This window comes from Rhinoderma darwinii, chromosome 4 (genome assembly GCF_050947455.1).
Source record: "Rhinoderma darwinii isolate aRhiDar2 chromosome 4, aRhiDar2.hap1, whole genome shotgun sequence".
NCBI lineage: Eukaryota > Metazoa > Chordata > Amphibia > Anura > Rhinodermatidae > Rhinoderma > Rhinoderma darwinii.
The window spans coordinates 123,151,370-123,687,158 of NC_134690.1; the positions used below are offsets into that span (position 1 = coordinate 123,151,370).

Consider the following 535,789-nt stretch of genomic DNA (forward strand, 5'->3'; position numbering starts at 1 on the left):
TCCGTAATTCCCATAGAAGTGAATGGGAGTTAAGGAAACAGCGTAGCACAGTGAGCTATGCTGTTTGCTGTTTCTGTAATCCCGGCCCCCGCTTTATTTGCTCTCAGCCTGGATGCAGTGGCCACCTCACCAGACGTGACAAGGTTAGGGGACCCATGTTCTAAAGAAAGGAGTGGGTTCTGAGAAACATCATTCAGACAAGCATATGTTTAATACCCCTTTAAAGCCAGACGGATATATTGATATATGTTGCGACAAATTTAAGACTGCATGTGCTACATAAATCTGTCCTAACACACCCCACTACCATTATTTCACACTGGCTTACATTACTCCATTATATTACGGCAGAAAGTAAAGAGTTCTCAGAAGTGTTAAGTGAGCGTGGTCAGATTGTGTACTGCCAAAGTTGATAAAGCTAAACATTACTTGTCTTTACATGGTTATAGAAATATGCAAACCAATTTGTAAAGAATTTTCTGCGTTCACTCCCAGCAAACAATACAAAGGCTAAAAATGATAGTGTAACCTTTAGAAAGAATGTAACAACTGCTGTATTTTACATTAAAAGCTGTAATTTCCTCCTTTTCTGGCACATTGTGTGTAGGAGGAGAATCTAAATGGAGTAATATTAGAAGTTTTAATTACAATTTAGAGGGAAAAATGTTCAACACATCTTGTCAGTGATTTAATATGTTAAACTTTGAAGACTTTCTCTTGCCTCATGGAACATATTGAAAATCTCTTTATTTCCTTTGACAATCTCTCTGCTGACTATAATTAAGAACTCACTTTTTCCTCAAGAATTGATGGAAACAGGAGGCGTATCTGGAACACTTACTGATTTATTGAATGCAAGTGATTCCTACTGCAAACAGAAAAATCACTGGCTGCTTGTTCCTTAGATAAATGAAAGGGTTGGTCAAAGCAGGATTTATGGCAATAAAGCTTACATATTTACTAGATATTAGTGAGCGCAACTCCTCTGTCCTATATTGTCTATTCACAAGCATTTAAGTCTAATATAATACTGTCAATTTATTAAAACGGCAGTTACACGTAGTGTCAAGATTTTGTCATGTGCAAAATGTAATAGTTTTATTCTCCTATGAAACATTTTATGTTTCTGTATTTAATCTAGTTGTAAATCTGAGAACATGTTTCCTGGTTATGTATACGTATTTTTATGGATCTTAAAGAATTTTCTACCTAGAAAATATCAACAAACAGACAAGCTTTGGTTGAACGATAGTATTTTTGATCTGTGTGAACCGTTGCAGCTGGCCAAATAGGGCAAAATATTATGTACTTTTGTATTTTTTATTATTATATTATTAATTTAAACTGTCATTAATTCCCGGGCGTTGTAGATAAGAGATACAGAAGGGTTTAACTCCTTAATGACAGCCCACCATCTTTTGACGGCAGGCGGTGCCTGTCCTAAGTCTACAGCAACGTCTTTTGGCGTCACTGTAGAAGAGGCTGATGAGCGCTCATCCTCTTCGCAGGAGCTGTGACTAACAGCTTATGATCTTAGAGGAGCCTGCTGAATACAGCTGGGGTCGGAAAACATTCGGACCCCAGCTGTTTAACCCTTTGATCGCCACGGTCCATGACCGCGGAATGATCAAAGGGAACTTCCGTCTTTGATCTCGTCACTGGAAACCCGGTGACATGATCAAACACTGGGGAATCCCTCTGCAATCAGCCCTGGGGACCTACAAGGGAGTTTAGTTTGCCTGCTGTTAGGGCACACTATGTAGTCATAGTGACACAGTGTAATGTATTAGCATTCAGGAGTATGCTAATACATTATAAATAAAAAATAAAGTTATAAATAAAGTTATCCCTCAATGGGATTTAAAAAAAAGTAACAAAAAAAAAATGTAAATAAAAAGGTCCAAAAAAAAAAAGTCATTATTTTGCATAAAATATATTTTATTGTCCCTATACTAAATAAAAACAAAAAGCCTACACATGTTGGGTATCTAAACGACCGGAATAACCTGAAGAATTAACCTAATGGGTTATTTAGTGTGACACATGAATGGGATAAAAAATAAACAAGAAAAATGATGCAGAGAATCGTTTTTTCTTATATTCACGCCGTAAATAAATTTTTTCGACCTCCAAACTATGAAAAAAAAATACAATTTCTTCCTCATAAAACAAGGCCTCATAGGGCCACGTCAATGAAAAAATAAAAAAGTTATGGCTGCTGAAATGCAGAGAGGTAAAAACTGAAAAATGTAGCTGGTCATTAAGGCCTTTTCAGGCACTGTCATTAAGGGGTTAAATATATAGCGTAACACAATGAAAACAACAAGTAAAGTAATTGCGAGCTTGCTGAGCAACACAGTCTGACAATGTCTAATCAGCACTGATAGTCTCAGAATGTGTAGGGACACACCCTATTGACAAGGGTAATGATAACACCCAGTCGTCAATATATTCATACATTTCCAGGAGGAATAATAGAGGAATGGGACAACGCAAAGTTCTAAGAAAAGATGCTCTAGCATTGCTATTTCACGGGGAATTCAAGTGTTTATTAAAACAGACATATCAGAAGAGCTAACACGTCCTCTTTATTGAGCTGATCTTAAGAAAATATTAATGTTTCATTTAGACAAAGTATTAATGGATCACTGACATCAGAACAATACACCCTTGCATCCAAAGTACTAAATATGGATAATAACAAAACTAAAAAGATCTATCAACAGCAGCAAGCTGACTTGTTGACAGATTAACAGTTAAGAAAAACCACATATAACATATTTTGATATCACAGTGAGTTGTGCCATATGATAGCCCTGTTGCATTGACATATTTAGTTTTACTACCTCTGTACTTTCAGCAGCACTATCTTAATAATAGTTAAAGAAACACTCCAGGAAAAACTGATATACAGCTATTGTACGGCCCTAGGGGGCGCACAACTCAAATTTACACCAAAGATAGACTTCAAGCACTGCCCCTGCAGTTCCTGAACTAGATATAACATTGTGTATTAGTTTTCCTGAAATGTTCCTTTTAATAAGAATGTATTATTTATGCTGCCCTAGCAGCACTAAACTATGGATGCAACTGCACTTATTAGACATCTCCACAGGAGAGAGTGGGGGGTTAAATTATAATTTATGGCTATCCCACTCAACCATTCAGGCAGTGCCACTGCGGACCCATTAGATAATGTTCATACCTGGCAGACTTTTTTCCAAAATTCCTGCAAATGCAAAATCCATTCCATACATTACATCTGAATAGAGTTATTTCAGGTTAATCAAAACAAGTGCGGCAAGGAAATTCAGCATAATTTTCTTAGGCTTTGCTCACATTTGCGTTGTGCATTTCCGTTCTTCTGCTCTGTCAGAGGAACAGAAACTGAAATAAACATTTCTGTCAAACTACCTATTGATTTCAATGGGTTTTGTTTTAGCATCAGCTATGCACCGTTCCGTCAGGTTTCCGTTTATATGACTGAAGCAAAAGCGTAGTCTGCTGGACTATATTCTCTGTCCAACATGATGGGCACTTGATGGAAAGGAGCTCACGTTTTTTGTTTTTTTTTAACATTGAAGCCAATGGATGAGGGATACAAACAGATATGCCTTCCGTTTGTATCCGTTAAGGCCTGTTCAAATGTGCTTTGGAGGCTCCATTAGCGGCCTCTGTCGCAAATACGGCAGAGATTACTGGAAACAGTAGTGCAGCACGCTGTGCTATTGTTTCCGGTAAAACCACAGATACCCCGACAGGAAGCCGATGGAACCTAAGAAAGTCATTGGGTCCCTTTGGCTGCCGGTGGTATCCGTGGTGCAACGTAACCGTTGCTTCCGTCATTTCCTTGTTCTGTTCCTTTTGACTGAGCAGAGCAACTGAATAGTCCGACACAGATGTTAACAGGGCCTTATGCATTACGTTTAACGGATCTGTTTCATTAAATGCACATGCGCATAAATAAAGTGACACAAAAAGAAAAAAAAATTATACGTCAAAAATAGGAATATTTTACCTTCCATTACTTTCAGTCAGGCTTCCATTATCGTGTACATTTTTAAAATAAAATAATAATAATTTAGATGGAAAACGGAAAGCACAATGCAGATGTGAATAAAGGCTAATAGGTAGAAGCAAATGTTTACTGTGTTCCTGCTCATGATCACAAATGTCCATATTTCTTTGGAAAACCATTACAGACAGCTAGCATTGTTACTAATCAGGACAGAGGGCTTTCATGCAAGCAGCCTCTTCAGATGGACACTGCTAAGACCCTTTTACATCTGCGTCAGGTCATACTGTTGTTCTCCTCCGTCAGAGGAACATAACTAGGGAATACCGGAAGCAACGGTTCCGTTGCACCATGGACACCATTGGAGGCCGACAGAACGTATTGACTTTAATGGCTCAGTCAGCCTTCCGTTGGGGTGTCAGTGGTTTTACTGGAAACAAAAGCGCAGCACGCTGCGCTATTGTTTCATGTAATCTCTGCCGGATATGCGACGGAAGCCCCTAACGGAGCCTCCAATGCAGATGTGAACAGGGCCTAAGATTTGCTTTGCCTTTCAACAAGAAACCACATGCATTGTTAATATTTGGTTGGTGATACCGGTAAACAAATGTTGCACTACAATGTTACAGAGATGAGTTTTGCCATTTATGTCTATTATAAAGTAAGAATACAGTGGCCTCCTGCTGTAAGGGTAGTAATCGACCACAGTGCTGGGAAAATCTGCAAAAATCCTCCATAATTACTAAGCTCACACAATGCTAAGCACTCAGTGGTAAGTTTACCATGAGTACATCTTCTTTGTTGGTCAGTTTTTGCCCATACTCATACATTGCCATCATGTAATTTCATGGTATTGTATGTTAAAGCGGTTGGTTGATCCCCCGATAGTAAGCTAATCACAGAGTGTCCCTCTGCTGGGTACACTCATAAATTCGTTGTAATCTTTGGGGGAACCAGGCAGCAGATAATAATTTTCACTGTGTCACCGCAGAGCAAATGAAGCATTTCTCAGAACCCGTATGGACTGTCCATGTAATGAGATGCTCTTTGTAGCCACTGTCTCCTTTTGGTAATAAATGATGTCCTGAACATGGGAGCCACCTCAATTAACTCGGAATTCACAATCAGATATCATATTTATAATTGTGTTTGCTAAGGCCCTGAGCATATCACATTTTTCTTCTACATTTAGTGTATACGCCAGGAAAGCTCCTGACGTACATGCTAAACGTGTCCATAGGCTTCTCTTGACAGATGGAGGCCAAAAGAGTGTCCTTCTGGCCAGTATACCACAAAAAAAAAGGTATGGAGTAGGAGTCTACACTGTTCCATCCAATCGTATACTGTAAAAAAAAATTACGTATGGGTGACGGATGCCACTGTATGGAATCCGTCACAGGTCGCCGTTAAATGCATGCGTCTGGAAGCTCCAGTGATGTCACAGTCCATATGTGGACCGTTATCACTGGAGCTTCAGAGGGAAAACTCATTAACTGCAACTGTGTTTGTTGTCCAGTGCCTTCACTACAGCAGAATAAAGGTGCAATGAACATCCATTGAGAAAAAATGCTTAACACGGACCTAGCCGGGATTAACCCCTATCATGACCGTGCGGCACCACACGGTCCATAGTGAAAAGGCATCAGTTTTCTGTGGCTGAAGTAAAACACTCTGCGAACCTATATGTTGTAAATCTCCTATACAGTATGACAAGTTGCAGCCTTCTGTCTGAGGTATAGATCGTTAGTCCACCCGACATGTACCTCCAGCAGGAGGCTCAAATTGTGATCTGAATAGGGCCTAAGGCTGGGACCACACCAGCATTTGCCATTCCATTGTTCATCTCCGTCAAAGGAAAAATAGAAGCACCAGTTCTGTTGCACCACAAACACCACCGATGGTCGACGGAGCCCATTGACTTTAATTGGTTTCATCAGGTTTTCGTCGGGGTGTCCCGTTTTTACCAGAAACAATAGTGCAGCCAAGTATTCTTGGCCAGATCTGCGACAGTTGCCTCTAATGGAGCCTCCAACGCATATGTGAACGAGGCCTAAGCCAGTCAACCATAACCCTGTTGCCTGTACAAGTCTAGTAACCCTCTGCTCAGTCCCAGCATTCATAAGCCATTTACTACTCCTGAAATTGTGTTTATTAACTGTATTTTGTATTATGGTCCATTCTCTGAAAACTTTAACCACTGTTGTCAGCAATGTCTGTGTAATAACCCCTGTGTATAAAATGTCTTACTGATCACAATAAACTGGTTACTAAATGTGCTTTCTTATACCAAGTACATATACAAATAATATATGCGAGTGGTCCACTGCTGTGAAATTCATGTAAAATATAAGCTGTGAATTGGAATTCAACCACAAATCCAATCCACTGTCACCGGACATTGGGTATTTATTTTGGTGTAATCAAAACTTCTTCATATATAAAACAGAGCAGTATGGTTGTGTCAGAAGTAATAAACTATACTCTAAGTGGAAATAAATTCACAAATGAAACACTTATGTTAGAATTTTCCATACAATTGTATATTGAAACATGAAGGTGGGTATTTCATATTGACTCATTGATGGATAAATTTAGCTCTTACTAGGCAATGAAACTTCTAATTTAGTAGAAATTATTTTCTCCTGTAATGACACTTAATCAGTTCTTAACACTGAAGATTTAACCATTTGGTTTTTTAGGACAGGTAAAACTTTAGTAAGTCACAATATTGTTAATGTGTCTATTCATTTGAAGCACATTTGGTTTAACTTTTTATCAAACATAATTCAAGAAATCTGAGCACTAAAAAGGTTCAAAGATCTCTAGTTGTACAAGAAGGTATTAACTCTTGGCACTCTAGGATGAATACACAGAGCATAGCCTCTAGATATACATATTTCTCCCATGTGCATTTTACATGTTATACCATTGGTTTTATACGACCGATTATTAAAAGAGCTTGAAGAGTGTAATTTACCTGATAAGTGTAGATAAACCTCACATCCACTCTCTCACCATCACCTGCCCCATTAAGCTCAAAAACATGTCTTGCATTCATCCCTTACTCACGCATGAGACAACCAAAATGCTAGTCCATGTGATTATCATATTACATCTAGGCTTCTCTGTAGTTTACCATTTAACAGACATATACCTCCTAAAATGTGCTGCTCTTGCTCGATACATCTGCCTCTTCTTGATCATCAATAGCCGAAATCCGGGTCACTTCATTCATTGGCTGCTCATAACACAGAAAATACTATTTAAGATCCTAACCATAACCTACATAGCCCTGTCCAACACAGTTCTTGTCCATATCTTCACTAAACTTTAGCTATAAACGTACATGTAAGCCTTACTCTACTCTGCCCACAAGCATCTCCTCTATATCAATCTAACCACCTCCTCAGAATATTGCATCTAGGACTTCTCTCATATCTACCGTCTTCTCTGAAATTATCTGCCTCATATCATTTATCACTTGCCAGCTCTCCAAACCTTTAAATTTAAAATAATAAACATACCTTTTACAACTTGGCCTAGGTCTCCCTCAACTGCTGTTCCACCATTGCCTCCTCATGACAAAAACGAAAATAGGCTTGATACTTAAGGGGTTAAGTTCAAAGCTAACTTATGTTGCCAAAAACCTTTGCAATTATCAGTGTTATGTAATGAATTGAAAAACTCTATTTAGGCGGGATTCACACGACCGGGTCGTTCCCGAGCCCGAGTGTCGGCCGGTAAAATCGGCCATTTTGCCCGGCCGGTTTGCATAAAGTTTTGCATCCGTGCCTGGCCGGGCAGATCCGGACAGTGACATCAGCGGCAACTCCTGAAGGGGAATCCCCATGTGTTCGGGGATTCCGCTTCAGGAGTTTCCCCTGATGTCACTGCCCAGATATGGACAGAGACATCAAGCGCTCTGTCCAGGAGCGGAATCCCCGAAAACACGGGGATTCCGCTCCTTCAAGGAGCTAAAGTGGGGCTAGCACATAGCAGAGCGGGGAGATACCTCCCTGCTCTGCTATAGTGGCGTCGCTGCAGTAGTAGCAGCCGCAGCAGCAGCAGCTGCAGCTGCTAGCGGCGCCATCGAAGGTGTCGCCGGGCCAGGGTGCTTTTAACAAGCAGGGGAAGGGAGCCAGCGCAGCGCTCCCTTTTACCCGCTGTACACCCCGGCCCTGCCACACAGTGTACAGCGATGCCATTCGTCAGAATGGCATCAACTCCTCCTCCTCACATGCACTCTGCGCTGTGAGGAGCAGGAGATAGAGCGGAAGCTCCGGAAAACCCGGCCATCACTCGGGACACATCCCGGTGATGGCCGTGTATTACCCGGCCCCATAGACTTCTATGGGAGCCGGGCGGCCGGGTACCTGGGCGAAGATAGAGCATGTCCTATTTTTTGACGGCCGGTTTTCCCGGCCGTCAAAAAATCGGTCGTGTGAATAGCCCCATTAGGGGTCTATTATTCCCAATGCAGCCGGGTGCCGGCCGATTTATGAACGACCGGCACCCGGCCGGGAAACCCTGCCGTGTGAATGAGGCCTAAATGTAATAGAGCAATAATAGATATCAGATGAAGGGGCACTGAGACCTTCATGCAAAACTGAATGAGTAAAGAAAAATATTATTTTGCAGTGGTAAGAGATGAAACAACAATGAGACAAGTCATGACTGCATGGCCTGCCTCAGCAAAGCTCTGGCTCAGATCTCTATACGTTCATTAAAATAGGCCTAAGGCCGGATTCACACGAGCGTGTTTGGTCTGTAATATACAGTCCGTATGTCGGCTGCATTTCCCAGACCGAACGCACTGCAGGGAGTCAGGCTCCTAGCATCATAGTTATGTATGACGCTAGGAGTCCCTGCCTCACCGTGGAACTACTGTCTCGTTCTGAAAACATGATTACAGTACGCAGGGGCGTAGCTAGGGGGGGGGCAGGCGGGGCATGTGCCCTGGGCGCAACTAGGTGGTAGGGAAGGGGGCGCGCCGCAGAGCAGCTGATCGGCACCCTGTATGTCGGACACCTGCAGCAGCGTTAGGAAGAGCCAGGAAAACATGCAGCAGTGTTCTGACTGGGGTCTGTGACGACGAGGGAGTGGACCAGTCCAGACACCTTACCTGTCACCTGACCTCACGTCAGTGACATGAGGTCAGATGACTCAGGTCAGGGGACTGGACTGGTCCACTCCCGTGCTGCACCCTCCCAGCATGCAGGCGGCGCCACTGGGCTCTGCCTCTACTCTGTGCTCTGCTGTTACACACATGGAGTAAATAACAGCCGAGAGGCAGAGGAGTAAGCTCCGCCCACAGCCTGTCCTGACCTATGATGCTGTCAGCAAGGAGACATGGTGAGTGTCTGTGTGTATATGTGTGTGTAGTGTGTATACCGTATGTGTCTCTGTGTTTGTATGTGTATATGTTACAGTGTGTGTGTGTGTGTGTGTGTGTGTGTGTGTGTCTCTGCATGTGTTTGTCTCTTACATCTACTACATTATCTGTACTCAGAGATTTATCACTGTGTTATCTGTGGTGTTACATAGGACTGCAGGTAACACTACTACATTATCTGTACTCAGAGAGTTATCACTGTGTTATATGTGGTGTAACATGGGACTGCAGGTAACACTACTACATTATCTGTACTCAGAGAGTTATCACTGTGTTATCTGTGGTGTTACATAGAACTGCAGGTAACATCTACTACATTATCTGTTCTCAGAGAGTTATCACTGTGTTATCTGTGGTGTTACATAGGACTGCAGGTAACATCTACATTATCTGTACTTGGAGAGTTATCACTGTGTTATCTGTGGTGTTACATAGGATTGCAGGTAACACTACTACATTATCTGTACTCAGTTATTACTGTGTTATCTGTGGTGTTACATAGGGCTGCACGTGAAATCTACAACAATATCTGTACTGTGTATGTATGTGCCTGTGTGGGTATATATGGGTCTGTTTGTGAATGTGTCTTTTTGCTTGTATATATGTGCCTTTTATGTATTTGTATATGTTCCGGTCTGTGTATTTATCTGGCGGCGTGTGTGCGTATATGTGTTTGAACGTCTATATATTTACCTGTATGTATGTATTCCAGAATGTGTGTATGTATGTTTGCCTGTATGTCTAAATATCTGTCTTTATGTATGTACAGTATATATGTTCCACCGTGTCCATATATATGGTTAATTTTTGGTTTGTGTAGGGGGCGGCAATAGAGTCCCGCACAGGGCGCCATCCAAGCTAAGGCCGGCCCTGGCTGTCACCAACCCTAGTCAGAAGGAACTCCACCACTGCCTGTGCCGCATGACCTCCTCAGCTCCTCCGGTAAGTCACACCGGCAGAGCGGAGAGTGGTAGCAGTAGGCCACCGCTCTGTTTACAGTGTGGCGCTTAGTACAAGGGGGGAGTGTGGCGCTATTTAAAAGGGGGGGAATGTGGCACTATTTAGAAGGGGGAGTGTGATGCTATTTACAAAGGGGAAGCGGGCTGTGTGTGGCACTATTTACAAGGGGGCTGTGTGCCGCTATTTACAAGGGGGGCTGTGTGTGCGCTATCTACAAGGAGGGATGTGTGTGGCACTATCTACAAGAGAGGGGCTGTGTGTGGCGCTATCTACAAGGGGGGCTGCGTGTGGCGCTATCTACAGGGGGCTGTGTGTGGCCTCTTTAATTTATTTTTTTAAAATGTATTGTTATGTTAATTACATTATATAACTATATCACTTGTAAAATGTAGAAATGCACACCTCATTGATTGGTAGAGAAAGCAAACATGGCGAGGGGGAAGGAGATGTTGGGAAATAAGTTGGGGGGTGCCAATCTGAATCTTTGGCCCGAGTGCAGGAGAACCTAGCTACGCCTCTGACAGTACGGGACAGTTGTCCCGCAGTGAGGCAAGGACTCCTGGCATCATACATAACTATGATTCTAGGAGTGCGACTCCCTGCAGTGTGTTCGGGCCGGGAAATGCGGCCGACATACGTACCAGATATCACGGACTAAACACGCTCGTGTGTGGGAGGCCTAAGGGAATTGCCTACTGGCTGTAAACATCAGTTTCTGCTTTTGCCTTGCCTAAATACTACCGCTGTATTTTTTTAATTGGAACAACAATCTGTGTCACTTATTCACTATCACATTTTCTTCTGATTCGTACAACCTGCATACTTATAAATAAATCTGTTCAGTGTGGATCGGAGAAACCTCAACAGCTGTTGCTAAGGAACCGGTGCCGTGTATAAATAGCAAGGATACATATTAGTAAAATAAAGTAAGGTTTGATAATGAATTCTTACCTTCACATAGTAAATTCAATAAAGCAGTTTATTCTAATATTTAAATAACTTTACATTAGATAGATATCCAGTAAATTGGTAAAACCGAGTACCTGTAAACTGCTGCTCCCAAGACTAAATTGAAAGCATGTTACTGTTGATAGATAGGGACATGTCCAACTTGAGGACTAACATTCTTATAGCCAGAACAAAGAGCATTTCATATGAATTAATGAATAAATGTGTTGATCAAAGGAGTCTGTCTTTTGAGATTGGAAGGATTTGACCCCGACTACCAAAGAAAGTAAAGCAAAAAAGAGAATATGCACATCCAAAATATATATATATAATAAATAGCAAAATTTTATTGACATCAAAAAGACAAACAAGTTAAAAGCATTGTATACAAAGGTATAAACAGTAATCCACAATAAGATACACCATAAAGTGTGCATAAACCCCAAACTAGATTAGACCTCCCAGATTACAAAATCCAGATAAGGACCCTGCTTCAATACATATAACCATTCCTAAAATAGGATAAGACCATTTCAAAAATGTCACATACAATACAAAATGACACCTGCGCCGGAAAGCCTGTTAGCCCCACCACACAGTCGTCGAACAGGGTCACTGACCGAAAGCGGTTTTGACCCCAGACTTTTGTGTCCAAGGCAGCAGCTCGTCTCACTGAGCTATCTGAAATGTTGAGCAACTCCGCTGATTTCCAGATTTGTAAGCTTCCTGCCTGTTTAGTTCCTTGCTGCCTCTCTACAAACTGTCGCCATTGTATACTGAACTTGAATTGTTTCTTGACCACGTCTCTGCCTCACTCTACAACATATTGCCGCTTATCTGTGGAACGGAATCTGGACTGTTACTTGACTACTCTGGCTATTATCACCTTCCTGCCAGATCGTTTCAGCAACTGTACTCCAAATTGTTTGTGGTCTTATCAAAGGTGTAACTTGAAGCACTTGTGTTCCAATGCAAAATCAGTTACTGGGCCATATTTCAATTAAAATACCAGTGTCCTCCTAAATAGCTGATGGGCATTTAGTCCAGGTGCGACCCTCTTCATCCTTTATAGCTATGTCCCTGGATCGAAGTTCTGATAGGTGTTGTAAGTGTCCATATTTGAAAAAGAATGTGCCATCTTGTTTATTTAGAATCACATTCTTTATACAAACTCAAGTGTCCTTTACTTTTTTGTTGATCAGGCCTCATCTTTTATATTTGACATGGAAATGTGGTAGAATTGTCTTGCACCTTTTATGCTATACTACAGAGGCGAGTCTCCACTGGTCCCTCATACATAATGCTTGCCAGGGAGTGCCCTGTACACAAAGTTCTCCAGCCAGTCCTCATATACAGCGCCCCAGCCAACGTTCCCTTATATAAAGTGCTGCAGTTGGAGAACCTAAGTCAATACTCCACACCGCCTCGTTCCTTTGCTAAATAGGAGAAAGTAACCTTAGAACAGTCCAGAAGAGGCTGGACGCAGCCTGCAGGGCTTAAGGGGAAGCCTCCATGACCGCCCTGGTAGGAAAAGGGTTAATAGGTGAGGGAGAGTTGGAGGGAGAGTTGGAGGGAGTTGGAGGAGGGACAAGGAGGAGTCAGGGGGCCGTTGCTGAGCTTCCCGCTGTTTTCGGCATTGAGCCGGAAGCAGCGGGAGGAGTAACACAGGAAAAGACAAGCTCCCCGTTGCCCGCGCTACTCACCATGTCGGAGGCAGTATTATTAGAGTGGCTGCGTGCCGCTGCTGTGCACCACGGTCCCGGATGGCTGGAAGAGACCGTGGCTGCAATAACGAGGATCCCGGACGCCGTTTCACCACATCAGGCCCGGCGTTCGGGGTCTGTTGCAGGGGACAGGCTCCCCTCCCCCGGCCCCCTTCCTAGCATTACTATGGCGGCGGGGGGGGGTCGGCAACAACCGCTCCTGCTCGGAGCAGGCAGAGAGCGTTGCCGGGGGTGACGGCGACTCAGGCCGGGTCGACCCGTCCCTCCCGGCGGTCCCGACCTCCAGAGCGCCTCAGTCCTGAGGCAGTCCCGCGAACACGGCGTCGCAGAGGGAGCCCGATCACGGACGCTGCAGGCCAGGCAGCTGGGAGGACCGCCCCTTCCCAGGCCCTGCGTCCTGGCAGGAATCCCAAGCCGCGACGGGGTCCGGCGGTAAGCAGGGAGTCGCAGGCCAAGCTCCCTGTCACCCCTCCCCCATCGGATGGAAGATTTGGAGGACAAGGTACGGCCGCCCCGCCTGGTGATGTTCCGGCCAGGGGGCAGGCTTCTTCAGGATCATCAAGACGGACGCCTAGATCTGCAGCGACGTCGAGGCAACAGGTCCGGTCGGAAGTCTGGGTTCCAGCGGTCGGGCGGCAGGTTGCCGGCCCATCGGTCAGCGCTTCATCATCTCCGTTCCGAAGATGTTGGTGGGATGGCCAGTCGTCTGCGAGAGAAGAGCTGGAGGAAGGTGAACTGGACGCGTATCGTCGAGGTCAGGATGGTCCGGCTGACGGGAACACAGCGCCTGTGCAGCCCGGTGAGTGTATAACTCCATCATTGTCATATCCAGCGATTTTTATGTCGGGTGTCGGCGGGGGGGCTGCTAGCGTCGCATCGGTGGCCGGTAGTGGCGCGGGCGGGCGCGATGGCGCGGGTCTGGCAGACTTAGTGGGTTGCTTGAGAGAGCTGGTCGGGCGCCTAGATAGGGCGGCGGCGCCGGTAGTCACGGAAGTGTCCCCGGCGGTAGTTTGGGAAGGCCCCAGGGACGTGGGATTGTTACAGGCGCCGCCCGTGACGGCGGTTAGAGAGGCGGTCGCGGTGTCGGTACAGACCAAGGCACAAAAAGATGGCGATCGGGTGCGTATTGATGATCGTGCTCGTGGGGAGGTGTATGTTTGTTTCGAAGGTCCGTTGGGGGCGCATTTAAAGCAGGAGGTGCGTGAGCAGATCTGGAAGGACGAATATGTTGAGATTTTTTCTCTCTTGCCGCTCGCTAAATTTAATTTGGATAAGAGCAAGCGGGACGAGAGTAAAAAGGACGAGGAGGAACGGCGGCGGTATAGGCTTATCCCGCAGACGTTCGTTAATTGGTCGCAGGCGTTCGCCATATTAGCCAGTGTGATAGAGGAAAAGGCGCCGGAAAATTGTTCGGCGTTGTTTTGTTATTTTGATGCCATTGGGGAGGCTCATAGGGCGTATGGGGGTCAGGCGTGGCTGCGATACGATGAGCAATTCCGTCAGCGGAAAGCGGTTCGGCCGGCGATTCGGTGGGACCAGAAGGATATTGCTCTCTGGTTACGGGTTACGGCTCCGGTTAGGCAGTCCTTTCCAGGGAGCGCCGGCCAAGGAGGCCAGTCTAGTAAGGTTGGACAAGGCGGCGGGGGAAAGGCGGGTTTTTGCTGGCAATTTAATGAAGGCCAGTGTAAGTTCGGGGCCACGTGCAAGTTCAAGCACGTGTGTTCCGAGTGTAATGGTGCATCACACGGGGCGGCAAAATGTCTGCGAAAAAAGAGGTCAGGGAACCAGTCCTCCGCGGCTGGTCAAGGGGGTGTCACCGGTGAGGGTGGAAAAGATGGCCCCTTATCTAAATGAGTATCCGGATAGGGCGGCGGCTAAGTTGCTTTACGAGGGGTTTTGTGTTGGTTTTGTTATTCCTCCGCCTCCTTATGAGGTTCCGGTTACGCGGAGGAATTTAAAATCGGCTTACTTGCATGCCAAGGTCGTGTCGGAAAAATTGTTAAAAGAAGTTTCGTTGGGTCGCATGTCGGGGCCTTTTGTTGATTCGCCAGTAAAAGATTTAGTTGTGTCCCCGTTGGGTATTGTTCCTAAGCGCGAGCCTGGAAAATTTCGTTTGATTCAACACTTATCGTATCCCAAGGGTTCGTCGGTAAATGACGGGATTGATCACGAGCTGTGCTCCGTAGTCTATACCTCATTCGATAAGGCGGTGGGTTTAGTGCGGGCTGCGGGTCCAGGCGCGCTGCTAGCAAAAACTGACATCGAGGCGGCGTTCAGGTTGTTGCCAGTTCATCCAGAAAGCCAACGGCTGTTGGGTTGTTTTTGGAATGGGGCTTTTTACGTGGATCGGTGCCTTCCGATGGGGTGTTCCCTTTCTTGTGCATACTTCGAGGCGTTTAGTAGCTTCGTGGAGTGGGTAACGAGGGGAGTATCCGGGGTCGACTCGTTTTTTTCCATTACTTAGATGATTTCTTGTGCGTTGGCCCGGGGGTTCGCCGGTTTGCGGTAATTTGCTTTATGCACTACAGAAGGTGGCGAGGGATTTTGGGATCCCTTTGGCGCCAGAAAAAACGGAGGGCCCGGTAGCGACGATTTGTTTTTTGGGAATTGAAATAGATTCGGTGGCAATGGAGTGTCGTCTCCCTGCGGATAAGCTGGGTGCTTTGAGGCTGGAAGTACGGCGGGCTTGTAGACTGAGGAAAATGACGCTGCGGGAGCTTCAGTCGCTGCTGGGGAAGTTGAATTTCGCCTGCCGGATTATGCCAATGGGGAGGGTGTTTGGTAGACGGTTGGCGGTGGCAACGGCGGGAGTGCGTGCGCCGCATCATTTTGTGCGGCTCAAGGAGGAGCATCGAGCTGATCTTCAGGTTTGGGATGACTTCTTGGGCCAGTACAATGGTCGCTCGCTATGGATGGCCCCAGCGCAGGATACGAGTGATTTGAATATTTTTACGGATGCGGCTGGGGCGGGCGGTTTTGGAGCTTACGGGGGAGGTCCGTGGTGCGCAGGTCAATGGCCGGCTAGTTGGGTGTCCAGTGGACTCACGCGGAATCTGGCCCTGCTCGAGCTGTTCCCCATCGTGGTGGCGGTGACCATTTGGGGGGACAGGCTCAGGGATAAGAAGGTTCGTTTTTACTGCGACAACATGGGGGTGGTGCTGGCCATTAATAACATCACGGCGTCCTCTCCTCCGGTAGTTCAATTGTTGCGACATTTAGTGTTGGTGTGTTTGTCGTTGAACGCGTGGGTGGTGGCGGTGCATGTGCCGGGAGTACGGAATTGTATCGCTGATGCTCTTTCTCGCTCGCAGTGGGACCGGTTTCGGCAATTGGCACCGGGAGCGGAACGTCTCGGTTTGGCTTGTCCGGAACATCATTGGGATCTGGTCTCGGTCCCGTAGAACAACTGGTACAAAGGTCTTTGGCGCGCACGACGTGGAGTGCTTATTCTGCTTGTTGGAGGCAGTGGGAGGAGTGGGTGAGAGAGTTGGGTGACGTCAATACGGATAGAGACAGGTTGGTGGCACTTTTGTACTGGTTAGGGGACGCCTGGGAGGCGGGGTTTTCATTGGCAAAGGTGAACCGGTTCATGTCTGCGGTGGCGTTTGGTTTTAAGTTGCGAGGCTTTCAGGATGTATCTAAGGAATTTCTGGTGTTACAGGCTTTGAAGGGGTTGCGCCGAGGTAGAGTGGAGGCGGATAGTAGAAGGCCTGTGTCGTTTGCTTTGCTTAGCTCGTTGGGCGGTTCATTAGCATCGGTCTGTCGTTCTTCAGACTAAATGGATTTGTTTCGGTTAGCTTTTTCGTTAGCGTTCTTTGGGGCATTTAGAATAGGTGAGTTGGTGTCGCCAAGTACCAAACAGGCAGGGGGGCTGAGATCTGGGGAGGTGAGCCTATTCGCAGATCGGCTGGAGGTATGGTTGCGTCGGTCAAAAACTGACCAATTAGTGAAGGGTAAGCTGATAGTTTTGTTCGCCCTCCCGGGGTCGGTTATGTGCCCAGTAGAGTGCATGCAGGGTTTTAAGCCGCAAGCGGGGTCTCCAGGTTTGCCTTTGTTATGTCACGTGGACGGGTCGTTTTTGTCCAGGTTTCAGTTTGGAGCTGTATTTAAAAAATGTCTGACGGCGGTTGGTGTCGCGGCGGGCTCATATTCATCTCATTCCTTCAGGATTGGCGCAGCAACTGAAGCGGGGCGCTGGGGGTTGGATGATGAAGGGGTGCGGCGCATTGGTCGTTGGGAGTCCAACAGATTTAAGTCCTATGTCCGCCCCCATTTGTTATGAGGTTTGTTGTTAACGCTTAAGAAATGTTTTATATGGTGGTGTCTAATTGTTTTTTCCGTTTCAGATTCGCCTCCGTGTTTGGTGTGGTTGCTGGGTCATTCTTACGTGCACTGGGGGGCTTTGAGGGTGGACGTCCGCCCGGACGGTCGCCAGTTGCGCATTCCGCGACAGGATGCGGTTGTGCATTGGCTGGGATTTAGAGGTATGTCATGGAGCATGGTGTTGGCGGAATTCCAGACATATGCCCGGCTTGATAGGGTTCCGGAGGTCTTAGTGTTGCACGTGGGTGGGAATGACTTAGGAGTCCGCCCCTTTCGTGAGTTGGTGCGGGATATCAAACACGATATGTTGTGTTTGTGGGTTTCTTATCCCAAGTTGGTGATAGTGTGGTCGGACATAGTCCCAAGGAAACATTGGCGGTTGGCTAGGTCAGTGGAGAGAGTCAATAAGGCTCGCATTAAAGTTAATCGGGCGGTGTCCCGTTTTGTAGCAAAAACGGGGGCATTTGCGTGCGGCACAGGGATTTGGAGTCAGGAGTGGGGAACTTCTGGAGGAGTGATGGGGTTCATCTGACCGAGGTTGGCATTGATCTTTGGAGCTTGGCGATAGCAGAAGGAATAGAAAGAGCGGTGGTGGTGTGGCGGAACTCACAGGCTTAAGGTGGTCAAGGCCTGTTTCGCTGTGGCGGGGGGAATCCTTGAGGCCAGTCAGTACAAAATGGTGGGGGGGTCGCATCGGGGGTATGCGTCCCCCAAAAAAGGTACATGGTTGAAGACTTCATCGGGTGTTATCCCTTTGAAGTGGTCTTCTGGTGGAAGGTATATCACTTGAAGGCTTCATCGGGTGTTATCCCTTTGAAGTGGACTTCTAGTGGTCGGTATATCACTTGAGGGCTTCATCGGGTGTTATCCCTTTGAAGTGGACTTCTAGTGGTTGGAGCCATCTGCAGAGGTGAACGGTGCTTCCGAGCTGGTTTACAGCTGGAGGTAATTGGTGGTTGCAGATGGCTAACTCGGTGTGTTCTTAAAAAAGGAATATCTGAAAGGGCTTCAAGGACTTCCTCTGCTCGGGTTAATGTTAACGTTAAAATTGTTATTTACGATTCTGACCCATGTTGGGTCATGTGAATTATTAGGAGGAATTCTCTGGTGGATTCCTAACTAGTTATCCGAATGTTTCGGATTTAAATTGTTTTTATAAAACTGTGAAATTAATAAACGGCTGCTGTGGCCATTTCACATCCAACCTCGGTGTCACGTGTCTTTCCTAAAGGTGGGGGTGGAGGGATAGGATGGGTAAGAGAAGGTTCATTAACACACGACTCTACTTAGGCAGGTCAAGAAGAGGCTGGACGCAGCCTGCAGGGCTTAAGGGGAAGCCTCCATGACCGCCCTGGTAGGAAAAGGGTTAATAGGTGAGGGAGAGTTGGAGGGAGAGTTGGAGGGAGTTGGAGGAGGGACAAGGAGGAGTCAGGGGGCCGTTGCTGAGCTTCCCGCTGTTTTCGGCATTGAGCCGAAAGCAGCGGGAGGAGTAACACAGGAAAAGACAAGCTCCCACCCTCCCGCCCTTGGTTTGTTACCCCTGTGGGTCTTTATGTACGTCCGTCTATGAGTGTTGTGTTTTATTTGTGTGCTTATTTAACATGTTTTTTCCTTTTTCCGGAGTAGGTTCTGTTGTCATGGCAGCTGGCGGGGGGAGTCCTTGAGGCCAGTCAGTACAAAATGGTGGGGGGGTCGCATCGGGGGTATGCGTCCCCCAAAAAAGGTACATGGTTGAAGACTTCATCGGGTGTTATCCCTTTGAAGTGGTCTTCTGGTGGAAGGTATATCACTTGAAGGCTTCATCGGGTGTTATCCCTTTGAAGTGGACTTCTAGTGGTCGGTATATCACTTGAGGGCTTCATCGGGTATTATCCCTTTGAAGTGGACTTCTAGTGGTTGGAGCCATCTGCAGAGGTGAACGGTGCTTCCGAGCTGGTTTACGGCTGGAGGTAATTGGTGGTTGCAGATGGCTAACTCGGTGTGTTCTTAAAAAAGGAATATCTGAAAGGGCTTCAAGGACTTCCTCTGCTCGGGTTAATGTTAACGTTAAAATTGTTATTTACGATTCTGACCCATGTTGGGTCATGTGAATTATTAGGAGGAATTCTCTGGTGGATTCCTAACTAGTTATCCGAATGTTTCGGATTTAAATTGTTTTTATAAAACTGTGAAATTAATAAACGGCTGCTGTGGCCATTTCACATCCAACCTCGGTGTCACGTGTCTTTCCTAAAGGTGGGGGTGGAGGGATAGGATGGGTAAGAGAAGGTTCATTAACACACGACTCTACTTAGGCAGGTCAAGATTGGTGCAGTCAAAGACAGATACCAGAGAGTGCAAGTTATATTCAATAGAATGCTGCCACTTACCCTGATGGAATAGTGGTAGATCAGTGGCCAGGAATGCAGTACAGGCATATTTGTCCACATATATTTTCTAATATATAAATGTTTTTTTAATATTGTTTTCTACAGTTTCATGAAGAATTAATCATAATGAATACTCCTGTCAGTGAATAAATCATCAATGTCCTTCAGGAATATTTAGTTGATTTTTCTGATTCAGAACTGGCAGTGAAATGTATGTATGTATAAATCCTGAGCTGGGGGAAAAAATAGATTTACAGATGAACTAAAAGGTAATTTAGGAGACCTGATGAATGATGCATTTAAAAACACACAAATGTTAAACATAGGAAGTCCTATTTACAAATTAATTTTATATAATGAAGAAAACAAAACCAACTTATAGGTCAGGGGTTAGCAACCTATGGCACAGGAAGCATGTTTGCCTGGCATCTCACAAATTCCCTCCAGCCTACACCAAGCCCAACGCCACCTCCTTGGCTTGCTTGATAGCTTTAGCGTTCACAGAGGTCACTGGTTTCTTTAGAGCCAGGGAACGCACAGCGCACAGCGTTTGCGTGAGATTTTACTAAAGAAACCAGTGACTTCGGCGCAAGGCAAGGGGTGGTGTTTGGCCAGGATTTAGACTACCTGTCCCCAGTGCAATTAAATAAACAGCGGCCGTCGCTACTAATACAACTTGTCCCCTCATCCTATATAAGTCACATAAGCCTTGCGAGGAAATATAGGAGAGCTTGTCTCTTATGTCATATACATACTAACAGCTTGTGTTATATGACTTTCATGTTGCATAGCACACTGAGTACTTCATCTTTTGTTTTCTGTTTGTTTTTAAATCAGCACATCGTACAAAAAAGTTTGCTGACCCCTGTTATAGGTAATAACTCATTTGTCCCTTAACATTATATAAAAAACATTTCTTCTGGCCCTCAGCACTATTTGCCATTATATTATAGAGTGCATCAGTAAATGGTAGACAGTGTGCATCTGTCATTATATTTATTCCCCAGAGAATAGCATTTATTCCCTCTTCAGATGCAGAATTATATAATATGAAGTCCTTGATAGCTGTATAGAGCATCATTAATAGGGTCATACTGGATACATAAATATAGTTACACAGTTACATAGTTGATAAGGTTGAAAAAAGACACAGATTTATCAAGTCCGACCTATAATCCTACCATGTTAGTCCAGAGGAAGGCAAAACCTCCATGAGGTTGATGCCAATTGCCTCATTAGGGGAAACATTCCTCCCTGACTCTAAAAATGTCAATGAGAATAAATCCCTGGATCACCGTCCCATCTGCAGAATCTAGTACTCATAACCTATAATATAGTTTTAAGAAAGGCATCAAGTCCCTTCTTGAACTTATTCTAAGAATCAACCATCACAAGATCCTGAGGCAGAGAGTTCCATAGTCTCACTGCTCTTACAGTAAAGAATCCCCCTCTGTGATGATGGTGAAACCTTTTATCCTCTAGACATACAGGATACCCCCTTGTCCTTGTTACAGGCCTAGGTGTAAAAAGATCATTAGAAAGACTCTGTACTGTGCAGTTATATATTTGTACATTTTTACATACAGTATTACAATTTATATTTAAGGCCAATGACATGATATTGACTCAGGTCATAACATCAGTACGTGGGCACCTTTCATGTGCCGGGGGATATTTTAGACTTACCAATAGTTAGGAAATAATATAAAAGTTTAACATACTGTACTGAGAATACAACAAATCCTCTTGGTGCTTAACATACAAATGAGGACATGAACTAAACATCTTTCCAATAGATTTGTGTGGCTTGAGAGTGACCAGGTCTAATACATGCCTTGGGGCACTTTAAGAAGTAATCAAGAAATGGTCGTGTTCTTGGGCTCCAAACAACTTTACCATGCTTCTCAAGCCATGAGTAAATTACATTTCGTTGATGCTACGAAAAAAATTTATACAATGTAAAACTGTCGCATTGATAATGTTCTTCCTTGTTTTATTCATTGTAAGGAGCAACAATTAGCTGTACCCTGTCTAGCTTGCAGTCATTTTTCATTCAATTGTGTACTCCATGTACCATTAAAGTTAATGTCAGATAAGATTAATAGTGGTTACAAGGATTTTAAATGAAATTTAATGTGCCTCTAGGGGAAGTGAAGCCATAACAGGCAGCACATAAAGCACACAACTGTAAAAGCGAAAACTTAGCTGACAGGTATAACATATGGACAGGGCTACTTTCCCTGATGGATTATGGGCGTATTAGTTCTGCATATTTATTAATACAATTTGAAATATGTTTTTTTTAATTAATAATTGTGACCTACTAAATGAAGAGACAACCTACAAAGAAGTTTCATTCAAATAAATGATTATCTTTCATGTATGAAATGACTTTTTTATGTTTTGGATAAACTGCATATTTTTATAGTTATGGCATTAGCTTCTATAATACTTTATTGCAATAATTACATCTGTAAAAATACAAATAAATCAAGCTGCTAAATCCCACATAAGCTAGTAATATTTATTACCTTTTTTTCTAAATGTTTTAATGTCTGTCTAATGCCTTGCAGCATGTTTATAACAAAATTGCATCTGAAGTATATCAAAGGCATTTTTCCAATAGATTTAAAAGTGAGATTCAGCCAATGTAAAGTAACATACATCTACAGTAATCCTCTTCCCTTTTTCTCCCATAAGAACACTTATAGTGCCAAACCACCATGAGGGGGCTGTTGGGGGAGCACTAAGGACAGACAGGGTCCTGATTGACCATCGAGTGGGGGGGGCGGGGGCCTCTGCTATGACCACTGCTGTGATCATTGATGAAAAGGAGGTCATGCTGTTAACTCTAGGGAGAGAAAGAGAGGAGCCAGTGAAAAAAGGAGGGAGGCTTGCTGTGAGTACTGGAGGAAGAGGGAGACTTACTGACACTACTAGATCTTCTGTGACCACTGTGGAAAGGAGAATAGAGAAAGCTTGACTACTGGGCAGGGCCAGTCTTAGAATGATTTTCTACCATCTTATGATGCCCCCACCCAATAGGGTGTACTGTCATACAGTGTACAAATAGACATACCAAACAATGCCTTATTATAAATACCATAAAATATGGTACCCAAATAATGATGCCAAATAACACTTCTATATACTTGCCTCAATAACAATGCTATACAGCCCGTGCACTGCAAATACTAGATACTGTAAAGTGTCCAAGTAGCAGTGCGGCCCAATGTGCTACCACTGCTCATATAATACAAACCTACTGTGAAAAACATAACAGCTCTGTGCATAAAGTAATATAATAAAAGTGCTATACAATGTCTAAATAATAATGGTATACAGTTAATAATATATTAAGATCTGTGTTGGTCACAAGCCTTGGATGTCAGGCCATCTGGCACTATGGTTTTAAATTTACAAATCCAAACTGCTCTCTGTGTAGTAAAAATCCACTTTTGATCTCTACCTCTATGCTGCTATTTAAGTCCTTCAATTCTAAATGAAAGTGATACTGGAAATATCTCCATGGTAAACCTGAAAAAAATACTTAGGCCTCCGGCACACGACTGTAGTGGTGTGCATGGCCGTGATTTGTGGCTTGGTCGGCCGCGGAGTATCATCTGTGGGATGCCCGAAAATCGCGGGCTGTACACGTGGCCGCGTGCATTCATTTCTATGAGCCTGGACTGCAAAATACGTCCGTAATAAGACATGTCCTATCTTTTTGCGCTCCAGGGCAATGCACGGACAGTGGAAACCACGGTCATGTGCATGGGCCCATTAAAATTAATGGTTCCGCAATTCACCCGCAGATTTGTGGGTGAATTGCGGCCGCAAAAATACATTTGTGTGCATGGGGCCTTACAGACATTAGTATTAGTAAAAATACTCACAGACATTAAGGTTTCATACACGCTCCCTAAGGCCTCATGCACACGACCGTAGTGGTGTGCATGAGACGTGATATGCGGCTCGGACGGCTGTGGAGTGTCACCCAGTGCCGCCTGCAAATCATGGGCCGTGCACATTGCCGTGTGCATTATTTCAATGAGCATGGACCGCAAAATGCGGACATAATAAGAAATGTCCTATCTTTTTGCGGTCCAGACTCTCGGGCAGTGCACGGACCGTGGAAACCACTGTCGTGTGCATGGACTCATTGAAATTAATGGGGCCGCAATTCAACCAGCAGATTTGCGGGTGAATTGCGGCCACAAAAATACGTTTGTGTGCATGGGGCCTAAGTGTATGTAATGACCACAGCCCACGCACCACAAATTATATAAACTATGTGTGGTTTGATATGACATTCAGTACTTTGTTTTGCTGTTTTGAAATTGGAAGCAAAACATATATACTTAAGGTCCCCTTATACTGCCCGACATGCGCCGTGAAAACAAGTACCGATCAAATAAAAAAGGCGGCTAATTGATCAGCGCTCATTTACTCCTTTCAAAAGGAGCAATGATCAATAATGGATGGGAATGAGAGATTGTTAATATTATCACTCATCCCCATACATTTCTATCATGCCGGCTGCACATCTCTCTGTTTACACATAATATTTCTTGCTACATAATCAGCCGATGAATGAGCGTTTGCTCGTTTATCGGCTGATCACTGCCCTGTTTACACACGGTAATGATCAGGAAAAAGCGTTCATACTGTATAAACGCTGGTTTGCCCGATCATTGACCCATGTGAAATATATGATGGGAGATATGAATTTTAACAATCAGAGCACCACCAGATCTACTAGCACCACATTTCGTTTTAGCCAGTTTCTACTCTTTCCTGAAAACACATGAATAGTATAACAAAGCAATAATACATTTGCTCTTCTTTCTATAAATTACCCTACATGAAAAACTTAGCGGATTGATTATCATGAAGATATTCGCTTACATTAGACTTTTCACTGTCTACCCTTGAGTTGGTCAGTGTTCACACAATAGTATTTGTCTGGTTAGCAACCGGTTCTGTATTTCATCGCACAAATTGACGTGTTTGTGTTCTTGCTAAACTGTATAACACAGGAAATCTTACAGTTTATAAGACCTCCTCTGTAATTATCTTCTGTATTGCTCTCAGTCCAAGATGTGTAAGGTCAAATAATACTACTGCAGTATACTGCACACTGACACATAACAAATCTTACTGTTAATATCTCTTCAATTTTGTATTTCCACCTTCCAATTTTCCATTTGCAATTTCTCATCTAATATGTTAATTTGTGGTAGTTTGATTGTGAGTGCATTATCAAATTAAGGAATATATTGTCAACCTCACTGGGGTCAGGGATCTAATGGAATTCTTAAATGTGTTGTGTATAGGGGTACATGAGGCCACCTTGGGTTGCATTTGAGCTAAACATCTAGTAATTTTTTCAATAAATTGTCATTAAAGGGAAATGTTTAGCAGGTTTATGCTACTCTAACCACTGTATGAAACAGCGACAGGTACCTGATTGCAGTGAACTATGCTAGAAAGCAGTTTTAAAATGGTTCCAGGCACGGGGAGAAGTGTCTGATGGGCAGCTCCCCTTTGGCGTCTATCTGCCCGACTCAGCTTGACTGACAGATCTCTTAAGAAAGGCAATTGAAAATTCCAGCACTTCATCCAGTGAGATTAAAAACATCTTCATTTATTTCAATACATTAAAAAATTTATTTAATATCACATCCTAGGGAAAAAAAATAATCTTACATGTTTTAAGCCAATGTAGCGTGACTCTAAGGGCATGTTCAGACGTGGCGTATTTCTGCAGACCCTGTCCGCATCAATGCCGCACATAATCTGCGTTGCAGATTCCGTTGCGGCTTTGCCTAAAATGTGAAGTAAAATGCTGTGGATTAGGTCGTTGCGGATTCAGGTGAAGAGAACTTCCTGCTCTCTTTTAAAACATTCCATCTCAGTCTGGCTATAGACCTCGAAACACATAGGTCCAGCCAGAATGATGAAATATCCTGTTTGTGAAAGCAATCCGAAACGCAACACACATAACATCTGCGGATTTCATTGCGTAATTTGGCAACTCCATTGAAGTCAATGGAGAAATTCTGCCACAAGTACGCATCAAGTCCGCAACAGCCAGTGTATGCTGCGGATACCAAATTCAAGATGATGATAAAATTCCAGTCATTGACACAAGGCCTCAATCTAACACCAGGATTTATGAGCCACTACATGGACACACGTCACGTCCCCCATCAGGCTGACTCCAGATGCCTTAACTCCAAAGTCATCACCCCTATAACCTCAGTTTTATTGCCCCGGCTTATCTTAATGATATATCACTTCATGTACTAATTGTCTTTGTGTAACATCTAAATGTTGTGCTTTTTTCTAAGTCATTCATTTGTAAACCGCCTGAAGAAGGAGCCTCTGCGCTCTGAAAGCTTGCATATAGAACTTTTATGGTTAGGGCATGACCACACATGGCGGAATTCCTCCGCAACTGTCCGCATCAATGCCGCACCTAATCCGGGTTGCGGATTACGGCTGCGGATCTGCACAAAATGTGCAGAAAATTGATGCGGACTAGCTGCTGCGGACTGCGGGAAAAGTGCTTCCCTTCTCCCTATCAGTGCAGGATAGAGAGAAGGGACAGCACTTTCCCTAGTGAAAGTAAAAGAAATTCATACTTACCGCCCGTTGTCTTTATGACGCGTCCCTCCTTCGGCATCCAGCCCGACCTCCCTGGATGACGCGCCAGTCCATGTGACCGCTGCAGCCTGTGCTTGGCCTGTGATTGGCTGCAGCCGTCACTTACACTGAAACGTCATCCTGGGAGGCCGGACTGGAGACAGAAACAGGGAGTTCTCGGTAAGTACGAACTTCATTTTTTTTTACAGATACATGTATATTGGGATCGGTAGTCACTGTCCCGGGTGCAGAAACAGTTACTGCCGATCGCTTAACTCTTTCAGCACCCTGGACAGTGACTATTTACTGACGTCTCCTAGCAACGCTCCCGTCATTACGGGAGCCCCATTGACTTCCTCAGTCTGGCTGTAGACCTAGAAATACATAGGTCCAGCCAGAATGAAGAAATGTCAAGTTAAAAAAGCAAGACGCATCCGCAGCACACATGACATGTGCATGACAGCTGCGGACTTCATTGCGGAACTTTGAATCTCCATTGAAGTCAATGGAGAAATTCCGCCATGAGTCCGCCACTGCTCCGCAACAGACAGAGCATGCTGCGGACACCAAATTCCGCTCCGCAGCCTATGCTCCGCAGCGGAATTGTACGCATCGTGTAAACGAACACTGCTAAATTAAAGTGAAAGTCAATGGAGAAACGGCTCCGCTGCGGATTAACGCTGCGGAGTGTCCGCAGCGGAATTTAAGTGAAATTCCGCCATGTGTGAACCCGCCCTTAGCCAATAAAGGTATCATACCTATTATACTTTTGTCTTTTTTGACACAAAAGTATTTAACATTTCATATTGTCTAGGGTGCTGAAAGAGTTACTGCCGATCGTTTAACTCTTTCAGCACCCTGGACAGTGACTATTTACTGACGTCGCCTAGTAACGCTCCCGTAATTACGGGTGCACACACACGTAGTCACCCGTAATTACGGGAGCCCAATAGACTTCTATGGGCCTGCCCGTGCCATAATTACGGCCTGAAATAGGACATGTTCTACATGTTCTATATTTTTCAACGGCACGGGCACCTTCCCGTAAGAATACGTGGAGGTACCCATGGCCAATAGAAGTCCATGGGCCCGTAAAAACGTGCCGTAATTACAGCCCGTAATTACGGGCATTTTTACGTTCGTGTGCATGGGGCCTTACTCATAGTGACTAAGGAATGAATGTAAACTTGCTTATTATATACACCTGTAGAGACAGACCACTTGAGGAAAACACCCAGTATGATGTTTAACCCTTGCATGTTGTATTAGAATAGATGAAAGTATCTGTGTGAATAGAGATAAACAGAATATGCGATATATATTACTATTAATAGTACTAGAAATAACCCAATCTATAGCCAAAATCAATTATTATGGCTAATTGGTGTTATAAGTACATTTATATATTCAAAGCATATCTATTTGGCCACTTAGTAAATAAAATAGTATAAAAGTGGGATAAGCAGGGTTTAAATGATCAGCATTGGATCCTTGATGCAAAGAATTATCAGGACCAAAAAAACAGCATTAAGCACAACAGTGAACATCAATGTGTGTGAACAAAGTCCAATCGGGACTGTGTAACATGTGTGAACAAGGTCTAATCAGGATCATGTAATAGAATCCTAACTAGTTATAAAATATGAATAGTTTATATCATTTAAACATGCCAGGATATACATTTTATCCCTGATTGCAGAGAATTAACAAGAGCAGAAAATAGTCTTATATACGTAGCAGCAGTAGCATGGTCGAAACAAGGCCACGTGTGTGTCCTAAGTCACTATGAGTAAAAGCCACGCTACTTTGGCTTGAGACGCGTAAGATGAATTTATTTAAGATGTGCTGTTATATAATTTTTTATATGTTTTTAATCTCACTGAATGAAGTGCTAGATTTTTCAATTGCCTTTCTTCATGGATTATACTGTCTACTAATGCGGATTTATCCGAGCACCATCTGAATGAAGCAACCCCTGATACTATAGGAAGCACGATGAGCGGAATAATGTTATAATGAATAATGTTTTTTTTTTTTTGTGTTGACAGGTCTCTTAGGCCGTGTTCACATCAGCATTGTGATTCTGTTGAGGGGTTCTGTCTGGGCTTTCCATTGGGGGAACCCCTCAACGGAAAGGCAAATGGAAACCATAGCTTCCGTTTGCATCACCATTGATCCCAATGGTGACGGATACTTTGCTAATGGTTTCCGCTTGTCACCAATGTGAAAGGGTTCCGTTGTTTTGACGGAATCAATAGCGCAGTTGACTGCACTATTGATTCCGTAAAAAAAAAATGGAACCCTTACGGAATGGGGACAAACGGAAACCATTAGCAAAGTATCCGTCACCATTAAGATTAATGGTGATGCAATCGGAAGCTATGGTTTTCATTTGCCTTTCTGTTGAGGGGTTCCCCGACTGAAAGCTCAGAAGGAACCCCTCAGTGGAAACACAATCTGATGTGAACAGGCCCTTACTATTTGTTTAAATCTGCCCTAATCCTTCCGTCTTCTTAGTTCCATTCCTTCTCATCTAGTATTGTGTTCTCTCACCAATTGCAAGTCATTAATTGACAGAGAATTTTTACTTCCAGATTTTTCAAAACTCTTGTCCTTAAGAACTATAATTTGGTCCATCCTACTTTGTTTACAATCCAGGGCCGGCGTCAGCACCCGGCAAACCCGGGCAAGTGTCGGGCCCACTACCCTTCGGGGGGGTCCACTCAGCCGCCGGCTGCTAACGCTGCCGTGTTGGCTCCTCCAGGAGTGGAATATATGGACAGTGATGTCAGGAGGAAAAAAGGAGTCCCAGGCTGAGTGCTAGAAGCGGCTCTGCTCCGGGACTCCGTCTCTGGGGAAGCCCCTGACTTCACTGTCCATATATGGACAGTGATGTCAGGAGGAAAGAAGGAGTCCAAGACAGAGCACTAGAAGCAGCTCTGCTCTGAACTCCCTCTCTGGAAAAGGAGAGCAGTGTCGCAGGCAGAGTGCTAGTAGCGCTCTGCCAGGAACTTTGGCTCTGGGGTTGCCCCTGACATCACTATCCATATATGGACAATGATGTCAGCGGCTTCCCCTGAGCTGGAGTACTGGAGCATAGCCTTTACTCTGCCTGGGACACTGCTCGGCTCCTGAAATCACTGTCCATATATGGACAGTGATGGCAGGGGCTTCCCCATGGACAGAGTACCCTGAGAAGAGCCTTTACTAGCGCTCTGCCCGGGACTTCAGCTCTGCTCCGGACATCACTATTCATATATGGACAGTGACGTCAGGGGCTTCTCCTGAATCGGAATCCCCCCTCACAGCTGGGGATTCCACTCCTACCTACAGGGAGGGGGGCTGTGTGGCACTACCTGGGAAGGGGGGCTGTGTGGCACTACCTGGGAGGGGGGCTGTGTGGCACTCTCTACAGAGGGCACTGCATTTATGGGGCTACAAACTGGGGGCCTAACTTCTATATGGGGGCATAATCAGGGCCTAACGTTTATATGGGGGCACAAAGTGAAGTTTTTTACCATTTTACTGCCGCCATGAGTTCCCCCGCAAAGGAGCCCACTAAGACTCTGTCGCCCAAGGGCCCACATAAACCTGGAGCAGGCCCTGTTACTACCATCCTGTTTCTAATCTTCCCTTCACTTCTAAACTATGTTAACTACCTTATCTCTCTGTTAACTCCTTATTATAAGTTATACAATATGTTTCCCATGCTTTGCTTTACTAGTCCTTCTCAATGAATTAGAATATCATCAAAAAGTTGATTTATTTCAGTAATTCAATACAAAAAGTGAAACTCATATATTATATAGATTCATTACACACAGAGTGATCTATTTCCAGCATTTTTTTCTTTTAATGTTGATGATTATGGCTAACAGTTAATGAATAGCCAAAATTTAGTATCTCAGAAAATGTAAATATTAAATAAGCCCAATTTCAAAAATTATTTTTAATACCGAAATGTTGGCCTTCTGAAAAGTATGTACAGTATATGCACTCAATACTTGGTCAGGACGTCCGACTCTGCATGAATTACTGCATCAATGCAGCGTGGCATGGAGGCGATCAGCCTGTGGCACTGCTAAGCTGTTATCGAAGGCCAGGTTGCTTTGATAGCGGCCTTCAGCTCGTCTGCTTTGTTGGGTCTGGTGTCTCTCTCTTCCTCTTGACAATACCCCATAGATTCTCTATGGGGTTTAGGTCAGGTGAGTTTGCTGGCCAATCAAGCACAGCGATACTGTGGTTATTAAACCAGGTATTGGTACTTTTGGCAGTGTGGGCAGGTGCCAAGTCCTGCTGGAAGATGAAAGCAGCATCTCCATAAAGTTTGTCAGAAGAGGGAAACATGAAGTGCTCGAAAATGTCCTGGTAGACAGCTGCATTGACTCTGGACTTAATATAACACAGTGGACCAACACCAGCAGATGGCATGGCTCCCCAAACCATCACTGACTGTGGAAACTTCACACTGGATCGCAAGCAACTTGGATTGAGTGCCTCTCCACTCTTCCTCCAGACTGTGGGACCTTGATTTCCAAATGAAATGCAAAATTTACTTTCATCTGAAAACTTTGGACCACTAAGCAACAGACCAGTCCTTTTTCTCCTTAGCCCAGGTAAGACGCTTCTGACGTTGTCTCTTGGTCAAGATCGGCTTGACACAAGGAATGCGACAGTTGTAGCCCGTGTCCTGGATACGTCTGTCTGCTCTCTTGAAGCACTAACTCCAGCCGTAGTCCACTCCTTGTGAATCTCCCCCAGATTCTTGAATGGCCTTTTGTTGACAATCCTTTCAAGGCTGCGGTTATCCCTGTTGCTTGTGCACCTTTTTTTATCCACACTTTTTACTTCATCTCAACTTTACATTAATATGCTTGGATACAGCACACTGTGAACAGCGCTTCTTTAGGAATGTAATTTTGTGGCTTCCCCTCCTTGTGGAGGGTGTCAATGACTGTCCTCTGGACAACTGTCAAGTCAGCAGTCTTCCCCATGACTGTGTAGCCTACTGAACCAGACTGTTGGACTATTTAAAGGCTTAGGAAACCTTTGCAGGTGTTTTGTGTTGATTCACTGATTAGAGTGTGACACCATGAGTCTACAATCTTGAACTTTTACCCAATATTCTAATTTTCCGAGAGACAAAATTTTGGGTTTTCATTAACTGTTAGCCATAATCTTCAACATTAAAGAGGCTCTGTCACCAGATTATAAGTGGCCTATCGTGTACATAATGTAATCGGCGCTGTAATGTAGATTACAGCAGTGTTTTTTATTTAGAAAAACGATAATTTTTGACGGAGTTATGACCTATATTAGCCTATATATCCAACCAGGACGGGATGTCTATTCATCACTGCCGACACTTCTCTAACGTTTAGTGTGGGAGTTAATGACAGTAAGCGTGATTTACAGCGTGATCTCGCGAGAATATGCTTGCTGTCATTAACTCCCACACTAAACGTTAGAGAAGTGTTGGCAGAGATGAATAGACATCCCGTCCTGGTTGGACGTGATGTCTATTAACTCTCAAGACTCTTCAGTAACTTTAGTGTGTGAGTATATGACTATATGACTGCACACTAGTAAGAACACTATCTGCAGTGTAAATTAATGGGGAGAAGTGTATGACGCTGATTGGTCACTGATTGGTCAGCGTCATACACTTCTCTCCACAATGCCCACTTGGTCAAAAAGTAAAAACACGCCCAGTTGTCCATTAAGAAACTCATTAGCATAAAGCTAATATAGGTCATAACACCGTAAAAAATGATCGTTTTTCTAAATAAAAAACACTGCTGTAATCTACATTACAGAGCCGATCACATCATTTACAAGATAGGCCACTTATAATGTGGTGACAGAGCCTCTTTAAAAGAAAAAAATGCTAGAAATAGCTCACTCTGTGTGTAATGAATCTATATAATATGTGAGTTTCACTTTTTGAATTGAATTACTGAAATAAATGAACTTTTTGATGATATTCTAATTCATTGAGAAGGAGTAGTATACAGGACTAGTATACAAAAAACAGCTCTCACTAAAATTTCTAATGATCTATGGATTACTAAGACACAATAATCAATTTTAATTCATTTGGCCTTATCTGCTGTCATTTGAAACCATAGATCATCCATTAATAGTACATGCTCTTTTGGCTTAAAGAGGCTCTCTCACCAGTTTTTAACTTCCCTATCTCCTACCTAATCTAATAGGCGCTTTGATGTAGATAACTATTGTTTTGTTCTTTTTTGTTTTTAAAAACGTTTATTATTGACCAGGTTATGAACATTTTTAAATTTATGCAATTTTTTTCTATATGCCCAAGTGGGCTTTTTTTGAACAGACATCACCTCCAGTCGTGCAAGGACGTTTATCCGAATCTGCAGCAGCTGGAGGCGATGTCTGTTCAGTCATCGCTCTGAAAAAAATGCACATAAATTGACTTGTGGTGCGGTTTCATCAAACGCAGCATGTTAAATAGTTACATAGTTTGTACGGTTGAAAAAAGACACATGTCCATCAAGTTCAACCAAGGAATAGGAAAAGGGAAGTAAAAAATTTCTACACATAGGAGCTAATATTTTTTTGTTCTAGGAAATTATCTAAGCCTTTTTTAAAGCCATCTCCTGTCCCTACTGTGACCAGCTCCTGCGGTGACTATTCCATAGATTCACAGTTCTCACAGTAAAGAAGGCTTGTCGTCTCTGCAGGTTGAACATTTTTTTCTCCAGATGGAGGGAGTGCCCCCTTGTTTTTTTAGGGGGTTTTACATGGAACAGGATTTCACCATATTTTTTGTATGTGCCATTCATATATTTACATAAATTAATCATGTCCCCCCATAGTCGTCTCTTTTCAAGGCTAAATAGGTTTAGTTCTTTTAATCTTTCCTCATAACTTAGATTCTCCATGCCCCTTATTAGCTTTGTTGCTCTTCTTTGTATTTTTTCTAACTCCAGGGCATCCTTTCTATGAACTGGAGCCCAGAACTGAACTGCATATTCTAGATGAGGCCGCACTAAAGCTTTGTAAAGTGGCAATATTACATCCCTAACCCGTGAGTCCATGCCTCTTTTAATGCACGACAATATCTTGCTGGCCCTTGAAGCAGCTGATTGACTTTGCATGCTGTTATTTAGTTTATGATTTACAAGTACACCCAGATCTTTCTCAACAAGTGACTCCCCCAGTGTAGCTCCCCCTAGGACATATGATGCATGCAGGTTGTTGGTACCCAGATGCATAACTTTACATTTATCTACATTAAACCTCATTTGCCAATTAATGCTGCGGAATCACAGCTCTTCTGTTGCAGGTTTTTCCCATTACATTCAATGGGATGCTTAAACCCGCAACAAAGTGGTGTGTTTTGCGACATTTGCGGCGGAATCACAGCGATTCTGCCACAAAAATCGCAAGTAAGAAAAAAATAATAATAACGTTATTACCCAGAGTTCCCTGCTTCATCTCCAGTCCGGCCTCCTGGGATGACGTTTCATCCCATGTGACCGCAGCAGCCCCTCACAGGCTGCAGCAGTCACATGACCCACCAATTCATCCCAGGAGGCGGGACTGGGAGGGGGTATGGATGAACATTTTTTTTTTTTCCGACGCTGCTGTACTCAGCGGAATTTCCGCTGGAAAATCGCGCCACAATTTGGAACGATTTTTCGGATGGCATTGCCTGCGGTGTTCAGGGTAGATACGCTGCACAGCTTGATGCAGCATATCCGCTCTGAACACGCTGTGTGTGTTCGTACCCTAAAGGTTAATGTTCTATCCAGTTTTTTTCTGCATCTCCATGACTATCTCTCCATCTTTATTTTCTCATGAGTTCTTATTGTCAATTACTTGGAGTGGTAGTTTACACTGAAAACTATTTCTATGCTGATCATACCCAACTGTAAACTTCGTCCTGCAAAATTCTCTATCTCTCTTGAAACAATGAATTGCTCTCAACTGTCTGAACTATAGACATATCCAAGCTATCCCTGAACTTCTGAGTTTCTTTGGTATTTGGTACATAAAATCCATGCCTAATATCTTCAAATTGCATCATGCACACTTCTCCATCCTTTAACTGGTTTCCGACACAGAATGAGAATACTCGTCCTGAGCGACATGTGCTTGCCGCAGCCCCGCCGTTAACCCTTTGAATGCCGCTATCAAATCTGACCACGGCATTCAAAAAGAATAGGAGAAAGGGGGCTGCCCTTTGATCGTGTCACATTAAATCCCTGTGACGCGATTGAGGCCCATAACTTGTATGGCCAAACAGCCTAGGGTCCATTAAAGTACCCCAGGGCTGTCTCACCATATTCCCTGTTATTAGGGCATAAAGAGGTATGCCCTAACAACTTCCTGTGTTCAATCAGTACACAGGCTAATGTACTGGCATATAGATATATGCCAGTACATTAGTTAAAAAATAAAAATCTAAATTAAAAATCTTCTTCTTTAAAAGAAAAGTAAAATTGTAAAATAATACACAGCAATACAAATTTTTTATAATGAATAAACTTTTTAAAATACATGTGCCAAAACATGAAATAATATACGCATATTAGGTATCATCATGATCGTAACAACCTGTACAACAAAAGTAAAACATTATTTATGAAGATTGATGATTGATGTATGGTGTAAAAATAAAAAATTTTGACAAAATAAAAATGTATATAAATGAAACGATATTTGTAACAAAAAATTGGACCTACATAAAGTACAACTCGTCCCGCATAAAACAAAGTCTCATACAATTACATCGTACAAAAAAATTTAAAATGTTATTAGCGTCGGATTGCAAAGAGGGAAATATAAAAAAATTGTTCTGTCCTCAAAGCCAAACTTGGCTGTGTCCTTAAGGGGTTACAGAGGATCTGTCACCAGATTTCACAATACAAATTGCATGCATTATTAAATCGATCTCTTAGACCTGATGAAGCTTGTGTACTTACTTTCAAATTTCATGTAAGAATGGCTGTATAATCCTTTCTCAGGCCGTGCCCGTAAACACGGCCCGCGATTGCAAAGTATGGGAGCATGACCCGTAAAATGTAAAAGAACGGATATGTTCCATAATTTTTGGAACATTTCTACGGCACAGACACCTATCCGCAGTGATACGGAATACGGTCGTGTGCTTGGGGCCTCAAAGTTTTCCTTCCTGATATTAAAAAAAGCATTTTATGAGATCAAGTATATGAATGATGCAATCTTAATCTCCTCCCACCTAGAGCTAACAAGTTCCTATCAGTGCCCCTCCTCCCCTGCACTATGCTGAAACCTTGCACATGTTCAGTACAATCTGCAGTTTTCCTGGTTTTGCAGTAAAAGAAAGCAGCAGATGGAGTTCGAAGCTGTAATCCCTCAGGGTATGTTCACACGATGAGAGGCATTTACGTGTGAAAAGACAGACTGTTAACAGCTGCCTCGTTTCACACGTAAATGCTCCTCCTCGCATTTTGCGAGCCGTCTGAGACGCTCGTAAATCTTGAGCTGTGCTTCATTGAGTTCAATGAAGAACAGCTCAAATTACGTGGCAAAGAAGTGCCCTGCACTTCTTTGCCGAGGCAGTCCTTTTACGCGTCGTCGTTTGACAGCTGTCAAACGACGACGCGTATATTACAGGTTGTCTGCACAGTACGTCGGCAAACCCATTCAAATGAATGGGCAGATGTTTGCCGACGTATTGCAGCCCTATTTTCAGACGTAAAACGAGGCATAATATGCCTCGTTTACGTCTGAAAATAGGTCGTGTGAACCCAGCCTCACTGAAACTGCTGCTGGAAGACAGGTTCTCTCACTGCAGAGCCAGGGAAACTGCAGCTTGTACTGAGCATGTTCGAGTGCAGGGGTGGAAGGACACTTATAGAAGCTTGTCAGCTCTAGGTGAAAGGAGATGAAGATTACTTCATGCATATACTTGGTATCATAAAATGATCATTTTAATATCTGACAGGAAAACGTTGAGAAAGGATTATACAGCCATTCTGACATGGAGTTTCAAAGTAAGTACATCAGTCTCATCAGATCTAAGCAATCTATTTAATAATGTATGCAGAGTGTATTGTGAAATCAGGTGACAGATCCTATTTAATTGCTCTACTGATAATACAGGTCAACTTCACCTTAAGCATACTGTATCTCTCACTACTTCCCCTATTGACTTTGCTAAGATGTTGTCTGCTTCACCTCATCCTGAATACAGAAGCCAGATTGATCTTTCTAATGGGCATCCTGCTTTCTTTTAGTCATAACACTGGCTGTCTGTTTTTTTTTATATAGAATAAAATTCAACTACAAATCTTTTCATTAAGCCTGCGCCTTCTTACATCTCATCTCTCATGTTTTTACCATGCTCCTCATACTCCCTTAATCTGCCCATGACGCACAGCTATCATTCTCACTTGTCTCAACCTCTCACTTTCCATCTGTAAGAGGTTTCATGTGCTAAACGTACACTATGAAAGTCTGTATCTTGTGAAATAAGGAAATGGAATGGTGGCATACAAATAGATGTTGCATTTTCAACTGTTCTTTATGGTACCCAAGAAGCAACAGGGGAACAAACATCCATCAGTTTTCATCCCACTGTTTGGAGGCAAAATGTCCCCTCCCCACTGCTCAAGAAACAATAGCTAATCTTAAACCCAGCTAACTAAAAGTGACCCCATAACAATACCTTGACCTGCCACATAACTTCAGCTCCCAAGACCAACCACTGCCAACTACTTGACATGCTCACATTTTTTTTTGAGTCTTTGTGAACACTTGAAAAACGTAGACATTTTCAATACTTCCACATTGATAAAACTCCTGTAGAAAACCTCTTTCTAAACTTTGCCCGAGATCCCATCATGTCTAAAATTAGTGACTGTTGCAGATGAACATTTGTATTTTAAGAACTTCACTACGGATTCTAAATGTTCTTTGTATTTGGTAAATTTGCTTGAAAGTCAGATTGCACATTCTTGTTCTACAGAGGATTACATGCATCACATAGCTAAACACCTCTAATTATCTCTTCTTCGTAACAGCTTGGGGGAAGCATCCCACGTTAAAGATACCACGTACCAGACAGATGATAAAATGCTATGTAATTATGCCGTGTAGAAAGAAACGTCCTATTTTATAGATCTTTAGACAACATATACGCAAACACAAAGAGAACATAGCAACCAATAGAATAATTCATACATATTGCACAAATAGAAAATCTTTATTAGATATAAATTACAACAATTCATAATATGAAGAAAATATTAAAGACTGTTAAAAGGACCATACATGGAGAGAAAAACTGGCTAGGTGAGATGGTAAATACCTTGTGGTCAACCCACCATCGGATGTCAATTTACACAAAATAAATGAATTGAAATCTTGATGATGCCGGTCTTTAGGGCGAAACGCGCATCGAGGTGGTCCTTTGCCATACCTGACGTGGCCATTCTCCATTTCCCACTATGTCTCAGGGTATGTTTTAATTATTATTATTATTGTGCCACCTTGTCATCATGTGGTAGGGAGTGAGTGAGTGAGTGAGTACTTCTTAGTTTTCCCCTTACTCCTGTCCTGAGTAGGTGATTGCAGGTTGTAAGATATCTACCAGTTACCTATTTTTAATATCTTGTTTTTTCTCACAACTACATATATGCCATTGTGTATTTTACACTGTTGTCCATTTTTTCCGTTCTGCATATAGAATAGTACTGGGGGTTATTTAATGTGAATTGGCATCCGATGGTAGGTTGTTCTGTTGACAACTAGGTATTTACCATCTTACCTAGCCTGTTTTTCTACTCGTGTATGGTCTTTTTAACAGTCTCATATATTTTCTTGATATTTTGAATTGTTGTTATTTATAGTATCACAGAGTGGGAACTCTTCATAAAACATAGCCTTTATTCATTATTAAGATTAAAATACTCTGGGTAATTCTTTTGAATACAAATACCCCTGACACAACCAGGGTTGAATCAAATAAACAATACACAATAATCACTTGTAGTATCCATAAAATTATATCTAGATGGCGTGGTACCATACACCACCTATGAACAAACTCCAGGGATACAAAAATTTCTATCACGCACAATTAGCGTAATTTCTAACCACCAAATATTGCATAAAATAATCACAACACTGACACTTCATAATTGTCCCAACGCGTTTTCCCAACCTAGTTGATTCATCAGGGGACAATATTGGACAATTTGTGAGTAATTGGAGACCTATAAAGGTATATATATATATATATACATACATACAGTATATGATAAATATTTGCTTGTATCGGCACACTTGTGCCAGATTACAACTGTTCCTTCCTCAACCAATTGTCATCTTTAGTCCCAGGAGTCGTGAGTTGTAACTCAGCACAAATGTGCCGATTCAAGCAAATATTTATTATATATTTATCTATACCATTAAAGGTCTCCAATTACACACAAATTGTCCAGTATTGCGCTAGGTTGGGGAATCAAGTTGGGACGGTTATGATGTGTCACTGTTGTGGTAATTTTATGCAATATTTGGTGCAAAGAAATTACACTAATTGTGTGTGTGATAGAAATTGTTGTATCCCTGGAGTTTGTTCATAGGTTGCGTATGGTACCACGCCATCTACATAAAATTTTCTGGATACTGCAAGTGATTATTGTGTATTGTTTATTTGATTCAACCCTGGTTGTGTCAGGGGTATGTGCATTCAAAAGTATTACCCAGAGTATTTTAATCTTAATAATGAATAAAGGTTATGTTTTATGAAGAGTTTCCCACTCTGTGATACTACTTGTTTCTTTGAGGAACCTACATATTGATTTCAGTGATAATATTGTTGTTATTTATATCTAATAAAGATTTTCTATTTTTGCAATATGAAAGAATTATTCTATTGGGTGCTATGTTCCCTTTGTGTTTGTGTATAGATTGTATGCTTGTAGATCTTTGCTTGAAAACAATCTATTTGAAACTTGGACTTCTGTGAAAATTATTTTAGTTTAAAAAATAAAAGCTAAAAACTGCTGCGCTCTGTCCCTATGGAAACCGTATCTAGATAAATATAATGGGTTTTGTTTATTAGCAATTTTTTGCTAACAATCCTTAGACATGATGGAAAAATGACTTTGTTCTTGCTATTCTTTGGTGAGATGAAAATTGAACCTGCCTTATTGGTTCATCTGAAATATCAGAATTTCTGTCCCTGTATATAATAATTAATAGACAAATATTTCACTATAATAACAAACCCACAATAGTTTCTTAACCCCTTAATAACCAGCCTATTTTAGACCTTAATGACAAAGCCATTTCTTACATTTTTCCATCGTCTCATTCAAAGAGCTATAACTTTAGTAGGCCCAGTCTGCCATAGAAGACACCGGAACCCGGCGATCTTATCGCCGGGTGTCGGTGGGATGAGAGGAAGCTCCCTCCTTCTCTCCTAAACCACTCAGATGCGGTGCTTGCTATTGAGCGCCGCATCTGAGGGGTTAAACGGGTGAGATCGATACTTATATCGTTCTCACCCGTTAGAGCAGGGATGCCCCCAGCCCTCAGCTACCTCTGGCAGCTGAGAGCAGGGAGATTTAACGTCTCCCTGCTCTGTTTATTTATTCCGATGCAGGATATGACCATATTAGAAACTAATATATTTTTAAAAAAATACAGTAAATGTTAGTATATTTTATAAAAGATGCTGGGTCGAATCTATTGGGGGTGCAGAGATAGCAGTCGCACCCAGGACTTGGTGTCCAAGGGGGACTAAAGGCCACAAAAGAAGACACCAGTATATAAATAGCACATGGTAGATGAGCACCCCTTTTACAGATTATGCATTGGGATCCAGGAGCTTCAAGTTACACCTCCGCCTGCGGGTGCTCTTTCTACGTTTAAGTTGGACACATGAATCAATTTTTTTTTCACATGAGAGATTACAATTGGCATTTAATGGACAATACAGACACTTTAGTTGGAATCTAACTATTATAAACTATAAAATAAGTTAAACAAGATTAAAAAAAAATCTCATCATTCTAAGAATATTAATAGTATTTTCCTCTTATAAAAACAACTAAAAAAGTAGTACATATAATTTATAGAGTGGTCTTGAAAATCTATTCAGCCACTTCAGTTACATCTGTGTTCTGAAAGGGATGGATCGCCATAAAAATATCTTCTAACATGTCATCAGTGGAGATATAGTCCCTATGACTTTTGCCAATCACTGGAATAAAGGGGATTATGTACCCTTCCCTCTTTCTGCTTGAGACCCCCTTATTGTCCCAGAGCGGAGAACCACTAAGTATCAACAGCTTTGGCTCTGGTAGACCTAGCCTACCCATGTGTTCCATTGACATTCATTCATTTAAATGACCCCCATACAGTATAATACTACAGTTTCCCATGAGAGAAAACGTATGGCTGGCCGCAACTTCCCATGACTCTAATGGCTAATCATCGGGGTTTGCAGTCGCCTGAGAGAGTCTGATCAGCTTATCAACACCCTAACTAAATTTAAGAGAAGGTGTTGTCTTTAAAAGACAAGCCCCCTTTAAAGGGTATCTTAGTCAATTCTTTACAATTTTTTTTATTTCCCAGTATAAACTCCCAATATCTCAAATAATTAAGAGTCATGTATAAAGTGTCCAGAGTTAAAGCGGTTTTCCCATCACGGAAATTTTTTTGACATATCCACAGGGTGTAAGGAAATGCCGATCCCTTTAAGATTACCATGACTACTTGTCTAACTTCTGGGCAGTTCTGGTTTTAGTTGTTGAGCCTATTCCACTCCTTTGTCTTTCTTCCTATGAAATTGAAGTGTGGGGTATTTAAATCTGGGTTGGTTCTGTTTTCTTTGCTTGTGAATTTCCTTGCTTCCATGTGTTTGATCAAGCTACTGACTATACCCTGCATCTTTGACTATTTGCACTTTGTGGAACTGGATCTCGCCTTGTCTCCGGATTACCCTTTGCTTACTGATTTGGACTTTCTGCTCCCGGCTAGTTTTGACCTCTGCAATCCCTAACACTAGCTTTCTGATTTGGATTTTCTGTTTACACTCTGGCTGTCTTGTTACCTGCTCTGGTATTGCCTGTATTGCACCTCTTATCCAACAACGAACTCTGATAAAACAACCTGGGTTCTATGCTGCAAAGTCCAACCTGCCTTGCGGTCCGCTCTGGCGAAAACCATAGAGTAGCCTTAGATTCTGTTGATCAGAATTGTGACGGATTTGGGGTTGTGGATTTATTTGCACGCTCATTTCTGACAGTCTCCAGCAGCCTTGGGGGAATCTCTCACCTAGCAATTCCATAAGCTTCCACCCTGAGAATTGCTCAACTGGTGATTCCATAACACAGGATATGCCATAAATGTCAGATATATGTGTGTCCCACCTCTGGGACCTGCACATATCTCTAGAATGTGGCCCCCTATGCCACGTTTTACCTTTCTGTGTTCCCGATGAGACTTGTAATTTTCGACCATGTAAGAAGAAAACCGCATAGCTCGCTGAGCTGCACTGTTTCCATAACTTCCATAGAAGTGAATGGCAGCTACGGAATCAGCGTAGCTACGCTGTTTTCTTCTTACATGGTCGGAAATCACAGGTGACAGCGGGAACGTAAAAAGGTAGAACAGGGTTTAGGGGGCCTCAATCTAGAGATGGGGTGGGACCTGCATCTATCTGACATTATGACATATCATGTGGATATGTCATAAATGTCCATGATGGGAAAACCCCTTTAATAGTCTATTTTTCAGTGCCAGGCTTGCTTTAATATAATTATTATAACTACTCATCCAACATCACAAAAATAAATGTTGTTTTCTCACCTAAATAACCACATAAGACGACTACCTCGAACTACACTTTTCTTTGTTTGCAACTCATATGAAGACTGATAGACTATTACAACCAGTGTACATACAGACAGAGCTAGACAGGTTTATTTTATTGTTTCCAGGATGAAGCAGTTTGGAACTGTCTTAGTGTTTATAGGAATGGCCAAGGGATAAGAATAGAGAAAGATGAGAAGCAAGCAGCAGGTGTCAAGTTCCCCCTTTTCAGAATGGGATGTGGAAGAAGAGTTAAAAGTAAGGTTCTGCTGATTTGTATAAATGGTATTTCTATATTCACAATGAGCTAATCTGTATTTATTTTAGACATTCATTGCCCCCTCAATTTTCTGTAAGCGCATTATAGGGTTAATGTTTTTTTCAGAAAAAAAAATACACAAGTAAACTGATTATAAAAGCAATACCAAGAACGGGATGTGGTCTGTATTTCGCAATTGAATTTATTTTGTGTAGCTAACGTATGAAATAATATAAAAGGAACTTGTCAGTCACTATGCCAATAATAAGTTTGATGGGAGCCATTATACCCCCACGCACCCTGGATTTTAGTCACTTTCTAGCTGTGCCAAAGGTCCTCCTGCCAGTCCCGATTTAGGGTAGAATAACATTAAGTGATAGAAGCTAGAGGAGTAGCACATGGAGGAGGTACTGCCGGGCAATGTCACTAACTTTGTTGTGGGACACTGTGACCAGCAGTGATATTGGGGGGCAATGTGGCTGGCTTTGTTATGGGGGCAGTCTGACTGTTAATGTTATGGAGGTACTGCGACTGTATGTGGTTTGGGGGTGTAGTGACTGACTCTGTAAAGGGGGCACTCTGGCTGGTAATGTTATAAAGGCGCTATTGCTAGCTGTATGATGAAACACGCTGTTATGATGGCGCTCCTACGATACTCAGACAATCATTGTGGTGGCCACGAGGAAAGATGGCGCCAGATCTTTGTGATGTACGGATGTAGCCATCTTTATCTTGACTGTGATAACTTGCGTGATATCACACAACAAAAGCCATTGAAAAGTCATTGAAAAAAGTCAAGATAAAGGATCTTGCCACTGTGTATTTAATGCGTTAAAAGTCAAGATAAAGACAGCTACATCTGTAGGTACATTTCCCCCTTTCATATTTCCAAAAGCTGTGAGATATGGGAACCAGTCACATCAATGGCAACCTCTTAAGGCTTGTTCACAGTCAACACTGGTCTGTCGGGGTTTCATCATGGTGACCGTCTTTTTAAGGGAAAGAATAGTGCTGCATGCAATGCTATTCCTACCTTCAAATATGACGCAATTTGCAACGGAGACTCTTAATTCTAAAATGTTAAAATAGCCTCAACTTGCATCTATGGGACCTAAACAGCATTAATGAAATGCTTGGTTCATTAATAAAGTGAACTAATATGTTTTACTCTTATGGATGCTGGTTCATCCTACAAAACAGCTGAATGTAGGCGACATGCTTTAATATATGCTTATTTTTTCCAGTAGAAAAGGCAGCTGATAACAAAATATCAATACATTACAAGATACCAATGCATTAGCCACATACATTTCAGACTTAGTATATTTGTTGTATATATGTTTTATAGAGAAGAACGGAAGTGGATCCAGAAGGAAAAAGTATAAAAACTGCAAGAAAAGAACCAGATGTTATTGTATAAAAAAAAAAGGCCTAAAGATAAGTGATGGGATATACTCTAATATGTCAGGACTATACTTTGTTTAGTTTGTTTATATAATCAAATTTATTTGACCTCTTGAATGATTATTTATTTCATATCTTTTTTTAATTAAGAGTGCAGAGGTCGACCCCATCAGGCCTCATTCAGACATTGCATCTGAATTCGATCTGGATGTATTGTTTTTTCTACTGCAACAAATGTAACATGGTAGTAAATGTGGTTATAAAACATCCCATTGACAATAAAGGGCACAATACAGTGTCACATTTTGCAGCATGTCCTATCCTTGACATTTTGGTTACATTACTTTTTCTCCATTGACTTCAATAGTGAAAAAAACCAGGGAAAACTACATGTAAAAACAGCATTGTTGGTTTCTACAAGCAGTAGCATCATACATGATGGAGTTCCCCAGAACATTACCTAGAACGTAAAAGGGGGGCCCCTGCTCTGTAGGAATTTATAACATGGTCAACTGTTCATTTGAATAGGCACCGTGTAGTACTACATTTATATTGCATTGGTAAATCTGATCGCTTGGGTGGTTGTATACTGGAAGAGGGTTGTTCAGTTCGGACAACCCCATTATAACACATTCTTGCAGTCGTTCTTTTCCATACCCCACTAATGCAAAATGTTACCAGTACCTCTACATATATTTTTTCTCGATGTATATCGTCTTCTCGATGTAGTGTATTTTCTGAGGATCTCGGAAAACGCCTTTGGGGTATGTTCACACAGGGCGAATATGCTGCGTAAAAGGAAAACCTCTGCAGCCTGCGATTCCACTGCAAGAAAATGCAACATCTGCTATTTGTTGTGGGTTTTACCACCCCATTGAATTCAATGGGGAAATCCTGCAACAAATAAGCAGCGTTTACGCAAATACAATTGACATACTGCTGATTAAAAAACTGCACCGCATGTCAATTTCTGAGCGTTTTTCCACTCTGCATTTACGCAGCGTGTGGATGGGATTTGCTGAAATTTCATCCACTTTGCTGGTACTGTATTATGCTGCGGATTTTCTGCAACTAAATCCGTTGCGGAAAATCCGCAGTATTTACGCAACATGTGAACTTACCCTTAACCCCTTCAGGACTGTGCCTGTTTTGGCCTTCAGGACACAGATGATTTTTCAAATCTGACATGTGTCACTTTATGTGGTAATAACTTCGGAATGCTTTTACCTATCCAAGTGACTCTGTTTTCTCCTCTGACACATTGTACTTTATGTTAGTGAAAAAATTTGGTTGATAAATTCAATATTTATTTGTAAAAAAACACCCAGATTTGGAGAAAATTTGCAAAAACTAGCATTTTTTAAATTTAAATGTATCTGCTTGTAAGACAGATAGTAAGACCACACAAAATAGTTACTAGTTTACATTTCCCATATGTCTACTTTATGTTGGCATCGTTTTTTGAACATTCTTTTATTTTTCTAGGACGTTACAAGGCTTAGAACTTTAGCAGCAATTTCTCATATTTTCAATAAAATTTCAAAAGGCTATTTTTTCAGGGACCAGTTCAGTTCTGAAGTTGCTTTGAGTGCCTTATATATTAGAAAATCCCCCCGTTTTGAAAACGGCACCCCTCAAAGTATTCAAAACAGCATTCAGAAAGTGCTTACCCTTTAGGCGTTTCACAGGAATTAAAGCAAAGTAGAGATGAAATGTACAAATTTCATTTTTTTTGCCAAAACTAATTTGTAATACATTTTTTTCTGTACCACAGAAGGTTTTACCCGAGAAATGCAACTCAATATTTATTGCCCAGATTCTGCAGTTTTTAGAAATACCCCACATGTGGCCCTAGTGTGGTAATGGACTGAAACATAGGCCTCTGAAGCAAAGAAGCACCTAGTGGATTTTGGGGCCTCCTTTTTTTTAGAATATATTTTAGTCACCATGTCAGGTTTGAATAGGTCTTGTGGTGCCAAAACAGTAAAGACCCTCAAAAGTGACTCCATTTTAGAAACTACACCCCTCAAGGAATTTATCTAGGGGTATAGTTAGAATTTTAAACCCACATTTTGTTTGCTAAATTTATTTGAATTAGTATGTGAAGATGAAAATCTACTTTTTTTCTGAAAAAACATAAACATAAACATTTTCCATTTCTACAAGGAATAAAGGATAAAAAATACCCCAACATATGTAAAGCAATTTCTCCCGATTATAGCAATACCCCATATGTGGTAATAAACTGCTGTTTGGACCCATAGCAGGGCTCAGAAAAGGAGCTGGAATAGTTTTCAGTGCCGTGTCACGCTTGCAATGCCCTGGAGGGACCAAAACCGTGGAAACCTCCCAAAAGTGACCCCATTTTGGAAACTACACTCCTCAAGGAATTTTTCTAGGGGTAAAGCTAGCATTTTGACTCCACAGTTAATTTGCTGAATTCATTGAAATTAGTCTGTAAAGGTAAAAATCTACTTTTTTTCTGAAAAAACTTAGACATTTTTAATTTTTACAAGGAATAAAGGAGAAGAAGCACCCCAAAATTTGTAAAACAATTTCTCCCGATTACGTAAATACGCCATATGTGCTAATAAACTGCTATTTGGACCCAAAGCGGGGCTTAGATGGGAAGGAGCGCTATTTGGCATTTGGATCTCAAATTTAGCTGAAATTGTTTTCGGGTGCCATGTCAAATTTGCAAAGCCCCTGAGAGGCCAAAACAGTGGAAACCACACAAAAGTGACCCTATTTGGGATCCTACACCACTTAAGGGATCTATCTAGGGGTATAGTTAGCATTTAGACCCCACAGGTCTTTTGCAGAATTTATTAGAATTAAGTCGTGAAAATGAATATCAACATTATTTCCACTAAAATGTTGAATTTTTAAAATTTCACAAAGGATAAAGGAGGAAAAAGCACCCCAACATTTGTAAAGCAATTTCTCCCAAGTACGGCTATACCCCACATGTAGTCATAAATGTTTTTTCATTAGAAAGTAATTAACCCCATAGGCGACGATGTCATGGTATGTGAATTTTCATGTTGTGATGAGATGTCAATGTTCTCTAGACTAAAGTGTTAATTTACCATGCTTAACTTATACTTGTTTCCTATGATTGTCTATGTTTCTGATTGTTTTCTCAACTGCTTCAATAAAAACAGTATATACAAAAAAAGAAAGTAATTAATCCTTTCCAGACTGATCCAATTTTTCTTTTTCATTTTTTCCTCCCTGCCGTTTTTCCAAGAGCCATAACTTATTTATTTTTCCGTCAATAGAGTGGTGTGAGGGCTTATTTTTTGCGGAACGAGCTGTAGTTTTTATTGGTACCATTTTTAACCCTTTTCCTACCTATGACGAAAATGAATGTCATGGTCGGCTGCTAGATCGCGCATCATGACGTTCATTTTCGTCAGTATTTCAAACTGTCACTCTGTGTAAACACAGAGTGACAAGCCCGCACTGACAGCTGTCCTAGACAGCTGACACATCAGTCTTGCCGGTCAGCGGACCATCGCCGCTGCTTTCAGCAATTAACCCCTTAAGTGAGGCGACGGATTGCCGTCGCCGCATTAAAGTGGTTTGAAGCACATCGGCAGCCCCCACGAAGTCATTGTGGGGGCTGCCGATGCTGCTTGTGGCAATCGGAGGCTAGACAATAGCCTCCGGGTTGCCATGTATGGAAGCCTCGGAGGAACAGTCTCCGGCCGGTCCTCCTCGGCTTCCTGTCAGAGTGACAGTTACGTCACAATGACAGTTAGAGTACATTACACTACATGTGTAGTGTAATGTCCTCTAGTATCGATCAAAGCTGCAAGTCTAAATGTCCCCTAGTGGGACAAGTAAAAAAAGTAAAAAAAAGTAATAAAAATGTTTTTAAAAAAGTGTAAAAATAAAAGTTATAAGTTATGTAAACACAAAATGCTTTTTTTCCCTATAAAAATGAACACATATTTGGTATCACTGCGTTTGTGACGACCCCAACTATAAAACTATAATGTTATTTTTCCCACACGATGAACACCCCCAAAAAAATCAATAAAAACTACGACAGAATCGCAATTTTTTTGGTCACCACCGCTCCCAAAATAAAGAATAAAAAGTGATCAAAAAGTCGCATGTACCCAAAAATAGTACCAATAAAAACTTCAATACATCCTGCAAAAAACAAGCCCTTACACAGCTTTTTTGACTAAAAAAATTATGGCTCTCAGAATTTGGTGACACAGAAATGTTTTTTTTTATAAATAAGTGATTTTATTGTGCAAACGCTAAAAAGAGAAAAAAAAAACGATATACATATGGTATCGCCGCAATCGTACCAACTCGCAGAATAAAGTAAAAATTTCATTTATAGCGTACAGTGAACGCCGCAAAAAAAACAGAATTCCTGTTTTTTGGTCAGGATTGCAAAAAAATGGAATAAAAAGTGAGCAAAAAAATTGCATGTACCCCAAAATGGTACCAATGAAAACTACAGATTGTCCCGCAACAAATAAGCCCTCACACGGCTCCGGTAGTGAAAAAATAAAAAAGTTCTGGCTTTCAGAATATGGCGATGCAAAATGTGCAGAGTGTTCCAAAAGCAAATAAGATCGGGCGCCATTTATCAGTGCGACACTGGCCACATATCTATGAATTATTATTTATTTACTGCATTATTATACTCTCTTATTATGCCCTGATGTACTCCGCGCAGATTACATATGCCCCCACATTATAAACTGAAATACCAGTAAAACCCCAAGCAGAAAAACTACCAAGCAAAATCTGCACTCCAAAAGCAAAATGTCGTCCCTCGCTTCTGAGCCCTGCAGCGTGCCCAAACAGCAGTTTGCGTCCACACATATGGCATCGCCATACCTGAGAGAACCCGCTTAACGTTTTATGAGGTATTTGTCTTCTGTGGCACAAACAGGGCACAACATACGCACTAAAATGGCATATCAGTGGAAAATTGCAATTTTAACTTTGAACCATCCGCTGTGCACTAACGCCTTTGCGCACTTTGACTTAATTGCCCGTCATGGTACGGGAGTTGATGTATGGAGCCGGCTCACGTGCTGAGCTTGCTCCATACACTGCGGGTGTCAGATGTATATTACAGCTGACACCCGGGACTAACGGACAGGTACAGTGCACAGCGATCGCTCTGTTACAGAAGTCTGTAAAAATAACAATATACTGCAATACATTAGTATTGCAGTGTATTGTACCGGCGAAGGAATGATCGCTGGATCAAGTCCCCTAAGGGGATTAATAAAATGTGTAGAAGAATTTAAGTTATTAGTAGTTAAAAGTTAAAAATAAACCCACCTTTTCCCATTTTTCGTCTAAAGTAATGTAAAAAAATTAACAAAATTGGTATCGCTATATACCATTATTTAATTCGAACAGTGAACACCTTAAAAAAAATATAATTGAAACCGCCAAAATCGCTTTTTTTCTTTTTCGTCACCTTAGCTCTAAAAAAAATAATTGAATACAACTTTTTAATCACTTTTTATGTACCCCGCAAGAAATCAGCCCTCACAACACTCGATTGATGAAAAAATAAAAAAGTTATGGCTCTTGGAAGGCGGGGAGTGAAAATCGAAAATAAGAAAGCAAAAAATGTATCAGTCCTAAAAGGGTTAATTAATTTCTAATGAAAAAACGTATGCCCACATATGGGGTATTTCCGTACCCGAGAGAAATTGCTTTATAAAAAATGGTTGTTTTTTTCCTCCTTTATCCCTTGTGAAAATGAGAAAATTCAACATTTTAGTGGAAAAAATGTTGATATTAATTTTCGAGGCCCCAATTCTAATAAACTCTGTAAAAGACCCGTGGGGTCTAAATGCTCACTATACCCCTAGAAAAATTCCTTGAAGGTTTTTCCAAAATGGGGTCACTAGGGGTTTCCACTGTTTTGGTCCCTCCAGTGCATTGCAAATGCGACATTGAACCGAAAACCATTCCAGCAAAATCAGAAATCCAAATAGCGCTCCTTCCCTTCTGAGCCCTGCTGTGGGTCCAAACAGCAGTTTATTACCACATATGGGATATTGTCGTCATCAGGAGACATTGCTTTACAAATGTTGAGGTGCATTTTCTTCTTTATTCCTTGTAAATATTAAAAATTTCTATGTTGTTTCAGAAAAAAAGTACATTTTAATTTTTACAGATCAATTCCAATATATTTAGCGAAAAACCTGTGTGGTCAAAATGCTAATAGATAAATACCTTAAGGGGTCTAGTTTTCGAAATGGGGTCGTTTATGGGGAGTTTCTATCGTTCTGGCAGCTCAAAGTTTCTCCAAATGTACAGTGGGGCCTAAAACATTTTCAAGCAAAATATGAGTCCTGAAAGCCTCTGGGTGCTCCCTTCCTTTGGAGCCCTGCCGTGTGTCCAAACAACGCATTAGGGCCACAATGTGTGTATTTTTGAAAACAGGAGAAACAGGGTGATAGATTTTGTGATGTGTTTCTTCATTTTCATTTTCGCTTTACAAAGAAATCGGTCTTCAAACTGATACTTTTATGAAAAAAGTGTTTTGTTTTTTTTTCACCTGTTATGCATTAAATTTAGCAAAAAAACTGTGGGGTCATAATACTTACTATACCCCTAAATAAATACCTTAAGGGGATCTAGTTTTCTAAATGGGGTAGTTTATGGGGAGTTTCTATCATTCTGGCAGCTCAAAGCCTCTCCAAATGTACAGTGGGGCCTAAAACATTTTCAAGCAAAATATGAGTCCTGAAAGCCTCCGGGTGCTTCCTTCATTTTGGGCCCTGCCGTGTGTCCAGGGAATGCATTAGGGCCACAATATGGGTATTTTTGAAAACAGGAGAAACAGGGTGATAGATTTTGTGGTGTGTTTCTTCATGTTCATGTTCGCTTTACAAAGAAATCGGTCTTTGAACTGATACTTTTATGAAAAAAAGTGAAATTATTTTTTTTTTCACCTGCTATGTATTAAATTTAGCAAAAAACTGTGGGGTCAAAGTACTTACTATTCCCCTAGATAAATACCTTAAGGTCTCTAGTTTTCTAAATGGGCTAATTTGTGAGGGTTTCCATCATTCTGAGACCTATGAGCAGGGCCGCCATCAGGAATTTCAGGGCCCCATACAGCTAAATTTTCTGGGCCCCCCCTTTTACTGCTCGTGGGAAACAGACGCCGACGCCTCCCATTGAAATCAATGGGAGGCATTTTCGGGCCGTTTTTGACGAGTTTTGCGACGCGGTTGCGACGCGGCTTGAGAAAGGTTCCTGTTGAACCGAAACGTTGCTGTGTTGAGGTGAAATAAATCCACTTTTGCTTTCATCTACCTTGAAGTCCTGGTGCCGTTACTGCGCTCTATATCTTTTTCTATATATATATATATATATATATATACTACTGCTCATTAATTTAAACCCCCCCCCCCCCCCAGATATGAATATTTATCTGTACAGGATGAATGTGATACATGTGTTTTGCACATAAGTAATTCTATATACTGTTTTAGGAAGGAGTTATCTATCAAAAAACGATATGCCATAATCACTTTGAGAAATGCAGGTCATAGTTGCGGGGAATTTCTTGCCTGGAGAAGGTTTCCATTGGTGCGTGCAGTGTACCCTCAAGAAATACATGAAAACAAGAGTGTACGTGATTGATCCCCCCACGACCTGGACAACCTTGAGTGACCACAAAACAGGAAGATAAATTTATTAGCATGTGTCTAAGTGGAACAGATTTAAAGGCTATGTAAACTTTTTCAAAGTGATTTTTTTTAATTTTTTTAAATGTTAGTCAATATGTTATGTGCAAATTTGAAATTGGCATTTATTAAAAATTATTTTTACTTTTTGAGATACAGCTGCTCTGTATTCCGTATACAGAGCAGCTGTATCGTTCGCGAAGACCTGAATCCATCAGTCACGTGGACCTGACGGGTTCAGTGTCAGCGGGTCCTGCGTGTCTTTCAATCTATCACATAAGATTGTTAAGATAAGATAAGATAAGTTATGAACTTAGATGGCAGGACCCAATTTCACTGAACCCGTCAGTCCCGCTGACCTGACGGTTACAGGATTTAGCTAACGATACAGCGGCTCTGTATACAGTATACAAAGCAGCCGTATCTCAAGTCAAAAAGTTTAAATAATTTTTAATAAAAGCTAATTTGAAAGTTGCACCAAACACACTGACTGATATTTTTATATAAATAAAAAATTGCCTTTCAAAGGTTTACATAGCCTTTAAAACAGCTAGTCAGATCCGTGCTGTTCTGATAGAAACGAGGAAGAAAAGCGTGTCTATCGCAACAATCAGACGCCGCCATGTAGCCAGTGGCTTGAAGGAATATGTTGCCGCCTGAAAGCCGTTGCTGAGGCCCATTAATAAAAAGAAGATGCTATTGTGGTCTAAATAGAACAGGAGCTGGACCACTAGTCAGTGGAAGAAAGTTATTTTCACAGATGAATCGAAGATTGAGGTGTTTGGATCCAAGAGATGAAAGTTTGTTCGTCATGTGTCTCGTCCTGCTTGCATTCAGCCTGAAGTCAAGCATGAGGGAGGTTCCATTATGGTCTGGAGATGTTTTGGAGGTGGTGCGGCTGGTGACTTACTAAAAATCTAAGGAATCATGGACACCCACAACAAATGCTACTACAACATCCTGTTGTTCAATACCATTCCTTTCGGCACCCGGTTTGTCGGTTGCTGTTTCACTCTACAGCATATCGCCTGTCTTTGCAAAGAGTATAATCAGTCAAAAGAAAGACAACATGTCCTCAAGAACATGGTTTGGCCAACCCAGAGTGCTAATTCCAATCCAGCTGAACTCCTTTTTTTATCATCTGGACAGGTGTGTCCAAGATGTGCAAGTTATGAGCCAAAATCACCTTTGGGAGTTGCTACAAGAAGAGTGGGCTGCAATCGGAGCTCAAACTTTAGACAAGTTGACCGACGGAATTCCCTGCATTTGCACTGCTGCAAATTTAGTGAAATGAAGGCTCAATTCATTTGTAAACAATGTTCATGAGTACAAAACATGTTTATCTGCCTAAATACAGTAAATCCATATTCATCACAAACTGGCTTGTTTTGCTAATTAAAAAAAAAATTGATTGATTGGTTTATTAAAATTAATGACCAGTGGTGTGAGTGTGTGTGTGTGTGTGTGTGTGTGTGTATGAGTGTGTGTGTGTGTGTGTGTGTGTGTGTGTGTGTGTGTGTATGAGTGTGTGTGTGTGTGTGTGTGTGTGTGTGTGTGTGTGTGTGTGTGTGTGTGTGTGTGTGTATGAGTGTGTGTGTGTGTGTGTGTGTGTGTGTGTATGAGTGTGTATACACAGTCGAGTCACATTATTATATTATTATACCACCACCTACTTTCGACGTTGGCAGCACGTAGCCCATGAAGGAAGTGATGTGTCGTGGGCTGGCTTGGTGGGTATATAAGTTGTGTGATAGGCTGTCTGAACACACATCACTCGTTGTTGCCATTGGTAAAAGGGGCGACCTATCAGAGTTGCAAAAAGGGATGATTATTGGCTTTCGGGTCAAGGGTGGCAGTATTTCTCAAACAGCGCAGTTTCTGAACTGTTCGCGTGCTGCTGTGGTGAAAGCATATAGTGAGTGGACAAATAGCACCATTGGGAATAACCGAAATGGAATCTGTGGAGCCCCGTGTGACATTGATATGAGAGGTGAACGTCGGCTACAAAAGTGTGTGAGGGCCAAATGACGCACTACAGTGGGGCAACCCACCGTGAAAATCAACCAGGGGGCTACCAGATATGTGTCTAAAACAGTTCAGAGAACCCTACTGCGTATGGGGCTCTGAAGCAGACGGATGGTCACTGCTCCTATACTAACAAAGGTGCATTGGAAAAAGAGGCTTCAATTTGCACAGCAGTATTGGAATTAGACCACCAATGATTGGCAAAGGGTTGGCTTCTCCAATGAGTCACGTTTTTTGCTTCATCAAACAGATGTATGTTGGCGTGTCAGACGAGAAACATCAGAGAACAAACACCCTGCAACTATTGCTGGAAGAACACAAGCTGGTGGCGGTAACGTTGTGGTCTGGAGAATTATTTTCTTGCCATTCTCTGTGCCTACTCATCCATGTGGAAGAATCTGAACCAATTTGGGTATGAATCCATCGTTGCAGATCACGTCCACCCATACATGCTGTTTGTCTTCCCTGGGGCAGATGGAATCTTCCAGCAAGACAATGTGACATGTCACACAACTAGAAATGTCCGACAGTGGTTGGAAGAGCATGACCAAGACTTCCAAGTACTTCCCTGGCCCCCTAATTCGCCAGACTTGAACCCAATTGATCATCTGTGGGACCATCTCGATTGTCTTGTTCGCTCTGTGGAACCTTCCCTGCGCACCCTCCAGCAAATGTGGGATGCACTGCAGTCAGCATGGCTCCAGATACCTGAGACAACCTACCAGCACCTTATTGAGTCACTGCCAGCCCGTCTAGCTGCTGTCCGTGATGCACACAGCGGTTACTCTGGATATTAGCTGGTGGTCATAACAACATGACTCTACTGTATGTATGTATGTATATATATATATATATATATATATATATATATATATATATATATATATATATAATGTATATAAGTAGAAGAAATCCCACAGCACTCCAATTGTTCAAAAAATTTGTAGTTTTATTGTTAACCGAGCTGCAACCTTTCCGTCCTGCTATAGGACCTTTTTCAAGCAAAGCAATGCTTGAAAAAGGTCCTATAGCAGGACGGAAATGTTGGAGTGCTGTGGGATTTCTTCTATCTCCCATAATCCACGGATCTGGATTGCCTGCTTGCACCCACTACCGTGGTGGAATTTGATGCAGAGTGCTGCTTATTTCTATTTATAGATATATGTATGTAGATATATATATATATATATATATATATATATATATAACACATGACTATAGAGGAAACACAGAGGTGGGGAGATGGCTGTACAGATGTATCTGTTTCTGTGGAAGTAATGAAACTTGTCAGCATACAGGAGAATAGTTATTTCCAGTCCATTCACCATAGTCAGGTGTGTTATCTATTGTTTTCTCTTATGTTCAAGATGTATTTTTTTTTTCATAATACTACAACTTTTCCAGCTTCGATGATCTGTGATAAGGATACCTATAGTAATTAATATCAGAAGCATGTCCTATACTTGGTGTTTTATTAGCATTTTTATGTTTTTCCCTATTGTGACTAGTCTCTTGTGCACTAATGGGATCAGTTCTATACAAGTAGGTAGTGAAGAGGACCTGGGTCACCACAACCAGGACAAATTGTTGTTTTTTTTGTCAACCAGGAACTTGTAACTATTGTTAATTGGTACTTAACAGCTCACCTCTATTTGCTCTATACCTGGACCCCTAATTCCCCAGTTCAGAACTTTATACGCAAAACACTGTTTGAATAGGAGTAATATAATATAAATGTTGTAACTTGAACATCGCATCAACTGAGGGAAGTAAAGGATGATGGCTAAATTAGGGCCTGTTCACATCAGCGTTGGTTTTCCGTTCATGGTCTCTGTTGCAGATTTCCGTCGGAGGAACCCTTGAACGGAAAGACATTCGCTGATGTGAACACAGCCTTAGGGCATGACCACACGTGGGGAATTGCTCTGGAATTCGGAAATCCGCAGCGTACACGTTTCTCCATAGCCTTCCACAGCTTTTTCGTTGGGTTCATTTACACGTTGCGGACAATTCCGCTGCGGAGCATAGGCTGCGGTGCAGAATTTGGTGTCTGCAGCATACAATGGTTGTTGCGGACGTGTAGCGGACTTGTTGCGGACTCATTGCGGAATTTCTCCATTGACTTCAATGGAGAGTCAAAATTCCGCAATGAAGTCCGCAGATGTTATGTGTGCTGCGGAGCGTATTGGTTTTACTACCATGACATTTCTTCATTCTGGCTGCACCTATGTATTTCTAGGTCTACAGCCAGACTGAGGAAGTCAATGGGGCTCCCGTAATTACGGATGACTACGTGTGTGCACCCGTAATTACGGAAGCGTTGCTAGGCGACGTCAGTAAATAGTCACTGTCCAGGGTGCTGAAAGAGTTAAGCGATCGGCAGTAACTGTTTCAGCACCCTGAACAGTGACTTCCGATCACACTATACATCAACCTGTAAAAAAAAATAGACGTTCATACTTACCGAGAACTCCCTGCTTCTTCCTCCAGTCCGGCCTCCCGGGATGACGTTTCAGTTCAAGTGATGGCTGCAGCCAATCACAGGCTGCAGCGGTCACATGGACTGCCGCGTCATCCAGGGAGGTCGGGCTGGATGGTGAAAGAGGCACGCGTCACCAAGACAACGGCCGGGTAAGTATGAATTTCTTTTTACTTTTAGGCTGGATTCACACGAGGTCATTACGTCCGTAAGTGACTGACGTATTTCGGCCGCAAGTCCCGGACCGAACACAGTGCAGGGAGCCGGGCTCCTAGCATCATACTTATGTACGATGCTAGGAGTCCCTGCCTGGCTGCCAGACAACTGTCCCGTACTGTAATCATGTTTTCAGTACGGGACAGTTGTCCGGCAGCGAGGCAGGGACTCCTAGCATCGTACATAAGTATGATGCTAGGAGCCCGGCTCCCTGCACTGTTATCGGTCCGGGACTTGCGGCCGAAATATGTCCGTCAATTACGGACGTAATGACCTCGTGTGAATCCAGCCTAACTAGGGAAAGGGCTGTCCCTTCTCTCTATCCTGCACTGATAGAAGGGAAGCCCTCTTCCCCTGAATACGCAACGGCTAGTCCGCATCAATTTAATGCCCATTTTAGGCAGAGCCGCAACAGAATCTGCAACACAGATTCTGTGCGGCATTGATGCGGACAGTGGCGGAAGAACTCCGCCACGTCTGGGCATGCCCTTACTGCTCCTTACTTCAGAAATAAAAATAAAGGACTGTGTGTTGCTACTTTAACAATAAATGTGCTCCCTCTTATTTCAAGGGGTATTCTGGTTTCAGCTAATACATTTTTTTGTTTGTATAATTACCAAGACAGATTTTTATCCCATGGAAGTAAACCATAAATGTTCCTACTGAATCACAGCAAGCAGAGATCTTTCATGAGCAAATAATTATGAAAGTATAGTGGACAATTGTATAACTTTTATTATCCAAATATTATTTATTTGCTGTAAGTGGAATACCCCTTTAGGGTAGAAACACACTAAGCGGAATCAGGACGAATATGCTGCGTAAATCTACACAGCGATTCCGCCACAAATTGTGGTGTGGTTTTTCGGGCGGCATGTCCGCTGTGAAAATCCTGCAGCAATAAAAAAAAAAATAGTTTCAACTTACCTGCCCGTAATCATAGTGATGTGTCTCCTGGCCTCCTGGGATGACGCTGTAGTCCATGTGACCACATCAGCCTTGATTCGCTGCAGCAGTCACATGGGATGAAATGTCATCCTAGGAGGCCAGGCTGCGTTCAGTAGAGAGGATTGCATCGCTAGGACTACTGCAGGGGGTAAGTATAAGTTTTATTTATTCATTTCAAATTAAAAATATATTTTTTTATTTTCTTGATTTGCGATCCGCCGCAAATGGCGCAACACATAGCTGAATGACACATATTGTTGCGGGTTTTACCACCCTATTGAATTCAGTGGGGAAAACGCACAACAGCAGAGCAGCGATTCCGCAGGATTAATTGACATGCTTTGGCATCAAAAACCGCACCGCATGTCAATTTATGAACGTTTTTTTCTACGGATGTGTTCCACCAATAAAAATCTCACCCACACTGTTCAAATCTCACCCACACTGCTGCTACTGTATTACGCTGCGGATTTTCCACAATGAAATCTGTTGCGGAAAATCTGCAGTGTTTGCGCCTAGTGTGCTCCTACCCTTAATAAGAATCCTGAGATTATTAAAAGACAGTGTCATTATTGCTGGTCATGCTAATAATTATAGGCTAAATGTGAACATTTATTGAAAGGACACAAGGACTGACAATGCTCAGGGATTCCGCTTTTCATGCCCTGACATACTGCATAAATTACTGCCTTGTAGATAAAGACACTTTTCAATTAGAACAAATTGCTTTGACCTCTTTGCACTTCTGGCAAAGGAATGCTGAGCATTTGCTGCATCCATGAAACATATCTATAATCCTCCCTTTTTTTTTTTGCAAACACCTAGAAATTTTTGCAGAGATAGAATATATTCACATGACATTTAATAGTTACCTGTCGAAACTATCTACACTGAAAGCTTGAAACTTATTATCTGCTGTCTACATATTGGCAACATATTCTCAAGAATTGTATAGAGAAAGCACTCACATTGATCCCTATATCTGCTGGAGCTTACAATGTAATATGACAAACACACAAACATAGGAAGTCAACAGACATTATTATAATCTTATATATATTTTCGAAAGTTTGGTTGAAGCCCGATTTTTCATTGGTTTAAAATGGATCATACTAACAGGATGTGCCAAGGGGGAAGTTGTCTTTATTCCTACATAATATTGATGGTTATGGATTCATTCTATCATCTCCAACTTCTAATAACACACACTTCTTATGTACCATTTATTATTATTATTATTATTATTATAAGCGGGGCACACATTGCGGTTATCGCATACACCACTACACACATTTACTTTCCCTGGAGCTGCATCGTTCCTCTGTTATTGGACTCGAGGCGTTCGGCGTCCGTCGTACTGCGCATGCGCAGGGAGCCGCGCTGTTTCTCCTGGTGTCGGCCCCGGCGCATGCGCACTGGGTACGGGAGGTGTGGTGCTTGGTCCTGCCCCCGGCCATCGCATTGGGCATGCCTGGAGGGCCGCGATGTGGGGCGGCCCTGGCGCGTGCGCATTGTACACGGGCGGGGGGGTGTCCTCGTGCTACTCTGGGCATGCGCGGAGTCCCGCGTCATGCAACATTGCGCTGGTCTTTGATGCATGCGCATGGAGCTCTGACGGACGCCATCTATACCGTAAGCCCTTATGAACACGACAGGGTTTTTCCCGGCCGTTCAAAAATTGTCCGTCACGCGGCTGCAGTAGAAACAATAGACCCCTAATGGGGCTATTCACACGACCAATTTTTTGACGACCCGGAAACCTGGCCGTCAAAAAATGGGACATGCCCTATGTTCGGCCGTTCTCCCGGCCGCCTGCCTCCCATAGAAGTCTATGGGGCCGAGTAATACATTGCCATCACTTGAATGTGCTCCAAGTGACGGCCGTGTCTTCCGTCGCTCGCGCTCTCTCCTTCTCCTGCCCACAGTGCGAAGTGATGTGAGGAGGAGGGTATTTTTTTTGCTCCCTGTAGGAGAGAAATCCCCAATCTCTGGCCACAGCTTCGGCAACGCTGTGGCCGGGGATTGGGGATTCCGCTCCAGCAAATGTCCCTGACTTCACTGTGTCCATATATGGACACAGTGAAGTTAGGGACTTCTGAAGCGGAATCCCCGGCGATGTGGCCGGGGATTCCGCTCCAGGTGAAGTCCCTGGCTTCACTGTCCATATATGGACAAGTGACGTCAGCGACTTCTGAAGCGGAATCCTCGGTCAATGTGGCCGGGGATTCCGCTCCAGGAGAAGTCCCTGACTTCACTGTGTCCATATATGGACACAGTGACGTCAGGCACTTCTGAAGGTCATTAAAGTTAGGGACTTCTCCTGGAACAATGGCACTATCTACAGACAGGTAGGAGGGTGCCACTATCTACAGGGGGCTGTGTGCCACTACATACAGGGGGCTGTGTGGCACTACCTACAGGGGGCTGTGTGGCACTACCTACAGGGGGCTGTGTGGCACTACCTACAGGGTGCTGTGTGGCACTAACTACAGGGGGCTGTGTGGCACTACCTACAGGGCGGCTGTGGCAGTATCTACAGAGGGCAGTGTGTGGCATTATGTACAGAGGGAAGTTTGTGGCAAAAATTTACAAATGAAATTAATCCGATTTTAAAACGGACAGGGAAAAAAACGGATGCTAAACGGGTCAAAATCGGCCGTTAAAAACGGCAACACAGCCCGGAACGGAATCGGAACAGATGCAAAACGGATGCAAACCGGCCGGGAAAAACGGCCGATTTTATCGGCCGACACTCGGACCCTGTCGTGTGAATAAGGCGGGATTCACACGAACGGGTCGTTCCCGAGCCCGAGTGCCAGCCGGTAAAATCGGCCATTCTGCCCGGCCGGTTTGCATAAAGTTTTGCATCCGTGCCGGGCCGGGCAGATCTGGACAGTGACATCAGCGGCAACTCCTGAAGGGGAATGCCCATGTGTTCGGGGATTCCGCTTCAAGAGTTTCCCCTGATGTCACTGCCCAGATATGGACAGAGACATCAAGCGCTCTGTCCAGGAGCGGAATCCCCGAAAACACGGGGATTCCGCTCCTTCAATGAGCTAAAGTGGGGCTAGCACATAGCAGAGCGGGGAGATACCTCCCTGCTCTGCTATAGTGGCGTCGCTACAGTAGTAGCAGCCACAGCAGCAGCAGCTGCAGCTGCTAGCGGCGCCATCGAAGGTGTCGCCGGGCCAGGAAAACAAGCAGGGGAAGGGAGCCAGCGCAGCGCTCCCTTCCACCTGCTGTACACCCCGGCCCTGCCTCACAGTGTACAGCGATGCCATTCGTCAGAATGGCATCAACTCCTCCTCCTCACATGCACTCTGCGCTGTGAGGAGGAGGAGATAGAGCGCAAGCGCCGGAAAACCCGGCCATCACTCGGGACACATCCCGGTGATGGCCGTGTATTACCCGGCCCCATAGACTTCTATGGGAGCCGGGTGGCTGGGTACCCGGCCGAAGATAGAGCATGTCCTATTTTTTGACGGCCGGTTTTGCCGGCCGTCAAAAAATCGGTCGTGTGAATAGCCCCATTAGGGGTCTATTATTCCTAATGCAGCCGGGTGCCGGCCGATTTATGAACGTCCGGCACCCGGCCGGGAAACCCTGCCGTGTGAATGAGGCCTAAGGCCTTAGTCAACCTCCCGAGCAACGCCGGGTATAAAAGCTAGTTATTGTTATTATTATTATTATTATTAATAATAACGTGTGTAAGAAAATGTTAGAATTTCTACAAGTTGATAACAACTCCTTGCAGTTGACGCTGTGGCTGGATTTGAACCCTTGCTGCCAGTTCTAGAAGGCAACACATTTTATAAACTCTCTACCGACTTCAAGTTTTGGCTCAAGTGGTTCCAATACATCAAATTCAATGTGTTGCTATGACAATTGTAACGTTGGAAAGTGGCTATGTCTATTCATTGATTATCTCAATTAGGCCTCATTCACACGATAGGGTTTCCCGGCCGGGTGCCGGCCATTCATAAATCGGCCGGCACCCGGCTGCATTAGGAATAATAGACCCCTAATGGGGCTATTCACACAACCGATTTTTTGACGGCCAGGAAAACCGTCCGTCAAAAAATGGGACATGCTCTATTTTCGGCCGGGTAATACACGGCCATCACCGGAATGTGTCCCCAGTGATGGCCGGGTTTTCCGTTGCTTGCGCTCTATCTCCTCCTCCTCACAGCGCAGAGTGCATGTGAGGAGGAGGAGGAGTTTATGCCATTTGGACGAATGGCTGTACGCTGTACACTGTGTGGCAGGGCCGGGGTGTACAGCAGGTGGAGGGAGCACTGCACTCCCCGCTCTGCTATGTGCTAGCCCCACTTTAGCTCCTTGAAGGAGCGGAATCCCCGTGTTTTCGGGGATTCCGCTCCTGGACAGAGCGCTTGATGTCTCTGTCCACATCTGGGCAGTGACATCAGGGGAAACTCCTGAAGCGGAATCCCCGAACACATTGGGATTCCCCTTCAGGAGTAGCCGCTGATGTCACTGTCCAGATCTGCCCGGCCCGGAACGGATGCAAAACTTTATACAAACCGGCCGGGCAAAATGGCCGATTTTACCAGCCGACACTCGGGCTCGGGCTGGACCCTGTCGTGTGAACCCAGCCTTAGGCCTCATTCACACGACAGGGTCCGAGTGTCGGCCGGGAAAATCGGCTGTTTTGGGCGGATTTTCCCGGCCGGTTTGCATCCGTTCCGATTCCGTTCCGGGCCGTGTTGCCGTTTTTACCGGCCGATTTGGACCCGATTTGCATCCGTTTTTTTCCCTGTCCGTTTTAAAATCGGATGAATTTCATTTAAATTTGTTGCCACACACAGCTCTGTTTAGATAATGCCACACAGCCCCCTGTAGGTAATGCCACCCAGACCCCTTTAGGTAATGCCACCCAGCCCCCTGCAGGTAATGCCACATTGCCCCCTATAGGTAATGCCACCCTGCCCCCTATAGGTAATGCCACCCTGCCCCTTGTAGGTAATGCCACCCTGCCCCTTGTAGGTAATGCCACCCTGCCCCTTGTAGGTAATGCCACCCAGCTCCCTGTTGGTAATGCCACCCTGCCCCTTGTAGGTAATGCCACCCTGCCCCTTGTAGGTAATGCCACCCAGCTCCCTGTTGGTAATGCCACCCTGTCCCTTGTAGGTAATGCCACCCTGCCCCTTGTAGGTAATGCCACCCTGCCCCTTGTAGGTAATGTCACCCTGCCCCTTGTAGGTAATGCCACCCAGCTCCCTGTTGGTAATGCCACCATGCCCCTTGTAGGTAATGCCATCCTGCCCCTTGTAAGTAATGCCACCCTGTCCCTTGTAGGTAATGCCACCCTGCCCCCTGTAGGCAATGCCACCCAGCCCCCTGTAGGCAATGCCACCCAGCCCCCTGTAGGTGATGCCACCAAGTCCCCTGTAGGGGTTGCCACCAAGTCCCCTGTAGGTTACACCCATCCCCCCCCCACATTCCAGGAGAAGTCACTGACTTCAATGTCCATATATGGACAAGGTAGTCACTGACTTCTCCTGGAGAGGAATTCCCTGCCACAGGTCGGGAATTCCGCTTCAGAAGTGAGTGACGTCACTGTGTCCATATATGGACAGTGTAGTCACTCACTTCTCCTATAGCGGAATCCCCGGGCCATAGTGTCGGGGATTCTGCTGCAGAAGTGAGTGACATCGCTGTGTCCATATATGGACAGTGTAGTCACTCACTTCTCCTGTAGCGGAATCCCCGGCCATAGAGTCGGGGATTCCGCTGCAGAAGTGAGTGACATCGCTGTGTCCATATATGGACAGTGTAGTCACGCACTTCTCCTGTAGCGGAATCCCCGGCCATAGAGTCGGGGATTCCGCTGCAGAAGTGAGTGACTTCGCTGTGTCCATATATGGACAGTGTAGTCACGCACTTCTCCTGTAGCGGAATCCCCAATCCCTGGCCGGGGATTGGGGATTCCGACTCCTACAGGGAGCAAAAAAAGACCCTCCTCCTCACATGCACTCTGCGCTGTGAGGAGGAGGAGAGAGTGCGCAAGCGACGGTAGACCCGGCCATCACTCGGGACACATTCCGGTGATGGCCGTGTATTACCCGGCCCCATAGACTTCTATGGGAGCCGGGCGGTTGGGTACCCGGCCGAAAATAGGGCATGTCCCATTTTTTGACGGCCGGTTTTCCCGGCCCGTCAAAAAAATCGGTCGTGTGAATAGCCCCATAAGGGGTCTATTGTTCCTAATGCAGCCGGGTGATGGCCGATTTATGAACGGCCGGCACCCGGCCAGGAAACCCTGTCGTGTGAATTCCGCCTTAGTCTAGTAAAGTGAATCATTCTCTAATCCATTTCTTATAGTGTAATATGTCAGTCAACCATCAATACCTAAAAATCCTTTATCATTGGGGCAAATATAAATGATGAGTTATATATTAAAAATCTGTTTCATGTTTAGGATTTTAATAATAAAGAGCATTTTCAGTTAGCATAATTCATATATAAATTAAGGAATATTTACAGATAAAGTCAGACATTTCTTTTACATGATGCTTTATGGCAGGTGGCAATTCAAGCAACTCTTAGTTTAGAAAGGTATTCCAATGTTGTGTGGTTGAAGTTAAAGAATGCTAGTAGGATGGGTGAAGGGACGTGTCAATTGGTCTGGGCACATTTAGTTTAGCAGTTGTCACAATGGGTGGTGTAGTTCAGTGACAGCTAGAGTGGTAAACTCTTCCCTGGCACAATACCATAGTGAACAAAGGTGACTGATAGGAGAGCGTTACTGAAGCACTTCAAGAACAAGTAAACATGGTTTAGGAGCAATGTTTGAAGGTCAAGCCAGGTTGGCAATAAAATGTCGGAATGGTTTCTGGCAAACACAAGATCAAGAGGGTCAGGAAGTAAAACTAAGCCAGGAAACAACAGAATTTTAGGAACTTTCCACAATTGACGACTAGGATGAAGCACTAACTGGCCCATAAGTCCATGTTTCCTAGAAGTAATTTGTGGTATTTTACAAGAATTCTCCAACGTCCTTCAAGCAGTTTCATTCTTCTCCTCAGCAGACCGCACTAGAACATTGATCTAACATGCCAGTTCTTTACCAACACATTATATGCATTATACCAGCCGTGACTCCATTACATGTCACTTTGCCCTAAATTGCTATTTTAAAAAATGGAAAGTAATTTACCTCCGAAATTGTCAGAAACTCGTACCTTTATTAAAGATTTCTTTTTTATGAAACTGTTAAAACTAATTTTCCTATTTAATTAGCATATGGCCTTCTGGTATAAAATGATCAAGGCTAAGAGCTGTTAACGCCAACTGTTATCTTATTTCAGTACCTTGGAGAGCCAGTGCTCCATTTGGGAGGGATAAGCATTAGCGGATTAACATCTTCACTGCTAGAGAAAGTGCACAGTTTGGAAATGATTCCATGTCCCCTATGGCATTTAAGGATTTCAGTAGAGTTCTTCAAAGACCAATGTTGGCACACCACCAGATTTCGCCTAAGCATGTTCTATGTTAACAATTGCTTTCTCTGATCCATTGACTAAGTGATTTGTTGGCTGCTGGGTCTCTACACTTAAAGTTGCATTAAACGTAAAGAGCAGTTTTCATTTTGTTTGATAATTTAGGATACGCTTAGCTGCATTGTAAAAATGGACTGTAAAAGCTTTTCTGCCCATGTAAAATATCGAGGAGTAATCACCTGGGGCCCTAAATGTCAGGCTGATCATTTTCTGACACTTTATATAAGGGATTGAGGGTGTTCTCCTTTTGTTATGGCCTTGAGGTTTGCATATCCTACATTTCTCTTTATCATATGTCATTCATTTTTTGATTGGCTCTGATTTTATGTGGAATCAAATATAATAATAAAGTACAATTTCTCAGTCTTTATTACAGAAGCAAGGAAAACATGGTGTAATTTTTTTAAATTTGGCGTAACTATATTAAAATGGAGAGTAATGCGTAGTTATACTCTGTGGCTTCTTTTAACATAAACTTAAGGGTATGTTCACACGGCCTATTTACGGACGTAAATCGGGCGTTTTTGCCCCGAATTACGCCCGAAAATAGCGCCTCAATAGCGCTGACAAACATCTGCCCATTGAAAGCAATGGGCAGACGTTTGTCTGTTCACACGAGGCGTAAATTTACGCGCCGCTGTCAAATAACGGCGCGTAAATAGACGCCCGCGTCAAAGAAGTGACCTGTCACTTCTTTGGCCGTAATTGGAGCCGTTCTTCATTCACTCCAATGAATAGCAGCGCCAATTACGGCCGTAATTGACGCGGCGTTCAAGCGCCTGCACATGCCGGTACGGCTGAAATTACGGGGATGTTTTCAGGCTGAAACATCCCCGTAATTTCAGCCGTTACGGACCCCCGCCGTGTGAACATACCCTAACAAATCAGTGTGGTTATTTAAAGAGGCTCTGTCACCAGATTTTGCAACCCCTATCTGCTATTGCAGCAGATCGGCGCTGCAATGTAGATTACAGTAACATTTTTATTTTTAAAAAACAAGCATTTTTGGCCAAGTTATGACCATTTTTGTAGTTATGCAAATGAGGCTTGCAAAAGTCCAAGTGGGTGTGTTTAAAAGTAAAAGTCCAAGTGGGCGTGTATTATGTGCGTACATCGGGGCGTTTTTACTACTTTTACTAGCTGGGCGTTCTGACGAGAAGTATCATCCACTTCTCTTCAGAACGCCCAGCTTCTGACAGTGCAGACACAGCCGTGTTCTCGAGAGATCACGCTGTGTCGTCACTCACAGGTCCTGCATCGTGTCGGCCACATCGGCACCAGAGGCTACAGTTGATTCTGCAGCAGCATCAGCGTTTGCAGGTAAGTCGATGTAGCTACTTACCTGCAAATGCCGATGCTGCTGCAGAATCAACTGTAGCCTCTGGTGCCGATGTGTCCTCGCTCGTCTGACACGATGCAGGACCTGTGAGTGAAGACACAGCGTGATCTCTCGAGAACACGGCTGTGGCTGCACTGTCAGAAGCTGGGCGTTGTGAAGAGAAGTGGATGATACTTCTCATCAGAACGCCCAGCTAGTAAAAGTAGTAAAAACGCCCCGATGTACGCACATAATACACGCCCACTTGGACTTTTACTTTTAAACACACCCACTTGGACTTTTGCAAGCCTCATTTGCATAACTACAAAAATGGTCATAACTTGGCCAAAAATGCTCGTTTTTTAAAAATAAAAACGTTACTGTAATCTACATTGCAGCGCCGATCTGCTGCAATAGCAGATAGGGGTTGCAAAATCTGGTGACAGGGCCTCTTTAAGGGGGCAAAGACAGTAAAAGGCTCCTTTACAGGAACAGTATGAAGGCCCTCGACTGCTAATGTTACCTCCCTCATGACTCTCTATAAAATCCTTCACTGGTGTACCAACCCAGCAGTAATTGGGAGCTATATGAACCATTATTTAGTCCCTTGTATAATGGGATGCTGCCTATTTACCCAACCCCATGGGTCAGCTACTACTCTGCTGGCCACTCTGTGACACCTTGCATTCATTCTAGTAGGCATTGGACCCCCCCATTGTTATTGCTAACCTGTGCACCTCACCTCATTGCAGGACCGCCTAAATAATAATATTAACTATATAAAAAAATAAGGCTGCATTCACATAAGTGTGACAGATTTACGTGCGTAAAAAACACGCGTAAATCTGGTCTGTGTGCATTGCGTTATTGCATGTGTGCTTTGCGAGTAGCATGTGTTTTTCACGCATTCGCAAAGCACATTTATTTTTTAATGGAATTCATGCCCAAATCACGCACAGCACACGGATATGCATCCGTGTGCGGTGCGTGGTTTTCACGAACCCATTAACTTCAATGGGTGCGTAGGTGCATGAAAACGCACCAATATAGGACATGCAGTGAGTTTCACGCAGCGGACTCTCGCTGCATGAAAACTCCTGCATGTGTGAATGGCCCCATTGAAATCAATCGGTCCGTGTGATGCGCGTGATTTCCATCCACAGCACACGGACGAGTTTTACGTCTGAATGAGCCCTTAGGCCTCATTCACACGGCAGGGTTTCCCGGCCGGGTGCCGGCCGTTCATAAATCGGCCGGCACCCGGCTGCATTAGGAATGATAGACCCCTAACGGGGCTATTCACACGACCGATTTTTTGACGGCCGGAAAATCCGGCCGTCAAAAAATAGGACATGCTCTATCTTTGCCCGGGCACCCGGCCGCCCGGCTCCCATACAAGTCTATGGGGCCGGGTATTACACGGCCATCACCGGAATGTGTTCCGAGTGATGGCCGGGTTTCCCGGCGCTTGCGCTCTATCTCCTCCTCCTCACAGCGCAGAGTGCATGTGAGGAGGAGGAGTTGATGCCATTCTGACGAATGGCATCGCTGTACACTGTGTTGCAGGGCCGGGGTGTACAGCAGGTGGAAGAGAGCGCTGCGCTGGCTCCCTTCCCCTGCTTGTTAAAAGCACCCTGGCTCGGCGACACCTTCGATGGCGCCGCTAGTAGTAGTAGCAGCAGCAGCTGCTGCTGCGGCTGCTGCTACTACTGCAGCGACGCCACTATAGCAGAGCAGGGAGGTATCTCCCCGCTCTGCTATGTGCTAGCCGCACTTTAGCTCCTTGAAGGAGCGGAATCCCCGTGTTTTCGGGGATTCCGCTCCTGGACAGAGCGCTTGATGTCTCTGTCCATATCTGGGCAGTGACATCAGGGGAAACTCCTGAAGCGGAATCCCCGAACACATGGGTATTCCCCTTCAGGAGCTGCCGCTGATGTCACTGTCCGGATCTGCCCGGCCCGGCACGGATGCATAACTTTATGCAAACCGGCCGGGCAAAATGGCCGATTTTACCGGCCGACACTCGGGCTCGGGAACGACCTGGTCGTGTGAATCCCGCCTTAGGGTTTCTCAGGCACCTTTCATTCCATGTTCTCTGCTTTCCCTTTAATACTTTTCATGTTCCAGTTGTCACATTTTCCAGGATGTTATAGAGAAGCGTATGAAAGACGAAGCAGTGATACATCTTGTAATATGGACAATGGAATATAGATGAGAGAATTGATGCTAAGAGATCAGTAAACAGATTATGCAAGTGCAAGAATTTATGAAAATGTCTCAAAATACGGAGCTGTTTTCAAGGGAAAACAGATTCTGATTTTCAGACGTTTTTTAAGCCACTCGCGATTTTCGCTGCGTTTTTTTACGGCCGTTTTTGGAGCTTTTTCGATAGTCAATGAAAAACGGCTCTAAAAACGTCCCAAGAAGTGACCTACACTTCTTTTTCGCAGCAGTTTTTTTACGCGTAAAAAACGCTGCGAAAAACGCTCCCTCGGAACAGAACGCCGTTTTCCCATTGGAATCAATGGGCAGATGTTTGGAGGCGTTCTGCTTCCTATTTTTCAGACGTTTTTCAGCCGTTTACGGCCCGAAAAATGGCCGAAAATAGGCCGTGTGAACATACCCTTAAAGTGGTTGGGTGTTGAGAAAAGAATCATTAAATACTTCAGTGATGCCAGCACCAACATACCATAGCATGCCAACATTGGCTATAAAAATGCCTGCACATTCAGGATTCATTATTGTACTTATGCTTATGCTGATGAGTTTATATCATGATATGGTTTGCTATGTTCAGCTGTATTAAAGACCTTGCTATCACTGTACATGAAGAATTAACAATTCTAACAACTAGATCAATGGGGTTCAATGGTGTTCGTAGGGTTCTGACGTGGTGTTTGTCGTTATGATGGGAAAATGAGTGCTGCATGCAGCTTTTCTTTTTTCTGTCAAATCTGACGGAATCCGCGACATAGGTTCCCTCTTATTAGGGCACGTTCAGACGTGGCAGAATTTTTCCTCTGCAAATGTTGGTGCAGATTTGGGGCAATTACGCAACGAATCTGCAGCAACATTTGCATATTTGACAGGTAATTCAGATGTTGCAGATATCACAGCGGACTTGCCACAGATTTCAGTTTTTGCGTTGCAAAGGCTGAAATTCGCAGTGAAATTCTGCTGCTTCTCCACAATGGAAAGAGCATGATGCGGAGGGAAAAATCTGCAACGCAGCCTAATTTCCGCAAAGTAATTTTCTGCAACGTCTGAACTAACTCTCCTAAAAATGTATAGAAAGAAATGAAAAAAACGGCCGCTGCAGAATTCCACATTTAGGGATGGACTGTATATCTGCCTAAATACTCCCTGCATTCCAGAAAAGGTACTCACATCATGAATGGTTTATTCCTTCAATAAAAAAATAAAATTGTATACCATATCTGTTTTACAGCATCCGTTTTATTAAATATAAGATTTGCTGCAATTCCAGTTTATTTTTTGTATATTTCTGTAAAACTACATTCTAAGAGAATTGTGTCGTTGCTAGTAATGTTGTCCCAGGATTAATCCTTTTATTTATAATCAATTCAATTAAAGCTCTGTCACTCATTTGTGTCCATATGGAGACTCCCCATGATGAGTGCTGTAACTAGTAATAACAATATATTGAATTTACCAATATAAACTGTTAATATGTAACTAAATGATGAAGTCTCTCTTTATAGGGGCTAATAGTTAAAATGAAGCATGTGCGGGTGGTCTTGCTGCAGTGCTGTTCTTCTGTATAACATAATCCACTTCTCCCTTCTGGTGCAGTGTGACTTTTTGGAGTCTAAGTAATTAACTTGTTTTATAAAGCATATAATTCACTACAGTGCACTGCAACTGCTGACATTTCTGCTCCAACATTGGCACATACTGTAGATCATTGTACTGGGCTCTGTGCACTGGGATATACTCTTTGGATTCTGCAGTGTCACAAAACCCATTGAGGTTCTTGTGTGTTGTAGAAAAGAGCTGACAGGTTCTGCATCACTTCAGTGTGACAATGTGCAGGTGATGCTCTGCTCCTTATCACCCAGACCTTATGAGTTGTGCACTGTCACATCATGTACTGTAAGAATGCAGGGATATTCACCCTTTCAGTGCTGGAAAAACTCCAGAGAAGCTCCTTCATAGACTATCATAAAGGAAGGCTGTAATATATGGGGTGCAGGTAACTTTTGGGTAACTAAGGAATGCATTGGAGTATATTGTATGGACTTGCTGAGTTGAGCTGGAAGCATGCCCATTTTTATCAGTCTATTGCAATTAGTGGTGTTGTAATGCTTGCAGCCTCCACATTTCCCTTATGATGTGCTGCTAAGAAATACAGCATGCTCCTCTGTTCTTAAAGTGCCATTCCCACCATCTGCCTCTCACTACAGTAGCTGCATGCTGGAGCACAGCACAGCCTTCAGACTCAGCAGCACATAAAAGGAAGGCTCCTGCCTGTCACATCTCACATCATCCCACTCCTCAACTAGATGGAGATCTCTTGTCCTCAGGGAGCTTCATGTGATTAAACGTTCTTCCAGCTCTGGGGTATTGTCTGTTCATCATCTGATGGTCTTCACATATTGAGATGTACCTGCATTGATTTGTTCTAAAGACTGAACCAGGACAGGAGAGTGGACAGTGGGGGATTATGAGGGCAGAGGACTCTTCTAAATGAAGTTCTGGTCCTGGAGGATTTGAAGGAATGAAATACCTAATAATCTCACTGCCTGGTGGTGCCCTGACTTCTCAGAAGCTTACTGGTGGCATCCCAAGGACACAGGACACCCTCCCCTAAACTCTAATCCTGTCTCTTGCCCTCATTGATCTCTGGCAGCTTCCAGTAGAAGATCTATGAGCTTCTGAACATCCTAGTGCTTGATCGCCAGCAGAAGCCATGCAAGTCTCCATAGCCTGCACAGAGCACAATCTCAAGGGTCGGAATGGGGACGATAGACACAGCAAGCAGAACTCCAGTGGCCCAAACGTTGTCAATGCAGCCAGGGCAAGGTTCCGCACCGTGGCCATCATCGCCCGAAGTTTGGGAACTTTCACTCCTCAGCATCACATCTCACTGAAAGAGTCCACAGCAAAGCAAACTGGCATGAAATATAGGTAAGTTATGCCCTTTAGAACATTGCTTTATATTCACTAGACAGATCATTTTATTATCTATCTATTTATCTATGTACCTGAATAATGACAACCTTTTACTCCTATCGTGTATATATATGTGTGTGTGTGTGTGTGTGTGTGTGTGTGTGTGTGTGTGTGTGTGTGTGTGTGTGTGTATATATATATATATATATATATATATCTCAAGTTCTCATAACTTTTGGAAGTCACACCATGGCTGTAAATAAAACAGGAGCACTGTCTGCTTGCAGAATGCCAATATATATTTGTTTGTTTATTTTCATGCCATTTTTGTTTATTTTAAATATCACAAATTGTTTCATTATTATTTATTATCTTTGGTATATAGTGATAACATATGTTGCAGCGCTGTACAGATGTATGTACTACAATCAGCTCCTGTCCTTAGTGGTGCAAAAAAAGTTGTCTGTGTTAAGCACACATGACTGTATATGGGTAATTTTTATAGGACATTTTTTAATCTAATCATATTTTTGGAGTGTGGAAGGAACTCATAGTGTATGGAGGAAACCTTTACAAATGCAGATAGAAGATGTACATTGGGTTTGCTATTCTTGTATTTGACCCCATAGTTCTAGTGGTATGAGACTGCAGTGCTGGCCCCTGAACCATTCAGAAAATGTGTTATTTGGTTAATAACATGAGACTTAAGCAGAAGACAATATGGTGCCAACATATTCTGCAGCGCTGTATACAGAATGTATTCAATCACATTGGATCGTGTCTGCTTTGGGGCTGACAAGCTACTATCCTTATCTCAAGTCCTGGGTCATTTTCACAGGAAGCCAATTAATCTAAGGAGGCTTTGGGGATGCAGTGGAAATACAGATTATTTGGAGAAAGCGCAAGAAAAAATTAAGATGACATAAAAACTCCTTGCAGATGTTGCCCTGGTCATATTCAGACCTGTGAGTCCAGTGCTGCCAGGCTGCAGTGCCAACCATTGCTCACACATACAAGTTTGTTGTTTAGCTAATCACAATAGGAATGAGCTCTATTAATATCTTTTTTTATAACAAACTTTTTTTAGTCGTTCAGTCAGGAAATTTCTTCTGATTTTAATTTATATGGATAGTAAACAATTATGGCATATTCCACGTACAAGGAACATCTGTGGCTGGTTGTTCTTGGCAATACCATATTTATGTGATTATCAATTGCAAAAAGTAGTATCATAACAGGGAATGTGAAAAGTGAGTTTTATTTCATATTAGTGAGGTGGTGAGGGTAACAAGTCATCATTATATATCTTAAATGTACGGCATCGGGTACGATATTACTAGAGCTTGCTAGGATGATTTAAGGATTGACATTTTTAGGGTAATGTGGAGCTTATTTGCTGTGACCGTGACTGATAATAATTGAATGAAGGTAAAGGAAGCTATAGTGTTACTCATAAATCAGAGCTTAGAGTTAGTGGTTACTTGAAGGTGAATCCCATAAATAAGCTCTGGACTTTACATAGCGACTGTACTAGACAACTGCAATGATTTATCATACACAGCTCAGTGGAGCAGAAAGTGATGGTGCATTAATGGAGGTGATCTGAACTGGGGTGTATAAGAAATATAAAATGCTGTAAATATAATGCTTCTATATAATGCTACATAAGAGAGTGTTAGTTAAATTGGCCATAGATAGACATATTCATTTTGTTAACCCATTAGTGACCACCAATACGCCTTTTCACCGCGGTCACTAAGAAGCTTTAGGCTAGGCTGTCGGATTTTCACAGTTGAAGTCCTGCACGGTTGTCCTGTGCAGGCTGGAGCGAGTGCTCGGCTCTCTGATGAGAGCCAGGCTCCTGCTCCAGCGGCCGCGATCGAAGTTTACTTTGATTGCGGCCATTTAACCCGTTAAATGCTGTGGTCAATAGTGACCACAGCATTTAAATAATTTTCAGAGGGAGGGAGCTTCCTCTCACCCATCAGCGGCCCGCAAATGCAATCGCGGGTCTCCGATGGGGTGCCATGGAAGCCGGGGCCTGATAAAGGCCCCAGGGTCTGCCCTGGGTATATGCCGATTAGGACGCGCCGGAGGCATGGCCTAATAGATTGCCTGTCAGATTTACACTGACAGGCAATAATGCTTTGGTATACTAAGTAAATCTAAAGATCACACAGTGAAGTCCCCTAGTGGGACAAAAGAATATAAAAATAAATGTGAAATAAAAATGATTAATAAAGATTACAGTAAAAAAATGTTTTTTTTCCATAAAAAGTTTTATTTAGTAAAAGTGTAAAAAAATTAAGTAAAAGTACACATATATGGTGTTGCCGCGACCGTAATGACCCAAACAATGAAGTTAACATGCAATTTAGACCTCAACGTGAACACCGTAAAAAAGCGCAAAAAACAGCAGCAAAATTGCTAATTTTTTCCATTCGTCGTAATCGTACCGACCCATAGAATAAAGGAAACATGTTATTTACGCCGCACAGTGAATGGTGTAAATTTACGGCATCATTTACACGAGCGTAATATACGCTCGTGCGATGCGCGTGCTTTTCACGCGTGTCGTACGCACCTATATTAGTCTATGGGGCAGTGCAGACAGTCCGTGGGTTTTGCGCAGCGTGAGTGCGCTGCGTAAAACTCATGAAATGTTCTATATTTCAGCGTTTTTCGCGCATCACGCACCCATTGAAGTCAATGGGTGCGTGAAAACCCTGCATGCCGCACGGAAGCACCTCCGTGCGAACTGCGTGATTCGCGCAACAGCTGTCAAACTCTGAATGTAAACAGAAAAGCACCACGTGCAAACGGAGTGTCATAATGATGGCAGCTATTCCCCCCCAAAAAAGTTAATATAAATTAATCCCAAAATGATATGTACCCCAAAATGGTGCCATTAAAAAGTACCACTAATCCCACAAAAAACAAGTCCTCATACAGCTATGTTGACGGTAGAATAAACAAGTTATAGCTCTTTAAATGCGACTATAGAAAAACAAAAATATAGCTTGGTTATTAGAGCCTAAAATAGGCTGATCACTAAGGGGTTAAATGCAGTCAAAATAATAATACATAAACCGTGAATGATGCATAAGAATGTCCCATAAACGGAAAGATTAATTGCAGTCATGACTTTGTACGTAATTTATTGTCTACAGGATATTCGTGAGCAGTACGGTCAATGTGCATCTTCATAAATTATCTTTCACAATTTGTCACCAAATATATGTGATTACTACAAAATTTCCAATTAACATTCAATAAAAATAATAAATCATGTCCGATACATATTCCAAATGATTCAAAGTTGATTGTATCCAACTGTTTTGGTCCTGTTTTTTGTATCATGCTCTTCACTTTAAGGGCGGGTTCACACATAGCGGAATTTCACTTAAATTCCGCTGCGGACACTCCGCAGCGTTAATCCGCAGCGGAGCCGTTTCTCCATTGACTTTCACTTTAATTTAGCAGTGTTCGTTTACACGATGCGTACAATTCCGCTGCGGAGCATAGGCTGCGGAGCGGAATTTGGTGTCCGCAGCATGCTCTGTCTGTTGCGGAGCAGTGGCGGACTGGTTGCGGACTCATGGCGGAATTTCTCCATTGACTTCAATGGAGAGTCAAAATTCCGCAATGAAGTCCGCAGATCTTATGTGTGCTGCGGAGCGTATTGTTTTTACTACCATGACATTTCTTCATTCTGGCTGGACCTATGTATTTCTAGGTCTACAGCCAGACTGAGGAAGTCAATGGGGCTCCCGTAATGACGGGAGCGTTGCTAGGAGACGTCTGTAAATAGTCACTGTCCAGGGTGCTGAAAGAGTTACGCGATCGGCAGTAACTGTTTCTGCACCCGGGACAGTGACTACCGATCTCAATATACATGTATCTGTAAAAAAAAAATATAAGTTCATACTTACCGAGAACTCCCTGCGTCTGTCTCCAGTCCGGCCTCCCAGGATGACGTTTCAGTGTAAGTGACGGCTGCAGCCAATCACAGGCCAAGCACAGGCTGCAGCGGTCACATGGACTGGAGCGTCATCCAGGGAGGTCGGGCCGGATGCCGAAAGAGGGACGCGTCACCAAGACAACGGGCGGTAAGTATGAATTTCTTTGACTTTCACTAGGGAAAGTGCTGTCCCTTCTCTCTATCCTGCACTGAATAGGGAGAAGAGAAGCACTTTTCCTGCAGTCCGCAGCGGCCAGTCCGCATCAATTTTCTGCACATTTTGTGCAGATCCGCTGCAGAATCTGCAACGCAGATTCTGTGCGGCATTGATGCGGACAGTTGCGGAGGAATTCCGCCATGTGTGGTCATGCCCTAAAGGGAATGTGTTGTTAGCAAAAAAAATAATAAATTTTTTTAGTTAAACAATTAGTGTGTAGGTGATTAAACATTGTTCTAATTTTTTTTATTTTTTTCACGAGTCAGTAAATATTATAAATTAGATTCTAATTTATAATATTTCCCAGTGCTGGTCACTGGATGGAGCAATTCCCAAAATTGCAGCATTGCATGTGGTAAAGCAACCACATTGCTTTATACTGCAAAATTGGGAAAAACTCACTCGCTCTAGTGAGCTCTCAGAATCCCCCCCCTCCTTTATCCTGGCTAGTGCCGGGAGAAACGAGGGGATTGAACGGTCAAACCTCCTACACTGTGTGTCGCCATTTTTTGAGCTAACACCCAGTGTAGTAGGTTTACATACAGTAGTAAAACACACTGAAACACGCACATACATAGAAATCACTTACCTGCTCCAGTCGCCGCCGCTCCCTCCGGTCCGTCTGCTGCCGCTGCTCCATGTGCACAAGTCCGGAAGCCGCGACCGGAAGTAGTAATCTTACTGTCCGGCCGCGACTTCCGGTCCACAGGAAAATGGCGCCGGACGGCGCGCAGTTCAACTTGGACTGTGTGGGAGCGGCGCATGCGCCGTTCCCACACAGACGGCGTACACCATAGTGGATGGAACGGGCCCCGTTCACATTCACTATGGGACTGGGGCTGCCGTACTCCATGTCTGTATGTGTCGTCAATCGACACATACAGAAATGGAGTAAAAAATGTCAGCCCCCATAGGGAAGAAAAAGTGTAAAAATAAAAAAAAGTAAAACACAAACACACAAATAAATATAAAAGTTTTTAATAAAAGACTAAAATCAAACTGATGTTAAAAAAAATTTTTCGTGACACTATTCCTTTAATGGTCATAGCCATGCTCTTCACTAAATGTGCTGTCTGCTGGCCACTGCTGTATTGTGCCCAGTGTTTATAACCTGAGCAGCAGAATGTGGGAGTGACAGCAGTGTGATTGACAGCTCTGCTCTGTCACAGTCCTGTGTTGGGAGATCAATTTACAGAGCTTATGACACTCATGACATCATTTTCACAGATATTCACACAGTTTTTGTGTATGTATTTGTTTGTACATATGTGCAAAACACACAATTGTCATTATTTATGACACCTGTAGTTTTCAATGGAGGGAGGAAAGGCTGTTATTTTTAGACAGACATGGCAGTCCCTGTCCATTTAATGCTGCCTGTATTCCTTTAACTGTACCTTGGAGAGTAGCTTTGGGTCATTTGATTTCATCCTGTGCGGCAGAAATGTGCATTACGGTACCACACTTCAATTGCAACAAAATCACAGCAAAAAAGCATGGAAATAGTGATTTTGTGGCACGGTAAAGATGTGGCAATCTGTCTTACAATTACTACTGAATGTGAATACACTATATGGTGAACTGTACCTTGTGACGATCGCCGATCTCAGGTCACGTCAGAGGGGTGAATTACACTAGTGAGCTTATTAATTTACCCCATAAATCCACACCCACCTACTCTAGATGACAGGATTATGCTAAATTACTCACATAGGTTTCCAACACCCCAATAATTTATACCACAGTATGCTACCACCACCTATACTTATCTAGGCAATAGGGGCCTATGTCTCTATGTTCCCTTAACACCAGTTCCTATAACACAGGTTATCTAAATTGAACATAAAATACAGGTAACGTTCCTCACCTTCGGAAGATTAAGTTCTGTAAGACTACAAGGAAGAGACTATTAATACACAATAGTGCAGTGCAATACATAAAATAGTTGTCAGATTAAAAGATAAAAAATATACATACAGTTACAATGCAATCAAACAGTTTATGAAAATAAAAGGGATAAAAGAAACAGAACAAAACCTTACTGATGTACAGCGGCGATATCCTGGCTGTGGGGACAGCTGAAAATATGGGCAGTCACTCCAACCGAGATATGGATCCCCAAAGACTGACACCGACCCTCATTTCTCCTGGCATTTTAAACCCAGTTTTTCCCTCCAGTTCACTGGCTGGTGACGTCACTGAGAGGAGGCTGTTCATATGATAATGAGGCATACTCCTCCCATTACACAGTTGTATTTCTATAGAAAAACATATAAGTGGTCATGTGTCCTTGCAGGAATCCCCTAGAAATATAATATTACCTGCATTCACCTGTGCAGACATTTACCAACCAGGAAATGTCAAACAACACTATAATAGGCCCATGGTTTTAGCCAACATCCAATTTCAGGTATTTCCTCTGGGCATATGGATATGAATTTGACATATATGTGAGGGCTATTTCCCCTAATCATAACTAGCTATGTGGGTCACTACAAATATCAATTATGATGGGGTTTGCCTTGATGTATCATACCTTCCTTGAACATAAGCCATTGTCACACATTTCTCCTGGTCCACAGGCAGACACACCACAGGCATCCAATTTGCATAGCTTTAGATGTTTGGTCAGGATGTTTGGGGCAATTATTTCTAACTCTCGGTGAGAATCCTATCTAAGGTTAGATACAAGCCCTGGTGACAAATTCTTAATCAGCACATCTCGCACCTTGGTGAGGAAAGGACCAATTAAACATTTGTCAGACAGTCGACGTCCTTTGATGGCCAAAGATCTGCATTTCTTATGTAAATCAGTTGTATCTTCTGTGTCAGAAGGAGTTATGAACTGACCTCCTAATAACCTACTTTTGATGATATTACCTATAACACCACATGCCTAAACACCCCCTCTTAGTTATTGAGTCCAGGAATTTTGGCCACACTCATTGCAAACAGTTGCATAAAATTAAGCACACAGCCATGCAATCTCCATAGACCAAGCCATTTTGTACAAGAAGTGCCACCCCCATGCGACGTCCTGGTGCTGTCATAACATTAACAATGATGGCGTCAGGGCCATTTATCCCAGTGCCAAACAATTTAGATCACCAGGGAGCCAACCATCATCCACTACACCTTCCATAAATAAAAGTAATTTTACAGTGCAATAAACAGCAGCACAACACAAACAGGTCAGGATAGACTGGCCACTCTTCTTGTGGAGCGCCAACTACGGGATAAAAACAGCACAAAAATCACACCACTTAAAGGAACAGTGTTACCACAATTTTTTTTTTAATATGTTAAAGATGTTAGTGCTTTATTAAAAACGTTTGGATTAATTTGTGTGTTTGTGTGTTACTTTTTCTTATTTTTACACTTTTTCTTCCCTATGGGGGCTGCCATTTTTTTTTCCATTTCTGTATGTGTCGATTAACGACACATACAGACATGGAATACGGCAGCTCCAGTCCCATAGGGACTGCGAACGGGGCCCGTTCCATCCACTTCAATGTACGCCGTCTGTGTGGGAACGGCGCATGCGCCGCTCCCACACAGTCCAATTTGAAATGCGCGCCGTCCGGCGCCATTTTCCTGTGGACCGGAAGTCGCGGCCGGACAGTAAGATTACTACTTCCGGCCGTGGCTTCCGGACTTGTGCACTTGGACCAGCGGCAGACGACGGAGCAGACGGGCCGGAGGGAGCCGCGGCGGCAGGAGCAGGTAAGAGATTTCTATGTATGTTCGTGTTTGTGTGTGTTTACTACTGTATGTAAACCTACTACACTGTGTGTTAGCTCAAAAAATGGCGACACACAGTGTAGGAGGTTAGACCGTTCAATCCCCTCGTTTATCCCGGCACGAGCCAGGATAAAGGAGGAGGGGGATGCTGAGAGCTCACTAGAGCGAGGGCTTTTTACCCAATTTTGCAGCATAAAGCAATGTGGTTGCTTTACCACATGCAATGCTGCAATTTTGGGAATGGCTCCATCTAGTGACCAGCAATGGGAAATATTATAAATGAGAATCCAATTGAATCCAATATATAATAATTCCTGACTCGTGAAAAAAATAAAAATAAATTAGAACAATGTTTAATCACCTATGCACTAATTGTTTAACAAAAAAAAAAAAAAAAATCATGTTTTGCTGGCAACACATTCCCTTTAAAGGAACAGTGCATAAATAAACAAACCAAATTCTCGCACATAGACAAATATACAAAAGATACATCAAAGTCCACTTTAGGCATTTGTATACTTCCAACATTGTGGCAACAGTTTGGGGAAGTCTCTTTTCTTTTCCAGCATGACTGTGCCCTTGTGGATAAAACAAAGTCCATAAAGAAGTAGTTTGAGGAATTTGGAGTGGAGGAACTCGAGTTGCCCGAATAGAGCCCTCACCTCAACCCCACCAATCACCTTTAGGATAAATTAGAACATAGATTGTGATCCAGACCTTCTCATCCAATATCAGTGCATGACCTCACAACTGCTTTTTTGGCTGAATGGGCACAAATTCCCACAGACATCCTCCAAAATTTTGTGGAAAGGCATCTCAAAGAGTGGAGACTGTTACAGCCACAAAAGGAAGCCCAACTCTGTATTAACACAGATGGTTTTAGAATGGGATGTCCAACAAGCTCAAATAGGTATGATGGACAGGTGTCCACATACTTTTGGAAAAGTAGTGTAGATCCATAGTCCCACTAGTAAAGGGAGCAGCTCAGGTAATAATTATATATTAGAGAATTGCTGTTAATTCTGATCCATGAGGGTATGTGATCTTTCCTACTAGAATTTATGTAACATTCAAAAATTGTAAAATTGTCTTTCCAGATGAACAGTGGCTTAGGGTTGACCATCGTATGCATTGTACTATAACAATTCAGTTGTTCTTGTTGTTCTGCTAAATTATTTAACTGAACCCAGCTTAACAAGTGCACTGCTCTTAAAGTGCTGTGTCTGCTATTTGTAGATAGTCTACAATATATGGATCAATTACTGCGGTTGTGATACAGAACTGCAGATAAACTTACTACATGACTATGAAACACTCTACATCTTATTGTTACGTTTGTGTTGGCATTATATTTGATGCCTTGATAATTACTCTATGCTTGCATAATCTGCATTTATCTTGTTCATTCAAAAAATATTGTTAAAGCGGTATTCCCATTTATATTCCCACGATGTGAGTCCTGTTAATCCCAATAACACAGGAACCCAGGTCTCCTCAGCTTTTTCCCTGCACAGAGGCGCTCCTGTACATGCACTGTGCATGGAACTGCAACACAACTTTATTGATATCAAATATATGAATGTGTTTCCATGACAACATATAATTTATACAAACTTTTGCCTCTGGAGCTTTGTTTCTATTTTAAAGAGTAGGTCCCCTCTTACCTCAAGCCTCATTACATTGGCATTAGAGATAAGAGAATTTTCCAAAATTAGTTTCGGGTCAAATTAGTTCAGAAAAAATTCATTGCAAATACAGACTGATGTATACCTGCTTGATGCAGAAAAATACCCCAGTTGTTGGTGGCACTGTAATTAGCAATATATCAGATATATGAAAACAATGAGTGACATCACGTTCGTGATGTCTGTATTAGCTGGCAGCAACAGGATTTAAATTTAAATAAAAAATAGGCACTTGGATACAGACTGAAGTATAATGGTGCTGTACAAATGCTTGCCTCAGAACAATGCACCAATTTTTAGTGGCAAGTGATGTCAAATATGTGACGTCTGTTTCTGAAGAGTGGCACGTTATCAGCGCTAGGATTAATATTATTAAAGATTTGTAAATTATGTGATGAAGACTGGTGATTCCCAAATTATTGTAAGAAATAAAGTGTATAGCCGCAGGAGCCCACACTCATAGCAATGGCTGTATAACTACCACACTGACTGACTCATATCTCTCTCTAAAATTTATCTCTCTATTAAATTATTGTAAATCTATCTGTTCTCTTCTGCTCACTATGAAACACACTTACTGATACTAATCCACTATCTGTATTCTGTGTTTTACTATCTCTCACTCTCTGTCAGACGTACTGTCTTTCCTATCTGTATCCCCACAAAGCAACAGCATTTCCCGGTTGGGCTATATATAGTGGCTATGATTCATATGACTGTCATCCACGGAGTCATCAGTGATTCACACCTATAACCCTCATCTTTGGCTGTGCTAGGGGAGGGCTGCCTGCTAGGCATTACACGGAAGCCTGCCAGGCCGCCGCCTGAGTCCTGTGATCCTTATTTTTCTTCTTGTCGTTTTCTGATCTGTAAATTGGTGACCACAATTTTCAGCTATTCGTGCGGGACAAATCCCAAAATTCTTCGGATACGCTAAAATCCAAAAGTTTTAAAAATTCGTAACAAATTTGATTTGTGTAGAGTCGATTTGCTCATCTCTAATTGCCATGGACTTAACTCTATAGTATGTATACCAATGGTTATAGGTGCTGTTTAGTGCAATTTACATATACTACAGTTTAATAAAATTGTTCCATTGATCCATTATCAGTGACAATGTTTTTTGTTACAAAATGTCAAAAACTGCACTAATTTATTTTTTTATTTTTATAAATCTTCACACCATTTTTCATTACAGTCCTTACAAAGTGTACACTAGGCCAATCAACACCGGTATATGTACATGCATGATGCAGCCTCCTAAAACTCTATGTATAAAAATGCTCCAGGAAAGGCTTGATGGAATGTTCAAAGTGCTTATACTGAACCTTGTATATGTAAGGTTTATCATATTATATAATCATCTTTTTTTAAAATATGTAAAGCAAGCTGACTTGAGAATTTTAGGCTATACTGAAACTAATTAAAGATGAATGTAAAACAGAGATCCATGAATAAGTGCATTCATTGAAAACATGCCCATATGGTGTAAGGCTCATCTGAATTGTGATGCAAGCCTTTCCCATGTAAATACAGATGGCAAATCTCTTAGCTCTACTTGATTACAAAGAAAAATTTCTCGTTGTTATGCAGTAGTACCATGTATATCTGTGTTTCTGGAAGTTTCATTGGAAAAGTCTTGGTTGTTGAGCTTCAGCAATGTATAGTAGATAGTAGAGCTAATATATGTTATGACTTCTTCAGCAGTTCAACATGACAGTAAAACACCATCTAAATAAAAGGTGCCCAACCAAGCTTCATTTTATACTACATTTAATACTATTTCAAATGACAAACTCTATTATTTTATTTATGAGTTCTCTTGGCATATGATTGCATTAGGTAAATAAATATTACAGTGGGAGATATACAGTATCTAAATTGGTTTTTGTTTTTGGGGACACCCAGAGCAAAGGCAAAGTTGGGGCCAATAGCTCTACAATATAAAAATATAACCCTTTTTAATATAACTTCATGACTTATTTCTTGGTTTCAATCCTGGGTGAATTTGCTACTGGTGTACATAAGTATGTGTAGAACTTGTGGATTCTGACTACAGTTTCCTTTGTAGTCAGGGTCAGTAGAAACTTCCCATTAGCTTACCAGCATACAGGCTATTATCTATAGCTATTGATCCTGCAGCTGTAACCTCTTTCAGATGTCACACAGCAGGCTGCAGTGACAGAGAAGAATCAACTCAGCAGCAGCGAGAAAGGGAGTACTGAGGATACATTACAGCCTAGAGCAGTTAGAGTGGGTAGGAAGAAGTGGCTGTCTCAGTGTTAGGCCCCATGCACACGAACGTGTTTTTGAGTCCGCAATTCCCCCGCAAATCCACGGGAGAATTGCGGACCCATTCATTTCTATGGGCCCATACACACTATCCGTGTTTTCACGGGTCTCCGCATGTCCGCAAATCCGTGCCGCAGAAACTCAGGACATGTCTTATTACGGCCTGCAAATTAGATGCGGACATGCCCATAGAAGTCAATGGGCCCGTGGAAAATTCGGGTACACCTCCGTGTGTCAACCGCAGTTTGCGGATTTGCGGAAGTGTTGCTAGGCGACGACCGGGAATGAGTTCTGTCGTCATCCTGTTTTACCTAGGCTTTTTTTTTTTTATCCGCATTTTGCGGATTACATACGGATGAACTGCGGAGGACATTTCACGGAACACGGTCCTGGAATTTGCGGACCAGAAAAACACTACGGTCGTGTGCATGAGGCCTAAAGGTGAAATAGAAAACACTGCAGCACTCGTTCTTGATCCTAAAAAGCTAGATAGCTTTATTCAGCAAAACATTGCAAAGTCTCGACCCTAGCATGGGTCTTTCTCAAGCAATTAATTCACAGTGCACAGTATAGTATTTAAAGGGTATATGACATCATCACAGTAATCAAATATGCAAAAATATCTATTAGATAAGTACAACTGATCTAGCATGTTCAGAAATACATATAAATATTCTAAAACTCACTTATGTGTAAAACAGATAGAAATCTAAAGCCTGATATATAAAGAATAGAAATATAAAAAGTAATAGATCGACTCAGCATCCCACTCTCCCTACTACCCATGCGCAAAAGGATACTAACCGGACTAAAACAGCATAACACACTGTACTGCGTTGTTTACGATTCTCCTCACTTCTATAGGAGTTACGAAAACAGGGTCGCTCAGCAAGCTCGGGGACGTATATGTCGGTCATAGACTTGAGGCGGATGCCGCACAGTTGCATCCATTACCTATAGGATGCCATTGTAATAATATATATATACAACGCAGTGGTATAATTTTTTTTGCGGTGGCACTCTGTATAGGAAAGCGCAGTTTGCTGCGCTTTCCCATAGAGTTGTAAAAAACCGGCATATCGGCCAGATGGAGGTCCAAAGAGCACTTGTTTGGCCTCCATCCGGTGAATGGGGCCTATGGAAACATTAACGTATATGCAGGGAGCTTTTCCCGGCATATACATCAGGCTAAGTGCACCGATGCAGTGTACACTTAGCCTTAGATGTATAAGAAAACAAAAGGTTAAAGGGAGACTTCTCAGTAACACACAAATTTGAAAGCCGTTTAGAAACCGCCATTTATTTCTTGCATTTCTAATCATTAAAAGTGCCCAAAGATAATAAATAACTGTCTACTCGTCTGGATGTTGCTAAGAACTGTCTTCATCCCACATAGAGAGGATGCCTGGTATATAAATAGGATTAATTATATCAAGTAATGTTCATTTTAGTGTCAGAATGACAAGTTCCAAATGTTGAACTTATATTTACATTTTGCAGAGCTCCAGAAGACATTTGGAATCTGGGAAATATTTTTTATTAGGATGTCAAGATAATATACAATGGGAATCATGTTTAAGAACTTTCTTCTGGATTCAGAATCTGATCTGATAAAATGTCTGCGCTATGCAACATGTGCATTCAGGTGGTTGTCTCACGACGATAACCCCTGTCCATATGACCTACTAGGGTATATGAATGTCAGAGAGTGTGGGCAACCTGCTCGGTATCCCCTTCTACGAGCTACAAAGAAAAGCCATTATGTAAGAGCAGCTCTCGCTATGTCAGACCCGGGCCATAAATGCATTCCATAGTCTGCTTTTTATTTGAATCGCCAACATGTAATAATACAATTAAATTTTTGTAAAAATAAATACAAGGCAACCCATGCCACACTGGAAGCTTTTCCCCCTGCAAATCTATTACAATTATTACGGGTGTTACAGGGATGGCTTCTGGCTGGCTATGGTTGAATTGGATAAAGGACTGTCCGCTGCTGGAAAATGTAAAATCTTACTACAAATGGAGGTTCACATTAAAACGCCCTGCAGAGTATAAGGAATATGACACTCATGAAACAACTTACAATACTATTTGTTGTCCGAAAATGCAGAGTGACTAATAAAACGTAAATATTTTTTATGAAGTGAGAAAACAACATAAAAAAATTAGATGAGTGGAAAACTGATGTTTTTTAAATGTCATTAACAGTTCTTCAAAAAATAAACTGACCATACTACAGCTCACCAACCGTCCCTTACCAGAAGCTTCATTGCTTTTATACATACACTAAGGGCATGGCCAGACGTGGCGTGTTTGTGCCGCCACTGTCCGCATCAATGCCGCACATAATCTGCGTTGCAGATTCTGTTGCGGCTTTGCCTAAAATCTGCAGGAAATTGATGCGTACTAGCCGTTGCGTATTCAGGTGAAGAGTATTTCCCTTCTCTCTATCAGTGCAGGATAGAGAGAAGGGACAGCCCTTTCCCTAGTAAAAGTAAAAGAAATTCATACTTACCCGGCCGTTGTCTTGGTGACGCGTCCCTCTTTCGACATCCAGCGTGACCTCATTGGATGACGCGGCAGTCCATGTGACCGCTGCAGCCTGTGATTGGCCTGTGATTGGCTGCAGCCGTCACATGGGCTGAAACGTCATCCCGGGAGGCAGGACTGGTGGAAGAAGCAGGGAGTTCTCGGTAAGTATGAACTTCTATTTTTTTTACAGGTTGATGTATATTGTGATCGGTAGTCACTGTCCAGGTTGCTGAAACAGTTACTGCCGATCGGTTAACTCTTTCAGCCCCCTGGACAGTGACTATCTCTTGACGCCGCCTAGCAACGCTCCCATAATTATGGGTGCACACATGTAGTCACCCATAATTACAGGAGCCCCATAGACTTCTATGGGCCTGCCCGTGCCGTAATTACGGCCCGTGATTACGGGCAGTTTTATGTTCGTGTGCATGGGGCCTCAGTCTGGATATAGACCTAGAAATACATAGGTCCAGCCAGAATGAAGTAATATCCTGTTCGAAAAAACCAATACGCAACGCAACACACATAACATCTGCGGATTTCATTGCAGAATTTTGAAACTCCATTGAAGTCAATGGAGAAATTCCGCAATGAGTCCGCAACAAGTCCGCTACATGTCCGCAACAGCCAGTGTATGCTGCGGACACCAAATTCCGCACCGCAGCCTATGGTCTGCAGCGGATTTTTCCGCCACGTCAGCACGAACCTAACTGAAAAGGTATGGAAACCAATTGAGAATATGTCCGCTGCGGATTACCGCAGCGGACTGTCAGCAGCGGAATTCCAGAACAATTCCGCCACCTCTGGCCATGCCCTTAGTGTTGGACTGGTGAGCCTTGGCACACCCGAGGAAATGATTGTGAGGTCTGTTGTCAATCCAAACAGAAAATGTACAAATATAATTACATCCTAAATTACGAAGCCTGTTATCGTTGTGTACACAAGTCATATTATTAATACTTTCTAAAAAGTAAAGTAATTGACTCCAAATCACCTTGAAATGGTGTTGTCTTCTGCTTGAGGATATGGGGCTCTTTATTTTGTCAGAGTCTGGGCCCTGGATCATCTGGTACTTTGGTGTGTCAGTCCGATCTTACCTATAAGTGGTGCTGATATGAAGGATCTCTTTATATTAGGCCCTTTTTAACTGTTTTCCACTAAGCCCAAAGTGAAATTTTTTAAAATAGATTACAATAAATAGGACACTATGATTTTGTTTCATTATGTGAGTGGTTTATATTAAGCTAGTTGTCTCTTTTGTTTGTATTTTAGGCCTTATTCACATGACCGTATTTCTCATTAGTGTGCTGTCTGTTTAACAATGGACACTGATCCATACAAGTCAATGGAGCTATACACACATCTGTTTTTTTTAAGGAGTGTGTGTCCATTGCGAGAAACTTACAGCATGTCCTATTCTGGTCTGTTTTTGCGGACCAGATTCGCACATTTAAGTTTGTAGGTGCGTTAAAAAAATGAATAGCACACAGAAGACATCCATATGCTGTCTGTATTCACCGATCAGTTGCAAAAGAAATGCAGAACAAAGAAAAGTGCAACCAGGGAGAATTTGCAGGGGAGAAACACCGACGAGAAACACGGATGAAAATATTCATATGGATGTAAAACTTTCATTTTTTTTTTTGCTTAGGCAAATCGGACACGCTCGGGTTAATAAGGCAGAAGGCCTCTATAGTTAGCGTGCATAGCTTGTGTATAAAGCAGTTTCAATGATCACTTATCCATATTTCTCTCTTATTCCTATGGAAACTATTTCCATCATAAGAATTGTGACATTGTTTACTGCTGAAGTAAAAAGCACACTCCAGAATCTGCAGACAAAACACAGTTCCATTGGGGTGTAATTGTGAGATTCCATACTAAGACCTTGATCAGGACTCTTCATAATGTGTGTTCCGGAGAGCGCCCATGGTTAGACCATGCTGAGTTCTGCTAATTCCTTCTGATGAGTTGCAATAACTTACTGATTTGCTAAGTGCAGAGTTGTCAGCAGAGGAGTTATTTAAAACACAAATAACAAGGTTATCACAAAGCATATGGATCTATTGGGACTTAAATGGCTGGAAATGGAACTATATCAATCCTGGAATAACGGGAATAAAGAAATCGACTTCTTGGATATTTTCTCATATTAAATTTCAAAATGTATTTAAAAAAATATAGTCATTACAAAAAGGTTCAACTAGAATCAATGAATGTAAAATGGCAACTATGTTATCCAGTTATATTTTGCATTCCTCTAAGTTTATGTCTACACCGGATGGATTTGTTGCGGATTTCCAGTGGGGATTCCTTCCTGGAAATCGACGACAAAGTACAGTACAAGACATGTGATAGGAGCTACTAACATGATTCACGCCAAGGGGAAAAAATCCATTTGGATTCAATAGCATGTAGACCTTCACCATCACGGAAAGAGGTGTTGTAATAAACTATGCTCCTGCCTCTGAAGAAGCTATCTCAATAGCTACTGTATCCCTGCAGTTTCACCGGTCTAATCGGCTGTACTGTGCATGCGCAGATTACGTCACACTACACCCGGGTATATTGTGATGTCACCGACGCGGTACAGCCGATTAGACCGGTGATGTACTGTGCTTGCGCCAATTTGGAAGCAGAGGCATGGGCGCACTGATGGAGAAAACAGGGCCAGGCGTGATCACGTTTTCTACACTGCCTGGCCCTGTATCCCCGGACTGGCGATAGAAGATAGATAGTTTGGAGCAACAGTGACGCTCTCGTTGCTCCAATAAGCTAATTTGCATATAAGAAATAAAGTGATTATCTCTGCAACGGAGCCACTCAGCTGAAAAATTAAAAAGGGGTTAGATTCAGGTGAGACTACAGACTCCCTTTAAAGGATTCGCATACTAAAATGATTCCCATCTTATGAAGTGATTGCATATCGCTAGGATATGCCATCACTTTCTGATAGGTGGGATTCACAATCTCTGACACCCCCTCTGATCCTGAGAATAAAGGGGCTGCAGCACTGGTTTAGCATTTCTGCATTTAATTTTACTGTGAAAAAGTGGGGTGTGTTCCTGACTTTGCTATGGGGTCCTTTGAAATCTAGCTACACCCCTGTTTTTAACTTTTATATGTAGTTGTTTATTAGTGCATGTTGTGCACAGAATGGATGAGAATATGTGTATTGATTGTCATCCATTAAATTTTTTCACCATATGTCCTTTGTCCAAAATTGGATAGGAAAACTGATTTGTATTGGATAAACACCACAAGAATTTTTTTCATTGTTCTTAATACACACCTTCCATTTCAACACAGGACAACTGATGGCTGAAAAACATGATACCACTGAAATCAGTATGAATAGTTGTGAACAGTACCAGATTTCTGTAGGCACAGATTGTCTCGTTTTTTAGGCTCCACCCATCGAGTATGCCACACCTTAAGTCATGTATGGCTTTTAAATGTTTGTCTGGGTGTCCTTCTCTCACATTCTACAGCACAATGACGATGTACTGACCATGAAAATACACATTCATATAGCAATGCACTTTGTTTAGTGTATTCCTAAGTACATTCTGCCTTCAGCAGGCTCCTTCCCCTCTTAAGCACCTATTACACATTCTGAATTTGGCCAGTGTAGCGAGCACCGATCAACGAGACAGATCGTTGATCAGCGCTTGTTTGCTCCTGTCACAAGGAGCTACATATGGGGATGAGCGGTCGTTACTCTGATTGCTCATCCCCATACATTTTTATCATGTCGGCAGTGTGTCTCCCTGTTTTCACATGGAGATGTGCTGCGGACAACGATAATATTAAACTTTTTTAAAACGATACAATCAGCCGTTGAACGAGCATTTGCTAGTTTATCTGCTGATCGCTGCCCTGTTTACACAGGGCAATTATCGGCAATGAGCATTCTATGATCGTTTGCCCGATATTTGCCCAGCGTAAAACCCCCTTTACTGTGCATATAGGTAAATCGGGCCCTGGTTTTGAAATCTGTTTGTGTACAGAACCTTTTTATTTGGTCACTTAAACTGTTTTTGGTCACCTAAAACATCAATAAATAGTACCTGTCAATAGTACCTGTGATGATTAACCTGTTCGCCGCGATCATAACAACTCAAACAATTACGTTAACAATTAACGTGAAAATCAATGCTGGAATAGCTGTTCATCTTCAGTTCTTTCCTAAAATAAAGTTAATAAAAGTTAATCAATATATTATATGCACTCAAAAATGGTGCATTTGAAAAATGCAATCTGTCGACGGAACAAAAAAAAAAAGTCATGACTCTTAGAATGCGACAGTGAAAAAACAAAAAATAATCCTTGGTCCTTAACGCGCAAAAGGGCCTGGTCATTAAGGGGCTAAAGGGGCTGTCCGGTTTCAGCAAATTAATAGTATTTTTTGTCAAATTAAGTTATACAATTTTCCAATATTTTTTCTGTATTAATTCCTCACAGTTTTCCAGATCTCTTTGTTATTCAGTAAGAACATTCATTGTTTACTTCCAGTGGATAAAGTCTGTCCTGGTCATGTGATGCACACACGGGTGCACGGCTCGTTACACTACCACTATGTGTATCAGAGCTGTGTAGTCTAACAATCCTAGCACCTGTAAGACGTTTTACAGTCCTTAAAAGAACACCACTAGGTGCAGTGGCTATATGATGCCATATAATAAAGCAAGATTATTGGTACATATATTGGCAATACAGTAAAGTGTTAAGCAATCAGGAAAGATTGCATGAAATATGCCAAGTCCTGCTTACCAGACAAATGCCTTTTGGAGGCTGGCAGGCTGTCAAGTCTCAGAAATCTCAGATTAATATGGGATTCTTGCCAAAATTAATTTTTACATCCCATTGATTCTTATTCCTTCCCCCTCCATCCTGTCACTCTCCTCTCTCTCTCTCTCTCTCTCTCTCTCTCTCTCTCTCCTCTCTCTCTCTCTCCTCTCCTCTCCCTCTCTCTCCTCTCCTCTCTCTCTCTTCTCTCCTCTCCCTCTCTCTCCTCTTCCTCCCTCTCTCTCTCTCCTCTCTCTCTCCATATATTCATATTGAATCACACAGCTGAAATGCTCCTGTATCACATATGTCACTTTAGGTGACGATGCCATTACCCATTGATATACATTTTTTCACAAAGCATTATATTTAATAAAACAGTAAAATTGTTCACAGAGGATTGTACTTTATGGTTGGTTCCTTCGAATACTTGCCTTTCTCTAGGAAACACTTGATAATGTACCGTATTTGTTTTGGAGAAAATACTATTAAGAGAATACAGTACATAAAAGCTGTCACTGACATAAGATATTACCAAGAACCCTATGATTTCCACCTGGCATGTGCTGTGTTAATATGCATCTGATAGAGAGAAGGTGGAATATTTGTTTTTATAGTATAAGTTACTTGCTGGGCTATAGCTCCTAATTGAAAGATGGTGAGTGTTGCATTTTAAGGCGTGGGTGAAATTGCACACAATAAATGGCCCTCCAAAGTGGCAATTGGTTAGTATGAAACGTAGCAGATGTGCTATATTGTAAGTCCCTTAGTAAGGTACTCATGTGAGACAAAATATATCATAAGTGATTTTGGGGGGAGTTGAAACATTGTAGGGTCTTCCCGACAAGGCCAGTGTCAGCAACGGGCAAACTTGCGCAGATGCCAGGGATGATTGGTATGCGGTACCATTGCAATCTGGACAAACCTGCTCTTTGCTTGTCAATCAAAGAGTGTGGTTGATAGGATCCTCCGTAACTCTTTCAGACCCTAATTGAAATAGGTTAGTATTGGAGACAAATTTCCTTTTAGGACGCCCTTAGTTAGTGGTGGACATAGACAGCAAAGCGCCCCTATGCAAGAACAGTATATGGGCCCCTTACTCCCTATTAGCTCATCAAATAACACACCGCCGTCATGTCTCTCTAACAATTCATCAATAATTCTGAGCCATTGTCAATAGCTAAGTCCCTTACATGCAATCCAATCGACAGTACAAAGCTGTTTTTAAGGTAGCAGTGGGCCCCCTACCTACATGGCCCCTGTGCAGCTGCACAGGTTGCACCAATGGTATGTCCGCCCCTGCCCTTAGCGTATAATCTGTCGGAAAAGAGACTTTTTAAGGTAAATGTAATGTAAAAGTTACAGATTCATTTACAGGTAAAATGGCGAAAACAACGAATGTGTTCAATAAATTTTTCTCAGATAGTAGTGCTTTTATCTTTATATGAGTAACCATGTCTGTGTTTTTTCAGCTTAGCCCTAATTATACTGTTGAGCATTGGGGTCTGGTAAAAGATCTGATTCAATCATGAATCTTTATTTTACACCACACATAAATCCCTGGGGCTTCTTACTACCTCTGACTCACATTGCAGAGCTAAAAACTGCAGCTATGAAGCTTGCAGAAGTGAGCTCATTATCAGCCTCGTTTGTTAAACTGCGCCATTAATGGCTCTGAGATTAACACCATAACACTCCAATGTGTAAGACTATCAGATGATCTCTCTGCAGCAGCACCGCTGCTCTACTAGTCAAATATGCCACTCTATATACACAAAATAACACAATCAAAGTGTACTGGGGCCACATTTATCTCAAGTGGTGCTCAGTTCAGAATTCGTATTTATAATCTATTTTTATACTGTCATAAGTGTGTCTTGAGTGTTAGATGCCTCCTAACAAAGCTGGGCTAATATGCATGTTGGGGTGCATTGGTGGTGTCGCTCCTCTTTGGATACTTTGCTTGCTCTGGTGTTTTGGTAACTCACATAGACTTGCATCTCCTCCACATTCTGCACCCAAGGCAAATGCTCTAGTAGCTCTCTTTAACCATGACATATCAGAATATCCTTTTGGCTGCATTTCCTATAAAATTAAAACATCCCCAACGCTTGAAGACAAAAGCATTTATATATACAACCCACCAGTATTTCTACTCCAGTCAGACAGGAAAGTTCTTCTACCAAGTTTAATATCTTCAACTGGTTTCTCTGGTTCTCCATAGGGTGCACATTTAATTTGTCACCTTTTTCTGAGAGAGGAATATTCTCACACCAGTTTCCGTTTCCCTTCCTGCATTCCTCTTGGCAATTCATACAAAGTACATTACTGAGCATTTAGAGACAATGCTCATAGAGGTTGAGCTCCTTCATGGTTTAAAAGAAGTATGTGGACTCTCCTGTGGCATTATAGAAGAGACATTTAGACTATACTCAGTAAAATAATAAACCGATAAATCTTCCCTTAATGCTATAATAACAAACATCAATCCAATATAGCAAAAAAATTATTTATTAAGACAAAAACAGTTGTACACACTATTTAAAAGCACCCATAAAAACACAAAACACAAAGTACATAAAATAGTACAGCAAAAGGACAGTGTATTACCATGAGGCAGGACATACATGGAGGTGACAAAGGTTCAAGTCATTATATATCATATCATACCCTGCATGTATATATTCAATATATGCACATAAGTTGCTCAACATAGAGCCAAGGTATCAAGTAATCAATGTCTTAAAGAGACTCTGTCACCACATTATAAGTGGCCTATCTCCTACATAAGGAGATGGGCGCTATAATGTAGGTGACAGCAGTGCTTTTTATTTAGAAAAACAATCTATTTTTACCACGTTAGGAGCGATTTTAGCTTTATGTTAATTAGTTTCTTAATGCCCAAGTGGGCGTGTTTTTACTTTAGACCAAGTGGGCGTTTCACAGAGGAGTGTATAACGCTGACCAATTAGTGTCATGCACTTCTCTCCATTCATTTAGTCAGCGCATAGTGGCACTGCGTTGTTCAGACAAGAAGACTGTATGGGAAAAGCGGGGGGGAGGAATCCTCCAGCTCACCGTTTGTAGACTTTATCCAAATAGCGCTCGGATCCCCGCACGGCCAGCAGTCAAATAGTAGAGACAAGGAAGAGACTGTGATCCAACGCTTGTGCTTAAATAAAAGGAATCTAAGTTCCAATTTTATTGAAATTAGAGTTAAAAATATAAATTCAAAGTACTGAAGGGTGTATCGCAATTATATTTCACCTACGCTTTTCAGACATGTGCAGTGTCCTTCATCAGATGCCATGATGAAGGACACTGCACGTGTCTGAAAGGCGTAGGTGAAATGTAATTGCGATACACCCTTCAGTACTTAGAATTTATATTTTTAACTCGAATTTCAATCAAATTGGAACTTAGATTCCTTTTATTTACGCACAAGCGCTGGATCACAGTCTCTTCCTTGTCTCTACTGCGTTGTTCACTATGTGCTGTCTTATACTGACATATTAACGTTACTGAAGTATTTAGACAGTGAATAGACCTTTCTTACAGCAGAGCAAGCGTAATCTCGCTGTAACCTGTCATTTACAGCGAGATCTCGCGAGATTACGCTTGCTCTGCTGTAAGTACCAAACAAACGTTAACGAATTGCAGGGATTGTGAATAGACATCCCGTCCTGTCTGGAAGGAATGTCTACTCACTGTCTACAACACTTCAGTAACGTTAATATGTCAGTATAAGACAGCACATAGTGAACAACGCAGTGTCACTATGCGCTGACTAAATGAATGGAGAGAAGTGCATGACGCTGATTAGTCAGTGTCATACACTCCTCTGTGCAATGCCCACTTTGTCTAAAGTAAAAACACGCCCACTTGGGCATTAAGAAACGAATTAGCATAAAGCTAAAATCGCTCCTAACGTAGTGAAAATAGATTGTTTTTCTAAATAAAAAGCACTGCTGTCACCTACATTATAGCGCTGATCTCCTTATGTAGGAGACAGGGCACTTATAATGCGGTGACAGAGCCTCTTTAAGTAATCAATGTTTAGAATTAGACCATACATGAAATAGAACCTCACGCACCATAAGCCATAGTAACTGAATGTACACTGTCCAACACCCCTAGGTTAGTTTATCAATTAACAAAGTGCAAAGTGAAAGAACTGAAGAAAAATCTAAATCAAATCAGTATTTGGTGTGACCAGCTGTCATGTCCATGGCCGCGGGCTGTCGGGTTCACTCACCTCCATATGGCCACAGCCATGGGTCTACGAGCACTGGCCCCAGTCTCCTCCACAGTAGATGCCAGCGCTCACTTCCACTCACCTTGGCTGGGTCCCGTAGGGTGTGTGCGCACGCTCGTAGCCGCTCTTAAAGGGGCAGCGCGCGCACCGGACTTTAATGTGAAATCAGCCCATGAGTGCCCTGGACTATAAGAAGGGCCCAGCCCCTTGCTTCCATGCCTGAGCGTTGTTTGTCGTATCCTACTTTGTCTAAGCAAATGGTCTCCTAGTGTTTTCCAGTTTCCAGTGTTCCCTGTTCCTGTATCCCATGCTATCCTGGTCAAGTGCCGTGCTGTGCTGTAGTCATGCTGTGCTGTATTCTACGCCTGTCCTACTACTCCACGCCTGATGTCTACCTGCTGCCTAGACCCAGCCAAGTCTGTCTTACTACTGTCCGAGCTGCCACAGGTACCCTATACAAACTATAGACTGTGAACTGCGCACTGTTGGCCAGCTGCCCTACTGCCAAGGCGGTACGGCCCAGTGGGTCCACGAACCCTACATGACACCACAGTTTGCCTTCAAAACAGCTTCAATTCTTCACAGTTTTTGAAGAAACTCGGCAGGGAGGATGTTCCAAACATCAGGGAAAACTAACCATAATCTTCCTCAAATCATGTTTCTTCATGTAAGCCCAGACTCGCTGATGTTTAGAACAGGGCTCTGTAGGGGCCATATCACCACTAACAGGGCTCCTTGTTCTTTACGATTAGAACAGTTCTTAATGACATTGGCTGTATGTTTGGGGTCGTTGTCCTGTTGCAGAATAAATTTGGAGCCAATCAGACATCTCCCTGATGGTATGCATGATGGATAAGTATCTGCCTATATTTCTCAGCATTGAGTACACCATTAATCCTGTCTAAATCCACAACTCCATTTGCTGAAATGCAGCCCCAAACTTGCAAGGAACTTCCACTATGCTTCACTGTTGCCCGCAGACACTCATTACTGTACCGCTCTCCCTTCTGCAAACAAACTGCCTTCTGTTACAGCCAAATTTTCAAATTTTGACTCATCAGTCCAGAGCACCTGGTGCCATTTTTCTGCACCCCAGTTCCTATATTTTCGTGCATAGTTAAGTCTCTTGGCCTTGTTTTCATGTTGAAGACCACTTATGGCCACACCACTCCGAGCATTAGATGGGTGTACCGGGGTCCCACTGGTTTCTGGCAGTTCTGAGCTGATGGCACTGCTGGACATCTTCCAATTTTGAAGGGAAGTAAGCTTGATGTGTCTTTCGATCTGCTGCACTAAGTTTTCTTGGCCGACCACTGCTTCTACAGTCCTCATCCTCAACATTGACTGTTTGTTTGTACTTCTTCAAAAGAGCTTGAACAACACATCTTGAAACCCCAGTCTGTTTTGAAATCATTGCCTAGGAGAAACCTTGTGTATTGTTGCTGTGCTCTGACTTGCCATGGTGGACCTGTGACATGGACCTGAGCCATGAAATTGTCTTCGACAACCTCACCTTTGTAGCAGAGTTTGACTGTTCCACACCTAGTTTTAAGACTCCTACATAGCTGTTTCTGTTACAGTTAATGAGTTTGTTTCAACCTACATACAGTATGAAAATGATGATCATTATCACCTGTTTGGTAAAATTGGTTAATCATACACCTGTCTATAATCGGACATATCCATGACTTTGTGCAAGTGTACCTAGAAGAATTGATGCTGTTTTGAAGCCAGAGAATGGTCTGATTTCAATTGCTCTTCTGTTCATTCATTTTGTTAATTGATAAAAAAAACAACTATTAACACTTCTATTTTTGAAAGCATTCTTACTTTGCAGCATTTTTCCACAGCTGCCTAAAACTTTGCACAGTACAGATGTCTCTTCAAGGTACAGGTGTCTATTCTAGTTGTGTTCGCAGCTGCACTGCATTCTAGATAAAGAAAGTCTCCTGCAGATTTTTTAAGCTTATACTTCTGTTTTTTTTACAAAGAAACGATGTCTACAAAATAGATGAAGCCTGTTGTTAAATTCCCTTGGCTCTGCTCAGCGGGGAACTAATAGCAGGGCATGTGGTTCTGTGCTAGCTCTCCCACTAGCCACCTATTGTAAATAGATATAACAAGGGAATTAGAAAATGTACTTGTTTTATTTGTACGAGATACAGCATCATAGAGTTCCCAATTTAATTTTATTTTTCTTTCTCTTCATCCCCAGTCTTTTGTAAGTATGAGATTTTGATGATATTTGCTTAGCTCTTTTACTACAAAATATATTAAATATCTCAATAAGACATACTTTTCACTGATACTTAACTTGGTGATTTAATTGTAATTTAATCGAAGTGGCTTGTATATGTTACCATTACCGTTGGCATTGTATATGTTGACATTACTGCGACAGTCTGGTTATTACCAGACAGTAGCAATCTATGCTCAGATTAAATTGAGTGCAGGATTGTCTGTAATAACATAAATTCCAAATATTGGCTCTGAAAATGTGCAAGCACCAGAACTGACGTTGAACAGAAAATTGTAAAAAGATAAAACCTGAAAATATTAAAAAGAGAACACATTTGCACCTCAAGGCTACATGCACACGTTGTGTATTTTGCTGCGGAATATATGCAACAAAACCGCGGCAATACGCAGTAAATTTGCAGGCAAAAACCGAACCAGGTTGCCCATTTTAGTTTTTTGGAGCGGTTTTTAAGTTTGGCTGCGTAAATCGGTGTGTTTTCATGCTGCGGATTTTGGTGTGATTTTCCTCTGCACTATGGCAGATACAATTTGCAAGCGGAAGCACAAGATAAATTGACATGCTGCAGATTTTGAAATCCGTACCGCAGGACAATTTACATGCGGAAAAATAACGCAGCGTGTAGATGAGATTTCCTGGAATATCATTCACTATGCTGATACTGTATGACGCTGCTGTTTTGCTTCAAATACAGAATCGCAAATACGTGCGGCAAAACCGCACGTAAGACACATTGTGTGCATTGACCCTAAAGATTATGTTTTTTGTTCTGATGCTAAATTCACGGGAGCTCTGCATGATGGCCCAGTAGGATAATGGATTGTTTCAACCAAGCCAACTTTTTAAATTAGTTTTCATGTTCTCCTGATGTTTTTGTTGGTTTCCTTGGATACTCTGGTTTCCTCCCACGCATTAAGAACACACTTAGCCTAATTTGCTTCATTTACATTGAACTCTTGAGTATAATTGCATACCTCCCAAATATCAAGTATTACAAAAAGGGACAAACGGTGCGGCGCACGTATTGCGTCGCAGCAATTTTTTTTCCTTTTAAGCCACGCCTCTAATTCCACCCAATCCCCGTCTATACACACCCGGTTCAGACCACATAGTATCATGCTTCCATAGTGCCTCCCACACAGTATAATGCCAAATAGCTGCCCCCACACAGAATAATGTTCCCAAAGCTGCCACCATACAGTATAATACCCCCCAATAGCTGCCACTATAAAGTATAATGCCCTTATAGCTGCCACCTTACAGTATAATGCCCCCATACAGTATAGAGCCCCCATAGATGCACCTATACAGCATAAAGCCAACACAGATGCCCTCATACAGTATAATGCCCACACGGATGCCCTCATACAATATAAGGCCCACACAGATGCCCCCTTTAAGTATAATGCCCACAGAGATGCCCCATGTAGTATCATGCCCACACAGATACCCCATGCAGTATAAAGCCCCCATAGCTGTTTCATACAGTATAATGCCCCATAGCTGCCACTACAGCTTAATGCCCCCAAAGCTGCCCCATGCAGCATAATGCCCCCTTAGCTGCCAGCATAAAGTATAATGCACCCTTAGCTGCCACCATACATTATAATGCCCCTACAGCTGCCCCTAGTGCCAGTGCTCACATATCAACTGCCAGTACCCTTGTAGATAGTGCCACAGTGCCCATGTAGATAGTGCCCATGTAGATAGTGCCACAGTGTCCCCTGCACTTAAAGTAGCGCTGTGCCCGGGGAGTCCTCGGCGATCGGAGGAGCTCCCCCTGCTCTGAACTAATGCTGAAGCAGGGTGCTGATGGTTCCCTGCTTCAGCGTTTTGTTCAACTGTATCTGCGTTCTGAGGACACAGATAAAGTTGACAGCAGGACATACCCCCGGCCGCCCGGGACAGCGGGACACTGCCCGGAATTCATGACTGTCCCGCTGAATCCGGGAAGGTTGGGAGGTATGGTAATTATGTTTGTGTGTATGCTTAATATAGAAGAAACTGGGGACTTAGGTTTATGTTCATGTATTCTCTGGCTGCTACTTCTAAATATGTGGACACCATTCTAATATAGCATACTTATTATCAGGAATAAAACATATCAGCAGAGGCAAACTATGAAATGGCTGTCGCATAACTACAATATAGCCGAGGAAGAAAAAAAATTGTATTAGTATGACAGGCAGAGATTAGAAAAATAAGTAATTGTTAAGCCTTATTCAGACGAATGTTGAAATCGTCCGTGTGATAGACGTTTTTTAACGGCCGTCACGTGGCTGCATGTATTTCTATGGGGCTATTCACATGTCCATTTTTTTAATGGACCATTTGAAAATAGAACATGTGAAAGCACGACCCGCATGGGTGCAAATCGGCCGTGAAAAACTGCCATTTTTCGCAGCTGATTTGACACATGTTTTTTGAGTAAGGCTTAAATGCCAGGTTCGTGTCACCTTTAGTGTAGATACACTTTGGGAACATTGAACACATTTTTAGCGGGGCAGTTTCGCTATGGTCACAGTGGCACTGTGCAAACTTCGTTCACTATGCAGACAAAGAGTGTGCAGGTTCTGGTGGCATCTCAAAAACAAGACAGGGTGTTACATATCAAATTGACAACCTTTAATGCTGCGATGGTGGTCATGAGAAGAGTGCCTACCTTTGGTTGCGCCCATATTCCTCTCCCATGCAATACATAAAAATGTAGAGAACACCCGCTTTAAAGGCATGGGGCCATTTTAAGCATATGGTGGCATGCGTCGATACCAGAGATTATAATTTTGATTTGTACTATATGCTCTCTTTCCTCTATGAAGAGACCTGCTGTTAGGGCATAAGTATCCTGCAGTGTTAGGCTGGGTTCACACGACCTATTTTCAGACGTAAACGAGGCATATTATGCCTCGTTTTACGTCTGAAAATAGGGCTACAATACGTCGGCAAACATCTGCCCATTCATTTTAATGGGTTTGCTGACGTACTGTGCAGACGACCTGTCATTTACGCTTCGTCGTTTGACAGCTGTCAAACGACGACGCGTAAAAATACAGCCTCGTCAAAAGAAGTGCAGGACACTTCTTTCAGACGTAATTTGAGCCGTTCTTCATTGAACTCAATGAAGCTCAGCTCAAAATTTATGGCTGTCAGAGAAGCCTCGCAAAATGCGAGGAGCATTTACGTCTGAAACGAGGCAGCTGTTTTCTCCTGAAAACAGTCTGTCATTTCAGCCGTAAAAGCCTCTCATCGTGTGCACATACCCTTAGTGTCCTGCACTTCTTTTGACGAGGCTGTATTTTTACGCGTCGTCGTTTGACAGCTGTCAAACGACGACGCGTAAATGACAGGTTGTCTGCACAATACGTCGGCAAACCCATTCAAATGAATGGGCAGATGTTTGCCGACCTATTGTAGCCCTATTTTCAGACGTAAAACAAGGCATAATACGCCTCGTTTACGTCTGAAAATAGGTCGTGTGAACCCAGCCTATGTCCACTGCCGATCACACAGCCATTTCTAGAAAGAGCCAAATGAAAGAATAAATATATTTAAAATGGGTCAGATTATTTAATTCTTAATAGTAAAGTAAGGGGTATATAGGAGCTTTTGTAATATGGATGGACCAATGGGATATTTACTCTGCAGTGATATTCTGGTTTTAGTAAGAGTAGCTATTACAACTACATCTTAAAATCTAACTAGGCTGTAATATATAGACACTTAAATGGGTACTTCAAGTTATTTTAACATAATCGCATGCAATATTGAACTAGAAAGTATCCATTAAATGTGATTGAACAGTTTGACTTTTCTAGGCAGCACTTAATATAAAATTCTGTCATTAATATTGTATGAAAGAATGAAGGAGATACTGTATGTCATTTTCTCAGAGTAACTATTTGCTATCTATGAGAATAGATCTCCAAAAGCCACGAGGAGTCAACAATTGCTTGAGTACATTTTGAGCAATGTAGTGAATACTTATAAAAGCTTTCACTAAGGGGGAGTTCACACAGAGTTTTTTGACGGGGCCGAAAATGCATCGTATTCATTTCAATGGGAGGCAGAGGCGTTTTTTTCCCCGCAAGCGGAAAAACTGGATCGCGGGAAAAAGAAGGGACATGCCCTATCTTCAGGCGTTTACGCTTCTGACCTCCCATTGACATCAATGGGAGGCAGAAGGAGCGTATTTTGCTGTGATTTTTGCCCGCGGCGCTCAATGGCCGCAGGCGAAAAACTCCGCGAGAATCGGCGTGCAGGCAGACCAAAATCTGCCTCAAAATTCCAAACTGAATTTTGAGGCAGATTTTCCTCCTGCAAAAAACTCTGTGTGAACACAGCCTAAGTGGGAAGCATCAATTTTAGGCTGCCATTAAATAACAAATCATGGTACGTATATCATACAGCAGATATTAATGATACATTTTACATACATATTAGAAACCCTTTCCCGTCACAGCCATTTTTGGGATTTTCATTTTAATTTTTTCCTCCCCACCTGCCAAGAGCCATAACTTTTTTTTATTTTTCCGTCGATAAAGACATATCAGGGCTTGTTTTTTTGCGAAAGGAGTTGTCGTTTTTCACTGCACAATTTATTTTACCATATAATGTATTGGGAAACTGGAAAAAAATTATTTGTGGGGTGGAATAGGAAAAGCTATTCCTAAATCTTTTGAGGGGTTTAGTTTTTACAGCTTTTACTGTACAGTAAAAATGGCATGTTAGCTTTATTCTACCGGTCAATACGATTACGGCAATACCAAATTTATATCTTTTTTTTTAATGTTTTTTACTACTTTTACAAGGAAGAAACTAATTGTTAAAAATAAAGTTTGTTTTTGTCGCCACATTCTGAGAGCCATAACTTTTTTATTTTTCCATCGATTGAGCGGTTTGAGGGCTTATTTTTTGCAGGGTGAGCTGCAGTTTCTATTGGTACCATTTTGGGCTACATGACACTTTTTCATCACTATTTATTTATTTTTTGTGGGATATCAAGGTTTTATATATTTTTATTTTATGGCGTTCACCGTGCACGTTAAATAATGCTATACTGTAATATTTTCGATTTTTACGGACGCAGCAATACCAATTTCGTATATTTTTTTATTTTTTACATTACTTCAGAGGGAAAATGAGAAAAGGTTTTTTGAACTTTCAATATTTGTTTTTTTACACTACTAAAAACTTTATTAAACTTTTTTTACACAATTTATTAGTCCCCCTAGGGACCTTGAACCCACGCTCGTTAGATCGCTGGTGCAATACACTGAAATACTAATGAAATGCAGTATGTTGTCATTTTTATAGGCTGCCAGAGGCAGGGCTTAACAGGAGATCAAGAAAGGCAGTCCTGGGGGCCTTCATTTCGCCCTCACATTGCAGGGGGGGGGGGGGGTGGCGATGAGCTCTTTCTAACATCCTAAATGCTGCGATAGTGATTGAACGCAGCACCTGAGGGGTTAAACGGCCAGGAACAGCGTGATCGCTGCTCATGGACGTTAGTCCTGGGTATCAGCTGTAATACATAGCTGACGCCCGCTGCGTACACTATTACATCGTGGTGCCGGTAGGGGTTTTTAATGATGAGCCTAGAAAAATAGGCAAGATCAGCCAACAAATGTCTAATGACAATCAGGATAACTTTGTCAGTGCCCTGCCTATAGATATCCAGGGACATAAAACAGACATACACAGAATATCATGCATGGAGAACATAGCTGAGCTGTTATTAAAAATTAATCATGACCATTATCTTCCTAAAACGTGTTCATCGTGGCGCTGACCTTCTCTTAAAGAAGAGGCCGTACTGCAGACCAAAAGAAAATAAGGGGAGGCCTCCATGACTGAAATATTTGGGAGGGACTCAGAGTTGGCTGGCCTATGAGAGTAGGTTAAGGATAGTAGGAGGGCTTGGGGGAAGTAGGGGTGGGGTTTGAAGGGGATGTACCTGTTTCCTGTTGTGCTCTTCTCTCTCTTCGCCAGGACACAGAAACAGGAGCATGTCTTTTATCCCTGCTGCGTCTGACGAGGAGGCGATGGAGCTGCTGCGGGCCGTGGCAGCCTCTCAGGGTCCTGGATGGCTCGGAGCACGAGTGGCGACGCTGCTGCAGGGACAAGCGGGCGCCCCGGTCCAGGAGCGAGCAGAGTCGTCGGGAGCGAGCGGGGAGCGCTCCATCATGCCGGTGGTCTCGGGGCTACTGGAGCAGGCCGAGGTACAGGACCGGCGTGCCAGGGGGTCGGGCAGGAGAAGAGGAGAGCCCGTTTCCCCCGTGACTCAGGCCAGGGCTGGCACTCCCGGCGTGACGTGCAGCACGAGGCGCTCACGCCCGCCCGCACGGCTGAGTCCTGAAGACATCCCGCGGGCGCGGCAGCGCAAGAGGAGCCCCTCAGTGGACCCTTCAGGCCAGACCCCAGGGCGGACTGCCGCTGCTCTTTCGTCTGGTCCTGGGAGGAATCCCAAAACGCGGCAGCGGCGAGGAGGACGCGGCCTTCACTTCCGGCCACAACCCCTCCTTCTTCGGTACGTGGCGGAAGGGCAACGGCGACCCTGCATGGCGATGTGCCAGCCAGAGGGTCGGCTCATGGTTACGTCGAGCGGGCAGCGGAGGTGGAAATGAGCAGAGGATGCAGGATGAGGTCGGTGGTTGGAGTGCCAGGGACGGAACAGCTTGGAGCTGGTTCAGCGGGACGGACGAGGCATGAACTGGAGCTTGGCCAATTGGATGATGCGATGTCACCCCCCCTTTTCTCAGATGGAAATCGGAATTCCCCGTGCACACACTGCCAATGCGGACAGCACCAGAGGGAGTCCGGAGCATTGGAGGACGGTGAGCGGCGGGCCTCTGCACGTGGACATGGGGGTCTGGCTGACGGGTTCACAGCCCCTGGGCAGCCTGGTGAGTTAACACCTACGTTACCATTTCCAGCTTTATTGATGTCGGGTATGGGTGTAGAGGGTGTCGCGTCGGCGGGCGTCGCGGCGGAGTCGGGGGTCCCGGGTTTACAGGCGGGTGCGGGGGATAGTTTTGCGGAGTTAGTGGGATGTTTAAAGGTGTTGGTGGGGCGGCTAGGCGGTTTCCCTTCCCAAGAAACGTCAGGCGTGGCGCCGGCCGCGGTGTGGGGGGGCAGTGTTGGAAGCGCTCCGGTTCTTCAAACCGGAGGGGGGTTAACCGCGGGGGCAGCGGTTGCAGTGGCGGCGACGGTTCAAACAGACTCGCCAAAGGAGGTGGATAGGGTGCGTCTCGATGATCGCACGCGCGGGGAGGTTTACGTTTGTTATGAGGGCCCGTTAGGGGCGCATTTGAAGCAGGAGGTAAAAGAAAGGATTTGGAAAGACGAGTATGTGGAGATCTTTTCCCTGCTTCCGCTGGAGAAGTTTAACTTGGATAAGGTGAAGCGGGATGAAACAAAAAAGGACGAGGAAGAAAAGAGACGGTACAGGTTAATTACAAAAACGTTCGTCAATTGGATGCAGGCTTTTGCAATTTTGGCGAGTGTTATTGGAGAAAAGGCGCCGGACAATTGTTCCGGCTTGTTTTGTTATTTGGATGCGGTGGGGGAGGCGCATCGGGTTTATGGGGGCCAGGCTTGGCTTCGTTACGATGAGCAGTTTCGGCAGCAGAAAGCGGTGCGGCCGAATATACGGTGGGACCATAAGGACATAGCCTTATGGTTGAAAGTGACGGCACTTTATAAGCAGGGGCAGTCCTTTCCCGGGAGCGGGAACGCAGCAGGAACTTCCGGCGGAGGTAGTCAGGCCTCAGGTTCCAAATTTGGGACGTGTTGGCAGTTCAACAAGGGGCAGTGCAAATTTGGAGCAGCGTGTAAATTCAAGCATGTGTGTTCACATTGCAGCGGGCAGTCGCATGGAGCGTCCAAATGTTTTAAAAAGGGTAAACGACAGGGGGGAGCCAACGGTGCGTCTGGTTATGGGGGAGACTCCGGTGAAGCTCATAAAGATGGCCCCCTTTCTAAGTAAGTACCCCAATAAGGAGGGGGCGTGGTTGATTAGTTTAGGTTTTGGTTCCGGTTTCGTTATTCCGCCCCCTTCGCATGAGGTCCCTTTCACGCGGCGCAACCTTAAGTCGGCATATCAGCATGCGGGGGTAGTCTCGGAGAAAATCCGGAAGGAGATTGATCTGGGCAGAATGGCGGGCCCCTTTAGCACGATCCCAGTTCCGGGTTTGGTGGTGTCACCGTTAGGGGTGGTTCCGAAACGAGAAGGTAACAAATTCCGGCTCATTCAGCATTTGTCCTTCCCAAAAGGGGCGTCGGTTAATGATGGCATTGACCTGGATCTCTGTTCCGTGGTTTATACGTCGTTTGATGCGGCGGTAGCGTTGGTACGTGGTTACGGAAGAGGAGCTCTGATGGCAAAAACTGATATTCAAGCGGCGTTCCGTTTATTGCCGGTTCATCCGGACAGCCAGCGGTTGTTCGGATGTTATTGGGACGGGGGTTACTACATTGATCGATGCCTTCCCATGGGTTGTTCGTTGTCGTGCGCGTACTTTGAGGTTTTTAGTTCTTTTTTGGAATGGGTAGTCAGGGAGGTCGCCGGGGTGGAATCAGTTATTCACTATCTCGACGATTTCTTGTGTGTTGGCCCGTCGCGTTCGGGGGTTTGCGCAAATTTATTGGAGACGGTCAATTGGGTGTCAAGGGAGTTCGGAGTACCCTTGGCTGTGGAAAAAACTGAGGGTCCAGTGACGACCATTTGTTTTTTGGGAATTACAATCGACTCCGTAGCAATGGAGTGCAGATTGCCGGAGGATAAGTTGGGGGATTTGCGGTTGGTAGTGGAACGAGCGTGTCGGATTAAGAAAATTACACTACGTGAATTGCAGTCCTTATTGGGGAAGTTGAATTTTGCTTGCCGCATCATGCCGATGGGCAGGGTTTTTTGTCGACGGTTGGCAGCGGCGACGACGGGGGTTGGGGAACCCCATCATTTCATTCGTCTGGCGGCGGAGCACAGGGAAGATTTGCAGGTCTGGCTCCATTTTCTGGCACAGTATAATGGGCGCTCTCTTTGGATGTCCCGGGCGTTGGATAGCTTCGATTTGGAATTGTTCACTGATGCGTCCGGGGCGGTGGGGTTCGGGGCGTTCTTTAAAGGTCAATGGTGCGCGGGAAAATGGCCGGTTGCGTGGGTGGAGGCGGGCCTGACGCGTAACTTAGCCCTACTCGAACTGTTTCCCATCGTGGCGGCGGTCACCATTTGGGGAGACAGGTTCCGGGACAAAAAAGTGCGTTTTCATTGCGACAATCTGGGGGTGGTGATGGCTATAAATAATACTTCGGCGTCGTCCCCTCCAGTGGTTCGCTTGTTGCGTCAGTTGGTGCTTGCCTGTTTGAGTTTAAATGCGTGGGTGGTGGCGGTGCATGTTCCCGGGGTAGAGAATTGTATTGCTGACGCGCTTTCTCGCTCGCAGTGGGATCGTTTCCGTCAGCTGGTCCCGGACGCGGAGTTAACGGGGGTGGACTGTCCCAGTCATCTGTGGGAGCTGGTATCCAGGCGGCAGGTGCCTTGATTAAGCGTTCGCTGGCCAGTGCGACGTGGTCGTCGTATGCTGCTGGATGGAGGCAATGGGAAGAGTGGGTGAGATATTTGGGTGATGTGTGCTCGGATGATGATAGGATGGTGGCCTTGCTGTTTTGGTTGGGGGATGCGTTTGCCCGGGGTTGCACGGTCGCTAAGGTTAATCGCTTCGTGGCGGCCATTGCTTTTGGTTGTAAATTACGGGGGTTGGTGGATATCACGAAGCGTTTCTTGGTGGGCCAGGCATTGAAGGGGCTGAGACGGGGTGTAGTGGTGAGAGATAAGAGGCGTCCCGTGTCATTTCAATTGTGGTGTTCGCTGGAGGTGGTGGTGTGGCAGGTGTGTCGTTCAGAGTATGAGAGCAAGCTTTTCCGGTTGGCTTTTGCGTTAGCCTTTTTTGGAGCTTTTCGGGTAGGGGAATTGGTTTCTCCCAGTTCGGTAAAAGCGGGGGGGGCTTGCTGCATGATAATGTCGATTTGTATGAAGACAGGGTGGAGATAGTGTTGCGACGGTCGAAAACGGATCAGGGGGGGGCGGGACGTCGAGTGGTTTTGTTGGCGGTCCCGGGAAATCCGGTTTGTCCAGTGTTGTGCGTCAAGGAGTACTTGGGGGGTTTAGATCTCTCGGATGGGCCGTTGCTGCGGCACGCGGATGGCTCATATCTGTCGCGGTATCAGTTTATCTCGGTTTTCAGAAAGTGTCTAGTGGCTAGCGGGGTGCAGGCGGAGCAATACTCGTCTCATTCTTTCCGTATAGATGATGGGGTTTGGATGATGCAGGTGTGCGGCGGATAGGGCGTTGGGAGTCGGCGCGTTTCCGTTCTTATGTTCGCTTGCACATGTTGTGATATGTTAATGTATAGCATGTTCCGGGTGTGTGCGTTTCCGCCTGAGTATTAATGGTGCGCGGCAGCGAGCGGTGGTGCGTGTATGTTCTTCATTTGTTTTGCAGGCCGTGACTCATGCATGGTGTGGATTATGGGACACTCTTTTGTGTACTGGGGTGCCCTTCGCGCAGATGTACGGCCGGACGGTCGACAGCTCAGGATTCCGCGGGACGCGGCGGTCGTGAGGTGGATGGGTATACGGGGAATGACATGGAACAGGGTATTGCCTGAGTTTCACAATTTTGTACTGCTTGACAGGGCGCCGGAGGTGCTGGTGTTGCATGTGGGAGGCAACGATTTGGGCCTACGCCCTTTCCGGGAGTTGGTACGGGACGTCAAGCATGATTTGCTCTGCTTATGGGCAACTTATCCTAAATTGGTGACGGTGTGGTCCGAGATGGTCCCTAGGAAGAGCTGGCGGATGGCCCGTTCGGTGGGAAAAATTAACAAGGCTCGCATTAAGGCTAACAGGGCCATATCGAGCTTCGTGGCTCGTAATGGTGGGGTTGCGGTGTGCCACTGGGATCTGGAGGCTGGGACAGGCAGGTATTGGAGAGAGGATGGTGTGCACCTCAATGATGTGGGGATGGATATGTGGAGTCTGGCTTTGACTGATGGAATTGAGCGAGCGGTGGGAGTGTGGAGGAGCTCGCAGGCGTGAGGTGGTCAAGGCCTGTTTCGCTTTGGCGGGGGGGAGTCCTTGAAGTAGGTCGTAAAAAGTGGTGGGGGGGAATGCATCACGGGATGCACCCCCAATTAGTCGGCTTCTTAGGGTGTTACCCCTTTTGAAAGCTGGGTTATATATATGGTGGTCATCTGCAAAAGGTAATTGGTGCCCCCGGGCCGGGTTACGGCTGGGGATAAGGTATTGGTGGGCAGATGGCCAAAATTAAGTATCGGTGGCTTCAAGGACTTGCCCCTGTCATTCTGGTTGGTTAATAATGTTGTGACCCTGATAGGGTCGCAGTGGGTTATTTAATGTTATGATGAATCCCTTTTTGGGGATTCAAAAGTTATGGTATTTAAAAATTCATTGTTATTTAAATAATAAACGGCTGCTGTGGCCATAAAAATCCAACTCTGTTTCAGTGTCTGCTTTGGGAGGGTAGATTTACATAAGGGGAGAAGTGACTCGACTTATTTGAGTCATGGAAGTTTAATGATTCAGAATAGTTGACTATTACACAATAGTGTGTGTGTGTATAACATTGCAAATACAGCTTTACATATCTTGCACTGAATTGTAGTACAACATTTTCAGATATGGACTTAGATCTCTGCTGTTTACCACCAGAGCGATACTCCTAAAAACTTGGTTGAACACTTAGGCTGGATTCACACGAGCATGTTACGTCCGTAATCCCGCCTTAGTGCGGGTTCAGACGAACGTGAGCATTTTGCGCCCGCACAAAACGCATACGTTTTGTGCGCGTGGCAGCAGCGTGACAGCTCCGTGTGTCCTGTTCATATGGATGCGCGGCTGCGTGCTTTTCGCGCAGCCGCCATCTTTATGACACTCCGTTTGGATGTTTGTAAACAGAAAAGCACGTGGTGCTTTTCTGTTTACATTCATTCTTTTACGGTTGTTGCGCGAATAACGCCCTTCCGTGGGGTGCGCGTGATTTTCACGCACCCATTGACTTAAATGGGTGCGTGATGCGCGAAAAATGCCTAAATATAGAACATATCGTGAGTTTTACGCAGCGGACTCACGCTGCGCAAAACTCACGGACTGTCTGCACTGCCCCATAGATTTGTATAGGTCCGTGCGACACGTGTGAATACCACGCGGGCTGCACGGACGAATATCACGTTCGTCTGAATCCGCCCTTATAATGCCATGCTCTATGCTGTACTGCAATTCCATTTTCTATATTGTGCTTGATGCAAAGACTTCACTTCACATAATGCAAATCATCGGAAAATGCTCTGCACAAACACTGAACCAGCAGAGTTTGCTGAGAGATCTGAGCTCAGAGGTCTATGGGATGCAGCTTTGGATGAGAGTGAACTGTATAGTAGAAATAATGTAACATATCTGAATAAGCAAAGATACTGAACTTGTTTTATATATATATATATATATATATATATATATATATATATATATATATATATATATATATATATAGTTCAAAATAGATGCAAAAAACACAGCACTCAATGTAGACTGAAAATCAGGCCATGTGCACGTTACCATAGTAAGGATGAATCAACTCCTTGGAATGAAATAGCAGAAATAATAGAGCAAGTAACGGCACCAGGACTTCATTGAAGTCCTGGTGCCGTTACTTGCTCTATTATTTCTGATATATATATATATATATATATATATATATATATATATATATATATATATATATATTTGAATAGAGTGCCAGCAGGCAGTGCTGCACTCCCTACCCGCTGATTAATTGCGCGCCCTCCCGCCATATACACACCTTAAAATAGCCCAATTACACCAGTATACTTTTGCTGGATGGTGGTCAGCCACAGCTTTATTATCTACCAGAACATAAACCAACTTTAAGGGCACGTTAGGTATTTACACCGCCAACGCTAGACAGCGGTATGCCAGCAGCCAGACTTTCGAAGTCCACCTTCGTAGCTTCTCCTCACATACCCAGAGTATTTTAAAGACCGCCAGAAGTGATTTATGTTCAAGTAGAAAGAGAACGTGGACACACTAAAAAATAAATGTGGTAAACATGTCCATAAAAAATGTTTTAACCCCTTGTCGACATTTTACATAAATGTACGTCATACTCAGTGGGGGGAAGTTTGGAGCGGGCTCACAGGCTGAGCCCATCCTATACGGTGTCATGGCAGCCTGGGGCTTAGATGCATGGCTTATTAGGGCATGGCCAGACGTGGCGGAATTGCTCAGGAATTCCGCTGCGGAAATCCGCAGCGGACATTTTCTCCATTGGTTTCCACACCTTTTTAGTTAGGTTCATGCACACGTGGCGGAAAACTCCGCTGCGGACCATAGGCTGCAGTGCGGAATTTGGTGTCCGCAGCATACACTGGCTATTACGGACGTGTAGCGGACTTGTTGCAGACTTATTGCGGAATTTCTCCATTCACTTCAAAGGAGATTCAAAATTCCGCAATGAAATCCGCAGATGTTATGTGTGTTGCGTATTGGTTTTACGAACAGGATATTTCTTCATTCTGGAAGGACCTATGTGTTTCGATGTGTTTCGAGGTCTATAGCCAGACTGAGATGAAATGTTTTAAAAGACAGCAGGAAGTACTCTTCACCTGAATCCGCAACGGCTAATCCGCAGCATTTTACTGCACATTTTAGGCTAAGCCGCAACAGAATCTGCAACGCAGATTATGTGCAGCATTGATGCGGACAGTGCCTGCAGAAATACGCCACGTCTGGCCATGCCCTTAGGAGCTGGTAAGAAGCACAATACACTGCAATACATAAGTATCGTAGTGTATTGTCCAAGTTATCAAATGATTGCATGTTCAAGTCCCCTAGTTGGACATTAAAAAAAAAAATAATTAAAGTTTTTTATAATATAGAAAAAAATATTAAGAGTTTTAAAAAAAAAATACCTTTTGTTATTTCCCCCCTAAAGTAATGTAAAAAAATGAACATAATTTATATCATTGCATCTATAAAATTCCAATCTATTTCAATATAACTAATAATAATTGAAGAGGAAAACTGACCGGCGCTATTTTATCTCTCGGAGTAACACAAGTCCCAGCACCATGCACGCAACTCCAGTTTGACTCAGCTGTAATAATAGACAACAGGTGGTGCTCTGTGTTTGAATCCTTGAAATTAATGTGTGAAGATAAAAATCCACGGCACTCACCAGTTAGCAAAATACTTTTTTCTTCTTCAAAGTAAAATCACACACGTTTTGTTGTTTTTAGGGCACGTTCAGACGTGGCGTAACTTTTCCGCTGCAAATGTTAGTGCAGATTTGGGGCAATTACGCAACGAATCTGCACCAACATTTGCATATTTGACAGGTAATTCAGAAGTTGCGGATATCACAGCGGACTTGCCACAGATTTCAGTTTTTGCATTGCAAAGGCTGAAATCCGCAGTGAAATTCCGCTTCTTCTCCGCAATGGAAAGTGCATGATGTGGAGGGAAAATTCTGCACCGCAGCCTAATTTCCGCAAAGTAATTTTCTGCAACGTCTGAACTAACTTTCCTAAAAATGTATAGAAAGAAATGAAAAAAACAGCCGCTGCAGAATTCCACTGCGGACTGTAAGGAGCGGAATTCCACAGCAATTCCGCCACGTGTGAACGTGCCTATAATGGCGTTTTTGTGTTGTGGTGCTTTTTTTAGTGCGGCCAGATGCTACATTAATGTCTATAGTAAAATAATAAATGCACTACACAACTGCGTTTTGATTTGTGGCAATTTTGTGGTCAGTGGTGTTTTTTTCCAAATACAGCATGCTCTGGAAATGGCGTTTTTTAAGCTGTTTTTCCTATAAGCTTCTCTTTAGGACTTCGAAAATGCCATACAAAATGCATGTACAAAATTACAATAAATTAAAAACACCTTAAAAAAATTATAGCATTTTTTTAGAAGCGTGTTTTTTATGCAGTTTAAATTGCCAGAAAAATTCTGTGTGAAGGAGACCTTATAAAGATGAAATAGTTTGAGAAATGTTGAGTGCCATGGATTTTTCTCTTAACACATTCATAACATTATTTTACCCACAAGGATGAATGCCGTAAAAAAAAGAACATTTTTTTAAATCCCAGAACTTCTGTTTTTTGGTCACCTTACCTTTAAACATTTTTTTAATAAAAAGTGATCAAATAGTTATATGTGTTTTAAATTGGTACCAATAAAAGATTGCCCTGCAAAAAACAAGCCCTAACACAGCTCCATCAACAACAAAAATAAAAAAAACTTATATAAAACTATTTATTTTTTTACAAATTGAATTTAATTTGTAAAAGTTGTGAAAGTTAAAAAAAACAATATAAATTTTGTATTGCCAAAATCATATTGACCCACAGAGTAAAGTTAACATGTAAATTTTATCCGCTCAATGTACGCCTTAAAAACAAAAACAAAAAGATAATGGAGGAATTGCTTTTTTTTTCCATTTCAGCCCTCAAAATAAGTTTTAATAGTTTCCCAGTACATTATATGGTGCCATGAAAAACTATAACTCGTCCCACAAACAGAAAGCCCTCATACGGTTACGTCGATGGAAAAATAAAAAAGGTATGGCTTTTGGAATGCAAATAGGAAAAAACGAAAATTTAAAAAGACTGCGGCGGAAAGGGTTAAAAAAGTCATAAAACTACCCAACAAATGTAGAACAATAATCACTCAAAAAATTGGCTCTAGTGATCTCTGAAAAAAGTGAGGGTGGGAGGCCGGGACAACTATCCTTTAAGACCCAAAAGGAAGAGACCGTTAGTAAGGGACTGGGGGCATAACTAGTCTATCAACAGGAAGGGGAGGGAATAAAGTCATACAGCTGCCCAAAAATCACCACTCCCTATCTGGTCTTTGGTCAGGTGCACTTTATATAGAAATTTGCATTTTATTTAGACTAGTCAGAGTTAATATTAACAAGCAGATTCAATAAAACTTCTGTAGCATATTCTAGAACTGCCCTAAACAGCTAGGTAAAGCCTCGTTCACATTTGCGTTGGTATTTCCGTTGTTCTGATCTGTCAGAGGAGCAAAAACAACGAAAATACCAGATGCGCCGGTTCCTTTGTATGACGGACGCCATCGTGGCTCAACAGTACCCATTGACTTTAGTGGATTCTGTAGGGGTGTCCGTGGTTTTACCAGAAACAATACAGCAGCATGCTGGGCTATTATTTTTGGCTGGATAAGCGACGGAGGCCCCTAACAGAGTGTCCAACTTAGATGTGAACCATTTTGTGTAATAAATAAGACTTGTTCTAAAAAGAGATTAACTATTATCAATTTCCTCATAGGACTGTTATTTATCAGATTAGTACAGACCATAAGGGTAACTATAGTCTATAATCTGATGTTATTAACATTGGATACTTTTGTACTTTTTATTTTTACAACTGGGCTCAGATTATCCCTTTTCAGCATTTTTCAAAATGCAGTAGACAAAAGTTTAAGAAACAAGATAGTAACATTTCAAATTACCAACAATGACATACAACGCAGTCCACAACCTGTCTCCTCAATACATTGCTACCCTAATCTGCCGATAATTCCCCTCACGTAATATCTGGACCTTGAATAACCTCCTTCTCTGGTCTCCTCTGTCTGCCCTCACATCATCGTCTTCAAGGATTCTCCAATGCAATCCTTATACTTTGGAACCTGCTACCCCAACATATCAGTCTCTCTACCACCCAAACTTTCAAAAGCACCCTGAATACCCACCTCTTCAGAAAAGTTTACTACCTGTTATAGCCCCCTGTATATCATCTGCACAGCACCCTGGACGTCAATAGGGCGATATAAAGGATACAAATAATTTCATATTTTATACATACAGAGAAGCCTCTTTTAAGGGGTTATCCCACAAAAAATATTACTAATAGACAAAACATGTCAAAATAAATGATTTTGCAATTTAAATGTATTCAAAATGTGTGTGTTTTGCGATTTATTCTTCTATACTCAGAAAGGAAGAGGGATGTTATCCCATTGTCAATGGAGGGGAATGCAACTGCAATGTAACTTATGCTCCGCTTCTCCTCTCACATGTAGAGAAATGACAAAATGTGAGCCCTTAGACCAATACATTGTACAGAACAGATTAAAAAATACATAGTAGATCTCCATGTCTCTTGCCAATATTATTGGAAATATAGTAAAACTTAAAATTCCGCAAAGACCCATAAAAACAATTCAGACATCCAGTTTTCGGGCAAAAGTACAATACAAGCTAGAAATTTCAGATAGTTACATAGTACGGTTGAAAAAAGACACATGTCCATCAAGTACAACCAAGGGATGGGAAACGGGAAGGGATGAAACAAAAATTCTACACATTGACATAGGACCTAATATTTTTTTGTTCTAGGAAATTATCTAACCCTTTTTTAAAGCCATCTACTGTCCCTGCTGTGACCAGCTCCTGCGGTAGGCTATTCCATAGATTCACAGTTCTCACTGTAAAGAAGCCTTGTCGCCTCTGCAGATTGAACCTTTTTTTCTCCAGACGGAGGGAGTGCCCCCTTGTTTTTTGAGGGGGTTTTACAAGGAACAGGATTTCACCATATTTTTTGTATGTGCCATTAATATATTTATATAAGTTAATCATGTCCCCCCTTAGTCGTCTTTTCTCAAGGCTAAATAGGTTTAGTTCTTTTAATTTTTCCTCATAACTTAGATTCTCCATGCCCCTAATTAGCTTCGTTGCTCTTCTTTGTATTTTTTCCAACTCCAGGGCATCCTTTCTATGAACTGGAGCCCAGAACTGAACTGCATATTCTAGATGAGGCCTCACTAATGCTTTGTAAAGTGGTAATATTACATCCCTGTCCCGCGGGTCCATGCCTCTTTTAATACACGACAATATCTTGCTGGCCTGATAGAAAACTGATATCTGGTGAGTCTTTGTACATTGCAGACACTAGGCTTGGTCCTATCACCATTTAGATTACTAAGCACAGTAATAAATAAATTGATGGCAGTGTGTATTAATCAGAATCCTGAGAATACAATATATGTGAGTATACACTATAACAGGATCAGATAAGTATTTTGGTGGTGTGCACGTCAAGAGACGAGCATAAATGCTGAGAGAGATGAAATTATGAAAATGTGTTTTCATGGAGAAAATTTTCTTTGTTATTCTGCATTGCCCTCCTATTGGGCCGTAGCTTTCCTCCTCCTCCGGGCTACTGGAAGATGTTGTTTTCTTAGCCGCCATTATACATCTGCCAACTGCTAGGACTATTCAGACCTAGGTAAGCAATCACTTAATACTAGTCAAACTACCTGATCAGAATTACTCACAGAAGGACTATAGGCAGGCATGTATTTTCCATTAGACATTGGGGTGCAGTGCCTAGGGCATCCAGTAGGGGTGCAGCTGCAGGAGCAAATTTTTTTTTCTTCTGAAAATAATTAAATAACTTGTGACCTGACTGACCGCCGGTCAGGTCACTCAAAACAAAAAGGATGGGGGGTGTGGGACACACACTTTTGGACTTAATTGTATCCGCAATCTAATATGAATGAGCATTGGATGCTCTTGTCCTAGGATTGAGATTGAGTTGTGATGGTTAAATCCAGTATTTTGGTAAAAATTTTCCCTTTTCCTCTATGTAAATCCATATATTTGACATAGAAATATCTCCTATATGGTCATTTGGCACTGGACTCCTGCCTTGATAGCATATAAGACTGGTTTGGCTTGTTTTTGAGTCAGGGTGGTTGTGTTATTTGGTTGTTTATTCACTGTATGATAGGTTGGATTATGTTGCCAGTTGCTGGCTAGGAATAAACATGTTGTTCAATAATTTAGACATTAATTTAGAGCCATCGCTATTAGGGCAATAACCTTTGTCTCATTTTTAATGTAATAGAAAATAGTTAATTAGCTCCCAGTGGTCTCCTCCCTGTGTTGTTCTTCATAAATAGGCTCTGGGGAGTTTCCCTCATTGTAAGTGTCACAATATTCTGAGAGCAGAGCCAAGATCTACCATTTCAGCATGTGCTTTCTGCTCTAGAGTGTTTGTAAACCCAATTTTCAATGAATTTGGCCTGTCATAAAAAACAATAGATGAAATAGTCATTTGATTTCTACTTCCATAGTTTTCATCACAACCACTGAATTCTCTGTACTTGAAGTCAGCAAATCTTATCATAACCCTAATGCACACGACCGTAAAAACACTCGTTATTACAGGTCGTAATTACGACCCGAAATAACGGGCCCATAGGCTTCTGTGGCCACGGGTACCTTCCCGTTTTCTCACGGGAAGGTGCCCGTGCTGTTGAAAAAGATAGAACATGTTCTATTTTTTTATTTTACGGGCCGTGCTACTATACTTTATAATGGGAGCACGGCTCGGAAAAACGTCCGGCTGCTGGTGGCCGGCCGTGCCCGGCCATGCTCGTAATTACGAGTCATAATTACGAGCACAGTCGTGTGCATGGGGCCAGATGGCAGGATTATAGATAGTGGTAATTGTTCACTTGGATAGAACTACAAATAGCATTAAATGTAATCCTCATTCTTGCATAGTTGTTCCCATGCATTAGTGTGCCACTGAGAATGCAAGGTGCTCTAAAAACGGCCGAAAAACATATTTTGCAAAAACCTGTGAGTGTATGGATAATGATATTCTATTCCATTTACACACAGCTAACAAAAATTGGATCTAGTGATCTCTGAAAAAAGTGAGGGTGGGAGGCCGGGACAACTAAAGGAAGAGACCATTAGTAAGGGACTGGGGGCATAACTAGTCTATCAACAGGAAGGGGAGGGAATAAAGTCATACAGCTGCCCAAAAATCACCACTCCCTATCTGGTCTTTGGTCAGGTGCACTTTATATAGAAATTTGCATTTTATTTAGACTAGTCAGAGTTAATATTAACAAGCAGATTCAATAAAACTTCTGTAGCATATTCTAGAACTGCCCCTGTTTTGATCTGTCAGAGGAGCAAAAACAACGAAAATACCAGAGGCGCCGGTTCCTTTGTATGACGGACGCCATTGTGGTTCGACCGCACCCATTGACTTTAGTGGATTCTGTAGGGGTGTCCGTGGTTTTACCGGAAACAATACAGCAGCATGCTGGGCTATTATTTTTGGCTGGATATATTGCTTGTAAAAGGTAGAAATGCTTTTATACTCGAGTTACATTAAAAAAATGGTGAAAAAAAAATTACATCTCATTGATTGGTAGGGAAAGAAAACATGGCGAGGGGGAAGGAGATGTCGGGAAATAAGTTGGGGGGGGGGCGCCAATCTGAATCTTTGCCCCGGGTGCAGGAGAACCTAGCTACGCCCTTGCCTGTACCCGTCACATCCGCGGGACTGACGGATTCAGTGTCAGTGGGTCCTCTGACATGCAGGATCCACCTGTTATCCATCACATCTAAAGGGGGTTTTGCATAGGACAATTATCGGGCAAACGAGCGTTAATATAACGCTCGTTGCCAATAATTGCCCTGTGTAAACAAGGGAACGATCAACAGATGACTGAGCAAACGCTCGATCATCTGCTGGTGGTATAGTTTTAAAAAAGTTACATATTGTCGTTGTTGGCAGCACATCTCCCTGTATAAATGGATGGGGACGAGCGATCGGAGTAACGACCGCTCGTCCCCATCCATAGCTCCGTGTGACAGGAGCAAGCGAGCGCCGATCATCGATGTCTCGTTGATCGGCACTCGCTGCACCGGCAGCTTATCGGCCAGTGTAAGGGCATGGCCAGATGTGGCGTATTTCTGCCGACACTGTCCACATCAATGCCGCACATAATCTGTGTTGCAGATTCTGTTGCGGCTTTGCCAAAAATGTGCAGTAAAATGATGCGGATTAGCCGTTGCGTATTCAGGTGAAGAGTACTTCCTGCTGTCTTTTAAAACATTCCATCTATGTCTGGCTATAGACATCGAAACACATAGGTCCTCCTAGAATTAAGAAATATCCTGTTTGTAAAACCAATACGCAACGCAACACACATAACATCTGCGGATTTCATTGCGGAATTTTGAAACTCCATTGAAGTCAATAGAGAAATTAGTCCGCAACAAGTCCGCTACACGTCCGTATGTATGCTGCGGACACCAAATTCCGCACCGCAGCCTATGGTCCGCAGCGGAGTTTTCCGCCACGTGTGCACAAACCTAACTAAAATGGTGTGGAAACCAATGGAGAAAATGTCCGCTGCATTTCCAGAGCAATTCCGCCATGTCTGGCCATGCCCTAAAAGGGCCTGAAGTTCATAACTTAGATGTGATCGATTACAGGTGGATTCTGCGAGTCAAAGACACGCAGGACCCGCTGACAATGAGCCCGTCAGTCCCGCGGACCTGACGGATGCAGGTGTATCTCAAAAAGTAAACATAATTTTAAATAAAAACTAATTTGAAAGTGGCACCAAACACACTGACTGACATTTTTATATAAAAAAAAAACAAACAAAAAAAAACACTTTCGAAGGTTTACATAGCCTTTAAGTAAAGCATTTCCAACATTTCTGATTCATTTTCCAAACAATTGAACAGATTTTCACTGGGTGCAAAAAACATTTTTGTTACCAGGGACTCAGATTAGAATGAATGATCGATCAGTCATAATTGCACATTTTTTCTTTACTCTATAGAAGTCTTGAATCTGTTTTTGTTTTCATTCATTCTCTCTGTAGAAAAATACAACTACAAGCATATCTTTCTCTGCAGGTTATAATAGTCGGATCTTTCACCATGTAGTGTAGTTATAGGTGTCTTGGGCACTGTAAACCAGCACCCCAGCCTCTCTATTCACACTGTGTTTGCACAATAGTGACATTTTTTCATATGTTGGCATACCTTTTTTTTTAATTGTTTACTTGAATAGAAACGAAGGTGTAACACAAAGATACATACACATACATTTATTTTTTACAATGGAAGTCAATGGACTATGTATGCAACTGTATGGCATAAAGTTGCACACTTGAGGGCCATACTTCAGGACATTTTCCTGGTGCATACAAAGAAGTACACTGCAAACGCAGTGTGAATAAAGCCCTATTATGTTAATGTAACCTATATTGTGTAAATAGTTGGAAGACCCACAGATGTAGCGATCTTTACATTGACTCTTTAGGGTATGTGCACACGATGAGAGGCTTTTACGCCTGAAATGACAGACTGTTTTCTGGAGAAAACAGCTGCCTCGTTTCAGACGTAATTGCTCCTCCTCGCATTTTGCGAGGCTTCTCTGAGAGCCGTAAATTTTGAGCTGTGCTTAATTGAGTTCAATGAAGAACAGCTCAAATTACGTCTGAAAGAAGTGTCCTGCACTTCTTTTGACGAGGCTGTATTTTTACGCGTCGTCGTTTGACAGCTGTCAAACGACGACGCGTAAATGACAGGTCGTCTGCACAGTACGTCGGCAAACCCATTCAAATGAATGGGCAGATGTTTGCCGACATATTGTAGCCCTATTTTCAGACGTAAAACGAGGCATAATACGCCTCGTTTACGTCTGAAAATAGGTCGTGTGAACCCAGCCTTAATGAGTTAAGTACACTGTGGCAAGAACTTGACTTTTTCAATGGCTTTTGTTGTGTGATATCACGCTGCTGCAAGTTATCAGTCAGGGTAAACTTTGCTAGATCTGTATATAAAAGAGGGATTATTCTGGAGTCCACAGAGAGCCTAGCCATATACATTTCATACTCTGTATCATCATGATTATGTTAAAAAAATAAATAGCAAGGTTTATGCACTAAATTGGATTGACAACCATGTAAGGCCTCATGCCCATGGCGGAGCTGTATGCAAAAAAACCTGTATGGCATCTCACGGTGTCCTTAAAGTCCCATATTGTGAAGACGTAGGATGTCAGTTTGCTGCCATATAATGCCACTGTATGGTACTATATTCTCCCCTACAAGCAAAATATTTCTATGGATTCTGTATAATTAAACAAGATTGATCCGGAGTGTATTAAAAAATAACTTTTACTTAAATTTCTTTAAAACATAAGTGTTTGCGATATGAGCGCATATATTCAAATCATATGTCACAGTCGTGTACAATTATTCTGTTTTTATCAGTATGCATAATCAGCAATATTGGAGACAGCAAAAATAGTCCACCTTTTTGGTTTCCTAATACTTGTGGTTCAAATAATTCGTTAGTTTCAGAGGTTCTCTCATAAGCACTAAGATGCTCTGTTAATCATGTAGGATATACAAGAGATATATGAGAATTTTTTCGGGCAGTTGCCCTCCTACCCCTTTGTTTATGGGATGGTGGTATTCCTTTCAGGCGTGTTCTGTAAAATCCTGGATTTAGTTGGACCTCTGAAGTAAGGTAATTCTTCTCCCAATTTCTCTCCCAACGCGTTTCCTCTGACCCATTGATTCATCAGGGGAGATAGGTCATGAATGCTGCTTCGTCCTATTCCTTGGGAAGCTGCATGAAGAGAATGGGAGAGAAATTGGGAGAAGAATTACCTTACTTCAGAGGTCCAACTAAATCCAGGATTTTACAGAACACGCCTGAAAGGAATACCACCATCCCATAAACAAAGGGGTAGGAGGGCAACTGCCCGAAAAAATTCTCATATATCTCTTGTATATCCTACATGATTAACAGAGCATCTTAGTGCTTATGAGAGAACCTCTGAAACTAACGAATTATTTGAACCACAAGTATTAGGAAACCAAAAAGGTGGACTATTTTTGCTGTCTCCAATATTGCTGATTATGCATACTGATAAAAACAGAATAATTGTACACGACTGTGACATATGATTTGAATATATGCGCTCATATCGCAAACGCTTATGTTTTAAAGAAATTTAAGTAAAAGTTATTTTTTAATACACTCCGGATCAATCTTGTTTATTTGTCATAATTTACGGAGAATACTTGATAAACCAACATTGTCTAGGTGGTAGACGATACACAATACCACGAATATATACTATGGATTCTGTATTACAGATCTATACATAAATGAGCTGTTGGGCTCTGTCCACATTTGCGTTTTCCGTGAGGTTTCCATTGCTTTTTGAAGGTTGAATAGCGTAGCATGCTGCAATATTCCATCCAGTAAAAAGAATGAGACAGAGCTGACAGTAAAGGACCTTTTACACCGGCCGATAAGCAGCCGATGCAGCGAGTGCCGATCAACGAGACATTGTTGATCGGCGCTCATTTGCTCTGGTCACACGGCGGTATGGATGGGGACGAGCGGTCGTTACTCCGATCGCTCGTCTCCATACATTATTATCATGTCGGCAGCACGTCTCCTGTTTACTGGTAGATGTGCTGCCGACAACGATAATATTTCACTTTTTTAAAACAATACGACCAGCAGATGATCGAGCATTTGCTCGTTCATCTGCTGATCGTTTCCCTGTTTACACAGGGCAATTATCGTCAACGAGCCTTCTATTAACGCTCGTCAGCCCGATAATTGTCCAGTGTAAAACCCCTTAACCCGACGGACCCATTATTAGGCTTTGTTCACATCAGCGCTCAGTCTTTCTATTCTTCTGTGCCCTCATAGCCGTTGCATTTACCGGAAGAAATAGGTCTGCGCTATTTTTTCTGGCATTTCTCACTGGATCTGCGATGGAGGCTCCTATCGGAGTTTCTAACGCGGATGTCAAAAAAGGAGTAAAGTCATTTGGCATAAAAACAAATAGACGATTCATAATTGACCATAACTGATCGTGACGTATTTGTCATATCCTTAATGGATCATACAAAAAAAACAAAAACATGACGACAGTGTGAATAGAGCCCAATAAGCCGGTGTTCTTACTTTCTCTTGAAGTAAAACTTAGTAGTCTATGGAAGTGTCATTAATAAGACTTTTAGGCTCAAACCAGGTCTAGAAGCTGCCATAAAGAAAACCCTGTTTATATTCATTTTGATCTACTTTTTTCCTCTGTCATTCTCACTTTCTGTACAGATGTTGGAATCATATTAATAATTCCTCAGTAAAACAATGTAGTCATCCTCTACTATCCCATCTCTACAAATCATTTTGCTTTTTTATTTCTTTTACATCATCTCAGCCGTTAAATGTTTAATGGTTATAAAAAAGTCACAATTACTCATTGAGAAATCCGGTGCTGAAGCACCGCATACAGTAGATCATATTCCACCCACGTGCGCTGCTCCCAGAGGTCCTAAACCTAACTATCCAATCTTTCTGTATCAATTCTATGGCCTGTTTGTGCTTAAAAATCAACACAAATATACCTGTCAGTTTTTCCCCTGTTAAAGAGGCTCTGTCACCAGATTATAACTTGACTATCTCCTACATAATCTGATTGGCGCTGGAATGTAGATAACAGCAGTGGTTTTATTTTGAAAAACGATCATTTTTGAGCAAGTTATGAGCTAGTTTAGATTTATGCTAATGAGTATCAAAATGGACAACTGGGCGTGTTTTTACTTTTTACCAACTGGGTGTTGTACAGAGGAGTGTATGAGGCTGACCAATCAGTGATCAATCAGTGTCCTGCACTTCTCATTGTTCCAGCCCAGCATGATCCACAGCACAGTCTGATTGTGCAGTGAAAGAAGCTGGGCTGGAACAATGAGAAGTGCAGGACACTGATTAGTCACTGATTGGTCAGCCTCATACACTCCTCTGTACAACACCCAGTTGGTAAAAAGTAAAAACACGCCCAGTTGTCCATTGAGAAACTCATTAGCATAAATCTAAACTAGCTCATAACTTGCTCAAAAATGATCGTTTTTCAGAATAAAAACCACTGCTATTATCTACATTACAGCGCTGATCAGATTATGTAGGAGATAGGGCGCTTATAATCTGGTGACAGAGCCTCTTTAAAAAGGATCCAGGAAGCTGTCTCTATTCCTCCTTTACTGCGGCATCTAAGGGTATGTTCACACGGCCTATTGTCGGACGTTTTTCGGGCCGCAAACGGCCGAAAAATGACCGAAAAATCGGAAGCAGAACGCCTCCAAACAACTGCCCATTGATTTCAATAGGAAAACGGTGTTCTGTTCCGACTGAGTGTTTTTCGCTGCATTTTTTTACGCATAAGAAAACGGCCGCGAAAAAGAAGTGCAGGACACTTCTTGGGACGTTTTTTGGAGCCGTTTTCCATAGACTCTATTGAAAAAAGCTCCAAAAACGGCCGTAAAAAAACGCAGCGAAAATCGCAAGTGGCACAAAAAAGTCTGAAAATCAGGAGCTATTTTCTCTTGAAAACAGCTCCGTATTTTGATACGTTTTTGACTCTGCGTTTGAACATACCCTTAGAGTTCTGTTCAGAAATTCAGGGAATAAATTTATCGTGCCATTGTTGAAATGCCAGTATGAAAGTTAATATTAACCAGCTGCAGAGTGTGTCAATCAGAAATCTCAATAATTTATTAATGATCGTTTATTTTTTCTTCTTTGGTATATGATGCAAGTATGATATACTTGCATGAAGAAGCAGACGCAGTATGTACAACATAACATCATATTGACTAAAAGGGATAACCTGACCAGCTCACCGACAACTTTATTGTAAAGTAATCAATGATCTGGCCAGGTAATCCCCTTGCCAGTCATAAAAGGGCCAGTATGGTTTTGTAAAGTGGTGGAGGGTGGTGCAAGATGGTAAAAATGCCCCGCAGGGATGACGTGGGGAAAAATGGAACAAATCAGGAGTGTAACTGCGCCATCACCCTGTTACAGAGCAACATATGCAGTCCAAAGATGGCTTCCGGGTCATACATCCCGGCACCAAAAATTTAGATTGTGAACAAGCCCAGCATGTTGCCTTACCTTATATAAGCAATCAATAAACTCTAATGCCGCATATGTGCTCCCTTACATTACCGGACAGTGGCCGGTTTCACCAATGCAAAATTGCCACCTAGTAAAGGAAATAAGAAGACCTAACAAAATATACAGCATAGCAGCAATAACATCACTTTACTGATGTATTTACATTGCCACAAGAGGCCCAAAATACAATGACATACCTCCCAACCATACCGGATTCAGCGGGACAGTCACGGATTTCCGGTGGTGTCCCGCTGTCCCGGATGGATGGATGGTATGTCCCAGTGTCAACTATATCTGCATCCTCAGGACGCAGGTACAGTTGAACCCAGTGCTGAAGCAGGGAACCGTCAGCCCCCTGCTTCAGCATTTGTACAGAGAACTCCCCAGTCACATCGCTACTTTGAGCGCTGAGCCTAGGAAGCCATTGATGTCACTGTCCATATATGGGTTCCCTCTAGGAGCAGAATCCCTGGCCAGAGCGTCGGCAAAGCTGCGGCCGGGCATTTCGCTCCAGGAGGAGCCACTGACGTCACTGTCCATATATGGACAGTGATGTCAGGGGCCCCTCCTGTAGTGGAATCCTCGACCAAAGCGTGGTCGATGCTCTGGGTGGGGATTCCGCCCATAGAGGGAGTCCCAATGGCTACAGGGGGGTAGCGCTATCTACAGGGGGATGGCACTATCTTTAAGGGGGTGTTGCACTATCTACATGGGCACTATAGCACTATCTGCAGGGGACACTGTGGCACTATCTACATGGGTACTGGCAATAGGGGCAGCGAAGGGGCATTACACTGTATGGGACAGCTAAGGTGACATTATACTGTATGGGGGCAGCTATGGGGCATTATACTGTATGGGGCAGCTGTGGGACATTATAGTGTATGGTGGCAGCTAAGGGGGAATTATACTGTATGGGGCAGCTATGGGGGCATTATACTGTATGAGGGAATTATACTGTATGAGGGCAGCTATGGGGGTATTATATTGTATGGGGGCAGCTATGGGGGCATTATGCTGTGTGGGGGCAGCTTTGGGGACATGATACTGTATAGGGCAGCTATGGGGGCATTATACTGTATGGGGCAGCTAAGGGGGCATTATACTGTATGGGGGCATTATACTGTATGGGGCAGCTGTGGGGGCATTATACTGTATGGGGGCATTATACTGTATGGGGCAGCTTTGGGGCATTATACTGTATGGCGGTTTTATACTGTATGGGGCAGCTGTGGGGGCATTATACTGAATGGGGGTAGCTATGGGGGCATTATACAGTATAGGGACAGCTATGGGGGTATTATACTGTATGGGGCAGCTGTGAGGGCATTATACTGTATGGGGCAGACGAAGGCATTTGCTGAAACGCGCGTCGGGTGTGGGCGTCCATCCTGTGTGTGACCATGACTTTGGGTAGGTGATTATTTTTCATGCGTGTCAGTTATTTCATACTGGCAGTTTAATACCTATCAGCCTCTGAGCACATCAATTACTAGCTCCTTCATGTGTATTTGGTATACCATCATATATTTCTTTCAATTATTATTGTAATCTAAGTATTACCATTTCACCTCTAATAATTGTTTGGATGTACTCTGTAGATTGCTTGGCTGCTATTTTTTAAGACTTCTGACACGTATTTGTTTACATATCCCTATATTCTTATATATATATATATGCCTACGATATTTATTCACTAATTTGGTCTAGCATAGGTTGACGCCTTTTTCATTGTGTGACTCATCTTTTTTATTCTGTTATGTCTAAATGTAATAAAGTTTATATTTTTATATTCCAACAATTATTGTTGTGCTGAAGTTGATCATTTCTTCCTCTCTTGAGTGTTTGTATGGGGCATCTATGGGGGCATTATACTGTATGGTGGCAGCTATGGGGGCTTTATACTGTATGGGGGCAGTGATGGGGCATTATATTGTATTGGGGCAGCTATGGGGGCATTATGCTGTGTGGAGACAGCTATGGGGGTATTATACTGTATGGGAGCAGCTATGGGGGCATTATGCTGTGTGGGGGAATTTGTTTGGGCATTATACTGCATGTGGGCATCTATGTGGGCATTATACTTCATAGTGGCAGCTATGGGGGCATTATACTGTATGGTGGCAGCTATTGGGCATTATACTGTGTAGGGGCAGCTATGGGGCATTCTATGGTGGCAGCTATGGGAGCATTATACTAAATGGTGGCAGCTATGGGGCATTATACTGTATCATGACAACTAGAGGGCATTATACTGTGTGCGGCAGCTAAACGGCATTATACTGTGTCAAATACGAAGTTCTCAACTTTGTAATTATGAGGATGCATTTCAACACATATTACAGTTTCGCTATGACTAAACTTCTAAGAAGCTGGGGAAAAAACGCAGCCTCAACAACTCTGAAACAGATCCATCATTCCTTAATGCAAATCAAAAGTTTGTTTTTTCTTTGTCCAAAATCCAAACCTTATCTACTTCAAATGTAGTCCAGCTTCTCTCACCCTTAGCGATCAGGTGTTATCGCCAGAGGATGCCATGCATAGGCATACATTTCCCCTGCAGCAGCCACAATGTAGTATTATATGTCGGATGAATGGTCGTCTATGTGTTGCATGGACGTGTCATCTGCCAGAGCTGGAATTAATCTCCGAACTTGCACATAGAGGGGGTACCAAGAGGTAGACCCTCTCAATCAAACCTATGTGCCCTAATAGGACATATGGACAGGTTGTTGTCCTGAGACAAACCCTTTAAATAACAGCACTGAAAAATCTTAATATATCGTATGATAAAACATGGGGAATATGTGGGATTATAAAACAGCTTTGGAGTAAATGAAACATACAGTTTATGTAATGGTATTGTCGTTTTCTTTCTTCTCGTTTATAAAATGGAAGACAGTACTGAGTAATTCTCACTTGTATCAATACTTCTGAAAGACAAAGTATTGACTGTGATATCACTCACTACACCACCGGGACATAATGCGATGTAAAGGTTTGGTAATAGCCTCAAGATCTTCTCCTTGTCTTCTCAGTCTGGACACTCACTCAATCTGTGGCTCACCCTCAATGGTATATTGCAAGTCAAGCTCTTAGCTCCTGCCCTCTACTGAAGTGTCAGTCTCCTGCGTCTGATCATGTGACAAGTCTTCAGTGGCGGATTAAGTAGACCATAGGCCCTGGGCTGTTACCCAAACTTGGGCCCCCCTTCTCCATCGCCGCCCTGCCACGCCGTAACTATTGTTAACACTACCTTTTTGTGCAAGCATTAACAAATGGGTGTTACGACTCCTCTTGTCAAAGGGTGTGTCCCTACATACTGACAGTATCCAACCATCGCTGACAGTATCACACTGCGCAGGGACACATCCTCCTGACAAGGGGAATGGTTACACCCATTTGTCTATCAGTCCTGGACTACACAAAGACTTTTTGTGAAATACAAGGATTTCCTATAATAAACATGTCAGGAGTGGTGACAGATTCTCTATAAATCCAGTGACTCACAGGTGACAACATCTCCGATTCTAGTAGTTTTTTTTCCTCTTTTCTTCTACCTTCATGATGACTTATACCAGCCATGACCCATTTCTGCCGAATTTGCTACTCAGATGTCTTCGGCTCCTCAATTTTCCCACATTTCCACACCTATAAAAGAAGATAAAATTACACACTGTGCCCCTAAATATAATAGCATCATACACTGTGCCCCTGAATAAAATTGGGTCAAACACTTTAAAGTAAAGCACCAGATACACAGTGCCCCCTGTACATAGTGCCACACACAGCCCCTGTAGATAGCATCACACATCCCTCCTGTAGTTAGCTGCACACAGCCCCCCTGTATATAGCAGCAGATACAGCCCCCTGTAGATATCAGCACACAGACCCCCTGTAGATAGTGTACACCCCCTGTAGATAGCGCCACACAGCTCTCCCCTCTTGTAAATAGTGCCACACAGTGGCTCCCCTATATTTAGTGCACACCACAGCCCCCCTTATATATAGTGTCACACAGCCCCCTTTATATAGAGTGCCACACAGCCCCCTTGTATATAGTGCCACACAGCCCCCCTTGTATATAGTGCCACACAGCCCCCCTCAGTTGTATATAGTGGCACACAGCACCCCCTTGTATGAAGTGCCACACAGCCCCTACTTGTATATAGTGTCACACAGCCCCCCCTTGCATATAGTGCCACACAGCTACGCCTTGTATATAGTGCAATACAGCCCCCTGCCTTTTATATAGTGCCACACAGCTCCCCATTGTATATAGTGCCACACAGCCCCCCTCCCTTTTATATAGTGCCACATATCTCCCCCCCCTTGTATATAGTGGCACACAGCCCCCTCCCTTGTATTTAGTGCCACACAGCCCCCTCCCTTTTATACAGTGCCACATGGCTCACCCCTTGTATATAGTGCCACACAGCCCCCCGTTGTAGATAGTGCCACACAGCCCTCCCCTTGTGTATATAGTGCCACACAGCCCCCTCCCTTGTATACAGTCCCACACAGCTCCCCCTCCCTTGTATATAGTGCCATACAGCCTCCCCTTGTATATAGTGCCACACAGCTCCCCCCCTTGTATATAGTGCCACACAGCCCCCTCACGTGTATACAGTGCCACTCAGCTCCCCCCTTGTATGTAGGGCCATGTAGCCTCCCTCCCTTGTATATAGTGCCACGCAGCTCCCCCTTGTATATAGTGCTACACAGCTCCCCTCCCTTGTATACAGTGCCACACAGCTCCCCCTCCCTTGTATATAGTGCCATACAGCCTCTCTTCCATTTTATATAGTGCCACACATCTCCCCCCTCCCTTGCATATAGTGCCACGCAGCCCCCCCTCTTGTATATAGTGCTACACAAATCCCCCCCTGAATATTGAAACATAGCCCTGGGAAAAATATATATTGTACTTACCTTGCCCCTTTCCTGCGACGGACGGAGCGCTGCACATCCTCCGAGCGGGACGCTTGTGCAGACCAGCGTGATGCAGTAACTTCATCACGCCGACCTGCGCAGCTATTCTCCCCAGCACCTTATAGGGTGCAGGCCAACGTGGCCTACAGCCTATAGTATTCATTTGTATCTGGTCCTGAGGACGCAGATACAAGTGAATGTAGCTGTCGCTAGCATTGGGGCCCCTCCGGTGCTTGCGACCCCACCGGGCATGAGTCAGGCCCGGTGGCACTATCGGGAGACTATGGGCCCCCTGTGAGCCTTGGGCCCCGGGTGGCTGCCCGAACTGCCCTTGTGAGGATCCATCACTGCAAGTCTTGTGTCTCCTGACTACAGCACAACTTCAGCATTCAGCATCTATCCTTCCAGAGTGGACGATACCAGAAAGCACATGATAGTGTAAAACATTTTATAAAAACAATAAAGGAAAATGCTTGCACTATATGTATAAAAAGAAAGGATTTTCAAGTAGGTTTTTATTTCTTACTAAAATTTTGCCCATTAGAATTATTGTGTTTACAACCGTCATTCAAACTTAATTTACCACCTGGATACTAAGACACAAAAGGCTTAAAATATAAATCTATAAAAACAGCCTGTGCATTTTAAAAATCATATATTGGAGCAGAATATGGGCACATTATATTGTGCCCAGTTGCAAACAGACTTCAAAACAGCAGCTCTTAGACGTGAGTCTTTGCCAGATTTGGTTTCTATGTGAACTGCAGGGTCCCTTGGAAGTAAGCACTGTGTTATTCACTAAAAGCACAATTTAAACCTCATAATATATGCTTCCTCATGCCAGCATAATTCAAAGAAAAAAAACACTGGTTCAAAATATCAGTTGTAAACCTAGGAGATTTTCCTTGCTTTTCTTTTAAACTTTTATTAGATCATTAGGAAATATCAGTATATTGTAGCCACAAAAACGCTATGCTTACCTTTTAACTACTAAATGCTTATACTGTACAGCAGTGTCTTGCTTCAGTGAAACTACTGTCTGCGATGAGTGTAGTCATGTGGCTGAAGAAAATAAAAAGAAACATCAAATGTAATCTTACAATATATACTTACAAGCAGGGTCAGGATGAGAATAGGCAACCACCTAGGGCAGCGTTATTTATGGATTTTAAAAAATGCTGCTGATAATGCTGTAGGTACCAGGGTTCAATGTGCCCTTCCCTTTAGTTTGCCAGGGGGCAATTTTATTAATAATTGTCCATCTGACAACAGTTATACTAAAATCCTGACCCCAAAATGCGAGCATGGGTGCATTCTAAAAACCTTATCTTGGGCACCATGAGAGCTTGTCCCACCAATGTGTATGAGATTATTATCATGATATAGACAGTGCTAACCTGAAAGCTATTAAAAAAAAGTCTAACAAAATTTACGTTAGGCAAGTTTACTATTACTTTTTTCATTACGGTTATATGCATACAGTATCTGACCAAAGGTATGTAGGCACCTGACCATGGCCGGCTCCAGGTTTATGTGGGCCCTTGTGCGACACAGACTTAGTAGGCCCCTTTTCAGGGGAACTCACGGCGGCAGTAAAATGGGAGAGAACGTCAGTTTGTGCCCCCATATAGACGTTAGGCCCTGTTTATGCCCCCATATAGAAGTTAGGCCCCCAGTTTGTACCCCCATAAATTTGGTGCCACACAGCCCCCTCGTCACAGGTAGTGCCACACAGCCCCCCTTTATGGTAGTGCCACACAGCACCCCCTCCCAGGTAGTGCCAGACTTCCCCCCTTCCTGGTAGTGCCACACAGCCCCCTCCTCCTAGGTAGTGCCACACAGCCCCCTCCTCCCTGGCAGTGCGACACAGCCCCCCTCCCTGTAGGTAGCGCCTGTGGGGTTCCCTCTAGGAGTGGAATCCCCAGCCAGATCATTGCCGACGCTCTGGCTGGGGATTCCGCTTCAGGAGAAGCCCCTGAAGTCACTTGTCATATATGGCCAGTATTGTCAGGGGCAACCCCAGAGCCATAGTCCCGGGCAGAGCACTACTAGCACTCTGCCTGGGACTTCTGCTCTGCTCCTCACATCACTGTCCATATATGCAAAGTGATTTCCGGAGCAGAGCTGAAGTCCCTGGCAGAGCGCTAGTAAAGGCTCTGCTCCGGTATTCTGGCTCTGGGGAAGACCCTGACTTCACTGTCCATATATGGCTAGTGTGTCAGGGGCAACCACAGAGCCAGTCCCAGGCAGAGCGCTACTAGCACTCTGCCTGGGACACTGCTCTGCTCCTGGCAACACTGTCCCCAGAGACGGAGTCCCGGAGCAGAGCCGCTCCTAGCTCTCTGCCTGGGACGTCTTCTCTTCTCCTTACATCACTGTCCATATATGGACAGTGATGACAGGGGCTTCTCCAGAGACGGAGTCCCATAGCAGAGCCGCTAGCGCTCTGCCTGGGACGCATTCCCTCCTCCATAGATCACTGTCCATATATGGACAGTGATGCCGTTACGACGGCGGCGTCAGCACCCAGCGGCCAAGTGGGCCCCTCCAAGGGTAGTGGGCCCTTGCACTTGCCCAGGTTTGCCGGGTGCTGATGCCGGCCCTGCACCTGACTATCACACCTATATGTGCTTGTTGGAATTCCATTCCAAAACTTTTTTGTATTAATACAAAGTTTGGCATTGTTTTGTGGCTAGAACGGCTTTCACTCTTCTGGGAAGGCTTTCTATAACAGTTTGGAGTGTCTGTGGGAATTTATACCCATTCATCCAAAAGAGCATTTGTGAGGTCAGACACTGATGCTGAATGTGAAATTCTGGCTCGCAATCAGCATTACACATTCAACCAAAAGGTTCAGGTGACTCAAGTTTCTTCATACCAAACTCACCCAACCATGCCTTATAGACCTTGCTTTGTGAACTAGGGCACAGTCATGCTAGAATAGAAAAAGGCCTACCTCAAACTATTACCATACAGTTGGAAGCATATAATTGTCCAAAATGTTTTGGTATGCTGAAGCATTAACATTACCGTTCACCCCAGACTATTATCTTTGATTTAAGAAAAATGATGCAGTATGCACTATGCACTCTGGTAGGTAATCTATTCTATACTATATAAATTAAGCAAAGTAATATTATTCTCAATAGAACCATGAATATATATATATATATATATATATATACATATATATATATATATATATATATATATATATATATATATATATATATTTATATTCCTCCGAATAGTGTGTATATTTAGCCGTACAGTTGCGGAGTAGTAATGGCACTAGGAATTTAGAATAGGCATTACACGGCCTATTTTCGTGATATTGACCTATTTTTTTAAAGAATCCAAAACTAAATGCTGGACTGAGTGAAAATTAAAATTGGATTTAAAGAACTTGCTTAGTTCCGCATATGATGAGTATCTTAAGTGAATAGTTTATTATGTGCACTTTAATTGCGCTTTAGGGACTGAACCACTTTATCGCATGCCCATGGATTGCATATATGTCTACAGATGCCAGGAGCAGATTAAAATTCTCTTAGTCTCTACTGAAGTTACCATCTTCTACATTTTAGACCGCTTATCGTTCATGGGGAAAATATTTTCTGATATTCAGTGCTGTACAGACCCAGAATGCTACAGAAATGTTATGATTTGTGCATGTAACAATATAAAATCCGATTCTTGACCTATTTTCTGCCACGCATTGTGATCATGTTGGAACATAATCTTTACGCACTGACTTGAGCAACTGACCAAAAAAATCACCCCGGGTGAAAAACTTCCACAGTTTCACGATGCATAGATCTGTCAAGCGCATCTGTCACTGCTTAGTAAAGTAGGACGTCTTTTATTTGCTTCTTGACATCTGAAGAAGGAAGATTGATATTAATAATACGGCCGTAGTTCTAGAAGCATCACTTGAATAAGCCTTAAGCATTTGGATGTTCTTTAGTTCTTTTCCAGGAAATAATGCACTGAACTGATTTATATGGATGTCTATTACTAGGGCAGAAATAAAATATCCTCTGCTACAATGTAAGAATATTAGACCTTAGCATATAAAAGAACTAGGCATCAGGTTTATTGCTTTTACGATGATTACGGAACTTCTATTCAAGTTATGATTATTCTAGAATTTTGCTATTAAAGTGACTGGACTATAATACAGACAATGATTCAGAGTCAGTTGAATATTTATATATATATATATATATATATATATATATATATATATATATATATATATATGTATACACATGTATATAGCACACCAGAAAATGGCAACAGGACACTGCGAACACTAATGCCCCATAAGCCGCTAAATATAAATAAATATGAATTACTGCTAATTCTACTTACAATAGGGAGATTCTTAGCGCACATTTTGATCAAATTGTGTGAACCCATCTGCCATGACAAGGCGATCTCTATGAGGTGGGAACCTACGCTGCACATAAACACAGAACTGGGACTAAACCTACATATACTTGGGGATGGTAGGAACCAGCATTAAACTAATTAAAATCACCCAGGGCAGAATGGGAGGAGTGCAAGAACAAAAAATGGAGCAAGTCACTAACCCCACATATATGAATCACATAAACACCACAAAAATTTGAACAGCACATTCCAACAAAATGAAGCAAAACGTGTATGCAGGTGCTAGAACGCCTGTGACTGCAAATTTATACATAAATACAATTATTATGTTATTTTATACCACACGGTAAACTCTGTAAATTTAAGACACAAAAAAGAATGGCAAAATTTCTGGGTTTTTTTCCATTACCCCACCAAAAAATTGAATAAAAGTTAAGCAATAAATTATATGTACCTCAAAATGGTGCTATTAAAATATACAACTTGTCCCGTTTAAAACAAGTCCTTATACAGCTATAGCGACAGAAAAATAAAAAAGTTATAGCTCTTTGAATGCGACGATGGAAAAACTTAAAAAAATGCTTTGTCTTTAAGGTTTAAAAAACCTTCGGTATTAAGGGGTTAATTATGGGGATCTATTCCACATACATCACAGTACACTACAAATGATGCATTCTAATAAACACATAAATACAAATAAGTAGTATGTACTTATAATGCAGGAACACAAATATGTAGTGTGAACTAGATACCTTGCACATACAACTTTATAGTCTATTACATAAAATATTAAAATGACCAAAATTATTCCCTTTACCTTCCTTTCTCTCTTGGATGTTCCAGTATTTGCATAAAAAAACGTCAGGGGGAATTTAAATTACACTGGGTTCCCTACCACTCAGCCAGCCTAAGACTATGTTCACATCATTTTTAAGCTCCAGTTTTTGTTTTTTTGTATGGAGATAAATGATGCATTTGAAAGGGAAAGCTACAATTGTGCGACTAAATTCAGTCTTATGTAGGTGGCTGATATGGAGTTTTAATTCCCTTCTACCTCTAATCTAAAAAGTTTTTCCAATAAAACTACCTATAATTTTTCTAAAAAGTTCTGCACAGAAGACTGTACACTTTACATTGTTCAGGTAAACTTGTGTATATTTCTGTGAATGCGGTGTCTCTATAAAATCAACTGGCTGGCTGGCAACGGTTAAAAGCTATGTATATCTTTGAAGGGCATTTTTTTTTAATAAAAAAGGTTAGTCAGCTGCTCTGTATTCTTTATACCAAGCAAGCAGCTGTATCTTTTTGCTAAATCCTGTTCCCGTCAGGTCCGCGTGATTGACGGGTTACAGTGACAGTAGGTCCTGCGTGTCTTTGACACGCAGGATCCTCCTGCAATCTATCACATCTAAGTTATGAACCGTCACTGTAACCGTCAGCCCCGCAGACCTGACGGGAACAGGATTAAGCAAAAGATACAGCTGCTTTGTATACAGAATACAGAGAAGCTGTATCTCAAAAGGTAAAAATAAATTTGAATAACAACTATTAAGAGAGTTGCACTAATCACACTGGCTAAAGTTTTTATTAAAAAAAAATTGCCTTTCAAAGGTTTACATTGCCTTTAAATTGAAAAGAGCGGATGTAGATGATGACTTAGAACAACATGTTGAACATATGCTGCTAAGAGCAAATGACCTAAAAGTTACCAGCCAGTCACCTTGCTTTCAGCATTGTGATTTTCAAACCTGCAGCTACAAACATAAACGTCTGCCAAAACCCTCAAGGTAGCGCATGCTAATATAAATGCAATGTATACCACAGACGAGGATGATGGAGGCTGGAATTCTTCCCAGGAGTTTGCCTCTGGAATACTTATATGTCATTACCCTATCACATAACTTCTTTATTCTGTCAAAACAGAGCAGATATGAATTGGAATAGAAACTAATTTGAAATGAAAAAAAAAAAAAAATGGGATTCTTCAGTAGCTCCAAGCTACACACATGTAACATCCGTTCTCTTCTATTACTTCATTATCTCATAGGAAATACATCAGTCAATACCTCTGGTTCACTGACTTATCTAACATAACCTCTCTTTCAAGACCAATTATTCCTTCCCACAAAATGTAACAATTTACAATCCACTATGGGGTTGCTTGTTCTCTAGTATCTCAATGTTTTCAGTATTTTGTTCTTTATTTTAATAGAACTGAAAATCAGCACTCATAAGTCATACTAAAACGACGTGCACATATATATTTCCATTTTTTTTGGGTGAGAGTAATTACTAGATTTCTGTCTAGCCTCTTGTACCATAATGTACAAATAATAATAATAATAATAAAAAGTAATACTTGTCCGATTGCTGTTCAGTTTGTAATTAGTGGAGGGATTACAAAACAAGTATATTTGCATGTAATGAAATATACAGTGCATAGTATACCGTGTACACCATTCAGCCATAATATTTAAACCACCTACCTAATATTAAAGTTGCACTTCACTTCTTAACCCCTTTCCCGACATATGACGTATCCATACGCCAAAGTCAGGTAGGGGAAGTATGGAACGGGCTCACGGAGTGAACCCGCTCCATACGATGCCGGTGTCGGCTGTATGTTACAGCCGAGACTTCAGAGTAACGAGCGGCATCGTGCCCGAGCGAGATCCCGCTCGTTTAACTCGTTAAATGCTGCGGTCAATACCGACCGCAGCATTTAAATTGTTAGAAAGAGGGGATGACCCCCTCTAACAGCTCATCGCGCCCCACGCAACACAATCGCAGGGGGGGAGGGCGATGGTTGCTATGGCTGCCTGGGGACCTAGTGAAGGCCCCCAGGTCCGCCATCTTTGTGCTCCTGTTAAGCACTGCCTCCGGCAGGGCTTAATAGATGCCTGTCAGAATCACGATATACTGAAATACATTACTATTGCAGTATATTGTGCAAGCGATCTAACGATTGCTGGTTGAAGTCCCCTAGGAGGACTACTAAAAAAAAATAACATTAAAAGTTAAAAAAATCCCCCTTTTCCCATTTTCCCCTAGAGCATAGTAAAAAAATTAAAAAATAAATAAACATAATTGGTATCGCCGTGTCCGTAAAAGTCTGAACTATTACAATATATAATTATTTAATCTGCTCGGTGAACGCCGTAAAAAATAAATAAATTGTAAACGCCAGAATCTCTATTTTTTGGTCACCATCTCCTACAAAAAATGAAATAGAAAGTGATCAAAACGTCGCATGTACACCAAAATAGTATAAATTACAGCTTATCCCGCAAAAAATAAGCCCTCATACCACTTAATCGACGGAAAAATAAAAAAGTTACGACTCTCGGAATTTGGCGACACAAAATACATTTTCTTTTTTACACTTAGGTTTTTACTTGTAAAAGTAGTAAAATATAGAAAAAACTATAAATATTTGGTATCGCCGTAATCGTATTGACCCACAGAATAAAGTTAACATGTTGTTTTAATTGCACAATAAATTCCGTAAAAACGACACGCAAAAAACAATGGGGGAAACGCTGTTTTTTTCATTTTCTAACCCACAAATAATTTGTTTCCCGTTTCCTAGTACATTATATGGCACAATAAATGGTGCTACGAAAAACTACAACTTGTCCCGAAAGAATCAAGCCCTCATAGGACTATATCGACGGAAAAATAAAGACGTTATGGCTTTTGGAAAGTGGGGAGGACAAAACGAAAATGAAAATCTGAAAAAGGGCTGCGGCGGGAAGGGGTTAAACACTGGCTGAATGATCCAGGCAAAATAAATTAAATTTCAATGCAAATTCCACTTCTCCTCATTAAGAAAAAGCTCTGATGCCGCATTCTAAGGTACAAAAAAGAAAAGGAAGCAGCACCCCAGCAAAGATTTCAAGAATCCAGATTTATTCTCCCATATGTGAAACAGAGATGATGCAACGTTTCAGCTGCTCCATGCAGCCTTTGTCAAGCCGGCATTGAGCAGCTGAAACGTTGCATCATCTCTGTTTCACATATGGGAGAATAAATCTGGATTCTTGAAATCTTTGCTGGAGTGCTGCTTCCTTTTCCTTTTTGCATCCACATTGTGGGTATCCATCAGTCGGATTCCTGGAAGCTGGCACGCGTTTTGACCCTGGAGGTCTAATTCTGCTGTGCTACACACATTTCTACTTTTTCTATGGGACGGTACTGCAAAAGAGATCACTTTGATGAATATATTAGTGTATAGAGGAATTACCATCCTCCGTTCCAAATGACTAGATGTTACAGAATAGATAGATATACTGTAGATATTCTATCTGTGCCATTGTGGAGATATCCAGACCTGTGTACCTAGGTCTATAACATACAATGTATTTGGAAAAACTTCAGACCATTTAATTTTTTGGACATTTTGTTATGTTGAGGTCTTGTGCTAAAATAATAATCACGTTTTTCCCCATCATTCTGCACTCACTAACACATAATGACAAAGTGAAAACAGAATGTTAGTAATCTTTGCTATTTTATTTAAAAGGAAAAACTAAAATATTGCATTGACACAAGTATTCAGACCCTTTACTCAGTACTTAGGTGAAGCACCTTTGGCAGCGATAACAACATCCAGTCTTCTTGGGTATGATGCCACCGGGTTTGCACACCTGGATTTGGGGATTTCAGGTTGGATGGGGAACATCGATGGACAGCCATTTTCAGGTTTCTCCAGACATGTTCGATTGGGTTCAAGTCAGGACTCTGGCTGGGCCACTCAAGGACATTTACAAAGTTGTCCCTAAGCCACTGCTGTGTTGTATTGGCTGTGTGCTCAGGGTCATTGTCTTGTTGGAAGCTGAACCTTTAGCAAAGTCTGAGGTCCAGAGCACTCTGGATCAGATTTTCTTTAAGAATATCTCTGTACTTTGCGTCATTCATCTTTCCCTCAACTCTGACCAGTCTACACGTCCCACTGCTGAAAAACAACCCCCACAGCATGATGCTGCAACCATATTGCTTCACTGTAGGGATGGTATTAGGCAGGTGATGAGCAGTGCTTAGCTTCCTCCTTCAATCTTGTTTCTCACAGTCTGAGAGTCATTTAGGCACTTTTTTACAAACTCCAGGCGGCCTTTCATGTGTCTTTTACTGAGGAGAGGCTTCTTTCTGGCCACTCTTACATAAAGCCCAGTGTAATGTCCGTGGCTGCGGGCTGTAAGCTCCAGCCTCCCGCTGACAGCCGCAGCCACGAGTCGGCAAGCACTGGCCCCAGCCTCCTCCTCAGGAGACGCCAGCGCTTGCATCCACTCACCTCCGCCGGAGCCCGCAGGGTGCACGCGCACTCTCGTCCCCGCTCTTAAAAGGGCAGTGCGCGCACCGGACATCTTGAACGACCTTTGACCCGTGAGTACCCTGGGCTATAAGAGGGGTCCAGCCCCCTAGTTCGATGCCTGAGCGTTGTTAGTTTTCCCAGTCTGTCTTGCAAATGGTCCCTTAGTGTTTCCCGTTCCTGTTGTTACCCGTACCTTGTTCCCCGTTCCTGTTTCCCGTGCTTTGCCCTAGTATCAAGTCGTGCCACGTCCTGTGTCATCTGCCACGTCCTGTGTCATCTGTCACGTCCTGTGTCATCTGCCACGTCCAGAGGAATCCGCCACGTCCTGTGTCATCTGCCACGTCCGGAGGAATCCGCCACGTCCTGTGTCATCTGCCACATCCGGAGGAATCCACCACGTCCTGTGTTATCTGCCACATCCGGAGGAATCCGCCACGTCTGGCGCAACTTGCGGCTCCTGTGTCATCCGCCACGTTTGGCGCCATCTGCTGCCCCCATCTCATCTGTGCCAGAGCTGCGGCCACCATCTGGACTATTCAGGTACCCTTGTGCGGGACATTGTATTTCTGGGGTGTCCTGTTGTTTGGCCAGCTGCCTCCCCGCTGCGGCGGAATGGCCTAGTGGGTCCACTAACCCGCTTCGTGACAGTACGCTCAGGCCATGGACCCCGCTGGTCAACGTGAGACGTTAAATACACAAGCCATGCTGGCTGAGATGGAGGATCTCCAGTCACGACAAGACCAGCTCCTCCTGTCGGTGAACGCCATAGCCCATCGGCTGCTTGCTCCGTCCACAGTCATCACCGCACCCGTTCCTGCGGTTCCGCCTGCTACACTTCCTGTCTGTACCGGTACCAACCCCCTGTGTTTCTTGCCGCTACCTCCACGCTATGACGGAGATCCGAGGTCCTGCAGGGGATTTTTGAATCAGTTCCTGATCCATTTCAGACTACATGCCAGGTCCTTCTGCTCGGATGACGTCAGTATCGCCTTTATCATCTCTCTCCTTACCGGCATAGCCCTGGCATGGGCCAATCCTCTGTGGGAACATCAGGGACCAGAGACCCGGGACTTGCAGTGCTTCTTACGGACCTTCCGCTCGATCTTTGAGGAACCTGGGAGAGTTTCTTCGGCTGCTGCATCCTTGCTGACCCTACACCAGGGAGACCTCTCCGTGGGCGAGTATGCCATTCAGTTCCGTATCCTGGCTGCTGAATTGACCTGGAACAACGAGGCTTTGGTGGCTACATTCTGGCAGGAACTGTCTTCAGGGATCAAGGACGAGCTGGCTGCTCGCGATCTGCCATCTACACTGGACGATCTTATCCTACTCGCCTCCCGTGTCGACATGAGGATCCGGGAACGATCCCAAGAGGTTCTCCGGGGGAGAGAACTTCCCAGGCTGGATTCTGCTGTCCCGCAATCCTCCTCAGTCATCCCACCAGAGTACCCGATGCAGAGTAATTATGTTAAATTGTCTACCCAGGAGAAACAACGCAGACACACTTCTGGACTTTGTTTGTATTGCGGCCATGGAGGCCATATTGTGCGTCTGTGCCCCCAGAGGCCGGAGAGACCCCATTGCCTAGGATTGGTTGGAGAGACAACACTAGGTGGAACAGAATCTAACAGAGGATTCGCTTCCAAACTGACTATTCCTGTGACCCTGGTATCCGACGACAGGACGCATCAAGTCTCTGCCTATCTTGAATCTGGCTCTGCTGCAAATTTCATCCAGAAAGAGCTTGTGGATCATCTTCAGCTGCCCACAGTTCCCCTGGAGACATCTTTGGCTGTGGCCTCAGTTAATGGACTGCCTCTGCCTGATCCCATTATCTCTAAAACCAAGCCGTTGAAGCTCCAGGTTGGAGTACTTCACTCTGAATTTATTTTGTTCCTTGTTTTGCCCAAGGCCATCAATCCTGTTCTGCTGGGCCTGCCTTGGCTTCGACTTCATGCCCCAGTCCTGGACTGGAATTCTGGAGAGGTTCTCCAATGGGGCTCCAAGTGCCATGGTCGTTGTCTGTTGCAGATCCATCCTGTCAAGCCTTCTCTGCCTCAGTCGCTGTCGGGACTGCCTCCCCATTTTGCTCAGTATGCAGATGTTTTCAGCAAAAAGGAGGCTGAGACGCTGCCTCCACATCGCACCTATGACTGCCCCATTGAACTGGTTCCTAATGCCTCTCTTCCCCGTGGACGGGTATATCCTCTCTCCTTGCCTGAGTCTCTATCCATGTCGACCTATATAAAGGAGAATCTGGAGAGGGGTTTTATACGAAAATCTTCCTCCCCGGCCGGGGCTGGATTCTTCTTCGTTAAAAAGAAGGATGGATCCCTTCGTCCCTGCATTGACTACAGGGGCCTCAACCTGATCACAGTCAAGAACAAATACCCGTTGCCACTCATCTCTGAGCTATTTGATCGCATACGAGGGGCCAAAATTTTTTCTAAGCTAGACCTGCGTGGGGCTTACAATCTAGTCCGGATTCGCCGGGGTGACGAATGGAAGACGGCATTTAACACCCGGGACGGGCACTACGAATACCTGGTGATGCCCTTTGGACTGTGTAACGCTCCAGCAGTGTTTCAGGAGTTCGTTAACGACATCTTCCGAGATCTACTCTATGTCTGTGGTGTTGTTGTTTATCTCGATCATATTTTGATTTTCTCCCCAGATCAGACGACTAATCGGAGGCATGTTCGTCATCTGCCACGTCCTGTGTCATCTGTCACGTCCTGTGTCATCTGCCACGTCCAGAGGAATCCGCCACGTCCTGTGTCATCTGCCACGTCCGGAGGAATCCGCCACGTCCTGTGTCATCTGCCACATCCGGAGGAATCCACTACGTCCTGTGTTATCTGCCACATCCGGAGGAATCCGCCACGTCTGGCGCAACTTGCGGCTCCTGTGTCATCCGCCATGTTTGGCGCCATCTGCTGCCCCCATCTCATCTGTGCCAGAGCTGCGGCCACCATCTGGACTATTCAGGTACCCTTGTGCGGGACATTGTATTTCTGGGGTGTCCTGTTGTTTGGCCAGCTGTCTCCCCGCTGCGGCGGAATGGCCTAGTGGGTCCACTAACCCGCTTCGTGACAGTACGCTCAGGCCATGGACCCCGCTGGTCAACGTGAGACGTTAAATACACAAGCCATGCTGGCTGAGATGGAGGATCTCCAGTCACGACAAGACCAGCTCCTCCTGTCGGTGAACGCCATAGCCCATCGGCTGCTTGCTCCGTCCACAGTCATCACCGCACCCGTTCCTGCGGTTCCGCCTGCTACACTTCCTGTCTGTACCGGTACCAACCCCCTGTGTTTCTTGCCGCTACCTCCACGCTATGACGGAGATCCGAGGTCCTGCAGGGGATTTTTGAATCAGTTCCTGATCCATTTCAGACTACATGCCAGGTCCTTCTGCTCGGATGACGTCAGTATCGCCTTTATCATCTCTCTCCTTACCGGCATAGCCCTGGCATGGGCCAATCCTCTGTGGGAACATCAGGGACCAGAGACCCGGGACTTGCAGTGCTTCTTACGGACCTTCCGCTCGATCTTTGAGGAACCTGGGAGAGTTTCTTCGGCTGCTGCATCCTTGCTGACCCTACACCAGGGAGACCTCTCCGTGGGCGAGTATGCCATTCAGTTCCGTATCCTGGCTGCTGAATTGACCTGGAACAACGAGGCTTTGGTGGCTACATTCTGGCAGGAACTGTCTTCAGGGATCAAGGACGAGCTGGCTGCTCGCGATCTGCCATCTACACTGGACGATCTTATCCTACTCGCCTCCCGTGTCGACATGAGGATCCGGGAACGATCCCAAGAGGTTCTCCGGGGGAGAGAACTTCCCAGGCTGGATTCTGCTGTCCCGCAATCCTCCTCAGTCATCCCACCAGAGTACCCGATGCAGAGTAATTATGTTAAATTGTCTACCCAGGAGAAACAACGCAGACGCACTTCTGGACTTTGTTTGTATTGCGGCCATGGAGGCCATATTGTGCGTCTGTGCCCCCAGAGGCCGGAGAGACCCCATTGCCTAGGATTGGTTGGAGAGACAACACTAGGTGGAACAGAATCTAACAGAGGATTCGCTTCCAAACTGACTATTCCTGTGACCCTGGTATCCGACGACAGGACGCATCAAGTCTCTGCCTATCTTGAATCTGGCTCTGCTGCAAATTTCATCCAGAAAGAGCTTGTGGATCATCTTCAGCTGCCCACAGTTCCCCTGGAGACATCTTTGGCTGTGGCCTCAGTTAATGGACTGCCTCTGCCTGATCCCATTATCTCTAAAACCAAGCCGTTGAAGCTCCAGGTTGGAGTACTTCACTCTGAATTTATTTTGTTCCTTGTTTTGCCCAAGGCCATCAATCCTGTTCTGCTGGGCCTGCCTTGGCTTCGACTTCATGCCCCAGTCCTGGACTGGAATTCTGGAGAGGTTCTCCAATGGGGCTCCAAGTGCCATGGTCGTTGTCTGTTGCAGATCCATCCTGTCAAGCCTTCTCTGCCTCAGTCGCTGTCGGGACTGCCTCCCCATTTTGCTCAGTATGCAGATGTTTTCAGCAAAAAGGAGGCTGAGACGCTGCCTCCACATCGCACCTATGACTGCCCCATTGAACTGGTTCCTAATGCCTCTCTTCCCCGTGGACGGGTATATCCTCTCTCCTTGCCTGAGTCTCTATCCATGTCGACCTATATAAAGGAGAATCTGGAGAGGGGTTTTATACGAAAATCTTCCTCCCCGGCCGGGGCTGGATTCTTCTTCGTTAAAAAGAAGGATGGATCCCTTCGTCCCTGCATTGACTACAGGGGCCTCAACCTGATCACAGTCAAGAACAAATACCCGTTGCCACTCATCTCTGAGCTATTTGATCGCATACGAGGGGCCAAAATTTTTTCTAAGCTAGACCTGCGTGGGGCTTACAATCTAGTCCGGATTCGCCGGGGTGACGAATGGAAGACGGCATTTAACACCCGGGACGGGCACTACGAATACCTGGTGATGCCCTTTGGACTGTGTAACGCTCCAGCAGTGTTTCAGGAGTTCATTAACGACATCTTCCGAGATCTACTCTATGTCTGTGGTGTTGTTGTTTATCTCGATCATATTTTGATTTTCTCCCCAGATCAGACGACTAATCGGAGGCATGTTCGTCAGGTTCTACTACGATTGAGGGAGAATCATTTATACGCCAAGCTGGAGAAGTGCGTCTTTGAAAAGAGTTCTCTGCCCTTCCTGGGCTACATCATCTCGGATCAAGGCCTCAAGATGGACCCTGAGAAAGTGAAGGCTGTCCTGCAGTGGCCACGTCCCCAAGGCTTAAGGGCCATACAGCGTTTCCTGGGATTCGCCAAATTCTACCGGCAGTTTATTCCTAACTTCTCTTCTCTGACGTCTCCCATCTCGACCCTTACCAAGAAGGGTGTGAACGCCAAAGTGTGGACTCCAGAGGCAGAGTCTCCATTTAATAGCCTGAAGAGTGCCTTCACTTCAGCCTCGATCCTCCATAATCCTGACGTATCTCGGCAGTTCTCACTGGAAGTGGACGCTTCCTCTGTCGGTGCAGGTGCACTTCTGTTCCAGAGGAGCTCCAAAGGAAAGGCTGTAGTATGTGGCTACTACTCTAGACTGTTTTCTTCTGCTGAGCGCAATTACTCCATTGGAGATCGGGAGCTGCTGGCCATCAAATTTGCTCTGGAGGAGTGGAGACATCTTCTGGAGGGCGCTGCTCACCCCATCCTGATCTTCACCGACCACAAGAACCTCACTTACCTTCAGTCTGCTCAAAGACTTAATCCTCGTCAAGCCAGGTGGTCACTGTTCTTCACCCGTTTTCTGTTTGCGCTCCACTACCATCTCCGCGGACAAGAATGTGAGGGCAGATGCCCTGTCCAGATCGTTTGAGACGGAAGACACGGTGGAGTCCCTCCAGACCATCATAGACCCATCCTGCATCGTCACTGCTAATCCTCTGCAGGTTAGAGACATCCCTCCTGGGAGGACTTTTGTTCGGTTGGCGGACAGGAGAATAATTCTCAGCTGCGGACATAGTTCTAAACTTGCTGGGCACGCCAGTGTCCGTAAAACCCGAGACCTGATTGCTCGTCACTTTTGGTGGTCCACGCTACATAAGGATGTTCTGGACTTTGTCTCTTCTTGCACGGTGTGTGCCTCTAACAAAGTGACTCACAGCAAGCCTGCCGGCCTGCTTCAGCCTCTGCCTGTACCCAATGCCCCCTGGCAGCACATTGCAGGCCTGAGGAAGACGTTTGTTCATTGTTGAAACGCGTAGCCACTCACAATAAATTGAACCTATTATCAATACCTCCGGACTCCGTTCTCATCATTTTCACCACACAGCAGCGCCCCTGAAAAGATCCACCTTTTCTCCTGCACTTCTCTCTACCTAAGCGGTCCCATCTGGATACCGACTCGGATCTAGCAGCAGCACTGTGGTTATTACATGCCTTAAAACCTCCTTTTCCAGGTGAGCACATTTCTTGCTACTTTGCCTCACCTTTACCTACTGATCTGCACAAGGTGGCGCCGTCTTTTTGTTTTTTTATTTCATTGGATTCTTGGTCACTTCTCTTACCAAGGCCCTTGTCCCCCGATTACTTAGTTTAGTGGGGCGGCCAAACTTCTTCATTAATTTAAGAGTTATGGAGGCCACTGTGCTCATGTGAACTTTCAGTGGAGCAGAATTGTTTTTGTACCCTTCTCCAGATCTGTGCCTCCACACAATACTGTCTCTGACCTCTACAGGCAGTTCTTTCCTCCTCATGGCTTGGTTTTTGCTCTGATATGCATTGTGAGCTGTGGGACCTTATATAGACAGGGTTGTGTCTTTCCAAATCATGTCCAATCAAATGAATTTACCACAGGTGGACCCCAATCAAGGTGTAGAAACATTTCAAAGATGATCTAGAAAAATGGGAGGGCCTCCGAGCTAAATTTCAAGTGTCATAGCAAAGGGTCTGAATACTTATGTCCACGCGAAATTTGAGTTTTTCGTTCTTAAGAAATTTGAAAACATTTTTAACATTCTTATTTTGCTTTATCATTATGGGGTATTGACTGCAGAATGATAGTGGAAAACCAGAATTTTTTTTTATTTTAGCACAAGGCCTCAATATAAAAAATGTGAAAAAAGTGAAAGGGTCTGAAGACTCTTCGAATACATTGTATATAGAAGATCAACAATAGTGTAAGACCATTACACTCCAGAGTTCAAAAGGAGATTTTATTATACTCACAAAACAAAGGCAGTGGCATTTTTGTGATACATGCTTTTAAATTTAAGTTTTGGGAGTATAATAAAATTTCCTTTTCAAGCTCAGAAGTGTGAAGGACTTACACTATGGTGGATCTTGTATATGTATTAAGGAGATTGGAAGTGTGGGTTTCACAGGTTCTTTGGCCATTAAATAAAGACACACAAAGCCTGGTTACTGAAAGATTTTTTAATAAAATTGTCAGTCAGTGTGTTTTGTGCAACTTTTAAATTAGATTTTGTTAAAAATTATTTTCACTTTTTAAGATACTTTGTATCCTGTATACAGATCAGCTGTATCTTTCGCTAAGACCTGAATCCGTCAGTCCCGCGGGCCTGACGGATTCAGTGTCAGCGGGAGACACGCAGGTTCCACCTGTGATCTATCACATCAAGGTTATGAATTTAGATGTGATGGATCACAGGTTGATCGACACGCAGGACTCGCTTTCACTGAACCCGTCAGTTCCGTAGACTTGACGGGTACAGGATTCAGCTAACTATACAGCTGCTCCATATACAGGATATAAAGCAGCTGTATCTCAAAAAGTAAAAATAATTTTGATAAAAACTAATTTGAAAGTTGCATAAAACACACTGACTAACATTTTTATTTAAAAAAATAAAACATTTCCTACAAAGGTTTACATAGCATTTAAGAGGTACATTGTGTGGTAGTAATAACCTATCTCCTTCTTGTCCATTAATTAGCAATGTTCTTGTGAAGAAAAAAGATGTTGACCATGCCGAAAGATGCACTTTAACATTACATAGATATTTTTGGTAGGCGTACTGAGGAGTAGTGTGTGTGATATATTATTTGTTAGTGGTATTGAGTACGGGGGATACTATTTTTAAAAGGGACTATCCACAAGTAGACAATCATGTTTTCTATTTGGTGTTGTTTATTAAGTGGGTATGGTTTATGCAGAAACATAACTTGAACCTCCTGGGGTCCAGTACAGAATCTGTACCAGGGGTCCCGAAACATTACATGCTATTTATAGATGTACGTACGTACGTACGTACGTACGTACGTACGTACGTACTTATATATATATATATGTATGTATGCATGTATGTATATATATATATATATATATACATATATATATATATATATATACTGTGTGTATATAATTTTTTTAAATATATATATATATATATATATATATATATATATATATATATCTTTATATATATATATATTTAAAAAAATAAAATAATAATAAATATATATATATTATGAGAGAGATGCATACAGTATATGTGTGCGTGTGTGTGTGTGTGTGTGTGTGTGTGTGTGTGTATATAGTACTGATGTGACAGAAAGGCCGTTGGCTCCTAAGGTACAATAGCCAAGATGGAACAACTACTTCTGCATCCACTATATCTATACCCCTGGGTATTGTACCAATACCAAAAAATCATCACTTGTATACAATATGTAATTGAATTACAACACCTTGTGAGAAGAGTAAAAATCTTTCAGACCTAAAGCGGTTGCCCACCTATGGACCAGCGTTACACAGATAAAATGCTGCCAAATTTCAAGCTGTAATTGTTTCTATACCAGATGCTACCTTTTTTATGTGTTAAATGGAAGAAAATGGCATGCCATAGGAGAAATAAAAATCTCCATACCAAAACTTTACAACATTCCAGGCATAATGCTTGTTTGCCAGTCTTCCCCCTGCTTTTTCCTCCTCCTCCTTTGTTACTAATTTTATGATGCCTATGAACCGAGAGCCCCAAGATTCGCACTATCCATGATTAAGGAAGATAGGGAAAACCTGAGGTCTACTTGGGCCCCATGACAGCTGCATGTGCCACCTATAGGGGTACAGTATTTACTTGTATTAAATAAAGGCTACTATATTGGGGTAGAATCGTTTACTTACTGACAAAATACATGTAAAATTAGATTCTTACAAGATTAATTGATAATTCTAAAACGTGACCTTTTTATTATTGACAACAATGTTCTTGCTTGTTTCCTAGAAATCTTGGGAAATCCGGACTTCGTGTATCATGCTTAGGACTCGGTAAGTGTGTTATTCCAACAGCCATGTGAGCTTGAGACTTGGTTACTGTAAAGTATATTGTAGTGACATGGACAAGTCATTTCCTGATCGATTCCTATCACCTCCCTGCTCTCTGTTTAATTCTTCTCTCACACTTGCACCCTAATGTAGAGTGAAATTAGAAATGTATTTTTTGCTGGTGGCTAATTTGGAGATTGTATATCCACCGGATTTAATTGCAATGGATTCTAAGATCTCTTACTGTTTGTACCAAATGTATGCAAAAACTTCCTTTTGTGTGTGCAAAAGCCTTTTAATCATCTCACACGATAAAGGCAGCATCTGGCCTATTTGTGAATGGAAATATTAATAGAAATACATTTAATGTTGTTTATGTAAATTAATTCTTTTAATCAGATTTGGTTCACATTGTAAGAGGCTGTATAGGCGAGTATGAAAAAACACGTAACAAAAATGATTGCAAACAATTAAAAGTTAGACTGCGAGTTAACCTATACAATTCCACCAACCAAGTAATGATGCCGGAAAACCTGTTTTCAAGAAAATAAAAACAATTTGGCCACCAAACCCAACCTCCATTTTCCTCGCTGCTTTATGATTGTTCTAGAACTTTGGCATTTCATCTGTAACACATTTATTGATTAAAAATGACGGAAAAAAAAGTTTCAAAAACAATATGGCATCTCTTCAAGGGGCTATCTGATGAAGACAACCCATTTTTGTATTTAAACTTGCAGGGAGGTTAGCTGATCGACGCAGGACCAGCTTCTATAACCATCAGGGAACAGTGGATTTTGCAGTGGGAATTCCCTTCTGGTTATAAATTTCCCCTGTAGTGGCTGCTTCACAAGTGAATGGCTGTCTGGTAATTCATGGATGCACTGGGTCCACCAGATCAGTAGCCACTATACCAGAGCATCTATATTCCCTAATTAAAAGGTGGTGTAAAAAAATCAAAACCAGGTCCGACCACAGGGGTGTTGCTGGGGTCTAATAGTGCCTTAGTGCCCCCTACTAGCAATGGTGCCCCTAAGTGGCACCACTCAGTAATAGTGTACCTTAGTGCCCTCAACAAATAATAAAACTTATACTCACCTAGCCCCATTTCCACGACAAACATAGCTGCACACTTTCAGACAGAAGGCCCCCTCAGCCACTTTAGGCCTGCTGCCTATGAGACGGCGGGGCAGGACCCCTGTGCGATGCAGTGATGTCATCGTGCCTTCCTGTGCCTAGGCAACAATGACACTGATGGGTGTGATGTTGTCAATGTAACACACTGGCCTTTGCAGGGATACTTTCCGAGTGTCCCATAGGCTGCAGGTCTTATGTGGCCTGTAGCCTATGAGAGTGAATGGCGGAGCAGGTAGCTGACAGTTCCCTGCTCCGCCATAGTTTTCAACTGTATCTGCATCCTGAGAATGCAGATACAATTGAATGTTGCAGTCCCCAGGGGATCAGGTTTATGTCCTGGATGCCCGGTCCTAGCGATGCCACTGTCCGTCCAGTTTTATTATACTGGAGAACACCGATTGCACAGTGTGACAGAATAATAAATCTTCCAGAACGTATCTCATTTATTCACTTAATGCCAATTAAATTTGAATAATTCAAATACTACTGAAATACATTAATGTCAATTTGGTATCTGACATAGAAACAGAGACACAATATGATGGCTTTAAATTACATAACCATTATACTCAGACAGTCACGCATGTATGCCAAGCAGGTGTTCATAAATATGGTTATACGCTATAAAAAAAAAAATAGGATCCTTTCTATGGGTGCTATAGCTAGGGAAAGAGAATGTTGTCATGGTAACAAAGCAACTACAGTGGATTTGATGTTTAAAAACTGTTCTAAAAATTATCAGTATTGCCCATAGCAACCACTCAAATATAAATTATTATTTTTCAGAGCATGGTTGAAAATTAACCCCTTAACGACCGCCCCTCTTAATAATTTAACAGGTTATTTAACGTGAATCGTGAACGGGATAAAAAAATAAACAAGAAAACGATGCAGAGAATTTCTTTTTCCTATATTCACATTGTAAAAATAGATGATATAACTTACACAGTGAATTTTTTCTACCCCCAAACTGCAAAAAAAAAATAGAATTTCTCCCACATAAAACAAGGTCTCATACAGCCACGTCAATGAAAAAAAAAAAAAGTTATGACTGCTGAAAGGCAGAGAGGCAAAAACGGAAAAATTTAGCTGGTCGTTAAGACCTTGTCAGTCCCGGTCATTAAGGGGTTAAAGAATCTGACTGGTTGCTATGGACAACACTGACACTTTTATGCAGAAGGCCCTTTATGTCTTCAGAAATCCCATTACATAAAATGCTAGAACCGAGAGAGAGAGAGAGAGAGAGAGAGAGAGAGAGAGAGATGACAATTATACAAATGGAGATGTGTAGGTGTTAATTTAAATAAATTCTATTTGTTTAATTATTAAAAATTGAGTGAAGTTTTCTAATGTCAAAAATCTTGGTGGAATACCAGCTATGCGGTCAATTATTATTGTTTTATTCCTTAAAATGACTATCATGATCTGATGACTGGGGTTGTCTGGTTTAGAAAACCCTTTTTAAAACACTCTATTAGATAATTTTGAGTTAATAGTGGGGTGTGGCCTGTCGCATGAATTAGCCACAGCAGAGAGTGGCAACAGAAAGCATCTGGAAGACTCAACTCATCTAAGCATCCTATGACAGCATATTGATTTAAAAGGATTGTGTAATTCCTCGTTTCTCCTGTGATGGTGCTGCAGGGAAATTAAACATTTGCTTCTAAATTCATTAACCGATTACAGCTGATTATGCCTAAAGTTTGGCCATTTGCAAAAATTATGGGTTATTATTTTTTATTTATTCTTTATCATACACAAAAATCTAATTTACCATGAGTAGTTTAAAAAGAAAATAGTAGTAGTTGTTTAAAAAAAAAATAGCAGAGCTCAGACCATGTGTCATGTTAAAGACACAAGGGGGCATATAAAAATGGTCCCTAATAAAGGTTGCTGCCAGTATTATCACTGTTGCCACATGATTAAATGCTGTATTGTCAGCCTCACTTCTCAAACACTATTGCAGTATGCTTGTTTGTTTCATTTTTAATAAATCTGAAATGACTTTTTTTTCCCTTTTTTAATTCTGTACTGTATTTGTTTTATTTGTGCTAAATTATTTGTCAAAATGTAAATTGAAAAAGCAAAAGTGGCTAAGATAAGCAGAAATGAAGAATCCGGCTATGGGCTTAAATTACCACACTGACAACCAAATAAATCAACAAACATCATTTATTGAAAAGACACCGTAGTTGTTTACTAAAGTATTAGTAGTATTACTTTGGCACAAGGGTAATGCAATGGTAGCTTATTTTTATTTTTTAGAAACAATCTTGTTTTTTCTAAATTACTCATGGGACATATATAAAATATAGTAAAACTGTAATGTGTTGAACATACCAACCAGGTTGCAACGTTAACTACTTAAAGAGGCTCTGTCACCACATTATAAGTGGCCTATCTCCTACATAATGTGATCGGCGCTGTAATGTAGATTACAGCAGTGTTTTTTTATTTAGAAAAACTATCATTTTTGACTGAGTTTTGACCTATTTTAGCTTTGTGCTAATGAGTTTCTTAATGGACAACTGGGCATGTTTTACTTTTTGACCAAGTGGGCATTGTGGAGAGAAGTGTATGACGCTGACCAATCAGTGACCAATCAGCGTCATACACTTCTCTCCATTCATTTACACAACAGATAGCGTTCTTATTACATCACTATGTGCAGCCACATAAACGCACAGTAACGATACTCAAGTGTCCTGACAGTGAATATACATTACCTCCAGCCAAGACGTGATGTCTATTCACAATCCTGACACTTCTGTAGCGATTGTTTGAGATTTACATGAAGGCAAGCGTAATCTCGCGAGATTACGATGTAACCTGTCATTTAAAACGAGATTACGCTTGCCTTTTGGGACATATATTTTTTTTTAAAAATGCATTCATTGTAAAAAAAATTGTATTTCTGTGTATTTTTTACTATTTTTTTATTTAACATTCATTTTTTTAAAATTAATGAAACTTTTTTTTTTTCATCCCATAGAAGGGATTCTTCATTTTGATTTTGATTTTTTAACTGTAATGTATCGGCATATATCTATATTCCAGTACATTAGCCTGTGTATTGATTGTATACAGGCAGTTGTTAGGTCATACCCCAGTATGCCTTAACAACAGGAAATATGTTAAGACAGCCCTGGGGTCCTTCAATGGACCCTAGGCTGTCTGGCCATACAAGTTATTGGTCTTGATCGCGTCACAGGGATTTTCTGTGATGCAATGAAATGGCAATCCCCTTCATCTTATTTACTTTGAATGCAGCGATCAGCTTTGATGGCGGCATTCAAGGGTTTAACGGCGGAGAGAAGAGGTTTCTTTTCTCTCTGCCATTAGAGCGGGGTTGCGGCTGTGTATTACAGCCGTTGCCCCGCTCCTGATCGCGCACGGACATTAGCTGTCACACAGGATGAGAATGCTCATCCTAATGCGCTAAATACCCGCTGCTCAGGACGATTGTTCGCGTCTTGTGTTGGCAACGAATTAAAGAACTCCCAAGCTTTTTTTTCCTATTAATATATAGGACAGTGCATGCATAGATCACCCTTTTATCTATGTTTACTTTTGTCCTCTTTCATTGTGTAATTCCCCTGTATTGCCGTGTGTCCGCACCACGTGACTGCAATGAGACTCACCAAAATCTTCTATAACTAGTGGCCATACCGGAAGGTAATTTCATGGAACATCGTGACGTTGGTGAGAGGCCGCTCCCCTTCTGCTCCCATGCCTGACCCACCCACATGGCCACTCCACTCCTCCCACCAGGACCAGTGATCTCCATCCAGGTTCGTTCCCAGCAGATGAATGAGCCGACACGGTAAGTATATAGCCTACCAGATGTTACCTGCAATCATGAAATGCGTTCTGCACATGATTGCAAGTAACCCCTTCAGTGCAGCCATAGGGAAGGTGTCAGCACCCGGCGAACCCGGTCAAGTGCCGGGGCCCACTACACTCGTATCCTAACATAGCATGTTACCCATCCTAACATAGCGTGTTATAACTTAAAAATAATATCAAGAAACCATTTAGTGTAAAAACTTTGAAATCAGATTTTGAGTCAAGGATCTTACATTAAAACAATGTAAACAAATCAGTAAAATCCATTGTGTGCATTCTCTCTGAATGAAGGTTTTGCAGTTTAATAACTTTCTAAATGGAATTTTGCAGGAGCAGTTATGCGGGTGTTGATCTTAGTGGAGGACGCTATAAAGAACACATTCATTATTAAGATAACAATACTTGCTATTTTATTGCCCACTTAACAACAGAAATGCTTGGGTGGAGTTTGCTGCCATATTTATAATGTGATTTCAGATTAAAGCGTTCAAGCTGAATTCTAATGATACTGTAAATACATCAAAGGGAAGCCCCAAGGAAGGCAGGAGAAGGAGGAAAATAAGAACATTTCCATGATTTTTATGGTGTGGTAGCTATGGATACAGAATCTGTGGGTGTCTCTCTGTGTGATTATAAGCAGAAGTACTTTGAACACAGTCGCAAACGCTCAGATACAAAAAGCAATAGGAATACATTGTGAGAAATGTTCCTTATGGGGCACTTTACATAACTAGAGCCATCCTGCTCTGCATCAGTATGAGATCATCGCCCAACATGATAATAAACTGCAGGATAAACTTATTCCAACAATTTTGCATTGGGGTAATGTGTATTCCACACACTAAACATGGGGTTAACAATGCAGATCTATCCAGACTGCCTTGCAAATTGATCACTTATGCTTTGTACAAAAATGAATCCGTTTTAGTCTTGGAAAAACATCTGCTCTTTAAAACATTCCAGCATCTTTATGCATTATACTATAATAAGGTTATTTGCCACTCACACTTCCAAATAGTTAGGAAATAGCTTGCCAAAAAAGAAAAGCCATCAATTCAATATTTTGAGTCAATATTAACCATTTTGCTGAGGCCCCAAAAAATGCCATGTTATTGTTTTTCCTTATATTTTATTTACAAAATTAAAGGGTTATTCTCAGTACAGAAAGTGATGGCATATTGCCAGGATATTCCATCACTTTCTGATCGCTGGGGTCCAACTGCTAAGACCTCCACTAATTTTGAGAGTGAAGGGGCCACAGCGCTGCACAGTTTTTCACAGTTTTGAAGGGGCTGCAGTGCTATAATAGCAGTGCGACCCCTTTATTCTTAGGGTTGGGGGTGCTCCAACAGTGGGTATCCCAGCAGTCCTAGCGATATGCCATTATTGTCACTGTCTGTCGGTATGTGAACCCACTAGGCCGCACCGCCATAGCGGGGAGGCAGCTGGCCAAACAATATAGCACCCAATCAAAACAAAGTTCTAGGGTACCTGAATAGTCCAGACAGTGGGTGCAGCATGTTACGCCAGACGTGGCGGATGATAGCAGGTGCAGCAGGTTGCGCCAGACGTGGCGGATAACACTGGATGTGGTAGATGACACTGGATGTGGCAGATGACAGCAGATGCAGCAGGTTGCGCCAGAGTGTCAGATATCACTGGATGTGGTAGATGACAATGGATGTGGCAGATGACACTGGACGTGGCAGATGACAGCAGGTGCAGTAGGACACGACTCCAACACTAACAGGCTCAGGAACAAGGACACAGCACGGGATACAGAATACAGGTAGCAGGGCACGGGAAACAACAGGAGCAGGATAACACTAAGGGACCATATGCAAGACTGGCATGGGAATACTAACAACGCTCAGGCAATGAGCAAAGGGGCAGGGCCCTTCTTATAGTCCAGTGGAATCATGGGCTAATTGATGACGATGATTCCCATGTGCGCGGGCACGAGCGCGCACGCGCACCCTACGAGACACAGCGGACCGGAGTGGAAGTGAGCGCTGGCATCTCCTGGGAAGGAGATGTGAGCCAGCGCTCACATATCCATGGCTGCGGCCACCGGGGGGTGAGTAAACCCGACGGTATGCGGCCATGGACGCTACAGTATCCCCCCTCTTACGCCCCCTCTTCTTGGGGCCAGAGCGAGAGAGGAACTTCTTAATGAGAGCAGAGGCACTGAGGTTCTCCTCTGGCTCCCAGGACATCTCAGGACCAAACTCTCTCCAGTCCACCAAATAGAGAGTCCTTCCTCCTACCCTTTTGCAGTCCAGGATCTCCCTCACCTCAAACACATGAGATGAACCGCTGAGAGTAACTGCGGGACTGGGAGTCTTACTGTAGCGGTTCAGGACCACTGGTTTCAGGAGGGACACATGAAAGGTGTTGGGGATTCTGAGGGTAGCAAGCAGCTGAAGCTTATAGGAGACAGGGTTTATCTGTTCTAGTATCTCAAAAGGTCCAAGGAACCTGGGAGCAAACGTGTATGAAGGCACCTTTAAACTAATATTCCGTGAGGAGAGCCAAAATTTGGTACCTGGAAGATACTGAGGCGGCTCTCTTCTTTTTATATCCACTTTTTGCTTCATGCGATCGACTGCTAGCAAAATAGAGGACCGGGTCTGTTGCCAGATTTGCAGAAAGTCACCAAATGCAGAGTCAGCAGCGGGTACCTGAGATGTAGCCGGCACAGGAAAAAAGACTCTAGGATGTGGTGAACTTACTTGTGTGGTTGTTATACGAGAATTCGGCCCATGGAAGAAGCTGTACCCAGTTAACATGCTGCATGGAGATGAAGTGGCGGAGATCATTTTCCATGATCTGGTTAATCCTCACAATTTGCCCATTGGACTGGGGGTGATAGGCTGAGGAAAAGTCCAATCTCACATCCAGGAGTTTACAGAGGGCTCTCCAGAATTTTGAGGTAAATTGAACCCCCCGATCAGACACGATGTGAAGGGGCAAGCCATACAAGCAAAAGATGTGCTGAATGAAGGGACTCGTCAGTCGGGGAGTAGAATGTAGGCCGGTCAGCGGGATAAAATGTGCCATCTTCGAGAACCGGTCCACCACCACCCAGACAGTGTTGCATCCTGCTGAGGGAGGAAGGTCTGTGACCAAGTCCATCGCAATGTGCTGCCAAGGGGCATTGGGTACACGCAGAGGTTGGAGCAGACCGGCGGGCTTGGAGTGAGTAACCTTGTTAGAAGCACACACTGTGCAGGAAGAGACAAAGTCCACAACATCTTTGGTTAGCGTGGGCCACCAGAAATGACGAGTAATCAGGTCTTGGGTTTTACGAACACCAGCGTGTTTAGAGCTGTGTCCCCAGCGGAGAATTCTTCTCCTGTCTGCCAACCGTACAAAAGTCCACCCCCATGGCCACTCCACTCATCCCACCAGGACCAGCAATCTCCATCATTGACGAATTCCTGGAAGACCACGGGAGCGTTACACAGTCCGAAGGGCATCACCAGGTATTCGTAGTGCCCGTGTCGGGTGTTGAACGCAGTCTTCCACTCGTCACCTTGACGGATTCGGATGAAATTATAAACCCCACGCAAGTCTAATTTTGAAAAAATCCTGGCTTCTCGTATACGGTCAAACATTTCCAATATAAGTGGCAGTGGGTATTTGTTCTTGACCGTGATCTGGTTGAGACCACGGTAGTCAATGCAGGGTAGTAGAGATCCATCTTTCTTTTTAAAGAAGAAGAACCCGGCCCCGGCCGGGGAGGAAGCCTTTCATATGAAACCCCTCTCCAAACTCTCCTTGATATAGGCCGACATGAATTGAGTGTCTAGCAAGGAGAGAGGATATACCCATCCACGGGGAAGAGAGACATTTGGAACCAGTTAAATGGGGCAGTCACAAGTCCGATGTGGGGGCAGCATCTCAGCCTCCCTCTTGCTGAAGACATCTGCAAACTGAGCGAAATGAGGGGGTATTCCTGTCAATGACTGAGGCAAAGGAGGCTGGACAGGATGAATCTGCAACAGACAGCGATTCAGAAAATTTGGAGCACCACTGGAGAACCTCTCCGGAAGTCCAGTCCAGGACTGGGGCATGTAGTCGAAGCCAAGGCAGACCCAGCAGAACAGGATTGACGGCTTTGGGCAAAACAAGAAACAAAATCAGTTCTCAATGAAGGGTTCCAACTTGGAGCATCAGCGGCTTGGTCTAAGATACAATCGGATCTGGCAGTGGCAGTCTATTCATCAAGGCAACAGCCAAAGATGTCAACAGAGGAACTGTGGGCAACTGGAGATAATCCATTAGATCCTTTTGGATGAAGAGTGTCGCGGACCCGGAGTCCAGATAGGCAGAAACCCGATGCGTCTTCTCGTTGGACACTATAGTCAGCAGGAATAGGTGCGGTGACGACTGTGGCTTGAGCAACCAGCCGATGTGCAATGGCGTTCACCGACAGGAGGAGTTGGTCTTGCTGTGACTGAAGGTCTTGCATCTCTGCCAGCATGGCTTGTGTCGTCAAGGTCTCAGGTTGACCAGCGGGGTCCATGGGCTGAGCGTACCGTCACGGTCTGTGGGTATGTGGACCCACTAGGCTGCACCGCCGTAGCGGGGAGGCAGCTGGCCAAACAACAGATGACCCAATCAATACAAAGTCCCGGTCTAGGGTACCTGAATAGTCCAGGCAGTGGCCGAGGCTTTAGATTGGATGGAGGTGGGTTCAGCAGGTTACCCCAGATGTGGCGGATGATAGCAGTTTGCGCCAGACGTGGTGGATGACAGCAGGTTGCGCTAGACGTGGCGGATGACAGCAGGTTGCGTAAGACGTGGCGGATAACACTGGGTGTGGTAGTTCTTTGACGAGGCAGTCATTTTATGCGTCGTCGTTTGACAGCTGTCAAACGACGACGCGTAACTGACAGGTCGTCTGCACAGTACGTCGCCAAACCCATTCAAATGAATGGGCAGATCTTTGCCGACGTATTTTAGCCGTAGTTTCAGACGTAAAACGAGGCATAATACGCCTCGTTTACGTCTGAAAATAGGTCGTGTGAACCCAGCCTTAGAAATGTTATTCCATATGTTGTCAATTTTAAACTGAGATTTTGTTATGAGCTGTATTACGCTTTAACAAAAAAAAACAACAAACTCGCTGGACCCAGGCAGTGGGTCAATAGACCTGCATTCCTACATGTTTTATTCCATCAGAATCCTGAGGGAAACACATTGAGTCTTTTATGGATTTTGAAAAGTTTAATAAAGCATGATTCATGTTACAAAGTTTAAAAGACTGACAGTTCTTAAGGCTGCATTTCATGACCTACATTTTACCAGACTATATGGAGTTAGAAGAACATTTTATAACAAACAGCAGTAACTATATGTAACCTTACCAACCTGATAGAACCCATAAAAATGTTAATGATCTTTGTTATTTAGAAGTGCCATAACAACCACAGATGGAAGCACACTATGAAACGACTAATGTATTCTATGCCTGTAGGTTAATTTAGAAGAAGAGCAGAACATAAAGCAGAGATACATAGTGTAGTAATAAAGCATTGTCAATGGGGTAGTATGCCATGTCTTATTATACTTCTCAACAAGGCAATGTCATCAAGTATATGGCAAGATTTTCATAGTATAACAACACGACTACTTTCATTTGCACAACCAAATCACACTTTCCCTTAAGACCAACCAGTAAGTCCTGAAAGTAAATTTCCAAATTTTAATACCACGTTGTTTTTAGGTCTAAAATTCTGTACTTAATTAGTTTCTTAATTATCTGTATAGCAGTCGGAGCTCCATTTTTATGATGTAGGGCTTGAAATAACCTGCATAGACATATTAAAAGATAACAAGCCGGCTACTGGCTATGCGGGGAATTTCAAGCTCTGTATCAGAAAAACAGAGCTCCGAACCATTTAAAGATATTCTAAGAAATTAATTAGCACAGAATTTGTAACCTAATTAGCAAAAAAAAATTAAAATGGGAAATTGTATTCAGGGACTGGTGTTCATTCACTTCTACTTTAGACAAACCTTTTTAATAAGATCTGTTAGGGCATTCGTCGGCGCAGCTGTTCTCCGTGGGTCCTGCTTCTATCATGGCCGGCGATCAGCTGTCATCGCCGGGGAAGCTGCAGCCAGCAACATATTACTCTGCAGGGAAAGTGTAGCAATACCCAGACCACCAGCAGCTGTTCTCTGTGGGTCCGGCTTCTATCATGGCCGGTGATCAGCGATCAGGGAAAATGTGGCATTACCCAGTTTATTCCGCAGTTCAAATAAACTGAACTTAGATCACTTAGGGCAAAGCCCCACGTGGCGGAATTGCTCTTGAATTCCGCTGCGGACACTCCGCAGCGTTAATCCGCAGCGGACCCGTTTCTCCATTGCCTCCCACTTCTTTTTAGTAGGCTTCGTTTAGACGAGGCTGAAAATTCCGCTGCGGAGCATAGGCTGTGGTGCGGAATTTGGTGTCCGCAGCATACAATGGATGTTGCGGACCAGTGGCGGACTGGTTGCGGACTCATTGCGGAAGTTCTCCATTGACTTCAATGGAGATTCTAAATTCCGCAATGAAGTCCGCAGATGTCATGCACATGTTATGTGTGCTGCGAATGCGTATTGCTTTTTTAACATTACATTTCTTCATTCTGGCTGGACCTATGTATTTCTAGGTCTACAGCCAGATTGAGGAAGTCATTGGGGCTCCCGTAATTACGGGTGACTATGTGTGTGCACCCATAATTACGGGAGCGTTGCTAGGCGACGTCAGTAAATAGTCACTGTCCAGGGTGATGAAAGAGTTAAGCGATCGGCAGTAACTGTTTCAGCACCCTGGACAGTGACTACCGATCCCAATATACATCAACCTGTAAAAAAATAGAAGTTCATACTTACCGAGAACTCCCTGCTTCTTTCTCCAGTCCGGCTTCCCAGGATGACGTTTCAGTCTAAGTGACGGCTGCAGCCAATCGCAGGCTGCAGCGGTCACATGGACTGCCACGTCATCCAGGGAGGTCGGGCTGGATGGCGAAAGAGGGACACGTCACCAAGGCAACGGCCGGTAAGTAGGAAATTCTTTTACTTTCACTAGGGAAAGTGCTGTCCCTTCTCTCTATCCTGCACTGATAGAGAGAAGGGAAGTACTTTCACCGCAATACGCAGCAGCCAGTCCGCATCAATTTACTGCACATTTTGGGCAGATCCGCCACAGAATATGCAACACATTGATTGCATTGATGCGGACAGTTGCGGAGGAAAACCGCCACGTGGGGGCATGACCTTAAGTGTGTTCGGGTGCCCGCTCTACAGCCCTCTAAAACCGGCCTATGTGTGTGTTACGTGCGGATTTTAACATGGATGTTATCCTTTGCATTGCATGTAATTTAAAGACGGACCGGGTCCGCCAGAGAGAGCTGCTCTTACAGAGCGGCTCTCTGTTCTTGCACATAGAGGGGGTCCCAAGCAGAAATAAAATTCACTAAAGCCATCTAAAACTGGCTTAAGGATGTGTTACATATTAATTTTGTATTCTCACAGAACCAAACAAATAAAGCTGCTTTGGCGGGCCAGAAGTATAGTCAGTGATTATGTAGTCAAAAAGAAATCACAGAAAAAAATCAGCTGATCAAAAAAATTACACAGTAAAACGTAACCATCTAATATATATTTGGCAAGGACGTGGTGTCTGGGGCACAGCTAGCTCCACCCACAGCCTGGCCTGTGATGAAGGAGATGTGAGTGCTCAGTCTGTCTGTTGTTTGTGCCTCTATTTGTCTGTTTCTCTGTGTTTGTGTGTGTTTAAGTTCCAGTATGTGTGTATTTGTGAGTGTGTATTTGTGTGTCTAAGTGCCTATATATCTAGCTGTTCAGTGGCATAGCTATAGTGGTCGAAATGGTCGCAGTTGTGACTGGGCCCCCAAGCCTAGGGGGCCCACAGGGCCCCCGTTGCCACACAGCGCTGACTGCACTTCCAACTGTATTTGCCTCCTCAGGATGCAAATACAGTTCATTGCAATGCTGGAGCCTTGCTCCAGCATTCACTGTGCCACGAGCGGCTCGGCGCAGGCGGGCGCGATGTGGAGACGTCATCGCGCCTGTCTGCGGAGAGTCACTCACAGCACAGACCTGAGGAGAAGGATTCTCCACCCGTCGTCGTAAAGGGGATAGGTAAGTAATTACGTTATTATTTTTATATTAGGTACATACATTATGGTGGTATTATACTGGGTATGGGAGGAGGGGCTCATATGGTAGCTGCTGAGGGGTCATTATACTATATGGGTGGGCTTTATACTATATAGGACAGCTATAGGGGGCATGATAAAGTATGGGGGCATTATACTGTATGTGGCAGCTATGGAGGGCATTATACCTTATGGGAAAGATATGGGGGGCATTATACTGTATGTGGCAGCTATGGGGGGCATTATACTGTGTGGGGCTTTATACTGTATGGGACAGTTATGGTGGGCATTATACTGTATGGGGCATTATACTGTATGGGACAGCTGTGGGGGCATTATACTGTATGTGACAGCTATGGGGGCATTATACTGTATGGGACATTATAGTGTATGGCGCAGCTATGGGGGGCATTATACTGTATGGGGGCATTATACTGTATGGGCCAGCTATGAGGGCATTATACTGTATGGGACATTATAGTGCATGGCGCAGGTATGGGGGCATTATACTGTATGTGGCACCTATGGGGGGCATTATATTGTATGGAGTGCATTATACTGAAAGGGGGCATTACATTATATGGGGCAGCTATGGGTGGCAATATACTGTGGGGGCAGCTATGGGGGGCATTATACTATGTGGGGGCATCTATGGGGGCATTATACTGTGGGGTAAGCTATGGAAAGCATTATAGTGTGGAGGCATTCATGGGGACTGTCGGGCAAGGCGGCTGGGCATAGGCATGCGTAGGCGTCTTGTGATGTTGGGAAGGGGTAGGGGGGCCAAGCTGAATTCTTGCACCAGGGCCCATGAGCCTTTAGCTACGCCCCTATATCTGTATGTGTATATATTTCTGTGTGTGCATCTACTACATTATCTGTACTCAGAGTTATCACTGTGTTATCTGTCGTGTTACATAGGACTGCATGTAACATCTACATTATCTGTACTCAGAGTTATCACTGTGTTATCTGTGGTGTTACATAGGACTGCAGGTAACATCTACATTATCTGTACTCAGAGAGTTATCACTGTGTGCTATCTGTGGTGTTACATAGGACTGCAGGTGACATATACTACATTATCTGTACTCAGAGTTATCACTGTGTTATCTGTGGTGTTACATAGGACTGCAGGTGACATCTACTACATTACCTGTACTCAGAGTTATCACTGTGTTATCTGTGGTGTTACATAGGCCTGCAAGTAACATCTTCATTATTTGTACTCAGAGAATTATCACTGTGTTATCTGTGGTGTTACATAGGACTGCAGGTAACATCTACATGATCTGTACTCAGAGTTATCACTGTGTTATCTGTGGTGTTACATAGGCCTGCAAGTAACATCTTCATTATTTGTACTCAGAGAATTATCACTGTGTTATCTGTGGTGTTACATAGGACTGCAGGTAACATCTACATTACCTGTACTCAGAGAATTATCACTGTGTTATCTGTGGTGTTACATAGGACTGCAGGTAACATCTACATTACCTGTACTCAGAGTTATCACTGTGTGTTATCTGTGGTGTTACATAGGACTGCAGGTGACATCTACTACATTATTTGTATGCAGAGTTATCACTGTGTGTAGGGCTGGGCGATTCTGCAAAATAATAAAATCTAGATTTGTGTCAACCCTATGGACAATTTTTTACTTGTTTCACGATTTTCTTATTTTTAGGATTAATTAAGGAATTACTGTGCCTGCAATTACCTTATCTCAAACAAAATACCAAGACACAATTATTTTACATAAGAGAATTGCAGGCATAGTTATCCAATAATATATATTGATTATCAGGATTGTCCCTTAGCTGCTACGTGTGACACGCTCACTTATAAGGGTATGTTCACACGGCAGCGTCCGTAACGGCTGAAATTACGGGGCTGTTTTCAGGAGAAAACAGCCCCGTCATTTCAGCCATAACGGCATGTGCAGGCGCTTGAAGTCCGCGTCCATTACGGACGTAACTGGAGCTGGTTTTCTATACTAGCTAATACATTGGGATAAAAAAGGGAAAATGACTATCCCTCCAAATAATGATGCAAAAAATAATAAGGGTGAGGGGAGAGGGTTTTTTTTCTTTTGTTCATTGACTATGTCCTCAAATCTGCAGTGGAAAAATCTGCTACATGTGAATAGGGATCTTAAAATCCAATTCACATATATTATACTGTACTTTTTGCTGATCTTCAGTGCAGAATCCGCACCAAAAGCCTGCAAGAAAAGCGCCATGTATGAACGTGGCGTGGCCTAAGCTGGTCTTGCAGAGTACAGTTTTAAGGACCATTCAAGATTGGAACATAGTGAGCAATAATGGTAGATTTGGAAATTTATTTTACACAGAAACAAGTGCTTAATGAACGGTGGAAAAAACTCAGTATACTTTAATAACTAGTGACATAATTATAACATTGATTACAATAATTTTGATTGCTGAGATATTTTATCATGTTTGGAAATAACTGGCCTTGTTCACACAGGGCAATTTGGTCCAGTTTCTAATGAGGTTTTTGTAAAGCCAAAACCAGGAGTGGATCAAAAAAAAAAGAGGACAAAACGTTTTTCCTTTAGGATTTACATTCTGATTTTGCCACAGATTTCATGAATTCAATACAATCTGTGAATCTTGTAGCAATTTCTACAATAGATATGGCATGCTGCAGAAATAAATCTGCAACATGTGAATGGGGTTCAGAAAAGACCCCATACACATGCATTTACCTGAACTAGTGTATGGCACATTTTTAGTGATTAATAACCACAGTTCTGCAACCACATGTGAACCCACTCCTATATTTCTACTGTCTTTGTAATCAACTGCAATAAAACACTGCATCAAGGTCCCCATTTAGCCATTCAAACGCCCTTTACATACTCACCCTTCCCCAGTCAGCCATTGGCTCATATTTCTAGCCAGCAACCTCTTCCTGGGAGATTATTCCCTAAGGCGCTTAAATTCTGCAGACCAAAATCAAAATGGAAGCCTGAGGGTACGTTCACACGGCTTATTTTCAGCCGTTTTTTGGGCCGTTTTTTTAAAAAAGCACCCTGTAACAAGAAGTGCATGTCACTTCTTGAGCCGTTTTTGGAGCTGTTTTTGATTGGCTCAATAGAAAAACAGCTCCAAAAACAGCCGCAAAAAAGGCAGCAAAAAAAAATCAGAGGCTTCCCTTGAAAACAGCTCTGTATTTTTCAGCTTTTTTTTGTTTAGCATGTGAACATACCCTAATGATTCCATGGTAACAGACTAAAAAATAAACTCTGTGTAGTCTGATCCTGCAATCATACTCCCTGCCATCTGTCCTCTTAGGCTGAGTTCACACGAGCATGTTACGTCCGTAAAGGACGGAACATATTTTGGCCGCAAGTCCCAGACCGAATACACTGCAGGGAGCCGGGCTCCTAGCATCATAGTTATGTACGATGCTAGGAGTCCCTGCCTCGCTGCAGGACAACTGTCCCGTACTGTAATCATGTTTTCAGTACGTGGCAGTAGTTCCACGGAGAGGCAGGGACTCCTAGCGTCGTACATAACTATGATGCTAGGAGCCCGGCTCCCTGCAGTGTGTTCGGTCCGGGACTTGCGGCCAAAATACGTTCCGTCCTTTACGGACGTTATTGTGCTCGTGTGAACCCAGCCTAATTCTTACTAACTTACATTTGGTAGGTTATGAAGAAGTTGCAGGGCTTGTTTGTAGTCTATTACTATGGAGACACATAGGTCTAAATAGGAACTGTTTAATCAAACTAGGACATTTTTAATTAAAACTGTTTGCTTATATTTTTCCACTCTATTTGAGATTAATTGCAATAAAAAGCTGCGTCAGAGCTGTCCTATGTAAATTAGGCCATAAAGAGTTAGTTCGATTTCAGTTTTTATTAGCTGGGTCCCTTTAAAACAAGCTGACCGCAAGCCCCGCTGACCAGCTGTAAATTGCGTTGTTACCTGGCTATTTTTTTTAATTTCCCCTAGCACCACTACAGGGGAAATTAAGCATTACACAGTTCCCATTAAAATCAATGAGCTGTCCGTGTAACGCATGGATGTTCTGAATCTCAGTGAGATGTTCTTTGTAACCATTCTTCGTTCTGACCAATGGATGAGGGTCCTGAACGGGAGGAGATCCCCCATCTATTAACTCTGAAGTCCCTGATAGGGTATTTTAAAATTGTTTTTCTAAACTAGACAACCCCTTTAATTTACAGTCAATATAACATGTAAATACGGTTTCTCCAATTTTTTTTGTGGTATAAGTGAATATTGCCTTAGAGGCGGCAGACCAGAAATATAACAAGAGGAAGCTGGAAGACAATTTTTGCTAATGTCGATTCATCCCTAACTTGTTTGTGTGAACAAGTTTATAAGGTGTGAACCTGTAATGACTGGATGTGGCAATTATATCCTGGTATTTTTATATACCTGTACTGTTATTAATAGACATGAGATAAGAAATGTTCACGGAGTGGGGCGCCTAGAACCAGAACAATTTTTGTGTGAATCAATATATTTTTGAGCATTTAGACTTATTTCATTAATGAATGTGTACACTTTGCTCGATGTCTATACAACTGAGCCTAATTTTAAGGAGTACCATTTGTTTTCATGGTATGATGGATATTCTAGAGGGTTTTTGGTTTTAGGGACATTTCAGATACAACAGCAATGTGTCCCTCTTTCTTCTCTAAATAAATTTGTTCACTTTTAGGATATGTTCACACGGCCTGTTTTCAGCCGTTTTTCGGGCTGTAAACACCCCGGCGTTCCGTTCCCATGGGGCGTTTTTTTACGTGGCGTTTGGAGCCGTTTTTCATTGTCTTAATAGAAAAAGGGTATGTTCACATACTAAACAAAAAACGGCTGTAAAATATGGAGCTAATTTCAAGGGAAAACAGCCTCTGATTTTCAGCCGTTTTTTAAGCATGAAGCGTTTTTTGATGCTTTTTTTAATGCATTTTTTGAGCTGTTTTTCTATTGACCCAACGAAAAACACCTCCAAAAAGGCTCAAGAAGTGACATGCACTTCTCTTTACGGGGCGTTTTTTTACGCGCCGTTTTTTCAAACAGCAACGTAAAAACCGCCACGTCGGGACGAAATACAGTTTTTACCATTGAAATCAATGGGCGGATGTTTGGAGGCCTTTACAGCCCGAAAAACGGCAGACAATAAGCCGTGTGGACATACCCAAACAGCTCCAAAAATGTCCGTAAAAAAACTCATCAAAAAAACGCTTGATGCATAAAAAACAGCTGAAGACCAGAGTCTGTTTTCCCTTGAAAATAGCTCCGTTTTTTACGCCCGTTTTTCGTTTGCCGTGTGAACATACCCTTACAGTTTAATTGTTATATGCCAATTACACATAATGACCATGTTTCAGACTCCACATGTCAGCTTTCCTCGACTAGAATTATCAAGAGTATAATAGGATTATGAGATATGGAATACTCTGTAATCTCAGGGAATAAACATAAGAGGTAAATTATTAAAAAAATTCTGACAAAATATAGAAATATTAACCAAATACCAATCACATGTTTGTAGATAAATATAAGTAGACAAATAGCTGTACAGGCCAAAAAAAGTTTTAAAAGGGTTGTACAGGATTGGGAAAACATGGCTGCTTTCTTCTAGAAACAGCGCCAGGCCTGCCCATGGATTTTTGCCTGGTATTGCAGCTCAGAGCCGTTAGGGTATGTGCACACACACTAATTACGTCCGTAATTGACGGACGTATTTCGGCCGCAAGTCCCGGACCGAACTCAGTGCAGGGAGCCGGGCTCCTAGCATCATAGTTATGTACGACGCTAGGAGTCCCTGCCTCTCCGTGGAACTACTGTCCTGTAGTGACCCACAAGAGTCTATTAATATTTACATGTGTCTAAAAGGGGCTCAGTTTAGTTTTAGGATAGACACAATACATTTAATAGAGGGGATAGAAAAAATTACTAATAACGATAGAAATGAATAGAAAAAATCACTAGAGACAGATTTATTTTGTTATCTTCACTGGGTACGAAAATGTGGACAATATGGACAATAGTATTTATACATTTATCACTGGAAGTATTGAATTGTCCTAAAATTCAAGTTTTATCATTTTTCTTAGACAAGAAATAATGAAAGTTCCATTTTAGGAAAAAATCAATATATCCAGTGAAAAGCTGACACAAAAAAGGGCAGAGTGCAGAGAAAGTATAAACTGTTAGCAAAAAGCCAAATAAAAAGCTTTTTATTTTAAATCATACTTTTGGCATTTTATTTAGTAAAATGTTCAGCATAGCCAAAAGTTTTTAGTTACAGAATGTTTAATGCATAATGACACCAACAGCGCTCCAAAGGAACCCATTGACTTTAATAGGCTTCTGTCATGGTGTCCATTGTTTTACCGGAAAAAATAGCGCAGTATGCTGTGCTATTTTTTTGGCCATTTTGGATCGGATCTGTGATGAATGCCTCTAGCGGAGCCTCCAACGCGGATGTGAACATAGCCTTAAACAAGTTATTTCTTGATACAATTTATATTTTATTTTTATAGATTTATCTTTTAATACACGTATAAGGCCTTATTCACACAAACGTATTTTTCGTCAGTGTGCTGTCTGTTCTAACAACGGATAGCACACTGACCCATACAAGTCAATGGAGCTATTCACACATCCGTATTGTTTTTTTACGGAGCGTGTGTCCTTTCTGAGAAATTCACACTATGCCCTATTTTGATCAGACTCGCCCATTACTAGACTTGCCCATTAACCCTTTCCCGCCATTTTTTGGATTTCCACTTTCGATTTTTCCTCCCCACCTTCCATAAGCCATAACTTTTTCATTTTTCCATCAATATTGCCGTATGAGGGCTTGAGTTTTGCGGGACAAGCTGTAGATTTTCATGGACCATTTATTGTACCATATAATGTAATGGGAAACTGGGAAAAATTATTTCTGGGATGGAATAGGAAAAAACAGCAATTCCTCAATCTTTTCGGGGGTTTTGTTTTTACGGCGTTCACCGTGCGGTAAAAATGGCATGTTACCTTTATTCTGCGGGTCAGTGATCCCAAATTTATATAGTTTTTTTATGTTTCACTACTTTTACATGGAAAAAACATATTCTGAGCCATAACTTTTATATTTTTACATTGATTGAGCGGTATGAGGGCTTATTTTTAGCCTGGCGAGCTGTAGTTTCTATAGGTTTTTGGGGTACATGAGACTTATTGATCACTATTCCATTTTTTGTGGGAGATGAAGTGACCAAAAAACAGCAATTCTATCGGTTTAAATTTTTTATGGCGTTCACTGTGCGGACTAAGTAATGATATATTGTAACAGTTCATACTTTTATGGTTGCGTTCATACCAGTTCTGTTAATTTTTTTTACATTGTGCTTGAGGGAAAATGGGAAAAGGTTTTTTTTTTACTTTTAATTGTTTTATTTTATTTATTTAATAACAAAAACTTTGTTTTACTGTTTCTACTTATCCCCCTTGGGGACTTGAACCAGTGATCGTTGGGTCGCTTGCACAATATACTGCAATACTAATGTATTGCAGTATATCGTGACACTGGCAGCCTCCTTCGAAGTTCTGCTGGAGGCAGGGCTTCATAAGAGTACAAAGATGGCGGACCTGGGGATCTTCATCAGGCACCCAGGCTGCCATTCAATCCAACGGCACCCTCGATTGCATTGCGGGGGGGGGGGCGTTGGAACGTTACAGGGGGCCGCCCCTGTTTCTACTCAGCGGTCGCTATCAACTGCAGCATTTAATGGGTTAAACGAGCGGGATGCCGCTCGTTATCCTTAAGTGTTGGCTGTAACACACAGTCGACACACTCGTTCTATGGAGCGGGTTCAAACTGGGAAGTGGTTGCAGAGGAAAAAAACGGACTAGAAAAATGTATGACACATGGAAACTACATGGATGCAACGCGGACATTCATATGCATGAAAAACGTGTGTTAATGTGGGGGCGTTAATATCATTACTATTTTGGGATTTCTGTCCATTTTTTTTTTATTGTTGCACTAGCACTTTTAACAACCCTATTGGAGAGGAGCATCTATATGTATGTATATATATATATATATATATATATATATATATATATATATACACACAATTTTACATAATTTCTATTTTCTATACTACTTTCATTAGTCTCCCCACTATTTTTCTCCATTGTGTGGACTGTCGTTTTAGCGTCATATAGGTATGTTTTTCTTTAATAATCATTTGTCATTGATGAATTAATAAAATTGCGTCCTGCGTGTTTTTCTTTTTGGTGTGTTATATTTAGCTTGTAGTGTAGGTGATATCACAATAAGTTCTCCTATTGTAATGAGACAAGCTGTGAATGTTGGACGATTATTGAGGTTTAGGCTGGGTTCACACGTGGCGGAATTTCACTTGAATTCCGCTGCGGACACTCCGCAGCGTTAATCCGCAGCGGAGCCGTTTCTCCATTGACTTCCACTTCTATTTAGAAGTGTTCGTTTAGACGATGCGTAAAATTCTGCTGCGGAGCATAGGCTGTGGAGCGGAATTTGGTGTCCGCAGCATGCTCTGTCTGTTGCGGAGCAGTGGCGGACTGGTTGCGGACTCATGGCGGAATTTCTCCATTGACTTCAATGGAGATTCTAAATTCCGCAATGAAGTCCGCAGCTGTCATGCACATGTTATGTGTGCTGCGGATGCGTCTTGCTTTTTTGACATGACATTTCTTCATTCTGGCTGGACCTATGTATTTCTAGGTCTACAGCCAGACTGAGGAAGTCAATGGGGCTCCCGTAATTACGGGAGCGTTGCTAGGAGACGTCAGTAAATAGTCACTGTCCAGGGTGCTGAAAGAGTTAAGCGATCGGCAGTAACTGTTTCTGCACCCTGGACAATGACTACCGATCCCAATATACAGCAACCTGTCAAAAAAATAGAAGTTCATACTTACCGAGAACTCCCTGCTTCCTCCAGTCCGGCTTCTCAGGATGACGTTTCAGTGTAAGTGACGGCTGCAGCCAATCACAGGCTGCAGCGGTCACATGGACTGCCGCGTCATCCAGGGAGGTCGGGCTGGATGCCGAAAGAGGGACGCGTCACCAAGACAACGGCCGGTAAGTATGAAATTCTTTTACTTTCACTAGGGAAAGGGCTGTCCCTTCTCTCTATCCTGCACTGATAGAGAGAAGGGAAGCCCTCTTCCCCTCAATACGCAACGGCTAGTCCGCATCAATTTACTGCACATTTTGGGCAGATCCGCCGCAGAATCTGCAACGCAGATTCTGTGCGGCATTGATGCGGACAGTTGCGGAGGAAAACCGCCACGTGGGGGAATGCCCTTATAGTTAATTTCTACATAAAATAAGCAGTATACAAAAACTTAACCCATTTAGTGGCCAGTTGGTTCTTTTCCTATAGCCATAAATAGAGCTACCTATACGTTACAACATCATTCACAACTAGGGGTGAGCAATTTGTTTTACCGAATTCAAGTTTTGATGAACCTCATTCGCTAGACATTTTTTTTCCGCTGCCCCTAGGAATGCATTAGTCTAGGGATGTTTATCTCACTACAAAATCACTGTGATATGCTGTCCATAGGAATGCATAGAGTAGCATGAAAATCTCTTCAAAATTGCTCCAGTAATAGATTTGATAGCGTTTTTCGTTTTTTTTAATCGCTCCGTGCTGGGATTGCTGAGCTACACCCTTGACTGGAGCAATTTTGAAGAGATTTTCAAGCTACTGAATGCATTCCTATGGACAGAGACTATCACAGTGATATTTAATAGTGAGATAGATACTGCGTGTAGCCCTAGACTAATGCATTCTGGTGGACATCGATTTATCGCTCACTAAAATAAAATCTAGCCCCAGTCTTATGAAACAAAATCTGCAAAAAATATGCGATTGTATGAATCCAGCCAAGACCTCTGCACGCCTTTAGATTTTGTTGCAAAAATTTCTGCAGCTAAAAATCTATTCCGTTCTGTCTTGTTCACACAGTGCAGATTTGCTGCAGATTTAGCATGTATTTTTTTAAACCAAAACCAGGAAATAGAAGAAATATATAAATATATAAAGAAAGGCCTTATGAGTTTCCTCTACTGGATCCAATTCTGGTTTTAGCTTAAAAAATGTATGTAATTAAAACCTATCTGTATACTTTACGGAAGAATCCTAGAACGGGAGATTTATAGAAAAAAAACACCAGAGCCAGCCTATGTTCCATCAATTCATTCACAGAGGTTTAATTTTAGTGTGTTTGCTTTACATTGTAACTTCCCATTAACTATTACATTCTTTTTTTTAATTATTTTAGGTACTTGGGTGACATTTGGTGGACAGATATCTGATGAGGTAAGATAAAGGGACATAAAATTGAGGAACAAAAGTAGTTGGCACATCTGCCAGAGAGGGGCTGCTAACAATACTGACATATTGCATAGCTGTACACAAGCATGATGTGAAATGTGATGTCAGCCACCGCTGGAGTGCAGCATTGCTATTTGGGAAAAAACTTCACAATCAGCATGAGACTGTGCAACACCTTTTTATCACAAAACAATCACTGTTTCACAATTGTATTTATAACTAATTCTGTACACGTTTTTAACAAGCTTTCCAGGGTGAGGAAATTAATATTATTTCTTACAAAATGAAAAGTTACACAATTTTCTGTTATAGTTTGTATCAATTGCGTGAGATCTCTGCTTGCAGTCAGTGAAGAAGAGCCTTCATTATTTACTTAAAGAGTATCTGCACTTTCTGCAAACGATATGTCATAGAGGCTTTTTAAAGGTTTCGATCGGTGGGGGTCCGGGTGATGAGACCCTCGACGCTGAAACGAAGGTGCAGAAGCGCTCACCTGAGTGCTATGCGCCTTTGGCTGTGATCAGTGCTCCCTATCAGTCTGAAGACGGACTCATAGACGTTCTATGTGAGCCGTCTCCAGTCTAAAGAGGACTGCCGATTATAGCCGAAGGTGCAGTGTGCTTAGCTGAGCGCTTCTGCACCTTAGTTTCAGCGTCGATGAGGGTCTCCGCACACGGACCCCCACCGATCGAAACTTTTGATATGTCTCTATGACTATATCAAAAGTTTGTTGAAAGTGCAGATACTCTTTAAACAGAGTATAAAACTATACTGGTCCTGCCGCATACCTATTTGGTCTTATGTCCAGGACAGATTTTCTTCCTCTGGAAGTAAACAATGAAGGTTTCCACTCAATGGTTACAAGCAGGGATTGTAAAAACCATGAGGAATTAATGAACAAAGTATATTTGAAAATTGTATACAGTTTTACCATGAATAATTATTGTTTGTTGAAACCAGAAAATCACATTATATATGTTGATCCAGAAGTCTGAACAGTAAAATATATGACTCTTCTAAACAAGATTCCAGATGTTGTTTGTGTCAATGGAATCTATAGGGGCTTGCACTATGATGTTTTGTCTTGTCAGAGATTTGTTGCAAGCAAAAAATGACAACTGCTTTGCACACCCTGGGAAACAATCATAATTCCTTAGCATCAATCAGTCATCCTCTCATAAATGTTTATTACATGTGTCAATCCCCAAGTCATCATTTATTGTTCCCAAATTCCATATGCGGAATCTCTCAAAGGGAACCTGTCAGCTCCTATTTGCCTACCAAACTAGTCCCAGCATTTGGTAGGTCTTGTAAAACTATGTGCCCACATACCTTTTGTTTGGTTTGTATTACCTTGTTTTTCCAGATAAATGACTTTATTGCCATATGAAAATGACTCTGCAAGTTCCACTCTGAAAGTTCTCCTGTTCTCACTATTTTAGCTTGCTCAATTCCGCCTCCTCGGTGAGGATGAGCGTGACATGGCCATAGCGTGCTGATGTCAATCCTGAGAAAGGGGCAGAGGTGAGCAGGGAAACGGACCACCGGAGTGGCACTTGCAGAGTCATTTGCATATGGCAATAAAGTCGTTTATATGGACAAACAAGTTAATACAAACCAAACAAAAGGTATGTGGGTGCATCGTTTTACATGATCTTTTAAATGCTAGGACCAGTTTGATAGGTAAATAGCTGAAAGGTTACCTTTAAATAGGCACTGCAATTGAAACAAATTTAGCATAAATCAATAGTACAAGCGAATATAAGAAAAATATTTGTAATATATCTTATTAGAGAAAAATGCCTCTTTTTCCACTTATCAGGCTCCTTTCATCTCCCTCCCAACTGTTCACTCACTCTGAATTTACTGCTCACTCCATCTTGTCTTAAACAAGACGGACTCTCAGCTCACTGATGGATTAGGTTACAGCTGCCCATAGACATCTATGGAGAGGAGAGGAGGGAGCAGGAGCAGAGTGATAGACGGGAAGAGAGACACACAGATGCCGCTGGCTCTAGTAAGTGTTCACCCTAGTGCTAGATTACAGTATAAAGTTACATATATACAGTACTGTGTAAAAGTTTTAGGCAGTTGTGGAAAAATGCTGCAAAGTAAGAATGCATTCAGAAATAGAAGTGTTAATCATTTTTTTTATCAACTAACAAAAAAACGAAGTGCATCAACAGAGGAGAAATCGAAATCCAGTCAATATTTCGTGTGACCAGTTTTGCCTTCATACCAGCATCAATTCTTCTAGGTACACTTGCACAGTTTTTGAGGGAACTCCGCAGGGAGGTTGTTCCAAACATCTTGGAGAACTAACCCCAGATCTTCTGCGGATGTAGGCTTCCTCAAATCCTTCTGTCACTTCATGTAATCCCAGATAGATGTTTAGATCAGAGCTCTGTGGGGACCTTATCATCACTTCCGGGGCTCTGTGTTCTTCTTTGCACTGAAGATAGTTCTTAATGACATTGGCTGTATGCTTGGGGTCGTTGTCCTGCTGCAGAATAAATTTTGAGCCAATCAGATGCTGATGGTATTGCATGATGGATAAGTTTCTGCCTGTATTTCTTAGCATTGAGAATTAATCCTGATCCAACCTCCAACTCAATTTGCTGAAATATCTCAATTTGCAAAGAATAATCATGGTACCTTATAATGTTCCTTGGAGGATGACATATCTGCCATTGGGATCTAGCTGAGAGAAGGTAATTTGTAAGGGGCATGTAGTGGATAGGGGAATGGCAGTGCCAGCTTTCATACGATTGTTGGTGGCAGAGTATGCTTCCGGGTAATATCTACGAGCAAAATTAAATGTTCCACAGGAGTGGGTTATTTGTAGCAAAACCACATCTGCCTTTAGGGTCCTGAGCTCATTAAGTGTCAGGCGTCGTTTTGCATTAGAATTGAGACCTCTGACATTTAATGTAACAGTTCAACATGTTGAGCATCAAAGCGCGGTAAATATTAGTGGAAAGTACTCACCCAGAGGAGACTCTTTAGGCAGGGATGTAGATGATTCTTAGTGAAAGGGATGGTAGTGGGACAATGTACAAGACAGCGGCTGCGACCAGGAGATGAAGAACCAAGTCGTGGGGAGGGAGCAAAGAACACAAGGGGGACGAGGGAAAGACAAGACCAATGCTGGACAAAAACAAAGACACACAAAAATAAACAACAAATGCAATTGTCAAGAGAACCAGGTAACACAAGACCTGGATAAGGAAAAGAGAAAACAAAAAATTTTATAATACAGGTACGTTAATACCCGGAGATTAAAGCTTTTAGTACTCCTATAATTGAGGGAAAACGAAAAATTCCTCTGTTGGTGAGGGGTGCCGAAACATAAGAGCACTTATAAACAATGCCAATAAAAGGACCAAACAAGAGTGTCCTCAACCTGAAAATCAAATCAAATAGGGAAACATAAGAAATAGTTAAGGTACAATAAGAGTCCTCAAAAATGTAAACAAATCTACCAGAAGGTGGATTCAATAAATGTAGTAGGTTATGAACATGACAACGCCATTGTCCAAGCAAGGAAAGTCAGCATTTGGGGGATACCCTAGGCGAGATGGCAGATGTTTGTGCTGGCCCGGTAGCCAGTCAGGGGGAGCAGAAGGCAGTGGAGATATCACCTCCCAATCCAACATATCTGGAACAGGAATGTCCAGAGTGGCACAGAAGGTAGGTAGGTCATCAAAAGACTTCAGGGTCACCGAGCGGCCGTCTCTACGAGCCGTCAGAGCAAATGGGAAACCCCAGCGATACATTGCCTGTGAGTCCAGTAGTAGAGTGAGGAGCAGGCGCAGATGCGTGCATTTATTCGGCGTGATCCAGGAAAGATCAGAATAGAGCACCATCTTTTTAAAATTTCCGGAAATTGCGAGCTTTGGCCTTAATGCGTTCCTTGGTCTCAAAATCATGAACACAGCAGATCACATCTCAAGGATGAGAGGCAGTCCCTTTAGGGTATGTTCACACGGCCAAATTTCAGACGTATACGAGGCGTATTATGCCTCGTTTTACGTCTGAAAATAGGGCTACAATACGTCGGCATACATCTGCCCATTCATTTGAATGGGTTTGCCGACGTACTGTGCAGACGACCTGTTATTTACGAGTCGTCGTTTGACAGCTGTCAAACGACGACCCGTAAATTGACTGCCTCGGCAAAGAAGTGCAGGGCACTTCTTTGCCACGTAATTTGAGCCGTTCTTCATTGAAATCAATGAAGCACGGCTCAAGGTTTACGAGCGTCTCAGACGCCTCGTAAATTACGAGGCGGAGCTTTTACGTGTGAAACGAGGCAGCTGTTAACAGTCTGTCTTTTCACACGTAACTGCCTCTCAGCGTGTGAACATACCCTTAGGTTAAAGTGCTCAATGGTCTCTATCCAATTTAAACTGGTTGGAAAGGAGAATCAAGGACCGCACATCCACAATATTAATCAATGAACATGAACAGGATGTTCTACGTCCCCCCACAAGTGCAGCACTGCAGCAACAGACACCACCATATAGCACCACAACAAGTGAACAGATGGAATAAACTTACCTTTAGATGTGCCCCCAGTGGCCAACTGAGAGCACAAGAGCAGAAACACTTGAGGTCATTCCTTAATTAAAATCAAAAATAAAATTTTCTAAAGTAATTTTTTAAGATAAACAAGTAAAAGCTATATTTTATATACAAAAAACTCCGGATCTACTTTTCTTTTCTATTTATATTACGGAGAATTCATTAAAAAGAAGTCTGGATGGTGGACTTTATCTTTCATCATCATTCATTACTTAATTAAAATCAGCTGGGTTAAAAGGGTGGAGTGTTAGTACCAGAAATTGCAAAAAAGGGAAATAATTAATAAATAAGCTGGTTGGGGCGGAGAATCAAGGACCGCACATCCACAATATTAATCAGTAAACATGAACAGGAGGTTTTTAGTTAACATTTTGATCAAATTGAAAAAGCCCACTTGCCACTTATTAATTCTTTCCCTTTTTTGCAATTCTGGTACCAGCACTCCATGCTTTTAACCCAGCTGATTTTAATTAAAGAATGACCTCATAAGTGTTTCTGCTCTTGTGCTCTCAGTTGGCCACTGGGGGCGCATCTAAAGGTGGGTTCATCACATCTGTTTACTTGTTGTGCTGCTGTATGGTGATATCTGTTGCTGTGGTGCTGCACTTGTGGGGGGACGTAGCCCAGACCCAAGGCTTTGGCCTGGTAACAGGGGTACTGCTGGGCCTCTGGGTTGCTCCCTCTGCGCGTGCGGTATTGTCGTGGTGGGCGCCGCCGTGCGTTGCTGCAACCAATAGAGTATGGACCTACTTATCGGAGGTCGCCGTGAAGTGGCAAGTGCGCTTATACAATTTGATCAAAATGATAACTAAGAACCTACTGTTCATGTTCATTGATTTATATTGTGGATTTGCGGTCCTTGATTCTCCTCTCCAACCAATCTATCCAATTTAATGTGATGTGTAGCAGGCTCTCCCAGGATAAGATTAAAGATGGCCTCCGGGGTAATCCACATGTCTTTATCCCCTGTAGCTTCTGGAAGGCCCCTTTTTCTGATGTTATTTCTGTGGCCTCTATTATCCAAGTCCTCTTAGTGATGATTAGTGTCCTTAAGTGCTATTCCGTGGACATGTATTGTTTCTTGAAGCTGAGAAATATAATGGCGGGTATCATTCTGTGCAGTGTCCAGAGTATCCACTTGGTTAGCGAGCTGTGTAAGATCCTTGTGTACAATTGCTATTTCTGCCTTGCAGGTTTAGGTGACCTTATATACTAACGCATCAAAGTCTGTCTTGGTAGGAATATTATAAAGAAATGTCAGCCAGCGGGAGGGTGTAGGAGGCAGTTGGCAAGGTGGTGAAGGGCCAGCAGCCTGGTCCAATGAGGGAGCATTCAAGGTATCCCCATCTGTCCCATATTGACTCATAGAGGAGGTAGCCCCTAATTCAACTTGGGTGTCTGACTATCGTAATGGTGCTGGTAATGGAGGGAATGGTTCAGGCTGGGAAAATTCTGCATGCATTGAGGTGACATCAGGTACATTGCATGCATTCTGGAGTTATGGCGACTGTTTCCCAGACGGTAGGAGAGGAGTCGACAAGGAAAGGGAGATAGTGGTAGGTTGTACCTGGCCTCGAGGAGCTTCTCCCGCTGGGTGGAACGGAGCGGCTCCAGCAGAAAGAGCCGATGTGCAGGCTCTGGATCTTGTGGCCACAGGCTGTTGGGAGGATTCATCCCGGATAATAATGAGGAGGATGCCGCTGGAGATAGAGGAGTCTCCGGATAGTCATCCGCCTTAGTAATCAGTGCAGGCGTTGAAGAGAGCAGGTCACGTGGCGGGTGTCAGCCGCATGGGAAGAAGGTGGCCCTGGAGTAGGATCTGCACGTTGTGGTAGGAGGTACAGCTCCATGGTAGGTAAGGCACCCGGAGGTGCAGCTGTATGTGGCTGGAGCTTCTGGCTAGTTTTCTTCCTCATGGGGAGTGTTAGAGGACAGCTTTGCCCAAAGTTAAAGAGGATGAGAACGGGAGCTCTAATCTCAGGTGTCCATGCGCTACGGCTTCTGGCCACACCTCCTTCAAAATAAATTTAACAGCACATCTTGAAACCCCAGTCTGCTTTGAAATCTTTGTCTGGGATAGACCTTGCTGATGCAGTATAACTACCTTGAGTCTAAAGTTTCTTCTGTTGAATTCTTCATGGCCCCATAGACTTCTATTAGGCCCATATTATGGCTCTGTACAACTCATCTTGTGGGTAGCTGTAATACTGTAAGGCCAAGTAACATTTAAAACCTTGTAGGGTTAGTCACAGAATGATAACAAGAGGCCCAGGTTAGGTGCAACAATAGTCTCTTTACTAGGCCGGGAATATTTTCAAAATGGCCACAAGGGAATACAATCAACTTTTCTCTAGAGAGAGGTACAGTCTCTTTAAATATTCGCAACAATGGCAGTAACTTCTAGCAAATGGCAGGAAATACCGCAATGATGGCTCACCAGCCTGGTTCCTTCAGATAGAGCTCGAGCTCCTCCCTGATACAGGGTGTCCACTTTAAATCCATGCCGTTCCCTGCCTCTTGGCCTACAGCAATCCTTGTCGCTATCGTACGGTGGCCCCAGGTAACTCTTACCCACTGTCTCAGCAACTCAATAATGGGAAGGCCCCAGGCAACTTCCACTCGTTACATCTAACGCTGTCTCTTACACAGCAATAATCTGCGGGAAGGCTCCTGCAGTCCACACAAACACAGCAATGTGCCCTCCTTGGCTTCAGGGTCTATTTTTGCCCACTAGTACAACAGCACTTCTGCTGCACTATGGGCTGCAGCTCACACACTTAACCCTCGTTAGGCGGGAGCAGCTGCCTTTTTAATAAATAAGTGGAGCGTCCCTATGCTGTTTACACCATTGCTAAGCTTTTGGCGAATATTATAGTAGACATTAAAGATTACGCCTGGGCTGTTCTTTCTGGCACCTGCATTAGACAGTATAAGCCACCATTGCCTGAACAGTATTAGATAGCAGTAAGCTTATCTGGCTTGAGGACCTACACAGCTCAATACATGTGACCACAGGTCCTGTGCACATAGCAACACATAATAATGCAACATGGCCACTAGGTGTCAGTAAAACAGTGGAAAAATATACATAACCTATAAAACATTAGCATTGATCTAAGTCCCGGATAAGACAGAAAAGGTTATTACAAACATAAATCTGTAGATTTTAAGAAACTGCAGCACGGCTCTAGGTAACAGCTGCTCCACACCATGAAAAAGGGGGGACCCTTCCCATACCCTTACAATATAACAGTGTGAATAAGGCCTTAGGGCCATATGGCAGAACCACATGACAGCATAAGGATTGTCTACAGCTCTGTAGCACAGAGCTGTAGGGACTCTGTGTTCAACCATAAGTTTCTGTGCACACATCTCTGCCACATGCATGAAACCTTTACCCCTTCGCGCTCAGCAACGTAATAATCCGTCGCGCTAACTGTATCGTTAGCGCTCAGCGACGGATTATTACGTCGCGGGGATAACGGCCATTTTGGCCGTCCTCCCGACACATGCAGGAGCTGTGACAGCTGCTGTCTCGTACAGCAGCTGTCACAGCTCCTACAGCGGGGACCGATCGCTGTGTCCCCGCTGATTAACCCCTTAAAAGCCGTGTTCAATAGTGATCACGGCTTTTTAGGGGTTAAGCTGCCATCGCCGGCCTGCTACGCGATAGCGGCTGGCAATGGTGGCTATGGCAACCGGACACCAAACACTGGCGTTCGGCTCTGCCATCGACGGAAGACTAGTGGGTCCTGACAACTTCAGGACCCACTATGCTTGCTGTCAGTGAGTAGCTGACAGCTCTAATACACTGCACTACGCATGTAGTGCAGTGTATTAGAATAGCGATCAGGGCCTCCTGCCCTCAAGTCCCCTAATGGGACAAAGTAATAAAGTTAAAAAAAAGTTAAAAAAAGATGTGTAAAAATAAGAAAATAAAAGTTTTAAAAGTATTAAAAGTAAAAATCCCCCCTTTTCCCTTATCAGTCCTTTATTATTAATAAAAATATATAAACAAACAAATAAACTATACATAATTGGTATCGCCGCGTCCGTAGCGGCCTGAACTACAAAATTATTTTATTATTTATCCCGCGCGGTGAACGCCGTAAAATAAAATAATAATAAACCGTCCCACAATCACAATTCTTTGGTCACTTCACCTCCCAAAAAATGGAATAAAAAGAGATCAAAAAGTCGCATGTACCGAAAAATGGTCCTGATCGAAACTACAGTTCGTTACGCAAAAAATAAGTCCTCGCACGGCTTTATTGATGGAAAAATAAAACCGTTATGGCTCTTAGAATAAGGTAACACAAAAAGTGAATGATTGTTTACAAAACGTATTTTATTGTGCAAACGCCATAAGACATAAAAAAAAACTATAAACATATGGTATCGCCGTAATCGTATCGCCCCGCAGAATAAAGTGAATATGTCATTTATAGCGCACGGTGAACGCTGTAAAAAAAATAGAATAAAAAAACAATAGTAGAATTGCTGTTTATTAGTCACCACGCCACCTAAAAATAGAATAAAAACTGATCAAAAAGCCGCATGCACCCCAAGAAAACTACAATGGATTCCTCAAGGGGTCTAGTTTTAAAAATGGGGTCACTTTTGGTGGTTTTCCACTGTTTTGGCACCACAAGACCTCTTCATACCGGACATGGTGCCTAATAAAAAGGAGGCCTCAAAATCCACTAGGTGCTCCTTTGCTTTTGAGGCCGGTGTTTCAGTCCATTACCGCACTAGGGCCACATGTGGGATATTTCTCAAAACTTCAGAATCTGGGCAATACGTATTGAGTTGCGTTTCTCTGGTAAAACCTTTTGTGTTAGAAAAAAAATTGTATAAAGAGGATTTTCTGACAAAAAATTTTTTTTAATTTCACCTCTACTTTGCTCTAAATTCCTGTGAAACACCTAAAGGGTTCATAAACTTTCTAAATGCTGTTGTGAATACTTTGAGGGGTCTAGTTTCTAAAATGGGGTGTTTGATAGGGGTTTCTAATATATAGGTCCATCAAAGCAACTTCAGAACTGAACTGTAACCTAAAAAAAAATAAAAAATTAGGCAATACTTCGCTTCTTACATTATACTGATAATGAGCCGTGCCCACCCCGAGATGACCCCAGTTTTGACCTTTTGAATAAACGGAGACCCCTATTAGACCGTTTCAGTGCCCGGTTTTCCCAAGCATACACCCCCGAGAAGTGTATTTCTATTGATGTGTCCTTGGTACATTTTAAAGGGAGGCTTCAATTCCGCGAGTACCTGCCGGGTAAGAGGGCAAGGTATTGCGTGAAGATGTATGAGCTGTGCGAGAGTGCATCAGGATATACCTACAGGTTTGGGCTATATGAAGGGAAGGACCGCAGTATTCAGCCCCCAGAATGCCCCCCCTTACTGGGAGTTAATGCAAAAATTGTGTGGGATTTGGTGCACCCACTGCTGGACCAGGGTTACCACCTCTACCTGGATAATTTTTATACCGGCGTCCCACTCTTCAACTGCCTCGCTTCCAGTCCTGTGGCATGCGGCACTGCTAGAAGAAATCTGAGAGGCCTCCCTAAGACTCTGCAGGGCAAACAAGAAGGGGTGAGCGCAGGGCACAATCTAGCAGCAACATATTGTGTGTCAAGTACAAGGACAAGAGAGATGTCACACCAGTACCCATGAACCTGTACGAGGTACCAGTACAGAGACCCCTAAACCAGACTGCATCCTGGACTACAATAGGTACATGGGAGGGGTGGACTTGTCAGATTAAGTCCTGAAGCCCTACAGCGCCATGCAGTGTGGTATAAGAAGCTGGCCGGGCACATCATACAGATAGCATTGTACAATGTGTACGTGCTACGTCGATGTACAGGCCAGACGGGAACTTTCCTGGAATTTCAAGAGGTGATTATCAAGAACCTAATCTTTAGGGACCAGGAACAGGGGGGCACCCAGTACTTCTGGAAGCGAGGCCACACGCATCGTACCAGGGCAACACTTTCCAGGAGAAGTTCCCCAAACTGGCAAGAAGGGAAAAAGTCAAAAGAGGTGCAAAGTCTGCTATAAGAGGGGTATAAGGGAGGACACAATATATCAATGTAACGCGTGTCCCGAAAAACCAGAGCTCTGTATGAAAGAGTGTTTTAAAATTTATCATAGATCCCTTGTTTTATAATTTACCCCAATTCTACTTACCCTGATGCACTCCGCACAGCTTATCCCCCTTATCTTTCCCTTCTGAGCCCTGCTGTGTGCCCAAGCAGCTGATAACAGCCACATTGAGGGTATTGCCATACCCGGGAGAACCCACATTACAGTTTATGGGGTGTATCTCTCCGGTCAAAATGCTCACTGCAACTCTAGATGCATGCCTTAAGGGTGTCGTTTTTAAAACGGGGTCACTTCTTGCGGGTTTCAACTGTACTGGGGCTTCTGCACACATGACTTTGCGCGAGAAAATCCCCAGTAGGCCAAATGGTGGTCCTTTCGTTCTGAGCCCTCCCATAGGCCCAAACGTCAGTTTCTCATCACAAATGGGGTATTGCCGCACTCAGGACAAATTGGGCAACAAAATGTAGAATTTTATTTCTTGTGAAAATAAGAATTTTTGAGCTAAAACGACATATTATTGGAAAAAATTATTTTTTTTAAATGCCCAATTCAAATAAGTTCTGTGAAGAAACTATGGGGTCTAAATGGTCACAACACCCATAAATGAATTCCTTGAGGGGTGTAGTTTCCAAAATGGGGTCACTTCTGGTGGGTTTCCATTGCTTTGATACCTCTGGGGCTCTGCAAATGCGAGATGGCACCCGAAAACCAAACCAGCAAAATCTGCACTCCAAAGAACACACAGCGCTACTTCACTTCTGAGGCCTCCCATGGGCCCAAACTGCAGTTTATCGCCACAAATGGGGTATTGCTGCACTCAGGAGAAATTGGGCAACAAAATGGGGTATTTTGTTCCCTGTGAAAATAAGAAATTTTGATAAAAAATGACATCTTATTGGAAAAAATTTAATTTTTTTCATTTCACAGCCCAATTCAAATAGGTGCTGTGAAAAAACTGTGCGGTCAAAATGGTAACAACAACCATAAATGAATTCCTTGAGGGGTGTAGTTTCCAAAATGGAGTCACTATTCGGGGATTCCTACTGTTTTGGCACCTCAACACCTCTTCAAACCTGGCATGCTGCCTAAAATATATGCTAACAAAAAAGAAGCACCAAAATGCACTAGGTGCTTCTTTGCTTCTAGGGCTTGTGTTTTAGTCCACGAGCGCACTAGAGCCACATGTGGGACATTTCTAAAAACTGCAGAATCTGGACAATACATATTTAGTAGTGTTTCTCTGGTAAAACCTTCTGTGTTACAGAAAAAAAATGAATAAAATTGAAATTCAGCAAGAAAAATGAAATTTGCAAATTTCACCTCCACTTTGCTTTAATTCTTGTGAAATGCCTGAAGGGTTAAAATACTTTCTAAATGCTGTTTTGAATACTTTGAGGGGTCTAGTTTTTAAAATGGGGTGTTTTATCAGTTTCTAATACATAGGCCCCTCAAAGCCTCTTCAGAACTGAAGAAGTACCTTAAAAAAAAGGATTTTGAAATTTTCTTAAAAATATGAGAAATTGCTGTTTAGGTTCTAAGCCTTGTAACGTCCAAGAAAAATAAAAGAATGTTCAAAAAACGATGCCAATCTAAAGTAGACATATGGGAAGTGTGAACTAGTAACTATTTTGGGTGGTATAACCGTCTGTTTTACAAGCAGATGCATTAAAATTCTGAAAAATGCTATTTTTTCCAAATTTTCTCTAAATTTTGCAATTTTTCACCCATAAACACTGAATATATCGACCAAATTTTACCACGAACATGAAGCCCAATGTGTCACGAGAAAACAATCTCAGAATCGCTTTGATAGGTTTAAGCATTCCGACGTTATTACCACATAAAGTGAAATATGTCAGATTTGAAAAATGGGCTCTGAGCCTTAAGGCCAAAACTAGGCTGCTTCCTTAAGGGGTTAAAGGGGTTATCAGGGTGTTAACATTTTTTATTGGGGGCTGAAAATTAAATAAATAAATAAACCAAAAAAGACATACTTGCCCCTGGCGATCCAGGGCGGATGCTCTGGAAACTCCCGGTGATTGTTTATATGCACGTAGCATGTGCCTGCTGCAGCCAATCAGAGGGCTGATAAACACTGTGAAGAAAATATAGGCAGTGATAGTGCTTTTTCCCATACACATTTTGGAGATTTTATGACTGGTTTCCCAGTGTTGGGTCAGAGCTGCTGGGTCTAAAAAGATACAGATCATCACTATATAGGGCAGGAACGTAGTAGCTCAGAAAAACAAGAAAAACATAAATAGCCGCTACATAGGGTTAGTACGTTTAAGGAACCTGTGCTAACTTGCCAAACAAGTGGCTCATTAATGCTTACCTTAGCATAGTTACATAGTTAGTACGGTTGAAAAAAGACACATGTTCATCAAGTTCAACCAAGGGATGGGAAAAGGGAAGGGAAACATTTCTACACATAGGAGCTAATATTTTTTTGTTCTAGGAAATGATCTAACCCTTTTTTAAAGCCATCTCCTGTCCCTGCTGTGAGCAGCTCCTGCGGTAGGCTATTCCATAGATTCACAGTTCTCACAGTAAAGAAGGCTTGTCGCCTCTGCAGCTTGAACCTTTTTTTCTCCAGACGGAGGGAGTGCCCCCTTGTTTTTTGAGGGGGTTTTACATGGAACAGGATTTCACCATATTTTTTGTATGTGCCATTAATATATTTATATAAGTTAATCATGTCCCCCCTTAGTCATCTCTTTTCAAGGCTAAATAGGTTTAGTTCTTTTAATCTTTCCTCATAACCTAGATTCTCCATGCCCCTTATTAGCTTCGTTGCTCTTCTTTGTATTTTTTCAAACTCCAGGGCATACTTTCTATGAACTGGAGCCCAGAACTGAACTGCATATTCTAGATGAGGCCTCACTAATGCTTTGTGAAGTGGTAATATTACATCCCTGTCCCGCGAGTCCATGCCTCTTTTAATACACGACAATATCCTGCTGGCCTTTGAAGCAGCTGATTGACATTACACGCTGTTATTTAGTTTATGATTTACAAGTACACCCAGATCCTTCTGAACAAGTGACTCCCCCAGTGTAGCTCCCCCGAGGACATATGATGCATGCAGGTTTTGGTACCCAGATGCATAACTTTACATTTATCTACATTAAACTTCATTTGCCAAGTGAACGCCCAAACACTTAGTTTGTTTAAATCCGCTTGCAATTCACGAACATCTTCCATAGACTGAACTATACTACATAGCTTGGTGTCATCTGCAAAAAATAGAAATAGTGCTATTAATCCCATCCCCTATTTCATTAATAAATAAGTTGAATAATAGTGGTCCCAGCACGGAACCCTGGGGTACACCACTTATAACCGGGGACCATTCAGAGTAGGAATCATTGACCACAACTCTCTGGATACGGTCCTTGAGCCAATTCTCAATCCAATCACAAACTATACTTTCTAAACCTATAGTCCTTAATTTACCCCTTAGACGTCTATGAAGGACAGTGTCAAATGCCTTTGCAAAGTCCAAAAACACTATATCCACAGTGGCCCCTCTGTCTAGGCTTCTGCTCACCTCTTCATAAAAGCATATCAGGTTGGTTTGACAACTTCTGTCCTTAGTAAAACCGTGCTGGCTGTCACTTATAATACTTTTTTTTGTCACATAATCCTGAATATAGCCCCTCAAACATTTTCCCCACAATGGATGTTAAGGTTACTGGTCTATAATTACCCGGGGAAGACCTACAGCCCTTTTTGAAAATAGGCACCAAATCTGCCCTGCGCCAGTCCCTTGGCACTATACCAGTCACTAGAGAATCTCTAAATATTATGAAGAGGGGGACAGAAATAACTGAACTAAGATCTTTAAGAACTCTAGGGTGTAACCCATCTAGTCCCGGGGCCTTGGGTACATTTATTTTATTTCATTTAGCTTGGACCATGTCTACATTCATCCAATTCAGTATATCAACTGATATATTAACAGCACTGGCACAGACTACATATAGCATACTGTGCTATATTAGGCACAATACTAGTGATACACATATGACTGGAGAATGTTGTGTCCCTTTTTTATCCTGAATTCCAGTTCTGGTAGCAGTCTTCACCTGCAACTAAAGCAGCTATCTCAAACCACTGACTTCTGGTGATGCATGATTAATGTTAATAATATGTCTATGTACATGTACAGAATATTGATTCATGTTTTTTTTTTGTAATTCGTCAGGTGGCTGAGCAGCTAATGACCATTGCATATGACAATGGAGTAAACCTCTTTGACACGGCAGAGGTCTATGCAGCTGGAAAGTAAGTGTTTTTTGTCAAATTTCCAAAAATGATTTACAGAGAAAAAAAGATCCTGGTATAGAGTGTGTACTTGTGAGTTACATCTCATAAGGGGCGTAGCTAAAGGCTTATGGGCCCTGATGCAAAAGTCCTACTTGGGCCCCCTCCCAAACTTGACCCAACGTGCAACAATAGCAGCCATAGGCATTGCTAATGTCTTAAACCCTCATAGTTTTTTCCAATTATTATTTTTTCTTTTTTTTTTTAATTACATTTTTCATAACCAGCCAGATACAACAAAGAAGCAGCAGACCAGCATTACCAGGGTGGGAAGGGCCATGGTTTCTGGCCTTTCCCAGCCTAATAATGAAAGCCTGCAGCTGCCCCAGTGTCCGGCCATCACTACAGATGGTTGGGTACTGGATCGCACCCAGCTCTTCCTGGTACCCCTGGTGGCAGTGTATACTGGGTTAATAGTGGGGCTTAGTGTTATCCTGTGCACCGGCTAACACTAAGCCTTACCTTAGTAATGGACACTGTCAATGAGTCAGCGGCCATTACTAAAGCAGTAGTAATAAAGCTTAAAAAAATACAAAGACATAGAAAAAAGATTTTATTGAAATAAAGAACACACACACACACACACAACCCTCGTTATCCAATTTGTTGAAAATAAAAAATCATCGAATCCGACATAGTCCAACAATCAAACCTGTAAAGAAAAAAAACAAAAAAAAACCTCATTAGTGACACATAAAAAAAAGCAAAACAAAAATCATACTTACCTTTCCTGGGTCCTTGACAGTTAACGAAGCAGTGACAGCTCTAATCTGTCATTGGTTAGTTTTCATCACATGGTCCCAGGTTATCCCCGGATCATTGGCCTACTTTTAAAAGTAGGACAATGAACTGAGGTAACCGGGCACCATGTGATGTAAACTAATCAATGACAGCTTAGAGCTGTCCATGCTTAATTTACTGATGCTTGTAAGGGGCGCAGGATCAACCCGAGATGTGCCAGAATCCTGGCCCATCTCATGCGCGTGCACCACTAAAAAAAAAACCTAGTGCGGGGACTACTTCAGATACAAAGGAGTCCCTGCACTAGGAGTTATTAGCGGTCATTCACCTACTTTCAAAAGTTGGTGAATGATCGGTAGTAATCAGGTAATGCCGTGTTCACATCTGCGTTCAACATTCTGTTGTTCTGCTCCGTCAGAGTGCACTTGCTCCGTCAAGTTCAGGAGACAACCGGCGCCCAACGGAACCCATTTACTTTAAGGGGTTGCATCGGGGTGTGCGTGGTTTTACCAGAAACAATAGCGCAGCATACTGCGCTATTGTTTTCGGTACGTTCGGCGGAATCTGCAATGGAGGAACCTAAGTAAACCTCCAACGCAGATGTGAATTAGGCTTGGGAGCCTATGGGTGACGGATGCAACTGTATGGCATCCGTCAGAGGTATACGTTAAACGTATACCTCAGAGAGATCCTGGCGACGGGAGCAGTGCTGGAGTCCCCGGCCAGAGCGCTAGTGCCTAGTGGCAAATACGGGCCTGCATACATAGCCCAGCAGACAGCATCACACCATATGTGATACTGTCTGCTGGGCCCTGTATCTAAGCCCACCACATGGTAGGCTTAGATACAGGGCCCATGTATGATACTGTATGCTGCGCCCTGTATCTAAGCCTACCACAAGGTAGGCTTAGATACAGGGCCCAGCAGCCAGGATCACACCATGTGTGATCCCATCTGCTGGGCCCTGGATCTAAGCCTACAGCATGGTAGGATTAGATATATGGCCAATGTGTGATCCTGTCTGCTGGGCCCTTTAACTAAGTCTACCATATGGTAGGCTTAGATACAGGGCCACAGCAGACAGTAATCTTATACTTACCCTCCTCTTTGGCTCCTGGCGCAGTTCCTTATACCATTCAGCGTCACAAGATTTTGCGTGGCGCACATAGCATCATGATGTCATGACACTGAAAAACGTCTAGAGGAGCGCTGCGCTCAGGAACGAGGAGGGTAAGTATTACATTTGAGGCCTGTATAGTTTATTAGATATGCCCCAGTTACTATAGTAACTTTGAATAGATGTGGTGCAGGGGGCCGTGGGCCACCCTGGCTTCGGGGCCCGGTCGCAATTGCGACCGCTGCAAGCCCTATAGCTACGCTACTGCGTCTCATGCTTTTATTTCGCTACAGAAATGTATAACTAGTTCAGACAAAAAATCAGCAACCAATGAGATCATTGCATTGTTTACCAGCCTGCACCAGGTTATTATTTGTACCACATTGTACAAATCTCCTTGTGTGGGGAGTCCCTACTGTATGGTCTGTAGTCCCCTAATATCAAAATTGTCTCATCGATCAATTGTTCTGCTTTCAATTTCTAAACTTCTCTGGGAAAATGAAATATGGATTCTGATTGGTTGATATAAGACATAAGTGAATTAATTAAAAAAATAGATGTATAATTCACTTGCCGTTAGGGTATATTGGGCGTATTAATCTCACAGGTTTGAGGTTCACTTTCTCTTAATAGAATAATAGGCGAATCAATAGAGAGATAATAGGTTGACAGAGCAAATTAAACATCAAGAGAAAAAATATTCTCTAATTCTGGTCAGTAGGGTTTTAGTATCAGCCAAGATGATCCGTATAGTCTTAATACAAGGAGACAAAAAGAGGAGAAAACCTACGCCTCAAAGTGTAGTAACTAAAATTATTGATCAATTGAATTAATTATCAATAAGTGTATCAAACTCAAGAATTCAGACAGTCAAGTTCATAGATGTTATTGCAGTGTTCAGTTACCGGTCACAGAGTTCTTTAATCCTCTATTTTCATGGATACATTGGCAAGAGAGTTCATTTGTTTATTACCATAAGCAATTTTCAAAATATGAATTAAAGTATTTTATAAAAAATAAAAAGATAAAAACAATAACATATATAAAAAATAGAAGTCATAAAATGCACATTGACATCTTGGTTTAGAGTAGTCACTGCAGGAGGAGTTTATACAAGATACAAAAACTCAGTCTGGTTACCATTCAGAAGTACATTTAATAGGTTAGCAAGAAATCGGGGACAGATGGACAGCCTTAACTAAAGCCTCTATGGCGTAGATGTACGTCATGGTGATCATGTGGGCACAGGTGCTGATTGTCTGCTGGGACCAGAGATACCTTACATGAGATCAAACGATCGCAGCTTCAAGTCCCCTAGTGGAACAAAATATAGTGAAGTCATTTGTCGTAAAGTTTAATCAAAACAAGAAACCCCCCCCCCCCCTGAAAAAAAGAGGTTTTTGCTATTTCAGCGGTGCTCTATATATAATTTTTTTAAAATGTTTATTGTTTAAAAAAAATAAAATAAAAAGATTTTCTAATGAAAAGTTATGGCTTTTGGAATGTGATGATAAAAAGCGAAAAAAAAAAAATAGCTGTAGCCTGAAAGCCCAACTTATTATTTTCTGACCAATATCTATATTTTTTTCTGTTTGCCAACTGTTATATCTTCAAATAATTTTTTAATGATGAACAACAGTTCAAAAAATGACCTGTAAAACAGTCTTTTAATTGTACTGAACTATATTTGTAAACCTTGTTAACCACATGTTAGCCAAATCCTCCCTAAAGCATACAGTAATGGTATATTATGAGAAGAAATCCCGACCATATCCTGTGATGTCGCACTTCAGGCGGTTGCATGACATTATTAAAATAAAAATAAAGACCAAAACAAATGAAAACAAAGCTATGTTCCCAAGTGAGTAAAAGAATCCTAGCTAGAAAATACCACACCTGTCATATACCTGTCGAAAAGACGGAAGGTTCTGTTTTCCTCAAAGTGCCCTTGTTAAATCTGGAAATAATAGGACAGCTATGTTGCTGAATCAGTGAAAAGATGCATAGATTTTCAGCAAAGTAAGCAGTGCATCCACAAGCGTAACGTTAAACTCATGAGCTCTAATGCATAGTCTGTAGCAGCCCGCTAGCCACTTACTATGTGCCATTTATGATACTGGTATTCCCTTATATAGCAGGGTCCAAGTGTGACATTTACCCCTGCACCGCTTATGGCTACACCCCTGAGCGTACCCATATTACCTCTCTATTGAATCATTGGGGAGTCATTAAAAACCTGTTCTCTCAGTGATCTCAGCTACTTGGACACTACCGTTTAGACTTTGAGGGTAACTTGTCAGAAAATATATTTGAATTTTCAAATTAAATCCCATATTGGGGGTAATATGCTAATAGGTCAGTCTATCAGCTTTTAACCCCTTAAAGAGGCTCTGTCACCAGATTTTGCAACCCCTATCTGCTATTGCAGCAGATAGGCGCTGCAATGTAGATTACAGTAACGTTTTTATTTTTAAAAACGAGCATTTTTGGCCAAGTTATGACCATTTTTGTAGTTATGCAAATGAGGCTTGCAAAAGTCCAAGTGGGTGTGTTTAAAAGTAAAAGTCCAAGTGGGCGTGTATTATGTGCGTACATCGGGGCGTTTTTACTACTTTTACTAGCTGGGCGTTCTGACGAGAAGTATCATCCACTTCTCTTCAGAACGCCCAGCTTCTGCCAGATCACGCTGTGACGTCACTCACAGGTCCTGCATCGTGTCAGACGAGCGAGGACACATTGGCACCAGAGGCTACAGTTGATTCTGCAGCAGCATCGGCGTTTGCAGGTAAATCGATGTAGCTACTTACCTGCAAACGCTGATGCTGCTGCAGAATCAACTGTAGCCTCTGGTGCCGATGTGGCCGTCACGATGCAGGACCTGTGAGTGACGTCACAGATCTGCACTGTCACAAGCTGGGCGTTCTGAAGAGAAGAGGATGTTACTTCTCATCAGAGCGCCCAGCTAGTGAAAGTATTAAAAACGCCCCGATGTACGCACATAATACACGCCCACTTGGACTTTTACTTTTAAACACACCCACTTGGACTTTTGCAAGCCTCATTTGCATAACTACAAAAATGGTCATAACTTGGCCAAAAATGCTCGTTTTTTAAAAATAAAAACGTTACTGTAATCTACATTGCAGCGCCTATCTGCTGCAATAGCAGATAGGGGTTGCAAAATCTGGTGACAGAGCCTCTTTAAGGACGCAGCCTAGTTTTGGCCTTAAGGCTCAGAGCCCATTTTTCAAATCTGACATATTTCACTTTATGTGGTAATAACGTCGGAATGCTTAAACCTATCCAAGCGATTCTGAGAATGTTTTCTCGTGATACATTGGGCTTCATGTTCGTGGTAAAATTTGGTCTATATATTCAGTGTTTATTGGTGAAAAATTTCAAAAGTTAGAGAAAATTTTGAAAAAATAACATTTTTAAGAATTTTAATGCATCTGCTTGTAAAACAGACGTTTATACCACCCAAAATAGTTACTAGTTCACATTTCCCATATGTCTACTTTAGATTGGCATCGTTTTTTGAACATTCTTTTATTTTTCTTGGACGTTACAAGGCTTAGAACATAAACGGCAATTTCTTATATTTTTAAGAAAATTTCAAAAGCCTTTTTTTTAAGGTACCTGTTCAATTCTGAAGTGGCTTTGAGGGGCCTATGCATTAGAAAACCCCATAAAACACCCCAGTTTAAAAACTAGACCCTTCAAAGTATTCAAAACAGCATTTAGAAAGAATTAAAGCAAAGTGGAGGTGAAATTTGAAAATTTAATTTTTCTTGCTGAATTTCAATTGTATTCAAATTTTTTTTCTGTAACACAGACGGCTTTACCAGAGAAATACTACTAAATATGTATTGTCCAGATTCTGCAGTTTTTAGAAATGTCCCACATGTGGCTCTAGTGTTCTCGTGGACTAAAACACAAGCCCTAGAAGCAAAGAAGGACCTAGTGCATTTTGAGGCCTCTTTTTTTATTAGAATATATTATAGGCAGCATGCCAGGTTTGAAGAGGTGTTGAGGTATCAAAGCAATGGAAACCCACCAGAAGTGACCCCATTTTGGAAACTACACCCCTCAAGGAATTAATTTATGGTTGATGTTATCATTTTGACCGCACAGTTTTTTCACAGCACCTATTTGAATTGGGCTGTGAAATTAAAAAAATGAAATTTTTTCCAATAAGATGTCATTTTTTATCAAAATTTCTTATTTTCACAGGGAACAAAACACCAAATTTTTTTGCCCAATTTGTCCTTAGCGCGGCAATACACCATTTGTGGTGATAAACTGGCGTTTGGGCCCATGGCAGGACTCAGAAGGAAAGGACCACCATTTGGCCTACTGAAGCTTTTCTGGTGCTAAGTCATGTATGCAGAAGCCCCTGAGGTACCAGTACAGTTGAAACCCCCCAGAAGTGGCCCCATTTTAAAAACTACACCCCTTAAGACATTCATCTAGAGGTGTAGTGAGCATTTTGACCCCACAGGTACTGTGTAAAAGATAATGCGCAGTAGAAGGTGCAGAGTGAGATTTGCAATTTTATATATATATATATATATATATATATATATATATATATATATATATATATATATATATAGCATGTCAGTGACCGATATAGTGTGCCCAGTATGTGCCACCGGAGATATACACCCCATAAGCTGTAATGTGTGTTCTCCCGGGTACGGCAATACCCTTCATGTGGCTGTTATTAGCTGCCTGGGCACATGGCAGGGCTCATAAGGAAAGGACCACCATTTGGCCTACTGAAGCTTTTCTGGTGCTAAGTCATGTATGCAGAAGCCCCTGAGCAGTGGCGTAACTACCGCTGTAGCAGCCGTAGCGGCTGCTACGGGGCCCGCAGCATGAGGGGGCCCGTGCCGCCCGCCGGCACGAGCCGCTATGGCTGCTACAGCGCGACACCACTGAAGGGCAACAAGAGAAACTGTCAAGTGATCGTTCATCACTGACAACTGAGAACCTCTCACACTACGAGAGGCTCAGGATCACATCAGCGGCTTATATCACTCACTCAGCCCGGGAACTTCATTCTCCTGCTGCCTGTCGCTCCTCCCGTCCTCGGCAGTGTGGAGGATTTGACATTTGACTCAGTGGCTGCAGCACGGCGACGACACTGATAACTAAGTCAGTGCTTTCTTCGTGCTCACAGCTACTACAGCTCCTATACAAGGGAGCAGGCAGCTTAATTTGACATGACCTAAAACTCTATAACTCAGTCACTTTGTGTCTATAATAACATAGACACAAATAAGGGTCTAAGCATGTTTCAACTAATATAAAAGGGAGACATTCAGACATTGATACTATCTTCCCTTGCAACCTGCACTGATACTCTTGGCAGAAATATTTATTGGTTGTTTTACACTAATTCACTGCCAGATAGCAACATTGAATAACATACAATTTATGAGGAAAATTGTGTCCTTTAATAGTGTAGGATTGGGGGTCATCTGCACTACAATACAATTGGACCTGCATTGGATAATTTTAAATATTCATAATATTTCTGTATAAATAGTTGTTTTTTTTTGTTTCAATTGTTTAATTGAACCACAAGTCTTTCCCTTCTTTCCCCTTCCACAATTAATACTTGTTCCTTCAAAAGACATGCATCCGATATCCACAGGATAGGGGATACATGTGGGATCGCTGGGACGCCCAGCGATAAGGAGAACAGGGGACCGAAAGTCCCTCGAAGTTCTCCATGACAGACCTCGGACTTCCGGGGTCTGTGTCGGCAGCTCCATAGAAATTAATTGTGCACTGGTCACGCTTGTGCGAATGTGTGACCAGCGCTCCTTTCATTTTTATTGAACTGTGCAGACCCCGGAAGTCTGAGGTTTGTCATGGAAGAACTTTGGGGGACTTTCTGTCCCCCGTTCTCCTTTATTGCTGCCAGCTATCACACATGTATCCCCTATCCTGTGGATAGGGGATGCATGTCTTTTGTAGGACAAACTATAGGCTGTTTTTTTTTGGGGGGGGGGGTTGGGGACTGCATGGCGTTACCTACAGGGGGGGGTTTATGGCTGTATGGCGTTATCTACAGGGGGAGGGCTGTATGGTGTTATCTACAGGGGGAGGGCTGTAAGGCGTTATCTACAGGGGGAGGGCTGTATGGCGTTATCTACAGGGGAGGGCTGTATGGCGTTATCTACAGGGGGAGGGCTGTATGGCGTTATCTACAGGGGGAGGGCTGTATGGCGTTATCTACAGGTTAGGGCTGTATGGCGTTATCTACAGGGGAGGACTGTATGGCGTTATCTACAGGGGAGGGCTGTATGGCGTTATCTACAGGGGGAGGGCTGTATGGTGTTATCTACAGGGGGGGTCTGTATGGCGTTATCTACAGGGTGGGGGTCTGTATGGCGTTATCTACAGGGGAGGGCTGTATGCCGTTTTCTACAGGGGGAGGGCTGTATGGCGTTATCTACAGGGGGAGGGCGGTATGGCGTTATCTACAGAGGGAGGGCTGTATGGCGTTATCTACAGGGGGAGGGCTGTATGGCGTTATCTACAGAGGGAGGGCTGTATGGCGTTATCTACAGGGGGAGGGCTGTATGGCGTTATCTACAGGGGAGGGCTGTATGGCGTTATCTACAGGGGAGGACTGTATGGCGTTATCTACAGGGGAGGGCTGTATGGCGTTATCTACAGGGGAGGGCTGTATGGCGTTATCTACAAGGGGGCTGTATGATGCTATCTATAGAGGGCGCTGTGTGGTGGAATCTATAGGGAGGCACGATCTACAAGGGGGGGTTGTGTGATACCCAGGGGAGGGGGGGCCCAGTCAAAAGTTTGCTATGGGGCCGAGTCTTTCCTAGTTACGCCCCTGCCCCTGAGGTACCAGTACAGTTGAAACCCCCGAGAAGTGACCCCATTTTAAAAACTACACCCCTTAAGACATTCATCTAGAGGTGTAGTGAGCATTTTGAGCCCACAGGTACTGTGTAAAAGATAATGCACAGCAGATGGTGCAGAGTGAGATTTGCAATTTTCTATATATATATGGCATGTCAGTGTCCGATATAGTGTGCCCAGCATGTGCCACCGGAGATATACACCCTCTCTTGTCCTTGTACTTGACACACAATATGTTGCTGCTAGATTGTGACCTGCTCTCACCCCTTCTGAGTGTTTGCCCAAGCAGAGTCTTAGGGAGGCTTCTCCGATTTTTTTCTAGCAGTGCCGCATGCCACAGTACTTCTGGAAGCGAGGCAGTTGAAGAGTGGGACGCTGGTATAAAAATTATCCAGGTAGAGGTGGTAACCCTGGTCCAGCAGTGGGTGCCCCAAATCCCACACAATTTTTGCATTAATTCCCAGTAAGGGGGGGCATTCTGGGGGCTGAATACTGCTGTCCTTCCCTTCATATATTCTAAATTGATGCACTCTCGCACAGCTTATACATCTTCACGCCATACCTTGCCCTCTTACTCGGCAGGTACTGGCGGAATTGAAGCCTCCCATTAAAATGTACCAGGGACTCATCAATAGAAATACACTTCTCGGGGGTGTATGCTTGGGCAAACCAGGCACTGAAATGGTCTAATAGGGGTCTCAGTTTGTACAAACGGTCAAAACTGGGGTCATCTCGGGGTGGGCACTGCTCATTATCCGTATAATGTAAGAAGTGAAGTATTGCCTCATAACGCATCCTGGACATGGCCATACGGTACATCGGGGTGTGGTATAAGATGTCCGTGCTCCAGTAGGTCCTAATGGACGGCTTTTTCAGAAGCCCCATTTTCGAGTGAAGTCCCCAGAACTTGCCCAATTCTGCTGCATCTACAGGGGTCCACCTATGGGATTGGGCATAAAATGATGTGGGGTTCTTAGTAATATACTTTTCGGCATATAAATTCGTCTGGCAGACCATAAGATCTATAAAGTCATCAGGGAAGAAGAACTTGAAAAAGTCAATTTCACTGAGCACTGCCGTATTAAATTTTATCCCTGAGCTGCCCATGTACTCTGGGATTTGGGGCTCATACATGTCTGGTGTGGGGGTCCAAATGGGGTCACTTCACTTGGGGGCTTGAACTGCGGTGGGGTCATTTCGCTCGGGGGCTTCAACTGTAGTGGTGGTCCTGGGGTGTCTCCTAGGGGGTTCCTCTTCTTCATCACTGGATGAGGAGGTGGATAAATAAAACAGAGTCTCACCATCTGATGAAATGAATATGCCTCTTCAGCACTAAATGTCAGCAATAGGCTGCTACCTAAACCAGCCAAAAAATTGGTGTTTTTATAGAACGAGTGGGCTTCCCTGAGACTAAACCTAACTAGGGCGAGGGTTCCTAACACTAAACCTAACTAGATTTTATTTGAGCTTCCCTGGCACTAAACCTAACAACAGTGACGGATGCCTAACACTAAATCTAGCTAGATTATTCCGAGCTTCCCTGACGCTAAACCTAACTACGGTGATGGATCCCTAACGCTAGATCTAACTAGGGTGACGGATTCCTGACGCTAAATTCCCGGACGGTTTACCTAACTACGCTTTTTGACGGTTCCCTGACACTAACTAACCCTAATACTAAACTAACCAGTTAAATTGTCTAAATTAACTGGGGTTTTTTTGTTTTGTTTTTATTTTTATATATTGTTTTGTTTTATATGTTTTATTAAGAAAAAAAAAAGAAAAAAAAAATCCCCAGGGACCAAGAAATTGGTCCTGAAGACTAAGAAGTGGTCAGTGATGGGAGATCACTGACCAAAAACGTGGGGAGAACACAAGGAGGAAGGGTACAGGACTGGGTAGTGGATGGGAGAGGTGGGATGCCGAAAAAAGTTGTTTTTTAGACTTTTTTTTTACTTGCTCTTCTCTCTCTTCTCACAACCGCTCTGAACGCCTCTCTATCTCCAACAGAGGCGTTCAGGGCGGGTGCGGCAGGATGTGATGTCAGGGAGCGGAAGTTTAGACGTCGATCGCCAAAATTGGACAGTTACTCACTGACTGACCAATAGTGGCGATCGTGGAGGCGGGACCATCGCGACAGGTCCCGGCGTATTGAGCTGTGATAGCCTGCTGTCTGAAACAGCAGCTGTCACAGCTCGTGCACGCGCCGGTAGAAAATGGCGATGCATTTTCCCTGCTGAGTGCGAACGGGGCGGTCAGCGCGACGGAATATTACGTCGCTGAGCGTTAAGGGGTTAAAGAGGATCTATCACTACTTTATTAATGCCCAATCTCCTAACTAATCTCATAGGCGCTGTCATGCTGATAATTCCAGTGAAAATTGTATACCAACATGTTTATTATTTTAAAAGTTATGACCTTTTTTTAAACCTATGCAAATGAGGCTACACTAGCCAAAGGGGCAGTAACGCTGCTCTTTCTCTGTGGGCGGTGTTTGTGTTGTCTATACAGCGTCATAGATTTTCTCCCCTTCCTTGCACAGCGGGATCTCAGCTTATATCGCGAGATCACGCTGTGTTTACATCATCTCCGTATATAGCCCCCATCATCCCTCTATATACTAGCCATCATGCCTGTATATACCAGCCATCATCCCTGTATATACCAGCCATCATCCCTGCATATAATCCCATCATCCCTGTATATAATGCCAACTTCCCGGTATATATAAGCCATTATCCCTGTATATAACCCCCATCATCCCTGTATATAACCTCCATCATACCTTGATATACCAAACAGACTGGTATATACAGGGATGATAGGGGTTATATACAGGGATGGTGGCTGGTACATACAGGGATGATGGTGGTTATATATTCTTTCATTCACTTTCAGAGGTCTGCACTTTTTAATGCAAACTCCTCTGTCAGAGAAAAGATTAGAATGGATAATATAGCATCATATATAGCACTCTTAGGGTATGTGCACACACACTACTTACGTCCGTAATTGACGGACGTATTTCGGCCGCAAGTACCGGACCGAACACAGTGCAGGGAGCCGGGCTCCTAGCATCATAGTTATGTACGACGCTAGGAGCCCCTGCCTCTCCGTGGAACTACTGTCCCGTACTGAAAACATGATTACAGTACAGGACAGTTGTCCTGCAGCGAGGCAGGGACTCCTAGCATCGTACATAACTATGATGCTAGGAGCCCGGCTCCCTGCACTGTGTTCGGTCCGGGACTTGCGGCCGAAATACGTCCGTCAATTACGGACGTAATTAGTGTGTGTGCACATACCCTTACTCATTCAGAATGATAACTTCTAAAATTAGAATGCGCCTCTTCAGTTGTAAACATGCGTTGGGGGGCTGGGTTGGGGCCCACTCAGATGTTTTGCCCCCCTGTGCTAAACCCCTAGCTACGACTCTGCCTTGGCCTCTTCTCCTAAGATCGTCTGTAATAGCACGGATTCTGGAACATACGTTGGAAATGGTCTTGATGGCGGTCCTGGAAAGATGATTTCTAAGGCTCTGTTCACACTTGAGCTGGGTTCCATCAGGATTTTGACGGCAAGAATAAGTCAGTGAGATCTATCAGGATTCACTGGGTCTGCTTGAAAACATACCTGGCATGCTCTATTAAGAATGGAATTAATGACCGTAGTGTGGATAGAGCCTTGCAAGGAACTCTAAAGACAGACTAAAAGGTTTTTCTTCTTGTTTAAACCTTCATATTTTATGCTATACATTTTCATACAAACCGATCAGCACAGTCTATGTTTTGTATCTCAATGCTCTTTAGAGTTTTCCCTCAGAGCATATTTAATGGTAAGTTCACTTTAATTATAGTTCAAGACTGGGGAATGAAGTTAAAAATAAACCTTCCTGTTTAACTTGGAAAAGATTAAGTAGAGAACCGGCACATGTGAGATTAGCCAAAAGCCAGTGACAGAACACAGTCAATAGTAGTAGGTGACGTGTACCAGGATTTTAGTCTTATAGAGATATTGCAAACGATGAACAGCAAAGTCTAAGCTTTATTTAGAAACTAAAATGCCAATATTTCAACATTCATTCAGCTGCAATATATCTCAATAAAGTATTTCAAGAAGATGTGTTATCATTTTAATAATGGGGAAAACTCATTATGTACGCACAGAATAAAGTAAATGGAGTTTACCTTTAACCCCTTAATGACCAGCCTATTTTAAACCTTAATGACCAAGACATTTTTTACGTTTTTCCATCGTCGCATTCCAAGAGCTATAACCTTTTTATTTTTGCGTCGACATAGCTGTATAAGGTCTTGTTTTTTGCGGGACAAGTTGTATTTTTTAATAGCACCGTTTTTCTGGGACATATTATTTATTGATTAACTTTTATTAACTTTTTTTTGGGGGGGGAATAGAAAAAAAACTGACATTTCGCCACACTTTTTCGCGTCTTAAATCTACGCCGTTTACCGTGTGATATAAATAACACAATAACTTTATTCAGTGGGTTGTTACGATTACAACAATATCAAATTTGTATAGGTTTTGTATGTTTTACTACTTTTACACAGTAAAAACGCTTTTTTTTTCAAAATGATTTGTTTTTGTGTCTCCATATTTGAAGAGCCGTAACGTTTTTATTTTTTCGCCGATGCAGTTGTATGAGGGCTTTTTTTTTGCGGGAAGACTTGTAGTTTTTATTGGTACCATTTTGGAGTAGATGCGACTTTTTGATCACTTTTTATCAAATTTTTTTTAAGTCAGGATTCAACGGAAACAGCAATTTTTATAGAAATAGCTTTTTATTAAATTTTTTACGGCGTTCACCGTGCGGGTTAAGTAATGTAATAGCTTTATAGTCGGGGTCGTTATGGACGCAGCGATACCAAATATGTGTAACTTTTTTACTTTATTTTGTTTTTTTAATAGTAAAGCATTTTGTAAGGGTAAAAGCTGTGTTTTTCATTTTTTTTAACATTTTTTTTAAAATTAACTTTATTAAACTTTTTTTTTACCTTTTTAATAGTCCCACTAGGGGACTTTAATATGCGATTCTGCGATCGCATTTATAATACACTGCAATACTTTTGTATTGCAGTGTATTACTGCCTGTCCGTTTAAAACGGACAGGCATCTGCTAGGTCATGCCTCCGGCATAGCCTAGCAGGCATTCACTACAGGCAGACCTGGGGGCCTTTATTAGGCCCCCGGCTGCCATTGGAGACACAGACACTCGGCGATCGTATCGCCGGGTGTCGGTGGGAGAGAGAGGGAGCTCCCTCCCTCTCTCCAAAACCACTCAGATGCGGTGCACGCTATTGTGCACCGCATCTGAGGGGTTAAACGGGTGAGATCGATACTTATATCGATCTCACACGGCAGAGCAGGGATGCCCCCAGCCCTCAGCTACCTCTGATAGCTGAGAGCAGGGAGATTTGACGGCTCCCTGCTCTGTTTACTCATCCTGATGCAGTGCCGTAAAAAGGCGTATGCATCAGAATAAAGCCCGTTAGTGGCCGCCGTGAAAAGGCGTATTGGCGGTCACTAACGGGTTAACCAGTTCAGGAGTGGGCTATTTTGCGCCTTCAGAACCAGACACCGTTTAGCCATTTTTAGCACGTGTTAGTTAAATGGCTATAACTTTTTTATTTGTTGGGCTAACGACGTGATTTTTGCGAAGTTTTTTCCGTAAACAATGCAGGTTTAATTTTTTTATCGTTTTTATACACACCTTTTTTGCTATTTTAGAATTTTTATTCATAAAGTTTGAAAATAATAGTAAAAAAATAAGCTTTTTTACGTTTCAGCTATTTTTTTTTAGTAATAACATAGTTTTACCCTAAAATAGACCTTTTATTTGTGATCGTCATTGTCTACCGTAAATTTTAATATATTACATGTCTATATTAGGGTAATTGGGTCAGCGCTAGCGTTACAACAATGATTGGCGGGGGGAACGTTTTTTTGGGGGTGGGTATTTTATGTGTATTTATTATTTAATTTTTTTTTGCACTTGACTTTACTATTTTTTTATTACTATGGTCTGTCCCTCAAAGGACAAAGAAGACCTTTGGGGAACTTTCTATATTTTTTTTCTTTCTTTTACACCATGTTTTTCCACTGTAACTGGAGCTGCACAGCAGCCCCAGTTACAGGGGAAATCAGCCCTCTCATAGTGACGATTGTCACTAATAGGGCTGTGCTCGGTCTAGTAAGACCCAGCAGCAGTCTGTCAGTAACGGCACCCGGCGATCATGTGACCAGTCACATGAACACCGGGAGGAATAGAGACAGCGCCGCTGCTGCTGTCTCTATTCCTTTACACAGCGTATTTTGAGCGCTGTGTAAAAAGACATCGGAGAAGACAGAAGCAGCGAAAGCTGCTTCTATCTTCTCCTCAGGGTCCCCGGCAGTCAATGACAGCCGGAGACCCGACATTCAGCTGCCCGATCGCGCGGGCAGCAAGTTAAAACCCGAGCCATAGAAAGTCTATGGCTCGGGTTTTAAGGACCCTGACCGCTGGCCGTAAAATACAGCCAGTGGTCGGGAACCAGTTAAACAACAGTAGTTTACGTATAGAATTAATCTGCATAAAAAGTTTAGTAACTTTGTAATTTAGTCATCTTGTACTGATCCTAAACTACAGCCTGTACTATAGTGCAGAGCTATAGTTACAACTTTACAGCCTTCCGGTCTGAGATTTTTAAGCATTTCTTGCTGGATCAGTGTCTGCTTAAACTGTTTAAGGCTATGTTCACACGGAGTATTTTGGGGGAGGAATATCTGCCTCAAAATTCCGTTTGGAACTTTGAGGCAGATTTTCCTCTCCCCGCACGCCGATTTTCGCTGCGATTTTCGCACCGTTTTTCGCCCGCGGCCACTGAGCGCCGCGGGCATAAAACAGCGCGAAATACGCTTTCTCTGCCTCCCATTGAAGTCAATGGGAGGTCAGAGGCGGAAGCGCCCGAAGATAGCCTCCCATTGAAATCAATGGGAGGCGTTCTCAAGCCGTTTTTGCCGAGTTTTGCGACGCGGTTTCCGCGTCAAAAAACTCTGCAAAATACTCTGTGTGAACATAGCCTAAGAGCCCCGGTTATTCCTCCTGACATGTCTGTTTTAGTAAATACTTGTGTTCTTCATTAAATAACAATTCTGGATCATCTTTTTTTTTAGAATTCTGTGTCATTCCTCTGTTATTCCTCCAGGTAATGTGTGGATAAATTGATGATTAGTTGTTTTTATTCCTCTTGTCAATGGGGTGTATCCCTTAATAGTCTGACACTGTCCTGTCAGTGCTGACAGTATCAGAATGTACAGTGACACACCCTGTTGACAGTGGGAATAGTAGCACCCAGTTTTCAATTTCGGCCAGGGCTACACGGCGATACAGGTCGCTCAACAAAAAAAATTTTGATTTGTCTGTTGCACGACTATTTTAGATTTGCAATTTGGTTGCAAGTTGCATGTGATTTAGGCATTGCAACAAAGTGTTTAACCCCTTCGCGCTCAGTGACGTACTATTCCGTCATGCTGACCGCATCGTTCATGCTCAGTGACGGAATAGTACGTCACGGGGAAAATGCATCACAGCTCAATACGCCGGGACCTGTCGCGATGGTCCCGCCTCCTCGATCGCCACTATTGGTCAGTCAGTGACTAACTGACCAATAGTGGTGATCTGTCTCTAAACTTCCTCTCCCTGACATCACATCCTGATGAAACTGCCCTGAACGCCTCTGTTGGAGATAGCGAGGCGTTCAGAGCGGTTGTGAGAAGAGAGAGAGAGAGAAGAGCAAAGTCAACAACTTTTTTCTGCTTCCCACCTCCCACATCCACTACCCACTCCTGTACCCTACCTCCTTGTGTTCCCCCAACGTTTTTGGTCAGTTACCTCCTATTACTGACCACTGCTTAGTCTTCAGGACCAAATTTCTTGGTCCCTGGGGATTTTTTTTTTCTTTAAAAATATATAAAACCCCAAAAAAATAAATAATAAATTGTTAGTCTAGACAATTTTGACAATTTAACTGGTTAGTTTAGTATTAGGGTTAGTGTCAGGGAACCGTCAAAAAGCGTAGTTAGGTATAGTGCCCGGGAATTTATCGTCAGGAATCTGTCACCGTAGTTAGATCTAGCGTTAGGGATCCATCACCGCAGTTAGGTTTAGCGTCAGGGAAGCTCGGAATAATCTAGCTAGGTTTAGTGGCAGGCACCCGACACTGTAGTTAGGTTTAGTGTCAGGGAAGTTCAGAATAATCTAGTTAGGTTTAGTGTCAGGGAATAGTCGCCATAGTTAGGTTTAGTCTCAGGGAAGTTTTAGTCTCAGGGAAGTTCAAAAAAATCTAGTGAGGTTTAGTGTTAGGATCCCTCGCCCTAGTTAGGTTTAGTCTCAGGGAAGCCCACTCGTTCTATAAAAACACACATTCTTTTGGCTAGTTTAGGTAGCAGCCTATTGCTCCTAGTTAGGGAAGCAAACAAACATGTCCCAACGGACATTTACTGCCGAAGAGGCATATTCATTTCTTGCCTCTGACACAGACTCGTCGGATGGTAAGACTCTGTTTTATTTATCAACTTCCTTATCCAGTGATGAAGAAGAACAACCCCCCTAGGAGACGCCCCAGGACCACCACTACAGTGGAAACTCCCGAGCGAAATTACCCCACCACAGTTGAAACCCTTGCGCAAAGTGACCCCTCCGCAGTTGAAACCCCCGAGCGAAGTGACCCCACTTGGACCCCCACAGCAGACATTTATGAGCCCCAAATCCCCGAGTACATGGGCAGCCCAGGCATCAAATTTAACCGGTTAAGGACTAGGCTGTTTTACAGCTAAATGACCAGAGCAAATTTCACAATTTTGCTATGCGCTTCTTTAGATGACTATAACTCAGCAGGTGAATAAAGTTCATCTTTGAATTTTACACTCTTTTTAAAGGACAGATAGGGCTTTGTTTTAGTGGCATTTGTCAGTATATATCATTTTTTTTTTTTTCACTAAAGTGGGCAAAATTGGAAAAAAATGCAAGAATTTAACAATTGCGTCGGTTTATGCTAGCATTTTTCACACACGGTATGAACCACGGCCAAAATTAATCTCCTTTCACATTCTTCCACTTCTCCCGTGCATGGGGATACCAAATATGTGAGCCTTATTCACTGTGCGGGCATGTGCCAGGGCTTGGCATAAAAGGAGGCTTTTTGGCCTTTTCGGTCCAGGAATTTTGCATTTGATTTTAGAGCCGCATACTGTTTTCTGGGGGGCCTAATGCTGCTGAAACATTAGAAACACCCCATAAATGACTTCATTCACACAAGTAGACCCCACAAGGTTTCCTTCAAGGGGTTTATCATATTTTTAGACAGTCCAGTTTTCTTCTGAAAGTTTCTTGAATAAGATGGAACAAAATAAAATCAGCACTTTTTTAGCAAATGCGTCAGTTTAGGCTAGTATTTTTCACACACGGTATAGACCACGGCCAAAATTCATCTCCTTTCACGTTCTTCCACTTCTCCCGTGCATGGGGATACCAAATATGTGTGCCTTATTCGCTGTGCGGGCATGTGCCAGGGCTTGGCATAAAAGGCGGCTTTTTGGCCTTTTCGGTCCAGGAATTTTGCATTTGATTTTAGAGCCGTATACTGTTTTCTGGGGGGCCTAATGCTGCTGAAACATTAGAAACACCCCATAAATGACTTCATTCACACAAGTAGACCCCACAAGGTTTCCTTCAAGGGGTTTATCATATTTTTAGCAAGTCCAGTTTTCTTCTGAAAGTTTCTTGAATAAGATGGAACAAAATAAAATCAGCACTTTTTTAGCAAATGCGTCAGTTTAGGCTAGTATTTTTCACACACGGTATAGACCACGGCCAAAATTCATCTCCTTTCACGTTCTTCCACTTCTCCCGTGCATGGGGATACCAAATATGTGTGCCTTATTCGCTGTGCGGGCATGTGCCAGGGCTTGGCATAAAAGGCGGCTTTTTGGCCTTTTCGGTCCAGGAATTTTGCATTTGATTTTAGAGCCGTATACTGTTTTCTGGGGGGCCTAATGCTGCTGAAACATTAGAAACACCCCATAAATGACTTCATTCACACAAGTAGACCCCACAAGGTTTCCTTCAAGGGGTTTATCATATTTTTAGCAAGTCCAGTTTTCTTCTGAAAGTTTCTTGAATAAGATGGAACAAAATAAAATCAGCACTTGTTTAGCAAATGCGTCAGTTTAGGCTAGTATTTTTCACACACGGTATAGACCACGGACAAAATTCATCTCCTTTCACATTCTTCCACTTCTCCCGTGCATGGGGATACCAAATATGTGTGCCTTATTCGCTGTGCGGGCATGTGCCAGGGCTTGGCATAAAAGGAGACTTTTTGGCCTTTTCGGTCCAGGAATTTTGCATTTGATTTTAGAGCCGCATACTGTTTTCTGGGGGGCGTAATGCTGCTGAAACATTAGAAACACCCCATAAATGACTTCATTCACACAAGTAGACCCCACAAGGTTTCCTTCAAGGGGTTTATCATATTTTTAGCAAGTCCAGTTTTCTTCTGAAAGTTTCTTGAATAAGATGGAACAAAATAAAATCAGCACTTTTTTAGCAAATGCGTCAGTTTAGGCTAGTATTTTTCACACACGGTATAGACCACGGCCAAAATTCATCTCCTTTCACGTTCTTCCACTTCTCCCGTGCATGGGGATACCAAATATGTGTGCCTTATTCGCTGTGCGGGCATGTGCCAGGGCTTGGCATAAAAGGCGGCTTTTTGGCCTTTTCGGTCCAGGAATTTTGCATTTGATTTTAGAGCCGTATACTGTTTTCTGGGGGGCCTAATGCTGCTGAAACATTAGAAACACCCCATAAATGACTTCATTCACACAAGTAGACCCCACAAGGTTTCCTTCAAGGGGTTTATCATATTTTTAGCAAGTCCAGTTTTCTTCTGAAAGTTTCTTGAATAAGATGGAACAAAATAAAATCAGCACTTGTTTAGCAAATGCGTCAGTTTAGGCTAGTATTTTTCACACACGGTATAGACCACGCACAAAATTCATCTCCTTTCACATTCTTCCACTTCTCCCGTGCATTGGGATACCAAATATGTGTGCCTTATTCGCTGTGCGGGCATGTGCCAGGGCTTGGCATAAAAGGAGGCTTTTTGGCCTTTTCGGTCCAGGAATTTTGCATTTGATTTTAGAGCCGCATACTGTTTTCTGGGGGGCCTAATGCTGCTGAAACATTAGAAACACCCCATAAATGACTTCATTCACACAAGTAGACCCCACAAGGTTTCCTTCAAGGGGTTTATCATATTTTTAGCAAGTCCAGTTTTCTTCTGAAAGTTTCTTGAATAAGATGGAACAAAATAAAATTAGCAATTTTTTAGCAAATGCGTCAGTTTAGGCTAGTATTTTTCACACACGGTATAGACCACGGACAAAATTCATCTCCTTTCACGTTCTTCCACTTCTCCCGTGCATGGGGATACCAAATATGTGTGCCTTATTCGCTGTGCGGGCATGTGCCAGGGCTTGGCATAAAAGGAGGCTTTTCGGTCCAGGAATTCTGCACTTGATTTTATAGCAGCGTACTGTTTTCTGGGGGGCCTAATGCTGCTGAAACATTAGAATCACCCCATAAATGACTTCATTCACACAAGTAGACCCCACAAGGTTTCCTTCAAGGGGTTTATCATATTTTTAGACAGTCCAGTTTTCTTCTGAAAGTTTCTTGAATAAGATGGAACAAAATAAAATTACCTTTTTTTTTTAACAAATGCGTCAGTTTATGCTAGCTTTTTCACACACAAAATGGACCACGGACAAAATTCATCGCATTTCACATTCTTCCACTTCTCCCGTGCATGGGGATACCAAATATGTGTGCTTTATTCACGGGCATGTGCCAGGGCTTGGCATAAAGGGAGGCTTTTTGGCCTTTTCGGTCCAGGAATTCTGCACTTGATTTTATAGCCGCATACTGTTTTCTGGGGGCCGTAATGCTGCTGAAACATTAGAAACACCCCATAAATGACTTCATTCACACAAGTAGACCCCACAAGGTTTCCTTCAAGGGGTTTATCATATTTTTGGCAAGTCCAGTTTTCTTCTGAAAGTTTCTTGAATAAGATGGATCAAAATAAAATTAGCAATTTTTTAGCAAATGCGTCAGTTTATACCAGCATTTTTCACACACGGCTTAGACCACGGTCAAAATTAATCTCCGTTCACATTCTGCCACTTCTCCCGTGCACGGGGATACCAAATATGTGGCCTTATTTATCACATAGAGATGTAGGAGGGCGGAGGATAGAAGAAGATTATTTCACAAATCGCTTTTTTTCAAAGCTGGTTTTACAAAACTCAACAGAGTTTCTATAACACTTCCAAAATATCTGCTCCTGAAGCAGAAATCCCAAAATATTCATCTAGGGGTATAATGGGAATTTATTTTTTGGGGTTTTCTAAAATAAGAAATTTCAGGTTAATGCAAATGGAGCTCTCCAGCAGATGAACTTTAGAAAACATCAAACATGACATCCACCCCCCACCCATTCCCTCCCTCACCCTTGGAGTAAAATCAGGGGAAAAATAAAAACGTAATGTAGGGCAAATATATTTTCAACAAATTAACTAAAATCTAATAATTCAGAACAGTGTGGTATTTTTTAAAACATGGCTCAATGCACAGGCCTGGTTGCGAGGGACATGAGGGACAGAAATATCGGGAATCTTTGCGGTGCCCGTCTTTTCTGCAGACGCGGCACTTTTTCTGGGGGTTGCTTCTGGTTGCTGTTGGGGGAATCCGACTGATGAAGTGTCTTTCAGTCAGTCGCGTGACATCCTCAGACTGGGGGCATTCTCGGGTGTCCTGAACATCAAAAATGAGGCCTTCAATAATTTTTTCCTGGAAATCCAGGTATGTGTCTCTGCCTCTGTTTTTTTTATAGAGCACAAATGAGTTGTGGATGGCCACCTGTAACAGATAAATGGCCACCTTTTTGTACCAGGTTTTAGTTTTGCGTTTTACTAAATAGGGCTGTAAAACCTGGTCGCTTAAATCCACCCCCCCCATGTACTTGTTATATTCGGACACGCTCACTGGTTTGTGCTTGTCCGATGTTGCCCCTCTTTCCCTCACTGCCACTGTTCCTGCGGTATGAATCGTGCTTAGCACATACACATCTTTGCGATCCCTGAACTTGACCGCCAGCAATTCTTCAGATGCATAAGCACAGGAGTCCCCCTTTACCATGCGCTTCCCCACTAATTGCTGTGGAAAACCAATTCTGTTTTTGCGCATGGTACCACATGCCCCAGTCCTTGCAGCATGCAAATGCCTAAACAGGGGCACACTCGAATAAAAATTATCACAGTACAGGTGGTACCCTTTGTGAAGCAGAGGCTGCATTATCTCCCACACAATCTTACTGCTGGTGGAAAGATCAGGGGGGCATCCAGGAACATTTATTGTGCGGTCCCGCCCTTCATAAATCCTGAAGGCGGTGGTATATCCTGACCCGCTTTCACACAATTTGTAGAGCTTAACGCCATATCTTGCCCTTTTGGAAGGTAGATATTGGCGAAAGCTAAGTCTGCCATGAAAGTTGAGGAGGGATTCGTCCACACTTACATTCTGCTCAGGGGTGTAGAGTTGCAGAAATAAATTATTCAGGGAATTTATTAGCGGTCTTATTTTGAACAACCGATCCCGGTTTGCATCGGTACTTGGGGGGGCCTGTGCGTTGTCATTGAAGTGGAGGAACCTCATTATTGTCTCATAACGAGACCTGGGCATTACTGCAGAATATACTGGGGTGGCTTGGGCGGGTCTTGTTGACCAGTAAGACCTAATGGAGGGCTTTTTGACAATACCCATATTTAGGGTGAGCCCCAAAAAATTTTTTAATTCCTGCAAATTGGTGGGCGTCCAATCTCTGGCATGGGTGGATGAAGGTTTCTGCCTTATATATTGCGTGGCATATAAATTTGTTTCGTGGACAATCTGATTTAGGATGTCGTCCGTTATAAATAAATGGAAGTAATCCATTTGGACAAAATTTGTATTGTCCACGGTTATGCCAGGAGTGGCCGTAAATCCGTGGATTCTAGGCCCAAAAGATGGGGCAGGTGCCCATACAAGAGCCTGGACTGGAGGGACCAGGCTGTCCCGTGCTACAGCGCTACTTGGCCCTGCGCTTTCATGTTCTGCAGTTTCGACTGCATCAGGGACAACGTCCCCTGAAGATGAACCTGAAGTGACGCTATCATCGTCACTGCCCAAAACAGGTTCCATCTCTGACGCCATCTCTGATGCGGTCTCCGACTCAGACCACAGCATGGCGTATGCCTCCTCGGCGCTAAACAACTTCCTCGCCATAACGTAACTAACACTAACACTAACTAAACAAATTTTTTTTTTTTTTTTTTTTTTTTTTTTTTTATAAAACACACAAACTAACTGCTATATATATCTATACTACCGCTAACAAAAAAATAAACCGCTATTGCTATATATATTATATATATGTGGATATATATATAATTATATACTCCCTACCTGCCTATTCTAATAGAATAAAAGAAAGAAAGGTAGATAGATAGAAAAAAAGATAGATGGATAGATAGATTGTATAGATAGATAGAAATCTATCTATACAGAGAATGTTTTAGTGTAACTGTATTTTTTTTCACTGTATTCTTCTGGCAGCAATTCTCTCGAGTCTCTTCTTCTCCTCAAACTGAAACAATGTTTGAGGAGAAGAAAAGAGGCAGGAGATTTACTGCCAGAAAAGTCAAAACAAAAACAAATGTGGTCGCTGTGATAGGTTTTCACAGCGACCACATGATCAGGGACCATCAGATTGGTCCCTGATACTCTGCCCAGTGCCCAGAGCTGTTGGTAACAGCGAGGGCACAGGGCTGTGTGCACGCGATCGCGTGCACACTGTTTTCTATGCAGAAATGCATGTGATCGCTGTGATTGGTTGTCACAGCGATCACATGTTCAGGGGCCAAAAGATTGACCCCTGACATTCTGCCCAGTGCCCATGGCTGTTAGTAACAGCCAGGGCACAGAGCTGTGTGCACGCGATCGCGCGTGCACAGTCTCTGAAGTGCGGCCGTATATATACTATACGCCGGACTTTAGAGACCCTGACTGCTGGCCGTATATTTACGGCCAGCGGTCGGGAACCTGTTAATACGGCAGGGCTCAGTGAAATTGACTTTTTCAAGTTCTTCTTCACTGATTTCTTTATAGAGCTTATGGTCTCCCAGACAAATTTATATGCCCAACAGTAAATTATTAAGAACCCCACATCATTTTATGCCCAATCCCACAGGTGGGCCCCTGTAGACGCAGCAGAGTTGGGCAAGTTCTGTGGACTTCACTTGAACATGGTGCTTCCGAAAAAGCCGTCCATTAGGGCCTACTGGAGCACGGACATCTTATACCACACCCCGATGTACCATATGGCCATGTCCGGGATGCGTTATGAGGCAATACTTCGCTTCTTACATTATACTTATAGTGAGCAGTGCCCACCCCGAGATGACTCCAGTTTTGACCGATTGTATAAACTAAGACCCCTATTAGACCATTTCGGTGCCAGGCTTGCCCAAGCATACAACCCCTGAGAAGTGTATTTCTATTAATGAATCCTTGGTACATTTTAAAGGGAGGCTTCAATTCCGCCAGTACCTGCCGAGTAAGAGGGCAAGGTATGGCGTGAAGATGTATAAGCTGTGCAAGAGTGCATCAGGGTATATGTACAAATTTAGAATATATGAAGGGAAGGGCAGCAGTATTCAGTCCCCAAAATGCCCCACCCCCCTTACTGGGAGTTAATGCAAAAATTGTATGGGATTTGGTGCACTCACTGCTGGACCAGGGTTACCACCTCTACCTGGATAATTTTTATACCAGCGTCCCACTCTTCATGTGCCTCGCTTCCAAAAGTACTGCGGCATGCGGCACTGCTAGAAGAAATCTGAGAGGCCTCCCTAAGACTCTGCTTGGGCAAACAAGGGGTGAGAGGAGGGCACAATCTAGCAGCAACATATTGTGTGTCAAGTACAAGGACAAGAGAGATGTCCTTGTATTGACAACAATACATGGCCACACCAGCACCCATGTACCTGTACAGAGACCCCCAAATCAGACTGCATCCTGGACTACAATAGGTACATGGGAGGGGTGGACTTGTCAGATCAAGTCCTGAAGCCCTACAGTGCCATGTGGAAATCGGGGGTGTGGTATAAGAAGCTGGCTGTGCACATCATACAGATGGCATTGTACAGGGTGGGCCATTTATATGGATACACCTAAAAAAATTGGGAATGGTTGGTGATATTAACTTCCTGTTTGTGGAACATTAGTATATGGGAGGGGGGAAACTTTTCAAGCTAGGTGTTGACCATGGTGGCCATTTTGAAGTCGGCCATTTTGTATCCAACTTTAGTTTTTTCAATGGGAAGAGGGTCATGTGACACATCACACTTATCGAGAATTTCACAAGAAAAACAATGGTGTGCTTGGTTTTAACGTTACTTTATTCTTTCATGAGTTATTTACAAGTTTCTGACCACTTATAAAATGTGTTCACAGTGCTGCCCATTGTGTTGGATTGTCAATGCAACCCTCTTCTCCCACTCTTCACACACTGATAGCAACACCGCAGAAGAAATGCCTCCCGATCTGACCCCCTTAGACTTTTATCTTTGGGGTGATCTGAAGGCAATTGTCTATGCTGTGAAGATACGAGATGTGCAGCAACTGAAACTACGGATACTGAAAGCCTGTGCTAGCATTTCTTCTGCGGTGTTGCTATCAGTGTGTGAAGAGTGGGAGAAGAGGGTTGCATTGACAATCCAACACAATGGGCAGCACATTGAACACATTTTATAAGTGGTCAGAAACTTGTAAATAACTCATGAAAGAATAAAGTAACGTTAAAACCAAGCACACCATTGTTTTTCTTGGGAAATTCTCGATAACTTTGATGTGTCACATGACCCTCTTCCCATTGAAAAAACTAAAGTTGGATACAAAATGGCCGACTTCATAATGGCCGCCATGGTCAACACCCAGCTTGAAAAGTTTCCCCCCTCCCATATACTAATGTGCCACAAACAGGAAGTTAATATCACCAACCATTCCCATTTTATTTAGGTGTATCCATATAAATGGCCCACCCTGTACAATGCAAACGTGCTACATCGTTGTGCAGGCCAGTGGGGAACTTTCCTGGAATTTCAAGAGGTGGTTATCAAGAACCTAATCTTTAGGGACCAAGAAGGGGGGGCACCCAGTACTTCTGGAAGTGAGGCCACACGCATCGTACCAAGGCAACACTTTCCAGAAGTTCCCCAAACTGCCAAGAAGGGAAAAAGTCAAAAGAGGTGCAAAGTCTGCTATAAGAGGGGGATAAGGAAGGACACAATATATCAATGTGACAGGTGTCCTGAAAAACCAGGGCTCTGTATGAAGGAGTGTTTTAAATTTTATCATACATGCCTTGATTTTTAATCTATCCCAGTAATTACCCTGATGCACTCCGCACAGCTTATCCCCCTCATCTTTCCCCTCTGGGCCCTGCTGCGTGCCCATGCAGCTGTTAACAGCCACATGTCGGGTATTGCCATACCCAGGAGAACCCACATTACAGTTTATGGGGTGAATGTCTCCGGTGGCATATGCTGGGCACAATATATCGGACACGGAAATGGCATATATGTATAGAAAATTGCAAATCTCAGTCTGCACCATCTGCTGCGCATTATCTTTTATACAATACCTGTGGGGTCAAAATGCTCACCACACCTCTAGATGAATGCCTTAAGGGGTGTAGTTTTTAAAACCGGGTCACTTCTCGGCGGTTTCAACTGTACTGGAACCTCAGGGGCTTCTGCATACATGACTTAGCACCAGAAAATCCCCAGTAGACCAAATCGTGGTCCTTCCCTTCGGAGCCCTGCCGTGTGCCCAGGCAGCTGTTAACAGCCACATGTCGGGTATTGCCAAACCCGGGAGAACCCACATTACAGTTTATGGGGTGTATGTCTCCGGTGGCATATGCTGGGCACAATATATCGGACACTGAAATGGCATATATGTATTGAAAATTGCAAATCTCACTCTGCACCATCTGCTGCGCATTATCTTTAACACAATACCTGTGGGGTCAAAATGCTCACTACACCTCTAGATGAATTCCTTAAGGGGTGTCGTTTTTAAAACGGGGTCACCTCTCTGGGGTTTAAACTGTACTGGTACCTCAGGGGCTTCTGCATACATGACTTAGCACCAGAAAATCCCCAGTAGGCCAAATGGTGGTCCTTTCCTTCAGAGCCCTCCCATGGGCCCAAACGGCAGTTTATCACCACAAATGGAGTATTTCCGCACTCAGGACAAATTCGGCAACAAAATGGCGTATTTTATTCCTTGTGAAAATAAGAAATTTTGAGCCAAAACGACATCTTATTGGAAAAAAATTAATTGTTTTTTAATTCACAGCCCAATTCAAATAAATTCTGTGAAAAAACTGTGGGGTCTAAATGGTCGGAACATCAATAAATGAATTCCTTGATTGGTTTAGTTTCCAAAATGGGGTCACTTCTAGTGGGTTTCCATTGCTTTGTTACCTCTGGGGCTCTGCAAATGCGACATGGCACCCGAAAACCAATCCAGCAAAATCTGGACTCTAACAAACACATAGCGCTCCTTTCCTTCTGAGCCCTCCCATGGGCCCAAGCGGCAGTTTATCACCACATATGGGGTATTGCCGCACTTAGGACAAATTGGGCAACAAAATGGGGTATTTTATTTCTTGTGAAAATAAGAAATTTTGAGCCAAATCTACATCTTATTGGAAATAATTTCATTTTTTTAATTTCACAGCCCAATTCAAATACGTGCTGTGAAAAAACTGTGGGGTCAAAATGGTAACAACAACCATAAACAAATTCCTTGAGGGGTGTAGTTTCCAAAATTGGGTCACTATTTGGGGATTCCTACTGTCTTGGCACCTCAACACCTCTTCAAACCTGGCATGCTGTCTAAAATATATTAATATATCTAATTTAAAAAAAAGAGGCCCCAAAATGCACTAGGTGCCTCTGCTTCTGGGACTTGTGTTTGTTTTAATCCACGAGCACACTAGAGCCACATGTGGGACATTTCTAAAAACTGCAGAATTTGGACATTACATATTTAGTAGTGTTTTTCTGGTAAAACCTTTCTGCGTTACAGAAAAAAAATGGAATAAAATTGAAATTCAGCAAGAAAAATGACCTCCGCTTTAATTCCTGTGAAATGCATAAAGGGCTAAAAAAAAACTTTCCAAATGCTGTTTTGAATACTTTAAGGGGTCTAGTTTTTAAAATGGGGTGTTTTATGGGGGTTTCTAATACATAGGCCCCTCAAAGCCACTTCAGAACAGAACAGGTACCTTAAAAAAAAGGCTTTTTAAATTTTCTTAAAAATATGAGAAATTGCTGTTTATGTTCTAAGCCTTTTAACGTCCAAGAAAAAGAAAAGAATGTTCAAAAAACGATGCAAATCTAAAGTAGACATATGGGAAATGTGAACTAGTAACTATTTTGTGTGGTATTACAATCTGTTTTACAAGCAGATACATTGAAATTCAGAAAAATTCAATTTTTTCAAAATGTTCTCGAAATTTTGCAATTTTTCACAAATAAACACTGAATATATAGACCAAATTTTACCACTAACATAAAGCCCAATGTCTCACAAGAAAATAATCGCTTGGATAGGTTTAAACATTGCTAAGTTATTACCACATAAAATGAAATATGTCCAATTTTAAAAAATGGGCTCTGAGCCTTACATCACCATTTATTTCAATAGTGACGGATCCATGGCAAATGGTTTCCATTTGTCACCGTTGTGTAAGGGTTCCGTTGTTTTGACGGAATCAATACCATAGTCGACAGTGTCTGACTGGAGTACCTTGGGCCCACCAGAGGAAATCATTCTTGGGGCCCACCTGTCAGCTATATAGAAATAAGGCGACCACTCTTAGTTGTGTAGTAAACCGTGTGTAGTAAACCAAAGACCAATATTACAACCATACAGTGACCATATAGTGGTAGACACCAGTCGTACACAAGCGCTCTGCAGACCATATAGGAGTTTTCCCATCTTAGACATTTATGGCATACCCACAGGAAATGGCAAAAATGTCTGATAGATGCGGGTCCCAGCTCTGGTACTCGCAGCTATATCTATAACTGACCGCAGAATCAGAGACCAATGGAGTGAGGGTCACGCGTGCGCGCAGATCTCTCCATTCTGTTCAATGGGAGTTAAGGAAACAGTCGAGCAAGATCTGCTCGGCTGTTTTCATAACAACCATACAGCAGAATAGAGAGAGCTGCGCGCACGTGTGACCCTCACTCCACTGGTCTCCGCCTGGATTATGCAGCCAGTTATAGATATAGGTGCGGGTCCCAGAGCTGGGACCTGCACCTATCAAACATTTTTGCCATTTCCTGTGGATATGCCATAAATGTCTAAAATGGTAAAACTCCTATATGGTCTGCAGAGCGCTTGTGTACGAGTGGTGTCTACCACTTTATGGTCACTGTATGGTTGTAATGTTGGTCTTTGGTTTACTACACAAGTTTTACTACACAATTAAGAGTGGTCGCAATATTTCTATATAGCTGCGGGTTCCAGAGCTGGGACCCACATCTATCAGACATTTTTGGCATTTCCTGTGCATATGCCATACCTTTAATACAATACAGTGAAATCCTGTGACTCACCAGTGACGTCTGCTCAGATTGGAGTCTCTCACTTATCCTTTTCTTTTTCATCCGGCCCAGACTGCCCTGACGCCTTCTCCCAACTACAAATCGCCTTTGCAGAATTTGAAACACAAACAACTTTGGCTTCTTGCTTTTGTAGCACCTCCCCACCCTCTTCAAAATCCTCACCATCTATAGTGCCCAAGATGGAAATAATGTCCCCTCAGTGCCACACACTATAATAGTACTCCCTTTTGGCCCCACAATAATAATAGTGCCACACACAGCCCCCTGTAGATAGTGCCACACACAGCCCCCCTCTTGTAGATAGTACCACACACAGCCCCTCCTCTTGTAGATCGTGCCACACACAGCCACTTCTCATGTAGATAGTGCCACAATGTCACGGCGCGGGGTGTGGACCCACTGGGCCATACCGAGTAGTGGGATAGCAGCTGGCCAAAGAAATATACAGGGTGGGCCATTTATATGGATACACCTAAATAAAATGGGAATGGTTGGTGATATTAACTTCCTGTTTGTGGCACATTAGTATATGGGAGGGGGGAAACTTTTCAAGCTGGGTGTTGATCATGGCGGCCATTTTGAAGTCGGCCATTTTGTATCCAACTTTAGTTTTTTCAATGGGAAGAGGGTCATGTGACACATCAAACTTATCGAAAATTTCCCAAGAAAAACAATGGTGTGCTTGGTTTTAACGTTACTTTATTCTTTCATGAGTTATTTACAAGTTTCTGACCACTTATAAAATGTGTTCAAAGTGCTGCCCATTGTGTTGGATTGTCAATGCAACCCTCTTCTCCCACTCTTCACACACTGATAGCAACACCGCAGAAGAAATGCTAGCACAGGCTTCCAGTATCCGTAGTTTCAGTTGCTGCACATCTCGTATCTTCACAGCATAGATAATTGCCTTCAGATGACCCCAAAGATAAAAGTCTAAGGGGGTCAGATCGGGAGGCATTTCTTCTGCAGTGTTGCTATCAGTGTGTGAAGAGTGGGAGAAGAGGGTTGCATTGACAATTCAACACAATGGGCAGCACTTTGAACACATTTTATAAGTGGTCAGAAACTTGTAAATAACTCATGAAAGAATAAAGTAACGTTAAAACCAAGCACAACATTGTTTTTCTTGTGAAATTCTCGATAAGTTTGATGTGTTACATGACCCTCTTCCCATTGAATGAACTAAAGTTGGATACAAAATGGCCGACTTCAAAATGGCCGACACAAAGCTTGAAAAGTTTCCCCCCTCCCATATACTAATGTGCCACAAACAGGAAGTTAATATCACCAACCATTCCCATTTTATTTAGGTGTATCCATATAAATGGCCCACCCTGTAGTACAAAGTCTATAGTCCAGAAAGGGTACCTGAGGCAATGCAGACAGTAGCGGTGATTCAGGCTGAAGATAAGGCTCCGGCAGTAGACGGGCACCCGGCGGAGTGTGACGCAGTTGATGCAGCGAAGACACAACTTGACTTAGACTCTAGACAACACAGAGGCACGGTAGCACTGTAGCACAGGATACAGGGTACAGGCAGCAGGAATGGGTAACACTGGGAACTGGAAAACACTAGAAGACCATTTGCAAGACAAATTTAGGTACACAACAACGTTCAGGCACTGATCAAGAGGGCAGAGCCCTTTTTATAGTCCAGCAGCATTCTGGACTTGATTGCAGATTTCCTGCAATAGTGCGCGCACTAGCCCTTTAAGGCCGTGCACGCGCAGGTGTGCGGGCGCGCGTGCCCTGCGGGAGACAGTCTCAGATATAGGAAGTGAGTGCTGGCGTCTCACAGGATGAAGACGCTGAAGGGAACACGTGTCCATGGCCGCGGCCGTCGGAGTGTAAGTCAGAACGACGGGCTGCGGCTATAGACGTTACACACACTGCCCCTTCTCTTGTAGATAGTGTCACACACAGACCCTTCTCTTGTAGATAGTGCCGCACACAACCCCCCTCTTGTAGATAGTGCCACACACAGCCCTCCTCTTGTAGATAGTGCCACACACAGCCCCCTGTAGATAGTGCCACACAGCCCCCCTCTTGTAGATAGTACCACACACAGCCCCCCTCATGTAGATAGCACCACACACACCCCTAGTAGATAGTGCCACACAGCCGCCCTAGTAGATATTGCCACATACAGATCCTACTAGTAGATAGTACCACACATCCCTCCCCCTGTATAGTGCCCCTAGTAGATAGCACCACACAGCCCCCCCAGTAGATAGCGCCACACAGCCTTCCCCCTGTATAGTGCCACACAGCCCTCCCACTGTATAGTGCCACACAGCCCTACCACCTGTACAATGCCACACAGCCCCCGCTAGTAGGTAGCGCAATACAGCCCACGCCTGTATAGTGCCGCACAACCCTTTAGTAAATAGCACCACACAGCCCCCTTAGCAGATAGCGCCACACAGCACTCCCCCCCCGTATCGTGCCACACACACACCCCTAATAGATAGCACCACACAACCCCCTCAGTAGATAGCATCGCACACCCCCCAAAAAAACAAATTGTACTTACCTAGTCCCGTTTCCACGACGGAGGGAGAGCTCCACCGTCTCAGATGTCGTAGGCCAGCATGATGCAATGACGTCATCACGCTGGCCTGCGCAGATACGAATGTGGCATTCGCTAACACCGGGGCCCACTTCGGTGCAGGCGATGCCACAGGGCATGAGGGGGCCCGTGCCATCCGGCACATAACATTTATGTGCCGGGCAGCGTGGGTCTCCTCATGCCGCAGGCACCAAAGCAGCCACTATGGCTACTATAGTTGGCAGGGTTCCCTAACGCCGAATTTGCCTGCAAGAGTAAGCAGCGGGGCAGGGAGACAATGTCTCTCTGCTCCGCTGCCAGATAAAGGCAGCTCGCTGCCTCGGCCCACCGGAGGATCCTCCGGTCCTAAGTTGGGCCAGTCCGACGCTCATAGTCGACAACACTATTCATTCCGTCAAAGCAACGGAACCCTTACACAACAGTGACAGACGGAAACCATTTGCAATGGATCCGTCACCGTTAAAATAAATGGTGATGCAAACAGAAACCTATGGTTTCCGTTTGTTTTCCGTTCACGGGTTCCCCTGATGGAAAGCTCTAAAGGAACCCATGAACGGAGCCCTGACGCAGATGTGAACAAAGTCTAACTTGCAAGACAAATAATTCAATGTACTTCCAAAGCTGTATGAACATGAAGTTTAAGCCTTTCTCAGACAAGCAAATCAGGAGCCCTAAAAGTATAAACACAGATAAACCTCACAGTCATAGTTAATGTTGAGGGGTGAATAAATACAGCACATATAAGAAGAATATCCTGGAAGTAGTAACTTTAAACGGGTTATTGTCTGTGAAAATGACGTCCGTATCCTATGATATAGTATTGTCTGCCTGTGCTATATCATTTGTCTGGAACGTCTGTTTTTTCAAGTTCTTCACTAGTTTTATACATGTATAGAACTGCATATTAGGCCTTATTCACATGAACGTGTGTTTTTTGCGCGTTGCAGTTCCGTGTGTTATAAGTGTTTGCTGCGTGGCTGCGTGATTTTCACGCATATGCCATCCTTATGACACACAGTTTTGATGTTTAGAAAAATAAATTAGGGAAGTGCTTTTATTTTTTCCTTCATTTCTTTATCTACTGTTGCGCGAATCATGCGCGACACATGGAAGTGCTTCCGTGTGCTGCGCGTGATTTTCACGCACCCATTAACTTCAATGGGTGCGTGATGCACGAAAAACGCCCAAGTATAGGACATGTCGTGAGTTTTACGCAGCGGACACACGCTGCGTGAAAATCACGGAATGTCTGAACGGCCCCATTGACTAACATAGGTCCGTGATTTTCACACGCGTATCACGGACGTTAAGCACTTTCGTGTGAATAAAGTGGTGTAAACATGTCTGTGAGGAATGAGTACGTTTAGATTTCTGCTTCCAAGAAAATATACACGTGCAGAAGTCAGTTCAAAGCCCCTTCTAAATTAGCCATATTCTCCTTAGCAGCAAACATAGATGAAGCATGGAGGAATATGTTGTGTGCATGAGCAGATAAGACCATGCAACTCAGATGTTTTTCTTTGTTTTTTGCTTTGAAACATTCCAACTTTATACTTCGTTTACAAAAACATTTTCTACTTTTTCTATCCCAGGGCAGAAGTGATCTTGGGAAATATCATCAAGAAGAAGAACTGGAGGTGAGTTTACCTAAAAATGCCCCTCCCTCTATTGTGTGGATAACGGATACTTTGAACACAGAAACTGGAGGGTTGGCTCATGGAGATTTGCTTTCCATAAAAATTGCATGGATTTTGGCAAGGTTTACATTATCCGTTCTGTATTGCTTCTTAAAGAGACTCTATCACCACATTATAAGTGCCCTATCTCCTACATAAGGAGATCGGTGCTATAATGTAGGTGACAGCAGTGCTTTTTATTTAGAAAAACGATCTATTTTTACCACGTTAGGAGCGATTTTAGCTTTATGCTAATTACTTTCTTAATGCCCAAGTGGGCGTGTTTTTACTGTAGACCAAGTGGGCGTTGTACAGAGGAGTGTATGATGCTGACCAATCAGTGACCAAACACTTCTCTCCATTCATTTAGTCCGCTCATAAGGATCCTGCTAGATTAGTATGTGCTGCCTTATACTGACATATTAACGCTACTGAAGTGTTTAGACCGTGAATAGACATTCCTTCCAGCCAGGACGGGATGTCTATTCACAATCCCGACACTTCCGTAACGTTTCTGTGGTACTTACAGCAGAGCAAAGCGTAATCTCGCGAGATCACGCTGTGAATGACAGGTTACAGCGAGATTACGCTTTGGTCTGCTGTAACTCACACAGAAACGTTACGGAAGTGTCGGGATTGTGAATAGACATCCCGTCCTGGCTGCAAGGAATGTCTATTCACTGTCTAAACACTTCAGTAATGTTAATATGACAGTATAAGACAGCACATCGTGAACAATCCAGTGTCACTATGTGCTGTCTAAATGAATGGAGAGAAGTGCATGACGCTGATTGGTCAGCGTCATACACTCCTCTGTACAACGCCCACTTGGTCTAAAGTAAAAACACGCCCACTTGGGCATTAAGAAAGTAATTAGCATAAAGCTAAAATCGCTCCTACGTGGTGAAAATAGATAGTTCTTCTAAATAAAAAGCACTGCTGTCACCTACATTATAGCGCCGATCACCTTATGTAGAAGATAGGGCACTTATAATGTGGTGACAGAGTCTCTTTAAAGAATGATTCTCCAGGGATGGAGGCGAGACGCAGGCTAGACTGTACTTTAAAGGAATATTGTATCATTTTCTTTCATCTAGCTAAAGCGCACTTAACAGCACATGGCTTTGGAATTTTCATTTATAATACTTTAATTCTACATGTTTATGTATGTAGTTTTCCATCTCTAGTTCCGTTGTGTTACAACAATAAAAAAGTAATAAAATAATAAGTAAAGGATGATGCCTTAATCTTGGAAGAAAACATAAATGCATTCATTAAATATTTAATAAATATAGTTGGGAAAAAAAATCATTTATAAGAGAAGAAGTCTGCTGACAGCGTGCTGCTGTATGGTGCGTCCAGGAGGCACCATATTCTCTTGAGCCACATTCTCTTAAAAGTTGAACCACATCATAAAGAAGCATCTTCCCCTTTCTCACCGGACAATTGGCCAAAGCACTCATGCACGCTGTTATTATCCTTTGTCTTCACTATTGTAACTTGTTACTAACTAGCCTCCCTTTAAATAGGCAGGCTCTGCAAAAACCTAACCTGAATGCATCCACCAGACTAATCTTTATTACTAACCGTTCCACTAAAATCACTTCTCTCTGCTAGTTGCTTCACTGGATATCCATCTCCTCCAGAATTCAGTTTCAAAGTTTTACCCCAACATTCAATGCTCTCCGTAATGCTGTACCTGTCTCCTCATATCTCTAACCTCTCCTTACGCGCTTAGCTGTGCCCTTTGCTCTACTAGGGACCCATTTCACCCATGATAATCCCCTCCCACTCTCATGCCCAATGTTGGTATTTTATAAATAAAATTATTATTATTATTTACATTACTCAGTGAGATCACCCATGGAGTTCCCCTGTTAATGCAGCAGCGTTGCTGCCGATGGTATCAGAGAGAGACTTCTAGCGAAGCTTTCATTGAGGAATTTACTTAAAGGCACTTGTATGCGTAAATCATAGAAAAAGGAAATACATTTACTTAAAAATCATTGAAAAAGGCCATACTTACTGACACTAGGGCAGGTTGAGGCGCCAGCTCCCAGCAGGATGCAGACAAGCAATATACTGATGAACACTCTCACACCTTCCATTTATGAGGGGGGTGGTTGCTTAGTATTATCATTGCACACAGATAAGGTTTATATAAGGGTGCCAGTCACTCGGTTACGTGTAGTGCACCATGCTGGCTTGCAGCTTATTGATTACGCCCATACCATTAGATCAGGTGGGCTGCCCAGCACTATCTAGTTGCACCACACTAAGTACTGACTCACTATTGTCCCCCAACATTACAAAGCCAGGCTGCATCCTGAAAAAATATATATGATAAACAGGAGGTATAAGTCTATATTTTGGTCAAAATAAGCAATCTCGAAACCCGTGTCAAAGGTCCCCATCGCATTGCGAGTCCCTACACTCCTTACAAACAAATCACAGAAAAAGGAAATACATTTACTTAAAAATCACAGAAAAAGGCCATACATACTGACACAAGGGCAAGTTCGAACACCAGTGCCCAGGAGTTTGAGCCTGCCCTTGCGTCCGTAAGGCCTCATGCACATGACCATGCGTTTGTATCTGCAATTTATCAGCATTTTTGCGGCTATATTGTGGACCCATTAATTTCTATGGCTCCATGCACACGATCGTGGTTTTCACGGATCCGTGCTGGGGCCGCGAATCCGTGCCGTAAAACCTCCGGACAACATTTTACCGTCTGGATTTGCAACTTCACAAACTAGCGACATAACATTTTTTGTTGTGGATCAGTGAATCCTGATTACACACAAAAAAATTTTTGCAGACTAATGGATCGCAACGGAACCGTGGTTTTGCAGCCCGTAAAACCATTACGGTCGTGTGCAATATTCCTATTGTATGGCCTTTTTCATTTGCATATGTAGAAATAAATTTGAAGGTCCTAAGTCCCAAGTGATTTTTAAACGTTTGTCTCTTCCATAACTGAAATAAATCTGGAATGAATCTGTTTTTTATTTTTACTACAGGAGATCAAGTCTGGTCATTACAACTAAATTATACTGGGGAGGAAAGTAAGTTCAGTCAAAATTCTTGTTCTAACATAGTAATAATGCAAGTGCTTATCTTTATAAAATTAGATGCATATTACATGATATGGTTCACTTAGAGTTTGATTCCTTGTTTTTCCACACAATATTGTTCTTTAAAATGACTGCTTTATGCCATATAGCTTAAAGGCTATGTAAACCTTTGAAAGTGATTTATTTATTTATTTATAAAAATGTCAGTCAGTTTGTTTGGTGCAACTTTTAAATTTGTTTTTTTAATTATTTTTACTTTTTGAGATACAGCTGCTCTGTATTCTCTATACAGAGCAGTTGTATCTTTTGCTAAGACCTGAATCCATCAGTCCCGCGGACCTGATGGGTTCAGTGTCAGCAGGTCCTGCGTGTCTCTGACACGCAGGATCCACCTGTAATCTATCACATCTAAGTTATGATCTTAGATGTGATAGATTACAGGTGGATCCTGTGTGTCTTAGATGTGATAGCCTACAGGTGGATCTTGCATGTCAAAGACACGCAGGACCCTGACACTGAACCCATCAGTCCTGCAGACCTGATGGGTATAGTATTCAGGGAACTATACATCTGCTCTGTATACAGGATATAAAGCAGCTGTATCTCAAAAAGTAAAAAGTATTTTTAACAAAAACAAATTTGAAAGTTGCACCAATAACACTAAGGGTATGTGCACACGATGAGAGGCTTTTACGTCTGAAAAGACAGACTGTTTTCAGGAGAAAACAGCTGCGTCATTTCAGATGTAAAAGCTCCTCCTCGTATTATTCGAGGCGCCTTTGACGCTCGTAAATCTTGAGCTGCTCTTCATTGACTTCAATGAAGAACGGCTCAAATTACGTGGCACAGAAGTGTCCTGCACTTCTTTGACGAGGCAGTCATTTTACGCGTCATCGTTTGACAGCTGTCAAACGACGACGCGTAAATGACAGGTCGTCTGCACAGTACGTTGGCAAAATCATTCAAATGAATGGGCAGATGTTTGCCAACGTATTGGAGCCCTATTTTCAGACATAAAACGAGGCATAATGCGCCTCGTTTACGTCTGAAAATAGGTTGTATGAACCCAGCCTAATACACATTTTTATTAAAATTACTTTTCAAGGTTTACATAGCCTTTTTCTACATAAGCTCAATATAACTGTGCTAGATGAGTGCGATAAAAAACAAATGCACTTAGTCCTCATTTATATCACAGTAGAACTAAAGTAACAGTAGTTTAGAGCAGTTTTTTTCAAACTGTGAGTCGCCCCCCAGTTAGTGAGCTGCAGCTGGGGAGTTAGTTTTGACAGAAGGGATAATAAGCTGCACAGGCCTATCTATGGTTGTAGCAATCTCTAGTTTAGCAATATAATCTTTTGTGGATATTTTAATGTTCTACTGGGTTTAGAAAAGAAAAAAAATACTAAGACAAATGAAGGTGATTTCAATTCCCTGGATGTTCTAGATAAGGGGTAGGCAACCATTTTTGTAGGGTGTGCCGATTGAAAATAAAAATCAGAGATGAATTACCCAGTGTGCCATGCTACTAAGCACCAGGTTAGGGAAGGGTGTGTGGACCTAGGAGAGACCGCGGATACCAGCACATAGTAGAAACTGCGGTAACGGAACACCAGCTTAGGGAGGGTGCACATAGGAGAGACTGTGGCTACTGAACACTAGCTTTCAGGGGGGTGAACATAGGCGAGACCATGGCTACTAAATAGCAGCTTTTGGGGGAGTTGCAGTTGCACATAGGAGAGACCGCAGCTAACTGAACACCAGCTTGGGGGGAGTGCACATAGGAGAGACTGCAGCTAGTGAACATCAGGTTAGGGGAGGGCGGGTGCACAAAGGAGAGAGCAGAACCAAAGATTTCCTTGGGGGGAGATGCACATAAAATAAAGAACTGCCAGAGATTTCCTTAGGAGAAAGAGCTGCCAGACATTTCGTTGTGATGTGGAGGTAATGCAAGGAAAAAGAAGCTTTAAATCTTTGCCACAGTGGCATTGATTTCTAAAGTAAATTTAACTTACCTTTACAGAGACCAGAGATGCTGATCACTAGGAGAGACAGCGGCGCTTCATTATATGCTTGTCAGCACCATGCACACCACCCAGCGCCGCCCAGTGTTCAAAACCAAGAAGCACAAAATGAAGCGCCGCTCTGCTCTTCTGTTTATCAGTGATCAGTAAGTACATTCAAACTGAAGCTCCCCTGTGTTCAACGTCGCAGCATACAACGGCCCTAGACAACAGGAGAGAGAAGCGTGCCAAACATTGATGCCCCACATGCCATCTAGAACAGGTGCCACAGATTGCCGACCCCCTGTTATAGATGGTAAGGCCCAAGTAGAAAAAGATTGAGAAGCCCTGATTTAGAGGAATGGAATGGCATAACAGATACTAGTTATGCTTGGGAAATTACTGCAGATGGTAGTGTATGTTTTTGTTTTTTTAACAAAGCCCATTTTCCATTTCTCCCTATCGTGACAGAACGCATGCCTGACTATAAAATGTGCATAATATGTTCAATTAGAAGACATTCTGCTGTTAAGGTAGTACTTAAAAATGGTTTTACCAACATATACTCATCAAAACAGGTCTTCTTATAAAGGAAGAAAACTGTCTCTCTCGTGCCAACTACAGGTGGTTACCCCACAAAGACTTCCTACCACCTGGATCACCAGAAGAATAATTTTATTTCATGAGGCAGTAAACTCAACATCTCACACAGCTATTTAAAACCCTACTCTGTATTGATGAGGAGCAACAACTGTTTACAGATGGGTGTCTCGGTTTGGCTAATATCCTGAGTTATGGTTTAAAGAGGCTCTGTCACCAGATTTTGCAACCCCTATCTGCTATTGCAGCAGATAGGCGCTGCAATGTAGATTACAGTAACGTTTTTATTTTTAAAAAACGAGCATTTTTGGCCAAGTTATGACCATTTTTGTAGTTATGCAAATGAGGCTTGCAAAAGTCCAAGTGGGTGTGTTTAAAAGTAAAAGTCCAAGTGGGCGTGTATTATGTGCGTACATCGGGGCGTTTTTAATACTTTTACTAGCTGGCCGCTCTGATGAGAAGTATCATCCACTTCTCTTCAGAACGCCCAGCTTCTGGCAGTGCAGACACAGCGTGTTCTCGAGAGATCACGCTGTGTCGTCACTCACAGGTCCTGCATCGTGTCAGACGAGCGGGGACACATCGGCACCAGAGGCTACAGATGATTCTGCAGCAGCATCGGCGTTTGCAGGTAAGTAGCTACATCGACTTACCTGCTAACGCCGATGCTGCTGCAGAATCAACTGAAGCCTCTGGTGCCGATGTGTCCGACACGATGCAGGACCTGTGAGTGACGTCACAGCGTGATCTCTCGAGAACACGCTGTGTCTGCACTGCCAGAAGCTGGGCGTTCTGAAGAGAAGTGGATGATACTTCTCATCAGAGCGCCCAGCTAGTAAAAGTATTAAAAACGCCCGATGTACGCACATAATACACGCCCACTTGGACTTTTACTTTTAAACACACCCACTTGGACTTTTGCAAGCCTCATTTGCATAACTACAAAAATGGTCATAACTTGGCCAAAAATGCTCGTTTTTTAAAAATGAAAACGTTACTGTAATCTACATTGCAGCGCCTATCTGCTGCAATAGCAGATAGGGGCTGCAAAATCTGGTGACAGAGCCTCTTTAAGGGTCGGCCTAAGACTTACAGGGTATCCTCCTATAGGTGGCACTAGAGAGTCAGTTTTCATCCTTCTGAAGGAGAGCTATTTTGGATACTATTTCACAGGGAGCATTTCCCTAAAGACTCCCTACTAGCTGGATCTCGCGCAAAGAGAATCAATACATTTTGTATGGCAACATATAGTCTTACTCTTGCAGGAGATATTTTGGGACCATAAAGTACAGATAATTAGCATAAATAAAATATGAAATTGCGCACTTGCCTGCCTGTGCTATAAAACATTATAGGCGAAGACTTCGATCAGTGTATCATAGCTAAATTTCAGGATACACTTTCGCTCTTTCTCAATATCGATCTATGTATATTTCTCTAGAGCGGAAACTGAGAGAGGTCTATCAAGAAAACACATTATTGAAGGTAATTGTATTTTATTTATACTTTTTTCCTGTATATTGCTAAAATAGTCTGTTCTAATTTGTCTAAAGTGGAACTTGACTTATAAGTATTTCACTTATAAATGGGTAGGTACAAAATGCATTTTGATTAACCTTTTAACTATTTGCATAAGTATTGATAGCAAAACAGCACGACTAGAAACACAGTCCTGGTGATTAACCCATGTAAAAGGAGAATATAAAAAACTGCATAAAACTGGAGTATGGTGTGGTTCTGAATTCACTATTCTGTTTGGTTCTACTTCCAGGACCAACAGCTATTATTTATTTTGTTTCTTTTGACTTGATAACTGACCTCATTTGATGAAAATTGTGTAAAAATACAACCTTGGGTCTCAGGCACGTGGCCACATTGCTAAACAAGGTATGACATCATGGAGATATGAAATATGGTAACATTGGTTAGGGCAGTTTTAGTAGTGGTGAGGTTGAAAGCCAGATTGTAAGTGATCAAAAAGTTAACTGGACAAGAGATAGGAGAATAGTTCAAGATGAACTTTCCTGGATACCTCATCTCACCCATCTTAACAGCCAGGTGTGCTGAATACAGCCCCTCCAGTACTTTCCCAGCCTTGGGCATGTGATAGATTTACAGTGTGTGTGTATCTATGTATGTATGTGTAATGTATATATATATATATATATATATATATATATATATATATATATATATATATACTAGTCCTTCTCAATGAATTAGAATATCATCAAAAATTGAATTTATTTCAGTAATTCAATTCAAAAAGTGAAACTTATATATTATATAGATTCATTACACACAGAGTGATAAATTTCCAGAATTATTTTCTTTTAATGTTGATGATTATGGCTAACTGTTAATGAAAAGCCAAAATTTAGTCTCCCAGAAAATTAGAATGTTATATAAGCCCGATTTCAAAAATTATTTTTAATAACGAAATGTTGGGCTACTGAGAAGTATATCCAGTATATGCCCTCAATACTTGGTCTGGGCTCCTTTTGCATGAATTACTGCATCAATGCGGCGTGGCATGGAGGCGATCAGCCTGTGGCATTGCTGAGGTGATATGGAAGCCCAGGTTGCTTTGATAGCGGCCTTCAGCTCATCTGCATTGTTGGATCTGGTGTCCCTCATCTTCCTCTTGACAATACCCCAGAGATTCTCTATGGGGTTTAGGTCAGGCGAGTTTGCTGGCCAATCAAGCACAGTGATACTGTGGTTATTAAACCAGGTATTGGTACATTTGGCAGTGTGGGCAGGTGCCAAGTCCTGCTGGAAAATGAAATCAGCATCTCCATAAAGCTTGTCAGCAAAGGGAAGCATGAAGTGCTCTAAAAATGTCCTGCTAGACGGCTGCGTTGACTCTGGACTTGATATAACACAGTGGACCAACACCAACAGATGACATGGCTCTCAAACCATCGCTGACTGTGGAAACTTCACACTGGACTGCAAGCAACGTGGATTGACGCCTCTCCACTCTTCCTCCAGACTCTGGGACCTTGATTTCCAAATGAAATGCAAAATTTACTTTCATCTGAATACAGGACTTTTGACCACTGAGCAACAGTGGTACTTTTCAGTAGGCCAACATTATATATTATATATACATACATACATACATACATACATACATACATACATACATACACACACAAAGCAAAAAGCAGACAGCACTCCGTAGGTAATTACTTTATTACCCTTAGTGCAACGTTTCAGCTCCATACACTAAAGCCTTTCCCAGGTCCAATATTAGGGTGCTCCACTCACCAGGTTGACTTCCAAACCCAGACTTTTACAAAATACAGCACAAGAAGAGCGGCACTCCAACTGACTTAGTTAAAAAAAATATGTGTTTATTCGTCCATAGTGAGAAGGCGACGCTTCGACTCTACCAGAACGTAATTTTCAAGCTTGACTAAGCCAGTTGGAGTCGAAGCGTCGCCTTCTCACTATGGGCGAATAAACACATATTTTTTTGACTAAGTCAGTTGGAGTGCCGCTCTTGTGCTGTATTATATATATATACTGTATATTACTATTTGCAGTGCTCATATAAATAGTTGCAAATTGTGTAAAGATGTTGATTCTAACATTTCCTCTGACTTAAGTTGGGAAAAGAGAACAAGGAGTCCTGACCCATTTGATTCAGAAGCTAGAACCGATCACCTGTAATAATCCAACACTGTCCTGGAAAATAACTATATGTAACAAATTATTTAAAGTCTAGTTGTAACGAAAAATGCAATTTCCTTCAGATGGTGGGAAGCAAATACATTTTGATACTACCACTTTAAGGGTCTTTATGCCATATGTTAGATATGTCTCACAGAGAGCAATCCAGGGCAGATAAACTGATTTTCTAAAAGGTCGATTAAGTAACTCATTTAAGCTTCTCTTTTACCGTATGTTTTCATCTTTGTTCTATTTGTAGGATTAAAGGGCTCTCTCCAGAGGATGCAGTTGGAATATGTGGATGTGGTGTTTGCAAACCGGCCAGATAATAATACCCCCATGGAAGGTTAGTACGGGATGATTAAATCTGATTTACAGGCTCCCATCACCTGTTGCTGGAAAATGTAATTCTGTGTATTAAGGATACTAGATGGGCAGCTTGCCATAAATACGCAGCATGGGCACATTATCTCAAAGCCCGTCTAATTTTCGAATTTCTGAAACCTAATAATTGCAGAGTAATAATTATTCTACAGGAGATCACCATCTCTATTTGTATTTTCTTCATATGAAAGCAGAGGTTTTATTTAACTGTGACTTCTCTAGCTTTTCTAATCTACAAAATATTTTATTGTCAATGCTTTTGCGCAATATTAATATCTAAGCTTCTCTGCTGGAGTCACCCACTCAGATATGCTTTACGAAGCAGCATGAACGGTAATCATAAAGAGCTGGAGATTAATCACACAAATGACTGTTTATTTACTCATACTTTGTTATATTACACTGTTATGCTGAAGAGTAGAGCGAGTGAGTTGTGTTAATTATATTTTGTAAATATATTTTCATAAAGCCCACGTTTGTATAGAAGTGTCCCCAATTATAGCATGCTTGCCAGAATTCGGCATGGGGTCTCATGGAGGCATCACTTGGCAGATATAAAAGATTCTGGACAGAAATGCCTTGACTTTTACATTTTATCATGCATTACTGTAGTTATATAGAAGACGTAGATCTTGTTCCAGTTTACACACTAGCCACTAGAGCAGACACAATAAGCTAATATTTCCTGTTTTTTTGCAGCTCACTTGTCAGCTTTGCTATGTAGACTGGGACAGGTTAAGCACAAGGCGGGGGAATTAATGACAGCTCTATTGCACTGCTGGGGGCCTAGATAAGGCAGGAAAACAACACTATACACTAAACGCACAAATAGGGCTCTGTATGCAGCTTTACTTACCTAAAAGGAAGCATGGAGTCTTCATTTCATTTCCATTGTTAGGTTATGGGCAGGGGTGAAGTGAACAATCATTCACTTGGTCAATGCTAAATGGTTCTTGACCAGGGGGTGCATAAATACTCAAATATAGAGGACCTGTCACCTCTCCTGACATATCTGTTTTAGTAAATACTTGTATTCCCCATGAAATCACAATTTTGGAGATTCTTATATTTTCTCTGTGTTGTGTTATTTCTCCTAGAAATGTATGAATAAATTGAAAGCTGGGTGTTACTATTCCCCTTGTCAAAGGGGTGTGTCCCTAGACAGTGAGCACTGATTGGACAGTGTGTAGTGACACACCCACAGGTGGTAATACCCAGTTGTAAATTTGATCATAAATTTATAAGAGGGAGAACAGAGGAACGGCACAATGTAGAATTCTAAGAAAATATTATTTCATGGAGAATACAAGTTATCTAAACAGACATGTCAGGAGAAGTGACAGGTCCTCTTTAAATGCAGCGTTCATTACAGTATTTTCAGTGCAGGCCCTGCAACAAAATAAATAAATGAACCCTACTCAAATACAATGTATCAACCAAGGTCAAGCGTATCCCAGATCAAGTTGTAAGGACCCTGTTTCAAGCCTTGTCTTTTAGTCGAACATTCACCAGTTGCCCTTGTCAATATCAGTCTGTCTCAGAATCTAATTTTTTATTTTCTGTCAACCCCCGATAGAAGGCCCTCCCGTCAGCTTCAGCAAAAAAATACAGGGTTGTCAGCTCAACCACTTTCCACTGCTCCTTTATATGGTAATGTGGTTACTGCTCTTACTGATATGATGGGCGTTTTCTTACCTCATATAGTAGGAGGTTTGGCTGCGGAGCATCATGCAGGGTTGGTGGCTATGAATAGCATATTTCTATTGTTTATATTCCCGCTGCGTAATTCCATTTATTATGCATGCAGATAATTTTATGTGCATACTTCTAATACATATACACTGCAGTGCCCAGCACTGTCCATACATGTTATGCATATTTTGGTCAGATAACGTAATGTATAGATACTTTGTGTTTGTTTTTAACGGTTCTGCAATAAAGCAATGAACCGTGACGTTCATTCATGCTGCTTACAAATATAGTTTAGCAACGTTATTCTTATAGGATAATTTTTATAATGCAAAATGATGTCCAGTACTCTGTATGACTACTGTGTGGAGAGATTTTATTTCTTTGTACATCAGCTTGTTTTGGGTGAACAGCACCTGTTGTGCCATCTGCTCTTTTGTGGTTGGCACTTACTACACTTTTTTTTTTAAAGAAGCCCCCTATGAATATGATATGCTTTGTACTGCTTTGTGCCAGTGTTCATATTGAAAAAAAACAGGCAAATGCAACATAAACCGTTTGCATGAAGGAGAAGTGCACATGTTGGAGTAAAATGTGCATAATTTATTAAGAGGGGCACGCACCTTAATAAATTAGGCGCATCTCTGGCCATTCATGCACCAGAACGTGAAATCTATGCCAGCCATGAGCTGGTGTAGATTTGCAGCATAATTTCCGCCAGCTTCTGTGTACCCCTGCAATCAGCTTGTATGAAGAATTACACAGAGTTCCTAAAATCAATGGAAATCTATAGAGAACACGCCCTTAATTTAACTTTATTCATGTTTAACCCAATTCTGCTTTTTTGATTTAGAGATTTTCGTAAAATTTTGGATTGATTTAGAATAGTATAAACTTTATTTTTTTTAAGAAAAAAGCTTATCAAAATGCAAAATAATACATTGGATTCAAGAAATTAATTATTGGTTCTTCAAAACAAAGCTTGTAGATTCAGACAAACAGAACAAATTATGGTTAAAAAAGAGACTTTTTATTAGGGTATGTTCACACGTAGTCAACAAAAACGTCTGAAAATCCAGAGCTGTTTTCAAGGGAAAACAGACCCTGCTTTTCAGACGTTTTTTTACCAACTCGCATTTTTCGCGGCGTTTTCATGCCGTTTTCGCGGCGTTTTTTACGTCCGTTTTTGGAGCTGTTTTCATTGGAGTCTATGAGAAAACAGCTCCAAAAACGTCCAAAGAAGTGTCCTGCACTTCTTTTGACGAGGCTGTATTTTTACGCGTCGTCTTTTGACAGCTGTCAAACGACGACGCGTAAATAACAGGTCGTCTGCACAGTACGTCGGCAAACCCATTCAAATGAATGGGCAGATGTTTGCCGACGTATTGGAGCCGTATTTTCAGACGTAAAACGAGGCATAATACGCCTCGTATACGTCTGAAATTTGGCCGTGTGAACATACCCTTAGCACAACTGATTGATTATAACTATCTAGCTACAACTTCAGTTCAAAGGCATATATTAAGTTGCATACAATCTTGTGGACTGCAGCTGTCAATCAATAGTTAAAGAAGAAATCCAGTATTATTTTTTTTCAGCAGTGACCCCCTGGGAATTCATAGTGTCTCTGTATTAAAAAAAAAAAAGGGTCACCATCTCCTGACGTGACCTACTTCCGGCTGCCTATATGTGTCCGTCAGTACCTTGATACCTCTCTCAATACTAAACGGCTCCCCCCTCCGTACCTCTTTTTCCCACCCCTGGCTGGATGTCACTGCTCCAGTCACTCCAAGCAGCTCCTCTAGGGTGTGCCGTGGATCTGCTCCAAATATCAAAGAGCGACTGAACAGTAGTCTGTAGTCTTTGTTGGCCTCCTGTGTGGTCCCTTGAAGATGCTCCGATCAGTCCGCCTCCTTATATGTGCTCATCAGAGTGGGCTCTTAGGAAATGAAGTTAGAGCGGCATGGCTAGGTGTGGCAAGAGGAAACACTTTAGTGAAAAAGAAGCTGCTCTCAAGATGGCTGAAGAATTTTAAAATGAATGTGACGTGGTTAAGGCAAATAAGGCTGTAAAGAGGGAGTTGATGCTATTTTAAAATGCTACTATATTCTGATTAATAAAGGGAAAAAAAACGCTGAAGTGCTTCTTTAAAATCAATCAGTCGTGCTACAAAAAGTTTCTGTGTAGCCCAGGCCCAACAACCATTCAGTAAGTCATGCTTAACTATGTAGATCTATGTCAGCAAATGTCCGGTTGACTGCTAAGGCTCTAGTGCGGAGTTACCAATTTATGTATTTATGCATTTTTACTAAAGAAACTCTCAAGTGGATTTGAACCCTTTTCTCGATCTTCCTTTACATACTACACAGTTCAGTTCTCTTTTTCTCTATGAAACTTACTTGTTAACTCTGATCCTTCCACAGCTGTATACAGCTCCCAGCGAGGTCAATAGGATCTGAATGTAGCTGCATACGTATTGGTCCCTCTAGGGAAGCTTCTGGCCATAGAGACTTAACAATATGTTTTCTGGAGTGTTGCCATGGAAAAAAAATACTATTAATTGCAACCAAATCAATTAATTGAGTTTTACTTTAAAATGAAAGCTGTCTTTAATAAGAATGGCATATTCTAACCTCAGATGTAGCAAAGTTTAACTTGACTCTGATAACTTGCTGCAGCGTGATATCTCACAACAAAAGCCATTTGTTAAGAGTCAAGTTAAAGATCGCTATATGTGTGTCCAACTATAGAAAGGAGGGTATGCTACTTGTAAAATGCTCAAAATGCAAGTAAACATATCGGTTCACCTAGGGAGCAAACAGTAGCATATCAAATGCTATAAAAGTACTTTTTTAGTTTATAGACATAATACCATTAGACAGGCCTGCATGTTTCATGGAGCGCTCCAAGTTGGCTCACTATATGAATTGCACTTCCAAGTTTTTGTGGTTGAATGGTTGCCCACTTATAATTCATGTAATCCTTGCTGAGTGTGAGAATACAGAGTAATGGTTACTTTATTGTATTAGATATATTTAAAAACTCCAGTCATTGCATAGTATCATATATCTGGTAATGGAACACGCACGCACGCACGCACACACACGCACACACACACACACACACACACACACACACATACAAACACACACACTTGCACCAAATTTGGCACATAAGTAAATCAGGCACTTCTGAGGGGTTAGACCAGGTTCCAGCTCTCTAGGACCTACCGTTCTCGATATATACACAAACGCGAATATGAAACCACTGGCTTCCACATCAAAGACCTTCCCCCATATCACATGACCTGTATTAGTCAATGGAAGCTCGCAGGTCCTTTATTCTTAGGCCCTCTTCACACTGAGTTTTTTTGCAGGCAGGACATTCTGCCTGGAAAAATCAGCTCCGGTTTCTTTAAGTGGTTTTGCACCACACGCGTTTTTTTATGCTTTTTTTTGGCGTGTTTTTTTTAGGCTTTTTTTTTTTCCTATATCATCAATAGAAAGATGGAATAGCCGCGAGCGTTTTTTTGCCAAAAAACGCGTCAAAATCACGGTAAAAAAGCGTCCAAAAACACGTTTATTTACATGGCAAAAAACTCAGTGTGAACAGGGCCTTAGCCTCACTCAGATACACACAGTTTTAGATCAGGTTTCCATAACAACCAAGACATTTTTCTTTACTCTACGTGTTACTCGGCGTAAACAAACCGTACCTATACTGGATTTCAGCATTCTCATGAATTGAAACCCTTTCATACCAGTCATGCTTCCAAAAAGCAATCTGCACTTGGACTTTATTGGATATGTTAGCTTCATATCAGTAGGAAATTAAGATTTTAAACACACACACAAACAACAAACAAATGGACCAGTGTGAAGCCTGGTAACTCTGCTATTCTATATTATAAAAGTGAACGTCTGTCTAAGGGGCGTAACTAGGAAAGACTGGGCCCCATAGCAAATTCTTGACTGGGGCCCCCTTATAGATAGTGCCTCCTGTAGATTGTGCTATACAGCCCCATCTGTAGACAGTGTCACACCCCACTTGTAGATAGCGCCATAAAGCCCCCTCTGTATATAATGCCATACAGCGCCCCCTGTATATAGTGCCCCACAGCTCCTCTCCCTTGTATATAGTGCCACACAGCCCCCCTTAGTAGATAGTGCCACATATCCCCCTTAGTAGATAGCGCCACACACAGACCGCTATAGATTGCGCCACACACATCCCCCTGTAGATAGAGCCAGAGCCCTCCCCTTCTAAATAGAACCATACAGCCCCCTACTAGATAGACACACAGCCACCTTTAGTAGTGCCACACAGTCCCTTGTATATAGTGCCACACAGCTCCCCCATGTGTATAGTGCCACACAGCTTCCCCTTGTGTATAGTGCCACACAGCCCCCCTTGTATATAGAAGATAAAATTCTCAACACCTCTAACTATAATAGCGCCATACACTGTGTCCCTAATTATAATAGTACCATATACTATGTCCCACACAAACACTGTGCCCCCTGTAGATAGTGCCCCCATAGCCCCCTGTAGATAGTGACCCTATAGAGCCTCTGCAGATAGTGCCCAACATGGAAGCCCCTGTAGATAGTGCCCCACATATGGACTCCAGATCAGCAAGGCAATAGTGCTAACCACTGACCACCGTGCTGCCCTACATATGGCTTCCCCTATAGTGCTCCACATATAGCCCACCTCTGTAGATAGTGCCTCACATATAGCCTACCCCTGTAAACAGTGCCCTACATATAGCCCCCTGTAGATAGTGCCCCACAGGTAACCCAACCCTGTATATAGTGTCCCACATATAGCCCACCCCTGTATATAGTGTCCTACATATAGCCCACCCCTGTAGATAGTGCCCTACATATAGCTCCCCCTGTATATTGTGCTCCACATCCCCACATATAGACCCCCCTGTAGATAGAGCCCCCACTGTAGATAAGGCCACTCACATTTTTAGTAGAAAAACAAACAAACTTTACCTACTCACCCTGATCCCGTTGCCGCGCCGTGCGGTGGCATTGCAGATCTGCTCTCCTCTGAGCAAGTCTGCAGGAGCTGAATGACGCAAGCGGCACATCGTTGAAAGGTGCTGATTGGCAGGGCAGAATGACTTGCCCCGTCAATCGGCGCCTTTCAACCACGTCATCGCACCGCTAGCGTGCCCGGCCATTCAGTGCTAATACATTTATTTGTACCTGTGTGCTATAGACGCAGGTACAATTACTGCAAGAGGGGGTGGCTGTCACTAGCACCGGGGTGTTAGAGGCTCGGCGGCGCAGGCCCCGTAGCAGCATCGCTACCGTTGTAGCAGCCATAACGGCTGCTAGTGGTGCCACCGGGCACATGGGGGAGCGTGTCAGCTGGTGGCACGGGCCCCCTCATGCCGTGGAACCCGTAGCAGCCGCTACAGTGGTAGTTATGCCACTGGTCTGTCTGTCCTCTACAGGCATTCAAACGCCTGAAGCATTTGACCCCAAATTTGGCATATTGGTACATCGGGTGTTCAGGAAGGTCATCGTAAAGGTCCCGACCTTGCTGTTGTTCTCTGTTATCAGCCATTATCCTATTATCACGATCCAATACTATAAAAGCGAATACAGACATTCGCTTTTATAGTTAAAATGTTTTTATCTGGCAGTAGCAGGTAATGCACTTTACAAGATAATCCTAGATGGGAAGGTACAGGGGAGCGGTTACCCATAGCAGCCAATCAGATTACTGATTTCCAGGAGGAAAGCTGCAAGCTAATCAAATGCGTCATACTGCTGCTTGAGCTGCTGAAACTCCTCAGCAAACTCGGGCTCTCTTGGCAACAGCAAAGAACGTCGTTCTTTGTATTCGGCACACAAGTAAGTGATTTTTGAAAATCTTGAATTTTATTTCATCAAAAGGTGATGCCAGAGGTTTAGTGTGACATTTTGGTCGTGATTTAGACCTTCATCAGGCACTATCTTGATCCTCCTGGTGTCAGATGCATCCAGTCGTTGGCGCTATGTCTTTCAAAGGCGGCTGACCGCTGTATTTGGCGCTCTCCAAGGTATGGAACTTGTTCAACCACCAGTGAGAGGCGGTGATTGGGATAGGCGGATCTTGCAGAAGGAGGCCCAGTGGATTTTCAGGATGCAAAGCATCAAACCACTGGGCCTCCATGAACAAATATCCTACCTTCCCTTTTTGTAGTTTTCGGTTGCTGCTTTTATTCCTCCTATCGCTACTTTTTATCCCCATTGTCTAAGGCTTTAAGATGTACTAATATGTATGCGAAATCCTCACTCTTGTGTGGCCCCATCTCCAGTAGACTATGTGTATTATGCACTATGCTTAATTGTCTTCTGGATGCTCTATTTCCTACCAATCGGCTGCTTGGGTTCTATTCCTTCCTACTCGCGTCTCGTCGGGGAATTGTTATATCCGGTTTTCCTATTATCATTATGACCTTTTATTCGGGTCCTGATAACTCTCTTATTTTAACTTTTACTTCCTTACTCACCTTAGTTCTTCTAGTGTTGTCTAGCGGTGCATATATGGCCGCCTGAAGCTCCCCTAGAGACCATTGATGCTGTTTGCATCTATTCTATTGGTCGCGTCGTTACCAAGGGGCCGTCCCTGTCGGTGGGCGTCAGTTTTGACGTCTCAGTCACCGATTGGTTCAGGTCCAGCCGACGTGATCAAGGTAGGCGGGGCTATAGCCGTATAAGGCTCTAGGGTTTCCCCGGCGCGCACTAGACCAGTCATCAGTGTCTAGTGCATGCCGGAAAACCAAAACACCACAGCATAATATGTGCTGAGCGGCAGCTAGTAAGATTGTACGCCGGAAACCTAATATCACAGCATAATATGTGCTGACCGGCTGTTTGATAGATCAAGGCAATTTATACCCCTGGGGACGCTCCCCTACGTTTTTAGGGGCGCAGAAACGCGTTGGGACTCTTGCTTGTTTGTGGCAACCAGACAAACTATTATTTATTCATTACGTTTATGGAGTGTTGTTGTGATAGGCTAATTATGACCATTCTGCTTTAGACACTTGAACCTAGTGTTCTTAGTATTTGGCTATCTTCCACACACCATAAAGCACCTATGATCTGTGTTGCCAACGCCTGTATCCAGATCCTTGGCAATTAGTGCCTTATTTTTTAAGATAATTCTTCAATAAAAAGAAAATTAAATTTTTAAACATTTAGACAGGCAGTGAAATTTCATAATCAAATTTAAACATATACCTTTCACACTGACAATTTTGGAATTGAAATTAACATTACCATAAATAAAATGTTTTCTTTAAATACTTTGTAGAGAATCCTTTGCAGGCAATGACTGCCTGAAGTCTGGAACCCGTGACTATCACCAAATGCTGGGTTTCCTCCTTTGTGATGCTTTGCCAGGCCTTTACTGCAGATGCCTGCAGTTGTTGTTTGTTTGTGGGTCTTTCTGCCTTAAGTTTTGTCTTAAGCACGTGAAATGCATGCTCGATCGGGTTGAGATATGGTGATTGACATGGCCATTGCAGAATATTCCACTTCTTTGCCTTAAAAAACTCCTGGGTTGCTTTCGCAGTATGTTTTGAGCTATTTAATGCGCTGCATGGGCTATTCCCTCGTTACTCCATCATCAATTAAGCAGGTAAAAGGTCTGAAGTGGATTCCAGGTGTGGCATTAGCATTTGGAAGCTGTTTCTATGAACCCACAACATGAGGTCAAAGGAGCGCTTAATGCAAGTGAAACAGATCATCGTTAAACTGAAAAAAAATTAAGAAATCCATCAGAGAGCACAAATGTTAGGAGTGGCCAAATGAACAGTTTGGTACATTGTTGAAAAAAAAAAAGTGCACTGGTGATCTCGTGAACTCCAAAAGGACTGGACTTCCACGGAAGACAACAGTGGTGGATGATCGCAGAATCCTTTCCATGGTGAAGAAAAACCCCTTCACAACATCTACCCAAGAGAAGAACACTCTCCTGGAAGTAGGTGCATCAGTATCTAAGTCTACCATAAAGAGAAGACTTCATGAGAGCAAATACAGAGGGGTCACCACAAGATGCAAACCATTAATCAGCCTGAAAAATAGAAAGGCCAGATTAGACTTTGCCAAACAACCTCTAAAGAAGCCAGCCCAGTTCTGGAACAGTATTCTTTGGACAGATGAAACTAAGATCAACCTGTACCAGAATGATGGGAGGAAGAAATTATGGAGAAGGCTTGGAATGACTCATGATCCAAAGCACACCACATCCTCTGTAAAACATGTTAGAGACAGTGTGGTGGCATGGGCATGCATGGCTGCCAAAGGCACTGGGTCACTAGTGTTTATTGATGATGTGACTGAAGACAGAAGCAGCCGGATGAATTCTGAAGTGTTCAGGGAAATACTTTCTGCACAGATTTAACCAAATGCAGCAAGGTTGATTGGACATCGCTTCACAGTACAGATGGACAATGACCCAAAACATACCGCGAAAGCAACCCAGAAGTTTTTTAAGGTAAAGAACTGGAATATTCTGCAATGGCCAAGTCAATCACCAGATCTCAACCCGATCGAGCTGCATTTCACTTGTTTGAGACAAAACTTAAGCAGAAAGACCCACAAACAAGCAGCAACTGAGGACAGCTGCAGTAAAGGCCTGGAAAAGCATCACAAAGGAGGAAACTCAGCGTTTGGTGATGTCCATGGGTTCCCCAGACTTCAGGCAGTCATTGCCTGCAAAGGATTCTCTACAAAGAATTAAAAAAATTAATTGTATTTATGGTAATGTTAATTTGTTCAATTACTTTTGAGCCCCAGAAATGAGGAGGCTGTGTAGAAAAATGGTTGCAATTCATAAACGTTTCACGGGATATTTTTGTTCAATCCCTTGATTTAAACCTGAAAGTCTACACTCCAATTGCTTCTGAGTTGTTTCATTTCAAATGCAATGTGGTGGCATGCAGAGCCCAAATCATGAAGAATGTGTCACTGTCCAAAGAATTCTGGACCTAACTGTATATAGGCTGATCATTTTGAAGCAAAGTTGCACACATCCCAGCAGCCACGTGTCCGTAAAACCTTAAAGCTCTTTTAGGACTCGTTTCTACTTATACCTTATTGCCCCAGCCCCCAGTTTAAAGTATGTACTCCATATGCCACAAATCACATCCAATTATAGTCTCAGTATTTCAGAAGAAAAATCTTCCAGATAGCACCCTATAACATCCTCCTGTCACTGATTTATAGGATCATGAAGACCTCAGATATATATCTGGAAGTAAATCTAAGCAGAATTGATTTAGTTAAAGTAACAGCTTCTCATTTGTACAGTGTGTGGGTTGGTGTAGAGCTGCTGAAGTTGCGTTATATCACATAATCCATAATAACCCCGACTCTCTGCTGTCAGACAGAACTTGCAGGCGAGAAAACTGCAAGAGATGAGCAGCATTCCAAGCCTTTTTTTGTGCATGTGCGCTGAAGGGGACAAATTGAAACTGATAACTTGTGTCATCCACCCCAAATGCTTACACATTAATCTTTTGGCTGAAGGGATGACAAATGATTGCATTAGTATTCCTAAATGCTGGAGGACCGCTGCGTCAGGGCTGCTCAATGACAACTTCTTTATCTCTTCAGAAACAAATACAATTATCCTGACAAGAATTTTCAGATTTATAGTTATATTTGAATATTTAGTATATAAAAGAGTGTACAACTGGAAATGCCGTTTACTTTGCCGCTCTAACCGTCTAAAGTCTTAAGCAGATTGTATCTGTTGGGAGACACCTCTCTGCTTTACACCATGTGGTAGGTATAGAGCGCGGCGAGTGTTGGTCTGCGATGGTCTGGCTGGGTTTAGTGGCGATTCTTTCAAGAGGAAAGTCCAGATCTCCGTCCAGACACTCCCTTTTAAAAGGTCACCAAAAACATAGAGCAGCACTGCAATACTAGCGGTTTACGCAAAAAAGTATTTATGTAAAATCACATAAAAGCCTGGCACACCAGTTTAAAGTCTAACCCTGGGTTTCACCAGGACGGCTTCTAGACTTCCAACCAGTTCATAGCCGTTTTTTTGTTTTTATTTTGCATCCTGGATCATTTTTTTCGTAGATATGAAAAACAAGCAATTGCTTACAATGTACAAGGACACCCTAACTAGCATGGCCCCTAATCAGCAGCTACAGCATCTGAGAACAGCGGGAATATAGAGAAGCGGCATGTCAGCATTATCATGCTGGGTGATGATGCTGACTATTCCGCTTTTCCTTACTTGTGGAAGAACTTATCAGATATCAGTGTCTTATTTTCTCTACTCTGTAAAAAAGATGGTGCTTATATTATTAGATAACACCTCCCGGTAGCAAAGAGTAGCGAGATTTTCTGAACCATCACCCAGCATGATAATCCAATCACTGTGACAGAAAACATTGACTGTCATGCTAATTGGCTGTCATACTGTGCCCCCACTCTCCCCTACCTGGAACTCATGATGCTTAGGCATGTGAATGTGTTTACATTGGTGGATGAGTGAGTGGCTGGGTATGTCAATGATCGAACAGGAGAATGCGCATAGCTGTCTGGGCAGAGGAGCGGAGAGGGCTTCAAATCCCTCCCCCCCTTGACAACTTGACAGAAATCACACTGTCCTATAGCTTGCACAGTCTGTTAAAAAATATTTTTACTTTTTGAGATACAGCTGCCTTGTATTCTGTACACAGAGCAAATGTATCTTGCGCTGTGACCTAAATCCGTCAGGTCAGTGGGGCTGACGGGTTCAGTGACAACGGGTCCTGTGTCTCTTTAACACGCAGGATCGAGCAGTTATTGCTCACAACTAAGTTCATAACTTAGATGTAATCGATAACAGGTGGATCCACGCAGGACCCGCTGTCACTGAACCCGTCCGTCCCACTGACTTGATGGATTCAGGTTTCAGCGCAAGATACAGCTGCTCTGTATACAGGATACAAAGCAGCTGTACCTGAAAAAGTAAAAATTATTTTTAATAAAATGTAATTACAAAGTTACAAATTACAAATCATTTTCAAAGGTGTACATAACCTTTAAATTTACAGAAAAATTCTGTGTGAAGGAGGCATTAAGGAGGCTCTGTCACCAGATTATAAGTGCCATATTTCCTCCATAATCTGATCGGCGCTGTAATGTAGATAACAACAGTGGTTTTTATTTGGAAAAACGATTATTTTTTATTATAAGTTATTAGCAATTTCAGATTTATGCTAATTAGTTTCTTAATAGACAACAGGGCGTTTTTTAACTTTTGACCAAGTGGGCGTTGTAAAGAGAAGTGTATAACGCTGACAAATCAGCGTCATACACTTCTCTCTATTCATGTCCATTTGTACTCAGCACCGCGTGATATCAGGAGATCACGCTGTGCTGTCACATACACCCACTTTAACTTTACTTAAGTGTCTTGAGAGTGAATAGACATTGCCTCCAGCCAGGACGCAGTCTATTCATACTCCCGACACTTTGGTAAAGTTTTGTGAGACTTAATCACAGCACAGCGTGATCTCGTGAGATCACGCTGTGATTGACAACACAGCGTGGTCTCGCGAGATCACGCTGTGCTGTGTGAGTAAGTCCCACAAAAACTTTACCGAAGTCTCGGGAGTGTGAATAGACATCGTGTCCTGCCTGGAGGCAATGTCTATTCACTCTCAAGACACTTCAGTAAAGTTAATGTGGGTGTATGTGACAGCACAGCGTGATACACTTCTCTTTACAATGCCCACTTGGGCATTAAGAAACTAATTAGCATAAATCTAAAATTGCTCACAACTTAAAAATAAAAACCACTGTTGTTATCTACATTACAGCGCCTATCAGATTATGTAGGAGATAGGGCACTTATAATGTGGTGACAGAGACATATTTTTTTAATTAGGGCCGATTACATAGAGGAAAGTCACATAATCACAAAGCCCTTGAAGATTTATATAACTTTTCAAATTTATGATGCTTTTGAACACTTCACTGGAAATAATAACGTTTAGAGAGCCCTCATCTGATACACTGTGGCACCCCCTCCATATCTGGAATCCGTTATCTGGATTGTTTTTACTGTCTTTACTGAGACAGATCATTCTCTTATTGTCTGGATCAAGCTCAGCACATTTTATATAGGTCTGGACTGGGGCTTTGTGAGTACAGTTGTGGATGGTTGCAGGTCTCCCAGCACAAGCCTTCACAGTAAGCTGTAATGTGATAATGTGAACAGACATGATAACAGGAATAGCCGGAACAATCAATTGGCCAAGGCTCAAGCACAGGATTTATTACATTTCTCAACTCGCAGCTCTTAGCAAAGCATGAGTGACAGCTACAAAGCTCTGTTCTCACAAGGACATCTTACCTTCTCGGGCTGCGTGGCTGGACTGATGACAGCTCCTGTGTTATACGGCCTAATATCAGTGAAACGTGTGGATATCAGGACACTAAGACCAGCAGGGAATAACGCACTGTGTGCAATAGGATAGATGCAAGGTAAACTGTTTCTCTGAGGCTCCGATGAACCCCATTGACGTACAATGGGGTCTGTTGCGCTCCGCTTGGGTGTCCGTCTTTATGACCCGGAAGAATAAGGCTGCTTGTAGCACTATTTTTCCTGTCAAATTTCATGGAATATCTGATGGAGGCTCTTCTTCCTCCAATGCAGATAATTCCTTTTTATAATGTATTGTTATATATAGATAGATAGCTAGATAGCTAGATAGCTAGCTAGCTAGCTAGCTAGCTAGCTAGCTAGCTAGATAGCTAGATAGCTAGATAGATAGATAGATAGATAGATAGATAGATAGATAGATAGACATTAAATGGAGAAAAGTATGTGGATAAATAACCATAACACCTATGTCAGCTTGTTTGACAGCCTATCCCAGAACCATTGGTTTTAATACAGAGTTGTGCCCTCTTTGGGGCTGTAATACACCTTTCACACGAGTTTGTCTGTGGGAATTTTTTCCCATTCATTCATAAGAGCATTTGTGAGGTCAGACACTGATGTTCGAAGAAAAGTTCTGGCTCGCAATCAACCTTCAAATTCATCCCAAAGGTGTTCGATGGGGTTGAGGACAGTGCTCTGGAGGGGAGGGGGGGTGTCAGTGAAATTCTTCCACACCAAACCCACCAAACCATGCCATTATGGACAATCCGGGAGAGTAGACAAATATACACAGTCACCTTTGAATTAACTTCCCATGGTAAGCTGTCATTTTGTCAGTGTGTTCTATTAATAACAAAGTAACAATTTACTGAGAAGATATTTAAAGGTGACAAACAATATGCACTTCCTGTAGCACAAATGCTTACCGCAACAAACCAAAAAAATGGCAATATCTCTGTAAGTTAAACAAACATCATTTCCAAACTTTGGCTAGAGCTCTAATTTCTTATTTATTTATCCACATGGCTTTTTTATGTTTTAGATGCTATTGCTTTATAGTTCCCTATTACCAATGTAACGCTATATATTTATCATATACGTGTTTACTCCCAGATTATCTCAAGTCTTTGAAAATAAAGGGAGACAGGGCAGGCATGTGTGTGAGTGGCTGCTTGTTGGCTGTTCATATATCATTTCAAGACAGACAGCATTAATGTGAATGGTGCACTGTTTTTGGGGCACTCTTGACCGTGGATGAGCGGTTATATTATATGTAGTCACTACTTTATCACTGATGCCCTTTCTTAAAATTAAGTTTCAAGAATGAAAATTATTTGATACTCGGCCTTTGGAAACAGTCCAGTGTTACAAGTGTATGGAAAATAAATGAGGCCTCCTACTAAGAGGACCAAACAACCTGTCTTCTTGATAGATTCCAGAGTCTGAGTGATGAAAGTCTGAACACAACCCATAAGTTAATGCACGCAGGAATTTAGACACTTTTTTTAATCTTCTTTGCCACTTGTGCTTACATTTGCTCCTTTGATGTCTGCGATTATAAATTCATAAGAATGAGACAGCCCATATGACATAAGTTTAAACAGAAGTAGATGGCTCAGAGCGAAGCACAAGAATGACACCATGCCCGCCAGTCAGAAGATATTTATATCCAGAACTAATGTATATAACCCCACAATGTACAGTACAATATTCAAGTAAATTAATTTAGGGACCTAAAAATGCAATATTCACAAATAAGTGTTCAAACCATAGCTCCAGCCCATTTCCTATATTCTCCGAATATCCATCACTATATTATAAATGTTGGAATGAGATATGCAGGACAGTGAATTTTAGAGCAAATAATACACAATGATAGATTTTTAAGGGTTAAAGGATGCAAAATTGACTAAATAGTTTTATTTATACAATAGGGAAGGACCACCTTTAAATAGTATTGGCTGTAAAGTTTGCAAACGCAAAATATAGAATGTCTGATATGTATTCACAATTGTAGAAATCAGCAGCACAACGAGCACATAAACACGTGCCAGCAGTGGGTGGTACACGCAGCAAGATGGTCCCAGGTCCAAGGGAGTCCACTCGTCCACAGTAGAAGAAAATAGCCGCAGCGCTCCAATAGTGAAAAAGTGTACTTGTTTATTCACCAAACATGAACTTGCAGCTTTTCAACCCTAAACGGGTCTTTATCAAGCATCATCGACTATATATATATATATATATATATATATATATATATATATATATATATATATATATAGCAAATAACTTGTGACATCATTTCCTGTTAATTACCGTACATATACTTAAAACTTGTTGATCATGAAATTATATAAATATACCAACAATGTCAGTGACACATGTAATGTTTGTTTAATATAAAGATTACCAGGAATACAGTGTTAGAAGATCTGTTGAAACACATACCAGTTTCACGGCGTCCGCCTCTGCCTATTTCAAGAAAAAACAGTTGCTATGGGTACCACGACCCTTCGCCATCTACCAGAGAATGCAAGGATATCTGTCTACTGCGCATTGTCCATAAACACCAGTTACCTCAGTAACGGTGTAGTATACATCAAGTCGAACGTCCCACTGCGCATGAAGGGTTTGCGCAGCAACCTAAGACGTTAACAGAAACCTAGTACGTATGAATCAAATATAAGTATACTAAAATAGGACATCGTCACCACTTTTTTTTAGGATTTGAGTTATATAATTATCCTGGCCTCGATTTAAAAGTTGGGGATTATCATATGTACGAGGTTCATACGTACTAGGTTTCTGTTAGCGTCTTAGGTTGCTACACAACCCTACTGTACATGTGCAGTGGGACATTCGGCTTGATGTATACTACGCCGTTTCTGAGGTAACTGGTGTTTTCGGACATGTGCAGTAGACAGATATCCTCGCTATATATATTGTGCACTGAGTCATTGTGCGGGGTGTGGACCCACTGGGCCGTACCGCGTAGCGGCATGGCAGCTGGCCAAACAGGTAAGTACAGAGTTCAAATAGTTCAGCGCGGGTACCTGAGGCAATAGTAGGCAGTAACGAGGCAGGCACGTCCAGGACCAGGCGGCGGGAAGGCGTCAGGAGAGGAGACTGTCAAGCAAGACTGTAGCACGGCAACAGCACAGCACGGCACTAGAACTGGGTAGCACGGAAACAGGATACGGGATACAGGAACAAGGTACACTGTGAAACTGGAAGACACTGGGAGACCATTAGCACGACAAACTATGGGTAACAAACAACGCTCTGGCAAAGAGCAAGAGGGCAGAGCCCTTTTTATAGCCCAGGGCATCCTGGGCTAGATTGCAGACTTCCTTCAAAAATGCGTGCACTGGCCCTTTAAGACCATGCACGCACGCAGTGTATTATAAAAGTGATCAGATGATCACATAGTGAAGTCCCCTGGTGAGACCAGTAAAAGAGTAAAAACTTTAATAAAGTTAATAATAAATAAATAAATAAAAATTAAAAAGCCACTTTTTACCCTTACAAAATGCTTTATTATTATTAATTTAAAAAAAAGTTAAAAAGTTACACATATTTGGTGCTAATGGTGATAATAAAAAATACAACTTGTCCCGCAAAAAACAAGACCTCATAGAACTGCATCGGTGGAAAAATCAAAAAGTTATGGCTCTTCAAATATGAAGACACATACAATAATTTCGAATAAAAAGTGTTTTTACTGTGTAAAACTAGTAAAACATACAAAATTTATATAAATTTTGTATTGTTGCAATCGGAACAACTCACTGAATAAAGTTATTGTGTTATTTTTACCATACGGTAAACGGCGTAAATTAAGGACGCAAAAAAGTTTGGCGAAATGGCTGTTTTTTTTCTCCCCCCCCCAAAAAAAAAGTTAATCAATAAATTATATGTACCCCAAAATGGTGGTAATAAAAAATACAACTTGTCCCACAAAAAACAAGACCTTGTACAGCTATGTTGACGCAAAAATAAAAACGTTATAGCTCTTTGACTGCAAGCATGGAAAAACATAAAAAATAGCTTAGTCATTAAGGCCTAAAATAGGCTGGTACTGCCAAAAATAATTTCAAGTTATTACTGTGGCACAGAACCAACCAGCCTTTGAACAAGGCACAGGTATAAAATACAAAATGCAGAAAGTAGCCAAGTGTACTCATCTGATCCTGAGTTGTGACTCCAAACTGCGTTTTCTGACACTCCCAAGTAGTAATTTCCTTTCAGGCTACTTTCAAAGCCGAGGAAAACCTAGGGCAGATGGTTTTAATCCTTCAAATTCTTTGGACCGGGCCCGGTCTAATCCATCTCCATCTGGTGCACCTCAAGAGTTTCTCGGGAAATTAATCCCAACGAACAAACCTCCAAGTAGGCGGTGAACAGGGTCAGAAAAAAGTTTGAGATCATATCATGCTCTTTCAAAGTGGCATATCCACCACATCGTGGTTGCTTAGGCAGGGTTGACATCACTACTTGCTCGAAGCATCTAATTAGCAGTTCAGCTGACGCGTTTCTTCCCTAATCGGGATTTCCTCAGATCTATTCCAAACTTCACAAAGAAATGTGGCATCTTTATAGTGCCTGACTTAAAGGGAACATGTCCCAGATTTTTTTGAAAAAGTCAAAAAGCCTGCAGTCAGACTTTTACTAGAAAAACGATTTCTTAAATATACACATATGTTTCTTTTTATTCCTGCTTTATTTTCCTCCCCCAATGCATTCTTAATAGAAATGTTAAACAATTTAAAGAACATATTCAGACATATAATCATCCAAGAAACAATTAAAGTGTAAAACTTACAATATAGTTTCACATTGCATTTGTAAATAATCAGGTGTCCCTCATCAACCAACAAAAATAACAAAAATAAAAGAGCAAGAATAAAAAGAAAATAAACTAAAGAAGAAAAAATAAGATATAAAATAAATAAATAAAATAAATAAAAGTAGTAATATAAATAATAAATAATAAAGATAAATAAAAAAATAAAAAAAATATGAAGATAAAAATAAAAATAATAAGAAATAACAAATAAAATAAAATAAGACAAAAAAAATATTATAAAATAACTCAAAATATGTGTAAACTAACGGTCTGCTCAGGGATGGCAGGGAGAGAGTCCGAGGTCCTAAACCAGGCCGGGAATGGGTCCCCACCAACCCGGAGCAGATCCAAAAGCCTCATTAAAAAGCACCTCTATCTGAATGGGTCCCAATAGCTTGGAGTCCTAGATATTCTTATGAATAATGTACAAAATAATTTTATTTAGAGAAATTTTTGGGGTAGAGAAAGTAAGTTGATTATGCAGAAGGAAGGGAAGAGTTTTAAATGGCCATGGATGCACAAAGATGACCCAGAACACCGGTATGCAGCCATCCCGGGAAATGTCTGTGCATCCCTGGCCATCAACCTATTCAAAGGAACATATTGAATTTTATTCAGTGTGCAGCCCGTTGCTTCACGGACCAAATTCAATGAGAAGGCCGAGACTGTTGCGTCAAAAACAGGCAGGAGTAGGACCTGCACTACTTTTGACAGAACGGCCTCACGGTTCTGTTAAAACAACGGAAGTGTGCATGGCCCCATTGAAATGAATGGGTTCAGGTTGCTATCAGATAGCACCCATAAGGAAAAAACTGAAGTGGGCATGACGCCTTAAACGTAATCTTTCTAAAACTGAGCTCCTTGTTTTCCCACCATCTACTAACCTACCTAAACCTGATGTCACCATCTCAGTGTGTGGCACTAGCATAACTCCTAGGCAGTACGCCCACTGTCTTGGGGTTATTTTTGACTCTGATCTTTCCTTTACTTCACACATTCAATCACTTTCACACTACTGTCACTTTCACCTCAAAACCATCTCCAGAATCCGCCCTTTTCTTACTGTAGAAACAGCCAAAACTCTCATTGTCACTCTGATTCACTCTCGTCTTGAATACTGTAACTCATTACTAAGGCCCCATGCACACGACCGTAAAAAATCCATAACTGTGGACCGCAATTACGGACACATTCACTTCTATTGTCCACGAACACCTTCCCGTTTATTTATGGGAAGGTGTCCGGGCCGTAGATGTGTACCGCAAAAGATAGGACATGTCCTATCTTTTGCGTTTTACGGGCCGTGCTCCCATACTTTCTATGGGAGCATAAGACGAGAATGCAGGCGGCTGTCCGCGGCCGGCCGTGCCCGCAATTGCGGCTCATGATTACGGGCACGGCTGTGTGCATGGGGCCTAATCGGTCTTCCACTCACTAAACTCTCCCCTCTCCAATCTGCCCTGTATGCAGCCAGGCTAATCTTTCTGACCAACCACTACACCAAAGCCTCTACCCTCTGCCAGTCACTGCACTGGATGCCCATACCCTTCAGAATTAAATACAAACTTATTACTCTAAACCACAAAGCTCTCCACAGTGCTGCACCTCCTCACATCTTCTCCCTCAGCTCTGTTTACCACCCTACTCGGGCTCTACGTTCTGCCAACGACCTCAGATTAAAATCCTCCATAATCCGAAACTCCCACTCCCATCTCCGTCCTCTGGAACGCGCTACCCGGAAAATCTGATTAAACGTGCCCTGAAAACACATCTTTTTAGAAAGGCCTATAACATTCCCTAATCTGACTCCTTTCCATGGCCCTCCTTTTACATTAGTCATTAGTAATTCATGCACTTCATTAGTAATGCACTTCATGTCTGTCATACACAGATACTGGCTGGTGACCGGTTCATGCAGCTTTATATGTATTACCCCATGTGTATAAAGATGTAAAAGATGACCGGACCATTGTACTTAACAAGCACTTTTTACATTTTATGTCTCTTTTATTTCCTCATAGATTATAAACTCTTGTGAGCAGGGTCCTCACTCCTCTTGTATGAATTGTGGATCCGTTTTGTCACCATGTAATGTCTGATATTGTCTGAACATGAACCCTCTAAATCGTAGTGTAAAAGCGCTGCGGAATATGTTGGTGCTATATAAATAAAGATTATTGCTATTTTATATAAATATACATATATATATATATATATATATATATATATATATATATATATATATATATATATATATATATATATATATTCCTTAGACATCCAAATCACCAAGTGCAAATTGATCTAGTCTGCTGTATCTAAAAGCAATAATTTACAAGGATTTATTCTTAAAATATGTGCTATTCTTTGAGTCTGCCATGTAGATTGACCGAGTGACAGTCATTACCATAAAAGCAATACCGTTGGTAAAACTCAAATATCCATTAACCTTAATGTTTAAATGTCGCTTCAATTCATTTTATTAAGTACAGCTATATTACATGCATTTATCACACCAGGTGATTTATGATGGAACTTTTTAGTTCCACTCCCAGTGGTTCTGAAGTTATTTTAGGACACAAAATCCTAACAATATGTTTACAGAGTCCAGGAAGGAAATCACACTATTAGCATATCTGAAAAATCATTGCAAAAATCATGGTTTAACATGCTTTTTTATCTCTGGGCACTCTTCTTAGAAATGAACATCATGTCTGTACCGCATATAAAACCACAAAAAGATTGGTCAGCACAGCCTAACAAAATAAGGTGCCAGTACGATGCGACAGAAAACGATACAGCTAAAAAAAAACATATTGCGAAAGCTAATACACTTCAAGCTAAAGCCGTAAATACATTATGGCGCGGGTTTTAAGGACTCTGACCACCGGTCGTTTATATACAGCCGGCGGTCCGGAACCTGTTAAAGTAGATGCGCTTTTTTAATAGAACACTATTGATAATTTATCTGTTAATGTAAATAAAAGAGTTTTTGGCAGTACATTTGACCACATAAAAAATATTTAAGTGGTTGTTTTTTTCCTAAGTCAAAATAAATGAATCCAGAAGTATATGAATGTAAGAACGAGCTCAACAGTGCAGGGTTCCCTTTATAACAACACTGCCCCCTGGTGTTCAAATGATTAACAACTACTGTTTTTTCAATTCACTGTGATTTTCACTTTCATGGGTCCAAGTCAGCAACTGCAGGGTTGATAATACAGTTGAATTTCTTCCAGACAAAAAAATGCAGACTGATTGCAGAAGCCAATAAGTTTGAATGTAGGTTTCATAGCTTAAAAATTTCACACAATACTACTGCATGTTTTTAGGTCATCTGCTGATATAAAACAAAAAGTTTGAACACTAAAACTTTTTTCTGTGCCTTTAAAGATATGGACACATTATTGTTATAATGTTTAATTGACAGTGATTATCAATATGGGAAGCCAATGGATGCAGATCATTATCTGAACTGCTATACAAATTGTCAGTTTATGTAAACTTGGTTTCACTTCTTGTACAGTCAATGTGAAAACGTAAATGAATCATTAAAGCCATCACTTAAAGGCTGGATTCACACGAGCGTTGCGTTTTTGCGCGCGCAAACAACGCGGCGTTTTGCGCGCGCAAAAACCATTTGACAGCTGCGTGTGTCATCCGTGTCTGATGCGCGGCTGCGTGATTTTCGCGCAGCCGGCATCATAGAGATGAGGCTTGTCGACGCCCGTCACTGTCCAAGGTGCTGAAAGAGCTAAATCTTTCAGCACCCTCGACAGTGAATGCCGAACACAACAGCGAAAAACCTGTAAAAAAAAAGATAAAGTTCCTACTTACCGAGAACTTCCCGGCCGTTGCCTTGGTGACGCGTCCTTGGTGACGCGCCTCTCTTGACATCGGGCCCCACCTCCCTGGATGACGCGGCAGTCCAAGTGACCGCTGCAGCCTGTGATTGGCTGCAGCCTGTGCTTGGCCTGTGATTGGCTGGAGCTGTCACTTGAACTGAAGTGTCATCCCGGGAGGTCGGACTGCAGGAAGGAGACAGGAGTAATCGGTAAGTTAGAACTTCGTTTTTTTTTACAGGTTCATGTATTTTGGGATCGCAAGTCACTGTCCATGGTGCTGAAACAGTTTAACTCTTTCAGCACCATGCACAGTGAATGTCTCCCGACGCCGCGGACCGGAAATTTTTTTGCCGGGTTCGGCCAAAACGAGTTTGGCCGAACCCGGTGAAGTTAGCTTCGGTTGTCGGGGTTCGCTAATCGCAAAGACACTCCGTTTGGATGTTCGGAAACAGAAAAGCACGTGGTGCTTTTCTGTTTACATTCATCCTTTTGACAGCTGTTACGCAAACACGCAGTTCGCACGGAAGTGCTTCCGTGCGACATGCGTGGTTTTCACGCACCCATTGACTTCAATGGGTGCGTGATGCGTTGAAAACGCTGAATCAACGGACATGTCGTGAGTTTTTGGCAACGGAGCAACGCTGCGCAAAAAACCCTGCCATGTCTGCACGGCCCCATTGACTAATATAGCTACGGGCAACGCACGTGAAAATCACGCGCGTTGCACGCGCGTATTTTACGTTCGTCTGAATAAAGCCAAAGGGAATGTACGAGATTAGAAAAGAATATTTGTTTTTCCCCCCGAAACAGCGATACAAGTCTAAATGTATACATATAATTATGAAATATTACATATTTAAATCTAAATTGAACTCTTTTGCCTTTTTATCTAGAAATTGTCAGAGCAATGTCTTACGTTATTAACCAAGGGATGGCAATGTACTGGGGGACGTCACGCTGGAGTGCCATGGAGATTATGGTACAGTATACACATTTTACTATTGTAATGGATTTGTAATGTATATATTCTCAATGTGAATACATTTGGCAGTTTAAATAATCAGAAAAACATGACCTGGGGATAGATTATGTATAGAAAAATTAGTAGTGGGATATTTACATGCAATTGTTACTTCCAATATGGCATAAAATATTGGTACTAAAAGCAAAGTGACAAACCAATTTGACAGCGCTTCTGGCTGTCAGTTTGATAACAATAAATATAAAAATTGCAAAATCTCTAAATAAAAAAATCAAAACATTTCCAAGCTTTGGCTGATACCCTAACATTTAGAGAATATTCTCCTAAAGGCCGGTTTCAGTGTAATACTGTATGGCCGCATTTTAACGTCAGGAGTAGATTTGGAGCAATGGTCAATCTTATTAGAACTAGCTGCCAAAATGATCAGAACTGGTGACGCTCATCAATGTTACAAAACATGCCACAAGAACATTAGAAAATGGCAGGACTCTCCAGCCTTGACTAAGGTCAATGTTCATGAGTTAAGGCAAAATGAGATTCATAGGTGGAAACCACCACTATCTAACAATAAAACCAATGTTTGCCTTAAAGGGGTTATACAGGATTTAAAAATGAATTACATATCCTTAATATAGGCCATCAATATTAGATCGGTGGGAGTCCAACTCTCTGTTTGAAGCGGCAGCAGCGCTCTTGTGAGCACTGCCGCCTTCATTGTATGCATCGGGTATTAGGCTGTTCGTACTTGCAGTTACTTTCTTGGTGGTTGTGCATAGTGTCAAGACACAAGTGCCACTGCTATTTCAAATGGTAGATCGTGGGGGTCCGACTGTCCAGTCCTGGATAACTGTAAATGGAAAAATAAAAATACCTGGATGATTTGGAAAAATCTATGCTGTGAAGGACTTGAAGCAAATAATTCTTGAACAAAAATTTGCCTAGTGTTTCTAAAACAGAGAAGTTATGTAAAGAAGAGAGGCCTAAGCAGTGATTTAAAGGAATGATAGTAAATTATATGAAGTATTTACATGGAACTTTTGCTGTTAGAGATGATGCAGCCAGTTGTAAGTTTTAAGGTACACAGTTACTTTCTGACATGGTGATATGATTTTTTTTGTTAATTTGCTTCCTAAATGCAAAATTAAGCAACTTTATAAATTGGCTGCATTAAAAATGTCTTTAGAGTCTGTGTAACTCCTTTTACATAGCTGGCTGTGCCGCTGTTTCTTACATAGATCCAACAGTACACTGCTACTAGTTGCTCCCCCCCTGCCCCCCTCCCTTCTCCCAGTTTTAAAGGAGTTTTCCCACCTTCGGACAACTGATGACCTATCCACCAGATAGGTCATCAGTACATGTTCTATGGGGGTCCGACACCCAGACCCTGCACAGATCAGCTGGTCCGGTGCCTCCGTGAACTGTATTAGAAGGAAAGTCTGCAACTAGGAGCAGGTTGCAAATTGCATATGAGGGGGTCTCAAAATAAATGAAGATTGCAGCCCGAAACTTTTATAACTGATAGTGACCTGTAACATATGTAAATATCATTTTTCTTCCATATCAAAGCTTTATATAGCCTTCAAGTATTGTATATTTTGGAAAAGTTGCATTACACGTTTACTCATGTAAAATATCATGTATCTAATGGTGAACAACATTTATGGATGTGCATGTTTACTGAATACTCTATGCATTGACTTTATTATTTCATGATGTGTTTGTAGGAAGCATACTCTGTAGCAAGACAATTCAATTTGATCCCACCAGTGTGCGAACAAGCAGAATATCATCTGTTTCAAAGAGAGAAGGTAGAAGTTCAGTTGCCTGAGCTGTACCACAAAATAGGTAAATCACAAATACCCAAATCCTAGATTTATTATATTATAAGATGCATCCAGCATGATACCGTTTTCCTAGATGTAACACCTTCAAATCAAACATGCCTGGTTTACAAAATGTAATGGTTGTTGTGATGAGACACAGTTGTTGCTTCTTCTGCAGCTTCTGCATTATTGATTTAGTTTTCTACAGAACTTGAGAACTTCTAGGTTTTAACCCACTTGAGACGTGCAGTAGATTATATAAAGCTGCTCTTTGAGAACGCCATGTAATTTCACATTTTAAACAGCTATAGATATCAGAGAAGCAAGATCACTAGTCAAAATGAAGCAGTAGCTGAAGAAAAAGGTAGAAAAAAATTACATTGATCATGAATTCTGCGTTTATCATATATTATAAAGGATTCTAAATATTTTAACATGTTAGTTAACTTCATGACGTTATAGTCTTCTGCGGCGCTCGGGTTGTTTCCTCAAATAGCTGTACCATTACATTTTGGTGATGGTACAAAAGCTGTGCCCATGCTATCGCCAGTAGTTGCCTGCTGTAACTAGCAGCTGACATTCCGCTGTAGGATTGGAGATAATTCTGATCCTGGTCGTTTAACGCCTTAGATGCTACGGTTAAGGCTGGGTTCACCCGACCTATTTTCAGGCGTAAAAGAGGCGTATTATGCCTCATTTTACGCCTGAAAATAGGGCTACAATACGTCGGCAAACATCTGCCCATTCATTTGAATGGGTTTGCCGACGTATTGTTCAGACGACCTGTAATTTACGCGTCGTCGTTTGACAGCTGTCAAACGACGACGCGTAAATGGACTGCCTCGGCAAAGAAGTGCAGGACACTTCTTTGCCACATAATTTGTGCCGTTCTTCATTGAACTCAATGAAGAGCTGCTCAAGATATACGAGCGTCACAGACGCCTCGTATATTACGAGGAGCATTTACGGCTGAAACGAGGCAGCTGTTTTCTTCTGAAAACAGTCTGTCATTTCAGCCGTAAATGACAGCTGGCGTGTGAACATACCCTAATAGTGAACGTGGCACCTAAGGAGTTTGTAATACATTAGTATTGCAATGTATTATAGAAACGATCAGAGGATAATATGCCCAAGTCCCATAGTGGGCCTTGAAAAAATAAATAATGATAATTATATGACAGTATATTACAAAAAATGTCAAAGTGTAATAAAAAATAAAAAGTTTCTTATTAAAAATACACTTATTGTGCAAAGCAAGTAAAATAGAAAAAATATATACATATTTGGTATCACCACACTCATAAAGATCAATGTAATAACGTTAAAAGGTTATTTTGGAACACATATGAAGCAATGTAAAAAAAAAATCCAAAAAACAAAACAAACCCTTAAGCTTTCACGATGTACATGTTCGTCATGGTCTCCTTGAACTAAAGCCTCCATCATAGGGATACCGTGAGCACAGGGGACAGCTGGGCTCCTGCTGTAACAACTGGCATCAAAGAAATCTTTTAGATGCTGCGGTCAAACGGGACTGCAGCATCTAAAGTGCTTGAGAGAGGGAGACGACTCCCTCAGTATGCCCATCGGCGCCACACGACGCGATTGTGGGGTTCTGATGAGTTAGTATGGCAGCCAGGGGCCTAATAAAGTCAGTCGTGCACAAACAGGCACTAATGCTTTGGAATACTATGTATTCCAAATCATTATATAAGTGACCGATCGCAATTTCAAGTCCCCTAGTGGGCCAAAAAAAAAATACATATAGTAAGAACCATAGAATAGAGTTAATATAATATATATACTGCACAATGCATGGCATGGAAAAAAACTTAATAGTGTCAAATTTGCCTTTTTACCCAATTCTCCACAAAACAAATCGTATAAAAGTTCATCATATACCCCAAAATGGTACGAATTAAAAACTAAAACTCGTCCCGCAAAAAAACAAGCCATCATAGAGATGTCAACTCAAAAATAAAAAAGTTGTGGCTCTTGGAATGCAGCGACACAAAAATTATATTTTTTTCATAGCCTTTTATTGTGAAAAGTACTAAAACATTAAAAAAAACGATATAAATTTGGTATTGTCATATTTGTACAGCCCTGTAAAATACAGTAAACAGTGTGAAAAAAAATATCTAAAAAAAAATCATGGAATTTACATTTTTTTTTCCATTACCCCCCTTTAAAAAACTCAATATAAGTGTCAATATGGTACCAATAAAAATTACAACTAATCCTGCAAAAAACAAGCTATCATATGGCTTCATCAATGAAAAAATAAAATAAAAAATAGCTTAATCCCGAAAGCATAAAATAGACGGGTACTTAAAGAGGCCCTATCTCCTACATAACGTGATTGGCGCTGTAATGTAGATTACAGCAGTGGTTTTTAAACAATCAATTTTGACCAAGTTACGACCTATTTTAGATTTATGCTAATGACAATCCCGAAACTTACTCACAAGCACATCAATTGATCGTTTTTCTAAATAAAAACCACTGTTGTTATCTACATTACAGCGCCGATCAGATTATGTACAAGATAGGCCACTTATAATCTGGTGACAGAGTCTTAATACAATTTAAACAATGAGTTACTGTTTATGAATTCCAAAATGGTACAAGTGAAAAATATAACTCGTCCTGGATTAAAGAAGCCCTCGGATACAGAATGTTATCTGGCTCACTCCATACAATAGATTTCAATATAGCTCGGTCACAAATTGTTTGACCAACTTCACATTAAGAAACTGGCACAAAATAAATAAAAAACATACTTTTCTGCCCAAAATCTGTGGAAATACACCGCTCTAGTTCCTTATCCCCAACAAATACAGATGTCTTTAACGGAAAATATTTGTTGTTAATTTAAAAAAAAACAAAACACAATACCAGTAAATAACCTAATTTCAAACAAAGATATTTCGGATCTAAACGGTATACTATTTTCAAAGTGTTTAAGAATCAACGATTATCTCTGAATATATCAAACTTTTTCTACCAGACATCTTGGGAAAAAAACGGTACAATTTTATAACAAAATGTGTTAAAGGAAATTAACCTAATCCAAACATATGAAAAGGCCAGATGGACTGTGAGAACAATTGTAAAAATACCAGCTGATATGGAGTAAATAGTCAACATTTTACTCAAAAGACTGAGATCCCTACTTATCTAACACCACAACGTAAATAGAGATATTTCCTAAAGGGAGTCTGTCATCACATTTTCACCTCCCAAACTGCTAATACGGCTATATAGAGAAGGAAGATCATTTTTAAAACTTACCCGTTGGCCAAGTCAGCCCATTGTGAACCATAAAAATATGTTTTTATTCCTCTGGGCGCGGTATGCAAATTAGCACTGAATTGTCCGGCAATCCAGGAAGTATTTCTGCATTCTAAGCAGGACGAATGCAGGACGTTTTCTGGATTGCAAGACTCTTCAGTGTCCATTTGCATACGGCGGAATAAAATCACTTTTTATGGTTCACGATCGTCTGACTTGAATAACATAAGTATATATTAAAAACTATCATTCTTCTCTATAGAGCGGTTGTACCAGTTTGACAATATTTTTTTTTTTATGACAGACTCCCTTTAAAACACAATGATAACTAAACATTCAACAAACTTGTGACATGTCAGAAGTATTGATTGGTGGGGGTCCGAGCACTGAGACCCCCACCAATCGCTAAAACGAAGCGGCAGAAGTGCTCGTGTGAGCGCTGAGCTGCTTAGTTTCTGTTCGGCTTTTTCCGGAAAGCCAATGAAGCGGTGTACGGGCTCATAAACTTTCTATTGAGCATGTACACGATACATTTATTTCTGAAAAAACCGAACAGAAACAAAGTGGCTGAACGCTCACACGAACACTTCTGCTGCTTCATTTTAGCGATTGGTGGGGGTCTCAGGGCTTGGACACCCACAAATCAAAATTTCTGACATGTCACTATAACATGTCAGAAGTTTGTTGAACATTTAGTTATCCTTTAATTATTGCTCGCTAATTCAGATTATGATCGAATTATGGGATAGTCAAGAAAACCCTTAACAAGATATGTTCTTGATCGATAATTCGGTTAATGTAACCCCCTATTCCTCTTCTCTTAAGCAAGTACATCCCTTCCCAATCTCCATTTTTTTCAGAAAAAAAAATCGCTATGACTGTAGCATGTAACAGGTATTGCTATATAACCAGTCTGGGGGTTTTAGGCTACAGATCAGGTATGGACAGGACAGGGACAGTATAAAATGTATCAACTTTATAGATGTTTGTGTGTGGTGCAAGTGCTTGGTGTTACTTACTTGACACCATGATCCAATAATTGTCTGGGTTGTGGAGCCTAATCAGGCACATTAGATAAACCACTGCTCCTCCTCTCACTTATTTTCTTGAACAAAAAAACAAAGACTCCAATATAGGTGACAATTGATAAAGGTGGGAGGGGGTCATAACATGAATAAAAGTTCAAGTTATCCCTGCCCCAGTGGTTAGCTAAAGCCATACAGGGTTAGGCTGGATTCACACGAGCGTGGCGTTTTTGCGGACGCAAAAACGCGGCGTTTTGCGAGCGCAAAAACCACTTGACAGCTCCGTGTGTCATCAGTGTATGATGCGCGGCTGCGTGATTTTCGCGCAGCCGCCATCATAGAGATGAGGCTAGTCGACGTCAGTAAATAGTCACTGTCCAGGGTGCTGAAAGAGTTAGCTGATCGGCAGTAACTCTTTCAGCACCCTCGACAGTGAATTCCGATCACAATATCGAGCAACCTGTAAGGGTATGTGCACACGCTAGCAGGCATTTACATCTGAAAAGACAGACTGTTTTCAGGAGAAAACAGCTGCCTCGTTTCAGTCGTAAATGCTCCTCCTCGCATTTTGCGAGGCTTCTCTGACAGCCATAAATTTTGAGCTGTGCTTCATTGAGTTCAATGAAGAACGGCTCAAATTACGTCTGAAAGAAGTGTCCTGCACTTCTTTTGACGAGGCTGTATTTTTACGCGTCGTCGTTTGACAGCTGTCAAACGACGACGCGTAAATGACAGGTCGTCTGCACAGTACGTCGGCAAACCCATTCAAATGAATGGGCAGATGTTTGCCGACGTATTGTAGCCCTATTTTCAGACCTAAAACGAGGCATAATACGCTTCGTTTACGTCTGAAAATAGGTCGTGTGAACCCAGCCTTAAAAAAAAAAAAAGACGTTCGTACTTACCGAGAACTTCCCTCCCGGCCGTTGCCTTGGTGACGCGTCCCTCTCTTGACATCCGGCCCCACCTCCCTGGATGACGCGGCAGTCCATGTGACCGCTGCAGCCTGTGCTTGGCCTGTGATTGGCTGGAGCTGTCACTTGGACTGAATTGTCATCCCGGGAGGTCAGACTGGAGGAAGAAGCAGGGAGTTATCGGTAAGTCAGAACTTTCTTTTTTTACACGTTTATGTATATTGTGATCGGAAGTCACTGTCCAGGGTGCTGAAACAGTTTAACTCTTTCAGCACCCTGGACAGTGACTATCTCCTGACGTCGCGTATCGGAAATTTTTTTGCCGGGTTCGGTCAAAACGAGTTCGGCCGAACCCGGTGAAGTTCGGTTCGGTTGTCCGGGTTCGCTCATCTCAAAGACACTCCGTTTGGATGTTTGTAAACAGAAAAGCACGTGGTGCTTTTCTGTTTACATTCAGAGTTTGACACCTCTTGCGCGAATCACGCAGTTCGCACGGAAGTGCTTCCGTGCGGCATGCGTGGTTTTCACACACCCATTGACTTCAATGGGTGAGTGATGCGCGAAAAACGCCGAAAGAAGAGACATGTCGTGACTTTTTTTCAGCGGACTCACGCTGAGTAAAAATCACGCACATGTCCGCACGGCCCCATAGACTAATATAGGTCCGTGCAACGCGCGTGCAAATCACGCGCGTTGCACGGACGTGATTCCCGTTCGTCTGAATAAAGCCTCAGTAGGAGGATCACAGATTCCTTCTTCTCCCCCTGCATGCTGCCAGCACTTCCCTCGTTAGACCACCTTTGCTCCTTCACACAGGTTAAAGTAGAAGCTGCACAACTATGCAGCTCCTACTTCAGTTTGCTCTAGCTAGGGCTAGAGAACATGTCTAGCGTGTAATAGAAACTGCATGAAAGGGGGGAAACAGACGAGTCCACGAACGATCGTACCTAAAAAAGAACAACTCACGATAATTGTAACATATAAACTCAAGTAAACAAGCGACAATCAACTTGCTATATCGTTGCGGGCAATTTATGTGCCCATATAAAAGGACACTTACCTCCCACTCAGCCAAAAAAAATCTATATTTAATCTGATCTTATCAGTCACAATGGTCAAATTAGAGGTTTACCAGACTATTCCATGCAACCACACTGTTGCCCAAACATCCCATATCCTACATTACTGCTTACCCCAGTACCACATACCGCACCCCACCACCAAAGAAGCACATTCACAAACTTCAGCTGGCTGACTTCACAATCTGAAAACAGTTGCTTTATTTTGATTTGCTGCCTCACTGACTTAAAGTTGGTCAGAGAAGCCCACTTAGAACTTAAAGGGAACCTGTCCCCAGCATTTCACCTATTAAACCAGCAATACCTGGTGGTAGTGGGTGAAAAATCATTTCTATATAACCTATAATTGTCTGCTTAGTCGGCCCTGTAGCTTTAGTACTCAGCTTTTTAGTGTTCCCGCACCGTATGCTAATGAGCAGAAAAGAGTCATATCTTCATTTGAAAAGAGTCACATCTTCATTCCTCAAGTCTTTCTGAGTTTACCCCACCGCCTTACTTTTGATTGACAGCTCCCCGACCTTCCCCCAGCACACAGAATCATGCGCTTGTACATTGATGTCTTCTTCTGGGGTGTGCGCACAAAGGGACTGCAGATTATTATGATAAAAGGCGCAAAATGTTTGCAGACCGTTATTTACAGTCGGAGGAGGAGTTTAGGAGCGGGGATAACGCTAATGAATTTTTGATAGCAGCGGCCAGTGAGGGATAAGTAAAGTTCAATAGGTGAAATGCTGGTGACAGGTTCCCTTTAAGAGAACCAATAACAACAGCACTTCTTCCTGACCCCAAAAACCCTTTGTTTAGGTTAGGGAAGGTCGCAGTTAATGATTGTCGAGGTGGTGCGACCGTGACACAACAGTCCTGCAATATCCACATCTGCTGGACTTATGGTCGCAGATCACAGGCGATTTTTCCAACATAGAATTCAATGTAACTCATTTTTGACGTCAGCAAGTTTTTTATGTCTTTTGCAAATCCTAAATTGTACTCCTAACCAAATCGCACCCTAAAGTAGTCAATGTGACAGCAAGTCACAGACACATTGCACACATTTTTTTGTTGCCCAACTTGTATGTGACTTGATATTATGTGACCATGACGCCATGTTGTCTTAGCCTGATACTTCCAAATGACTTTTGGTTTCAGCTCTTTGGTCTCACCTCTGTCTGCTGCCACTAAAGCTGTGGGGAACCCAGAGTAGGTGCTCCATTGTATCATGAACTTTGCTGTGCCAATAACAAATGGAAGTCAATGTAATTTAAGACCTGGCAGAATCAATATATGTCACATACAGAGCAAGCAACCTATCAGCTAACAAGGTTTTATAGATACAGTGCCATCTGAATACATATTTATTGTAACATCACATCAATATTGCAAATGAATCATCCAAGCTCTGGCAGACGAGTAACTTTTCTCTTAAAAATAACAAAAGAAAACAAGGCCTTTGGCAGTTTAATTAAGGATGAAAATGAATGCAGAGAACGGACTCGGGTCCCCGTCAGTCCTTTATTCCTGCTGCTCTATTTCCACAGCAGATAAAGGCAGAAAGGAAAGCTAAGCAGTGCCTGACCAATTATTATTATTATTATTATTATTATTATTGACCAACTTTTAACAGTGAGCACGCTGTCCAACAATTCCACATATCTCAGCTTCCTGTGCCCCTGAGATTGTGATAAAGTAGGGGGGAAACTTTGGTTAACCACAGTTACACCTGAATTTTCAGGTTTCAAGTGCAGTTAAGGTTTGACATGATTATATATGGTCCAATATTACCTATAATTATGAACTCAAAATGAAACCGAGTGAAGATGTGAACATAGGACTTTTAAGGGAGCATTCACATGTGCCAATTTGGTGCAGTTTTTGAAGCCACAGCTAGCAGCGAATTCAAAAAAGAAGAGCCATAGGAATGCAGAATCTTTCCTATATACTTCCCCTCCCTTTACAATCTACACCTGGCATTGGCTTCAAAAACTGCAGAAAAAAACGTCATCAAAACAGCATGTGTGAGAGCACCTTCAATATTTTGTTTCACAGGAGTTGGTGCAATGACGTGGTCTCCACTAGCTTGTGGTATCATCTCTGGAAAATATCAAAATGGAGTCCCAGAAAGTGCAAGAGCATCACTAAAGGTAAACTTGAAAAAAATAAATACAAAAGATGCAAAACACAGTTCATTACAACACCTACTATAACTTGGCATTTTCACTTTATTAAAAATTTTACATATTAATGTTTTAGTTGTGTTTCATGATTTTTTCCAAATTTGCTATTTTTTAGGTTTACGGTAAGCTTTTTTTTCCAGTTACTATCTTTTCAATTAAATTCACATTATACAGTTCACTATCTTCATGTAAATCTTTAAAAGAGTTAAGAGACAGCTCATTGATTAGCGCTCATTTGCTCCTTTCACAAGGATCTAGTATGGGGACGAGCGCTCATTACTCTGATCGCTCGTCCCCATACATTTCTATCATGTCAACAGCACTTCTCCCTGTTTACAGAGGGAGATGTGCTGACAACAACGATCATATTTTCAGTATTTAAAACAATACGATCAGCTGATGAACGAACGTTTGCTCGTTCATCGGCTGATCGTTTCCCTGTTTATACAGGGCAATTATCGGGGACACTCGTTTGCCTGATAATTGGCAAAAAAAATGTAAAAATGTAAAAGGACCTTATAATTTTCATGCACGCAGAAAAGTTATTTGCACAAGTTGTTTGTAATTCGGAGCCCTAGTCACGCATGTAAAGCTGTATGGTACCTCCATACGGCATTATTCTCTCCTAGATGTAATGCACATATATATATATATATATATATATATATCCATACAGAATTAATGGCCACTTTATTAGAGACACCTGCCCTTTCGCCATTGAGATTTCACGGTTTGGAAATTAGACATGTGGGCATCATAAAATCAAGTGAGCAAGTTTTCTGTGTCACGTTGGGTACATGGACCCACTGGACCATACCGTCTTGACGGTAGGTTTGTATAGGGTACCTGTGGTAGCTCAGACAGTAGCAAGTCAGGCTCGGCTGGAACTAGGCAGCAGGCAGGCGCCAGGCGTAGTGTAGCAGGACAGGCATGGTATACAGCACAGCACGACTTCAGCTCAACATCGCACTTGACCAGGATAGCACGGCATAAAGGTTATAGGTAGCAGGAATGGGAAACACTGGGAACTGGAAAAAACTTAGGAGACCATTTGCTTAGACAGACTAGGGTAACGACAACAAGGCTCAGGCAAGGGAGGAAGGGGCTGGGCCCCTCTTATAGTCCAGGGGCTCATGGGCTAATTTTGACTTCAATTCAGGTGCGCGCTGGCCCTTTAAGAGCTGGGAGAAGCGGAAGTGAGTGCTGGTGTCTCCTGAGGAGGAGATGGGGACCAGAACTCACAGTTCCATGGCTGCGGGCGTGAGGAGGTGAGTGAGCCTGACGGCCCGCGGCCATGGGCATGATAGTATCCCCCTCTTACGCCCCTTCCTCTTAGAGCCAGAACAAGAGAGAAACTTCTTCAGGTGGGTAGGGGCATTGAGGTTCTCTTCTGGCTCCCAGGACCTGTCTTCAGGACCAAACCCCCTCCAATCCACCAAATAAAAGGTTCTTCCACCCACTCTCTTGGTGTCCAGGATCTCCTTAAGCTCAAAAGTCTCTGATGAACCGCTGGGAGCCACTGCAGGAGTGGAAGTCTTGGAGTAGTGGTTCAAGATCACCGGCTTCAGCAGGGAAGGAGTTGGGGATCTTGAGGGTAGGAGGCAGCCGAAGCTTGTAGGAAACATGGTTGACTTGTTGCAAAATCTCAAAGGGTCCAAGGAACCTGGGAGCAAACTTGTACGATGGCACCCTCAACCGGATATTCCTAGAGGACAGCCAGACCTTAGTGCCTGGAAGGAATTGGGGAGGCTCTCGTCTTCTTGTGTCTGGCTTTCTCTTCATGCGGTCGGCCATCAGTAGAATAGAAGATCGAGTCTGCTGCCAGATCTGTAGAAGGTCCCTGAATGTAGAGTCAGCTGCAGGCACCTGGGACATAGTGGAAACAGGAAGAGGTATTCGAGGGTGTTGGCCATAGACAATGAAGAATGGACTCTTAGCGATGGACTCACTGGTGTAGTTGTTGTAAGAGAACTCAGCCCAAGGAAGCAGCTGCACCCAGTCATCATGCTGCCTGGAGATAAAGTGTCGTAGATAGTTCTCCATAATCTGGTTTATTCTCTCGACTTGACCATTGGACTGGAGATGGTAGGCAGAGGAAAAGTTCAACTTCAAACCAAGGAGTACGCAGATGGCTCTCCAGAACTTTGAGGTGAACTGAACCCCCAGATCCGACACAATATGTAGAGGCAAGCCAAGCATACGGAATATGTGTTGGACGAAGAGATTGGCCAGTCGGGAAGCGGATGGTAGGCCGGTCAGTGGAACGAAATGAGCCATCTTGGAGAATCGGTCCACCACCACCCAGACTGTACTGCAACCAGCAGAGAGAGGCAGGTCCGTGACAAAGTCCATATTAATATGCTGCCAGGGGGCATCGGGCACAGGCAGCGGCTGGAGCAGGCCCGCCGGTTTGGAGTGGGCAACTTTATTTATCAAAGAGTTCAGAGATCAATGGCAACGGATACCTATTTTTTACCGTGATCTGATTGAGACCCCGGTAGTCGATGCAAGGACGCAGAGAACCATCCTTTTTCTTGACGAAGAAGAACCCGGCGCCTGCTGGAGAGGAAGACTTCCGTATGAAGCTCCTTTCCATGTTCTCCTTAACATAGGCAGACATGGACAGAGTCTCTGGCAGGGAGAGTGGATATACCCTACCACGGGAAAGGGATGCACCAGGAACTAGGTCGATAGGACAGTCATACGCCCGGTGTGGGGGCAGCGTCTCTGTCTCTTTTTCTTGCTGAAGACATCCGAAAATGCAGAATAAGGACCGGGCAACCTTGCCAAAGACCGAGGCAGAGGAGGCTGAGTCTAACGAATCCGTACCAGGCAACGGTTGTGACACTCGGGACCCCATTCGAGAACCTCTCCAGAATTCCAGTCCAGGACCAGAGCATGTAGTCTGAGCCAGGGCAGGCCCAGCAGCACAGGATTGATGGCTTTTAGCCAGCACAAAGAACGAGAGGAGCTCGGAGTGGGGGGCTCCCACTTGGAGCCTCAGCAGTTTGGTCACAGCTATAATTGGGTCTGGCAGCGATAGTCCATTCACAGACGCAACCATCAACGGCCTCTCCAGAGGGGTAGTGGGCAATTGGAGAAGATCCTCTACGAATGAAATTAGCAGCAGATCCAGAGTCCAGATACGCAGAGACCTGATGCGTTTTCTCGCCGGACACTATGGTCACGGGAATGGATAATTTAGACGAAATCCCTCTTTACCCAAGGTTGTCTCTCCCACCAACCCTAGGCTCTGGGGCTTTTCGGGACACAGACACACAAGATTGCCTCCGAGGCCGCAATATAGACAGAGTCCCAAGGTGCATCTGTGTTGTCTCTCCTGGGTAGACAGCTTAAACTCGTCCATCCTCACAGACTCCTTAGGAGGATCAGCATCAGAGGACAGCAGGAGTTGCTGCAAAGTAGGAACCGGACTAGGGAGTCCTCCCTCCTGACGAGCCTCTTGGTACCGTTCTCGGATCCTTATATCAATCCAGGCGGCCAGAAGGATGAGGTCATCCAGCATAGACGGTAGATCCCGGGCAGCAAATTCGTCCTTAATCCTAGGAGAAAGTCCCTGCCAGAATGTAGCCACCAGGGCCTCATTGTTCCACAACAGTTCTCCCGCCAGGGTGCGGAAGTGGATGGTGTACTCGCCCACGGAGGTGTCTCCCTGGCGTAGGTTCAGCAAGGAGGCGGCTGCAGACGAGACTCGCCCAGACTCCTTAAACACCATGCAAAATGTCCGTAGGAACCTCTGGAAGTCACGGTTCTCTGGTCCTTGTCTCTCCCAGATAGGGTTCGCACATTAAAGGGCCCCGCCAGTAAGGAGAGAGACGATAAAAGTGACCCTTGCGCCATCAGACGAAAATGCCCTTGCATACAGGCTAAAGTGGATCTGGCACTAGTTCAAAAATCCACGGCAGGTCCTTTCGTCTCCATTATAGCGGTCAGGAAGTGGCAAAGAAAATCGGGGATCAGCACTGCCAGGAGGTGTAGTCGGAGGATCAGTACTGTCAGGAGGTGTAGTAGGAAGATCGGCAGCTTGCACCTCCAGCCGATGTGCAATAATGTTCAAGGTCTGGAGAAGTTGGTCCTGTTGAGACCGGAGGTCTAGCATATTCGCCCGCATCTCTTGTGACGACATCATGGTCTTGGATTGACCAGCGGGGGTCCATGGCTTGAGCCTACTGTCACATTGGGTACGTGGACCCACTGGACCGTACCACCTTGACGGTATGGCAGCTGGCCAAAAGGTCACAGGTCACCGTCTATAGTTCGTATCGGGTACCTGTGGTAGCTCCGACAGTAGCAAGACAGGCTCGGCTGGGACTAGGCAGCAGGCAGGCACCAGGTGTGGTGTAGCAGGACAGGCGTGGTATACAGCACAGCACGACTTCAGCTCAACACGGCACTTGACCAGGATAGCACGGGATACAGGTTACAGGTAGCAGGAATGGGAGGAAGGGGCTTGGCCCCTCTTATAGTCCAGGGGCTCATGGGCTAATTTGGACTTAATTTCAGGTGCGCGCGCTGGCCCTTTAAGAGCAGGCACGAGCGTGCGCGTGCACCCTACGGGACCGGGCTGGGAGAAGCGGAAGTGAGCGCTGGTGTCTCCTGAGGAGGAGATGGGGACCAGCGCTCACAGTTCTATGGCTAAGGGCGTCAGGAGTTGAGTGAGCCTGACGGCCTGCGGCAATGGGCATGACAGTCTGTAAATAATTTTCAATGTAAATCCACATGAAATTGGGAAAGTCGTGAGATCTGAGTGACTTTGAACAAGGCATCAGTTCTAAACTAGCCGGGGCCAGTTTTTCAAAAACGGCAAACCTTGTGGGGTTTTTTTTTCGTGCAACTGTGTCGAGAGTATACCGAGAATGGTGTCATTGAAGAAAAACATCCAGCGAAAGGGGATCCTGTGGATGCTATAACAACTTTTCAATGAAAGGGGTCAGAGGAGAATGTCAAGAATCCTTCTAAAGAACACCACCTGCACAGTCAAGCAAATTGCAGCCGAATACAAGGCTGGTGCCTCAACTAACCAACTAATGAATGCACTACTCGTCATTCCTTAGCATGGACTTTAATCGCAGATGACCAGTTTGAGTTCCATTACTGTCTAAGAAAAACAGAACAGCAAGACTTCAGTGGGCAAAAGATCGCAAAAATTGGATCACTGAGCAGCGGAAAAACATTGCCTGGTCAGATAAATCCAAATTTGTGTTGCACCATGCTGATGGGAGGGTCAGAATTTGGTGCTAGCAGCATGAATTGATGAACCCTTCCCTTCAGGTATCAATAGATCAGGCTGGTGGAGGTGGAGTAACGGTGTGGGGAATGTTTTCTTGGCACACCCTGGGTCCACCGATACCTGTGGATGGACGATTGAACAGTATGGCTTACCTAAGCATCATGACAGCTGTTTATCTTAGAGCAGAAGGACACTTTACCGGCAAATGTGAGAAGGTATCTTGTCCGCATGGGACAATATTCCTGCAGAACGATTTCAACACCTAGCAGAATCTAAACCACAACTAATTGCTGCAGTACTGAAGGAGGTCCAATGCACTCCTAGATGTGTATCTCTAATAAAGTGGCCATTCAATGTATAATAAATATACTATGTGTGTATACTGTTCTGGCGATGATAATTTACATGGGGTTTTGTCCACGACCGGACAACTTATGACCTAGCCACAGGATAGGTCATTAGTATATGATCGGATCAGTGCGGGTCCAACACCCACACCCCGCACCGATCAGCTGGCCTGGCTGCCTCTGGGCGCCGGATGTTTTGAATTGTATGCAGTAGTTGGAGCCGGAAGCAGATGGCTCCGACAACTGCATAGCGGGAGTTCTGCAGAACGGCCGCTATGCAGTGGTCGGAGCCATCTGCTTCCGGCTCCAACTACTGCATGCCGTTCAAAAAATCCTGCGTCCGGAGGCAGCTGGGGCAGCTGATTGGTGCGGGATCCTGGTGTCGAACCCGCACTGATCATATACTGTTGACCTATCCTGCGGAAGGGTCATCAGTTGTCCGGTCGTGGACAACCCCTTTAATTCATCAAACCATATAACTCGTGTTTGTTGTGTATCATGAACACCACAATTATATCACAACTATTTTTAATTAATTATAGGTAATAACATATTCAGGATTTATTCTTACATTTATATTTTCACTCTATGTCATGTCATGATCTATCAGTGTTACCAGTGGTTAAAGGACAAAATACTGAGTGAAGAAGGGCGCAAACAGCAGTCTAAACTGAAAGATTTGATGCCAATTGCAGAACGTCTTGGATGCACTCTGCCACAGCTTGCCGTAGGTAAGAAAATATATGGACAGACATAGTAATTAAACATAGATCTTTGTCATCTAAATTGTCATTAAAAAGACATATCAGAAGTTTTGGTCGATAGGGTCCTAGTTCTATCACCCCCACCGTCGCTGAAACAAAGGTGCAGAAGTGCTCATCTGAGTGCTCTGCACCTTTGGCTGTGATCTGTGCTCTGTTTTAGGCTGAAGACGGGCTTATAGGCTTTCTATGTGAGTCCGTCTACAAAAGGAAAAGGAGCACCGATCACAGCCACAGGTGCAGAGCGCTCAGCTGAGCGCTTCTGCACCTTAATTTCAGCAAAAGTGGGGGTCTCAACACTCAGACCCCCACCGATCAAAATTTCTGATATGACTCTATGACATAAAAAGTTTTGTGAAAGTGCAGTTACTCTTTAAGGCTAGGGATCCCCAGGGACAAAGAAAGCAGTGCCATATTTTGCTCACGTAGTGCAAAACAGTGCCAACATAGAGCCATATATTTTTCCTGCAGTGCCAATGATCAGGGAGTGACACATGCCCACATATTGCCAAACAGTTCCCAGAAAGTGCCATCAATTTCCCCACATAGAGCCAAACAGTACCTACATTGTGCCATATTGTGCACGCATAATGCCAAACTTTTCTCATACTTTGCAGAAATAAATAGTGCTTTATGGTGCCAGTTCTACCCAAGTAGCCAGCACTTACCCTGTTGTTTCCACAAATTATACCGACCTCTGCAGTAGGCAAATAGTAAAACTAGTCATTTCTCTTCTGTTTTCAAGGCCCAGGCCCCAGCAATGTAATTTTCACATGAAAACCAGGTGTTATTCATGAGTGGACATCTCTATTCAGGGGAACCTTAAAGGGGAACTCCGGGACTTTTATATTTAATGGCCAATTCTTAAGATAAGTCATTAATATCAAATCACCAAATCACAGCTGACAGCAATGAACACTGCGGACTCTTCACAGATTACAGGCACAGCGCCGCACACTTCTGCAGCGGCTCTGCCTGGCCTTGCAGTTCTGGTCCTGTTCAAGTGAATGGGAAGGAGCTACAATCCCAGGCACAGCGGCAACGGCTATGTATGGCACTGTGCTTGGTAAACATTGAAGAGGCTGCTGCGTTGTTGCTGCTACCCCTTCAGTCAGCTGATCGGTGGGGGTGCCGGGAGTTGGACCCCCACTGATCCAATATTGATGACATATCCTAGGGATAAGTCATCAATATAAAAGACCCGGAGAACCCCTTCAATTTCTCAGATCTCTTGCAGTGTGATATTTTCATCAGAAAATCATAGACTATGCACTTCATGGTGAGAATGTTGTCGTAGCCACCATTATTTAGCAGGCGGTAGAAGAATAACTTTTACACTTTTATACTTGTCTGAAGTCACCTTAAAAAAAATATTATCCTTTCTTATTATGCAACGACTCCTACCTTCTAATGTACGGCAGCCCCATGGACAGAAAACACTTAAAATACTATCCACTGTGAACTGACACAAAATATGTGGCCACAATAAATGAAATTGTGACATCTAGTGTTGATATACAGCTGCTGCACTATTTATATTATACAAACATGACTATGTTGAATTTTGTGATCCCTTTTCCTTCTAGCTTGGTGTCTGCGGAATGAGGGAGTGAGTTCTGTTCTGTTAGGATCATCTAATCCAGAGCAACTTATAGAAAACCTGGGAGCCATACAGGTAAGTGCATATAATATACACAAAACATATTACACAAAAATGTTTGAGAAAAAGTACATATAAAGGAATTCAGCATGCCTACTACACTTACATATATGTGGGCTAATAAACCTACACTTTTCACTGGAATTTCATAGGAGTTCTGCAACTTCTTTTCATTTATTTAGCGTATCTACAACATTGGATCAGGTTGCAGTTGCTGGCACCCACCACACATCCTTATAGACTGCTTACCAGTGGTGTATATGTTGCCGAATTCTTTTTTTTCTTCTATGTAAATTGCATGGATGCATTTTTATCAGAGCAATAACAAAACTTCTGGGACCCATTGAAAAATCTGGTCCCCCACCTACCATGGGCAATTTGGAAGACTGGTGTCTACACTCCCTATAACTATGCCCCTTACCCAGGGGCGTAACTAGGAAAGACTGGGCCCCATAGCAAACTTTTGACTGGGGCCCCCCCTCCCCTGGGTGTCACGCAACCCCCCCTTGTAGATAGTGCCTTTTTTACAGCCCCCCTGTAGATAACGCCATACAGCCCCCTCTGTAGATAACGCCATACAGCCCCCTCTGTAGATAACGCCATACAGCCCCCTCTGTAGATAATGCCATACAGCCCCCCTCTGTAGATAACGCCATACAGCCCCCTCTGTAGATAACGCCATACGGCCCCCTCTGTAGATAACGCCATACAGCCCCCTCTGTAAAGAACGCCATACAGCCCCCTGTAGGTAACGCTATACAGCCCCCCTGTAGGTAACGCCATACAGCACCCCTGTAGGTAATGCCATGCAGCCCCCTGTAGGTAACGCCATACAGCCCCCTCTGTAGATAACGCCATACAGCCCCCTCTGTAGATAACGCCATACAGCCCCCTCTGTAGATAACGCCATACAGCCCACTCCGTATATAACGCCATACAGCCCCCTCTGTAAAGAACGCCATACAGCCCCCTGTAAATAACGGCATACAGTCCCCCCTGTAGGTAACGCCATACAGCACCCCTGTAGGTAATGCTATGCAGCCCCCTGTAGGTAACGCCATACAGCCCCCCTGTAGGTAACACTATGCAGCCCCCCCTGTAGGTAACGCCATGCAGCCTCCCCTGTAGGTAACGCCATACAACACCCCCTGTAGGTAACGCTATACAGCCCCCCTGTAGGTAACGCCATACAGCCCCCCCCTGTAGGTAACGCCATACAGCCCCCCCCCCCTGTAGGTAACGCCATACAGCCCCAACCCCCCAAAAAAATTCGACTATAGTGTGTCCTACAAAAGACATGTATCCCCTATCCACAGGATACGGGATACATGTGTGATCGCTGGAACTGATAGGGAGAACGGGGGACCGAAAGTCCCCCAATGTTCTCCATGACTAACCTCTGACTTCCGGCGTCTGCGCAGCTCAATAAAAATGAAAGGAGTGCTGGTCACACATGTGCACAAGCGCGACCAGCGCTCCATTCATTTCTACGGAGCTGCCGACACAGACCCCGGAAGTCCGAGGTTTGTGATGGAGAACTTCAGGGGACTTTCGGTCCCCCGTTCTCCCTATCGCTGCCAGCGATCACACATGTATCCCCTATCCTGTGGATAGGGGATGCATGTCTTTTGTAGGAACAACCACTTTAATTGCAGAGCGGGGAGATACCTCCCTGCTCTGCCATAGTGTTTAGTGGCGTCGCGCTGTAGTAGCCATAGCGGCAGCTAGCGGAGCCTCCGGCCATGGTGGGGGCCCCCGTGCCGGCGGGCGACACGGGCCCCCTAATGCCGCAGGCCCTGTAGCAGCCGCTACGGCTGCTACAGCGGTAGTTACGCCACTGCCCTTACCTTCATGTTTATTTTATAATCTGAAAAATACTGTCTGTGCACCACATTTATTAACTGTCTTAGACAATTTTTGCGACACACTCAAAAAGGGTGTGTGGCTTAGGTGTAAAGGGTGTGGTCTATTGGAAAGGGACGTGGCTCAAAAAGTGACAGTGTGCCAAAACACACACAAAAAACAACCAAAAACTGGCGCAAACTAAACCAACTAATAAAGAGAAAAGCGTCTAGCAAGATGTGTCAAATTTATCAAGCAGTATTCATCACTTTGACAAGTTGTTTTCTCACTGCCTTAAGTTTACGTTGTCTGAAACGTAAAGAGTATTAGTAAATCTGCCACATTGTGTGTTTGCTATTTATCTATACATTTTTGTGTAAAAGTTTGGGCATTGTCAAGCTAAATGTTCTTTTGATTTTCGAAGAGAATCTCTGAATGCAAGAGCAATATAACTATGTAAATGTTAATACATCTTTAGTGGTAATTCGCTAAATGTATCAAAAAGAAAAAATATTATACCTTTGGGATAAATTACATAGTTACATAGTTAGTACGGTTGAAAAAAGACACATGTCCATCAAGTTCACCCAAGGGATGGAAAAAGGGAAGGGAAACAATTTCTACACACTGACATAGGAGCTAATATTTTTTTGTTCTAGGAAATTCTCTAAGCCTTTTTTAAAGCCATCTACTGTCCCTGCTGTGACCAGCTCCTGCGGTAGGCTATTCCATAGATTCACAGTTCTCACAGTAAAGAAGACTTGCCGCCTCTGCAGGTTGAACCTTTTTTTCTCCAGACGGAGGGAGTGTCCCCTTGTTTCTTGAGGGGGTTTTACATGGAACAGGATTTCGCCATATTTTTTGTATGCATAATTCATATATCTATATAAGTTAATCATGTCCCCCCTTAGTTGTCTGTTTTCAAGGCTAAATAGGTTTAATTCTTTAAATCTTCCCTCATAACTTCTCTCTTCTTTGTATTTCTTCCAACTCCAGGGCATCCTTTCTATGAACTGGAGCCCAGAACTGAACTGCATATTCTAGATGAGGCCTTACTAATGCTTTGTAAAGTGGTAATATTACATCCCTGTCCCGCGAGTCCATGCCTCTTTTAATACACAACAATATCTTGCTGGCCTTTGAAGCAGCTGATTGACATTGCATGCTGTTATTTAGTCTGTGATCTACAAGTACACCCAGACCCTTCTCAACAAGTGACTCCCCCAGTATAGCTCCCGCTAAGACATGCAGATTGTTGGTACCCAGATGCATAACTTTGCATTTATCTACATTAAACCTCATTTGCCAAGTGGATGCCCAAACACTCAGTGTGTCCAAATCAGATTGTAATTTACGAACTTCTTCCATAGACTGAACTATATTACATAGCTTGGTGTCATCTGCAAAAATAGAAATAGTGCTATTAATTTAATCCCATCCTCTATATCATTAACCCCTTAACGCTCAGTGACGTACTATTACGTCATGGAAAGCACCCTGTTCGCGCTCCATGACGGAATAGTACGTCTCGGGAGTAACGGCCGTTTCGGCCGTCCTCCCGACACATACAGGAGCTGTGACAGCTACTGTCTCGTACAGCAGCTGTCACAGCTCCTACAGCGGGGATCGATCGTTGTGTCCCCGCTGATTAACCCCTTAAAAGTCGCGTTCTATAGAGATCGCGGCTTTTTAGGGGTTAAGCTGCCATCGCCGGCCTGCTACACGATAGCGGCCGGCGATGGTGACTATGGCAACCGGACACCAAACAATGGCGTCCGGCTATGCCATAGACGGAAGCCTAGTGGGTCCTGACAACGTCAGGACCCACTATGCTTGCTGTCAGTGAGTAGCTGACAGTTCTAATACACTGCACTACGCATGTAGTGCAGTGTATTAGAATAGCGATCAGGGCCTCCTGCCCTCAAGTCCCCTAGTGCGACAAAGTAAAAAAGTTAAAAAAAAGTTAAAAAAAGATGTGTAAAAATAAGAAAATATAAGATTTAAAAGTATTAAAAGTAAAAATCCCCCTTTTCCCTTATCAGTCATTTATTATTAATAAAAATATATAAACAAAGAAATAAACTATACATAATTGGTATCGCCGCGTCCGTAACGGCCTGAACTACAAAATTATTTCGTTATTTATCCCGCGAGGTGAACACCGTAAAAGAAAATAATAATAAACCGTCCCAGAATCACAATTGTTTGGTCACTTCACCTCGCAAAAAATGGAATAAAAAGAGATCAAAAAGTCGCATGTACCGAAAAATGGTACTGATCGAAACTACAGTTCGTTACGCAAAAAATAAGTCCTCGCACGGCTTTATTGATGGAAAAATAAAAACGTTATGGCCCTTAGAATAAGGTAACACCAAAAGTGAGTGACTTATTACAAAACTTATTTTATTGTGCAAACGCCATAAGACATAAAAAAAAACTATAAACATCTGGTATCGCCGTAATCGTATCGCCCCGCAGAATAAAGTGAATATGTCATTTATAGCGCACGGTGAACGCTGTAAAAAAAATAGAATAAAAAAACAATAGTAGAATTGCTGTTTTTTAGTCACCGCGCCACTTAAAAATAGAATAAAAACTGATCAAAAAGCCGCATGCACCCCAAGAAAACTACAATGAATTCCTCAAGGGGTTTAGCGTCCAAAATGGGGTCACTTTTGGGTGGTTTCCAATGTTTTGGCACCACAAGACCTCTTCAAACCGGACATGGTGCCTAATAAAAAAGAGGTCTCATAATCCACTAGGTGCTCCTTTGCTTCGGAGGCCGGTGCTTCAGTCCATTACCGCACTAGGGCCACGTGTGGGATATTTCTCAAAACTGCAGAATCTGGGCAATACGTATTTAGTTGCGTTTCTCTGATAAATCCTTTTGTGTTGTAAAAAAAAAAATGGTATAAAGAGGATTTTCTGACAAAAAAAAAAAGTTAATTTCACACCTACTTTGCTCTAAATTCCCGTGAAACACCTAAAGGGTTCATAAACTTTCTAAATGCTGTTGTGAATACTTTGAGGGGTCTAGTTTCTAAAATGGGGTGTTTGATAGGGGTTTCTAATATATGGGCCCCTCAAAGCAACTTCAGAACTGAACTGGAACCTAAAAAAATAAATAAATTAGGCAATACTTCGCTTCTTACATTATACTGATAATGAGCCGTGCCCACCCCGAGGTGACCCCAGTTTTGACCGTTTGTATAAACGGAGACCCCTATTAGACCGTTTCAGTGCCCGGTTTTCCCAAGCATTCACCCCCGAGACTTGTATTTCTATTGATGAGTCCCTGGTACATTTTAAAGGGAGGGTTCAATTCCGCGAGTACCTGCCGGGTAAGAGGGCAAGGTATGGCGTGAAGATATATAAGCTGCGAGAGTGCATCAGGGTATACCTACAAATTTAGGATATATGAAGGAAAGGCCACCCCCAAACCAGACTGCTTCCTGGACTACAATAGGTACATGGGAGAGGTGGACTTGTCAGATCAAATCCTGAAGCCCTACAGCGCCATGCGGTGTGGTATAAGAAGCTGGCCGTGCACATCATACAGATGGCTTTGTACAATGCGTACGTGCTACGTCGATGTGCAGGCCAGACGGGAACTTTCCTGGAATTTCAAGAGGTGATTATCAAGAACCTAATCTTTAGGGACCAAGAAGGGGGGGCACCCAGTACTTCTGGAAGCGGGGCCACACGCATCGTACCAGGGCGGCAAAACTTTCCAGGAGAAGTTCCCCAAACTGGCAAGAAGGGAAAAAGTCAAAAGAGGTGCAAAGTCTGCTATAACAGGACGATAAGGGATGACACAATATATCAATGTGACACGTGTCCCGAATAACTAGAGCTCTGTATGAAAGAGTGTTTTAAAATTTATCATACATCCCTTGGTTAATAATTTACCCCAATTTTACTTACCCTGACGCCCCCCGCACAGCTTATCCCCCCCTCGTCTTTTCCCTCTGAGCCCTGCTGTGTGCCCAGGCAGCTGATAACAGTCACATGTAGGGTATTGCCATACCCGGGAGAACCCACATTACAGTTTATGGGGTGTAGGTCTCCGGTCAAAATGCTCACTACACCTCTAGATGAATGCCTTAAGGGTGTCGTTTTTAAAACGGGGTCACTTCTTGCGGGTTTCAACTGTACTGGTACCTCAGGGGCTTCTGCATACATGACTTCGCACTAGAAAATCCCAAGTAGGCCAAATGGTGGTCCTTTCCTTCTGAGCCCTCCCATGGGCCCAAACGGCAGTTTATCACCACAAATGGGGTATTGCTGCACTCAGAACAAATTGCGCAACAGAATGGGGTATTTTGTTTCTTGTGAAAATAAGAAATTTTCAGCCAAAACGACATATTATTTGCAAAAAAAATTTTGTTTTCATTCCCAGCCCAATTCAACTAAGTCCTGTGAAAAAACTATGGGGTCTAAATAGTCACAACACCCATAAATGAATTCCTTGAGGGGTGTAGTTTCCAAAATGGGGTCACTTCTGGTGGGTTTCTATTGCTTTGATACCTCTGGGGCTCTGCAAATGTGACATGGCACCCGAAAACCAATCCAGCAAAATCTGGACTCCAAAGAACAAATAGCGCTCCTTTGCTTTTGAGCCCTCCCATGGGCCCAAACAGAAGTTTATCACCACAAATGGGGTATTGCCACACTAAGGACAAATTGGGCAACAAAATGGAGTATTTTATTTCTTGTGAAAATAAGAATTTTTGAGCTAAAATGACATATTATTGGAAAATATATTTTTTTTTCATTCCCAGCACAATTCAAATAAGTTCTGTGAAGAAACTATTGGGTCTAAATGGTCACATTATCCATAACTGAATTCCTTGAGGGGTGTAGTTTCCAAAATGGGGTCACTTCTGGTGGGTTTCCATTGGTTTGATACCTCTGGGGCTCTGCAAATGTGACATGGCACCCGAAAACCAAACCAGCAAAATCTGCACTCCAAAGAACACACAGCGCTTCTTTCCTTCTGAGGCCTCCCATGAGCCCAAACGGCAGTTTATTACCACAAATGGGGTATTGCCACACTAAGGACAAATTGGGCAACAAAATGGAGTATTTTGTTCCCTGTGAAAATAAGAAATTTTGATCACAAATGACATTTTATTGGAAAAAATGACATTTTTTTAATTTCACAGCCCAATTCAAATACATGCTGTGAAAAAACTGTGTGGTCAAAATGGTAACAACAATCATAAATGAATTCCTTGAGGGGTGTAGTTTCCAAAATGTGGTCACTATTGGGGGATTCCTACTGTTTTGGCACCTCAACACCTCTTCAAACCTGGCATGCTGCCTAAAATATATTCTAATAAAAAAAGAGGACTCAAAATGCACTAGGTGCTTCTTTGCTTCTAGGGCTTGTGTTTTATTCCACGAGCGCAGTAGAACCACATGTGGGACATTTCTAAAAACTGCAGAATCTGGACAATACATATTTAGTAGTGTTTCTCTGGTAAAACCTTCTTTGTTACAGAAAAAAAATGAATAAAATTGAAATTCAGCAAGAAAAATGAAATTTGCAAATTTCACCTCCACTTTGCTTTCATTCCTGTGAAATGCCTGAAGGGTTAAAAAACTTTCTAACTGCTGTTTTGAATACTTTGAGGGGTCTAGTTTTTAAAATGGGGTGTTTTATCAGGGTTTCTAATACATAGGCCCCTCAAAGCCACTTCAGAACTCAAGAGGTACCTTAAAAAAAAGGCTTTTGAAATTTTCTTAAAAATATGAGAAATTGCTGTTTATGTTCTAAGCCTTGTAACGTCCAAGCAAAATAAAAGAATGTTCAAAAAACGATGCCAATCTAAAGTAGACATATGGGAAATGTGAACTAGTAACTATTTTGGGTGGTATAACCGTCTGTTTTACAAGCAGATGCATTTAAATTCTGAAAAATGCTATTTTTTCAAAATTTTCTCTACATTTTGCAATTTTTCACCAATAAACACTGAATATATCGACCAAATTTTACCACGAACATGAAGCCCAATGTGTCACGAGAAAACAATCTCAGAATCGCTTGGGTAGGTTTAAGCATTCCGACGTTATTACCACATAAAGTGAAATATGTCAGATTTGAAAAATGGGCTCTGAGCCTTAAGGCCAAAACTAGGCTGCGTCCTTAAGGGGTTAATAAATATATTGAATAATAGTGGTCCCAGCACGGAACCCTGGGGTACACCACTTATAAATCAGGGACCATTCAGAGTAGGAATCATTGAACAAAATTCTCTGGATATGGTCCTTGAGCCAATTCTCGAATTACAAACTATACCTTCTAAACCTATAGTCCTTAATTTACCCATTAGACGTCTATGAGGGACAGTGTCAAATGCCTTTTCAAAGTCCAAAAACACTATATCCACAGCGGCCCCTCTGTCTAGGCTTCTGCTCACTTCTTCATAAAAACAGATCAGGTTGGTTTGACAACTTCTGTCCTTAGTAAAACCGTGCTGGCTGTCACTTATAATACTTTTTTTTGTCACATAATCCTGAATATAGCCCCTCAAACATTTTCCCCACAATGGATGTTAAGGTTACTGGTCTATAATTACCCGGGGAAGACCTAGAGCCCTTTTTGAAAATAGGCACCACATTTGCCCTGCGCCAGTCCCTTGGCACTATACCAGTCACTAGAGAATCTCTAAATATTATGGAGAGGGGGACAGAAATAACTGAACTAAGCTCTTTAAGAACTCTAGGGGGTAACCCATCTAGTCCCAGGGCCTTGCGCACATTTATTTTATTTAACTTAGCATGGACCATATCTACATTTAGCCAATTCAGTATATCAACTGATATATTAACAGAACTGGCACTGGCTACATCAGCTGCTCTTTCTTCTGTTGTACATACAGAGCTAAAGATCCCATTTAGTAACTCTGCCTTCTCTTGATTCCCTGTGACCAACTCCCTATTACCACTATTTAGGGGTCCAGAACTTGGCTTTTTTGCATTTACATACTTGAAGAATTTTTGGGGATTTGTTTTACTATCCTTTGCCACCTGCCTTTCATTTTGTATTTTTGCTGATTTTATTAATTTTTTGCAGATTTTATTAAGCTCTTTATAATTAGCAAAGGCTACAGCTGTACCCTCGGATTTATATTTTTAAAATGCCCTTTTTTGTCATGTATTGCCCTTTTTACAGAAGGTATTAGCCATGTGGGGTTTAATTTTAGTTGTTTATACTTGTTACCTATAGGAATAAATTTTGCATTATAATTATACAAAGTAGATTTTAAGATCTCCCATTTATCATTTGTACCATTATTTAACATTAGTTCTTCCCAGTCTATATCCTGAATTGCAGCCCTCATCCTGGGGAAATTGGCTTTCTTAAACTTAAGTGTTTTTGCCCTCCCAGCCTGTGTTTGTATTTTACAGTATAGGTAAAATATAACTATATTGTGATCACTGTTACCGAGGTTTTCACGAACATTGACATTCCCAACAAGCTCTGTATTATTAGAAATGACCAGATCCAACAGAGCTTCACCTCTAGTCGGGTCTTCCACAAACTGGCCCATAAAAAATTTTCTTCCAACAGGTTGAGGAAATGTCTCCCCTTTGCAGTTGAAGCCGAACTATGACACCAATTAATATCCCGGTAATTAAAATCTCCCATTATCACTACAGTACCAGCCTGTGCAGCCCGCTCCATCTGTTTAGATAGCTGACCTTCCATCTCCTCAGTTATATTGGGGGGTCTATAGATTACACCAAAAGTAATTTTTTCAGTGTTTACCTCCCTTTGTAATTCCACCCACAAGGTTTCAACTTCCTCACAATCTTCACCCTCTAATGTCTCTTTCACACTCGCCTTCATATCACTTCTCACATACAGACATACACCACCACCTTTCCTATTTGTCCTGTCTTTCCGAAAAAGTGTAAAACCCTGTAGATTTACAGCCCAGTCATGAGAAGAGTCTAGCCATGTTTCAGCAACACCAACTACACTACCGTTCAAAAGTTTAGGGTCACTTAGAAATTTCCTTATTTTTGAAAGAAAAGCACAGTATTTTTTCAATGAAGATAAAATTAAATTAATCAGAAATACACTCTATACATTGTTAATGTGCTAAATGACTATTCTAGCTGCAAACGTCTGGTTTTTAATGCAATATCTACATAGGTGTATAGGGGCCCATTTCCAGCAACTATCACTTCAGTGTTCTAATGGTACATTGTGTTTGCTAACTGTGTTAGAAGGCTAATGGATGATTAGAAAACACCTGAAAACCCTTGTGCAATAATTTTAGCACCGCTGTAAACAGTTTTGCTGTTTAGAGGAGCTATAAAACTGACCTTCCTTTGAGCTAGTTGAGAATCTGGAGCATTACATTTGTGTGTTCGATTAAACTCTCAAAATGGCTAGAAAAAGAGAGCTTTCATGTGAAACTCGACAGTCTATTCTTGTTCTTAGAAATGAAGGCTATTCCATGTGAGAAATTGCCAAGAAACTGAAGATTTCCTACAACGGTGTGCACTACTCCCTTCAGAGGACAGCACACACAGGCTCTAACCAGAGTAGAAAGCGAAGTGGGAGGCCCCGCTGCACAACTGAGCAACGCAACAAGACAAGTACATCAGAGTCTCTAGTTTGAGAAATAGACGCCTCACAGGTCCTCAACTATCAGCTTCATTAAATAGTACCCGCAAAACGCCAGTGTCAACGTCTACAGTTAAGAGGCGACTCCGGGATGCTGGCCTTCAGGGCAGAGTGGCAAAGAAAAAGCCATATCTGGGACTGGCTAATAAAAGGAAAAGATTAATATGGGCAAAAGCACACAAACATTGGACAGAGGAAGATTGGAAAAAAGTGTTATTGACAGACGAATCGAAGTTTGAGGTGTTTGGATCACACAGAAGAACATTTGTGAGACGCAGAAGAACTGAAAAGATGCTGGAAGTGTGCCTGACGCCATCTGTCAAGCATGGTGGAGGTAATGTGATGATCTGGGGTTGCTTTGGTGCTGGTAAAGTGGGAGATTTGTACAAGGTAAAAGGGATTTTGAATAAGGAAGGCTATCACTCCATTTTGCAACGCCTTGCCATACCCTGTGGACAGCGCTTGATTGGAGCCAATTTCATCCTACAACAGGACAATGACCCAAAGCACACCTCCAAATGATGCAAGAACTATTTAGGGAAGAAGCACGCAGCTGGTATTCTATCTGAAATGGAGTGGCCAGCGCAGTCACCAGATCTCAACCCCATAGAGCTGTTGTGGGAGCAGCTTGACCGTATGATACGCAAGAAGTGCCCATCAAGCCAATCCAACTTGTGGGAGGGCCTTCTGGAAGTATGGGGTGAAATTTCTCCTGATTACCTCAGCAAATTAATAGCTAGAATGCCAAAGGTCTGCAATGCTGTAATTGCTGCAAATGGAGCATTCTTTAACGAAAGCAAAGTTTGAAGGAGAAAATTATTATTTCAAATAAAAATCATTATTTCTAACCTTGTCAATGTCTTGACTATATTTTCTAGTCATTTTGCAACTCATTTGATAAATATAAGTGTGAGTTTACATGGAAAACACAAAATTGTCTGGGTGACTCCAAACTTTTGAACGGTACTGTATATCTATATGGTCCTCCAGTACCAAGGCCTCCAGCTCCCCCATTTTGCTTGCTAGACTTCTGGCATTTGTGAACATACACTTTAACTTGCATTTCAAATTGCCATGCTTGGTATAAAAAATGAGACTATTTGACATTATTTGGGCATTGTTATTTTCATTGCTGTTTTGTAACAAAAGGACCTCCTCCTGTTGTCAAGTCCTCTCTCCACAGTCCATTTCTCCGCCACCAATATATTCTGACCCCTCTTTACCCTGACTACCCATTTATTTTCTACATTGACCTCCCTCCTCAGCCCTAGTTTAAATACTCCACCACCCCAGCTAGAATTCTCTCCCCCAGCACAGCGGACCCCCTTCCATTTAGGTGCAAATCATCTGCAGAATACAGTTTGTACACCAATGGAAAGTAAAGCCCAGTGCTCTAGATCCCAAAGCCTTCTCCTCTACACCAAGACTTAAATCATGCATTTAACTCCCTGAGCTCCCACTGTCTTTCCTGTGATGTGCATGGCACAGGCAGTATTCCTGAGAATACAACCTTGGAGGTCCTTCCCTTCAGCTTGTAGCCTAGTTCTTTAAAATTATTTGTAAGGCTCCTCGACCTACCATGTATTCTCTCATGGGTACCCATATGGACCACGACAGCTGAATCATCACCAGCCCATCCCAGTAATTTATCCACCCGTTCTGCCACATGCCGAACCCTGGCACCAGGCCTTCCTTTACATGGAGCCCTATCTACTGCCTCTAAGTACATAAATCCAGCTACTTGCCTGGTCCTGCTGACCCATGTCTTCACCCTCCAGGTCTACCCACTAACTGCTTGCTCAGTGAGCAGCATGGAGATTGTCTATCACCCTCAGTGTTGCATTTTGCTCCTCCAGATCTCTAATACGAGCTTCCAGGTGAACAACATGCTCACATCTGCCCCAGAGGTATTCACCCTGGAACTCCGGCTCAAGTCGTGCATACATCAAACTGTGCACTGAAGAAAACCTCCAATCTTGCCTTCAATTATCTCAGTTACAAAAAAACTGTGAACAATTCAAAAAGTAAAAGTAAAGAAGAAGAAGAGTACTTACTGGGATTTTAACACCCCTTTTCAAATCCAGTTTAACCCCTTAAGGACACGGCCAATTTTGGCCTTGAGGACAGAACAATTTTTTTATATTAACCTCTTTGCATCCCGACGCTCATAACTTTTTTATTTTTTGTACGACGTAGTTGTATGATAATTTGTTTTTTGCGGGACGAGTTGTACTTTATGTAGGTACCATTTTTTTGTACAAATACATTATCGTTTAATGTATATACATTTTTATTTTGGCGAAAAATGCAGAAAAAAAGCAGTTCCGCTGCAGTTTTAATTATTTTTTTTTACACCATACACCGATCATCATAAATAATGTTATACATTTGTTATACAGGTTGTTACGGTCGTGGCGATACCAAATATGTCTATATTATTTAATGTTTTGGAACTTATATTTCAAAAAGTTTATTTATTATATAAAAAAATGTGTTTCTGTGTATTTTTTTTTACTTTTTATTTATTTATCATTATATTTTTTTTACATTCATTTAACTTTTTTTACATTCATTTAACTTTTTTTCTTAATCACATAAAGGGATTTTTCATTTTGATTTTTTAACTGTAATGTACTGGCATAGATCTATATGCCAGTACATTAGCCTGTGTACTGATTGTACGCAGGCAGTTGTTAGGGCATACCTCAGTATGCCCTAACAACAGGAAATATGTTCAGACAGCCCTGGGGTCCTTCAATGGACCCTGGGCTGTCTGGCCATACAAGTTATGGGCTTTGATCGCATCACAGTTATCTTCTGTGACGCGATCAAAGTGCAGTCCCTTCTCCTTGAACGCCTGGATCAGCATTCATCGCGGCATTCAAAGGGTTAACGGCGGAGAGAGGATGTTTCTCTTCTCGATCGCGCACAGAGACGGCTGTCACACAGGACGAGAATGCTCGTCCTAATGCGCGAAGTACCTGCCGCTCAGGACGAGCATTCTCGTCCTGTGTCGGCAACAGGTTAATAACTCCACTTGTTCACAAGCCACTTAATCCAGCAAGCCCAAAGAGAGGAAGCTGAAATGTGAGTCCTGCGGGCTAATTTATATCACCTGAGAGCAATTAACCCTTCCCCCTAGTTAGCTGCACAGCAGAGAAGATGAGACGAAAAAAACTTTTTAAATTGTGTCAGTTTTGCTAACTTCTATTTTGAAGCACTCAATTCATTTATCACACACAGTATCACACACAGGAACACAGCAACCCAATCCGGTTTAATAACTCCACTTGTTCACAAGCCACTTAATGCAGCAAGCATCCAAGTCAGCCATACTCTTCCTTGCAGACATCTTCTTTGGTCACAGCATGTATGAGATATATCCACATATTTTCAATATTATTCAAGTCTGAATACTGTGAAAGCCATTCTAAGAGATTAATTGTTTGTTGCTTGATTTTGAGGTCTGTTTTGTATCACTGAATTGTAATATCCAAACTAGGACATTGGACTGCAGGATATCTTCATATTTAGTAGAATCTGTTGTTCTCTCTATCCACATAAAATTCTCAGTATCACTGCCTGCCTCACAATCCTAACGATTAACAGAACACAACCCCCTGTCCATATGTCCTATTAGGGCATATGAACAGAACAGACAGAGGTTCCCCGCCTGGGACCCCAAGTCTATGAAGACTCAAGCCGTCCATGTGTTACAGTCCATTCATACGAATAGCCGCCATTGCTGGGGAAAGCAGAGAAGACTTCCCATGGCAAAATCAGCTGTTTGCCAGAGGCGCGTGGTACAAACTTAGCCTTTAAAGGGGTATTCCCAAAAATAGGTGTTAAATAGGTGATAAATGTCTGATCTATGGGGCTCCACCCAGCATGCGCTCTTTCACTCCATGTAATGCATGGGACTGATGGAAAGAGCCAATTGCTGCACTATCTCTCTCCTCGGCATTGCAAAAGCTCATCCCCCCACTCCATTCAAAGTTCTCATTGCGGTCGTGCAATGAGGAGGAAGGGGGGCTCAGTACCCCTGTTCTAGTGATTACTGGTAGTCCCAGCGGCCGGGCCCCTAGTGATCAGACTATTATTACCTGTACTGTGGATAAGTGCTAAATGTCAAATTTGGGAATACCCCTGTAATTACATTTTTAGAGTCAATTATCTTTATTTTGTGTGTTGGAGTGCTGCTCCCAGGAAATCTAGAACAGTGCCAGAACTGAAACAGCTCTGCAACGCTATGCCCTCCAGCGCCCCCTGCTGTCAGTCCTTTTCATTGTCACAATAGATAGAGGTGGACTGTTTAGCATGAATACAACATACTGTAAGCCAATACAAAGTGCAGCTACTGTCCACCTCCCCATGGTCTTTTTGTTACCTGAAGATTTCATGGGCCACAAGAAGTTTGAAAGTGCACAAAAGACCCTTATGTTTGCTAGCACCTATTGTGATAGCTTTAGGCTTTACTTCTAACTGTATTTGATAGTCCAAATGGCAGATAGATCAGTTAGGTACCATATGCATATACAGCAGTATCTGTACAAAGAGGCATTAATAATATGCAATAAAGCAATAGCACAATGGCCACAAAGGAATAATAAAATTAGATTAGAAAATGTTAAATGTTCTTGATCTTCCAGCCTCTTGTAGTATTAATTGGATTATTTTTATAAATTTAGTTTTTCTTTTTCCTAAAGGAGCAGTAAAGCTGCTAGGATAGCAACTAGTACATTATATTATATATATATATATATATAATTTTTGGTTGGAAGAAGGCAAATAAAAGCTGTAATGGGAACATTGGCACATACTAAAAGTATATGTGATGATTGGTGGTGATTAATGTCATGATTTGTCCTTGCATTGTCATTGGTAGCGGTGGTTTTAAGACATTTTCCCAATTGTGTTTCTCTGCACAGTTCCTTCCAAAGATGACATCACACATCGTGAATGAGGTTGACAACATTTTAGGAAACAAGCCATTCAGCAAAAAGGATTATAGATCGTAACCTACTGCATGAAGAGCAGTCTGCATGGTTATAATAGTGCCCTTTATATAGTACTGGATCAGATGTTTAATGGATTCTCCCGGATACCTGCTCCAGTATTTGTCGTGAGTGGGAATTGCTACCAGTAATCCTAGACGCACATAAGAAAACCTGTATATATTCTTTGTACCTGTTTATTACCATTTGATTTCATGCATACTGCTTATGCTGAGATGCAAAGAATGCCGTTTTAATTGGCAGTAGAAATACAAAGACTTTCAATGGAAGGAAGACTTTCTAGGAGAGACTTGTAATATGCAATATGTTTTGTTACGGCTTTGTTGTTCTCTGGGGTGAGTGGGTACTGCATTCTGTATTATATTGGGTAATGAAGTCTGAAAACTATGCATCAGTCTCAAGCATTATTACAGCTCTATTTAAAATCTATCTGTCTGCTTTGTAAAAGGTTTCAGTATAGTTCTTATAAGAAATATCAAAGAATTTTTTTTACATTCTAATGATTGTGGAAGAGGATGGTTTTACTGTAGAGGGTCAACATGGCCCAATAACGGATTACCCATATATGAGGTTGTTCGAGGGTTTCAGTGGCAGTGCGTGAAAGGTTTACTTAGAAAACAGTCGGACTGCTTTTTTTTATGGTTTAATTAGGCTTCGTGCACATCTGTGTCAGGGCTCCGTTCTGGCGTTCCGTCTGAGCTTTCCGTCGGAACGGAACCCAGACTGTAACAAACGGAAACCATAGGTTTCCGTTTGCTCACCATTGATTTTAATAGTGACTGATCCGGTGGAAATGGTTTCCATTTGTCTCAATTGAGGGTTCCATAATTTTGACAGAATGATTAGCGTAGTCGACAGTGATGTAAAGGGTGTGCTAATATAGGAGTCCCAAGCCAGGCACTTATGATGCTCTGCCCGGGGATTTCGGAATTTGAAAGCCTGTGACATCACGGTCTATATATGGACAGTGACGTCAGGGGCCTCCCCCGGGCACAGCGCTTCAAGTAGTGCTTTGCCCGGGTAGTACAGGTGACGTATTCAACTATATGCTTTTATAGTGGGATACGTCACTACCTTCAGTCGGAGGTATACCTCCGGACTCATTCCAACATGAATGAGGCCTAAGGCTGGGTTCACACACCCTATTTACGGACGTAATTCGGGTGTTTTAGCCTCGAATTACGTCCGAAAATACGGTTCCATTTTTTTTACGCGCCGCTGACAAAAGACGCCCGCGTCAAAGAAGTGCCTGTCACTTCTTGAGACGTAATTGGAGCCATTTTCCATTGACTCCATGGAAAAACAGCTCCAATTACGTCCGTAATGGACGCTGCGAAAAACGTCTGCACATGCTATTACGTCTGAAATTACGGGGCTGTTTTTTCCTGAAAACAGCTCCGTCATTTAAGGCGTATCGGAGGCTGCCGTGTGAACATACCCTAAGTCATCGCTTGATATTTAGTCTGCCTCAATTTAAATCATTTCAAGTAACAAAATAGTTGTATGGAAACCAGAAAAATAGTTTTTTTCAGATCATGTATTTAAATGTTTTATGTACTTTGGAGCTTTTATTTCGGAAAGCATTTGCATGTGTAGCTTTTTTCCTTTATAAACTTATTTGTAGCAACCTTGCCTTTATATAGGCAGGATATTATTGGAAATTTTATAGGCAACCAAAGTTAAACGGAGCTGCACATAATTATTTTGCATGAAATTATTACAAATTCTGCTTATGTCAGGTATAAAACAGACATATATGTATATCTAAAGAAAAGAGTTTGCCTGCAAGTCGCTCCACCTGCTTTGTATTCCATTTCCCTTTGTCAGATTCAGATTACTTTGACTTGATGAACATTATTTCAGTTGGTTCTTCCAGTGCAGGCTCAGGCAACCTGCCCCATTATCTTGTTACATGTTGTTGCATGTTCCCCTTTGAATACAAGTTTACATATATAATTAATTTACAAAAAAGTCGATTAACTCTGAGTTGCATTATTTGTTGCAATATAAATGATAGTCTAGAGCTGCATTCACAATACTGCTTAAGAGATGAAATCACCCAGCATGCTTTGCTTGCTCAATGTCAACAGAAAAGTGTAGTCTTTACACCAGGCTCTATATTGTAATCTGATGTAATAAAAGCTAACTCTTCAACTCTACTAAAAGTACTCAACTATGCTATTAGGGTTGTGTCTGTTGAGTCAAGCTTGTTAAACCTAAAGGAGAAAAATGATACAACGCCTCATTGTGCAGGTCACCTATTAACAAAGTGGTAAAATATTGTGGTGAAAAAGTGCTCACCTGAGTGGGTTGTGCAAACAGGCACAACCCTGGTGTGTGTATGAGAAATAGTAGTAAGTCAGCCTCAGCTGGGCACTGACCGGTGGCCACAGCGTGCTACCAATGGTAGACAAGATCAAGCAAAGGAGAAACAACAGGAATCTCTCCGAGAGCTCTGCTGACTAAGAAACAAGCAGTAGAGGTCATATATAACATAGCAAGATTATATTAATTGTGGCTACGCGTTTCAGTGCTGGACTAGCATCTCCCTCAGGCCAGTTACTGGTGTATTGGTGACCTGGGCTGCACAGAAGGGATGTATGGTCACCGTGCAGTACACAACCGCTCTGTTTTTCTGGTATTCCCTTTATATTTCAACTGTTGATGTGTTGTGGCAGTGTGACTCAGGTCAGTACTAACAGAATAAGTTCCAACAGGGGCAGACTGAACATTAGGGAATTAGGTCATTGTGAAAGGGCATATGGCCAAAGGGAAAGTGCAGGGCCTGCAAAAAATCTGAAAGTGATAACTGCTCCTCAAATGCAATTCATTAACCCAAACCAAGTGTATTATGTCTATAATGGTTGGTAATGGGCCTATGGCCTTAAATGCATCGGGCCTCAGATCATTTTCAGTCTGCGCCTACCTAATATGAAGCCTAATTGAAATCCTAAACCTCAACTTTGGGTCTTAATCTATTCATTACAACTTCATCATCTTCTCAGGAGTCTGTAAGAACAGATAGGTACCAGTTGCATTCTGACATATGGCACTGTTTCTTACAGTAGTCTCCCAGGAAAAAGTAGAACAAAAAATGATTTTCCATTCTCTGTTTACCAAAGTAAAACATGGCAGACAAGGCCCTTGTAGATTTTAGATAAAAACTAAGAAACTATTTGCAGCGTACTCGTCAGGTTTGCTGGTTGTATTTATGTTGAAAACACTAAAGGATCTTGTTTTTTTTATATATTTTTCCATGTATCTAATGTGTAAAAAATTAGAACATTTGGATGTACTGAATAACGTAAAGACAACCGTATGGTATTTTTGAACATGTATATTTTTTAAGAGAAGATTGTTGGTGTAACTTCAAAGTAAAATTACTAAAACTAGAGGTAGCTCCTTTTATACAATGAAATTTGATCATGTCATACGGATACCCCCACCGATCACTAAAACAAATCAGCAGAAGTACTCGAGTGAGCGCTGGGCCGCTTAACATTTTGGTAAATTTGTGAAATATTACTGGTAATACAAAGGGGTTGCAAGGATGGACAGATGTCTCATTGAGCGTTGGTACAAGTGGGATATCTAGCTACTTATGGGTGCCCTAAATGTCTTCGGAAAATGAATGTTAATTTTCCCATCCAGATAAAATCAACATTTGCATTATTTTTGACTAATCAAACGGCCACTACTACATCGCCACCATCATCCCTTCTTAGTATAGTTTTTTAAAAGTATTTTAAACCAAGTTTATGAAGGATTTCTTCTATATACTCCCTGCATGGCATTATTAATTTCATTGCTGCATGCAGACTTCAATAATCAATCACTATACAGGAGTAGAGACTTATGGGAAAACATTTTTTTATAGTATTCCTTACAGTAAGTGCTTAACTTTTGGAATTCAGTCCTAAACCAGAATTACTTTGCACTCAGCGACACATACGTCTCTGTAATTGAAGACATGTCTATTTTAGTAAATACCTTTTATTTTCCATAAAATACGGTTAGCACTGATTGGACAGTTTAGACTGTGTAGGGACACGCTCCATTGATACTGGAATGATAACACCCAGTTGTCAATTTATTCATACATTTCCAGGAGGAATAACAGAGGAACAGCACAATGCAGAATTCTAATAAAAGATGGTCCAGAATTGTTATTTCATGGGAAATTCAAGTATTTGCTAAAACACTTGTCAGGAGAGCGGACAGGTCCCTTTAAATAGAAATCATGACACATTCATCTGTACTATTCCTACTCATTCCAGCCAAGCCCTCAATCTAATGTTGCACCTTGAATATCTACAATAAGCAGGAATCTTCCTCATCCCATCCGTCCAACCAACCAACCAAAAACAGGGTATATAATGGGCTATACTGGAACGCATCAATCAATAATACGGTTTAATATAAGGCTTTGGTCATACGGTGCAAGTTTGATGCAGTTTTGTATTCATTTTTTTTTTTCAGCCAAAACCAGGATTAGATCAAAAAACGAAATGATGTAAGAAATTATATATATATGAAATTTAAAACTGTACCAAATTGCACCATGAGAACAAGGTCTAACTCTCAGAGATCAATTCTATTATCATCTGGTGCCTTCTGAGAAAGCTTTACCAACACTAGAGTTTTTGATATTGTCAAGATTTGAACATTTTTTTAATATATTACTCTACAGTAAATACTACATGGAAAAGTGGAAATTGTATTATATATTATATTCTGATACTTCTGTTTAAGTATAGCTAATACTGTATAACTAATGCTATCTATAATAAAGTACAATAAAAAATTATATTTTAAAGTTACAAAACATTAAAACTAATATGTGATGCTATCACTGGACTTTTTTGCTGTTGATGGCTTTATAGAACTATAAGCTTAACTTTACGTATATTTATGGTATATTTTTTACGTGACATTTGTTTTACTCCTACAGATGAGAATTTGCTATCCTGATCAGTTTATCTTACTTATAATAAAAATATATGTATATATTGAAATAGTTGTAATCACATCGATCTATTACTGCATTTATACTTGCCTAGTGTATACTAAAAGAGCTGCTTATTAAAGAGGATATGTCAACCTTGAGTAATATTTTTATTATCAGTGTTAAACCCCTAAGTTTTCCTGCGCTCCCTTGATGCATGAATGGTCATAATACATGAAAGAACCTGGTATAATTTATCTCCAGATTAAAGAGGCTCTGTCACCAGATTATCAAATCCCTATCTCCTATTGAATGTGATCGGCGCTGCAATGTAGATAACAGCAAAGGTTTTTTGTTTTTTTTTAAAACTATCATTTTTCCCAAGTTATGAGCATTATAATATTTATACAAATGAGCTTTTCAATGGACAACTGGGCGTGTTTTCTCGTTTTACCAACTGGGCGTTGTGAATAGAAGTGTATGACGCTGACAAATCAGCGTCATACACTGCTCATCGTTCTTTCACTGCAGACACACAGCGTGACGTCACCCACAGGTCCTTCAACCTTGGCGTCGGACAGAGAAGATACATCGGCTCCAGGCGTCCGAGAGGGTAATATGCTCGTGTCTAGGGAGTTTGCTCTGCTAACCTGCACACGGTGATGCTGTTGTAGATTCAACTGTACCCTCGGACGCCTGGAGCGGATGTGTTTTCTCTCGTCCGACGCCAAGGACCTGTGGGTGACGTCACGCTGTGTGTCTGCAGTGAAAGAAGCTGGGTGGGAACGATGAGGTCACCCACAGGTCCTTCAACCATGGCGTCGGACGAGAGAAGACACATCGGCTCCAGTTGAATCTGCAGCAGCATCACCGTGTGCAGGTGAGCATAGTAAACTCTCTAGAGACGAGCATATTACCCTCTCGGACGCCTGGAGCCGATGTATCTTCTCTGTCCGACGCCAAGGTTGAAGGACCCGTGGGTGACGTCACGCTGTGTGTCTGCAGTGAAAGAAGCTGGGTGGGAACGATGAGAAGTGTATGACGCTGATTTGTCAGCGTCATACACTTCTATTCACAACGCCCAGTTGGTAAAACCAGTAAACACGCCCAGTTGGTAAAACGAGAAAACACGCCCAGTTGTCCATTGAAAAGCTCATTTGCATAAATATTAAATTGCTCATAACTTGGTTTTTCAAAAAATAAAAATAAAAAAAACTTTGCTGTGATCTACATTGCAGCGCCGATCACATTCAATAGGAGATAGGGATTTTATAATCTGGTGACAGAGCCTCTTTAAACTCTCCGTAATCCATAAAATTGTTTCCACACATTACAAAATGGCTAAACCATGTCAAAAAGTTCTCCTTACCCTCTTTTTACTTCTTCTACCATTTTCATTTCCTCTCCTCTTTTCCCTCAACAGGGACCTTCTACCCTATATCAAACATGTCTATTTAAATTTGGAAGCATTTTTATTAGAGCGGGACCGGAGCAGTCTCTGATGTCACTGTCCATATAGCCTTCCATCCACCCTTTGCAAGGCACACTAGGTTGGTTATTATAAATACTGGACTGGAATAAACAAAATTACTGAACTATTCTGCTACTGAATTTGGAGGAGGAAATATGTGTAAAATTACATCTAGGCACACACAGATTTCTGCGGTTTCATCATAAAATGCCTGAACATTACCCAGGGCAACCAAACAGACTATAGTGGAATTACAAATCCGCCATATGAAAAGCTCTTCTTTATGTGGGGTCCTAGTCTCGGCTAGGTTTCCATTTAATCGATCAGTGATAGAATGTAATAAGGGAAAAGTCCACGATTGAAACATAAAAAGTAAGGCCCAAATGAGATTTTAAAAAAGTAAAATAATTTTTTTTTACAAAATTGGCCATTGGATTTGTAGAATTTGAATAAAGAAAATGAACTTGAGTTTTTACAATAATGGTCTATGTTGCACTAGTCAAAGATAAAGTACTTGGTGTGCCATGCAACAACACAAACGGTTACCAAATATGTGACAAACCAATGAATTACTTTATCACTTACATTTCAGTGTGACCCTTGTCCCTGACTTTCTTGGCAAAGATGATCCCTCTGAGGTGACTGCGGCTGAACACAGGCCTCAGTGGTATGCGGTAAGCCTGCTTCCTGAGGCGCTGAAGATGGAATTCATGTGATCTGCTCACACAGATATGTAAAAGTTACAGCCGCTCAGAGACTAGCTCATATATTGTTCCTGGCAAGGCTTGAGACGGATGAGGGAATATGTTGCATTAGGGGGCGATAGTCACCACTCATAGAAGTGAATTGCGTACATGAGACTGGTGCCTGAATCACGGCCAAATGCTGTACCCTCGGCTAGATTAATGGCCCTAGCGTGTGCAGACAGAATTTCTTTAGTAGAATCCTGCGCAAGCACTGTGCAGTCCCGGGCCCTGAAGAAACCAGTGATGTCGACGCACTTTAGAGCCATTAATCAAATAATGCATAATTTGCTAAAAGGTTAGTGACCATTTAAAGAGGACCTGTAGATCATAGAAAGTGAACCCCCCAGTCTCACCTTACTACCGCTGTCTCCTGTACTCCAGCGGTGCTTTCATTTTATTTCTAGGGCCCCCCTGTTCCAGAGATACGGCCCACGTTTTTCTTTTTGGTGCCAAATATGGTAATGAATCACTTACTAGCGAAGAGGGCGTTAACGCTCGCGATTCTCCTGAGGTAGAGCTACCTCACAGCCTCTGACTGCCCTATGGTGCTTCACACACCGTGTTAGCTCAGCGGGAGGCTCACTGTGACAGATAGACTGGAAGGGAGATCACTTCAAATAGCAATATCTCGGACTGTTGACCACCTAGAACAGTGGTTCAGGTGGCATATGAAAAATGACTGAGTGACAGGTCCTCTTTAAAGAGGCTCCGTCACCACATTATAAGTGGCCTATCTTGTACATGATGTGATCGGCGCTGTAATGTAGATTACAGCAGTGTTTTTTTTATTCAGAAAAACGATCATTTTTGACAGAGTTATGACCTAGATTAGCTTTATGCTAATGAGTTTCTCAATGGACAACTGGGCGTGTTTTAATTTTTGACCAAGTGGGCATTGTACAGAGGAGTGTATGACGCTAACCAATCAGCGTCATACACTTCTCTCCATTTATACAGCACATAGCTATAACGTTACTGCAGTGTCGTGACAATGAATATACATTACCTCCAGCCAGGACGTGGTGTATTCAGAATCCTGACACTTCTGTAGCGTCTGTGTGAGACTACAGCACAGCAAGATCTCGTTGTAAATGACAGTTTACAGCGTAATCTCGCAAGACTACGCCTACTATGCTGTAACTCACAGAGAAGTGGTCAGGATTCTGAATACACATCCCATCCTGGCTGGAGGTAATGTATATTCATTGTCATGACACATGAGTAGCGTTACAGTGTGTTTATGTGGCTGCACATAGCGATATAGCTATATCGCTATCTGCAGTGTAAATGAATGGGGAGAAGTGTATGATGCTGATTGGTCAGCATCATACACTCCTCTGTACAACGCCCACTGGGTCATATAGTAAAACACGGTCAGTTGTCCATTGAGAAACTCATTAGCATAAATCTAATATAGGTCATAACTCCGTCAAAAATTATCGTTTTTCTAAATAAAAACCACTGCTGTAATCTACATTACAGCGCCGATCACATTATGTACAAGATAGGGAATTTATAATCTGGTGGGAGAGCCTCTTTAAGAGCGTCTTCAGAATTATTTTTTTTCAAGGATGCCTATGTCACATAACCATAGAGTATAGCCTGTACAAAACCTAACCTGGTCCCAAATATCTGCACTTCACCCTGCCCTTAACTAGCTACCCATCACTGCTGCATCACTCTTTATATCCATGTTGGCTCAGCTCAGTTGGTTCAGCTTTATTTATATTCCCACTCCCAACAGAAGGGACTGGTGTCCTGGATAAAATTAGCACCATGGACCCAGTGTGTCATGCCCCCCATTCCATTTAGATTATAAACTCTTATGGGCAGCTACCTCTCTTGTTTTGTAACATTGTTTCTTCATTTGGTTTACTTCCCTAATTGTAAAGATTATTAATAACATATTCCACAGTCCATGCGTTGCCCAGCGCCAGGACCGCACAAAAAAAAAAAAAAAAAAACCATGTCATTATACGGTCTGCATCTGTGGTCTGGGGTTATTGAAATCAATGCACATCTTCTGTGTGCATGGTCTGTGATTGTGGACTGCCCACTGATTGTAATCATGGACCGTAGACACAGCTATGGCCGTGTGCAGGAGGCCTAAGTCTTTCAGACAGACTTTGAAAGGGTTTTTTTTTTTTTTTAAACCTCATGTTTGTAGGTCCAGTTACTCTCCTAAATGCTGAAATTCACACTTTGAAAGGCGCCCTATTAAATTAGAGGGACATACAGGCCCTTATCGATCATCCTTCATTTTTAAGCCTATAGAAATAGGTTTTATTTTGGTAAAACAAAACTATAAACTAATTTAGCCATCAGCAGATCAAGCAGCACTGAATTTTCTACTAAATTAAATGAATGCTAGGATATAAAGTGCCATCATGCTTGGGCAAATTGTCGCGGAAACGCAAATGAAAACAACATAAAAAGAAATCCAACCCAATCTTTATTGTACATGTTGCCTATCACAAAAAAAATAAAAATGAATAAAACTGCTGCACCAAAAATTGTTTGTCCGTTTTTACAGCATTTACTTTGATCCAGTAGACAGCAAAGCAATAAGGCCGGAAGAAGCACTTATAGACAGGATGTAGTTTCTGAAGCAAAAAGTTAAGGAAAATGAATGGAAAAAAAATATTCAAACCTCACAACCTAAGGATGTAAGCCCTCGCATAAGTGCATGAAGGCTCCACGCAAACCTTTCAATCACTGAATGGACTATACTCGGACTACCACTTTTTGTCTTTCTGGATAAAACACTTAAATGGGTTCTACATGTTTAGCCACGTACAACATTGCAGGAAACAACTTGCCCCAAGTGAAGCAAGTCGCCAAAAGTGTCGGAGCAGCAGGGGTTTGTTCTACCACATGTATTACTTCAACGAGACTTCCATCCACAGGTCGGTGAGTCATATGGCTTTAGATTGATGGATTGTTACTATTTACATCTTGTTTGAATGTGTCTTGGACTTTTCAAACGACTGTCCAGTCAGTCACTCTGTACCCCTCATTGGGTAAATAATAAATTGGTGGGGTTAAAAATAAAAATGTAATCAATGCTCACCTAGCCTCCGTTCCCATGCGACTCCTATGCCGGCCAACCACTTCATCATGAAGTAGACTGGCGGGTACTGGTGAGTGAAGTCACCAGCTGTGCCTACTGACCTGCTCCATTCCCTTAGACTGTGCTGGCACCCACTACAGGAGTCCGCACAGTCTGACAACCACTCTCACCTATTACAATCGACAGAAAGCACTAGTCAGAAATTCATGGCGACGTTCTTCACCGTGACTACCCCCAAGGTTACGTCCTACCGTAGTGTTACTTTTAGGGCGTGATGCCACTGTTACAGGCACTCTTATAAATTCACTCTGAGGTCTACTCACTCACTGTCCTACAGATCTGTCTTGAGATTCCAAGATGTAAACGCAGCCAAATAAAGCAAACAACCACCAACTACATGTCGAAGATATCATCAAACTATATCAATTGGTATTTTCGGAAGGAAAGGATACACTGTAGGGTTGAAGTTCCTCAGTAGAAAGAACGAGGCAACAATGACGAGAATCAGGAACAATGTGTTGTTGTAGAAAATGGAGAAGGTGGTAGCCTCGTAGTCAGCAACCTCGTTTTTCTTCCAAAGAATCCTTCATTTAGAGAAGAAATACATTTAACACACAAAAGTTTGTAAGAAATAAATATAAGTAATAGATATTGTACTATCATTGAAGCCTAATTCGCATAATACACAGGTTGGACACTAAATAAAAGGTAGCGCCTGGCATTGTATACAGAATCTGCGCACTCCCATGTGTTTATAGCACAGACCGATCTTATTTAAAGGGGTTTTCGGGAAATAAACTTTAGGGCCAAAATCATTCTTGCACATAAATATTGTCCGGGCCTCTTACCTTTCGTCTTTTTCCTTACGAGACATTTTCCTGTTGTCAGCTTCAGAGAGTTTTCGGGTTACTTCCCTGGAGACAGCATCCTCGCGCTTCTGGGCCACCCTGTGAAGGAAATTCAAAGTACAAGTAAATACAAAAAAGTATAATCCATCATTTAAAAAAAATATATAAACGCTTTTCTAAACTGCGTATGTGTACATTTTACTATCGCATGCCGTGTTACGGAGACATGTCAAAGGCTAGTGTCAGTGAGTCCATGATCAGGTATCTCCACTCCTCAGCTATAGAATTGCATTGCATTAAAACGAAGGCTCGGCTACTCTCTGGCCAGAATATAAACTAGTGAGTACAAAGATCGATCAATCAATCTTTGTTTTTTGGGTGTAAGCATGGATTATTAAAGGGGTTTTTATATCTACATTATTGTTTTTCCTTTTTCCCCCTTTTCATCATAAATAAACCCCCCTAATTATAATTTTTGAATTTTTTTATTTTTCTCTAGGGAGAACGCTTATTTGTTTAAATTTTTTGGTTTATTTACTTCTCTGTCCCGTCGCTCTTCCGGTCCTGTCACTCCCAGCATGCACCGCTTCTCTATCATGCCATGTGCCGGGAGCATTATCATTGGACAGCGCATGCGTGATTCAAGGTAGGGCTGGGCATTTAATCAAATTAATTAGATTAAATCGCCCTCAAGGCCTCTGCCGATTCAGATTTTTAACAGAATCGCTGAAACAATTCTTTAGTGGCGCTATCGCGGAATGCTGAAAGAGGAAGCTCCGCCCCTCTACGCCTCATACCTGCCTGGTCTGCCCCTGCTTCCCCAAAGAACTGCTGTTCTGTACTGAACAAAATGATACAGTATAGAACAGCAGTTACGTGGAGAAGCAGGGACTCCTAGTATATAGCCACATCGCCCCTTGTAGATCGCGCCAGCGCCACCACCCGACTGCAGATAGCACCCCCCTTGCAGACCACCTCGCCCTTTCAGATCGCACCACCCCCACCCCCCCCTTTGCAGGTCGCACCACCACCCCCCCCCCCTTGCAGGTCGCACCACCACCACCCCCCCCCCCCTTGCAGGTCGCACCACCACCACCCCCCCCCCCCTTGCAGGTCGCACCACCACCACCCCCCCCCCCCTTGCAGGTCGCACCACCACCACCCCCCCCCCTTGCAGGTCGCACCACCACCACCCCCCCCCCCTTGCAGGTCGCACCACCACCACCCCCCCCCCTTGCAGGTCGCACCACCACCACCCCCCCCCTTGCAGGTCGCACCACCACCACCCCCCCCCCTTGCAGGTCGCACCACCACCACCCCCCCCCCTTGCAGGTCGCACCACCACCACCCCCCCCCTTGCAGGTCGCACCACCACCACCCCCCCCCTTTGCAGGTCGCACCACCACCACCCCCCCCCTTTGCAGGTCGCACCACCCCCCCCCCCTTTGCAGGTCGCACCACCCCCCCCCCTTTGCAGGTCGCACCACCCCCCCCCCCTTGCAGGTCACACCACCACCACCCCCCCCCCCTTGCAGGTCGCACCACCACCACCCCCCCCCTTGCAGGTCGCACCACCACCACCCCCCCCCTTGCAGGTCGCACCACCACCACCCCCCCCCCTTGCAGGTCGCACCACCACCACCCCCCCCCCTTGCAGGTCGCACCACCACCACCCCCCCCCTTGCAGGTCGCACCACCACCACCCCCCCCCCCCCTTGCAGGTCGCACCACCACCACCCCCCCCCCCTTGCAGGTCGCACCACCACCACCCCCCCCCCCCTTGCAGGTCGCACCACCCCACCACCCCCCCCCTTGCAGGTCGCACCACCACCACCCCCCCCCTTGCAGGTCGCACCACCACCACCCCCCCCCTTGCAGGTCGCACCACCACCACCCCCCCCCCTTGCAGGTCGCACCACCACCACCCCCCCCCCCCCCTTGCAGGTCGCACCACCACCACCCCCCCCCCTTGCAGGTCGCACCACCAACACCCCCCCCCCCTTGCAGGTCGCACCACCACCACCCCCCCCCCCTTGCAGGTCGCACCACCACCACCCCCCCCCCCTTGCAGGTCGCACCACCACCACCCCCCCCCTTGCAGGTCGCACCACCACCACCCCCCCCCCCTTTGCAGGTTGCTCCACCACACCCCTTTATCCTTCTTGTAGATAGCGCCACTGTAGCTCCCACTAGGAGCTGAATCCATGGACAGAGCGTCGTCAACCTCTGGCCGGCGATTCAGCTCCTAGTGGCAGCTACAGTGGCGCTATCTACAAGGATGGGGGGGGGGGGTGGTTGATGCAATCTACATGGTGTGCGGATGGTGCTGCGATCTACAAGTGGGGGTGCTATCTGCAAGTGTTTGTGGCACTATGTCATTTTATGCGGGCACTATCTACAGGGACATTGCGTCACTATCTACATGGGCACTGTGGTGTTTACAGGGGACTGGGACAAAAAAAAACCCTGACAAAGGAAATCCATTTGGAGACACTGATGCAAAACGGACATAAAAAACGGACAAATGATCTGAAAAAAAAAAAAAATCTAGATTTTATTTTTTGGCAAAATCGCCCAGCCCTAATTCAAAGACATATTAATTGAACCGCATATGCGCGGGTTTGCTGCATCGTTGACAGGAACAGCCCACTAAAGGAACGTCACTAATAACACGCTGTTCGGGGAGAGGAGTTCGTCCGGAAGTTAAGAAGAATGGTCGGGACGTCATAGGAAGTGCTAGATCCGATGGGTGCGGCGTTACGTAACACTACTTGCAATTAGAAGAAATCAAGATCATTCAAGAGGTAAGTATATTAGAATGTAATATCTATTTAAAATGTGTTCAGAAATGGTTTTTAAAAGGTGGAAAACCCCTTTGACTTTAGCAAGGACGGCCAATGTTCCAATATCAGTACTTTGATAATAAAATATTGCATAAATATAAATTCCACACTCATCCGGAACTGCTGCGAATGTTTGTCCGTTTTTACAAGTGGAAAATAAACGACGTATTACAGTAGCAGCAAAGTATATAAAATATCAACAAACCTCATCCACTAGCGGAGGTAAGTGAACGGATTTGTTGCGTATATTACCCATTAAGTTCAATTGGGGGGGGGGGGGGGGGCAAAATCTGCAACTGGTACGGATTTTGCTGCGGATCCAAAGCACATTCCTGAAGGCCAGAATTGTTTTTAAAAAACTTTATTTTCAAAATGTTCAATAAAACAAAGACCATACTTATCTCCCTTGGCAACGTGGCCCTACACCCAGCCAACAGCCAGCCTCCAGTGATGACGTGTCGACACTTGGCCGCTGCTACTCTCCGATGAGACGAAACGTCATCACAGAAAGCCGCGTGTACAGGGACGAGCTGTGGAAGCAGCGATATGTGCACGTGTACCCTTATACACTCCCCTTAAACCAGAGGCGGTTCCCCGATTTCCAGGCCACAGCAGGGTCAAAGTCCCCAAAGTCTCAAAACTCTCTTCTATGCTCACTATGTATAATGTAATGTGCCCATAGGTTTATATGGGCCAAACGTATGCCCTTCCGGCATGTTTGCCATATAAACAGCGGTATACATTTGTGTTTTTTTACTGTATTGAAAAGCATAGTCAACTAGGCTTATAAACAAGAGGATACCAGAAAAAAATATGTACTTAATTTTTGTACAATTGGAGCCGTATGCAACTCTATTGTATACGTTGGGGCCACACGTTCAGCGTATACAGGGACTGATCACCACACGACGTGTAAACAGAACTTCGTTAGGGAATTCTTATTTAGGCAGTCAAATTCTACTGGATTTACCAAATGCGCTGATCCCAACGTAAAACACTTACTTGTGTTTGAGAACAAATTTAACATTCTTGTAAGCGAACGCCACGAGGTACGTGCTGACCAGAGTCATCACTGTGTAGAGAATAGCGGACTGGACCAGATCCATGTGCCATATCCTCCAGTACAGCCCTGGAAATAAACAAAAACCATGCTGTGAGGCATATTAGACAAGCGTGGACCACCCTACATTACTGTGCTACTGTATCGTGAGAGATCAGCACTAAGAACACGTAAAAAGAGGGTATTTCATATAGAGATCACGCAGCACGAACACGTGATGGAACAGTAAGTAAGACCTGTCACCTCTTCTGATAGGTCTACTTTAGTAAATACTTTTCTGCATAAAATAATTCTGGAGGATGTTTTCTTAGATCTCTGTGCTGTTCCTCTGTTATTCCACAGGGAAATGTATGAATAAATTGACAACTGGGCGTTACCATTCCAGTATCAATGGAGCGTGTCCCTACACAGTCTAAACCGTCCAATCAGTGTTACACTGTATTTTATGGAAAATAAAAACGTAATTACTAAAACAGACATGTCTGGAAAGCTAGGTCTTACCATTTCCCTTGTCAAAGAGGAGGGTCCCCACACACTGACACTCCGCATTGAAAGGACACCCATTTATTCTGAAATTGTGAAGAGGAATAACAGAGGAACAACGACAATGTAGAGCTCTAAGAAAAGATGCTTCGGAATTGGTATTTTATGTGGAATACAATTATTTACTAAAACAGACATGTCAGGAGAGGCGACTGGTGCTCTTTAAATGAGCTCCTACTATTAGTAACGAAGTGCAGAGATTGTGAATAGACATCCCGTGGAATGTCTATAGACTGTCTAAACACTTCAGTATCATTAATGTGTTAGTATAAGACAGCACATACAGATCTAAAAGGATCCCTATGCGCTGACTAAATGAATGTAGAGGAGCGCATGACGCTGATTGGTCACTGATTGGTCAGCGTCATACACTCCTCTGTACAACGCCCACTTGGTCGAAAGTAAAAATACGCCCACTTGGGCATTAAGAAACTCATTAGCATAAATCTAAAATCGCTAATAAAGTGGTGAAAACAGATCGTTTTTGTTTTTTTTATATAAAAAGCATTACTGTCACCTACATTATAGCGCCGATCTCCTTATATAGCAGATAGGGCACTTATAATGTGGTGACAGAGTCTCTTTAAAGATGCTGTCACCAGATTATAAGTGCCCTATCTCCTACATAATCTGATCGGCGCTGTAATGTAGATAACAGCAGTGGTTTTTATTTTGAAAAACTATAATTTTTTAGCAAGTTATGAGCAATTTTAGATTTATGCTAATTACTTTCTTAATCGCGAACTGGGTGTTTTTTTTACTTTTGACCAAGTGGGCGTTGTAAAGAGAAGTGTATGACTGACCAATCAGTGTCATGCACTTCTCTCCACTCATGTCCATTTGTACTCAGCACAGCGTGATCTCGCGAGATCACGCTGTGCTGTCACATACACCCACATTAACTTTACTGAAGTGTCTTGAGAGTGAATAGACACCACCTCCAGCCAGGACGCGATGTCTATTCAGAATCCCGACACTTCGGTAAAGTTTGTGTGGGACTTAATCGCTGCACAGCTTGATCTCTCGAGATCACGCTGTGCAGCGATCAAGTCCCACTCATACTTTACCAAAGTGTCGGGATTCTGAATAGACATCGCGTCCTGGCTGGAGGTGGTGTCTATTCACTCTCAAGACACTTCAGTAAAGTTAATGTGGGTGTATGTGACAGCACAGCGTGATCTCGCGAGATCACGCTGTGCTGAGTACAAATGGACATGAATGGAGAGAAGCGCATGACACTGATTGGTCAGCGTCATACACTTCTCTTTACAATTCTTCTCTCCATTCATTTACACTGCAGATAGCGATATAATTATATTGCTATGTGCAGACACATAAACACACTATAACGTTACTGCAGTGTCCGGACAATGAATATACATTAACTCCAGCCAGGACGTGATGTGTATTCAGAATCCTGACCACTTCTGTAGCATCTCTGTGATTTACAGCACAGCAGGCGTAGTCTCGCGAGATTACGCTGTAAACGGTCATGCACAGCGAGATCTCGCTGTGCTGTAGTCGCACAGAGACGCTACAGAAGTGTCAGGATTCTGAATACACCACGTCCTGGCTGGTGGTAATGTATATTCATTGTCAGGACACTGCAGTAACGTTATAGTGTGTTTATGTGGCTGCACATAGCAATATAGCTAGATCGTTATCTGAAGTGTATGACGCTGATTGGTCAGCGTCATACACTCCTCTGTACAACACCCACTTGGTCAAAAGTTAAAACACGCCCAGTTGGGCATTAAGAAAGTAATTAGCATAAATCCACAATTGCTCATAACTCCCTCAAAAATGATCGTTTTTTCAAAATAAAAACCACTGTTACCTACATTACAGCGCCAATCACATTATGTAGGAGATAGGGCACTTATAATCTGGTGACAGCGCCTCTTAAGGACCTATTACACCGGTCGATTTTGGCCGCTGCAGCGAGCGCCGATTAACAAGACATCGTTGATCGGCGCTCATTTGCTCCTGTCACACAGAGCTATGGATGGGGACGAGCGGTCATTACTGTGATCGCTCGTCCCCATATGTTATCATGTCGGCAGCGCGTCTCCCTGTTTACACAGAGAGATGTGCTGCCGACAACGATAATATTTTACTTTTTTTTAAAACGATACAACCAGCAGATGCTCGTTCATCTGCTGATCGTTCCCGTTTACACAGGACAATTATAGGCAACAAGCGTTCTATGAACACTCGTCTGCACGATAATCGCAGTGTAAAACCCCCTTCAGCCAAAGCCAAAAACTGTATTTCCACTAGGCATGTGCTATTGCAGATATAATAAAGAAAATCACTCAATGGATTATGTAAAAGGTGCAGCCACGAATAGAAATGGTGAAGTATTCCTATGGCCTTGTTCACACAGTGCTGATTTGCTGCATATTTTGCATGTATTTTTTAAGCCAAATCCCAGGACAGAACCTAAACAGAAGAAATTTATAAAGGAAGGCTTTATAGGTCTGCTCTCCTGGATCCAATTCTAGTTTAAAAAAAATAAATAAAAAACCGCATGCAAAATCTGCATTGTGTGAACAAGACGTTAAACATTACAATCATATGCGCGTCTCCCATTTAAACTATTGCAATCAGTAATTCATAATTATTTTCCCACAAGAAAATCGCTCTGATTCTGGCAATTGTCTTGTGAGCTTTCCAGTGACCATCGTAAAGTGCACGCAGCTCTGACAGTAGATCACGTGTGGTTATACATAGACTATATTCTGTATGTACAGTGTATATGAATAACGTGATCATTCAGCCACGATCTGTCTATGTAACACCCCGTACCCCACCGCTAGGAATGCCACGTCTATCAAATGAATGGGTAGAGGCCCCAGATGAAGGATGAGAGCAGCTCGCACTTACAGATAGGGATAGCGGACACGATGAACGCATTGCCGAAGAAGAGAGCGGAAGACTTGGCCGAGAGGTTGCGGCTGAAGTCTTGAAGAAGCAGATCTTCCTCGGACTGCTGCTTGCTGCCGCCTTTAGGAGCCATGATCAGAAAGGAAGGAGAGAGGTAAACGACACGTCTCACTCTGACTGACCCCGCTCGGCCGCCGTCAGTAGGCTTTGCTACTGATTCGTCAGCACTAGGGGACAGGAAGCGGAAGTGTTATTGGTGGGCGGAGCTTAACGCCATTCAACGTATTTGCCAACCAAGCTTCTTGGCTTCCGTACACTTGTTAGAGGGCGTGTGAGTTTAGGATGACGCTGACCAATACGTTGGACCTGGGCTACACAACAGCGTCTGCCCACAGTATTTGTCCTGAGCCTGGTTCACACATGGCAGTTTTTTTTGTAACTAAAGAAAGGAATGGATACTGATTAATGGCACTTCTAGTTTTTGAACTTATAAAACCCCCAATAAGACGTCATTTTTATTTATTTTGTATCATTTCCATTAGTTTTTATGTTGCCACATTTGTATAAATCTTTGTATATAAATAGATACGATACTGTTGAATATACAGTAATTCCTCAAAATGAAGATTAAAGCAAAATAATCACATGACTAATATAGATTCATCTTCACACTTAGGGTATGTTCACACGGCGGGGGTCCGTAACGGCTGAAATTACGGGGATGTTTCAGCCTGAAAACATCCCCGTAATTTCAGCCGTACCGGCATGTGCAGGCGCTTGAACGCCGCGTCAATTACGGCCGTAATTAGCGCTGCTATTCATTGGAGTCAATGAATAGCGGCTCCAATTACGGCCAAAGAAGTGACAGGTCACTTCTTTGACGCGGGCGTCTAGTTACGCGCCGTCATTTGACAGCGGCGCGTAAATATACGCCTCGTGTGAACAGACAAACGTCTGCCCATTGCTTTCAATGGGCAGATGTTTGTCAGCGCTATTGAGGCGCTATTTTCAGACGTAATTCGGGGCCAAAACGCCCGATTTACGTCCGTATATAGGCCGTGTGAACATACCCTTAGGGCTTGTTCAGAAGGACGTTGAAGTTTTGAACTTTGTAGTCGGTGATATAACAGAGGTTTGCAATGGTGTGACTGAATTCAATTATTAGGAAGGGTGTCCACATACTTTTGGCAATGTAGTGTATATTAGGCTGAGTTCACGAGTCTGTCAAATTTTTTTCTGCAAACTACAAAACCCAGCCTAAGGCTGGATTAACACGAGCATGTTTGGTCCGTAAAGGACGGAATGTATTTCGGCCGCAAGTCCCGGACTGAACACACTGCAGGGAGCCGGGCTCCTAGCATCATAGTTATGTACGACGCTAGGAGTGCCTTCCTCTCCGTGGAACTACTGTCCTGTACTGAAAACATGATTACAGTACGGGACAGTTGTCCTGCAGCGAGGCAGGGACTCCTAGCGTCATAGATAACTATGTTCAGTCCGGGACTTGCGGCCGAAATACGTTCCGTCCTTTGTGGGCCGAACATGCTCGTGTGAATTCAGCCTAAAAGTCATAAAGACCTGTTTGAAGCTGGTCTATCATTTCCTATGTTGAGGACAAGAGCTTGTTCAGGGTCCTGTGCAGTATACGCAGTGTACACTAACAGTAAAATTGAACAAAGTAGAGAAGGGAGGAAACCTCCAGCTAACCGGTTCTGCATCTCCAGACACCTCGCTCGGATCCCCGCGACGGCCCGCGGTGGATAATGCAGGAAAGAAGAAAAGGTGATCCAGCGCTGTGTAGAGTTAAAAGGGAAGTACTATTCCCACTTTTATTGGCAAATTTTTTTTTTAAATTAAAAATGAAAGAGACGCAGTCTCAAGGCAAAGAGTAGTGCGGGTTGTTACCCGAGCCTATGCGTTTCGAGCACGTGCAGTGCTCTTAGTCATGGCAGAGCATTCTCTGCCATGACTAAGAGCACTGCACGTGCTCGAAACGCGTAGACTCGGGTAACAACCCGCACTACTCTTTGCCTTGAGACTGCGTCTCTCTTTCATTTTTAATCCCAAAAATTTTTTGGCCAATAAAAGTGGGAATAGTACTTCCCTTTTAACTCTACACAGCACTGGATCATCTTTTCTTCTTTCCAGTAAAATTGAACCTCCCTCACCTGGTGTCCAAAGAAGCAGCAGTGCAGCACATGTAATATAGATAGAGAGCAGTACAGTACAGGTAGAGAGCAGCACAGTACGTGTAGCATAGATAGACAGCAGTTCGGTACATCTAGTACCGGTAGAGAGTAGAACAGTACATGTAGTACCGGTAGAGAGCAGTACAGTACAGGTTGAGACCAGTAGAATACAAGTAGTACAGGTAGATAGCAGTAGAGTACATGTAGTACAGGTAGAGAACAGTACATGTAGTACAGGTAGATAGCAGTACAGTACATGTAGTACAGTAAGAGAGCAGTACATTACATATAGTATAGGTAGAGAGCAGTACAGTACATGTAGTACAGGTAGATAGCAGTACAGTACATGTAGTACAGGTAGAGAGCAGTACAGTACATGTAGTACAGGTAGATAGCAGTACAATACATGTAGTACAGGTAGAGAGCAGTACAGTACATGTAGTAGAGGTAGATAGCAGTACAGTACATGTAGTACAATAAGAGCAGTACAGTACATATAGTATAGGTAGGGAGCAGTACAGTACATGTAGTACAGGTAGATAGCAGTACAGTACATGTAGTACAGGTAGAGAGCAGTACAGTACATGTAGTACAGGTAGAGAGCAGTACAGTACATGTAGTACAGGTAGAGAGCAGCAGTACAGTACATGTAATACAGGTAGATAGCAGTACAGTACATGTAGTACAGGTAGAGAGCAGTACAGTACATGTAGTACAGGTAGATAGCTGTACAGTACATGTAGTACAGGTAGAGAGAAGTACAGTACATGTAGTACAGGTAGATAGCAGTACAGTACATGTAGTACAGGTAGAGAGCAGTACAGTACATGTAGTACAGGTAGAGAGAAGTACAGTACATGTAGTACAGGTAGATAGCAGTACAGTACATGTAGTACAGGCAGAGAGCAGTACAGTGCATGTAGTTTAGGCAGAGAGCAGCACAATCCAGGTAGAGATCAGTACAGTCATAGATAGCAGTAGAGTACATGTAGTACAGGTAGAGAACAGTACATGTAGTACAGGTAGATAGCAGTACAGTACATGTAGTACAGTAAGAGAGCAGTACATTACATATAGTATAGGTAGAGAGCAGTACAGTACATGTAGTACAGGTAGATAGCAGTACAGTACATGTAGTACAGGTAGAGAGCAGTACAGTACATGTAGTACAGGTAGAGAGAAGTACAGTACATGTAGTACAGGTAGATAGCAGTACAGTACATGTAGTACAGGCAGAGAGCAGTACAGTGCATGTAGTTTAGGCAGAGAGCAGTACAATCCAGGTAGAGATCAGTACAGTCCAGGTAGAGGGCAGTATAGTCCATGTAGTACAGGAAGGGAGCAGTAAAGTGCATATAGTATAGGTAGAAAGCAGTACAGTACATATAGTACAAGTAGAGAGTAGTTTGTTTATTATACGCTGAAATGTGCAATAAACTTTATTTAAATCAAAACAAATAGTTTATTGTATGTTTTTTGACCAACTTTTTGTATTAACTTTTATTTTTATAAAGTTTTTCTACTGTCATGTTATTATGCATTACACTTTGTATCATTACTAACACAAGCAATTGTTGGTATACATTCATATATATATATATATATATATATATATATATATATATATATATATATATATAAACCCAAAAATTATGCCAGAATTGCAATTTTTTGATCACCTGGCCTCCCAAAAAATAGGATAAAAAGTGATCAAAAAGTCGCATGTACCCCAAAATGGTACCAATAAAAACTACAGCTTGTCCCGCAAAAAAATAGCCCTTATACCTCTACGTCTATGAAGAAATTTAATTAGTTAAGGGTCCAATAAGTCAGGAAATAAAAATAGGTGGTTGTAGATCAGAGGGGAACATTTCTTCTGTTTCAAGAGGCGATTTATCGGGGCCCTTAAATTAGGGAACCAGGAAGGGTAGGACCCAAACATATCTGCTGGAAGCGAGGGTGCCCGTATTATACCAGGACAACACTTCCCAGCAAAATTCCCCAAACTGCAATGGCGAGGAGTGTGGACCAAAAGGGGGATAAAAAAGGAGACCATTTATCAGTGCGACACCGGCCTGTGCAGAAAGGATTGCTTCACAGCGTAACACACATCTATGGATCATTTTATTGTTTTTTTTACCGAATTATTATACCACCTGACTATGCCCCTGATGTACTCTGCCCAGCTCACATGTGCCCCCATATTATAAACTGAAATACCAGTAAGACACCAAAAAAAAAAAATCCAAGCAAAATCCACGCTCCAAAAGCCAAATGGCACTCCCTCCGCTCTGAACCCTACAGCGTGCCCAAACAGCAGTTTCCTTCCACATATATGGCATTGCCATACCCGGGAGAACCACTTTAACAATTTTTGGGGTGTGTCTCCAGTGGCATAAGCTGGGCACTACATATTTGCCACTGAATTGGCATATCTAGGGAAAAAATTTATTTTTTACTTTGCACCATCCGCAGCGCAATCATTTATGGAAAACACCTGTGGGGTGAAAATGCTCACTACTCCCCTTAATAAATGCCTTGAGGGGTGTAGTTTCCAAAATGGGGTTACTTCTCAGGGGTTTCTTTTATTATTTCACATCAGAGCCTCTGCAATTGTGAACCAATACTTAGTAAATCGCCAAATTAGACCTCAATTTCGTATGGTATACTTTCACTCCTGAGCCCTGCCAAATATCCAAGCAAAAGATTAGGGCCACATGTAGGGTGATCCTAAAACCTGGAAACACAGCATAATAATTAGAGAGCTGCCTTGTTATGGTGGAATAAGATGGGCACCACATATTGGCATATCTATGGAAAAAAAATCCCATTTTCACTCTGCCACATCGAGTGCACACTAATTTCTGCAAAACACCTGCGGGGTTAACATGCTCACTACACGCCTAGGTGAATACCTTGAGGGGTGTAGTTTCCAAAATGGGGTCACTTCTGGGGTTTCCAAGGTTTTGGTCCCACAGGGGCTTTGCAAATTTGACATAGCTCCCAGAAACCAATCCAGCAAAACGTGCACTCCAAAAGCCAAATGCCGCTCCTTCCCTTCTGAGGAATGGTGTGTACACAAACAACCATTTATAACCACAAATGGGGTATTGCCGTACTCGGGAGAAATTGCTTTACAAATGTTGTGGTTCTTTTTTTCCTTTATTTGTTGAGAAAATGAAAAATTTTGAGCTAAAACTACGTCTTATTGAAGAAAAGGGATTGTTTTTTATTTTCACTGCCCAATTCTAATAAATTCTATGAAACACACAATGCTCCCTACACCCCTAGATAATTTCCTCAAGGGGTGTAGTTTCCTAAATGGAGTCACTTTTTGGGAGTTTTTACTGTTTTGTCCCCTCAGGGGCTTTGAAAATGCGACATGGCCTCCGCAAACCATTCCTGCTAAATGTGATCTCCAAAAGCCAAATAGCGCTCTTTCCCTTCTAAGCCCTGCCGTGATTCCAAACAGCCGTTTATGACCACATGTGGGGTATTGTTTTACTCGGGAGAAATTGCTTTACAAATGTTGCAGTGCTTTTTCTCCTCTAATCCTCGTGGAAATGAGAAAAAATTAGCTAAACCTAATTTTCTTTGAAAAAATGTAGGTTTTCATTTTCATGGCCTACTTCCAATAATTTCTGCAAAAAACCTGTGCAGTCAAAATGCTCACTATACCCCTAGACAATTTCCTCAATGGGTGTAGTTTCCAAAATTAGGTCACTTGTGGGGAGTTTCCACTGTTTTGTCCCCTCAGGGGCTTTGTAAATGTGACATGGCCTCCGCAAACCATTCCTGCTCAATTTGAGCACCAAAAGCCAAATGGCGCTCTTTCCCATCTAAGCCCTGCCGTGTGTCCAAACAGCCGTTTATAACCACACGTGGGGTATTGTTTTACTCGGGAGAAATTGCTTTTCAAATTTTGCAGTGCTTGTTCTTCTCTAGTCCTCACAGAAATGAGAAAAAATTAGCTAAACATACATTTTCTTTGAAAAAATTTAGATTTTAATTTTCACTGCCTACTTCCAATAATCTCTGCAATAAACCTGTGGGGTCAAAATGCTCACTATACCTCTAGATCCTTTCCTTGAGGGGTGTAATTTCCCAAATGGGGTCACTTTTGGGGGATTTCCACTGTTTTGGCACCACAAAAGCCCTTCAAAGCTGACATGGTGCCTAAAATATATTCTAATAAAAAGAAGGACCCAAAATCCACTAGGTGCTCAGTTCATTAGCACACAAGGGCCACATATGCGATATTTCCTAAAACTGCAGAACCTGGGCAATAAATATTGAGTTGCATTTCTCTGGTAAAACTTTCTGTGTTACAAAAAAATTGGATTAAAAATGAAATTCTGAAAAAAAAAATGAAATTTGTAAATTTCACCTCTACGTTGCTTTAATTCCTGTGAAATGTCTAAAGGGTTAAAGAGAACCTTTCACCTCCCCATACATGTGCAGCTGAGTGCAGCATGTAATAGGCAGGGCTACACAAAACCTGGGGCACTTTAAAAAAAAAAATGCCGTTTAATTTGGCGCCCGATATTTAAATAACCCCCTGAACTGTCAAGGGGGCGTGTTACTATCGCTGTGACACTGTCTAATCAGATATGGACTGTGTTACAGCAAGTGCGAGGAGAGAGAGTGTGAGCTTTAAAGATTAGTCTTCTGCCGAACTGGCAGGGGGCGTGTCACTGCTGCGGACAGTGTAAGAGCTATGGAGAGGAGAGCGCACACTCATCTCTTCAGCTCTTGCGAGAGATCAGTCTTGTATTGTCTGCCGAACTGGCAAGGGGGCGTGTCTCTGCTACCGACTGTCCGTAGCAGTGACACGCCCCCTTGCCAGTTCGGCAGACAAAGTACAAGGCTGATCTCTCACAAGAGCTGAGGAGATGAGAGCGCGCGCTCATATTTTCTTTGGGGGGGGTGGACATATGCTAGTATAAGGATACTTACTGCTGGGACCCTGCATCTAAGTCTATCATGTGTGATACTGTCTGCTGGGCCATGTATCTAAGGGTATGTTCACATGCACAAGTAAAAACGGCTGAAAATTACAGAGCTGTTTTCAGAGAAAATAGGACCTGATCCACGGTTCCCAATACCAGATAGACAAAAATAGACGAGGAGACAGCACTTCCAATGTATATCAGCTTTAACCCTTAAGGACTGAGCCTGTTTTGGCCTTAAGGACGCAGGCTATTTTTTCAAATCTGAAATGTGTTACTTTATGTGGTAATAACTCCGGAATGCTTTTACCTATCCAAGCGATTCTGAGATTGTTTTCTCGTGACACATTGGACTTTATGATACTGACAAAATTTGCTCGATACATTAAGTATTTAATTGTGAAAAACACCAAAATTTAGCGAAAAATTGCAAAAATTAGCATTTTTCTAAATTTATATGTATCTGCTTGTAAGACAGATAGTAATACCACACAAAATTGTTGCTAATTAACATCTCCCATATGTCTACTTTAGATTGGCATCGTTTTTTGAACATCCTTTTATTTTTCTATGACATCACAAGGCTTAGAACTTTAGCAACAATTTCTCACATTTTCAAGAAAATTTCAAAAGGCGATTTTTACAGGGGCCAGTTCAGTTGTGAAGTGGATTTTAGGGCCTTATATATTAGAAACCCTCGATAAGTCACCCCATTTTAAAAACTTCACCCCTCAAAGTATTCAAAACAGCATTTAGAAAGTTTCTTAACCCTTTAGATGTTTCACAGAAATTAAGGCAAAGTAGATGTGAAATGTTCAAATTTCTTTTTTTTTTTGCAGAAATTCATTTTTCATCTATTTTTTTTCTAACACAGAAAGTTTTACCAGAGAAACGCAACTCAATATCTATTGCCCAGATTCTGCAGTTTTTAGAAATACCCCACATGTGGCCCTAGTGCACTTATTGACTGAAGCACCGACCTCAGAAACAAAGGAGCACCTAGAGGATTTTGGGGCCTCCTTTATATTAGAAAATATTTTAGGCTCCATGTCGGGTCTGAAAGGCTCTTGCGGCGCCAAAACAGTGGAAATCCCCCAAAAGTGACCCCATTTTGGAAACCATTTGGCTTTTGGAGCTCAAATTTAGCAGGAATGATTTGCGGCGACCACGTCGCATTTGCAAAGCCCCTGAGGGACCAAAACAGTGAAAACACCAAAAAAGTGACTCCATTTAGGAAACTACACCCCTTGAAGAATCCATCTAGGGGTGTAGTGAGCATTTTGAACCCACAGGGGTTTCATAGATTTTATTAGAATTGGGCAGTGAAGATAAAAAAAATCCTTTTTTTCCAATAAGACGTAGCTTTAGCTCAAAAGTTTTCATTTTCTCAACAAATAAAGGAATAAAAGCACCCCAACCTTTGTAAAGCAACTTCTCTGGAGTACGGCAATACCCCATTTGTGGTCATAAACTGCTGTTTGGGCATACGGCAAGGATCAGAAGAGAAGGAGCGCCATTTGGCTTTTGGAGCACAGATTTTGCTGGATTGGTTTCTTGACACCATGTCACTTTTGCAAAGCTCCTAAGGTACCAGTACAGTGAAAACTCCCCAAAAGTGACTCCATTCACGAAACTACACCCCTTGAGGAATTCATCTAGGGGTGTAGTGAGCATTTTGACCCCACAGGTGTTTCATAGATTTTATTAGAATTGGGCAGTGAAAATAAAAAAGATCCTTTTTCTTCAATAAGACGTAGTTTTAGCTGAAAAAGTTTCATATTCTCAACAAATAAATGAAAAAAAAGCACCGCAACACTTGTAAAGCAACTTCTCCTGTGTACGGCAATACCACATATGTGGTCATAAACTGCTGTTTGGGCACAGAGTAGGGCTCAGAAGGGAAGGAGCGCCATTTGGCTTTTGGAGTACAGATTTTGCTGGATTGGTTTCTGGTCGCTATGTCGCATTTGTCGCATGGCCCAAAAATTTTTTGGCCAATAAAAGTGGGAATAGTACTTCCCTTTTAACTCTACACAGCACTGGATCATCTTTTCTTCTTTCCAGTAAAATTGAACCTCCCTCACCTGGTGTCCAAAGAAGCAGCAGTGCAGCACATGTAATATAGATAGAGAGCAGTACAGTACAGGTAGAGAGCAGCACAGTACGTGTAGTATAGATAGACAGCAGTTCGGTACATCTAGTACCGGTAGAGAGTAGAACAGTACATGTAGTACCGGTAGAGAGCAGTACAGTACAGGTTGAGACCAGTAGAATACAAGTAGTACAGGTAGATAGCAGTAGAGTACATGTAGTACAGGTAGAGAACAGTACATGTAGTACAGGTAGATAGCAGTACAGTACATGTAGTACAGTAAGAGAGCAGTACATTACATATAGTATAGGTAGAGAGCAGTACAGTACATGTAGTACAGGTAGATAGCAGTACAGTACATGTAGTACAGGTAGAGAGCAGTACAGTACATGTAGTACAGGTAGATAGCAGTACAATACATGTAGTACAGGTAGAGAGCAGTACAGTACATGTAGTACAGGTAGATAGCAGTACAGTACATGTAGTACAATAAGAGCAGTACAGTACATATAGTATAGGTAGGGAGCAGTACAGTACATGTAGTACAGGTAGATAGCAGTACAGTACATGTAGTACAGGTAGAGAGCAGTACAGTACAGTACATGTAGTACAGGTAGAGAGCAGTACAGTACATGTAGTACAGGTAGAGAGCAGCAGTACAGTACATGTAGTACAGGTAGATAGCAGTACAGTACATGTAGTACAGGTAGAGAGCAGTACAGTACATGTAGTACAGGTAGATAGCTGTACAGTACATGTAGTACAGGTAGAGAGAAGTACAGTACATGTAGTACAGGTAGATAGCAGTACAGTACATGTAGTACAGGTAGAGAGCAGTACAGTACATGTAGTACAGGTAGAGAGAAGTACAGTACATGTAGTACAGGTAGATAGCAGTACAGTACATGTAGTACAGGCAGAGAGCAGTACAGTGCATGTAGTTTAGGCAGAGAGCAGTACAATCCAGGTAGAGATCAGTACAGTCCAGGTAGAGGGCAGTATAGTCCATGTAGTACAGGAAGGGAGCAGTAAAGTGTATATAGTATAGGTAGAAAGCAGTACAGTACATATAGTACAAGTAGAGAGTAGTTTGTTTATTATACGCTGAAATGTGCAATAAACTTTATTTAAATCAAAACAAATAGTTTATTGTATGTTTTTTGACCAACTTTTTGTATTAACTTTTATTTTTATAAAATTTTTCTACTGTCATGTTAATATGCATTACACTTTGTATCATTACTAACACAAGCAATTGTTGGTATACATTCATATATATATATATATATATGCCAGAATTGCAATTTTTTGATCACCTGGCCTCCCAAAAAATAGGATAAAAAGTGATCAAAAAGTCGCATGTACCCCAAAATGGTACCAATAAAAACTACAGCTCGTCCCGCAAAAAAACAGCCCTTATACCTCTACATCTATGAAAAAATTTAATTAGTTAAGGGTCCAATAAGTCAGGAAATAAAAATAGGTGGTTGTATATCAGAGGGGAACATTTCTTCTGTTTCAAGAGGCGATTTATCGGGGCCCTTAAATTAGGGAACCAGGAAGGGTAGGACCCAAACATATCTGCTGGAAGCGAGGGTGCCCGTATTATACCAGGACAACACTTCCCAGCAAAATTCCCCAAACTGCAATGGCGAGGAGTGTGGACCAAAAGGGGGATAAAAAAGGAGACCATTTATCAGTGCGACACCGGCCTGTGCAGAAAGGATTGCTTCACAGCGTAACACACATCTATGGATCATTTTATTGGTTTTTTTACCGAATTATTATACCACCTGACTATGCCCCTGATGTACTCTGCCCAGCTCACATGTGCCCCCATATTATAAACTGAAATACCAGTAAGACACCAAAAAAAAAAATCCAAGCAAAATCCACGCTCCAAAAGCCAAATGGCACTCCCTCCGCTCTGAACCCTACAGCGTGCCCAAACAGCAGTTTCCTTCCACATATATGGCATCGCCATACCCGGGAGAACCACTTTAACAATTTTTGGGGTGTGTCTCCAGTGGCATAAGCTGGGCACTACATATTTGCCACTGAATTGGCATATCTAGGGAAAAAATTTATTTTTTACTTTGCACCATCCGCAGCGCAATCATTTATGGAAAACACCTGTGGGGTGAAAATGCTCACTACTCCCCTTAATAAATGCCATGAGGGGTGTAGTTTCCAAAATGGGGTTACTTCTCAGGGGTTTCTTTTATTATTTCACATCAGAGCCTCTGCAATTGTGAACCAATACTTAGTAAATCGCCAAATTAGACCTCAATTTCGTATGGTATACTTTCACTCCTGAGCCCTGCCAAATATCCAAGCAAAAGATTAGGGCCACATGTAGGGTGATCCTAAAACCTGGAAACACAGCATAATAATTAGAGAGCTGCCTTGTTATGGTGGAATAAGATGGGCACCACATATTGGCATATCTATGGAAAAAAAATCCCATTTTCACTCTGCCACATCGAGTGCACACTAATTTCTGCAAAACACCTGCGGGGTTAACATGCTCACTACACACCTAGGTGAATACCTTGAGGGGTGTAGTTTCCAAAATGGGGTCACTTCTGGGGTTTCCAAGGTTTTGGTCCCACAGGGGCTTTGCAAATTCGACATAGCTCCCAGAAACCAATCCAGCAAAACGTGCACTCCAAAAGCCAAATGCCGCTCCTTCCCTTCTGAGGAATGGTGTGTACACAAACAACCATTTATAACCACAAATGGGGTATTGCCGTACTCGGGAGAAATTGCTTTACAAATGTTGTGGTTCTTTTTTTCCTTTATTTGTTGAGAAAATGAAAAATTTTGAGCTAAAACTACGTCTTATTGAAGAAAAGGGATTGTTTTTTATTTTCACTGCCCAATTCTAATAAATTCTATGAAACACACAATGCTCCCTACACCCCTAGATAATTTCCTCAAGGGGTGTAGTTTCCTAAATGGAGTCACTTTTTGGGAGTTTTTACTGTTTTGTCCCCTCAGGGGCTTTGAAAATGCTACATGGCCTCCGCAAACCATTCCTGCTAAATGTGATCTCCAAAAGCCAAATAGCGCTCTTTCCCTTCTAAGCCCTGCCGTGATTCCAAACAGCCGTTTATGACCACATGTGGGGTATTGTTTAACTCGGGAGAAATTGCTTTACAAATGTTGCAGTGCTTTTTCTCCTCTAATCCTCGTGGAAATGAGAAAAAATTAGCTAAACCTAATTTTCTTTGAAAAAATGTAGGTTTTCATTTTCATGGCCTACTTCCAATAATTTCTGCAAAAAACCTGTGCAGTCAAAATGCTCACTATACCCCTAGACAATTTCCTCAATGGGTGTAGTTTCCAAAATTAGGTCACTTGTGGGGGGTTTCCACTGTTTTGTCCCCTCAGGGGCTTTGTAAATGTGACATGGCCTCCGCAAACCATTCCTGCTCAATTTGAGCACCAAAAGCCAAATGGCGCTCTTTCCCATCTAAGCCCTGCCGTGTGTCCAAACAGCCGTTTATAACCACACGTGGGGTATTGTTTTACTCGGGAGAAATTGCTTTTCAAATTTTGCAGTGCTTGTTCTTCTCTAGTCCTCACAGAAATGAGAAAAAATTAGCTAAACATACATTTTCTTTGAAAAAATTTAGATTTTAATTTTCACTGCCTACTTCCAATAATCTCTGCAATAAACCTGTGGGGTCAAAATGCTCACTATACCTCTAGATCCTTTCCTTGAGGGGTGTAATTTCCCAAATGGGGTCACTTTTGGGGGATTTCCACTGTTTTGGCACCGCAAAAGCCCTTCAAAGCTGACATGGTGCCTAAAATATATTCTAATAAAAAGAAGGACCCAAATTCCACTAGGTGCTCAGTTCATTAGCACACAAGGGCCACATATGCGATATTTCCTAAAACTGCAGAACCTGGGCAATAAATATTGAGTTGCATTTCTCTGGTAAAACTTTCTGTGTTACAAAAAAATTGGATTAAAAATGAAATTCTGCAAAAAAAAATGAAATTTGTAAATTTCACCTCTACGTTGCTTTAATTCCTGTGAAATGTCTAAAGGGTTAAAGAGAACCTTTCAACTCCCCATACATGTGCAGCTGAGTGCAGCATGTAATAGGCAGGGCTACACAAAACCTGGGGCACTTTAAAAAAAAAAATGCCGTTTAATTTGGCGCCCGATATTTAAATAACCCCCTGAACTGTCAAGGGGGCGTGTTACTATCGCTGTGACACTGTCTAATCAGATATGGACTGTGTTACAGCAAGTGCGAGGAGAGAGAGTGTGAGCTTTAAAGATTAGTCTTCTGCCGAACTGGCAGGGGGTGTGTCACTGCTGCGGACAGTTTAAGGGTATGTTCACACGGCGGGGGTCCGTAACGGCTGAAATTACGGGGATGTTTCAGCCTGAAAACATCCCCGTAATTTCAGCCGTACCGGCATGTGCAGGCGCTTGAACGCCGCGTCGATTACGGCCGTAATTAGCGCTGCTATTCATTGGAGTCAATGAATAGCGGCTCTAATTACGGCCAAAGAAGTGACAGGTCACTTCTTTGACGCGGGCGTCTATTTACGCGCCGTCATTTGACAGCGGCGCGTAAATATACGCCTCGTGTGAACAGACAAACGTCTGCCCATTGCTTTCAATGGGCAGATGTTTGTCAGCGCTATTGAGGCGCTATTTTCGGGCGTAATTCGGGGCAAAAACGCCCGATTTACGTCCGTAAATAGGCCGTGTGAACATACCCTAAGAGCTATGGAGAGGAGAGCGCACACTCATCTCTTCAGCTCTTGCGAGAGATCAGTCTTGTATTGTCTGCCGAACTGGCAAGGGGGCGTGTCTCTGCTACCGACTGTCCGTAGCAGTGACACGCCCCCTTGCCAGTTCGGCAGACAAAGTACAAGGCTGATCTCTCACAAGAGCTGAGGAGATGAGAGCGCGCGCTCATATTTTCTTTGGGGGGGTGGACATATGCTAGTATAAGGATACTTACTGCTGGGACCCTGCATCTAAGTCTATCATGTGTGATACTGTCTGCTGGGCCATGTATCTAAGGGTATGTTCACATGCACAAGTAAAAACGGTTGAAAATTACAGAGCTGTTTTCAGAGAAAATAGGACCTGATCCACGGTTCCCAATACCAGATAGACAAAAATAGACGAGGAGACAGCACTTCCAATGTATATCAGCTTTAACCCTTAAAGGCAATGTGTTGCCAGAAAAACATGTTTTTTTTTTTTTAATTAAACATTTAGTGTGTGGGTGATTAAACATTGTTCAAATTTTTTTTATTTTTTTCACGAGTCAGGAAATATTATAAATTAATTCTAATTTATAGTATTACCCATTTCTGGTCACTAGATGGAGCTACTCCCAAAATTGCAGCATTGCAAAATTGGGTGAAAAGCCCTCGCTCTAGTGAGCTCTCAGCATCCCCCCTCCTTTATCCTGGCTAGTGCCGGGATAAACGAGGGGTTTGAACGGTGTAACCTCCTACACTGTGTGTCGCCATTTTTTGAGCTAACACACAGTGTAGTAGGTTTACATACAGTAGTAAACACACACAAACACGGAACATACATTGAAATCTCTTACCTGCTCCTGCCGCCGCGGCTCCCTCCGGCCCGTCCGCTCCGTCTGCTGCCGCTGGTCCAAGTGCACAAGTCCGGAAGCCGCGACCGGAAGTAGTAATATTACTGTCCGGCCGCGACTTCCGGTCCACAGGAAAATGGCGCCGGACGGCGCCAATTTCAAATTAGACTGTGTGGGAGCGGCGCATGCGCAGTTCCCACACAGACGCCGTACACACAAGTGAATGGGACGGGAGCCGTTCGCAGTCCCTATGGGACTGTGGCTGCCGTATTCCATGTCTGTATGTGTCGTTAATCGACACATACAGAAATGGAACACAAAATGGCAGCCCCCATAGGGAAGAAAAAGTGTAAAAAATAAGAAAAAGTAAAACACAAACACACAAATAAGTATAAACGTTTTTAATAAAGCACTAACATCTTTAACATATAAAAAAATAATTTGTGATGACACTGTTCCTTTAAGGACTGAGCCTGTTTTGGCCTTAAGGACGCAGGCTATTTTTTCAAATCTGACATGTGTTACTTTATGTGGTAATAACTCCGGAATGCTTTTACCTATCCAAGCGATTCTGAGATTGTTTTCTCGTGACACATTGGACTTTATGATACTGGCAAAATTTGCTCGATACATTAAGTTCTTAATAGTGAAAAACACCAAAATTTAGCGAAAAATTGCAAAAATTAGCATTTTTCTAAATTTATATGTATCTGCTTGTAAGACAGATAGTAATACCACACAAAATTGTTGCTAATTAACATCTCCCATATGTCTACTTTAGATTGGCATCGTTTTTTGAACATCCTTTTATTTTTCTATGACATCACAAGGCTTAGAACTTTAGCAACAATTTCTCACATTTTCAAGAAAATTTCAAAAGGCGATTTTTACAGGGGCCAGTTCAGTTGTGAAGTGGATTTTAGGGCCTTATATATTAGAAACCCTCGATAAGTCACCCCATTTTAAAAACTTCACCCCTCAAAGTATTCAAAACAGCATTTAGAAAGTTTCTTAACCCTTTAGATGTTTCACAGAAATTAAGGCAAAGTAGATGTGAAATGTTCAAATTTCTTTTTTTTTTTGCAGAAATTCATTTTTCATCTATTTTTTTTCTAACACAGAAAGTTTTACCAGAGAAACGCAACTCAATATCTATTGCCCAGATTCTGCAGTTTTTAGAAATACCCCACATGTGGCCCTAGTGCACTTATTGACTGAAGCACCGACCTCAGAAACAAAGGAGCACCTAGAGGATTTTGGGGCCTCCTTTTTATTAGAAAATATTTTAGGCTCCATGTCGGGTCTGAAAGGCTCTTGCGGCGCCAAAACAGTGGAAATCCCCCAAAATTGACCCCATTTTGGAAACTATACCCCTTGAGGAAATTATCTAGGGGTATAGTGAGCATTTTGACCCCGCAGGTTTTTTGCAGAAATTATTGGAAGTAGGCCGTGAAAGTGAAAATCTACATTCTTTCAAAGAAAATGTAGGTTTAGCTAATTTTTTCTAATTTCCACAAGGACTAAAAGGAGAAAATGCACCACTACTTTTGTAAAGCAATTTCTCCCGAGTAAAACAATACCCCGCATGTGGTCATAAACGGCTGTTTGGACACACGGCGGAGCTTAGAATGGAAAGAGCGCCATTTGGCTTTTGGAGCTCAAATTTAGCAGGAATGATTTGCGGAGACCACGTCGAATTTGCAAAGCCCCTGAGGGACCAAAACAGTGAAAACACCAAAAAAGTGACTCCATTTAGGAAACTACACCCCTTGAAGAATCCATCTAGGGGTGTAGTGAGCATTTTGAACCCACAGGGGTTTCATAGATTTTATTAGAATTGGGCAGTGAAGATAAAAAAAATCCTTTTTTTCCAATAAGACGTAGCTTTAGCTCAAAAGTTTTCATTTTCTCAACAAATAAAGGAATAAAAGCACCCCAACCTTTGTAAAGCAACTTCTCTGGAGTACGGCAATACCCCATTTGTGGTCATAAACTGCTGTTTGGGCATACGGCAAGGATCAGAAGAGAAGGAGCGCCATTTGGCTTTTGGAGCACAGATTTTGCTGGATTGGTTTCTTGACACCATGTCACTTTTGCAAAGCTCCTAAGGTACCAGTACAGTGAAAACTCCCCAAAAGTGACTCCATTCACGAAACTACACCCCTTGAGGAATTCATCTAGGGGTGTAGTGAGCATTTTGACCCCACAGGTGTTTCATAGATTTTATTAGAATTGGGCAGTGAAAATAAAAAAGATCCTTTTTCTTCAATAAGACGTAGTTTTAGCTGAAAAAGTTTCATACTCTCAACAAATAAATGAAAAAAAAGCACTGCAACACTTGTAAAGCAACTTCTCCTGTGTACGGCAATACCACATATGTGGTCATAAACTGCTGTTTGGGCACAGAGTAGGGCTCAGAAGGGAAGGAGCGCCATTTGGCTTTTGGAGTACAGATTTTGCTGGATTGGTTTCTGGTCGCTATGTCGCATTTGCAAATTCCCTGTGGGACCAAAACAGTGGAAACCCCCCAGAAGTGACCCCATTTTGGAAACTACACCCCTCAAGGTATTCACCTAGGGGTGTAGTGAGCATATTAACCCCACAGGTGATTGGCAGAAATTGGTGTGCACTCGATGTTGCAGAGTGAAAATGTTTTTTCAATAGATATGCCAATATGTGGCGCCCAGCTTGTGCCACTGCCACTGGAGACACACACCCTAAAAATTGTTAAAAGGGTTCTCCCGGGTATGGCGATGCCATATATGTGGAAGTAAACTGCTGTTTGGGCACACTGTAGGGTTCAGAAGGGAGGTAGCGCCATTTGGCTTTTGAAGCGTGGATTTTGCTTGTAGTAGTTTTGTTTTGAGTCTTACTAGTGTTTCCGTTTATAATGTGGGGGTACATGTAAGGCGGGCGGAGTATATAAGGGGCATAGTCAGGTAGTATAGTGGGGTAAAAAAAAAATAAAAAAATAATCCATAGATGTGTGTTATGCTGTGACACAATCCTTTCTGCACAGGCCGGTGTCGCACTAATAAATGGTCTTATTCCCCTTTTGGTCCACACTCGGCACCTTTGAAGTTTGGGGAATTTTGCTGGGAAGTGTTGTCCTGGTATAATACGGGCGCCCTCACTTCCAGCGGATATGTTTGGGCTCTCCCCTCCCTGGTTCCCTAATTTTAGGGGCCTTGATAATTCGCCACTTGAAACAGAAGAAACGTTACCCTCGGGCCGGCACAACTGCATATTTTTATTTCCTGGCTTATTGGTGCCTTGACTCATTTTATTTTTTCATAGACGTAGCGGTATGAGGGCTGGTTTGTTGCGGGACGAGCTGTAGTTTTTATTGGTACCATTTTGGGGTACATGCGACTTTTTGATCACTTGTTATCCTTTTTTTTTTTGGGAGGCAAGGTGACCAAAAAACAGAAATTCTGGCATATTTTTTTAGGTTTTTTTATACAGCGTTCACCACGCATTATAAATTACATGTTCACGTTATTCTGTGGGTCAGTACGATTCCGGCGATACCTAATTTATAGCACTTTTTATGTTTTACAACTTTTTGCACAATAAAATAACTTTTGTAAAGAGAATGGATTTTTTCTGTCGCCAAGTTGTGAGAGCCATAACGGTTTTAAATTTTTCGTCGACGGAGCTGTATGAGGGCTTGTTTTTAGCGAGACGAGTTATAGTTTTTATAGGTACCATTTTTAGGTACATGCGACTTTTTGATCACTTTTTATTTAAATTTTTGGAAGACAAAGTGACCAAAAAATGGCAATTATGTCAGTATTTTTTATTTTATTTTTTTACGGCGTTCACTGTGCGGAATAAATAACATAATATTTTTATAGTTAAGGTCATTACGGTCGCAGCGATACCAAATATGTATGGCTTTATTATTTTTTTCAATAATAAATGACTTGATAAGGGAAAAAGGGCGATTGTGTTTTGTGTTATTATTTGAAACTCTTATTGTATTTTTTAAAACTTTTATTGTTACTTTTTTTACACTTTTTTTACACTTTTCTTTAGTCCCACTAGGGGACTTGAAGGTCTAACTGTTTGTTTGATGTTCTAATACATTGCACTACCTATGTAGTGCAATGCATTAGAACTGTCAGTTGTTCACTGACAGCAAGCCGATCAGCTAATCGGCTAACGTAATGGCAGATAGGAAGCCATTGTTAGGCATCCTGTTGCCATAGTAGCAGTCGCCAGCCTTGCCATCGCATGGCAAGGCTGCCGATTGCATACAAACCACTTTGATGCAGCGATTGCATTGAATCGCTGCATTGAAGGGGTTAACGGCAGGAATCGGAGCTAGCGCCGGTTCCTGCCGATAGATCGGGGTGTCCGCTGTAACATACAGCGGACACCCACTGCTGATGACGCCGGCTCAGCTTCTGAACCGGAAGCTGAGCCGGCGCCATCTTGCCGATGGTACCAGAAGCATCCTGGGCCCCGCCGATGACAGGACATAGGAGGATTCCGTTACAGGCTCATCGGTATTAGCCCTCCGATCGCCTTTGCAGCCACCGGCAACCCAGCAATCACGTTGCTGGGTTGCCGGTGGCTATAAACTCCTCACATGCTGCGATCTCTATTGAACGCAGCATGTGAGGGGTTAATCGGTCGGATCGGAGGCTAGCGCCGGTCCTGGCCGATACCTCAGGGTGACAGCTGTAACATACAGCTGTCACCCGGCGGTGATGTCGTTGGCTCAGCACCTGTGCCAGCTTCATCTCCTTCACGTACATTTACGTGGAGATGCGCGAAAAGGCCATCTCCCATGACGTAACTGTATGTGAAATGGCGCGAAGGGGTTAATCACCCGTGCAATGTTTCAGTCCAACAGGACCTTTCTCAAGCATTGCTTTGCTATTTTATGTGTTACTAATGTTTTTTTGTGTGTTTTTTTACAGGTTCGGTTGTTGGACTACTTCGCATACGAGGACTACTTCAATGACGGCGTTTATGTTTTTGTTTTTTTATTTCAATGAAATATTTTTTCTATGTCCTTGTATTTTTTACAATTTTATTACTACCGCCTTAGTAATGGCCACTGCCTGATTGGCAGCGTCCATTACTAAGGCGGGGCTTAATGTTAGCTGGTGAAAGGGATAACACTAACCCCCCGTTATTACCCCGGTACCCACCGCCACCAGGGGTACTGGGAAGAGCCGGGTACGATCCAGTAACCGACCAACTGTAGTCATTGTGGGGCACTGGGGCGGCCGCGGTGTGGTATTATTAGGCTGGAAAGCAAAAAAAACAGTGACACTTCCCACCTTTGTAATGCTAGCCTGCTGCTGCTATGTTGTATCTGGCTTGTTATGAAAAATGGGGGGACACCGCGTAGTTTCTTCCAATTATTTATTTTTAAAAAAACGCTGCGGGATTCCCCCCATTTTTCATAACCAGCCAGATACAATAAAGCAGCAGCAGGCTAGCATTAGCAGGGTGGGAAAGGCCATCGCTACAGATGGTTGGGTCCTGCATCGTTCCCGACACCCCTGGTGGCGGCGGGTACCGCGGTATTAATGGGGGGTTCGTTTTAGCCTTTTTACCGGCTAATATTAAGCCCGGCCTTAGTAATGGACGCTGTCAATCAGGCAGCGGCCATTACTAAGGCGTTAGTAGTAAAGTTTAAAAGAAAATACAAAGACATAGAAAAAATATTTTATTTAAATTTAAAAAAAACACAACCCTCATTAACCATTTTATTGAAAATAAATAAGCCGTCATCAAAGTAGTCCTTGAATCTGACTTAGTCCAACAACCGAACCTGTAAAAAACACAAACACACAAAAAAAAACCATTAGTAACACATGTGTTAGGGTATGTGCACACACACTAATTACGTCCGTAATTTACGGACGTATTTCGGCCGCAAGTACCGGACCGAACATAGTGCAGGGAGCCGGGCTCCTAGCATCATAGTTATATACGATGCTAGGAGTCCCTGCCTCTCTGCAGGACAACTGTCCCGTACTGTAATCATGTTTTCAGTACGGGACAGTAGTTCCACGGAGAGGCAGGGGCTCCTAGCATCGTACATAAGTATGATGCTAGGAGCCCGGCTCCCTGCACTGAGTTCGGTCCGGGACTTGCGGCCGAAATACGTCCGTCAATTACGGACGTAATTAGTGTGTGTGCACATACCCATAGGCTTAGATATAGGGCCCATCAGACACAATCAAACACGGGCATGTATCTAAGCCTACCATGTAGTAGGCTTAGATACAGAATCGATATGTTATACTGTCTGTTAGACCTGTATCTAAGCCTACCACAAGGTAGGCTTAGATACAGGGCCCCAGCAGACAGTAATCATACTGTATAAGATTACTGTCTGCTGGGGGCCCTGTATCTAAGCCTTCTATGTGGTAAGCTTAGATACAGTGCCCATCAGACAGGATCACATATGGGCCATGAATCTAAGCCTACCATGTGGTAGGCTTAGATTCAGGGCCCGAGCAGACAGTAATTTTACATTTACCCTCATCTTCGGCCCTATTACAATAAAGTAACTAACGCTGTGGCGCTGATCCAAATGTTTAAAGTAGCTGAGAAGCGAACGGGCCCCATTTTTAGCATTGTGGCCGGGCCCCTGACTGCAGTACCAGCCGTACTGCCCTGATGGCAACCCTGGCCAGCTGTATCTATGTATCTATGTATTATACTAAAGGCCCATTGATTCAATAGGCGATATATAATGCTTAATTTCTCCTCCAGGTTGCTTCCCTACAGCAATATTGGTTTATTGTTGGAACCCTTTAAATCCTTCTAAACCAAACATTCACTTGAATTTATCACGTAATGTGTCATAAGATGGTACGCAATAGTTCTAAGGGTATGTTCACGCACAGAGTTTTCTGGCATATTTCGAGGTGTAAACGCCTTGAAATACGCCTTGAAAGACGTTAGTTAAACGCCTACAAACATCTGCCCATTGTATTCAATAAGAAAAACAGCATTTAGTTCAGACGGGGCCTTTTCTTTACGCCACTGTTTTAAAAAATGGCGCGTAACAAGATGCTGAGTAAAAAGAAGGAGCATGTCACTTGTTGAGCCATTTTTGGAGCTGTTTTTCATTGCGTCAATGGAAAAACAGGTCCAAAAACGGCTCCAAAAATCGCCTCAAAAAAAGTAAAAATTGCTGAAAATTAGAGGCTGTATTCCCTTGAAAACAGCTCAGTCATTTTCAGCCGTTTTTGATATTGCATGTGAACATACCCTTAGAGCACGTTCAGACGTGGCGGAATTGCTGTTGAATTCCGCTTTGGACAGTCCGCAGTGGAATTCTACATCGGCCGTTTTTTACATTTGTTTCTATACATTTTTAGGAAAGTTAGTTCAGACGTTGCAGAAAATAACTGTGCGGAAATCAGGCTGCGGTGCAGAATTTTCCCTCCGCAGCACGCTCTTTCCATTGCGGAGAAGAAGTGGAATTTCACTGCGGATTTCAGCCTTTGCCATGCAAAAACTGAAATCTGTGGCAAGTCCGCTGTGATATCTGCAACGTCTGAATTACCTGTCAAATATGCAAATGTTGCTGCAGATTTGTTGCGTAATTGCCCCAATTCTGCACCAACATTTGCAGCGGAAAAACTCTGCCACGTCTGAACGTGCCCTACATACACAATTTGGTTAAATCTTGTGAGCTCATTACTTGTAAATGATGGGTCTCATCTCTCTCCCTTACTCCTGCTTACATACTGAAAATAATAATAGGAACATGGATATATGCAGCTCTAAATAAAACCAATTTTTCTATAGATGGGGGATGAAACAAAAATATATGTCTTTGGAAAACTGGGTCATTGGGAAATTATTCCTACACATGCCAAAAATGTTCTCCACTAAAATATGTCTGCAACCCAATTACAGGGCACTAGATGGAGCTCAAGAGCTGTTCTATTGGTACTTCATTGTCACTGGCATATAAGATATGAGATAGATAGATTAGATAGATAGATAGATAGATAGATAGATAGATAGATAGATAGATAGAGAGAGAGAGAGAGAGAGAGAGAGAGAGAGAGAGAGAGAGAGATAGATAGATAGATAGATAGATAGATAGATAGTCACTGGCATATAGAAACTTTACAGTTTTCTGGATATCCTAGGATTATCCAGTGGGTCTTTAAAACACCGGCATTCTTGGTAAACTTTTCCAGGGACCCCAGACCAGTTTAAATTATCAATTCATTCATACTGCCCCCTATTTTGTAGACACTGAAGCGCCTAGGGAGAGTGTCAGGGACTGCAAGGGGTTAAGAAAGGATGGAACGGTTTAAAATAATGCCCAGGATCAGGATTGGTCAACAAGGGGTAAGAGGGGCGTGGTTAAGAAGATATAAGGCAGAGGTTTGGAGCGGGAAGCCCTCTTACCTTCAAGCTGCAGTGGAAGAAACACCTTTGCTGTTGCTGTGGAGTTTCAGAGCGTGGTCGTTCAAGAAGATGGCAGAGGAACTGTTGCGGAAGGTGGCACAGCGGGTAGCGTCGGAGGGACCTGCCTGGCTGGAATCCCTGTTGAAGGAAGGAGAGAAGCGAGGATCGGAGCGGGGCACGGAACTGTCGGGAGCGGCTACTCGAGGTAGGCCGCAGCGCGTTACACGCCCTCCGGTTCGATTGAGCCCTAGCCCTGTTGCTATGAGGGGTGCTGTGACTGCTGCACAGTCATGCGGTGGTCCCAGCAGGTCCCCTAGGCCTATGTCGACGGGTGCTTCATCGGTCGACATAGTGCCTCCCTCCCCACCGCCCACTCGTCGCGCTGGCGTCCTTCCCCATGGCGGTAAGAGGGCGGCTGTTAAACCGGCACGGGCACGGTACAACCCGCCTCGAGCTGCTGATGCGGGCGCGGAGGCAGCGGTCGACTATCGGGACAGTGGGGTGAATATGGCGGACGCAGGTGACTGGTCCGACATGGTCGCTTACCATGCGGCGTGTTCACAGGAGCTGGGACTTGCTTCCGGTGCCTGTGTGCAGCCGGGGTCGGCGCCATCTTTGCCCGTGCTGTTCTCTACGCAGCCAGAATTGGCGGCGGGGGGAACAGGGGCGGGACGTCCTGGCAGGTGCAGTGCGGCCAGGACACAAGATGGCGGCTCACGAAGAAAGAAGATGGCGGCGGGTTCGGGGAAGCGGGCGGTGAGCAAGCAGCCCAGCCAGGGGGCGGGGGCTTCTGCGGTGCCTGTCGCTTCTCCACCCCGGTCCCCCCCGGGCCCCTGTCAGCATGTGTCAAGGCCAGGGGGGGAGTGTGCTAGAAAAGATAGAGTTGAGGGTGTTTTGGACTCTATTTGCCCTTCTCCTGCCTTGTCATCTTTTTCTCCTGCAGGTCCAAGAAGGGAGCGTTCCAGGCGAGGGAGGAAACGCCGGGCTGGAGGACATCGCCGGCACGGCCATCATGGACGTCGCAGGTCAGGTGACGAGAAGAGGCGTGGTAGGCGGTATTCCTCGTCTTCCAGCGATGGTTTCTCCTCCTCGTCGGCGACGACGTCCGCATCATCCGGATCGTGGAGGAGGTCGTCGAGAAGATCATCACGGCCGCAGAGACGCAGTCGACGCCGGGAGGTGCAGCGCTTGTCGGTGGATCAGGAGCAGCTGTCCCAGGTTGTCCCTCCCGCCGGGCCGGTGGAGGAGGTGCAGGCCGTGGTTCCAGTGCCGCGGCAAGTGGCTGAAGGACCCTCTGGAGTCGGTGGGACCTCTGGGAGCGGTGAGTCGGCCTGCGGTGACGCATGGCTTAATAAATCTAATGCAGCGGGTGCGGATTTGATTTCTGTTTTGAAAGCCGTGGTGGCTGGGTTGAAAGTGAATGAGGGAACGTCGTGTCCCTCGGTGCCACCAGAGGGAGCTATGCCCCCGTCTGAGAAGGAGAATGCTTTAGCTAGTTTGACGTTTAGAGATTCATTGTTTTGTGGAGTCGCTCCTCTCGGGACTCATTTGTCAGCTGAGATCAAAGACAAGATTTGGAGGAATGAATTTGTGGATATTTGGTCCTTGGTCTCGGTGGAGCAGGTGACTGTCGACAAGGAGCGGGGTTTTGAGAGAGGTTCAGATAGGAAAGCGAAAGTAGCAAAAACATTTGGCAACTGGGTACAGTGTTACGCTACACTGGCTCATGTTATTTGCCAACGTTATCCTGGGAAAGGGGCCGAGTTGTTTGTCTATTTTGACACAATTTTCAGCGCCCACAGGCTGCACGGTGGTGCGGCCTGGTGGCGATATGATGAAGAATTTCGGCGTCGTTTGGCTTTGTCGCCTGATGTTAGTTGGGCGACGAAGGCAACGGACGTTTGGTTGCAGCTTATATTAGCGCAAGGGAGTAGGCAACAACGCCCCTTTCCCAGTGCGGCCGCAGCGCCGGGCCCCGCCCCTGGAGTTGCGGCCGCTAGGCCCACGGGTGCCTGTTGGCTCTACAATGAGGGCCACTGTCGTTTCTTTGCCATGTGCAAATTCCGACATGAATGCTCCATCTGTGGGGGCGCTCATGCGGCGCTCCGGTGTTTCCGGAGGGGGAAGCAGCCGGTTAAGGCACCTTCTTCCGGCGCAGCGGAGAACGCCGGTGAACGTGCTCGAGATGGGCCCGTGGTTAGAGCGGTACCACAGGAGGCGGGAAGCAGAGGTGCTCACTAGCGGGTTTTCGTTCGGTTTTGAGATTCCTTTTGAATATTCTGCGACATTGTCATTGGCTGACAATTTGAAGTCGATCAATGAGAATGTGGGCATTGCGCGGCTAAAATTGGCAAAAGAAGTGGAATTAGGAAGAATGGCAGGTCCATTCAGCGAGCCGCCGTATACGAATCTGCGAGTTTCCCCCCTTGGTTTAGTTCCAAAGAAGGAACGAGGAAAGTTTAGGCTGATTCATCACCTTTCCTTTCCTCGCGGTGGTTCTGTTAACGACGGTATTTCTAGGGCGGAGGCGGCGGTTTCGTATACGTCTTTCGATGTTGCAGTAAGGCTGGTACAGGCGGCTGGACAGGGGGCGTTGTTAGCCAAATCTGATATTGAAGCAGCATTTCGTTTGCTGCCGGTTCATCCGGAGTGTTTTCACCTGCTGGGTTGTTGTGTAGACAAAGGGTTTTACGTGGATATGTGCCTTCCCATGGGTTGTTCAATATCATGCAGTTACTTTGAGATGTTTGCGTCATTTTTAGAGTGGGTAGTTCGTTTGGAGTCTGGTTGTGACTCGGTCATTCATTATCTGGATGATTTTCTTTTTGTGGGCCCGGGGGGCTCTGGGTTGTGCAGCACGTTGCTGAGAGTGTTTCGACAGGTGATGTCGCGTTTCGGTGTACCTATTTCCGAAGATAAGACGGAAGGTCCTGTAACTGTTTTGTCATTTTTGGGTATCGAAATAGATAGCGAGCGGATGATTTTTCGCTTGCCCGATGATAAATTGGCAAGGCTAGTGACGCAGGTTGACCAGGTCATGGGGTCGTAAAAAGTGACGTTAAAACAGTTACAGTCGTTGATGGGATTGCTGGTGTTTGCTTGTCGTATAATTCCAATGGGTCGTGTTTTCTCTAGGCGTTTGTCTTTAGCCACTAGAGGTATCTCGAAGCCAAATCATTTCATCCGGGTAACCTCTTGTATGAGGAAGGATTTGTTTGTCTGGCATTCTTTTTTGAGTTCGTTTAACGGGAGGTCGGTGTGTCAGGACGCTGAGTTGTCCAATGTAGACTTGGAATTGTTTACGGATGCAGCCGGAAGTGATGGTTTTGGAGCAATTTTGGGCCGAAGTTGGTGTAGATCCCCTTGGCCCTTGCATTGGAGTGATTTGGGAGTTTTACGTAATTTAACGCTATTGGAATTGTTTCCTATTATAGTTGCAATAGAGTTATGGGGTAGCGTGATGGTGAATAAGAGGATTGTATTTTGGACAGACAACATGGCGGTGGTGCATGCGGTGAACGGGTTGTCGTCTAGTTCATTGCCGGTATTAGCTTTATTAAGACGGTTGGTTTTGAAGTGCTTGCGTTTGAATGTGTGGTTTCGTGCGAAACATGTTCCGGGTGTCCGTAATGTGATGGCTGATGCTTTGTCTCGTTCACAGATGTCCCGGTTTCGGGAATTGCACCCGGCAGCTTTGGCAGAAGGGGTGTCCCCCCCCCCTTCACTTATGGGCCCTGGTCGAGGACAACTTATGAGGCTGTTGAGGGGTTCGGTGGTACCGGCGACTTGGAAGAGTCATTGCAGAGCGTGGGATCGGTGGTTGGAGATTGCGGGGAATAACTTCCCATCACAGGATGGGTGTCACCTGGACGTCACGTTAGCAAGTTTGGTACAAATACGTCAGGAAGGGGGTAGTGCGGCCACGGCGAGCAAGTTTTTAGCAGGAGTGGCCTTTATGTTAAAATTGTGGGGATGCAGAGATGTTACAAAAGAATTTGTAGTTCGGCAGTCTTTAAAAGGGTGGAAAAAAGAGGCGTGTTCCAGGGACACGAGGCGGCCAGTATCTTTTTCACTTTTGGGTCGGCTTCTAGCCGTGTTATGTTTTGTGTGTCGGGATGAATATGAAGTGTCCTTGTTCGGCGCGGCGTTTTCTTTGGCTTTCTTTGCTGCACTACGGGTTAGTGAGCTGGTTCCGCACAGAGTAAGTGCAAGCGGTGGTCTTCTCGGATCGGATGTAGTAACTTTGGGAGATTCTCTCAGGGTCTGTGTGCGGAGGTCAAAGACTGATATGGTAGGGAGGGGGGCTTGGCTGTCGATTGGGAGGATTGGGGGGCAGTATTGCCCGGTAAAATGGGTCCAGGAATTCGTGTTGGTCCGAGTGCCCGGGACTCAATTCTTGATCCATCAGGATGGATCCGCAATGTCGCGTTTTCAATTTGAGGCGATTTTTAAGGCCGGTTTGAAGTATCTAGGTTTGCCACCGGGCGAGTTTGGTACACATTCGTTTAGGATAGGTGCGGCGACTGAGGCAGATGCCTTGGGCTTGGATTCAGCGGCTATCATGAGTCTGGGTAGATGGCGTTCTAATAGCTATAAGTCATATGTGCGACCTGATTTGGTTTTAAAGACTGTGTAAGCTGGAAGTTTTCATAGTAAAATGTCGTCCCTTCCCTCCCCCCCCACCCCTCCCCCCCCCACCCCTCTCCCCCCCCCCTGTTTTCCTTCCTTGTTAGATGGAGTGTTATGTTAATCCTGCATGTATTTTCATTTGACCGGAATGTAGCTTAATTTCTTTGTTAGGGTCGCGGCGCCCCCAAGTGTGGATCTTGGGGCATTCGTACGTGCATTGGGCAGCGGTTCGAGCGGGTCGAAGGCCATTAGGTCCGAATTTGGGCCTCGCACAGGCCGACGTCCATTGGAGAGGTGTCCGGGGATTACGGTGGGTGCAGTTACTGCCAGAAGTAGTGGCAGTTACAAGGCACACGTACGGACCTGTTGTCCTAATCATACATGCGGGTGGAAATGATATCGGCCAAGTGAAAATGGCTGAGTTATTGTCATTTATACGGACTGATTTGGCACGTTTTCAGGATCTGTTTGCCCGTTGCGTGATAGTTTGGTCCGAAATAGTGGCGCGCACGGTGTGGCGAGGAGCAAGGAATATGGCAGCGTTGGAGAGAGTGCGCAGGTTAATTAATGTGCGGGTGTCGCGGTTCATTCGCTCTATAGGGGGGATCGGGTTGCGACACCAATCCCTGGAGGGGGATAATGCAGATCTGCTGGCGCCGGATGGAGTGCATCTGAATGATATCGGGCTCGATATCTTTTTATTGGATCTCTTGGATGGTGCCGAGAGAGGGCTGGCGTTGCTTGGTGGGGGTGGTCGGGGGACTGAGTAGGTTTCTCAGTTCCCCCTTCTTGGCGGAAAGTACGGCAGATGAAGACGGAGGTAGCACCCTACATGCCTGATGGAGACAGGGAGCATCGGCATTTCAGGAGGAGAGAAAATAAATAAATATATATATGTCTTCATGCCGATGTTTGTAAATAAGAATAAAGCTGTGGCCACTTCCACATTTCCATAAAGAAGGTGTTGGTGTGTTAATTCAAAGAAGGATGGTTAAGGTCCTGGGCAGGTAAAGTGGATAATGGGTCCTTGCAGTCTTGTAGACACTGAAGCGCCTAGGGAGAGTGTCAGGGACTGCAAGGGGTTAAGAAAGGATGGAACGGTTTAAAATAATGCCCAGGATCAGGATTGGTCAACAAGGGGTAAGAGGGGCGTGGTTAAGAAGATATAAGGCAGAGGTTTGGAGCGGGAAGCCCTCTTACCTTCAAGCTGCAGTGGAAGAAACACCCGCCCTCCCTCCCCTGGTGGTTTTGGTTTTTGTTTTTGGGAATTTTCTACGGTTATATTCTTGTTCTGGCGTTTTTCTGGTTTTTCGTAGATGTCACAGCTGGCGGAAAGTACGGCAGATGAAGACGGAGGTAGCACCCTACATGCCTGATGGAGACAGGGAGCATCGGCATTTCAGGAGGAGAGAAAATAAATAAATATATATATGTCTTCATGCCGATGTTTGTAAATAAGAATAAAGCTGTGGCCACTTCCACATTTCCATAAAGAAGGTGTTGGTGTGTTAATTCAAAGAAGGATGGTTAAGGTCCTGGGCAGGTAAAGTGGATAATGGGTCCTTGCAGTCCTGTCACCACTGGTCAATATTAAACCTAATATACTGGATTTAATAATTTTTTATTTATTTAAAGTGGACACTATTTTATATATATATATATATATATATATATATATATATATATATATATATATATATATATATATATATATATATATATGCAAGAAAGTGTTAGAAAACGTTGTTATTGAGGTTTTTTATAAACTTCAAGAGGTTGTCTCATGAAGACAACCTCTTCGATCCGACTCCTGGAAGATTTAAAACCATTTTTTAGAAACAAATTTTAAGGAACGCCTTGCATGTACCACAATTTGTGCAAAGAAACAAAATCATAAAGGGGTATATATTAAAACGTTGTACCCCTTTCTGACACCAGTTTTTGGGGCACTCTTATTAGTGTAGGTCACCCTTAAGGCTTGTGCTATATTTACTTTTCAAATAATATGTACATCATTGCAATGGTTCCCCTTTCTTGACACTATGGGGTATGTCAGATGACAGTGCTTATCCCCATAAATATAAAATCGAGTGTAATTGTTATTTCAGCTGTGGCTTTATCTAGATAGTATGAGTGAAAGCGATACTATGAGCATACTTTCCAGTCCCAACGCAGCAATGTTGTGTCATGTGTAACCTGATCTAAGTACATGATGATAATATAAATTCTGACACATCAATGTGCTGGGAAAAATGATGAGGTAAGTGACAATGCACGATCTGTAGCAACAGAAAGCCGCACAGCCACATAAACATTTTCACAGCCATTTGTTTAGTCTTCTCCCGCCATGGTATCAAATCGAAATGACGCAGTGGTCACCATAATAAACATAAACAGACGTCTCTCATATAGCAGTGGTGGATGGTTCTGTAAGACTAATGTACCCAGCAGGGCTGGCGTCACCCAATAAGGGAAGGTTACAGATATAAGAAACTACTTATGACGGGTCATGTTTTATATAGAAGTCGGACTGACGGACAGGCATATATGAGACAAACATTGGCGTGTGCATGAGTCCTTTACTTAGCAGAGGTTTCGTTTCTACAACTCTTGGCTGATTCTTTTTAATTAGTAGATCTAAACTCATGACATCTGATCACAACTTTTCTGCAGATCATCCACCAGTCACATGTTATCCGAGCAAATAGATTCAAGGGTGGCCATATGGAAGGGAATTATTTATGGCTTACGACATTTCACACCCCAAAAAGAAGCTTTGACCGTGCTCTCATAATCTCACTTGTGTTTTAGCCACACCATCTATACTGGTAAAGGGCACAGCCTGTAAATTCCTTTCACCTAAAGAATAGTCTGGCACTTGTACCTTCACACAGATTATTTTCACTTTCCCAGAAGAGTTTCTTTTGTGGGATTCATTGATGCTGTGGTATTAACAGAAGCCACTTGGTGTCACTATAAGGCCCTGTTCGCACAGATTTTATTGCAGGCGGAAAAATGTGCCTAACCTGCCTGCATTTTCTTTGCCGCGTTTTTTGGTCGCGGTCATTGAGCGCCACGGGCAAAAAACGCAGCATTGATGTCAATGGGGGGGTTCAGAGACGGAAACGCCTGAAAAAAGGGTATGACGCTTCCTTTTAATCAATGGGAGGCTTTTTTGCCGCTGTCTTCGATGCTGTTTCCGCATCACAAACAGCGCTGAAAAAACTCTGTGTGCACAGGGCCTAAAACTACTGTATTTTCACTGCCTCAGATCATTGTGCTTTCACCATCTAAAGCCACCTGTGATATCTGCCCGACATGTCATGTTTTGGCCTATATGATTGCATTAATTCACATTTTCCTTTAAAGGAGTTGTCTAGGTGTTAAAAAAATAAAGAAATCTGTCAGCAGAATTAGTAATATAATAACCAAAACACATTACTCACCTGTCAAATCCCCCAAAGATGCTCCAGTTTACATAGCAGGAGCGATATGTGCCATACCGGGTGATGGATGAAACCAATTACTGGCTGCAGCATTCACTAACTGGCAACAATGCTGAGGCTTTGTCATCGCTGCTGTTATGTAAAGAAAGACCACCAGGTGACCATGGGAGTATTAGCGCTGGAGCAGCGGTGGATTTAACAGGTCAGTAATGTGTTTTTTTGTTATTTTATTACGTATTTTGCATTTTTTTAAACTCTTGGAAACCCCTTTAAATGTACACTAACATTCCAAACAACTTATGCTAATCTAATAGTATATCTGATATACATAAACTTTCTAATTTACTTACTGTTAAAATGTAATTGTTTTAGCCATGCAAATTCTGTGTGAAATTACTGCCACTAGTTGTTTCCCTTCCTGTAATCTGCTGTCCATCCCCTGTTTTCCTTCAAAAATCCATCTCTAGCTACAGAGTAGAGGAGACGGACCACAGAGGGTTGTCGCTTGACTGCCTGCCCATAGAAGTCTATGGAGAGGGGAGGGGGAGCAGGAGGAGGGAGCAGGAGCAGAGAGGGAGAGAGACACAGATGCTGCTGCCCATAGAAGTCTATGCAAAGGCAAGGGAGTACAGGATGAAGTAGCAGAGTAAGAGAGAGAAAAATAGACAGACATGCTGCTGCCCATAGTCCATGGAGAGGGGGGAGCTGGAGGAGGGAACAAGAGCAGAGAGAGAGAGACAGACACACTGCCCATAGAAGTCTATAGCGAGGGGTATCAGGAGTAGAAAGAAACAGAGACAGACACGCTGCTACCCATAGAAGTATATGAATGGGGAGCAGGAGGAGGAAGCAAGGAGAGAAAGACACAGACATGTTGCCCATAGAAGGATTTGTTTGTAGTCTGTTACATTGGAGGCACATAGGTCTGAATAGGAACTGTAGACACTAAATGCTAAGATATTTTTAATTAGGACTATTTTCAAAATTGCATAATTTTTTACTTTATCATCGGTTGCACGATGCTTTCAAGACCTCGTGGCAATTTTGCTTGAAATGTTATTCTTATATAATTTTAAGGGCTCATTCACACCCAAACAATTTTTTTCAGTGTTTTTAAATGCTTGTAAAAAACACCATGAGTTTGAAGCGTTTTTCATGGTGTTTATTACAAGCAATGTTGGTGACATTTTTTATTTTGAAAAGTTTAAACATGCATTTTTTTTAAGTGTTTTTCAATTCTTAGGGTATGTTCACACGCAGTGACCAAAAATGTCTGAAAATACGGAGCTGTTTTCAGGCGGAAACAGCTCCTGATTTTCAGACGTTTTTGTAGCAACTTTCGTTTTTCGCAGCGTATTTTACGGCCGTTATTGGAGCTATTTTTCAATGGAGTCAATGAAAAACGGCACCAAAAATGGCCCAAGAAGTGACATGCACTTCTTTTTCGCGGGCGTCTTTTTACGCGCCGTATTTTGACAGGGACGCGTAAAATTAAGGCTCGTGGGAACAGAACACCGTAAAACCCATTGAAAGCAATGGGCAGATGTTTGTAGGCGTATTAGGGGCGTTTTTTCAGGCGTAATTTGAGGCGTAAAACGCGTGAATTACGTCTGAAAACACTGCGTGTGAACATACCCTTATTGAGAAGCCTGTGGGACAAATAGCAGAAAAAATGCCATTGTCATTAAAAATATGACATAATTGCCACAAACCAAAAGCTTTTTTGGTAGTGTTTTCTATATTTCGCTATAGACTTTAAAGTAACATCTGGTAACAGTCAAAAACGTCACAGTTGTCCTACTGATGGATTTTGCGCACAGAGGATTACCTAGATTCAGGGGCTTAACTAGGAAAGACTGGGTCCCATAGCAAACTCTTGACTGGGCCCCCCCCAGGTGCCACAAGCAGCCCCCCTTATAAATAGTGCCCCCTGTAGAATGTGCCATACAGCCCCCCTGTAGACAGTGCTATATAGCCCCGCCTATAGACAGTGTCACACCCCATTTGTAGATAGCGCGCCCACTTCCCCCTTGTAGATAGTGCCATACAGCCCCCCTGTAGATATTGCCATAACGCCCCCACTGTATATAGCACTATACAGCTCCCACTGTATATAATGCCACACAGCCCCCTCCCTTGTAAATAATGCCACACAGCCCCCCCCCTTAGTAGAAAGTGCAGCACAGCCCCCCTTAGTAGAAAGTGCCATACACAGACCGCTGTAGATTGTGCCACACTCAGCCCCCTGTAGATAGAACCACAGCCCTCCCCCTTATAAAAAGTGCCATACAGTTCCTCCTTGTGTATAGTGCCACACAGCTCCCCCTTGTGTATAGTGCTACACAGCTCCCCCCTTGTGTATAGTGCCACACAGCCCCCCTTTGTGTATAGTGCCACACAGCCCCGCCTTGTATATAGTGCCAATCAGCCCCCCTTGTGTATAGTGCCACACAGACCCCCTTTGTGTATAGTGCCACACAACCCCCCCCCTTGTGTATCGTGCCACAAGGCAATGGCGCATCCGAGAAAGGTTTATCAGCCAGAGAGATGTCACTCAAACATGGAAAGGTGGGTTTGGAGGCAGGACTATGTGACTCTTCAGGATCATATGGTGATTACAGTGCTGATTAGAGGCAGAATAAACATTTACATTAAGTGACTCACTGGTGATGTCTCAGATTCTAGTTCTTTTCTTCTCCCTCCATTCCAGACATCTATGATGGATTTCTACCGGCCATGACCCATTTCTGCAGTTTTCTGCTCAGATGTCTTCAGCTTCTCACTTTTAAAACATTTCTGCACCTATAAACAAAATTAAAATTCTCAACACCTCTTGCACCTCTAACTATAATAGCGCCATACACTGTGTCCCTGATTATAATAGTACCATACACTGTCACACACACACACACACACACACACACACACACACACACACACACCGTGCCCCCTGTAGATAGTGCCCCCATAGCCACCGTGCTGCCCTACATATAGTCATCCTGTTGCTAGTGCCCCACAGGTAACCCACCCCTGTATATAGTGTCTCACATATAGCCCACCCCAATAGAAAGTGGCCTAAAAAATAGCTCCCCTATAGATAGTGCTCTACATATAGACCACCCCTGTATAGTGTCTCACATATAGACCCCCCTGTAGATAGTGGCCCACATATAGACCCCCCCTGTATATTGTGGCCCACATCCCCACATATAGACACCCCCTGTAGATTGTGCCCCACATCCCCACATACACACCACCCCTGTAGCTAGTGCCCCACATCCCCACATATAGACCACCCCCTGTATATAGTGGCCCACATATAGACGACCCCCCCACTGTAGATAATGCCATTAACAGTTTTATGAGGAAAAAAAATAAAAAACGTTACATACTCACATGATCCCGTTCCCACGCTGTTCACTGGCGATGCAGATCTGCTCTCTTCTGAGCGGGTCTGCTGGAGCTGAACAAGCGTCGTCCAATGACGCTGATTGGCAGGGCAGAATGACTTGCTCCGTCAATCAGCACCTTTCAAGCATGGAAGCGGCGCGATGACGTCATTGCGCCGCTAGCCAATCAGCGTCATTGTAAGGCGCTGAATGCATGTATTTGGCTGTCGCTCGCACCGGGCCCCCTCCGGTGCTAGCGACACCTACAGGCATGAGAGGGCCTGTGTCGCCCGGCCCATACTTGTTGGAGGCTCGGCGGCGCGGGCCCCATAGTAGCGGCGCTACTGCTGTAGCAGCCATAACGGCTGCTAGCAGCGCCACCCAGCATATGGGGGGGGGCGTGTTGGCTAGTGGCATGGGTCCCCTCAAGCCGCGGGCCCCGTAGCAGCCGCTACGGCTGCTACCGCGGTAGTTACGCCACTTTCTGGATTACATAAATTGTAGCAAAGTCTCTGCTGTGAGAAGCAAAAAGTCTGTGCAGGTTTTCAGCCTCTTAATGTAAACAAAGATGTTCCCATACACGGACTTGAAAACTGAAAAAGAAGTGATACACAAAATATATGAAAAATGTGCATGATATTTCATTATGCAACAAAAGTGCTTTATTTACATGTACATTAAAATAGGAAAACCCCTTTAATGCTTGAGTTAACGTCACATTAATTAGTTTGGGCAAATATAGCATCTATTGTGACTTTGGCATGTCTGTACATTTATATTATAGTATTCATAGTATAGATACAAATATATATCCTATAAAGTATGACTGTAAGGTTGAAAATGTGTCTCTAGAGGTGTATAGTGAAAACCTCAAAGGTGCAAGAAAAACAAGTTGTTTTTTTCAAAGATAACAAGTCTTGTGTGTTCCACTGAAGTCCCCATTTAGGCTGTGTACACATGTAGCGTATTCGCTGCAGACTTTATGTCCGAATTTGTGGGCGGAAAATACGCAGCGTAATACAGTAGCAGCAGAGGGAATGAGATTTTAACAAATCTCATCCACACGCTGCAGAAAACCTGTACAGATTACAAATCAGTAGCATGTCAATTTATGCTGCGGATTCGCTGCACATCTGTTTTTTAGATTTTTCCCATTGAGCTCAATGGGGAAGACAAATTCCGCAACAATCTATTGCGTTTTCGCAGCAAATTCTGCAGGTTACAAAAAAATAAAGCCTATACTTACCTCTCACGGCGCTACCATAGCAACGCGTCCCTGCTCTTCTGGCTGCTGCGTATCCAGGCTGTCCCTGGTGATGACGTTCCATCACATGTGACCACTGCAGCCTGTGTTGATAAAATGCTTTTGGCTAGTCTATGCTATATCAGACCCTACATTGCAGAGGGGTTTTCTAAAGGGATCTTTACATTTGTGCACATTCTGTATAAATTGCATCATCTTTGCTGATAAACAAATTACAGCATTTATACACGTGCTCCATTACGCTTTGTGAACTGCATACTGATACCCTACGTTTAAAGATCCGAAGTTTTACAATACCATAATAAAATTATTAAAGAAGTTCTCTGAGACTTAAACTTTAAGGACCTATCCTCAGACCACTGGCTGTACCTGCATGAGGGGGTGGTGGCAGCTGGTTTCAGTGTAGCCGCCGCCCAGGGCCAATTCTAGCTTTTCTGCTTCCTGAGGCGAAAATTGAAATGGCGACCCCCAGATCTTTATTGGCATCCCCCTGACTGTTCTACATTACTACAAGCCTTTTCCTTTGCCTTGTACTCCCCTGGCATGTGCGATGCAGTGATGAAGACGGGCAGAGTACAACTCGCTGAACGATGCATGTTCATGGAGTACAAGGCAATGGCGCATCCAAGAAAGTTGGAGAAGACTGGTAGTGACGTATAATAGCCAGGGGGATGTCAACCAAGCATGGAAAGGTGGGTTTGCAGTTAGGACTGTGTGAGTCTACAGGATAGCGGCACCGACCCATGACCCTTTATAGAGTAATTAGCATATAGCGTGCACTATTTTGAAAGTTGATTTTAAAGATTTTGCTGCATCTGAAACAAACATACAGGGGAATGTTTGGAAATATTGTCAGGTCATGTATTACTGTATGGTGGCGGTTCAAGGGGTTAAAACTACCAGACAGGTTCTAATTAAACATACAATGAATGGCAACAATGCCATCTGCTCTACACCAGAACCAAGCTCAGTACATATATACAGCACCAGAACAAAGCTCAGTACATATATACAGCTCCAGAACAAAGCTCAATACATATATACAACACCAGAACAAAGCTCAGTACATCTATTCAGCACCAAAACAAAGCTCAGTACATCTATTCAGCACCAAAACCAAGCTCAATGCATATATACAACACCAGATCAAAGCTCAGTACATCTATACAGCACCAAAACCAAACATAGTACAAATATACAGCACCAGAACAAACCTCAGTACATAAATACAGCACAAAATCCATCCAAATACATTTCAGTACAGAGATCATTTGCAAAGTCAGGTTAGCAGCTTCCAGTATGACCTGAACAATGGTAATGATATACTGGGAGTTGCTTACACCCCAAAAAATAGTACCCTCCACCATCTGTATAGATCATACAGTAATAGTTAGGCTTCATTCTCATCTGCGTCAGGGTTCCGTTCATGGGTTCCGTCAGACCTTACCGCCAGGGGAACCCACGAACGGAAACCAAATAGAAATCATAGCTTTCCGTTACCATTACCATTTCAATGGTAATGCTTCCGTTTCTAATGGTTTCCGTTTGTCTCCGTTTCGCAAGGTTTCCGTTTTTATGGCGGAATCAATAGATTAGTCGACTGTATCCACCTGTAATCTATCACATCTAAGTAACTTAGATGTGATCTATTATCTGTGGAACCTGCGTGTCAGAGACACACAGGACTCGCTGACACTGAACCTGTCAGTCCCACGCACCTGACATGGTCAGGATTCAGCGTAAGATACAGCTGTTCTGTATACAGGATACAAAGCAGCTGTATCTCAAAAAGTAATACGATTTTTTTAATAAAAACAAATTATAAAGTTGCACAAAACACACTGACTGCCATTTTATTAAAATAAATAAAAAAAATCCCCTTCAAAGGGTTACATAGCCTTTAATGCAAACAATCATTAGTTGTCCAGTACGACACGTAGTAGCACATGCAGTTTTACAAAAAGTTGGTGCGGTTTTGAAATGATTGTTAGGCTATGTTCACACGGAGTATTTTGCAAAAACGGCCCGAGAACGCCTCCCATTGATTTCAATGGGAGGCGTCGGCGTCTTTTTCCCGCGAGCAGTAAAACTGCCTCGCGGGAAAAAGAAGCGACATGCCCTATCTTCGGGCGCTTCCACCTCTGACCTCCCATTGACTTCAATGGGAGGCAGAGAAAGCGTATTTCGCGCTGTTTTATGCCCGCGGCGCTCAATGGCCGCGGGCGAAAAACGGCGCGAAAATCGCAGCGAAAATCGGCATGCAGGGAGAGGAAAATCTGCCTCAAAGTTCCAAACAGAATTTTGAGGCAGATATTCCTCCCCCAAAATACTCTGTGTGAACATGGCCTTAATGTCTGCAAAAAACTGCATGGACATTAACAATCATTTGAAAACTGCACTGACTCGTGGGAATGCAGCATATTGACGTGGTTTGCGGCTGCATCGTTGTAAGACAGAAGCTACTATATGTATATACTGTACGGGTATGTTCACACAGGACGGATACGTTGTGTAAAAGCACACAGCGTATCCGCCCTGTGCACCGGCTGAAATACCACACCAAATGCAGTTTTTCGACCAGGAATGGCCGCTGCGGAAAACTGAGCAGAAAAAATGCATACTTACCATGGCGACGCTTCCCTCCTACATCCTGCAGTCCTGGGATGATGTTTCATCCCATGTGACCGCTGCAGCGGTCACATCGGTGAAACGCCATCCCAGGAGGCCGGCCCTGACAAAAAAAAACTGAATTCTGGATAAGTATAAGATTTACATTTTTCCTGAGTTGCGATTTTTTTGCATCGGAATCGCTGCATTTCCGCCACAAAAAAACACAACATCTGCTATTTTTTGCGGGTTTTACCTGCCCATTGAATTAAATGGGGAAAACCAGAAACAAATAAGCAGCGTTTATGCAAATACGATTGACATGCTGCGGATTAAAAAAACGGACAGCAGGTAAATTTCTGAGCCTTTTTTCCCGCACATCGTGTGGGTGAGATTTGTTCAAATCTTACCCACTCTGCTGCTACTGCATTAGGGCTTGTCCACACGTAACGGAATTGCTGCGTATTTTCCATCGGAATTACGGATGGAAAATACGCAGAATACAGTAGCAGCAAAGTGGGTGAGATTTATCAAATCCTATCCACAAGCTGCGTAAAATGTCTGACAACAAATTGACCTGCGGTGCGTATTTTTCGTTCCGCAGCATGTCAATTCCTGCTGCGGATAGTGGAATGAATTGCTGTGTTTTTCAGAGGAGATGTCACCATCCCCCAACATTGAGAAAAAGGCAGCCAAATACGCACCATTTTCTGCAGCAATTCCAATACATGTGGAGAAGCCCTTAGGCTGGGTTCACACGACCTATTTTCAGGCGTAAACGAGGCATATTATGCCTTGATTTCCCCCTGAAAATACGTCTCCAATACGTCGGCAAACATCTGCCCATTCATTTGAATGGGTTTGCCGACGTACTGTGCCGACGACCTGTCATTTTACGTGTCGCTGTCAAAAGACAACGCGTAAAATAACAGCCTCGGCAAAGAAGTGCAGGACACTTCTTTGGACGTAATTTGAGCCGTTTTTCATTGAATCCAATGAAGAACAGCTCCAAATTACGGCTGTCAATGCCGCCTCGCAAAATGCGAGTACGAACAATTACGTCTGAAATGACGAAGCGGTTTTCTCCTGAAAACAGTTCCGTAATTTCAGCTGTAATGGTCGATATCGTGTGCACATACCCTTATGCTGCGGATTTAGGACTTGACCACACACAACAGAATTGCTGTAGAAAATTTCTGCAGCAATTCCGTTTGAAAGTCAAAGGCTTTCCGCTGTGGCAAAAACGCACCATTTCCTGCAGTGTTAAATGGTGCGCAAATTGCTGCATTTTTCCCAATGTTAGGAGATGGAGACATCTCCTATGAAAAACGCAGCAATTCTGCACACTTTCCGTAGCAGGAATTGACAAGCTGCGGTCTGTAAATTATACACTGAAGGTCAATTTCGGCTCGGAAATTGTATGCAGCGTGTGGATGAGATTTGTTAAATCTCATCCACTATGCTGCTACTGTATTCTGCTGCGTTTTTTCCGGCCAAATTTCCGGCCGGAAAAAACGCAGCAATTCAGGATCTTGTTGAAGAGCCCTTACCACAACAATATCCATTGGTAAAATCTGCAGTATTTAACCCCTTAACGCCGAAGGACGGATATATCCGTCCTCAGCAGCTGCTAGTTCGCGCAGGAGGACGGATATATCCGTCCTGTGATGGCGCGGGTACTATGACTGTACCCACGCGATCAGCGGCAGGAGCACGGCTGTTCTACACAGCCTGGCTCCTGCTGCAACTGCCGGAATCGAAGCGCGCGCCGATTCTGGCAGTTTAACCCATTAAATGCCGCTGTCAATAGTGACAGCGGCATTTAATGTGTTTGACAGAAGGGGGAACTCCCTCTGTCTCCTGATCGGCGCCCCCGCAAATAAATCGCGGGTCGCCGTCGGGTTTCCATGACAGCCGGGGGTCTAACAAAGACCCCCAGGTCTGCCTTCAGCATCTGCCTGTTAGGCGATGCCAGAGGCATGACCTAACAGGTTGCCTGTCAGTTTTACACTGACAGGCAATAATGCTTCGGTATAGTAAGTATACCAAAGCATTATATATGCGATCTGCACATCGCATAGTGAAGTCCCCTGGTGGGACTAAAAAAAAAAAAGTAAAACAGTTAAATAAAGTTTGTGATAAAAAAACTAAAAAAAATTACAGTCAAAGTCAAATAAAACTACTTTTTTGCCCCAAAAAGTGGTTTTATTTAATAAAACGGTCAAAACAAATCACACATACACATATATGGTATCCCCGCGATCGTAACAACCTGACCAATAAAATGAACACATTAATTAAACCGCCAGATGAACGGCGTCCAAAGAAAACGCAAAAAACAACGGCTAAATTCTCTCTTTTCTCCCATTCCCCCCATAAAAAATAAAATAAAAGTTAATCTATAAGTCCTATGTACCCCAAAATAGTACTAATGAAAACTACACATTGTCCCGCAAAAATCAAGCCCACGTACGGCCACATCGACGGAAAAATAAAAAAATGACAGCTCTTGGAACGCGGCGATGCAAAAACAAGTAATTTTTTTCTAAAAGGGTTTTTATTGTGCAAACGTAGAAAAAACATATAAAACCTTTACATATTTGGTATCCCCGTAATCGTGCCGACCCATAGAATAAAGTTAACATGTTATTTACGCTGCATAGTAAACGGCGTAAATTTATAACGTGAAAATTAATGCTGGAATAGCTGCTTATTTTCAATTCTCTCCTAAAATAAAGTTAATAAAAGTTAATCAATATGTTATAAGCATCTAAAAATGGTACAATTACAAAATACAACTTGTCCCGGAAAAAATAAGCCCTTACTCGGCTATATAGACGGAATAAAAAAACAGTTACGACTCTGGGAATGCGACCGTGAAAAAACAAAAAATAATCCTTGGTCATTAACGTGCAAAATGGCCCGGTCATTAAGGGGTTAAACTACGAGTAAAATAAATACAACGGCTATAGCGCCCTCCACTTACATATATATATATATATATATATATACACACACACACACACTAAATACACTTACATATATATATATACACACACACACGTACACACTATATATACACATATGAACACATCACACACTATATATACAAATGTACACATCACATATACTATATATGCACATAAGTACACATCACAGACACACAAATATGCACATTACATGCACACATTATACACATGTAAACACACATGCACTTAATTTTATGTAGGATATTTGTGAACGCAGGTTGATGGGGTGAGATTCTTCACTCCAGCACTTCTGCTCACAGCCCGACACAGAGCCCGCCGACAGTCTCCCCTCCCCCTCCCTCACGTCCTGACTGGTAACAGCAGGAGGAGGTGGAGAGGTTGTGTGAAGAGTATTGAAGGGGGGCTGGAGGGGGAGATTTTAGCGTAGCACAGGGAGTTTTAGTAATAGCAGCACAGACCACCGCTGCTATTACAGTCGGATGGCAGTTCTTAGCTGCTGTGTCGGCCGCCCCCTTACAAATGCTGTACCATGCCGCCTGAGCCGACACTGATCGTTTGAACGGCAAGCAGGTGGCCCACTGTTCAGCGGCCCACCTAGCATTTGCCGGAACTGCCAGATGGCCAGTTCGGCCCTGATTGTAATGATAATGGTCCCCAGTGTCATATGGCATTTTGTCTCCGGTGGTCACATGTAGGAAAAATGAGAAACAATTGTCAGTTGAAAAATCACTCCATGTTCCAAACTATTCTCACATGTAATTCCATGTTAGGCTATGTCTACATCTGCATTCAGTATTTTAGTTGCTCTGCTCCGTCGTAGAAGCAGAACAACAAAAATACTAGACACACCGTTTCCGTTGCACTACAGACAACACCGGCGGCCGACGGAACCCACTGACTGGGCTGTGTAAGCCATTAGATATTGTTAGGCTGTTTCAAGATGAGGTACTGTTTCTTTCTTTCATGTTCCAAAAATAACAAACTGATGTCTACAAAACAATGTATGTATGGACCTTGAGTAAACCCTACAACTTCTGCTAAGAATAGCACAGAGGACAGACAGACCCCGTGTCAAGGCTGATACCGTTGTACAGCTAGTATTTTGCACTGCATTTCAAAAACAAATCTTTCAACAAGTTGTAGCAAGCTGTGGTTTACTCTTCAGGAATCCTTCAACAGTCAACAAGATTTTCCGTGTAAAGCCATTGTTCTTTCAATTAATTGTATCGCATTCAATGGACAAAAAGGCAGGTAAGGTATTAAGAGTCAGAAAGGGGTACATGGAATACTTTATTCTTGAGAGTCCATATAATGGCATTCTGACTTTTACATTTACTATAAAAGTAGTGACATGTGGATAGTGCATGGATCCTTAAACCTATGGCCAATGCTGTAAATAACACCCAAAAAATATATCAGAACGTAATGGAATCTAAAATTCTATGACAAAGGACCAATACATATACAATATTTTGTGAAAATGATAAAAACAATTACAAAAAAAATTATTATATGTGGACAGATGCAAGAAAAAATGCATGTGCGAAAGTCTTTACACTATATCGTGCCAACATTAAAATTATCATTATCGGCAGCGTAATCTGTAAATGTTGCTCATAGTGACATTTACAATACCTATAATTGCGGCATAGGCCACAGTTCTCACGAAAACTATCTGTAAGGAGGGTGAAATAGGCCTCTTCTACTCACTAGAGTCTATGGACTAAGACATGTACACTTTTTTTGTAGACATCAATATAAATATTTTGCTGTGTTTTTGTCTTGGTCCTGGATGGTGCAGGTTGCCATGCTCGGTGGCGCTATGCCCAACAGTGCTGTTCTTAGGAGGGAGGTGATTGGGGCAGGGACAGGGAAGAAGGGGAGTCGCTGACAGGCCCTGGAAGAGCTGAGTGCACCATCATGCAGATAGGAGGGGAGACGCAATAGCCAATAAAAGAGAGTTGATTTGGCGCCCAAAAGGGGAGGGGAGAGCTCAGCAGGGAGGAGTAAGTGAGTTGAAGCAGAGAGAACCTTGTGAAACAGGCAGCTTTTGTTGCTATAAGAAAACTAGAGGTTGCGGATAGAGGTGGATACCGGTGGGTGACCAAAGCATGTGCAAAGCTTAGACAGGGACTGCTGGGGTGTAAAGCGCAAGGGGGAGGCAGAACTCACAGAGCAGACAGTGAGCTGTCGGGGTCAGCGTTAAAGCAATGCTGATGGCAGAGTAATTGTAGCTCTGGGAAGTTGGCTGGGGCTGTGGTAATAGTCAGCTCAGGGAAGGGGACTAGTGGGGAATAAACGAAACTGTGCTCAAACCTGGGTCTGTAGTAGGGCCTGGAAGGGAGAACAATACTCTGGTTGCCCAGGAGGCCTGTATTGTAGTCCTGGGAAAGGCTGGGCTACTTCGGTTTACTGGAAAAGCTAGTGGTGGGTTTCCCATGAAAATAGGACCCCAGTGAGATGGCTACCTGGATCCAGGAATGACTGGAAGGGTCAGTGAGGAGACCTGAGGGAGGCCTGGTTACCGAATAGGCGTATAGGTTGGAGGAGTGAACAGTGGTATCCTGTAAGAAAATAGTCCTAGTAGGGTGTGACAGAAGCTACTAGATGGCTTGGGCTTATATGACAATGGGTGGTAGAGAATGAGAGGGCGCTAGAGAGCGCATGGATTGATGCTTGCAGAACAAGGCGGGAAGCTGTGTGGCGACAACACAGTTTGGGTGTGGTCTAGGGTAGACTGAAAAAGACCCATACAAGGAGGAAGTACGAGAAAGGTTTAACTGTTATAGCAATGTTTAAGTTGTCTGTGCCATGTAAGGTGCTGTAACCATTAAAAAGGGTATTCCTAGTATCAACATTTAGCACTTATACATAGGATAGGTGATAGATGAGTGATCGCTAGAACCTCCGCTGATCACTAGAATGGGGGTCCCGAGCCCCCTGTTCCTTCTCACTGCAAGACCTCAGTGAGGAGAACTTTGAATGGAGCAGCGTACAAGCATGCGTGGGTACTACAACATTTTAAGTCTATTGGAATGATGGAGACAGCCGAGTACAATGCTCGGATCAGGGGCGTAGCTAGAGGCTCATGGGCCCCGATGCAAAAATTCTTACTGGGCCCCCCCCCCCGCAAACTTCTCATGGCCGACGGTCCGCTTTAAGCTGCATCGCTGGGTCTCCTAAGTGACCCAACAATGCAGCACTAGCAGCCGGGGGCGTCACTAAGGCTGGGTTCACACACACTATTTACGGACGTAATTCGGGCGTTTTAGCATTGAATTACGTCCGAAAATGCGGCTCAAAAGCGTCGGCAAACATCTGCCCATTCATTTGAATGGGTCTTACGATGTTCTGTGCCGACGGTCATTTTTTTTTACGCGTCGCTGTCAAAAGGCGGCGCGTAAAAAAGTGCCTGTCACTTCTTCAAACGTAAATGGAGCCGTTTTCCATGGACTCCATGGAAAACCAGCTTCATTTACTTCCGTAATGGACGCAGCAAAAGACGCCTGCACATGCCATTACGGCTGAAATTACGGTGCTGTTTTCTCCTGAAAACAGCACCGTAATTTCAGCCGTAACAGACGCTGCCGTGTGAACATACCCTCAGGGCTTCAAATGTCCGGGAAATAGCCCCAATACATAGACAGCATAGCATATCTATAGCACTACAACCCTATAAACTATGGATAGGATTAGATACAGTGGCTGAGCAGACAGTATCACACATGATAGGATTAGATACAGTGGCTCAGCAGACAGTATCACACATGATCGGATTAGATATAGGGCCCAGCAGACAGTATCATACATGATTGGATTAGATACACAGCTCAGCAGACAGTATCACACATAATAGGATCAGATACACAGCTCAGCAGACTGTATCACACATGATAGGATTAGATACAGGGCCCAGCTCGCTGACATTGCGGCTCCAGCGCTGGACCCAGGATAGGTAAGAATAATAATTTTGCTTCTTTATGTGTTACTGATTATTTTTGTGTTTGTGTTTTTTTTACAGGTTCGGTTGTTGGACTTCGGATACGAGGACTTCAATGACGGCGTTTTTTTTATTCTCAATAAAATGGTTAATGAGGGTTGTTTTTTTATTTCAATAAAATATTTTTTCTATGTGCTTGTATCTTTTTAAACTTTATTATCACCGCCTTAGTAATGGCCGCTGGCTGATTGACAACCTCTATTACTAAGGCGAGGCTTAATGTTAGCCGGTGCAGAGGCTACAATAACCCCCATTATTACCCCGGTACCCACTGCCACCAGGGGTACTGGGAAGAGCCGGGTACAAACCAGTACCCGACCATCTGTAGTGACGGGCAGGCACCGGGGTGGCCGCAGGCTGGTAGTATTAGGCTGGGGAAGGCCAAAAACAGTGGCCCTTCCCACCCAGCTGCTGCTGTGTTGTATCTGGCTGGTTATGAAAATTGGGGGGGACCCCACATCGTTCTTTCCAATTATTTTTTATTTTTTTTTAATGACGTGGGGTCCCCCCCATTTTCATAACCAGACAGATACAATAAAGCAGCAGCAGGCAGCATTACCAGGATGGGAAGGGCCACTGTTTTTGGCCTTTCCCCTCCTGAGAATACCAGCCTGCGGCCACCCCAGTGGCCGACCATCACTACAGATGGTCAGGTACTGGATCGTACCCGGCTCTTCCCAGCACCCCTGGTGGCGATGGGTACCGGGGTAATAAAGGGGGTTAGTGTTAGCCTCTGCATCCGCTAACACTAAGCCCCGCCTTAGCAATGGATGCGGCCAATCAGCCGGTGGCCATTACTAAGGCGGTAGTAATATAGTTAAAAAAAAAAAACACAAAGACATAGAAAAAATATTTTATTGAAATAAAAAAAAAACCCGCACAGCCCTCATTAACCATTTTATTAATTAAAAAAAAAGCTGTCATCGAAGTAGTCCTGGAATCCGACGTAGTCCAATGACCGAACCTGTAAGAAAACACACAAAAAATGATTAGTAACACATGTGTTAGGGTATGTGCACACACACTAATTACGTCCGTAATTGACGGACGTATTTCGGCCGCAAGTACTGGACCAAACACAGTGCAGGGAGCCGGGCTCCTAGCGTCGTACTTATGTACGACGCTAGGAGTCCCTGCCTCGCTGCCGGACAACTGTCCCGTACTGAAAACATGTTTACAGTATGGGACAGTTGTCCTGCAGCGAGCCAGGGACTCCTAGCATCGTACATAACTATAATGCTAGGAGCCCGGCTCCCTGCACTGTGTTCGGTCCGGTACTTGCGGCCGAAATACGTCCGTCAATTACGGACCTAATTAGTGTCTGTGCACATACCCTAAGGCTTAGATACAGGGCCCATGTGTGATACTGTCTGTGGGACCCTGTATCTAAGCCTACCACAACGTAGGCTTAGATACAGGGTCCAGCAGACAGTAATCTTATACAGTATAAGATTACTGTGTGCTGGGGCCCTGTATCTAAACCTACAGTGTGGTAGGCTTAGATACAGGGCCCAGCAGACAGGATCACGCATGGGCCATGTATCTAAGCCTACCATGTGATTGGCTTAGATACAGGGCCCAGCAGACAGGATCACACAATCTGTGATCCTGTCTCATGGGCCCCCTAAGCCTGATACATCGTAGGCTTAGGGGTTGTGCAGTCCCTAAACATTGATGGCCTATCCACAGGATAGGCCATCAATAGCTGATGTGTCGCCCGGGACCCGCAAATCAGCTATTTTGAAGGGGCCGCAGCACTCGTACGAGAGCTGCTTCCCCTTCATTTCACTACTCGCCCACACTGTGAATCGCCGACACAGATTCACAGTCTGACCGGAATGAAGTGACAGGAATGAAGGGGAGCAGCTCTCGTACGAGTGCTGCGGCCCCTTCAAAACAGTTGATTGGCGGGTCCCGGGAGTCAGACCCCGCCAGTCAGGGCTAACCTTACCTTCCTCTTCGGCCGCGGCGGGAGTTCTGTAGTCTCGATGCTGTGCGCGGCGGCATAGCGCTGTGACGTCATGCGCTGCGCACAGCGCCTGACGTCAGGACCTCCGCTGCGATCCGGAACCAGGAAGGTAAGTAAAGTATGTTACTATAGTAACAGGGGCCCGCGGCCCGAGTTACTATAGTAACTTTTTATTGATGTGGTGCGGGGGGCCGTGGGCCCCCTGGCTTCGGGGCCCGGTCGCAATTGCGACCGCTGCGACCCCTATAGCTACGCCAGTGGCTCGGATGTTTCTGTCAGTCCCATGGACATTGAAGGGAGCAGCAGGGTGCATGCTTGACCATCGCTCCATTCAAGCTCCTCCTTGAGACCCCCATTCTACTGATCGGTGGGAGTCCTAAACTCATATATTATATAGATTCATTACACACATTAAAAGAAAAAAATGCTGGAAATAGATCACTATATGTGTAATGAATCTATATAATATATGAGTTTCACTTTTTGAATTGAAATAAATTAACTTTTTGATGATATTCTAATTCATTGAGAAGGACCTGTATCTTTGTCATATTTGTATGTGATTCTTGACACCCCGTGTTTTATTAAATAAGGAGTCTTGATAGGAGATGTATTTCAGTTCTTGGTTGTTATATAGGTAGTTACAGGTGCAACTTCTGCCTCTGGCTGCTCGCAGAAAGCTTGCATATCCATTCACATTAGTTATCATGTGCTATGATGAACACCTCATGTCTATGAAGAATTTGCCACATATCTTAAAGAAAAAAACGGCTGTGGCTCTTATTATACTTTCATAAGAAAAAGATGTGAACCCAAAAATTAAAAGGTTATGGAACAAGGATTGGTTTCCGTTGCATGATTTCTTGTTGCATCATTTGCTGCTAAAGAAGCTACATGTCCATAAATGAGTTGAGAGTGGACCTGTCTGCGTCCTGATGGGAACGGGTTTTCACCCACCCACCTACCTAGTAAGTTTGGCCTTTTTTGTGGTTTTGATGATATCTATGTCCCATTTTTTCTGTTTGTGTTTTTAAATTAGGAACGTAAAGTTCTGGTTAGGGACTCGCAAGGCACTGGGGACCCTTGACGTTGGGTTGCGAGCTTTGCGTATTTTGGCCAAAATAACAACTAATACCCCATGTTTCATGGATATTTCTTACTACGTATACTACACTTTTTTTCAGGACGCAGCCGGGTCTTATATGCTGGGAGGGCATGATGTGCTGGCGTTTGGTTTGGAATGCAGAGCAGCCCGCTTTAGCTAATACTAGCGGCGTTACAAATAGGCTGTTATTCGGCAAGATACGCCATGCCTGACGACCAGCACACTATCCCTCCACGTATTACACATAGTACTGACACCCCATGTACTATTCACAGCACTGACCCCTATTCATCACATTTATTTATTTATTTTTATTACATTATTACACAGTTCTGACACTTTCATACATACATATTTATTTTTTACCATCCATTCACACCCTAGCACTACACTGACACATTTATTGCACACCTTTGAGCACTTAGTTCGCCACTCCCCTCAAGACTAGTGGGAGGGGCTATCACTATTTAATGCACACTCCTTCTGCAGCATTCTTTGACCTGTCTGCGTCCTGATGGGAACGGGTTTTCACCCACCCACCTACCTAGTAAGTTTGGCCTTTTTTGTGGTTTTGATGATATCTATGTCCCATTTTTTCTGTTTGTGTTTTTAAATTAGGAACGTAAAGTTCTGGTTAGGGACTCGCAAGGCACTGGGGACCCTTGACGTTGGGTTGCGAGCTTTGCGTATTTTGGCCAAAATAACAACTAATACCCCATGTTTCATGGATATTTCTTACTACGTATACTACACTTTTTTTCAGGACGCAGCCGGGTCTTATATGCTGGGAGGGCATGATGTGCTGGCGTTTGGTTTGGAATGCAGAGCAGCCCGCTTTAGCTAATACTAGCGGCGTTACAAATAGGCTGTTATTCGGCAAGATACGCCATGCCTGACGACCAGCACACTATCCCTCCACGTATTACACATAGTACTGACACCCCATGTACTATTCACAGCACTGACCCCTATTCATCACATTTATTTATTTATTTTTATTACATTATTACACAGTTCTGACACTTTCATACATACATATTTATTTTTTACCATCCATTCACACCCTAGCACTACACTGACACATTTATTGCACACCTTTGAGCACTTAGTTCGCCACTCCCCTCAAGACTAGTGGGAGGGGCTATCACTATTTAATGCACACTCCTTCTGCAGCATTCTTTGACCTGTCTGCGTCCTGATGGGAACGGGTTTTCACCCACCCACCTACCTAGTAAGTTTGGCCTTTTTTGTGGTTTTGATGATATCTATGTCCCATTTTTTCTGTTTGTGTTTTTAAATTAGGAACGTAAAGTTCTGGTTAGGGACTCGCAAGGCACTGGGGACCCTTGACGTTGGGTTGCGAGCTTTGCGTATTTTGGCCAAAATAACAACTAATACCCCATGTTTCATGGATATTTCTTACTACGTATACTACACTTTTTTTCAGGACGCAGCCGGGTCTTATATGCTGGGAGGGCATGATGTGCTGGCGTTTGGTTTGGAATGCAGAGCAGCCCGCTTTAGCTAATACTAGCGGCGTTACAAATAGGCTGTTATTCGGCAAGATACGCCATGCCTGACGACCAGCACACTATCCCTCCACGTATTACACATAGTACTGACACCCCATGTACTATTCACAGCACTGACCCCTATTCATCACATTTATTTATTTATTTTTATTACATTATTACACAGTTCTGACACTTTCATACATACATATTTATTTTTTACCATCCATTCACACCCTAGCACTACACTGACACATTTATTGCACACCTTTGAGCACTTAGTTCGCCACTCCCCTCAAGACTAGTGGGAGGGGCTATCACTATTTAATGCACACTCCTTCTGCAGCATTCTTTGACCTGTCTGCGTCCTGATGGGAACGGGTTTTCACCCACCCACCTACCTAGTAAGTTTGGCCTTTTTTGTGGTTTTGAGAGTGGACCATTCCTTATCAGGCAGCCACATCATAACTATAGGATTATAGATGAAGAACAGAACCAAATATTCAAATTGTACAACCTAAATTTTATCTAGTACTGTATATGTTATAAGTCTGACAACTAGTAGGATTCAGCTTCTGTCTAATTTGTATGGGCACCATTACGGTCACTTTCATAACCTTTGAAGAGGTTGTCTCAACAAGACAACCTCTATCTACGTCTTTTTAGAAGTAGTGGCTCCTACTCTGGCGGGCTCGTCCTGGCCATGTTCTAATTTGTTGTTTATTCATTTGAATGAACGCCATGTAATACTATATTTTCCCTTAACAAACCTTGTGTTCAGATGTAAATTTCCTTGGCTCTAACAGCTGTTCCCCAGAGTTTTCAGGAGTCAGACCCATGGTGATCAGATGATCAAATGGGGAGCTTCCTTTTAAAAATTGACTGTCTTGTTGATACTAGATCTTATTTTTTGAGTAGACCACAGGAACCCTGGTGATAGATGAAAGATTATAAGGGAGAGGCAAAGAAGCCAAGAAAGTTTTGTAATGGTGAATTTGCAAGAAATTAGGCTCGGTCATATAACAAATAGATTTTTTACAGTCGTCATTCACATATATCAAACAGAAAGGAAACCCGAAAAAGTATTAGGATCCCTTTAAAAAATAAAAATTCTTGTTTCTACCACATAAGAAGGCATATTGTAAATTTAGTTTTAAGTTGCCTAAATATACAGGTTATAGAAAGAATGATAACCTTCACCAGTGAGTAAAAGAAGAACAGTATGGAGTATATCTATATAGAGGGGATATTGTAAAATAGGGGTATAAACCATAATAAGTTATGCTTTTCCGGACCCAAACTCTGAAATGTACCCAAGACACAACATGTAAAAAGCCATGTACAAAAACACACTAGAGAGTGTATTAATAAAGCATAGATGAAAATATGTGAAATCAATCCCAATAAAAATCAAGAGACATGTGCCTGACAAAGAATAACATCAGAAATGCATATAATAAAGCAATCGGTATCAATGTGTCAAGTTTGGAGGAAGGGTCCATACGCGTATAACCACCGACATTGCTTTCTCAGGGGTATGTTACCAGTTTCTACCCTTCACTCTATATATACAATCACAGCTCCTCAAGAATAGTTATCAATCAAAAACACCTATAAACCTGATCACCTATGGAAGCACCGCCCAGTGAAACAGCAACTGCGCATAATTGAGAATTAAAGGTGTCCGGGCATCATACTGATGACCTATCCAGTGGCCGGTGTTGAAAGCAGATGGCTCCATGCACTGCATAGCGGCTGTGCTGCGGAACTGTAACTCTGCTCTTATTCACTTGAATAGGAGAAGATCTGCAGCACGGCCGCTATACTGTGACCGAAGTCATCTGCTTTTGGCACGGACATCCAGTGCCCGGAGGCAGCCGGGAAAGCTGATCAGTACGGGGTCCGGGTGTCAGACCCACACCGATCATATACTGATAACATATCCTGTGGAACCGTCATCAGTATGAGAAACTGTCCCGTGCCCGGACAATGCCTTTAATTCGCACGCATGCGCAGTTGAGAGATTTTGGCGCACATCTTGACAACCATATATGATGTTTTTGAGACATGTGGATGTGTTGCTGTTTCCCAAGGTGGTGATCCCATAGGCAATTAGGTTTATAGGTGTTTTTAAATGATTATTATTCTTGAGGAGCTGTAATTATATATATAGAGTTGAAATTGCAACACCAAGAAGGAAATGTTTTAGAATTGTGGAAATCACAGGATCGATAGACATGTTAATGATATGGAAATGAGGAAAAAAATGGAAACAAAATATTCCAAACATCTTGATTTATTCAGTTTTAAGTATGAGTGCCACGCACTTACACATTTTGGCATGTATCAATGAGGTTATTAATGGTTGTCTCAGGAATGTTATAAACGCTGAATGCACTTGGGCATGCAAATCATCAAGATTGGCTGCTGGCAGCACCCTTTGCAATTGCCGACCAATGACGTCCCAGATTTGCTCGATGGGAGACAAGTTCGGAGACGCTGCAGGCAATGGTAGCATGTTTAGGCCGTGCAGGCTGCTCACACTAGAAGATGCAACATGAGGCCAAGCGTTGTCCTGTTCTGGGACACTTTGGAGAAATGGCTATGGTACATTATGCCACCCCACACCATAATCCCGGTAGTAGGACAGGTGTGAAGGCCTCTTCATGGCATTGCTCACGTGGTCTCCAGAACAATCTCCGGCTATCATTGAGTCTGAGACAAAAGTGGGACTCATCGCTGAATCCAGTGGCGTAAATACCGCTGTAGTACCCACAGCGGCTGCATCGGGGCCCGCGGCATAATGGGGCCCATGCCACCCGCCGTCACAGCCCACCCATGCCTGGTGGCACTGCTAGCAGACGCTATGGCTGCTACAGCGGTAGCGACGCCACATTCAATAGTATATGCGTCCTTAGGATGTAGATACTATTGAACAATACAGCAGAGCGGGGAGGTATGTCCCCTCACTGCCATTAAAGGGGTTGTCCTACAAAACACATGTATACCCTATCCACAGGATAGGGAATACATGTCCATACTTGCCAACTGTCCTGAATTTGCTGGGAATGTGCTCAATTTACAGAGACAGTCCAGGCAAATTACTGTCCCGGGACTTGTCCTGGTAACTGCTCCATTCAATTTTATCTGCGTCCTTAGGACGCAGATACAATTGAATACTATGGAAGAACGGGAAACTATCCGCTTCCTGCTCTGTCATGTAATCCTCCTGGAGCAAAATCCACGGCCAAAGCGTTGCTGATGCCCTGGCCAGGGATTCCACTACAGGAGGTGCCACTGACGTCATTGCCCTTATATGGACAGTGAAGTGAGGGCTCTGTCTATGATTGGAATTCCCGGCCAGGGCGTCAGCAACGCTTTGCCGGGGATTCCAGCACTCCAGGAGTAGCCTATGACTTCACTGTTCATATAAGGGCAGTCACATCAGGGGCACCTCCTGCAGCGGAATCACCAGTTAAAGCATTGCCGACACCTGGCCGGGAATTCCGCTCATAGGAGCCACTGACAACGTCACTGTCCTTATATGGACAGTGCAGTCAACGCTCTCTCTATGAGCGGAATTCCCGGCCAGGTGTCGGCAATGCTCTGACTGGTGATTCCGCTGCAGGAGGTGGCATTGGCTGGGGATTCCTGCACTCCAAGAGCAGCTTATAGAAGGAGCCACAATGGCTCTATCTACAGGGACAGGGAGGGGGGTTTGGAGCTATCTACCTGGGAAGTATGTGGCACTATATTCAGGGGGAGTATGTGGCACTATCTACTGGGGGGCTGTGTGTGGCATCATCTACAGGGGGGCTATGTGTGGCATCATCTACAGGGGTGTGTATGTGTGTGGCATAATCTAAAGGGGGGTGTGGCATCATCTACAGTAGAGGTGTGTGGAATCATCTACATGGGACCTGTGAGGCACCATCTACAGGGGGTCTGTGTGGCATAATCTACAGGGGGTCTGTGGGGCATCTTTTATAGGGAGTCTGTGGGGCATTATCTACAGGGGGTCTGTGTGGCATCACCTACAGGGGGATTGCGCGCATGTGTGGTCAGCGCTCCATTCATTTTTTATGAAGCTTCCGGACACACAAGCCAGACACAGACCCCAGAAGTCCCATGCTTCTCATGGAGCACTTCAGAGAACTTTGTCCTTATCGTTGGGGGTCCCAGTGGTCAGACCCCCAGCGATCACACATGTATCCCCTATCCTGTGGATAGGGGATACATGTGTTTTGTGGGACAACCCCTTTAACTAGGCTACAAGCCATTTTTTTGTTGGGAGGGGGTTTGGGGCTGTATGGCGCTATCTACAGGAGGGGGGCTGTATCACGCTATCTACAGGAGGGATGGCTGTATGGCGCTATCTACAGGAGGGGGCTGTATGATGCTATCTACAGGAGGGGGGACTGTATGGCGATATCGAGGAGGGGGCTGTATGGCAGTATACAAGGGGGCGGTTGTATGGCGCTATCTACAAGTGGGGGGGGACTGTATGGCACTATCCATAAGAGGGAGGTGGGGGGCACTATCTACAAGTGGGTGTGCTACTATCTACAGGGGGGGCTGTATAGCACAATCTCCAGGGGGCCTGTATGGCACTATCTAAAGGGGGGCAGCACTATCTACAAGGGGGCGCTGTGTGGCAGAATCTACAGGGGGCACTATCTACAAGGGGGGGCTGTGTGTGGCACCCAGGGGAGGGGGTCCCAGTCAAAAGTTTGCTATGGGGTCCAGTCATTCCTAGTTACGCCCCTGGCTGAAGAGGATAGACCTCCATTCCAGCCTCAATTGCCTGTAGCTGGACGTCTGGCTCGTAGTCCAATGTGCAAGCACCTTTTGATGGCTTGTGTCGACACTGGTTCCCGTCCTAGGCTCGGGATGTAATGTCAAATTTCACTTGCAGTACAGAATGGATCAATACACACTATTCTTCCAATTAGACTAACCGTCCGCGCAGAGGTTCGCCTCCGCACACCTCTTGTTGTCTTTCCCGTTTGTTGTTGTTCTCCCAACTTCTGGGACAAGCAACGTTAACATTTCTGCCTAGGCGCGTAGCGATCTGCCAGAGTGATAAACCAAGGTCTCTCAGTTCAAGGCTTTTTTCGCCCTCAGTTTTTGCGACAAGTGGCGATAACTGGCACGTTGACGTACAGGAGGCATCGCAATATCATCCCACACCACTTGATCCGATTTTTGAGGTTTCATGTGATTAGAAAACTTTGCTTTCAATGGCTTTTATGCCCCTCCACATGCCACAGATTGGAGCGAGGTGTTTGAAAATTTGATCAGTTGCAGATCTTAGCGACACCTGCTGCTTCCTCTATTTGCAAAACCCTACGGCTTGTCTTTCTTGGTGTTGCATTTTCAATGTTGAGGAGTGTAGTTAACTGGGCATTCACAGTATATGTTTTAATGTGCATTTATAAATGAATGGGCTGTTAGGGTATTCGCACGTAAACACCACAGTTTTGCTGCATCTTTGTGAAAATCGGGCAGTAACCACAATTTGACTGCACCTTTGAATAAGCCCTTCTAGTGAAATTGATTTTTTAAATTCCCATTCACATGATGCAGTTGTGAACATGTGTTTTTAGGTCATTCTGCAGGTTGTTGTTTTTAAAACCAGAGAATGATACCCTATCTGTCATGTGGAACTGCAATGTAATTTTCCTTAAATGTGGATTTAGGCCAAAAAAAAAAGTTTGCTTCTGCAAATGCATTTTTCCCACGATTTCTATTCTGCTGTGGTAGTAGACTTTCTTACTACTACTGTACTGGTAGTTGTGCAGCAGAAAGATGTTGTTATCAGAAGCAGGCAGATTTACAATACAGATTTGAGGACTGTAAATTTAGATCATCACATTTCAGCATAGAATCTCTTTATTTTTAGGGCCTCTGTATTTTTTCTTCTGGTAGGTCTCCTTTGAAATCTTAAATGTTATCTTTTAATGCAGTCAAGTAATACTATTATATTCGATTTGTAAACCAAGGCCTCAGTATGCTCTGGAGAGCTAGGTAATAATACAATCGATTTTTGTTCATTTCACTAACCTGAAACAGGCCAACCAAAATAAACACATTTTCCCTGTCCTACATCATATATAGGTACAGTATATATATTTGTTTGCCTTCCTGCTCATCTCATTTATTGTAAACAATGAGCTGAAATTAATGTTGTAAAATGTAATCTGGATACTTGATATGAAGAAACAGCATTGAACTCAAGTATATCTAATAATGTGTTCATTCAAGCAAATGAACAAATAGATAGGATTAGAGCAGACTACAGTCCAGTTGATAATTATTACTTCTAATAGCTTTTTCGCACTCTGCACGCGCATTTCTTTGATCCCCTTAGGCTTAACATCATTACTTCAGTTTGAAAATACTGGCAGATCACTTTTTTCCTCATTCAAAAATTGCTCATTACTAGCACAAGAGAAATTCAGCATTCGCACGAAACAGCCAGCCATGACCAAAGTACTAATGAAAGGATATCAAACTGTTTCTTAAGTGAAGGCGGTACTTAATAAAAGGCCATGTTCGTTCCTATGATATGGTCAACAATATGTCAAAGAATGAGCTAGCGTGGGTATTAAAAGGGAAATCCAGTCAACATGACCTTCAGACGTAATGGATGCATGTGAGAAGATCACATTGCTGTCATTGCAGACCACCCTGATTTTCGAGTAAAAGTGCTATACAGGGCAGCTAAACACCTGTCATCCTGCTCATAGATTTCTGTTATTGAAAATTTGTTAAACATTCTAAAGGTGGCCATACACATTAGATAAATGTCGGTCGAACACACCAATTTCAACAGCATCGGCTGACTCTGCCTCAAGGGGGATTGGCAGTGGTTTATTCCCCTCTCACTACTGATAAAAACATGTTGTCATCAGGAGGAATAGTTGTGTATGGCCACCTTCAAACGTACCTAACTTTTCAGGTGATTTTTCATAATAAACGGTCAAATGTGTGTACATGAGGAATAACATTATTTCTGGCCATTATATGACTTGTATATGACATTTTGTAGCAGTTTTCCCCTCTGCAGGTTCTCTCGCTAATTCTCAATTTTCTCTGAGCTAGTGGGTGGAGTACTAACAATCATGTCGTCATGTCTGCCATACAAAGCACACATAGAGCATAGAACATCCTCCCTCTCAATCACTTTATCACAAATATAGAATCAGCAGTAGCAGCACGGAGGACATTATACAACAATAATGAACATTGTAGCTGTGAATCTGGCACTGGGGTGAAATATAACACTTACTAGAACCTGGTACAGTGTTTGTGTCTCTCTTTGTCCTACTCTGCCCCGCTCCCCCTCCCCATTCCATAGATTCCTATGGGCAGCTGTAACCTGATTTCTCAGTCCATCTCGACTTGAGGTGATGGAAAAAGCATTAAATTCTGAGTGAGTAAACAGTTAGGAGGGAGGGGGAGAAGGCCTGATAAGTGGAGGGAGAGGCATTTTTCAATAATAAGATATATTACTATTGATTTATGCAAAGTTTGTTAAAAGGTTAGTGACCATTGGAATTGATTTGATCAGTCCCTTACTTAGAATTCCAGGAGCAGATATTTCTAAACAGGGTCAAATGGGTTATCCAGCACTTTCACTCTAAAAATGAGTGGTGGCCTGAGATTACAGATTCCACAAATGTGATCTTTTCATATGCACAGTATCTATGAAATAACAGTAGCTCATTTTACTGAATTTCCCCTTTAATGTTAAGTATTCAGGGTTCAAAGACTGGGTGTGTCACTGATCCGCCGGTAGTACATTAAAGCATACCTCCAGATTCACTAAAAACTATTATAGTACAGGAGTGTGTGCACAATAATCATTTTTCTAAATAACTTGTATTACTGTTTCTGCGTCTAACAGCAGTTCGGACTGTCTATGGTTTGTGCTGCCGGCGGCTCATAAATCTGCAGTAGGAGACAGAGCGTCCTGCTCTTCTCCATGCCTCCTGTAGGCACAATGTCCGCCAGCGCTGTAGAATCCTACAGCAGCTGTCGGCACACTCCTGCACTGTAATTGTTTTTCAGTGAAACTGGATAAAAACTAACATTATCTACCTGAATTACATTGAAAAATAAATATCATCAGTATTCATGGTTCTTTGTATGCCTACAGCCAACTACGTCTTGTGGGATATTTCATCCTCACCCCGTATGAATCCTATTGTGTGTTATTGTTATGGATTGCTAAGGGGGATAACATCACGACCCTACTAAACCTAAGTTAATATATGCTTGGGAACGAAAACCTGGCAAATTCTTCCCCAAGGATATGCGGAACAATGCCCTGTTCCTGACTCAAGCTTTCTCCTGTAAATGACCAAATATATGATCTGTCTAACTTGTCCTTTTATCCATGATACGTGGCTTTCTTCTAAAAAAAAAGATTGTTCCAGTACATCCTCATGGCAATGAGCATAGCATTCCGTAAGCTATGGAGATCCTTCTGAACCCGCTACAAAGGCTTCCAGGGCGCAACCATCAAGGAGCAATACCTACCCCAATCCAATTTCCTATTTCCACTCATTTCATGGCTTGGCTATCCTACGGAATTTTCTTTCCTTCCTAAACCTATGCAATTTCTATTTATTAGTTTCCAGGTTTTTCCCCACCCAGGTTTTCCTTTGTGTGTCTTCTCACTTCTTCCCTTCCCGTTTTCCTACTTACTTGCCAAAGGTTTAGTCGTCACAGTTACTGTTAACAATGCTTATGTGCATCTTATGTTTGTCTGCACTGTAATACCTTATGGTTTGTATATACCCATTGTATCTCTTCTAAACTTAAGTTTGAATTAAAGTGGATTGAAATCACGCATGATCAAATGTGCATTGTATATTCTCTCTGCATGTCAGATATTTGATCGTGAGCAACATTTCTGGTGATCCAGGGAGTATAGTACAGTAATAAAAATAGTTGACTTACCACTGGTTATTTATTGGCATCAGAGGCAAAGTTATAGGGGATGCAAAGGTAGCAGTCACACCCTGGTGCCTGAGGAGGCACATACCCCTCTTCCATTTAAGAGGACACCATGGTAGATGTCATGAGGCTCGTGGGATAATCTGTCACAGGAGCAGCAGGGGGTGATGTGAACCCACTTTGTCACCATCAGATTAGACGTAAGGCTAAATTGCGGAGCGGAGCCTACGGGAACCACAGGTATTCATCCTTTAACCCCTATACAGGGATCTGAACTTTTGCTGCAAGGCAACCCCAGGTTGCTACCCCCAGAGTAGTCTCCCTTGGTGACGGTCAAGGTACCAGGTGAAGTGCAAGTAAACTGGATGAGGTAAAGCAAAAGGTCATGCTTAGCAAGTGATCAGAGCAGGTCGCAGAGGTATGTCATGGGTCAATAGCAACGAAGAGAAAGGATCCAGCGATGTATAGTGTAGATAAGGGAAAACTGAGTTCCCACTTTATTGAAAAATAATCCACGAACAGTGACACAAAGTAACGGAAACACCAGGAGGGTAACAAGGTGGTAGAATGGCAAAGAATGAAGCCTACGCGTTTCAAGCACTGGCTGTGCTCTTAGTCATGGCTCAGACGAATGAGCTACTGCAAGGCATGGGGGTAAATATATCCTGGGAAAGGTAGAAGGATGTACCTGGAACGTAACAACGCCCTCTAATATGGTAATTTTGGATCCCGGAAACTAGATCAATAAAACGGTATGTATAAAATATAAACTAAATATAGCTAGTGTACCCGAAGGAAAACTAAAATAAAATGTAAATGTAAGTTATATACTACTGGTAGAAAAAATGAAAAATGAATATGTAACTGGAATGTCCATATATTTAGCACTTGCAGAGCGTCATAAGTCGAAGTTAAATATATCAGAACAGAGGAATAGAAAAATTTATATACAATATACATAACATAAACCAATAAATATGCAAAATGGAGAAAATAATACATAACATGATAAAAAAAGGAATGTATAAATATATAATTCATTGACCGAAATAGTAAAGTCGGCAGATGAGAGCCGTAACTAATAACAGATTGATACGTTTACATAGGGATTTAAACGTATTTTTTGTAATGGTATATGGTACCAAAGTTACTAATGACACAAATGATATTGTGACTGACGTCGGCCAGAAAAAATATAGAAATACATATAAATAGGATGAATGACATATTAATGGAAACAAACCCCATAAGGGAGATATTTATAAATATAAAATGTAAGACATAAAAACGAAATATCTTGAGAACGAGATATTAACCAAAATTATGGGTATGTGATAAAATGAACAAACACTGACACAGAGATATCAAAAGATGGGAGATACAAAATTCAAATGAATAAATGAATATAATCTCATAATTGGACTTTGTTTGATATTATTAATAGAATATGGAATGAAATAATGATTTGATGAAATGCACATAAATACAGCAACAGCAATGTACAGTTCATAATAATGAGGAGCTAAATAATGTAAAAATATCAATAATGGAACATCAATTCTTTACGGAGGTTAAGACCTTGTGGAAATCTAGTGTTTAACCCCTTAGTGTCTAAGCCTGTTTTGGCCTTCAGGACCAGCCCCATTTTTGCAAATCTGACATGTGTCACTTTATGTGGTAATAACTCCAGAATGCTTTTACCTATCCAAGCGATTCTGGGATTGTTTTCTCGTGACATGTTGTACTTTATGATACTGAAAAAATTTTGTCATTAAATTCAATATTTATTTGTAAGAAACGCCAAAATTTAGAGAAAATTAGCAGAAATTAGCATTTTTCTAAATTTTAATGTATTTACTTGTAAAACAGATAGTAATACCACACAAAATACATACTAGTTTATATTTCCCATATGTCTACTTTATGTTTGCGTCGTTTTTTGAACATTCTTTTATTTTTCTAGGACGTTACAACGCTTAGAACTTTAGCAGCAATTTCTCATATTTTCAAGAAAATTTCAAAAGGCTATTTTTTCAGGGACCAGTTCAGTTCTGAAATGGCTTTGAGGGCCTTATATATTAGAAAGTCCCCATAAATCACCCCATTTTGAAAACTGCACCCCTCAAAGTATTCAAAACAGCATTCACAAAGTATTTTAGCCCTTTAGGCGTTTCACAGGAATTAAAGCAAAGTAGAGGTGAAATTTACAAATTTCATTTTTTTTCTTCAAAAATTCATTTGTAATAAATTTTTTCTATACCACAGAAGGTTTTACCCTAGAAATGCAACTCAATATTTATTGCCCAGATTCTGCAGTTTTTAGAAATACCCCACATGTGGCCCTAGCACAGTCATGGACTGAAACACAGGCCTCAGAAGCAAAGGAGCACCTAGTGGATTTTGGGCCTCTATTTTATTAGAATATATTTTAGGAACCATGTCAGGTGTGAGGAGGCCTTGTGCTGCCAAAACAGTGGAAACACCCCAAAAGTGACCCCATTTTGGAAACTATACCCCTCAAGGAATTTATCTATGGGTATAGTTAGCATTTTGAACCCACAGTTTTTTTGCTAAATTTATTTGAATTAGTATGTGAAGGTGAAAATCTACTTTTTTTGTGAAAAAATTAGGAAATGTTAAATTTTTACAAGGAATAAAGTAGAAAAAACACCCCAACATATGTAAAGCAATGTCTTCCGATTATAGCAATACCCCATATGTGGTAATAAATTGCTGTTTGGACCCACAGCAGGCCTCAGAAGAGAAGGAGCACCATTTGGATTTTGGATTTCTGATTTTGCTGGAATAGTTCAGTGCCGTGTCGCGTTTGCAATGCACTGGAGGGAAGAAAACCGTGGAAACCCCCCAATAGTGACCCCATTTTGGAAACTATACCCCTCAAGGAATTTATCTATGGGTATAGTTAGCATTTTGAACCCACAGTTTTTTTGCTAAATTTATTTGAATTAGTATGTGAAGATGAAAATCTACTTTTTTTCTGAAAAAAGGTAGCCATTTTTAATTTTTACAAGGAAGAAAAAGGAGAAAAAGGAGAAAAAGCGCCCCAACATTTGTAAAACAATTTCTCCTGATTACGTAAATACCCCATATGTGGTAATAAACTACTGTTTGGACCCACACCGGGGCTTAGAAGGGAAGGAGCGCTATTTGGCTTTTGGAGCTCAAATTTAGCTGGAATGTTTTTGGGTGTCATGTCGAATTTGCAAAGCCCCTGAGAGACCGAAACAGTGGAAGCCCCCCAAAAGTAACCCCATTTGGGATACTACACCACTTAAGGAATCTATCTAGGGGTATAGTGAGCATTTAGGCCCCACACGTCTTTTGCAGAATTTATTAGAATTAGGCCGTGAAAATTAATATCAACATTATTTCCACTAAAATGTTGAATTTTTTCAATTTCACAAAGGATAAACGAGAGAATGCACCCCAACGTTTGTAAAGCAATTTCTCCCGAGTACGGAAATACCCCACATGTGGTCATAAATGTTTTTTCATTAGAAAGTAATTAACCCTTTACGAACTGATTCATGTTTTGCTTTTTCGTTTTTCCTCCCCGCTTTCCAAGAGCCACTACTTTTTTATTTTTCTGTCAATAGAGCGGTGTGGGGGCTTATTTTTTGCGGGACGAGCTGTCGTTTTTATTGGTACCATTTTTTGGTACGATGCCATATCGGTGGACATAACCGGCTGTTTGGGCACGCTGTAGGGCTCAGAAGGGAGGGACGCCATTTGGCATTTGGAGCGCATATCTGTAATTTTCATTGGTACCATTTTGGGGTACATGCGATTTTGTTGATCACTTTTTATTCAATTTTTCGGCAAGCCAGGTGACCAAAAACCATCAATTCTGACAATGATTTTTATTTATTTTTGACGGTGTTTACCCTGGGCTATAAATGACTATTATACTTTATTCTGCGGGTCGGTACGATTACGGCGATACCATATGTATATAGGTTTTTTTATGTTTTGCAGCGTTTGAGCAATAAAATAACTTATTTAGAAAATAATTTATTTTCTGTGTCACCATATTCTGAGAGCCGTAACTTTTTTATTTTTCAGTCAAAAAAGCTGTGTAAGGGCTTGTTTTTTGCGGGACGGGTTGTAGTTTGTATCGGTACTATTTTGGCGTACATGCGACTTTTTGATCACTTTTTATTACATATTTTGTGAGGGGTGGTGACCAAAAAATAGTGATTCAGGCATTGTTTTTCGTTTATTTTTTTTGCGGCGTTCACTGTGCGGGAAAAATAATATTATAGTTTTATAGTTGGGGTCGTTACGAACGCGGTGATACCAAATATGTGTACTTTTTTTTTACGTGTTCATTTTTTTTCCTATAATGAAAGACTTATTATAGGAAAAAAAGCAGTTCTTGTTTATGTCACTTATAACTTTTATTTTTACACTTTTTTTAAAACATTTTTATTCTTTTTTTTACTTTTTTCACTTGTCCCACTAGGGGACACTGAGACTTGCAGCTCTGATCGCTGCTGGAATACATTACACTACACACGTAGTGTAATGCATTTCAACTGTCATTGTGACGAGACAGTCACACTGACAGGAAGCCTACGACGACCACCCTCGGGGTGGTCCTCATAGGCTTTTGTACATGGCAACCCGGAAGCCATTGTCTGGCGTCCGGTTGCCATGGGTACCATCGCCAGCCCCCGTGATTTCACATGGGGGCTGCCGATCGGCGCTAAAGACCTTAATTGTGGCGTTCAAAATCGAGCGCCGCAATTAAGGGGTTAACTGCCGATATCAGCGGCGACAGGCCGCTGATCGGCAACGGGGAGAGCAGGGCTGACACCCTGCACAGTTAACCGCCACTGCGGTGTAGCGCCGCGCGGCGGTTAACTGTCAAAGCACTGCCGTAACTGTACGTCAAAGTGCGCGAACTTACTGCTCACCATGACGTACAGTTACGTCATGGTGCGTTAAGGGGTTAAATGATAGATCCAAAATGCCTCGCGAGTTTGTAACCTGTGTTTGAGATCGCCTCCTCTATGAGTTTTGATCATTTTTTCTATGGCATATATCCGAAAATAATTGATGTTTCGATTATGACAGGAAATAAAATGCCTACTCGCATTGGAAATATTAACTATGGCCGGATTCCTGATGTAGCTAAGATGTTCTAGTATCCTCACCTTTAGTCTCCTTGTGGTGCAACCCACATATTTTAGATTGCAGTGTGAGCATTCCACTATGTAAACAACATGGTCACTATTACAATTGATGTGGGTTTTGATAGGAAAACTGGTTGTATTATCACAATTTGAAAAAGTTTTAGTACTTTTACTGAAGGTGCAAACTTTACACGGGTGAGACCCACATTTATAATACCCTGTGTATTGTAACCAAGTTGGAGGTATGGTATTAGATGGCAAGTGTGATGGGGAAAGAATATTACCCAATGTTGGAGCTCGACGAGAGACTATGTGGTAGCCGTTTTTCAGTATTGATTCCAATTTGGGATCATCAAACAAAATTGGAATATATCGATGTATCATATTACGTATCTCTTGAAATTGATTGTTATATTGTAAGATAAGCGTCGGTTTAGACAAGTTGTTAGATTTTGATAGATCCCTATTTGGATGGTGTATAGAAAGTAGATCTTTCCTGTCTTTAAGATTAACAATGGCCTGAGCCCTATCTAGGGTCCATCTTTTATAACCTCTTTTTGTTAGTTTGTTAAAGATATTTGCTTGTTCCTGCAAGAAACCTTGGTTGGTAGTACAGTTTCTTTTCGCCCTGGTTAATTCACCTACAGGTATGGATGAAATGGTGTGACTGGGATGATTACTAGCGGCATGAAGGATTGTATTACCCGAAATGGGTTTATGGAAGATCTCTGTTTGAATACTTTTACCTGCCACTCCTGTTAGTGTCAAATCCAAAAAATGTATACTGGCTGGGTGATGAATATGTGTAAATGCCAGATTAAAGAGATTGGAATTGATATATTCAAGAAATTTAGGTATGGCAGATACATCACCTTCCCAGATGATCAGGAGGTCATCAATGTATCTGCCATACCAATGGATGTGTTGGAGAAACGGATTGTGGGCAGAGAAGAGGGTGGTTTCCTCCCACCACGCCATAACTAAATTGGCAATGGAGGGGGAAAACTTGGCACCCATAGAGACTCCTCTATTTTGGAGAAAGTAATGTCCCTCATAATTAAAGAAATTATGAGTCATCAGGAATGACAATACTTCAAGCATGAACGCTTGCAACCTGATATCATATGAACTGTATTTGTAGACACTGAAGCGCCTAAGGAGAGTGTCAGGGACTGCAAGGGGTTAAGAAAGGATGGAACGGTTTAAAATAATGCCCAGGATCAGGATTGGTCAACAAGGGGTAAGAGGGGCGTGGTTAAGAAGATATAAGGCAGAGGTTTGGAGCAGGAAGCCCTCTTACCTTCAAGCTGCAGTGGAAGAAACACCTTTGCTGCTGCTGTGGAGTTTCAGAGCGTGGTCGTTAAGAAGATGGCAGAAGAACTGTTGCGGAAGGTGGCACAGCGGGTAGCGGCAGAAGGGCCTGCCTGGCTGGAATCCCTGTTGGAGGAAGGAGAGAGGCGAGGAGCGGAGCGGGGCACGGAACAGTCGGGAGCGGCTACCCGAGGTAGGCCGCAGCGCGTTACACGCCCTCCGGTTAGACTAAGCCCTAGCCCTGTTGCTATGAGGGGTTCTGTGACTGCTGCACAGTCATGCGGTGGTCCCAGCAGGTCCCCTAGGCCTATGTCGACGGGTGCTTCGTCGGTCGACATAGTGCCCCCCTCCCCCCCGTCCACTCGTCGCGCTGGCGTCCTTCCCCATGGCGGTAAGAGGGCGGCTGTTAAACCGGCACGGGCACGGTACAACCCGCCTCGAGCTGCTGATGCGGGCGCGGAGGCAGCGGCCGACTATCGTGACAGTGGGGTGAATATGGCGGACTCAGGCGACTGGTCCGACATGGTCGCTTACCATGCGGCATGTTCACAGGAGCTGGGACTTGCTTCTGGGGCCTGTGTGCAGCCGGGGTCGGCGCCATCTTTCCCCGTGCTGTTCTCTACGCAGCCAGAATTGGCGGCGGGGGGAACAGGGGCGGGACGTCCTGGCAGGCGCAGTGCAGCCAGGACACAAGATGGCGGCGCACGAAAAAAGAAGATGGCGGCGGGTGCGGGGAGGCGGACGGTGAGCAAGCAGCCCAGCCAGGGGGCGGGGGCTTCTGCGGTGCCTGTCGCTTCTCCACCCCGGTCCCCCCCGGGCCCCTGTCAGCACGGGTCAGGGGCAGGGGGGGAGTGTGCTAGGAAAGATAGGAGTGAGGGTGTTTTGGATGCTATTTGCCCTTCTCCTGCCTTGTCATCTTTCTCTCCTGCAGGTCCAAGAAGGGAGCGTTCCAGGCGAGGGAGGAAACGCCGGGCTGGTGGACATCGCCGGCACGGCCATCATGGACGTCGCAGGTCAGGTGACGGGAAGAGGCGTGGTCGACGGTATTCCTCGTCTTCCAGCGATGGTTTCTCCTCCTCGTCTGCGACGACGTCCGCATCATCCGGATCATGGAGGAGGTCGTCGAGGAGATCCTCACGGCCGCAGAGACGCAGTCGACGCCGGGAGGTGCAGCGCTTGTCGGTGGATCAGGAGCAGCTGTCCCAGGTTGTACCTCCCGCCGGGCCGGTGGAGGAGGTGCAGGCCGTGGTTCCAGTGCCGCGGCAAGTGGCTGAAGGACCCTCTGGAGTCGGTGGGACCTCTGGGAGCGGTGAGTCGGCCTGCGGTGACGCATGGCTTAATAAACCTAATGCAGCGGGTGCGGATTTGATTTCTGTTTTAAAAGCCGTGGTGGCTGGGTTGAAAGTGAATGAGGGAACGTCGTGTCCCTCTGTGCCACCAGAGGGAGCTATGCCCCCGTCTGAGAAAGAGAATGCTTTAGCTAGTTTGACGTTTAGAGATTCATTGTTTTGTGGAGTCGCTCCTCTCGGGACTCATTTGTCAGCTGAGGTCAAGGACAAGATTTGGAGGAATGAATTTGTGGATATTTGGTCCTTGGTCTCGGTGGAGCAGGTGACTGTCGACAAGGAGCGGGGCTTTGAGAGAGGTTCGGATAGGAAAGCAAAAGTAGCGAAAACATTTGGCAACTGGGTACAGTGTTACGCTACACTGGCTCATGTTATTTGCCAACGCTATCCTGGGAAAGGGGCCGAGTTGTTTGTCTATTTTGACACAATTTTCAGCGCCCACAGGCTGCACGGTGGTGCGGCCTGGTGGCGATATGATGAAGAATTTCGGCGACGTTTGGCTTTGTCGCCTGATATTAGTTGGGCGACGAAGGCAACGGACGTGTGGTTGCAGCTTATTTTAGCGCAAGGGAGTAGGCAACAACGCCCCTTTCCCAGTGCGGCCGCAGCACCGGGCCCCGCCGCTGGAGTTGCGGCCGCTAGGCCCACAGGTGCCTGTTGGCTCTACAATGAGGGCCACTGTCGTTTCTTTGCCACGTGCAAATTTCGACATGAATGCTCCATCTGTGGGGGCGCTCATTCGGCGCTCCGGTGTTTCCGGAGAGGTAAGCAGCCGGTCAAGGCACCTCCTTCCGGCGCAGCGGAGAACGCCGGTGAACGTGCTCGAGATGGGCCCATGGTTAGAGCGGTACCACAGGAGGCGGGAAGCAGAGGTGCTCACTAACGGGTTTTCGTTTGGTTTTGAGATTCCTTTTGAATATTCTGCGACATTGTCATTGGCTGACAATTTGAAGTCGATCAATGAGAATGTGGGCATTGCGCGGTTAAAATTAGCTAAAGAAGTGGAATTAGGAAGAATGGCAGGTCCATTCAGCGAGCCGCCGTATACGAATCTGCGAGTTTCCCCCCTTGGTTTAGTTCCAAAGAAGGAACGAGGAAAGTTTAGGCTGATTCATCACCTTTCTTTTCCTCGCGGTGGTTCTGTTAATGACGGTATTTCTAGGGCGGAGGCGGCGGTTTCGTATACGTCTTTTGATGTTGCAGTAAGGTTGGTACAGGCGGCTGGACAAGGGGCGTTGTTAGCCAAATCTGATATTGAAGCGGCCTTTCGTTTGCTGCCGGTTCATCCGGAGTGTTTTCACCTGCTGGGTTGTTGTTTAGACAAAGGGTTTTACGTGGATATGTGCCTTCCTATGGGTTGTTCAATATCATGCAGTTACTTTGAGATGTTTGCGTCATTTTTAGAGTGGGTAGTTCGTTTGGAGTCTGGTTGTGACTCGGTCATTCATTATCTGGATGATTTTCTTTTTGTGGGCCCGGGGGGCTCTGGGTTGTGCAGCACGTTGCTGAGAGTGTTTCGACAGGTGATGTCGCGTTTCGGGGTACCTATTTCCGAGGATAAGACGGAAGGTCCTGTAACGGTTTTGTCATTTTTGGGTATCGAAATAGATAGCGAGCGGATGATTTTTCGGTTGCCGGATGATAAATTGGCAAGGCTAGTGACGCAGGTTGACCAGGTCATGGGGTCGAAAAAAGTGACGTTAAAACAGTTACAGTCGTTAATGGGATTGCTGGTGTTTGCTTGTCGTATAATTCCAATGGGTCGTGTTTTTTCTAGGCGTTTGTCTTTAGCCACTAGAGGTATCTCGAAGCCAAATCATTTTATCAGGGTAACCTCTTGTATGAGGAAGGATTTGTTTGTCTGGCATTCTTTTTTGAGTTCGTTTAACGGGAGGTCGGTGTGTCAGGACGCTGAGTTGTCTAATGTAGACTTGGAATTATTTACGGATGCAGCCGGAAGTGATGGTTTGGAGCAATTTTGGGCCGAAGTTGGTGTAGATCCCCTTGGCCCTTGCATTGGAGTGATTTGGGAGTCTTACGTAATTTAACGCTATTGGAATTGTTTCCTATTATAGTTGCAATAGAGTTATGGGGTAGCGTGATGGTGAATAAGAGGATTGTATTTTGGACAGACAACATGGCGGTGGTGCATGCGGTGAACGGGTTGTCGTCTAGTTTGTTGCCGGTATTAGCTTTATTAAGACGGTTGGTTTTGAAGTGTTTGCGTTTGAATGTGTGGTTTCGTGCAAAACATGTTCCGGGTGTCAGTAATGTGATGGCTGATGCTTTGTCTCGTTCACAGATGTCCCGGTTTCGGGAATTGCACCCGGCAGCTTTGGCAGAAGGGGTGTCCCCCCCCCTTCACTTATGGGCCCTGGTCGAGGACAACTTATGAGACTGTTGAGGGGTTCGGTGGTACCGGCGACTTGGAAGAGTCATTGCAGAGCGTGGGATCGGTGGTTGGAGATTGCGGGGAATGACTTCCCATCACAGGAGGGGTGTCACCTGGACGTTACGATAGCAAGTTTGGTACAAATACGTCAGGAAGGGGGTAGTGCGGCCACGGCGAGCAAGTTTTTAGCAGGAGTGGCCTTTATGTTAAAATTGTGGGGATGCAGAGATGTTACAAAAGAATTTGTAGTTCGGCAGTCTTTAAAAGGGTGGAAAAAAGAGGCGTGTTCAAGGGACACGAGGCGGCCAGTATCTTTTTCACTTTTGGGTCGGCTTCTAGCCGTTTTATGTTTTGTGTGTCGGGATGAATATGAAGTGTCCTTGTTCGGCGCGGCGTTTTCGTTGGCTTTCTTTGCCGCTTTGCGAGTTAGTGAGCTGGTTCCGCACAGAGTAAGTGCGAGCGGTGGTCTTCTCGGATCGGATGTAGTAACGTTGGGAGATTCTCTCAGGGTCTGTGTGCGGAGGTCAAAGACTGATGTGGTAGGAAAGGGGGCTTGGCTGTCGATTGGGAGGATTGGGGGGCAGTATTGCCCGGTAAAATGGGTCCAGGAATTCGTGTTGGTCCGAGTGCCCGGGACGCAATTCTTGATCCATCAGGATGGATCCGCGATGTCGCGTTTTCAATTTGAGGCGATTTTTAAGGCCGGCTTGAAGTATCTAGGTTTGCCGCCGGGCGAGTTTGGTACACATTCATTTAGGATAGGTGCGGCAACTGAGGCGGATGCCTTGGGTTTGGATTCAGCGGCTATCATGAGTCTGGGTAGATGGCGCTCTAATAGCTATAAGTCATATGTGCGACCTGATCTGGTTTTAAAGATGGTGTAAGCTGGAGGTTTTCATAAGAAAGGTCGCCCCCTCCCCTTCCCCCCCCTCCCCTTCCCCCCCCCCCCTGTTTTCCTTCCTGTTATATGGAGTGTTATGTTAACCCTGCCTGTAATTTTCATTTGACCGGAATGTAGCTTAATTTCTTTGTTAGGGTTGTGGCGCCCCCAAGTGTGGATCTTGGGGCATTCGTATGTGCATTGGGCAGCGGTTCGAGCTGGTCGAAGGCCATTAGGTCCGAATTTGGGCCTCGCACAGGCCGACGTCCATTGGAGAGGTGTCCGGGGATTACGGTGGGTGCAGTTACTGCCAGAAGTAGTGGCAGTTACAAGGCACACGTACGGACCTGTTGTCCTAATCATCCATGCGGGTGGAAATGATATCGGCCAAGTGAAAATGGCTGAGTTATTGTCAATTATACGAACTGATTTGGCGCGTTTTCGGGATCTGTTCGCCCGTTGCGTGATAGTTTGGTCCGAAATAGTGGCGCGCACGGTGTGGCGAGGAGCGAGGAATATGGCAGCTTTGGAGAGAGTGCGCAGGTTAATTAATGTGCGGGTGTCGCGGTTCATTCGCTCTATAGGGGGGATCGGGTTGCGACACCAATCCCTGGAGGGGGATAATGCAGATCTGCTGGCACCGGATGGAGTGCATCTGAATGATATCGGGCTCGATATCTTTTTATTGGATCTCTTGGATGGTGCCGAGAGAGGGCTGGCGTTGCTTGGTGGGGGTGGTCGGGGGACTGAGTAGGTTTCTCAGTTCCCCCTTCTTGGCGGAAAGTACGGCAGATGAAGACGGAGGTAGCACCCTACATGCCTGATGGAGACAGGGAGCATCGGCATTTCAGGAGGAGAGGAAATAAATAAATATATATATGTCTTCATGCCGATGGTTGTAAATAATAATAAAGCTGTGGCCACTTCCACATTTGCATAAAGAAGGTGTTGGTGTGTTAATTCAAAGAAGGATGGTTAAGGTCCTGGGCAGGTAAAGTGGATAATGGGTCCTTGCAGTCTTGTAGACACTGAAGCGCCTAGGGAGAGTGTCAGGGACTGCAAGGGGTTAAGAAAGGATGGAACGGTTTAAAATAATGCCCAGGATCAGGATTGGTCAACAAGGGGTAAGAGGGGCGTGGTTAAGAAGATATAAGGCAGAGGTTTGGAGCAGGAAGCCCTCTTACCTTCAAGCTGCAGTGGAAGAAACACCCGCCCTCCCTCCCCTGGTGGTTTTGGTTTTGTTTTTTAATACATTTTTTCTACGGTTATATTCTTGTTCTGGCGTTTTTCTGGTTTTTTCGTAGATGTCACAGCTGGCGGAAAGTACGGCAGATGAAGACGGAGGTAGCACCCTACATGCCTGATGGAGACAGGGAGCATCGGCATTTCAGGAGGAGAGGAAATAAATAAATATATATATGTCTTCATGCCGATGGTTGTAAATAATAATAAAGCTGTGGCCACTTCCACATTTGCATAAAGAAGGTGTTGGTGTGTTAATTCAAAGAAGGATGGTTAAGGTCCTGGGCAGGTAAAGTGGATAATGGGTCCTTGCAGTCTTAGCTATATGATGTTTTAAAGCTTGAATAGCTATGTGATGGGGTATAGAGGTGTATAACGCTACTACATCACAACTTAACCAGGTATAGTTGGGATCCCATATCTTATTGTCGAATATGTATAATACATCCTTGGTGTCTCTAAGATGTCCAGGGGTGCGCTGTACCAGGGGCTGTAACAAGAAATCGAGCCACTCAGAGAGCTTCTCTGTGAGTGACCCGATGCCTGAGACAATAGGACGCATTGGTGGGGGGATGATACCCTTATGAGTCTTGGGTAATGCATATAAAATAGGAGTGACAGGATTCTTGACTGACAAATAGTTAAGTTGTTTTTGTGTTATAATTCCATCATCCAAACCCCTATTGAGTAACACAATAAGAGACTCTTGAAATTTAGAGGTAGGGTTACAATCCAATTTGATGTATGTTTCAGTGTCGCTCAATAATTCTGTTATTTGATGAACGTACACACTGCGATCCATTACAGTAACACTTCCCCCTTTATCCGACTTACGAATTACAATCTCTCTATTGTCTTTGAGGGATTGTATTGTGATTTCGTTTTTCGACTGTGACTGGCAATGGGTCACTTAGCAAGTAGTCAAGGCAGGCGGCAGGCAAGGATTGTGAAAAGCTACAGACACAGGTCAAAGCAATAAATGATGCAGCAGATAATTCACAATACACGCTAGGAAGAACCAAATGGCTCTGGCAAAGAGCACAGGAAAGGGAGGACCTTAAAGGGTAACTAAACGTTCAACAAACTTCTGACATGTCATAGTGACATGTCAGAAGGTTTGATTGGTGGGGGTCCGAGCAATGAGACCAATCGCTAAACGAAGCGGCAGAAGCGCTCGTGGGAGTGCTCAGCCTCTTAGTTTCTGTTCAGCTTTTTCCGGAAAGCCGATGTATTGGTGTACGGGCTCATAGACTTTCTATTGAGCCCGTACTTTCATAAAAAGCCGAACAGAAACGAAGCGGCTAATTTCTAACACGAGCTCTTCTGCACCTTCGTTTTAGCGATTGGTGGGGGTCTCAGTGTTCGGACCCCTACCAATCAAAACTTTTGACATGTCACTATGGCATGTCAGAAGTTTGTCGAACATTTAGTTACACTTTAAGTACCTGGAGAAAGTGAGGTGAAATAATATCGGAAAGCTGTGAGACTCGGACGCCAGAGAAAAGGAGCAGTGCCAACCAGGAGAAGCAGGACGAATAGATAAGTGGTGGGGAGCAGGGGGCCATTACAGTAGATAAGGGGTACTATTAGAAGCTTCAAGTTACGCCTCTGAGTAAAATGTTTGTATGATTAGAAATCGCTGTGTAGATTAGTGAAAAACTAGTTGTGATTATTATTTACTTAATTGTATCTGTGTAAAAATTTGACTCAAGCTTTGCATAGTGTGGATGAATCTTATAGCCTGGATATTCAAGCAGCTCACTTTATCGTAATGTGGAGGAAGAGAGAGGATAGACATTTTGAGTGAATTTAGGATTTAGATGTTGCAATATGATTGGGTGAAACAACATTTTATTCCCTGGGTGAGAAAATATTTTGAACAGCCTACCCACACACTTGTTTCAATAAGTAATGTGAGAGATTTGGCACTTTTCTTAACTCCATATTATTTGCAATTATGACTCCTAATCCCTATTAAATGTAATTCCTTTTACTTTTCAAGGGCCCGTATGTAGCAGGAATTATTTGTATTCTGGTGACATGTTTACATACTGTAAGGAAAGACAGTATTTGCACAATAAAAGTTTGATCCTTTCATCTGTTGCCCAGGGCTTGCTGTGGTTCTTGTGTATTACTTGTGTTATTGGGTAACTATGGTAACCATTATGTCATCCTCATATACAATGTGGTAACCAATTTTGTACCATCGCTATGGCTTGATAAAACATTCATTGCAGTATGAAATATTCCTCAGTGATGTTTACAAGCGTGGCCAATATAATAAAAGTGAATTGTCCCTTTGGCTGTCAGTATAATTTTTATCAGCTGCACCCAAGACTGAATATGCTGAAGCCCAACCAAGGAAGGGACTTATGACTGTGTTTCTGTATGGGAAGCATTCAGATCTTGCTATGTTGGCAGGTTTTACTGGCCCAAGTATGTCGCACATACGGTAGAACTTAGCGTATTTTTACACAAAACCATAAACGAACCATAAAAAAAACTTGTGCTACGTTTTTATACATCTGCAATGTAACCCCATTTAAGAGTCTGTATAATGTCACCAAAAAAACTTGAACCTCCCCCTCGTTGGTCCTACTGAACCAAACATAGATCCCCATAGGGTGCTATGATGATCTCTTCTGTTCAGCAGAACCGCTTGGGTCTGGGTATTACGCCCATAATACTGACTTTAAAATCCAACCGTATTATGGCTGCGTGAAACAGGCCTCAGCCAGTCTGTAATCTGCAGTCTGTAAGAAAAAAACATTGCTCATTCAACATACGTGACCACAGTTATTTTATATTTTTTTTCCTTCCTTCCACTTCACACATGCATTTTTGAATCGTGAGAGCAATTCCAAAAATATAATTTCCCGTTGTTTTAACATTTATAACTACAGTATTGTTTCACCTTAAGAAGGATATCTTATGTACACAGACACGATATGAAGAAGGTGGTGATGACCTTGCGCTATTGATTTTTTAATGTCTACATGCCCAGTCGCTCTCCGCTATGTCTTTCATTGTCCCAGAAACAAAGGTTAATCCCAGAAACCAGATACTTTATTTAACCAATTGAAATCTGGTAAGACGTACATTGTTTAGTATAGATGCTCAAGCCAGATTGCATTCAGCTCATAGTATAACACAGCTATGAATGTGGACACATATCAGCGTCCCTGTTCCTGCTGCCAAGCACATCATCTCTGTAGGGGGCTGCTTGCCCTGGAGATACTAACATTCACAATTATTACCGCTTTCTGCCAGCAAGCCTATCAATCCACTGAAGTATCCTTGACCCTTTGTAAGGGTAAAAATTAAACAAACAACTGGTACATAAACAGCAAACTTGATTTTGTTTCTTTGGTAAATTTATTTTATAATACATTGAATTTTAAGCAAAATTTGAAAATGTTATAGCCTATTTATTTTTTATTATACAGCAATCCCAAAAAAACATGGGCTCAAACACACGATCATAGCCAGCTAGGGGCCATACTGTACCTAAGGGGGCCTCAATTTTTATCCAGAGGGCGGCAAACTGAGATTTTTACTCACAGATTCTGAATAAACCACGTGCAGCATCACATCTCATATTACGGAGATATTCTCATTGGGGCACCAAACAGCAGCAATGGAGTGACTATAGGCTTATAATACAGACTATGGGTGCTGCAATACAGTCCTAAATAAGAGTCTGTATTCATTTTTTTTACATTTTAATCATTGATCGCTGTGACAATCATTCTTTACTGTCTGCAGACCAAGGCTGACAATGACTTTAAAGGGGTTTTCCAGGGATACAACATTTTTGTACTAATACTCTATGTCAAAATGAAATAAACTTCCTAATATGCATTCTGTCAAAAAGCGGAACACACTTGTTCCTATTCATCCTACCTCTGGCCAGCCGGAAGTTCTGCTTTTCATCCTGGTGTTTTGTTTCTTCGACACACGCTCGTGCACGAGCTTTATTATGCAGGCAGACCTGTGTTGATACCTCACTGAGTATCGACACAGGTCAGGCATTGAAGCATAAGCAAAGAATGAAGGGCGCGGACATTAAGGAGGCTGTGGACCAATAGGATGCCTCAAACCCAGGTATAATAATAATAATAATCTTTATTTATATAGCGCCAAAATATTACGCAGCACTTTACAATTTAGATGGAACATGAAACAAACAATATCAGACATTACATAGTGACAAAGTTAATTTACAATTCAAACCAGAGGAGTGAGGAGCCTGCTCGCAAGAGTTTACAATCTATGAGGAATATATGTCAGAAGTCCCGGGTTTGAGGTATCCTATTGGTCCACAGCCTCCTCAATGCCCGCTCCGTTCATACTTTGCTTATGCTTCAATGCCGTCACAATTTTTTTCTCGTTCATGCTATTCGTCAGAGCTCATGCGCTGCTCGCCCCCAAAAAATAAGGGGCAGGCAGCGCATGAGCAAAGAGGAATAGAATGAACGAAAAGAAAATGGTGCCAGCATTGAAGCATAAGCAGAGAATGATCGGCCCCGGCATTGAGGAGGCTGTGGACCAATAGGATGCCTCAACCCAGGTATTCGTCAGAAGTCCCAGGTTTGAGGCATCCTATTGGTCCACAGCCTCCTCAATGCCCACCCTGTTTAATTATTTTCTTATGCCTCAATGCCCGCCCCATTTTCTTTGTGTTCATGCTATTCCTCAGTGCTCGTGTGCTGACCGCCCAGAAAATTTAGTTTCCCTGGAAAACCCCTTTAACTCAGTCATGATCAAAATATGTCATTATTTGTTTTGACTGAGGATGATTTATTGTTGCAGACTAAGGAGCAATTTTACTTGATTCTTCTGGTCTTTAAAGCCAAAATTGTATTAAGGTGTTAAAGCATATGTCTACTTTTGAACTTTATTTGACCATTTACATATAGGATTAATCTGAATAAAAAGCGGTGTAACGTTTCATTATCTATCTTGTACTAATCCTTAATTCCAGCCTGTATTATAGTCCACAGCTCCATTCACAGTTCTGCAGTCTTCAGAGCTGAAATCTTTTAGGCTTCTTTGCTGGCTCAAAGTCTAAACAAAGCTTTCTGGAGATTTGCATTCTGGGAATTGCAGCCTTCAAATAGGAACTTTACAGTAATCTGATGTAGGCAGAACTAATGGCCACCTGTATTAAAGGAGCTCAGCTGAGTTGTTTGGGAAATGTCGACTTTTGTGCCGTTTCCGCTGCTCACAGCACTTTTCTAAAAGTGGGTGGATCTTAGTGGAAGCAAGAGGGACCACAAGTGGCCCAACACATTTACTATAATTAACGCCAGAAACTGGCAGAAATTTAGGCCCGCTCCCAGCTGGCATAATTTGCTTCTCTGGTTAATTATGCCCATTTTACTCCAGCGCTCTTCATATTAAGACTGGCGTATGAGTAGCCAGTCTTAATAAATTCTCCCCGCTGTTCTCACTTTTCCAATCTTCCTGTCTTCTGCCCCATTTCGTGCCACGGGGGTCCAAACATTAACTTGTGCATGAGAAAAAGGGAAGGATCAGTGAATTGAAGAAATGTACACGTTGGATAAACTGTTCATGTAAAATACTTCTTATCATCAGGAAAGGTATATTCCTATTTCTGTCACAATCCTTGGTCGCGTATCCAGCTGACATACAGTATCAAGTCAAGAATGGACAATCTATAAATGATATTGTGACAAATCTAATTTGCAAGTAAGAATTCTGAAGACAGTGAATGCAGCCTACTAGGATGTAGGACTTGTTATATTGTTGATCATACTATTTCTTCCATGGATTGTTCTTGTAAGGCCTCATGCACACGACCGTTGGCATTGATAGGTCAAACTACGGATCCTAGTGTCCGTCTTTGGGTTCATCATGCCTCTGAGTTGCTTCCGCAACTGTTCTGTATATCCGTGTTTTACGGCCTGGTTGTTTTCGCGTGTCAACCGTATTTCGTGGTCCGCACCCACAGGTAGGTCACATGATCGGATTTCCCTGGCGTTTTCTAGCAGCGTATTCGCAAAATGCGGATAGCACACAAATGATTTGTGCTGTCTGTTAGTTTTGCGGAACCATAGCCTTGAATGGCTGAACGGGTCCGCAAAAACAGACAGGGATAGGACATGTTCTAAAATTTGCGTAGTGGAACTACTGATCCACAAAAAACACTGATGTGTGCATGGCCCCATAGAAATGCATGCGTCTAAAATGTGGATGGCACAGGAAAAACATGTTGCACCTCAAGGTTTTGACTGTATTAAAGGTACTGGAGGAGATATAGTATTATCATACCTCCCAACCGTCCCGGATTTAGTGGGACTGTCCCGGATTCCGGGCAGTATCCCGCTGTCCTGGGCGGACGGTGGTATGTCCCGGAGTGAACTGTATCTGTGACATCAGGGGCTATTCCAGGAGTGGAATCCCCGGCAAGAGTGTTGCCGACACTCTGGCCGGGGATTCCGCTACTGGAGAAGCCCCTGGCGTCAATATCCATGTATGGACAGAGACGTCAGGGGCTACTCCTGGAGCGGAATCCCATGCCAGAGCATTGCCGACGTTCCGGCTTGTGATCCTGCTCCTAGAGGAAACCCCTGATGTGACTGTCGATGTATGGACAGTGACGTCAGAGGCTCCTCCTGAGCGGAAACCCCTGCCAGAGCATTGCTGATGCTCTGGCCAGGGATTCTGCTCCTATGGGGAACCCGTGACGTCACTGTCCATATATGCAGACAAGAACAAGAGAAAGAGGCAGCTGCATCTTTCTCTTGTTCTTGTCTGCACACTTGACGTCAGGGGCTCCTCCTGGAGCGGAATCCCCTGCCAGAGCATTGGAACCCCTGACGTGACTGCCCATATATAGACAATGACATCAGGGGCGTAGCTAGGGGGGCGGGGCATGTTCCCCCCGGGCGCAACTTACAGGGGGCGCCAGGGCCGCACCGTCCATGACGGCTGCCTGCTGCCTCTCTGAGGGGTCGGCGGTGCCACTAAACCAGCCGCGGCCACCACCTCCTGCACTATAATTGTACCTGCGTCTATAGGACACAGGTACAATTAGTAGCAATGAATGGCCGGGTACATTCCATGGCCGGCCATTCAGCTCCTTTCTACGAGGGAATCGGCACAATACATTGTGCTGCTTTCGTTGTTGAACGGCGCTGATTGACAGGGAAAGTCATTCTGCCCTGCCAATCAGCGCCTTTCATAGACGCAAGTGGAGCGATCACGTCATTGCGCTTCTTGCGTTGTTCAACCCCAGGAGACCTGCACAGAAGAGAGCAGGTCTCCATTGCTGCCGGACGGCGCTGGAACGGGATTAAGGTAAGTTTGTATAGTTTGTTTTTTTATCCTAATAAAAAAGTGTGTGGCATTATCTACGGGGGGGGGGGGGGTGGCTTTATCTACGAGGGGGTGGCTTTATCTACAGGGGGGCTTTATCTATGGGGGGCTCTATCTACAGGGGGCTATATACTGGGGTGGGCTATATGTGAAGTACTATATACAGGGGTGGGCTATATGTGGAGCACTATATACAGGGGTGGGCTATATGTGGAGCACTACAGTATACACAGGGTTGGGCTATATCTACAGGGAGCTATATACAGGGGTGGGCTATCTGTGGAGCACTATAGGGGGAGCTATATGTGGGACACTATATACAGCGGTGGGCTATATGTGGGGCACTATCTACAGGGGGCTCTATTTGGGGCACTATCTACATGGGGCTCTATGGCAGGCACTATCTACAAGTGGCACGGTGTGTGTGGGACACAGTGTATGGTTCTATTATAATTAGAGGTGCAGTGTATGGTGCTATTATATTTAGGGGCGTAGTGTGTGGTATAATGAAAACTTTATCTTTGTTTATAGGTGTAGAAATGTTTGAAAAGTGAGAAGCTGAAGACATCTGAGCGGCAAACTGCAGAAAGGGGCTGTGACCGGGAGAAGTCATCATAGAGGTCTGGACCGGATGGAGAAAAACAAATAGAATCTGAGACGTCACCGGTGAGTCACTTAATGTAAATGTTTATTCTGCCTCTAATCAATACTGCAGTCACTGTATGATCTGCAGCGAGATAATGGGTGGTATGATTATTATATGATTTTTTTGTGAAACAGCAACTCCCAGCATACCCTTACCATTGTTCGGGCCATGCTAGGAGCTGGAAACTATTTAGTGAATACCTATACGGCAGGGGTTGCACTAAATTGAGCTGTATTTGTGCTAGTGTTGTATATATGTACTGAGCTTGGTTCTGGTACTATATATATGTACTGAGCTTGGTTCTGGTACTGTATATATGTAATGAGCTGGGTTCTGGTGCTGTATATATGTAATGAGCTTTGTTCTGGCGCTGTATATATGTACAGAGCTTGGTACTGGAGGTGTATTTATGTACTGGGCTTTGTTCTGATGCTGTATTTATGTACTGTGTTTTGTTCTGGTGCTGTATATATGTAACGAGCTTTGTTCTGGTGCTGTATATATGTAATGAGCTTGGTTCTCGTGTTGTGTATAGAACTATGTTGCCTGTAAAATGTACAAATGTTTTTATGCTTGAGTTACATAAAAAAAATGTGGAAAAGAAATGACACGTCATTGATTGGTAGAGAAAACAAACATGGCGAGGGGGAAGGAGATATCGGGAAAGAGGTTGGGGAGCACCAAACTGAATCCTTGCCCCGGGTGCTGGAGAACCTATCTATGCCTCTGCATCAGTGGCTTCTCCTGGAGGGAATGCCCGGCCACAGCCATCAGAAGTTCTGATACTAGAGGGAAACCGTGACGTGAAAGTCCATATATGGACAGTTACGTCAGTGGCTACTCCGAAAGCGGAAACCTGGCCACAGCGGGCAGAAGCTCTGACTGGGGATTCCGCTCTTAGAGGCAGCCCCAATGGCGCTATCTACAGGGGGGTAGCGCTATCTACAGGGGAGTTGGTGCTATCTTCAAGGGGGTGTGGTACTATCTACATGGGCACTGTTCTACAGGGGACAATGTGGCACGATCTACATGGGCACTGCGGCATTATACTGTATGGGGGCAGCAAAGGCAGTATTATACTGTATGGGGACAGCTAAGGGGGCATTATGCTGTATGGTGGCAGCAAAGGAGACATTATACTGTGTGGTGGCAGCTAAGGGGGCATTATACTGTATGGAAGCAGATATGAAGGCATTATACAGTATGGGGCCGCTATAGGGGCATTATACTGTATGGGGTAGCTATGGGGGCATTATACAGTATGGGGGCAGCTATGGGGCATTATACTGTATGGGGGCATCTGTGTGGGCATTATAATGTATGGGGCATCTGTTTTGGCTTTATACTGTATGGGTTCATCTATGGGGGCATTATACTATGGGGAGGCACTATGGTAGCATGATACTGTGTGGGCTGAACTTGGTGTGTATGTGCGGGAATTGAGTGGGGTTAGATGCGTGACTTAAAAGGAATAAAAGTGTCCCGCCTTGCGATATATGAAAGTTGGGAGGTATGTTATCACAAATAGCAATGTATGACAGCTTGCAATGTTGCAAATTGAGCATCAGGACAATTCACCATCTGTTCTAGGAACTAAATCTACACTGAAATATGTCCTTCTCCAAAATATTGCTGTCTGCTATTCTGCCTTATAGACCTAGCTTAGGAGGTACAGCATATGAAAAATCTATAGTATACAGCATTTGTAGCATTTAGGAAGGATTAAACTGTTCTCCATACTCCTAATAAACTTCAGGGTTTAATCGTTGTTGTCAGGCTGAGAAACACAAATATTTCTTTCCTCTCATGTAAATAATGCACATCCTTCCCCTCGAAACTCAATCTGCAAACAAAATACAATGTTACCAATAGCAAGACAATGCCCATAGGATGAATATTTAAGTAGAGACACATATGCATACTGACAAAGCTATTTGTAGATATATGCTCACTGCAGCAATCTCAAAATGCACATAAATCACATCAGTTCTCTGTTCATGCATTCATTTAATGCAGTTTACTTACCATTACCTCCAGGCAGAATAAGGATTCCAAAGGGGTTGTTTAACCCCTTAGGGTATGTTCACACGGCCAAATTTCAGACGTATACGAGGCGTATTATGCCTCGTTTTACGTCTGAAAATATGGCTACAATACGTCGGCAAACATCTGCCCATTCATTTGAATGGGTTTGCCGACGTACTGTGCAGACGACCTGTTATTTACGAGTCGTCGTTTGACAGCTGTCAAACGACGACCCGTAAATTTACTGCCTCGGCAAAGAAGTGCAGGGCACTTCTTTGCCACGTAATTTGAGCCGTTCTTCATTGAAATCAATGAAGCACGGCTCAAGGTTCACGAGCGTCTCAGACGCCTCGTAAATTACGAGGAGGAGCTTTTACGTGTGAAACGAGGCAGCTGTTAACAGTCTGTCTTTTCACACGTAACTGCCTCTCAGCGTGTGAACATACCCTTAAGCACACAATTTTTCAAATTTGACGTGTCGCTTTATGTGGTAATAACAAATGCTTTTACTTATCCAAGTGATTCTGAGATTGTTTTCTCGTGACACATTGTACTTAATGTTAAAGGTAAATGTTTTCTCTTTATTTATGAAAAACTGCAACATTTTGAAAAAATGTGGAAAAATTTAAACTTTTCTAAATTTTAATGAATCTGCTTTTAAGACAGGTAGTAATACACAAAATAGTTACTAGTTAACATTTCCTATATATCTACAGTATTTCATGTTAGCAACACTTTTTGAATGTCATTTCATTTTTCTAGGACGTTACAAAGCTAACTTTAGCTGTAATTTCTCATATTTCCAAGATTTCCAAAATCTATTTTTTTAGGCGACACTTCAGTTCTGAAGTAGCTTTGAGGGGCCTATAAATTAGAAACCCACCATAAATCACCCCTTTTAAAAACAAAAACAAAAACTGCACCCTCAATGTATTCAGAACAGCATTTAGGAAGTCTGTTCGCTCTTAAGGTGTTTCACATAAATGAGAGGTTAAATTTACTAATTTAATTATTATTATTTTTTTCCAGAAATTCTATTTTAATCCATTTATTTCTGTAACACAGCAGGTGTTAATAGACAAACATAGCATAAAATGTATTACTCAATTTCTGTAATTTTCAGAAATATTCCATATTTGGCCATAGTGTTCTATTTGACTCAAACACATGTCTCAGAATCAAAGGAGCACCTTGTGGATTTTGGGGCCTCCTTTACATAAGGATGTTTTCCAGGCACCATTTGATGTTTGAAGTGGCATTGAGGTGCCAAAACATGAGAAACACCCACCCAAAAAAGACCCCATTTTGGAAGATACATCCCCCAAGGAATTCATCTAGGTGTTTCATAGAATTATTAGAATTGAGGCATAAAAATGAAAATCTGTATTTTTTACAATAAAATGTAGAAATTTTTCCTTTTTACAAGAAATAAAAAAGAAAAAGCACCTGTAAAGGATCTGCCAGGCACAACTTCTGTGTATACGCCCATAGGTAATCAGTCTGCACCTGAGTCTATGTCTCTGAGACTGACTCCATCTTCCACCACTCAGGATGGCAGGCTTAGGAGTGGGAGAGCCTATCGCAGCCTGGCCAGACGGAGCTAGCTCCCGCCTTCTGTCTATTTATACCTGCCTTTCCTGTTCCTCCTTTGCTTGTGATTCTTCTCGTTTGGTTTCCTGGCCCTGCTGCAGCTTCTGAACTATTTGATCCTGCTCCATACTGACCCTGGCTTACTGACTACTCTCCTGCTCTGCGTTTGGTACCTCGTTCCCTCCTGGTTTGACTCGGCTCGTTCACCACTCTTGTTGCTCACGGTGTTGTCTCGTGCACTTACTGAGCGTAGGGACCGCCGCCCAGTTGTACCCCGTCGCCTAGGGCGGGTCGTTGCAAGTAGGCAGGGACAGAGTGGCGCGTAGATTAGGGCTCACTTGTCCGTTTCCCTACCCCCACCATTACAGCACCACAACATTTGTAAAGCAATTTCTCCCGAGTACATCTATATCCCATATAAATTATATGATCCCATATGATGTTTGAGCACACGGCAAGTCTCAGAAAAAGAAGGAGCACCATTTGGCTTTTGGAGGGCAGATTTTGCTGGAATGGTTTTCTGACGCCATGTTGCATTTGCAAAGCCCCTGAGGAACCAGTACAGTTAAAACCCTAAAAAGTTACCCCATTTAGGAAACTACACCCCTCAAGGAATTTATCTAGTGGAGTAGTGAGAATTTTGACCCCACAGGGGTTTCTCAGATTTTAATGCACAGTGGATGTTGCAAAGTGAAAATTGCAAATTTTCCTCATTTATGACTTTCAGTGTAAAATGTTATGCCCAGTTTGTGCCACCAGAAGCTCACACACCATAAATTGTTATTCAGGTTCTTTCGAGTATTGTAATACCCCACATGTGGCCATAATGTGCTGCCTGGGCACACAGCAGGGCTCAGAAGGGAAGGATCGCCATTTGGCCTTTGGTGCACAGATTTTGCTAAAGGTTTTCAAGTGCCATGTTGCATTTTCAGACCCCATTTTGAAAACTTTGCCCTTTAATGCATTCATCCAGGGGTCTAGTGAGCATTTTGGCTCCACAGGTGTTGACCCAAGGTTAATGCGTAACAGAAGGTGCAGAGTAAAAATTTAATTTTTTTTCACAGTGCTTAATATGCTTATGCCTAGCTTGTGCCACAGGAGACACACACCCTTTGAATTGTTATGCAGGTTCTTCTTAGTACGGCAATACTTCATATGTGGCTGGCATCTGCTGCAGGCTCAGAAAGTGAGGAGCAGCATGCAACATTTTACTGATTTTTACTTCATTGTGCCATGATTACAGAGGCTCAATGTATCGTAATATTAGAAACCTCCAAGAAGTGACCCCTTTTTGGAAATTAAACCCCATAAGGCATTCATCTCGGGGTGCATTGAGTATTTTGACCCCACAAGTGTTGTCCCAAAGTTAATATCCAGCGTATGGTGCAGTGAAAATTGAAATGCCATTTCAGTGCATAATCTTATGCCCAGCTTGTGCCACCAAAGACACACACCCTATAAATTATTATGCGTGTTCTCCCTGGTACGGAAATACCCCACAAGTGGCTGTTATCTGCTGCTTGGGCATACAGCTAGTTCATAAGGGCAGGAGTAGCATGCGACATTTGATGCCTACTTGGGAGATAAAGGGGGATATAAGCTGTACAGAGTACACCGGGGTGAATAAAAAGGGGGTTCAAGTAAATTATTAATCAAGGTATGTAGGGTAAATTCTAAAACAATCTATTATGCAAAGTCCTGGTTTGACGGGCAGGTGTCACACTGATAAATGGTGTCCTTTCTTATCCCCCTTTTTAAACACACTCTGCACTGTTTCTGACTCTTTCCCTTTTTTCCAGTTTGGAAAACTTCATTGGGAACATGTTGCCCTGGTACAGTACGTGTAGCCTCACTTCCGGATGTATATACTGGGCCCCCACTCCCTCGTTCCCCAGTATTAGGGCCTTGATAACAACTCTTGAAATTCCAGGAAGGTTCCCCTCTGACCTGTACATCAATGAAGCACATAAGCATTACACAATGACATCTGTATGATGTTCATCGCCAGATTCTTGTACCACACCCTCGTTTGTGCGTTATACAAATTAACTTATTTTGGTGCTGATGTCAATTACAGTCAAGGAAATCATGAAGCAGGCAGTGACCGATTAATGCTCTGGATTTTAATCTATTTAGCCAAATTGTATCCGACTGTATGGCATATAGTGGGATACGTCGCCCGGGGAATGGCCCAGGGGAAACTACGGAAGTCACTGTCCATGAATGGCAGTGATGTCTGGAGATTTCCCAGGGCTGGAGCCGTCTACTAGCGCTCTGCCTAGGGACTATGGCGCTGTTCCTGATGTCCATATACGTAAAGTGACGTCAGAAGCTTTGCAAAGCCTGAGTACATGGCCGGAGCGTCGGCAATGCTCTAACCAGGGATTCCGGCCCTGGAGAATCCCCTGACGTCACTTTACATATATGGACAGTGATGTCAGGAGCTTTCCCAGGGACAAAGTCCACGGGTAGAGCACTTGTGATGCTCCAGCATTGGGAAGCTTCTGACATCACTGTCCATATAGTAATGACAGGAGCGGTATACGTATTTTTGTGGAATCTCTCAGGATGGAATAGCAAAGTCTAATACGTTATTTCTTCCTTCAAAAATAAGGTAAACCGACGTCTACCAGCCTGACGTAGGCTAAAAGGACGTAATGGAGCCCTGTGAATTATCGTCTACGTTGTTTATACTGTAAGTTAGGAGATTTCCTGATGTACACAATAAACTTAGGGCAACAACACGATGTGAAGGGGCCTTAAGGGAGGGGGAAGCGCTAGTGAGGATGTAAGGAGAACTAATGCTCCGTTCTTACATTGCCATTAAAGTTCAATGTGTTTTTCAACAGCAAAAATCTGAGGCTTTCCCTATGATTTCTGACGCAGATGTGCATGCGGCAGATCCGCACAAGAATAAGGCCCTGTTCACACAGAGTTTTTTCCCGCATTTTTTTGCAGCGGAAACCGCGTTGGAAACTGCGGCAAAAAATGGCCGAAATCGCCTTCTATTGATTTCAATGGGAGGCGAAGGCTTTTTTTTCCCCGCGAGCGGAAAAAAATACTTTTCTTCTGGCATTTCCGTCTCTGACCTCCCATTGACAATGGGAGGCAGAGAAAGCCTAAAGGAATTTTGAGGTAGATTTTTCTGCCTGCAAAAAACTGTGTGAACAAGGCCTGATTCCCATTGTCATTCAAAGTTGCTTATCCTCGGCTTTTCCATGCAAAATAAGTAGCATCCTACTTATTGCTGTGATGGATTTATTTTCATAGACAAAAATACACGTGGAAATTTTTTCGTAGCATGTGAACTGGGTTACGGAAACCTCATATGCATGGAATGCAGAATCATCGGCATGTCATCGAAATCGGTATGAAATCTAACATGTGTGAAAGGGGCCTTAGGGTGAGTTATAAAAACTCTGTTAGGCCCTGTTCACACTGAGTTTTTTTGACGAGTTTTTTGGCGCGGAAACCATGTCCTATTTTTGTCCATATTCACGGATCTCTCAATAGACTCAAGTCTATGAGGGATCTGTGAAAACGGGTCTCGCACGGATGCAAATTGGGCGTGAATAACGGACGTTATTCACCGCTGATTTCACACACGTTCGTCTGAATATTGCCTTATATTGTAATTTGTAGTGAATTTTCAGTGCGCAATCTGCACAAAAATAGGAGACAAGTAAATGGCCTTATTCAGACGTCCATGTTAGGTCTGTGATATACGGACCGTGTATCGGCCATATTTCCCGGACCCAACACAGTTCAGGGAGCCAGGTTTCTAGCATCACAGTTATCTATAATCATAGGAGTCCCTCCCTCCCTGTGGGAATACTGTCCCCTGTCCCGTACTGAAAACATCATTACAGTATGGGGCAGTATTCCCGCGGAGAGGCAGGGACTTCTAGCAGCATTGATAACTGTGATGCTGGGAGTCCGGCTCCATGAATTGTGGTCAGCCTGAGAAATACACGCTTCGTATATCACGGACCGAACACGGCCATCTGAATAAGGCCTTAGTCTAGTTACACAGTACGTCAAATCCCATTTTTTTGCCACAATTTTTGCAAAATCGCGTCAAAAACGTGATTTAACCTCACTGTGAGAATATAGCCTAAGCACTATTTTTTCATGTTTTGTATCTTTTTTATGAAATTTTCGTACTCGTGTCATAAATCATGTGGTTTTGCTGCAATTTTCATATAATCTCGTCAAAACTGCACCATTTTTGTTGTGATTGTGAAAATCGTGGCAAAAGCCGCTAGGGAAACTAAAATATATATTTTTTTTAACATACTTTATATATTCTACAAGTGGGGTCAGGAGGGATGTGAAGCAGGATGGAGAGGGGGGGACACTCACCAGCCTCCAGGTCCAGTCGGCTGTGTAGAGAAGGACGTGTCTGATGGGCGGGATCTCTCCACACGGAGCTTCTGCTTCTCATGCTGCATCTTCCTCTTCTGTTATTCCTCTCAGGGCCCCAGCGTTAGTTACCTCAGAGTAAGGAACGAGCCCTATTACATTGCAGGGTCCGTTACACTCTCCAAGTGACTAACGCTGGGGCCCTCATTCAAATGTTTAAAGCAGCTGAGAAGCGGGTGGGCCCCTATTTTTTCATCATTGTGGCTGGGCCCCTGACGGCAGTACCAGTAGTACTGCCCTGATGGCGGCCCTGGCCGCAGCGCTTCTGGAAGCATGCACTAGAATAGTGGGATGCTGGCTTAAAAATTATTTAGGTAAAGGTGGTAACCCTGGTCCAGCAGTGGGTGAACCAAATCCCCCACTATTTCCCCAGGTTCTCCCAGGAAGAGTGGGCATTCTGAAGGCTCAATTCTGGTGACCTTCCCTTAATTAATCCTAAATCTGTGGGTGTACCTTGATGTACTCTCATGCAGCTTATACATCTTCACACCATACCTTGCCCTCTTATTCTGCAGGTGCTGGCAATAATGAAGCCTCCCTTTAAAATGTACCAGGGACTCATCTATAAAAATACACTTCTTGGGAGTGCATACTTGAGCAAATACTTGGCACTGAAACGGTCTTGGAGGGGCCTAATTTTAAATAAATGGGGGGCATCTCAGGGTGGGCACTGCTCATTATTGTTATAATGCAGGAAAACTGAAGTATTGTGTCACAATGGGTCCTAGAAATGGCTATGCGGTATATTTGCTTGGTACATTATGTCCAGGCTCCAGTAGGCCCTGATGGATGTCTTCTTTCAAAGGTCCATATTTCATATCAGGCTCCAGAATTTGCCCATCTCCACTCCATCTATGGAGTTCCACCTGTGCGGCTGGGCATAAAATGATGTGGGGTTTTGGACAATAAACTGCTGGGCAAACAACTTTGAACACTTCTGTTCAAACACAGGGTTGAACACAATTGTTAGGCCATAGCAATACGTAGCAAAAAAATTCTGTTCCGTAAATGCCATGAAATTTGCAACCAAATCGTCAGTAAAATCTGCAGATTTTACTGCAAATTTTACTGAGGCTCTTCCCTTAAATGTATGTTGACTTGTTTTGCATGGTGTGAATAATGTTTTGAAAAAGAGTAGCCGTAAAGGCTTTTGCCCATGGCCACATTACGGTTGTTTTGTACAAAGCTGTAATAGGTCTTACCAAGGCTTACCAAGGTTTTTTTCTGTTGTATTCCTGTAGCGCCCATGGAGATGTCAGCGCTCACTTCCGCTCCGTTCGGCTGGGTCCCGTAGGGTGCGCGCGCATGCTTGCGCCCGGTCTTAAAGGGCCAGCGCGCGCAATTAGGAAATCGTCATCACTATCAACTGCCAAGATTTCCTGGTCTATAAGAAGGCCCCTGGCCTTCTAATCCTTGCCTGAGCGTTGTTAGTCTTTCCCAGTCTGTCTCGCAAATGGTCCCTTGGTGTCTCCCGTTCCAGCTGTTACCCGTGCCCTGTTACCGTTCCTGTATTGCGTATTGTTCCAGTGCCTATCAGCGTTCAAGTGTCTTCCGCCACGTCAAGTGTCATCTGCCACGTCAAGTGCCATCTGCCACATCTAGTGTCATCTGCCACGTCAAGTGTCTTCTGCCACGCCAAGTGCCATCTGCCACGCCAAGTGCCATCTGCCACGTCAAGTGCCATCTGCCACGTCAAGTGTCTTCTGCCACGTCAAGTGTCTTCTGCCACGCCAAGTGTCATCTGGCACGTCAAGTGTCTACCGCTTCATCGGATACTGCCCGCCACGTCTGGCGCCACTTGCCGCACCTGCCTCCATCCGTGCTGAAGCCACAGCCACCGCCCGGACTATTTCAGGTACCCAAGCATTACTGTCTGCCATTTACTTCCGCATAGACTGTGACCTGGTCAGCTGCCTCCCCGCTACGGCGGAGCGGCCTAGTGGGTCCACATACCCTGTGCCCGTGACAGTACGCTCAGGCCATGGAACCCGCTGGCCAGCCCAAGACCCCAGTACAGAAGATTCAGACAGAGATGCATGACCTACGCACACGTCAGGATCAACTCCTTGAGGCGGTGAATTCTATCCTGGTCCGCCTGGATCTACTCGCTGTGCCACCTCCGGTTCTTCCTCCTGAAGCTGCGGGAGCGTTAGGCCAAAGGGCATGACCAGATATTCGTAGTGTCCATCACATGTATTAAATGCAGTCTTCCACTCGTCACCCTGATGAATCCGGATTAGATTGTAAGGCCCCCGCAGGTCTAGTTTAGAAAAAAAAATTGCCCCCTGTATGCGATCAAACAGAAGGAGGAGACTGAGGCGGATGGACATGCACCAGACAGCGGTCGAGACACTTGGGACCCCAACTGGAGAACCTCTACAGAGTTCCAATCCAGGACTGGGGCGTGTAGACGGAGCCAAGGCAAACCCAGCAGCACGGGGTTGACGGCCTTGGGCAGGACAAACAGGGAGATGAGTTCAGAGTGAAGAACTCCCACTTGGAGTCTTAACGGCTTGGTCACAGACAAAACTGGGTCAGGCAAAGGCAGTCCATCTACCGAGGCAACGATCAACGCCCTTTCCAGCAGAACAGTGGGTAACTGAAGAAGATCCAGAAGGTCTTGGCAGATGAAATTGGCTACAGAGCCAGAGTACAGGTAGGCAGAAACTGGATGGGGTCTCTCGCCGGCGATGATCGTCACAGGAATGAACAGTTTGGAGGAGAGTTCTCTATTAAATGCAGTATCGCCCAGGGTTGTCTCTCCAACCAATCCTAGGCATTGGGTTTTTTTTGCTTCTGAGGACACAGACGCACAACATGGCCAGCGAGGCCGTAATATAAACAGAGTCCAGAAGTGCGCCTGCGCTGTTTCTCTTGAACGGACTGTTTAAGCCGATCCGCGTGCATCGGAACCTCGGGCGGAGCAGAAGAAGAAGGCAAGAGGGGTTGCTGGAAGTTAGGCGCCAGTCTAGGAAGCCGTCTCTCCTGTCGAACCTCTTGAGATCTCTCTCTGAGCCTTATGTCCACTCGAGTAGCAAGTAGAATCAGGTCATCCAAGGCAACTGGTAGATCTCGAGCAGCAAGTTCGTCCTTGATCTCGGGCGATAGGCCATGCCAGAAGGATGCTACCAAGGCCTCATTATTCCAGGACAATTCTCCTGCCAGGGTCCGGAACTGGATGGTGTATTCACCCACGGAGGCATCCTCCTGGCGAAAGTTAAAGATAGCAGTGGCTGCCGACGAGACTTGTCCAGGCTCTTCGAATACGGTACGGAACAACCGCACAAACAACTGGAAGTCTCGTGTCTCGGGTCCCTGTCGTTCCCAGATTGGATTCGCCCACGCCAGGGCCTTGCCGGCAAGTAGAGACATAATGAAGGCGATCCTGGCTCAGTCCGAAAGAAATGCTCTGGCGTGTAGAGTGAAGTGGATATGGCATTGGTTCTGAAATCCCCTGCACGATCTTGCATCTCCATTGAACCGAGGTGGCAATGGCAGCGAGAACCGAGGATCCGAACCGGAGCTGCCAGGAGGTGTAGTAGGAGGGTAGATCAGAGGAGCTTGAATAGGGGCAGAGAAGGAAGTAGCCAGCACCCCTAGCTGCTGTGCCATCGAGTCTACTGCCACAAGAAGTTGATCCTGTCGTGCTCGCAGATCCTGCAGGTCCACCTGCATGGCTTGGGAGGGTGACATGCCCTTGAATTGACCAGCGGGGTCCATGGCCTGAGCATACTGTCACGACGCGGGGTGTGGACCCACAGGGCTGTACCACGTAGCGGGATAACAGCTGGCCAACTAGGTACAAAACAATGTCTTTAGCCCAGAAAGGGTACCTGAGGCAATGTAGACAGTGGTGGAGACACAACTTGACTTTCACCGTAGATGGCACAGTAGATGCAGTGGAAGACACGACTTGACCTTTACTGTAGGTGGCACAGTAGATGCAGCGGAAGACACGACTTGACTTTCACTGTAGATGGCACAGGGGCACGATAGCATGGGATACAGGGTACAGGCAGCAGGAACGGGTAACACTGGGAACTTGAAAATACTGGGAGACCGTTTGCAACACAAACTTTAGGTATACAACAACGCTCAGGCAAGGAACAAGTGGGTAGAGCCCTTTTTATAGCCCAGCAGCATTCTGGGCTAATTACTGATTAACATCTTACCGCGCTGCGCCGCAACTGTACATCCTGGAGAGGGGTTGCTTCCCGCACCAGGACGTACAGTTGCGGAGCGGTTCCCGGCGCACACTGTCTTAACGAATAGTGTCCGGTAACCGGGAGGTCAGCTGTCCCCGACAGCTGACACTCCAGTCTTGCCGGTCAGCGGACCATCGCCGCTGATTTCGGCAATTAACCCCATAAATGCGGCGACCGATTGTGAACGCCGCATTTAAGGGGTTTGAAGCACATCGGCAGCCCCCACGAAGTGTTTGTGGGGGCTGCCGATGCTTGACGTGGCAATCGGAGGCCAGACAATGGCCTCCGGGTTGCCATGTACGGAAACCGCGGAGGAGCAGCCGGAGGCTGGTCCTCCGAGGCGTCCTGTCAGTGTGACTGTCACGTCACAATGACAGTTAGAATACATTACACTACGTAGGTAGTGTAATGTACTCTAGGAGCGATCAAAGCTGCAAGTCTAAATGTCTCCTAGTGGGACAAGTAAAAAAATTACAACAAAGGTAATAAAAATGTTTTTAAAAAAGTGTAAAAATAAAAGTTATAAGTTACATAAACAAAAATTATTTTTTTTTCCTATAATAAGATTTTCATTATAGGAAAAAAATGAACACTTTAAAAAAAGTACACATATTTAGAATCACCGTGTTCGTAACGACCCAAACTATAATATTATTTTTCCCGCGCAATGAACACCCCAAAAAAATTCAATAAATAACTACACAAGAATCGCTATTTTTTTGTCACTCCTCCTCCCAAAATAGAGAATAAAAAGTGATCAAAAAGTCGCATGTACCCGAAAATAGTACTGATAGAAACTACAACCCGTCTCGCAAAAAACAAGCCCTTACACAGCTTTTTTGACAAAAAAATAAAAAAGTTATGGCTCTCAGAATATGGTGACACAGAAAATACATTATTTTATAAAAAAGTGATTTTATTGTGCAAACGCTGAAAAACATAAAAAAACAATATACATATGATATCGCCGTAATCGTACCGACCCGCAGAATAAAGTAAAATTGTAATTTATAGCCCACGGTGAACGCCGCAAAAAAATAAACTAAAAAACATTGTCAGAATTGCTTGTTTTTGGTCAGCCGGCTTGCAAAAAAAAGGAATAAAAAGTGATCAAAAAATCGCATCTACCAAAATGGTACCAATGAAAACTACAGATTGTCCCGCAACCAATAAGCCCTCACACAGCTTCGGTGGAGAAAAAAATAAAAAAAGTTCTGGATCTCAGAATATGGCGATGCAAAATGTGCAGTGTTCAAAAAGCAGATAAGATCGGGCGCCATTTATCAGTGCGATACCGGCCATACATCTATGAATTTTTTTTTTTTTACCGCATTATAATACCCTCTTATTATGCCCTGATGTACTCCACACAGATTACATATACCCTGATGTAGTCCGCACAGATTACATATGCCCCCACATTATAAACTGAAAGACCAGTAAAACTCCAAACAAAACTACTACCAAGCAAAATCTGCGCTCCAAAAGCAAAATGGCGTTCCCTCCCTTCTGACTCCTGCAGCGTGCCCAAACAGCAGTTTGCGCTCACATATATGGCATCGCCATACCCGGGAGAACCCGCTTAATGTTTTATGAGGTATTTGTCTTCAGTGGCACAAACTGGGCACAACATATTATGCACTAAAATGGCATACCAGTGGAAAATTGCAATATTCACTTTGAACCATCCGCTGCGCATTAACCCCTTTGCGCACTATGACTTAATTGCACGTCATGGTGCGGGGTTTGATGTATGGAGTGGGCTCACGTGCTGAGCCCGCTCCATACGCTGCGGGTGTCAGCTGTGTGTATTACAGCTGACGCCCGGGACTAATGGACAGGAACAGCGATCGTGCTGTTACAGATGCCTGTAAAAATAACAATATACTGCAATACATTAGTACTGCAGTATATTGTACCAGCGATCCAATGATAAAATATGTAGAAGAATTAAAGTTATTAGTAGTGAGAGAAAAAAAATGGAAAGTTAAAAAAAAAAAAAAACCTTTTCCCATTTTTCTTCTAAAGTAATGTAAAAAAATAAACAAAATTGCTATCGGCTACGTCCGTAAAAGGCCAAACTATTACAATATACCATTATTTAACTCGCACGGTGAACACCGTAAAAAACGTAATTTAAACCGCCAAAATCGCTGTTTTTTTTGTCACCTTTGCTCTAAAAAAAAATAGCAATTAGACCTACCGGTAATTGTATTTCCAGGAATCCATTATGACAGCACTACAGGAGGTTGCCCTCTTGACCTCTGTAGGGACAGGAAGACAGAGAGTTTAAAAGGCCCCTCCCACCACCCCTTGCCAGTGTTTTTCAATTACTACACCAGGATGGATGCAACCCTATTTTATTTCTAGGGATAATAACTGACATGTTAAATGCACAAATCAGAATTCAATAAGGGAGGGAATGTAAGGGTGCTGTCATGATGGATTCCTGGATATACAATTACCGGTAGGTCTAATTGCTATTTTCCAGTACATCCCTCATGACAGCACTACAGGAGCAATACCAGATTATAATGCTCAGGGCGGGACTATGGATTGAAGGACTTTCCGTCCAAAACTTAAATCCGTATCGGACAGCACATCGAGTCTATAATGTTTGTAAAACGTATGATGGCTTGACCAAGTGGCAGCTCTGCAGATTTGGTCCATAGAGGCTTCTCTTCTTTCTGCCCAGGATGCCGAGACTGCCCTTGTTGAATGGGCTCTGATGCCTTGTGGGGCACATAGTCCTTGGGACTTGTAGGCTTCTTGTATGGTGGTTTTTACCCATCTCGCTAGGGAGCCTTTTGAGGCTTTCTTTCCTCTATTCTTTCCCCCGAATAGGACAAATAGATTTTTATCTCGTCTCCAGGAGGAGGTTCTATCCAGATACTGAAGAATTGTTCGCCTGACATCCAGGCAATGGAATTTTTCGTCTTGTTGGTCTTTTGGATCTGGATAAAAGGAAGGTAGAATTATTTCTTGTTCTCTATGGAAAGCGGTAGATACCTTTGGAATAAATGAGGGATCCAGCTTTAGGATGATCTTATCCTCTTGTACTTTTAGGTACGGTTCTATGCTTGACAGAGATTGGATTTCTTCAATCCTTCTTGCTGAAGTAATAGCGACTAAGAATGCAGCTTTTAGAGTTAAAAAATGCATACTAATTGTGTCGAGCGGCTCAAAGGGGGGCTCACAAAGAGTCGTTAACACCACATTCAAATCCCAGGTAGGAACTGATTTCTTTAGGGAAGGTTTCAGTTTAGAGACCGCTTGGGTGAATCTTCTGATCCACCGATGTTCAGCCAGAGGAGTGTTAAAAAAATTACCTAAGGCTGAAATCTGTACTTTTAAGGTACTAGGGCTAAGTCCTTTTTTGAATCCCGATTGTAAAAAATCTAGGATTTTTGCAATGTTGGGAGAAAAGGGATCTGGTCCTGGGATTCCATGCCAGGAACAGAATTTCTTCCAAATCTTTTGATAGATTTTTGAGGTAACTTCTTTATGACTTGATAAGATAGTTGAAATTACCTCGTCTGACAGACCGTGGTTCCTCAAGATCTGCCTTTCAGGATCCAGGCTGACAATTTCAGAGTCTCTATTCCCTGGAAGAATAAGGGACCCTGGGAGAGAAGATTCTCCTTGACTGGGAGCATGATAGGATCTTCCAACGCTAGGTATTGTACGATTGGAAACCAACTTCTTTTCGGCCAATAGGGAAGAATAATGATGAGCTTTGTCAAATCTTCCTGGATTTTTCTTAACACCATTGGTATTAGAGGAAACGGAGGAAAGGCATAGGCCAGATCCATGTCCCAGTGTTGGGACAATGCATCTACTCCCAATGGGTTGTCTCTGAGATTTAGGGAGAAGAATGTCTCTACTTGAGTGTTTTTCCTCGTGCCAAACAGGTCTATTTGTGGATAACCCCAATTTCGGGTTAGGGACCGAAAGACTTCCTTGTTTAGGGACCATTCTCCTGGGTCTACTTTTTCCCGACTCAGGAAATCTGCTGATAGGTTCTCTGAGCCTTTTAGGTGGACTGCCGTGACTGATAGGACGTTTTCTTCTGCCCAACTGAAAATTTGTGCAGAGAGGGCCTGAAGAAGAGTGTGTCTTGTTCCCCCTTGATGGCAAAGAAAGGACACTGCTGTCGTGTTGTCCGATAAAATTCTTATATGCTTCCCTTTTATGGTGGGTGAAGCTCTTATAAGTGTCTCCCATACAGCTCTTAGTTCTTTGAAGTTTGAGGACATCATCTTCATTTGACCAGTCCATGTGCCCTGAAAGTGTTGGTCTTGGATTACTGACCCCCAGCCGTGTTTGCTGGCATCTGTGGTAATCACTACATAAGGAGAAGTTCTCCAGGGGACTCCCTTGTCTATGTGGTTTGTGCCGAGCCACCACAGGAGGGATGATTTCACCGTCTCGGAAATTTGAATTTTTAAATTCAGGGAGTTTTGTTTTCGATCCCACCGGGACAAGATCAGATTCTGTAAGGGTCTGGAGTGAAATTGGCTCCATGGAATAGATTGGATGCAAGACGTCATCATTCCCAACATCCACATACATTCCCTTATGGAACAGGTGTCTTTCCCCCAAAATTGTCTTACTTCTGCCAGTAGGAGTATTTGTTTCTCTCTTGGGAGGAAGGAATGTTGAAGGGAGGAGTCCAGCAGTACTCCTAAGAAGACCTTCTGTTTCTGGGGAGGAAGACTCGACTTCTGAAAGTTGATTATCCATCCCAATTCTTGTAGTAGGGAAAGAACCTGTGACCGATGACTGACTAAGATAGCCGGAGTATCTGCTGTCAACAAGAAGTCGTCTAGATATGGGATAATTACTATACCTTGACTTCTTATGAATGCCATGATCTCTGCCATAATTTTTGTAAAAATTCTGGGGGCGGAGGAAAGGCCGAAGGGGAGGCAGACAAACTGGAAGTGGAGAATGGAAGGACCGTCCTGGATTGCGAATCTGAGGAATCTCTGGTACGCGGGGTGGATAGGAACGTGATAATACGCATCCTTTAAATCGATCGTACACATTGATGCCTCTTCCCTTATTAGAGGAATAGTCGATCTGATAGACTCCATCTTGAATTTCCGATAATTCACCCATTTGTTTAGGACCTTCAGGTTGATTATTGTCCTGTAGGAACCGTTTGGTTTTTTGACCAAGAAGATTTTCGAATAGTGGCCCTTGCATATCTCGTCGTGGGGAACTGTGGAAATGGCTCTCAATCTGAGTAGTTTCTGGACGTCCTGGATAAGTATCTGATGAAGATCTTTCACTTGGTACTGGGTTAATAGGAATTTCTCTGGAGGAATGGAGGAAAATTCTATTTTGTATCCTTCTTCTATTATCTTTAGAACCCAGGGGTTCTGGGTTATTCTCGACCATTCGGGATAAAATTGTAGGAGTCTTCCCCCTACGCTCTTGGCGTCATTGCTTTGAGGGCTGGAATGAATTATTTGGGTTAAGGAGATATCCTCGACCCCTTTTTCCTTTGGGGTAACTCCAGCGTCCGGACTTCCCTTTACCGCTGTAGTTCTGTGAAGTAGGATCCCTCTGTTGGCGAAATCTTCCAAATTGAGGGGGTGTTTTTGGTTTCTCTTCAGGAAACCCCTTTTTTCTATCTGTTGCACTCTCCAGTATGTTATCAAGGAGAGGACCGAACATCAGAGACCCTGTAATGGGATAGAACACAACTTGTTTTTGGACTTAGTATCTCCTGACCACATATTGAGCCATAATGCTCTTCTAGCAGAATTTGAGAGAGCCCCATTCCTGGCAGCAAATCTAATAGATTCCGCTGAAGCGTCTACTAAGAATCCGGTTGCCATTTTTAGTAAAGGTAGAGATTCTAGTAGCTCTTGTCGTGATGTCTTCATCATCAAATGGGTTTCTAGCTGGTTTAGCCCTATGAACATTGCTCTTGCTACTGATGTGGCCGCGATATTAGTTGAGATCAAGGCAGAGGAAGATTCCCACGCTCTTTTCAGTAATCCGTCTGCCTTTCAGTCCATGGCGTCCCTCAACTGAGAGGAATCTTCAAATGGGATTGCGTTTTTTTTAGCAACCCTGGCGACTGGGACATCTACTTTTGGGATTTCATCCCAAGGCTTAGTGTCCTCTGGATCAAAGAGAAGTCTGTTCTTAAAATCTCTTGAAACGAAGAGCCTTTTTTCTGAATCTTCCCATTCAGTTGTCACCATTCTTTTAAGATTTTTGTTTACCGGAAAAACCCTTGTTTTCTTTTCCGTTAGACCTCCAAACATCTCATCCTGGATGGTATGTGGTTGGTCTTCTTCGGGAATATCCATAGTTTCCCGTATTGCTTGAATTAAGGTATCCGACATCTCGGAAGAGAAGACATTTTTTTTCTCTTGAGTGGAAGAAGTTGAAGGTAAGAGTTCCTCTCTTTCTTCTAACTCATCTTCCGATAGGTAATAGCATTCCTGTTCAGAGTCCGACCACTGAGAAGGAGGCCAATATTTTTGATCCACTTCAATCCGTGGTCTTTTTGCCCGGGAGTGTGAGGGAGTTTCTTGCGGAGGGGCGAGGGAGGCTACTGACTGACCCACTTCCTCACGAATCATAGTCCTAAGTTCGGACATGAACGTTGGTTGTTCCTCCTTTAGTATTTTGGCAATACAATCCTGACACAATTGTTTTTTATGGGACTCTGGCAATTTTTTTGCACAAGTCGCACATTTTTTAACCTTCTTTTTATCAGTTTGTCTCTGAGAGAAATCTTTTTCCTAGAGAAAACAGAAGGTAGGTAAAGTATGGCGTACATACATAAGGGGTCATACCCTTCCCCCAAGGGTGAGACTCACGTGACCCTGGGACATATCTGGAGTTCCATCAGGACGAGGAAGTTCCATATCGCGACAGGTAACAGGCAATGCAATATGCAATCCACAAAAAATAAATCCAAGTTAGAGTTATCAGCTCTAACTACATACCTGTGCGTGTCCCTTTAAATGCGAGCGTTTTGAATTTCCCGCCTTCCAAGATGGCCGCGGACCGGAAGTAGCCCGACGACATTTCCGGTCGGCTATTCGTCCAGCGTGTACCTGGAGTGCAGCCGCCATAGCCGGCGCTAAGGCTTGCTATGCGGTGCAGCGAGGATCCCTGCCGGTGCGTCCATGCCTATGGAGCTGCCGGTCCCCGCCTGGTCCGCGGTCCGGCCGAAGCCCGCTTGGGAAACCCAGCCCCCACACACTACCAGAACCCTGCCTAGGATTCCTCCGGTAGGTGTCTTAGGGAGGGAGCTAAGGGACCCGTCGTATGAGGGGTGTTAGCCTGGGCTTTAGGGGGAAGAGAAGGGGGAGTGCACGGACCCCCCGATCTTGCCCCCTGCCCGAGTTTCTTTCCTATTACAGGAGCGACGCTCTCTGCTGCTGACCCTTGTGGGGACAGGAAGAACACTGGCAAGTGGGTGGTGGGAGGGGCCTTTTAACCTCTCTGTCTTCCTGTCCCTACAGAGGTCAAGAGGGCAACCTCCTGTAGTGCTGTCATGGGGGATGTACTGGAAAAAGTAATACAACTTTTTGTTCACTTTCTATGTACCAAAAAATGGTACCAATAAAAACTACAGCTCGTCCCGCAAAAAATAAGACCACCGCTCCATCAACCGAAAAATAAAAAAGTTACGGCTCTCAGAATGTGGTGAAACAAAACAATTTTTATTTTAACAATTAGATTTTTCTTTGTAAAAGTAGTATAATATAAAAAAAACAATATAAATTTGGTATCACCGTAATTGTATTGAGCCGCAGAATAAAGTAACGTTTTCATTTTTACTGCACCGCGAAAGCTGTAAAAACGAAACCCCCAAAAAGTGGAATCAGATTTTTTTCCAATTTCAGCCCACAAAGAATTTTTTTTTCAGTTTCCCAGTACATTTTATGGTACTTTAAACGGTGTCAATAGAAACTACAACTCCTCTTGCAAAAAAAAAGCCCTCACAACACTCTACTGATGGAAAAAGAAAAAAGTTATGGCTCTTGGAAGGCGGAGAGTGAAAAACGAAAATAAGAAAGCAAAAAATGGATCAGTCCTGAAAGGGTTAATTCATTTCTAATGAAACAAAACGTATGACCACATGTGGAGTTTTTCCATACTCGGCAGAAATTGCTTTACAAAAATTGGTTGTTTTTTCTCCTTTATCTCTTGTGAAAATGAGAAAATTCAACATTTTAGTGGAAAAAGTTGTGATATTCATTTTCGCGGCCTAATTCTAATAAATTCTGCAAAAAACCTGTGGGATCTAAATGCTCACCATACCCCTAGAAAAATTCCTTGACGTGTGTTTCAAAAACGGGGTCACTTTTGGGGGGTTTCCACTGTTTTGGTCCCTCCAGGGCGTTGCAAATGCGACATGGCACCGAAAACCAATCCAGCAAAATCTGTGCTCCAAAATCCAAATGGCACTCCTTCCCTTCTGAGCGCTGCCATGGGTCCAATCAGCAGTTTGTTACCACATATGGGGTATTGCCATAATCAGGAGAAAATGCTTTACAAATATTGTGGTTCTTTTTTTCCTTTATTCCTTGTAAAAATTTCAAATTTCTGTTTTTTCAGAAAAAAAGTCGATTTTCATTTTCACGGCCTAATTTCACAAAATTCTGCAAAAATACCTGTGTGGTCAAAATGCTAACTAAACCCCTAGATAAATTCCTTGAGAGGTGTAGTTTCCAAAACAGGGTCACTTTTGCGGTGTTTCCACTGTTTTGGTCCCTCCTGGGCGTTGCAAACGCGACATGGCACCGAAAACCATTCCAGCAAAATCTGTGCTCCAAAATCCAAATGGTGCTCCTTCCCTTCTGAGCCCTGCTGTCGGTCCAATCAGCAGTTTATTACCACATGTGAGGTATTGTCGTAATCGGGAGACATTGCTTCACAAATTTTGGGGTGCATTTTCTTCGTTATTTCTTGTAAATATTAAAAATTTCTATGTTTTTTCATTTTTACAGACTAATTCCAATATATTTAGCGAAAAACCTGTGTGGTCAAAGCGCTAACTATACCCTAGATAAATTCCTTTAGAGGTGTCGTTTCCAAAATGGGGTAACTTATCGGGTATGTCCACTGTTTTGGCACCACAAGACCTCTTCAAACCTGACAAGGTGCCTAAAATATATTCTTAAAAAAAAGGAGGCCCAAAATCCCCTAGGTGCTCCTTTGCTTGTGAGGCTGGTGTTTCTGCCCATTACCGCACTAGGACCACATGTGGGATATTTATTAAAAAAACGCAGAATCTGGGCAATAAAATATTGAGTTGCATTTCTCTGGTAAAACCTTCTGTGTTACAAAATTTTTTTTTATTAGAAATGAATTTCAGCAAAAAAAATTACATTTTCTACTTTTTCTTTAATTCCTGTGAAACACCTAAAGGGTTAAAGCACTTTGTGAATGCTGATTCGAATACCTTGAGGGGTGCAGTTTTCAAAATGGGGTGATTTATGGGGACGTTCTAATATATAAGGCCCTCAAAGCCACTTCAGAACTGAACTGGTCCCTGAAAAAATGGCCTTTTGAAATTTTCTTTAAAATATGAGAAATTGCTGCTAAAGTTCTAAGCCTTGTAACGTCCTAGAAAAAATAAAAGGATGTTCAAAAAACGATGCAAACATAAAGTAGACATTTGGGAAATGTTAATTAGTAACTATTTTGTGTGGTATTACGATCGGTTTTACAAGCAAATTTGCTCTAAATTTTGGGGTTTTTCAGAAATAAATACCAAATTTATAGACCAAATTTTTTCACTAACATAAAGTACAAAATGTCACGAGAAAACAGTCTCAGAATCACTTGGATAGGTAAAAGCATTCAGAAGCTATTACCACATAAATTAACATATGTCAGATTTGAAAAAATCGTCTGTGTCCTGAAGGCCAAAACAGGCTGGGTCCTGAAGGGGTTAAAGACAACTGGAGGCGTACTGGCCCTTTAAGGCCGTGCACGCACGAACGCGCGTGCCCTGCGGGAAACAGTCACAGAACCCGGAAGTGAGTGCCGACGTCTCCCAGGAGGGGAGACGTCCATGGCCGGAGTCGTCAGACGGTAAGTCTGAACGACGGTCAACAGCCATTGACGTTACACCATAATTTTGTATTGTATCAAATTTGAAAGTAATGCGGCCCGTCAACTTCACATTTTTTCTATGTGTGGCCCACTTACCCGCCCGAGTTTAAGACCCCTGTCTTAGAGGGAGCTATACTGGGAGAGTCACTTGTTGAGAAGTATCTGAGTGTACTTGTAGATCATAAACTAAATAACAGCATGTAATGTCAATCAGCTGCTTCAAAGGCCAGCAAGATATTGTCGTGTATTAAAAGAGGCATGGATTCGCGGGACAGGGATGTAATATTACCACTTTACAAAGCATTAGCGCGGCCTCATCTAGAATTTGTAGTTCAGTTCTGGGCTCCAGTTCATAGAAAGGATGCCCTGGAGTTAAAAAAAAATACAAAGAAGAGCAACGAAGCTAATAAGGGGCGTGGCGAATCTAAGTTATGAGGAAAGATTAAAAGAATTAAACCTATTTAGCCTTGAAAAAAGATGACTAAGGGGGGACATGATTAACTTATATAAATATATTAATGGCACATACCAAAAATATAATGAAAACCTGTTCCATGTAAAACTCCCTCAAAAAACAAGGGGTCACTCCCTCCGTCTGGAGAAAAAAAGGTTCAATCTGCAGAGGCGACAAGCCTTCTTTACTATGAGCACTATGAATCTGTGGAATAGTCTACCGCAGGAGCTGGTCACAGTAGCTACAGTAGATGGCTTTAAAAATGGCTTAGATATTTCCTAGAATGAAAAATTATCAGCTCCTATGTCAATGTGTAGAATTTTTTCCCTTCCCTTTTCCCATCCCTTGGTTGAACTTGATGGACATGTGTCTTTTTTCGACCGTACTAACTATGTAACTAGGTTAAAGCAAAGTAGCGAAGCTTTACAAATTTGTGTTGCTTCCACACATTAAGACATATGTGGGATGAGGGGTTCAAGATTAATTTAGAACACTATAAACGTAGCAACATTGATAATCTAGTGGAAAAATTACTTAAGCATATCCCATAAATATTCCAACAGATAAAACAAATATTCAACAGTCAGATATGATTTTTTTGTTGTTGTTGCCATGGACATAGAGAGTATTAGAACAAACACTTGTTATCAATTGTATTCACTGATATATTTGTGTGTAACAACATTGAATCACAGAAAACTAATCAACAGAAAAACGAAAAAAATTGAAGAAATCTCTACAACTGGTTTACATTTATTACATTTATTTAACCCCAAAGAATTTAAGCCCTATTCAGCATTAAAGGGGTTGTCCGAAGATAAATATTTATCACCTGTCACAGGATACCACCCACCAATCACTAGAACGGGGGTCCTCCTCACTGCAGTTGTGAAAAACTGCCACTCCATTCAAAGTCTATGATACTGTCGGAGACAGCCTATATCTGCCCTCAGCAGAGCTACTTAGACATTGAATGGAGTGGAAGAACGCATGCTCGACTACCGCTCCATTTAAACTCCTCACTGCAGAGGAAGCAGTGAAGAGGAACAGGGGGCTCAAGACCCTGCAGAGGGGTCCCCAGCGATGAGACATTTATAACTTTATTGTCTAGGTCAATACAATTACGGTGATGGAAAATATTTATTGTATAGTGTATATCTTTATGTTTTACAAATTTTATAAGATAAAACCAGTTTTTTGTTTTTTTTAAAAATTAAAAAATAATGCCCCATATGTATTAATAGCATAAACTTAGACCAGGCAGTCCCAAAATGCACCAAACTTATCACAGTGTTGCATGCTGCACAATAATTTTGGCGCATCTTGCATAACCTGTTAGACACTTTTTCTTCCTTATACTAATTTAAAGAGAACCTTTCACCTGCCCATACATTTGCAGCGGAGTGCAGCCTGTAATAGGCACTGCTGCACAAACCTTGTCTCAATTTTATATTTTTTTTCTATCCCCCTCCGTTATTTAGATATCGGTGCCGTTATATTTGGCACCCGATATGTAAATAAGCCCCTGAACTATCAATGGGGCATTTCTTTATTTCTAAATGGCATGGGGGAGTGTTACTTATCGCTCTGACACTGTCCAATCAGCTACAGACAGTTGGAGAGCGACTTGTGCTTGTGATCTCTTTCGCGAGATCACACAGTCTTGTCGTCCTGCAGAGAGCGTGCGTGCGTGCAGAACGACAAAATTAAAGGGAGACAAGGTTTTTGCAGCAGTGCCTATTAAATGGTGCACTCAGCTGTACATGTATGGACAGGTGAAATGTTCTCTTTAAAAAGTGTCTAGTGGGATGCTAACATCAAGATTGCGCCAAACTGCACCAATTTGTGCCATAATTTTTTTTTAGACCCATAACATTTTTATATATCCATCAATGTAACTTTATGAGGGTTTTTTTTTTTTTTTGCAGGATGGCTTGAAGTTTACATTATCACCATTTTAGGGTACTAAATGATTATTTTTTATTACGTATTCCATGATAAATTTGGTAAGTTACTTACCACTGCATATGGGGAACACCCTACAAGACTTTCCATTTTGGAGATACTCTGACCCAGTCATCTAGCCATCACAATTTGGCTCTTCTCAAGGTCATTTAGATCCTTAGGGTATGTTCACATGCAGTGTTTTCAGACGTACTTTGGGGCACAAAAGCCTCGAAATACGCCTTGGAAAACGCTACTGAAATGCCATAGTGCTACCCATTGAAATGATTGGGAAAAGTGGCGTTTAGTTCGCCCCGATTTTTTACGCCGCTATTTTAAAAAATGGCATGTAAAAAGACGCCGGTTAAAAAAGAGCATGTTGGTTCTTGAGCCGTTTTTGAAGTTGTTTTTCATAGGGTCAATTGAAAAACAGCTCCTAAAACAGCTTTAAAAAAAAAGCCTCAAAAACGGCTGAAAATCAGAGGCTGTTGTCTCTTGAAAACAGCTCCGTAATTTTCAGCTGTTTTTAATTGTGCGAGTGAACATACCCTTACACTTGCCCATTTTTTCTGCTTCCTACCCATGACTTTCTGGCTAATGTATCCCTACCCTTGTCAGGCTCCATTGTAATGAGATAATCAATGTTATTCACTTCACCTCTCAGTGGTTTTAATGTTATAGCCAATGGCGTAACTACCGCTGTAGCAGCCACAGCGGCTGCTATGGGGCCCGCGGCATGAGGGGACCCGTGCAGCCCTCTGACATGGGCCCCCAATACTTGGTGGCGCCGCTAGCAGCCGTTATGGCTGCTACAGCGGTAGCGATGCCAGTACGGGGCCCGCGCCGCCCGGCCTCTAACATTTATGGCCCAGGTGCCCGATGCCCGGTAGCGTCGCTAGCCCCGGTGCTAGCGACATCCACATTCAGTTAGCACTGAATGGCCAGGCATGTTCTGTGCTCGACCATTCAGCGCCTAACAATGGCGCTGACTGGCAGGGCAAAATTACTTGCCCCGGCACTCGGCGCCTTTCAACAATGCTAGCGGCGCGATGACGTCATCGCACCGCTTACGTTGTTGAAAGGCACTGATTGACGGGGCAAGTCATTCTGCCCTGCCAATCAGCGTCTTTCAACGACGCTAGTGGCGCGATGATGTAATTGCACCGTTTGCGTCGTTCAGCCACAACAGACCTGCTCAGAAGAGAGCAGGTCTCCATTGCCAACGGACGACATGGGAACGGGATCATGTGAGTATGTAAAGTTTTTTTTTTTTCTATTAAAACTGTGAGTGGCATTATCTACAGGAGGGGCTCTATCTACAGCTGGGGTCTATATGTGGGGATGATCAACCGTTGGAGTATAATGCAAAATTTTATTAAACAAATCTCCTAATGATAAGAGATTTTTTTTTAGAAGTAAAAAACTCAAAATGCACTGTTTCAAATTATTATGCACAACAGAGATCAAAACATTTTAAAGGTTGTAAAGAGAACTAAAATGGTAATTTGTTGAATTTGCAGCATCAGGATGTCATATTTACAGAAATCAAAAGCTCTTTCAATAAAAAAAATCTTAGCAGGCCAAGTTACATGTTAACATAGGACCCCTTCTTTGATATCACCTTCACAATTCTTGCATCCATTGAATTTGTGAGTATTTGGACAGTTTCTGCTTAAATATCTTTGCAGGATGTCAGAATAACCTCCCAGAGTTTCTGTTTTGATGTGAACTGCCTCCCACCCTCATAGATATTTTGCTTGAGGATGCTCCAAAGGTTCTCAATAGGGTTGAGGTCAGGGGAACATGGGGGCCACATCATGAGTGTCTCTCCTTTTATGCCCATAGCAGCCAATGACACAGAGGTATTCTTTGCAGCATGAGATAGTGCATTGTCATGCATGAAGATAATTTTGCTACGGAAGGCACGGTTCTTCTTTTTGTACCACAGAAGAAAGTGGTCAGTCATAAACTCTACGTACTTTGCAGAGGTCATTCTCACACCGTCAGGGACCCTAAAGGGGCATACCAGCTCTCTCCCCATGATTCCAGCCCAAAACATGACTCCGCCACCTCCTTTGACGTCGCGTTTCTGCTTGTGAGCATTGTTTAGGGGTGGCCGAATAATAGCTTTATGTACACTTGCAAACCTCTGGAGGATCCTACACCTTGAGGTTCGCGGGACTCCAGAGGCACCAGCGGCTTCAAATACCTGTTTGCTGCTTTGCAATGGCATTTTAGCAGCTGCTCTCCTAATCCTATTAATTTGTCTGGCAGAAACCTTCCTCATTATGCCTTTATCTGAACGAACCCGTCTGTGCTCTCAATCAGCCACAAATCTTTTCACAGTACGATGATCACGCTTAAGTTTTCTTAAAATATCCAATGTTTTCATACCTTGTCCAAGGTATTGCAGTATTTCACGCTTTTCGGCAGCAGAGAGATCCTTTTTCTTTCCCATATTGCTTGAAACCTGTGGCCTGCTTAATAATGTGGAACGTCCTTCTTAAAGAGGCTCTGTCACCAGATTATCAAATCCCTATCTCCTATTGAATGTGATCGGCGCTGCAATGTAGATAACAGCAACTTTTTTTTTTTTTTAAACGATCATTTTTGCCCAAGTTATGAGCAATTTTATCATAATGCAAATGAGCTTTTCGATGGACAACTGGGCGTGTTTTCTCGTTTTACCAACTGGGCGTGTATTGTGTTTTTACCAACTGGGCATGTATTGTGTTTTTACCAACTGGGCGTTGTGAATAGAAGTGTATGACGCTGACAAATCAGCATCATACACTTCTCATCATTCCCACCCAGCTTCTTTCACTGCAGACACACAGCGTGACGTCACCCACAGGTCCTTCAACCTTGTCGTCAGACAAAGAAGATACATCGGCTCCCGGCATCCAAAAGGTTAATATGCTCGTCTCTAGGGAGTTTACTATGCTTACCTGCACATGGTGATGCTGCTTCAAATTCAACTGTACCCTCTGACGCCTGGAGCTGATGTGTCTTCTCTCTTCCGACGCCAAGTTTGAAGGACCTGTGGGTGACGTCACGCTGTGTGTCTGCAGTGAAAAGCTGGCTGGGAATGTTGACGTCACCCACAGGTCCTTCAACCTTGGCATCGGAAGAGAGAAGACACCAAAGCAACCCCAGACCATCACATTACCTCCACCATACTTGACAGATGGCGTCAGGCACTCTTCCAGCATCTTTTCAGTTGTTCTGCGTCTCACAAATGTTCTTCTGTGTGGTCCAAACACCTCAAACTTCGATTCATCTGTCCATAACACTTTTTTCCAATCTTCCTCTGTCCAATGTCGGTGTGCTTTTGCCCATATTAATCTTTTCCTTTTATTAGCCAGTCTCAGATATGGCTCTTTCTTTGCCACTCTGCCCTGAAGGCCAGCATCCCGGAGTCGCCTCTTCACTATAGACGTTGACACTGGCGTTTTGTGGGTACTATTTAATGAAGCTGCCAGTTGAGGACCTGTGAGGCGTCTATTTCTCAAACTAGAGACTCTAATGTACTTGTCTTGTTGCTCAGTTGTGCAGCGGGGCCTCCCACTTCTCTTTCTACTCTGGTTAGAGCCTGTTTGTGCTGTCCTCTGAAGGGAGTAGTACACACCGTTGTAGGAAATCTTCAGTTTCTTGGCAATTTCTCGCATGGAATAGCCTTAATTTCTAAGGACAAGAATAGACTGTCGAGTTTCACATGAAAGCTCTCTTTTTCTAGCCATTTTGAGAGTTTAATCGAACCCACATATGTAATGCTCCAGATTCTCAACTAGCTCAAAGGAAGGTCAGTTTTATAGCTCCTCTAAACAGCAAAACTTTTTACAGCGGTGCTAACATAATTGCAAAAGGGTTTTCAAGTGTTTTCTAATCATCCATTAGCCTTCTAACACAGTTAGCAAACACAATGTACCATTAGAACACTGGAGTGATGGTTGCTGGAAATGGGCCTCTATACACCTATGTAGATATTGCATTAAAAACCAGACGTTTGCAGCTAGAATAGTCATTTAGCACATTAACAATGTATAGAGTGTATTTCTGATTAATTTAATGTTATCTTCATTGAAAAAAACTGTGCTTTTCTTTCAAAAATAAGGAAATTTCTAAGTGACCCTAAACTTTTGAATGGTAATGTATGTTGCATACAAGCACTGAATACAAGCCCAGTTTACCTCCTATGCCTAAATAAAAGTCTATCCTCTCTAGCATCTGCTTTTGTTCTCTAATTGTCATTGCTACGATAAAATCAATGTTCCTCAAGTATATTATTAGTATAAGATGTATTATTGCTGAACAAATAGACCACAGTTCACAAGTAATGTCACTGGAGGAGCTTTGCTGAGCTGTACTTGTCACTTTAGTTCAGTGTGGGAGGGATATTATCATGTTACTACAGCTTAATAAAACTGATTATTTCAGCAATGATGTTAATACAAAATGAATTGCAGATCGCAGCATGAGTTCAGGGCAGCATTTTATTATTTAGACATAATTTCTTTCATTTTTGATCATATATAACCCCAGTATGCATTTTTACCATTATGACTTTTTTAATAAAAGGGTTATTTCACTGTCAGGGAGAAAGCAGCTCCAAGACTTTTGAAAATTCCCCTTATTCCAAGTTGTATACATAATAATATTGTATTCTTATTTAATTATACAGTTATGCTAGGGCTACACAGCACCTTATACCATGCAATGACCAGCCTAACCAGGGCACAGGTCTCTCATGTTGCGGGGTTGCAGCTTTTATATTATTGGGGTGTGTTCACACGCAAAACAAAAATTGGCTGTAAAATACGGAGCTGTTTTCAAGGAAAAATAGCCTTTGATTTTCAGCCGTTTTTTATACCTCAAACGTTTTTTGTGGCGTTTTTTTGCGGCGGTTTTGTAGCTGTTTTTCTATTTTAATCAATGGTCAGATGTATGGAGGCGTTCAGCTTCCGTATTTTCAGCTGTTTTTCAGGGAGTTTATGGCCTGAAAAGCGGCTCTAAATAAACCGTGTGAACATACCCTCAGAGTTGCACAACTTTGTTACTGTATTGTTGGAAAAAGACGTAAATCCATCTTGGTGAACCTAGTCTCCTCAAATGTTATCTAAACTGTCTATTTGCAAACGTAATAACCCCTATTTTAATAATTTTTCTGGGTACAGCAGTCCACCAATTCTATTTGTTACGGTACTTTGGTAGCCTGCCTTTGAACCCGCTCAAACTCTATTATGTCTTTCTTATGTACACTGGTGCCCAAACTATACACTGTATTCCATATGCAGTTTGACTAACGAGTTGTAAAGCAGTATGTTATCATCATGTGAATCGTTTTAAAGCATCCTACAATATTATATGACTTGGCAGCAGCTGCCTGGCACTTACAGTTAAAGGCTATGTAAACCTCAATTTGAACACTTTTAAAAAAAATAAAACAACGTATCATAGTATTTAATGCAACTTTTAATTGTTTTTTATTAAAAACAAATTAACTTTTTTAAATATAGCTTCTATGTATCCTGAACATATAAAAGCTGTATCTTGTGCTGAAACCCGAATACATCATGTCAGCTAGACTGATGGCTTCGGTGACAGCGGGTCCAGCGTGTCTCTGACACGAAGGATCCACTCGTTATCGGTCACATCTAAGTTATTAATCACATCTCATAAAGTAAAATTTTTTTTTAATAAAAAACAATTAAAAGTTCCATTAAACACCATGATACATTGTTTTATTTAAAAAAAGATTAAAAAAGTGTTCAATGGTTTACAAGGCTTTTGAGTTTACTGCCTAAATCCTTTTCCATGTCAGTTTTACCCCTAGTTTTCCCATTTAGTATGTTATGGTGACATGTATTTTCCTATCTCAAATGCATAACCTTACATTTATCAGTGTTTAACCTCATTAGCCACTTCTCTGCCCAAGCCTCCAACTTATTCTAAATCCATTTGTAATAGAATACTGTCCTTTTCTGTCTTAATTATTTGACACAGTTTAGTATCATTAATAAATATATTTAAAAGAACAGGACCCACTACAGACCCCTGCGGTACCCCACTATTAACAATATATTCCATGTAGGAAATAACTAATTTGGCTTAAAGGGGTATTCAGGTTGTAGCAAGTTATCACCAATCCACTGGATAGGTGGTAACTGGTAGACAGGTTGGGGTCCAACTCCACCAATCGCCAGAATGAAGGTCATGTGTCCCTTGTTCCCTCTACCGGAGGGAGCAGGGATCGAGCATCCACCCTGCTGCTCTATTCAAAGTCTATGGCAGTAATGGAAACCCACAATCTACTAGTGGATAGGTGAAAACTGGCAAAATCGCTTCACAACCGGAATACCCCTTTAAATATATATTCCCATAATCCCATGAAAACTTAATGTATACATGTATGATAGGATTCTTAAGTAAACATTGTAAAGTAAACATAATGTAAAATATAATTTTTTCCTATTTTCTTGCCCTCCTCCCCTTTTTGTACAGTGCATAGCATAAATTAGAAGAGGAGTCTGCTACTTGAGGAGAGATCAACTTTCACCATCTGCAACATCAACTACAAGCTACTGACAGTTCCTTGCACTCCTTGGAGCCCATCTCTTAGCGCCTCATGAAATTGAAAGCATAGGATTTTATTTCTGCCTACATTTTTATGACAGTAAAACAGACATGGCTGAAGGGCGAGGGGAGTGTGGTCTGTTGTCTAGCTAAGCAGTATTCAGGTAGAGAAACCTGCATTTCAAAAGAGAGTGATTAAAATATGTGTACAATGTTCCAGAACATGTTGAGCAATGGGAAATGGGGAGCTTTAAAAGCAGCCTGTGGTTGTTGTCACCTTTAAACTCCTGTAATATGACAAGCTCATGCTACGAAACAACAGAATTTGCGTGAAATATGACAACGAGAAAGACAAGTCTCCATCAGCATATTTTTATCTTTGGGGGATGGGGATTTCTCTTTTTTTTATTTATTTTTAGATTATAATAATGTCCCAACTGTGCCACCATGGGTCGCTAAGAGGCTATTGTATACCACACAGCTTACCCTGCAAGTATAGTATATCTACAGGGTTCTCCAGTCACTTTAAAGGGGTTGTCCACCTTCTGGCAACTAATGACCTATCTACAGGATAGGTAATCAGTATATCATCGGTGCGGGTCCGACACCCGAACACTGCACCGATAAGCCGCTCTGGTGGTCTGCGGGCACCGGATGTTATGGCACATTATGCAGTGTACGGAGCCCTGTCCGGTGGATAGGTCATCAGTTGTCAGAAGGTGGAAATCCCCTTTAAGGTCAAATGTTCTGCACCTTTGTGGGTCACAGTGGTCATACCCACTACTTTCACTGATCCCAACTCCTTCATCCGAGTACTTGCAACAATACAGAGATCTTTCCCAGGCCACAGAGTAGTGCACACACAGTTCTTGTTCCAGTCTATAATATAATGGGCACTGTCTCTTAAAGGACCGCAATGATCAGGAACAATAACAGTAGTATTTCCCACAGGTACACTTGCTAGTATTTGGTTGGTGCTAGACAGACTTTTTTTGAAGTGAGTGATAAATTGCTGTCCAGAGGAATGCATTGGCCTAGGGATATTAATCTCACTCCAAAAAAAAGAAATCACTGTGAAATCGCTGTGATAAATCGCTGCCCATAAGAATGTATTGAGTAGCTTGAAAATCTCTTCAAAATCGCTCCAGTCAAGCGGTTTGCTAGCGATTATAGTGAAATATAATCAGCAATTTATCACAGCGATATCACAGCGATTTTTATGTAGTAAGATAAATAGATCTAGCCTAATGCATTCCTATGGACCATGATTTATTGCTCGCTACAGAAAAAAAGTCTAGGTCTAGTCCAGCCTTATGCAGGGTAATACGACTCCTATTACACCAAGCTCAGCAGCACTCAAGGACGAGTCACAGTACAAGTAGACATGCTATGGGGGCCTTGTTAGGTTAATTCATTCTGTGACACTTGCCCTTGATGGCCTCTCTCTCAACATGGATGGAGGGTAATTCCATACAATAGGGCCTCCTTGACTGTTCCATGCTGAAAACTGGCTAGCACGTCTCTCTTCTTACTTGTGGCCACGCCACTTACACCGACCGGCACTTCCTTCCCTCTTCCCGGGGTTCTTTACCTCAGGGACACAGTTTTAGGCCCCTAAGTACATCTCACGGCCCACTCCGCATACCCGCCTAGTTTTGCAGCCTAAATCACCTGTTTGGGATTACAGGGTTCTCCTGACTTGAACCCAGCGTGGGCTACCACTAGCCGCCCCTCCTCCTGTCCTCCAAATATATACTCTCCCAATGCCCCTTCTGCTTGTGTCTCATGCTCACTGAGCGTCGGTTCACAATCTCGTCCCATGGTACCCTTCCGTGTCCAGAATGTCAGTGACATTGTGCACGGCGCTAGCAAATTGCCATCGCAAGAAAAACACAGACACTCCTGCCATGACCTCCTTCTGGGAGCCAGGTACAAATACACGGGGAGACACAGAAGACGCTAGACAAGGGAAAAGGAGCACACAGACATAGACAGGGGGCTGAAAAAACACAGAACAAGTCATGAGGGCACAGTTGTTTAAAGGGGTAGTATCACCCCCTTTCATGTTTTTCGCTGTTCAGGCCATTTTATAGTGCATATATTTTTTGCATATATTTTTAGAAATAATGTCCGGAAAGAGGAGGAACAAATACAGTAACACCCTACATTGCTTTAACCCCTTCCCGCTCCTTGACGTACTATTACGTCATGGCAGCTCTATCGTTCGCGCTCCATGCCGTAATAGTACGTCTTGCAGTTAGAACAGCGGTGCGCGCGCCCGGCGCGTTCATGCGCTGTGATAGCTGCTGTTTCTGACAGCAGGCTATCACGGCATAATGGGACGGGACCATTTACTATGGTCCCGCCTCGCCGATCGCCGCTATTGGCTAGTCAGTGAGTAACTAGCCAATAGCAGCGATCGGTCTCATTCAGCACAGCAGTGCTCGAGCCCGGCGTTCCTGAGCTGTGATAGCTGCTGTTTCTGACAGCATGCTATCACAGCATAATGGGCCGGGACCATTTACTATGGTCCCGCCTCGCCGATCGCCGCTATTGGCTAGTCAGTGAGTAACTAGCCAATAGCAGCGATCATTCTCGTCACTTCCTCTCTCTGACCTCACATCCTGCTGCAACCGCCCTGAACGCCCTGTTGGAGTTAGCGAGGCGTTGAGATCGGTTGTGAGCAGAGAGTCAGAGAGAAAAGAAGTGAAAAAAAGTGAAAAAAAGTTTCTAAAACAACGTTTTTTTTGCTTCCCACCACCCCATCCACTACCCACTCCTGTTCCCTTCCTCTTTGAGTTCTACCCACGTTTTTTGGTCAGTGATCTCCTATCACTGACCACTTTTCAGTCTTCAGGACCACATTTCTTGGTCCCTGGGGATTTTTTTTTCATTTTTTTCTATATAAAACATAAAACAAAAAAAAAAATATAAAAAGAAAAAAAAGAAACAAAAAAAAATAGTTAGTTTAGCCAATTTTGAAAATTTAACTGGTTAGTTTAGTATTAGGGTTAGTTAGTGTCAGGGAACCGTCAAAAAGCGTAGTTAGGTATAGTGTCAGGGAATTTAGCGTCAGGAATCGGTCACCGTAGATAGGCTTAGCGTTAGGGATCCATCACCGTAGTTAGGTTTAGCGTCAGGGAAGCTCGGAATAATTAGATAGGTTTAGTGTCAGGCACCCGTCACCGTAGTTAGGTTTAGTGTCAGGGAAGCTTGAAATAATCTAGATAGGTTTAGTGTCAGGGAATCGTCGCCGTAGTTAGGTTTAGCGTTAGGGAAGTCCACATAAAATTTAGTTAGGTTTAGTGTTAGGAACCCTCGCCCTAGTTAGCTTTAGTGTCAGGGAAGTCCACTTGCTCTCTAAAAACAAAACACACATTTGTGCTAGTTGTGCTATCCTATTGCTCCCAGTTAGGGATTTATTTTTTTGCAGTATATAAATTTTGTCTTCGCACAACAAGCATGTCCCAACGGACATTTACTGCTGAAGAGGCGTATGCATTTCTGGCCTCCGACACAGACTCGTCGGATGGCGATACACTATTTTATTTGTCTACCTCCTCATCCAGCGATGAAGAGGAGGGACCCCCTAGGAGACGCCCCAGGACCACCACCATAGTAGAAATCCCTGAGAGAAGTGACCCCACAACAAGTGATACCCCTGAGCGAAGTGACCCCATTTGGACGCCCACACCAGACCATTATGAACCCCAAATCCCTGAGTACACGGGCAGCCCAGGCATCAAATTTAACACGGCAGGGTTCAGTGAGATGGACTTTTTCAAGTTCTTCTTCACTGATAACTTTATAGAGCTAATGGTCACCCAGACTAATTTATATGCCCAACAGTATATCACCAAGAACCCCAACTCATTTTATGCCCAATCCCAGAGGTGGACTCCTGTAAACGCAGCAGAGTTGGGCAAGTTCTGGGGACTGCTCTTGAACATGGGGCTTCTAAAAAAGCCATCCATTAGGACCTACTGGAGCACGGACATCCTATACCACACCCCGATGTACCGTATGGCCATGTCCAGGATGCGTTATGAGGCAATACTTCGCTTCCTACATTATGCCGATAATGAGCAGTGCCCACCCCGAGATGACCCCAGTTTTGACCGTTTATATAAACTGAGACCCCTATTAGACCATTTCAGTGCCCGGTTTGCCCAAGCATACACCCCCGAGAAGTGTATTTCCATTGATGAGTCCCTGGTACATTTTAAAGGGAGGCTTCAATTCCGCCAATACCTGCCAAGTAAGAGGGCAAGGTATGGCGTGAAGTTGTATAAGCTGTGCGAGAGTGCATCAGGGTATACATATAAATTCAGGATATATGAAGGGAAGGACAGCAGTATTCAGCCCCCAGAATGCCCCCCCTTACTGGGAATTAACGCAAAAATTGTGTGGGATTTGGTGCACCCACTGCTGGACCAGGGTTACCACCTCTACCTGGATAATTTTTATACCAGCGTCCCGCTCTTCAAGTGCCTCGCTTCCAGAAGGACTGCGGCATGCGGCACTGCTAGAAAAAATCTTAGAGGCCTCCCTAAAACACTGCTTGGGCAAACACTCAGAAGGGGTGAGAGCAGGGCACATTCTAGTAGCAACATATTGTGTGTCAAGTACAAGGACAAGAGAGATGTCCTTGTATTGACAACAATACATGGCCACACCAGTACCCATGTACCTGTACGAGGTACCAGTACAGAGACCCCCAAACCAGATTGCATCCTGGACTACAATAGGTACATGGGAGGGGTGGACTTGTCAGATCAAGTCCTGAAGCCCTACAGCGCTACGCGGAAATCGAGGGTGTGGTATAAGAAGCTGGCCGTGCACATCATACAGATGGCATTGTACAATGCGTACGTGCTACGTCGATGTGCAGGCCAGAGGGGAACTTTCCTGGAATTTCAAGAGGTGGTTATAAAGAACCTAATTTTTGGCGACCAGGAAGGAGGGGCACCCAGTACTTCTGGAAGCGAGGCCACACGCATCGTACCAGGGCAACACTTTCCAGGAGAAGTTCCCCAAACTGGCAAGAAGGGAAAAAGTCAAAAGAGGTGCAAAGTGTGCTATAAGAGGGGGATAAGGAAGGACACAACATACCAATGCGACACGTGTCCCGAAAAACCAGGGCTCTGTATGAAAGATTGTTTTAAAATTTACCATACATCCCTTGATTTTTAATTTACCCTGATGCACTCCGCACAGCTTATCCCCCTCATCTTTCCCTTTTGAGCCCTGCCATGTGCCCAAGCAGCAAATAACAGCCACATGTAGGGTATTGCCGTACCCGGGAGAACCCACATTACAATTTATGGGGTGTATGTCTCCGGTGGCACATGCTGGGCACAATATATCGGACACTGAAATGGCATATATGTATAGGAAATTGCAAATCTCACTTTGCACCATCTACTGCGCATTACCTTTTACACAATAACTGTTGGGTCAAAATGCTCACTACACTCTAGATGAATGTCTTAAGGGGTGTAGTTTTTAAAATGGGTTCACTTCTCGGGGGTTTCAACTGTACTGGTACCTCAGGGGTTCTGCCTACATGACTTAGCACCAGAAAAGCTCCAGTAGGCTAAATGGTGGTCCTTCCCTTCTGAGCCCTGTCGTGTGCCCAGGCAGCTAATAACAGCCACATGTAGGGTATTGCCGTACCCGGGAGAACCCACATTACAATTTATGGGGTGTATGTCTCCAGTGGCACATGCTGGGCACAATATATCAGACACTGAAATGGCATATATGCATAGGAAATTGCAAATCTCACTTTGCACCATCTGCTGCGCATTACCTTTTACACAATAACTGTGGGGTCAAAATGCTCACTACACCACTAGATGAATGTCTTAAGGGGTGTAGTTTTTAAAATGGGGTCACTTCTCGGGGGTTTCAACTGTACTGGTACCTCAGGGGTTCTGCCTACATGACTTAGCACCAGAAAAGCTCCAGTAGGCTAAATGGTGGTCCTTCCCTTCTGAGCCCTGTCGTGTGCCCAGGCAGCTAATAACAGCCACATGTAGGGTATTGCCGTACCCGGGAGAACCCACATTACAATTTATGGGGTGTATGTCTCCAGTGGCACATGCTGGGCACAATATATCAGACACTGAAATGGCATATATGCATAGGAAATTGCAAATCTCACTTTGCACCATCTGCTGCGCATTACCTTTTACACAATAACTGTGGGGTCAAAATGCTCACTACACCACTAGATGAATGTCTTAAGGGGTGTAGTTTTTAAAATGGGGTCACTTCTCGGGGGTTTCAACTGTACTGGTACCTCAGGGGTTCTGCCTACATGACTTAGCACCAGAAAAGCTCCAGTAGGCTAAATGGTGGTCCTTCCCTTCTGAGCCCTGTCGTGTGCCCAGGCAGCTAATAACAGCCACATGTAGGGTATTGCCGTACCCGGGAGAACCCACATTACAATTTATGGGGTGTATGTCTCCAGTGGCACATGCTGGGCACAATATATCAGACACTGAAATGGCATATATGCATAGGAAATTGCAAATCTCACTTTGCACCATCTGCTGCGCATTACCTTTTACACAATAACTGTGGGGTCAAAATGCTCACTACACCACTAGATGAATGTCTTAAGGGGTGTAGTTTTTAAAATGGGGTCACTTCTCGGGGGTTTCAACTGTACTGGTACCTCAGGGGTTCTGCCTACATGACTTAGCACCAGAAAAGCTCCAGTAGGCTAAATGGTGGTCCTTCCCTTCTGAGCCCTGTCGTGTGCCCAGGCAGCTAATAACAGCCACATGTAGGGTATTGCCGTACCCGGGAGAACCCACATTACAATTTATGGGGTGTATGTCTCCAGTGGCACATGCTGGGCACAATATATCAGTCACTGAAATGGCATATATGCATAGGAAATTGCAAATCTCACTTTGCACCATCTGCTGCGCATTACCTTTTACACAATAACTGTGGGGTCAAAATGCTCACTACACCACTAGATGAATGTCTTAAGGGGTGTAGTTTTTAAAATGGGGTCACTTCTCGGGGGTTTCAACTGTACTGGTACCTCAGGGGTTCTGCCTACATGACTTAGCACCAGAAAAGCTCCAGTAGGCTAAATGGTGGTCCTTCCCTTCTGAGCCCTGTCGTGTGCCCAGTCAGCTAATAACAGCCACATGTAGGGTATTGCCGTACCCGGGAGAACCCACATTACAATTTATGGGGTGTATGTCTCCAGTGGCACATGCTGGGCACAATATATCAGACACTGAAATGGCATATATGCATAGGAAATTGCAAATCTCACTTTGCACCATCTGCTGCGCATTACCTTTTACACAATAACTGTGGGGTCAAAATGCTCACTACACCACTAGATGAATGTCTTAAGGGGTGTAGTTTTTAAAATGGGGTCACTTCTCGGGGGTTTTAACTGTACTGGTACCTCAGGGGCTTCTGCCTACATGACTTAGCACAAGAAAAGCTCCAGTAGGCCAAATGGTGGTCCTTTCCTTCTGAGTCCTGCCATGGGCCCAAACATCAGTTTATCACCACAAATGGGGTATTGCCGCACTCAGGACAAATTGGGCAACAAAATGGGGTGTTTTATTCCTTGTGAAAATAAGAAATTTTGAACAAAAATTACATCTTAATGGAAAAAAATATCATTTTTTTAATTCACAGCCCAATTCAAATAGGTGCTGTGAAAAAACGGTGTGGTCAAAATGATAACAACAACCATAAATGAATTCCTTGAGGGGTCTAGTTTCCAAAATGGGGTCACTTCTGGTGGGTTTCCATTGCTTTCATACCTCTGGGGCTCTGCAAATGCGACATGGAACCCGAAAACCAATCCAGCAAAATCTGGACTCCAACAAACACATAGCGCTCCTTTCCTTCTGAGTCCTCCCATGGGCCCAAACGGCAGTTTATCACCACAAATGGGGTATTGCCGCACTAAGGACAAATTGGGCAACAAAATGGGGTGTTTTATTCCTTGTGAAAATAAGAAATTTTGAACAAAAATTACATCTTAATGGAAAAAATATCATTTTTTTAATTTCACAGCCCAATTCAAATAGGTGCTGTGAAAAAACGGTGTGGTCAAAATGATAACAACAACCATAAATGAATTCCTTGAGGGGTCTAGTTTCCAAAATGGGGTCACTTCTGGTGGGTTTCCATTGCTTTCATACCTCAACACCTCTTCAAACCTGGCATGCTGCCTAAAATATATTCTAATAAAAAAGAGGCCTCAAAATGCACTAGGTGCTCCTTTGTTTCTGAGGCTTGTGTTTTATTCCACGAGCGCACTAGAGCCACATGTGGGACATTTCTAAAAACTGCAGAATCTGGACAATACATATTTAGTAGTATTTCTCTGGTAAAATCTTCTGTGTTACAGAAAAAAATGGAATAATATTGAAATTCAGCAAGAAAAATGAAATTTGCAAATTTCACCTCCACATTGCTTTAATTCCTGTGAAATGCCTGAAGGGTTAAAAAACTTTCTAAATGCTGTTTTGAATACTTTGAGGGGTCTAGTTTTTAAAATGGGGTGTTTTATGGGGGTTTCTAATACATAGGCCCCTCAAAGCCACTTCAGAACTCAAGAGGTACCTTAAAAAAAAGGCTTTTGAAATTTTCTTAAAAATATGAGAAATTGCTGTTTATGTTCTAAGCCTTGTAACGTCCAAGAAAAATAAAAGAATGTTAAAAAAACGATGCCAATCTAAAGTAGACATATGGGAAATGTGAACTAGTAACTATTTTGGGTGGTATAACCGTCTGTTTTACAAGCAGATGCATTTAAATTCTGAAAAATGCAATTTTTTCAAAATTTTCTCTAAATTTTGCAATTTTTCACCAATAAACACTGAATATATCGACCAAATTTTACCACGAACATGAAGCCCAAAGTGTCACGAGAAAACAATCTCAGAATCGCTTGGATAGGTTTAAGCATTCCGACGTTATTACCACATAAAGTGAAATATGTCAGATTTGAAAAATGGGCTCTGAGCCTTAAGGCCCAAACTAGGCTGCGTCCTTAAGGGGTTAAGTGACCTGCAGACCTGGGCCCATGATAACTATTTAATTAACTTTACCAGAAAATACCAGAAAATATTTCTTCTATACAAATCTAAAATGAAAATAAGAAAAACATTAAAGGGAATCTGTCAGGAGTCGCGGGGCATCAAATGTCCATTTGTTGGTGATGCAATCTGCATGGCCGACACAGCAGGTATCGTTACACTGCCCCCAACCCTCCTCTATACGGATATTGCTGTCAGCAGTTTTAAAGAACTCAAAAAGAACCCGACTTTGTTAAAACATCTTGTTTTTCTTTTGGTTTCTTTGTGACACATTGGTGGTGGTCAGATGTCTATGAGAAGTGATACATCTAATCACAATCTAAGCACCATCTGTGTACTTGTAAGTCAGGAACGGAAAGGATATTTGTAATAGTATTTTGTTTTTTTTTGTTTTTTCATATATAGTTTTGCTTTTGATTTCCTGTCATGACCTTAATTTTACAGGCTCGTGGTTAGTGTCAGCAAAAGTAAAATTTCTAACTTCAAGGAAAATGGCCATAGCTTGTTTGTACTTGTGACTGTAATCGATTACAATATAAAGGGAAACATAATTTTTATAGTACAACTAAATCCCTATTCACATTGAGTTTGCATTGTATACGCTGAACATAAAGTCAAAGTAAATCTGTCACCAGGTTTATGCTGCCCTATCTGAGGGCAGCATAAACCAAAGCCAAATTGATCCAAGTGGTGCATGCTGTATGATAAATTTGGCACGACATGCTAGACACTTTTCTCCTTTTCCTTATATCAACTATTAGTTGGATCAGTTTACAGCAGTTTGTTGTTGCAGAATTTTGACGCATTTCTGGCGCACGGTCAGGGCCCTATCCACTAGACCACGCCCATTCCCACAATAAGCCATGCCCTTGTCAAGTGTGTCAAAAAAGTGTCTAAAATAGTTAATAAATGTGGCACACCGCATGTACATCAGAATTTTAGATCAATTTCAGTGTATTTTTAAAAGTAAATCTGCCCCACTTTTTTGACGTATGTCAGGTCAATAGAAATCTATGGACACTTGGGCATATACACCGGGAGTATTTCCTGTTGTTCACAGCAAATGCAGTGTGAATAGAGCTTTATGCTGGCCATACACGATTTATAATCTGGAAGATATGACAAATCTTTAATATAGTATATTTCAAAACATTGTAACATTTACAGATGTGAAATTAAAATGACTAAGAGTATAAAAATTTGGATTTTAGGAGCCAAACTGTTTATTCATCAAAAAGTCTGCTAATTCTTTAGGAAAAAAACCATTTACCAAACACTTCATCTTCACAATGCCATGGCCTTCCAGACAGATTGAATTGTCATTAACAGCAATTAGCTGGGACTGCATAGGGCAATGGCGCCCCTAACCCCTTTCATATACTAATAATATATGTTCTACTCCTTTTCCCTCCTTTTTTTCTCCCTCCCTCCTCTAGCCATTAACCCCCCTGTTTAGTTACCTTTAATGGTATAGTGAGAGAGCTCTCGCAGGTGTGGCAATCAACGCTCTGTGGTCATTGGATTATCAGGGGCACGGGAAGGAGAGGAGGATCTAAAAAAACGCCATCAGCGGTGAGTGGGTGCTTGCCTGAAGATGATTTACAGCAGAGCAGCTCCTCCTTTCTGCCACCCTTAAAAAAAAAAAATAGAGACTGCCGCGTTCTTTGTTAATTAAGGGTTAGTAGGCCATTTTCGGCTCGGTGGACAAGGTGAAATGATGTATAGCTTCGGAGATTTGAAGTTAAAGGGGTTATGTGGGGACCGAAAAGTATTAGCAGTGTACTCACTGCAGTATGTGAGTACACTCGCTAATATACATTCCGCTGCCGCGTTGCGTTGATTATGAGATTTTAATAGATTTTTATAGCGCTGGCGGGGAACCGGAAGCCTAGTTGCGCAGTCTTCCTTCATGATGACATGATTCTTCGTCATGTGACTAGCCCCGCGGCACTCTATGTACCAGCAGTAGCAGTAGTACAGCGTTTACATTGTACAGTGGAGCCGGTCACATGACAAAGAGTCATGTCATCATGAAGGAACATTGTGCAACTAGACTTCCGGTCCCTGCCAGCGCTATAAAAATCTATTAAAATCTCAGCGCAACGGGGAACCGGAATGTATATTAGCGAGTGTACTCACATATTGCAGTGCGTACACTGCCAATACTTATACATAACCCCTTTAATTGCTTGAACCTAGATGGCTAAACAATCAGTATTGGTTTTGGTTAATTATACCTAATTCATTTATTATTCTTGATTTTGATAATAGGTTTAACCCTTTAATAAACACCATGGCCATTTGATCTATAGCTGGTGTCTGCCTTCATTTTATTATGTTTTGTGGGTATGTGAGTGGCGCCTGTGGTCACATGCAAGTACTGATTTCTCGCCTTACATTTTGAATCACATAAATCCAAATGGAGAAAAAAATCTGAAATGTTGAATCGTGTTGACTATTTATACATTTTCTATGGTATTTTAGAATCCATATCTTCATGAATAATTAATGAAGATGCTTTGATTAATAAACTAATGCACTTTAAATTGTATATGATAATAACTATTGATCGATTTCATAAATTGATTAAATCGATATTAGCATAATATAAATATCTTTGCATAAAATCAATGGCAGATATTGAATCTTCATAAAATCTTCCGGAATATTGCACCATGCATGGCTGGCTTAACCCCTCCCCTCTGCAGCCATTTTTAGGATTTTCACTTTTGTTTTTTCCTCCCCACCTTCCAAAAGCCATAACTTTTTTATTTTTCCATCAATATTGCCGTATGAGGGCTTGTTCTTTGCGGGACAAGTTGTAGATTTTCACAACACCATTTTTGTACTATATAATGTAGTGGGAATTGATAAAAAAAAATATATGTGGGGTGGAATAGGAAAAAAAACAGCAATTCCTCAATCTTTTGGGTGGTTTTATTTTGACGGCGTTCACCGTGCATGATAACTATATTCTGCGGGTCAATATGATTACAGCGATACCAAGTTTATATAGTTTTCTTTATGTTTTACTACTTTTACAAGGAAAAAACTTATTGTTAAAAATAAAATTTGCGTTTTGTCGCCACATTCTGAGAGCCAGAACTTTTTAACTTTTCTGTGGATTTAGTCGTGTGAGGGCTTATGTTTTGCAGGACGAGCTGTAGTTTACATAAGTACTATGTTGGGGTATGTGAGAATTTTTGATCACTTTTAATTTATTTTTTTGTGGGAGATTAAGGGACCAAAAAACAGCAATTCTGATGTTTTTATTTTTTTATTTTTTACGGCGTTCACTGTGCGGACTAAATAATGATATATTGTAATAGTTCAGACTTTTACGGACGCGTCGATACCAGTTATGTTAGCTTTTTGTTTTTTTACATTGTGCTTGAGGAAAAATGGTAAAAGGGGTTTTTGAACTTTTAATTATTATTTTTTTATTTATTTATTAAAAAAACTTTATTTTACTGTTTTTTTAATTTTTTACTTGTCCCCCTAGGGGATTTTAACCAGCGATCATTAAATCGCTTGCACGATATACTGCAATACTAATGTATTGCAGTATATTGTGATTCTGACAGTCTCCTATGAAGCCTTGCCGGGGGCAGGGCTTGATAGGAGTACAAAGATGGTGGACCTGGGGGACTTCATCAGGCCCCCAGGCTGTCATGCCATCCAATGGCACCCCCCGATCTCGCCACGGGGATGCCACTGGGACGCCCCCCTGTCTCTAGTCATTTAAATGCCGCGATCGCTATTGACCGCGGCATTTAACGGGTTAAACAAGCGGGATCGCGCTCGACCGGGATCCTGCTCGTTATCCGGAAGTGCCCGTGAGCCCGCTCCATACTCCCCCACTCGGCGTGCGCCGTATATATACAGTGGATGTCGGGAAGGGATTAAAGGGGTTGTCCCATCTGTACAATCCCTGCTCTAAAGAAAGACCAGCTGATCACCGCAGAGTTGGCAGATGAAAGCCCTGGCAGCTGTCCCCTATGGCTAATAAATTTAGGTCCTAAACAGGAAATAGGGCATATAGACAGGGTTGGTCCCAGTGCGACAACCTCTTTAAGAAAATCAGTGAGTTGAATGGCTACTATGGGCAACTTCTTTATTTTCTTACTTTTATCCAAGTAGGAGAAAGGAGAAAACCAAAGGGAAGGTCTTACTGGGATCCAATCCAATATTTGCTTCAGAACTAGTTGAAGAGTACATAGAGCTGAGAGATACCCAAATGTTATCACCAATTTAACCCCAGTGACAGATCACGAGAAAGGAAAAAAATAATTCTGTAATTAGAAATGTAATACTGTTAAATGGAACATGTTAATGCCGTTGTCAATTCTGAATATAAAAAGCTGACATATAATTGCAGTTCTATGATAACATTACAGATCCCAGGGCAGACATCTGTCTTTTCTCCAGTGCTACTCATGTGCCTTTTATTACCTTTTGCAACTCCATCTTCCAGAGATGTTTTGACAGTGACCTATAAAATTCATGAAATGTTTTATACGCCATGTTCTGGTAAGGGCTCTGGGTATAAAATGTCAGTTTGAACCGGCTAAAAGAGCAGATTTGACCTGAAACCAAAAGAATGCATTGTAATTCACTCACAGCCCAGAGACCTCTCATCTGACAAGATTTAACCCTCCGTACATAGAACTAATATTGTTTCTACTGGAGAGATGGGCACTGGGAAGTCATAAATGTTTCATGTATCAAAATATAATAAATGGACTATATAATTGTATTTGTTTAATTTCACCTTTACATACTTCAAGTCCATTATAATTTTTTTTTTAATATCTACAGCCTCCAGAAAACATGCTAATAATACTCTAAGCTAGAAAATTGATGCTAGGGAAATACTTGAAGGGCTTGTCTAGGACTTGGGGGGGGGGGGGTTTAAAATTCTTGCTCTGTCTCCAGCGGCAGATATTCGGTGATATATGCATATATTCCGGATAGGCTGCTGTTATGTTTTGTCCCTTATGATGTGAAGCAACTTCCCACAGTCTCGTGATTTAAATACAGTACACATGTGTACAGTGCAAGAACCAATCCCAGGCAACCCGACCTTTTTATTTTATTATAAAGAGCTATTACGGATTTCTGGGCTAGCTACAGGTTTCCGTGGGTCCCCCGTGATCCCCCTTTGTCCCAACTTCTTTCATCCACCTAGTATATTAAACACCAATATTGGCACAAAATGTGCTTAAGTACAAGAGAATCAGACGGCACTGCTGTGACCAGTAGTCCTTCTGGACATTCGACAGTACACTGCCCACGGAGGCGAACAAGGGGCTGCGGTATAAGTCTAGGGAGGTGAAGGGCTTCGTAGGTAAGTCCATATGTAACACAATGCAAGTAGAGAGAAAAAAGCCGCACTCACCCGGTCTGACGTAGAAAATTCTTTAATGCTTGTAAAAAAAGTTGTGGGGGGGGGGGGAGACGAAGACAGTGTCAGGCTCAGGCCAATATTGGCACCAGTGACGTTTTTGACATCGTTTTTACTGATTTTTTTGGGAGTGTCAAAGCGTCATATATTTTCCTGTAATTTTTACTAAAGAACGCCAAAAAAATGCCACGTATAAACATAATCAGAAGGAGAGAAGCGTCTGTATGTTGCAAAGTTGGTAATTTTGCTCTTTTACTTCTGTAAAATGTGGATGCTGTACCCTATTTTCCATAAACATAAGTGACCGTTTAACGTCTATTATGCATTAAATGCAGAAAAAAAGCAATTGCGCCAGTTTTAGTTGTGCCATTTACTGAATACCATAAATAATATGTTCACTGTATTGTATGGGTTACTACGGTTACAATTATACCAAATATGTCTGTTTTGACTGGTAATGTGTATTTTTTTCACTGTTATTTTTTTTAGTAAATAGAGCTATAGATTTATTAACCAGTACATTGAGACTGTGAAGAAGAATACTATTTAGGTATTTAGTCAGAGAATAATAGCCTATGGGAGACGCATGCCACCGCTAAGCACTGTCACAGCCTACGGTTTACGTATATGTCGTGAACTTTTCCCGGTGTATACGCTAACCACATGCCAAAATCGTAAGGTCCTGAGTTTGAGAGCCGGCAGAGGTCCGGTACGAGAAGCAGAATGAAAGTTCTATACATAGAGACACTGTCAGAGTGCAACGTCCTGTGTAAGAGGACCTACACTAGACATAATGCAGGGCAGAGAGCAGCTGTGAGCCCTCCATCCTCCAGTGGGCCCTGGCATCTGCCCAACCGGGCTTGGGGCTGACGTCAGCCCTGACTGATTGCTACCTGATTATAATCACATTTTTTATTTTACAAGACAACATGTTAGTTTTACTGTTTTTAGCAATCCTCCCACAATACCTTGCCCTGCAGCACTCTTCTGGGCATCCTGGTTCAGGAAAGTGACAAGACCTATAAACACTCGAAACGCCATTATAATTGTTTATCACTCAGTGTCTGTATTAAGAAATGGCTGGATATATTAAAAAAACTTTACACAGGGACTTATTTTAGGGGGGAAAAAATCACGGTGTGTAATCACTGAATTGGAACCTTTAGAAAATCTGTCCACGTCATGTGTATATATATATAACTCAACCCCTGATATGTTTATTTCCTAGTTATTACTAACACGATGATCAGAATCATTTCTATAGACCTAAGTTTCTGTGAAAGGAAAGCTGGAGAATAACGCACATTTTTCAAACTTTGACGTGCCCTAGTAACAACTATAGTTTTCTATATCTATCTATCTATCTATATATATATATATATATATATATATATATATATATATATATATATATATATATATATATATATATATATATATATATATATCTGAATGCACTTCTACAGTGCCATACAGTCTCTGAATAAATAGTGCTGTACAGTGCCAAGATAAATATTGCATACATTGTCCAGAGAGCGTCATGCAGCATGCATCCATTACCTACATGCATATTAAATACTTGCCCTGGGTTACATACTTTGCCCAGATTGGGTCATGCAGTGCCCATATAAAGCCAACCAGTGCTTACATACTGTAATACTTTGCACCCATAAAGTCATATAGTGCCAACAGTACCAAGAGAGCAGGGGCTGTCTGGCAAATTTTAGCCTGGGGCAAGCACACAGCACTGGCCCATGAGTAGAGGCCCATCCTAAAACTGTTTATCTGTGCCTGCCGTATAAAGGCGGCAGAGGTAACTGGGCTTTATATCCAGCCGCCCTTAAAAATGGCTGGAGGCGATGTTCTCATGTTGGGATCGCACATGCATGTACAATCCCAGATTTATAACTGAGCTGTTAGCAACAGAGGAACCATGAACTGGTTTCTGATCTTGTGACAACAAATCCCCCTTACTATATATTACATGAAAGCTAGAGACTTCCCCTCCCCATTACAATATAATACATATAGGCTAGAGACCCCCCATACAATATATTTTTTATGCGGACTAGAAACCTCACTTACTAAACATTATATGCAGGCTAGAAACCACCATTTCTATATATTATTTGCAGACTACAGACCCCCTCCACCTTACTATACATTACATGCAGGCTAAACCACCCCCCCCCCTCTGCCTTACTATATATTATATGCAGACTAGAGACCCCCTCCCTCATTACTATATATTAATTGCAAACTAGAGACCCTCCCTTACTATACATTACATGCAGGCTAGAGACCCCCTTCTGCCTTACTATATATTATATGCAGACTAGGGAACCCCTTCCTCTTACTATATATATTATATGCAGACTAGAGACCCCCCTCCCTTCACCTTATACACATTCTAGACCTCCCATGGCAAAATTAAAAGTTTGTCCCCACTTTGACGACTGTGTCAGAGCATCTCCAAAATGGCAAATCTTGTGGGATGTTCCCGGATTTACAGTGGTCAGTTCAGGGGCTGTACAAGGATTGAAATCTTTCGGGGGAGAGCAACGCGCACTGCCTTAAATATGTACACCACATTATCATCGCAAGGAGGAAAATAAAAGTGGAACATAGAAACACCTAATCACACTTTCCGGAACAGACGTCACTTTTTCAGTCAGGGATAACAGTACGCTACCCAGAGGTTGCATTTTTCAGCAGGGTAAAAATACTCCTCTTAGGCTGGGTTCACACGACCTATTTTCAGGCGTAAACGAGGCGTATTATGCCTCGTTTTACGCCTGAAAATAGGGCTACAATACGTCGGCAAACATCTGCCCATTCATTTGAATGGGTTTGCCGACGTATTGTGTAGACGACCTGTAATTTACGCGTCGTCGTTTGACAGCTGTCAAACGACGACGCGTAAATGAACTGCCTCGGCAAAGAAGTGCAGGGCACTTCTTTGCCACGTAATTTGAGCTGTTCTTCATTGAACTCAATGAAGCACAGCTCAAGATTTACGAGCGTCTCAGACGGCTCGCAAAATGCGAGGAGGAGCATTTACGTGTGAAACGAGGCAGCTGTTAACAGTCTGTCTTTTCACACGTAAATGCCTCTCATCGTGTGAACATACCCTTAACATTTTAGAGAGTATTTTTAGCAAACTTGGAGTATGTCTTTTTTGGTGATTCGTATGAATAATACGTGGAAAAAAACGAGGTATTAAAAATTTGCTATTTATCAGACAAGCGCATTTCACGTCCGGGTGCTGTCCGTTTTTTTCATGGACCAGTTGCTAAAGAAATGATGTAGGAATAAAAACCCAGCTCCTTCAGGTTTTTTTGCTGACGTAAAAATCGCATGACATACGGATGGCATACGCGCGCAAATTGTTCACGCTCATGTGAATCAAGCCTAAGGCCTCATGCACACGCACGTGTTTTGCATCCGCAATTCCCCCGCAAATCTGCTGGTGAATTGCGCACCCATTCATTGCTATGGCACCATGCACACGACCGTGGTTTTCACGTTTCCTTCTAGGACCGCAAATATCAGCCACAGAAACTCAGGACGTGTCTTATTACAGCCCGCAAATTCGCTACACCTCCATCCGCGACATCCGTAATTTGAGGATTTGCAGAAGTGTTGCTAAGCGACGACAGAAAGTCAGCATCATTGTTTTCCTTGCACTTTTTTATATGATCCGCATTTTGCAGATGACACACGGATACACTACGCATGACATTTCATCCGCAAAATACGGACCACACTCCGGGATTTTGCGGACCAGAAAAACACTACAGTCGCGTGCATGAGTGCTAAGGCCTCATGCACATGACCGTAGCCATGTGTCACCCGCCAGCCGCCCGCAAATCGCGGGCCGTGTACATGGCCGCGTCCATTATTTCCTATGAGCCTGGACATGTCCGTTCTTTCTGCGGTCCAGGCTTTCGGGCCATGCACGACCGTGGAAACCACGGTCGTGTGCATGGGCCCATAGAAATGAATGGGGCCGCAATTCTCCCGTGGATTTTCTGGGGAATTGCAGCCGCAAAAGCACGTTCGTGTGCATGGGGCCTTAGACGACTGATCAGAAATTAGTTGACAGATCCTATTTATTTTCGTGGAACAAACTGCTGTCAAAGTGAAACAGTTTTCAGTAATCATACTGCAATAGACTGTGCGCACATAACTTTCACATATAGGCTAGGGTGGATTTACCTTGCTCATACCAATAATTCAACCAACACCAACTGAACCTTTAACGTGGGTTGACCTGGGGGTCGGCCACAGCTTTATTTATTATTTGTTAACCAATATTTTCAAAATAAACAGATTACCGCTTATACCCGTATGCCAGCCCGCCTAAGGCAGGGCATGTAGGTCCCTTCTTATATAACAAAATACTGCCACGAGGAGGATGTGCATCCTCAACTGTGCATACCTACTCCCCCACGACCCCCGGCCAGCCTGAACAAAGCCTCCTCCATCCCATCCTGGAGTCCTGACAAAAAGATGTCCAAACCAATGTCAGTGAGGTGCACTCCGTCCTGCAATAGCAGACACCTATTATCCCCTTCTAACATCCTATGCCTAACAACTACCCCACCCCCGGCTCTGACATACCTGGAGACCCTGGTGTTTAACAGGCACCTCCCCCACTCAATGGCGTTAAGATCACGTGCGCCTTGCCACTCCGCACGGGGAATCACCTCCGACCAGACCAAAACCAACTGAGCAAAGAACGACGTGAACCGCTCTAAGTCCGATTGAATCAATGCTATCAGTTCCCCTAGACGGACGGAACAGAGGTCGTTCCCCCCAACGTGAATCACCAGCACCGTTGGCGTTGCTCGCTGTCTGCTGATAACCACCACCTCCGGCAGTACTTCCAGCCATCTCAGGCCACGAATTCCTCTCCAATGAATATCAGCTCCCGACACGCCCAGCGAGAGACCACCTGGTCTTATAGACGCCCTCCTTTCAGCCCAAAAAACATAAGAGTGCCCTAGAATCCATATCGTGGGGCGAGAACCTGCAATCAAGAAACAACATTATTGCAAAACCTCTCTGTCGGGCAGGCCCAATTCATTAGTTGTAGTAGCAGTCCCAATACGAAATGAATGAGTCCCAAACTCTTTTGGGGGGAAACCCGCTCTAGATAAAGCGGACCTGAAAACCGCCGAAAACTGGAACCTGGTGAGGGGTTTTCCATCCAAATGGGATAGGAATTGGGAACCGGACAAACGAGCCTGGGAGTACTGAGCAATCGTCTGCACGGGGCAGGCCGGCCCGGGTACGGGCCGCAGGGACACCCAACATCCTTTGCCAAATACGTCCGTCTTAGATTTTCGTATACGGAAACGGATGCTGGAGCTGGACAAGACAACATCGCCAACTAGTAGGCCTCCGGGGCGGGAGGCTGACATGGCCACCAATTCGGAAATGCGTAGGGCACCGAAAAAGGCCAGGACAAATGCCGCTTTAAATAACGAAATTTCAAACGGGGAAGAACACACCCCGGCTAATTCCCGAATTTATTTTAGTAGAATGGGATAGGAGACAGGCCGTCTGGATTCTCGTCTAACTGCCGCTTTCTTCCACCCTTTCAACGCCTGGGCTATGAAAAAAGATTTGGTAACATCTGGCCAAGAACGCAACTTAAAGGAAAAAGCCAGGCCAGTCAGCCGCCGCTGTGCGACTGCACCAGAAACCCCTCTTTCTGACAATTTGGATAAGTAAGCCAATACATACGTTCTGAGGGTAGCATCATCGGGTCCCAGGACCCGCTCACCAACTACTTCCAGCCACTCGTTCCACGCCTTACCGTATGCCGCCCAAGTAGACGGGGCGAGAGATGACTTTACAAGGGGGACCAGTTGAGATCCAGCATCCTCCACAACGTATCCGGGCAGCTGGCCCTCTCCATGTCCGCCTGCGGGCAAAGCGAACGGAAAACCTGCCAATTAAAACGCGACAAAGCATCAGCGACAGTATTTTGCACACCAGGAATATGGCGGGCCCTGAATTGAATGTTGTGTTGCAGGCATCTTAACACTAGACGCCGGATCAAAACAACCACTGGAGGGGATGAAGAAGTCAGGTGGTTAACAGCATGAACGACACTGGAATTATCAGACCAAAACACTACCGATGAATTAGCCAACCCTCCCCCCCCATAGCTCGATGGCAACTACAATGGGAAACATTTCTAAGAGCGTCAAATTTTTGCACCAGCCGCGGTCCCGCCAAGACTGGGGCCAGGGGGCCGCGCACCATGAACTGCCCAGGATAGCCCCGAACCCCGCGCAACGTGCCGCATTCGTAAACAATTTAATCTCGTGGTTGCACACCGGCGGGGTCATCCTGCAGGTGCGCCCGTTATAATCGGACACGAAATTCAGCCACACCTGGAAATCGCTCCTAAGGGCTGACGTAATGCGCACGTAGTGCGTGGGGGACCGAACGCCGGCCATGGCTAAGGACAGACGACGTGAACATATACGACCCATTGGCATCACTCTGCTCGCGAACACCAACAGACCCAATAATGATTGGACCTGCCGGAGCTGCAGCTTCTTTGCAACCATTGCTGCAGACAAATGCGACCTAAGTTTAACAACCTTGTCCAATGGCAAGCGGAAAAACATTTCCACAGAATCAATCTCGATTCCTAGAAAAGATAACACCGTTGTCAGGCCTTCCGTTTTTTCTTCCGAAAGGGGAATGCCAAAACGGACAGCCAAACCACGGAACGAGTCCAGTAAAAATTGACAACGCGTGGACGAGGAGGGCCCTACGAAAAGAAAATCGTCCAAGTAGTGAGTAGTGGTAGGACAACCCGTCAACTCCCTGAGAACCCATTCTAAGAAAGAACTAAAAACTTCAAAGTAATAACAAGAAATGGAGCAACCCATGGGTAAACACATATCATAGTAAAACTGCCCATTAACCTGGCAGCCAAGCAAATGGTAACAATCAGGGTGAACGGGCAACAGCCGAAAAGTGGATTCCACATCGGATTTAGCCATAAGGGCTCCCTGTCCGGCCTGCCGGACTAACTTGACCGCTTTGTCAAACGAGACATACGAAACAGCCAACAGGTCCTTGTCAATCCCGTCGTTAACCGAACTTCCCTTTGGATAAGACAGGTGGTGGATTAAACGGAATTTACCGGGCTCTTTTTTGGGGAGGAAGACGGCGGGGGAGGAACAGGTGCGGAAGATGCTACTGGTACCTCCACTGTCCTTGAACTCGTCGCCCGCCGTCGATTGGATGAGCGTATGCTATGGCGATGTCCCTCATGGCTGCCCCTTTGACTGCCGTTGCGAGACGACCCAGTGCAGGTGCCTGATGATTCGGAAGTCGACGACGATCTCCTGCGCCGCTGACGATGTCTGTGCGAGCGTTGCGATGAACGGCGTGTGGATGAACGCCGAGAACGGGAGTGGCGTGTCCGGTTGGTGCCCCTGGAGCTAACCGACGAAGCGCGCTCCACGTTTTCCGCTGGCACATAACCTGGAGGGACTGCCAGGGGCGGTGGAGGTGGTGGTGCTTGTTGCCTCACCCTCAGTGGATCCTGTTCACATTGGAAAAAATCCTCGTCGCTAATGCCCAGGGAACCGTCATTCCGATCGTTCAGCGGGGGAGGTGACGTTTCATGCCACCCTCCGGTTAGAGTACCAGGGGGAATGTGCTGCGGGGGCGCACCCCTGGTACTGTTACGGGTACCCATCCGGAGTGCTGATGGGAAGGGAGTCGCCCTTTGCAACCCCACCGGGCCAGCCGCTACCGTAGACCCTGGAGCTGCAGTAGCGGCAGATGTGCTCCGCGCGGTTGCTGAGCGTGGCCTAGCCCTTCCCAGCCCGGTAGGAGACGTTAAACCTGGAGACGGGGGTATCACGTCCTCATCCAGCCCTCCGCGCGAGGGTTGAATCGCGGTGCAGGGTTGCGTCGCGGTGCCGGACTGCGCATGCGCGACCTGTCTGGCCGAATCAGGGAAGACTCGATGGTTGTCGGAGGGGGAGAGCCGCACTGGCTGAGCGCCGAGCAGGAAGTGAACTCGCTAATGAGGACTCCGGCGCCGCAGTCTCGTTTAAGAGAGACTGCAGCCATACAGAGCCGTCCTCCTGCAGACGGAGGTGGATGGACTCCTCAAGCTCTTGCCGGTTCATGGTTGTAAACAGGTAAGTGTACTCACTGTGACACTCTATGTAACTGCAGACAACAAACGGCCGGAAGAGGAAGATAACTGCCGACCCTGGCTTATAAAGCCTACCATCAGGGGAGGGTGATCAAGACCGCCCATGCTACCGCCCACCATACCGCGCGCCAAACGGCCACTGGGGCGGGTGCATTCATACATGTGAGACCTAAACCCCTCCCTACCTATCTCGGCCGGGGGAGAGGGAATATGGCTCTGGTCCAACATAGCCCTCTTTACCCCTTTCCGTGCCACACAGTCATGGGCCCAGCGGCTAATAAGCCTGAGGGCCTCCAAAAAATGCTAAGGGGCTCTAGTTTCAGGCTCTGCCTTTTCAATGTTGACTCTGAATGGCAACTCCACTGTGTGTATACAGCCCAGCAGTCACTTTGCTGCTCCATGTTGAAATGACAGGATGCAATAGTGCTTGACTGACTATAGTGAGAGTGACTGAATAGTTTATATTTCCTTCAACTGGGACTGCTATGGGACCTCCAGGTGCAGTGGGAAACTGTAATGTAAAATAGAATCTATGCAATTATGTTGTCTGCCTATGGAAAGTACACTATACAAAAAGATGGAAAATAAAAGTGACTCTTCTAACTGACTTTATCCATTGCACAGAGCACAACAGCCACCCCTGCTGAAAGGGGTGCCTCCATTGCACTTCAGGGGCGTTTGTGATCACCAGAAATAGTTCATTATTAATTGTTTAGCACTTTTATTAAATAACACATGGAGCTGTCATTTGGTGATTGTATGGTGGAAATATGTAAGCACTGTATGGTGGTATTTACTGAGGCATTGTGGGGCACTGGTGCTTAGCCTGTGTACAGTATATTATTTGTGCAGTGTATAATGGTGGCTGCAGTGTATATAGCATTGTTTTGTATGCCACAGTATAGCAGTGTTATTTGGCCACCATATGGTACTTACACTGTGTTCCAAATTATTATGCACATTGGATTTAAGTGTCATAAACATTTAATTATTAGTTTTTCAATTAAACTCATGGATGGTATTGTGTCTTAGGGCTTTTTGGATCATTGTAATCAATCTCAGACACCTGTGATAATTAGTTTGCCAGGTGTGCCCAATCAAAGGAAAACTACTTAAGAAGGACGTTCCACATTATTAAGCAGGCCACAGGTTTCAAGCAATATGGGAAAGAAAAAGGATCTCTCTGCTGCCGAAAAGCGTGAAATAGTGCAATACCTTGGACAAGGTATGAAAACATTAGATATTTCAAGAAAACTTAAGCGTGATCATCATACTGTGAAAAGATTTGTGGCTGATTCAGAGCACAGACGGGTTCGTTCAGATAAAGGCATAATGAGGAAGGTTTCTGCCAGACAAATTAATAGGATTAGGAGAGCAACTGCTAAAATGCCATTGCAAAGCAGCAAACAGGTATTTGAAGCTGCTGGTGCCTCTGGAGTCCCGTGAACCTCAAGGTGTAGGATCCTCCAGAGGTTTGCAAGTGTGCATAAAGCTATTATTCGGCCACCCCTAAACAATGCTCACAAGCAGAAACGGTTGCAGTGGGCTCAGAAATACATGAAGACTAATTTTTAAACCGTGTTGTTTACTGATGAGTGCCGTGCAACCCTGGATGGTCCAGATGGATGGAGTAGTGGATGGTTGGTGAATGGCCACCATGTCCCAACAAGGCTGCGACGTTAGCAAGGAGGTGGCGGAGTCATGTTTTGGGCTGGAATCATGGGGAGAGAGCTGGTAGGCCCCTTTAGGGTCCCTGACTGTATGAAAATGACCTCTGCAAAGTACGTAGAGTTTATGACTGACCACTTCATTCCGTGGTACAAAAAGAAGAACTGTGCCTTCCGTAGCAAAATTACCTTCATGCATGACAATGCACCATCTCATGCTGCAAAGAATATCTCTGTGTCATTGGCTGCTATGGGCATAAAAGGAGAGAAACTCATGGTGTGGCCCCCATGTTCCCCTGACCTCAACCCTATTGAGAACCTTTGGAGCATCCTCAAGCAAAATATCTATGAGGGTGGGAGGCAGTTCACATCAAAACAGAAGCTCTGGGAGGCTATTCTGACATCCTGCAAAGATATTCAAGCAGAAACTGTCCAAATACTCACAAATTCAATGGATGCAAGAATTGTGAAGGTGATATCAAAGAAGGGGTCCTATGTTAACATGTAACTTGGCCTGCTAAGTTTTTTTTTGATTGAAAGAGCTTTTGATTTCTGTAAAATGACCTCCTGATGCTGCAAATTCAACTAATTGCCATTTTAGTTCTCTTTACAACCTTTAAAATGTTTTGATCTCTGTTGTGCATAATAATTTGAAACAGTGCATTTTGAGTTTATTACTTCTAAAAAAAAATCTGTTATCATTAGGAGATTTGTTCAATAAAATTTGCATTATACTCCAACGATTGATGGCTTGAAGATTATACTGACTGTCATTTGCATCGACTATTTAGGAAAATCAGCGAAAAATAACATTTGCATAATAATTTGGAACGCGGTGTATAATCAGGTCCTGTTTGTAACGGTTATTTGTTCACTGTATGACAACACACCATATGGTGAAGGGGATTCCAACAGAATCAACCGCACAAGGCAACATCCAACTTAAGGTCGGCCCTATTCGCCACTATAGTTTAACCCCTTAACGACATCCAACGTATGGGTACGTTGGATCATGAAGTAGTCACTGTGTCTAAAGACATGGTGATAGAGTAAAGATGGCTGCTGTCCCTGACAGCAGGCCATCTCTACACGTGGCCCAGGGGGGTGGCACCCCCCCACATTGGCGATCGCTGTGATTGGTCGGTCAGTTCAGACCGGCCAATCGCTGCTTTTTGCGGCTATAACCTATCACTGTGCCACAGGGCATAGTGATACGGTGGGGACTGGTGCTGTCTAGGATGGCACCAAGCCCTGCCATGTACTTGTAAGGCAGTAGTGATGGTGCCCCCCCCCATCGCTACCATTGGTCGGTCGGCATAGACCAACCAATCGTAGCCATTGTGGGTATTTCAAACACCCTGCACCAGCTCTGCCCACCTGATTCCGGTTTGGAACGGTGAGCAGAGCTGGTGTGTGAGTCTGTGAACCGAATACTTACGGTTGCTGAGACCTTCCGTGCTGCGATCGTCATCTTCTGCATCTTGCTGTGTGATCACTGACTGTGATCATCATCATCATCATTATCAACTGTGCGGCTGTTGATTTTTTTTTATTTTTTTTTTAGCAGCACTAGTGATTCCTGAATTTCCCAGTCCCTGTTCCAGCCCACCCCCCAAACTGCCCCCTCCCCGTTTCCCCCCTCCTCCGTGTACGTCCTGCGGCCGCTGATCAGCAATTTTTGGCACAGGACTTTTTTTTTTTACAGTTTTGCACCATCTCCCTGTATGCACCCTGCAGCCACTGAGCGCTGATCAGTGACCGATATCACTGGAGTGCTGAGTCCATAATCAGCCGCAGTGTTAATTTATTGACGCTGGGGTTTTTTTGGGCCTTTTTTTTGCCATTTTTCTGCCAGCACCGTCTGTGTGTGCGCCCTGCAGCCATTGAGCTCTGATCAGTGACCAACATCACTGATTGGCATCTGTGCTAATTTTTTGGCGCAGGTTTATTTTTTGGCCTATTTTTACTGCACCATCTTTTTGTGTGCGCACAGCGGCCAGAGTGCTGAGTCTATAATCAGCCTCAATGGTAATTGGTTGACGCAGGGTTTTTTGGGCCTTTTTATATATATAAAACTGTAAAAAAGTTTTAAAAAAAAGTTGAATAAAATATAGTTAGGTGTAGCTAGTACCTGCACCAGATAGAAGAGGAATTCACCCCATACATCTTGTCCTCCTCCTCCTCCTTATTGTCGGATGATGAGGAACCCGCGCAAAGGCGATCCAGGACATCCGCTGAGGCAACCCCCAAGATAAATGATCTCGTGTGGAACCCACCACCGTAGAATTATGAGCCTCAGATCCCCGAATCCATAGGTAGCTCAGGAATTCATTTTGAGACTGAAGGGTTCACAGAAATAGATTTTTTTTAAGGTTTTCTTCAGTGAGGATTTAGTGAATTTAATGGTGGTCCAGACCAATTTATATGCCCAGCAATTTATTGCCCAGAACCCCACGTCATCATATGCTAGACCTTTCAAGTGGACCCCTGTAGATGCAGCGGAGATGCCCATATTTTTGGGCCTTGTGCTGCATATGGGGCTAGTACAGAAGCCACAGATCAGGCAATACTGGAGCACAGATGTTTTGTACAACACCACAATTTACCGCATGGCAATGCCCCGGACTCGCTTTGAAGCTATTCTTAAATTTTTGCATTATAATTATAATGCACAGTGCCCGCCCCGTGATGACCCCACATATAACCGCCTATTCCAAATCAGGCCAGTAATTAATCATTACTGCACAAAATTTCAAGAAGCATATACCCTCCAAAAGAACATTGTAATAGACGAGTCCCTTGTACATTTTAAGGCTAGGCTAAAATTCTGCCAATACCTGCCCAGTATGAGGGCAAGGTATGGGATAAAAATTTACAAACTGTGCGAGAGTAGCTCAGGGTACACCTACAGGTTTCGGGTTTATGAAGGGAAGGACTCCAGGATTTAACCCCCAGAATGTCCCCATCCTGGGAGTGAGTGGGAAAATAGTGTGGGATTTGGTGCACCCACTGCTTGATGCCTCTCCACCAGAAATACTGCTGCATTCGGCATAGGTGCGCAAAAAACAGAAAGGCCTCCCTAAAACACTGCTTGGCCAACGTGTTAGAAGGGGTGAGAGCAGGGTATTATGCAGCAAGTTCATCAAGTATAAGGACAAGAGGGATGTCCTTCTCTTGACCACAATACATGGTAACGGCAGCGCCCCTGTCCCTGTACGAGGTACCACAACAGTGACCCACAAGCCAGATTGCATTGTGGGCTATAACAAGTACATGGAAGGGGTTGATCTCTCAGATCAAGTGCTAAAGCCCTATAGTGCCATGAGAAAAACAAGGGGGTGGTACAAAAAGGTGGCCATGCACATGGTACAGATGGCAATGTATAACGCTTGCATGCTATCCAAATGTGCAGGCCGGCAAGGTCATTCCTTAATTTTCAGGAGGAGATTATGAAGGTGCTTGTGTTTGAAAACCAGGCACGGGAGGGCCCAAGCACATCTGCTGAATGCGAGAGTGCCCGTATTATACCAGGGCAATACTTTGCCGGCATCGTTCCCCAAACTGCAAAGAAGGGAAGATCCCAAAAGTGTGTAGCAAAAAAAAAAGCCTAAACAGAAATCTGCAAATATATACGGTACAGCGTCTTCGGAGTTCGGGGGGGGCAGAGGGCAGACCTGAAAAAGTGCCTGGGGCCCATGGTACCTTTAATCCGCCCCTGAGTGCACCCCTTTAAAGGTGTGGTCCAGGAATAAATTTTATTCATATTTTAACTTAATTGGACATATATAAGTAACTTTCTAATATAATGTCTATTTACCTCTGGCTTCATTACTTGGTTCTGATTTGCGTTCACGTGACCCCACCCAGGGTACATTTTTTATTTCCTGTGACGTTCCGTGTCTTTGCTCCGCAGCACTTCTGGATGAAGAAAGGCACGGCGCGTCATCAACTACATTTAGGGCATGTTCAGACGTGGCGGAATTGCTGCAGACACTGTCCGTTGCGGATTTGGCTAAAATTTTAGGTAAAATGCTGCGGATTTGTCGTTGCGGATTTAGGATCGGATCACACCCTGCTCTCTTTCAAACATTCCATCCCAGTCTGGGTATAGACCTCGACACATATAGGTCCAGCCTTGATCCCATGTGTTGCGCTCACTATACCCTGCACTGGAGGTGTCCCACAATTCGGGACGGTTATGTACTTGAAAACCAAATAGACAGTGCATATTGAAGTTTGATTTGTACTTTTGAATAATGTTATATATGTTATATGTTTATCTTTGTTATAATGTTTACATACTGCAGGTGCTGCTATTCAGACATCATACATACAAGTAAACTAGTGAAAACATGACATAAACATGTAAAGTTACTGGGGGCGTGGCTTGGCGCGCAACGGGAGCAGTCGCATGACTTGAGAGCTCCGCTGTGGTTCCGTGCTATATTGATCCTGTGACTATCCTGATCGTTCCTTACCTTCATCATTACGTCCCGGAGATCCAGGCAGCAGTCGGGTGGTAAGAGTGGAGTTATGGGCCCTACGAGAGGTCAAACGGCCGCGGAAAAGCTACAGAGCTATGTCCGGGAAGAAATCAAAGATGGCGGCCGTGCTTCCCTGCAGCAGCGCTCAAAGGGCAATGAGACGCCTGGTGGGTCGACATCTTCCTCAGCGGTGGTGGAGGAGACAGAACCGGAACCTACTCCGACAGAGGTGATGAACAAACTCCTGGCAGCCATATCAGCATGCAAGACCTCGTTGACCGGTAAGATGGAGGAGGTGAAAATTGATATAGGCCTCATAAGGCAGGATATGCAGACCCTGAGAGAAAGAGTGACACATGTGGAGGACAGAGTGTCTGGGGTGGAAGACAGGATGGCGGCCATACCGCGTGCGATTACAGATCTGGAATCCATGACGGAGTTATTAAAACAAAAAAATGATGACCTGGAAAATAGGCTGCGTCGGAATAATATCCGGATAATAGGAATGCCTGAGAAATCGGAGGGCCAAGATCCGGGCGAATTCATATCTAAGTGGTTGAAAGAGATAATGCCAGATGCACCTTACTCGCAGGCCTTTGCAGTAGAAAGGGCGCACAGAGTGCCGGCAAGACCGCCTCCACCGGGGGCCCCTCCGAGGCCGATGTTGGCCAGGTTGCTTAATTGTAACGACAGGGACATGATCCTGCGTCAAGCCCGCCGACTGCAAGGTATTAAATATAATGGCGTTGCTATATCCATATTCCCGGATTTCTCGGCTGATCTGCAAAAGCGCAGAGCTACGTTTATGGCGGTGAAAAGGCGGCTGAGGGATCTCAATATCCCATATTCTATGGCGTATCCTGCAAGGCTGCGGGTAGTGGATAACGACCGTTCTATCTTTTTTAACTCTCCGCTGGAAGCCGACGATTGGGTGAGAGGGAGGAGATCGCCCCGCCGCGTGTGACCCCTTTGGAGGGTGAAGATGGAAAGTGCTGGAATTTAAGATGATGCTGGAGTTTCTCATGCGCCTGATGCAGGCTAAAAGGTTTCTTTTTGCTGGTTGATCTCCTGTGTTTAAGGAGGGATCCCAATGTTATGGTACACCCAATTTGAAGTCTTATCCGGCGGGTGAATGGGTCCGGAGGCCCTGGAAAAGGGGCATTCTTCTCCGCCCCATTTCATTTGAATGGACTGTCGGGACTTTCAATCTGTTACCACTCGGTTCATGGAGCTTGGCCTATAGTGGGAAGGAGTGATCCGGCCGAAGTAAGAAGGGGCCCCAGTTGAAGGACTGCAGGAGTGATCCGGGTATATGCGCAGGACGCATATTACGTTTAAATATTGCTGATATATTGTTTACACTGCTGCTGGATTTATTATTCTCCTGTACGAAGTTATGGAAAGGGCTTAAGATGCATTATGGTGTTTGAGGGTGTAGATAGGGAAGGATACGTTAATGCTGCCTAATAGCACGGGGCCTTCCCCGTTACTCTTTGGTGCCACGAGGAGGGCATGATTCGGCAATGGCCTATGTGTCATCTCGCATTGTCGATACAATTTACTGTTTATATGTTAGTTTTGTCGTTTATGTTTTTAATGCCGTATTTAGGCGAAAGTATACTCATTTATGAATGCAAATGTCTAAAAAGTCATACAGTGCACAGAAGGTGGGGAAAGGTCACTAGGGAAAGTATATGGATAATATGCAGGAGTAGGGAGCCATCTTCCCTCCGAGGCAGACATAGCTTCCGGCCTCATTAATGGCGTCTATATCGATTGTGTCTTGGAATGTACGGGGGCTGGGTACTCCGAGGAAAAGGGCAGCCATTTTTGCATGTATCCGTAAATTTAATCCCTCTATAATATGTCTGCAAGAGACGCATTTAATCCCAGACAAAGCGAGATTATTGCGTAGACCTTGGATCCAATGGTCTTCACACTCTTTCCATACGTCCTACTCCCGGGGGGTATCGGTATTAATCCACAAATCCCTGAGGTGGGAAGCGGTTAAAGTTAAAGTGGATAAGGAAGGTAGATATGTGTTTATACATGCTTACATCGATACTATACCATTTGTATTGTTGGGCCTATATGTTCCTCCTCCGGCAAATATACGAATTTTACATGAGGCTGCCGCATTTGCTGCCGCTTACCCACAAGCTACGGTACTGGGCATGGGGGACCTTAACATGGTCATGGATCCCAAATGTGATAGATTCAGAGGAGTGATGGATGGTGGGGATACATCGGTGTCTCCAACAGAGTTGAATTTGCTATTTCAAGAAATGGGTTGGTTAGATATATTTAGGTGCAAACATCCGAATGTAAAGGTGTACTCATGTCATTCTATCGGTAGGAATTCCCTGTCTCGTATAGATTATATCTTTGGGAACGCTCTAATGGTCCCGATGGTAACGGATGTGTCTTATGAAGTAAGGGGAGTGTCAGATCACTCTCCGATGGTTGCACGTTTCATTCACCCAGGGCCTGTGAGGACTGGTAGCTGCAAAATTCATCCATTCTGGCTTACCCTGATAGGGCCGCAGGATCGCATACCAGATCAACTGGAGGTTTTTCAGGACACTAATAACTTGTGCGATAATCTTAATATTTTATGGGATACCCTGAAGGCCTACCTTAGAGGCTGCTTGAGATCTACAATCTCCTACATAAAAAGGGAAGCGGCAAAGGAAGAGGGTCAGTTGGCACAGCAATGTAAAACGCTGGAGGGCGAGTATATAGGGAATCCATCTGAAGCGAATAAGCATGCATGGCTGACGATGGGCCGTAAATACTTATTATTATTACAAGAAAAAGCTGATAGGAAATTGTTTTTTGCTCGGCAGACCTATTTTGAATTGGGAAACCAATCAAGTAAATTGCTGGCTCATTTAATACACCACAGTTCTCAGAGCTCAGCAATATTAAAGGTTAAAGACAGTCAAGGCCGTGAGCTGACTGATACTCCTAGTATAGCGGCACGATTCACTCAATTCTATAGGGACTTATATTCCTCACAGTCTTCGTATGATTGGTCCGAGTGTGTATCATACTTGGAGGACTTAGAATTCCCGCAGTTAGATGAGGCAGGCAGGGATATGTTAGAACTCGATATCACGGAAGACGAGGTTACGCAGGCATTAAGGGATATGTCAAAGGGTAAGGCATCGGGACCAGACGGGATTCCATTGGAGGTGTATCTTCGTTACTCTGACCAGCTCATTCCCCCAGTATGCTCTATGTATTCTTATGCCCGGAGGGAGGGGAAACTACCGGATAGTTTCTATGATGCCACAATTGTAGTGTTACTAAAACCTGACAAAGACCCTAGTGAATGTAGTTCTTACCGCCCTATTTCATTACTGAATCTAGACTACAAGATACTTGCAAAGGTACTGGCAAATAGATTGAACAAGGTGATATTACAACTCATTCATTCGGATCAGGCAGGCTTTATGCCGGGGAGATCCACATCTGATAATATACGCAAGGTTCAAATTTTGACTCAAATAGGAGAGGCACTAAAGGAGGACTGGGCAATGGCATCTCTGGATGCGGCCAAGGCCTTCGATTCTGTTGAATGGGCATATCTGTTTGAAGTATTACAGAGGTTTGGTTTCGGCCCGATATTCATTAAATGGGTAAAAATCTTATATAAGGATCCGAGGGCACAAATTTTGATTAATGGTATAATGTCCCCTTATTTTCACCTCCGTAGAGGTACCAGGCAGGGGTGCCCTCTCTCCCCGCTTTTGTTTGCAATAGCTATTGAGCCTTTAGCGATACGTGTAAGAACGCACTCAGAATATAGGGGAATAGTGGTGGGAGGACGAGAGGAGAGGATTAGTTTGTACGCCGATGATGTGATATTGTATATGTCATACCCGAAAGACAACTTGGGGTTAGCTATTGCAATCCTGAACCAATTCGGTAGATTTTCTGGCCTACACGTTAATTGGAATAAATCATTTTTCATGCCTTTGAAGGAAGTGGGGTGGGCGGAAGCTGAGCATGGCCTGCAGGTAGTGTCGTCCTTTAAATATCTGGGTATTATCATAAACAGAGATCATAGGTATGATCGAATCACCAACATATTGCCTCTGTTAGACTATATCAGGCTCAAGTTCAAGGTGTGGGGGGCACTTCCACTGGCAGTGACGGGTCGTGTAAATTTTATTAAAATGGTTATTCTCCCAAAATGTCTGTATGTTCTGCAGCACGCAGCCATACCGGTATATAAGGCTTTTTTTAAAACCTTACATGCATTATTCCCGGCTTTTATATGGGGATCCAATAGATCCAAACTTAGTTTGACTACTCTGCAGAGACCCAAACAGGAGGGGGGAATGGCACTACCGGATTTGTTTATGTACTATCTAGCTGGGCAGTTGAGATATTTACAGCTATGGACTGGGTCGGACCCGTTACCAATGAGGGAACAGCACCTCGCTACATATTTGCATCTAGTGCACCTTTGGCCAGTGATAGAAAGCTCCCCGGGAACTTATAAAAGAATGCTCCCAATCCACAAGGTGGCTGTGCAGGCATGGACGGCGGCCAAACAAATTTATACATATGCGGATGTACAAGTGGACATGCCATTATGGGATAACCCCCTTCTTTCACATCTAATGGAGGGGCAGGCCCCATCTTTTTGGGATGGATTTGAGGTACGTAGAATTGGGGATGTGTATAAGGATAATGTCCTTAAATCCTTTGCGCAAATGCAAGAGGACTTCCAAATTCCTAGGGAAAGTTTTTATAGATATCTGCAGCTGCGACATGCTCTCGCAAGTCAATACCCTAGGTCAGATCACGAATTCTCACGATTCCCTTTGATTGGAGTTTTTAAATCGCAGGGCCCCCGGGGGCTGATCTCTGCGGTCTACACGGCCCTTATACATGCTAAACTGGCCAATGTCAAATTACCGGTAAAAGATAAATGGGAGAGCCTGATATTGTCAGGTCCGCATTTCACACCGAATAACCACCTCTGTAAATTGAAAGCTGAAGGCATGCCTGGAAAGAAGTACACCACACAAATGTCTGAGGTACAGCTTCAATGTCAGCCAGGAGGGACTGAACTTTATTCAGAACAAAGAAACACACACAGAGAAGACACATGCCCCTCCCTATAGATGTGTGACTTGCTTGAATTCCATTGGCTCTTCTGCTGTAACTTTTGCTATACATTCTTCTGCACACTCCTCTTTGCATTCCAGGGGGCGGTGTCTTCCATAGGTGTGTCCGACATGAACAAAGAACTTGTTATATATATCAGTATATTACACAAAGAACTGAAATGTATATACATATGTGTGAGGATAATATTTTTCAGACAATATACATAGTAATGATCCCTGACAGTCCCCCCTAAAAATATTATTACTCTATCCCTGAGTCTTGCCTAGCAACCTACCACTGACCACTCGAACCAGGCGGGTAGGGGTTTTGGATTTCTTCACCAGCTTGAGACGAGCTACTCCTGATGAGTAACCCCCCTTTGTACCTGGACTTCCAAGGTGTCGGAGTGGTCCTAACTTTCCCTATTCTCCTCTGGATACAGGATGGTTGTCTTGATATAATCTACAAACCACTGCTGGTTGTAATATATATATATATTAATCCGGTCTACATTTTTATTAACAGTAATAATTGTCGCACTGTCACTTAGTGTCCTAATGGGACTTTACCCCTGCAGATATGACAGGTCATGGACAGCACAGTGACCTTCACCTCACACCTTCACATAAAACTCCTCAGATTGTAATTTGCAGCACCGTGGCATATTTACACACATTATAATTATAAACCTCAGACATTATAAACAATAGGGCCTCAGCTAATAACATAATGCTATCACCAATCTCATGCTATCACCCTCAGGTCTCGGGTCCCATCAGTTCATTGCCAGTCCTGTACACCATCATCTTCTTCTTCTCCTGTCTTCTGCTCTTCACTGACTGTCACCCTCAGGGTAACCCACACAATTGTGGAGTCAGACTACGTTGGTGTCCAGTGGGGGAGTTATTATTACCCCCTCCTGGTCACTTACTTATCAAAACACTTGATCCTGCTGACGGATTCACTCAGGTCTTTGGTCTTTACTTTGCTGATGTCATCAGGACTTGGTTTGGTCCTTCTCATCTGTCCGACACCGTCTCCTTTAGTTTACGTCATCAGGCTGTACATAGCACCTCATGTTGTGAGCCTGGGGTGAGATCCCACGTAGGCGGATTAGTGGAGTTGTATTGTGACTATCAAACCCTCCGCATCTGTACTCTTCCTCTGGCAAGTTACTTGTCTGGGCGGCCGCTTAGAATTGTGACACTGCCGTCAGTTCATGATAAACGCGTTGTACTGGCTCAGGCTGCGCCTGCCGCATCTCAGTGATGGAGTTCATCGTGTTAAAAGTCTTTTAGTTCATATTTACTGGCACTTGCTGGGGACCCCCAACTCTTGTCAATTGTTAAAATAAATACTAATCTGGTGATAACATCATCCGCATACATTATAAACGTTGTTCTAAGTACATACAATAATGTCAGGCCCTTAAACAACATCAAACACCTTTATATATATATATATATATATATATATATATATATATATATATATGGAAAACCTTCTCTGTTACAATGGACAGGGCACCTAGAAGATGTGTGATTACTGGGTACATTTCATTTGCACTTGGTGATACCCTTTCAGCAGGATTTGTACCTTGATCTCAGCTGATCGCCTGGAACATCTCCACCTCACAGAAAGATACACTGATTCCACATGTTTATCTGACAAGCGTCTTAAACCTATTTTTCTTACTCTAATCTGGTTCGTTCTACCTGGGAAGGCCTCTCAAGGTCGGTTCTCTTCGTGGGAGGCGGGTATGATAAGGTTGGCACCGGTCTGCCAGGACTGTTCTGTAGGCAAATCAAACAGCTCTAACAGAATTTAGCAGCGACAGCTGTAAAACCTGGGACATACCAATTAGATCTTACCAAATCGATCCTTGCAGTCTTGGGGCATATGTGAGGTCATACACCATCAATGCAAAAGCCATCAAGAGTGAATTGGGTGCCACCGTTCACCTTCCTTTATCCGTCCACATTCTGTTAGAATCTGGTTCTCCCGCCTTCCGCTCCCAGTTGGACTCTTCCTGTGGAGAACAAGCTTTTTCATTGCATAAACATTAATTGATCTTAATCAGATAATTCAATTGAAGAAAAACATTAACAAATAGCATCTTTACATCAAACGTTCACACTGGTCAGTAACTAAAACTTACAAATTGATTCTTCTTCTTTATATACATATCTATACATACACATATACACTGCACGGAATTCTCTGCTCTAAAATTTCCCTTTCACAACAAAAATAAAAATAAACAAATAAAAATGTTTTCTAATGGGAATATTCCACTTCTGTACCTTTTATCTGACGCATGACTCTAATAGTCCAATGCTAAGGCTGGTCCAGAACTTTACATAAAACTTAACCTCAATATTTAATATTCCCACAACCCTTCTTAAATACAGTTATTAATCAAACTAACCTTGGGACAATGTCTAGAGAACTGCTGACATCTTATCATTGTACAAACACCAGTTCAATACTTGGGATAACATTGTTCCCCTGTCACTTACACACAACGTCTGTAGTGGGGAAAATACAGGCCGGGCTTCAGGCCCCCCCTGAGAATAGGTCTACACATACGAGCACCGCGTCATACACTTCTACCTCCGGTAGTTGTATGTTCTGCAGTCGCTGGGACTGTTAATCTGGCCGGGCTGCACTTTTCACAGGTACCTTTGCTGTTTTACCTATGTCATGCCGTGCGCACATCATGCCGGCTGCTACAAACCTAGTGGTGGCATTATTGTATCCAGGGACAAGCCAATTTACTGACACCTGGCTGCACATATCCTTGTTGTCAGGTCTGTCTTCTCTCGCTCTCTCAATTGGCTTACCCGATGATCCAATAAAGTTCCTACTACCAATGGGCCCATAATTGTGGGCGATGCCAAAAGCGTACCTAGAGTCAGTGTAAATGTCGGCCGTCTTACCTTCTGCCAGGTTACAAGCCTCAGCGAGCACCTCCAGCTCCGCTCCTTGAGATGAACAAGAAGGTGAGAGTGGTTTCTGGATGATTTACCTGGTGCTTCGTATCCCGGCTTGTACATACTGTATAACAAAATATCTCTTTATTACAAATTTACATTAAAAACCCATGTCACATATAGATAGAACATCTCAAAGGGGTGGCGTCTTCATTCTCTAAAATAAAACCAAATGTTATAGACTTCTCAACACTCATCTGATAATCACGAGCACTTTGAGAATCTCACTTTTATCAGGTTCTGCAAATACTTGATTAATACAAAAACAAATAAAAAGAAAACATTCCTAAAAACTTTACATCAAATTAACAATGTCCAGACAATTTTTGTTTTGCCTTCCCCCTCATCTTAATCCATAAAGACTCGTGTGAGTGACGTCACCTCTGCCTCCTGTGTAAATTTGCTGGAGGGGGATGGTCTCTTACACAACCATCTACACAAACCTCAAAATGTAGGTTACTCTCATACACATTTAATCTGGATTACTCATTGAGGTCTCTTACACATTTTAGATCTCCTGAAACCAAATTAATTAACTCAAAACAAACCAAAATTGTACCTGATCAGTTCCTTCACCCTTCCCCCCTTTGTGGACTCTGCGAAAGTAATGTAGCAGAGTTCAAAACTACATCTCAACATAACAAAGTCTGGCACTCTATCTGTGCGGCACTAGTTTAACCCCCTGTAATGTGCAACAGCCTGAAACTAAAATGACTTTTTCCTGACGAAAATACATTTGATCTTTACAATGACATAACTCATGTGTGAAATCAAAAGCAAAACAATTGTAGTTTATTATTCAATAAAACAAAAAAAAAATATTATCTCTGATAACATTAATTACTGCAAACCAATAAACTGTATATATATATAGGGAACGGTGGGGGCACATACATTTTCAAAACCCCGTGTCTCACAGTATCTGTAGTTTAATACATCTGAATTAACATCAAAACACATGAAATCTGATCATATCAGAACACATAAATATCGTAACTTTTATCAACAACAGCGCATGCGCAAAAGAGAAGAAATTTATTTCGGTTTGTACACATTACATATATATATATATCTCAGCAGTGCATATTGAAATCCCTTTGTCTCATCAGCCCTGCAGACTGCACCCAGTCAGCCCCCCCTCCTCCTCCTCCTCCTCCCAAACACAGCACACTTTAGAGGGGAGGGAGGGGGGGTCACAAACTCACAGCTTCTCACAATCTTAACACTTTCAATGCCGGCAAAACAACATACGTATCTGCAATCATTCATCACACCATTGTATAGGAATTATCTACGTTAATGTTTAACCATACAATCTGTCGGCCACCATCTCTATATTATGATGACGTGTTGCTTCATCTGTGAACTAGACTGGAACTTCTGTAAATAGAAAAAAAACACTACAAATGACAAAATTAACAAGGTGATTATTTCATACTGATTTGGTTGGGCCGGGCGTGGCCACATCAGGGGCAGGGGGGGGCAGCCTCTCCCATTGGAAACACAGTGCGCAGCTGTGAAGGGGGGGTGGTTTCCCACCCACAATGAGGACACACTCAACATGAGGTACGGACGCCATTACCGGGCGTTGGCTGGTCCTGTTTTCTAATACATATAACATACAATACCTTTCTTACTCCTAACTTCCATTCACTTCACCAAATCATGAATAGGATCGGGTGATCCTGATGATTTGAATATGGACCGTAAACCATCCATTCTAACAGTCTATATTATACACGTAATTTATATAACAATTTTCGATCTGCAACTCTTGGTCTGGCAGGAAATAATATAATTTCACAGTCTCCAACGCTAAGTCTCGCCGAAATAGTATAATCTCTAGTCTGCAATGTATTTATCATTACATCTCGCTAGAATTATAAAAATCTTTAATTAGACTCTCAAAAATATTCAATTAGACTCTCTGGCCTCGCTGGAAATATAAAAATTCCACAGTCTGCAGCTCTCTGGTCGTGTTATATAACTTTATCTACTTAGACTCTCTGGCCTCGCTGGAAATATAAAAATTCCACAGTCTGCAGCTCTCTGGTCGTGTTATATAACTTTATCCAGTCCCTAACTACCCAGAGGATGGTTAGTCGGGCGCGACTAGGGTCTCACAGGTTTTCAACCTCACAGCGGAAAATATCACCTCTGTCGCCTGAGATAATCCAGGAAATCAACAAAAGGGTTCTACAGATCGCTACAAGACTGCCCACTAACACAGATAAGACGAAGATTTATAAAATCAATTCGCTTACCGTGTTATTGCGGAGGTGATCAAATTCCTTCAGTGGGCAACTTTGAGTCCTCTGTTTCACCCTGTGATTGTCGACTGTCCGGATTTTGATTTTTCCTCGAGTGAGGTCCCGGGTTTCGGCACCAAATGTCAGGTCCGCATTTCACACCGAATAACCACCTCTGTAAATTGAAAGCTGAAGGCATGCCTGGAAAGAAGTACACCACACAAATGTCTGAGGTACAGCTTCAATGTCAGCCAGGAGGGACTGAACTTTATTCAGAACAAAGAAACACACACAGAGAAGACACATGCCCCTCCCTATAGATGTGTGACTTGCTTGAATTCCATTGGCTCTTCTGCTGTAACTTTTGCTATACATTCTTCTGCACACTCCTCTTTGCATTCCAGGGGGTGGTGTCTTCCATAGGTGTGTCCGACATGAACAAAGAACTTGTTATATATATCAGTATATTACACAAAGAACTGAAATGTATATACATATGTGTGAGGATAATATTTTTCAGACAATATACATAGTAATGATCCCTGACAATATCAGATCTGACAGAGGAGGAATGGGAGGATGTACTTTCATCTCCTGTGTCTGTGTCACCGGCGGCAAATAACAAAATGATCCAATTAGCTATAGTTCATCAGAGTTACCTCACGCCGGTGAGACTGCATAGAATGGGCAGATATCCTAGCACTGAATGTCACAGGTGCCGTTTTCCCAGATCTGATTTCTGGCATATGATTTGGGATTGTCCAGTGGTAGCTGCCTTTTGGGGGGAGGTGTTGAAAGTGGTTGAGGAAGTGGTGAAGCAGCCGATCCCCTTTTCACCTAAGATTTGTCTATTTGGGGTGCTGCCTGAAGATCAGTGGCCATTTCACATGCATATTTTATTGCACGAAGTGTTGTTTATGGCAAGGAAGACCATCGCACTTCGGTGGATGGATCAGAGACCTCCTAGGGTGACGAAATGGAAATCGCTGATCAATTCCATTATACCATATGAGCGAGTATTATACAAGAAAAGAGGGTGTGTTGGTAAATTTTATAAAATATGGCAGATTTGGTGTGATTCATCATGTACCCTGTATACTCCGCATAGATTTACAGACCTGAGGGACCAGTTGCTGCAACATTGAGGAGGACGAGTGTTTCATGTCTGGTTACTTATCTGATCTCTATATTTTGTATGGAATAAATCAAACTGGCCTGGGAAAGTATTGTGCCCGTTGGGATGTTATTGTGTTGCTTCCGAGGGCTAACTATGTGATCTATTGGGTTATGACATGTTGAAAACCATCATAGCTACTATGCATCTGTGTTAAATGTGTATGAATACATAAATGTGTTTATTTCCTGTCATGTACTATGGACGTTTGTATTGTACAATTCTTTCAATAAAACGAGTTTAAACATGTAAAGTTACTTACAAGGTTAATAAGAGTGGACACTTCCATATCCATTCACCTATATTTGGCCATGGTAATAGCTCTGTGTTCATGTAATAAGCCTGGAAGACGAAAATAGAGGTTTTTTCTTCTTCATCAGAATGATGAAATATCCTGCTCCTGAACGAAATCCGCAACGCAACACACAGCAAATCCGCAACACACATTACATCTGCGGATTTCATTGCAGAATTTTGAAACTCCATTGAAGTCAATGGGGAAATTCCGCAACAAGTCCGCAACAGACAGTGCATGCTGCGGTCTGAAAATTCCGCACCGCAGCCTATGTTCCACAGCGGAGTTTTCCGCAACGTCTGCACGAAGTTAACTAAAAAGGTGTTGAAACCAATGGACAAACTGTCTGCTGCGGATTTCCACTGCGGACTGTCTGCAGCGGAATTCCACAGCAATTCCGCCACATCTGAATGTGCCCTTACAGGCAGTGGGCTGGGTGGATGTTTCATGAGCTCTTCAGAGCTCTGCCTCCTCTGGTCCCGCCGCCTGTAAACATAGTTAATGATGCGCTGTGCCTCTGCTCAGCCAGAAGTGCAGGATGAGCAAAGACAAGGAACGTGATCAACCCTAGTACACGCCCCCTCCCCCTCCTGTCTCGTCGTCCACACCTCCTCCTTCTTCACTCTTGGAGCTCCCGCACTGCCTGTAAAGATAGTTGATGACGCGCCGTGCCTCTGTTCAGCCGGAAGTGCAGGCTAATCAAAGACACAGAGCGTCGTCTCTACTAGTACACGCCCCCTGCTCTTTCTACTCTCTGATGTAGAAGGAGGAGGTGGTGTCGTTGTTATTCCTCAATCTCCACCCGCCCTGATGGTTACACAAATACAAGGCTGATGGGGTTACATGACCCCCATCAGCCCTGTATATTAACCCCACAACGTGAACCCCGCAACGGAAAGTGAAAGTGAAACCACAGCTTCCGTTTCAGTCAGCATTGATATCAATGGTGACGGAAACATCGCTAATGGTTTCCGTTCGTCACCATTCCTGGCAGGTTTCCGGTTTTCCAACGGAATCAATAGCGGAGTCGACTGTGCTATTGATTCTGTTAGAAAACCAGAAACCTGCCGGAATCGTGATGAACGGAAACCATTAGCGATGTTTCCGTCACCATTGATATCAATGGTGACTGAAATGGAAGCTGTGGTTTCACTTTCACTTTCCGTTGCGGCGTTCACCCGACGGAAACCTCCGCCGGAACACCCGAGACGGAAAGCGAACGGTGATATGAACAGGCCCTTAAACAGTTTCTGTACAAATATAAATATACTAGTATTGAAAACCCATTAGGGCATGGCCACACGTGGCGGAATTCTTCCGCAACTGTTCGCATCAATGCCGCACAGAATCTGTGTTGCAGATTCTGTGGCGGATCTGCCCAAAATTGGCATTAAATTGATGCGGACTAGCCGCTGCGTATTGAGGTGAAAGTACTTCCCTTCTCTCTATCAGTGCAGGATAGAGAGAAGGGACAGCACTTTCCCTAGTGAAAGTAAAAGAATTTCATACTTACCGGCCGTTGTCTTGGTGACGCGTCCCTCTTTCGGCATCCAGCCCGACCTCCCTGGATGACGCGGCAGTCCATGTGACCGCTGCAGCCTGTGATTGGCCTGTGATTGGCTGCAGCGGTCACATGGGCTGTAACGTCATCCCAGGAGGCCGGACTTGAGGAAGAAGCAGGGAGTTCTCGGTAAGTAGGAACTTCTATTTTTTTTACAGGTTGCTGTATATTGTGATCGGTAGTCACTGTCCAGGGTGCTGAAACAGTTACTGCCGATCACTTAACTCTTTCAGCACCTTGGACAGTGACTATTTACTGACGTCGCCTAGCAACGCTCCCGTAACTACTGGTGCACACACATAGTCACCCATAATTATGGGTGCACACACGTAGTCACCCGTAATTATGGGAGCCCCATTGACTTCCTCAGTCTGGCTGTAGACCTAGAAATACACATAGGTCCAGCCAGAATGAAGAAATGTCAAGTTAAAAAACCAATACGCTCCGCAGCACACATAACATCTACATTACATCTGTGGACTTCATTGCGGAACTTAGAATCTCCATTGAAGTCAATGGAGAAATTCCGCAATGAGTCCGCAAACAGTCCGCCACACGTCCGCAACAACCATTGTATGCTGCGGACACCAAATTCCGCACCGCAGCCTATGCTCCGCAGTGGAATTGTCCGCAATGTGTAAATGAACCCAACCACAAAGCTGTGGAAGGCAATGGAGAAATGGGTCCGCTGCGGATTTCCGCTGCGGAGTGTCCGCAGCGGAATTCCAGAAATAGCCGGACACATCATGAAATGATTGGGGGAGGCAAACATGACCAGGGTTGCAGGGGAGAAGGAATGAGGTGAAAAGTTCAAAGGGAGGAGTTGGAGGATGGTGGAGGGGAGGGGACGAGATTAACAGAGGGCATATAGGAAGGGTGAGAAACAGGTTCGCGCCATTCACGCCCACGAAAGCAGTTAGCCTTGTCATACAGGACTAACCTGAGGCGTGATGCAGGCCCTGATGGAGCGAGTGCGGCAGGCTGTGGCGGAACGGGGCATGGCCTGGCTTGAGGAGGAGCTTGGGAGGACAGGTCCGGCTGCCTCGGCGCAGGAGGTGTCGGCAGGAATTGAGGAGGCAGCGGGTACGAGTGCGGCCGGGTCGCAGGGAGCACCGGAGGAGATGATATCCCCCCTCCGGCGGTCACGGCGGGTGCGGCCTCCAGAGCGCCTTAGCCCGGATGATTTGCCTAGGGTTCGGCGCAGGCTTGGGAGCCCCTCGAGGGACCCTTCGGGCCGGGATTCCGCTCCCGCCGCTAGGGGGCGGAGGTCTCGGTCCGGTCGCCGGTCGAGCCCTCCGGAGAGAGGAGGGCAAGGTCCCAGGCCAGAGGGACAGCCTCCCGTCTCCAGGTCAGCATCACGTGGTTTTGCGGCAGCCGATCTGGCGATGCACCAGTCGGGTGGCCCGCCTGTCAGCAGTATGACGTCCCCGGACGGTCACGCAGGCCACAGTCGGTGGTGCTGTAGAGGCGGAGGGAGGGGGCAGCAGTGGAGCGTGAGCGGAGGCTGGAGCGGCCCCTGACGTCTTGCAGTACCTCCGAAGTACAGGACGGTACATACGGCTGCAGGGCCTGCGGAGCGGCGTCAGGCCCGAGATGTCCGGAGGAGGGCGAAGACGGAGGTGTGCCGATCGAGGATGGTCGTCGTGGGGGTCCCGTCGCCCCGGCTGGTGGGAACTCAGCGCCCACGCAGTCTGGTGAGTCACTCTCACCGTTACATTCATTTCCAGCGTTATTTAGATCCCATGGGGTTGGGGGGGTTCCCAAGGGGAGGCAGTTAGAGATGTTGATAATAGTGGTTTGATGTCTACTGTTAGGGGGGGGGGGAGATGTTCAGGAATTGCTTGGCTGTGTAAAAGCGTTGCTAGCGCGTTGTGAGGGTGGTGGGTTGCCCGCTACATCCCCGGTCGCAGCGTGGGTCCCTGCAGCGGGGGGGGGGGCGGAGAAACCACTGAGGACGGTACCCGTGGTGGAGGTCGGGGGGGTGACGGTTGCGGTGCAGACGGATAAGGACAAGGATGTGGATAGGGTGAGATTAGATGATAAAGCAAAAGGCGAAGTGTACGTTTGTTTTGAAGGGTTGTTGGGGTCACATTTAAAGACTGAAGTGAAAGAAAAAATTTGGAAAGATGAATACGTCGAAATTTTCTCGCTTCTTCCGTTGGAAAAATTAAATTTAGACAAGGGTAAAAGGTGGGAAAGTAAAAAGGAGGAGGAGAAGCGTCGCTATCGTTTAATCCCTCAGACATTTGTGAATTGGTTGCAGGCGTTTGCCATTCTGGCGAGTGTTATAGGGGAAAAGCCGCCGGAAAATTGTTCCGCCCTTTTCGGGTATATGGATGCGATAGGTGAGGCACACCGTTCGTATGGTAGTCAAACTTGGTTGCGGTATGACGAACAGTTTCGTCAGAGGAAAGCGGTTCGTCCCAACATTAGATGGGATAATAAAGACATTGGGCTCTGGTTAAAGGTAATGGCCCCCACTAAGTTCGGGCAGTCCTTTCCAGGGGTGGGGGCTGGGGTTGCCGGCCCCTCGGGACAATAGGGACAATCGGGGGGAGGGACTGGAGGGAGGTCGGGCTTGTGCTGGCAGTTTAACGACGGCCAATGCAAGTTCGGGTCGGGATGTAAGTTCAAGCATTCTTGCTCCTCTTGCGGCGGGACTTCGCAAGGGTCCGCCAAGTGCTTTAAAAAAGGTAAAGGAAAAGGGGGGAGTGGTGGGGGTCATGGGGCTGACTCTGGTGAGGTGGGAAGAGATGGAGCCATACTTAAATAGGTTCCCGGATAGGGAAAAGGGCAAGTTGTTGTTGCATGGTTTTCAGTTTGGTTTTGTGATCCCTTCCCCGGTTCACGCGGTTCCCCTGTCCCTACGGAATTTAAAGTCGGCAATGGATTATCCGGAGGTAGTGTCAGAGAAGTTGCATAAAGAGGTGGGGTTAGGGCGTATGGCGGGGCCGTTCCAGTCTCGGCCGGTTCAGGACATGGTAGTATCGCCATTAGGGGTTGTTCCAAAGAAGGAGCGGAATAAATTCCGGCTTATCCATCATTTGTCACATCCACGGGGGTTGTCTGTTAACGATGGCATTGCCCCTGAGCTATGCTCGGTGGTATATACGTCGTTTGACGCAGCAGTTGAGTGGGTGCGACGGTACGTGGCGGGGGCCCTTATGGCAAAGACCGACGTGGAAGCGGCTTTCCGGCTTCTTCCGGTTCACCCGGACAGCCAGCGGCTGTTAGGGTGCTACTGGGAGGGGGCTTACTATATGGATCGGTGTCTCCCGATGGGTTGTTCAGTGTCTTGCGCGTAATTCGAGGCGTTCAGTTCGTTTCTGGAGTGGCTAATTCGTGAAGTGGCAGGGTTAGAGTCGGTCATACATTATCTAGATGACTTCCTGTGTGTGGGCCCAGCGGGTTCAGGGGTGTGCGCCAATTTGTTGGGGGCTATCCAGTGGGTCGCGCAGCGTTATGGGGTTCCGTTATCCCCAGAGAAGACTGTTGGTCCCAGTACTTGTATAGTCTTTCTTGGCATTACTTTGGATTCAGTGGCGATGGAGTGTCGACTTCCTAGTGACAAGCTGGATGCGCTGCGATTGGAAGTAAGCAGGACGGGTCGGCTTCATAAGATTCAGCTGCGGGATTTGCAGTCGTTGTTAGGGAAACTTAATTTCGCTTGTCGGATAATGCCCATGGGCAGAGTTTTTGTAGGAGGTTGGCATCAGCAACGGCGGGGGTTAGAGCCCCGCACCATTTTGTGCGGTTGACACGAGAGCATCGGGATGACTTGGCAGTATGGAGAGAGTTTTTACACTTGTATAATGGGAAGTCATTACTGATCTCGCCGGTGGTGGATAATGTGCGATGGGAATTGTTTACAGATGCTGCAGGTATTGTGGGTTTCGGTATTTATTGTAAAGGACAATGGTGCATTGGGCAGTGGCCAGAGGAATGGGTATCGTTGGGGCTGGTTCGTAATCTTGTACTTTTGGAACTCTTCCCGATTGTGGTGGCGGTTGAAATTTGGGGGGAGCGTTTTCGTAATAGCAAGGTGCGGTTCCACTGTGATAATATGGGGGTGGTGGTGGCGATCAATAATGTCACGGCTTCTTCCCCCCGGTGGTTAGGTTGTTGCGGCATCTGGTGTTGCGTTGTTTGTCTCTCAATTCGTGGATTGTTGTGGTTCACGTTCCGGGGGTGCAGAATGACATTGCGGATGCTCTCTCTCGCCTACAGTGGGAGCGGTTTCGTCTGTTGGCACCGGAGGCGGATCTTGAAGGGGTCGCATTCCCGGAATGGCTTTGGGACTTGGTTTGCGAGCAGCAGGAGGTTTGATCAAGTCCTCTCTAGCGCCTGGTACATGGGTGGCGTACGACGCGGCGTGGAAGGACTGGGTGTCATGGTTAACAGGTTCGACCGACGTCAGGTCAATGGAGGAACAGGTGGTGGCTTTGCTGGGGTTTCTGGGATGGGTATCAGTGGAAGGCTGGTCGGTGTCTAAAGTGAATCGTTTCATTTCAGCCTTGTCCTTGGTTTTAAACTGAGGGGGATGGCGGATTTGACTAAGGATTTCTTGATAGTCCAGGCTTTGAAGGGGTTTCGGAAAAAGGGGGCAGGGCGGCCGGACGGCCGTCGCCCGGTTTCTTTTGCGCTTTTAGAGCAGTTGGGTGAAGTATTGGGGAGGGTGTGTTTTTTCGGGCTACGAGGTTGCATTGTTTCAATTGGCCTTTTCATGGGCGTTTTTTGGAGCTTTAATAGTGGGTGAGTTAATTTCCCCTAGCAAGAAGAGAGTGGGGGGTTTGCAATCGGAAGATGTAACAAGAGGTGGGGAGAGAGTGGAATTCTGGGTAAGGCGGTCAAAGTCGGATCAAAGGGGTAAAGGTAAGCGGGTGGTTCTGGGGTCTGTGGCAGGGGCAGGGATGTGCCCGGTACGATGCTACGCGCGATACGCCGCACTGCGAGGGAGTAGTGGGGGACCGCTGTTATGTCATAATGATGGTGCCTTCTTGTTACGATGCCAGTTTACAGTTGTCTTCCGAAGGTGTTTGGAGGTGTTGGGTTTGGATAAGTGTATTTATTCACCACACTCCTTTCGCATTGGGGCAGCCACGGAGGCTGCGGCATGGGGGTTGGGGCCTGATGTGGTGAAACGCATAGGTCGGTGGGATTCTGGGAGGTATAAGTCATACATGCGTCTCCACTTTATGTGATTTGCATTACTCGTTTCGTCATGCTGTTTCCGGTTGGTGTCATCGTTGTTATTCTTCTATTACAGATGGTTCGCCTGCACTGATGTGGATACTTGGACACTCATATGTGCACTGGGGGGCTTTAAGGGCTGATGTGCGGCCGGATGGGAGGCAACTGGGGTTCCAAAGGTCATCGTGGTGATACGGTGGCTGGGCACGCGTGGCATGGTGTGGAGTCGAGTTTTGCCGGATTTTCATCGGTATGCGCAGTTGGATCGGGTGCCTGATGTGTTGGTCCTTCATGTGGGGGGTAACGACTTGGGTACTCGTCCGTTTAGAGAACTGATTCGGGATGTCAAGTATGACCTTCTCCGGCTTTGGTCCTGTTTTCCGAAGGTAAAGGTGATTTGGTCGGGAATCGTGCCGCGGAGTGTATGGCGGAATGCGCGTTCGGTAGAGCGCGTAAACAAGGCCCGGGTGAAAGTTAATCGGGCGGTTTCCAGCTTTGTGGTAAAGAATGGAGGGTTTTTTGTGCGGCACTATGATTTTGAGGATGGCCAAGGGAAGTTTTGGCTAGGTGATGGAGTACATTTGAATGCGGTGGGCATTGACCTTTGGGCTTTGCGGATTCAGGAAGGGATTGAACGCGCAATGTTGGATGGTGGGGGCTTGCATACTTAAAGGTGGTCTAAGTATGCTCGTGTGGCGGATTGGGGGGTCCTTGGAGTTGGTGGTAATTTGAAGTGGGGGATTCATCAGAGGTATGGTCCCTAACAAATACATAATTGCTCATGGATATGGGCGTATTTTGGACTCCTGCTGGGTGGTGTTCCGGGGAGTGGTTTTACATACTTGGCAAGCCAACTGCGGAGCAGAAAGGTGCCTCTGAGCCTGTAGGGAGACGGCTGGGGGTAAGTAGCTATACAGGGGGCAGTTAGGCGCCAAAGTTTTGGAGCTCCAAGGACTTCCCCTTTCCTAGTAATGCTATTTATAAAGTTATGTTTTATGTTTATGTAAATTTGTTAATAAAATGGCTGCTGTGGCCGAAATTTTCCAACCCACTGTCTCGTGTGTCTCACTGGGGAGGGGAGAGTGGCAGGGGAAGAAGGAAAAAAGGCCTGGAAGCAGAAAAGGGGGTGGACAGTATGGAAGGGAAGGTTTAAGCAAAAGGGGTTCGAAATGGGGCGAGCTCTGTAATCCCATGGTCAAGAGCAATTCCGCTACGTGTGGCCATGCCCTTACACGGGTTTGCTAGCAAAAGGAATTATGAGCTACGCTTCAACTCGAATATCCACCACTCGACCATTCCCACCTGAAAATCCTATGCTCCAACTCGATTGTCCACCACTCCCACCCGAAAATCCTACGCTTCAACACGATTGTCCACCACGGCCAGTAACACTTACCTGTTGTTGTTGCTTCTATCGTCGAAATGAAATAATAATAAGGAATTGGAGAGAAATTAGGTTTGGCGCGTATCATAGAGTTTGGTTGTATTTGGTAAGGGAGAGAAAAGCAGATGGGTAAAAAAAAAATCTCAACTGTGCCTCGGACACCACGTCCTCGCCCAATATATATATCATTGTATGCTACAGTGTCAGCACATAACATTTTTCCAGGATGAACCTGTACCATTGTGTTCTAGTAAAGCAGATTGCAGCAGCTCACTAAGGGTATGTTCACACGCTTAACAAAAAATTTCTGAAATTACGGAGCTATTTTAAAAGGAAACAGCTCCTGATTTTCAGACGTTTTTTGAGCAACTCGCGTTTTTCGCGCCGGTTTTCACAACGTTTGAGGCGTTTTTACGGCCATTTTTGGAGCTGTTTTCAATAGAATCTATGAGAAAACGGCTCCAAAAATGTCCCAGGGAGTGTCCTGCACTTCTTTTGACGAGCCGTAATTTTACGCGCCGTATTTTGACAGCGACGCGTAAAATGACAGCTCGTCTGCACAGAACATCGTAAGACCCATTGCAAGCATGGGTAGATGTTTGCTGACGTATTGGAGCCGTCTTTTAAGGCGTAATTCGAGGCGTAAAACGCCTCCATTACGTCTGAAAAGAGGTTGTGTGCACATACCCTAAGACAAGCGTGGAACTGACGTGCTGCTTTACCTATTCATTCTGTAGCTGCTCTTAGGGTATGTTCACACGGGCTATTTTCAGCCGTTTTTTGCGGCCGTAAACGTCCCGAAAAATGGCTGAAAAATCGGAAGCAGAACGCCTACAAACGTGTCAGCGATTCACAGTGTGAGCAAGTGAGGGAAATGAAGGGGAAGCAGCACTTGTACGAGCGGCTGCAACACCTTTAAAACAGCTGATTGGCGGGGGGTCCCGGGTGTCTGACCCCAACCCATCAGCTATTGATGGCCTATACTGAAGATAGGCCATCAATGTTTAGGGACTGGACAACCTTTAAAGCCTACCGTGTATTAGGCTTACATACAGGGCCCCAGCTTATACTGCATAAGAATACTGTCTGCTGCACCCTGTATCTAAGCCTACATTAGGCTTAGAGACAGGGTCCAACAAACAGTATCACACATGCACATGGGCCCTGTTCACATCACCGCTGCCCTTCCGTTGAGGGGTTCCGTTTGGTTAACCCCTCAACGTAAAGGCAAACGGAAACCTAAGCTTCCGTTTGCATCACCATTTATCTCAATGGTGATGGAAACTTTGCTAATGGTTTCCGTTTGTCACCGTTGTGAACGGGTTCCGTTGTTTTGGCCGAATCAATAGCGCAGTCGACAATGCAAAACAACGGAACCCTGTCACAACGGTGAGAAACTGAAATCTTTAGCAATGTTTCCGTCACCATTGAGATCAATGGTGAGGGAAACTGAAGCTTAGGTTTCAGTTTGCCTTTCTGTTGAGGGGTTAACCCGACGGAACCCATCAACAGAAGGGTAGCAGTGATGTGAACAGGCCCTTACTAATATATTTTTGTGTGTTTTTTTACAGGTTCGGTCGTTGGACTACGTCGGATTCGAGGACTACTTCGATGACTGCTTTTTTATTCTTAATAGAATGGTTAATGAGGGTTGTGTGTGGGTGTTTTATTTCAATAAATCTATTTTTTCTATGTCTTTGTATTTTTTTTTTTACTTTATCACTGCCAACTTACTAATGGCCGCTGACAGCGTCCATTACTAAGGCGGGGCTTAGTGTTAGCCGGTGAAAAGGCAAACACTAACCCCCATTATTACCCACCGCCACCAGTTGTGCCAGGAAGAGCTGGGTACAATCCTGTACCCGACCATCTGTAGTGACCGCAGGCTGGTATTATTAGGCTGGGAAAGGCCAAAAACAGTGGCCCTTCCCACCCTGGTAATACTAGCCTGCTGCTGCTGTGTTGTATCTGGCTGGTTATGAAAAATGGGGGGGACCCCACATCATTTTTTTAAAATAAATAATTAGACAGACACGATGTGGGGTTCCCCCATTTTTATAACCAGCCAGATACAACATAGCTGCAGCAGCCTAGCATTACCAGGGTGGGAAGGGTCACAGTTTTTGGCCTTTCCCAGCCTAATAATACCAGACTGCGGCCGCCCCAGTGCCCCTCTGTCACTACAGATGGTCGGGTCATACCCGGCTCTTCCTGGTGGCGCTGGGTACCAGGGTAATGATGTGGATTAGTGTTAACCTCTTCGTGTCTAACATTAAGTCACCCCCTTAGTAATGGGCGTTGTGAATCAGCCAGCGACAATTACTAGGGTGGTAGTTATAAAGTTTGAACAAATACAAAGACATAGATAAAATATTTTATTGAAATAAAAATTCCACACAACCCTCGTTATCCATTTTATTGAGAATAAAAAAAAACGCAGTTATCGAAGTCGTCCTCGAATCTGAAGTAGTCCAACAACCGAACTTGTAAAAAAACAAACACACAAAAATAATTAGTATCACGTCAAAAAGGAAAATAATTATTATTCTTCCTGGGTCCAGCGCTGGATCTGTAATGTCAGCGAGCTGGGCCCTATCTCTAATCCAATCATGTGTGATACTGTCTGCTGAGCCACTGTATCTAATCCTATCATGTGTGATACTGTCTGCTGGGCCCTATGTCTAATAGAATCATGTGTGATACTGTCTGCTGGGCCCTATATCTAATCCTATCATATGTGATACTGTTTGTGGAGCCACTGTGTCTAATCCTATCATGTGTGATACTGTTTGTTGAGCCACTGTATCTAATCCTATAATGTGTGCTACTGTCTGCTAAGCCAATGTATCTAATCTTATCCATAGCTTTAGGGTCGTAGTGCTATAGATATGCTGTCTCATATATATATATGCACTTATTCGTACACACACATTTTTTTTTTGGGGGGTATATGTATTGGGGTTATTTCCCCTGACACTTTTAGTCCTCAGTGACGCCCCTGGCTACTAGTGCTGCATTGTTGGATCACTTAGGAGACCCAGCGATGCAGCTGAAAGCTGCCGGCCATCGGCCCTGAGAAGTTTGGGGGGCCCCAAGAAGAACCTTTGCATCGGGGCCCATGAGCCTTTAGCTACACCCCTGGCTGCAGCGGTCACATGGGTTGCAACATCATATAATTTTCCGTAGTTGCGATTTTTGCGGCGTATTCGCTGCGAATGCGGCACAAAAGTCACAACACTGAGCTTTCTGTTGCGGGTTTTGAATCCCCATTGAATTCAACAGGGAAAACCTGCAACGGAAAATAAACACACAGCATAAATTGACATGATGCGGAATAAAATTCTATATCTCAGGTCAATTTATTAACGTTTACGCTGCGTTTTTCCCCCGCAGCATGGGCATGAGATTTTCTGAATTTCATCCACTTTGCTGCTACTGTAAATGCTGCGGAATTTCCCCACAGAATTGCATTGCGGAAATTCCGCAGTATTTACGCTACGTGGGATCCCGGCCTATGAGTTGTGCTCGGCGATGATGCCCCACCCACTTTTTCTAAAACATTCGTATGTGTAGAACATAGTGGTGAAGGAGCTTTAAAAATATGGTGTTCAGCTCAATCTCCATATATTTCAATTTATATATGTTGGAAAACTGGGATAAATAGAGTAATACAATAACAAATCTGCCCTAATATGTATAATTTATATGCTGACACCTGTTTATTTGTACAGAGCCTATTTAAAATGAAATACCAAACAAGAGGACCTATCAGCTCTCCTGACAAGAATATTTTAGTACATACTCATATTCCCCATAAAGTAACAATGCAGGAGCATCTTTACTTAGAACTTTACATTGTGCTGTTCTTCTGTTATTTCTCTTGGAAATGTGTTCATTACAAAACTTCCCTTGTCAATGAGGAGTGTATCTACACAATCTGATAATGTCTAATCATTGCTGACAGGGTCAGATGGTGTGGGGACACACCTCATGACAAGGGGAATGATCACGCTCTTTTGTTAATTTATTCATACACTTCCAGGAGGAACAACAGAGGAGCACACAACAAAGAGTTCTAAGAAAAATTCCTCTAGAATTGGTATATTATGAGGTATGCAAGTATTTACTAACACAGACACATAAGGAGAGAGACCACCACCAATTTCTAGAACAAAGCACTAAGACCTCCTTGGCAAAATTGCAGTTAAATTATAATTATAAGGTTAGCTCCTATTACTGATCTCAAATGCTACCAATCTATTACAAGGAACTTGATTCCTATAGACTTATATGGACAATCTTGCCTTCTTGGTTGTATGTACTATTGAGTAAAATGATCACACCCGCTGGACACTACTATTGTTTTACATGGGATATTGATTTCTGACAATCTGATGGCATTTTATAGTCCTTATATATAACATATAGATATATCTTTAAAATACAGATATTCCTCTCGTGACAATATTGGACTTTTTTACTTGATAATAATGACATTGCATATGTTCCATGTGATATATATCCCAATGTCTTAGATGCGTCACTCTAATGGTGTTTCTCTTTATGGTTATATGATTGTTGTACAGTATTGTACTTGGCTTCCTATACAATAAATCCCTTTGAAACAAAGTTAAAGGGTAACTAAACATTTAACAAACTTCTGACATATCATAGTGACATGTCAGAAGTTTGGATTGGTGGGGGTCCGAACACGGAGACCCCCACCAATTGCTAGAACGAAGCAGCTGAAGCGCTTGTGTGAGCGCTCAGCCGCTTCGTGTCTGTTCGGCTTTTTCCGGAAATAAATGTATCGTGTACGGGCTCATAGACTTTCTGTTGAGTCCGTACTCCATTTAAGATTTAGTAATTCTATTTGTGATTATATAGCTATACGGAAACACTGGAGAAAAGAAAACAGAATTTCCCATTTTAATTATTCGTTAGGGAGCAGTTGAGATTTTCATATGTTTTGCTAAGCATAACCTGAATATGTTTGGACAGTTGCTCAGCAACACGCGCCACAGGAAGCGCGTGACAAGACCGTATCTTCATGCTCCTGTGGAGATTCAATGGTGTCATCCACAATATTAAAATAAGGCTAATTGTGCATATTGATACATGCTACCAGTCAGTTCCCAGATTTGTAGGGGAGAAAAATGGGCGCCAGTCCCCAGTGATGGAGTAAGGATATATGAAAACAATTTGACATAGTGGTAAGAAGCATATCTTTTGCTCCTTGTTACTATCTAATCAAATAGCACATAAAATAGATTTTTGAATTTATTATAGATTATCTAATGGTTCTAGAAATTTGGACTTCATTATAACTGTAGAGATGTAGAGCTAATAAAAAAATATTTGCTATAAATTGAGCGCATGTGAGCTCTTTTATCTTCACTTTGTTTACCTTTTGTTGTATATATCTAAACTGGAGCTGCTTTGTTAGGCCCCATGCACACGACTGTAAAAAATCTCTGTAATTGCGGATCACAATACAGTCCGCAATTACGGACCCGCCTGGTTCTATTGGCCGCGGACACCTTTCCGTATCGCTACGGAAGGATGTGTGTGCCGTAGAACCGTGCCGGGAATAATAGAGAATGTCCTACTTTTGTTTTTTTACGGGCCGTGCTCCCATGATTATGGGCACGGCCGTGTGCATGAGGCCTCAATTTTTTGTACTTTGCTTTTAAAGGTTTTTTCCTGGGTTATAAATTGATGGTCTACCCTTAGGATAGGCAATCAATGTATGATCGGCTGAATGAAGGGGCTGCAATGCTGACTGGGTACCTAGTACTGCAGCTCAGCCCATTCAACTTGTAAGGGGGTGCTTCTGCAAAAGTGGACTGAGTGGAGCATGGAATAGAACACCTTATACAATAGTTCACTTGAATGGTCCTCTGTTGTTGTGGACGTGAACAGTTGATACCCCAGTCAAGCTAACTGGACATTCTTGTTATGTTATGCGTCGTGCTAAGGATGTTCATTGTTTTGTTAGCAGTTAACTGTGCCTTTACGAGTTATTGTGATTGTAATGTTTACTCTATTTTAGACGGGCACAGTGGACTGGTGAGGTCTCTGGTGAAGTGTGCGGATGCAGAGGCATGATGTCGCACAGGCTCCATGATAGGGTGGAGAAAGACTATACAGTGGTGTTTTGGCATGCCTCGGCATCAGAGTGTGTATTGGAGATCATACAGGAGAGTAATGCACAGGACTGAGTGGCAGATAACAGGAAAAGATCTGTAAGAGGATTGGGCGCTGCCAGGAATCATGGATGAAGATGCATTACCCTTAGTATTTTCCAGCATCTTGACCTATCTGGGCTTCTGTATTACTTGGGTCCGCCGGGGACAGTGCTCCATGATGAGAGGCGGCCCTGTATATACTGCAAGTGTTTTCGGATCACTATGGGTGAGAATGTAACCGCCCCTGCCTGCAAGTGTGACCATAAATCAAATACCAGAAACTGTGACCGTCAAGTTAAGTGCCCACCAGAGACTGCAACCACCAGGCTAAGTGGCATAAGAGATTGTAACTGCTGTGTGCCACTTCAAGGGAGTGGGGGAGAGTTCTAAACCGTTATAGGGGACTTCAAGGTATTCTTTGTATATATGCCAAAGTATGGCATGTTTATTTATGCACTGTGCCTTTAACCCCTTCCCCCTGCTTGCATTCTGGGCCCTAATGTCCAAGCCATTTTTTACATTTTTACATTGTCACATTCGAAGTGCTGTAACTTTTTTATTTTTGCGTCGGCATAGCTGTATAAGGTCTTGTTTTTTGCGGGACGACTTGCAGTTTTTATTGGTACCATTTGAGAGTAGATGCGACTTTTTGATCACTTTCTATCACATTTTTTTTAAGTCAGGATTAACAGAAAACAGCAATTTTTCCATTGTTTTTTATTTTATTTTTTACGACGTTCACAGTGCGGGTTAAATAATGTAACAGCTTTATAGTCGGGGTCGTTACGGACGCGGCGATACCAAATATGTGTAACTTTTTTGCTTTATTGTAGTTTTTTTTAATAGTAAAGCATTTTGTAAGGGGAAAAGCTGGGTTTTTCATTTTTTTTTTTTCACTTTTTTTGTAAATTAACTTTATTAAACTTTTTTTACTTTTTTACTAGTCCCACTAGGGGACTTCCCTATCCTCCGATCGCTATTATAATACACTGCAATACTTTTGTATTGCGGTGTATTACTGCATGTCCGTTTAAAACGGACAGGCATCTGCTAGGTGATGCCTGCGGCATGATCTAGCAGGCATTCGCTGCAGGCAGACCTGGGGGTCTTTATTAGACCCCCGGCTGCCATAGAAGACACAGACACTCGGCGATTTTATCGCCGGGTGTCAGTGAGATGAGAGGGAGCTCCCTCCCTCTCTCCAAAACCATTCAGATGCGGTGCTCGCTATTGTGCACCGCATCTGAAGGGTTAAACGGGTGAGATCGATACTAATATCGATCTCACCCGGCAGAGCAGGGACGCCCCCAGCCCTCAGCTGCTTCTGGCAGCTGAGAGCAGGGAGATTTCACGGCTCCCTGCTCTGTTTACTTTATTCTAATGCAGCGACGTAGTTTGGCGGCGCTCTAGAATAAAGCCCACTAATGACCGCCGTAAAAAGACGTATCGGCGGTCATTAAGGGGTTAAACTGGGTGCTTTTTATGTTGCGTACTCCCTAGACTACAGTAGAAGTGGACTGTCTAACTTGTTGTATATGTGTTGTGCTAATTACAATTGTTCTGTGACATTCATTTCGTGTATGGAAGATGAAACAGAATGATTGTTGGCTCGCTGGTGAATTTGATTATGTGGTGCCAGGATGTACGGCCCGTCGCCATCTTGGCTAAATTTCTGCTGATACATATCAGCGCCAGGACGATGCAGAGTGGCTCTGAATTAGTAAAATGCTGCGGAATTTGTTGGTGCTATATAAATAAATATTATTATGCCACATCCTGACAATGGAGGATGGTGCTTACTCTTTAAAACAGCGGTGTACCTGCCAGGCTGTGTTCAGTCTTCGGTTGGAAAAGGAGGAACCTGGCCATTGAAAGCAAGCTGCAAGAGAGAGAGAGAGAGAGAGAGAGAGAGAGCTGTGGAAACAATAGCACTAATGTTGAGCCTGAGTCTGTGGGCCCTGGAGCACGTTGCGGTGATGGGCAGCAGCTTCGCCGTTTGTGCAGAGTTGTGTGAGCAGTGGTGGGTTACAAGCAGGAGCCGTCCCACATGTGTCAGCAAGCCAGCAAGTACAGTGCAGCCAGTAGCGGCCTAAAATTGCTGTACCACCCCTGTAACAAAGACGAACATCCTTGGCTCTGTCTGTGTGAGCCAGACATCATTCCCCAGTCTGAACTGCCATGTGTAGGAGACTGTGCCTCTTGTGTTGAGAAGGGTTGTTGTTCGTGCTGTGGCCGGGGTGCTGTGAAAACCGACCCAGTAAAGTTCAGTTGCCACAAACTGTCCTGGTATCTGTTCCATCTTTCTCGTGACACACCTGCATTGATAACCATTTTTAACCATAAAGTTATGTGCACATAACACACTGTTACCGCCAAGCTGAGTGCGACTGAGTGCCAAGCTGTATACCCACTGAAGACTGCAGCCGCCACATTGAGTACCACTGCTTGTAGCCACTATGGATTGTGCCTCAGCCAGAGTAAAGTCCTGTTGAACTTAACTGTACTTTGTTCAACTCCATTACTGCGTCATCCTTTGGTGGGGTCCTCTGTGAGGGTCAAGGTCCACACACACTAAATACTGACTCCTCTTACAAACTGAACGTAGCTAAGCTGCAGTATTAGATACAATGCCACTCGTATGCACGTGCTTGTGCCTGGATAAACAATAAGGGTGCCGCAAGCAGGGCCGGCCTTAGAGGTGTGCGACCTGTGCCATTGCACAGGGCGCATCACTCCAGCAGGTGGAAGGGGGCGCTGCGATGGCTCCCTTCCCCGGCTTCTATTTCACAAGAGCCAGGGCCCGGCGACACAGCAGCTGCCTATCCGCCCGGGCGCTTCTTCGCTCAGTGGCGTCGCTACCGCTGTACAGCCATAGCAGCTGCTAGTGGCGACACTGGGCATGAGGGCACCCGTGCTGCCCATCGGGACGGGCCCCTCCATGGCCGGCAGCGCATCTAGCCACATTCAATAGTATCAGCTCAGCCCCCTTGTGGATAGCAGAACACCCCCTTCCTGTAGATAGCGCCACCCACAGATGCCCATGTAGATAGAGCCACACAGCCCATTGTAGGTAGTGCCAAACAGCCCCTTGTAGGTAGGGCCACACAGCACCCTTTTAAGTAGTGCCACACAGCCCCCTTGTAGGTAGTGCCAGACACCCCCTTGTATGTAGTGCCATTCTGCCCCTTTGTGGATAGCAGCATCCCCCCTTTCCTGTAGGTAGCGCCACTGTAGCTCCCTGAAGGAGCAGAATCCCCCTGCGGCCGGGGATTCCTCTCCTGGATGGAGCACTTGATGTCTCTGTCCATTTATGGACAGTGACATCAGGGGCAACTCCTGAAGCGGAATCCCCGTCCACGCATTGACCGGTGATTTGGCTCCAGGAGAACTCCCTGAAGTCACTGTCCAATTCTAAATCTGCCTTACGAAAAACACTGTGTGAACATACCCAAAGAGCATAGTGCTTGGTTTTAGCCTGGGGAGGGGGGCATTATACTGTGTGGAGGCCACTAAGCAGACATTATACTGTGTAGGGGAACTACAGGGGGCAATATACTATGTGTGTGCCACTTATGGAGCATAGTACTGTGTGGGCACAATTAGAGGATATTAAATATCATTATTATACTGTGTGTGGGGCACTAAAGGGGCATTATGCTGTGTGGGGCACTATATAAGGCATTATACTGTGGGGAGGATTGTACTTTTTTATGGGGCATTTTTTTTATGATGGGTGTGGGCGATGAGAGATCATTTCGCACACGGCCCCATCTACCCTAAGGCCGGCCCTGGCCGCAAGACTTGCTGGAGGCCATCAATAGAAAATCCTGAACAAACTCTTTCATTATTATAGCATATGTTAAAATATAAGACCATTACTTAAAATAATTCTCTGGTGTCATGGCTTCTTTTTTGACATATCCCATGGTGCAAAATGTTGCGCTATTCTAGTTCATCAAAGAGCAATAGAAAATTCACATAAAAAAAAATAATGTGTTAACAGAGCCTTAAATTGATATCATAAAGCTTGGCATATAAGTTAAGATGTTCACCATTACTTATAATTGATGGGACATCTCCCTTCTGGACAATCTGACACTTTAACCCTTCTCTTTTCTGTAAAATAAAAAAAAAAATGGATGAGCTGCAAACTTTAAAGAAGATTTCCCAACATGTTAGAAAAATTCAAAAGCTAGTAAGACATGGTCAACTCATAATTATCACTATGTATTACTTACTGGCAATGCCATCACCCCTTTATTAAATTACATCAAGTAAGAGCTTTTTTATTACCTGGTGCTTGTACTGCACATAACTTTAGGTCTACATATGGGGACCCTACAGCGAAACACAGACAGAGGAGAGCAGTCATCTTCTAGTTTATCAGTGTGATCGCAATGGGGTCACTTTACGCCTTGATCATCTATGCAGGTTCAAATCAGGTGGGGGGGGGTGCGAGCTGCTCGGAGAAGTAACAGATACACTGAGACGTTTCTCAAGGTAAAATACTTCTAATTTATTGAACTACAAACGTTCATACTTATAGCATCAGACGAACAAAGAACATTCCATAACATATGAGTCATCTGTATATTCAAGCCTTACAGCTTCCTTTCCCATAAAAGCTCATTGGTGGAGCACCAGGTATTTCCTTATGTTTCCTTTATGCTTAGGGGGGTGGTCAAGTGATTGACCACCATCTGTTTGCAATTTCAAGGGACGGCAGAGCATCTGCAAACTATTTCTTCTGTTAACCTTTCTAAAATACCCATTATATTGTAATACATGTTCTCCTTTATAACATTTCACTCCTTATGGTCCCAAATACATTATATATGTATATTTATACCATAACAATCCCTCCTTTTGTGATTTTACCAACACCTAAATTCCAATGCTACTTCTATCTCCGGATAGCAAGGCTTCGATCCATTTCTTCACTTGATTCACACAGGTATGTAGGTGGGGTAATCTCACAACATTCTTTCATCATAATGTATAGGCTTCTGATTGAATGCTTCCCTTATTTTACAAAATGCATAACAATTAAAACATGTAAGCAATACAAATAATATCATTAAACAAATCAATGGTTGGAAAAGCACATGTAATATTTTAGTAGCTGTAGGTGAGAATCCTGTAAAAACGTCATACCAGTGATGGGCACTAGCATCTTTAATTGCTGATGACAAATGTATCACTTCCCTAGCTGCTATTGTAGCCAATATTTTCACCCTACTTAGAGTTACATTATGGGCTTGGATTAGTTTTTCAACTTCTCCTGATCGTTGTAACACCTTTTTCAATTCGTCTAAAGATAAACTAAAATTTCCATAGGGCAAAGGTTCAGGTACCCATATAGTGGACATTATTTCTTCTAAAGTAGGCAGGAACACTATAGTTTGGTTCCCCCAAGTCAAATGCGTCACATTGTATAGACATCCTGAAAATGGTCCTGTGAGTTTAAACTGGCTAAGGGTCTGCTTGTTGTTATTTATTAAACATACATGCTGTGGACCTACTTCAATATAAACCTGTAGGTTAGCTTCTGGGATTATAGTGAGTGTGCATACATTATCCTGGTGCTGCATTAGACAGGGTTCATATATCCCTGACTGTTGATTACATACATATCCTTGCTCTGTTAACTGGCACAAATCTATATTCCTTGTCTTATTTTGAGAATCTATGTGTGTTCCTTTCATTTCCGGCATCCAATATTGTCCTAATAATGTCACCGGATCAATCATTACCATTGGCATAACAATAAATTTGCATAATAGAGTAGGATTTTTCACATTAAATGCTATTAGTCTTCCTGCACACCATTTAGGTGTACACTCAGTATACTCAGGCTGTAACAATAACCACGTATCATTTCTCTTTCCTATGGGCAGAATGTCTGTCCATTGCCTAACATGACTACTAAACAATTTATTCTTAAAATTATTCATCTGTTCTTGTTGCCACATTGTTTTAAGCGAACATACTGTCCAATTTACAAAAGTTGATACATTCTGTAATGTTCTATATTCGGTTAGCATACTTTCATTAAAAACATTTAGAAACAGTTCATCTATAGCTAACCCTTTTTGCTGTAAGTCAAAGGTAGTAGGTAACCATGACGCACCTATCCTTAATGCAGTAGATGTGTCATCTCCCACTGAGTTTAATTTGTTCATAACTGTTTCTAACTGTATACCATTCAATACTCCTACCCCTCCTAATAGCGTGTCATACCATTCTCTTTTTTGTCTATGACAGCTGGGGGATTCAGGGAAGGAAATATTGAAGTGTACATTCTTTTTCTGCTGTTGGGTTACAGCGCTCTTACAAGTGTGTGGGATTCTTTCCAGACTTTGTACTGTTATATGTGGCTTAAAACTATCTCTTAAAATTGTTATCAAGAATACAAAATATATTCTATTTCTTATTTCGCTATTATTCATACATAATATCATCCCATCAGTTTCTTTTATTACAATCGTAGAGTTGAGCCTCTCCTTGTTGCATCTTTCATAAGTCTTATTTATCATTTTGTTTCTATTTTTACTGGTTGTATATTTCTGTAGATACTGTAAATCTGGTTCATAACAACAAAGCAACAGCCCCGGCGTCTCTTCTTGTATGCTAATGTTGGCTGTTTTGTCTATGTGAAGGTACACAGTCCCTCCATGTGGTCCTTTTTTCCAAGTCCCTTCGGTTGTAGTCACATTTGTAGTATAACACGGGGCATTGGCCTTACAGGTGTAGTTACCCTGCTTTCTATCCACTGTGGCATTCGCCCACCCTGTCCTGAACTGTTCCAGTGATTCTGTACTGATTACGTGTACAGGAGTAGCAGTTCTGCCTTTTTGTATAAGAGCACACGCAACAACCGCCGCAACAACCGCAAAGATCTTCATTCTTCTGGCTGAAGAACCTTTTTACAATGACTGGCGTGAATCCAGCTTGCCTTTCCTTCGAGCTTCACTGAGGTGCTTGTTGTGAGTAGGACTTGAAACGGTCCGTCAAATCTTGGGTCTAGACTTTTCCTCACGTGTCTCTTAACGACCACCCAATCTCCCGGTTCTAACTTATGCGTCCCTTCAACTGAATCAGGATCTGGAATGGAAGCAAAGACTTGTGCATGCACCTTGGTCAATTGTTTGTTCAGCGTTGATACATAATCTGTTAGTCTACCATACTGCATTTGGAGCACCTGTGGAAAATAACATCCTAATCTGGGAGCCGATCCAAATAAGATCTCATATGGGCTGAGACCTGTTCTTTTTGTTGGAGTGTATCTTACTGAGAACAAGGCTAATGGTAGACACTCGGTCCATGGTTTCCCGGTTTCTACCATTGCTTTTTGGATTTTCAATTTGAGAGTCCCATTTAGTCTCTCAACCTTCCCACTGCTCTGTGGATGGTATGGTGTATGTAGGGCTTGACTTATGCCTAGAGATGACAACACATGGTTCATGATTTCACCCGTAAAATGAGTTCCTCTGTCGCTCTCGATCACCTCTGGAACTCCATATCTGCACACCACCTCGTTGATCGGTTTCTTTGCTGTGGCTACGGCTGTAGCTTTGGTTACTGGAAATGCTTCTGGCCATCCTGAAAAGAGATCAATACAAACAAGCACATACTCATAGGTACCGACTTTTGGTAATTGAATATAGTCTATCTGTAGTCTCTGGAATGGGTAAATTGGCTTTGGGGTGTGTTTTTGTGGCACTTTCACTGTTCTCCCCACGTTATTGGTGGCACATATCATACACCCTTGTACAAACTTACTCGCTAAAGTGCTAAACCCTGGAGCATACCAGGTTTTGTTAACCAAGTCCATCATTGCTGTTTTTGACTGGTGTGTCTGTCCATGCGTTACCTGTGCCATCATAGGGAACATTGTTTGTGGCAGACACAGCTTATTTTGTTGTTGCCATAGTCCATCCGCTCTCAGGGTAGCTCCCTGATTCTGCCATCTAGTTACTTCTTCTTTGGATATTTGGTTTTGCAGATTTTGTAGTATTGTGGGGCTGATGTTGACCACGGAGTCTTCAGGATGTTGGTACATCATAACTGTTACTGGACCTACTGGCTTTAAGGCTGCTGCTTTTGCGGCTTGGTCTGCCAAAACATTTCCTTTTGTCTCTGGTGAACTCACCTTAGTGTGAGCTTTAATTTTTACTACTGCTACTTCTGTGGGTAACATCAGGGTCTCCATCAAGTATTTTACAAAGTCTGCATTCTTTACAGGTGTACCTGCAGAGGTCAAAAACTGTCTAGCCTTCCATATAGGGCCATAGTCATGTGCAATGCCAAAAGCATATCGAGAGTCAGTGTATATATTTGCTGTCTTTCCTTCTGAATTTTGGCATGCTGCTGCCAGGGCCTTAAGCTCCGCTTCTTGTGCTGAGCGGGACGCTGGTAAGGAGGCTGCTTCTAGGACTACATCTTCGGTGGTTACTGCATATCCTGTAAGAAAAGATCCTTCTACAAAATACCTTGAACCATCCACAAAGAGTATTAGGTCTGGGTTTTGGAGTGGGGTATCTTTTACATGTGCAAACCCCACTGTTTCCTGGGCCATAAGGGCCATACAATCATGTTCATCAGTTTCAGGCAAAAATTGTGACCATACTTTACCTACGTCTTCTCCCCCTTGCTCCAAAGACAGTAAGGTAGCTGGGTTCAATGTAGTACAGCGGTGTAAAGTAACCTGCTCAGGAAGAAGAAGTGCACAGGTTAATCTCAAATGTCTTGCTGTTGACAAGTGCTTCGGCTGTACTTGAGTAAGAATAGCAGTAATATCATGTGGTACAAAAACTTGGACTGGAAATGCCAGAACCAAATCTGAGGCCTTGTTTAACATTGAATTTACAGCAATGATAGCTCTCACACATGATGGGGACCCTCGGGCCACAGGGTCTAGTCTAGCTGAATAATATGCTACCGGGCGCTGCTGTGGTCCATGACTTTGTGTGAGAACTGCAGTGGCATGTCTATTTTGTTCAGTACAGTACAACTTGAAGGGTTTGTCATAGTCTGGAGTACCAAGGGCTGGAGCTGTTTGTACTACTAATTTAAGGCTATGAAAATTCTCTTCAGCTTCTGGGGTGAGTCCGAATGGCTGACTTTTTAGGCAATCATACAGGGGCTGCATGAGGATCGATGCTGATCTGATCCAGGGCCTGCAATAGGATACAAGACCCAGGAATGTCCTGAGGGTGTTTAATGACGTGGGCAATGGCAATAGAGTAATGGCTTGAACCCTATCAGGAGTAAGGTGTCGTGTGCCTTGAGCCACACAATGTCCCAAAAATACCACTTGTGTGCAACAAAACTGCAACTTGACAAAACAGATAAAAACAAGGACATTTATTCAAAAACACCGAAAAAGGCCATACTTACAAATGGACACAGCCAGGTCTGAAACGCTGATGAAGGCGAGTGAGCAGGTGCTTTAAATAATAATAGCCACTCCCACTAGTCTTGAGGGGAGTGGTATGTGGTGCATGGGATGTGTAGTAAGAAATAATAAATGAATAGTGTATGTGCAAGTGTAATGATGTGAGTGAAATATAGGGGGCAGTAATGAGTGAAGTGCCTAAAAAATAAATGAATAATGGGATGCAAGTGTGTGAAACATGGAGGAATAGTGTGTAAGTCATGAGGCGCAACGTGACTAGCCAGGTAGAAGCCTATTTGTGACGCCTTGATAATTCATAGAGCGGGCTACCCTGCTTGCTAGGCCAAACAACAACACACCATGCTCTCCCAGCATCAAAGACCTGGCTGTGTCCAAAAGAAGCGAATATAAGTAATAATGAAAAAAACTGCAACTTGTCTTTTGATGCTTTGCAGCCATGGTTAGCTAGGAACGTGAGGAGTGAGACAGAAGCCTCTGCGCACTCTTGTTGGGAGGGACAGCAAAGGAGTAGATCATCAACATACTGTAATAATACTATTTCCTCGGGAGGCACCCATTCTGCAAGTACCGACTGCATTGCGGCCGTATAGGTACTTGGAGAGTTATGTGCTCCCTGGGGCAAAACAGTCCATCCCTACTGTTTTCCCTCATGTGTGAAAGCAAAAAGATACTGACTATCTGGGTGCAATGGGACTGAGAAGAAGGCATTTGCCAGATCCACCACCGTGAAATGCGAAGATGCTGCTGGGATCTGAGCCAATAGTACATGGGGATTTGGCACTATCGGTGTGTTAAAAACTGTTGCCGCATTTACTGCCCTCAGGTCTTGGACCATCCTATATTTTGCAGGTTGGCCTTTTTCTGATTTCTTTTTAACAGGGTATAAGGGAGTGTTACATGCGGACACTATTTCCCTTAGTACTCCTGCTTGTAGGAAGTCCCTGATGCTACTGGTTATAGCATCTGATTGGGCTTGGCTGAGGGGGTATTGTTTCTTTTGAGGTAGTGGATGATTGGGTTTCAGTTTGACCTCTACCAGGGGTACTGGCAGTATGCCTACATCTGTAGGACTTTTTGACCACAACTTGTGTGGTACATATTTCAAACATTGTTCTTGCTCTGTGGGAGTATATGCTTGGACGTATGCTTGCGAAGAGGTACTCCATGGATTGGTGTCACAAGCCGCTACCAAACACAACTCCTCCTCATTCAGCTGGCCACATAGTTTTACCGTCCCATCCGGCAAATACTCGATGGTGGCCTGTAATTTTTGTAACAGGTCAGCACCAAGCAAGCAAGCGGGAGTAGTATCACAAGTGACCAACCTAGTAACGAGCGAGCTGTGTGGTCCAAATTGGAGTGTGACAGGTTTACTTATTTGATTTTTCACCACAACTCCTCCCACACCCACACATTCTTCATAATCTGGGGACAACATCTCGGAAGGAAGTAATTGGGTTTTGATGACAGTCATGGCTGCTCCCGTATCTATAAGGAAGGGTATGGAGGGACCTCCGTTTATCTTTAATGGGACCGTAGGAGCGGGACCTAAGGAAACTACTTGTATCTGTGTTACTACCCCTTCCTCGGGATTGCCACTGTCCTATGCCTGATATGGTTGCATTTGTTGTGTCTGCGGAGGTGCCGTAGGCTGCGCGCCCTCCACTTGCAGGAACTGTCGTGGGCGTTTTGGACCTCTACAGTTCCTGGCTATGTGTCCTTGCTTCTGACAATTATAGCAAGTTATATCTTTCCGTAATGGCCTTTGTGCCTGTTCCTGTTGCTGGTACTGAGGCTGGTATACTCCAGCACCAACAACTTGTTTCTTTCTTTGTCCTTGTGCTTTTTGACCCTGCTCTATACCTTGTGCTATTTTTAACAGGTCTCCTGGGGCCAAACTTCGGTACTCGGGTCTAGCTACTAACAATGCGTCTTTTATGTGTCGTTTTAGCCCGTCTACAAAACAGTTTGTCAGTAGTCTAGTATCTAGTTGGTTGTCTCTTCTGTATCCCATATTTTTCCAGCTTGTCTGGAGTCTAGCGTAAAATTTCTCCACTGTTTCACTTCCATCTTGCGTAAGGTCTGTCAGGTTAAGTCCTAGCTCTGCCTGCTTTTTCACTGCCCATTCTTTCAATTGATCCACCATGTTCTGCCCCGATGGCTCTGTCTGAGCCCAATTCCCTCCTACCGGGGGATCCAAATCATCCATGACTGTAGAGCTATAGATTCCCATTTTGGTATGTATGAGCTGCACTAAGTCTTCCCATGTTGCTGAATACATTTTCTGAATTTGTTCTATATATCTCCAAAAAGGGACAGGCTCTGTCTCCGGGTCGGGGGCTTTCTGAACTAAAGTCAACGCATCCCTAGGGTTCCATGGCTTATATTTATGTTCCTTATCTTTATTAAAATTATTGTCAGCTTCAGTCGCAAACAGGTCTCTCAACAATTGTAACCTTTTTCCCACGTTTTCTAATGCTTGCGTCGTATCTTTTGACTCGGGAAGCTTCCTTGCTGCTTCTGCCTGATCCATATTACGCTGATGTCTTTCCCTTTCCTCTTTCTCTTCTGCCTCCTCTTTTTCCCTTTTCTCTCTATACGCTCTAGTTTCTACTCTTTCATCCGTTGAGCCCTCGGCTCCTCCTGTTACTGGGGTTATTCCTGCCAACACTACAGGGGCCAACCCTATTGTTTGTTTATATGGTTCTGGTACTTGTTGAGGTGAGGGGGCAAAGGGGTTTGTGCTACTCATTTTTGGTACCACTGGATATATCCCTAGGGGATTTTGCCCTCCTGGTCTTGCTGCCCCACATGCAAAACAAGTATCCCTCCATGCTTGATTCTGCTGACCACACACTCTACACGTCCATCCCCCTGGTCCCTGCGTCGTGACTACCCCATACCCCGGTGGGCTACTTGCTTTTTCCTTTCCTTGTTTACCACCTTCATTATAACAAGTGTAGTAAAACTTATCTTTACATTCTGTTTCCCTGAAACCTCCTCGTACTACTTCTTCTGACACTTTTCTCCATGCTTCTGCTTTCCCCTTTAACTTTTTATCTTTCAACCATCCACGTTTTGTGTCACAACATTCATTCCATTTTTCCGGATCTAATCTTCCCGCTTTTCCCATTCCACATGCCTTCATTAACTGATTCGTTCCTTTTGTCACATCCTTTCCCTCTCTTTCCGCCACTACCTGTTTGGCTGTCAGTCCTTGTGGGTGCTCATCTCGTAATAGGGACACCAAGTTCCCCATTGTTGCCTAGTTATAAGTGGTCGCCTATGGGCAGACCCTAAGTTATGTAGGGGGTAATTTTCCTGATAGGTGAATTCCTTTCTCACCTATTTGAGACAGTTACTTATCCCCTCGAAACTTCTTTTTAAAGAGGGTAACCAAGTTTCCCATCTTGTGACTGTAAGTGGTGGCCTTAGGCACACCCGTATTTTGTTACAGATTTTAGCTACTGACAGATGAATTCTATTCTCATCTATTTTAGACAGTTTCTAGTTTCCGTACTTACTTATTTTGTTACAGATTTTAGCTACTGACAGATGAATTCTATTCTCATCTATTTTAGACAGTTACTAGTTTCGGTACTTACTTTCTACTCTGGCCAGAGAATCTTCCTTTTACAGTCCTTCTATAACTAGCTTACTTTCTTCGTCTGAGACACCACTCGAGTACGTGCCCTCCGCACCATAAGAGTAATATGACAAATATTCCTAATCCAAATAACAAGGCAAACGTAAAATCAAGCTGTTCATTTGACATGCCGGTTTATCGGACTGCAGAAAATTCTGGAATTTTGAGCTGAAAATCAGCGCATGATAATCCCCGCAAGTACTCCAATCGTGTACACACGTTCTCGGTATTTTGCCGGATTATTGGACTGCACAAAATTTTCGATTTCCGGGCTAAAATTTAGCCTATCATAATTCATAATCCCCGTAGTCACCTGAAGCATGTACACATGTTTCTGGTAATTTGCCGGATTATCGGAATTTTTTATTTTGTATTTTTTTTTTCATCTTTAAAAAATTTCCTTATTCTAAAATGCATTTGTGACACAAAACTGGGTTTCTACAACATTCATACAAATACTGCCATAGAGATCAGGCCCTTTATCCTGAGGGTAGGATTTATTTTAGACTTGACCAGATTTTTACACTAAAAATACCCTCATGTGGCCCCTCTATTCCTCAGGAGTACTACCGGGAAGGTGACCTACCAGACAGGAAGGTGCAGAGCAGAGTTTGTAAGAATTAAGTCTTCTTACCTTGCTGCAGCAGTGGTCTGTACGTTCCTTCGTCCGGGAGGTCGCCACTCAAGTCCCGGGAGATCCCCTGGGTGGGGTGCCGTCCTTCTGGTCAAGTCTTTGTTCGGGTGCCAATTTCTGTGATCGCAATGGGGTCACTTTACGCCTTGATCATCTATGCAGGTTCAAATCAGGTGGGGGGGTGCGAGCTGCTCGGAGAAGTAACAGATACACTGAGATGTTTCTCAAGGTAAAATACTTCTAATTTATTGAACTACAAACGTTCATACTTATAGCATCAGACGAACAAAGAACATTCCATAACATATGAGTCATCTGTATATTCAAGCCTTACAGCTTCCTTTCCCATAAAAGCTCATTGGTGGAGCACCAGGTATTCCCTTATGTTTCCTTTATGCTTAGGGGGGTGGTCAAGTGATTGACCACCATCTGTTTGCAATTTCAAGGGACGGCAGAGCATCTGCAAACTATTTCTTCTCTTAACCTTTCTAAAATACCCATTATATTGTAATACATGTTCTCCTTTATAACATTTCACTCTTTATGGTCCCAAATACATTATATATGTATATTTATACCATAACAATCAGTAATACTTCCCCAATAACTAAATCTATTTATATTTTATTTAGTGTTCTGAGAATGCGTAATTTCAGGAATCATTGCTGAACCACCTTCTTCTGGATATATGATCACAGGTCAAATTATTAAAAGGCAAATGCTGTTAGGGTCAAAAAAGCTTCTGCTCTCTTCAAGGTCTGGATTGCTTATGGTCTGGTGTCCATGTCTAATATGTGGTTAATCATATGAAGTGGTTCTTGGAAGGTACTGATTCTCTTTGCGGAGACCCAAGTGGTAGAGAGTTTTAAAGGCAATTCTCCTTGGGAAAAAAGTATGCAAAATAACTCACGTCCAGAAAGAAGTAAACTGTCTCTCTAGTGGCACCTATAGGTGACTATCCTGTAAGTCAATGTCCAACCTTTATAGGCTATTTGGATATTTATAACATCATTCACGGGCCGTACAAAATTATCAACTTAATAATGCCCCCACATAGGTGCCCCCACAGTATATTGCCATCCATAGCTGCCACATACAGTATAATGCCCCCATACAGTATAATGCCCCCATAGCTTCCCCATACACTATAATGCCCCATACAGTATAATGCCCCCCATACAGTAATATGCTCCCCATACAGTAATATGCTCCCCATAGCTGCCCTATACAGTATAATGACCCCCATACCGTATAATGCGCCAATACAGTATAATGCCCCCATAGCTGCCCCATACACTAAAATGCCCCCATACAGTGTAATGACCCCATAGCTGCCCCATACAGTATAATGCCCCCTATAGCTTCCCCATAAGGTATAATGCCCCCATACAGTATAATGCCCCACATAGCTGTCCCATACAGTATAATGCCCCCATAGCTGTCCCATACAGTATAATGCCCCCTCAGCAGCTACCATATAAGCCCCTCCCATACACAGTATAATGCCCCCATAGGTATGTAAATAATAGAAAAACAATAACATAATTACTTACCTATCCCCATTCCCACGATGGGTGGAGGATCCTTTTCCTCCTCTGCACTGTGCTGTGAGTGACACGGCGCAGACAGGCGATATGACGTAACTACATCACGCCTGCCTGCGCCGAGCCGCTCGCAGCACAGTGAATGCTGGAGCAAAGCTCCAGCATTGAACTCAACTGAATGTGCATCCTGTGGATGCAGATTCAATTGGAAGCAAGACCAGCGCGGTCAGCGCTTTGTGGCAATGGGGGTCCTGTGGACCCCCAGGCTTAGGGGCCTGGTCGCAATTGCGACTGTTAAGACCACTTAGCTACGCCACTGCCGGCCCGGGAGTGGACCAGTCCGGTCACCTGACCTCACGTCACTGACTCAGGTCAGGTGACCGGACTGGTCCAGTCTTGGGCTGGCACAGTCCAGTCATCTGACCTCACGTCACTGACTCAGGTCAGGTGACCTGACTGTTCCACTCTTGGGCCGGCACGCACCGACCTCACTCAGACTGCCGCCATGCTTGGCTCCTAAATGTGAGTGAGTAGAGCGGAACCACGGCGGCAGCAGCGGTCAGAGTGAGGTCGGGTCGGACCAAATGATCCCTCGGGCCTTATACGGCCCGCGGGCCGGATGTTACCAACCACTGTTGTAAAACGATCACTTGCTCAAAAACAAAAACAGTGTGCTAGTTAAAACTTAAAGGTGTATTCCCATCTTAAACATTTATGGCACATCCATAGGATATGCCATAAATGTCTAATAGATGCGGGTGATGGCTATGAAAATCGCATCTTGAGATTGGGGTTCCCAGGCCCCATCCCAGCCTGGTAAGATAGCCCATGGCCCACCGCATCTGGGCAGAAAATAAGTGGCAAGGTGGCCGGGATTACGGATTATGGAAAAAGGCAGAGCTTACTGTTTTTGTAGACACCATAGAAGTGAATGGGAGTTTCGGAAACGGCGTAGCACATTTTACTTAAAGAGGCTCTGTCACCAGATTATAAATGCTCTATCTCATACATAATCTGATTGGCGCTGTAATGTAGAGAACAGCAGTGGTTTTTATTTTGAAAAACGATAATTTTTGAGCAAGTTATGAGCTAGTTTAGATTTATGCTAATGAGTTTCTCAATGGACAACTGGGCGTGTTTTTACTTTTTACCAACTGGGTGTTGTACAGAGGAGTGTATGAGGCTGACCAATCAGTGACTAATCAGTGTCCTGCACTTCTCATTGTTCCAGCCCATCATGATCCACAGCATAGTGTGATTGTGCAGTGAAAGAAGCCGGGCTGGATGACACTGATTAGTCACTGATTGGTCAGCCTCATACACTTCTCTGTACAATGCACAGTTGGTAAAAAGTAAAAAGTAAAACACGCCCAGTTGTCCATTGAGAAACTCATTAGCATAAATCTAAACTAGCTCATAACTTGCTCAAAAATGATCGTTTTTCAAAATAAAAACCACTGCTGTTATCTACATTACAGCGTCAATCAGATTATGTAGGAGATAGGGCATTTATAATCTGGTGACAGAGCCGCTTTAAAGACTCAGAAAAAGGCCATACTCACTGATACAAAAGCAGGTAAAACACCAGTTCCCAGCAGGATAAGACAAACTACAATGTTATATGGGGGAGGTAGCACAGGTGCAAAATACTGATGAACAGCCACTCTCACACCTACTATTCATGAGGGGGTGGCTGCTTGGTATTATCATTGTGCACCGTTATAGCTTCTATAGTGTTTAACAGCCACTCTCACGCCTACTATTCATGAGGGGGTGGCTGCTTTGTACTATCATTGCAAACAGATATTGCTACTATAAGTGTGCCAGTCACAAGGTAACGTGTAGTGCACCATGCTGGCATACAGCCTATTAGTTACGCCCATACTATTAGATCAGGCAGACTGTCCAGCACCTTCTAAGTGTACCACACTAAGTACTGACTAAGTATTATGTACTGACACCCCATTCTCCCCCATCATTACAAGGCCAGGCTGCATCCTGTAATAATTATAAACATGATAAACATGAGGTATTAGTTAATATTTTGGCCAAAATACGCAAGACTTCAACCCACGTCAAGAGTCCTCATTGCCTTGCCATGAAGACTACGCTATTCCATCCTGAGGGATCCCGCAGAAAAAATTTATACCAAATGGTATACGTTTTTTAACATGGGAGCCTATGGGTAACGGATGCCACTATATGGCATCCGCCACAGGTATATGTTAAACATATACCTCGGGGAGCTCCCGACATCACTGTCCATTTGGGGATAGTGAAGTCAGGAGCATCCACAGTGTTGGAGTCCCTGTGCAGAGCTCCGTCCTTGGACTCCGGCCCCTGAAAACTCCTGAAGTCACTGTCCATATATGGACAGTGAAGTCAGGAGGAGTGCTGATGCTCTGCTCATCGAATCCAGCGATAGGGAAGTCCTGAAGTCGCTGTCCATATATGGGCAGTGACGTCAGGCGTGCTGATGCTCTGCTCGCCGAATCCAGCGATTGGTAACTCCTGAAGTCACTGTCCATAAATGCTCAGTGACTTCAATAGTTTTGCCTGGGCCGGTCCCCGGGCAACGTATCCCACTGTATGCCATACAGTCTGACTAAATACGGGCAATTATGTGCTTTAAGATTTCAATATATTTAATGTCAATTATGGTCTCCTAGGGCTGATTTTCATAACTGAATCATGTACATATAGCAGCTAATATACATATATCCCAGGCATTCTGTGAATACAGGTCATTGAAAATAAATTCAATACTGGGGGGCGGGGCTAGCGACGGACCTGAATGGACGTGTGCTGCTGAGCTCCGTAACTACCGACAGCTCATTCACAGCATAAGACAGCGTGTTCCCACTTACCATGGTCAAGATCGGCGGTAGTAAATGCAGAGACGACCAAGATCCCCCCAGAACGGTCGGGACGCAAGGTGATATGGAGAAGTTTGTAAAAAGGGGGCCGGTTGGTGCCAAGATGGCGCCGTCCTCCTCTCGTTCTCGGGAGGAGGGACAAGCTGGAGCAGCAGACGATGGCAGTGATGCAGGCAGCACTTCAACCGACCTGCCCCTACAAGAGACTTCTTCACCAAGGTACTGAATAAGGCTCTGGAGCCTTTGATTAAGGATTTGGCAGATATAAAACAAGACGTGAGACATGTGGGACAGCGGGTAGAGAAGCTGGAGGCAACTCAAGCAGCAATGCTGGATTTTAATACAGCAGTTACACACTGCTTCTCCTCATGTCAGAATCATTTTAATTCAGTGTTCCGGGCCCTAGAAGATCAGGAGAACAGAAACCGCAGGAACAATCTGCGTTTCAGGGGGGTGCCAGAATCTATTCCTGCTGAAGCACTGAAGGAGACTATTAAGGGACTCTGTCACTCACTTATTGGCCCCAACACGCTTACGGATCTTGTCTTGGAAAGGGCTCATAGAGCCTTGCGACCTAAACCCACTGCTTCTGATCCTCCGCGGGATGTAATTTGTAGATTCTTGAATTACATGGATAAGGACGCTGTGCTGACTAAGGCAAGAAACGCAACTGCTCTCACTCTACAGGGTTCTGCTATTTCCATCTATCAAGATTTAGCTGCAAGTACCCTCCAAAAACGCCGCCATCTGAAACCGCTCACAGATCATCTGAGGAATAAAAGTATAATGTATCGCTGGTCATTCCCGTTTGGATTATCATTTTTTTATGAGGGTCGTCGCATGATTATTTCTTCCGTGGCGGATTTGGAATCCGTATATGCCCATCTGGACATGGAACCTCTGGATATAGAAGATTGGGATCCGGTCTTGGATTTGACGTCTCTCCCCGCGACGGCTCACTTGACACCATGGGAAGATGTTCCGGTTCCCAAACGTCAACGTAGTAAGAAGAAATCGGGACGATTGGGCTCACGCAGATTGGCAGGGGAGAGAGAAGATCTACCGTGAAGTGCAGCGTTGTAACGCAAGAGTTATATCTTTATATCCTTTACTTGGCCATGGTGTGGACTGCTATGGCCGGATGGCTGATCGTGATAATATATGGTTAACTTACCACATTCCCCCTTTTGGAAGGTTCTGTGTGAACCACTACTGTTATTATTTTCCGTGTTGGGGTATTGTCCCCAATCCTTGTTATTTTTGTTCGTTTTCCCCTTTCCCGGTATGTTGGGGGTACTTAATGTCCTGTCTATGTATGATGTCTCTGGTCCTGCAGTACTAGGGACAGGGAATATTACTTTCCATAGTTTACCCTCACAGAGGACTGAAAAGATCACCGGTAATATACGCACTTTTCAAGGTCGGGTGTGCGATGCTGTAACTTGCTTATGCACTTTAATATGGCTGCTCTGAAGATTGTGACATATAATGTGAAGGGCCTTAACTCCCCCTCAAAGCGTTGTCAAATTTTTTCTTTTATGAAAAAAGCAAATTGTGATGTTATTATGCTGCAGGAGACACATTTTAAGAAGGATCATTACCCGAATCTTTCCTTCTCTCATTTCCCGGTATGGTGCCACTGTGGGAGTAATAGCGCTGCCTCCAGGGGGGTCAGCGTGGGTTTTAAAAAGGCAGTACCGTTTGTTTATCTATCTTCTACTCTAGACCCAGAGGGCAGGTATATTATATTGGAGGGTAAGATAGGCACTCAAATAGTCACTTTTGTAAATTTATACGCTCCAAATGTTGGGCAGGTAATGTGGTTAAGTAAGGTCCTGCTAGTGGTGGACGCAGTGGCAGAAGGTATGACTATCATGGGGGGAGACATCAACCTGGTTATGGATCCTTTAGTGGATTCGTCTGTTAAGAAATCGGCTCTATCGTATAGAGCGTTGAGAAAGGTTAAGACTTTCTGGAGGACCGTGGCCTGGTTGATGTTTGGCGCTGTTTTCATACAACGGAGGTGGATTACACCTTTTATTCTCCTATGCACAACTCCTATCAGAGATTAGACTACTTTTTCCTACATAAACATAACCTTAGATACTGCACAAACACAGACATAGGCTCCCGAGTGCACTCAGATCATGCACCGGTTTTTATGTCCCTGCAGTTAGCGAATACACAAAGCAGATCTCCAAGGTGGAGGATTAACGACTCGGTATTGGGGCGAGGGGATGTAAAGGAGAATATTACAGGAAAATTGGAGGAATATTTTAGACTTAATGCCATACCGGACACTTCTCCTCAGGTAGTTTGGGATGCCCATAAAGCCTTTGTTAGAGGACATCTGATTAGCATTTGTTCTCATATCAAAAAGGAAAGGGACAGAGCCGTCGAGAGTCTTCTGGCTCAGATTCAGAAGTTAGAAAAAATTCATAAACAGTCCCTGGCTCGCCGACATATGACGGAACTGAACGACCTAAGATCACAGCTAAAGAATTTACTTAATGCCTCTTCGGCTAAATACTTTGAAAGGTCCCGACAAAATTTTTACGCCCATGGCAACAAGGCCTCTAAATTTCTATCCAAAAGGATCAAGCAGCGGCAGGCTAACAACCATGTCCATATGTTAAAAACACCGGAAGGTGACTTGACTTATTCGGCCCCTAGAATTGCTACTCTGTTTAGAGACTTTTATCACGATCTTTATAATTTAGAAAAATCGCTACCGTCGGAATGTCTGGAAGAGAGACCTGGGCTCATATCCTCCTTTTTAGACTCTCTCTCTCTCCCGGTCATCTCTGAGGCACAAGGGGCAGACTTGGCGAAACCTTTTACAATGGCTGAGCTGGAAATGGCTGTTAAGCAATCCCCTGTGGGGAAGTGTCCGGGGCCAGATGGATTATCGATAGACTATTATAGGGCCTTTGGAGAGGTTCTCCTTCCACACTTATTACGCATATCAAATCTCACTACTGAGGGAGTGCCTTTATCCGTAGATATGTCAGGGGCATATATTTCCCTTATTCCGAAAGAGGGGAAGGACCACACGAATTGTGCCAACTTCAGACCCATCTCACTTCTGAATATAGATCTGAAGCTGATAGCAAAAATGCTGGCATCTCGTTTAAAACGAATTCTCCCGGACATTATATCACCGGATCAGGTCGGGTTTGTGATGCAAAGAGAGGGAAAAGATAACTCCACGAGGGTATTGCATATATTACATCATGCACGCAAAAACAGGGTTCCAACAGTCCTTCTTAGCACAGATGCGGAGAAGGCTTTTGATAGGGTGAGCTGGAACTTCGTGAGACAAACAATGTTGGCATTCCACCTCCCTACTCCATTCATTAATGCTGTCTTTTCAATGTACGCATCCCCGTCGGCGGTTATAACAGTGAACGGGGTCCTGTCCTCCCCTTTCGCAATTAGCAATGGCACCCAGCAGGGGTGTCCTCTTTCCCCCCTGCTGTTTGTCATGGTTATGGAGACTTTGATGCAGTCTATACGATTACAGCCAGACATATTGGGTATGCACCTGGGAGGGGTGGAGCACAAGGTAGCAGCATATGCAGACAATCTACTTTTGATTGTCACGAACCCTATCACTGCACTCCCGAAAGTAAAAGGCGTCTTGGACTCCTTTGGCTATATATCTAAATCAAAAGCATTGGGAATTGCGTTAACAGCGGAGGACAGAGCACATTTGATAGCCAATTCGGCCTTTGGTTGGTCGACTTCACATATAACCTATTTGGGGATTAAGATGTGTGCAAACTGTGATGAGTTGTTCTCCCTGAACTTCCTGCCGCTGTTAGCTTCTTTCCCCAATTGGTTACAGAGATTAGATCTGCCTTATTTATCGTGGTTTGGTAGGAAGAACGTGGTTATGTCCTATGTCTTGCCTAAACTTACTTATTTGATGCAGACATTGCCAGTAGCTATCCCTCGGACATATTTTTTACGTTTAAACGGAATATTCGCTAAGTTTATTTGGAGGGGAAAAGGGCACGTATTGCGAGGACCATTTTAACTAGACGGAAGGCAGCAGGAGGTATTGGTTTTCCGGATCCAGAGCAATATTATAGAGCAATACACTTAGCGAGGGTGGTGGATTGGATGCGTGCCCCGGGGCATAAACTATGGGTAGAGTTGGAGAACGCCCTTTCCCCGACGCCGCTAAGGTCTCTTATATTAATGGACCCTTCCCTGATTTTAAATAATGGCCCCTCGAACCCTTTTACACGGGAAACCCTCTCAGTCTGGAAGTGGTTTATAGCTAGCCTGGGAGGGCAACAGTTGCCATCCCCTCTGATAGAGGTAAGAGATATTATGGGGGCAGCCACTAGAGCGATGCGGGATAGTGCTCCAATACATGTTTGTTGCTTTCAGATGCCGCTGGCTCACTTGCTAGACGATGAGGGCTGTTTGATTTCCCATTCTGATCTACTGTCAAAGCTGTCTATAACCAATGGTCATTTCTTACTCCTTGCATATGTAAAATCTATTACGTTGTTATGTTGTAGATCTACCTCGTTTCACAGAGAAGTGAACTGGTTTGAAACAATGTTTACACAGAATCGCACACCAGTAAAAATTATCTCTCTGATTTCTAGGAAAATTTCTGCGCCTCCTACAAACAGACCTCCATACTTCATAGGATTGTGGGAAAGAGATTTGGGTAGGAAATTTAATGGAGCTGAAGTCTCTCGGATACTGATCGCCCCGCATAAAGTGTCCAGATGCATTAAGATTCAAGAGAATAATTATAAAATATTATCCAGGTGGTATAGGACGCCAGATAAGACTAGCATGTTTGGCTCATCTCATCCAGACACGTGTTGGAGATGCGGGAGAGACAGAGGCACCTTTTACCATGTTTGGTGGGAATGTGCCTTGCTTAAGGAGTGGTGGGCGGAGATTTTTAAGATAAGTAATTCTGTATGCAAAGGGACTATTCCGGCATCGCCAGACATGGCGTTACTTTCTATGGCCGACACTTCGGCCATGGTAGCTCCATCGGCTTTATTTAAATTGCTGATAGTGGCGGCTCGCCTGTTAATACCTCTACACTGGTTATCTGAGTCAGTCCCATCTCTGGAGCAATGGACAGCGAGGGTGGATCAGATCTATAGATTTGAGGAGATGTCTCATTGGAATTCTCACTCTAGGGATAAATTTCTTAAGATATGGCACCCATGGAAAGTGTACCGTAAATTTGTGTAATATGTCAATAAGGTGTATTGAGATGTTAAAGTATGCCTTTTAAGATAGACAGTATTGCTTGACTTGGAAGTTACAAGGGTTTACCCCCCTTTCCTGTGTTGTACCCCCCCTTCTCCCCCCCCCTTTTCTTTACCCCATTCTTCCCCGCCCTTCCCTTTATTGTCTGCTAAGTAGGTATAACATGTGATAAGATGTAATGCCTACACGTTCGGACAAATGTCCTTTGTTTTGTCTTGTTGAAAAATGTAATAAAAAAAATTTAAATATAAAAAAAATAAAAAATAAATTCAATACTGCAAAAAATCCTTCATCTCCAGATCTGAAGAGGAAGGTTAGAAAATACATTTAACAGACTTTTGCAAATAAAAGTTGTGGTAAATCAGACAGCGTGAAGACTGTTCATTATAATTAGTCATGTTGTGCAGGGGTGACTACTGTGTGACTTTATATATAATATACCATGTCTGTGACTTGCATCCCGCACAATACTGGTCGTACTGTGTCACTCATGACACAAGAATAGGCAGAAAATGGCCATAACTATATTCAAACATGGGTCTCTACAACTGGAAGCTCAGGCCTTGAAATGTTGATGTGGACAGCATGATATTGTTTCATTAGCCATACCCTATAAGTGGTAAATATGGTGGGCTATTATGTAATTATGTGCGTAACCTGCTTTGCTGTATAAGTTTACTCTATTGAGCCTCTAAGCAACAGTGTTTACATTGAGAATGATAGATAGATAGATAGATAGATAGATAGATAGATAGATAGATAGATAGATAGATAGATAGATAGATAGATAGATAGATAGATAGATAGATAGATAGATAGATAGATAGATAGATAGATAGATAGATAGACCGTATAATTGTATTTATAACCTCCCCTGGAGGATATATGGTTGCCAGGATTAACCAGAGCGAGATGACCTCTTTGACTACGTGTCAGCGCCGCTGCTGAGTGGTAATTATTGACCTTGTATGGAGGAGTTCCTGAGACAAGTTGGTCACAGGAGGAGGATGTGACTGCAGATCTCACACCGAGTACTAACCACGGCAGGAAAACATTAGCACGATGTAGTTCCGAGTGTCATGGTTTGCCCAATTCTAGAATTACTGAGTCATCATGAGTTTGAGAAGAAACTTCATGTGTTTTTTGAGTAATACCCATCTGACATTATACTAAATGTAATTATATCCTACAATCACAGCAGATATAGAGATACCTAAATGTCCAAATTCCAACAATAGCAGTCTGAATGACTGTGTGGCCAGGGTTCACCTGAATCATATAACCAAAAAAGAATAACCCTTTGATAGCCAAAAATAGATTGACAAAGATTGTAACAAAATATGCCAAATCTTTATTCTCACATACACAAACCCATAAAAACACATATATCACAAGACAATGAAAAACAAAGATGTACAAAGGGTCGAAAAATAAATGTAATCTAATATTACAGATATTATCTAAGAGTAATAGTTGCACAGACCTGAATTGGCCTGAGCGTTACTGGAAGAAGCAGAACGAGGCGAAACGTGCGTCTCACAGAGGGGTGAGGGGATGCAGCAACAACAACTTTCGTCTATGGCCAATTCAGGTCTGTACAACTATTACTCTTAGCATATATGAATATTTGTTAGTACTATATTTTTTCACTTAACCATTGTTGTGACCTGTTTATGGGTTTACCTTGATCCATATAGTACAGGCCGGACACAGGCCAAAGGACTTCAGGTAGACCAGCATAACCAGAGATGTAGGTAGGTAAGGGTTTTCTCCTTTTTTCACAGGTGCATGGATGCTGGGGTACAGTTGATGAGGAGCCACGGCAGTGTGTTGGCGGATTTGGGGTTGGTAGTAAATTGTGGGGGGGGATTCTTTGTGGGTATGGTCCCTCCTGAATTAAAGAGGCTCTGTCACCAGATTTTGCAACCCCTATCTCCTATTGCAGCAGATCGGCGCTGCAATGTAGATAAGAGTAACGTTTTAGTTTTTTTTAAAACGAGCATTTTTGGCCAAGTTATGACCATTTTTATATTTATGTAAATGAGGCTTTCTAAAGTACAACTGGGCGTGTTCAAAGTTAAAGTACAACTGGGCGTGTATTGTGTTCGTTACATCTGGGCGTTTTTACTTCTTTTACTAGCTGGGCGTTGTGACTAGGAGTGTATGATGCTGAGGAATCAGCATCATCCACTTCTCTTCGTTAACACCCAGCTTCTGGCAGTGCACAGACACACAGCGTGTTCTCGAGAGATCACGCTGTGACGTCACTTCCCCAGGTCCTGCATCGTGTCGGACGAGCGAGGACACATCGGCACCAGAGGCTACAGTTGATTCTGCAGCAGCATCAGTGTTTGCAGGTAAGTAGCTACATCGACTTACCTGCAAACGCCGATGCTGCTGCAGAATCAAATGTAGCCTCTGGTGCCGATGTGTCCTCGCTCGTCCGACACGATGCAGGACCTGGGGCAGGAAGTGTGTGACGTCACAGCGTGATCTCTGGAGAACACGCTGTGTGTCTGTGCACTGCCAGAAGCTGGGTGTTAACGAAGAGAAGTGGATGATGCTGATTCCTCAGCATCATACACTCCTAGTCACAACGCCCAGATAGTAAAAGAAGTAAAAACGCCCAGATGTACATACACAATACACGCCCACTTGTACATAACTTTTAACACGCCCAGTTGTACTTTAGAAAGCCTTATTTGCATAAATATAAAAATGGTCATAACTTGGCCAAAAATGCTCGTTTAAAAAAAAAAACGTTACTCTTATCTACTCTCTCTGATAGATAATATCTGTAATATTAGTGATGCTATCCTCGCCCCTTTGTACATCTTTGTTTTAATTGTCTCGTGATATATGTGTTTTTATGTATTTGTCTACAGTTAACCCGTTAGTGACCGGCCCATCGTGTTTCTAAGTCGGTCACTAACGGGCCTTATTCCGATGCCATAGACTTTTTACGTCGCGGCATCGGAATAAGTAAACAGAGCAGGGAGCTGTCAAATCTCCCTGCTCTCAGCTGCCAGAGGCAGCTGAGGGCTGGGGGCATCCCTGCTCTGCCGTGTGAGATCGATATTAGTATCGATCTCACCCGTTTAACCCCTCAGATGCGGTGCTCAATAGCGAGCACCGCATCTGAGTGGTTTTGGAGAGAGGGAGGGAGCTCCCTCTCTCCCCCACCGACACCCGGCGATACGATCGCCGAGTGTCAGTGTCTCCAATTGCAGCCGGGGGCCTAATAAAGGCCCCCTGGTCTGCCTGTAATGAATGCCTGCTAGATCATGCCGGAGGCATGACCTAGCAGATGCCTGTCCGTTTTAAACGGACAGGCATAATACACTGCAATACAGAAGTATTGCAGTGTATTATAATAGCGATCGCAGAATAGCATATTAAAGTCCCCTAGTGGGACTAGTAAAAATGTAAAAAAAAAAGTTTAATAAAGTTAATAAAAAAAAATGGGAAAAAAAAAATGAAAAACCCACTTTTTCCCCTTACAAACTGCTTTAGTATTAAAAAAACAAAATAAAGTAAAAAAAGTTACACATATTTGGTATCGCCGCGTCCGTAACGACCCCGACTATAAATCTATTACATTATTTAACCCGCACGGTGAACGCCGTAAAAATTGAAATAAAAAACGACAGAAAAATTGCTGTTTTCTGTGAATCCTGACTTTAAAAAAATGTGATTAAAAAGTGATCAAAAAGTCGCATCTACTCCAAAATGGTACCAATAAAAACTACAAGTCGTCCCGCAAAAAAAAGCCCTCATACAACCGCATCGGCGAAAAAATAAAAACGTTACGGCTCTTCAAACATGGAGACACAAAAACAAATCATTTAGAAAAACAAGCGTTTTTACTGTGTAAAAGTAGTAAAACATACAAAAACTATACAAATTTGGTATCGTTGCAATCGTAACAACCTGCTGAATAAAGTTATTGTGTTATTTATACCACACGGTAAACGGCATAGATTTAGGATGCAAAAAAGTGTGGCGAAATTTCAGATTTTTTTCTATTCCCCCCCAAAAAAAGTTAATAAAAGTTAATCAACAAATAATATGTCCCCCAAAATGGTGCTATTAAAAAGTACAAACTTGTCCCGCAAAAAACAAGACCTTATACAGCTATGTCGACGCAAAAATAAGAGTTATAGCTCTTGGAATGCGACGATTGAAAAACGTAAAAAATAGCTTGGTCATTAAGGTCTAAAATAGGCTGGTCATTAAGGGGTTAAACATGTGAGAATAAAGATTTGTCATATTTTGTTACTATCTTTGTCAATCTATCTTTGGCTACCATAGTGTTATTCTTTTTTTGGTTATGTTATACTAAATGTAAACTGGCCATCCTTTTGCACACATTTACCTCCTACATATTTCAAAAACCAACAAACAAGTTATATCCTAAAGACGTAAGTAAGTCTTCTTGTGGTTGTAAACCCGCACGAGACAAAAATAGAGCAGATTTTCTATCCAGATTTGGGGACAAAAAATCTGCAGTGGAATACATTAGTAGGTAAGTGGATAAGATTTTAACTAATCTTATCCAGATGCTGCAAAAAATTTCCGTGCGGAAATTAACATGTGATGCGGATTATTAAATTCCTGTAGTGAAATGAGCACAGATTTGTTGCAGATTTAAAATCAAATGAGCAGTGATTGGCTGCAGCGATCACGTGTGTATACGAGCATGTCATCACTGCAGCTATATCAATAAACAGCGGTGTGGAGGACCGGAGCAGCGGCGCTGGAACAACAGAGATCTGTGAGGTGAGTTTTTTTAATTGCATCCCTCCTACCACTGCCACTTTTTGAATTAAAATTCCCAAAAATATACCTGATGTATAAATAACATCAATACACAATAAAGTAAACAAATGTATAAACCTTTATTATCCCATTAACCCCTTAATGACCGGGCCTGTTTGTACCTAAATGACCAAGCCAGATTTGTCAAATCTGGTATGTCTGACTTTATCAGAGAATAACTCTGTGAAAGTTTTGAATATCCAAGTAATTCTGACATTGTTTTTTCATCACATGTTGTACTTTATTTTAGTAGTAAAAGTAGACTGATACAATTTGTGGAAATTAATAAAAAAATAGAAAAATGGAAGAAATTTTGTAAAAATTACAATTTTTCCCTTTTTTTAACTGCAATATGTCACATATGTACACACATACTGTACAATTTTTTTTAATTAAATATATATTTCCATCTCTTTACTCTAAATAAATTTTCCGCAATTTAGAGGACTTACAAATTGAATAATAATTTTATAAATTTTGAAGTACATTTTGTTTTCCTGCACCAAGCCAGGTTTTCAGAGGCTCATAGATCTCAGAGTGATGGACACCCCCACAAATGACCCCATTTAGAAACCTAGACCCCTTAAGGTATTTATCTAGGGGTATAGTAAGTATTTTGACCCCACAGTTTTTTGCTAAATTTAATACATAGCAGGTGAAAAAAAAAAAATTCTGTTTGAAGACCGATTTCTTTGTAAAGCGACCATGAGAATGAAGAAACACATCACAAAATCTATCACCCTGTTTCTCCTGTTTTCAAAAATACCCACATTGTGGCCCTAATGCGCTGCCTGGACACACGGCAGGCCCAAAAGGAAGGGAGCAACCGGAGGCTTTCAGGACTCATATTTTGCTTGAAAATGTTTTAGGCCCCACTGTACATTTGGAGAAGCTTTGAGCTGCCAGAACGATAGAAACTCCCCATAGTTGGCCGGCATACGGGTTTCTACTACCAATCCTGTTAATTTCAAAGTTAGAAAATGAATAATAAAAGTTGTGGCTGACCACGAGTCAACCCACGTTAAGAGTTTGCAATTGTGTTGTGTGTATTCATTCAGTTAACCTTTCTCCCTAGCCATTTACGGGTCTAGTTATATAGTACAGTACAGTAAAGTATAGTACAGTTTTAAATTACTAAATACCAGCAAACCTGTTAATAAATAACTATGTCTCGCAAGGGTCCTCTGTTATGTGAACGCTATGTATCAACATATATAGGAATGTCTCGTATTGTCAGCAGAGTTTAGAATTTGTTACTGTTGTTGATTCATCTGCCTTACATTCAGTGGCGTAACTATAGGGGTCGCAGCTGTCGCAATTGCAACCAGGCCCCCAAAGCCAGGGGGCCCGCGGCCCCCACACAACATCAATGAAAAGTTACTATAGTAACGGGGGCCTCTATGTAATTAACTACACGGGCCCCCGTTACTATAGTAACTGACAGTACTTACATACCTCCTTCCGGAGCGCAGCAGCGGTCCTGACGTCACAGCGCTGTACGCAGCGCATGATGTCACAACGCTATGTGCTGCGCACAACATCCCAACTCTGGATGGAGTCAGGACCTCCGCTGCGGCCGAAGAGGAGGGTAAGATTAATACCACTGTCTGCTGGAGCTTATAGGTCGGGGTCCAACTCCCGGGACCCCATGCCAATCAGCTGTTTTGAAGGGGGTGCAATGCTCATACGAGCGCTACTTCTCCTTCATTCCAGTCACTTTCTCACACTGGGAATTGCCGACATAGACGTGTCAGCAATTCACAGTGTGAACAAGTAAGGAAAATGAAGGGGAAGTAGCGCCCGTATGAGCTCTGCACCCCCTTCAAAACAGCTGATTGGCAGGGGTTCCGGGAGTCGGACTCCGACCCATCAGCTATTGATGGTCTATCGTGAGGATATGTCATCAATGCTTAAGGACTGGACAACCACTTTTAAGCCTACCATGTGGTAGGCTTAGATACAGGGCCCCAGCAGACAGTAATCTGCTGGACCCTGTATCTAAGCCTACCTTAGGCTCAGATACAGGGTCTAACAAACAGTATTACACATGCACACGGGCCCGGTATCTAAGCCTACCATATGTGTTTGGCTGTGTTCACATCACCGTTGCCCTTCCGTAGAGGGGTTCCGTCTGAGGTTTCTGTCGGGTAACCTCTCAACGAAACGGCAAACTGAAACCTCAGCTTCCGTTTCCCTCACCATTGTGACAGGGTTCTGTGGTTCTTGACGCAACAAATAGCGCAATGGACTGTGCTATTGATTCCGTCAAAACATAAAAATAAAAAAATTATAATTGGATAGAACGATGTGGGATTCCCCCCTTTTTATAACCACCTAGATACAACACAGCAGCAGCCCAGCATTACCAGGGTGGGAAAGGCCACAGTTTTTGGGCTTTCCCAGCATAATAATACCAGCCTGCGGCCGCGCCTGTGTCCAACCATCACTACAGATGGTCGGGTACTGGATCGTACCCGGCTCTTCCCGGTACCCCTGGTGGCGGTGGGTACTGGGGTAATAATGGGGGTTAGTGTTAGCCAGCAGCTATTACTAAGGCGGAAGTAATAAAGTTTATACAGACATAGAAAAAATATTTTATTGAAATAAAAATTCCACACAACCCTTATTAACCATTTTAATTAAAAAAACGCCGTTATTGAAGTAGTCCTCGAATCCAAAGTAGTTCAACAACCAAACTTGTAAAAAAACACAAACACACAAATATAATTAGTAACACAAAAAAGCAAAACAATTATTATTCTTACCTTTCCTGGGTCCAGCGCTGGAGCCGCAATGTCAGCGAGCTGAGCCGCTGTATCTAATCTTATCATGTGTGATACTGTCTGCTGTGCCACTGTATCTAATCCTATCCATGAGAAAGGCTCCAGTGGAAGGAGCTGAAACGTTGCCACTGTTTATGGGACAATAAAAGTACCCTCTTTTTTCACCTCTACTTGAACGGAGTGCTGCCTATTTTTTGTCTTATAATCCTATCCATAGCTATAGGGTCGTAGGGCTATAGATATGCTGTCTCCTATATACACATATACATACACGCACACACATTTTTTTTGGGGGGGGGGGTATATGTATTGGGGCTATTTCCCATGATGTTTCAATTCCTTAGTGACGCCCTGACTGCTAGTGCTGCATCGTTGGGAGACTTAGGAGACCCAGCGATGCAGCTGAATGCTACGGGCCGTTGGCCATGAGAAGTTTGGGGGGGGACCCAAGAAGAAGGTTTGCATCGGGGCACATGAGCCTTTAGCTATGCCCCTGCTTAAATTACTAACGCTTTTTTCCCATTTCCTTTGTCCCTTGTACTTCTATCTCTCTTTCCCTTCCCTGTCCTCCTCTCTGTTTCTCAAATTCAAAAATTAAGAATATACAAAATAAGTTATGCGGTTATACTTTATTTTTCAATTGTTCAACTTTTCAAGATTTCTCTTTGCTGTCAATGAATGGAAACACTTGTTTACATTCAGAGGCAGAAAACCTGCCTAGACATGCTCACACAACTGAAGATTGTTATAATGCATAAGACTAGATTTTAATGGGTGTATTCACACGGTGCGGTTTTTGCTCACAGCTGAAAACTGCGCCTCAAAGCAATGCATGTGTTTTTACAGCGATTTGTATTTATTGTCTATAGTAAAATATTGTAAAGTGTACATACACAGCGTTATATGGTGCTTTTTTCATATGCATCTCTAAAGGACTGAATGTACAAAAGTCACCAAATAAAAAAACACCATCAAAAACGCATGTAAAAGAGGGTAATACAAATTCCTGATATGCAAGGAGTTTTTTTAAAACGCAGAAAAATATGTGTTTGAAGGAGGGCTAAAAGGATTATTTTTTCATTGCTTTGTATTAAACAACCAAAACAGAGAAACCCTGAGACCTAGCAATGCAATGGCAAATCATGCAGCAGCTTTCCCTTTCTCTGCCTCCCTTCCTAGCTCTTCATAACTAGAATATAAAGACGTGTATGCTGAAGACGTGAGCGCCACATACAAAAGACATTCATTTCTGGTCCATTATTACTCCACTGATCCATAGTGAAGTGGTCAGGACTAGTCATTCCCCTTTCTTGCCCACCCACATACTTCTTACTCTATTGAATTAAGAGACATAGTAAATCTTTTGTCAATAGACAGGTTTTCTTTTCCTAATGGTAAGACAGCCTTCGTGTTGGGGACCTCCTTGAGAATCCGCCCACATAGTAATGCCGGATAACACTATGAATTTGCTTTGTTGTATGTTCTACTGACTCAGACCCGTTTGATGCTCTTGAGATGCGGTACAGTTTGTAAGCTACATTCAGGCATTTATCTAAGCCATGTCATCCCACCGTAGACCCTGTAAGCCTCCCCTATGGCATCTAGATAGCAGAAGCGGCCGGAGCAGTTATCCGGCGCCTTCTCCCCTATGACACTTGCCAATATAGCAAACGCCTGCAACCAGTTGGGAAAAGTTTGGGGGTATTAATCTATACCTACGCTTCTCCTCCTCCTTTTTATTACTCCCCACCCGCTTTGGCTTATCCAAATTAAATTTCTCCAGTGGTAGCAGTGAAAAAATCTCCACATACTCGTCCTTCCACATCTTCTTCTTAACCTCCGGTTGTAAATGAGCTCCCAGAGGGCCCTCAAAGCAAACAAAAACCTCCCCCTTTGCCTTATCATCTAACCGCACCCGATCAACCTCTCCATCCTTATCAGTCTGAACCGACACAGCCACGCCCGACTCCCAGACTGTAACCCACTGCCCCCCAGTGCCTGCCCCCTGCGACCTATGAGCCGCGCTTGCAGTACCTGCCCACGCATCAACCGGCGACGGATGCCCCCATAAACCAATGTTCTGGCATCGCGTCAATAATTCTCGTACACCCCCCAACAAATCATGCAAAATATTGTCCTGCTCCTGCCCTACCCCACCATCACATGATTACTTTACTAACCCCCATTATGATGCCCCGCCCAGCCCTTGGAAGCTAAGGCTACCAAGAGTAAAATACGGACTTGTGTACTCACCGGGCTGCGTAGGAGCTGTGGGCCCACAAGCCGGGGAAACCGGATCATCCTGTCGTCCTCCTTGTTATGCCTCCTGTTCTCCCGCATGGTCCTCTTCGTGGGTCTCGTACCCCGTCTCAGCAGTCCCTGGAGGGTCACTCCTGCCGCCCTCAGCCCATGCTGGCAACAACAGCATCCACGCTGTCCATGCCCTTTGGTCCTCCTTCGCTGTGCCCATGGGGTGCCGCCCTACCGCCCTTGCCCTGCACAACCACCGACTGTGGTCACCGCGCGATGTTGTCATCTGCGATGTCGTTATGGAGACAGGCAGGCCGCCCGATTGGGGCATCGCCAGGTCGGCCTTCCGCAGATCCTGGCACAATTTTCCTGGGGCCTAAGGGCGTCCCTCGCCTTTTGGGGACCCTATCCCCGACCCCGCTGGCTCCAGCCGGGAGACGGAATTCTTGCTAGCCCAGGGCCTACGCCCAGGATGAGAGGGCAGAAGGCCACAGCCTCCAGGGTCCCTGGTGGGGCTCCCAACCCTGCTCCGGGCCCTGGGAGTTCCTTCTGGGCTCACCCTTGCTGGCGGCCTGGCCCTCCTGGACCGCCGTGGATGTCCCTTCTGGGGATCGCGGTCCTGCAATCCCCCAGCTGCCTCCACCTCTCCTAGCGATACCGCGCCGTATGTTATGGGCGCAGCTGCGCCTATCCCCGGCGGTTCTCCCGCCTGGCCGGCCAGCAGGGACCTCAGCCAGTCCGTGCCCCGCTCGGCCGCCAGTCTCCTGAGCTGCTCCATTAGGGTATTTACTTCCGTCATCCCTGTTATGTTGTGAGGGGGTGGTCGTTCATTTTCCTGCGTCCATGTGCGGGGAGAGCTGTGGGACACAACCTGCTTGTGGTTACTTCCGGGTTAGACTGGCGCTCAGTACGGAGCGCCTTCTAAACCACACTCGTGTCCCTCGGCTCCTCCACTTCCTCTTCCCCTCGTCATGGGGCCTCCCCCTAGCCTGTGGCTTGGTATGGCCATTCTGAACCGTTAAATGCTCTTGAGATGCGGTACACTTTGTAAGCTACATTCAGGCATTTATAGTGAAGCTCCCCCTGAGGAAACTGCCGTAAAGGTGTTTTCCGGTTTTATACAAATAAGCTTAAAGAGGCTCTGTCACCAGATTTTGCAACCCCTATCTCCTATTGCAGCAGATCGGCGCTGCAATGTAGATAAGGGTAACGTTTTTGTTTTTTGTTTTTTAAAAACGAGCATTTTTGGCCAAGTTATGACCATTTTTATATTTATTTAAATGAGGCTTTCTAAAGTACAACTGGGCGTGTTTAAAGTAAAAGTACAACAGGGCGTGTATTGTGTTCGTTACATCTGGGCGTTTTTACTTCTTTTACTAGCTGGGCGTTTTGTATAGAAGTATCATCCACTTCTCTTCACAACGCCCAGCTTCTGGAAGTGCAGACACAGCGTGTTCTCGAGAGATCACGCTGTGACGTCACTCACTTCCTGCCCCAGGTCCTGCATCATGTCGGACGAGCGAGGACACATTGGCACCAGAGGATACATTTGATTCTGCAGCAGCATCGGCGTTTGCAGGTAAGTCGATGTAGCTACTTACCTGCAAACGCTGATGCTGCTGCAGAATCAACTGTAGCCTCTGGTGCAGATGTGTCCTCGCTCGTCTGACACGATGCAGGACCTGGGGCAGGAAGTGAGTGACGTCACAGCGTGATCTCTCGAGAACACGCTGTGTCTGCACTGCCAGAAGCTGGGCGTTGTGAAGAGAAGTGGATGATACTTCTATACACAACGCCCAGCTAGTAAAAGAAGTAAAAACGCCCAGATGTAACGAATACAATACACGCCAAGTTGTACTTTTACTTTAAACACGCCCAGTTGTACTTTAGAAAGCCTCATTTACATAAATATAAAAATGGTCATAACTTGGCCAAAAATGCTCGTTTTTTAAAAAGAAAACGTTACTCTTATCTACATTGCAGCGCCGATCTGCTGCAATAGGAGATTGGGGTTGCAAAATCTGGTGACAGAGCCTCTTTAAAGGAAGTCTGTACCAACATGCATAAAACTAGCAACAGGGTAGTATACAGTAGAGTAGACCAACCTGAATCTAACGTTTATTACCTTTTTCAGATGAGTGCCTCCTTTGCAGAGAAAACCGTTTTATTCAGTATATGCAAATGAGCATTTTAGAGCAACGAGGGCGTCACCGTTGCTCCAAAAAGCTATGTCTTCTTTCCCCAGTCCAAACCCCCCTCCCTCCCTTCTTCTTCCATTGATTGACAGGGGTCAGGCAGTGTAATAGGTGAGTTCACGCCTGACCCCATGGTCTCCTGAACCCATGTTAATCGGTACACCATTTACGTTCACCGTTCTAATGCGTCGATGACGTCAGACTACACCCAGAAGTGACGGACCTCTTCTGCTCCGCGATGCCTTAAGTCCATCTCTTCCGGTTGTAGTGTAACATCATCGGCATCTGTGAAGTAGTGCCGATTAGAACGGTGAACGTAAAGGGTGTAATGCGCATGCGTGTGCGTTCAGGAGACTATGGGGACAGGCGTGAACTTGCCTATTACACTGCCTGGCCCCTGTCAATCAATAGAAGAAGGGAAGGAAAGGGGTTTGGACTTGGGAAAGAAGGCATAGTATTTTGGAGCAACAGTGACGCCCTCGTTGCTCCAAAATGCTCATTTGCATATACAGAATAAAAAAAATTTCTGCAAAGGAGGCACTCATCTGAAAAAAGTAATAAACATTAGATTCAGCTTAGCCTACTCTATATTACCCTGTTGCTAGCTTGATAGGTACATTTCTGGTGATAGACTTCCTTTAAACACTGAATAAATGAAAAGTTATACAACTTTCTAAGGTACTTTGTTTCAATTCCTCACCATTTTCAAGATATATAAGGGCCTGTTCACATCACCGCGGGTTCCGTTTGGGGTTTCCATTCATCCAGAATGGAAAGCCAAACGGAAACTAAAGCTTCCGTTTGCATTATTATTGATTTCAATGGTAACGATTCCGTTGCAGTTGGTTTCCATTCATTTAACGGAAACAATAGAATAGTCGACTGCTCTATTGTTTGAGTTAAAAAAACTGAAACTTTACGTAACGGAAACAAACCGAAACCAACTGCAATGGAAGCATTACCATTGAAATCAATGGTAATGCAAATCAGAATGCTCCCATTCAGTGAAGTCGTTCTAAGAATTGGTGGGGGTACAGGCAGTCGGACCTCTATAGCCATTAAAAACCCAATGCTGATAAAATTGTAATTGCTATAATAATATTACCGATTTCAATAGAATCATCACATGGAATGGTATATAAATACTTTGGAAATACTGTATATGCTAAAGTGTTCGACCAACTTTTAATAACAGCCGAGAAGAGAAAAAAATTGTCTGACATACTCAAAAGCCGGACAATGAGTTATTATATGCAGTGTGTTTTTTGACTCCTTATAAAATATTCACAAGTTAGTTTGAGCTGTAGATGTTTAGTACATGGTAAAGGCACTGGGCACCCCTCCCGTTATTATGTACGCTGTGTACTGGTCAGTAACTTCAACAATGGAATTTTCTCAGAATTTGGTCATTAGCTGCAAAAGCACTGAGACAATAAATAAAACACAGCGGGAAATAAGGGATTTTGCTTGTGGTGAAGGCGAGATTCTGTATCATATGTGCTACATCATGGACGTAAGAAAATAGCAGGCCTATGTTATTTATACTACCAAATTTACATGTATCGTGCAAGTAAAGACTCGGAAGTAGTGCAAAAACAAATTAGGTTCAAAGTAGGTTCCTTTTTTTCTGTATTATGCTGTATTTATCACGCATTCTCCCACTATACACTCCTTATGTCACATGGAACAGGTGCCTCTATACAAAAGCCACTTTTTGTACAGTCACTACAACACTAATAACTAGTAATTAAAAATGATAAATAGACACCAGAATTAACATAGAATAAAACTAACTATTTTACACCTTGTTACTTTCTATACAGAAAAAAAAATAAAATAAAAAATAGAAATATATATATGAAAATTATATGAAAATTATATATATATGATTAGATATATATATATATATATATATATATATATATATATATATATATATATATATATATATATATATATATATATATATATATATATGGGTATTCCTGAAGTATTCCAATGCTCACTGTGGGCCAAACAAGTGCAAAAGGGAGTCATTTTGGCATACATTTTTGTGTACACGTATTTAATAGACTGAGGCATTATGCTATTGTGTACTTAAAGAAAAAAGCTTATATAAAGCATACCTGCCTTTTTCAAAGAATTTCCATTTTACAAAGATAAGTGGGTGCAAAAATGTATACGTCAAACATAGAGTATTTTTAGGACACTTTTCTGACAAACTTTTGGTGACGTTTGGCACACTATTATTTGTTTTAACAAAAAATGCATAAAAAACAAGCAGTATAGCCAACACTATGGGTGGATGAAACCTATAGGCGTAAAATGTAAATTATATTTATCCATTCATTAGACACTCACGGTGCCGTGGAATTGACCAAGAGAGGGACAAGGTTAAGGCTGCAGGTGGAGGAGGTGAACCTACCTGATGAGTGGAGTTTTAGCGCCAGACTATCTGTGCCTACAGGATTTTGAGTTATAAAGCAGTGTTAAAGAGTACTATCTTGACACAAATAACACTATCTAACACGTCCTAACAGGCATATGTCCAGGGCAGACCTGGGGTCTTTTATCAAGCCCCCGGCTGCCATGACACCCCATCGGAGACCCGCTATTGCATTCGCGGGCCACCGATGGGTGACAGAGGGAGCTCACTCCCTCTGTAAACAAAGTTAAATGCCGCGGTCGCTATTGACGGCGGCATTTAACGGGTTAAACGGCCGTGATCGAAGTAAACTTCGATCGCGGGCGTTGGAGCAGGAGCTCAGCTGTCATCAGACAGCTGAGCCCCGGCTCCAGCCTGCACGGGAGACCCGTGCAGGACTTAGACTAGGCTCACGTGAAAAGGCGTCAGCCTAGCCTAAGGCCCCTTAGTGACGAACGTTAAAAGCGTATTGTTGGTCACTAAGGGGTTAAAGAGGTCGCCGTGAAGTGGCAAGTGGGCTTATACAGTTTGATCAAAATGTTTACAAAGAAACTCATGTTCATGTTTCTAAATTATGCCTAGCGTCTCAGATCAACGTATACATTGTGGATTGTGCGGTCCATGTCTAGTTTCTCACAATGTGGAAATAAAAGAAGTTACTAATACAGGTCCATGGTAATTAGATAATAGAAAATTGGAAAATTAATATAACATAAATTAATGTACGGCCTCTAGGAAATCACATTCAGCAGAGCCTTTCTCCTGTACATTTTTTTTTTTTACAAACAGAATATTTCCTCTACCTTCCTTGTCCCAAGATCCGATGCTCCTTTTGTAAAGTGCAACAGGCCTTAGGACTTGTTGACACGTAACTACCTTTCGAGACACAGAATACAATTTTGTGACCTATGTTGTCATTTTGTGACACAGAACTAAACTTAGTGACAGTTAGGCTTATTCTAACTACTTTTTTTTTCTACAGATATGTACTGTTTACAAATGGCACCCCATAAGACTGATCAAATTTCCATATACTAAACAATCCATGTCTAGTTTGTCCCAGGCAGGTCTTTGGTAAGAGGTTTGTTTATTTGTGGCTTTCTGTAAATTGGATGCATAATTGATAATTTCTGGTAAAACTGAGTGTTCTTATTATATTATCAAAGTTCAAATTCAGGTTACATTAATTACATAAAAATTATATACAGTTTTTGGCCTGAGGCTTAAAATACCAAGTGTCATTTTGCAGTGTGAGTCCTCACAGGTGATCTTTCTCCGACTTATCTCAGCAGTTTTCCCATTCTAGCATTAATCGCTAAAGAATTTGCCCCCAGCTCCCTGATGAGGAGCAGCGCAGATCTGTTGTGCGGAATGGTTTCGATGGCTGCAAGATTACATTTAAAGGTTAAACATATTTGAGATATAAGTATTTGTCTATTTTTGCAAGAATATTCCCCCTTCAACGTAAAAAGCAAAACAAAAACACCACTATATATAATTGAGTTGTTCTATTCTGCTGCACGGTTTAAAGGGAAGGTGTCATGAAATTATTATATTTTTTTTTTATCATATTGCTTTTAATATGATATTAACATAAATTTTATTTATTTGTGTTCTCATGTTCTACTTTTTACTTTTTTCTTACTTTTACTTTTCTATGGGGGCTGCCATTTTTTTTTCATCTCTGTATGTGTCGTTAATCGACAGAGATGGAATACGGCACATACAACCCCATAGAGAATGCGAACGGGAGCCGTTCCATTCTCTGCAGCGTACGCCGTCTGTGTGGGAATGGCGCATGCGCCGCTCCCACACAGACCAAAACGAAGCTCGTTCACAGAGCGAAATCCGGCGCCATTTTCATGTGGACCGGAAGCCGCTGCCGGACAGTAAGATGACGACTTCCGGCTGCGGCTTCCGGTCATATGTTTAAGGAAGCGAAGGCGCAAGGAATAGGAGCGGAGGCGGCAGCAGCGGCAGGAGCTGGTAATTTATGTTCATGTACGTGATGTGTGTATTATATTCGTGTTTTACTGTCTGCTGAGCCCTATATCTAATTCTAGCAGTTCTACCATTTAGGTACATTTGTGCACCACTGCGTTGTATGGAGCTATAATAGGGCGCCCATACAAGTTTATGGGCTCTTACTCTACCGCCATATGCCCATGCACTGTTGTACAGGATCTGTGCACGAGCACTTAGTGTAAGCTCAAATGACAGCCATATTGCTTGTTACCCACCGTTTCCAGTAATAGATATATCTTAGAATTGTCATGTTTATGAACCCTATGTGCACGCACCCTACACGGCTCAATATTTTTGATTCTTAGACGCTCCGTGTGCCAGCATATAAATAAAGCACAAAGAAAAAAGGAGTCAGATACTATTAGGATATTAATTGCCAAAGGCTGTGCCAGCATATGATGCATCCAGAGGAGAATACCTGCGTGATGCAGCGTGCAATGAAACATGTCACAATTGTTTACCTAAAATCAGAGGCTTCTGCACTGCAATCGGTCTGGCGCTGACCCAAGTGAGGTGCGGAGCCTTAGGCTGGGTTCACACACACTATTTACAGACGTAATTCGGGCATTTTAGCCCCGAATTACGTCTGAAAATGCGGCTCAATAGCGTCGGCAAACATCTACCCATTCATTTGAATGGGTCTTACGATGTTCTGTTCCGACGGTCATTTTTTTTACGCTCCGCTGTCAAAAGGCGGGCGTAAAAAAGGCGAACGCATCAAAGAAGTGCCTGTCACTTCTTCAGACGTAAATGGAGCCGTTTTCTATTGACTCCATGGAAAAACAGCTCCATTTACGTCCGTAATGGACGCAGCGAAAAATGCCGGGACATGCTATTACGGCTGAAATTACGGAGCTGTTTTCTCCTGAAAACAGACCCGTAATTTCAGCCGTAACGGACGCTGACGTGTGAACATACCTTAAGGGATACTTCCGTTCTTCACCAGGAATCCCAGCAAGGAAAGGGAAGTAGCAGGGACATTGAATAAAGTATGGGCCCATAAAAAGCAGTCATTGTATTACAGAACGGTACTACATGGATCCTTTATACAGCCATATGCATGAGGCTTATGTTTTTCAATTTTTAGATAAGCAGACAGTTAATATTTACTGGTGTATTTTTATTTTAGAGGAAATATGAAGACATTACTTGTATATAATGGTTACTGAGCTGTGCAGATACTTGGAGAATATTCAGTGATGCCGTCATATTACCAGACACGTTAAAACATGTTCTCTTAAAAAAAACCTCTCCATGTGGTAGAATATTTACTTCTCACTTGTCAGCGGGCAAATCATTTGCACTACTTACCGGCTAATATGACAATATTATGGGCTTTACCTGGAGCTTTGGACAATTACATTATGCATTGTCAAATATTAATATGCTTGAATAAACTTTTTCTCAGAAAGTTTTTGAAAGAACCACGGTTAAATGAAGCCGATATTGTTAAAAGCATTGCTGTTTTTCAGGATGCTTAAAGGGACAGTGTCTTTTTTTTAATTGTATTAATTTATGTGTTTTTATTTAATAAAATATTATATTGATTATTTATTTTTTCACACACAACGTTTTTTTTAAATTAACCCTTTCTTACTGTACTGGGGCTGCCGTGTGTGTGTGTGTGTGTGTGTGTGTGGGTGTGTGTGTGTGTGTGTCTCTTAACGACACATACACAAATGGAATACGGCAGCTACAGTGCATGGGACACAATGAATGGCTCTTGTCCATTGCCTCTGCCATCTGGCTCTGTACTGCGCAAGCGCAGTTCAGATCGACCCAGCATAGAAGCTGGTTTGTAGGGGGAAAGCCGGCGCCATTATGAAGACCGGCCGAACTGCAGGTAAGGTGTGTGTGTCTCGGTCTGTCCCTCTCTCTCTCAAAACCTCCCCCCTCTTGTGGCCCACCGCAACCTCCCCTCGGAATTGACTCGACACCCCTTTATTTACACAACGTGTTTTTAAAACCACATGTGTAAAAAAGCGCGTTGTATGTACTAACAGTGCACTTTACCAATTATGTAAATGAAAGGAGTGTCAAGTGCTTTTTGATGCGGTTTTTGGCACGTAAATAGTGCAAAAAAAACTGCGTCAAATACACCCCATCCTGTCAATGAAAAAGTCAATCACTTCGCTTTCATCATTCTTAGGGTATGTGCACACACAAAATCAAAAACGTCTGAAAATACGGAGCTGTTTTCAAGGGAACTCCACCCCAGAACAGAACGCCGTATTTCCCATTGAAATCAATAAGCAGATGTTTGTAGGCATTCTGTTTCACATTTTCAGCCATTTTTCGGGACGTTTACGGCCCGAAAAATGGCCGAAAATAAGCTGTAAACGTCCCGAAAAATGGCTGAAATATTTGAAGCAGAATGCCTACAAACATCTGCCCATTGATTTCAACAGGAAATACGGCGTTCTGTTCCGACGGCCATTTCTTTACACCTCATTTTCAAAAAACGGTACATAAAAAGACGCCCGAGAAAAAGCAGTGCATGTCACTTCTTGGGACTTTTTGGAGCCGTTTTTCATTGACTCTACAGGAAAACAGCTCCAAAAACGGCCGTAAAAAAATCGCAGCGAAAAACACTAGTTTCATTAAAAAATGGCTGAAAATCAGGAGCTGTTTTACCCTGAAAACAGCTCTGTATTGTCAGACTTTTTTTTAGTAAGCGTGTGAACATACCCTTAGCCTTTTGGTGTGTCCTATAGCTTCTGCCAACTGCCATTTGTACAATCACTCTCAAAATGTGAGCCGGACACTGCTTAGCAATTTGAAGACACCTTTTCCTGGCTTGTAGCCAAAAATAGGGAGGGGGGTGAGATTCCCTCCCACATTTACAGCAGCTGTGAGTCAGGTTGCTTTGCCTAATTCACCTTGCTGTAATTCTGGTAAGTGCTCCCTCTGGTGGCCAACATAGGAAAACATGTCAAATTATTATTTAATTTTTAATACATCCCACCATGTGGAAGAAACAAAAAACAACAAAAAACTTAAAAAATATAATAGAAATAAGTAACTTACTTAAAAAAAAAAAGGTTTAATTTGCGACACATTCCCTTTAAAAAAATCAAATCTACAAATGACCTGACTGTCACAAACACATGAGTGGCACTAGGATGTGCCATTTGTAAATTTGCATATAATGAACCTGTTAAAACACTATGATGTACATATACGTCATAACTGTTGGGGAGTATTATCAAGTGGGCTTAGAAGCTGTGCTTGCTCCATAAGCAGGGGGTATCAGCTGTGTACTACAGCTGACACCTCGCTCCAATGGCCGGGATCAGAGATAACTCAAATTTCGGCCACTTAACATCTTAGATGCCGCGGTTGATCAAATATCACGTTATTTAACCCGACGGAGGAACGCCGTAGTTGAAAAAAGCACAATGCCAGAATTGTTGTTTTTAGCTTACCTTTGCTTCCCTCAAAAGATGTAATAATAAGTGAACAAAAAAACCCTCACAATGATTTATTGACGGAAAAATTAAAAAAAGTTATGAGATCCAGAGTATGGCAACACAGCATTTTTTTTAACCCCTTAATAACCACTTCCTGGTTTTTTCACGGTGGTTATCAAGGATACTTACGCCACATGGCGCTCTGTTATAAACCCAGCACAGGTGTCCCGTGCCGGCTAGAGGGAGTTGTGCTGCTTTAAGCCCTTAGATGCTGCATTCAATAGTGACGATGGCATCTAAGGGTATGAACACACTAGGCATAAACAATGGATTTCTTTGTGGAAAATCTGCAGCCTAGTACAGTAGCAGCAGTGTGGGTGAGGGTTGAACAAATCTTATCCACACACACAGCAGAAAAAGTCAGCCGAAAAAAAGGTTAATGAATTAACCTGCGGTGCGTTTTTTTAAGTCGCAGCATGTGAATATATGCTGCGGAATCGCTGCCCTTCAGTTGTGGGTTTTCCCCATTTACCTCCCCATTGGGGAGGTAAAACCCACAGCAAAGAGATATGTGTTGCGACTTTTGTGGCTGGAACTATGTGATTCAGCCACAAAAATCGCAAATGATGTAACCGGCTCCGCTGTACACTATGCACGAGATGTAGACGTAGTACTGCAATTACATACAGTACAGCGGGGCCGGTAACATGACGAAGAGTCGTGTTGTCATCAAGGAAGACTGTGCAACTAGACTGCTGCCCTGCCAGCGCTATAAAAATCGATTAAAGTCTCATAATCAGCGCGACGGGGGACCGGAATGTATATTACCGATTGTACTCACTTACTTTAATAAAAAAGTTTAATTCTTACCCCGGCCGTAGTCCTAGCAAAGGGAACCTCTCTTCTGAGTGCAGCCCGGCCTCCTAGGATGACATTTCATTACCTGTGACTGCTGCAGCCAATCAAATGCTGTTGCAATCACATGGACTACGGTGTCATCCCTGCAGGATTTCTACATACAAAAGAGAACAAGGGGTCAAACACTATTTATAGTATGGAAATAGAAAATTTTTATTGTATCACAAAAAAAATTGGAATATAAAATATACAGGAGATCCAGACAAGATTAACTGTATAAGGGCTACACAGAATAAAAATTTCACAACAGTGTATATCTCATACATAGGTATAGTACAGTAATAGAAATATGTGATATCAGTTACATGATCCAATGGGTATAAGGTACCCTATCTGGGCCAAGTTAGAAGCCAAAAAGCGCATAAAAGGTTCCCCCACAAAAGTGGCTACCACAAAGATGGTATTTCAGATAGTACAAGGAAAAAATTGGCATATCCACAAAAGGAAGAGGTGGTGAATGGTATCACTATAAACACTGTAGATGCTGGCAGAGATAGAAAATCAATATGTGTACAGAAAAAACTCACGGAGGTCTGTAGAGTCAGCTACCACTAGTTCCAGATTTCTGTTTAGGCGGCCACAGATCTTGCACGGTTTTGAATTTGCTGTAAAAGCAGTATGAGCCATACAGAAGAGAAAAAGCAGAAAACGTTTAAACCTAAGGTCAGGAGCTTTAAATTGTTTGTGGTTTCATGGAAAAAAAATCTGCTGTGCGTGAATAGAACCTGTCTCTGTTGTTTAACCCCTTAAAGTCCAAGCCATTTTTCATTTTTCACACGCCGCCTTCCTAGAGCCATAACTTTTTTATTTTTAGGTCAATGGAGTGGTGTGTGGTGGATTATTTTTTGCGGGAGGAATTGTACTTTTTATTGCCACCATTTAAAGTACCATATAATAGGTGAATTGGAAAAACTGAGATTCCTCTATGTTTTTTTGGGTTTAGTTTTTACTGTATATATTTACCTTTTCTTAAGGTAAAAGTTGATTTAACATCTTCTTTTACCTTAAGATAAGGTAAATTTATACAGCGCCAGAACCAAGCTCTGTACAAATACACAGCCCCAGAACCAAGCTCAGTACATGTATACAGCCCCAGAACCAAGCTCAGTATATAAATATAACACCAAAACCAAGCTCAATACATAAATACAGCACCAGAACAAATCTCAGTACATATAAATAGCAGCAGAACTAAGCACAGTACATATATACAGTGCCAGAACCAAGCTCAGTACATATAAACAACACCAGAACAAAGCTCAGTACATAAATACAGCACCAGAACCAAGCTCAGTACATAAATACAGCAGCAGAACCAAGATAATTGCATAAATAAAGTACCAGAACAAAGCTCAGTACATATGTACAACACCAGTACCAAGCTCAGTACATATATACCACACCAGAACCAAGCTCAGTACATATATACAGCACAAAAACCAAGCTCAACATGTATACATCACCAGAGAAAATCTCAGTACATATATATGGCACCAAAACAAAGCTCAGTACATAAATACAGTACCAGAACCAAGCTCAATACATATATAAAACACCAGCACCAAGCTCAGTACATAAATACAACACCAAAACCAAGCTCAGAACATAAATACAACACCAGAACCAAGCTCAGTACATATATACATTACCAGAACAAAGCTAAGTACATATATACAGCACCAGAACAAAGCTCAGTACATATGTACAACATCAGAACTAAGCTCAATACATAAATACAGCACCAGCACAACTACAGCTCTGTACAGAGATCATTTGCAAATTCAATTTAACCCCTGCCATATAAGTTTGTACGACATAAAACGACAGCTCCCAGTATAGCCAGAACAATGGTAAGGATATGCTGGGAGTTGTTGTTTCACAAAAAAGAACAATACACTCATCATCTTGCTGCAGATCATACAGTTACTACAGTACTGATCCGTCACAGGGAGAATAAATATTTACATTGAGTGTCTTACAGGAGACACCTCAGATTCTTTTTCGTTCTTTTTCTTTCGTTTTGTCCATCCGGTCCAGACCTCTATGATGACTTCTCCCGGCCACAGCCCATTTCGGCAGACTTTGCCACTCAGATGTCTTCGGCTCCTCACTTCTCCAACATTTCCGCACCTATAAACGAAGATAAAATTATCATGGTGCCACACTATATGCCCTGAATATAATAATATCACACACTGCGCCCCTGAATATAATCAGCGTCGGACTGGCCCAAAGCGAGACTACAGCAGACATAGCGGCTGCTACGGGGCCCGCAGCATGAGAATACCCATGCCGCCCTGCACATAAATGTTATGTGCCAGACGGCATGGGACCCCTCAAGCCCGGTGTCATCGCTAGCACCGCAGGAGCCCCAGGTGCTAGCAACTGCCACATTCACTTGTATCAGCATCCTCCTAACGTGGCCCCACTGGGACGGAGTCCCTGCACATTCCGGCGTGATGACGTCATTGCATCACGCTGGCCTACGCCATCTGAGACGGTGGGAAAAGGGCTAGGTAAGTACAATTAATTATTTGTTTTTTGGGGCGCTATACGGGGAGGGCTGTGTGTCACGATCTACTAGGGGTAGCTGTGTGGCACTATCTACTAGGGGGGCTGTGTGGCGCTATCTACTAGGGAGTGCTGTGTGGCACTATGCAGGGGAAGGCTGTGTGGCACTATCTACTAAGGGTGGCGGTGTGGCACTATCTACTAGGGGGCTGTGTGGCACTATAGAGGGGGGAGTGCTGTGTGGCGCTATCAACTGGGGGGGCTGTGTGGCGCTATCTACTAGGGGGCTGTGTGGCACTATACAGGGGAAGGGCTGTGTGGCCCTATTTACTAGCGGCAGTTGTGTGTCACTATCTACTAAGGGTGCTGTGTGGCGCTATCTACTATCGAGGGCTGTGTGGTACTATACAGGGGAGGGCTGTGTGGCACTATCTACTAGGGGGGCCTGTGCAGTGCTATCTACTAGGGGGGGCTGTGTGGCTCTATACAGGGGGAGGGCTGTGTGGTGCTATATGGGGAGGGCTGTGTGGCACTATCTACAAGAGAGTGGGCTGTGTGTGTGTGTGGCACTATCTACTAGGGGGGCTGTGTGGCACTATACAGGGGGAGAGCTGTGTGGCGCTATCTACTAGGGAGGGCTGTGTGGCACTAAATAGAAGAGGGCTGTGTAGCACTATCTACTGGGGGTGGCGGTGTGGCACTATCTACTAGGGGGGCTGTGGGGCACTATACAGGGTGGAGAGCTGTGTGGCGCTATCAACTGGGGGGCTGTGTGGCGCTATCTACTAGGGGGGCTGTGTGGCACTATACAAGGGGAAGGCTGTTTGGCACTATCTACAAGAGGGGGGTTGTGTGTGTGGCACTATCTACAAAAGGTGGCTGTGTGTGGCACTATCTTCAAGAGGTGGCTGTGTGTGGCACTATCTACAAGAGGGGGACTGTGTAGCACTATCTACTGGGGGTGGCGGTGTGGCACTATCTACTAGGGGGGCTGTGGGGCACTATACACTGTGGAGAGCTGTGTGGCGCTATCAACTGGGGGGGGGGGGCTGTGTGGCGCTATCTACTAGGGGGGCTGTGTGGCACTATACAAGGGGAAGGCTGTTTGGCACTATCTACAAGAGAGGGGTTGTGTGTGTGGCACTATCTACAAAAGGTGGCTGTGTGTGGCACTATCTTCAAGAGGGAGCTGTGTGTGGCACTATCTACAAGAGGGGGACTGTGTAGCACTATCTACTGGGGGTGGCGGTGTGGCACTATCTACTAGGGGGGCTGTGGGGCACTATACAGGTTGGAGAGCTGTGTGGCGCTATCAACTGGGGGGGGCTGTGTGGCGCTATCTACTAGGGGGGCTGTGTGGCACTATACAAGGGGAAGGCTGTTTGGCACTATCTACAAGAGAGGGGTTGTGTGTGTGGCACTTTCTACAAAAGGGGGCTGTGTGTGGCACTATCTTCAAGAGGGGGCTGTGTGTGGCACTTTCTACAAGAGGGGGACTGTGTAGCACTATCTACTGGGGGTGGCGGTGTGGCACTATCTACTAGGGGGGCTGTGGGGCACTATACAGGGTGGAGAGCTGTGTGGCGCTATCAACTGGGGGGGCTGTGTGGCACTATACAAGGGGAAGGCTGTTTGGCACTATCTACAAGAGGGGGGTTGTGTGTGTGGCATTATCTACAAAAGGGGGCTGTGTGTGGCACTAGCTTCAAGAGGGGGCTGTGTGTGGCATTATCTACAAGAGGGGGACTGTGTGTGGCACTATCTACCAAAGGGATGGCTGTGTGTGACCCTATCTACAAGAAGGGGGCTGTGTGTGGCACTATGTTCAAGAGAAGGGGCTGTGTGTGGCACAATCTACAAGATGGGGGGCTGTGTATGGCACTATATAAAAGAGGGGGGCTGTGTGTGACACTATCTACAAGAAGGGGCTGTTTCTGGCGCTATCTACTAGGAGGCTGTGTGGCGATATCTACTAGGGGGGCTGTGTGCCGCTATCTACTAGAGAGTGCTGTGTGGCACTATACATGGGAGGGCTGTGTCGTACTATTTACTAGGGGTGGCGCTGTGGCACTATCTACTACGAGGGCTGTGTGGCACTATCCAGGGGGAGAGCTGTCTACTGTGATGTGGCGCTATCTAGTGGGGGGGTATGTGTGGCACTATACAGGGAGAGGGCTGTGTGGCACTATCTACTAGGGGGCTGTGTGGCGCTATCTACTAGTAAGGGCTGTGTGGCACTATCTACTAGGGGTGGCAGTGTGGCACTATCTACTAGGGGGGCTGTGTGGCGCTATCCACTAGGGGAGGCTGCGTGACGCTATCTACTAGGGGGCTGTGTGGCACTATACAGGGGGAGGGCTGTGTAGCGCTATACAGTGGGAGGGCTGTGTGGCACTATCTACAAGAGGGGGCTGTGTGTTTGGCACTATCTACTAGAGGGGGCTGTGTGTGGCACTATCTACAAGAGGGGGGCTGTGTGTGGCACTATCTACAAGAGGGGGCTGTGTGTGGCACTATCTACAAGAGCGGTCTGTGTGTGACACTATCAACAAGAGGGGGGCTGTATGGTGCTATCTACTAGGGAGGGCTAAAGGGGGCACTATACAGGGGAGGGCTGTGTGGCACTATCTCCTAGGGGTGGCGGTGTGGCACTATCTACTAGGGGTGTTGTGTAGCACTATACAGGGGGAGAGCTGTATGGTGCTATCTACTAGGGGGGCTGTGTGGCACTATACAGGGGGAGGTCTGTGTGATGCTATACAGGGGGAGGGCTGTGTGGCACTATCTATGAGGGGGGTTGTGTGTGTGGCATTGTCTACAAGAGGGGGCTGTTTGTGGCATTATCTACAATAGGGGGCATTATTTCCATCTGGGGCACTATAAATGGTGAGGTTTTTGTAGAGGGTGGCGAGGTGCTACAAAAGCAAGAAGCCAAAGATGTTTGTGTTTCAAATGCTGCAGAGGTGATTTGTAGTTGGGAGAAAGCAGTCAGGGCAATCTGGGCCGAGAGGGAGAAGAAAAGGCAAAGTGAGCGACTCCAATCTGTGAAGACGTCACTGGTCTTTTACTATATTGTATTAAAGGAGTTTTCCCATCTTAGACATTTATGGCATATCCACAGGAAATGACAAAAATGTCTGATAGATGGAGATCCCAGCTCTGGGACCCGCACCTATATCTAGAACTGACCGCAGAATCCAGGCTTGAGACCAGTGGAGTGAGGGTCATGCGTGCGCGCAGCTCTCTCTATTCTGTTGTATGGTTGTTATGGAAACAGCCGAGCAGCTCTTGCTCGGATGGGAAAAATCCTTTAAGTTATATGGTCTGCAGAGTCTGTACGACTGGTGTCTACCACTATATGGTCACTCTATCGTGGTAATATCGGTCTTTGCTTTACTACACACATTTTACTACACTATTAACAGTGGTCGCATTATTTCTATATAGCTGATGGGGGGGGGCCCAAGAATTATTTCCTCTGGTGGGCCCAAGGTACTCCAGTCCGACACTGAATACAATTGTACTATACACCGTGCCCCTGAATATAATAGCACCATGTCACCATGAATTAAATTGGGTCAAACACTATAAAGTAAAACACCACACACACTAACAATGCCCCCTGTAGATGGCGCTAGTAACAATGCCCCCTGTAGATAGCGCCAGTCACAATGCCCTCTAAAATAATGCCAGTTACACTGCCACCTGTAAATAGCGCCAGTCAAACTGCCACTTGTAGATCGCACCAGTCACAATGCCCCATGTAGATAGCGCCAGTCACAATGCCCCCTGTAGATAGCGCCAATCACACTGCCCCCTTTAGATAGCGCGAGTCACAATGCCCTCTGTAGATAGCGCCAGTCACAATGCCTCCTGTAGATATTGCCCAGTGTAGATAGCGGTGTAGATAGCGCCTCTTTACATATTGCCCCCAACGCTGCCCACACCAAAAAAAAAAAACAGCGCAGTTGGCATGATGACGTCATCACGTCAACCGTGTCATTGTTAAAGCGCCGAATGGCAAGGCGGAAACTGATAGTTCCCGTCTCACCAGCGCGATAGTAATCAATTGTATCCGCATCCTAAGGACGCGGATACAATTTGGTGAGTGGTCCCAATTCACCCTGGTTCTCTGAACCGGCTGTAATTTTAATAACCGGTTCGGGAGAACCGGGGCGAACTGGGCCCCCTTTCAGACTGGGTACGTGCCCAGATTGCCCTCATTGTAATCCGCCCCCGGCCACTAGCGAAAAACCCTAACCACAATGCATGAGAAAAAAATCCCACAGGGGTACCATAAACAGGGAGCCTTACTCATTGGTAGAGTGTGGTCAGTTAGCCCAGGAAGTGCCCGGAAGCGTGTTTTGCGTAAATAGATTTATCAAGGGGTTTCTGCAGCAGACATGCCGTCCAAAAAGCTGCATCACTATTTGGTGTATTCCCTGCAGGCACCAGGGCGGGTACGCTGTGTAGTTTCACACTAAGTGAATTCAGAGGGAGGGGGCTCCGTCTGTCACCCCAACGGCACCCTGTGATGCGAAGGCCCCCAGGTCTGCTATTAGTTTTACACTGACTGGTATAATGCACAGCATAACAGAAGGATTGCACAGTCAAGTCCCATAATTGGACTAAAAAAAGTTACAAATAATTTAATAAAGTTGATAATAAATTTAAAAAAAATCCCAAGTAAAAACATTTAAAACCCACTTTTTACCCTTATAAAATGTTTTATTACGAAAAAAACACAATTATTTTTTTTAAAATAGGCATAACTGGTATCTTCACATCCGTTACATCCCAATCTATAAAACTATTACGGTATTTAACCCGCACTGTGAACGACATAAAAAATAAATACAAAACAATCCTAGAATGGCTGTTTTCTGTTCATCCTGCCTTAGAAAAAATGCAATTAAAAGCGATAAAAGAAAAGCCTTATGTACCCCAAAATGGTACCAATAAAAACTACAAGCAGTCCTGCAAAAAGAAAAGCCCTGGGAATGGCTCATGATTCAAAGCACACCACATCCTCTGAAAACATGTTAGAGACAGTGTGGTGGCATGGGCATGCATGGCTGCCAAAGGCACTGGGTCACTAGCGTTTATTGATGATGTGACTGGAGACAGAAGCAGCCGGATGAATTCTGAAGTGTTCAGGGATATACTTTCTGCTCAGATTCAATGACTACAGATGGACAATGACCCAAAACATACTGCGAAAGCAACCCAGGAGTTTTTTAAGGCAAAGAAGTGGAATATTCTGCAATGGCCAAGTCAATCACCAGATCTGAACCCGATTGAGCATGCATTTCACTTGCTTAACCAGTTCCCGACCGCCGGCTGTGTACATACGTCTAGCAGTCAGGGTCTTTATAACCCGTGCCATAGATTATTTACGGCGCGGGTTTTAGCTTGCTGCCCAAACAATCGGGCAGCTGAATGTCGGGTCTCCGGCAGTCAGTGACTCCCGCAGGACCCTGAGGAGAAGATAGAAGCAGCTTTTGCTGCTTCTATTTTCCCTGATCTCTTCTACACAGCGCTCAATGATCGCTCTGTATATAAATAAAGGCAGCGGGACCGCCGCTGCATCTATTTGTCCCAGTGATCATGTGACTGGACAAATGATCCTAGATCCTGCACAGCCCTATTAGTGACAATAGTCACTATGAGAGGGCTGATTTCCGCTGTAACTGGGGCGGCTGTGCAGCCCCAGTTACAATGGAAAAAAAAGGTGTAAAAGAAGAAAAAAGTCCCCCAATGTCTTTTCTTATCAAAATTTACAGTAGACAATGACGATCACAAATAAAAGGTCTATTTTATGGTAAAACTATATTATTACCAGAAAAAAAATGCTAAAAAGTAAAATAGCTTATTTTTTTAACTTTTATTTTCAAACTATAAGCCTAAAAATTCTGAAATAGCAAAAAGGATGTATATAAAAATGAAACCTGCATTGTCTACCAAAAAGACATTGCAAAAATCATGTCACTAGCCCAGCAAATAAAAAAACTATAGCTGTTAATACTAACACGTGCTAAAAATATCTAAACGGTGTCTGGTCCCGAAGGCTCAAAAAGGCCCGGTCCTGATCTGGTTAAGACAAAACTTAAAGGACGAGTGTCACGAAAAAAAAAAATTTGATATCAATTTGCATTTAGTGTTTTATTATAAAATCTTTTATTTATGTGTGTGTTTGTGTTTTACTTTTTTATATTTTTTAACTTTTTCTTCTCTATGGGGGCTGCCATTTTTTTTGCCATCTCTGTATGTGTCGATTAACGACACATACAGTGATGGAATACGGCACACACATCCCCATAGTGAATGCGAACGGGAGCCGTTCCATCCACTATAGCGTACGCGGTCTGTGTGGGAGCGGCGCATGCGCCGCTCCCACACAGACCAAAAGACAGGTCTTCGCTAGAGCGAAATCTGGCGCCATGTTCATGTCGACCGGAAGCCGCGGCCAGACTGTGAGATGACGACTTCCGGTCGCGGCTTCCGGACTTGTGTTCTGAAGCAAGCACGAGGAGTGGAGGGAGCAGACCGGAGCGGACGGACCAGAGGGAGCGGCGGCGGCAGGAGCAGGTAAGTTGGGTCTGTGTATGTACGTGTTTTAGTGTGTGATTACTACTGTATGTAAACCTACTACACTGTGTGTTAGCTAAAAAAATGGCGACACACAGTGTAGGAGGTTTGACCGTTCAATCCCCTCCTTTCTCCTGGCACTAGCCAGGATAAAGGAGGGGTATTGTTTGAGCACACTAGAGCGAGTGTGTTTACACCAAATTTGCAGCATAAAGCAATGAGGTTGCTTTACCACATGCAATGCTGCAATTTTGGGAATTGCTCCATCTAGTGACCAGCACTGGGAAATGTTATAAATTAGAATCTAATTTATAATATTTCCTGACTCGTGAAAAAATTAAAAAAAATTGGACAGTGTTTAAGCATTCATACACTAACTGTTTAACTAAAAAAAAATTAAAAAAAATTTCTAGCGACACATTCCCTTTATGGCAGAAAGACCCCCAAACAAACAACAACTGAAGACAGCGGCAGTAAAGGCCTGGCAAAGCATCACAAAGGAGGAAACCCAGCGTTTGATGATGCCATGGGTTCCATACATCAGACAGTCATTACCTGCAAAGGATTCGCTACAAAGTATTAAAAAAACATTTTATTTATGGTAATGTTAATTTGTTCAATTACTTTTGAGCCCCTGAAATGAGGAGACCGTGTAGAAAAATAGCTGCAATTCCCTTTTTCTAGTATTAGAATAATATACAATACGATAGGAAAATGCTTTTTAATATCCATATATGTAAATGTTTATGACTAGGGCCTTGAAGAGTTCCAATGATAGCTTAGGCGTCTCCAACTAGCAAGTGTTAAGGGTCGCTACTATGAACAGCTAAATGTCCATATTGGAATGTATTCATTATTACAAGGCTCCTTCATCAGTAATATGATCTACGTGTCCTTGCTATACAGCATGCTTCACACATACACAAGTCCTATTCTCAGTGAGAGCTGCTAAATTCCATTAGTTTAGTTGTCATGGGAGCAAATGTTTTATTTTTTAGCGGCCAAGATAAGATCCATTAATTCGAAAACTGTCTTCGCTGGCTGTCTTCTCCTAGTTTACAGAAGAGACGCTTTCTTTTCTTCTGTTTATGCTATAAACATGACTTTTATCATCTGGTTGTACGGGATGATACTTTACTGGCTGTGAAACTTATCAGGGATTCACGAGGTACCAGACTGTGAGTATTCTGAGATTATTTTTCATTATCACTATTATTATTAGCTCTAGTGTCATGAAACACACGAGTACACTATAAAAATTGACATTACAAGAGGGCATTTTTTGGAATACATACTTTTTTTTTTGACCAAAATAAACTGATGATAACAAACAATGAGCCCACTTACCCATTGTAATCAGTTAAAAATTCAGTTCTGTTCTCTGAAATTGCCCCCCTTTTGGATGTCCATATCTGCATGTACACATTGCGGCTGCAGGTCAGCCTGTACACTGTGAGCCCATATATTGTATGGAATTCACTGTGGTGGTATTCTATAAGGAGCATACGCTACCAAATCGGATGTAAGAACTATGCGTGAATAGTTACATGACTAACATTATTTAAGACTTTCCAAATATGAAATTAAGCCCACTACGCCAACTTTTTACATACGCCACATCACACTTTTTTACATAGGGCAGTTTAGGAGATAGTGATAGTATTCCTGGTAATATCTCTAGTGGTCTTAGAGCATACTTTCGTACTCTCCCGAAATGCACAGGAGACTCACGGATAAAGGGGACATCTCTTGGAAGGGTTCGTCTTCTTCTGCTTTAAATTATACTCACCTTTCCCCTTTCAGCAGTCCTCTTGACTACTGGGGGCCACCACCCCAGACATTGTTCTGGCACCAGCGTAAGGCTGTTGTTTGCAGTGGTGGTGCCTGGGAGTGATGAGGACTGCAGGAACAGGGAGAGGTAAGTAGGTGCACATCTGGTCTGTGGTCTGCGTTCTATATTAACTGGGAGTCTGATGTGAGGTCTGTATTAAGGGGGTCTGGATTGAGGTATGTATTAAGGGGGGACTGGTCTGGGGTCTGTATGAAGGTGTCTATGGTCTGGGGTCTGTATTAAGGGGGCTCTGGTCTTGGGTCTGTATTAAAGAAGCTCTGGTCTGGGGTCTGTATTTATTTACGGGGTCTGGGTCTGGGGACTGTATTTATTCAGATGTCTGATCTGGTGTTTGCATTCATTTTGGGATGAGAAGATGAAGTGGGTCATATGCACTATCTGTGATTCAAATACCATAGGTTTTGGGTAAGTCCTATAAAAATAGGCAGGGCATATGAACAAAAATTTTGTTACAGTACCTTCTTAAAGTCGACAAGAATGTCTTAAAGTGGGTAACACCCAGTGGGGGAAATTTAACAACCATTTCTACGCGTTTTCTGGCATACAAAAGTCAGAAAAAGGCCCAAATGTCGCAATTCGCAATGCAAACATTTGCCCTTTTTATGCCCTCGCCATTTTTGCAAAAAGGAAGCATGGCTTCATAAAAGCAGGTGGGGTTACCTCGGCAGAATGAATTTATTGTAATTTACACCAGAAACTATACGGAAATCTACGCCAGCTTCTACTTGCCGTGGATTTCCACTTGTGGGGTGCAGCAAACTAAGGGCCAGTGCTGGGTCCAGTATCTTGCCACTCCAACTGGACTACCCCCAACCCCCCCTTCGGACAATTTAAAAAAGAATATTCTCACCTCACCGTTCCTCTTCTCCCCTCCGTGTCCCTTGAGGCTCAGTATGATATGGGCTCATACAATGTACTTAGTAATTTCCCTTCCTATCTATAGTGGTTTAGGGATGATAGGGAGGTTAATAGTAATATCTATTATTCATATTATTCATGGTGTCCTAGGGTGGTTATGGATAGTTATCTTATATACAGGAGGTCTAGGGTGGGTTAGGGGTTATCATCAGGGTCATTAATCTCTTTTGCTGTGGAAAAACTTGGTCATTGGACAAATTGTAAAACCAACAATGAATTATAAAGCTAATAAGTAACATTTGTCTATAAGTCATATAGTAATATAAACACATCAGCAACCTTTTCTGTGAATCACAATAAGGCCTGGTTGACATCTGCTTTGGAAGCTCCTTTAGGGGCCTCCGTCTCAGATATGTCTGAGATTTCTGGAAAAAAAATAGCGCAGCATGCTGCGCTACTGTTTCTGGTGAAACAACAGACACCCAGACGGAAAGCTGATGGAGCCCACTAAAGTCAACGAGTTCCGTCGGCCACGGGTGGTATTCGTTGCTTCCGGTTTTCCCTTATTCAGCTCATCTGATGGAAAAACAAAACAAAATACATATTTTTTTTGCAAGTCAATGGGTGATGTGTGAAATTGTACGGCATATATTTACATAAATAGGGACCATAAGTTTGGCATATACTTCAGGAGCATTTCCTGATATATACGTCAATTATAGGAAAAAATATACATGTGAACAGAGCCTTATGTGTTTGAAGGTTTAAAACGTCCATTATTGCATACTAATCTAATGTAAATAAGGTGGTTGGCAGAGGAAAGCTCACGCTACCTAATGCTCGATAATATAAGAGAAATCTTTGTGGGGCACGTGGGCCCCTTTAGTATTAATACTTATTGCCATTAGCTAGTAATAGTACATAGAGATTGCAAACACACAGACATTTGGCAGTATATCAAATTTTAGCAAACAAAAGAGTCAAGCACCAAATAAGCAGACGGAATTGTTGCTGCTGTTATCAGTAAATTGGCAGAAATATTTTCTGTTACAAGGAACAATAGTTTGTACTTTAAAATGGAAAATGCACCTTATTGCAGCAGGTTTCAGGGGAACATGATACTTTTCCTGTCATAAAATGTTATCAGATGTTCTTTTTGAGAATGGCCTGAAAGTGACCAGTTGCAGTAATGTATAGATCCAGGCAGATAAAAGCTGTTACAGCCAGCTGAGCAGAGCCTTTCACTTCTCAATGAGCTTGTGAAGAGTTATTGCACAATGGTCACATTGACAATACTGCGCCATGCTGCATTGTCAGATAGGGAATCCTGCAGAGCAAGTGTTCAGCCATAAAGCAGGATAGAACTGGCAGAGCAAAGCTTGTACACAAAACCTAGTGGGATTACCTCTATGATTTGACTGAAAATGAGAGATCATAGCAATAATAACAGTCTGTAAATGGTTAAAATCTTTGTATCCATTATGTATCTTTGTATCCAAATCTGCATGATAAGCACCTACGAAAATCGTCCCTTTCATTTAAATTTTTTGACGCAGTTTTCAGTCGCTGAAAAAAAAGACGTGCCTTGTCACTTCTTTGAGGCGAGTATTCTGCCTTAGGCCTCATGCACACGACCGTGTTCGGTCCGTGATATACGGTCCGCATGTCGGCCGCTTGTCCCGGACCGTACAAAGTACAGGGAGCCGGGCTCCTAGCATCATACTTATCTATGACGCTAGGTGTCACTGCCTATCCACGTAACTACTGTCACACACTAAAACATGATTACAGTACGGGACAGTAGTTCCGCGGACAGGCAGTGACCCCTATCGTCATAGATAAGTGTGATGCTAGGAGCCCGACTCCCTGCACTGTGTTCGGTCCGGGACATGCAGCCGACATGCGGACCGTATATCACGGACCGAACACGGTCGTGTGCATGGGGCCTTAGGCTACATGCACACATTGCGTATTAAAAATACGCACGAAAACCACAGGGGACTTTGGTGGTGCAGTATCTGCAGGAGGCTCTATAGGGGGCACTATCTATGGGGGCTGTTTGTGGGGCACTATCGACAGGGGGCTCTATGGGGGCACTGTCTACAGGGGGCTCTATGGTGAGCAGTATCTACAGGTGGCTCTATAAGAAGCACTATCTACCGGGGGCTCTATGAGGGGTACTATCTACAGGGGGCTCTATGAGGGGAGCTATATACAGGGGGTTTTATGGGGGCACTATCTACAGGGGACTCTGTGGGGGGGCACTATCTACAGGGGACACTGTTTGTGTGTGGGACGCAGTTTATAGTGCTATTATAATCAGGGACACAGTGCATGGTGCTATTATATTCAGGGGCGCAGTGTATGGTGCTATTATATTTAAGGGTGTAATGTGTGGCACAATGAGAATTTTATCTACGTTCATAGGTGCATTAATGTTTCAAAAATGAGAAGCTGAAGACATCTGAGCGGCAAACTGCAGATAAGGGCCGTGGCCAGGAGAAGTCATCATAGGGGTCTGGACCGGATTTAGAAGAAAAGAGAAGAATAACGACTAGAATCTGAGACATCATCACCTGTGAGTCACTCAATGTAAATGTTTATTCTGTCTCTAATCAGTACTGTAGTCACTGTATGATCTGCAGCGAGATGATGGGTGTATCATTCTTTTTTGTGAAACAGCAGCCATCAGCATATCCTTTTCATTGTTCGGGCCATGCTGGGAGCTGTTTGACGCCGTACAAACCTATATGGCAGGGGTTACACTGAATTTGCAAATGATCTCTGTACTGAGCTGTATTTGTGCTGGTACTGAGCTTTGTTCTGGTGCTGTATTTATGTAGCTTATAGCGCCCTCAATCACCATCTGTCTGTACACAGTGCTTATAGTCAGGAACTACAAACTTACATTTTAGATGTCTTAATGTTCCTAATGCTACATAATTACTTTCAATTTGACATTAAACTCTATTTGCAACTAAGGGGCGTATCCATGGGGGCCAAATTTTCTCCCTCTTTGACTAATTTGGTAATGGCATGGTGGGAGGAAACATATATCTTTTCAGGTGACAACCCATTAGGAAACAATATAGATGACCTTAATGTCTTAATGACCTTAATGTATAGATGACAGGTAATGTCTTGGAAATACCTCCATTTATTGATTATCTCAATTCCATTACAGATAACCTTAAATTCACCTATTCCCACAACAAAAATGACATAATATTCTTGGACTTAGAACTCAAAGGAATAGAAGGAGAGTTGATACAAACCAAGACCTATCGTAAACCGATTTCAGGCAATACAATCCTACATGCAAAAAGCAATCATCCAAAACAGACCATTACATCTATCCCTGTAGGTGAGTTGTACAGAGCCAAACGTAATTGCAGTTCCCATAGCAATTATAAACTAGAACAAAAACTGATCTCTGAAAGATTGCATAAAAGAGGGTACCCCAAATGGACCCTCAAAACAGCTGATTTAATTACTTCAAAAAGAACAAGGGATGATCTATTACTGGAAACTAAACTAAAAAAACAAACAACAATTTAAGCAAACGAACTTTAACCCCTTCCCGACGTAAACAACTTTCAGATTTTCATTCTAGTTTTTTCCTCTCCACATTCCAGAAGCCATAGCGTCTTTATTTTTTCGTCGATATAGTACTATGAGGGCTTGATTTTTGCGGGACGAGTTGTAGTTTTTCGTAGCATCATTTATTTTGCCGTATAATGTACTAGGAAACGGGAAAATGAAATGGGGTAGAAAATGAAAAAAACAGCAATTCCTCCATGGTTTTTTGCGCGCTGTTTTTACGGAATTCACTGTGCAATCAAAACAACATGTTAACATTATTCTGCGGGTCAATACAATTACGACGATACCAAATATTTATAGTTTTTTCTATATTTTACTACTTTTACAAGTAAAAACCTAAGTGTAAAAAAGAAAATTTATTTTGCATCGCCAAATTCCGAGAGCCATAACTTTTTTATTTTTCCGTCGATTAAGTGGTATGAGGGCTTATTTTTTTGCGGGATAAGCTGTAGTTTTTAATAATACCATTTTGGTGTACATGCGATGGTTTGATCACATTTTATTTAATTTTTTGTGGGAGATTAGGTGACCAAAAAATAGACATTCCGGCGTTTACAATTTTTTTTTTTTTTACGGCTTTCACCGTGCGGGTTAAATAATGATATATTGTAATAGTTCAGACTTTTTCGGACGCGGTGATACCAATTATGTGTATTTATTTATTTTTTTACTATGCTCTAGGGGGAAAATGGGAAAAGGGTTTTTTTTTTAACTTTTAATTTTTTAATTTTTTTTTTACACACAAAAAAAACTTTATTTAACTCATTTTTACTTTTTTTATTAGTCCCCCTAGGGAACTTCAACCAGCGATCGTTAGATCGCTTGCACGATATACTGCAATACTAATGTATTGCAGTATATCGTGATTCTGACAGGCATCTATTAAGCACTGCCAGAGGCAGGACTTAATAGGTGTACAAAGATGGCGGACCTGGGGGTCTTCATTAGGCCCCCAGGTAGCCATAGCAACCATCGCCGCCCCCTCCCCCCGCGATTGCGTTGCGGGGGGCTCGATGAGCTGTTAGAGGGGGTCGCCCCCCTCTTTCTCACGATTTAAATGCTGCGGTCGGTATTGGCAGCGGCATTTAACTAGTTAAACTAGTGGGAACGCGCTCAAGCGCGATGCCGCTAGTTACTCTGAAGTGTCGGCTGTAACATACAGCCGACACCGGCATCGTATGGAGCGAGCTCACTGCGTGAGCACACTCCATACTTCCCCTTCCCGGCTATGACGTAACTGTTTGTCATATGTCGGGAAGGGGTTAATACTCCAACATAGCAATCAATTTACTGAAATAAAAGAAATTATTTTCAAGTATTTACCGATCCTGAAGGAAGATATTCTTCTGGAAAATATCCTTAAAGATGGGTGCAGAATAGTGGCCCGAAAAGCTCCCTCCCTCGGAAATTCTGTCTCCGTCAATGTTCTTTTCCGATGAGCCCAAAACGACCTGGTTAGAACATAAGGTTTTTTTTAAATGTGTTTCCAATCCGTGCAAAATTTGCTTTCATGTCATTCCAAAAAAAGTTTTTTCAGAATCCAATAACATTAATAATTTTCCAATAAAGAATTACATCAACTAAAACAGTGAGGCAGTAATCTATATCATAGAATGCATTGAATGCAACTTAAAATACATAGGATGCACAAGTCGCAAATTTAAAACCCGAATATTGGAACACTTAGGTTACATTAGAAACCCGAATATTAGTGGTATAAACTATCACAACAGGTCCATCATTTCTTTTAAATGTTATGCTATAGAGAAAGTCTATATCCCTAAACGCGGAGGGAACCTAAAACAGCTTTCTGGATATACAGACTTAAAACCAGATTCCCCATGGGACTTAAAGAGGCTCTGTCACCAGATTTTGCAACCCCTATCTGCTATTGCAGCAGATAGGCGCTGCAATGTAGATTACAGTAACGTTTTTATTTTTAAAAAACGAGCATTTTTGACCAAGTTATGACCATTTTTGTATTTATGCAAATGAGGCTTGCAAAAGTCCAAATGGGCGTGTTTAAAGTAAAAGTACAACTGGGCGTGTATTATGTGCGTACATCGGGGCGTGTTTACTTCTTTTACTAGCTGGGCGTTGGGAATATAAGTATCATCCACTTCTCTTCACAACGCCCAGCTTCTGGCAGTGCAGACACACAGTGTGTTCTCGAGAGATCACGCTGTGACGTCACTCACTTCCTGCCCCAGGTCCTGCATCGTGTCGGACGAGCGAGGACACATCGGCACCAGAGGCTACAGATGATTCTGCAGCAGCATCGGCGTTTGCAGGTAAGTCGATGTAGCTACTTACCTGCAAACGCTGATGCTGCTGCAGAATCAACTGCAATAGCAGATAGGGGTTGCAAAATCTGGTGACAGAGCCTCTTTAACCTGAAAAAATAATTAATGTTTCACTATTAGACATTAATAAATATTCACCATCTAACAGTTCGTCTCTTTTTTTTATTTAGAAGCAGTCATCATTTTTGACTAATACCTAGTAAGATATTCCTCTAGCCAGGAATATAATATGTACCTTTTGAGATCTATGATGTAAAAACACAAGTACAGACAAAAATAAAAATAATATAAACACAATATACAGTGATTGGATCATACCAGTTTTTAAGATAACTTTGCAGTTATTACACCCCAGTGCCCTTAACCTCACATGCTCCATTCTAATTACATTATTAACTTCTTGTGTACAAATAAATATTTCAATGTTCCTTACCAATAATGTATTTAACTAACCAGTACTGAATCAGATTTTATCTTCACTGTATTCTTATTTAACATGATACTCTCATGTATGTTTTTAGACGTTTGTTTCCATTGCTAAAATGCGTGTCTATATTAGCTTTAAGGGTTTATTTCCCGTCAAATAGTAACTCGCAACACAATAAATAATATACTCCTAAAATTTTGAATTATAAGACTACTACAGTACCAACTGTGACATTTGAAAGTCATTTATAGTATATATTTGATATCCAATCAAAGTATCACATGAACATTTACTTACCAGAATCTCTTCGAGCTCTTTCTGACACTTGCTGCACACGGCACTTTGCGGTCCAGGTTTTCTGTGTTCCACAACATAGGTCCGTGAACCGCAATTTAGTTCACCTGCAATAGATATAAACCCAAGCTACCTGTCATTTGTTTCAAACAAGCCATGATTAAGGACGCTGTGGTCGTCTGAAACGCGTAGGCAACGTGTATACTCTCAATCCACGCTTGCACTTGGAAAATTGTTCTCATTTTTAATACTTTTCTAAATAAAATTGAAACTGAGTTTCCTTTTTAAAGACTTTTTAATCGTTTTGGCGCTGGATTTTTTCCTTGTTTTCCTGGCTGTATTTATGTACTAAGCTCTGTTCTGGTGCTGTATATATATATACAGAGTGTCACGATCCGTGGGTATGTGGACCCACTAGGCCGCACTGCCGTAGCGGAGTAGCAGCTGGCCAAACAACAGTCCATACAAAGTCCTAGTACAAGAGTACCTGTGATAGTCCAGACAGTAGCGGAGGCTTAGGCACAGAAGAAAGTTGAAGGTAGATGATGCCACACGTGGCGGATGATATCAGGTGTGGCAGATGACACCAGATGTGGTGTATGACAGCAGGCATGACAGGTGGCCCAACACGACTCCAACACTCTAAGGCTCAGGAACAAACACAGCAAGGGATACAGGATACAGGTAGCAGGGCACAGGAACACTGGGAACAGGATAACATTAAGGGACCATTTGCTAAGACTATCATGGGAATAGACAACCACCCTCAGGCAAGGAGTGAAAGAGCAGAGCCATTTTTATAGTCCAGGGTGATCATGGGCTAATTAGTAATGGTTTTCATGTGCTTGCAGTGGCCCTTTAAGGCCAGGAATGAGCGTGCGTATCCTAGAGAACACTGCAGGGCAGAGAGGAACAGAGTGCCGGCGTCTCCTAGGAGGGAGATGCCGGCCTGAACTAGGAAGTCTGCAGTCGCGGCCATTGAAGGTTGAGTAGAAACGACGAACCACGGCCGCGGCCGCTACATCAAGCTTTGTTCTGGTACTGTGTATATGTAGTGAGCTTTGTTCTGGTGCTGTATATATGTGCTTAGCTCGGTTAGGGTGCTGTATTTATTTACTGAGCTTGGTTATTGTGCTGTATTTAAGTACTGAGCTTGGTTCTGGTGCTGTGTTTATATAATGAGCCTGGTTCTGGTGTTGTATATATGTACTGAGCTTTGTTATGGTGCTGTATTTATGTACTAAGCTCTGTTCTGGTGCTGTATATATGTACTGAGTTTGGTTCTGGTGCTGTATATATGTACTGAGCTTGGTACTGGTAATATATATGTACTGTGCTTGGTTCTGGTGCAGTATTTATGTAGTGAGCTTGGTTCTGGTACTTTATGTATTGAGCTGGTGCCATATATATGTTAGAGTTTGGTTCTGGTGCTGTAATTATATAGGATGTATTTATAATAACACAATTGCAGGGCAGATGGAATTATTGCAGTAGTAGTAGTTTTAACCCCTTGAACTGCCACCACTCGGTAATACATGGCCTGACAATATGACAATATTTCCAAACATT

The 535,789-nt window shown here is 43.3% G+C and overlaps 2 protein-coding genes across 2 annotated transcripts; one reads left to right on the forward strand and one right to left on the reverse strand.

Moving 5' to 3' along the window:
• Positions 1-70,455: 70,455 nt before the first annotated feature.
• KCNAB1 (potassium voltage-gated channel subfamily A regulatory beta subunit 1) lies at positions 70,456-291,819 on the forward strand. Its single transcript, XM_075861532.1, has 14 exons — positions 70,456-71,230; positions 147,728-147,771; positions 171,251-171,288; positions 186,209-186,288; positions 220,052-220,096; positions 223,159-223,203; positions 227,257-227,300; positions 229,753-229,839; positions 253,550-253,635; positions 255,363-255,483; positions 263,817-263,911; positions 270,153-270,273; positions 271,890-271,978; positions 287,375-291,819. The coding sequence occupies exons 1-14, from the start codon at positions 71,013-71,015 to the stop codon at positions 287,462-287,464; spliced, it is 1,203 nt and encodes a 400-aa protein (XP_075717647.1). The 5' UTR covers positions 70,456-71,012; the 3' UTR covers positions 287,465-291,819.
• Positions 291,820-297,057: 5,238 nt separating this feature from the next.
• On the reverse strand, positions 297,058-306,091 carry SSR3 (signal sequence receptor subunit 3). Its single transcript, XM_075864015.1, has 5 exons — positions 305,874-306,091; positions 302,387-302,513; positions 298,542-298,640; positions 298,146-298,277; positions 297,058-297,226 (listed from the first exon to the last, which is right to left on the reverse strand). The coding sequence occupies exons 1-5, from the start codon at positions 306,004-306,006 to the stop codon at positions 297,160-297,162; spliced, it is 558 nt and encodes a 185-aa protein (XP_075720130.1). The 5' UTR covers positions 306,007-306,091; the 3' UTR covers positions 297,058-297,159.
• Between the last annotated feature and the right edge of the window lie 229,698 nt (positions 306,092-535,789).

Bases quoted from the DNA above. Each gene is read 5' to 3' on its own strand.
- KCNAB1 (XM_075861532.1), top strand. From the start codon at position 71,013: ATGCAAGTCTCCATAGCCTGCACAGAGCACAATCTCAAGGGTCGGAAT. The intron at 186,289-220,051 runs GTAAGTGTTTTT...TTTCTATCCCAG, and splicing joins GAGGTCTATGCAGCTGGAAA to GGCAGAAGTGATCTTGGGAA. The intron at 270,274-271,889 runs GTAAGAAAATAT...TTTTCCTTCTAG, and splicing joins TCTGCCACAGCTTGCCGTAG to CTTGGTGTCTGCGGAATGAG.
- SSR3 (XM_075864015.1), bottom strand. From the start codon at position 306,006: ATGGCTCCTAAAGGCGGCAGCAAGCAGCAGTCCGAGGAAGATCTGCTT. The intron at 302,514-305,873 runs GTAAGTGCGAGC...GTTTATTTCCAG, and splicing joins CGTGTCCGCTATCCCTATCT to GGCTGTACTGGAGGATATGG. The intron at 298,278-298,541 runs GTAAGAGGCCCG...CTCTAAATGAAG, and splicing joins CGTAAGGAAAAAGACGAAAG to GATTCTTTGGAAGAAAAACG.